Source organism: Lissotriton vulgaris, unplaced genomic scaffold (genome assembly GCF_964263255.1).
Source record: "Lissotriton vulgaris unplaced genomic scaffold, aLisVul1.2 SCAFFOLD_2274, whole genome shotgun sequence".
Taxonomy (NCBI): Eukaryota; Metazoa; Chordata; class Amphibia; order Caudata; family Salamandridae; genus Lissotriton; species Lissotriton vulgaris.
In genome coordinates, this window is record NW_028249176.1 from 1 (window position 1) to 408,835 (window position 408,835).

A 408,835-nucleotide genomic window follows, 5' to 3' on the forward strand; every position below is an offset into this window, starting at 1 on the left:
CATAGGTTTTGGCAGGCTATATGATTTGAGGTATTGCCCCTGGCCGGTACTCAGTGACGAGACCAGAGTACCTGTTCTCGGCAGCGACTGCCTCCATGTGTGCACCACATTGTGTAATTTTGTATTCTGTAATGTTTGGCATGGGTGGGTCGGTGGGAGGGATATCAAAGCTGTATTTGTAGGGGATAAGCACAGCGTGGTTGGCGGGAGGGGTGGGATCACAGTTTTCATTCTTGTGTTATCGGCTGGGGTTACTCTCATATGCTAGGGCACAACAGGTTATAGTACTATATCAGCAACAAACTGCAAGAGGTTGAGATAGAGGAGTGTGGGACAAAGAATCACTGGGTAGGCATGACAAAATTGCGTTGTCTGACAATGAATGTGCGAGGGTTCCACAACCACAGGAAAATTGCAAAAGTTAATTGCGTATCTCCTAAGACACAAAGTAGATGTGGCTATATTACAAGAGACACACTTAGTGCCAGGCAGCGGAATGCTCTTGAATAGGCGCCTGCAGGGAGCATTCATTGCCTTAGGTTTTACTTCACATGCCCACAGGGTGCTTCCATGGGTGTGTAGGGGCTTGGGTATTTGGATGTAGGAGCTGGATGCCGATTTGGCGGTAGATATGTGATAGAGCAATGTGCTAAGGATGATCTCACTGTACTGCTGATGAGGGTATATGGGCCCAATCATGACGACCCTCAATTTTACAGACTGCTATATGCCAGGGTGGCGCAGTGGGGCAATCTACCACAACTCTGGGGCGGACACTTTAATTGTGGGCTCTGCCTGGAACTAGATCACCCCAGACATGGTGTCAGCTGGTGGATTACTAGATGTCTGGAGGACTAGAGATCCGCTACGCCTAGGTTTTATGCACTACTCTTCGGCACACAATCTTCACACACGTATTGATTATTGGCTGCTGTACCAGCGACTATTCCCCTGCAGCAAGAGGTGTTAGCCCCTGCTCTGCACTTATTCACACCATTCCCCAGTGCTACTGGATTTTCAATTACACCCACCTAGGCCACCTGTGTTCCATTGATGCTTTCCTTCGTATTCACTCCAGGATGCTGTATTTTTTGGAAGAGCTAATGCTGGCTATAGGAGAGTTCTTTACTACCAATGTGGGATCAGTAGCTAAGTTTGCGACAGTGTGGGAGGCATTCAAGGTGTACATTAGAGGCATCGCCATGTCCAAACATTCCGGCGTGTTGAGATCAATCCGGAGTAGCCTGGCATATTTATAATGCCTCCATAGCATGTCTGCGGACAAAAAATATCTGAGCCGGCTGAGGGCTAAACTTGACAAATATCAAGAGAAAGCGCAGAGTAAGCTGACCCATCTCGGAAAATACGCAGTGGCTAACTCATATGGTGAGGAAGGGCGCCCGAGTGCAGTCTTGTTGGTGTTGTTGTGATCCCAGCGGGGCGATGATGTAATACTGGAGGTGCTGGATGATTTCAGATCGCTTCTATAGATACTACACTACACTGTATGAATCCCGGCGCGGTTAGGATGTGGATGCCATATCGAACTCCCTTAGTCATATAGAGATAAAATGGCTTGCTAATGAGAACAGGGAATGCCTTATGGCACCTCTGACTCCTGGAGAAATCAGAGCAGCACTTGAAGATATCCTCTTTGACAAGGTGCTGGGCACCGAGGGTCTGACTGTTTAGTTTTATAAGTCATTTCAGGATCAACTCCTACCGCATTTGATCACTCTATATAAGGAAATGGTAACAGATGAGGTCATGCTCCCTACTATGCATGAAAAATAGGAAAAATTATGCGGTGGAATAGATCTGAGAATCTTTTATATTGGAAGGACACTTACAGTAATCCTTCACTTGGAATACATTTCCTGAAAATGTCTTTATATATTCAAAAACACCCGCCAGCATATGGTCCACAGTTGTGTTTATATTTATATCTATAAGTTTTTTTGAGAAGGATTAATATAGAACATATGAAAAATCAACATTCAACATATATATATATATATATATATATATATATACACTAAATTCAATATACGTAAACAAACACAAACATATCTGTACATAAATATATACAATTCCTGTTTACCCTAACTACTATTGTGGATGCAAAACCAAATTTTTGGGAAGACAATAATTATCTTTTGCAATCCGTATTAACGAAGATAGCCCATCTATATAGGCACAACAGAGAGAATATTTGTAAAATCCTCTTCAATCATTAGGCTGTGCTAAACAAATTCTTTCAGCAATTAATTCTAATTTTTTTAGGCCTTCTCCAAAATGTGGTCTCACTATGAATAAGGCTCTTTTGGTGGAACTGTTGTAGCCGAGCAAACCGGCAAATCAATGTTCCTCCTACTGACCCATATTGCTTTGAAATGTCAACAACAAAATGAATGCAAAAATATTGGCTAATAGGCTTAGACCACTCCTTCTTGGTATGGTAGCCCTGGAGCAGGCAGGCTTCTTCTCGGTCAGCAGTTTAGCACATAATTTAAGAATTCTGTTTGGTGCAATGTAGCGGCTAGACCCTGATGTACATGCCACTGCGAACTTACTTGACGCTGAAAAGGCGTTCGATTGAGTCTAATGGGATTCCTTGATGGCAGTGCTCCAACGTATCGGGGCTGGTGAGATTTTTCTTAATTTAGTCCAAGTATTGTATAATAAGCCCTCGGCATGTATCTGAGTAAATGGTCTGTCTCTGCCCCTATCACTATCACATGCAGCACTAGGCAGGGTGGCTCCCTGTTTCCTCTAATGTATGCCCTAATGGTGGAGCCAATGGCGTATGCAGTGAGGGAATGTCATGTTTTTCAGGGCCTAGAATTCCCAAACTACAAGTTACTTATTTCAACTTATGCCGATGACGCTGTTATAGATATGTGATCCGGATCATAATTTTATTTGACCGTTATGTTGCAGGAAGTAGTACAGTTCAGGAAGCTTTCGTGCTGCACATAAACTGGGATAAATCTATTATATTCCTGCTTACCTCCGCCACACGACAGGTGCAATCTCCATACCCACTGCAATGGGTCACAGGTTCTGTGCGCTACCTAGGAGTGCAGGTACACACAGACCCAACAATAGTGATTAGGGTCAATTACGGTAGAGACATATAAACATTGACAGAAGTTATTGACCGGTGGTCCAAGTTGCCATTATCGCTGGGGGGGTTCACCGCTATCATGAAAATGGTGGTGCTGCCCAGTTTTTTGTTCCTTTTCACAAATATACTGTTGTTACACCCACAAGTGTTTTTGTGCAACATCGAACACTTTTGATCCAGTTAGACTGGGCGGGTGAACAACCAAGAGTGCAGTGGGGGGACCCTCACGCTGCGGTTCGACCGAGGTAGCCTGGATACTCTGGAATTAGAAAATGACCATGGGTGACCCAATGGGCATTTGCACATTACTGGATTGATGGCCACTCGATTCGCCCACACTTTTGGCTACAAAAAGATGCTAGTGCACCGCTGACCTTGCTGCAAGTGTAATTTCACAAATCAACTAAACATTACAACGTATTTGACTCCCTAAATACCACGGTGTGTGCAGGGAGAAGTCTCTTGAAGCAGCAAGCAGGCTCACAGTTATATTCCCTTCTAATACCACTCCCATGGAGTATCTTGTTTCTACTTTGATAGGAACAGGGCATAATCTGCGCTCTAGGTGCGCTGAACATACAAGTGATGGGGATTTTTTTAGTTAGAGTGTCATGTTCACTTTGGAATGGAATGGAATGGAGTAGGTTTTTGTAAAGCGCGATAGCTACCCGCAGGCGTCCTAGCGCTAAGTAACCGAGTACAGGTGGGTGGGGCAGGTCGGGGTTATCTGCTGAAGAAAAAGGTCTTTAATTTTCTTCGAAAGGGCCGGTGTCATTGAGAGGCTTAATGAACTCACCTCCTTAACACAATTTCAGTATCACAGAGCATGCTGTGCACTGCAGGACTTTTTTGGCAACGACATTTCAAACCTCCAGAGATGCCTGCCCTAACTGCTCTATGGCAGTCCTTTCGCGTGGTGTCCGAATATGCGTGTTTGCCCAGGCTGCCAGCAGATCAGGGATGCAACGGGCCAGGCAAGAGTGGCAGAGGGAACTTGTTCTCTCTTTGAGTGACCAAGGGCCACATGTATCAAAGGGGTTTACCCATTCCGTGTCTAAGAGAAAATGTGAATCAACAAAAGAGTGTCACTGTAAATATCCAATATTCTAAACAGAAGAAAAAGTTATTCAAAGTGTGATAAAGCATCAGAAAGGACTGTAAATACAGTAGGAAAAATTATAGAGTGCACGTGATCAGAGAGCTAACTAAAAAGAACCCTCAGGCCCCAGCTCAAAGCTGGTAACCAGTTATCTTCATCGGGCCCCCATTAGTAGCAGGAAAAGTGAAAAAGGTGCGTTAAAAAGAGTATGGACTACTCCTCCAAACTATTTTAATAAGAGGGTAGCTCTAACTCTGTTAAAACCAGTGTGTGAAAAATGTATTAATTTTTCTTTGAATAACTTTTTCTTCCGTTTAGAATATTGGATATTTACAGTGACACTCTTTTGTTGATTGATAACTGTATTTATATTTACAAGGGGTACGAGAGTGTTATTTCTGACCCTTTCTCTCTTATTGTTTGAGTTATGAGAAAATGTGTTCATACATGTGGCCCCAGCAATTAAAATACTGCTGCTCAATGAAAAAAAAGTTCTCATTGAATAGTAGACATAGACTAATACATTTTAAATACTTAAACATTGAGTATACTACATTTAGGAGCGCCTTTGTTGGTATGGCTTATGTGATAGTGCGCACTGTCAGCGCTGAGGGCTTGATGATGTGGGATTTGCGCATCTGGCCTGCTATTGTCTGGGAATACAGTCATTCTGGTGCGCAGTCTTTGTTGAAATTGAGATAATTCCTGGAGAGGCATTGACACTTGATCCGCTGTTGGCTCTATTCGAATTGGTCAGTTTGGTGCCGAAGACTGTCCAGCGACTGGTGGCGCCTGGGTCTATTGCTGGAAAACGTGGAATAGCCATGAGGTGGGCCTGTGATCCCATCCCCACACTAGCTGACTATCACAGGGATATGTTATATTGTAATGTACAGTCAGGCACATACCTTGAATTAGCGCCACTATGCAGCCGCCCTAAAGACATTTGGGGATCCTACGAAGCATAACCGTCATCTGCAAGTGTGCCTACTGATGGTGACGTCTCAGAAACAGTTGCATCGAGTGTAATACCACCTTTTCCAGTTATTTTACATTGGGTCACATTCTATTAATTATAAGATAGTTATCGGGTTCATGGGGTAATCGATGTACTGTCTTCGAATTTGAGACAATGTTGCATGTGGAAATGGGTTATAGCCCGCAACGGCAGATTATGGTCATCAACATGTATGTGCCAACATAGGACAATACAGCCTGTGATTATTATACTTCTCATAGCTCCAGTTCATCAGTAAATGCTATTACATGACAAGTGTAGCTCCTGTCTCTGAATTGTGTAGATAACATAAATGCCTATTAAAATGTTACTGAAATGTAGGAGGAAATAAAGCTTAAAAATATATATGTATGAATTTTACTGGTAGTTTTAGAAGTGCTTCAACACTAGTTGCTTCTAGTCCAGGTGTTGTAGGGGTCATATCAACTAGCACAACGCAAACTATAGCAGAAGGAAATATGGGAAAGTGTGTTCCAGGCTCCTCAGGAAATTGTAACCTAAATTTGGCTTCAAAACTTCCCAATGCTCTTACAGTACTGATTACTATTGGTCCCATAGTCCCTATGTATGATCCTAGACTTGCTAGGAACGAACGTCAGAGAGTGCCTGCTTCTACTGAAGCAAAGGATTTTAGAAAGAGGAGCAGATAGCCAAAAAATGCAATTTGTCCAGTTGGTCCCAATGAAAGTGAGCTCACTGTGTTCAGGAAATGCAGATCCTCCTGTAGTGCCCAATGGATTCAGACTTATAAGGTATTTTCCTGGATTGGTAGGTATGGACTCACCTGTGTGGCAAGCTCTTCTGAATTTATGTAATAGTACATCTCAAGAAAGCCCTTCACCAAGAAAGGTTTCTGGGTGCCAACTTTTTTTTGATGTCCAAGATTTAGAGCAATGGTTTAAGGAACATTATAATATTTAATGTAAATGAAAAACAGAGTCAGAAGTAAGTCATCCTACTATAAAATTGGCTGTGATTTGATTGACTTGGTCAAATAAAAACTGAATTGGATGAAATGATAAGTGTGGAGCTCAATCGAATAGATACTTATCAACACAATTAATTGCTATTTATGAGTAAATATGTCACTAAGAGAACAAGACAAGCACATGAAATGTTGAATTAACACAGAGATATGATGTTGATATAGAATGAACAAAGGCTTTGCAGAAAACTCATACACTTGCATTTGTTGATCAGGACATAGAGAATTTGAGATTACCAGGACTGAAGACACAAATTCGAGAAGTAAATCTGAATATTCAGATTTGGAGTACATTGGACAAGTGGGAATAAAGATGGGTGAATGAGAGAACCTCCTCCTTTGGCGGAAACAGGAACGGGTGTCACGGCTTTCCCTTTATGGGAAGTACAGAGTGGAGATTTTGTGCATGTACCCTGGGGTAGAGGTGACCTTGCTGCATTTACTAATGATTTCCCAAGGGTAAGCTAGAACCCCATAGCGAGGTACAAACAGGATGACCGATTTGTGAAAATCTTGAAGGTGTTGTGGATCAATCTGAATATGTTGTTTGAGATTGTAGTCCCTAGTGCTTTGTGATCAGCATGTAAGGTAGCTACAGAATGGCCAGAAGGTGAATTTGAGGGAGACCTGGTGACACATGGTCCGTCACCTTTAGTGATGAAGGAATATGAGCAGGTGATTCCTTGGTTGAAAGCTAGAGTGCCACCATGGAATATTGGATGGGTAAAAAATTTATAGGAAGGTTTGTCGCTCTGAAAACTGTACAATATACTGAGCCATATTTTTTAGGGCCTTTTAGTACTCACAAATGTTTTTTATTAACAAGGTTTTGCCTTGGCTGCGACGGTAAGTCTCCACAAGACATGCTTCACTTTCTTTGTTTTTTTTTTTATTGTTTTTTTACCAGGAAAAGCAAGAGTCATTTTACAAAAAATAAAAGGGAGTAACATAACATAAATAAACTATACAACAGGTGATACAAGCCGGACAGATAATCAAACAAAAGAAGAAGCATTAATTTAGACAGAATCAACGCAGGTACAACAATAAGCACTTAGGACATATGAAAAGAATACATACATTTTTGGATCAACCAATACCACTAGGAATAATGCCAGCTTTCCAGTTAGTAATTGGACGCCAGCGTGTTTCCCCGTGCGCCCTAGATTTGACTCCTCTTGTTTCAAATATAGCAATTTCGTATCTGTAGACCGCTAGGAAACGCGCTAGCCACATCTGAAAGCTTGGCGGGTCTGCCTCTTTCCAGTGAGCGGACAGAATTAGCCTTAATACTGCTGTGCCTATAAAGATTAATCTTTCCTCAGATTTAGTTAAATTTAAGGAATAATCATGACCTAGAAAAAACAAGGTTTCTGATTCTGTATTTTATGACTAAATACCTCTTCCCAAAAGGATAATATAATATTTTTGATCAACATCAAGTCAGGACAATTATAAAACATATGAGTAAGGGTTGCCGGTCCTTGGGTACATCTAGGACATAAATCATTCTCACGTTTACCCCACAAAAACAATTTAGCGCGAGTAAAATAAAGATCAAATACAGTTTTATAAAGTTGCGCTTTAAGATTGCTAGCCATAAGTAACTTCTGGCTCATCTCTAACACTTTATCAATGTCTACATTAGGATTGTTTAGTTTTATAACCCATTTATTTTCAATTTTATCAAGATCATCATGTTTTTTACTCAGGAGAATATTATACAAGGTTCCAATCCTGGTGTTTATTCTAGGTATTGCATCCATAATTTCAATTTTAGAAAGACAGATTAGGGACTCTTTGGCCTTTAATTTAGCAAATATCTGCGCAAATTTTTAAAAATCTCTGTTTGGTAAATTATATTTTACTTTCAAATCAAAAAAGGTGGTATAAAAATCATTTGTTAAGAACTCGCCATTGTTCTGATTCCTTACTTGTCCCATTTCTTTACGACGGAAGCGAGATCCTGGCCTTGAATGGCATTAGAGCGCCAGAGCGGCGTATATCGGTTAATCTTCCCGATATGCATATATTTGGCCACTTTATTCCAAATTCTCCATGCGCTAGCTATAACTTCTCCCTTAAAATCCTTATAATTTCTTGCCTCGGTCTTCCGTAGGAGTAAGCCCTTAGCCTCCTGACCTAAAAGGAGCTCATATATTGAGGGTATTTCTCCAAAGCCTTCTGGGCTCTCTAGACTATAACCACTAATCATGGGAGTAAGCTGTTTTAGAAATGCTGCCCAATGATAGAGAGTTATATTAGGTATAGTAAGGCCGCCTCTATCAAAAGGGAGTGATAATAATGCAAGTGATCTCCGAATCTTCCCATTTTGCCACATACATTTTGATATAAGTGAATTAATCAACACTAGCGGTTTCTGATCAATGGCTAGCGGAATTGCTCGAAATAAATAGAGGCATCTCAGTAGCGTGTTCATTTTTACATACTTGGCTCTTCCTATAATAGAGAGATGGAGGCTATTAACCCTTTCGAAATCGTTCTTGATCTTGACCACTAGTGGATCAAAATTAGCTTTTGGTAATAAATTAGTATTTGCACAAAGAACAACTCCCAAATACGTGGCCTTTTCAGCTCTTCGTTGATCCAGACAGATGGTATTATCAGTACACAGAATAATCGTTTTTCCTTTGTTAAGAGAATAACCCGAGCAGCGCCCGAATTCAGTAGTCACTTTCTCTATTTCACAAATAGCCTCGATCGGGTCAGATGTAGTAACCGCGATGTCATCGGCATAGGCCAATACTTTGGTTTCAAAGTGATAACTAATAACAGGCTTAATAATGTTGCTTTCTAATAATTTCAAAATAAGGGGTTAATATATAGAGCAAAAAGCAGGGGTGAGCACGGACACCCTTGCCTAGTGCCCCTGGCAATGTTGATATGTCCAGATAATGACCCTGCTGCTAGAATTTTTGCTTTGGGGCGGAGATACATTGATTTAATAGATTTGATGAATTTAGGGCCGAAATTATTACGTTTCATAACTTCCCAAAGAAAGTCCCATGAGACGCGGTCAAAGGCTTTCTCAGCGTCAAGTAGGATCATCGACATTTGTCCCCCCATGGCAACCATGGCATCAAATAAGGCGAGTGCCCGACGGGTGTGTTCTGTAGTTCCTTTACCAGGAATAAAGCCATGTTGCCACAGGGAGACAAGATGTTCAACGACCCTACTGAGTCTGAGCGCCAATACCTTTGCATACAATTTGGAGTCCGAATTAATCAGGGATATAGGACGATAAGAGGTTAGCTGTTCGGGGGATTTTCCCTTCTTTGGAAAAACGATTGTTAGCCTCGTCCCAAGAGACTGGTGGAACACCATTACATTGAATCCCAAGGAATAAATCATGTAAGATAGGACATAGTTGGTGGCTAAGAATCTCAAACAGATCAATCGGTAATTTGTCAGGGCCTTCTGCTTTACCAGATGACAATAATGATTAAGCAGCACCCACCTCTGCAAGTGTGATTTCTTTTTCAAGTTCTTCCTTAGTGGCATCATCTAGTAACTTCATAGCCTCAGAATTAGTAAGAAAATTTTCCAGATAATCTATTATATCCTTTTCAGTAGCTGGAGTTTTCTCCGAATTGAGATTCTGGTAATACCTTTGAAATTGATAGTTGATATCTGTCGCGTGGGTAAAAGTCTGCCCATTATCTACTATTGAGGAGATGTTATTCCTAACATTTTTCTGACGTGTACAAAGTGCCAACTGTCTACCCACTTTCTCCCCACTTTCATAAACTTGTTTCCTGTGTACTTGATATGTTTGGGCAGCTTTCTGGCTAAGTTTAGTGTTTAATTCGGATTTCAGCACTGCTACCTGCATCATCAAATGCCTGGCTTCTTGTTTTTGTATAATTTTGGCAGTATGTTCTTCCTTAGCTTTAGCTAAGGCTGCAATTTTCAATTCATATTCTTTTTTTAAGATGTTTCCGGCTTTATTTTGGAAACTAATGGTCTCCTCCCTTAGTGCAGATTTGTAAGTATCCCATACAATATTTCTTGACGCGCTAAAGCGATTCATATTAAAAAATTCATCAGTCCAGGTTTTAATATAATTGATGTATTCATTGTTAGATAGCAGCTTCCTATCAAAGGACCAAGAGCATTTTTGAGCAGGATTGGTATCGTAAGTAGTTAGCAGTACTAGAGGATTATGATCCGAGATTATTTTAGGTGGTTTGTTTATGTATGAATAAGGTGCTAAGTCCCTGGAAGTAAAGATGTAGTCTATCCGGACATGCTTTTGATGGGGGTGGGAAAAATACGTATAGCCAGGGTCATTGGGATTGTTTTGTAGCCATATATCAGTTAAGCCCAAGCTATATACCAGACTTTTAACAGCGCAATATACCCTTGATTTCCGACCCATATATTTCTGTTTTGGCGTTTGAGCCGAGAGTGATGGCAAAAGTGAAATGTTAAAATCGCCACAGAAAATTAACGGGCCTTGCCACATAGCTAATTCTGTTTGCAAGATTTCGAATACTGCGGGGTCATCATGATTTGATCCGTAAACGGAGCATATAGTGATTCCGTTGGCAAGTTTAACGATTGCCCACCTTCCATGGGCGTCAGATAAAAAGCGTATTCCCTGGCCAAAGCAGGATTTTGCAAAAATTGCTACAACCCTGATATTCGAAGATTGGGATGATGTTATCAACAAGTTATACCCCTTGAGGTTTAATAAGGCTCTTTTACTCCAAGGAATATGTGTCTCTTGAATGCACAAAATATCTACAGGATTTAATTTCATTAATTCCCCCAATCTAAGGCGCTTGTCTCTGGATAAAAGCCCCCCACATTCCAGGATTGAACACTAAGTTTACCCATTGTTAATGTAGAAAGATTGCCTGCTAGCCTTGTTCAAATAATATTCCTTGTCCTGCTGTACCTCCTATCCCATTGTTTCAAAAATTAAAATTGCTCTTGCTAATAGACCTGGTTCATTTTTTATTTTTTATTCCCCTTCCCCACACCCCCCCTTCCCGCCACCCCAAGAATCCCTCCCCAGAACCCTCCCCAAAACCCTCCCCCTTTACCTCTCTCCCCTTTACGTAGGCATTCAGACTCCACCAGAGTCTGTGTGATGTAATTGCTGCACTTCTACTGAGCTGCCGCTTCCTGACATGAAAAAAAAACTAATAAGAATAAATAATAAAGTAAGAGAAAAAATTATAAACCATGACCATGACCAAAGTGGCCTCTATATCTTGCCAGACATCTGTGTAGTTCTCAGCTCATACCAGCCAGTTATTACGAAAATATCAACGTATATGTTACATAATACAGATCAATCTTCACTTTCTAATGTTTTGTATGTTTTGTAATTTTTATACAATCCCCCAGAAACATTTTATCATCCCCTAAATTCACTGGATATCAGGCAGGTGTGACCAGCCTTTACCTTTTTACAAATTATTATTAATTAATTCTTGTTAAGCGCATGGCTACCCTTAGGCATCCCAGCACTGAGCAACAACGGACAGTAAGGGGTCTTTACTGCAAGTTCTGGAATAGCCATGTTTTTAGATGTTTCCTGAATGTAAGGTGATGTGGTTTAGATCTGAGCTGGGGCGGGAGAGAATTCCATCAAATGGAGGCATTGTAGGAAAACATTTGTCCACCTGATCGTACCCTCCTCGTTTTTGGTACCCTGGCTTGAAAGAGATTGGCAGATCTTAGATTACGCATAGGTTGGTGGAACGTTAGAAGAGAGTGATTGATTTTTGGGCCTGTGCCCCAGAGCGTCTTATGCGCAATACATAGGGATTTAAACCTTATGTGTTCTGCTATGGGCAACCAGTGTAGTGCTTTTAATGCTGGTTTCGCCGATTACTTTCCGAGAATTTTGTGTAGTAGTCTGGCCGCGGAGTTCTGCACTACTTGTAACTTTCTTATCGTGGTGTTAGGAGTTCCTAGGTATATGAGTTACAATAATCCAGCCGGGGGAGTATCAGTGATTGTACCATGATTCTTCGTGCGGTCTCTGGGAGTAATGGTATTATCTTTCTTAGTTGCCTTAGGATACCAAAGCAGGTGGCTGCAACTTGTACCGCTTGGTGGTTGAGCTTGAGACAGCTGTTGAACCAGATTCCTAAGCTTTTGATCCTATCTTTGGGAGTGGGGGTAGGGCCAAGGCAGTTTGGCCAACTTATATTTGAATGTGCCTCTATTTTTTCCTTAGGATCATTAACTCAGTCTTGTCCCCGTTAAGCCTGAGGTAGGACTGGTCCATCCAGATGGCCACCTGTTACAGGCAGGTTTCCAGGTCTTAGAGCCCCTCTCTGGATGATTGAGAGCTACCACCAGTTGGGTGTCATCAGCGTATGTGACTATCTGAGCTCCATTACGAAGAACTAGCTCGGCCAGTGGTCTAAGGTACACATTAAAAAGGGTGAGGCTTAACGACGAGCCCTGTGGACCCCACATGTAAGTGGGATCTTTCTTGATGTGTGCCTGCCTTCAAACACTTGGAAAGTTCTATATCTCAGGAAGGATTTAAGCTACGAGAGAGCATTTCCTACTACTCCTACCTCTTTAAGTCTGTCCAATAAGATGCTGTGATTTATCGTATCAAAAACGGCCGTTAGGTCCAGCAAAATAATTGCCACTGTCCCTCCTAGATCCAGCACTTTCCTGGATTCCTCCATTACTGTTAGGAGTGCGATTTCCGTCCCATGGTTAGGTCGGAAGCCTGTCTGTGAGATATGTAAGATCTCATGTAATTCCAGGTAGTTGGATAGAGCCGTATTAACGTGTTTTTCCAGTATTTTACTTACTAATGGAAGTAGTGACCCCGGCTGGTAGGCGCTCCAGTTTTCCAGATTCAAGTGCTTTCACCATAGCATGTTTCCATCTCACAGGCACTGTCGCGGTAGTTAGGGACAGATTAAGAATTTCCAGGAGCACTGGAAGGATAGTTTCCTTTACCTTACTCAGCATGTGTGCAGGTGCCGGATCACATGGAGATCCTGATTTGACTTTCGCAAAGAGTTTGTCAAGGGTATTCATATCCATGATTGGGATGTCATCCAGATAATTTGGTGTCTCCGACACATTGATCTGTTTGGGGATTGGTATTTCCTTCTGTTGGGGATTTGGGAAAGCGTTATATATGTTAATAATTTTGTTGTTAAAAAATCCTGCCAGTTCCTTGCATCGCTGTGGGGCTCCTTCTGTGAAACCTTCTGGCTGAGGGCAAGTTGATAGTTTCTTTGCTACTTTAGCTATTTCTCTTGGGGAGCTGGCTGCTGATTTAATTTTTTCCTCAAAATATAGCGCCTGCACTTTTTTGTTTCTCTTTGGTATATTTTTATTGACTCTCTATATTTGTGTTTTTTTCTGGAGAATAGTTCCTCCTCCATGCCCTCTCTAGCCTTTTGCAGTTTTGCTTGATTTCTTGAATGTTCGGGGTATACCATGCAAACCTTTTTTCGGCTGGTTTCTTAGAGCTTCATTTGAGAGGGATTGTGGTATCCAAGGATGCAATAATCCATTCATTGAACTTATCATAAGCCATATTGGGGTCAGTGCTACCACTAGGGTTGGTCGTTGTTGAGATGTCTGCCCAGATCTCGGGAATTATTTTTGCCCATGTTATCTGGTAACACCGGTGTTTACGTTCCACAGCCCCTGATGCATGACATGGACACATTTCAACAGTTCCCCATGTTTGAGGCTTCAAATGAATACTGTTCAGACCAGTCCTTATGGCAGTGCCTGAGGCGGAGGGAAGACTGTACACTTGGCGCAGTCTTGGAGGTAGTTCAGAGTGCACCATATATTGATACTGATGTAGATGGCCACATCCTGATTGACACCTGTGCTGTCCACTCAACTGTAAGAACAGCAGGGGCTCCAAACCTACACTTCTCTGGAAAACCAATCTAAGCAGTATGAGTTGCAAAAAAGAAATTAGCAAGTCCCTTGTCTGAAGAAGTACCTGTAAAGATTGGGACATTTAAGGGTAATCACCAATTCATGGTATGTGATTTGAGTTCTATATGTGTTTTGGGATGCAACCTGTTGTGCAAGCTGAATTGTACTATCTATTGCACACAAAAGAACATTGGGCTTCACACAAATGATGATGACATTGCTTTTAAGCTAGCTAATCAGAATCTGCATGTCTCATTCCTCCCCAAGTTAATCGTGGAAGACTTTCCATTGGATCTCAGAGACACAGTAAGAGACACAGTCTCAGAGTTTTCTGGAGAGGACAATTGACTCATTAAAGGAGTTGAGCCTGTCTGTATCCAAATAAAACCAAATTCTGAATACCTGAGAACACCACAGGACAATCTGATGCCTGAGACAGTTGCTGGAATTACACCTGTGATTGAACAAGGCATTTTGAAAGAGATCCTAGAAGTCCATGTAACTTACCTATTATGGGCTTGCAGTAGCCGAGATGTAAATACAGCACAGTATAGGATCTCTGAGAAATTAGTAACATAGTGGTTCTTTGTTGTCTTGTGGTACCAAATCCATCTGTAGTACTCTTTCAGATACCATGTGAGACTGAATGGTTCACTGTCATTGATCTTTGCTACGCTATCTTTTCGATTCCCCCTCCAGGGGGAGAGACAATTCTCATTCGTTTTCCGGCTGGAGAATCATAATTTAACTCAGTGCCATGTCCCACAAGGGTGTATAGAGAGTCCTTCCAACTTTAACCAGTCTCTGACTATGACCTATAATCTCTGTCCTATTCCAGTACGTTGGTGATCTTTTGGTTGCATCGAATACTCGAGAAGCATGTCAAACTGATACAATTGCCATGTTGTACCATTTGGCTGAGAATGGACATAAAGTGTCCCCCAACAAGTTGCAATACCATATGACAGAAGGTTCCTACTTTGGACATCACATTATGAAAGGTGCAAGGTGATGTCGCAAGAAAGAATCTTGGTGATCATGAAAATTAATCCCCCTCATACGCAGAAGAAAGTCAGGATGTTTCTGAGAATGGTGGGTGTTAGAAATGTTTTTTCTGCTTGGCTTGGGTATGCACCAAAGCCAGGCAAATCCACCACTCTAGTCAGGGTAAACGAGTTACACACCTTAGATAACCACTGCTCACCCCCTTGGTAGCTTGGCAGATCAGTCAGACTTATCCAAGAAGCAATGTGTAAAGTGTTTGCGCAACACACACACACCAGTGACACACTAGGTAAACTACAAAAAGAGACTCCACAAGGTTCTATACAACACATAGACCACAACCACATAAATCACTTTGCCACTAGGTAATTGTTATATCACAAAGATCATACATCACTTTGCCAACTAGGCAATTGTCATGACATCACATGTAGTGCACTGAAGTAATTAACTATAAGGAACACATGCCCTAAAAACATTGTGAAAACATATATAACACCATATTTAGTGCAGCCTCGCTGTACATATGGTGCAGTTTCTAAAAAAAAAGGTACTTGTTATACAGTCTCAGTAAGGCATAAAAATGCTGACCTCAGAATATAAAATACCATAATTCAGATCGTACATAAATCAGCAGGTAACCTGGTGCACAACTAACCTCTTTGTGTACCCGTCAGACACAGCACTTCTGCGCCTCTCTTAGAATTTGCACGGTAATGCCGCAAATAGTCTGAGCAAGATCTGGACCTCTTTCCAGGATCTTCACCCGTCCTGCTCTCTGAGGCAACTTCTCACATGACACCAAAGGTATATAGGGAAGCAGCTGATTTAGGCAGAATGGTCGCAAAGTACGAGGAAATGTGGGACAGCCTCACATGGTCCTTCACCTGTGAACAAGGTTTCCAGGCAGCCTGCCCGTGTCAGTGAGCTGCAGCTGCAAACCAAGCCCTCACTTTGGTTCCCTGGATGATTGAAGGGCGGTAGCTCTCTCCTTCCATCTTGCTGGCACGCCACCTCTGAGGTGGGCCCCGCCTACCGACGCCAGGTTTGCGAGGCATTCCGGGGAAGGATCCCACCTGGGGCTTCCTTCTCCATACCGGCTCCTTTGATGATTGCTCTCTTGCTTCACGGCTTTCCTTCCTGGCAGGCGGGGCTCCATGAAGAGGGGTCACTGACCTACAAAGGTGCTTCTTTTGAGACTCCTGCATTGCTACAAAACCAGCAGGGGGTGCATTCTGTGGTTCCTTCTTGCAAATAGCTTTTCTGGGTGACACCGATTCTGCACAACACGGGCCACTTCAACAGAACCCCTGCTGCACGGCTCATTGGTAAATGGGCAACTATGTGGATATGAAGTGCTTCTCATGTGCTTTCACCATTTGGCACTAGAAATGACTAGGGGGAGCACCCTAAAGCGCTCCACAGTCTCTAGGTTTACAGAAGTAATAAAAAAGCTCATTATATGCTGGATTGCTACAAAAGATGTTTTTCCTGCGCGTCCACTTCAGCATCCAGGGGACGCACCATCCAATCCTTCCTCTGCAGGAGCAACAACTGCAGGCTAACCCACCCCTCACATAGCAGGGGCAGTGCTCCTCACACATCTCTTCAGCCCTCATTTTAGATGCAGCAGTTTTACTCTTCTTGAAGTCTTTTATCTCCCTGAGGCTTTGAAGGAGGGGGCCAGCTCACAAAAGCCCTTGGATATTCTTCACAAGCAGTATTCCACAGCAGAGCAAAAAGAGTCAGTCATTTTCCTCCACCAGACAAAAGCAGCAACTGCAGACCAACCCACCCCTCACTCAGAAAAGGCAGCGCTTCTGTCGTGATTACAAGCAGCGCAAGAACACGCATGCGCCACTAACCTTATTCCAAAGACCAGCGGGGACGATAAGATGATAGTCCTCAAAGCCTCTCTCCGTAAATCCTCAACACTGGGTAATTCACCACTGTTTAAGGGAATCTGGAAGGAGGCCGCGAGGTGAATGGGCGGAAGACGTCTATGGTTCTTCGAATTCCTCAGATACACACTACCACAGTAGACACAGGGGTCGACAGTACTGTAAGAGGATGAGAAGAAAGACAACAATATCTTAGTGATAATTCGGTTGTTGTCCTCCCCGCCGTTCCCTTGATAGTTAAACCTACCGAGATCTATTCTTCTTCTTTCAGTATAGATCCCAGGAAAATCAGAATCACTTAGATTTGCAAAGGAAGTACAAGAAGTTACGTCACTTCTCAATAAGTGCATTCACCTCGACTAAGTACTGTAATGGTAGCTGAATTCCGATTAGACGTTAACTGCACGTCTAATAATTACCACACTACTTCGTGTGGACAACGAGTTAAACAGAAAAGCAAACTTCCTCTTTTCACATACGTCGGGAGGCCACAGGGTAAACAGATTTCTCCACGCACGTAGGGTTTTAAATGGTGAGGCGGCAAAACGGGTTCAAAATCAATACTGAGAAACAAAAAAGGATTTAAGGAGGCAATCCCGCTCTCCCCGTAATACTTGCTGTTTTACAAGAAAACGGCTTGTGCAACTTCACGATGACGGGAATCCTTCAGGCTTGTTCCCTAGAGAGGCGCGTGTGAGTACTCTGACCGCGCTGACTCTGGAACGGCGCTGAACACTCCACGGAGTCTGACCGCGCTGGCTCTTGATCGGCGAGGGATTCTCCAAGGTGTCTGACCGCGCTGGTTCTTGGTCGGCGAGGGCTTCTCCAAGGTGTCTGACCGCGCTGGCTCTTGGTCGGCGGTGAACCCTCCAAGACGTCTGGTCGCGCTGGTTCTCCTTTGGCTATGTGACACACGAAAACGCCAATTCCTCCGTACACACTGACGGCAAGTAGGAAACAGGCATTCACAAGACAGAAAACAGAACAGGCTCTGGAACATCATTGACAAGCACTGGTCCAGTGATTGGGAGGAACCTATATAGTGTCCGCCCACTTCTCTGTTTCTTGGCACCGCTTTGCCTTCTGGGACCTGTAGTTTCTCCATTTGGGAATCATGATGAAAATGCACTTTTTCCTTCTTGTGCCAGTTAGGGTGATCGCTACAGTACCCCCTCTCGAGGACCGCCGTCCCGGCGGACGACCAGGTTTCCCAGGGTATTCATCATGAAACAGTGCCAATAAGTCAGGGCAATGAAGATTGGCAACCGGTTCCCAGGTACGGTCCTCAGGGCCAAAACCTTTCCAATCCACCAGGTATTGGATTCTACCTCGCACCATCCGGGAGTCTAGGATTGCTGCAACCTCGTACTCCTCCTGTCCCTCTACCTCCAGAGGTTGAGGGCGGACCGGCACCCGAACATCAGGCAGACAAGGGCGAAGAAGTGACACATGAAACACAGGATGTATGGACCATGACATGGGAAGAGAAAGCTTCATGGCCACAGGATTTATCACTTCACAGATACCGTAGGGACCTATGAACTTCGGCTTCAATTTACTGATCCCTTTCAAATGCAGGTTCCGTGTAGATAGCCACACTTTATCCCCAACCTTATACTCAGGTTCCAAGGAACGATTAGTGTCTGCATAGCGCTTCTGGGCCTTTTGAGCATTCTCCAAGCAGTGCCTGGCATCAATCAAAACAGCCCGTAGATGAGCGTGATGTTCCTGAACAGTAGGAACCAATGATGTGGCCGGCCACTCAAAGGGAAGCATGTTAGGATGAAAACCATACAAACAAAAGAACGGGGAACATCCCAAGGTGGAGTGTACCGCATTGTTGTAGGCGAACTCCGCCAACCACAAAAGGGTGGTCCAGTCAGTTGTGCTTTGCAAAGTGAAACAACGAAGGTATTGTTCAAGGGTTTGGTTTAGCCTTTCCGTTTTTCCATCCGTTTGCGGATGGTAACTAGAGGAGAGGCGTGCATCGATTTGGAGCAATGTACATAAAGCTTTCCAAAAATGGGAAGTGAATTGCGTTCCACGATCCGTGATCAACACACCCGACAACCTGCTGCAGGAACACCTTGGCCAATACTAATGAAGAGGGTAGACCAGGCAAGGATATAAAATTACCCATTTTCGTGAGGTGGTCAACTACCACCAATATAACGGTTTGGCCTTCACAAGGGGGCATTTCCACAATGAAGTCCATAGACACAGTATGCCAGGGTTTAGGTGGTATCAGCAACGGTTGTAAGAGACCTGAAGGTTTAGCATGACTAGACTTTCCCTGAGCGCAAACAGCACAGTTCTTGACGTATTCTTTCACGTCGGCTCTAAGACTAGGCCACCAAAATGATCGTTCCACTGTGGCAATGGTTTTATGTATACCCATGTGTCCGCCTAGTACTGAGTCGTGAGCCCACTGTAACACTTGTAGTTGTAATCCACTTTGGGGTATGTACAAAGCATGATAATGGTATGCAAGTTGGTCTTTCTCACAGCGATGTGTTGGATCTTCTTGTATCCAGGAAGCAACATCAAGAACAGACAGGGCAAATTTACAATCCTCCAGAAAATCCTTGGAGGTAATCAAGGCTATAATGTCGTCTTGAATGTGTGTCTCCTTAAGGATGGACGGTGGTTCTGAGGGGGCAGCCGTCTCTTCTTCTCCAAGCCGCGAGAGGGCATCTGCCTTCCCGTTCCAGGTCTGAACTTGATCACGAAATCGAAGTCGGAAAAGAAGAGAGTCCACCTCAGCTGGCGAGGGGTCAGTGCTTTAGCTGTCTTTAAAAACAACAAATTACGGTGATCTGTAATTATTTCCACTGTATGCAAGGCCCCCAGAAGATAATGTCTCCACTCTTCACATGCTCTCTTAATGGCAAGAAGTTCTTTGTCCGTAATAGTGTAGTTAACTTCACAGGGAGTGAGCTTCTTCGAGTAATACGCCACGGGATGTAGCTGTCCTGTAGAAGGGTGTCTTTGAGACAACACTCCCCCAAGAGCGTACTGTGAAGCGTCGGTCTCTAGAATGAACGGTAGATGGGGGTCTGGGTGTCGTAGGACAGGTGCTTGTGTGAATTTCTGTTTCAGAAGCCGAAAGGCGCTTTCTGCTTCCTCTCCCCATATGAATGGAGCATTCTTTCGCAAGAGTGCCGTGATAGGTTGTATGGTCTTTGAGAAATCCTGAACAAATCTCCTATAGTAGTTGGCAAAGCCAAGGAAGCTTTGCACGGATTTCACGTTTCTAGGCGTCTTCCACGACAAAATGGCTTCAACCTTTTTCATGTCCATCCTGAATCCTTGTGCGTTAATGACATACCCTAAAAAAGCCACTTCTTGTACATGAAAGAGACATTTCTCCAACTTCGCATACAGGGAATTCTGTTGCAATCTGTCCAATACGGCCTTCACATGGGATATGTGTTCAGGATAAGAAACAGAATACACCAGAATATCGTCAATGTACACTATGCAAAAAGACTCCAAGCACCCCCTTAAAACCTCATCCATAAAGTACTGGAAGGCTGCGGGGGCGTTGCAAAGCCCGAAAGGCATCACCCGATACTCATAGAGGCCAAATTTGGTTCTGAACGCGGTTTTCCACTCATCCCCCTGTTTCACCCGCACTAGATGGTATGCTCCACGGAGATCAAGTTTGGTGAAGTATCGAGCGCCTTTTAACTGGTCCATTAAGACCGGAATCAGGGGGAGAGGGTATCTGTTCTTGATCGTCACTTTATTTATGGCTCTGTAGTCAATACAAGGTCTCAATTCGTCACAGTCCTTCTTCGGAATAAAGAACATGGGTGATGAGGCAGGGGAGGTGGAATGTCTTATAAAGCCAGTAGCCAGGTTGTCCTCGATGTAGGTCTTCAGATACTGTGTCTCTTTCTCCGTTAAGGCATACACTCGACTACAGGGAATGTCTGCTCCAGGAACAAGGTCCACGCGGCAGTCGTATGCCCGGTGAGGAGGCAACTGGGTGGCTTTTTGTTTGTCGAACAGAGCACTATACTCTATGTACTCTTCTGGCAATGTCGTGGCACAACAGAACAGGTCGACTGTACAAGAATTCGCTAAGTATGTAGCAGGTGATGGGTCGGGTGTGTAACTATAGATTGCCTGACACCGACAATGCTCTCTGCAATACTCAGACGTCATACTGACTGTTCTCGAAGACCAGCTCACCACAGGATCGTGTAATGTGAGCCAGGGCATTCCCAGAATCAGACGAAATTGTGGTGCGTCTATGAGATCGAACTGAATATTTTCGCTGTGTTCCTTTCCGAATTCCATCCGTAGAGGAAGGGTATGAGACACGACTGGTCCTGAAGAAAGAACCGTTCCGTCCACTGCCTTGACTGTCTCAGGTTTTTGTTTCTTTTCACATGGTATGCCCATGCGAAGGGCATACTCTCGATCAATATAATTGCCAGTTGCTCCTGAATCCAGCAGAGCATCTACTAGGAAAGACTCCTGCGTCGTAATCCATAAGGAAACGCTGACATTCATATGGGCGACCGCGGGATGAAGTGTATTCGCTACAAACGGGGAGACCATGGGAGAAGGGTGTCTCGAATCAGAGGTCTCTAACTGATCCGAGACCTTTAGTTTTCCGTCGGTTCGTCCATTCTTGAAGTGGCCTGTACTCGGGAAGGAGGATTTTTCCCAGTTACGTAAGATTTAGCTCGACATTCATTTACGAAGTGCCCACTTTTTCCGCAATATAGACACAGTTTGAGTCTTCTTCGCCTGTCCTTCTCTTCTTTGGTGAGTGGACCACGGATTACCCCGATCTGCATAGGTTCGGGACTATCTGACACCTTGGCCTTTTCTTCACCCCCTTGTCGACTTCTGGCCAAGGGGTACGAGAACCTGTAGTCACCTCTTCCTCGATCCCCCTTTCTTTCCAACAATCGATGATCAAGTTGGACCGTCAGATCGATGAGTTCCTCGCAGGTGGACGGTAGTTGCACCACCTGTGCCAATACGTCCTTCAGTTCACTCCTCAGTCCCTGGTAAAACAAGGATATTCTTTTTTGAACTGGCCAATCCGTTTCCACTATAAGGCGATTAAACGTGGTAATATAAGACAAGAGGTCTTGGGACCCTTGTCGTAAAGTCATTAATTCCCTGTCCAAGGACAGCATGTGAGACTTTCTGTCAAACAACTTCCGTAGTTCAAGACAAAAATCAGAGAAATTCTGAAGTACAGGATCATCTCGTTCTAGCAAAGGGATTGTCCAACTGGAGGCATTCCCTCCCATGTACGACATCATGAACGCTGTTTTGGATGCATCATCCTGAAACACCATGGGTTTACATAAAAAATGAAGACGGCATTGGTTCAAGAATGTTTCGAATTTTCTGGGGTCTCCATAGAATCTTTCGGGTGGGGCTAGAGGTATACCTTGGTTCTGAATAATGTGTACGGTAGGAGTAGTCTCAGTAGAGGTGGAAGGAGCAGCAAAGGAACCTCCTGACGGGAAGGAGGCTGGTGGGGGCAAGGTGGCTGGTCTCAACAATGGTTTAGTAACGGGTTCTCTTTGTGCAAGATCGGACATGTCTTTACGCAAATCCGCCACTTCTTTATACAGAGCTTGATTCTCTGCTCGAGAGGTCTGGACTTCCTGCTGCAAGTTTGAGAAACTTTCCAGTAAGGAAGTAAGGACCGCGTTCGTATCCATCGTCCAGGCTGGACAGTATTCTTGGGCTTGTCAATCTGTCGTGATTACAAGCAGCGCAAGAACACGCATGCGCCACTAACCTTATTCCAAAGACCAGCGGGGACGATAAGATGATAGTCCTCAAAGCCTCTCTCCGTAAATCCTCAACACTGGGTAATTCACCACTGTTTAAGGGAATCTGGAAGGAGGCCGCGAGGTGAATGGGCGGAGGACGTCTATGGTTCTTCGAATTCCTCAGATACACACTACCACAGTAGACACAGGGGTCGACAGTACTGTAAGAGGATGAGAAGAAAGACAACAATATCTTAGTGATAATTCGGTTGTTGTCCTCCCCGCCGTTCCCTTGATAGTTAAACCTACCGAGATCTATTCTTCTTCTTTCAGTATAGATCCCAGGAAAATCAGAATCACTTAGATTTGCAAAGGAAGTACAAGAAGTTACGTCACTTCTCAATAAGTGCATTCACCTTGACTAAGTACTGTAATGGTAGCTGAATTCCGATTAGATGTTAACTGCACGTCTAATAATTACCACACTACTTCGTGTGGACAACGAGTTAAACAGAAAAGCAAACTTCCTCTTTTCACATACGTCGGGAGGCCACAGGGTAAACAGAATTCTCCACGCACGTAGGGTTTTAAATGGTGAGGCGGCAAAACGGGTTCAAAATCAATACTGAGAAACAAAAAAGGATTTAAGGAGGCAATCCCGCTCTCCCCGTAATACTTGCTGTTTTAGAAGAAAACGGCTTGTGCAACTTCACGATGACGGGAATCCTTCAGGCTTGTTCCCCAGAGAGGCGCGTGTGAGTACTCTGACCGCGCTGACTCTGGAACGGCGCTGAACACTCCACGGAGTCTGACCGCGCTGGCTCTTGGTCGGCGAGGGCTTCTCCAAGGTGTCTGACCGCGCTGGCTCTTGGTCGGCGGTGAACCCTCCAAGACGTCTGGTCGCGCTGGTTCTCCTTTGGCTATGTGACACACGAAAACGCCAATTCCTCCGTACACACTGACGGCAAGTAGGAAACAGGCATTCACAAGACAGAAAACAGAACAGGCTCTGGAACATCATTGACAAGCACTGGTCCAGTGATTGGGAGGAACCTATATAGTGTCCGCCCACTTCTCTGTTTCTTGGCGCCGCTTTGCCTTCTGGGACCTGTAGTTTCTCCATTTGGGAATCATGATGAAAATGCACTTTTTCCTTCTTGTGCCAGTTAGGGTGATCGCTACAGCTTCTCACACAGTCCTTCTGCTGTTCTTCTTGTTAGGGTCCTCTTGTTCCTTGAAGTAATCTAAAGTTCAAGGGTTTTAGGTCCAATGCTTATACCCCATTTTGTCATTGTTCTCTTTGTGGCAAGGGTCTCTGAACCCAGTCCAAACCAGTCCTGACCTCCCAGGTGCAGCATGACTACAGGGGCCGGAGACAGCAGGTGCAAGCGAACCTCCTCACACTATTCTAAATGTAGACAAGGCCTATTCAGCTCAGCGATAAGTCACCCAGGCAAGGCAGGGAACACCTCAACCCCCTAGTGGCTGTCTAGAGTGAATGCACATCCCCAGCTCTTATCACTTCAAAGCTGGATGCTGAATACACATACAGTCAGAGGCACACAGAATTTTAAAGCAAGAAAATGCACACTTTCTAAAAGGAGCAACACAAAATAAAAATAAAAACCTTTACCAAAAGGTGCTTTAATAAACTCTGAGTTCAGAGAGTCTAAACTCTATTTTTCTATCTTGTCCCAATGGAAAGTTATACTTGTAAGATGTTACAAAGTAATTCCCTTGTTAGCCTATTGAACAGATGGCCTGTCAATAGTTAAAAATGCAATACACTGTATTTCACTATTGACGCATGTCACACACACCAGTACATGTCCTACCTTTTACATACACTTTCACATACACTGCACCCTACCCATGGGGGTACCTTTGGCCTACCGTAGGGGTGCCTTCCATGTAAGGTTTGGGCTTGGCAAGTGTGTGCACTTGCCAGGGCAACATGGCAGTTTACAACTGTACGCTCATACACTGTATTGGTAGGTCTGAGACACATTTACATGGCTACTATCTGGCTGGCACAACCAGTGCTGCAAGCTCAATAGTAGCATTTGATTTACAGGCCCTGGCACACTCAGTGCAGTTTACTAGGGACTTACCAGTAAACCAAATATGCCAATCTTGGATAACCAATAATATCACAATTTATACAGAGATCATATGAACTTTAGCAATGATCAGCAGTGGGAAAGTGCCCAGAACAAAAACAGGGTCAGAAAAATAGGAGGCAAAAGGCAAAATGTTTTGGGATAAACCTGTCAAAAGGGAAGGTCGAACAGTAGGCTACTGTAAATAAATCGTAAATCATACGTTCTTATATAGCGCCTTTTCACTGTAAGGTCTCAAGGCGCTTGCTTTGGGAACCCGTCCTGGCCTTTCCCTGCAAGATTACCCCTACTGGCAATCCCCAAGGTGAAGACCAGGTATCCCATCGCGGTGGGGCTGTAGTGGAGATTAAGCAAGCTATTGCCCAGAGCTGCAGAGTGTGAATCCAAGATTCGAGTAGGCACTGAGGCGAGAATTATCAAGTCCGTGGACAATTTGAGCTCAAGGCCCTGCTGCGTCGGGGATTGAACCCTGGTCCCGGGTCTGACCTCTGCATCAGGGACTGCCTCCTCTAACCGGTGAGCCACATTTCTCCACTGTCATCAGTAGATATCCAGCTTTTCTCTAGTGGTCAAACCTCTGCAAAGGTTGACACACAAGGATGTGTCCGATCCGGTTTCCTGAGATAATGATTGCTTGATCATCTTCCTAGAGCTGAGAAAAAGCCTTTGTTGCTCTCCTGCATTACAAGTTCCAGATCACAACAAAGTGTTCTTACTCTTTTGCAGTGAAAGAGGAGGCTGTGCTCTCTCAGTATTGACTCAGAATCATGGAGTTCCCTTATAATTTAGAGGTTCAAGGATCCTGGAAGCTGTTCTTGGATGGAACTGATCCTGTGATTCCTGGGGTTTCTTTTGTTTACGGAAAGACTGCTTATTTCAAGTTGTCGAACAAATGGTATGGAACATGTTATGTGGGAGTAGTGTGTCTGAGGATTTATCATGTGGAGAATCTTGATCGTCCTGTTTGGGAAGAGAAGTCTGGATCCAAAGGAGGTGCTAGTGCTTGAGAGATTGTGGGAGATATTTTTGGTGTTATAATTCCAAATGTGGGGGTGATACTGAATGACATCAAGATTAGAAAACTTTTCACTGTATTTGATAAATTGTCTGCTAATATGCTGGAGCTTTGTTGCTTGTAAATACTGAGATGGTTGCTATTAGGGCTAATGTTTTTCAAATCGACATTTTGCTCGCAAAAGAAGGCAGAGTCTGTCGGATGTTGAAAGTTAAACAGTGTTGCACTTACATCTCAGACAAAATTAGGGTGTTACAGAAGAACATAAAGAACATTGTAAATGTAAATGTATTGGCATTTATATAGCGCACTACTTACCCGTAGGGTCCCAAGGCGCTTCGACCGCTGCGAAACCCTTCCTGGCTTCCCTGAGAGATGGTCCCTTAATGGGTATCTCCAGGGTGAGACCAGGCATCCCCGGAGGTCTGGTGGGGCCGTTAGTGAAGATGAGGCAAGCTAATGCCCAGAGTTGCCGAGTGTGATCGCTGATCAGAGTGGGCACCGAGGCGAGAGAATTATCGAGTCCGCTGACCCTGGTCCAGAAACCTGCCGCGCCGGGAATCGAACCCTGGTCCCAGGCCGTCCTCTGCTCTCGTGTCTGCCGCCTCTAACCAGTGAGCCACACTACTTCACAACATTACAGACATACATAATCAATTGAATGGATTGGCAACAGAATGGGTTTGGTATTCAGTTGGAAATGGATTTAGTGCTATAGGGAGTGGTTTGCAAATTTGGTAAGTTGTTTAGTTGGTTCTGCTTTGAAACCACTGGTGATTATTGCACTTTGTGTAGTAGTTTTGATTGTGGATGTGAAGGTGTACAGGAGATATAAGGCAAGAAAATTAGATTCTCAAAAAGTAAGACATAGAGTCAAAAAGGAAGCAGAACCAATAATACACTGAAATGAAGCGTTTGTAGGAGTTCAAGCGAACAGCAATTGCCACAACAAGAGTTTTACGTGGTACAATTGATAAAATAAAGAGATTCAATGATGGGTTGATATGCCATCAGAGAGGGGATTGGAGCAGCTTAATTTTGATCCGATCCTGAGAAATTGTAGGAGTGCATCATAATCATGATTAGTCAGCACTTGAATATATTCCGTGTGATTAACGTGACTCAAAGAAAATAGAGTACCGTATATTTGAAGGGCTCCATGTGTAACAGATACAATATTATACATTGTGTTTACGAAACGTGACCAATAGACGAGTTTGAAGAACTTAATCATTAATACTATAACGGAAAATCTAAGTTCATGGCATGATTTACTTTGAGTCTAATGAGATGAAAAATTTGAAAATAATGTTTAACATGCATGTGTTACATGACATTATATTCATGTGAGTGTATTTTGTATTTAATCATTTGTACTAGTCTTTGGAAAGAAACTCCATTTGTTATTCATTTACAACTGTGCAATCATCTGTCACTAAGTGTCTTTTTCATTTCTAAAGGCCTTGTGTATAATTTCAGTGCAAGTGCACTTTGCAGTCTAACATTTGATTCTTTTTTAACCTTCAATGTGGAATGTTTTCGTTCGCATTTTGTTACCACTGCAAGTGAGGACTAAGCCTCATTACGTAGGGTTTTCTTTTCATTAGATAGCAAGTTGTTAGAAGACGAAGTTTGACAAGGAGAAATGCATTAATGAGCAAAGAGACAAGTTCTCCTTGAGGAGGAGAAGAATGAACAAGGACGAATGAAGTTGTAACTTATCGATGTGGGATAGGTGATGAAAGTATCCAATTCGTGCTGGTCTGAGGGAAATGTACTGGAAAAGAGAGACGTGAGATCGTCTAACTTGGATGCAACTAATACTTTATGCTGTAACTTAGTGAGGGAAAGAGAGATTTTAGGACTTCATAGCTTTATGCTAATTGACTCTTGGTTGGAGTGCTTCTACAGCGGTGTGTCATATTACAGTGCCTCACAGATAAGGAACTGAGGGTGGTTCTCAGTTCTTCACCAAGAAAAGGTGGTCCCTTTCTGTGTTGACTTCCAACGGAATGCCATGATTGGTGAACATGTTTTCAAATTTTGGTATCACCTTTTCCGTGACTTGGTAGTCACTAACTGCTGCTTCTGTATACCTACTAAAATTATTGACTACAATGAGATGTTAAGCTCCAGGTAAAGAGACAAAATCAGCACTCAGGTGCACCCACTGTGGGAATGTCTTCAAATATTGGGGTGGTGTTGGTGAGTCTGGTTGTCTTATCGCTTGACATGACAAGCAGTCTGCCACAGTGTGAGCAATTGGATGGTTCGTTGTCTGGGGCCTGAGCCCTGAGCCCTGGTCAAGGAAAAACTATAATCCCTAACAGGGTGAACCACAAAAAGTCACTAAATTAGCCTGTGCTTTCCTGCTCGATAGCTTGGCACAAAAAGCAGTCAGGCTCAACTTCGAAGCAATGTGTAAAGTATATTATGCAGCACACAAACAATAAAAATCCCAAACCAATTTGGGATAATAGAGTAATGTTTAATAAATCAATTGACACCGAAACCATAACAATCCAATCAGTAGAACCGGAGGTATGAATTTTTAAAGAATAAACTGTACAATAGTGCCTAAAAGATAAAAGCACCAACCATGGACATCTGATTGCACTAGACCATGTCAAAGTCGAAAGCTAAGGCCAACCACAATGGAGCGCGGTTCAGATATGGTTTGGGTCCGGTCAGCGCTTACTTTTGGACTTTGATTTTTTTTTCAAGAAAAGATGTCTGAGAAGCTAAAAGTTCAGCAGGGTAGGGCAAGGCTGCAGAAGTGTCCAATGAGGGAGTGTCGTCGTCGAATAGCCATGGAGTGAAGCAACTGTGAAGATTTTTAACTTCAGACTTAGCTGTCGAGATGAAAGTAAATAAATCTCTATCGGGGCGAAGCATCAGCTGTCGCCGAAGACAATACTACTGCGGAGACGAATGTAGTGGGAGAAGCCATAAAGTCAATTTGACTGGCGATGCACATTGGACAGATAGGTAAGCAGGTTGGTCCCAGTCTCCTCCTGACTCTCAAAGTACCTTTTGGCCAAATCTTGTCCTCAGTTTTGGAAAATGGCCATATGGGCACCTTTAGCACCACAACCAAGGACTCCATCAAACTGGGTCCCGGTGTGAGTTCAAGATGGTGTGAGCCTGTTAAGTACCTGTGGCTCTGAACAAGAGACTAGTCCTTGGAGTCACTTCAGTTAGTTCTGGGGGCAGGTGTAGATGCATGGCTGGTGTCAAGATTCCTGCCACAGCTCATTTCTAATTGACTATCACAACATACCGGCATGACTCATATCATTCTTCCCAACACTTACGAATGAACAGACGTCTTGTAGCCTGACTTTTGACCATATTGCAATGCTGTACATAATAAACAGCTGCAGGTGGTGTGTCCCCATTTGTTTGAAAAGGCTTAATATTGTTTCCAAATGTTTTACCATGCATATACAAGGTCAGGTTTCAGGCACCTCAGAAACATCTGGATAATCAACCAGAATAAGCATCAAGCAACTGGCATAGATGACCTGACCTCAGGATGAGCCTTCCGGAAGACAGCTCTCATCAAGTAATTCCCCTGCACTCGTTCCTTGCTATAAGCAATTAGAACACAACCTTTTTGGACATTCTAAAACACCTTCTAGATTGCAACCACATCACAATAATCATCTGCACCTGCTCCTTGCTATAAGCAATTAGAACGCAACCTCTGTGAACATCCTACAGCATCTTCTAGAAGGCAGCCTCATCAAGTTAATTATCTGCACCTGTTCTTTGTTATAGACAATTAGAATGTGACCATCCACACTCCTCCCCATTGCCTAACCTCTTCGCCTGCCGCCTACCAGCCTTCCAGCTTCCAGGACTTTGTTTTGCCAACTCCCTTTATCCTCCAGTTTCGTCCTCATCGCAAGGAACGTCCAGCATAAGGCTCGCACCTGGATGGAAAAAAGAAGAAAAAGAGAGACACATTAACCGAACATTTTGATGCAAACAAAAGTAACCAGTGATTTTGTTCAACATGTACATACTGTGGGCAGGGCTATGCCAGAGAGGACTTGGATGAAGCTAACCCCATCCAAATTTGCTTGTTGTTTTAATGCTGAAATCATACTCACTTTAGTTTTGAAAAAAGCCTTTATGGATAATCTAAAAGAAAAAAAACAAAAACAAGACTAAAGGTTGGTTGAGATTTGAAAAGCTTTGTGAGGTGATACCTTAACAGATAGAGTTAATATTAGACTGAAGCCTTATAATTTGTTTATTTATAGTTACCATATCTGCTGGTACTATTCTCCATCATCAGACTGGTGTGAATGCCTGCTGCAGTGTTGCTGTTGAGTAGACAAGCCACAGCATCTTTGACTCTACATGCTCTCTCCATCCCAACTACCCTCCCCCTGGGATTTGCTACCAGAGCAGTATCTCCTTCTGTAAACCGAGGGCAAGTCTCTGGAGGATTCAGAAAGTAGTGTTGCAAGCTGATTGGAATCATCTGGGGTCCAGGAAGGTGGCTTATGACTGCTGGTCACTGAGGGTTCAAGGGAGGTTCCAGGCAGCAAAGCAGTCCTTCAAGGTACAGCAGCAGTCTGGCAAAGTGCACAGCAGCAGGCAGTCCTCTGAGAGTCCTTCTGCAAGTCCAGTAGTGAACTGAAGAGTGTGTCTGAGAGCTCTATGTTTATTCCTTAGTGTCTTGTCTCCGGAAGGTGAGAGATGTTTTTGAAAAGGTCCTTTGAAGTTCTGGGATTTCTTCTGCTTCCCCTGCCCTGGCTCCCAACTGGCTGCATTGGCAATATAGGGTAGTTAGGCTTTTTGTGAGTAGACATCACACAGTCTCTTCAAGTGCAAGTGGGGCTGTGCTCAGCTCGCCCCTCCCCATCAAGCCAGTTAATGGGCCATTGAGGCTCAGCTAATCCCACTACTGTGTTTCTGGAGGAAATTCACAAAGTCTAACTGTCAGCTACAACCAGTCATGTGACCTAAAGCAGGCTGCAGGTATAAACGACTGAGGGCAAAAAAATCCCACTACTGTGTGTCTGGAGGAAATTCACAAGGTCTAACTGTCAGCTACACCCAGTCATGTGACCTAAAGCAGGCTGCAGGTATAAACGACTGAGGGCAAAAACATCCCAACTTTCTAAAAATGGCATTTTCAAAATGTTGATGATAAATATGACTTTACCATGAAAGTGAGTTTATCATTACATAGGTACCTAACATGAAATATCTACCTCCTCTCAATGAGGAATTACAGCTTATTAAATGTAATAAGGAATCCCTAAAAATATTCTATAAGACATGTAGGCCTCACAGTAGTGAAAAACGAATATGGGACTTTTTCACTACTAGGACATGTATAATTTAAATGTACCTGTCCTACCTTTTAATTACACAGCACCCTTCTCTATGACCTACCTACAGACTACCTTAGGAGTGACTTATATGTAATAAAAGGTAAAAGGAGAGTTTAAGCCTTGGTAAGGGTTTTTAAATGCCGGGTCGACATGGCAGTGGGACATTGCATTAAGGCTGTAATGGCAGGCCTGTGGAATGTTTTAAGGTGCTACTTTATTTGGGTGGCACAATAAGTGCTGCAGGCCCATTGGTAGCATTTAATATATAGCCCCTGGGTATATGATATAACACTCTACAAGGGACTTACAAGAACATTAAATATGCCACACAGGTGAAAACCAATTATGTCATATTTTGTGTTGTTATAGTCACCATAAACCGGAAGGGTATGCTCAGACGTGGGTCCCTGGCTCGCTGCACACCTGGATTCAAGCTAGTCTGGCTGATGCGAGGTGATACCCCAAAATCGGTCCCAGGATGCTTGGTTCCAGTCCAGGGAGGACCTAGCCTGGCAGCTCGGGCTGGACTGTTCCCAGGAGGAACAGGCTCTAGACTGATGTGCATATGACAGGGTCTAAACTGGGGGGGCATGGTGAGAAAATAATGATGGATTTAACCCAGATCTCTTGACGGTTGGTGATTGTTTGATTTGCACTACATTCCATTCATCATCTGTGTGTCTTTTACTTTGTCGTCCTAAGTACGCCGGTTATGCCCAGAGGTGGGTCCAGAGCTCACTGTGTTAAAGGATTCAAGCTAGCCTGGCTGATGAGGGGTGATGCCCCGAAACCGGTCCCAGGATGCTTGTTTCCAATCCAGGAAGGGCCTGGCTTGGCATTTCAGGCTGGATTGTTCGCATGAGGAACAGGGTCAAGACTGATATGCATATGGCTGGATCTAAACTGAGGTTGCATAGTGAGCAAAAGAACAATGGATCTCACCCAGAGGTTACATTTTTTTGTATAAAACTACCACAATAGGTGATGATACCCAAGAAACTCCAAACTTCAGACACGCTGGTCGGAGGGCATGGATGTCCAGCACCTTTCTTGGAAAACAGAACAACGCCTCTATCGGAGAAGCAGTAGCAGAAGAACTCAATTGTGTTCTTGAGAAATTCACACTCTGTTGATGGAGATTCAAATCCCTTTGTATGAATATTTCTAGTAGAGCTCATAGGTGATCATGGTGTAGCTAGACTGAAGTAGCGGGAGTAATGGGAGGCATAGTGAGGCACTGGATCTGGGGCCTAGTTAATTACACAATCGTTTCTTTAACCCTAGCCCATACCAGTGCAGCATAAGGTACCCCCGAAACCCAAAGGATACAAAGCAACACCCTTCACCAGAAAGAAGAACCACACTCCATTTTAAAATACAAGACTATTTGAGCCCAAAAGTCCTTGTGTAATGTGAAAGAGGCCAGCTGTGGCCATAGCTGACTGTCAAATGTATTTCACGCTTGGCAATATTCTCATTAAACATGCTCATTCTCCTAGTACTCGAGAGCTGTACATACCTCAATATACTATATACATGCATGGTACATAGGACTGCTGGGAATCTTGCTTTAATGTTTTCTGGACGGCATGTATGACGATTCTGCATTGGTTACTCTCCCTATACTGAAGTCATCTTTGGAACATTCCAGAAAGAGAGGCACTTTCAAATAACAGGGCGAGTGCTTGCTCCAGGCCCTGAGCCATGCATTTTTAATATTCTCTAATGCACATTGTCCATCTGTTTTCAATTGCCCTCCACTATGCCGAGGTTGAAGGACAGATGTAAAACTGGCCCACAGCAGGCATGTGCACTTATGGTGAACGAACTGCGCAAACACCTGCCTGTGACTTTTAAGGGGGTCCTGTTGTTTCATATGAAGGCCAAACCTGATGCATGGATGGTTTGACAACAATACAGTCCTTGTTATGCTCAGATCTGTTCTTCGGGTGCTCAACTACAAGAGAAAGGTTCATTTTTAGGAGTTATGGATTTCCTGCCTGTGTATCTAGACACACCACGCGGCCCTGCCCACATATAATAAATACTGGGTGCTTCCTGCAGCACTCTCCCCCAGGGAAGCAATTAATCTGTCTGCTGCCAGTATCTCAGTACGTAATTGCCAATTTCCTGTGTTGTGCTCCAACGCCCATGAAGCCTGGTCCACACTAAAGAAACCCACACATTGAAAGAACAAGAAAAAGCATTGGCATAGCCAATAGATCTCGCCTTTGGGACCTTATAAGTGTTTAGTTATCCAGCACAATATCCTTGGTGCAACAACATCAACTGTTGCATGGCTAAACCCTTATAAGGTCCCAAAGGCGAGACCTATTGGCTATGCCAATGCTTGTTATATCTGTAGCAGTGGCGTCACTAGGGGGGTGCGGCGGGTGCGGACCGCACCGGGTGACACCACCCACATGGGGTGACACCAAGGTTACGCTGTGTAACACAGCTCTGCAGCCTCGCCTCTGCTCTGTGGGGACGATGGGTAGATGATGTCACTTTTTGCTACCCCAGGCACAGTACAGCAAACTGAGTTTTTCTCTGAAGAATCTCAAAAACAGATTTATTTTGCTACTACAGATCTACTGATCGGTCACTTCTTCGTTTCTTCTTTTGTTTTCTCATTTCTCATTGTGGTTTTGTTGCATACAATTATGGCTATTTACATTTGTATGTGGTCGTAAAATGTGTGGAATAAAGTGTTTTTTTACGTTTAATGAAGCACTCTTTGTTATTAAAACAGTGTTGTATTTGCTTTAGGATTAACGCTCCTCTTCGGATTTCTTTTGGGCCTCGTGATCATATTCTTCATGTTATATGCATCTTCTTCCGAATCTGCTCTTTTAAGGTGGTGCCTGTAAAGACGTCGTGTACTAAATGAAATGAAAGTTGCAATATACTCTCACTTTTCAGCTAATAATCTCAATACACGTAATACTTTTTTCCCTCCGACGATTATTCTTTGATTTGCGTGCTAGACACCTTCAGATGTGGCTTGTCTGTTTCAGGGTCTTGGGAAATGTAACTGTCAAAGTATTTGTCTTGCCCACTTCATTGACGCTGGATATATCCAGCTTTTAAGTTTACCTCAAACACAGATTGCAAGCCTGCCTCCTCTACAAAACGACGCCGAGCTTTGAAATGAAGTGCAGTAACTATTTATTTTTAGGCAAGTGGCAAAGACAAACATTTTCAACAAAACGTAGTGGTCATGTATATTGAAACTAAACATACAGAGCTGGGGAGGAAGTTGATGCAGTTATGCCATGCATTTGGTAGACTGTTTTACTAGTTACCTTTGCTTTAATTTTCACACTACGAAAAAAGTGTTTTGAGGAGAACTTGAGCCTGGGGAGCTTGCTAGATGCCCCCCTCCATTGTCCCAGTCGCTGTGTGAAAAAGAAAGGCATCTGCTTGAGATAGAAACACCCATTAATTCACTAGGCAGCACTTGAACAAGGCCCAAAAAACTACAAGTAATCTGCAGATAGAGGGTTAAGGTACTGCATCCACCACCTGGATACCCTTAAGGGTGATAAGTTTTGCAAAACTGGAATTAAATGTGAGGGCCAGCATGGGCTTCCGAGAGTTAGTTAGGGGTTGACTGAGGTCTGCTAAGGGTCTCTTTGGGTCGTCTGTTGTCAGTAGAGAGTGAAAAATGATGGTCTGAGACCATGGTGACAGGGTCTGTGAGAAGATGGAGACAGAGTAAATGGATCTGCGTAATGAGCCGTGGTAGAGTGGGCTTGAACACTGTCTGAGGATCAACTAAGGGTGCTGATAGACACTTGGAAATGTAACAACCAGCTGAGAGTTTTTGATGAGAGTTGAAGGTAGGCTGATGGTGCCTCAGGACAAGCAGAGGGCCTCTTAGGGTGTATGAGTGCTTGCATTTAGTTGGCTGAAGTATAGCTTGTGAACTCTTAGTGTTAGCTGAGTGTTTATGGTTCCCAGTTGATGGTTTGTGAGAACTTGCTGGGGTGCTGCTGATACCAGCTAAGGGCTAGAGAGCCATGACACAATTTGTAATGACAAGTCTGATACCTTCTTTACAACCAGAAGAAAGGTTCATTAACATGTCCCTGCTGACCAGAGGAGACCAGTATCCACATGTTTGTCTAGCTTCTTGTTGTGTTCCAACTTCCACCTGTTCGCTCTGTGAGGTTAGCTTGCTTTGCTGCTGCTTTTCCTCTGCCTGTTTTGTGTCTGAGCGCATCATGCACAGCTACTTCTCTATACCTGCTCTGTGTTGTGTTTTGTGGAAAGGGTGCACTTAAGATAGCATTCTGTACCTGTTCTGTTGGTTTGAGGGAAGCTTCCACTTCTTCTGGCTGTGCTGTGTCTTTTCAGTATGTGTGATGTAAGTTTCCACTGCTACTGTTGCCTGGTGTATGCACTGTTGGGCACTCATTACATATAATGTTTAGTGGGTAGGGTGGAGGTGTGTACCACTAAATATTATATTTATTCTGCTTCTTTGAGTTTAGCCCAATCCCATTTAATATTTCAATAGAGTAAGCCATTTGGTGCGCCCAGACACTATTTCTTTACTCAATGGGAAATCACCATAAAACATTTTAGTACATTCTTAGTATCATTGGGATGTTACATTTAATTGAATCAGAGATAGTGAAACTGATTCCGATTATTGAATTATTAACGAGGATTTTGAATTACTGTTGTAAATTAGGGTGCATACTCTTTCCTAAGAAGATCTTGCAAGGATATTTGATGGTATTTTATGTCCAGCATAAAAGGATAGTATGTGACAAGCTGACAACTGGGGGCCATATTTACAAAGGCCTGTGACACTTTTTATGCTGCTGTTGCACCACAGTTTGTGACACTGCTGCAGCGTACAAAATGCGCCACATTTACAAAGTGATGCATCTAAGCAGATGCGTCACTTTGTAAAGGCCTGCACTACATTATACCTGCGTCAGGTATAATGTAATGCAGGGTGTGCATTACCCCGCAATAAAGGGTTGTAAAAGTGGTGCTGTGAAATCTATGAATTTTCACTGCAACACTTCTAGGTCACTACTGCGTCAATATCTTATGCCTGCCTCACAGCAGGCATAAGACTGACACAGGGTCTTTCACATGGGGCTTCCCACATGTGAAAGGACACATTGCTAGAGTTGTGTCTGTTTTCATACACACCCCAGCAATGCATCACTTTTGCACCTACAGATACGACAGTAATACTGACATATTTGTAACTCCTTGCGATGTGGAGCGGTGTACGTTTAATATGGTGCATCCACGGTGTTGCAAGGAGGGCACACTGAAAACTATAGCATCGCTGTTTTCACCCAGCGATGTGACCGTTTTCATAAATGAGGTCCTGAGTATTTATCATCATATAGAACTGCTTGGCACTGACCTACATCCTTTATCGAGCACACACAGCTTGACTGTGAGGTGAAGGAAATTCCTATTGGGAAGCAGCCTGTCAAGCACAACCAAAGTGGACAAATACCAACTAAGCATGAAACACATGTCCATGAATATCCAGCATTGGCTATACCAACACTAGGCGGCAAACGCTTGAGAGAGAATGAGTATCAACACTATTGAGGACTGCATTTAGCATAATGCCTTGGGAGTTCCGGTGCAGGCAATATGCTTCTCTGCCCAACAGTTTCATTTGTTTTAGTTAATGAACCCTGGGGATGTTCCTGTGTGCTGCAATGCGGTAAGTCGTGAGGGGGTGACACCATGAGTTACCCGCACCGGGTGACACCAACCCTAGTGACGCCACTGATCTGTAGCCACCATTGGCCACTTCGTTCTTTCTTGTGGTGAGCCGGGACCTACCTCCTAATAGTTACAACATTCTGGCCATAAAAGTGGTCCTCCAAACTGCAGCAGGAAGCCAGGCGTCAGGATGGGGCCACCAGGGCTAGCTAGCAGTGAAGAAAGGTTGCAGCGAAGTGGAACTGGTGAGTTGTCAGTCCGCAGTACCACAAGCTGCCACTAGATGAAGATAGAAGCACACAGCAAAATTTAGCTGTTTCGCCAGCACTTCTCTTAATTGCCTGGGGACGAGACCTAGGCAGAATCTGGCAAAGGGGATCCGAGCAGCGTGCAGCAGGGCACGGTGGCAACAGGATGTGGAGTCTTGTCCTCGTTGCCATGTTATTGTGGTTCCCTTTTGGTCTGACTGACACGACAGTAAAAAACAAAAACACACGCAGGCTACTACGGTCACTCGTGTGCGTCTCTGCCTTTTGAGATGGCACCACGTTTATTTATGTTGATAGTGACGAGCAGGGCTTTAAGTGGGATGAAAAAACTGGGGGGGTCTCTCAAAGGGGCGTGGCCAATGTAATAAAGGGTGTGGCTTAAAAACATATACGCTAAAAATCTGTGATTAGCATACTTGTATTTTGCTGTTTCTGTCATTGCATCCAGATATATGATACAACAAGTAACATCATACCTACAAGAAGTCAGGGCTATTGGCGTTGTCAATGGTTGTTAATTGCATAAGATAAATAAGCAGCAACTATGGCTTATTGTATATAATATTGAAAACGCTTCCACTTAAAGCCCTGCTGACACCACAACGATGTTTCTGCTCCTGAGTTTCAAAAAGAGAAGAGAAATCCAGAGAGAAAATGACTCTCTTTGAAGGATTTCCCTTCTCCTACAACGCTCATCTGGCATGACATCATGCCGTAACTTCTCCACTAGTGAGAGGTGAGCAGTGTGAGCACGCGCACATCGATGTACCTGCTGTCACTGCAGTCCAGGAAAAAATGGATCGCCTGTGATGGGGCACAAAACAGAGCCCAATAGAGACCCGTTGCTAGGCCCCCTTAAAAAACTGCAGATGCTCAGACCCAGTGAGACCTGGCCCACTTAAAGCCCTGGTGACTGTAGGATTGTATGGGGTAGTCTAGTGGTTGGGGTGGAGCTAGGAGGGAGGAGCAGGAACGGGAGGAGCCAGGGGACAGGAACCGGGCAGTTAGAGTAGGGACAGGGTCAGGAAAGGACATGGAAATAAAGCTCTCTTGAAACACAAAGAAGTGTCGGTCGTTATTGCTACTACGACGCGACAGCTGGCGACGAAGGTGGGATCAGGTGACCCACTAGCAATCCCGGAGAGCAAGAAAAAGAAGCTGACCTGTACAGGACACCAGCCAGACGCGATCGCTGTTCGCGACGTCTGTGCCCCGTGATTGCCGCTGCCTACAGCCTGAGACCAGCGGTGGAGAAGTTGCCCACGACCAGGAGATCGTGTGTGGCCACGTTAGAGCAGTGGAAAGCAAGACGCTGCCCCTCTGGTGTCCGGCGCTCCGTTCGCGCCAAATTCGGGAGTGTGCCCTGAAGCCGAGGATCAAGAAGGAAGGGACTGGGAGCCCACCCCAGCCTCCCTGAAGTGGCCTGCACAAGTGAGGAGTGCAGCGAGAAGTGAACGAAACTCGCGGAGGCGCCAGAACAAGAGCGCCGATGCCGCCGCCATCGGGTCTCACCCCTGATGCGTGAGAAACGGCATGCCGCGGTAAACAAGAAGCGGAAACCTGCATTGGCCTCCCTGAATGGTGGAAAGTGGCCAGAAGGTGAAAGTGGAACTGGCAAATCCTGGTTGATGAAAGGAAGGACCCTCAATGAGTGCAGTGAAGAATGCAGCTAGCGCGATCGCGCGCCAAGAATTCAAATCTCACCCCTGAAGCGTGAGTCCTGGAGAAGACGGAGGACGCGACGTCGGGAGCTCACCCCGGTCGTGCCTGTGCCCTTCGCTGTTGTGGTGGATGCGGTGACAGCCTTTATGCTGCCCAGGAAGAAGTCCCCGCACCCGGTGAGTGTGATGAATGGGGCCGAGTGAATGAAACATTGGAGAGAGAGAGCCAAGTCTCGTGTGAACCGAGACTTCACAGCGGCGGCCATCTTTAAGTCAGGCAGCCACAGACATCCCCTATGGGAAAACCAGAAGCGGCCATTATGGGGTCAGGCACCCTCCAGTCTAATAAAAGACATTGGCAACTGTGAGAACAAACATTGACAAATGCAAGAAAACAAACATTGTCAAATGTAGAAGAAAAGGAAAACAAGCATTGGTAAAGACAAGAAAAGAAATCATACAACAAGCACTGACAAACACAGGGGAACAACCAAAAGAACAAGCACTGGCAAATGGAATGACTACATTGAATGAACATTGGCAAGTGACGGACTATGTTGAACGCACATTGACAGATACAAGTGAGCAAGCATTGGCAAAAGCAATAACAAAGACAAACAAGCACAAGTAACTGCAAGAGCTGCATTAGGACACACAAAGGTGAATGCGAGACCAATAACAGCGACGGACTATGTCAATGAACGCGCATTGACAGATACAAGTAAGCAAGCATTGGCAAAAGCAATAACAAAGACAAACAAGCACAAGTAAATGCAAGAGTTGCATTAGGACACGCAAAGGTGAATGCGAGACCAATAATAAAAACGAGCATCAATTAACGCAAGATACAAATAAAGACAACTGTAAACACGACAAGCACTGGCAAGTGCAAGAGACACCCTGAGAGCAAGCACAAGCAAGTACATGCTTCAAATATAAACAGACATGAGCAAAAGCAAGCCTTGCTGCAAACAAGCATAAGCTGGCACAAACATCGAATAGTACTAAAACAAGCAAATGCTAACCCAGAACGCCACGAGCACGAGCCAATACAGACCTAGACATACCAAGCACGGATAAATACAAGTCCCGAAGTCAGCGAGCACAGGCGAGTGCACATCCTAAATGCACCAAGCAACTACAGACCTGGAACGTAACGAACAGAAGCAAGCACCGAAGCAACCTTCCCGCGTCACGCAAAGACAAATGATCAACAGCAAAGAGAGCCGCAAATCACCTGCAGGTAGCAGGCCACCCCAATAAGAGTGGGAAGGTGCTGAGCCAAGTGTCATGTGTGGACCAGCTGAGTGGTGGCCATTTCCGAAATCAGGAAATCCAAGCCTAACTCAGTGAAGCCTCCGGAAACAGTCGTGCTAAAGGCGGACAGAATACAGTAGTCACCCAGGAGTGGCGAACCTGCCCGAAATCAAAGGAGACTGCTAGACACGAGATCCTGGCCGAAGAAAGTCAGCAGACAAGACGGGAAACAAAGCGAACAATTCTACGACGATAGCAGACAAAACACACCTCCCTCATGGCGGCGGTAAAAGCAACCCACCGGCCCAGTCCTTGCATTGAAGTACCACCCCCAGTGTCACAGACTGACGGTCAGAACTTGGGTCCCGAATGGAACCGGTGGCTGGATTCCCTGGACGATTTTCTTGATGCAATCGATGAACAAAGGGATGGAAACTGTCTGACCCTACTCCTCCAGCTAGTCGGCCATGAGGGCCGTCGCCTAATCAGATCATTTCCCAAAAGGGACACAGAGAGCTATGGAAGACTCCAAGTGAAGCTACGTGCCCATTTCCATGCACTGGTGGAAGTGGATCATGCTCGCATCGCTTTCAATACAGCGCGGCAGGAACCAGGAGAACCACTGCCGAGATTCATTACCCGGTTACTAAGTCTGGTACCCTGCTGCCACTTCAACACATTTACTAATGAAGAAGCAGTTCGGCTCCGAATAATCGAAGGCTGTTCAAGCGCAGACACGAAGCGCAAGATTCTTCAGGAGCAATGGCCGCTAAAGAGAATCATCAGAGGGGCCGAGGCTGGAGTGCGAATAAAAGCAAAAGACTTCTCGAAAGACGTGCACTCAAATGTAAGACACATGGATGTTTGGAAAGAGGCACCCCTCATGCCTAAGGGAGAGGCCCAGGAAACAAACAAAGCTGAAAAGAGGGAGGGTGAATCAGAGTCAAGAAACCAGAGACAGAGCGTCATGGAACACTCCAAGTCACCATCACAAAAGACCAGGATGAATCAGGATCGCGAAAGCGGTACGGATGCAACCTCAGGGAGCTATTCAACCTCAAGGAGTCAGTCAACAGATGATGACACTGATACAACCTCACAAAGTTATTCAACCTCAAGGAGTCAGTCAACCGATGATGAGAACGATTATGAAACAGATGAAGTGTCAAGCGGGACAAATCACACCCATGGACAAGATGGCAGATTGCTCAACAAGAAGGCAAGAAAGATGAACTACGGAAGAAGGGACCTATCCCGTCAATGCCGGAAACCAGCACGTGGACAACCCCGGCCATCCTCCCGCTATGCACCAAAGTCTACAGATGAGTCCGAGGAAGCATCAAGCAGTGAGACAAATCACTCCAATGGCACGGACGTTAACACAAACAACAAGCGAGAAGAAGAAACCAACCACATGAGGAGTGGCCAGCCACTCAGACACCGAAAAGGGAGAGGCATGTGCACTACAGACAGTTGTGTCAACGAGAAAGCGGAGAAGGGACAATTGATGTCCCGTGAAAAGGGCAAAGACCAAATGCTCCGAGACCAAACTAATGAAGTAAACGATCCCCCCACAGCAACGACACAGAAGACACAAAAAGAAACATACCCACGGAAATGCTCCGTAAATAGCTCCGACCCCAGGAGCATGTCATCCCAGAATACCAACTCGATAAACGTATCAGTCACGACGCCCTCAAAAGAACGTTCTCAAAGGAAATCGTCAACCGACTCGTCCGAGTGGAAAGACATGTCTGTCCAATCATTTGGGTCAACAAAATCCTGGTCCCGACCACAGCCATGGCATCAATCACTCGGACGCACAACAGAACCAAAGGACAACACGTCACGTCAGTCATCGCTACATCAAGACATGAACAATATACCGTCACCCCTGATGGGGTCAGAGAGGCTAACTCAAAGAACTGACGGAAGGAGAACAAAGAAATGGGACAATATCTACTTAGTGGTAAAGGACTATCCTGTCACCCTGCGGGGAGGACCGAACGTGGGGACAGAGACGAACTGCCACCGAATGAGAGACAAACAGACATATGACCAAGCGGTCAAGGGTCTCGCCAGCTTCAACCACGAGCGGGAAGGGAAGAAACGAACAGTGGCCGCAAATGAGGCCAAGAATCAAGACAGGACACTCATCTCAAATAGTACATTGACGTCTGGCGTGCCCGACGGTGCACAGATGAACAGTGTTGCTCCCAACCTGACGAGACAAAGAGAAATAACCTTACGGGAGGAAGCTGGGAAGAAGACCGGAACATCATCCACTTCCAAAGAAGATCAACCGTCAACAGAACAAGAGTCACCAAGGCATGCAGACTGCCACTGCCGAGTTGAGCCAGTAGCAGTCACACAACAAGAAAGAGCCACGATAACTGCGGAACCGAATAATAAGCAGCCCACATGCTATGGTTTGCATTCTCAAAAGTGCATTCCCGCGATCGAGGACATCGTGGCTAAGACACCGGAAAGACTGATCAAAGTCAGGACCACCAAGGATTCAACACTACTGATGCTTGAAGAACAAGCCGTTCGTCAACCCGTGTGGTGGATTGAAGACTTACAAACGATGGGGAAACCAATTTCATTTGGTTAAGAAAGGGGGAGATGTAGGATTGTATGGGGTAGTCTAGTGGTTGGGGTGGAGCTAGGAGGGAGGAGCAGGAACGGGAGGAGCCAGGGGACAGGAACCGGGCAGTTAGAGTAGGGACAGGGTCAGGAGAGGACATGGAAATAAAGCTCTCTTGAAACACAAAGAAGTGTCGGTCGTTATTGCTACTACGACGCAACAGTGACGAGACACTTGAGACAAACTAAGGCACAGGTCGAGGGTACAGGCGGGCAGACGTCTACCCACGGTTCCACAGGGTGGATATTGTCTACCCTGCCAAGAAGTTGCGCTCCACAGAAATATGCTGAACTCTCAGACACCTGGACACATTCAGCAGCGCCTGCACCTTGTCTGCTGTCCTTCCAAAAACAAAGGCCACATTTAAGGAGAAACCAGATGTCCTTTTGTTGGCATATCCTGACTGGGAGCTATCTGGATCCTCACAACTAGAAAATAAGCAAATGAGGGTAAACAAAGACTCACAGCTTATTACTTCAAAAATACTGCTTTTGACTTGTTTCACTCCCTGTATAGAAGAGATATGCATGCACTGTAAGAAGGTCAGATGTGTTGGTCTGTCTCAGTATTTACATATATAGCAATTTAAGTATTACTATTTTGTTTTATTTCTTTAATGGTGCTACTTATCATAACTCAGGGTATCAGAGCAGTTTACATCACTCGTACACATTTACAATAAATCATGTGTGTGTGTAAATCAATGTGTAGGATGTGTTACATAAGACAGTGAGAGTTACAAGGTGGAGTCACATGTCCATAGCTTACTATGCTATATTAGATGGATTGCAATTTATGAACAGCAAGTAATGAAAGGATCTCTGTGCTAACAACCAGTAACCTACTTACCCATCTACATAAAATAAAAATCTGTCATCTGTGGGTTACATGTTGCGCCTTGCAGGAAACATACTAACACTCAACTAGACAGACACATATGTCTCCAGCAAATAGTTAACCTCCAGAGTTATCTTAGCATAATTATTATTTCCTGAGATTTACTGGGAACACGAAGATCTCTGCAGTATGTGCCTTAACCCCATAACCATATGATATTTTAAAATGCAGACTTTGCATCCAATTAAGCAGAACATATTAACTGCCATGTTTCTCCTTGATGCCAATTTCTTTATGGGAGAGTTAAGAACATTTTTTATAAGTTGATATCAGATTTTGCATTGGGGTTATGTCACTTTTGTGGCACAACCCTGAGGCAAAGTCTCATTTGTTAAATATTTTAATGTGCTCAAATGTACTCATGATAAACCTGCTAAACATGTGTGAGGTCTTAAGAGATGACTTCACTTCATGAAATCACTTCCTGTAAGGTCAAGTCTTGTGATGCCACTTCATGTGAGGCCATGTGCAATGTCACACACAATGATGTCACATGCAATTATGTCACTTGCATACTGCCTTACTTGGTTAGTCCCCCCATTTCTGATTTTTGGGACTTGTGTCCTGGGATAAACCAATTGTGGTTTCCAGTCGGGGAGGCCACAATAAGCACAATACATTACAGCGGGACAAGAATTTAAGTATCTCATAAGCCAAAACAAGGAGATGATGGACACTCAAGCCAAGTAACAGATCTGGGTTGAATCCATCATCGTACTTTAGCTCACTTTGCCAACCCAGTTCAGACCCAGCCATATGCAAATCAGTCTTGACTCTGTTCCTCACTTTACCACTGGATTCAAGCTGGCCTGGCTGATGAGGGGTGATGCCCCGAAACCGGTCCAAGGATGCTTGTTTCCAGTCCAGGGAGGCTGGCAGTTCCGGCTGGACTGTTCTCATGAGGCACAGAGTCAAGACTGATTTGCATATGTCTGGGCCTAAACTGGGGTGGCATGGTGAGCTAAAGAACGATGATGGATTCAACCCAACTCTGTGACTGGGGGAGAGTGTCTGAAAAGTTTCAGCGCTCCATCCATTATCTCCTTGTTTTTGCATAGCTCATAAGCCTCTTGCTACGTAGCTCCAAGATTTTGTCCTGGAGACAAGATAATTTTTGAGCCAGCTAATATGACTATTTGCACAAGGGAACTTTAAACTCTGTGTTAAGATCAAAGTTATGAATAACAAATATTAGGTACAAATGTTATAAAAGTGTAATCTGACAAAGAGGTACTGTAGGAAGTTGGCTCTGTATATACTATACAAAAGTAAGGTATAGTGTGCACAGAGTCCAGGGGATCCCCAGAGATATAGCAGAGGCTAAATTAGATTATCACTAACAGCTCTCTTTGTGGTAGTGTGGTCTAGCAGTTAGACTTATCCTCCAGGTTCTGCAGAGCTGCTTGACACGCCAGGGTTTCACTGTAGTCAGGTCGGAGTTGGGACTGGCCGGTATGGCTGTGGCCAAAGTAGTCGGTGTCCTCTTCTTCCTGTGTACTCGAAAACATGATACTGACGGCGTCCAGGAGATAAGAGGACAGAGAAACGTTATATGATACCAGACCATAACGGAATACTGAACTCAAAGAAGCTGTGTGTGAAGGACACCACAGGAAACAGACACCCTCTGTGGGTTGGAAGTATCACCACAGAAAGAAAATCCGTGCTGACAAGGCCTAGCCTTGAAAAAGTCGCTGGACTAATTCCCATTTATGCGATGAAACACCTGTCGGCTGTTTGACTTTGTGGAGATCCACTGAATAAAGGAGAAAAGAAAACAGAGAGAATCAGAAATCTTTGGACTAATTGTGCTTATTGTCTATGTACTGCCGACTGTTTCTCATTAATTTCTTGACGTGTGCAGGGGAGTGTGAGTGTATTCTGTTAGCCTAGGCCAAGAAATATGGGGAGGTTTGTGGTTCTCCTCACCTTGCAACACCGCCACTCTAATAGGTGAATTCAAGATAATTGCTATGTGGTTTTCTCCTGAGAGGCGCCAAGAGACCTAGAAAACATACCACTTTTCATTCTGTCCTCTTCTTCCTGGGTCAGTATGGCAACCTTCTTCTTTCTTCCTCAAATCTGAGGAGGCAAGCTTCAGGGTCATGCCTAAATACTACATTTAGGGCTGTTACAGGGGTGTGCAGTTCAGGACCAATGGTTCCCTTCCTTGGGATGAGGACACCGCCTATCATGCCACACTCAAATGGGAGGGGGCAATGAGCCTCTCTCTAATTGTCTGAGTCCCCTCATCTTCAAGATGGAGGGACTGAGATGAGTGCTTCACATTGCCTCCCCCACCTGAGGGGTGAGGTTGACAAAGGTGGGAACACCTCTCCTCATAACTTGGCTTTCACACCGATTCTTCCACCCAGAGTGGGGGTCAGAACCAGTGGGAGCCAGTTGCTGGGAGCAGCAAAAGGCAGGGACAGTTTTCAAAGGCGGCAGGCATTGAAGTTTCCCCTTCACGGACCCAGCCCATCCAGGGCTTTGTTTCTGGACCCAGAGAGCGGAGGCCTTCTACCCAGAGGTCCAGAAACCTGCATGGCAGGCAGCCATTCAGGAACCACACAAGGGCTGGTTGTGTTTTCAGGGGGTATCTCTGAGATGACCTCTAAGTGCATTTTGCATTAAATCCCACACTGGCATCAGTATCGTGTCGACTCTTCACTTTTCTTTGCACCAAAACACAGAGCCTGCAATGGCAGTGTATGGGTGTTAAGGTGCAGGGCCCTTAAGCGTGGTACAACAGATGCTGCAGCCCTTAGAGACCTTCCCTTGTCACTGTGCCGTTGGTACCCATGGTACCTTTTACAAGGGATGTATCTGTGGCCAGAGATGTGCCTATTGTGGGTGCAAAGTTATAGCTTTGGGAAAGGACACAGCCCTGGGAACCTGATTGGCAGGGATCCAGAGCATATCAAATCAAAAGTGCATCAGATGTCAGGCAAAAAATGGGGGGTAGCCATACAAAAAGGGGCACTTTACTACACAACCCCCTTCAAACGAAAGAGGATGAGACTAACCTTTCCCAAGTGAGTCTTCATTGTCTAAGTGGAAGAATCTGGAAAGGCCATCTGCATTGGCATGGTCAGTCCCAGTTCTATGTTACACTGTAAATTCCATTCCCTGTAGGGTGCGGGACCACCTCAAACATTTTGGGTTTTCACATTTCATTTCCATGAGTCATCTGCAAGGTCTATGGTCAGTTTGAACTAGGAAGTGAGTTCCAAACAGGTATGGTCCCAGCTTCTTCAGGGGCCAGACCACAGCAAAGGCCTCCCTCTCAATGGCAATCCAACGCTGTTTCCTGGGGAGCAGCTTTCTGCTTTTGAGAGCAACAGGTTGGTCTTGGCCATCATCATTGGTCTGGAATGGACCGCTCCTATCCCTTGCTCAGAGGCATCAGCCTGCACAATGAACTGCTTGGAGTAATCTGGAGCCTTGAGAATAGGTGCCGAGTACATTGCCTCTTTTACGATGTCAAAAGCCTTTGACACCTAATTGTCCAGTTCACTTTCTTGTTGGAGGTGAGTTCTGTGAGGGGTTTCACAATGGATCCATACCCCTTCACAAACCTCCTTTAGTACCTAGTTTAGCCAAAGAATGCCCTGACATGGGTCTGGGTGGGTGGAGCTTTACAATCCAGAATGGTCTGGATTTTGGGTTGAAGTGGTTGGACTTGGCCTCCACCTACACAACAATTCTCTGCCCTGGTTTGTCTAACAATTTTTGGTTGGTTTCAGCATGTACTCCTGGAATGAAGGCCTAGTACTGAGCCCAACACATCTTGCTTTGGTACACAATGGGGTTTCTCTCATCCTTTCCTCACAAGGGAGAGTGGTCCCCTTACAGGGTGGCCAAACAGAAGTGCAAAGGGGCAAAACCCTACTCCCTTTTGAGGCACCTCTCTGTAGGCAAAAAGCAGGCAGGGTAACAGGACATCCCATCTTCTTTTGAGTTTTTCAGGGAGTCCCATTATCATGCCTTTCAATGTCTTGTTGAAACTTTCAACAAGGCAGTGGTTTGTCGGTAATACGATGTTGTGAACTGATAGACGACTCCACACTCATCGCACATGTGTGTCAAGTATGCAGAAATGAAGTTGGAACCTCGGTTTGATACTACTTCCTTATGAAACCCTACCCTGGTGAAGACAGCAGTGAGGGCCCTGGCTACTGCAGGGGCTATAGTCGACTTAAGGGGGATGGCTTCAGGATACCTGGTAAAATGATTAACTACTACCAGAATGAATTTGTTTCCTGAAGATGTGGAAGGTTCAAGTGGACCCACTATATCCATACCTACCCTCTAAAAGGGAATCCCAACCATTGTTTGTAGAATTAAGAGGGTCTTTGGGTGTCCACCTGTTTTGCCACTGGCTTGACAGATGACACAGGAGCCTACAAACTCCTTCACTTTTTGGGACATCTGTGGCCAATAAAAGTGCTTGACAAGTCTTTCCCAAGTTGTTGTCTGGCCCAGATTTCCAGCTATGGGATATCATGGGCCAATATGAGCAAGAACTCCCTATACAACTGAGGCACTACCATTATCCTATTGGTACCGGGTTTGGGGTCTCTGGCCTCAGTGTAGAGGTGTCCCTAGTCCCAATAGACCCTTTGGGGGCCACTGACATCTCCCTGCTCCTGTGCAGCAGCTTCCTGCTCAGGCTCTCAAGAGTGTGGCAGACCTGCTGCCTAATGCACAGCTGTTCCCTAGAGGGGCCCACTGGACCCAAGAGCTGTACCTCATAAGGCTCAAGTTCTTTGGGCTCAGTTCCTTCTGGGGCTGACAAGTCCACTGTCTGATAAGAGGGAATCTGATCCTTGTGCAGCGTGGAGGCTTTTTCACCAGTCTTCCCACCTTTTCTCTTGGGTAGTTGGACCATCATTTCAGGCTCTAACTCTCCTTTTTCAGCCTGTGCTAGGCAGTGTGCTCTTGTTTTCACACACACTATCTCAGAGATGTTTAGCATTGCTGCATGTGTCTTTACCACCTCTGCCCATATTGAGGTCTCGAGATCATTTCCAAGCAGACAAGGGACTGATAGCTTTGGAGAGACTACAGCCTGTTTTAGGCCAGTAATCCCTCCCCAATCTAATGTTACCATAGACAGGGGATGGACTTCAGTGTCATTATCAGCATTGGTTACTGGGAAAGATTTCCCATCTAGAAATCGCCCTGGGGAAACCAGTGCTGCTCTCACCATAGTGAAACTGGCTCCTGTATCCCTGAGGGCTTCTACAGTTGACCCATTGATTTTGGTGTGCTGCAGGTACTTCTTAAAATGTGTGGGCCAGTCAGCTTTGGTTGCCATATCTACCCCACCCAAGGAGACTAGAGTAGCTGCTGTATGTTCTCTGATTTGCTCAGGGCACACCAATGATCTCATCTGGAGATTTGCCATTCCAAGGGTTAGCTGAAGAAGGACTAATGGCTTGCTTGTTGGGACAGGCAGGATCTCTATTCCGGTGCCCCTTTTTATTACAGTGGAAACTCCAGGCCTTAGCAGGATCAACGTCTTTCCCCTTATACCCACCAGTGGGCAGGGAAGAGTTTTTGGGCCCACCACCCTGGACAGGATTTTGGGGGCCTCAAGAAGACCTGTGCTTTATCTTTGCGCTTCCCATCCTCTTTCCCCTACAGAGGCTTTGTAACCCCTTTCTTTTTGTCAGCCCCAGGGATTGTCTTGGTCACACTTGTCTTGACCCTGTGGTCTGCCTTCTTTTCAAATTCTTAGGGAGAAATTGGACCTAGGTCTACCAGATGCTGATGCAATTTTTCATTGATGCAGTTACTTAGTATGTGTTCCTTCATAAACAAACTTTAAAGTCCCTCATAATCCTTCATGTTACTTCCAGTCAACCAGCCACCTAATGTTTTTACTGAATAGTCTACAAAGTCCACCCAGTACTGACTTTGGGATTTCTGAGCCTCTCCCCCTGAATTTAATTCTGTACTCCTCGGTTGTGAGTCAAAATCCCTCAATCAGGGTACTCTTCATGAGTTCATAAAACTCAGCTTCTTCCCCAGTAAGGGTCAGGAGTCTGTCCCTGCACTTACCAGTAAACAGTTCCCAAAGGAGTGTCCCCCAGTGAGTCTCTCAAAGGCTGGGAACCATTTGGTAATATCATCACCATCCTAAAATTTAGGGACAATCCCTTTAGGGATTTTGGGATCATAAGATTCTTCCTTCTCTTGGTTATTTAAATTGCTGCCACCATTGATGTGTCCTACGGCCATCTCCGCTCTTTCTGCCTCTAAAGCTAGGAGCCTAGTCTCTAACTCTAGTCTTTTGGCCATCCTTGCTAAAAGGTGGTCCTCCTCGGTGAAGTTGTCCTCACTGTCTGGTATAGAGTCAGCCCTACCTCTGTAGGATCTAGACCCTGTACTCCTTGGTTTGGAGGGATAGGGCCCAAAGGCCCCATCCTCCCTAAGTAGTTGAGGTGGTTGGTTTAATGCCTCATCCTCCTCACTACTCTTCCCATCTCCCTGGAGATCTTCTCCTTCAGTAGTGGGATGGTCCTTTTTATGCCTTGCCAGAAACTCTAGGAGTTGTGCTCTGGTGGGATTGGACCCAGTTCTTATCTTTTTTACTTTACAGAGAAACCTTAACTCTTTGACCTCCAGGTTGTAGTATTGGGTGACATCAATCTCCTTAGCCACCAACTCTGGGTTGCTCATTGTATTACTAAAGTGTGGTTCTTTTTAGAAGACCTACAGCAAGTTCTAAGTACTTCCTCCCTAACTTCAGTGAGTTTTAAAGTTTCTAAAAAATACTAGAGTGACTTAGTTCAAGGCCCTAATAAGACTTTTAGAAATATGGAAAATATGCAATTTAAAAAATGATTTGTACTAAAGTCAATTTTTGGATTCTTGTTGTGTGATCAGGTGTTGGCTAAGTTAGTCCAACAAATGCAAAGTCTTAGACCCCACAGCTGATTTACCAATGTAGTAAGCTGGCTCTGTATATACTGTATTAAAATAAGGTATAGTGTGTACAGAGTCCAGGGGATCCCCAGGGGAATAGGAGAAGCTAAATTAGATAATCACTAACGACTCTCTTTGTGGTAGTGTGGGCAAGCAGTTAGGCTTATCAGGAGGATGTGTTAAGCATTTATTATATTCACTCAATTAAGACTGAAGTCACACATTCAGAGACTGAATCCAGACCAATTATTAAGTATAACAAAGGTATACTTAAGTTTTATTTCTAGAACCAAGCAGGACTTGGCACTGGTTGGTAAAATACACTCTCAAATGCAAGACTGTACACAGAAATACGATTGTGGTTGAGAGTGAAATTGTTACAGGTTTCTATTTGCTCTTAAAACAATTTAAATTACATAGAAATTACTGTTAGGTTACTTTTCAGTTCCTTTGAGTAATTGAAATGATATGCCGAGATATCACACTCCAGAGGTTGCTACTTATAGGTAAGTATGACCAGTTTTAGGTTAAAGTACAGTTAATTTTCTTTTCATACAAAAACATTTCAACACAGAACATTTTTAGGAAAAAAACTTGTAACATTGGTTCCTATGGGAAAAAGAAGGTTAGCGGTTTGCAGTTAAGTAGATGACCCTGCAAGAATAGTTTTTAGGGGTAAGAATCAGGGTTCCCCAAGGTTTAGGTAGGCACTCAATTTGCACCACCAGTGGCACTGGGAGGGTCGGGGCAGAGTGCAGGAGCCCAATGTTAGCCAATGGGCCTAATGAGGCCTTCGGCTGGGGAACATCGTTTACGACGCGGTTTTTACACCGCAGTGCCTTTACCCCGCAGCTATTACAACGCAAGTCGTTACTACGACTTGCGCTGGATGGCGCTGTGGGATAAGGAATCTTGCAATTTTATATTCCAACACCTTCCCTACTGTTACGGGGACTGGTGTTGGAATATAAAATTATAAGATTCCTAAATCCACGCCCTCCAACGCAATTCGTTGTAAAGACTTGCGTTGTAAGACTTGCGTGGTAAAGGCATGCGTTGTTACAACATGAGTTGTAACAACGTACATCCCTTCGGCTAGGGACTGCTTTTGAGCAGGCCACTCGGGTGGCAGCAAAGCTCCTGGGGTTAGGATCAGCACTGCAGGGGCCAACAAGCAGCCCAAGAGCTGCACCACAGGCATTATTGGAGAGCGGCCGGATGCAGAGTGCCAAGAAGACATCTGGAGTCCTGTGGTTTGTAAAGGAGATCTTTGCTTCGAAGAAAAGTCTGCAGGCTCGGGAAAGGTGGCTTCCGAAGGCAACCACCAGCAGGAGAGGTAAGTTGGTTTCTTGGGGATGCTTGGACACCGTTGGTTGGGCCACCCAAGGCTGCGGGGCATCGGGTGCAGCAATGTCTTTAGGCGTCAGTCGCGGTCGGGGGACTCCTCAGGTTGAGGCTAGCATCAATCTAGAGCTTGAGATAGGTCAGGGATTGCCGGATTGCCGGATTCCAGGTAAGGATCACCAGGGAGACCTCCTTGGGGTGTTGGGCCACTCGAACGCAGGCCGTGGACGTCAGGTGCAGAGTGGTGCAGAACTGAGGAGGTGTGGATGTGTGGACCCAGGGGAGGCGTTCCTGGGAGATGGTGCGGAGTGATGGTGGATGGGACTGCGGGCATTTGCTTCCAACTGTCCATGGCAAATCCGGAACATAGTGGACTGGGGAGAGCTGAGGCTGCAGCCACCCTGCCTGTCCAGGTGCAGCTTGGTGATACATGCAGTGAGGTCTGGAGAGGAGCATAGGCTGTGGGGCTCACTGCTGCATGGAGAAGAAGAGATCCCCCAGGCCCAACCACTGTAGATCGGAGATGGTCCAGAAGAGGCCTTTTGTAGAGGAGGCCCATCGTGTGTGGGCCGTATCTGGAACACTGCCACGCTGTCCCTCCAATTTCCTTGAAAGGCCCACTGCTGATTGGGCCAGTGGAGGATGAGTTGACCCTCGCGATGGAGTGCTGCTGTTTCGTTCACACTGCTTCGCCCGCAGTGGGGTGGGCAAGGGGCGGCCGAACCTGCTTAAATACGCCTGTGGATGGCTGTGGCTTCTGCGTGGACTGCCACTGTTAGTCAGTCAGTCAGAAATAACTTTATTTCGCCAACCTAATGATGGCATGAAAAGTATTCTACAGATAAAAACAATTTCCAATCTTACCAAAAAAAGATACATTAAAAACAGCATTATTCTTATTACAAAGATTAAAGGAAAAGAATGTGGATGTGGTTTTCTGAGGAAGAGGCAGGCAGGGCACTCCTGAAGAGGTGCGCTAACCTCTGAAGTACTGGACGCCACGTTTATGTGAGCCTAAAGCCCCTCCAGCATACATGACTGAGCCTTCTTTACTGTTGCCCGTTGGCCGCTGCTCTTGATTTTGATGAACAAGCTTGCAAGCTGCCCATGGTGGCTGCTGCGATTGTCCCTAACCTGCAACATAGCAAGAAATTATGAGTGGATGTTAATATCTCTGCTGCTGCCATCCCCTGTTATTCCCTATGAAGTATTTCTGATGGTTTGCTATCCTCTACACCGACGGGGCTGCTCGTGCTACGATGCCTAAGGGACTTGGTCGGTGTAGGTAAGCCGACCCTCTCCTTAATAAATATGCTATTAACTGCTGCATCAAGTGAGAGGTGTCCACTTGGCCCTCCCTCAGCGATGGACGCCACACACCCTGTTCCAACAGGTACTTCATTGCCCCAGAACTTAAATATGTGCGCCAAAACTGTTGCTGTGATCCCGGAGCCGTGGGGCTGCTCGTGCTTCCATATCCCTCACTTTGCTGGGTACTGTAAAGTAGGCTGCAGGTGGTGGCATGGTGTTCCCTTGGACTGGACTGTTGGAGTGCGGTATAATGAGTTGCCCACATACAGTCACGCTGGGCACGTCTTCAAGGCCCCCTGCTGATCATGACTGGCTGTTAAGTGTTGCTGAACCCTCTGATGGAGATGCTCCCCTGCTCTCTATTTGCAACAAACTGGACTCTGTTCTTGCAGCGGTGGAAAGTATTGGTACCACTCTGGAGACCACGCAGGCAAAACTGGAACGCAAAATAGACGCAGTGAAAATTGATCTGACGCTGCTTCATGCGCATCACCGAAAACATGTGGGTAAGGTTCATACCGCTGAGCTGACGATCATGGAGCTTCAGCCAAGGACTCGTGAAAATGACTCTTAAAGGCACCTAATGGCGGAATGAGTGGGGGTCCTGGAACTCCGCATGGAAGCACGAGTGGTGGGTTTACCGGAGGGAGCAAAGGGATCAGATGTTGTTGCTTATGTGGTTCAGAAAAGGGGGTGGTGATGAACAGAGTGTCTGAATTAAGCAGACCACTCTTACCCAATCCAAAGATCAGGGCTTGATCCATCACCGTTTTTTAGCTCACTGCACCACCCCCTTTTCTAAATCGTTTTTGGCCACTATAGGTGTGGCAGGGTATACTCAGACATGAGTCCCTTTCTCACTGCTCCATCAGGATTCAAGCAAGCCGGGCCGAAGAAGGCTGAAATGCCAGAAACCGGTCCCCGGTAGCTTGTCTCCTTTCTGGTGAAGAATTGGCTTGGTAGTTTAGTCTGCCCTGTTCCCATGATGCACTGGGCCAGGGACAGACTGATTTGCATATAGCCAGGGTCTGAGCTGGGATGGGGCAGTGAGATAAATAACGGTGATGGATCAAGCCCTGATCTTTGGACTGGGTAAGAGTGGTCTGTTTAACTCAGACACTCTGTTCATCACCACCCCCTTTTCTAAATCGTTGCTTATGTGGAGCAATGGTTGTGGCAGCTGTTACAGCAGGATATTTTTCCACAGTTTTTCTCGGTGGGGCGCATCCATCTTGTTCCAACATGTCGCCTGTCTCCGGGCTCAAACCCCAGGCCCAGGGCTTTAAGAAGGCCGGGTCTTAACGGTGCTGAGCACCGGCAGTTTTTAGGTCGAGCCTAGCTATTGCGATAGAGACACTATGCGAGAGTATAGTAAGGGCTAAAGAAAAGTGTACCAAAGACCTCTGGAATGCGGATTATGGCTAGTGCATGTGAGGCATTCAAGCGCAAAGCTGGCATCTGGCATCGACTTGAAAGCCAGCGCGCGCTCGGCCTCACTTCCTTCTCCTTCTCTTACAGCAATTAACTTTTGTTCGCTCGGCCATCTGCCATCTGCTTTGCTTTTTTTCCTGCCTTTCGTCATGGCTCAAGGCGCCTCTCACAACTGCCCCTCCCCCACCACAACCACAGAGCGCCCAGATTTTGACCGAATTAAGAGACATTTCACTTCGTGTTACGATTGTGCTCCTTCACTTGGAGATCTCCTTTTACTTTCAAAACTTAAATGTCGTTAGGATAACGCTCTCCCAACATGAACCCCGTCCTCCACAACTTCACATTTTTACAGGCTACTCACACTCTTTCAAATGCACCATTCCCACAATTTGCGCCACTCCTGCCACCAGTAATACGCATCTTCATGCCCCTCCGCTCACGTACCTGCAGCATAAAATAGTTAGAAACAGCTCACGTCCCTCAGGTCCAAAAACATTCACTTGTCTAACCTACAATCGCATCATTCAATCTGCTCCTTCTCAACACCTACAGCCGGCAACAAGTCCTTTAAAACGAAGGCAGATTCGACATTCCGCTCCTACCAGCCCTTTTCAAAAATTAATTAAAAAGAGACACACTATCACAACAGCTTATTTGGCGCGCTTCTTTACAGTGTACTAATGCGTCCTGTAGTGTGTGATATTTTTTTATTAAAAATTGGACTCAAATCACAAACGTGCCTTCATGGTATTTCATGCTGCTGAGGTCGATAAGATGGTAGGGTGACCAGGCCTACAGATTTCATTTTACGTCTGTTTTGCCTGCCTGCTCTCTTATTCTTTCGAACACCAACAGCTCCCACCTCAAGTGCATCCTGCTCAACACCCGCTCCGTCCACAGACACGCCATCGAACTCTGGAACCTTCTAGACGCCACAGCCCCTGACGTTGCCTTCCTCACGGAGACCTGGATGAACGCCTCTTCAGCTCCCGACATCGCCATCGCTATCCCAGAGGGCTACAAGATCGTCCGGAGGGACCGAAACGCCAACCAGATGGGAGGAGGCATCGCCATCATCCACAGGAACACCATCCGTCTCACGACCAGCACCGACAACACCCTGACCAGCGCCGAACACCTGCATTTCCAGATCCACACCAACCCGAACACCACCCTCAGAGGCACCCTGATCTACCGACCCCCGGGACCACGCACGCAATTCAGCGAGGACATCGCCGACTTCGTCAGCCCGCACGCCCTCCCCTCCGCTGACTACATCCTCCTGGGGGACCTCAACTTCCATCTGGAGAACAACAACGACCGCAACACCAGCACCCTGCTCGACAACCTCGCCAACCTGGGACTCAAGCAACTGGTGTCCACCCCCACCCACCTCGCCGGACACACACTCGACGCCGTCTTCTCATCCAGCACAGACATCGACTTCAGCCACGCCACAGAGCTTCAATGGACGGACCACAGCTGCGTCCACTTCTCCTTCAAGAGAACGACGACCCACCAACACCAGCAACAGACCGCCCGCAGAAGCTGGAACAAGATCACAGCAGACCAGCTCGCCACCTCCCTAAGCCAACACCCTCCTGCCAGCTCAGCGAACCCCAGCCAGGCCGCCGACAACCTCACGAAGTGGATCAGCAACTGCGCGGACGAACTCGCCCCGCTGAGGACCCCGCCCAGCAGACCCGGCAGCAAGAAGGCCCCATGGTTCACCGACGAACTCAAAAGCTCCAAGAAGAACTGCCGAGCCCTCGAGAAAGTCTGGAAAAGGGAACCGACACCGGACAACAGAACCTCCTACAAACTTGCCACCCGGAAACACCACCAGCTGATCCGCGCCGCCAAGAAAACTGCATTCAAGGACCGGTTGGACAACAACGCACACAACTGCAAGGAACTCTTCAACATCGTGAAAGAGCTTTCCAACCCCAGCGCAGGAAACAACGACATCACCCCATCGCAAGACCTCTGCAACTCCCTCGCCTCATACTTCCACAACAAGATCACGGACATACACAGCAGTTTCAACAACCAACCAACGCACACCACGACCGACCAGCCACCCCCCCCACCACCACCCTCCACGCCTGGACCCCGATCAGCACCGAAGACACCATCCGCACGATGAACTCCATCCACTCCGGATCACCGACCGACCCCTGCCCTCACCACGTCTTCAACAAGGCCGACGCTGTCATCGCACCCCACCTGCGAGACACCATCAACACCTCCTTCGACACCGCCATCTTCCCTGAAAGCTGGAAACACGCCGAACTCAGCGCTCTACTCAAGAAACCAACAGCGGACCCCACCGACCTCAAGAATTACCGCCCCATCTCGCTTCTCCCGTTTCCAGCCAAAGTCATCGAGAAGACCGTCAACAAGCAGATGGCCGCCTTCCTCGAGACGAACGGATCCCTCGACCCCTCACAGTCCGGCTTCCGAGCCAAACACAGCACCGAGACCGCCCTCATCGCCGCCACCGATGACATCCGAGCCCTGATGGACAATGGAGAAACAGCGGCCCTCATCCTCCTAGACCTCTCCGCGGCATTCGACACGGTCTGCCACCGCACCCTAGTACGGCGCCTCAGCAACATCGGAATCCAGGACAAGGCGCTGGAATGGATCATCTCCTTCCTGGACGGAAGAACACAGAGAGTCCGCCTACCACCGTACAAGTCAGAAGCCTCCAAAGTCATCTGCGGCGTCCCCCAAGGATCATCCCTGAGCCCCACCCTCTTCAACGTCTACATGAGCCCCCTCGCGGTCATCGTACGCAAACACCACCTCAGCATAATCTCCTACGCCGACGACACCCAGCTGATCCTCTCCCTGACCAACGACCCCGCCGCCGCCAGAGCCAACCTGCACGAAGGGATGAAAGAGGTAGCCGAGTGGATGACGACCAGCCGCCTGAAACTGAACTCGGACAAGACGGAGGTCCTCATCCTGGGCTCCTCACCCTCCGCCTGGGACGACTCCTGGTGGCCTCCCGCCCTGGGCACCGCACCCAAACCGACAGACCATGCACGAAACCTGGGCTTCACCCTGGACTCCTCCCTCTCCATGACCAGGCAAGTCAACAGCGTCTCCTCGGCGTGCTTCAACATCCTACGCATGCTACGGAAGATCTTCTGGTGGATCCCCACAGAGACCAGGAAGACCGTCACCCAGGCCCTCGTCACCAGCCGACTGGACTACGGCAACGCCCTCTACGCCGGGACCACCGTCAAGCTCCAGAAGAGACTCCAGCGGATCCAAAACGCCTCAGCCAGACTCATCCTCGACATCCCACGTTCCAGCCACATCTCCGGACATCTGAGAGACCTTCACTGGCTCCCCGTCAACAAAAGAATCACCTTCCGCCTCCTCACCCACGCACACAAAGCCCTACACGACCAAGGCCCGAGCTACCTCAACAGCCGAGTCAACTTCTACGCTCCCAAACGCCACCTCCGATCAGCCAACCACGCCCTCGCCGCCGTCCCCCGCATCCGAAGAGCGACTACAGGAGGAAGGTCCTTCTCCTACCTGGCCGCCAAGACCTGGAACTCCCTCCCGTCCGACCTGCGCCTGACCCAAGACCACCTCTCCTTCAGGAAGAAGCTGAAGACCTGGCTGTTCGAGCAGTAGCGGCACCCCCCCCCCCCCCCAGCGCCTTGAGACCCTACGGGTATGTAGCGCGCTTTATAAGTGTATTTGATTGATTGATTGATTGATTGATATTCTTTCATATGGAGCACAGCCTGTCTGTGTGCTCTATTTCAATACAGCTCAGTGCACCACTGCACTTTCCTCTCTTAACATCTAATTTACACATCACTGCAAACCTTAACCTACCCTTAGATGTCCAACTCTCTATCAGCTCTCTGCCCCTAGCTTCTTCTCAAATCTCACTCTTACTCTCACTCTTACTCAGCATCTCCCTCACTCTCTTTCCCTCACTCTCTTTTCCTCCCTCCCCTGTCTCCCCTCTCCCCTCCCAACCTCCTCTCCCACCCCCTCTCTACCCTCTCTCACCCTCCTCTCTACCCTCTCTCCCTTCTCTCCTCTCTCCCCTCTCTCCCTCTCCCCACTCTCCACTCTCCTCACTCTCCACTCTCCTCACTCTCCCCTCTCAGCTCACTCTCCCCTCCCCTCTCACTCTCCCCTCAGCTCTTCCCTCTCTCCTCACTCTCCCCTCTCCTCACTCCCCTCCCTCTCTACCCTCCCCTCTCTCCCCTCCCCTCCCCTCTTCCCTCTCTCCTTACTCTCCCCTCTCTCCTCACTCTCCCCTCCCCCCTTTCTCCTCACTCTCCCCTCCCCCTCTCTCCTCACTCCCCCTCCCTCTCTCCAATCCCTCTATCCTCCCTCTCCCCTCTTTCCTCGCTCTTCCCTGTCTCCCCTCCATCTCCCCTCTCCTCCATCTCCCCTCTTTTCACCCTACCCTCTCCTCGCTCTCCCCTCTCCTCGCTCTCCAATACCTCTCTCCCCTCCCTCTCTTCCCCTCTCTCCTCACGCCCTTCTCTCTTCACTACCCACTCTCCTTGCTCAACCCTCTCCCCTCCATCTCCCCTCAGTCTCTTCCCTCTGTCTTATGATGTCTGCCCTGCCACCACTTACTTTGGAGCCTCACCCTCACACCTCCTCACCCTCACACACCCTCAAACCCTCTCACCCTCACACACCCTCAAACACTCACCCACCCTCACACACCCTCACTCACCCTCACACCCTCACCCTTACACCCTCACCCTCACAACCCTCTCACCCTCACCAACCCTCACAACCCTCTCACCCTCACTCACCCTCACCCCCTCACCCCTTCACACACCCTCACTCACCTTCACTCCTCACCCACCTCACCTTCACCCCCTCACCCCCTTACACCCTCACTCACCCTCCCAACCTCAAACCCTCACAAACCCTCACCCTCACTCCGTCACCCTCACACACCCTCACCCTCACACACCGTCACCCACCCTAACTTGCCCTCACTCACCCTCACAACCCTCTCACCCTCACCCCATCACACCCCACATACCCTGACACACCACATCACTCAGGAACACCACCTCATCACTCAGGGACACCACCACATCACTCAGGGGCACCACCACATCACTCGGGGACACCACCACATCACTCGGGGACACCACCACATCACTCATGGACATCACCACATCACTCAGGGACAACACCACATCACTCAGGGACACCACCACATCACTCGGGGACACCACCACATCACTCATGGACATCACCACATCACTCAGGGACAACACCACATCACTCAGGGGGACCACTCAGGGGCATCAACATATCACTCAGGGACACCCCCACATCACTCAGGGACACCACCACATCACTCGGGGACACCACCACATCACTCATGGACATCACCACATCACTCGGGGACACCACCACACCCCTCGGGGACACCACCACATCACTCGGGGACACCACCACATCACTCGGGGACACCACCACATCACTCGGGGACACCACCACATCACACGCGGACACCACCACATCACTCGGGGACACCAACACATCACTCGGGGACACCAACACATCACTCAGTGACAACACCACATCACTCAGGGACACCACCACATCACTCAGGAACACCACCATATCACTCGGGGACACCACCACATCACTCAGTGACACCACCACATCACTCAGGGACACCACCACATCACACGAGGACACCACCACATCACTCAGGGACACCAACACATCACTCGGGGACACCAACACATCACTCAGTGACACCACCACATCACTCAGGAACACCACCACATCACTCAGGGACACCACCACATCACTCAGGGACACCAACACATCACTCGGGGACACCAACACATCACTCAGTGACACCACCACATCACTCAGGAACACCACCACATCACTGAGGGGCACCACTCCGGGGAACCACCACATCACTCAGTGGCACCACCACATCACTCAGGGACACCACCACATCACGCAGGGACACCACCACATCACTCGGGGACACCACCACATCACTCGGGACACCACCACATCACTCAGGAACACCCCCACATCACTCAGGAACACCCCCACATCACTCAGGGACACGGCCACATCACTCAGGGACACCACCGCATCACTCAGGGCACCACCACATCACTCAGGAACACCACCACATCACTCGGGGAATACAACACATCACTCAGGGACAACACCACATCACTCAGGGGCACCACTCAGGGGCATCATCATATCACTCAGGGACACCACCACATCACTCAGGGAAACCACCACATCACTCAGGGACACCACCACATCACTCATGGACATCACCACATCACTCAGGGACAACACCACATCACTCAGGGGCACCACTCAGGGGCATCACCATATCACTCAGGGACACCACCACATCACTCAGGGACACCACCACATCACTCAGGGACACCACCACATCACTCAGGGACACCACCACATCACTCATGGGCATCACCACATCACGCGGGGACACCACCACACCCCTCGGGGACACCACCACATCACTCGGGGACACCACCACATCACACAGGGACACCACCACATCACACGCGGACACCACCACATCACTCGGGGACACCAACACATCACTCAGGGACACCAACACATCACTCAGTGACACCACCACATCACTCAGGGACACCACCACATCACTCAGGAACACCACCATATCACTCGGGGACACCACCACATCACTCGGGGACACCACCACATCACTCAGGGACACCAACACATCACTCGGGGACACCAACACATCACTCAGTGACAACACCACATCACTCAGGGACACCACCACATCACACGAGGACACCACCACATCACTCAGGGACACCAACACATCACTCGGGGACACCAACACATCACTCAGTGACACCACCACATCACTCAGGAACACCACCACATCACTGAGGGGCACCACCACATCACTCAGGGACACCACCACATCACTTAGGGACACCACCACATCACTCAGAAACACCACCACATCACTCAGGGACAGCACCACATCACTCGGGGACACCACCACATCACTCGGGGACACCACCACATCACTCAGGGACACCACCACATCACTCTGGGACACCACCACACCACTCGGAGACACCACCACATCACTCAGGAACAACACCACATCACTCAGGGACCCCGCCACATCATTCAGGAACATCACCACATCACTCAGGAACAACACCACATCACTCGGGGACAACACCACATCACTCGGGGACAACACCACATCACTCAGGAACAACACCACATCACTCGGGGACACCACCACATCACTCGGGGACACCACCACATCACTCGGGGACACCACCACATCACTCGGGGGCACCACCACATCACTCAGGGGCACCACCACATCACTCAGGGGCACCACTCAGGGGTACCACCACATCCCTCATGAACAACACCACATCACTCAGGAACACCACCACATCACTCAGGGGCACCACTCAGCGGAACCACCACATCACTCAGTGGCACCACCACATCACTCAGAGACACCACTACATCACTCGGGGACACCACCACATCACTCAGGTACACACCCACATAACTCGGGGACACCACCACATCACTCGGGACACCACCACATCACTCAGGAACACCCCCACATCACTCAGGAACACCACTACATCACTCTGGGACACCACCACATCACTCGGGGACACCACCATATCACTCAGGGACACCACCACATCACTCAGGAACACCACCACATCACTCAGGGGCACCACCAAATCACTCAGGGACACCACCACATCACTCAGGAACACCACCAAATCACTCAGGAACACCACCACACCACTCGGGGACACCACCATATCACTCGGGTACACCATCACATCACTCGGGGACACCACCACATCACTCAGGGACACCACCATATCACTCAGGAACACCACCACATCACTCAGGGACACCACCACATCACTCAGGGACAACACCACATCACTCAGGGGCACCACTCAGGGGCATCACCACATCACTCAGGGACGCCACCACATGTCTCAGGGACACCACCACATCACTCAGGAGGAACACCACCATATCACTTGGGGACACCAGCATATCACTCGGGAACACCACCCCATCACTCAGGGACACCACCACATCACTCAGGGACACCACCACATCACTCAGGGGCACCACCACATCCCTCAGGGACACCACCACATCACTCAGGGACACCACCACATCACCCAGGGACACCACCACATCACCCAGGGACACCACCACATCACTCAGGGGCACCACAAGATCCCTCAGGGACACCACCACATCACTCAGGGACACCACCACATCACCCAGGGACACCACCACATCACTCTGGGACACCACCATATCACTCGGGGACACCACCACAACACTCAGGGACACCACCACATCACTCAGGGCCACCACCACATCACTCAGGGCCACCACCACATCACTCAGGGCCACCACTCAGGGGCACCACCACATCCCTCAGGGACACCACCACATCACTCAGGAACACCACCACATCACTCAGGGGCACCACTCCAGGGAACCACCACATCACTCAGTGGCACCGCCACATCATTCAGGGACACCACCACATCACTCAGGGACACCACCACATCACTCGGGACACCACCACATCACTCAGGACACCACCACATCACTCAGGGACACGGCCACATCACTCGGGGACACCACCACATCACTCAGGGCACCACCACATCACTCAGGAACACCACCACATCACTCGGGGACAACAACACATCACTCAGGGACAACACCACATCACTCAGGGGCACCACTCAGGGGCATCACCATATCACTCAGGGACACCACCACATCACTCAGGGACACCACCACATCACTCGGGGACACCACCACATCACTCGGGGACACCACCACATCACTCATGGACATCACCACATCACTCAGGGTCAACACCACATCACTCAGGGGCACCACTCAGGGGCATCACCATATAACTCAGGGACACCACCACATCACTCAGGGACACCACCACATCACTCTGGTACACCACCACATCACTCATGGACATCACCACATCACTCGGGGACACCACCACACCCCTCGGGGACACCACCACATCACTCGGAGACACCACCATATCACTCGGGGACACCACCACAGCACTCAGGGACACCACCACAACACTCAGGGCCACCACCACATCACTCAGGGCCACCACCACATCACTCAGGGCCACCACTCAGAGGCACCACCGCATCCCTCAGGGACACCACCACATCACTCAGGAACACCACCACATCACTCAGGGGCACCACTCCGGGGAACCACCACATCACTCAGTGGCACCACCACATCACTCAGGGACACCACCACATCACTCAGGGACACCACCACATCACTCGGGACACCACCACATCACTCGGGACACCACCACATAACTCAGGGACACGGCCACATCACTCGGGGACACCACCACATCACTCAGGGCACCACCACATCACTCAGGAACACCACCACATCACTCGGGGACGACAACACATCACTCAGGGACAACACCACATCACTCAGGGGCACCACCCAGGGGCATCACCATATCACTCAGGGACACCACCACATCACTCAGGGACACCACCACATCACTCGGGGACACCACCACATCACTCAGGGACACCACCACATCACACGCGGACATCACCACATCACTCGGGGACACCAACACATCGCTCGGGAACACCAACACATCACTCGGGGACACCAACACATCACTCAGTGACACCACCACATCACTCGGGGACACCACCACATCACACGCGGACACCACCACATCACTCGGGGACACCAACACATCGCTCGGGAACACCAACACATCACTCGGGGACACCAACACATCACTCAGTGACACCACCACATCACTCAGGGACACCACCACATCACTCAGGAACACCTCCACACCACTCGGGGACACCACCATATCACTCGGGGACACCACCACATCACTCGGGGACACCACCACATCACTCAGGAACACCAACACATCACTCGGGGACACCAACACATCACTCAGTGACACCACCACATCACTCAGGGACACCACCACATCACACGAGGACACCACCACATCACTCAGGGACACCAACACATCACTCGGGGACACCAACACATCACTCAGTGACACCACCACATCACTCAGGAACACCACCACATCACTGAGGGGCACCACCACATCACTCAGGGACACCACCACATCACTCAGGGACACCACCACATCACTCAGGGACACCACCACATCACTCGGGGACACCACCACATCACTCTGGACACCACCACATCACTCTGGGACACAACCACATCACTCTGGGACACCACCACATCACTCTGGGACACCACCACAACACTCGGGGACACCACCATGTTAGAAATGGGATCCCTGGCTGGCCAGGGATTGCGCCAAAGTCAGTCAGAGACCACCACTCCTAAGTCAGGGCAAGGGAGTTACACGCCAAGATAACCCCTTCTCACCCTCTAGGTAACGTGGCGCGAGCAGCAAGGCTAAACTTGGAGGCGATATGAGTTAAGTATTTGCGCACGCACCCCAGCAACAACACCCAAGGCCCAACACAAAGGAAACTCAACACACGGTTATATATAAAAATAGCCTTTGTATTACACCAAAACACATTAGATAAAACACACACTTTACAATGTGCCAACAGGCACGGGCAGAATTTACAGCGGATATGTACAAGACAGGGCCACTTGGACCACTGTCAGGAATCAGCACTTTTAGAACTTAGAATACAATACTTGTAGGCCTAGAACTTAGAACATAGAGCCTATCGGACAGTACCTTCCGTCCTGGTTGCGGGATAATGCGAGTGACCTCCTTAGTAAACTTGAGCGGGCGGCCCAGCGAAGCAGCACGACTCAGGGGAGAGTGGTGCGGCTCGAAGCTTGAGCGGGCGGCCGGCAAGGTACAAGCGTTTCTCTTGGGCGACCAATGTGTGCGACTCCGAAGAGGAGGGGAAGGCAGGATGCGGGCGACCCAGCGAAGCGGCGCGGCTCAGGGTAGAGCGGCGCTGCTCGAGGCTTGGACGGGCTGCCGTGCACGAGCTGCCGAGGGGAATGAGCGAGGCACATTTCAGCGAGGCCCCAGGGGCCCAAGGGAGATCAGACAAGTCCCAGCAATTTGTCAGGGAAGGCACAATAGAGTCCACTGGTCGTGGGACTCTGGGGGCAAGCTCAGTATCAAGCCCTTGGAATATCACTTAGAACATAACAGAAAATCACTTCAGCACAAAACAAGTAACTACTGGTAATCAGGTAAGTACCCCCTACGCAATCCTAACCACCTTAGGAACAGGTCACGCAGGGAACCAGGACCTCACTAGCACCACCTGTACTAGCAAGAACAACCAACTAAATATCACCATACATTTAGGGGTATAGACCTGGGGACAAAACACATGATGCATAAACATACATTCAGCGGTGTAAGGAGGGAAAACACATGATGCATCAACAATACATTCAGAGGTGTAAGAATAAGGCACATGACGCATTGAAACATTCAGAGGTGCAGGAGAGGAAAACACATGATGCCTAAAACATTCAGAGGTGTAGCAATCACAAGTGCGCAGTAATCACATTGGCACATAAATCATAAATGCACCAGAATCACATTAGTCACCACCTGTGGCAGTCCCTAGACCAACTGGCCTCTCTAGGGCTAGGACGCCCTGTGTCCCAGTGTCCGGGGGCCTAAAAGTGGCAGTTGCCCACAAAGTGCTGGGCAACTGGTGCAAGCAAGGATGGGCCAACGTTGGAGCCTCGCAGGCTCTGAATAAACAAATGGCCCCTGAGCCTCTCTGGGCTCTCAAAGATACTTGTGGCGCCTGAGCCACTCGTGGGCTCTCAGTAAATCAAAAATGCCCCCTTGAGCCTTTCTCAGGGCTCTCACAATGAATGTGGCACCTTTGAGCCTCTCAGGGCCCATAAAACAGATGCGGCCGGCCTGAGCCTCTCTGGGCTCTCAATTCCAAAGGTGCGGCTTTCTGGGGCGGGGGGGGGCCCTCACGGGGGACCCGCGAACACGTGGGGCGCCTTTGTATGGAGTCCCCCCCTCTGGGGGACTCGAGAGACCGGTCATGCACCTTTAAGCCCTTGTGGCTTCACACTTGCAATGAGTGCGAGATCGCGCTACGAAGGGGGGGGACACCGACAATATGTCCCGGTGCCCCTCCCTTCCCCTCAGCTCCACTCACCGGGTCTCTTGCTTTGCGGCGGCTCTCCCTTGGCGGCGGTAGCGCTTTGCGGGGCTCTCTCATCACATGAGAGCCCCGCCTTCACAATGCGCCCGGCCCGCTACCAGTTCCCCCGGTCCCCCATCTCGGGACCGGGCCGTCAATGGCTCGCGCTGTTCTTGGTTGGCGGCCCCGGGGCTCTCTCCAGCTCACGGGAGCCCCGGGCCGCAGGGGGAACTTTACTTCCTCCCTCTGGAGCTCAAGGAGGCGGGACTTCCGGGCAGGCCGCACAGCGATTGGCCGGCCTGTCAGCTGCTTCCGGGTCGCCGTGGGCAGAGCGGCGGCCCGGGGGGGGGGGGGGGCGGAGACTTCACGCCAGAATCTGGGGCAAATGCCGGGTGGGCACCGGCTGTAATAGATCAAAAAGCGCTCGTGAAAAATAAATCGCTCCCTGCAAATCAAGTGCCCCCAGGCACTTGTGGGCACAGAATACAGCGCTCCTAGCGCTAGGACAATATAAAGCGCTCGGGGCGCTAGGAGGCAATCCAGCGCTCCCAGGCGCTAGAAGAGCAGACAGAAAGGGCTCCACAGCGGTAGCGCAACGAACAAGCGCTCCCAGGCGCTTTAGGGGAGTCCATAGTCCAGCAAGGTCCTTTATGAGTCCAGGGGCTGGGCAGGGCCCAGGGAGGCAAGCCTTCCCCCGGGCCCCAGCAGCAGCATGCCCCTGGTCAGATTCAAGTTGGGAACAAGAACATTTTCATGGGGTCACAGCCCCTGTTTTATACACCTTTCTCTTTTGTCTGTAGGTGCAGGGTGGGGGCAGAACCAGTCGCAGCTGGTCTGTGAGCACTGTTGATGGCTCAACCACCCCTTTCAAACGCCACGTTTATCCATAAGACAAGCACATACTTAAAAAAAAAACAGACTCAACTAGGCTACCCCACTGGTACTCCTTAGTTGTCCACGGCTAGGACCAGGCCCTAGGCCACCCAGATACCACAGGTCCCTACCAATCCACAGAGTGGGGGGTGGTAACCCCTGGCCTACACTAGCCACTCTCCACTCCCTTTCTCAGTGTAGTTCCAAACTACCACTGATCCTTCAACCTAGGGTCCACACCCTCAGGCTGACCAGAGGTCACGGGCAAGAATGCCCCACCCTACCTCTACTTGTGAAGCACCCTCCAGAACACAACTCTCCCACCAGTTCGGGACCTTTACTCACTCAGCAGCAGTGACCACGGTCAGACCAGCACAAGATCGGTGTAGTGAGGCATTGCACTTTGCGGGTTGCCAGAGCGGCATAGGCTGCGCGGCCGAAGGCAGACGCGGCTCAGTGCGGTGCCTACAGGACACCAGGCTGGTCATGACATATAGGTCACAGCTCCCTTAACTGGTCTACCACCTGGGATTCGAATTCACTCCTCCTTCAGCAGCAAGGCAACCACTGCAGGTCAATCCTCCATACAGCTTACCCGGTTCCTTCTCTTCAGGCAGGAGTTCCTTCAGGACACTACATACAGGTGCCCTTACGTCCAGATCCGGACACACCGGCTACTGGCTCCCCAACCGAGGGACGTACCCCTTTGGTCAGATGCCTGGCGCACCAGGACTTCCTTGAGGGTGACACATAACTAATGTGTCGTGTACAAGCTTTAGCATGCCCCTGGTCAGATTCAAGTTGGGAACAAGAACATTTTCATGGGGTCACAGCCCCTCTTTTATACACCTTTCTCTTTTGTCTGTAGGTGCAGGGTCGGGGCAGAACCAGTCGCAGCTGGTCTGTGAGCACTGTTGATGGCTCAACCACCCCTTTCATTCATCAGGCAGGCTAGGGTCATCAGTCGCACCACAGGGGGCGGAGCCAGTATTGTGTGGGGGAAACCCAGCCTCATTCAGGACCCAGGTACAGCCCCTCCCTCACATCAGCATGCTAATCTCTCCATTCACCACCGGGGCAGACCCACACAGACTCCTGGAGCCTGGCATCCCAGCCAGCTCCAGCCAATCACACGCCAGCACCTTCACAGCACATACACAGCCATGTCTAGAAGTAGCACTTCCGCACAAGCCACAGTCATGCCACATACATCGTTGCGAAGCATTCAATCACACGAGTGTGCACATACCAAACTCGACCATGCACACCTCACGCATCAGGAACTACCAGGGCACAGACATTCCCCATGCATTCCTATGGGAGAGCAGGCCAATCTCACACACGCACTCAGGGAGCGCACGCACTTTACACTGCGCCACAGTGTCAAAGTGCGCAAAGACCAGAAGTCACTAGTCAAAACGTTCAGGGGTGAAACTGCCAGAAGGGCCAAGTCCAACACACCACATCACTCGGGGACACCACCACATCACTTAGGGACACCACCACATCACTCAGGAACACCACCACATCACTCAGGGACACCACCACATCATTCAGGAACATCACCACATCGCTCATGAACAACACCACATCACTCAGGGACAACACCACATCACTCAGGAACAACACCACATCAGTCAGGGACAACACGACATCACTCAGGGGCACCACTCAGAGGCATCACCACATCACTCAGGGACACTACCACATCACTCAGGGACACCACCACATCACTCAGGAACACCACCATATCGCTCGGGGACACCAGCACATCACTCGGGGACACCACCACATAACTCAGGGACACCACCACATCACTCAGGGGCACCACCACATCCCTCAGGGACACCACCACATCACTCAGGGACACCACCACATCACTCAGGGACACCACCACCTCACTCAGGGACACCACCACATCACTCTGGGACACCACCATATCACTCGGGGACACCACCACATCACTCAGGGACACCACCACATCACTCTGGGACACCCCCACATCACTCAGGGGCACCACTCAGGAGCACAACCACATCCCTCAGGGACACCACCACATCACTCAGGAACACCACCACATCACTCAGGGGCAGCACTCAGGGGAACCACCACATCACTCAGTGGCACCATCACATCACTCAGGGACACCACCACATCACTCAGGGACACCACCACATCACTCGGGGACACCACCACATCACTCGGGACACGACCACATCACTCAGGAACACCCCCACATCACTCAGGAACACCACCACATCACTCAGGGACACGACCACATCACTCAGGGACACCACCACATCACTCAGGGCACCACCACATCACTCAGGAACACCACCACATCACTCAGGGACACAACCACATCACTCGGGGACACCACCACATCACTCAGGGCACCACCACATCACTCAGGAACACCACCACATCACTCAGGGGCACCACCACATCACTTAGGGACACCACCACATCACTCAGGGACACCACCAACTCACTCAGGGACACCACCACATCACTCAGGGACACCACCACATCACTCAGGAACACCACCACATCACTCAGGAACACCACCACATCACTCAGGGGCACCACCACATCACTTAGGGACACCACCACATCACTCAGTGACACCACCACATCACTCGGGGACACCACCACATCACACGCGGACACCACCACATCACTCGGGGACACCAACACATCGCTCGGGAACACCAACACATCACTCGGGGACACCAACACATCACTCAGTGACACCACCACATCACTCAGGGACACCACCACATCACTCAGGAACACCTCCACACCACTCGGGGACACCACCATATCACTCGGGGACACCACCACATCACTCGGGGACACCACCACATCACTCAGGAACACCAACACATCACTCGGGGACACCAACACATCACTCAGTGACACCACCACATCACTCAGGGACACCACCACATCACACGAGGACACCACCACATCACTCAGGGACACCAACACATCACTCGGGGACACCAACACATCACTCAGTGACACCACCACATCACTCAGGAACACCACCACATCACTGAGGGGCACCACCACATCACTCAGGGACACCACCACATCACTCAGGGACACCACCACATCACTCAGGGACACCACCACATCACTCGGGGACACCACCACATCACTCGGGACACCACCACATCACTCTGGGACACAACCACATCACTCTGGGACACCACCACATCACTCTGGGACACCACCACAACACTCGGGGACACCACCATGTTAGAAATGGGATCCCTGGCTGGCCAGGGATTGCGCCAAAGTCAGACAGAGACCACCACTCCTAAGTCAGGGCAAGGGAGTTACACGCCAAGATAACCCCTTCTCACCCTCTAGGTAACGTGGCGCGAGCAGCAAGGCTAAACTTGGAGGCGATATGAGTTAAGTATTTGCGCACGCACCCCAGCAACAACACCCAAGGCCCAACACAAAGGAAACTCAACACACGGTTATATATAAAAATAGCCTTTGTATTACACCAAAACACATTAGATAAAACACACACTTTACAATGTGCCAACAGGCACGGGCAGAATTTACAGCGGATATGTACAAGACAGGGCCACTTGGACCACTGTCAGGAATCAGCACTTTTAGAACTTAGAATACAATACTTGTAGGCCTAGAACTTAGAACATAGAGCCTATCGGACAGTACCTTCCGTCCTGGTTGCGGGATAATGCGAGTGACCTCCTTAGTAAACTTGAGCGGGCGGCCCAGCGAAGCAGCACGACTCAGGGGAGAGTGGTGCGGCTCGAAGCTTGAGCGGGCGGCCGGCAAGGTACAAGCGTTTCTCTTGGGCGACCAATGTGTGCGACTCCGAAGAGGAGGGGAAGGCAGGATGCGGGCGACCCAGCGAAGCGGCGCGGCTCAGGGTAGAGCGGCGCTGCTCGAGGCTTGGACGGGCTGCCGTGCACGAGCTGCCGAGGGGAATGAGCGAGGCACATTTCAGCGAGGCCCCAGGGGCCCAAGGGAGATCAGACAAGTCCCAGCAATTTGTCAGGGAAGGCACAATAGAGTCCACTGGTCGTGGGACTCTGGGGGCAAGCTCAGTATCAAGCCCTTGGAATATCACTTAGAACATAACAGAAAATCACTTCAGCACAAAACAAGTAACTACTGGTAATCAGGTAAGTACCCCCTACGCAATCCTAACCACCTTAGGAACAGGTCACGCAGGGAACCAGGACCTCACTGCACCACCTGTACTAGCAAGAACAACCAACTAAATATCACCATACATTTAGGGGTATAGACCTGGGGACAAAACACATGATGCATAAACATACATTCAGCGGTGTAAGGAGGGAAAACACATGATGCATCAACAATACATTCAGAGGTGTAAGAATAAGGCACATGACGCATTGAAACATTCAGAGGTGCAGGAGAGGAAAACACATGATGCCTAAAACATTCAGAGGTGTAGCAATCACAAGTGCGCAGTAATCACATTGGCACATAAATCATAAATGCACCAGAATCACATTAGTCACCACCTGTGGCAGTCCCTAGACCAACTGGCCTCTCTAGGGCTAGGACGCCCTGTGTCCCAGTGTCCGGGGGCCTAAAAGTGGCAGTTGCCCACAAAGTGCTGGGCAACTGGTGCAAGCAAGGATGGGCCAACGTTGGAGCCTCGCAGGCTCTGAATAAACAAATGGCCCCTGAGCCTCTCTGGGCTCTCAAAGATACTTGTGGCGCCTGAGCCACTCGTGGGCTCTCAGTAAATCAAAAATGCCCCCTTGAGCCTTTCTCAGGGCTCTCACAACGAATGTGGCACCTTTGAGCCTCTCAGGGCCCGTAAAACAGATGCGGCCGGCCTGAGCCTCTCTGGGCTCTCAATTCCAAAGGTGCGGCTTTCTGGGGCGGGGGGGGGGCCCTCACGGGGGACCCGCGAACACGTGGGGCGCCTTTGTATGGAGTCCCCCCCTCTGGGGGACTCGAGAGACCGGTCATGCACCTTTAAGCCCTTGTGGCTTCACACTTGCAATGAGTGCGAGATCGCGCTACGAAGGGGGGGGACACCGACAATATGTCCCGGTGCCCCTCCCTTCCCCTCAGCTCCACTCACCGGGTCTCTTGCTTTGCGGCGGCTCTCCCTTGGCGGCGGTAGCGCTTTGCGGGGCTCTCTCATCACATGAGAGCCCCGCCTTCACAATGCGCCCGGCCCGCTACCAGTTCCCCCGGTCCCCCATCTCGGGACCGGGCCGTCAATGGCTCGCGCTGTTCTTGGTTGGCGGCCCCGGGGCTCTCTCCAGCTCACGGGAGCCCCGGGCCGCAGGGGGAACTTTACTTCCTCCCTCTGGAGCTCAAGGAGGCGGGACTTCCGGGCAGGCCGCACAGCGATTGGCCGGCCTGTCAGCTGCTTCCGGGTCGCCGTGGGCAGAGCGGCGGCCCGGGGGGGGGGGGGGCGGAGACTTCACGCCAGAATCTGGGGCAAATGCCGGGTGGGCACCGGCTGTAATAGATCAAAAAGCGCTCGTGAAAAATAAATCGCTCCCTGCAAATCAAGTGCCCCCAGGCACTTGTGGGCACAGAATACAGCGCTCCTAGCGCTAGGACAATATAAAGCGCTCGGGGCGCTAGGAGGCAATCCAGCGCTCCCAGGCGCTAGAAGAGCAGACAGAAAGGGCTCCACAGCGGTAGCGCAACGAACAAGCGCTCCCAGGCGCTTTAAGGGAGTCCATAGTCCAGCAAGGTCCTTTATGAGTCCAGGGGCTGGGCAGGGCCCAGGGAGGCAAGCCTTCCCCCGGACCCCAGCAGCAGCATGCCCCTGGTCAGATTCAAGTTGGGAACAAGAACATTTTCATGGGGTCACAGCCCCTGTTTTATACACCTTTCTCTTTTGTCTGTAGGTGCAGGTTGGGGGCAGAACCAGTCGCAGCTGGTCTGTGAGCACTGTTGATGGCTCAACCACCCCTTTCAAACGCCACGTTTATCCATAAGACAAGCACATACTTAAAAAAAAAACAGACTCAACTAGGCTACCCCACTGGTACTCCTTAGTTGTCCACGGCTAGGACCAGGCCCTAGGCCACCCAGATACCACAGGTCCCTACCAATCCACAGAGTGGGGGGTGGTAACCCCTGGCCTACACTAGCCACTCTCCACTCCCTTTCTCAGTGTAGTTCCAAACTACCACTGATCCTTCAACCTAGGGTCCACACCCTCAGGCTGACCAGAGGTCACGGGCAAGAATGCCCCACCCTACCTCTACTTCTGAAGCACCCTCCAGAACACAACTCTCCCACCAGTTCGGGACCTTTACTCACTCAGCAGCAGTGACCACGGTCAGACCAGCACAAGATCGGTGTAGTGAGGCATTGCACTTTGCGGGTTGCCAGAGCGGCATAGGCTGCGCGGCCGAAGGCAGACGCGGCTCAGTGCGGTGCCTACAGGACACCAGGCTGGTCATGACATATAGGTCACAGCTCCCTTAACTGGTCTACCACCTGGGATTCGAATTCACTCCTCCTTCAGCAGCAAGGCAACCACTGCAGGTCAATCCTCCATACAGCTTACCCGGTTCCTTCTCTTCAGGCAGGAGTTCCTTCAGGACACTACATACAGGTGCCCTTACGTCCAGATCCGGACACACCGGCTACTGGCTCCCCAACCGAGAGACGTACCCCTTTGGTCAGATGCCTGGCGCACCAGGACTTCCTTGAGGGTGACACATAACTAATGTGTCGTGTACAAGCTTTAGCATGCCCCTGGTCAGACTCAAGTTGGGAACAAGAACATTTTCATGGGGTCACAGCCCCTCTTTTATACACCTTTCTCTTTTGTCTGTAGGTGCAGGGTCGGGGCAGAACCAGTCGCAGCTGGTCTGTGAGCACTGTTGATGGCTCAACCACCCCTTTCATTCATCAGGCAGGCTAGGGTCATCAGTCGCACCACAGGGGGCGGAGCCAGTATTGTGTGGGGGAAACCCAGCCTCATTCAGGACCCAGGTACAGCCCCTCCCTCACATCAGCATGCTAATCTCTCCATTCACCACCGGGGCAGACCCACACAGACTCCTGGAGCCTGGCATCCCAGCCAGCTCCAGCCAATCACACGCCAGCACCTTCACAGCACATACACAGCCATGTCTAGAAGTAGCACTTCCGCACAAGCCACAGTCATGCCACATACATCGTTGCGAAGCATTCAATCACACGAGTGTGCACATACCAAACTCGACCATGCACACCTCACGCATCAGGAACTACCAGGGCACAGACATTCCCCATGCATTCCTATGGGAGAGCAGGCCAATCTCACACACGCACTCAGGGAGCGCACGCACTTTACACTGCGCCACAGTGTCAAAGTGCGCAAAGACCAGAAGTCACTAGTCAAAACGTTCAGGGGTGAAACTGCCAGAAGGGCCAAGTCCAACACACCACATCACTCGGGGACACCACCACATCACTTAGGGACACCACCACATCACTCAGGAACACCACCACATCACTCAGGGACACCACCACATCATTCAGGAACATCACCACATCACTCATGAACAACACCACATCACTCAGGGACAACACCACATCACTCAGGAACAACACCACATCAGTCAGGGACAACACAACATCACTCAGGGGCACCACTCAGAGGCATCACCACATCACTCAGGGACACTACCACATCACTCAGGGACACCACCACATCACTCAGGAACACCACCATATCGCTCGGGGACACCAGCACATCACTCGGGGACACCACCACATAACTCAGGGACACCACCACATCACTCAGGGGCACCACCACATCCCTCAGGGACACCACCACATCACTCAGGGACACCACCACATCACTCAGGGACACCACCACCTCACTCAGGGACACCACCACATCACTCTGGGATACCACCATATCACTCGGGGACACCACCACATCACTCAGGCACACCACCACATCACTCTGGGACACCACCACATCACTCAGGGGCACCACTCAGGAGCACAACCACATCCCTCAGGGACACCACCACATCACTCAGGAACACCACCACATCACTCAGGGGCAGCACTCAGGGGAACCACCACATCACTCAGTGGCACCACCACATCACTCAGGGACACCACCACATCACTCAGGGACACCACCACATCACTCGGGGACACCACCACATCACTCGGGACACGACCACATCACTCAGGAACACCCCCACATCACTCAGGAACACCACCACATCACTCAGGGACACGACCACATCACTCAGGGACACCACCACATCACTCAGGGACACCACCACATCACTCAGGGCACCACCACATCACTCCGGAACACCACCACATCACTCAGGGACACAACCACATCACTCGGGGACACCACCACATCACTCAATGCACCACCACATCACTCAGGAACACCACCACATCACTCAGGGGCACCACCACATCACTTAGGGACACCACCACATCACTCAGGGACACCACCACATCACTCAGGGACACCACCACATCACTCAGGAACACCACCACATCACTCAGGAACATCACCACATCACTCAGGAACAACAACACATCACTCAGGGACAACACCACATCACTCAGGGGCACCACTCAGGGGCATCACCATATCACTCAGGGACACCACCACATCACTCAGGGACACCACCACATCACTCGGGGACACCACCACATCACTCAGGGACACCACCACATCACTCAGGAACACCACCACATCACTCAGGAACATGACCACATCACTCAGGAACAACAACACATCACTCAGGGACAACACCACATCACTCAGGGGCACCACTCAGGGGAATCACCATATCACCCAGGGACACCACCACATCACTCAGGGACACCACCACATCACTCGGGGACACCACCACATCACTCATGGACACCACCACATCACTCGGGGACACCACCACACCCCTCGGGGACACCACCACATCACTCGGGGACACCACCATATCACTCGGGGACACCACCACATCACTCGGGGACACCACCACATCACTCAGGGACACCACCACATCACACGGGGACACCACCACATCACTCGGGGACACCAACACATCACTCGGGGACACCAACACATCACTCAGTGACACCACCACATCACTCAGGGACACCACCACATCACTCAGGAACACCACCACACCACTCAGGGACACCACCACATCACTCGGGGACACCACCACATCACTCGGGCACACCACCACATCAGTCAGGGACACCACCACATCACTCAGGGACACCACCACATCACTCGGGCACACCACCACATTACTTGGGGACACCACCACATCACTCTAATACACCACCACATCACTCTAATACACCACCCCATCACTCAGCCCAAGCACATCATCACTCAGCACCACAACAGCACTGTCCTTGCTTGCTACCAACAAGCATTGCCATAGCCAATAGGACTCCCATTAGGAAAGTGTATGCTATTGGCTTTGTGAATAACAATGCTATTAATTTATATATTTTCAAAGCCAACACATATTAAAAAAAATTGTCATTTACAATACCAATAGCTCACACTTTCCTAATGCGAGACCTTTGCATTGCAAATGATTGTTTAAAGGAGGCATCGAAATGGGTCTCTATCGGGCTCTGTTTTGTGCCCTGGCACAGGCGGTCCTTTTTTTTCCAGGCTGCAGTGACAGCAAGCATATCGATGTGCGCTGCTCACACGGCTCACTTCTCACTAGTGGATAAGTTACGGCATGACGTCATGCCCCATGAGCGTTGTAGGGGAAGGGAAATCCTTCAAAAATAGTAATTTTCTCTCTGGATTTCCCTTCTCTTTTTGAAACTCAGATACAGCTACATTGTCGTGGTGTCACCAGGGCTTTCAGTGGAAGCGTTTTCAATATTATATACAAGCCATAGTTGCTTCCTATTTATCTTATGCAACTAACTACTATTGAAAAAGCCAAGTCCTGACTTGTTGTAGGTATGATGTTACTTGTATGATATATCTGGATGCAATGACAGAAACCGCAAAATATAAGTCGGGGCCACACTATGCTAAGCACAACTTTTTAACTTAAGTGTTTTTAAGCCATGTCCTTAATTACATTGGCCACGCCTCTTTCAGAGAGCCCGAGTTTTTTCATCCCACTTAAAGCCCTGCCCAGGCCTACTACACTACAGAGAAATGGATGCTATATTGCACGAGACACGAAAGCTGTAGGAGATGACAGTGGACAACGGAGAAAAAAAAACTAATTAGTGCTTCCAGTTCTGCCTACCCCTGCACTAATCTTCCTCACAGTAAGTGACCTCTCTGCCAAGTGGATTCTCCTCACCACCCGCTATTCTGCCCCCGGGGATTTTTCCAGACAACATATAACAATCACTAACAAATGGTTAATACAAAAACATCATATATCAGCATTTCATAAAACTTTTTTAAACATTTCATAACATTTCAAACCAATATTTTTGCAGTCGATCGATCTCAAAGGAAAAAATAATTTTTAGCAGCACATTTAAATTTTCACGTTTTATCAACAATTAATTTATCTACCTATCTTAACTAGTCCTAACCATCCTCTGCTTACCAGAAAATTACTGATAGCGCGCGCTGGTCACCCGACTCTTAATTTACCAAATATACACTCCTGGGCCCATAACGTGTTTATCACTGTATTTCATAAATCAGGTTACCTACACACCACTATCAGCAATCAGAGTTTCCTTTCTATTTATTTCCGTGTACCTGGCTTACCAAATCCTTGTCACAGGTACCTATGATCACGATAGATCAGGAGCTAGCAGGGGTAGGAAGATAATACTAAACAAAAATACCATGTATATTTATAAAAACTGTTATATTTTGTAATAACCACAAACACAAGAAGTTTTCAAAGCTTTATCTAGTCATCAAATTCGTCGTATGCCATGAGAATGAAATTTACACAGATCAGACTGTCAATAACTAGGATCAGAAATATAGTGTAACTATGAATCAATGTAAGGATCATCTAGTACTCGGAAAATATAAAGGAAATAGGAAAAAGGGAACACGCTAATTGTGTCTAACAGACTTTTACAACGTTACTAAAGGGTGGGTAAGAACAAGGGAACATACTAAGAAATGCTGAATTTGAATGTGCTAATTGATTTTGAAGGAAAAACAATACTTTCCAAGATGCACTTATTTTCTATAGGGAGGGTAAGAGTGGAACATACTAGATAAGCAAACAGTTCAGTATTTGAGTAGAGGTAGGGACAAAATATGGAACATGCTAGAATAATACTTTTCGTGAGAGTCAAATGTCAGAGAAAATCACATAGGCAAGTTTGTTTTATTCAGAAAAATAGGAGAGAAAAGATTTTAGATAGACAAACACCCACATATATTATATTTACCTAGGACGGAAAGAAGACTAACCCTGGCCACGGGTCAGTTGGGAAAGGCGGGAAAAGACCCTAAAGGATTTAGGATGCCAGTAGGCGAGCAGGTACAGCTCATGGACAGTCAAGACAGGATAACCCCAGGATTTGGATCAGGACTGGGCTCATCAAAGGGTACGACCAACACCTGCAACTTTGGATGCAACGCCTGTGCTACACCCTCTCTGCAAGGAATCTGCCAATAACTCCGATTGGGTTCTCGAATCTCCCAGCAAAGTGCTTCGCCAGCACTTAAGGTTTCTCCACCCCGACTGAGTTTGTGGAAATTACAGACAGAGTGCTCCGCAGCTCTCTGTATTAATCACCTATAGAGTTCATAGGGTCAGTGACAGGTCAGCTATTCGGACAAGTCGGACAATTTCTCTAGCTAAACCTAGGCTAGTTATACTGTTTTCGGGTCAGTGTACCACCCACCAATGTTGCAAGTGAAAGGATCCCCAACTTCGGATTGGACAAGAGAGGTGGTTAGGTCATGACACCACCTATAATTTGAACTTTCCCATACTAAATATTCAGTTTCGAACCCACCCCTTACATTCCAGTTCCAATGGCATAGAAATTCAGAAAACAATAGCGTATACATAAGTTAATACAATTGTATCAAAATTAGGTACAAGTCAGCTTCGTCTTGCTGGGTAACAGGTCGATTCCCAGGAGCATCTTGGCTTTGGCTGCCAGCTGTCTGGGTTCCACTGCTGTATGACTCTCGTTTCTTTCATCACGTGATTAGTACCGCACGGGCTTCAAAGATGGAGTGGCGCACCGCTCCCAGGCCCACAAAGATCGATACATGAAAAGTAAGCGAAAACAATTTAGAAACACAGAAAAAATGAATACACGGTATACCATGATTGGCTATACTACACCCCTTACTTTATAATATCTATAGCATTAGGAGTTAAGCACAACGAAACGGCTGTGCTGAAGCAGCAGTGCAAGCGAAGAGCATGTTAGAAACAAAGCAGCCATCTTTAGCTGTACTGCGCATGAGCGAAAAGTTCCCTCCAGAACTGCGAGTGCGTCACATCACATGGGTATGACCGACGCATGCGCAGACTAGAATCCCGCATAGCAGCGACCATCTTAGATGCAAGTGTAATTAGGATTAGTAAACACATAGGCAAGCATCACTGGGACACCCGCGTGTAGTGTAAAAGTGCAATATTAATAAAACAAACGTGTTTGTTATGACATTAATGTTTATTCGAGGTTCATGAGTACAAGCAAGTCGCGTAATGTGCGAATCCTTGCTCCATCACACTGGACTTCATGGTGGCCTGCATGGGTTGTGTAGGTTTCTCTACTGGCCCTAAACTGTTATCATGCTGCAGTGTAGGTAACAATAGAGCTACCGGTGACAACGCCCAAGGGCTGGTAAACTTTGGATAGAATGTTGCTGTAAGATTACCACATAATGTAGGTTTTAAGTCAAGAGTCGAGGGTCTTTTTTTAATGCAACACTGGTAGTGCTAGCGGGCAGATGGTCTGGGATGCCTATAAAGTGTTTCTGGGGGAGTATAAGAAAGGCTGTTCATGTAGAGCATCTACAATCTAAAAAGAAGGTGGTGTATCTGATTGACAAAATTTGAGTGCGGGCAAAAGAGCGAAGCCCTTTTGGCATGATAAACAAAGACAGAGCTGGCTAGAAACTGAATCGACATACTGGTGGAATCGGGAGCTGGAAGGGTATTGAAGGCAGAGAAATATCTTAGACCAGAATTGTTAAGTGCCCTGAGTGCAGTTTATCATGAAGCTATAGACCCAGACAATCAGGAAATAAAAGAAATTGCCTGTCAACCAAGGTGATACCCGGCCTATCACAGGAACACAGAGTCTATCTTCAGGCTGAGATAGGTGAAGATAAAATCAGAAACCAGGTGGCTAATATGAAGAATGGGAAAAAGCATGCCTTGACGGATCCCCGCAGAATAGTTTAAATGGTTTATTGAAAGTCTGTCTCAGTCTGGAAACCTCTGTTTAATGCGATTTCTTTACAGACCAAAAAGCGTCCCCCATCTTGGTATGAGGCGACAGTGGTCCTGATATTGAAACCAGGCAAGGATCCCAAAAAAGCTGAGTCATATAGACCAATTTTGCAGCTGAACTGCAATTATAAAATCTTTGCAGGAATCATAGCTAAGAGATAAATCAAAGGTTATCCATACAATTGTCAATATGGATCAAAAAGGCTTTATTCCGGGCTGACAGCTTCATGAGTTAACCCACCTGCTCATAGGGATGATTGACTTAGTGCAATCCCTTCACTCCCCATTGACACTAGCCGTAGGATGCAGCAAAAGCGTTTGACAGAGTAAACTGGGCATACCCATGGGAAGTCATGGAGAAGTTTGGAGCCACCTCTACACTAGTGAAAACCGTACAAACACTGTATAGGGCATCCACAGTCAGAATACTGGTAAATGGAGAGCATATGCGCCCATTTTTTCTCACAAAAGGAACTAGACAAGGGTGCCCGCTTTCACCACTTCTTTTTAATATTTATATAGAGCTCAAGCGAGATCAGTCCATGCTCCCTTTTAAATATCAAGGTGTCTCCATCAAGGTTGTTCGGTATATGGCAGATCTAATCTTGTATACGACCAACCAAGAGCACTCAATTCCCAAACTTGAGCAGCATACCAAAAGATTTAGGAAGCTATCTGGATACATAATTAGCAAGAAAAAGAAAAAGTTTATGGCATGGCCAAGTGGGAGTCCGAGATTCCATCTTAAAGGGCAGATTTGATTTCTAGGGATCCAAGTTACATATAGGTTGGAGGAGTTCCTGGTAATAAATCTTGCTAGTCAGAAGGGAAATAGGCTGCTGAGAAGATGGAAAACTTGGCACTAGGCATTTATGGCAGGGTCAACATTATGAAGATGTTAATTCTGCTAAAAGTGACATGCCTGTTTGATACCATACTGTTGCTGGTTCGGTCAAGCAAATTAGCAGACTGCAAGGCAGGATATCCAGTTGTATATGGGCATCAAAAGACACTAGGATTGCCTGGAAAAGCTAAGAAGACACCCCAAACAGGGGAGGGGGTGGGGCCTTTCGGATTTTGGATTTTCAAAAATACTGCTATGCTTTCCAACTCAAAAACTTTGGCCTTCTAGCAAGGCCCCCAGAGGTCACTCATTTTGGAAATCTGTATACTGCCATGCTAACAGACCTACGTGTAGAGATGTTCCTATATAAGTTTGGAGATTCCGATTTCTTTAAAATAGTCCGGCTGAAGGTTCTTCAGACAGCGCTTAGATTTTGGGTTCTCATCAGGAAAATGATGGGAATACACTACTACTCAGACCTGGCTTCCATATTGGATTTCCCATGAACTCCTGAGTGGCTAAAAGATAGCCTCAGTCATCCATTGCAGCGGGCCAATCTAAACAACTGGGGGGATCTCAAAGATGATGAAGTCTCAATTGCCTGACAAGAGATCTCTGTGCGAACTGGTGGGGAAGTCGCTAAACTTAAATTTCTCCAGTTGTGTTCATGATGGCCAGCGCAGGGTCTGTCAAAGGATGGGAACACTGAGAACACAAAGCCCTTCTAGGGTACAGTAGGAACATTAAAAAAGAAGTATCCCTCTGGAAATGGGATATGTAGTCGGTTTTAGTGTTTTTCTTACCACCCTTGAGGCGTTGGGATGGTTCCCAGCTTCGGTTCTTGTAGGTCCTGGTTTGGCCAAGATAGGGGCTACCCCTTCCAGTAGCCACGGTGCTGCTGACAATGAAAGACTAAGCAGGTAGTGCCCTCTAGAAGGAGTCCCAAGAGGAAAACCCCATAGGGAAAAGCCTCTGATGTTGATGATGAGACTCCAGGAATGAAGGAGAAGAAAAGGAGCCAGAAAGCACTTGAAGACCAGGAGCTCAAAAGGAACCAGGAGAAGACTGGAAGACAAACTGGAGCAGAAGGCGCAAGGGGAAAAGAAGCGCCAACGGAAGGAAGGAATCATCAAAAGAGGAGCCACAGAACCAACAGGAGCGAGGACACGCCAGCGGAGACAAGGAGTGTTGCAATGCAAGGAAGGAAAGGTTCTGATCCCTTATATACAGAAAAAACAGGAAATTATGTACAGGAACAGGAAGTGACTTACAGGAACAGGAAGTGACGAAACAGGAAGGAGAGGTGTTGCCATCTTGGATAGGGAAAAGAGTGAAGTGAATTACAGAAAGATCGCCATGTTAGGAAGGTAAGCAACCCTACCCTACAGCCTTCTGGGAGCAAGATGAAGAGGAGAGCAACAATATGGCCCCCAAGGAAGGGGAATCGCCAGACGCCCACACCATGTGAGTGCAACAATGTCCCAAGGTGCCTTGGTAAGTGGATGGGCCGCCGCGCAAGTATGCGGCGTGCTCAGAAACCAACAGGCATCAGGGTGCTCTCCGCGATGCCGTCAAAATGGCCAAAGAGGGCGCGATGCAGTACTGCCGCGCCCCCAAAGAGGAGGGAGGGGCGCCGTCACAAAGAGGAGGGAGGTGCACCATGGGTTGCACCGCGGCCGGCAAAGAGGAAACAGGCAGCGCCACATATGGTGGCAGCAGATGATGAGAAATGCATGGAGCCTTGCCAGTTTTACAAGAAAGACTTGCCAGAGCTCGGGTGTCAGAACTTATGGCAAGTATCTTTTAACTACCTTTACAAGAATGTATAACCTGCACCGTTAAACTAAAACTATCTCTTCATGATCCACAAGACCTACTGGACTCCTTTAAGGATGGCCAAACTCACACAAACTCACACAAGGAACTCCAAGGTATAATAGATGCAGCACGGTTGAAGCAGATGATAGACACATGTTTGTGGAGTGCCAAGAGCTAGCTGTCTTTTGGAACGAGGTCAGTAGGGCACTGAGAGAAATTCTGGATTCTGAAGTGAAGGTAAGCCACACCTTAATACAGTCTGGGATTAATACAGCACCAAATAAATGGCAAAGCGGATTGTTGTTCCTCTTAATGTTGCTAGCGAGAAGAGAAATGTGCAGGAAGTGGATATTACCTGAGCCTCCATCAAGGCAAGACTGGGTCACCTCAGCCAGCTATGTCATCGAAAGTGACCTAGCGTGTGATAAGGGGGAAGCGGAAATAAATGTGGCACCCCTTTATAGACTGTCTAAACAAAGCCATAACAGTCCAATTATTATCCCATAGCTCTCCTGAGAGAAACATAGGTACCAAAAGAAAGCAGTATTCAGCAAAGACATGCAGCCAGTGCTCTCAGGAAAAGGCGGCGAAGCTCTACCTTATGAAGGGAGCAAAATAACTGTCAGTGGGATTATGACAAATAAAAAAAAAATGCACAATTCGATACTACTGGACAACATGGAACAACCATTTTATTTCTATTCCGGAGGTCCTGAACAACCTTCCATTTCTCAATCGGTTTCTTAATCCCCGATTGGAGAGTTGAAAGGGCTACCAAGCACCTCTCGAAGGATTACTTATTCAATAATGTTCTTCAATCAAGGGCTTCATTCCCTCTTGTGCCACTTTCATCATAATGTATTGCCTTACTCTTGGGAATATCATATTTGGCTTTATTTTCATTTGAACTGACTTTGAGCCCTTTGTCAATCAATCGCTTTACGTGTATAATCTAATACACCTTCCTTGACCGTATGTCTTAAATACAGAGACAGGTCTATTTTTTGCAAACACTGGATACAACTCAACTTGTGAGTCTTCTGTGCTAAGTTTAAAAACTGAATCTTCATCTTGGGTTTTAACTGCTATACCATCCGAAGTGCAATAGATCGCACAGTTCATTTTACAAAGAAGAACTCCACCGAGGAGATTCACTGGGCTAGAATAGCATAATAACTGGTGCTTGTTTCACAATTGACTGTTTTTTCTGGAATATCTGCTGTAACCTGATTAACAATTTGTTTATTACTTATTCCTACAACTTGGACTGCTCTTCCCAAGAAAGCTAGGTTTGCGACTTCCACAGAAGGAATTGTAGAATGGGTAGCTCCGGTATCAATTAAAAATGAAACAGGATAGTCATTGACTTCTCCATCAATGTATGGGCCACTCTGATCTACTTCTAAGACTGCTCCGAGTAAGCAAGCCCCCCCCACTCCCCCCGCCCCACCCCCAGGCACCGACATTGGGGACTGCTCTCTGCCAATTTATCTTTCATGAACAGGGCACTCTGTCTATACTCATCAGTACAGGGCATTTTATTTCTCAGATGTTGCTGCATCACTTGCGTTGTTGGCCTGTGCATTCAAAACGATTTCTGATTTTGTATATTCTGCTCTAAACTTTACAAATTTGACATTCCACCATTTCTCTGCATTTTTTTGGATCGGTTCTCTAATTGGATTCATGCTACATTCCCGTATTCAGAGCCAAATCTTTCTTTCCTCAACAATGACACAATGTAATCTTCTTCAACATCTAAAATTATTATTGTTTTTATCTCTTTATTGGCATTTTGTATATTGTTTTACATACATTGGTGAATTGGATGAAGACGGAGAAGTGGATATTTAAACAAGCACTGGCGTTGCCAATAGGTCTCGCAGTAGGAAAGTTGGAGCTATTGGTTTTGTAAATGACATTTTATATTTATATATCGTTATTGGCATTGTCAATAACAATATATAAATATAAAATGTCATTTACAAAACCAATAGCTCCAACTTTCCAAATGCGAAACCTATTGGCAACGCCAGTGCTTGTTTTCTTTGCTTAACGACTTAAAATAGCCATAAAAATAAAGTATAGCTGAAAAAGAGGAAGAAAAATGCACGTTAAAAGTGTATATGCAAGCAAGCAAAAGAAACATGGGCAGAAGTGTTAGTGAACGAGAACCCTGCACAAATTAACACCAATGTAGCGTTTAAAAAAGGTCTAAAACTGTATTTGCACCTTCTTGTTTTCATAATGCTTGCTGTCACAAATGTGGGTACATGACCACGTCGCCAGGGTATTTTTGTACATATGTATATCATTTAAGCTAGGGAGTAAGCACATTAAGAAAGTTATTTTAAAAAATAGATAACGAAAATAAATGCCAGTCTGCTTGCATAGCAGTGGTGTGCGTCAGTATTTTGGTTTGATTGTAAACATCCCAACGATTTTGAGAAATGCTTCCACATAATGTACTATATTGAAATCAATATTTCCATGCAAGCGCACTAATTTCTTCAACAAGCATGGGCATGCTTCACATTTACTGATACTAAGGGCTGATAAAAAGCAGTTGCACTGGGCATGCCAGACCACTTATGTTTTTTCGCGGGTGGGAGGCAGCACGGAGGGTATTTACCATGTAAATGTTTACCGAGTGCAGCAGATGAGCACGAGCATGCGCAGAAGCCGCATATATCACTTGTGTCCTCACTAGGCCTTACTAGGTTTGTGGAACTTTCTAAAATCTAGCGCCTATCACACAATTCTATGTGAGAAGCAAGGGATCTTGACGTCAGCAGGTATTACAATCTAGCTGACCGAAAAGTAATTCGAAAAACAATTAACCAACATGGCTCCGTTAAAAAATAAAGAAACAGTTTCAAAGCGGAAAAACATATACATTACAAAAGCATGACGTGCAGGCGGACTTTCATAGCATACAAATTAAAACACATTGCTGCTGGAAACTGCCTGCAAACAAACTCCCATCTGTTGAATGAATGCGTAGGGCAAAAACATGTGCATCAGAACACGAGCCGACGTAGGAAACAAAACAAAAAGAGAATTTCAGTCGCTGTTGCGCATTGATTATTTAATACGAAAGTCGAAAAAGATAAATGCACGGATTCGAAACCAGTGGTGCGCGCGCACCACAGAGGAGCGGGGGCAAGGGAGCAAGGCAGCAAAGCGAACGTGCACATATTTATTGCAGGTTTTAAACCTAACATGTTAAATGAAAGCAGAGCGCTGTAAGTGCAGGATGTGAAAGCAACAAGCAAGCAAGTTTACAAATTTCTAAAGGCACTGCAAATAAAAAAAAGGCAATGTCCTGAGCAAATGGTGTACTGAAAGTAGGGCCGGCCACCGGCCAGCCATGAATAATTAGGGGAGGAGAAGCCGCAGAGCGCACGCTGGGCGAAGCCCTTTGATGTGGTGGCGGCCGTTAAAAAATGCAATTAGGAGGGAGGGAGGAAGGCTGATGCGCGTGCTTGATTGGTCACGTGATTCACGTGAACTCAAAGAAAACCGCACCAAAAAGCCGTTGGTTTGACGAGTATTTTGAGCACTTGAATTCTCGCTCGGCTCAATGCGCATGCGCATTGATAGGTCGCGAGACCTAAAAATTGTAAGTATCAAGGACCCCCTGTGAATTGAGTCAATTCCTGGGACAGGGTAAAGCAAACAATGAAAAACAACGCTCCCAGGCAATATATGACAAATACAATGTAGAGAATGAGTTCAAAGAAGAAATGTTAAAAAAAACACAATTTTAATTATCTTTATAAATACATTTATACTTAAAAAACATCAGTTAATAACTTTCATTGATGCATATATAAAATCATTAAGAAAATGAACAATTCGATAGTAAGGGCAATGGTTTCTTCTTTGAACTCATTCTCTGCGTTGCATTTGTCATACATTGCCATTGTTTTTCATTGTGTGGAGAAGTGGATATTGACATTATTGGTAGATAACAAAGGTCAAAAAATAAACATTTAGCATATATGTGAAGCAGGCTGATGCCCAGCAATGCATTTGTCAATTGTCAAATTTATGATGGATCAAGTGTAACATGGGATACATGCCAGAGATATTGTGGTATTTAACAAATACAAATTAAACTATGCAAACATGCCAAGTCTTTTCCCAAACCGCCCACTATATCGCCCCATTTGTTTTTTAATCGCCAATCCCATGTAAAATGCCCTACGCCCAATCGCTCGTAAGATGATTACCCACAAGAGGTCCTGGTACCTCCGTCTCTATTCCAATCCTGTGTCTCCCTGTCTGTGGGGTCCCCAGCCTCCGGGTGAATGATGTCTTGTATGGAGTCCCAGTGTTTTGCAATGGGATATTTTCTTAGACCCTGGGCATCGTCCCTGTTCAGTCCTGTACTTTCCGCTTATGCACACTAGAAGAGACTATTTCCATGCCGTGTGATGGGGGGGGGGGGGGGGGGGGGGTCAGTGTTTCCACCTGGGTGTAATTAATCGCTGGACGTTGCTTTGTATTTCTTGGATCTAGGGAATAAACCCAATATACATGCTTCCCAAGTGTGCAGTTTCATTTGTTCTGTACATGTGGCTAGGCAGGAAGTTACCTCCCACCAAAAATGAAGCAGAGCTTCGCATGACCACAGCATGTGAAGGATACCGGCACCCACCAGGCCGCATTGTGGACAGGCCGCAGAGCTAATTTGAAAGTACCTACTTAAATTATCGGGGGAGAGGTATACCCTGTGAATTATGTAGCATTGAATAAGGCGGAACCTAGTATTCCATGGTGTATGTGTAGCACTTGCCAGAACCCTGTCCCATTCTGTGTCTGTCCAGGGACTCCCTCTATACATCGTACACTTACACCGCAGGGAGGCAAGCGGATCTCTCGAGTGCGCCAACAGTGCCTCAGTCAACCAGTGTATTATATGGCTGACCCGACCCCATCACATATAGCTAAACATTGATATTCATGCTATCATTCTTACCACCTTTCACTCACTGATTCACTCTGTGTATTTTACTCTGTGTAAAATTCAAATGTGAACCCATTTGATTCCTGTTCCCACTTTCAAATTGTCTCTACTGAGCAATCATCAGCTTCTTTTTAAGCTTCTGCTTTGTTTAAAAATGCTTGCCGTTAATATTTGCCAACATCAAGATCTCATCCATGTTTTTGTCCCCCAACACAGTTCACTTTGCTGAATGTTATTATTAATCTCTGCTCATAGACCATTCACGAATGCAAAAACGAAACCACCAGCACCACCCTGCTCAGGATTTTTGACCCTACTGTGCATCAATCTCACATAATATGAATGCACTGACTCTTTCAGCTCCTGTGTAGTTCTCAGAATCTTGCTCCAATTGACATATTTCATTGGAATTCTCTTTTTCAAATTCTCAATAACGGCCTTATACGTATTTGCAATGGTTGTAGCTGGAGCATTGTTTGGACCAGCTCTTGCTGGCTCTTGGGTCGGCCATCCAACAACAACCTTGCATGATAACCACACATCTTCTGAAGCCACAATTTCAAACGACGAGTTTTAATCTGTCCACAACATGGGAAAAATGCTTGTCAGCTTATGAATTTCATCATACCACTTTCATGGATCTTCTCAAAGTTTGTCAAAATGATGAGTAAATGCATACAAATCAGTTCTAGATCACAGACATGTACCAGATTCCTCCCATGAACCTCTCTCAAGGGAAATACTGAACTTGCTGTCACCTCAGAATCACTCACCATATTTCTATGTTTTCCCTTAACCTCTTTAATTTCGTCTTATTTGTTGTGCTTTATTTCCATCTTTCTTTATGCTTCTTCAAATCACTCCAATCCAGTGGTTATTTAATTAAATCCTTAATATGGACCCTTAAAATAATCAAACTCATCTCTTTATTTTCATCATGAGTCAAATACATTTTGTAATTTGACTTAACATTTTTCATTTTACTGGTGTCAATTTCCAATTCATCAGCTAATTCTTCAGCTTTATCATTCACGTGCACATCTGGAAGCTTCTTTTAACAAATATGTAATTTCTTCAACATTGTATGTCAGCCAATTAAGCCTGTTCAGAGCTACATTGTCCTGTAGCATCTCACCAAATTCAATATTTAAAATGAAAACACTAATAGCGTAAGGTGGTAATTTAATTGTCATAGGAGCGACCTGTACCTGCATTTCTGTCTGCACCTCTTACCTTGTACTGAGAACTGCTAGTGGAACTGTTGCTTTCATAGGCACACTCGGCACAACTCCAGTAGGAGTTTGTCTCACAACACCATCTCCACTGGCAGAGATTGAGCTGTCCCTGTGGGTCTGTCTGTATATGGTGGTGGTCTAGAATCCAAAAGCTCATTTATGAATTGTTCATCTTCATCTGTTTTCTTAGCCTGTCCATCTTTTTCTTTTATTATTTGTTGTCTCTTCATCCTCCCCTGACACAATAGCAGTGATGTCTTCACCTATCAGTCACACCCTCCATCCAGCTTTCCTCCCTGTGGTCTATCTCATTCTTGAGCCAGTGTTTAAATGAGCTCTTTACTATCTCCAAAGCTTTCTTTCGCCCCTTCTCAGTGCCCTTTGTATCCCATTTACTCAGTTCCTCAAACTGCATAGGTCTGGGTATCGACTTCATATCATGATGAATTCGGTAACCACCTCAATTCAACAAATCTATACAGTGAATAAACATTATTAAATTGTTCAAATACAGTTCACAAATATTAATAGTACATACGTGCAACAGTAAATAATCAACCAATCGAGCCCACAATCATCATCACGTACCCAAACAATTCAAACAAAAACCAGAAAGTCATCTAGCCTCATCTCATGCAATACACACTAAATTCAGTCTCTCTTGCTGTTCATACTTACACTCCAATATCGCTGAGGAAAGTACAGCCAATACAGCTAATCACTTTGTGGAACAACCCGGCATCGGGAAATCTGGCAAAATTCCAGAACTCTTTTTCTCTTGAAATTTTGGGAGAAAGAATCAATATTTTAAATATATATATTTAGGGGACCCCTCAACGAGGAGGAGCTGTGTTGCTAACCATAACCTTCTAGCAATGTTGTGGGTGCTGAACCCTAATAATCAAGTCAACCCAAGATGTACCTTGATGGAGCTACAACCCTCTTCACTTATCTCCATTGAATTAGCAGAGTATAAAAAATACAATAGATTAATGAGTTCTAGATCAGATATACTTTTAAAGGATTTATTACAGAAAAATCCCATTAGGCATTATAGAAAATAGTCAAAATTTAGGGCCCCATGCATCAACCTAAAAACCGGTCATAGCCAGCCAGATTTTCAGAATCTGCCCCTTTGCAACCGGTATTTTTGCATTTGGGATGCATCAACCCAAATGCAAAAATCGCAAATTGCGATTGCATTCAAAGAATCATGAATTGCGATTCCTTCAATGCAATGCTGGAAGCAATTTAAAATAGAGATTTTGCTATCAGGGGTCGCAAATTACCAAAAAATAAACAGGTGGGTAATTTGCAAAAACTTTGATAAAATGCACCAAAGTGCATTTTTCAAAGTTACATGTTACACACACACATGCCCTTGGGGCATGTGTGTGCACAACATGGGTGCACATTACAATTTCAGGGGTGCACCCTTTTGACACCCTTGCACCCTTGAAATTGCATGCGCAATTTGCGAGTACCTAATGGGTACTCGCAAATTGTGCATGCAATTCCCATTCATTCCTATGGGCCTGTATGCCCATAGGAATGAATGGAAAGCCATTCCTTAATTGCGAGTCACAATTTGCGAGTCGAATTAAGGGATTTGTAGGTATCGCTATTTTTTTTGTGATTCCTACATGCATAGGCTTTTGCAATTCCTTATTAACGAATCCTTATTTTTCGCTAATAAGGAATCGCAAAGGGGGCGTGGCTTGGACGCCGATGGCGATGGTCGCCTGAGAGTTCGGCTCCGGGACTGAGCCCGTTTTGATCCTGCAAATCGGAGTCCGTGGGGCACCCTGACCCCCGCAAACCGATGATCGGACCGATTGGGACCTGGTGGGACACCCGGTGACACTCGAAAACCGGCTGATCCGACGGCAAACGGAAGTTATGGGGTCCGCGGAGAGAGACCCAAGATGGCGCTCGGACCTTCTCGACTCCTTGCCCGGGACCCTAAACCCGGAGGAGCATAGTCGGACACAGCGCATCCTCTACATCCTATCTCCCTGTGACACGATAGTCTGGGTGACGCTTGGAATAGACTTGAGCACGGTGACCGGCCCCGGACGGAATGTTGGCTGAACTATCGTTGTTCTCAGAACACGGACGTCTGACGGCCCTGTGTGTGAAGCCGATCCCACAAGCCGCACCCGGCTGCCCCCCACCGAGTGACTGAACTCCATGGGCAGCACGGCGCCCTGGCGCCACAAAGTCTCCGGCGGCACTGGTGACTCTCATTCCAGATCCTCATCGGCCAAGCGGGCCTACCCGACCTGGCGCCGTTCGTCCCCGCCTCCTCCTCCTTGCCCTCCGACGACACGGTGGTGGCGCGGCCCAAGGTTGCGGAAGAGCTGCGGGCTCTGGAGACGGCGATCGACGACCCTCGGCTCAACGACAGCGTGCCGGGAGAGACATAGTCGACGCCCGCATTCGGTGGTGCCTCTGACGGACTTTCCACCGCGAGACTCAATCGCCATGGGAAAGCCGAGGGGACCCAAGGGGACCACCCCAGCCGCCTCGGATTCGGAGGCGCCGGACAAAGATGATCGAGGGGACCTGGAGAGCTCTGGTGGTCCTCATTTACAACAACAATTTGACCGGGTCCTGGAGGCGATCGCGACCACGCGCTCGGCCCTTCAGCAGGACATTGCCCAGGTTGCGACGAGCCTGGGCCTCCTCAGGGCGGACCACGGCAAGCTCTCAGATAGAGTCAAGGAAGTGGAGAGCTCAGTGCAGACCTTGGAGCCGGCACAGAAAACACTGGCCGCGACGATGAAGGATGCCCTATCCCGGATTGAGGCCCTGGAGAAACGGGCGGAGGATGCGGAGGGACGTAACAGGCGGAACAACATTCGAGTGGTGGGCCTGCCGGAAAAGATCGAAGATGGCGACATGGTGGCCTACTTGGAAACTTGGCTCCGGGACACAGTGACCCCAGAAGGCCTGTCCTCCTTCTACACCCTGGAGCGGGCGCACAGAGTGCCGGCGAGGCCGCCGCAACAGGGTCGCGCCCCGCGACCGGTGGTGGCGCGTTTGCTGCATTTTCGGGACAGAGACCTCATCCTTAATGCCCCCAGACACAATGGTCCTTATAAGGTGGAGAACAGCCAGGTGAACATTTTCCTGGATTACACATATGAGACCCAGCGCAGACGGGCCTCTTTCCTGGCGATCAAGCGCGAACTCCGGAGCGAGGGCATCCAGTATCCGCTCCTTTTTCCCGCTAGGCTCCGCATAATCATCGATGACAAGACCCAGTTCTTTGATTCCCCGGAGGATGTCTGCAACTGGCTCGAACTCTATAGAGCTGGTAAAGATGGTTTCAGCTCGTCATCTCAGCTGGCCGTAGAACCTGGGCAACGACGGCGGTCCAAAAGACTTCGGAGTTGCCGCGGCAAGACAGGCAGGCCTTCGACTGTGGAGACATCGGCGGAGCGGAAGGGAGTGCTGGAGATGTTGTCTACGCTGTCTGGTGCACGAGGTGGCCCCATTATCGAGGAAACTGACCCTGGAGGCGAAGGGGCACCAACGGACACGGAGGAGCCGGAGACCGACAGTGTCCACATGCCGGTGATCACTCCAAACTCAGCTGAGGACATATTGGATGGACAGGGATGACGGGGTGAGCTACTTCCATTTGGGTGGGGGCCTGCAGCGGGGGTGGTAGGGGCAGACGATTGATTATGGACTCCGGTGAAGGGGGGAGGGGGGCCCTGATCGTGACATAGCCTTTTGTTTTGGGCTCAATCCAGTCTCGGCAGCCCGGGAATCGAGGGCCCATTACCGGCGCCCAGCCCGCACCTAGCCCTTAAGGCCTTCCTGCGGTGGCGACCGCATAATTAGTCGGGGATTGTGGGATTGTTGGGGGTATGGTTTGGATGGGAACTAGATGGCACTATTTGGGTCCTGTTCTGGGGAGGGTGGGCAGGGGGTTGTTTAGAACGAAGGTTGTTGTTTTTTTGTTGGGGAAAATGGCCGCCATCAGTGTTGAATTGACTGTTGCTCTTTCTTTGTTGGAACCGTGGTGGAGAGATCCGGAACGAACGATATGGGACAATGGCTGATATTGCTAATGTGAAATGCATCACTTGGAATGTACGGGGGCTTCACACTATGTCTAGACGCCACAAAGTTCACGCTTATTTAGTGCGTAGAGGGGTGCAAGTAGCGCTGCTGCAGGAGACTCATCTCAACAAGGCGGAAGGGGCGGCGCTACAGCGTAGATGGAGAGGGCAGGTCTTCCATACTTCGTACTCAGCGTATGCCAGGGGGGCGCTAATTTGGATCAGGGCTGGGGTCCCCTTTAAGGTTACGAAATCAGTGGTGGATCCCGAGGGTCGCTACGTGGCTCTCTCAGGCACACTGGGGGGGGAGGGACTTGAACGTTTGCTGTATTTATGCGCCTAATGTGGACCAGCTTGCCTTCCTCTCCGGGTTATCGGGTTCGTTGGCCCACTTCTTCTCTGGACCCCTCCTACTCGGGGGGGATTTTAATTCAGTAGTGGACGTTGAGGCCGACCGCTCACACCCCCCCCTCCCTGACTCCCCAGTTCGCCGGGTGGCAAAAGGGAGGAGGGACTGGCAGACGCACTGGGGGCTCACGGATATCTGGAGAGCACAGCACCCTGACACTAGGGACTACTCCTATTTCTCGGGCCTGCATGAGTTGCACGTCCGACTGGACGGGTTTCTGGGATCGGCGGAGTTAGTTTCCGCAGCGATCCGGTCTGAATATTTGACCAGGACTGTTTCAGACCACAACCCTCTCCTGCTGGACCTTCGCTGGTTTCCCGGGGTTCCTGCTATGCCCACCTGGAAAATGCACCCGGAGATCTTGGAGGACATAGTCTTTAAGTCGGACCTGGAGGATAAAATCTCGGAGTATTTCGCGTCCAATGGGGGTACTGCGGGATCGAGGGCGTTGGAATGGGACGCCTTTAAGGTGGTGGTCAGGGGCTACTGCATCTCTAAAAAAAGTGGGCATGCGGCGAGTCATCCTTGATGACTTGGCTGCGGCTGACCGGAAGCTCCGCGAGTTGGAACTTCGCCGCCCAGGGCGTCCTGAACTCCAGGAGCGCGCGGCGGCGGCAAGGGAGGCGGTGGCGGCGGAGGTCAAGCGGTTGCGCTGCTTCGATTACAAGGCCTATACTACTAGGTCGCTCGCGGAGGGGGATAGATCGGGTGCATTGCTGGCGTGGTTAGCTAATCCTACACGCCAGACCTCTCTGACGACGTCCATGCGCACGGCGGAGGGGGCCGAAGTGCACACTCAACCTGAGATTCTGGGCTGTTACCTGCACTACTATGAACAATTGTACCACAGTAGCTCTGCCAGGGACCCCGACCTAATTGAGGACTACCTGCAACCCCTGGAGCTACCTACGCTGGAGCCGGACGTGGCAAAGGCTCTGAGCTCCGACATTGAACTGGGGGAAATCCGCAGCGCCATTAAAGGGATGGCGAGGAATAAGACCCCGGGCCTAGATGGCATCCCGGTCGAATTTTACTCCGCCTACGTTGACCTCCTGGCGCCGAGGCTGCTGATAGTTTACAGAGAGGCGAAGCGGTTGGGACGCCTCCCCGGCTCGATGTGTGAGGCCTTAGTGGTTCCCCTCCTCAAACCCGGTAGAGAATCGACCGACCCGGCGTCCTACCGTCCTTTATCGATGCTGACGGTTGATTATAAGATACTGAGCAGCATATTGGCATCGAGGCTGCTTGGGCACATGCGCTCTCTGGTACATGAGGACCAGGCTGGATTCATTCCCAAGCGACACACAACCATGAATATTCGCAGGCTGTTTCGTTTGCTGGGGGAACCGCACACGGAAGCCCCATGTCCGGTAGTCCTCTCAGTGGATTTGGAAAAGGCCTTTGATAGCCTGGAATGGGACTACCTGCGCAGTGTACTACTGCGGTTCGGTCTGGGAGAGGGCTTTGTCAGGTGGACTACGGTACTGTATGCCTCGGCGTCAGCCAGGGTGAGGGCAGGCCCGCTGATCTCCTCGCAATACCCGGTGGAGAGAGGCACGAGGCGGGGTTGCTCATTATCCCCGCTGCTTTTCGCGCTAGCGGTGGAACCACTGGCGCTACTGCTCCGGTCGGGGGTCCACTTTAGCGGTTTGCGGACGTCATCGGGCCCACATTATATCTCGCTATACGCTGATGATCTGTTGCTCTTCCTTGAGGACCCGGTGGCTGCCTTGAATGGGGCTGCGTCGGCGCTCACGGCTTTTGGGGAAGTCTCGGGCCTTCGGGTGAATTGGGCCACGACCTGCCTGTTCCCGGTTCGCAGGGGAACGCCCAGCCCCGACATCAGTAGGGAGATTAGGTGGGAACCTGACTGCTTTAAGTACCTGGGGGTGTACATATACCACGACCCGACTGACCTCCTGGATGGGAACATAGCTCGCTGCACTCGCGCGTTGCGTGGCAGCATGGACTTCTGGGCTACCCTGCCGCTCTCGGTGGCAGGGCGGATCGCTCTGCTGGAAATGGTGGCACTCCCCCGGCTGCTATACTACTTCCGTGCGCTGCCGATTTGGATCCCGCCGGCCACCTTCCGTCTATTGCGATCTATGGTGGTGGGATTCCTCTGGGGTTCGGGACGCCGGAGAGTGGCCCTCAAGACTCTGATGAGGCCGAAAGCTGAGGGTGGTCTTGCGGTGCCGGATTTCGAGAAGTATTACTTGGCAGCGCAACTACAGACCTTCACCCAGGAGGTCGCCAGGTAGTTCCGAGGCCCAGAGACCGGGAGGGGCACCGGGATGGCTAGGCATGTTATCTACTTCATCGCGTTGCGACAACGTCTGGCCTTGCAGGACCTGACGCTCGAGGAAAAGACCATTCGCTTATGTTGGAACCGTGCCCACGCCCGGGGACAGTTGCACCTGCACCTGAAATACCACTGGGTATGTTGACGGCCCTGCCTCACGGAGGTGATTGGTCGCGCCTTGGGAACTGGGAGGACGCGGGTCTGCAGCTGGTGGGAGACCTTTACGAGGACGGGGCGCTATTGCCCTTTCAAGAGCTCATAGACCGCTTTGACATTCCTCGTGGCGACTTCCTCTTGCACACGGCTCTGATCCGAGCGATTCAGGCGCACTGGAAAAACGGCCTGGAGGAACCGCCTATGTCCCCGGTGTGCCAGTATGTTATGATGTCCGCGGGAACGGTCAAGACGGTCACATGCCTGTATAGCAGACTGATTAATGAGGGGTTGACCCCCCTCACCACCTTAAGAACCCGCTGGGAGGCAGACATAGGGAAGGAGATTCCGGAGACGACCTGGTCACAACTCATGAGGCGGGCCTGGAAGGGCGCACGCCACGCCCGCTTCCAATTAGTCCACTTCTACGTACTCCACAGGGCCTATTTGACCCCGGCGAAGATCCAACAGTACTTTGCCACGGATTCGGCGGAATGCCCCAGGTGCCGGGCGCCTGAGGCGGACCTCCTCCATATGCTGTGGTCTTGCCCGGCGTTGTCCTCCTATTGGCTTGGAGTGGGAGACACCCTGAATAGGGTAACGGGGAGGTCCTTACCAGTTGACGCGGCGGTAGGGCTCCTACACTGGTTCCCGCACACCCCCAAAAATAAGATCTCTAGTAAATTTATCGATCTGGGGCTTCTCCTTGCTAAACGGGAGGTGACCAGGAATTGGAAGGCAAGGGTTGGTCCAACAGAGGTTAGGTGGCACGGCGAACTTTTGAAATGGGCGGCGGGGGAGAGCACGCTGCGATACCAATTAGCTAGGAGGCAGCACAACGAGAAAGCGCAGGAGGCGGCATTAGAATGGAAGACGTTAGTGCAGGCCCTCAGGGATTATTGCGCTTCCATCGATTCCGAAAGTGAAGATGCAGCACAACCCGAGTCCTGATAGCCAACTGTACGTTCAACATCTGTAACATTCTCGGGGAAATCTCCCATGGGTCTTCCTACACGCATTTCCACACACTGATGGCGGGGTTGGGGGGGGTTCTACCTAATTCACTGGGTTGTTGGGGGGGTTTCTTTTGCCTTTTTTGTAGGATGTTTTAGAAAAGCAGATGAAGATTTATGGATCATCCGGACCAGCTCCGACCTCCTATCGGATCCCCACTGGTTTTCGCCGCCCGACCCTTGGGTTGTGGGCTGAATGGCTGTGTACACATATAACTTGCCAAAGGGAGTTGGGATGTGTTCTACTCTCTCTGATTGAGCCTATAATGCTGGTCCAATATGTAATTTTGACTAATTCCTGCAATAAAAATATATTTAAAAAAAAAATAAGGAATCGCAAATGGCATTTTTGATGCATGTGCCAGTTCATTCTTAATACTAACCTGCTTCTTAAGTTAAGGCAAATCTCCCATTGCTCCCTCAGCAATGGTAATCTGGAGATGCAATAATACAATGTGAAACATTTTCTAAGCAAATACGTTTACAGATCACGTCGTTAGCTGGCCACATCGGAAATTCCAGAGTAAGTCTGTTAAAATGATATATACGGAACACAAAGAAGGTTTCATTCAAAATACACTGTTTCTAATGCTACATCGTTTACGTCATACCCACTTGGATCATAAAAGCTGTGAGGATAGAAAGGTTGTAGTGGGTCTCTGATTGGGAGGGAGAATGAGCAGTAGCAGAATAACCACGAAGAGTGGAAAATAACCTCCATTTCTAATAAAATGGTGTCATACCAGAAAAAACATGACATAACTAAATTATCCTTTACAGCACTTCTAAACTAAAATTCTATCTAATTTAAAGTGCAATAGTATCAGTTCATCTATTGCAATCTTAAAATTAGGAATTAAAACAAATAATTTGTCATAAAATATGCACATTTAAAAAGCTGTCACATCACACATTTAAAAATCAATACAGTAAGACTATTGACTTTAACATGAACATAGACAAAATGCAACTAAGAAGTATTGTAATGCACATGTTACAGGACATAGGGCTTGATGTACCATAATTAGGAATATCGATTTCCTAATTTCAATTTTCTCCCAGTCACAATTGGGAGATTGGTTTCCTAATGTATGAAACTATTTTGAGTTTCATTAGCAATTTCTAGTGGGTCGCAAATCGACCTACCTCATGAATATTATTGAGGCATGTCACAATTTGCGACCCATCAGGAATCGCAGCCATCACAGGGGCGGTGGCCTTCTGAGGTTGGCAGACCAGCATGTTTGTGATTGCTTTTTAATAAAACAATTTTTGTTTTTGCAGCCTGTGTTCCTAAAAGGAAAACAAGCTGCATATAAAAAGAAAAAATTAATTTTTGCAGTTTCCTTTCTTAAGAGTATGCAGTGATTCGTGGGACCACTGCCTGCTCTTAAAAAATATTTTTATCTACATTCTCAAAGGGGAATGGGTCAGTTGGGGACCCCATCCCATTTGCGAGTGGGTTAGGTGGTGAAATACGAATGTTTTGCGACTGCATTTCAGTCACAAAACATTCTTACATACTACTGTGATTCGGTATTAGGAAGGGATGTCCTAAACACATCCCTGCCTAATGCCGAATCAGTATGTATTCGCAATTCCAAACTGCGGTTCGGTAACATGCTTCTGAATCACAATGTGGGATTGACACATACCAAAATGCATTCTGAGAATCAGCCCATTTGCAACCGGAAAAATGCTTTATGCATCTAGCCCAAGGTTCGCTCATAAGTAATTATACCAATATTAATGTTTACAGTTAGAGGGTAAAATGGTATGGGAGACTGGATAGCTCAGGCTCCAATAATTTTGGATCTCAACATCCAAGACATTACATGATCCAAATTGTCTGTCTGCATACTACCAAAATAATCCACAAGTTAGTACTTTGAATCCCGATCTTAGAAAAAACAAAGTAAATAAGTCAAATACCTATTTCTATTTTTCTTTATTATATTGACTTACCCATGCCACAATAAAACATCTTGGCAACATGTGTTTCGTTCCTACTTGTAATTTCTCAGAACCTTTTATTCAGTGTACCACAAACTATTACCACTGTGTTCAGTTTTAGATAAATGCAGAGGGAGGAGTATTGAGGGGCAGTGGAGAGAAAGAGAAGTCAAGTCATGGCAGGGAGAGCTTTGCATTGTCAGACAAAAAGGATTTCCAGCTGGTAAAATTGGGTCCAGTGTTTCCACAACCAGGAAAAGCAGGTGGTGGAACCCAGGCCATCTCCTAGTACAAGCTGGCTCTGAGCCAGATAGTGGAGCGAGGCTCCTCCGTCATTGCGGAGGAGCTGCTGCTGGAAACATGCAGAGGTCACCGCTCTCTTGAAGGAACCCTCGGCCAACCTATACTATCTCAGCAACTACAGGGCCATCTCACTACTGCCTTCCCACCCACAGTCCTGGAGAAAGATTTTACGAAGCAACTCTCTGCCCACCTTGAAGAGCGCCACCTCCTGGACTCCACCAAGTCAGGGTTCCACAGCAATCACAGCACGGAAACCACCATCCTGGAAGTAAGAAATGACATCAGTCAATCATGGGCAGAGGAGAAACGACCGCTCTCATTCAAAAAGACCTCTTGGCGTGGTTCACCATCGTCTCTCATGGAACCCTTATCATCAAACTCCAGGACTCAGGTATCCAAGGGCCCTTTCCGAACTTACTCGCCTCAAACTTCTCCAACAGGACACAATGAGTCAGACTCTCCACTTTAAGCTCCAAACACAAAAATCTCGTCTGCAGAGTACCCTAGGGCTCCTCACTCATTCCTACCCTGTTCAACGTGTACATGGCACTTCTCGCCTGCCTCATTTGAACCCATGACATCAACTTAGGCTCAAACACTGATTACACTCAGCTCATCCTCTCCTTTACTAACCCAAGCAGCACCACAAGGAGCTATTTGCTTGTCCAACGTGACAAACTGGATGCAAAATGACTGACTCAAACTCAAAAAGGGCAAAATGGTGATCCTGATCTTCGGAAGTAAGAGCTCCTCCTGGTGGCCGCCAGACCTGGGTCCTACACCTAACCCAACAGACCACGCCAAAAACCTTGACATCATTATTGATGACAAACTCTCGATAAATAGATCAACGCATGGAAGCTGTGGCAGGTTGGATGGCCTCGAACTTCCTCAAGTTAAAGGGGGAAAAGACTGAGATCCTTGTCTTTGGTGGAAACAAGGAGGTTTGGTCAGCCGACTGGTGGCCACAGACACTGGGAACATGCCCCCAGCCTTCTCCCGTCGCCCGTAACCTTGGAGTCATATTTGACATCTCACTTGCCTTCGACAAGCAAGTTAACAGAACGGTCTCAACCTGCTGTGGGGTCCTAAGGGTGCTAAGAAAGCTCACCCACTACCTCTCCCCTGATGCCCGGAAACTTGTTTCTGTTGCGCTTCTATCCTCGCGCCTTGACTACTGCAATGCCTTATATCTTGGCAGAGAAACAAAATAATCCATCGCCTGCAAGTCATCCAGAACGCTGCAGCGAGGTTTGTTGTCAAAGCCCCCAGACGCTCCACAGGAACCTTGATCAGGAAAAATCTTCACTGGCTCCCTGTGTATGCCAGGATAAAATTTAAAATCCTGACCATCACCCACCGAGCTCTTCATGGTGCCGGTGCTGAGGGCATCAGGTCCCTAGTGTCAACCTACGCCCCTGGTAGTGCCTTGCGCTCTGCCAGTCAGAATTTGCTAACCGTCCCTCGAGTTGCTAAAGCGAGATGGGGAGGTAAGGCGTTCTCCTCCCTCGCTCCTAGACTTTGGAACGAGCTCCCCTTGGAACTCAGGAACCAAGAATCTCTTGTCCTCTTCCGAAAAGGCCTTAAAACCTTGCTCTTCACTGAAGCCTACTCTTAGGCTCCTATACTCCCTATATATGTACTTGGCTATTTTCCATCATCTGCGCTTTGACGCCTTCGGGCAAAGTTGGGCTCTACAAATCTCCACTCAAATCAAATCAACGCTATGATTGCAGCCTGCTGCCACATACTTAGAATGCTTCCCAAAATCTTCAAACGGCTCCCAGTGCTCACAAGACTCATGGTCACCAATCAATCAATCAATGAATCAATCATAGCATTTATAAAGCGCACTACTTACCCGTGAGGGTCTCAAGGCGCTGGGGGGATTGGGATGCTGTTTCTGCTCGAAAAGCCAGGTCTTGAGGAGTCTTCTGAAGGTCAGTAGGTCTTGGGTCTGCTGTAGGTGGATGGGGAGGGTGTTCCAGGTCTTGGCGGCGAGGTGGGAGAATGATCTGCCACCGGAGGTCGCTCTTCGGATGCGTGGGACTGTGGCGAGGGCGAGGTCGGCGGAGCGGAGCTGGCGGGTGGGGGTGTAGAAGCTGAGTCATTTGTTGAGGTACGCTGGTCCAGTGTTGTGTAGTGCCTTGTGTGCGTGGGTGAGGAGCTTGAAGGTTGTCCTCTTGTTGACAGGGAGCCAGTGAAGGTCTCTCAGGTGGGGTGTGATGTAGCTACGGCAAGGGATGTCGAGGATCAGGTGTGCAGAGGCGCTCTGGATGCCTTGAAGCCATTTCAGGAGTTTGGCTGAGGCTCCTGTGTAGAGGGTGTTTCCGTAGTCCAACCTGCTGCTGACGAGGGCCTGGGTGACCGTTCTTCTTGTTTCGGTGGGGCTCCACTTGTAGATCTTTCGGAGCATGCGGAAGGTGTTGAAGCAGGAAGAAGAGACGGCGTTGACCTGCTTGGTCATGGAGAGGGTGGAGTCGAGGATGACCCCTAGGTTTCGTGCGTAGTCGGTGAGTGTTGGAGCTGTTCCCAGTGTGGTCGTCCACCAGGAGTCGTCCCAGGCCGAAGGGGTGGGTCCGAGGATGAGGACCTCCGTCTTGTCTGAGTTCAGCTTCAGCCGTCTGTTCCTCATGCATTCGGCGACAGCCTTCATTCCTTCATGGAGGTTGGTTTTGGCGGTGTAAGGGTCCTTGGTGAGGGAGAGGATAAGCTGGGTGTCATCGGGGTAAGAGATGATGTTGAGGTCTTGCAGTCGGGCGACGTGGGCGAACGGTGTCATGTAGATGTTAAACAGCGTTGGGCTGAGGGATGAGTCCTGGGGTACGCCGCAGATGATATCAGTGGCTTCGGAGCGGAAGGGGGGGAGGCGGACGCTCTGTGTTCTGCCGGAGAGGAAGGAGGTGGTCCAGTCCAGGGCCTTCTCTTGGATCCCGGCGTCGTGGAGGCGTGTGCGTAGTGTGCGGTGGCAGACCGCGTCGGAAGCGGCTGCCAGGTCCAGGAGGATGAGGGTTGCGGTTTCTCTGTTGTCTAGCAGGGTCCTGATGTCATCGGTGGCAGCGATGAGGGCGGTTTCGGTGCTGTGGTTGCTGCGGAACCCGGACTGGGACGGGTCCAGGATGCTGTTTTCCTCGAAGTAGCGGGTCAGTTGTTTGTTGACGGGGGTCTCGATTACCTTCGCCGGTAACGGGAGCAGGAAGTTTGGGCCGGACGTTCTTGTGATCTTTGGGGTCCGCCTTGGGTTTCTTGAGTAGGGCGTTGATCTCGACGTGCTTCCAGCTCTCCGGGAAAGTTGCTGTCTCGAAGGAGATGTTGATGGCCCCTATCACAAGCAGACTTGACTACGGCAATGCACTCTATGTCGGGATGTCCAACTGACTCTTGCAGAGACTCCAGAGCATCCAAAACGCTGTCGCCAGAATCATCCTAGATGTCCCCAGAAGTGCACAAATCACTCCCTACCTCAATGAACTGCACTGGCTACACATCCATGAAGGTTGTAAATTTAAGCTCCTCATCCCTGCCTACAAAGCCTTCCACAACAAAGGACCAGCGCACCTCAATGACCGACTCCAATTCTATCAACCTTTCAGGCAGCTACACTCCTCCTCGCTCTCCCTTGCATGAACCCTAGCATCCACAGAAGACCTAAAACTGGTATGATCTCCCTCTCCACATTAGAACTGCCGCTCTACTCCTCAAATTCCCCAAGAAACCGAAGACCGAACTGTACAACTAAGAGCACGCTGGGCCTCAACTCCTGCTCCAGCGCTTAGCTTGAGCCAGTGGTTTTCGATGCTCAGCACCAGTATTTAAACAACAAGGGTGCTTTTCATGAAAACCACAGGAAAATTAAATGATTTTCCCAGAGTCAGAGGATGTTGAGCTCACACTTAAACCTGGTATCCCAGCGCGAAGTCAGCAGCTCTGGCCACTACGCTACATCATCTCCCCACTTTCACTGTTAGTAGTTGCTTCTATATTTGGCAGCGCTAATTGGAGAAATGAGCTGGTGCTAGCTGCCTCCTGACGAGAGCCTGCGCACTTTTTTTTTTTTACAAATTAACCACTGACCTGAATTCCCTCACGGGTGATAAGCTGGGCCATACAAAATCTACATAAAATGACAAGATAACACATACATGCTGATCGCCCCATGAGACGCTGGATTTTTTAAGCAAAAAATGGCTTTGTTTTGTCTGTCTCCCACCTGAAATTTCTTTTGCTTCAATATAAATCAATCGAGGATATACACTACTCGATTTATTATTTTTTTTAATCTCTCACTGTTCTTTAGGTCTTGACTTGCGTTCACTGCGCAGCAGTGTCGCGCAGCCGAGATTTTTTGTTTTCCAGTACTGTGGCTTTAACCCGCCTCTCTCTTCCATTGGCTAGCTCCATAAATGGAGGCTAGCCATTGGAAGAGAGATGTGTCAATCATTCTGGGAGCAGATTCTTGGGCGTTTCTGTGTTTTTAAGCTCCGCCCCTTTTTTCGTCATGCAGAGGTGGGCCCATTGTGGGTGTTTCTTTTTTTTTTTCTTCAGGGCTGTTTTTTTGTCATTGTTGAAGTTTCTCTTGCCGGGATGGACGTAGCGATTGCTTCGCTGCAGGCGCGCACCCATCCTCAACCCCAGAGAGCCTGCGGAGGGCAACGCCGGAAGAAGTCGTCCTCAGGTGAGTTGTGTCGTTTTTTTTCTTGCCTCTGCCCCCCTGTCTGTTTTAATGTCTTTCTTCTGTCTCTATGGTTTGCTGAAGCTCCCTTCTAAGTCCTTTGTTTTTTGTCTCCTTGAACCGCAGCTTGTTTTTTTTCTTAACAATGGAGAATCAACTCCCCTAACCGGCGGCATTTGGTGAATCGTAGCACGCTAATGTTTCCCATGCGCTAACGATGCTCGCTAGTTTGATTTTATCCCAGTTGTGGTCTTCGACCCCGGATGGCTGCACCCCGCATCACCCCTGGAATCAAACAGCTTCCACATTTATTATCCAGTGAGAGCCCACAGCCTCTGGACAGTATTTTGTTTCTCTCTGCTCACAGTTCTCTCAGCGAATTTTCTCCGTGCTTGAAGTTTGGCGATTCTTAAATTTGCCAATTACGTGCCGGTGATGTTCCCTGCACAACCCTTGGTTTTTTTTTTTGTGCAAGACTTTATTGAAATTTCCAACACAGTACATACGTGCGCCTACAACCCAGGGGCCGGATTTTACTTTTGCTCATGAACTTCACACATGCAGGCTTCCGGTTACTTTCCCGCTGCTCGTAATCTACGGATATGCTGACTTACTGGGTTCTGAAACCATTCTGTACACGGATATGATATCATCTTGCTTTTGTATTTTATGTGAACAAAACTCAAATTGTGACTCAATAGTAAAACATACGACATTTCTTCAGCACACCGTTTTCAAATCTATCCTGCTAAACGTCATACTCTCAAGCAATACGTGGGTCCAATCCCCCTCCCGACCGGGCCCTCCCCAGCGCTCATCGTGTACCTTATACGGCAGTCATTTACTATCAATATCGTCCTCCAGTAGTAGTTCGCAAATGTCCCCCCTGTAAGTGTTCCATGGCTGCCATATCCCATTCCACTTGCGCGGGTTAGCTCTCACTTTATATACCGCTCTCTCTGTTACCATAAGTGTATCCATATTCCTGCACCACTGCGTCAAAGTAGGGACCTCCGCCGCCCCCCATTTCTGTGCAATGTCACGTTTGGCTGTCATTAGGCCTATTGTAGTCCACAGCCTACCATAGTACGATAAGTCATTAGGTCCCCACATATTCAACAGGCTCACACGTGGGTCCAATGTTAGTGAGGTTTCTAATGTTTGTGCGATGGTGCGGAGCACCCGCTGCCAGTAACCCACGAGGCCCGTGCATCCCCAAAGTGTATGTATGAACGTGCCCTCTTCACCACACCCCCTAAGACAGTGTGGATGATCTGCTCTCTGTAATTTGTGCAGTGTAGTTCTTGTATAATATATCCTATGTAGGATTTTCAATTGTACCAGGCGGAACCTAGCCGATATGCCCGCCTCACGCGGGGATGCTATAGCTGCATTCCATTCGGATTCGTCCATATCCCCGACGTCCTCCACCCATCTCTCCCTTAGCTTCCCTAGTGGGTCGGGCAGGTTATTCAGCAGATTTCGGTATGTCAAGGAGGTCGCGCCCTCTTGCATAAAGTCTGTAAGTAAACGGTCCTCAAGCGGTGAGGACTCCGGGAGTGTGGTATCTGGCGGGATAGCCGCTTGTAGAGCATGCCTAATTTGTACGTATCTAAACAGTTCTGTGTGGCCCAGGTCATAGTGCTGCTGAAGGTGTGAGAATGGGACCACCCCCTCTCTAGACTACATATCTCCCACTGTTGATATCCCAATGTTATCCCACTGGGTGAATCCCTTAGTACGCCTCAAGTGTCCCAGCGCATTCGTGTCCCAAAGTGGTGTCAGTTTTGTTATGACTGCCCCCCATTGGAGTTTCGTTTGTGCCTTATACCACAGCATTACTGTATGCTTGGTGGGTCCCATTAATTTCGCTGCAGTACCCTTATGGTATAATGGTGCTAGTAAGCTATTTGTGCCCGATTGGGCCCTATCAGCCCTAAATGCCGGGTCGTCCTGCGGGGCGTGTACCCATTGGTTGAGAATCTTAAGCTAAGTCACCCAGTAGTACAATTGCATGTTAGGCAGGGCGATCCCGCCATCGTACCAGCTCCTGTTAAGTTTTGCGTGTGCTATACGGGCTGGCCGATCACCCCGCAATAAACCCAATATCACAGCAGTCACCTTCTGAAAATAACTTGGAGGTATTAGAATCAGAGCGTTCTCAAGTACGTACAGAAAACGCGGCAGCGCCATCATTTTAAACAAGGCTGCCCTGCCCAACAGCGTCAATGGAAGACCCTTCCAGTGCTTTACGTCATTGCGCAGGCGAATGAGGGGAGGTTGTAGATTACAGTTAAAGAATTCTGTAGCGTCTCGGGTGATATATATTCCTAGGTATTTAAATGAGGTGGTAGCCACTTCCAGAGGGCAGGACTCAGGAAGAGTCGGAAGCGGGCCCCTCAACTCATAGATTGTCGATTTCGTCCAGTTAATAGTGTATCCGGACCCCCGCCCATGTGTGTCGCATAGTGTCAGGAGATTTGGGATACTGCTGTCCAGTTCTGTTAAGTAAATCAGCATGTCATCGGCATACAGGGACACCCTGTCCTCCCAGTTATCATTCCAGCTAATTCCCTTTAACAATGGCGTCTTCCGAATGGTGACTGCCAGTGGCTCTAGAACCAACGCAAAGAGGATGGGCGATAGTGGGCACCCCTGCCTGGTCCCCCGTGCCAAGTGTATTTCACTAGATATGTGGCCATTCGCTACCACTCGCTCCACGGGGTCAGTGTATAGCAGCCGTACCCAGGAGACAAAATTGGGTCCGAACCCCATGCTGGTAAGTACCGCGAATAAGTAATTCCACTCCACCATATCGAATGCCATTTTGGCATCCAATGATAGTATTGCTGCCAGTTCCGTCAACAATGGCGTTCTCGCCAGTACCCCATGCACTCTACGACGATTCAGTGCCATACTTCTATGTGGCATGCAGCCAGACTGGTCTGGGTGGATCAATTGTCCTAAGTATGGCAACAGCCTATTCGCCAACAACTTCGCTAGTATTTTAGCTTCGGGATTAAGGAGCGATATAGGCCTGTAAGATTTACATTCGTTAGGCGGCTTGCCCGGCTTCGGAATAGCCACTATGGTCGCCATCCACTGGTCAGGGGGCAATGTTCCTTTCTCCCTATTTTCCACATACATCCGTAAAAGGGGTCCACTGAGGGATTCAGACATCGTTTTTAGCCATTCAATGGGTACCCCGTTCGGACCAAGAGCCTTGCCCGAGCGAATTGCGTTAATAGCCAACTGAATCTCCTCAGTTGTCAAGTCGGAGTCAAGGTCATCCGCTGCATCCGTTGTTAGTGTTTGCAATGGTATGTCACGGAGGGTGTCCAGCGCTTCATCCTCTGTCACCACTACCGTTGGAGTATATACCTCGCTGAAGTGATCAGCCAGTGCGTCCACTATTTCCTCAGGCCGTGTATGCATCACCCCGTGGACGTCAGTAATTTGTAATATACTTCTGCTGCCCCCCTTCTTCCTATCCAGCCAAGCCAGGAGCTTACTAGCCTTGTCCCCTATGTCATAGACCCTATATTTGGTGGCTGCAATGTCTGCCATTGTCTGTCGCCTCAGATGGTCATCCTGGAGGCGTTGACGCAGTTGTAGGGAATGCAGTGTGTCGTTCGATGGGTCCGCCATATGGGCTGCATTTGCTCTTTCGAGCTCCAATTCCAGCTCTAAAACCTCTCTCCCCTGAGTTCGCTTATAGTTTGTTATCATTGCAATGGCTTGTCTCCTGAGTACTGCCTTGTGTGCTTCCCACAGAACCGTAGGGGAATCGACCGAGGTCATATTCTCCTCAAAGTAATGTCGGGTCGCCCTCTTTAAGTCTTTACTAATGGATGGTATTTTAAGATATCCTGGATAGATAGGGTATAGCCTCCTACGAATCTTCTCCTGACTTGACAGTGTCAAAGTGAGCGGTGAATGGTCCGAAATACCCCTCGGTTTTATCTGCCCATCATCTATGGTGAGGAGACCACTTCCTAGTGTGAGGAAGTAATCAATTCTAGACAGGCAGTTGTGCGTTGCGGAGTAGTAGGTGTATTGCTGTTCTTCTGGGTGCATCTGGCGCCAGATATCTACCAAACCCTGTGCCTCCAGGAAGCCACTGAATCTGTTAGGGCCAACCACTTGTGCTCGCGCAGGGAACCTATCACGTGTGTTGTATAGTACTGCATTAAAATCTCCCCCTATAATTAAATCGCCTTCCGGAAGCTCTAAGAGGAACCTGCCGAGGTCTGGCAACGCCACGGCATGAAGTGCCGGTGGGACGTAGACCGAGACCACGTTCAACGGCTTGCCTTCCCATTGTCCATGAACCGCCGCAAAGCGGCCCTGATCGTCTATCTTAGTGGACTGTGGTATGAATTGTGAGGATTTTCGTAACAATATGCCTGTACCATGCGACCCCGAGGTAAACTCAGCATGTGCTATCATTTGGTAGCCCCGTCTATCCATTGCCTGTCGAGCAGTGCCAGTTAGGTGTGTCTCCTGAAGAAGGACTAGGGCCGGGCCCAATCTCTTAATCCCCTGAAGAACCAATCCCCTTTTAATCTTGTCTCCCAATCCCCTGACGTTCCAAGACATGACCTGTAATGGGACCGTCGGGGCAGTCTGATCTATATCGGCCAGGGCGTTAGCTTGTCTCGGGGCCACCATTCTAAAGTTGGAATTAGTGTATTTCTCGCTCTGTGGATGGACCTCTCCCGGGTGTGAACCCATTGACCCCCATGTGAGGCAGTATGTCTGACCTGAGGTGAGGTAGGTGTATGTAATATAGTCACACTTTCCCGTGACATCTCGTATGGCTTGTGATGCTTCGCAGTGATAGTATCGTGCTGTGCCGTGTTGTCTTGAGTCAAACCTGTACCCTTGTTGGTCAAACAGTCCATAACAATAACAACACCCCTTCCCGTAACTTCCCCCCTCCCTGCCCCCCTGCTATACGGACTCAAAACTGCCCGCCCCCCCAACTTAGCAGAGTGCTTGCCCCATCCCCAATACAATGTACTTGCGCGCTGGGGTGAAGGACTCTCCGGAGTCAGCGGCCCCTCATTCTTCTCCCCGGAGGCCCATCGCCCAGTGTCCATTGGCAGTCCTTAGGTAGGCATTACATTATTTCCATTAGCACTGTACCGGGAAGTTATTGTTCCTCGTTATCTTTGTCGCCCACACTTTCTCTCAAAGGTGAGCCTTCCTCCAACACCCCTCCTGATGCTTGGGAGTTCGGGTGACGTCCATTATTGCGACCCTTTTGTGTCCGGTTGGATCGTCGAGGTTGGGTGGTCGTTCTCCATCCCTCCAGCCAGTCCTGCGCGGATTCCGGGGTGTCGAAGAACCATGTTTTGTTATCTGCCACTATCCGGAGCCTGGCCGGAAAAAGCATAGAGTATGGAATCTCCCTCGCTCTAAGTTCTTTCTTCACCTCGAAGAATGTCCTCCTCCTGCGTGCGACCTCCACCGTATAGTCTGGGAAGAAGGCCAGTGTAGAGTTCTGGATTCTGACAGGGGGGAAACTCGAGCTGCCTGTAGGATGGCGTCACTATCCCGGAAGTTAAATAGCCGGGCAACAATGGGCCGCGGGGCCGCGCCCGGTTTCGGTTGGCCACCCGGGACACGGTGGGCCCTCTCCACGGAGAAGAATGTGGACAGTCCTTTCGGCTTTAGTTCATTTTTAATTAGTCCTTCCACATATAAGTCCATACCTCTCGTACCTTCAGACTCTGGTACTCCGATTATACGGATGTTGTTCCGTCTGGAGCGCCCTTCTTGCTCATCGAGCTTCCCCCTTAGTACCTTATTGTCTGTCGATAACCGTTCCACAGCCGACTACAGCTCCGACACATCTTCCACTAATGATTTCGTCACAATCTCCATTGCATTGACCATCTCCGTCATTTTATGGAAGTCGGCTCTGATTAACGTGTTTTCGGTAGAGATCAAGCCCACAGTTGCCTGTACTTGTGCCAAGGCTTGCATCACATCGTCCAGTGTTGCCTTCTTGCCCCCTGATGCATCTACAGATTTGCCAGCCGGCTCCCTTCCGGGTCGTCGGGGAGGAGGTGGGCTTGTCGCACGCATATCTGTCAATTCGGGTCTGCGTGGTGCCACTTTTCGGGCCCTTTCCCGCCATTCCGGCGGTCTCCTCGGCTTTCAGACACTCCTGAGTTTGAAGACCGCGCCCGTCCCTTCTGAGTGCAACGTTGACTTCTGCGGTTCGCGCCGGTGTACTTGGCCGGGGGGCTTCTCCCCCTCCTTGGATTAAATGCGATTCAAGGACTGCGCGTTTGCACCAACCCACTATGACTGGGCGGGTTTATATGGCGTGCCTTACACTTTACTTTTGGTCTTTTCCAGTGCTTGGGCCCAGGGTTATATTGGATACCTGGTTCCAGGGCAGATGTTAGACTGTCTTGGACTGCATGGGTCACGGCACGTTATATGGGTTTCAGGCGTCCTCCTGCTCCCTCTTTCATCGGTGGTGCGCACTTGATGTGTGGGGCCGAACCCACCAGTAATGCACGACCTTTCCGTGCGCAGCGTCTCTTTATAGTGTCCTAGAACCCAGGATATCCTCCACCACGAGTTCACCGCGCCCGTGCGGGTCAATCATCCGCTCCGCGACGTCAACGGCGCCTTGCAGTTATCAGGCGGGGTTAGCGTCTGAGTTGCGCCACTGTCACCACCATTGCTGAATGTCCGTGGCACCGCGAACTAGGTTTGTGCCCCGGCAGTCCAATGGCAGACTTAATGTCCCGTGTGTCCCCTTTGGCGCCAATTACCTCATTGATATGGCCTCATTAGGCAGGGGTTCCGATGTGCATCAAACGTCTGCTCCGGTATTCCGGCGGTCTCCTACGCCGTTCGATTCAAAGTACGAACTTCGGCAGTTGAAGTCACACGCCGAGATTGGGTTGTCCCCACCGGCGTCCGCCACCCGCAGCCGCCGTGTCTTCTGAGTCCAGGTGCAATGCGGGCATTCCAGGGAGCAATCAGCGCCCCACCAGCACACCCCCGCGCCGTCTGAGGCGCGGTCCGTCTGATCGATGCAAGATGGCGGCCCACCTGCTCACTCCTTGTCTCCCTGGCAGCCCGTGATGTGCGGTCCGATCTTTAAAAAGAGGGTTTAATGGTCCGCCGCTTCTCCCCCTCCGTCGACTCTCAGCATTGCCTGTTCCGGCCGGTGTATTCTACGGAGATCGGTGCACTTTCTGCGACCACAGTCACTGGCCGGGCGCTTCGGGTGTGCGTCGCCCGATTCAGCTTCACTTCCTGCTGGGCCGCACTGAAAGGACAGTCCCCGGCCTCTCCCTGCAGTTCAGGTCACGCCGAAGCTCCGCCAGAACTCCGCTCCCCGATGTCGGATTTTCCTGTAGCTTGCCGCCTCTTGTCCCCCCCGGTCCTGGGCTCTGGGTCTCTCCTGCAGAGATCGAGAATGACATCGGATTACTAGTCGGATTGTAGGAGAGGCCGCCTTAACCACGGAGCCTGTCCTTTATGCTGCCGCCATCGCCGGCTGCTAGCCACGCCCCCCCCCCACAACCCTTGTTTTAAGGAACATTTTGTTGCTCATCGTACGTTTCGCTGCTGAGGTTTTCTATTGTGGAAATCTACTCGCAGCAGATTTTTATTTTTGCTATCTTTTTCGGTAAACGCGTTTTTTGCGAGTTTATAAAACTACTTTCACGATGTTGGAGCAGGCAGTTTGACGACTTCTGGGATGCTATTCTTTGACACAGGTGTGGTGGGCAATGATAAACACATTTTCATGTATAATGTAAGTTGTGGGTTCCTTCTGGGGGCTTTTTCCCCTTTGGCACATTTGAGGTTTTAGTGACTAAATGTTAGTGTGGCTCTGAACCCCTGAATCACCCCTCATTCAAGCTGGACCCCTTCTCTGACGCCCATGAAGCTGGGTCCCATGGCGGGCTCCTGGTTTCTGTTCCACGGTGCCGGGACATACTTTGAAAACCCAGCCCAGTGGTGCGTCCGCAGCCTCGCCCCTTCTTTCTCTGCCTGGCACACTCCCGCAGGGACCATTGCTGCAAAACACTGCTACTGACCGCTGCCAGCTCCTAATGAGCGTCATTTAAATTTACATTTATTTAATCTAACAGCCCCCACCAGAGCCCTTAATGACTCACCCATCAAATGGCTTCATTTGAATGTTTCTCTGCTGTATCGGTCAGTTGCCTTATACATCAACGTGTCCGTATATGTTGCAGAGAGCACAGCTATTTAATAGCCCCACCTGCACGGGTGAGTGAGTATGTGTACTCAGAGAGTAGAGAACAGCGATGGTAAGAGTCAAGACTTCTGCTCTGGATGACAGGAAAGGTGTCTGTCTGTCTGTCTGTGTGTGTGTGTGGTTCTGTCTGTATGTGTGTGTGTGGGGGGGGGGGTTCTGTCTGTGTGTGTGGGGTTCTGTCTGTGTCTGTGTGGGGTTCTGTCTGTGTCTGTGTGGGGTTGTCTGTGTCTGTGTGTGGGGTTCTGTGTGTGTGTGGGGTTCTGTGTGTGTGGGGGGTTCTGTGTGTGTTTGTGGTTCTGTCTGTCTGTGTGTGTGTGGCTCTGTGTGTGGCTCTGTGTCTGTGTGGGTGCATGTGGCTCTGTGTGTTGCTCTGTGTATGTGGGTGCAAATGCAATAGGTCCAGCGGTAGAAGTGGGTGGGGACGGAAGGGCACGGCGTGCCCCTACTTCTAAAAATAATTTCAGCCCGTTCCCCTACTTCTTTCATTGAAAAAAGCATCCCGGGACGGAGAGAATAGTCCTACTAAAAACGTAACTTTTTTCGTTCAGCTTCCTGGGGCTGCTCGACATCTCTGTTGAACTCCAGAGGCTGCAGCAGCCCCTCCCTGAGCTCGCACAGACTGCAGGCAGGCCCATTGTCATTCCGATTGAGGCTGATTATCCCCTTTGGAATGACAATGCGCCCGCCCGCTGCCTGCCTTTAGCATATGCCAGTGAGATCTGCATGAGGTGTCTCTGTATCTGGGTGCAGGGCATGGCTCGTTGTGCAACAAATATACGAGATGGGTCCGCAAATGTGTAATCAAAACTTTAAAACAATCCCGCTGGGGCGTGAGAGGTGCGCTGTGGGCAGTGTAATCTGCTGTTTGGAAAACACAACCCTGACGTCCACGACGCTGAGGAGGCGAGGAAAAGCATTACATTCGATCAAGCTATTTTTATAGACAGTATACTTGTAAAAACACTTGTGGCTGTCAAAGGCGTGCCCGAAGGTGCTTGCTTGCTTCTAATGCGTTTTATGGAATATATATTTTGCTTAGTGCTCTAAGCTGTGTTTTTATAAGTGTGTTTTGCTGCTTGGTACCTGATGTATTAAAGGGAAATCCGGCGAATATTACATTAGTCTCAACACCCAGCAGATGTAATTGAACAAGGGAACATCGTGGGATTCCTATTGTTGGGGGTTGTTCGAAATACAGGTCTTGATAAACAGAACTGGGTTTTCCTTTAAACTGCCAGACCCCTTTAGCTGGAGGACAACGTGATCTTAAGCCCTCCTCTGTGATCCTGTGGCCTTTAAGGTGTGAGCCTCTGCTCAGGGGAGAAGCCAGAAAATCAAAATGCCCCGAACTTTGAACTACACTTATAATGGCAAGCAGCACGTGATGAGAGTGTCCTTTGCACTCCCTAAAAGAGCGGCCTTCACTGCTCCATCCAACCAAGGGAGTAGACAGAAAATTAGAATGCCCCCCATTTTGCAGTAAACCTCAGATGCACACCAAGCAAAATAAGTAAATGTGCCCATCCTCCACTCGAAGAAGTGACGGGGACAGGAGAAGTGACGGGACAGGAGAAGGAGAAGTGAAGGGACAGGAGAAGGAGAAATGAAGTGAAGGGACAGAAGAAGGAGAAGTGAAGTGAAGGGACAGGAGAAGGAGAAGTGACGGGGACAGGAGAAGGAGAAGTGGCAGGAGAAGGAGCAGTGAACGGGGCAGAAGTGAAGGGACAGGAGAAGTGAAGGGACAGGAGAAGTGAAAGGACAGTAAAAGTGAAGGGACAGGAGACAGAGAAGTGACGGGACAGGAGAAGTGACAGGGGCAGGAGAAGTGACGGGGCAGGAGAAGTGAAGGGACAGGAGAAGTGAAGGGACAGGAGAAGGAGAAGTGACGGGACAGGAGAAGGAGAAGTGACGGGACAGGAGAAGGAGAAGGGAGGGACAGGAGAAGGAGAAGTGACGGAACAGGAGAAGGAGAAGTGAAGGGACCAGGAGAAGGAGAAGTGACGGGACAGGAGAAGTGACGGGACAGGAGAAGTGACAGGAGAAGGAGAAATGACGGGACAGGAGAAGGAGAAGTGATGGGACAGGAGAAGTGACGGGACAGGAGAAGTGACGGGCAGAAGAAGGAGAAGTGACGGGACAGGAGAAGGAGAAGGGAGGGACAGGAGAAGGAGAAGTGAAGGGACCAGGAGAAGAAGTGAAGGGACCAGGAAAAGGAGAAGTGAAGGGACCAGGAGAAGGAGAAGTGACGGGACAGGAGAAGTGACAGGACAGGAGAAGTGATGGGACAGGAGAAGTGACAGGACAGGAGAAGTGACGGGACAGGAGAAGTGACGGGACAGGAGGAGAAGTGACAGGACAGGAGAAGGAGAAGTGACGGGACAGGAGAAGGAGAAGTGACGGGACAGGAGAAGTGACGGGACAGGAGAAGTGACGGGACAGGAGAAGTGACGGGACAGGAGACGTGACGGGACAGGAGACGTGACGGGACAGGAGAAGGAGAAGTGACGGGCAGAAGAAGTGACGGGGCAGGAGAAGTGACGGGGGCAGGAGAAGTGACGGGGCAGGAGAAGTGACAGGGGCAGGAGCGGTGACGGGGGCAGGAGAAGGGAGGGGGCAGGACTGTTCCCATTGGGCGCAGAATCTAGACTGATTTGTATATGGCTGGGTCCAAACTGGAATGGCATGGTGAGCAAAGAAACAATGGATTTAGGCCCAGATCTCTGTACTGGGGTAAATGTATGATATTGTTCTGCATTCAGTTGTTCTTTTTGCTATATTATGATTGAGCAGCTAGCTGGCGACATGAATATGAAGGAGCCTTTGTGGGTTTCCGTGAGTCTAGATTCTCCTGAAGAGTCCTTTTCTCTTCTGAGCCCTGCTTAACACATGTGTACAGGAGGAGCCCTGTATTCATGACCTCAATGTTTGAAACAAGAAATAATCATGGATTTCTGAACATTGAGTAAAAGCATTAAGGTAACATGTTGTTCCTGCTTATATTTCACACGCTTTACATAAACCTGTATTCCCTATGACTGTTTGCTTTTTCCTGAATTAAACCTCAAACATGTTTATCCATTGTTTTAATTAAATAATGTTATAAGCTGCAACTGGTCAGTGAAATGCTAAACGTACTAAAAATTGGTATGTTTTGCTATTTCTAGCCACGCCCCTGACTCCGCCCACTGATTCAATCTTCGGTTATTCCCGCCCCCTGATTCTCCACCCACAGTTCCCCTACTTTTTTTCCCCACTTCGACCACTGAATAGGTCTCACATTTGCGAGAGATTAAGCTATTGGCATTGTAAATGACAATGCCATTTATTTATCTGTTTCAAAACCAACACAAATAAAAATGTTGTCATTTACAATGCCAATAGCTCTAACTTTTGCAAAGACGAGACCGTTGCATTGTAAATGCTTGTTTTTAGAATGCATTGTTGGCATGTGCGATAACAGGAGGTGGTGCAAATGCGCGACTTCTGCATTTTAGTGAGGTGATACAGAACACCACACTGAAACACAATAGTGTACCCTCTGATGTCATGCGTGAACTTGGCAGTGTGCTGCAAAGCCAATAGCTCTCATAAGCACGACCTATTGGCTTTGCCGATGCTTGTTTTCTAGAGGCTAAGAATACTTTTATAATCACGTAACCTATCAGCCGCCTGTCCCGGGATGTCTATCCTACCACCAGTTTACAGAATCAAGCTTTCTAGTCTGCCAGTTGAACAAGTTAGAGGCGAGGCGGGGCTCCGGGAGGGGAGGGCTGGCAGGCGGCTCCTCCTCCATAGTATATGAAGCTGGGTCTGGTTGAGAATGAGGCGTGGAACGCAAACTGCCTGCCAGACGAGTTACTCTGGCTCAGCTGAAAAATCACGTGATAGCTAGACTCCCGCGGCAGGATGGCAGCTTCAACTGGGTGAGTTTCGTTAAGCACCGCTGTTGATACGAAGATAGGGGCTCCGAGTTTGGCATCAGATGCAACCATGCGTAGAGGGTGAGAGGGGGACACTGGTACAGTAATACATGTCTTAAAAGAAAAATACTTAGGGCACAACAGCATGCACGGAGTAAACAGGGAGCCCTTGCAAGCATCGCAGATAAACGACACAAGTGTGTGTGGTACACACGTGCCACATCACTAGGTACAGCGAGAACGGAAACATGCTGGGTAGGACAACGATACTGCGTATAACTCACACAGCAGCGAGGTCCTATTCCGTTTTATGAGAAATTGGAGGTTGCAGTACTGATATTTTGCATCCTTCCAGATGCAGTGTCCTGGACGAATACTTGAGTTTGTCAAGGACCGTATGGATAAAATTGTTGTTTACATTATTTTTGCTTCCAGCTTTGTAATGTTGTATTCTGAATCGTGCAGATATCTATCTATTTGCGATTGTCGTGTGAAAATTCAACCGTTTTAATTTGTGATCTTCAAGCAAATCACGCTCGCGATCCGCATTCCCAAATAGAAGAGATGTCTGTCTTTGAAAACTTTTTAAACGTTTTTATAAACAGATCGTAAAGTAGGCCAAAGCCTACAAAAAATAGAGCTGTGAAATAGGAGTCAGCATGCATATTGCGCTGGGAGCCGAGTTATTGAGACATACTCAGATGTGGAGTATCCTGTGAGCATTGAGGGACACGAAAAACAGTGTAGAATGTTCAGTGTGCGAGTGTTTAGTTAATTTAGAGAAACCCAATGCAATACATTTAAGAACCCATCCAATCATGTGAATAAATAGTTCATATGTAGTATATAGATACATAGGTTACTGCTCAAAAAGTGATTGGGTTAAACCAGGGGCACAACTATGCCCGAACATCCGTTGGGGAGGAGGGGGACGGGTTCGTAGAGAACACTCTCGGCCAGTGCTGGCCCTAGAGATGGTTGCCTGCAGTGCACCAGTCTTTTTTGGTTCTCCTCCCCCATTTCCTCCTCCATGAATTCCCTCACTACCACTCACCAGCAATGCACTTCATCTCTCTATAGCACCTTTCTGAACAACATTTCCTTTTTTTTTTATAGTGCTACTCATAGTTTACCCCCACTCAGTTCTGTGATCTGCATGGTAAACGTTCTTTGTAGCAGCTAGGCACATTAACCTTCTGCTCTGTGTGGGTGGCAGGAGTGCCCATGTGAGTATGCAGTGAGCGATATGACAGTGTGAGAGTAGGGTAAGAGGAGTGACTGCAGGATGAGTGAGGTGACCATAGGAATTTGGGTGCGTATGTATGTACAGAGTGGGACGAATGACTGCAAGGTTGGTAATGGGCGTGTTTGAGTGAGATTGCAGATTGAGCAGTGAAGGGGACAGATGAGTGAAGTGTCACATGAGAGCAGGGTGAGTGGTGTGCTCATATGACTGCAGGGTGAGGTACAGGGTGAACAGTGCAAGTGCATTGTGAGTGCAGAGTGATCACTGTGAGTGCAGTGTGAGCGTGTGAATATTGTGAGTGCAGGGTGAGCATGAAAGTGAAGGGCGAGAATGAGGAGTGAGTTGTCTGAATGCACGTTACATTCCCAGACACTTGAAGTACCTCCGCATGTTATTGATGGCGGTGCAGGGTTTCAGATGTAAGTTAAACTATTGCTATGATGGCATTAATCAGGGATCAAGAGTGGAGTTAAAAATAATGTGCTGATCCTGCAACAAACTTCCAGTCTTATGATTAGGGTTGCCAGCTCAATATTTTGATGTCCCAGACAGTACAAAAATAAACAGTCACCTACAGCCGTATTTTCAACACTTATCTTGGTATACTTTGAACAACAAATATAACTAGAAAGCACTTTAAAATTGTGTTCTAGGACTTCCCGAGTCATCCATGTCTGATAATTAAAGGGAGCCAAGACAGAAAAGTCACATTACCAATGAATACATACTTTAACAAATGTTTCATAACCCTCTTTAATGTCTGGATGAGGTCTGTGCAGGCTCTTTAAACAACACATTGCTGGCATTTTTCTTTTTGGCAACCCTACTTTATATTTCTTTTTATGAAATGCATTCTCACACTACTGCAAAAAATTTAAAATACAAATGTAAGGAATAGGCAGAGTGGGGGCCCATTGGGTACTTGATACAGCAAAAAAAACTAAGCCTCTGTAACCAGTTTACAAAGGTATGTAAATATGCAAATTGGCCTGTGAAAAACTCTGGCGTGCTGGCGAGAAGACTCTGCCCAGCTGAGCCCATGGTAGCTCGAGCTGCTGCAGCCTGGGCTGAGACACACGACGGGAGTGGGGGGCTGAAGCCCTTTTAGTCCTATGGGCGTTGCCTGCTTGGGTGAAACACATGGAGATGTGCTCTCTAATCCGCTGATATATGCGATCATGTCCTTTACCAGTTGATCCGTCTTGCCTTTCTATTTTTTAATGTCTGGTCTTATTTCACAAGCATTCAACTATCGCCGAAGTTTACTCTAAATGGCTATTTGGAAAATAAAGTATAAAATCAGAAAAGTTAATTAAGTGAAGATTAATAATGTGGCATGAAATATTGCTCTAGTGGTGTGAGCGGTAATTTTGAGATCTAAATAGAATAGGTTTGTATAGTGCTTGCTAAGCTTTTACAGATCAGTGGTAATACTCCTGTTGTGAAGTAAATCTAGAACATATTTCACTGATCCTTCGTCAGTTGAGTAGTAGTTTGCAATTCCAACTGACAACTTCCCTCATATACTCACTCACCTTTGCTTCTCTGGGTGCAGAGGCTCTTTCTTACTCATAATTTATGAGTGCGAGTTATGCTGTTGCTGCTTCCACAACATAGTGTCTATGGCAAGTGCGTGTAGGCCCTTTGGGGATGCCCGAATCGTGTGCCCAGGGAAGGGGTACAGCCTGACATCATTGCACCATAAAAAGTGTTAGCTGTTGGGAGATTGGTGGAGAGCCTGCTGGTGAGTGACATTTTGTGTTTGAGATGCAGATGTTCTGGACCCTGTATTGCAGTTATACATTTTGCCATGGGTCAACATATTTTCTGATAGAGAGGATAGCATCTTGCTTGCTACAGGGATGATAAAAAATCTGAGCACCACCACCATCCAGATAGCTGAGCTGGGATCTCAAAATCCACCAATGAGGAACGCATTACACAATCCATATTGATCCAAGATAGAGTGCCCTTATTCATGAATGAAAGGCATATCGCGAGTCACCTGAATGACCTTGAGACACTACTTTTTCACTCCCTATAGAACCTTGGTGGTTATCTCACCTTTTTGAGCCTTATCAATAATGTCGAGGTGGGCTCAGTCTCTGAGTCATTGATGGGTAGATCTAGTTTTCCCACCCCATTACATCTGTCCCAGGAATACCCAATCCTTCATGTGATTCCCTGTTAGCGGAACCAGGTACACATCATAGCAAGTTACTGTGACTTATGAGACCTCACTCGCCACCAGAGCTTAGAACTCCTAGGCAAACCTGTCACACCCATAAGTGATGGTAAGCCTACTGTAGGTACTCTCCAAGTGTTGCCTACTTGTTGTCTTGCTTGGAGCATGAAGAGTCCATGTTTCTTTTGCTTTCGGGCAATCTCCACTTTGGTATACCAACAGATGACCACCCGGCCGGGTCACCCCCTTGCTCCTGCTCCTGCCTATGCCAGTGCCTGCCTGCCCAGCTCCTTGCCGCCAACGCCCCCCCTGCCATCCGAGCGGCCCAGCCACAGCTGAGCCGCACGCCCGCCAGTTTTCCCGCCGCTGCCCCCCTGCGGCCCCGCCCACCACCGGCCCATTGGCCGCCCAGCTGACCCGCCCTCCCGTCCCCCTTCTTATGACGCCCCCAGAGCGACCGCACAGCGGGAGCACCGAATGAGCGCCGAAGGTGCGCCAAAGGTAAGCCCGTCTACGCCCGTCCGTGCCTGGACCGCGCCCAGCGCCAGGACCCCTGGCCCCCGCAGACCCCAGCCCACCCGCCGGACATACAACGCCGCCACCCTCAACGCACTCAACACCGGCCGAATCCCGGGATGCTACCGAGCCACCCCGACACGCACCCATGGACCCTTCAGCTGTCACTCCTGCAACTTCACCTGCATCCGGACCTGCACTACACCAGCACCCACCAAACCGAACACCAGCAGCAACCACCTGAAGTGCATCCTGCTCAACACCCGCTCCATCCACAGACACGCCATCGAACTCTGGAACCTCCTCGACACCACATCGCCAGACGTTGCCTTCCTCACAGAAACCTGGATGAATGCCTCCTCAGCGCCCGACATCGCCATCGCCATCCCGGAGGGCTACAAGATCACCCGGAGAGACCGCGCCAACCAGACGGGAGGAGGCATCGCCATCATCCACAGGAACTCCATCCGCACCACGACCAACACCGACGACACCCTGACAACCGCCGAACACCTGCACTTCCAGATCCACACCGACCCCAAGACCACCCTCAGAGGCACCCTCATCTACAGACCCCCGGGACCACGCACACAATTCAGCGAAGACATTGCCGACTTCATCAGCCCGCACGCCCTCCCCTCCGCTGACTACATCCTCCTCGGGGACCTCAACTTCCACCTGGAGAACAACAACGACAACAACACCACCACCCTGCTCGACAACCTCGGACTCAAGCAGCTGGTGACCACCCCCACCCACTATGCCGGACACACACTCGACGCCGTCTTCTCATCCAGCAAGGACATCGCCTTCAGCCACGCCACCGGACTCCACTGGACGGACCACAGCTGCGTCCACTTCAGCTTCAGAAGGACCACGATCCACCACCACCAGAAACAGGTTGCACGAAGAAGCTGGAACAAGATCACGGCCGACCAGCTCGCTGCATCCCTGAGCCAGCACCCTCCTGCCAGCTCCGCGAACCCCAGCCAGGCCGCCGACAACCTCACGAAGTGGATCTGCATCTGCGCAGACGACCTCGCCCCACTGAGGACTCCGCCCACTGAGGACTCCGGCAGCAAGAAGGCCCCATGGTTCACCGACGAACTCAAGAGCTCCAAGAAGAACTGCCGAGCCCTCGAGAGAGCCTGGAGAAGAGACCCAACACCGCACAACATGACCACCCTTAAGCTCGCCACCCGAAAGCACCATCAACTGATCCACGCCACCAAGAAAACAGCATTCAAGGAGCGGCTGTACAAAAACGCACACAACAGCAAGGAACTCTTCAACATCGTGAAAGAGCTCTCCAACCCCAACGCCGGAAACAACGACATCACACCATCGCAAGACCTCTGCAACTCTCTCGCCTCCTACTTCCACAACAAGATCGCTGACATACACAACAGCTTCAGCACACAAACAACGCTCCCCATGACCGCACCAACGCCCCCCACCACCACCCTCAGCGCCTGGACCCCGATCAGCACCGAAGACACCGTCCGCACGATGAACTCCATCCACACCGGATCCCCTACCGACCCCTACCCTCACCACGTCTTCAACATGCCAACGCTGTCATCGCACCCCACCTGCGGGACATCATCAACACCTCCTTCGACACCGCCACCTTCCCTGAGAGCTGGAAGCACGCCGAACTCAGCGCTCTACTAAAGAAACCAACAGCGGACCCCATCGAACTTAAAAACTATCGCCCCATCTCGCTCCTCCCGTTTCCAGCCAAAGTCATCGAGAAGACCGTCAACAGGCAACTGGCCGCCTTCCTCGAGACAAATGGATCCCTCGACCCCTCACAGTCGGGCTTCAGGGCCAACCACAGCACCGAGACCGCCCTCATCGCTGCCACCCGAGCCCTGCTCGACAACGGAGAAACAGCGGCCCTCATCCTCCTAGACCTCTCCGCAGAATTCGACCCTGTCTGCCACCGCACCCTAGTGCAGCGCCTCAGCAACGTCGGAATCCAGGAGAAGGCACTAGAATGGATCATCTCCTTCCTCGCTGGAAGGAAACAGAGAGTCCGCCTACCCCTGTTCAGGACAGAGGCCACCGAAGTCATCTGCGGCGTTCCTCAGGGCTCCTCGCTCAGCCCCACCCTCTTCAATGTCTACATGAGCCCCCTTGCGGCCATCGCACGCCAACACAACCTCAACATCATCTCCTACGCCGACGACACACAGCTGATCCTCTCCCTCACCAACGACCCCACCACCGCCAGAACCAACCTTCCCGAAGGGATGCAAGACGTAGCCGAGTGGATGATGACCAGCCGCCTGAAACTGAACTCAGACAAGACGGAAGTTCTCATCCTGGGCTCCTCGCCCTCCGCCTGGGACGACTCCTGGTGGCCCCCCGCCCTGGGCACCGCACCCAAACCGACAGACCAGGCACGCAACCTGGGCTTCATCCTGGACTCCTCCCTCTCCATAACCAGACAAGTCAACGCCGTCTCCTCGTCCTGCTTCAATATCCTACGCATGCTACGTAAGATCTTCCGGTGGATCACCACCGAGACCAGGAAGACGGTCACCCAGGCCCTCGTCACCAGCCGACTGGACTACGGCAACGCCCTCTACGCCGGAACCACCGCCAAGCTCCAGAAGAGACTCCAGCGAATCCAGAACGCCTCAGCCAGACTCCTCCTCGACATCCCCCGACACAGCCACATCTCCGGACATCTGAGAGATCTGCACTGGCTCCCAATCAACAAGAGAATCACCTTCCGTCTCCTCACCCACGCACACAAAGCCCTACACAACCAAGGCCCGAGATACCGCATCAACTTCTACACTCCCACACGCCAGCTCCGATCGACCAGCCACGCCCTCGCCGCCGTCCTCCGCATCCGAAGAGCCACAACAGGAGGAAGGTCCTTCTCCTACCTGGCCGCCAAGACCTGGAACTCCCTCCCGAACCCCCTCCGCCTGACCCATGACCACCTCGCCTTCAGGAAGCTGCTCAAGACCTGGCTGTTCGAGCAGTAGCGGACCCCCCCTCCCCAAGCGCCTTGAGACCCTCCGGGTGAGTAGTGCGCGATATAAATGTCTTTGATTGAGATGAGCCAGCCAATGAACCAGGAGGACCGTAAAGACTAGTTTGAGTCAGCATAGTGCTGGCCCCATAAGCCCCTGTGTCCTTACAGTCTTCCCTGCTTCCAAGAGTATCGCTTTCCTTTGCCAGGAACTTCCAGGAAGATAATATGCTTTGTCAGTGCCCCACATCTGGGTCAACAGGTCTAGAGCATCCAGTAGAGGTGCCTGCCGAGCGTCTCCTTAATCAACATGCACTATCACTTACTGACAGAATTCAGTTAGCTTGCTTCTCATGCCATCAATGATCCCATGTTCTGTCTCACCCTCCCACCCACTTAAGACTGTACATCTTGTCTATTGGGTGCACCACTGTGGCACCCACTGAAGGCCTCGCATCTCACCATTCTATTACAGCAGCATATCATCAATTACTCTCCCAAACGTATTGCTCTGCTGCCTTTTGGCTAGGTTTGCGTTATAGAAATACCATATACATACTTATGTACTTAGTAGGGAAGAGTCCCTCCTACAGTGAATGCATGGTTTATTATCTTACCCCTGATGGATGTCTTTGCTCACTCTCCACTTCATAACATGCCCCCTACAATTTCTTTCTTTATTCCGTCCTTTCCCATGATTCACAACGGTGACGTAAACACATGTACCATCGATTCTGTTGTCAATGGAATTTGAGGGACTGAGTCAGTAGCTGTGAAGTACTGTTTTTGCTCTGGAATGTTAGGGTGATATAAATGGTGGTCCTGGACAATTGGCAATGTGGTTGATGCGTTGGAGGCCGTAGGGATGAAAGAACTGTTTAACCATTGTTTGGTTTGTATGCTACTAAGCAGCACAGCCAGGTAAGCTAACTACAATTTAGAAATTTCAGCGTGGCATAGTATGGATGCAATGCTCCATAACATAAGCGAGGAAAATTCTTCCGTCCACTGGTTGGCCAGCAAAAGGTAGTCCTAACTGGGGAGCAGTGGGCACCTCACACCACCGAAAACCGGTATTCACTATACCCCTGTGCTAATGATTGCTAGAAGTCTGAGAATAGGGCCAAAGCTATGTGATAGCACTTTCTGGGCCAGATGTACAATGTATTTTTGCATGCACAAACAGGTTTGCGCCCCATTTGCACCTGCAAAAATACCTAAGGGCTATGTACAAACCCTAATTTGTGAGTCGCAATTTACTTGCGACTCTCTAATTAGGAATTGCGACTTGATATTAGGAAGGGGCGTCTCAAGGGCGTCCCTTCCTAAGAGCGAGTCTGAGCCCTATGTATGACTGTTTAGCAACCACAATTGCGGTCGAAAAACAGTTGCAATTTACCACCTACTTCAAGTAGGTGGTAAAGCATTTACAAACTAGAAGGGGTCCCCTCCCCCTTTGGGAATGCATGGGAAAATATATATATATATATATATATAATATGGTCGCAGGGAATCAATAAAAATGTGTCTGACACTGTTGTACATTTGCTTTTGCGACTTGCAATTTTTCTTAAATTGCGAGTCTCAAAAGCAAACGGTCGTACATCTGGCCCTCTGTGATTTTCTTCGGTCTGTACCTGTCTTAGGTCTATTTACTACATATTGCCTCACTTCAATGCATATTCTCCTGTGCATTACTCTGCACGCAGTGTCATGACTTTTACTTCGGTGTGCAATATTTTTTTCCTTTTTTATTTTGTGCTTCATGTGGAGTTTTCTTCGTGAGGTTATATGGGATTAATAGCTAACTTAATCATAAGAGAGCAAGGCATAGTCCATATGTATTGGTTTTAATCACTAACCTCTATAAATGTTTACTAGCTTTTCTATGAGACTCTGTTTAAGCTACAGTTTTAGTTGATTTTATGACTTTAGTAATGCTTTACTTGCAAGAAGGGATGACCGGCCCGTGCTTTCCGATAAGATCGAGAACATAATTGCCACCACTAAGTATCAAAGGTTATTGTTCACTAGACATTTGCCCCTTTGATTACTGTACTAATTGCGCCGAAGTTGTTGACATGAATTGTAAGGTTGAACTCCTACCGACGTTCTATATTCATTTCAAGAGATATTGTCATGAATAACTCATGAAACATTACTATTTAGTATGATTTTTTTTAAACTTCTTCGCAGTTGTGCATTTTATGCTTGTTCCTCCAATTTAACTTTCAAAGTCAATTTCCTTTATGATGTGTCATTTAGGGGACATGTTCCCAGCCCCTAGCACGCGATGACTCACCACACCAAGGATTGCGCAATGGCTGCCTCAGCACATTCTCGGAGTCTTGTGATTTTACATGGTGGCGGAAAAGTGAGATAATCGAAGAACAAATGTTTGTTGCAACACGTGGCATGAAAATCCAAGTTAGGATGGGATTTCAAGTCTCTTTAGTATGATAAGTCTTGCTGCATTTGTGTGTGGATTGGGGCAGTCTCCTCTCCTGTATTAATTAGGCCTTGGTAGCAATGAAAAAGTTAGTTGAACTGTTAGATCCAGTAGCCATGGTGCAGTTTTCCATAACTTTGCTCTGGCCGCGCAATGCTGAAATGGAATATCCTTGTAGCCTTCTGTTCATAGCGGGATCCCCCAGTGAGTGTTCAAATAGGAGAATGCCGAAGCTAGGTCACTGGGGCTATTGTGGGGGAGGGGGAGGGGGTGGGGGGGAGTGAGTGCACGTTGCATGCATGCACCCCATAATTCCTCTAGGACCTGGCGAGGGATATGAGCTCCTCCTAATCCCACTACTATTTATCGCTATTAATATTTATTTTGATTTTTGTGACTTGCCCATTTATCGCCTATTATTGAGTTAATTCCTAACCCTCAGTTAATTGCTGTGAGTTTTTGCTCTGTGCAGACATTTTGTTAGACTTGTTATTTTGCTGAGAGGAGGTTGGCTCTGGTGTGGTCAGTTCAGATGGGGAAAGGATTACTTTATTAATGTCCGGTTTTATAATGCTTCTTGTATGCACATGAGGCTGATGCTGTCCGTGGAAGATCCAAAACATTCCAGTTTATACTCGTATTTTTTCTGGGTTTAGCCCAGTATTCTTTCACATTAATTTGGCTTGATAGACTCCTCTGAAGCTCTCCAAAGTTGCCACCTGCCCCTAAAGAGCTGTAGCAATTTTTTGGAAACGTTAAAGTACTAACCTCATGTGTCTGTCAGCACAATTTATATTGAATACACTGGCAACGTGTATTAGTTCAAGCAGCATATTCAGCCCTTGATTGTTTGTTTAGATTTGACTCATCCCTATTTCAAACGCACAGCCCTGAAGAGGTCGTTCTTTACAGAACTATATGCGGACTTTAAATTCATACTGTTTGTGCAGTGGGTCAGACATGTAGAGACCGGTTGATGAGGCTGAAGCATGACAAAGCAATTCATTGTATGGGATATACTCAGGGTCGGATTGGGATCACAATTTGGTCCGGGCACTGACGAAAAAAGTGGCCCACATTCATGAGGCGTGGCCCATATTTAAGGGGCGTGGCCTTTCATGAAACACCATTTGCACAGACAAGGAATGAAAGTGGGAGAATACTGTTCTTGCGCAGGACACAGGGCCAAGATGACAATGGCCTACATGCTGAGCAACTAAAAACAAGCATTTACAATGCAATGGTCTCGGCATTGTTAAAGTTAGAGCTATTGGCATTGCTCATTACTTTTATTTATGTTTTTGTTTTTAAAACATAAATAAATGGCATTGTCATTTACAATGCCAATAGCTTAATCGCTCGCAAATGCGAGACCTATTGCATTTGCACCCACACACAGAGACACACACACAAAACCACACACACACAAACACAAAGCAAAACACACACACATACAAAGCCACCCACACTGAGCAACCTACACAGAGCCACGCTCATAGTCATTCACATAGAGCCACCCACACACACAGTCACCTACACACACACACACACACACACACAGAGCCACCCTCACAAAGACAGAGCCATGCACACATAGACCCGCCTACAAAGCTACCCACACAGAGCCACAAAAACAGAGCCACACACACATAGACCCACCTACAAACAAAGCTACCCACACAGAGCCACAAAAACAGAGCCACACACACATAGACCCACCTACAAACAAAGCTACCCACACAGAGCCACAAAAACAGAGCCACACACACACATAGACCCACCTACAAACAAAGCTACCCACACAGAGCCACAAAAACAGAGCAACAAAAACAGAGCCACAAAAACAGAACCACACACAGACAGAACCACACACAGACAGAACCACACACAGACAGAACCACACACAGACAGAACCACACACAGACAGAACCACACACAGACAGAGCCACACACAGACAGAGCCACACACACACAGAGCCACACACACACAGAGCCACACACACACAGAGCCACACAGAGCCACACAGACAGACAGACAGACACAGCGCCAAACAGACAGAGCCACACACACAGACAGACAGAGCCACATACACATGGCCCCGCTCTGGGGTTAGGCCAGAGGTCTTCAATCTGTGGGGAGTCCTGGGAAGGGGGTCGCAGATTCTGCAGAGTGCAGTTCCTGGCATTGGGCTGATCGAGGGTGCTCACAGCGGAGGCCTAATTCACACCGAGGTGTGAAAAACATCAACCCTCATTGAGAAGTAAAAGGTCTTTTAAAGACCTGTCAAGTACTCGGGTGTGACTGTGTGTGTCCCTGAAGCTGTTTCAGCCGGGCTCACATACACGAGCTGGGGGGGGGGTGCTGGGGGGGGGGGGGGGGCTGGGGGAGCAGGCTGCAGTGTAGCCCTTTGAGTGAAATGGATGATGCGCGCCCGGAGCTGTGGGTCCCGTGACACACGTCCCCCGCCCCCAGCAGGGAGGCACAGAGATGCCCGCCATGAGAGGGAAAGAAGAAGGAAGACACAGAGAGATTCTGATCCCCCCTGCCCCCCATGAGAGAGGCACAGAAAAGGTGGGTGGATGAATGATGGGTGGATGGATGGATGTAAGGCTGAAGGATGGATGGATGTGTGAAAATGTGGATGGATGGATGGATGGATGGATGGATGGATGAAAGGATGGATGGATGAAAGGATGGATGGATGAAAGGGTGGATGGATGAAAGGGTGGATGGATGAAAGGGTGGATGGAAGGAAGGATGAAAGGGTAGATGGAAGGAAGGAAGGATGTATGGATGGATAAAAGGTTGCATGAATGATGGATGTGTAAAAAGATGGGTGGATGAATGATGGGTGAATGGATGGATGAAAGGGTGGGTGGATGTATGAATGATGGATGTATGGATGGAAGGATGAAAGGGTAGATGGATGAAGGATAGGTTGGTGAAGGATAGATGTATGGATGGAAGGATGAAAGGGTGGACGGATGAAGGATGGATGGATGAAAGGGTGGATGGATGTATGGATGGATAAAAGGCTGCATGGATTAATTATGCATGGATGGATGTGTGAAACGGTGGTGGGATGAATGATGGGTGGATGGATGAAAGGGCGGGTGGATGGATGAAAGGGTGGATGGATGTATGGATGGGAGGATGAAAGGGTGGATGGATGAAGGATAGGTTGGTGAAGGATAGATGTATGGATGGAAGGATGAAAGGGTGGACGGATGAAGGATGGATGGATGAAAGGATGGATGGATGGATAAAAGGTTGCATGGATTAATTATGCATGGATGGATGTGTGAAAAGGTGGGGGGGTGTATGGATGAAAGGGTGGATGGAAGATGGATGGATGTATGGATGGGAGGATGAAAGGGTGGATGGATGGATGAAGGATGGATGTATGGATGGGAGGATGAAAGGGTGGATGGATGTATGAATGGATACAAGGTTGCATGGATGAATTATGCATGGATGGATGTGTGAAAAGGTGGGGGGATGAATGATGGATGGATGGATGAAAGGGTGGGTGGATGGATGTATGGATGGATGAAAGGGTGGATGGATGAAGGATGGATGTATGGATGGTAGGATGAAAGGGTGGATGGATGGATGGATGAAGGATGGATGTATGGATGGGAGGATGAAAGGGTGGATGGATGTATGAATGGATAAAAGGTTGCATGGATGAATTATGCATGGATGGATGTGTGAAAAGGTGGGGGGATGAAGGATGGATGGATGAAAGGATGGATGGATGAAAGGGTGGGTGGATGGATGTATGGATGGATGAAAGGGTGGATGGATGAAGGATGGATGTATGGATGGTAGGATGAAAGGGTGGATGAAGGATGGGTGTATGGATCGGAGGAGGAAAGGCTGGATGGATGTATGAATGGATAAAAGGTTGCATGGATGAATGATGGATGGATGTGTGAAAAGGTGGGTGGATGAATGGTGGGTGGATGGATGGAAGGGTGGATGGGTAAAGGTTGGATGTATGGATGGAAGGATCAAAGGGTGGATGGATGGATGTATGGATGGAAGGATGAAAGGGTGGAAAGATGGATGTGTGAAAGTGTGGGTGGATGAATGATGGATGGATGTGATGAGGTCTAACAGGCGCATTTATGGTTCTCAAAAGTTGGTGATGAGGAGTACCAGTTTCTAGAAACGTTTGTCGGAAGGGGGTCCTTACGCCTAAAAAGGTTTTATAAGGGGGTCTCGGCATCAAAAAGTTTGAAGACCTCTGGGTTAGGCTATGAGGGGGGCGGTGTCACTGAGGGCTGGCCCTGCATCCGAGGGCTGGCCCTGCATCCGAGGGCTAGCTCCAAGGGGCGGCGCTCTCTGTGTACACATTACTCAGTTTCCCATGTGATTTAGAAGCTCCGCCTGTACCGCTTTGTGTCTCATTCACTGACAAACTCAGCGCCTGGAAGCAGAGCCGCCTGAAAGACATGCCTGTGAGTGACAAGGGTGATATTTGGGAGGAAATGTAGGGGAGAGCAAATGAGGCATCGACTTGAGGAATTAGGGTTCGGGAGTGTGGCTGTGCCTTCGCAGGGCTGTTTTGGCACCCCATGTTGCATGTGTTTTCCTTCACACTGGCCTCTCAGGTGACCCACACTCTTCAGTGTTCGACCCCCTCCGAGCTGGCACCTGCCCTTTTCACAGTAGACCCCTTCTCCACTCGCACTGATATATGTATATTACCGTTTTTTTGTATACCATAAAATGGACGTGCCAACTTTTTATAAAGTTTGTCCTTCTGAAAAAGCCCCTCCTTCTAAAACAAGTCGATGCCACAGTAGAATTGGTTGTGGGTTTTTTACGGATCCAAAACATTCCTCTTGGCTGAATATGTTCACATATCTGCACACACAGTCCCTAAACACGCCCCTCTGTGCTGCCTCAACGTTCTCACGCGTAGTCCTGAAAAATGGGCTCACACTACCTCACCCGATACCCCAATATGTCGTCTTCCAAACTGCCTTCTTCCCTGCGCAACTGGTAGCATTCCCCCTGTCCCTAATATCGCGCCCCCACAAAATAATAGCGGTGGATTGAAATAGCCCTCCATCTATACGCTGCAGAAAACACCCACATCAGGCGCGGGGTCAAAGTATGATGAATCCGTGTAACAAAAGCGGAGAGTGGGTGAATGGATATCCATCGCACTCGTGAGTGACTGAGACCATTACCAGGGACCACAGTAAGCAAAAGGGAACGCCCAATGCAATCCAAAAAAAGTGCACGTCGCCGTGCAGACCACTGGAACCCCCGTCTTTGCACACTTGGGTAACAAGCGGGACTCCGTCTGTGCCAACTGCCCTACCCCAAAGCAGCACAACCTGCAATTAAACTAAATGGGTAACAAAGACAGTAAATCACACGCGATGACCTAGGTCGCGCTGCAGCTTCCATTTGTGAGTAACTATACGGAATTTCGGGTGCGCCGCTCTCACCTGGCCAGTAAAAGGCAGCTATATCAGCGTGCTCCTTTGCTGTCTCTTCAGGGGGCTCAGAGATTCACTTACAGGATTTCTGGTCAAAAACGCGGATAACAGAGGTTGAAGATATTGCAGCGCTTCCGAATGCTCAGTCTCTTCTCCATTTTCTTTTCAGCGGCTGGGAGGCGGGGGGTGGGACGGTTTCCTGCAAGAATTGTCATCACTGGCTAGATTGGAGACTGGTACACAATCACTCAGTTCCTCACTACCCGTCGTTTTGTCAATCTGGGAATGTACAGAGTAACAATGGATATCCATCGCACTCGTGAGTGACCGAGACCATTACCAGGGACCACAGTAAGCAAAAGGGAACGCCCATGGCAATAAAAATGTGCACGTCGCCTCGCAGACCACTGGAACCCCCTGTCTTTCGCGGAGTCCCGAAAAATGGTCCCCACACTACCTCACACCGATATGTCATCTTCCAAACTGCCCCCTTCCCTGTGCAACAGGTAGCATTCCCCTATCCCTAATATCGCGCCCCCACAAAATAACAGTGGTGGATTGAAATAGCCCTCCATCTATAAGCTGCAAAAAACACCTACATCAGGCGCGGGGTCAAAGTATGATGAATCCGTGTAACAAAAGCGGAGAGTGGGTGAATGGATATCCATCGCACTCGTGAGTGACTGAGACCATTACCAGGGACCACAGTAAGCTAAAGGGAACGCCCAATGCAATCAAAAAAAGTGCATGTCGCCTCGCAGACCACTGGAACCCCCGTCTTTGCAAACTTGAGTAGCAAGCGGGACTCTGTCTGTGCCAACTGCCCTACCCCAAAGCAGCACAACCTGCAATTAAACTAAATGGGTAACAAAGACAGTAAATCACACACGATGACCTAGGTCGTGCTGCAGCTTCCATTTGTGAGTGACTATATGGAATTTCGGGTGCGCTGCTCTCACCTGACCGGTAAAAGGCCGCTACATCAGTGTGCTCCATTGCTGTCTCTTAAGGGGGCTCCGAGATTCACTCGCCAGGATTTCTGGTCAAAAACGCAGAGAACAGAGGTTGAAGATATTGCAGCGCTTCCGAATGCTCCGTCTCTTATCCATTTTGTTTGCAGCGGCCGGGGAAAGCCCGCAATCCATCCCCCGCACAGAAAGGCAGCTCCGATATCTAGAAAACATGAAAGGACCCGGGAGAAGGAGGGGAGGGGGGTGGGGGCGAAGGAATCACTCACCACGCGGAAAAACAGCGTCCGGGGGCACTGAAGGAGATACTGCTGCTGTAGGTGCCATGGCCGTCGAGCTCCGTCTCTGCCTGCTGCTGGTTGAAGATATTGCAGCGCTTCCGAATGCTCCGTCTCTTATCCATTTTGTTTGCAGCGGCCGGGGAAAGCCCTCAATCCATCCCCCGCACAGAAAGGCAGCTCCGATATCTAGAAAACATGAAAGGACCCAGGAAAAGGGAGAAGGAGGGGAGGGGAGGGGAGGGGGGGGGCGAGGGAATCGCTCACCACGCGAAAAAACAGCGTCCGGGGGCACTGAAGGAGATACTGCTGCTGTAGGTGCCATGGCCGTCGAGCTCCGTCTCTGCCTGCTGCTGCGTCTGTCAGGGCAAGTCACTGCGCATCGTCAGCCACCGTCCAGGAAAGTAGGGACCGGCCTGTAATTAGGGACCGGCCTGTAATCGGGTGGCACGAAAAACGGCACAAACATGCGTAAATGGAGGCAGAGGCTCGATGCTCACCTTCACTGTGGTGAAACAAAATGGCGGCCGGGAAGCTCTGAATTTTTCGGAACTGGGGGCGTGGTTTTGTGGTTCTGAGTGACAGACAACGTCACTGTCTAAAGAACGCAAAAAATCACGCCCCCAAATCCGAAAAAGACGGGGCTTCTTTGGAGGGATGGGTCTCTCCTCCAATGGCTGGCCTCCATTTAGGAAGCCAGCCAATGGTGGAGAGACAGGGCAGGGGGGCGGGACCTTCTGCGCTACTAGGACTCATTAAATCTCCGGCCTAAGACTGCGCAAGCGCAGCCTTTTAGGCCTCCGACCTAAAAACATTAGGGCTCCTTTCTGTCACAAAATTATTCGAGCCCTCCGGCGCAGGAGCACCTGAAAAGCAGCAAAGCCCCTGCTATTACTAACCTACTTAGCCCTCCCCAGCCCTTCAGCTTTGGAGCACATGAACAGAGGTAAGGCCCCTGCAATTAGTAAATTAATCAGCCCTCCAGGCCTCAGGGCAATGTCCTGGCAGGGGAGCACAAAACACAGCTGCTGGGTCATCCAAGTAGCCAGGCGGAGGCCGAAGTGAAGATGGTGCCTGAGTTCCAACCATCACCTGGCCCACACAGGGAGACCCATTCTTCCTCGCCCACTATGCCCTGAATGTGAAGGGCTGTGGGCGAGGTGTTAACAGTAACATGGTTTCTGGACTACGTGGGCCCCAGGGGGGCGAGGTGAAAATGGCTCAAAGGCCTGAGCAACACCTGGCCCCCAGGGAGGCCGATTCTTGCCAGCAATCACCCCTCCCCAGCCCAGCCTCAGCGTGATTGCTTGGCAGGGCAGGGGGTGAAGGAGAGGCCACAGCTGATAATCGCTGTACGGCGCACAGCGAGGCTGCTTTCATTTCTCTCTCTGTCTCCGTGCCCTCTATGGGCCGGTTTTATTTTCTCCAGCTTTCCTAGTCCAGTCTCTGTGGACTGGGAAAGGGGAGAAAAAACCGGCCCACAGAGGGCATTGAGACACCGGCCCTTCGGCTGATGCCCGAATGCCCGCCTTGCCAATCCGCCCCTGGATATAGTGCAGTTACACCAGTTTTCAGCAATTGCTCAGACACACCTTTGCTACGGTGACGTGATTTTGATGAATATTGCCAATTCATACGAACCCACTAAAACAGGGATCTCTCATTGTCAAGATTTACTTGAGCACTTCTCAGGGGGTTGCGGATCCATGGGAAGAGTCGGAATCCAAAGTGTGACATCGCTCTTTTGGCAGCCAGCAAGATGTAGATTTACAGGCGCCCCCTGCGCCTAGGGGAGGGGCGCCCTTAGTAGCGCCACAGGGCTGAGCCTCCTCCGAGGCCCCTGGACATAGAAGGGGGTTGACTAGCCGGGGTGGTGGTTGCAAAGCGGGGCCTAATGGCACACTGGGCACAGCGAATGGAATGCTTGTTTATGAACAAGCGAGAGATCGGATTAGGACCCAGGGGAAGGCGGAGGCAAGGCAGGGTCTACTGGCATGCTGCTCTCAGTGGGCGTTTTCAACTGGTATGTTCTCCATTATTGGTGAAGGACACAGACATATGGTAAATTTATCCTGCATATTTTCCGGTACTTACCGTTTATAAACAGGTAAAGGTGTCCAGGTGGGACACATCGGATAACACATTAATATGTGCAGGATGTTCTGGAAATAGAACAGTAAACCGATGAGGGTATCTACATGAGACTCTGGGAAAGGCTTAAAAGCTTTTGCAAGGCAGGGCCTGCTGGCATGCTGCGCTCACCACACGTTTCAAATAACATGATTTCCACTGATGGGAGAGGAAATATCCATGGGGTTAAGTTGTCCCGTATATTTTCTGGTGTATGCCATTCATTCTAGTCAGGAGTTTGGCGTGGTTCTGTAACAATAAAGTACGTCTGTAGGCAAAAGGCAGCTGTTGTGGAGCATAGTCCGCATCTGGGGGGAGGGGGGAGGGGGGGCGAATGCGCCGGGGAGCTTCACAACCTGTGGCGGAGCGCTGACCGTTAACAACAAAGACGGATGCACAACAATGGGGGTGCGGCCATTCCTTGGACCCCAGGAGGGGGTAGATTCCACAGATGCAGTGGGTCGGCGGGGAGGAGGGACTGACCTGCTGGTACTCCTGGATTCTATTGCCCTCATTTATGACGTATGGACTGAGAACAATCTTGGGGAGGCTGCCTGTGGGCGTTATGGGGTGCCCTGGATCTCAAGTAGTGCAACTGTTGGCTGTAGCGCGTTGTGGCCTGCAGGCACAATGTGCGCAGCAGAGTGGTGGCCAGCCAAGTTCAAATGTACAGCCAAGTTCTAGTGTACGGCCGAGTAAAAAAGTTAAGGTGTAAAATTCAAATGTACGGCCAAGTTATTCTAGTGTACGGCCGAGTTAAAGTTCAAATGTAATGTCGTACTTAATTTCCTTACTGCCATTAACATGTTGATGCAGCTAAAGTGCGATGTTGTGAATAATTCTTATATATCCAAGAAGGATACTTTCCTTGGTAATGGTCTGTGGTTAATTCCTTTTGCCTGATGTGAATAAAAAGGCTACGCCGTGGACAACCTTTCTTGATTCTGAGAGTTCTTGTGCGTAGTGGGGCTAAGGTGACAGAATTTGGGGAGGAGGGAATATCACGTTGTGCGCTTACTATGACAGGCGCCTCGGGGAGGGGTGCCCTTACTAGCCCCATGGGGCTGAGCCTCCTCCAGGGCCCCTGGACATAGAAGGGGGTAGGCTGGCCGGGGTTGCGTAACAATGGAACTTGCAAGAAATGAAACCTAGCAGGATGTTTAAGGCTTTGCCACTGGGGTTTTGTTCTCTTTGTCCCCTTGGTGTACAGCCAGGATTAAGGGAGCGTTGTCAACCACTAACACGGCAGAAGAGAAAGGCATTGCGGAGCGCTGACACTTAACAACAAGGACGGATGCACAACAATGGAGGTGCGGCCATTCCATAGACACCAGGAGGGGGAAGATTCCACGTTGCAGTGGGTCGGCGGGTAGGAGGGACTGATCTGATGGTAGTCCTGGATTCTACTGCCCTCACTCACGACGTATGGACTGAGAACAGTCTTGGGGAGGCTGCCTGTGGGCAGGTACCCTGGTGGGCCAGTGCATTATGCGATGCCCTGGATCTCAAGTAGTGCAACTGTTGGCTGTAGCGCGTTGGGGCCTTCCAGCACAATGCGTGCAGCAGAGTGGTGGCCGAGACGGCCAAGTTCAAATGTACGGCCAAGTTCTAGTGTACAGCCGAGTTAAAGTTCAAATGTAATGTCGTACTTAATTTCCTTACTGCTGTTCACATGTTGATGCAGCTAAAGTGTGATGTTGTGAATAAATCTGATATATCCAAGAAGGATACTTTCCTAGGTAATGGTCTGTGGTTAATTCCTTGGCTTGATGTGAATAAAAGGCTACGCCATAGACCACCTACCTTGATTCTGAGAGTTCTTAGGCGTAGTGGGGCTAAGGTGACAGAATTTGGGGAGGAGGGAAAGTCACGTTGTGCGCATACTATAGAGTCATGAATGCAAGTGATGGGGTCCCACCAGGGTTCCAAGATGGTGGAGGTTTCTAATGTAGCAAATAGGAGTCCGTACAAGGCAAGATGGCATCTAGGTTTCCCTTTCTAGCCACGATAGGCAAAGCAGTATTTACGGGCTGCATTTTCAATCAGGGAACTGTGCGTGTTGGTGGGCCTATTCGCTCCTCATTATAGCTTAAACCTGGCTCTCCTTCCATTTCCACCTTTACTGTTTGTTTTGTGGTGATGTGGGTAGCTTGCATAGGCAGGAATCACTGTGCTGTTGCTAATTACCCCTCTCACTTCCTTATGCAGCTCCTTTTGTCTTGTAATATCTGGATTTAGACTGTTGGCAAAGCTGTCGCATAAACGTTAAGTGGTGGTGAAGGGCGGTGCTTCTTTCAATGGGCACTCCAGTGTTTATGCCTTTCCGTTTCCCTCTCCATTGTTTCCCCAGGGCCTGATACTAAGGGCTTGTGTTTATATATTTATGTATTTAATTGTACAACTTTTACTTGGTTTATTCTCATAAAAATATGATAAGAACATTTCTATAACCTGTCATATCTGGACCAAAAACCTTAATAAAGCTGCATCTGACTTGCAACTGACTAGCAACTGTAGGTTCAAAGAAAAGCCATACACATTCCATTCCAATGTGTCACAGCTGCATCTGGCTTGCAACTGACCAGCAACTGTAGGTTCAAAGAAAAGCCATACACATTCCATTCCAATGTGTCACAGCTGCATCTGGCTTGCAACTGACCAGCAACTGTAGGTTCAAAGAAAAGCCATACACATTCTATTCCAAGGTGTCACAGAAAACCACACACAACACCAGAAGTGTTAGTTCTTTATTTCCTTATTTTGCCCACGTTTAGTATACTTAGCAGAGAAGTGCTAACAACACACCACATCCTTTCCATAATAAACACTGACTGTGTCGCACCCAGAACGGACCACCTCAAGGGACCAGGGGCTTGGGATTTTTTGATAAGTTCAAAGGATGTTAGGCTTCAGGGGGCTGGACCTATCTGCTTGGATTCCAGTTATAACCTCTCTCCTGAAAGTCTTTGCATCACAGCTTTCTAGTTGGACTTCGAGTGCAATGGGGACCCAGTGCTGATAATGCTATGAATACTGTTGGGGCTTTCTGATCATAATGATATGATATCTGAACATAAGGTACACTTCATAGCCCTGAGACAGGCACAGCACTTTATCTTACACTTTATAAAACTATACCAAGCCAGTGTGAGCAAACTACATTTCCTTACTGAAATGTGCTGGCTGTATTGTGTCCAAAGTGTGAGAGGTCTGGAATGGACCACAGAAGAGACCTACTTCATAGCACTATTTTACTTACTACTTTGTGTAAAAGATGTAGAAGCATGTGGCTTATTGGTGATCTGATCTTGATGTTGGTATTGCACACGTCATCTTTGTTCCCACTTAACTGCTCTTGTAAAATGTTGTTTCTAAAGGGATTTCAGTAAAAATCACCACTTCAACACCGGTAGTCAGATGGATTCTGGTAGAAATTTTGAGGCAGTTGTGAGACAGAAAGGGTTGATAGGAAAGAGAAAAGCTCTGCTACATTTGAAGATCAGCAATAAGAATGGCATTGACGAATGTGAGCTAGAAGCCAATTATTAGTCCTGAAAAAGTTTCAAACATGGGGTACAGAGTACTTCTGGTGTTTAGAGAAAAAGGAATAACAAGTGTTAAAATGTTGTGATATAAACTAGCCATATGAATTTAAAGAAAATTGTAAGTTTACCTCACTTTAGGTCGAAATGCTGGAAAGTTGTGGAAATAACATGATATTCCCACCATACTACCTACCAGGAGGAAGAAAATGAAAACATGTACTAATAAGATCCAAACTAGAGATATGGAATTGATAACAGTTCTAAATTTGGTTTCGGTTTTTAGGAGGAATCCACAGATTTAAGAAAGATACTAAGGATATCAGTGACTATTGCGAGAGTAGTAGAACAGTACTAACGTGTTTAGGCTGAAAACAAATATTTGGTTCATTGAAATGCTTATGAACTGATACTTTTTGCTCTCCGTTATAATAAGTAGCTTTTGCCAAAAATGTATACCAGGATTTTGACTGGTTTTATGGTTATTAGCTGTGCAGGGCCAAAGAAATGTTTGTAACACAGTTGTTTTAGATATGACAGGTGCTAAGTGTATTGTAATTGTGTATATATGTACCGTTTTAAACACCCGATTAGGTGTTGAAGTCATTTTAGTGGGTAGCAGGCTACTACAGACTGCAAGGTTAGTGGTTAAACCAGTGGTTACTGGTTATTCTTGTTACTGAGATTAGTCTTGTGCTGTCAATGAAACCATTCAATGGATTTACTCTAGTTTCTTTGTGGTACATTAAATGAAGAGGAGTGAGATCTGATCATTAGTTGGGGAACATGACCTCATACAAAAGCTTGGTGGGATGAATGAATAGGCAACTGGAAACTAGGTATCGTTGGCTTGCGGGGATATGGTTCATACGGAGGATGTGATCTGTGTGGTGAGGTGTGGGCATTTTATAGATGTACCTTAATAGAGATAGGCAGACAGGCACAGAGTTTAACAAGGCTCGCAAAAGGACAGCATGCAGAGGATGGAGTGACAGGAGAGGTTCTTTTGATAGACTAGTTTTCAGTCAAGGTTCGTTTTTCATGCATGGTTTTAGGAATGTAGAAGAGGATTTTTAAGACCACATGCAACCTGAGGATGTAAAACTATAGAACGATAAATTATTTTCATGTGGGATAGCATACTGCATGGTAGCATTAAAGAGTAGTGATTATTTTTGTACTGTTGGTCGTTGATTAATGTCATTCTACTTTTGCCACTTCAACTTTTGATTTTTTAAATAAATATTCTGATTTAACGTTGCAGCTGTCGTCAGACAATTATATGAGAAGCACCAGGAGAGGGGCGGTGGTTCCACCCACATTTTGGGAGCCAGGAGTATATGTTTTGAGTGGGCAGAGGTTGGGCGCTCTCTCAAAAAAGTGGTTGCTATCCACACAGCTTTGATCATTTTATTTACTTATCCAGCTGTCTATAACTGGACAATTTGTTATTTTTCTCTGGCACAAGAACAGAAGAGTGAAGGGCAGTCATGAACCTACATGGATTTTGTGGTATGTGTTGACCGTGATGTCACTTAAACTTCTAACCTACACCAATATTATCCTACAGTTCTTTGCTTCCATACAAATGCATATCTATTCCCATGCTGTCTACTTGTAATGCTTCCCCTTGCCATACAACATTCCTTGAAAGCCAGACCTATTGGCATTAACCGTGCTGGTACTTTTAATTTATGCTTAACTTTACACACCACAGAATGGTGCATCTCAACCTGTGATGTTCCATCTGGGGTTTTCTACCCTGTAATTTCAGTTGAGACAACCCTTGTTTTGAACTCTGGTAGTCCCCTTTGGATCCATACCCCATTCGAAAGTCCTTCGTGATTTCTGTCCTATGTCAGCCTTTCGCACATTTCTTGTCTGGCTGAGAGGAAAGATTAATAGTTTGCTAGAAGCTGGCAAGCAGTTTTGTAGGTAGCCTAGACACTAAAACTGCTAGCATTTCGATTATTGCCAAGTGTATATACTGCATTGCCTTATTCTGGTTGCAGCATGGTTAAAAGTAGTACTGGTTGATAAAACCATGTAATATTGATTCAGAAATTAATCCTGATTGGAGTTTTTGCAAACCTAATGTAGAACTACTCAATTCTTTTGCACAGTCCTTTGTTTATTTGCCAGGTTGGGTCATTTGCTGGTTTGCTCAACATTGTTAACCAGAGTGCAAGAATCTGATATAAGTCATAATGCATAATTGGATCATGCTCCAATCAAGCTGTTCATGTCCGCATCCTCCCAGAGGATGGGATGCTGGTTCTAAAATTCCAACTTTTTGCTTGACCAGGAATTACAGGCAGATATATGGATAAGTATGAAGCAACATATCAGAAAATGGTACTGGGGTGCGACATGCACTGATGCCTTATTTGATGGGATGGGATGAAGGTTGTGATCAGAGGTTGCGTTTTATGAGGCTCAGCCAGAATAAATAAAATGATGGTAGAGTCTTAAGAACAACTTCAGGGAGTGTTACCTGACAGCAGTGAGTCGGGATCTTTACGCCGCCACCGCCAGGAGTCACGAGAAAGCCCAGGTCCTCACGCCGCCACCGCCAGGAGTCACAAGACACTAAGCCTCGCGCCGCCGCCCCGGGACTACATTACTCGGCAGACTCAGCGGCGGCGCGCTATTCACACGTCTGCAGAGCGCCAGAAGGCACATTTAACCAGCGGGCAGCTCAGCAGAGCAGGGGAGTCTTACCTGACAGCAGTGAGTCGGGATCTTTACGCCGCCACCGCCAGGAGTCACGAGAAAGCCCAGGTCTTCACGCCGCCACCGCCAGGAGTCACAAGACACTAAGCCTCGCGCCGCCGCCCCGGGACTACATTACCCGGCAGGCTCAGCGGCAGCGCGCTATTCACACGTCTGCAGAGCACCAGAAGGCGCATTTAACCAGCGGGCAGCTCGGCAGAGCGGGGGAGTCTTACCTGACAGCAGTGAGTCGGGATCTTTACGCCGCCACCGCCAGGAGTCACGAGAAAGCCCAGGTCTTCACGCCGCCACCACCAGGAGTCACAAGACACTAAGCCTCGCGCCGCCTCCCCGGGACTACATTACCCGGCAGACTCAGCGGCAGCGTGCTGTTCACACGTCTGCAGAGCGCCAGAAGGTGCATTTAACCAGCGGGCAGCCCCGCGTCGCGGGACGCCGGGCGAATCCCGGGCAAAGTGCGGGCCCTCTGTGGCCCGAGGAGACTCGGCTGAGCCACCCCTCTTGGTTCCACCACGCCCCCTGGACTCTTACCAAGGTGACTCTTTTTTAATATTCGTGCCTGATTATTAGTGTCATTGGATATCTGATACACTTCTTCTAGACATAACTATACGTGCTACCTGTTCTATTTTATGTAAACTGCACTCCCCCTGTCCAGGATAAATCTCTATCATCAGTTAGACGTAGTATCGTCATAATGAATAAAAGCAAGACTACTCCAATGTCGACTAGTCCACCTCTAGGCAGAAGGCCCAAGTTACCACCCCCCTCCCAAGCCTTACCGCGATTGACAGAATGCTCCAAAAAACCATAGGAGTCGTTGTCAACGCGATAGAAAATACGGAGAGGCGCCTCTCACTGTCCCCAAGCATGTGTCTTTCAACGGACTAAGATTGTGTGTGTGTGTCAGATAACTACGTCCTGAGGCGGAAAGCCGGGACTGATTGCGCATTTTCAGAACTTTCACCCTTTTTAAAATCGCCGCATTTTTAATACAAAAGTATCTGTTAAAACTTGTGATTTGCACTGTATTCACCTGATATTCGGCTGTATTCTAGCGCTTCTGTTAAACCCCTCAACACAGACTCGCTGTCTGGAATGGGGGATCTCCTGGCTGCTAACCACGTCAGATCTCGCCTCTTGCAGCTGATTGGACGCTGCTCGGGGGGCCGCCATCTTAGGTGAGGACCAGGATCAGGGTCAGCACTCCTGTGCTTCGCCCCTCCCGCCCTCCCGCCCTCGGCCACTACAAAATGGAGCCCCCATTCCGTAGGCGCAGCGGGCGGGCGCGCCGCCTGCGCGCCGAAGTCGCGCCTAAGTCCAGCCCGTCTGCGCCCGTCTGCGCCCGTCCACGGCCGGACGGGCCCAGGGGCCAGGGACGCTGCCACTGCCATTTCTTACTCTCCCTCTGCTCTTATGAGTTTACAACCCTCTGCTAGTCCCCTATCGTTCGATACCTGGACTCGGATCTCGTCACTTGGAATTGCAGGAAACTTCCCCCCTTTTTTGGGGCCGGCTCTACCTTCTATTTCACCTGCTCTCGCCGAGTCACAGATCCGCGTACTATATCTAAACACTCGCTCTCTGGTCAGAAATCAAACTGACATCTTTCATCTACTCATGACTGAGAGGCCAGATGTTCTCCTATTATCTGAGACCTGGCTCACCGACGATTCCCTGCCTGACATTCTGGCAGCGTTACCCCCAGACTACTATCTGCTGAACACCAACCGCCCGGGGGGCCGCCCCGGGGGAGGGGTGGCAGGGGTAATACGTAAGAATCTAAAGATCATTGCCACCGCTTCCATGACTCTCCCTGAAGTGGATAACCTGGTTCTCAGTCTTGGGACTGAGGTGGGTGCAGTTACCCTTATGGTACTCTACAGCCCCCCTCACCCCATGCCTTCTTTCCCTTCATCTTTCACCAAACAGCTTACCAATCTCGCTACCTCCTCCCCCCGCATTGCTATTGTCGGTGACTTCAATTATTGGTTCCAGCACAAGGATGCTGGTCCCCATGCCACTGAACTGTTCGAAGCTCTCTCGAGCTTGAGCTTCACTCAATTAGTTAGGTCTGCCACTCACAGTGGTGGCCACATTCTTGACCACATCTGGGTCCACGGGGTCAAGTCCTCCTGTCCGCTCACCACACCTTGTGTGTGGTCTGATCATTTTCTGATTGACACCACAATCTCGGTTGTCGGTCAGATCAGGATCCTCCCGCGGGAGGGCGGCACCGCCCGTAAGTGGAGGGCCGCTGACTCCTCTAAATTGCTATCCCACCTGTCACAAACCCGCCCCCTCTTCCCCAATGATATCGGCATCAACGAGCTAGATGGTTACATCTCTGACTGGCTTATGTCAGCTAGCGATATCTTTGCCCCCTTAACTAAGTTCCCCCGATCCCGACATAGCAACTCCCACAAATGGTTCACCCCTCAACTTAAAGCTCTACATTTGGAACTCCGCCAATTAGAGCGCAAGTGGAGGAGAGGCTACTGCTCGTCAAGCAGAGCTATCTATGTGGCCGCCCGCAACAAGTATAAAATTGCCATCTCCGCAGCCAAAAAAGCTTATGCTTCAGAGAATTTTATCCGCCCCTTGTAAGTCGAAAGAGATTTTCAAAGTCCTCGACGAATTCACCTCTGACCCCAGGACACTCCCGGCTCCGGCCCCCACACAGGAATCCTGTAATACGCTCAGCACATTTTTAATACAGAAAATTGTTTTGATTAAGGACACTATCCCGGTCACCCCCCCTGGCGCTGATTCTGTCTCTTCCCCTCACAATGCCCTTTCCTTCCCACAGTTCCCTCTTCTAGATCCCGTATCCCTGGCCACACTGGCCGTCCGCATCAAATCTGGATCTCCAGACGACCGCTGTCCCCCTTCCATACTCCGGGACATCTGCCATTCTTTACCCGACTGCATCCTTCCCTTGCTGAACTTCTCTCTCTCCTCCGGTACGGTGCCCAGCTCCTTCAAGGAAGCCGTTCTGGTGCCTCTATTGAAGAAGCCTGGAGCTGATCCCGCTGTCCCCGCGAACTATCGCCCGATCTCCCTCTTGCCTTCCTTTTCTAAAATCTTGGAAGCTCACGTCACGCCTGTCTCTCACAGTTCATCGAGAGCTCCAACTTTCTCGAGGCCAACCAGGCCGGCTTTAGACCCGGCCACTCTATGGAGGCTGTGATCTTGGCCGTGTTGGATGCCCTGAGAGACGGCGCTGACAAGGGTACCCCCCAGGCCTTGGTACTATTCGATCTGTCGGCCGCCTTCGACACGGTGGACCACAACATCCTCCTCCACCGTGTCGAGCAGGCCGGCATCCAGGGCCTGGCGCTGGCATGGTTCAAATCCTTCCTGACCGGGAGGTCTCAGACCCTCAGCGTAGGCACTTTTAGGGCTCCTAGGGAGCACTCGCCCTGTGGGGTCCCCCAGGGCTCCTCTTTATCCCCTCTTCTCTTTAACCTCTATCTTCAACCCCTTCTTTTCTCTCTGAGGCAGTGGGACATCACCGTCTTTAACTACGCGGACGACCTGCAACTCATCTTTCCTCTTAACTCCCCTTCTGCTATTCCTAATTTCCAGGCAGCCATGTCCCATATCCTCCAGTGGATGTGCCAAAACCAACTTAAATTGAACCCCGGAAAGACGGAGCTCCTTCTCCCTGGCAAGAGCTCTGCCCCTGGGGTCCGCACTTTTGGCCGGTAGAACTTGGCTCCCCTCCTATCCCCGTGGCCACAGTGAAAAGTCTCGGGGTCACTATTGACTCCGGCCTATCCCTTGGGCCCCAGGTGGGGACGGTGGTCTCCTCCTGCATGCACCAGCTGCGCAGGATCAGGAAGGTAGCCTATCTCCTTACTCCTGAAGCCCTGCTGCAAGTCATCATGGCCCTTGTCCTCTCCCGCTTGGACTTTTCGAACTCCATCTATCACGGTCTGCCTAAATCATCTCTCTTCAGACTGCAAATTGTTCAAAACCAAGCGGCGAGACTGGCCTTCGGGATCCCGAAATGGCAATCTGCCAAACCCCTCCTCTTCAAACTGCACTGGCTCCCTGTCATTTCGAGGGCAGCCTTTAAGATCGGCTGCCTCACTTTTAAATCTCTTTCTGGTTCTTGCCCCGCTTTTCTGAAATCCCTCATCAGGCCCTACTGTCCTTCATGTAATCTTAGATCATCTCACCTTCACCTCCTGGCTGTCCCCCCCCCCCCCCCCATCAAACTCTGCAGATCTGGAGGCCGGAGATTCGCATACCTGGCCCCTAAACTCTGGAACTCCTTTCCTCTCTCTGTCAAAACCTCTAACTCTCTTATCCTATTTCGTAAATCCTTAAAAACATGGCTCTTCCCACAACCCAGCTAAGTTCCTCTGTTCCCTCTGCATCCGATCAGCGCCAGGAAACCCATGGTGACAGTGCGCTTTACAAGCACCCCTTAACATAACATAACATAACGGAGAAAGCTCAGGATGTACATACAATATCCAACTCATCCACACATACAGTATATTCTCAAATTTCCATCCTCATGGAATCATTTGCGGGTTTCCCGGATACAGAGAACAGACAGTTAGTCCTTTCTAGTACTACTCCTCCGCCTGACTTTGTTACCCGGGAAAATAGGCTATCTATGACACCTAACATCCAGTTATCCGCTGAAACCTCCACACATACTGATGCCTCTGTGGCAGTAATAGTGACATCCTCTCAAATCCCTAATATAATAACTTCCCCCAATACTTGCATCCGAGGGAAAGGGAATGTAGGCATTTCTACAACCAGGAGGAGGGTGAGGGTGACACAGAAACCTAGGGCTAAACTGAAATATGATAAACATAAACCCAGGCATAGTCAGGGGATCATTGATCATACATCAAAAAAACCCACATCACCACATCAAAGCCAGCTGTTATTCGTAGACAATAGTATAGGCCTCCAAACTGTTAATACTGAGAGTGAGCTGTTCAACAGGGCATGTAACAACAACACCTATCTAGACACTATTATGGGAAAAATTGAGCATCTGATGAAGTCCCTCATGCTCCCCCTGACACAAAGAGTTAAAACGATGACCGAGAAAGTCAATAAGATGGAAGAAGTTCTCTTGCAGAACAATGAAATGCTGTTGAAGTACGCTAAAACCTCCCAAACTCAGGCTACCCATAAAAATTTAAGTAAGCCATTGTGACCTGCTGCTAACAAGAAAATCCTAGTTGCAACATCAGGCCCAAGCAAACCGCTTAAACCCTCACAGCCACCGAAAACAACAGCTAAGGGACACATGGAGCCACCCAATGTCTCACCAGCGACACCGGGTATGAGCTCAGATGTGACAACTACCCCAAGTGCTCAACCAAGCAACACCGGACCAGACATCACAGAAGGGGTGGGGGGTGAGAGCGAGTGGGCAGCAGAGATCCTAAATAACGACATCAGTAACAGCCGACAGTATCACCCTATTGGCTCAGTCCCAGTCAGTAAATTCTCACGTATTGACCTGCCACCGGAATCCTATCCCTACACCGTGATCATGATAGGAGTCCCAACTTTAGGCATAGGGAAATTTGAGGGTCAATTAGAATTAACACCTTGGCTGCTAGGGGGTTTTCCCCTCCTGTGCTGCAGATCCATGATCCCCATTGTTCATGACAAGGTCAACTCGTCATAAGCACAGCTCAACCGTGCCTCATGACGAGCTGACCTTGTCATGAGCATGGAAGGGGTTAAAAAACAAAGTTAGTCACTGGCTAACCAGACATAGACCTATTCCTCAAGCCCTAAATGGCCAAATCCTACAGTTCAGAAGAATAAATTGGGTGGGACACAGGAAAAAGGACTATGAGGGTGACTGCATCGTTATAAACTTCAAAGATCGGCGGGTGGTTAACTACATTAGCAGTTGGAGGGACCGCGATCTAGAAAGCAGAATACAAACTGTAGATCTCAGCTACTTTTATCAGCCACCCTCCACGTCTCTAGGAAACACAAACCGACAATATCTACACAGAACTAGGTATTACACCCCACACGATAAACACCGAATGGCATATGGAAGCATGCACGCCAACCACATCTCTGGATATGGGCACCTGATTACTGTGACACCCAGTACAGGGTACCCACCTTTAATCGATTTGCTGCCTTCTATCAGCAGGAAGGCCTCGAGGGAGTGGATTGACTTTATCATACCTCTTTTACACCAGTAATAGATACTCCCCCACACCCCCGACAAAGTGTAGATAACAGGTGGACGACACAGGAAGTCGAGATACTTTACTTTGACACAGGGGTTACCACTAATCATCATCCGAAGGACACACTCAGGGATACAACTGTCACCAAGGGACACCTGTTGAGAACCAACGGACTGCCGACATATAGCGAGCCAGATAACACCGGGCATCCACAAATCCACGAACATACTCAAATTCACACAAGCAAATGGAATCTCAATATGGAACTAAGATCAGCGGTAGAGGACAGTCCTATTAATTCCAACAACAAAGCCTCAATGGGTGAAGTTCCTGTCCCAGAGGTGTCAATAGTAGCGAGGCATAATGTAATTTCATGGAACATTGCTGGCTTAGCTAGCAAAATCAACAATCCATCTTGGGTGTCTTTTATAAAATCCTATCCAATAATTTGCCTACAGGAAACATGGCTGGTAGGAAACAACGCATTTATAGAAGGATACAAAAGCTTCTTTGTGTCAGCCGAGCCCTCAGGGGGTGGTAGAGCCAAAGGGGGTCTTGTTGTGTATATTGATTTAGCACTATCATCCTCTGTTAAAAGATTTCCCTTTAATAATAACGATATCCAGATACTGACGATCAAAAAGGGGAAAGAGACTCTAGCACTGATTAATTTTTACAACGCTGTTAACCCCAAAGGGGGTTGCAAGATTGTGGATCTAGATCGTTTTCGAAGGGATAACATGGAGAGACTCCCACCTCAGGTTGTCATCGTAGGAGACTTAAATGTACACCCCTGTGGGAACCCAGCAATTACTCCAATAGACCTAATGGGTTGTAATAGACTCCAAGGCTTTCACTTCAATCATACCCCTCGAGGAAATTTGCTGAATGCCTTTATGGATGATTTTGACTTATTTACCGCCATGTCTCAGGTGGATGATCACACTTTTAATGAAATCCCTACCTTTAAAGGCAGCGTGATGGGTTCCTACATCGACCACATACTTTATTCTAGCAACATTAGTCCCTGTATATCTGGCTTTAAAATTTTAGAGAACTCATTGAGCAACCATAATCCTGTTTGCATTTATTTTGGAGGGATGCTCCTCAATGTAAGAGAAGAAAGGCCAGACAGTGGGGTCCTAAAATGTACGGACGGTAATAGACGTCTAAAGTGGGAAAGGGTGAACTCGGCCGAACTCTATGAAAAGATTAGTAGGACATGTAACACTGAGTTATCCATCTGCGTATCTCCCACACCATCAGCACAGGAAATTTTATTAGCCTTTAATGGTATAGTCACTAAAGTCGGGGGAATGTTAACTGTACCCTCTACAGGCCGGATCTGTAATGTATATACAACATAAGAAACACAGGGGGTCTACTAGCTAACTATTAGAGCTATGCTATCACTACGGAGTCACCTAGATCTCAACGTGTGTGCAAAAGAATGAGGACAAAGTAAGAAAACAAGTGGATACAAAGGTGAAAAGGAGATCGATACATTATAGACTATTCATCAATGGCTGACCAGTCCAAAAGAGTGATGTAGGGTTTCCATCAAAAGAGACTTTTTGTGATCAGTCATATCATCTGGCCAAACCCTAGAATGTGAACGGCTAGTCCCCTGATCAGTGGGGCTGAACCACACAGTATTGATATCTTAGGATTTGGTCCACCAGTACTGATGAAACATCCGCAATGACTGATCTATTGATGGTTTTGAAAAAGGTGCAACAAAACAGAAAATGTGACTTAAAATAGGATGGAATGTCCTCCCTTACGCAACTTTATTCTATGGACAAGACATGCCTCCTAGTTAAAAACAGAACAGTGCAAGATGACAGTAACAAATATCTGTCTGTAAAGGGGCCAACATGTTTCTGCCTATTGGGTGTCTAATCCCACGGCATTCATCAGGGCCTCTGTTCTTATACTCGTTGCACTCTTATAAGTGAAAAAAGTTCACCTCCACCATAAGGAAAAATAGGAAAACTGAAAAGAGATGATTCACTACGGTACAACCTGTAATAACCATATGTTGTCACCCTCCGACTCACTCGTACTCTAGTGAATCCTGCGAAGGAAAACACATCAAACAATAACTATATATCTGATTGTATCGGTTCTCAATACACCCTATCCACCCAACATTACAATGTGAAAAAAGTAGTAAATTCAATGCTCACCCCGACTGATGGGTGAAGCTACCTCCCCTCGCCTGGACACTGCTCAGGTATAGGAGGCACCGCACTGGTATAGGGAAGAAAGAAGGAAATGTCGCATAATAAAGCTAAAAACATATAAGCCCATCACTATGTGTCAAACTCCTTCCTGTATTGCCCTATTTCCCAGAGTTTGAAACTGAAGTAGGTCCATAGCAGCTCCAGTGGACCCAGCAACCTGGTCCCCTAACACTCTTAACTCTGACAACTACTGGTCTCAATCCCAGCGAAATTCTAATCACAAGATGTTATTTATTCATTTTGATACCAACTCTGTAGTGTCTTGGCAGTAAGTAGTCTCTCTTACCTGGCCGTCGGTACCTCAAGCTGCCATCTGAGGCTTGGGGGAGGCACCGACGTCAGTGTGGATTGAGTATAAATAGGCTGTGGGGGATAGTTTGTATGGTAACCTTCCTCCTAGCTTGGATAATGCATCTCAACCCAGTAATCAATATGACATGTCCTGTACTATATTGTATGCCCCAAAACATAGAGAACAGTACTTCTTTAGTGTTCAATACCCATTAATAATCAAGCATTAAGTATATTCAACTGCGCACTACTTTGCGTTCGAAACCACGCTCCAAATCACGTGTGATCTCATGTAAAAACTACACAGCTGCATCATCGTGGCCATTTTAGTAGTCTTACCGCGATCACTAGGAAATAACACGTGCTCGCGCGCGAAGGACTACCAAATATTGTCACGGCAGCCATAATTGTAGTCCCGGCATCGGCGGCCTGAAAGATAGACACAATTGCGCTGATAATGGGACAGCAACCAAAGGGAAACTGTCTCCTTATGTGTAAAATAAGTATTAACCCCTCAGCTCTCCCTTGATGGCAATAGATAGGGAAATAGAAACACCAATGGGTATGGCGTGATATCGCGAGATCTCACGAGGTCTCCGTGGTAGGAACTACTAAGTGACATCACTTCAGGGCAACTTGGTAGTCCAGCAATGTTGCGCATTGGCAAACTATATAGGATTAGAAATGCACAGTAGATGACTAATGGGCTACACAAAACTGCACAGCCAATCTGTGTATTTTGACCTTACAGAGATCAATTCATTACTGTATATAGAGAATGATTTTCAAAAACCACTATGTCAATTTAATTCCAAGGTGGTAGTATTTTATGGCCAGTGGTCTTCGTATTCATAGTGCAGTATCTATGTGAATTAATAGTATATCAGAGCTGTATCGCTCGCATATTGCACTAGGACTTCTATATCAGTGTGTAACGAGTCTTTACCACTCGCATTGGCTTGTCATGTGTCAATATAACTATTGGTAACAGTTGCAATGCCGTGGTGAGGAGTTACAGTAGAGTCCACGGAATATCATCGTTTAATCCCCTTTTGTCTGACTCCAGCTTATAAATCCATTGCTGTTCTTTTCTAAATAGGTATTGAGACACATCACTTATATGACTAGGTATATGCGGTTTCTCTAGTACTGTCCATTGAAAATCAGTTTCGTGATGTGCCTGTTCTACAAAATGTCTGGTGAGTCTAGTATGACTTTTTTTACATCGGAATGAACTCTTGTGTTCCAGTATTCTCGTGCGAACTCGCCTCGTGGTCATTCCTACATATTGTGTAGAACACGAACAAGTCAGCATGTAAATCAGGTTAGTGCTGTTGCAATTACTGAAGTTGTTCAGTTGCCAAGGTCTATTCGTGCCTATGTCAATTTCCTTGGTGTGTCTCGTCTGGGGACATACCTAGCATGTACCGCATGGATGATGCCCTACTACCGGAGGGAGATCCCAAAGGGTTTCGCCAAGTCTTTTCGGAGTCTCTCTTGGTCGTGTATGAACCAGGCGATCACGAATACTGGTAGCCCTTTTGAATGCAAACAGAGGTTGTGCTATTTTTTCTTTACCATGATTCAAAAGACGCCAGTGTCTTTTAACTATCTTTTGTATTGCATTGCTTCTGGTATTGAAGGTACTCACAAACGTGAGTCTCTCCAATGGTGGTTTGACATATGGGGCTTCGAGGAGGGCCTCCCTGTTGTTGTTCAAAGCTCTTTTTCTAGATTGCTTGATGAGCCGTTTGGGATAATGTCCATCTCTCAATTGTTGACCCAGGTTATCAGCATGCATCTCAAAGTCCTCTCTACTAGAACAATTCCTACGGACACGTAGGAATTGGCCATAAGGTAAATTTTGGCGCAGGGACTTAGGGTGATAACTCTCATACAGGAGAAGTGAGTTTCGCGCCATTGGTTTCCTATAGAGTTCACTCTGCAGGCCTGTAGGAGTGGCATAGATAGATAAGTCCAGGAAAGCTATTCTATCTCTGTTGGCTTCCATGGTGAATTTCAGGAACTGATTTTGGCTATTCAACCATTGGTTATTAGGTGGTGGAAGCGTTATATTGATGACGTTTTGGTGGTGTGGTGGTGTGGAGGGGATCACTGGACTCTGCCAACCAATTCCATCAATGGTTGAATAGCCAACCACCTATGGGTCCCCCTATGGGCCATCCAATGCCTAATTACCCACCTATGGGCCATCCAATGCCTAATTACCCACCTAACCCCAACTTCTACTACGACCAGTCTTTTTTATGGCAGGGCCGAGGCAGGAGTCGAGGGAGAAAGAGAGGTCAACAGTCAGTCAATTGGGCACCAGACCCCACGAACAACAGAGGGGAACAGGCCTAGTAGACGGTAGCAACTTGGTAGTGAACCTTAGCAGCCGTACACTCACAGCCATTGAGACCTCAGTCCTGAATAAAGGACTTGGATTTGTCCCTACAAATGAAGGAGATCCTTTCAATCTAAGATGTGAACTGGAATCCTTTTACAGGAAGGTCCGTTTACATTTTTTCTTCAAACTCACCAGTGACAACAACGATTTGATGGACTTGACGGACCAGAACACCGGCCTGAGACCAAAATCTACATTTACACCGCTTAATCATCAGGTGCCAGCAAGGGTCCTTGCATTTGAGCAGGCGGTTACTCATGACATCATGAATGCAGACCGCACAAGCCAGAGTGGCCCTGACCAAAATGATAATGCTACCCCGGCTTCTCTATTATTATACTAATTTACCAGTGTATGTGCCGGCGCGCATATTTAGGGAGCTGGACACCCTTACCAGACGCCTAATCTGGAATAAGGGGAGACCCCGGATTGCGCTAAGGACCCTGTATGCACCCACAGACGCTGGAGGTCTAGCGGTTCCCAATCAGGAGCTTTATTACTTAGCGGCACAGCTGCAGTGGGTTGCCTACTGGCTGAGCGGTAAGAACCTGGCGGACACGGCCACGACCGATACTATCCTGTCCCCCGTGCAGGCGCTCACACTCTTCCACCCACTGACATCGGGCCGATCCCCCACGCAAGTTCATGTAGCAGTGGCAAAGCGATGCTTCGCGCGGAGCCTCCGACTCACCAGGCACACGGTGCCCTATGCTCCGAACCTGCCCTTGCTAGGGACACCTCTGGGCACAGGCATATTGTCCGCAGCTGAGTTACGCAGCTGGACTGCGGCGGACCTGGATGACCTGGGCGGCCTGTACAGCGACGGAGAGCTGCTGCCATTCGGGACCTTGGCCGCGGACACAGAGTTACCGGCAGGTCAATTCCTGACACACGCCAGACTCCTTCATGAGCTGGCAAAAACGTGGGGTGATCTTAGCCACGAGCCATCCACTCACCTGCTCATCCAATACCTGCATGTGATGGGGGACGGGTCCCACATTGTGCACTGGCTCGCACAAGCCTTGCACAGCCACACGCAATTTTCTTCCCAGAAACTGAGGGAAAAATGGGCGACCGACCACGGCTCAGACTGGACGGACAAACAATGGACTGCCATCTTGGCAGGCGCAAGGGTCATCCCCCGAAATGCACGTTTTAAGATTATCCAATACTACATCATCCACCGTGCATATCTGTCCCCGGACAAGCTGAACCGCTACTTCGGGCTCACTTCATCGGCATGTCCCAGATGCGGCCTCCAGGACTCAGACCTCCTGCACGCACTTTGGAGCTGCGCCCATCTTGTCCCGTACTGGTCTGCGATCGTGGACATGCTAACAGCGGCGACGGGCGAAACCCTCCCCGCGACGTGGGAAGTATGCCTACTGGGACTCTACAAGAGAACCAAACAGACCAAGCTACGGGCACGCTTCTGGGATTTGGGCCTAATCACGGCCAAGCGTCTCATTACACGACGGTGGAAGAGTCCCACTCCGCCGCGCTCTGCAGATTGGCGCCGCTCTTTTGCAAACTGGGCCTGTGCGGAGAGTGTGTCGCTCCATAGAGAGGAAACCGCGGGTCTACGGAAATACCCGATCGCCCAAGATTGGGACGCTGCCCTGATTGCATATCACCGCGCATGCACCCAAGCCGGCATAGAGTACCAACTCGACACAGACCAGGGGGGACCCACCTGATTGCTGTCCGCACCTGGTGCAGACTCCACCATCCCTCTCCCCCCCCCCCCTCTTCCCCCCCCGCCCCCCCCCCACGTGCTTGCCAGCCTGCCCGGCCCCCCCCCCTCCCGGCGACAGGGGTCTCGCGCGATGAAGTTGCCCCCTGCCGCTCTCGCCCTCCCCCCCCCCCACCGCCCAGTTCCCCCCCCTATTGCCCTGCAGCCACGGCGATGCCGTCTCATCCGTTGTCTCTGTCACCACACGGCCCACGCAGAATACACCACACACAGCTGGATACCTAGATGCACCACCACACACTCGAATACTAGTCTAATGGTTATTATAATGTTCCTCCCCCACCCCTTGTTTTCGGCCACCCAGTTAATTGTTTTGGTTGACACAGAGGCCGTTCATACTATACTCTTGGTAACGCCCGAGTACCCTTCCTTGTCTGCATCTTATGTGAAACTGCTTCGATGTGCTCAGAACGAGGAAGCGGGCACCCAGCGACCCATTTGACACCGGAGGGTATGAAGCTGCCTTAATCCCCTGCTGCGATGACCAGGGAACTTCATTTCCAACAATGACTGTGGGCTTTTCGTTTTGGACACGCTGGTTCTGTGTTGCAGTGCTATGAACCGTAGACACTGCACCATGTGACATTTCCTGACACTGTCATTTATGAACTGATGCACCTCCACCAGCCACTGTTTTGTTTTCACTAATACGTACCTGAAATGTCGACATGTACCATCTGCTGGGTTAATGTTTGTAACAATACTCCATGGTTTTGACAATGTGTGATTAACTACTGGCTTCTTTGTGAAACTAAATAAAGTTTGGGACCGTTGGTCTTAAAAAAAAAAAAAAAAAAATGAATGCAGACCGCACAGAAAAGAAGTCTTTCTCCAACATGACCAGGACGGAGAAGCTGGCACTTCTAACCTTGTCCAAAGACACTAGTATCACCATCAAGCCCGCCGACAAAGGCGGCGCGATTGTCATACAGGACACAGATGTCTATCATAGAGAGTGCCAACGACAACTGAATGATGCCAATGCCTACCGTCGACTCACCGAAGACCCAACCATGAGACTTTCTAATGACATTAAAAGTCTCATTGAAGAAGCATCCTGCGAGGGATGGATTACATCTCAGGAAGCAAGGTTCTTGATCACGGTCCATCCAGTGGTCCCTTACTTTTATTGCCTCCCAAAAATACACAAGGAGAAGAGACCACCTCCTGGTCGCCCCATAATCTCAGGCATTGGGTCTCTTCTCGAACCGTTGTCCACCTTTGTTGATTTTTACCTAAAACCACTGGTCAGAGAGACACCTACGTACCTTCAGGATACCGGGGATGTCCTTCGCCTTCTTGCAGCGACCGAGTTCAATGTCGAGACTGACCTATTGGTAAGTTTCGATGTTGAATCCCTCTATACATGCATCCCTCAACAAGAGACCCTGGACTGCATAAGACATCAACTTGAATCCAGACCACCAGAAACCATCACTCCGATACCTTTTATCATGGAGTGTGCCAGACTGGCAATGATGGAGAATTACTTCCAATATCAAGATGCTCTGTATCTCCAAGTCTCGGGGACGTCAATGGGGAGTGTCTTCGCCCCCAGTCTGGCGAATCTATATATGCATCAGTTTGAGCAAGACCATATCCTGAACAATAGCAACCCTTACTTCTGTAAGGTGCTGCTTTGGCGCCGTTATATAGATGATATCATTGTCATCTGGAGGGGCACCAGTGCAGAGATTATTGATTTTCATACGTGGCTGAATACCAGGAATCAACATCTCCGCTTCACCGTGGAATACAGCAAAGAGCGGTTACCATTCCTGGATCTTTTGATTTTTCCAGAAGGGGGAGTGTTGCAGAGCCGGCTGTACAAGAAACCCATGGCTCGGAATTCCCTATTGTCATACAGAAGCTTCCATCCGCAGTCACTACGTGACAACCTGCCTGTGGGCCAATTTTTGAGGGTCCGACGCAACTGTTCAACGAATCAGCTGTATGAACAACATGCGAGAGAATTGTCATGTAACTTGAAGGAGCGGCACTACCCCAACCAACTGATACGTCGGGCCAATAAGAGGGCCTTCAACAATAACCGAGAGGCATTGATTGAACATCGACATATGAAGGCACCCTCCGAAAGGATCACGATGGTACATACTTTCAGCACCAGATCGAACATGGTAAAGAAAACTGTTCTGAAGCATTGGAAAATCCTGAACACGGCTTCTGGGGTAATACCGAGACCCCTGTTTGCCTTCAAAAGAGGGTCCAGCATCAGGGATACACTGGTCCACACAAGACCTCGTACACACAGGAAAGAAGTCACCACCACCCTTGACACCATTTGGAATACCACCCTGGTTCAAGGGCATTACCCATGTGGTAATTGTACGTCGTGTCCACAGACCTGCAAAACTCTCTCCATTGACATTGGAACTGACAGACCATGGAAGTTGCTGAACCACACCAACTGCAACTCGGAGAGAGTGATCTACAAGATCACATGCCCATGTGGTCTGGCATACATTGGTCACACGACCCGGAAAGTTAAGCTTCGCATCAGCGAACATAAGAGCACGATACGGTGCAACAAACAGTCCACATGTCTAACGAACCATTTTCTGATCAAAAAACATAAAGCTGATGACCTCAGGTGGGTTGTTCTGGAGCAACCTTTTATCCCACCTCACATATCAGATGTCTCCAGGTTTCTTTTCATTAAGGAACAACGCTGGATTTTTAAATTGAAAACTGATACAACGGGGCTGAATGACAACATACCCTGGGTGTCCATTTGAACACCTGGAAGCCAATAAGGACACCCTCTCTGATCAGTGGATGACCTAGCTCACCACCACCTGGTTACACTTCATATGAAACACATTCACTTCAGTGAAGATATACAGTGTAGCACGGGTCATGATTCTGCCAGTTCAATCTCAAGGTATCAATAGTACTAGTCTAGACTCATGTCACCTTACTTTGTAGTCCCTGGCAGCACAAGACTTGGGGTCCATGAGAGTTCAATGCAACAGGCTAGCATCTCCCTCACTCGTGGCCAACCATTGTTCACCAGGACTAAGACCTATCCGAAAGATAGGGAGGGCTAGTTTTTTATGTGTGAGCCTCCGTTACACTGACTAATGGGTTCCTCTCTTCTCTCTCTCTAACACTTGTGTATAATATACGGAAGATAAAACTAGCCTGATGATATGGGCACTGTTTGCACATTATTTAGGCGTAATATCCGTTTTGGCTAGCTATTAACGGCGTTACCACCTTTGTATGGGGTTTCCTAGTGATTAATAGTGGTTATAGCAGCGCCAACTACACCGTCCCCGAGTGCTGTTCACTGATTATTCAAGTAAGCATGCGCGCACCAGGGACATTGCTTCATTCATGCCCCCGTGCGTTGCGCATGCGCCGTGGGCGCTCACTTTTGAGTAGTATTCCTCGCATGCGTGGGCTGGCTACACGTCATCGCGCACACTCAGCACTGGGAGTGTAGCGTGTTAGGATGTGTACAGCCGCCACGCATGCGCAGTACAGAGGCCCTTCAAAACCGCCAGCGGCGATAGGATGCCAGCTGTTGACGGTTGTCCAATTAGATAGGGTATAAGTACACGAGGCTCACCTCTCCTCGTCGCCTCCCCTTCGGCTTAGGTTTCAGCCGAGAGGTACCGACGGAGAGGTGAGTAGAGGGACCGTTTTTTCGATCCTTCACTTTCTAGGGGTAAACAGTGGTTCCCTACAGAGACACCTGAACCTCAGAGTTAGAATTGCCCAGCAGACCTATTTTAACTCAACTTGGGCAACCCCTCTTTGCTAATAAACCAGGGGTTGGGGTACATTCCTAGCTGTGCCTATTTGTCCTCTCAGAAGAGCACAGGCTTTAGGTTTCCCCCTCAAACTCAGGGGGACTGAGTAACCACTCCTAACAATAGTCCACTTTTCCTCGTCCAATTTAATGTTGGGACTGTCATATTACCTGGCAGTTAGACAGTCATCACTAGGACTTTGCTTTTACCTGTCAGTTACACAGTCATCACTGAAGTAAAAGGGGCACTCTCCACAGTTTGACCCAAAGAGCTCGTGATTGATTATTTTCTATGCCTTGAGCTACACCTTCCTATAGATCTCCATGGGTTAGCGACCAGATGGGGCAGTCAGACAACCAGTTTTATTTTGCACAGATTGTACTACCTGACATTGACTACAGATCTCTGAGCCAACTCAGGATTAAATTCTTAATACTCCGTTTATGTTCTGTGCATAGAGCGGGGCCTCAATCTCCGAGCCGTTGCCGGGTGAGGTGAGGCTTGACCCCCACACATGGCTGGGTAAGTCTTTTACAAAGTGTTTGAAAATAATGTTCAGCAATGACTGATGGTTTACTCCTTAATGAAACCTTTACCATATAACATTGTGGCTGTCCTAACAGGGACCAGCCTAGCTGAGTCTACACAATGGTCCTTTTTTATGTAATGAGTTTATCACGTTGTAAGAACATACAGTATTTGTTGTTTTTTTATTTACAGGATTACTTCCTCCAACAACCACTGATCAGGAGGTTATGGTAGGATGGTCTACGTGACCTCTCCAGTAATCTGGACAACTCTTTAATTCTTTTGGTTTGTCCGTCTCACGTTTTCACATTGCACATCAAGTTTGAGTGTATCTTTGCAGTAGCAAGATCTCTTTGTAGCTGGCCCTGAAGAATGCCGGTGTAGTTCACCTTAGGCAGAAACATGTTGGCCAAATCCACAGTACAGCAAAGTATCACAGTGATTTTTTTAACACTGTTCCACACTTCTTTTTAACCTGACGTCCTGGTGAATATCTCCAATAAAATTATTTTTCTTTGCCTTGACCGTCATTTTAGCTTCACTCTTTCTCACTCCCTGTTTTGCACTGCAATTTTTCAGCACCATTCTGTGGCATGGACACTGTACAAACATAACCAGTAGTGTGTACTATCTGGCCGATTCACCTGGGCCTAGATTTACCACCCTGGTCAGACGTCCTACATGACGATGCTCCGCCAAATGGGTGGGCTGATAGGATATCTACTATATACCCGTGTCATGTGACCACTAGGTCTGATTGAGTGCAATCCAAAAGGGATGCTTGAATAAGGACCTATTAGACTCAGCGACCTAGCTTACAGACCCTCCAACTCTTTTTGTTCACAGAAACATGTTGGCCCCTTTACAGACAGATATTTGTTACTGTCATCTTGCACTGTTCTGTTTTTAACTAGGAGGCATGTCTTGTCCGTAGAATAAAGTTGTGTAAGGGAGGACATTCCATCCTATTTTAAGTCACATTTTCTGTTTTGTTGCACCTTTTTCAAAACCATCAATAGATCAGTCATTGCGGATGTTTCATCAGTACTGGTGGATCAAATCCTAAGATATCAATACTGTGTGGTTCAGTCCCACTGATCAGGGGACTAGCCGTTCACATTCTAGGGTTTGGCCAGATGATATGACTGATCACAAAAAGTCTCTTTTAATGGAAACCCTACATCACTCTTTTGGACTGGTCAGCCATTGATGAATAGTCTATAATGTATCGATCTCCTTTTCACCTTTGTATCCACTTGTTTTCTTACTTTGTCCTCATTCTTTTGCACACACGTTGAGATCTAGGTGACTCCGTAGTGATAGCATAGCTCTAATAGTTAGCTAATAGACCCCCTGTGTTTCTTATGTTGTATATCTATTTGGAGCTGGGGATAAGACCAGGTGTGGGTCTTTAAACTCTATATCCCTTGGACCCCCCCCCCCCTTTTGAGAAGTTGGTGTATTTACCGGATCTGTAATGTGCCAAAGTGGTTTGACAACGCTTGCTCTAAGGCAAGCCGTGACCTAAAGTTAGCCCTTAAGGCCAGACCAAGGGACCAGGTAAACATTAGGGCAGCTCGTGTTAACAATACAGCCAAGATACAATATAAATGTACAAAATAACAATAATAACAAACAAGCAAAAGCCGAACATACAGGATGTCCCCCTTACCTATGTAATGATCCAAATTTCGTGCTCCGTTAACGTTATCAAGAATTATATACACCAATAAGGCAACTACTGGTATTCTCGCTAGAAAGGTTACCTTTCCTTTTTGGATCCCAATGTGCATTTCCGTGGATATTTCGGCAAAGAGAATGTTTTAATAACTGTTCTTTTACCCTCAACCCATGTAATTCTATTATAGGCTCTCAAGCTTCACTAGATATTTCAATGAAATTGTTCATTTCTTTTTTGTCTTCCTTAGGTTTATACACTACGGCTTTATGTTTTGACTTTTATGGCCATATTATTGAATATGTGATCATGACTTTGTCTTTTGGATATCGATTAACTCTCTCCCATTTATAGAATATAGAAAGATTTTGTACATTTAAAATGTATCTTGGCTGTATTGTTAACACAAGAAATGAAATTTCAAGTTAAATCTGAGAATTTTAGATCATGACAACCTCTATTGTTGTACTTTTTTGAAATTATCTGTATGTCCGCTTTTTTGTATTGTGATATGAAGTTTAGTTTACTTATTTATGATTTACATTTATGTACTTTCAGCCCTGATGAAGTTCTCGGTAAGAGAACGAAACGCGTTGGTTGGACTGTAAAGAACTTTTTACCCATGCATACGAAATAAAAGAATAAAAGAATTTAAGAATCAAATCTGGTGATCTAATCGACTTCTTTTTCCCGACGCACGCCCAAAACAACTTAATTTTGAAGGATCTGGCACACAGTGGCACCACAGGACGGTTTTTGCCAGGGCTGTTGGCGAGGGACTATCTGATTTTGGAACTGGCTCGAGGAGCAGAACATTATAGTCAACCGTCTTCTCTTCACTTTTGTTGTTTCAAACATTAGGGCAGCTCGGCTCGCCTATAAAAGGGCTCTAGTTAAACGCAAAGCAGAAGTAAAAGCGGCCACTAGGGAAAACTTGTTAGACCCAGAAATACTTGGCAATAGTACTAAATGTTGGGGTATTATAAACAAACCTTTTTATTTCCTCAGGTGATTCCCCCCTAGGCACCAACATTTCTGAAGATGATTGGGTCACTCATTTTAGTCGTATTTTTAATAGCGATATACCACAACCTATATATGACAAAGGTGTCCCAGGGATTAACACCCTGCGTTTCACCATTTGTGAGGTGGAGAAGGGCATCATGGGCTTAACCAGCAGGAAAGCACCTGGGCCCGATGGTGTGCCCCCGGACCTTTTTAAATCAAGGACATCACTTTGGGCTCCCGTTCTCTCTGCTGTATTTAATGCAGCCGCTGACCATGGATGCCCAAAGTCCTCGGGGTTGTCCACAATAGTCCCCGTTTTTAAAAAAGGGGACTGTAACAGCACATCCTGCTATAGGCCAACATCCTTAATCGACTCAGTCGTAAAAGTAGTGGGTGGTGTTATCCTGAATAGGCTAACAACCTGGGCTGACGAAAATAACATCATTTCTCCAATTCAATATGGTTTTAGACCAGGTCACTCTATCATCTCCCAGTGTCTCAACGTATACATGGTGTTAGGAAAATATACGATGGCACGTCAGGGCACAGTCCATATGGCTTTTATGGACCTCTCTTCAGCCTTCGACTGTGTCAACAGGGGCAAATTATGGGAGGCTATGAGAAATATGGGGTTGGAGCAGACCCTGGTCAACTTCTTGGCGGATCTACACCAGGACACCCGAGCTAACGTGCGATACACCCAAGACCTGAAGGTGACCAGGGGATTCGGAGTACACCGGGGTGTAAGACAGGGTTGCATTCTGGCCCGTTTCTTTTTAATCTATATATCAATAATCTGGAAAATACCCTCTTAAAAGCATGCGCTGATTATCCCTTTGTTGGGCGTAAAGGGTTACCTGTTTTACTTTATGCGGACAACACCGTTTTGTTGGCAAGGGCCGCAAATGGGCTCCAATTGCTGCTTAACACCTTTTTTATATTTATGAAATCCCGGGATCTCTCCATTAATAACTCAAAATCTTTTGTCATGAATGTAGGTATAGCACATAACAAGGAGTTTTCATTTCATGTAAACGGGGAGAAGATTCCCACGACTAAAACGTTTTCATATCTGGGGGTCCTGTTTGATAACCAACTGAAATGGGGCCCCGCTGTACAGAAGAAAAAAGGGGAGCTAACACTGGCAAATGCGGCAATTTTTAATTTTGCGAGGAAAATGGGGAAACGGCCAATTGGCGCTCTGTTAAAAGTATATCAGGCCAAGAGTGTGGCAATAGGCTGCTACGGAAGTGAGTTATGGGGGCACACAAATGTTAAGGACTTGGTGGTAGCAGAAAATAATTTTTTGAAACCGCTCCTGGGGGTCCCGAGAGGAACTGCTAATTTCATAGTGCACGAGGAGTTAGGTTCCCCTTACTTAGGTGACACCATTGCACTTCGGCCTTTAACATTCTGGCTGAAATGCTGGCTAAATAAGGACCTTCCGTTAAACCACCAGCTCCTGAGAGAAGCATTGACATGGGATAATATGTTAAAAATCCTTTGGCTAAAATATTTGAAAAAATGTTTCACTGCATTGGGGCGTCCCGAACTCTTCTCAAATCCCGACTCAATTACTGTAACCGACGTAAAGTCTGTGAAGAACACTTTTTCTCTTTCGCAGCGTTTTCAGCGGGAGGAGGTGAATTTAAACTCTGCAGGATTTGGTGCACTTTTTATTTTTTTGCCCTTTTTATGATATTCCCCGGAGGGTTTTCCTTAAGCCTCTTCTTAAAAGACTGAAATTTACCCAGATTAAACCTGCACTCTGTCATCTACAGCTGCTAAATAATGAATGCATTTTATTTGTAATCAACTTTTTAAAATTAGCCCTAAAATTTAGAATCAGCATGGAGGGATAATGCCTGATATTGTTGTATATATTCACCTACAGATCAATTGTGTTTTATTCCTGAGGACAATGTGTTTTTTTTATCAATTTGTTTTTATGATGTATATTAAATTGTGCTTTTATGGTTGTTTTCTGTAAGTAACCGAATAAAGATCTAATGAATGAATGAAAGAACTGGAGGGAATGCACAATCAAACAACGTCAAAGAAAGTCTTGTGGGAAATACTAGCAGTCTGGGCACAAGTGAGACTCTTAGATATGGATATGGTGGAATATGCAATACTTAGGACTAAAGAACGATTGTTATAGTAGTTGTAACAAATCTTGTAAGCGGTAATCCTTATATAACAAATGATAGTGATTGAATTGAAGCATAAACTCAGAATGGTGGTTACAATAGAATGATTCTGGCTTACATCTTGTATTCAGTGATTACTTCCAAGACTTACCAATAGCAAAAGTAGAGTACCCTGCAACATTTCATCTTACCTCAAATGCTCTTGTTTCAAGACTGGCTGATGAGAGAAGTTACCAGTTCAGACCAAGTGGGAGAAAGGACTGCATGATTGGCGGGCCACACTTTAAACCTCACTTGTTCTAACTCTAGGCTCCTACAGTTTGAAATTTCTGAACTACTAACATGGACCAATCATTTTCTAGTCAACTTTTAGATCCCCACCAGAGCCACCATTACAAAACCTAAAACGGTAAATTACTTGAAATCAAGACCATGGAAACAGATCACTTTGAAGAATGTTTTAAATCTACTTTCCAATCCCTCAATTTGGATAACTCGCTTGACATTAACTCTGCATTGGCCATGTTTCAAGGCTCCCTCTCCCAAGCTCTTGATTCAGTTGCCCCCCTATAAATTACCACCTCCAAATCCTTCTGACCCAATGCTTTTTGGTACACAGTCGAAATGACAAATCAAATTGTAAAAGACTGGAACGAAAATGGATTTTGACAGTACAAATTAGCGCTAGGAGTGTATCATAGAAAAAACAAGAACAGGACATAGACTTCACACAATCAGCAGAATTGATCAAGCGGGAAATTCCGCAAAATAATTATTTAAGGTCCTAAATGACTTTACTAAACCATGTGCTTGCACCTCAACCATCTCTGCCTCTCAGACACTGCAACACTTTAGCCACTCACGTCAAAACTAAAGAATCTGTTGCAGTTCCCATACCAATTCTACTTAACCAACTTACGCCTGTCCTACAAACATTATTCGTAATAACTCTTCAGTAGTATTTGAAAGGTTTAAGCCCATTTCTCAAACTCGGCTACTAAACTTGCTCGCAAAAATCAAATCGGGCTCTCCCTCTCTGGCCCCGCATGTTATAGCTACCTTTTCCAGCACCCACCATTACATCTTTATATAACCAATCCCTGACATTAGCATCTGTTCCTCGAGAATGGAAAGCTGCCCATGTTACACCTATTTTAAAAACACTTCATGCTGACCCTGAGGAGCCGGCAAACTATCGCCCTATATCTCTCCTCCCTCTGATAGGCAAAGTTCTTGAATCCTATATTAACAAACAGCTTTCCTCCTATTTGGAGAATCATCATCTGCTGGATACCAATCAATCGGGCTTCTGACCCTCCCATATTACTGAGAACACCCTGCTAGTGATAGTAGACTCACTTAGTCTTTATTTGGCTATGCTGGATCTTCTTGAAACAGCGACATTTGATACTGCTCCACATTCCATCTTGATTCAATGCCTCTATGAGATAGGGTTTCAGGGCACAGCCCTCAATTGGTTCATAGACTGGAAACAACGTGTACATCGCAGGTTTTACTCCGCGATGCAAACACAACGCGGTCGTTACAACAACTGCTTTGTCACAGCGCACTACCGTTACAACACAAGTTGTTAAAAGGGCTTGCGCTAGATGGTGCTCTAGGATAAGGAATAGTATGATTTACTATTCCTACACTTTCCCTAGTGTTGCTAACACTGGAGTTGGAATAGTAAATCATACTATTCCTAAGTCCAGCGCGCCATCTAGCGCAAGTCGTTGTAATAACTTGCCTTGTAAAGGTCGTGCCTTGCTAAACTCGGTCGTTGTAACGACCCGGTTGTGTTTACACTGCGGATTTTACTCCGCGATGCAAAGAGATATATTCTTCATAGACTTTCTTGAAGACAGGATCCAAACGATTTTCATTGGCACCTTTGCCTGGGCAAAAGGGGTTCCTCAGGGCTCCGCCTTGACCCCTATGCTCTTTAACATGTATGTTGCTCACTTTGCCCAACTAGTCAAGTCCTGTGGTTTTGAAATACTTACTTATGCAGACGATACCCAGCTGGTCATATCCTTTGGGCATGACATTGAGAACGTTAAACATTGATTTATTGACTGCATGAGAAAAATTGCCTCTTGGCTATCCTTTAACTGTCTTCATTTAAATGGGGACAAAACAAAGATCCTTCTGTATGGCAAAGCTCAGCTACACTGGACAGATGAATGGTGGCCTGCTGAGCGTGGCCCTGCTCCTTCTCCCAGAAACATAGCCAGAAAACTGGGTATACCGCTAGTTAATAAGTTATCAATGAAAGACCAGGTTACGTCTACCTGTAGCACATGCTTTGGGACAATGCGCCTTCTCAGGAGGATGTTTCAGTGGCTTCCGCTGAGCTCTTGAAAAAACCTTTATCGAAGCATTGATTCTCTGCCACATTGTTTATGGAAATGCCTTTGTTGTAGCATCCAACAAGTCCCTTCTATCCAAAATGCATGTAGTCCAAAACACTACAGCTCGGTAGGTTAATAAACTGCCACCAAGCAAACTGTCAGTTACATTGCTTAGAGCCCTTTACTGGTTCCCTTTAAGGAAAAGAGCACGGTTCAAATTACTCTGCCTGACTCATAAAGCTATTCAACAGTCAGAATTCTGCGTAAACTACGACTTTGACGTAGTTCTACAAGGTTTACTTTCCCACCTACGAATGACACAAGTAAACTTTAGTTCCATGCACAAGCACTGAATCTGAAAGACTGGTTATTGTAGCCCCCACAGAACCCTACCCAATACATTGTTGAAGTATAGTTAGCACCTTCCTCCAGGATTCCGTTTTAGATGAATTTAGCGAGATCTAGCATCTTTGAAGTGTGCTGGCAGTAGGTTAGACCATTTTCTGGCAGAATCTTGTGCGATTATCTGAGGAATAGACCTCTCCTGACAAGTGGTGAAATGTCAGTCCTTTTATACCAAATCCTATCATAGATTGGAATTTCTGACATCATTTTAGGAATGTCTGACGTAGATAAAATACTTAAAGGTGTGCATCTCAGATGTTTCCTTCAGATATACTATTTTGGCTATATGACTGTACCTGTACCTATTTGATCTTGATATGGTGATAAATAGACACTTGTCCCAGACTGATATCACGTCGGGTGTTATATCTGTGTCATTATTTGAGTGACCTGACACTTTCACAGTTCTTAAAAAAATAAGGTCACTTGACAGCTGAGTCAAATGGCAGACATGACAATGATTCCTCATAAATTGAGAGAGGGCGACCTCCATTGTCTAAAGATAGCAACAAGGCCTATTCAAAATGTAGTCCGACAAGTCTTGCCTCCATGGGCTTTACGTCAAGTTTACACAGGAGTCCGACAGGAAGGCCCTGTTGGGCTTGGTCATAGAAATTGCATCTTTTTAAGGTGTCATTTTAAAAATAGTAATATAAAATATGACTTTACCATTAAGTCTGATTTTAATTTACCATTAAAATAAGTTCTTGAATATCTTTTTAGCTGCTCTCAAACCAAAATTACGTTTTTATAATTTAACCTAGTGATTTCCTACAGCAGGGCTAGCCTTGCCACAATGAAAAATGACTTTGGAGGTTTTCACTGTCGGGACACGTCGGACATTAAGGGCCTAATCACGATGTCAGGCCGAGAAGTGTCCGCCCGACACCATCTCGGATTCAGGAACCGACCGATTACATTGCAATCGAAGAATGTTCGGTCGGAGTCTCATTGTTCCTTATTGTGGTGTTGGGTTCTTCAGACCTACATACTCTGCAAAAACTCCACGACACCAGAAACAGAAGTTGGCACGGAAACTGGAAATGCAAAAGACAAGTTTATTAAGACCCATGGGGTGGTGGTACATTCCTACAGCACCCTTCGGCAATGCAAGAAGTAGCACACCGAACATCGGTGCGAGACCTCTTTTATACAGTTTTACAGTAATAAAAAGAGTGGGTGGAACACATTTGCTCAGTTTAGGTACATATAAGGACATTTTTGGAACACAGCCAGCTTATGGGAGGAGTTTTAGCACGACTGGACAGTTTGGGGAACATTCCTAAGCGATGACTGTCCACTAGTACAGAGGGTTCGACTGCGCATGTGCAAGCTTGACCAGTACTAAAAATAGCCTGTTGCCGGTCAAGTTAAACAGTCATTGATGCAGAGGAAGGACAAAAGGGCATGCTGACCACGAGGCAGCACGTTCATGTAAATGGACGGCAGTAATTCAAAATGGCCTCCGGAAAACGTGGTCAAGATAAGGAGAAACTCGTGTAGCTGAGCTAAACGCTAACCCGATCATTGTCAAATTACGACAGACGACCCTTTTAGCGTTTAGCTGAAGCTACCTCATAATGGACGTAATCGTGATATTCATCGTCAGTATTAATCAACATAATATTCGTTATTTCTCGATTAATCATTTGCTCATTCTTAGCAATGGCTCGTTTGGATGGAATACAAGCAGAAATGCACATAGAACATAACATAGGGCCACATTGAATACATAAGCAAAGGACGAAGAGTATCCCAATTATTATACATAAAATTGTTAACAGTTTCCAACCCCAAGTACAGAGCAAATTCCAGAACCTACTCGAGAGTGTCCATGTACCATTGTCAGGATGTATTTCAGTAGCTATTTTATGCAATTTAGAAATAGCATCATATACAGAAGGTGAGTTATCAGGGACGTTCACACAGCAACTACTTCCGATAATGCTGCGTGCACCCCCACGATCAGCTAACACTACATCTAGAACCATACGGTTCTGGAGCGTTACAATTCTGGTAATTTGAAGTTCCTCAGTCAAATTCCCTAGAGCAAAAACTGTCTCATTAGCAACAGCTTCCACAACACGTGTCAATCGTCTTATTTTTCTGCTATTTAGAGCAGCACCAACAAATGAAAAGAGGCCTAAATTAAAATCAACATATTGCTGTAGGGAGGTGTCTGTTTGATCGATCTCATCAATTGCTAATGTTCTCTTCACTCTGCTTAATATAAAATCATGGTATAACACAAAGTCATTATGATACATGGGTGGGGCAATAAACACAGGGGGTAATACAAAGGATATGTAACATGTTCCTAACCATCCAATAGGAAGTCGGTGATAACCTTTATTTCCACAAATGAAATAAGTGTTTCGCGAGGCCACAAAGGCAATACCATTTGGAGTGTCAAAGGTGAGAGTAGTATTACATTCACTTCTCCCTACTGGGATAGTACCTTTATTTCGGACACATAAATCAGCTTTGGTATCAATAACTGTAATCACATGTAAACTGGACATATTTATATTTCTTTGATTAGTGTAAACTCGAGGCGATGATACATTATCTGGTCAATATTCTTCCCATTCGAATTTAGTTCCTTCTGCTTGCGGGTAGCCATCTCTATCATTATAACAAACTTTATTAAGCCGGAAAAGTAATCCACCTTTTGTCGGCCATCTCAAAGTGAACTGAAGAGTGTACCGAGCATCACAAGAACCATTATGAGAAAACGGAAGAGGAATAAGCGGAGTGCCTCCTTTCTTCTGATGTCCAGGCAACATTCCCCATACCCAACAGTTCGAAGTGTTCGTCATATTATGGGTGTGATGTAAAATTTGAATGAAACTGTTATTTAGATAAGTCTGTCTATGTCGTTCTTCATGATAAGGCAAGGTGAAATGAAAATGTTCGGATGGAATTGGGGTAGTAGGCAATAAGTACTCTCTTGCCGGAACCAATCGTTCTACCACCCAAGCTATTGCCGCTATTACCACTATGGTCGTAACAAAAAGTACTGCACCAAGAATTCTCTTATTTCGTATCGTAGTAGGTGCCAAAGTTCAAAGCACAAATGTCTCAAAACAAAGAAACTAAAAAATAAAAATATGAGTGCTGAGCTCCGAGGTAGCCGTTGGTTTCTTCTCCGAGATTCAAGACGGGTGTCGCTACACTGGGCAGAACTAATCCCCCCTCCTTGATATTCCCGGCTTCCGTTTTCACAAACCTCAGAGCGGTAACTCAACCAGTCTCGCACAAAACAACTGCTTTTCTTGGCCGTAGATTGTATCTCTCTCCACCAGAAACAGTGTGGTCCTGGAAGGCTCCCTCCGATTCAGTAGACGTAGCAGCTGGGCTCTTCTCCGCGTCCAAGATGTCTCGATAATCAGACAGCACAGTGGTGTTCACCAGATCCGGAGAGACACGACGACAATGAGTAGAATGCACCCACCGCTTCTTGTTCGTGACTCTCACAGCCGTTCGAGTCGCCAGCAACACCTGCTCAGGGCCACGCCACCTCGGCTCCAAGCTGCTGGTTCTCTCAAATGAGCGGATCATCACATAATCCCCAGGACGAAGATTATGAGCCTCTCCAATGGAATTGTCGGGGAGCGCTTCTCGAACCTGTTGATGAATAGAAAGTAAATTATTTGTTAATCGTGCCAAATAATCGTTCATCATTATACAAGGCACATCATGTAGCAAACGAGGCTTAGGAACAACCCATATGTTCATGGGCCTTCCAAACACCACTTCATAAGGTGTGAGACCAGTTCGGGAATGGGGTACTGATCTAATAGATAGCAATGCTAAAGGCAGATCATCCGGCCATTTCAAGACGTAGATGCCACGATCTTTGCTAGCTTCAACTTCAGAGTAGCATTATACCTTTCTACCAAACCTGCTGACTGCGGATGGAATACAGCATGAAACTTTTGCTGAATCCACAAACCCTTTCAGGACGTACTCCACTACTTTCCCAACAAAATGAGGACCGTTCTCATCCACAAAAATTTACAAACACCATAGCGTGGGAAGTACTCTTTGAGCAAAACCTTTGCTGTTGTCAGCGCTGTATTATCCTTCGTGGGGAAGACCTCAGTCCATTTACTGAAAGCACACACCACCACTAAGACATACTTAAGGTTATTGCAACGCTCAAGCTGGATGTAATCCATTTGCAGTACTTCGAATGGTGCAGTAGGTGGAACAAACCCTCCTTTCGGAGTATAAGTCCCTTTAGCAGGGTTGTACTGTAAGCATATCAGACAGGTCTGCACTACTCTTTTGGCCGTATTGGCAATCTCAGGATGCTCCCAAACTCGTGTAAGCAATTTAGTAATTGCAAGAGCTCCAACATGTGCCAATCCATGTGTCATTTGAACCATTGCTTGCAAGTAAGCGGCAGACAATTTCCATCTCTCCATGTCCTTGCTCCTCCAGCAACCCTCATCATCCAACACTCCCTCCTTTGCCCAGGTTGCGAGTTCTGCTTCGGACGCTGGTTTCTGAATGTCTAAGATCTCCTCTATTTACAACAAGGGGTGGTGAGGGACAGAGTCTCTGAATTAAGCAGAAAGCTCTCACCCAGTCAAGAGATCAGGGCTAGATCCAACACCGTTTTTTAGCTCACTGCACCATCCCAGTTTCAGAACCTGGCTGTATGCAAATTAGTCTGTTCCTGTCCCAGTGCATGATGGGAACAGGGCAAACCAAACTACAAAAGCCAATTCTTACACTGGGAAGGAAACAAGCTCCCGGGGATCGGTTTCTGGCATTACAGCCGTCTTCGGCCCGGTTTGCTTGAATCCTGATGGTGCAATGAGCAAGGGTCTCACATCTGAGAATACCCTTCCACGCTTAGGGTGGACAAAAATATTTACAACAAGGGGTGGTGAGGGACAGAGTCTCTGAATTAAGCAGAAAGCTCTCACCCAGTCAAGAGATCAGGGCTAGATCCAACACCGTTTTTTAGCTCACTGCACCATCCCAGTTTCAGAACCTGGCTGTATGCAAATTAGTCTGTTCCTGTCCCAGTGCATGATGGGAACAGGGCAAACCAAACTACAAAAGCCAATTCTTACTCTGGGAAGGAAACAAGCTCCCGGGGATCGGTTTCTGGCATTACAGCCGTCTTCGGCCCGGTTTGCTTGAATCCTGATGGTGCAATGAGCAAGGGTCTCACATCTGAGAATACCCTTCCACGCTTAGGGTGGACAAAAATATTTACAACAAGGGGTGGTGAGGGACAGAGTCTCTGAATTAAGCAGAAAGCTCTCACCCAGTCAAGAGATCAGGGCTAGATCCAACACCGTTTTTCTAGCATCATGCCATCTCTCAGCCTGCGATTTCACCACATATATTGGCGAAACATTTGGTAACATAGCAGTTTCCCTCGCTATGCGATCTGCAAAGGCGTTTCCTTGACCTACTTTGTCTGTCACTTTCTTATGTGCACTGCATTTGATTATCGCTACTTTCTTTGGATGTAATAGCGCATTCAGGAGGTCACGTACTAATTCTCCATGCATAATGTGCACTCCATGTGAAGTCAAAAATCCTCGCTCCCTCCAGAGCAGGCCGAAGTCGTGCACTACTCCAAAGGCGTACCGGTTATCAGTGTAGATATTCACACATAAACCAGCACTCATTTCATTTCATAAAGCTTTATTCGGATCATTTAAAAAACATGTCCATAAAAGCACAAATAATACAGACATTTCATTCATTTCTTAGAGAGAGCATAGAATAAAATACAAATAACAATTACAGACTAAGTATATACAATACACATATTACAAAAAGCATCCAGAGGGGGGTGGAATAAATATATAAAAATATACAAGTATATTAAAAACACATACTTTTCCTTGCGCTAATCGCTTTTAGCAAAAAGGATGCAGTAAAAAAGCAAATGTCCGGATGGTTCAAGTTAAAAATCAATTTCATAGCCTCCGTTAAATTTCTCACACCAAATCTGATGAATAATGGCTTCAGATAGAATTTCCGTAGCTCAATATACAAATCACATGTTAGCAAAAAGTGCTTAGTGCATTGTGCAGTTCTATTATCACATTTACAGGGACCAATAGGGCGCATTTTAATATTGGGACACGCAACCAGATAATGTACTGTACCCATCCTCATTCTGGTTAGTACAAACTGGTGCGCGGTTCTAGTCACCTGAGATAAATATGGACTAAAACCAGTGAATTCATTCAAGCTTTTGTATAATTCACAAGTAGTTAACTTAGAATCCTCTAAGAAATGCTTTTCGTTACAGTGATTTAAAAAGATTGTTTTTACTTCAGATTTGGGAATTTCCGAAAGACTGTGGGGGTCCGTTGATACATTGATCCCAAATAATTTTTGTGCCCAGTCAATGATATATTTGATCCACGGGATTTTAAGGTGTTGGTCCAGTTGAAGGCAGTCCGTAATGATTGCTCTATTCAATGAAGTACCATCACTGAGCCAAATAGAGCGCCACAGTTGTATGGGTCTTAACATGATCAAATCACTTAACGCTTGAATCCCTGTTTCATAGTGAACCAAGGAATTGGAGGTAGACTTGGGTAAACATAAGAGCCTTTTCAGGAAGAGGTTCTCCTCTACCTGCAGGCTCTTTACATATGACACACCCCAAACTCCCGCCCCGTAAAGGGCAGCAGAAAGACATTTTGCTTGATAAATTTTTAACATGTCTTTAATGCGTCTATTCCCCAGTTTCCTGGCAAACAGGAAGACCCCGTTGGCACTCCTAATCATCTTAGTTCTGACCACCTTATGTTCAGTATCCCAACTCCCATTTTTGGAAAAGGTTATTCCCAAATAACAAAAGTTATCGACCTTTTTCACTTGTTCCCCATCGATAACATAATGGGTTTTACATCTTTTTTTTACTTTTTCAGAACAACATTCCATTACATAAGTCTTAGCCTTATTAATGACCAATTTCCTGTTCTTAATAAAGGATACAAAATGATCCATTAAACGTTGGAGGCCCAGGGGAGTCCTAGACAGTAGCACTGCGTCATCCGCATAGAGTAATACGGGTATGTTAAAGTTATTAACTCTAGGGGCGTCTGCGGCCACTGCCTGCAGGGCAGATTCAACCTCATTGATAAAAAGGGTAAAAAGCAGGGGCGCTAAAACGCACCCCTGTCTGATGCCCCTTCCTATCCCAAACTTAGTAGTACATTCCCCATTGGGTCCATAGCGGACGCTGGTACGAAGTTTTATATACAATCGGGCTAAGAAATAAATAATTCCTTCAGGAGCACCCATTTCCAACAATTTGGCCCATAATAATGTGTGGTCTACCAAATCAAAGGCACTACTGAGGTCAGCAAAACAGAGGTAAAGCGACCCTTTTTTTGCCTGGGTATATTTTCCCACTAATAGCTCTAAATTCAGACACTGTTCTATGGTACCACGGCCTTTCCTAAAGCCAAACTGGCAGTTACTTAATATCTCGTTTGATTCAGCCCACTCTTCAAGTCTTACAAGGAGAACCCTACTCATGATTTTAACTGAAGAATCCAATAAGGATATAGGCCTATAGTTTTTAGCATCCCCCCGATCTCCTTTCTTGAAAATGGGGATAATAATTGACTCTTCCCAGGTGGACGGTATATTACAGCAAATAGCTGCATTGAATATTTTGGTAAGCAGTGGACCCCAAATATCTGGCGCAGTCTTGTAGACATCTATGGGGACGCCATCTGGTCCCTGGGCCTTACCTCCTTTACTGGCTCTTATACTAGCCATAGTCTCACTGATGGTAATATCTAAGGCTAGGATAGGCCATCTATCGCCATGGGAATCTGATAAATTACTAGAGTCAAAGATTTTGGAAAAATGCCGGATCCATGAATCCATGCTCACGTTAGCAGTGAGTTCCGGGACCTTGTCATCTTTTAGGAATGGGCTGTTCACCGTGGACCAGAACAAAGTACAATTATTCGTGTCCGCTGCTTGGGCAAGATTATCCCAGGCTTCTTGCTGTAGTTCAGCTTTCCTACGTTTAAGGGTCGTATTAAATCCCTGTCTAAGTTGGACCACCAAAGCTTTGTCCCTTGGTTTAGCTGCAAGGGCCTCTTTAAGTTCCTTCCGGGCATTTGAACAGGCATGATCAAACCAGCCCCTAGGGCCCCTTACTTTAGACCCAGCCGCTTTAGTAAATTTATTGTTGATGAAGGAATTAATACTATTAAAGTGATCTATACTGTCGGACGAGGTGTCTTCCTTTTCTAAGATTGCCGTGATATCCATCAGACAACTAGAAATAATGGAATCTGATGTTACAACAGCTTTTTCTCCTTTCCACCTCAGTCTATAGCCATTCTGTCTATGAGCTTCAATATTTTTGATAATCCCTTGCTCACAATCATGATTATTATACCAGAAGGTTAATTCAGTACACAAACAGTTATGGTCACTCAACATAATATCTATCACCTTGGGTAACGAACAAAGCGGGGCAATAGTTGATGACATGCAAATAAAATCAATGACGGTATTAGCGGCCCTTCCTTTAAAAGTTGGTATAATTCCACCCATGTCATTTTTAGCATTGTCCATGACTTCTAGATCATAATGGGTCATAAAGTTATTCAAAGTTTCCCCATAGGTGTGATGGGGGAAATGGACTTCCGCCTCCCCCTGTCGGTTATACACACCACAAACCTTTTGGGTAGATAATGGGCACGCAGATACGTTAAAATCCCCCACAAAAATATATTCAAAAACACATTTAAAATTCCTCACGAAATTGTTCAATGCTGTATCTAATTCATTAATTGCTGTGTGTCTAGTGTTATCAAAGACGTTGTTATAGAAATTTATCAGTAAAATGTTTCTGTCGGATTCTTGTGTAAGCCATAAGATTTGCGAATGCGCCCCCACATTAACAAATTTTTTCACAAGAATAGGTAGTTTAACAGAAATTAACACCAACAAACCGCCCTTGGCTCTACCGTGAATTGAGGGCGATGCTGGAAGTTCATAGGACACATATCCCTCAATGCCTTTGAAATTTTTACTCCAGGTTTCCTGGAAACACAGGATATCAAACAAATACACAAAATCATTCCAACCTAGGGCATCCTCCTTGGCCGTGATTCCTGCAATATTCCAGCTAGCAATGTAACAGGTAATCTTTTCTTTTTCTTTGCTAGCATTTGACGGTTGAACACTAGATAAGGACATGTTATTTTCTATATTAAAAAGCTCTATGTTAGGTGTAAGAATAGGGGTATCTCCCCCAGTCAAAGTACAGTTCAAACATACAGTACCCGTTTCTTCATTAAACAAAGCATCTTCTTCACTTCCAGTACTAGACCCTGGCGCCCTAGGAGCCCTTGGAGGTTCAACCTCAAGTCAATCATTCTGGTCTAGGTGACTCAGGGACTGGAACCTATTTTGGGTAGGGACCTGGTAGACCATTCCGTTGTCAAACGAAGAAGTGTTACCAAATGGTACAAATGGGTTGGGGGTATGAATTAAGGGAACATTCCCCCCGAACATAGAGTTCCCCATAAGCAACGGTGGGTTAAAAGGGCCATTGTGTGGACCAAAGAAAAAGTTAGGCATCATTGGTCTGTTCATCATAGATGGATAGGTAGAGTTACTCGGAGCCCTCTCCTTATAATTTAACCGGGGTTGCCCACCAAGGTGGTTATAGAAATAGCCCAGTGGTCTAGCGATTACTTCAGTCTCCGACTGTGTAATTGCTGCTGCTCTAAGCAACACTGTTGCCACATGTTGTGGGTGTTTAAAGTTTATTATCACACAATCCCCGCCGCCAGTTTTTTTGGTGTTACCTATCCAATTGACTCTCCTGATGGAGATGATTTGGTCAGAATAGCCAACTGGGTAGCCACAATGACGGTTAAGCCAAGAAATAGTTTTATTTCTCAGTGAATCAGATGACTCATGATCATTTGGGGATTGAGTGGGAATGGGGACGTTAGTTAAAACCACCACATAAGGAACACAGTCGGGTGGTAGATCAACCGGACGACTACACGTCCTAATGGGCACCCCGTTGGGTCCTCCTATCATTTCAGTTGGAACTAGCACCGTGGGTGCTGATACTTGCGTGTGTACTTGCATGGGAGCTGCTGGTTTAATACCCGGCATAGTGCTTATGCCCCCATTATTTGATTGGTTAGGGGATCTTCCCACTTCCTGAGTAGATACGGGTGGTTTATGTGGGTTTGATTGTTCTTTTGAGGAATGTTTCCTGGTATTAGGGGGGGGGGCACTAGTAGAGGCTTGAGACTGCTCCTTATCCCTACTGGGAGCAGTGACGGGACGGATTGATTTTGTAATGTCCGCTAGCGACTTTTCCAAATTGTCTGCATGCTTACCCACCAAGCCCCTTAACCTAGCTACTTCCTCCTGGAGATCTCCTATCTTATTAAGCAATGGCTCTACCACCATACTAAGTTGACTGAATATAGTATTCGTTAGTGAATCAATTTGGTCAGGCCTCAAGACAGCATATTTATCTAGATTCGGGGTTACGGCATCATCTGTATGTTCCGGTTGGGTCATATCTTTTTTCCTTCTAGAGATATGACTACCTCGCTTGGGAATTGGTTTTCTACAGGCTCGCATAAATTTGGAAGCCCTCCCAGATTGCAGAGGAGTCCCCCCAACATTAACACCTTGGTCATCTTCCTCCATAATTGACTTGTCTAAGGCCTTAGACGCTTCGAAGTTTATACTGGTGACGCTACCATCAAGTTCGACAGGGGAAACATTCACATTAGCAATATTATCAATGTTTGCATGATTATTTACATCGACGGGCAAAGTCAATGGAGGGTCAGCAACAGTACTTTTCCCTAATGACTTCCTCCTGTCACTGTTGATTTTGGACACTACTTTCAGTAGGTAATTATCCGGCAATGTACTTTGGACTGACATTTTCAGGTATTACTTTGACTGTGTCCGATAAATTAAAATATATGGGGGAAACAGTAGCTTATCCACCGATTATCCTTCAATGGTACTCACAGTTCGAGCCAAGGGGGTGGCCCTGCCCGGCCTCTTCTGGCCCCTGACGGCCACAGACGGCCCCGCCCTTGTCCCGGGCTTCTCCCGCGCGCGACTCGCGGGGCGAGAGGGGGTGTCAGCCTTTTGCAGGCGCCTCCGGGCGCTCTCGGCGCGTCACGCTCGCGCTTCCGCCCCTCAGGCTGCTGGGGCTTGTAGTTTGTGTTGTTGCCGGTCTGGCGTTTCGCTTCCCGCCTCCGCCGTTCCCCTCACGGCTAAGCCCGATGGCAAGTCTCCAGGTAAGGCACTGGTGTTCCCCCCTGGGCTCCCGGGGGGTCAGCCTTTTGCAGGCGCCTCCGGGCGCTCTCGGCGCGTCACGCTCGCGCTTCCGCCCCTCAGGCTGCTGGGGCTTGTAGTTTGTGTTGTTGCCGGTCTGGCGTTTCGCTTCCCGCCTCCGCCGTTCCCCTCACGGCTAAGCCCGATGGCAAGTCTCCAGGTAAGGCACTGGTGTTCCAGCACTCAATTCACATGCTTTTGTTAAAGCTATCAATTCAGCTGCTTGGGCCGATTTCTGCGGTATTCGTGCTGCTTCTACCACTGTCTTAAGTGTCGTGATCGCATATGCTGCAGAAGTTGTACCATCTGGCAGCCTTAAACACGATCCATCAACCCACAGTTCCCCATCTACATTTCGAAGTGGCGTATCCTGTAAGTCAATACGACCCTTTGTTTGTTCTTCAGTCAGGAAAACACAATCATGGTGTTCTTCCTCCTGGCCCTCAGCAACTGGATACGGCAATAAAGTGGCAGGGTTCAAAGTGGCACATCTCTTCAGTGTAATATGTGGCGCCAACAGTGTTAGCTCATATCCTGTTAAACGTGCACTCATTAGGTACTGGGTTTTTGTTTGGTTTAACAGAGCGTCTACCGCATGGGGAACTAACACCAACAATTTGTGTGACAAAACTATTCCCTCACTCTGTCGTATAGCCACTGCTGTTGCTGCAACTGCTCAAACACCCAGGTACTCCTCGTGCTACGGGGTCAAGTACTGCTGAAAAGTACGCACAAGGTCTCTTGTTTATCCCCGTGTGTCTGCACTAGGACTGGCAATGCACACCCATCCTTCTCGTGTACATATAATGTAAAAATCTTTGTATAATCTGGTGTACCTAGTACTGGTGCGGAACAAAGGGCTTGTCTCAATTGTTCAAAAGCATTCTGACATTCATCTGTCCATTCAAGGGGGATCGGTGTAGTTTTGGACAACCATGCTAACAAAGGTTTTATAATGTGTGAAAACCCCATTATCCACTGCCTACAAAAAGACGTTAAACCTATAAAAAATCTAAGATTCGGAAAATATCCAACGCTGGCTGATGCACCAGCCTGGAAACACACGGGATCCATCGCCTGTCGGCTCTGTGATTATAAAAAAGAGGATATAATCCACATTATTTGTCATTGTACAAAGCTGAATCAAGAGCGAACTCTTCTTTTAAAGAATCACTTTCTGACTAAAGGATTACGTACCTGTAGGACAGCCATTATAGGCTGCTTGGACTCTACGGATACACAAATCAATTGTAAGATTGTAAAGTTTTTGCTTGCCTTTGAAAAACGCTTGACGACTGAGTAATACCTCTAATACTGTAGTGTGATTTTCTGAAACCGCATTCTTTTGTCCTTTAACGAGTATTTGAATTTTATCTTGATGTAAATTTTGAACAAGTATTCTTAACTAATTTAAAAGATTTTAACATTACGACACAAGTGTAAAGAAAATTTGTTATGGTTTTAATTAACTGAACAATAAAGTTTTACTTACTTACTATAAAAGCACGAACATCTCTCTGAGTGCGAGGGACTGGTGTATCTAATATTGCTTGGATTCGATCAGATGTCAATGCACGTCCCTCCTTAGACAAAAGATGACCGAGGTAGGTCACCTTTGGTCTACAATATTGTAGCTTTTTCCTAGAAACCTTGTGATTATTCTGAGCAAGAAAAGAAACAGAGCAAGACTACTCTCTTCACATTGTTCCTGCGTGTCTGCTGCGAGTAAAATGACATCAACATATTGAATGAGAGCCACTCCAGACTGTAAATCGAAAGAATCAAGCTGTCTTTTTAAAGCCTGGCTATAAATGCTAGGGCTTTCTGTGTAACCTTGAGGAACTCGACAAAATCTATATGATTTATTATTTAATGTGAAGCCAAACAGATATCGGCTATCGGGATGGATGGGAATTGAAAAGAAAGCCTTTTTCAAGTCAATAACAGTGAAGGTAGTGGCCGTGGGCGGGATCAAAGTAAGTAGGGTGGTAATATCAGACACCACTGGGTATTGAGGCACTACTATCTTATTAATTTCTCTCAAATCAATAATGAAACGATAGATTTTAGTGTCTGTATCTTTCTTTAAAATCGGAAGAATAGGGCTGTTACAAACATTATAGGGGACTTCTTCTACCACGCCTGCAATAATCAAGTCATGTACAATATGCATCAGAGCAATTTCACCTTCCCTGGAAATTTTATACTGCGGTACACGAGGCAAAGACACCCCCTCCTTAACAGTGATACGTATAGGAGGGATAATCATCTGTCCCACATCTGTATCTGAAGTAGCCCATAACGTTTTTGGAAGAGAGGCTAATGCCTCAGTCTCTTGCATGAGGCACACTCTCATTACATCTGGGTAATTCTCGTTCAAAATGACCCGCACCCCTTCAGGAGCGCAACGTATGGTTGCTCGAAAATATTTAAGCATATCTATTCCCATGATATTATCTGGAGTGTTTGATGACAACAGAAACGGACATGGGGCAGTAAATTTATCAATGTGAAATGTAATGGGTTGTGACAATGGGCTAAGAGAGGGTTTTCCATCGAACCCTATTGATGTAATTTTTTCGCCAGACAGGGGAGCCCTTGGAACCAAGTGTTTGGACAGAGCACTACGAGTAGCTCCTGTATCGACCAGAAACTGATCAGTAGAACCCAAAACATGCGCTGATACATATGGACCCCTTTGATCTACTGGTACTTCAACCGATTCCAAACCCCATCCTACGCAATCCTATGCATGTACATAATCCTGGGACTCTGTAAACTCACCCTCAGCTATCTGATACTGATTTCGTCGATCAAAAGTATTATGATCAACCTGACCACGACCCCTCGCTTCAAACCTGCCACGATCATTCGCCCCGCCCCTCGATCCTGTATAACTATTCCGCGTCCTTCCACTTCCTCGACCACGCTGATTACGCTGTTCTCAAAGCACCGGACAGTCTGAGGCCCAATGTCCAAACTGTTTACAGTATGCACACTGGTCCTCAGAAATGTCGGTACGAACAGAAGACGCACCATATGAGCCACGCCTACCCCTATCATTCCCTCTCGTCTGGGTCGCATGAACCTGAGCCAACATCACCTTCGTCTTTAACTCCTTCGCTTTCTTATCACTACTTTCCTTAGCCTCCAATTCCTGTTGTTCATAATACTGAGCCATAGTCAATAAAGAAGCAGGGGTCGCTGTGGTCCAAGAACTTTCACTAGCCTTTAGACGTTTCGCAATCTCCGGTAGGAGATTAGCCACATACTTGTCAACGAACAAATGCCTGCCCGTATCCTCTGTTAATAATTGCCCACTGTAGTCATGGAATGCTTCCTCAAAACGCGAAAAGAAGTCAGAAACAGATTCATCCTGCTTCTGTTTGCAAGAAGCTAACATAGTCCAATCAACCTTCTTAGGGGGAACAAGCGTTTTCAATTTATTCAAAATAGCCCCCGGGAGATCTAAAATTAATTGACACGGCTTACACGCAGGCTTCCTATCTAAATCGGCTTGGGCTATTTCTTTCCAATCTGCACCCAAAATCGCTCGATCATCAAATTTACGAATCGCTCTCCACATATCAGGAGGTAATATCAATCCGAAGAAAAGATCAATATCAACTAAGGTCATAACGCACGAAGAAATAGCCCCTTCCACTCCTTCATAGAAAGCTGCCGGGTTTTTACGAGGGTCAGGCAAAGCAGTCTTAAGTGCCATAACATCTGTTCTATTCCATGGTGTGTAAACCCAATTATATATAAAATAACCCTTTGCATTCACAGACGTTTTATCATCATCTGTACCTTGCCCTTTAGGAGGGACATATAAAGGTGCAGCTTCTCGCATAGGCATAATATGAACTGTAGAACTCTTATCTGCTCCAAAGATAGGACACTCTTTGGAATTCTCCGTCGATCCAGACGCAGCCAAGTCTGATGCCTTTTTCGCCGCCCGTAATTGTAACGCCTCATCCCGCAGATGGACCAACCGTTGGAAAAACGAATCTGCATCTGTAAGAACAAAAATACCTTTACGCAAATTCTCACGACCAACTGATACATCTTTTGGTTCCAAGTCAGATGAATATTTTCTAAACCGTTCTACAACTTCGTCTCCAAAATGACTCAAGAAATACAACCGTTCTTTCTCGGACCACTTACGCATCTGATCATCAATTTCCGAAATAGTTATAGTTTTAAGATTAAGTTTTCGAGCAAACCCCCGCAATTCCGCAGCCCGATCAACACTTAGCCTGGTACGGCTATGCCCTTCATCATCTTCATCCGATCCCTCATGCGGAGCCGTAGGTGAAACATACGGAGGCGGGCAACGGTCTAGCAAAGAAAAATAATCGGCTTCATTAGTAAGGACAGGGTAAAGAGGACGTTGAATAGGAAATTGACCATTAATTTGCAAATTACGTTCTCGTGCCTCCCTCTCTTTCTTTTCCTGCAACTCTTTCTCCTCCAGCTGTAAAGCTTTATCACGGGCAGCCTTTCGCTGCTCCTTGTCGGCCGAGGCTTGTTCACGCTTCATTCGCTCACGCACCGCTTTCTCCCACATACGCACACAATCAAACATATCCTGTCTAGACCTGCGCTGAAACAAACATTGCTACACATATTGAACCTTTCGTAAGTCAAACGACCCATGTAGTGGCCATTGCAATTCACGATCTGTCTTGGTATATTTATGCCACAGCGTACTATACATAATAGGGGGAAGGCCAAATTTAATATACATTTTGCGATTAGGTGTCCCCTCTGGGGGAGCCGGCTGAGATTCATTTAATCGATAATTGGTACCTTTTCCAAGACCGCACATTCCTCGAAGTGTGCTTAAAACAGGCATGTCAAAATATCACAAACGCTATATTACATAAAATGGCACTTAACATACTTTACACATGGTGTGCCGTTCAAACAAATACAAAATCAGAGAAATATCTCCACACTGCCTGCCTATGTGAGGTGCACTCCACATATAACTCAAATCATAGAACCAAATGTTAGCTAACTCAAAACAAATCCAAAAAGCCACAGTAAGCGTCCGTAGACTATCTTACCAATCACAAGCTTACCAAATTCTCAAGTATCCAGGTTCCAGCTGCCAAGTTCTTTAATCGAATCAGCCAAACAGGCACTGTACGACAACTCAAACGATCAGGATCTCAGTCGAGGACCGGCGCCACCTGGAAGGTCAGATCAGAAGGAAAGGAAGAAAACACCGTGGGTGCCAAGACTCGGGTCACTCAGTGGCAGCGTACGCGTCCATGGCGAGTTTCCAATCCTTCGTCACGACCTCTCCTTCGGGCATCCGAGTCGCCGATGAGTCCCTTCGTGGTCGGCAATTTGTGGTTTTGGGTTCTTCAGACCTACATACTCTGCAAAAACTCCACGACACCAGAAACAGAAGTTGGCACGGAAACTGGAAATGCAAAAGACAAGTTTATTAAGACCCCATGGGGTGGTGTTACATTCCTACAGCACCCTTCGGCAATGCAAGAAGTATCACACCGAACATCGGTGCGAGACCTCTTTTATACAGTTTTACAGTAATAAAAAGACTGGGTGGAACACATTTGCTCAGTTTAGGTACATATAAGGACATTTTTGGAACACAGCCAGCTTATGGGAGGAGTTTTAGCACCACTGGTCAGTTTGGGGAACATTCCTAAGCGATGACTGTCCACTAGTACAGAGGGTTCGACTGCGCATGTGCAAGCTTGACCAGTACTAAAAATAGCCTGTTGCCGTGCAAGTTAAATGGTCATTGGTACAGAGGAAGGACAAAAGGGCATGCTGACCACGAGGCAGCACGTTCATGTAAATGGACGCCAGTAATTCAAAATGGCCTCCGGAAAACGTGGTCAAGATAAGGAGAAACTCGTGTAGCTGAGCTAAACGCTAACCCGATCATTGTCAAATTACGACACTATGGGAGACCGCGTTCTGATCGACAACGCATGCTCCTATTGTCAAGAATGCCCAACGCTCTCCGGGATCTCAAGAATGCCCAACGCTCTCCGGGATCCGGGTGATGCTCAAGAGGGGTCCACCTCCCGATCTCCCCAAGCTCGGTTTTGTTTAATACCCCGAGCTTAGAAGTGATCAGGTGAGGGAAAAAAGGAGGGGGCCGGGATGATGCTGCACGGTTTTCAGGCAACCTGAAAGAAAAGAACTGGTTATCCCAGGTACAGTCCCTTCGCTACCCAACCAAGACTCTCTAGCGTGTCTCATGTACCTTGCTCTAAAACACCGTAAGGATTGACGGAAGCGGTCACTGAATGGCCTCCCAGGCGTTCTACCCTATAAGACACAAACATCGATTATACACCCATACATAACTCCATTCATTACCCTCCTCCTATTCCGCCCAAGCAAGCACGTACCAGGTTCCCCACTAGGGACAGCAAAGAAAAAGTCAGTCCTCTCAAATGAACAGGAATAGAGAGACAAACGTGCCGGGTAAGAAAGTAGAAGCCTCTGTTACTTCACAGAAGGATAGAACCGCTTCTTAAGCTATCAGCATCAGAGCCCAAAGAAAATGAGTGAGTCCAAAAGTGCAAACAAACAAAACGTTCTCCTAATCACAACGTTCTCAGTCAGAGTGGCACCACCTTAATGTAATGGAGTCAACAAGGCACTGGGCTCCTAGAAACAAATTGGCGTTCTGAAATAATCCTCGGAGAAAACGTTGTGAGAAAACAGCAGCTAGTAGTCCTATTTCTAAATCACTGTAACCAGTACTCCGAGCTAATGGCAGACATCCGTGGGAATTCAAGGTGCAAAGCTAATCACTTCCCCACTGAGCTGAACGGCTAGATTTTTGGGTTGACTGCCATCCTTACCTCCTCCGTAAATGCGCCCACCTGCTGTTGAGTGTCTGTGTCTTCGCAAAAACAATGCGAAGCACCACTGAACACTCCGTCGTCTTCAGAGCCCGCTTCCTTGAAATTCCGCTCTGGTTCCTGTCTTCTCTCCTGCAGCGTCCGTGTCTTCGCGAACGCTTCTGCGAAGCACCACGGCACGCTCTGTGTTCATCAGCCGACGCACACCTCCGAAGGAAATCCGATTTCCCCACACAAACCGCGCCCATGTCTTCGCTAGAAAACAAGCGAAGCACCACAGGGCAACGAGACACACCAGCTGGCAGCCGCTCCGCTGAGGTACCAGTACTCAATCCAATACAACCCGAATTCCGGGTAAGCAGTAGTTATATTGTCTCCGCCCCTACCCACAGACTTCTGGATCTCGTAGTCCGTCATTCTTTCGGTAGGCGCAGTAGCAACCATCTTCAGTTCCTGACACCTATGGGGAAATGGGGTGTGTGTGTAAAACCCTGCTCCCTGTGGCAAGCACCCTACGGTGCCAGCCACACAGTGCAGGGTTTTACAGGGGGCTCCTTAGGTACTTCCTCGGCCACCAATCGAAGGCCGCAAGATAAAGGGGGCCTGCCAGGGGCCCCCAAAGTCACTTTCTGACCGTCTTTTCGTGTCTGGCAGGTGGAATCGGAAACGCTGTTGGAAATACACATTGTAATCAGTAGTCGGAAACGCTGTCCATAGAGCTGCACAATGCGGTTCCAACCGACATGACTTCTCCAAGAGCCATTCGGAACTGATTCGGAAGGACCGCAAGATTTACAATGCGACCTCCAACATCGTAATCAGTCGGGCGGAGTATAAACCAGCCAAGTCGGTCTGAAGGGGATCGACGCGGTCTAGGACGTTCCGACTGTCGGGCGGAGGCTTTCCACCCGACATCGTAATGAAGCCCTAAATAAGCATGTCCGACTATAAACTACCATGCACCCTGCCCGATAAGCACTTGCGTCTAAGTTAGGTATTAAAAATGAAGTATGAACCTGGTAAAAAGTTTATTTGCCAGGTTAAAATGGCAGTTTAAAACTGTACACAGGCTGCATGGGCAGACCTAGAGCCACATTTTACAGTACTACTGAAGTGGGTGGCACAGTGAGTGCTACTGCCCACTTGCTAATTCACAGGCCCTAGGTACATGTAGTGCCATATACTAGGAACGTCGATGTAAATTAAATGTGCCAATTAGGTGTATGCCAATTTACCTATCCAACCGCTTTATCTCTGGTTGGCAGAAGAAAAGGGCACAGACTCCTGGGGCCAGCAAAAATGAGCTTGGCATTGGAAGGCGTTAGACCTGGCACCATTGTCGTGGGTCTCCCTTCCATTTTTACTGTTGCCTCATGTATTTTTGCTGGTGTTAGATGCTTTGGGCACTGTGCCACTGCTATCTAGTGCCACAGTGCAAGTGCTCCCTATTTTAAATTGATTTATTAATAATAATACTGATTCTTGTAAAGCGCGAACAGCTACCTCGCGAGGAGGTGTCCCGGCGCTGAAAAGAAACCGCAGCAGCAGAGAGGGATGCAGGGAGAGGTACTAGGCTTTCTGTCCAAAGAGCCAAGTCTTTAGGAGTTTCCTAAAGATGGCTTCTGACGGGGCAGATTGGATGGCAGGGGGGAGGGAGTTCCAAAGCTTCGCAGTGCCTACTGAGAAGGATCTACCTCCGAGTCTCGCTCTTCTCGCTCGAGGTACAGCCAGTAGGGTCTGCGAGTTTGATCTCAGGTGTCTCTCTTGATGGTAGCGGGGGAGTCGGAGTTTCAGATAATTGGGACAAGTCCCTTTTTGTGCTCTGTAAGCTAGGGTGAGCGCCTTGAATTTTACTCTGCTTGTCACTGGAAGCCAGTGCAGCTCGTGAAGATGCGGAGAGATATGATGTTTAAAAGGCACGTGTTTTATCAATCTCGCAGCCGCATTCTGCACGCTCTGCAGGCGTTGTGTCAGATATTTTGGGAGGCCAAGATAGAGGCCGTTCTAATAATCCAGTCTGGATGTGACTGTCGCATGGACCACCGATTTACGACAGTCAGTTGGTAGAAGAGAGAGAAATTTTCGGAGGTTGCGGAGTTTAAAGTGGCAGCTAGAGGTGACTTGTTGTATGTGAGAGGAGAAGGAAAGCGTCTCGTCCCACCATACACCCAGATTTTTTGCCTTGGTGCCAGGGGTGGGAGCAGGACCCATTTCGGTGGGCCACCAGAGGTCAGGGGAGGGTGGAGTACTTTTCCCAAAGAATAGTACCTCGGTTTTGCTAGCATTCAATTTTAGCTTGTTAGTGTTCATCCATCTGGCTACGTCACTAAGACAGCCTTTTATTTTGCTGAACGCTGCTTCTGACACCTCAATGTATGGGAAGACTAGTTGCGTATCATCCGCATACGAAATCGCCTTGACCCCCCATTTGGCGATTAAGGTAAAAAGTGGGGCCAGATAAACATTGAAAAGTAGCGGGCTGAGGGCGGACCCTTGCGGGACACCACACCACAGCCGTTTGGGTTCAGAGGAAAAAGCGCCCAGAGCTACTTTCTGAGAGCGGTTCGTAAGGTAGGAGTGCAACCAGCTCAGTGCCTTGTCCTCTAAGCCAATATCCTTCAATCTGAGCAGCAATCTACCGTGATCCACAGTATCGAAGGCGGCAGATAGATCCAGGAGCACCAGCATGGCCGATGCTCCTGAATCCAGCGACCACCTGATTGACTCAGCCACCTCAATGAGGGCAGTTTCAGTGTGAAGCCGGCCCTGAAACCAGACTGTGTTTCATGTAGTATGCCACTTTTTTCGATGAAACCATTGAGTTGGCGTTGGATAAGTTTTTCCAGCATTTTTCCTGGGGCTGCTAGTAGGGAGATGGGGCGGAGATTGCTCAGATCATCGGGGGCGCCATTGGGTTTTTTTTTCAATGGGAGAAGAGTGGCATGTTTCCAGCGGTCGGGGAACGTGCCAGTCTCGATGGACATGTTCCAGATGTGAAGGAGTGGCCCTACCGTGGCATCCGACATCATTTTCCACAGTTTGGGGGGGCAGGGGTCATCAGGAGCACCTGATTTGCATTTGTGTAGTTCTTTCAATGCATCCTCGTGGGTGATTGGGAGGAACCGAGTTAAGGGAGGGGTAGGCATCACAATGATATCGTGGTCTGCCATAATTGTTGGCTCGGAGGGGGTGAAGGAGTCATAGACCTTCAGGATTTTTTTGTCGAAAAAATCTGAGATATCCTCACAGAGTTTGCTAGAGGGAATAATTTCTGTTTCGATGGCCTTGGGTTTGAAGAAGGACTGAACTATTTTAAAAATTTCTTTGCTCGGTTGTTCCGCTTGTTGAATAGAGGATACAAAGAACAGTTTTTTTGCTTTTTTTATGGAGTGATGAAGGCTGTGCAGGGCTTTTTTATAGCAGTTTTTTGCAGGTTCGGAGTAGCTAGCCCGCCACTGACGTTCTAGTCTTTTGCATTTGCTTTTTTCAGCTATCAGTTCTGCAGAGAACCAGGGGGCAGACGGGGATTCTCTTCGTGAAGTGGCTATTTTGGGCGGAGCAATAGAGTCTACTGTGCTGCTAATCCAGTGATTCAGTAGTATTGCATCAGAGTTCACATCTGCTGATAGTAAAGGGGGGGCAGCTGCGAGCGCGGGACAGAGGGTCTCGGTGGATAAGTTATCCCAGTTTCTTCGTACATACGTGCGTTTTCCTGTAGTTCGAGAGCAAGTAGGGAAAGAGATTAGGAAGGGGACGAGGAAATGATCTGTCCATAGAAGTGGCAGCGGGGGTTTAGTTGTGGTATCCGGAATGTTAGAGAAAATGAGGTCCAGCATATGGCCTGCCTGGTGCGTGGTACCGGAGGTGATAAGGGCTAGATTTGCTGATTGAAGTGTGTTAATAAGTTGGGAAGCCAAAAGACAGTCAGATCTGTCTGCATGAACGTTGAAGTCACCGACTACTATATAGTGTTGGTGAGAGAGAGTGTTTTGGACTATGAAGTCCATAAGGTCATGGGTATGGGCCGGAGAACAGTCCGGGGGTCTATATATTATCAGGCCAGCTAGGGACGTTTGAGGGTTGATTTGGAGGCAGAAGTGTAGCCCCTCTATGCCGGCGAGGGTGGTAGGAGTGGAAGAGGATAAGGTGTATTTATCTTTAAAGATAATAGCCACTCCGCCACCTCTTCTGTTCTTCTCTCTATTGGAGAGACTTAAAGTGAAACCGAGCGGAACGGCTAGAGCAATGGAGGCAAGGTTTTCTTCGTTGAGCCACGTTTCGGTGAGAAATAGGGCGTCCCACTCTGTGTCAGCTAGCAGCAGATAGATATCATCTGCATGTTTAAGAAGGGATCTGCAGTTCAGAAGCCCAGCTTTAAAGGGGGAGGTGGGAGTGTTGGCTGAGCGATAGTTCAATGTTTTTGGGTAGGAATTAGCAGAGACTGAAACGTCACACAGAGGCTTGTTGCACCGTGAGCAGGAGGGGGGTAGGTCCGGGGCGGAAAGGTCGAGCCTGGGAGCCTGACAATGGTTGCCAGGGTTAAGTGCTAGAAGTTCGCTTCTAGACCAGACTATCCTTCTTGTGTGGGACTGGTCACTGGCAGCGTGGCCGGCGCCGGGCGCGGTCCGGTCGCGGACGGGCGCAGACGGGCTTGCCTTAGGCGCTCCCGCTGCGCTTCCTAGGTAGACACATTTTTATAGAAGGAAGGGGGTGTTGCCAGATGGGGTGGGCGTGAGCCCAATGGATTCCCCTCAGCTGGCGTCAATGAGGGTGTGTTCCCCTCGTCAGCGCTGAGATCCGCTGAGCAGGAGAAAGGCAGGTTGTTTTAAAATTAACCAGTATTAGTCACACGTAAAGTTTAAAACAGTTAAAAGTCAAGACAAAGTTTCTCCCGGCTTCCGCCTCAGCAGCATGCAATTTCTTAAAGACGCGCTAGTGCCTCAGCACAGGGTTTAAATACTTTTGCAAGGGGGCGTGGCCAGATGGGGTGGGCGTGAGCCCAATGGATTCCCCTCAGCTGGCGTCAATGAGGGTGTGTTCCCCTCGTCAGCGCTGAGATCCGCTGAGCAGGAGAAAGGCAGGTTGTTTTAAAATTACACAGTATTAGTCACACGTAAAGTTTAAAACAGTTAAAAGTCAAGACAAAGTTTCTCCCGGCTTCCGCCTCAGGAGCATGCAATTTCTTAAAGACGCGCTAGTGCCTCAGCACAGGGTTTAAATACTTTTGCAAGGGGGCGTGGCCAGATGGGGTGGGCGTGAGCCCAATGGATTCCCCTCAGCTGGCGTCAATGAGGGTGTGTTCCCCTCGTCAGCGCTGAGATCCGCTGAGCAGGAGAAAGGCAGGTTGTTTTAAAATTACACAGTATTAGTCACACGTAAAGTTTAAAACAGTTAAAAGTCAAGACAAAGTTTCTCCCGGCTTCCGCCTCAGGAGCATGCAATTTCTTAAAGACGCGCTAGTGCCTCAGCACAGGGTTTAAATACTTTTGCAAGGGGGCGTGGCCAGATGGGGTGGGCGTGAGCCCAATGGATTCCCCTCAGCTGGCGTCAATGAGGGTGTGTTCCCCTCGTCAGCGCTGAGATCCGCTGAGCAGGAGAAAGGCAGGTTGTTTTAAAATTACACAGTATTAGTCACACGTAAAGTTTAAAACAGTTAAAAGTCAAGACAAAGTTTCTCCCGGCTTCCGCCTCAGGAGCATGCAATTTCTTAAAGACCAATCTTAAAGACTAATCAATGGTTCCATGTTTGGCTATTTGGTTTACTTGTCAGACCCTAGCCTAGTGCACTGAGTGTGCCCAGGACGTGTAAATCGAAATGCTGCTGGTGGTCCTGCAGCACTGGTTGTGCCACCCACAGAAGCAGCCTTGTAAAATGTGTCTACGGTCTGCCATTGCAGAGCCTGCATGGAGTCTGGTACTCTCATGCTGACTGGGCAAGTGCACCCACTTCCCCGTCCCTAAACCTTTCCTTTTTTTTTATATCAGTCACCCCTATGGTAGGCCCAAGGGCAGGGTGTATTGTAAGGATAAGGTAGGGCAAGCCCTGGTGTGTGTGGCTGTCCTAATAGTGAATTACAGCCATTTTTGTTTTTCACTATTGCAAGGCTACCTGTTCTCCATAGGCCAGAATGGGCTGTTAGAGTGATTACATTTTACAATCCTAACTGTCTCCGAGAACATGGTAGAAATTCGAGTTTAGTATCCCTGAACTCAGAATAATAAAATACATCTTTTAGTAAAGTTTATTTTAATATTCTGTGTTTGTAAATACCACCTTTAGAAAGTAGGTATTTGCTTGTCTAAGCATTCAAACCTGCCTCTACTAGGTTTCCGTATTCCTGTGTCTGGTTTTGTGAGTGACAGGGCTGGGAAATTCCAAGAGACAGGCTGAGTCACCCGGTAGTGAATAGAGAGATCTGCATCTAGATGGGATGGAGGAGTTGCACCTGAACCTTGAATAGGGCTTTGCCAGCCTTCCACAATGCTGGCTCCACCCCCTGGGGAGCGGCTGATGTCTCTGCCCTGCACACTGAAAGAAGAGAAGGAGTCCTGTAAACAAAGTGCTCCAGGACTGTACTTGCCTTCCACAATGCTGGCTCCACCTCCGGTGGGGCGTCTGATGTGCCTGCCCTGTACTGTGAAAGGAAAGGAGAAGTCTGGTAAACAGAGTGCTTCAGAACTGGTTTGGACTGGGCAAACGCCACTCTCCCCTCAGAAAACAAAGGATTTTGGGGTATAGATATTGGGACCCTGATCCCATGAAATTAGATCACTGTGAACTACAAGAAGAAACCTTCACTGAGGAGAGAAACCTGAAGAAACTGAGGAGAGAATATTCCCAAGCTGAAGTGCTGCCTGGGGGATTGGCCTGCAGTGCTTGCCTAACTGCCAAAGGAAGGAGAAAGGAATTTTGTGTACTTTACTTTCAACTTGTGAAGGATCTCCAAGGGCTTGGAAAAGAGCTTGCCTCCTGCTGAAGTCTCAGGGACAACAGACTTCACCCCCAGCTCCCCAGAGTCCTTTGGAAGTGCCTGCTGCTGTTTTGGGTCTTCTGAGGAACTGTGTGCCGCTGGAACTGTTGCACTGCACCGCATTTGAGAGAAGCGTGCCGCAACAAAGAGGAAGCGTGTCACCGTCGCTGCTGCTGCCATCGCAACTCCGAAGGAGGGTGTCACCACTGGAGTTGTCGCACTGCACCGCATCAGGAGAAGAATCTCGCAACGAGGTCGGAGTGTGTCGCAGTCGCTCTGCCTGCCGTAACATCTCTGAAGGAGGGTGTCGCCGCTGGAACTGTTGCATTGCACTGCATCGACCAAGAGCACCTTACTTCCCCGAGAAGCGCGCTGCCGTCAGAGCTGCTGCCTTTGCATCTTGGATGTTGCTGCTGTAGTTGTCGCATCGAGCGGAAGCTTCACGCATCGTGGGAGAAGAACGTCGCCGCTGGAGCTGTTGTCGCATCGTAAGGGTGTCGCCACTGCACGCATCGAACCGAGAACTTCTCGCATTCCCGAGAAGCGTGCCGCATCTGGAAGATCTTCCAAGTCTTTATTTCTTTGTATCTGAACTTTGCAGCATTTCCCCTTATCCTGACTAGAGGAGAGGGTTCCTATTTGTCACAAGTACCTGCCTGTGCCAACAAGAGACCCCCAAATCTAACAGAAGGCAAATATCTGCAGGAATACCACACAAAATATAGTTCTCTCCAACACACCGGATGAGCCTATTCAATGATAGGATGAGCAGGATACAGAGGTTTTTTTTCTGCAGATACATAAAACAGACACACTCTCGACGCCGAATTTTCACCCGGAGTGAGTGCTGTTTTAATTTTTTATTTTTTTTACAGAGATTGCCCTCACCCTTGTCCCTGCTTCCCTCCCCAATATGCCCAGGGACAGTTCACCACCTCTAGCTGCAGCGAGCTTTAAATAGGCTCAGCTGCAGCAAAATGTCAATGAGGGTCCAAGAGACCTACTCAAGGGGTCAGTGACTTACAAAATTAAATAATATTAAAATTAATAAATTTGAAGTGAATACATTCTATACTAATAAAGACATAAAATAAAACATCTGGAAACTTTTTCTATATTTGATGAATTAAACAAAATGTTAAAATATTTGTGCATTTGTTTGGTGTATACTTGTTTTTGTATTGTTGTATTGAGGTTCAAGTCATAGAAATTGCTTAGGCCGGGGGTCCCCAGTTTAAAAAGGAGACAGAACCTCTAGGAGGGCCTATATTTCTTTCAACATTGAATATATCCTAAATGATTAGTCAAAAGATGCCAAAGAGAGATCTTTGAAATATTATTCAAACATGGAAAAATTTTATTAGACTATTTTGTCATTTTTGTAAAAAAATTTTAAAGACTCATATATAAAAAATACATTGCATTATCATTTCACAAATCAACATTTTACATACATTTGGTGATAGTCCTATCATTCAAAAATGCCCTCTAGTAGCAATTGATCCTATTGATCAGAGACACAGAGACACACATTCATCACACAATATCAAAATACAATAATGGACATACCTAACATAAACAGCTAAGCAAAATTATACAAGACATTAACTGACATAAGTGGTAGCTCTAAGGTGTATTTGAGAGGGTACGTATAGGAACCTAGATGGAGTGGTTCTGTTGGTTATGATGTACTTGACCAAAACGTATCCAAGACAGGGGTGTTGGGCCGACGTACGTTTCGGTGGAAAGCCACCTTCCTCAGGGCCAGAAACAAAAAGACTAACAGGCAAGTGACACAAAATCTTTAAAATATGAGGGCAACATTCAAAATTCTGAAAAAACAGAGAATGGGAAAAATATAAGTATCATGAACTCTTTTACTTTTTACATTTTTACATCTTAGTTTTTGGCATCATGTAAATACACACATTTGCTTTACATATTTTAGGAGTTTGCTGAAAGCTCATAGCTAGCTAGCACTCTTGCTAAGTATGGTTAGGTAGACCTAAGAACATGGTTAGTCCACATAGTAAGAAGATAGAAGGAGAAGAAGAAATCAGAACCGATGAGCCCACTAGGTCTAGAGCACCTAGAGTGATTGGCAAAATGCCTAAAGCATGCAGTGCTTTTAGGGTCTGTGGTAGTGCGCTGTTAACCTTATTTGAGAAATATATATATACACATAAGTATAGGGGTTACCTATGATTTGAAGAGGCTGCATATATAAATGTTTACGATTCTGGCTGGACTTTTTTGGAGTGTGTGCTGAAAATTAGAGTACCGAGAATTTCTGTAGTTTTGTGGGCCAAAGGGTGTTATATTAATAATGCTGGTTTAATTTGTTGTCAATTACCTCAGAATGAGAGGCCCATGCCTCGAGGTTTCCTTAATTTTTTAGAGCCACCGGGGCGTTTTCTCAGGGCAGTGAGGTAGTTTGCAATAATGAGAATCATTGGAGGTCCCCGGATTCCATTAATGACTCGGTGGGGAGTCACAGAAGTCAAAAGGTTAAGAATCACTGCTCTAGGGTACTTGAGAATCCCCCAGACTCTGTACTATCCTGAAAGCTCTACACAAAGCGAGTCAGTTCCTACTTGTACTCTGAGCTTTTTATCAAAGTCCTCTGGAGTTTAAGCTTTAGGGATCAGTCCTTGATCCCCCCCCCGCTTCTTCTTTATCTTCTCTTTTTCTTGTCTTGTTTTATCTGACATTCAAATGGTATTCAATATTGTTATGTATGCAACTATAAATTTTAGACTTTAGGTCTGTACTAGTTATGTAGTAGCTCGTCATTACCACTCTAAAGTTGTAGTTACAGCGGAGAAGTGAAATATTGCTTGCCCTTCTGGACTATAGCTCCTGTACAGGTCAACCAACATCTGCTGGCGTATCAGTTAATATCAGACTAAGCACAGCTGTGATATTTTGTTGTAGCTTGTAACCGGTTATTACAGTTCAATTCTGGCTTCTGCCTCTAGTCTTAATCGTTGCTCATAACGTTGCTTTCCATGAAGTACTGCATTTCTCTACTCTCGCTACAATTCATGCTTGGTGGGCAGGGAGGCAGTTCACATCTCGGCAAAACATAAAGAACAATTTACGGTGACCCTATGGCTCCCTCCATATCATGGGGTAACAACACTCTTCACAGCACACTTAACCTCCTGATTCGTTATGTCTGCATCCAGGTCCTCACCCTGATCTAGTCTCAGCTTCTCCTCGCACGCACAGAGGTCCCTTTTTCCTTTCTCCTCAATATCAAATGGGGATCAACTTCCTCTACCAACCAGTAGCCGGCCACACGTGAATCTACCCAGCTCTGTACATCTCCTAAGTTCTCCTCTACTAGTTGTACTGCTCACGTGATTGGGTGCTCAGCACACAGTCCCTTTGGTCACAAGTAGTGTCTCGTAAGCTGAGTCTCTGACTCATCTCTACAGGGTTTGCTTTCACACCCATGGGTGACTCGAGTGAAGTTAGATCAGTGGACCAGCGCTGAATGTGAAAAACAGGTTATTGTAGCCCCACAGAACCCCACCCAGTACATACATAAATGAAGGGATGTCCGTACTTTTGGGTTACCAAGAGGGAACGGTTGTGATCAAAACGATCTTTCATTAATGATTTACACACTTAAGATCACTAGTAATGGAATATGTATTTCAACCTATTTATTTCAAAATATTTATTTTAGAATGCCTAGATCTAGTGCACATAATATTGGTAACATCACATAAGATAATAAGAAGCAGCTAAGCTTTTCAATAACCATGTAAACAGGAACGAATAGTATAATCACAATGTATAGCCTATACACCCTCACTGTGCTATCTCTAAGCACTATGCTAGTCTACCAGTGAATAAATAATAAACCTGAGTTTTGGCGGTGGTGCGAATACTGGACAACAGGGTTTGTGTATCTGTTTAGGATAGCTTGTCCACTATTTCAAGCACAAAGCCAAGAGCTACGAAATTGTGTCTTCAAGAGAACACAACCCTGGCACCAGTTTGTGGATCCAGAAAGGAATGCTTCTCACATCCTCAGGAAGTCTTGCTTGAGTCTTCCTCGATTGAGATGGAATCTGGTGCTGTGCTCATCTGAGTCTGCGACTTGAGTGAAGTTTCTCTGATAACTAAGTAGTCAAGTGACAGTCTTTGTATACTGAATCATTAGAGAGACTGGAATTTCTGACATGAATTGAGGAATGGCTGACATAGATTATGTGCATCAAGGAGTGCGTCTCAGCCGTTTCCTAATGGACATATAAGATGAGAGGACATCAATATATGACCTTGGCAAAGGCACCTGCCCCAGACTGATGTCACCCTGGGAGTGTATACTAGACGTGGATGATTTGGGGTGCTTGCGTAGTTGGAGGCATGCTGGATGCCCCCTCTGAAATGCCCCGATTATCATGCGGTAATACTAAACATGTGTAGCATGTATCTGGGACATGGACATTGTATAAGCAGTACCTTCAATGCACTTGATATCTGCCACTTCCTTGGTATTCTCCCTCTATGGTAAGGACACACCTTTAGGTCAGGATATTTAACGCAGGCAGCTGTGGTGATGAGAGGCTGGCCGGGTGATGATAGTGATTAGACCTGTATGGAGAAGGCTCCACCATCAAGGTCTAAATGGACTCCGAAATTGCACGTAGCATCGGTTACAAGGACCCTGAAATTTCTCTCAATCTGGCTACCTCTCATATACTAAAAAAACCTTCCTTCTGAAAGTTGGGGACGTTTGCATCACAGTGGCTCCAGTGACCTGTGTTACAGCACTGCTAAGATAATAGCTCTGGTAAAAACAATTACCCAGCTATTCAGCTTCCACATGAAGGTTGTAGCCAAGTTTTGATTATTGAAATCGACTGTCATTGTAAAGAGCACCTGGACATGACAGACGTCATTATATATATATGGCAGAGTGATTGTATTTTGTTTTTTTCTTTTCTCCTTGTAGACCATACTTTTGGCTGGGGAATGAAACCCATAAGGTTCCAGTTGCGCTCTTTGCACTAAACAGAAACCGGCTTCTAGCAAGACTGAGAGCGAACAAAGATGTCCAGAAGAATTCCATTGTTGTGCTACAAGGAGGGGAAGAGACCCAAAGATACTGCACAGATACTGGGATTATTTTTCGCCAGGTAATATACTCACTGAATTGCAACTCAAAAAACTTGTATTCCAATGTCTTTGGTTTCACTGACACTTTTTTAGCCAGAGGCTATGTTGTTTTTCATCCTACAACATTTTCTGATTTCACTAGCTCAAAAGTCCCATTAAGGAAGTTTATTATTTAAGGTTTGAAGTGTAGTTTTAGAAGAGAGCCGACTGTAGGATCAACCTATTTACATGGTGCTTTTGACAGAATGATTATTTGGATACGATTAAATAGGTAAACCTGCTATTATTGCTCCATTTTATGAAAATGGAAGCAACTTTAAGCTGCACGCTTTCACCTGTTGATGCTTTCTTTTAGGTTTCAAATGTTGGTGAAATAAAGCCAATATCAAGGTATGCCTCTTTATACTCTCCAAACTCTGCATGTAACTTGAGGTTACTTAACACCATCAATGCTGATGGTATTCCCCTCCTGTGCTGGTTCCGAGTTATTCTCATTGTTCATGACGAGCTCAGCTCATCATGAGTGTACGAGAGGTGTACCTCATGACGAGCTGAGCTAGTCATGGGCATCGAAGGGGTTAATCTATCCTCCAAACAGACAATGCAGCACCACCTCCGCCTCAGCGCAGGCCTATCATAGCATCAGTGTAGCATCACCACCTCAGGATCAGCACAGCAACACCACAGCCTCACTCAGCGCCACCTCAGCACCAGCACACCATCTACTCTGCATCACTCAACACCACCACATCAGCAGAGCACCACCTCTGTATCAGTGCACCACCAGCACAGCCCAACCCCAGCACTAGCGCAGCCCCACCAGAGCAGCATCAGCCCCACCTCAGCATCACCTAAGAACCAGTACAGCATCACGTCCGCACCAGGGCAGCATAGCCCCAGTGCAGCATAGCCTCAGCACTAACACAGCACCACCAAAGCAGCACCCAGCACCACCTCAGTATCACTCAGCGCCACCTGAGCACCACCTCCTCACAAGCACACCACCACCTCATTATCACTCGGCATCAGCACAGCACCACCTTAGCATCACCTGAGCACCACCTCAGTATCCACAGAGCACCAACTCCTCATCCGTGCAACACCACCACTGCAGCACCAACTCAGCACTTCCTCAACACAACCACCGCTCTTCCTCAGCATCAGTGCAGTACCACCTCAACATCAGCACAGCACCATCTTAGCACCAGCACAGCACCACCTCAGCATCAATGCACCATCACCGCCCCACCTCCGCACTAGCGCAGCCATACCTTAGCAGCAACTCAGCACCACTTCAGCATCAGCCTGGCACCACCGCATATGTGCAGCATCACCTCACCACAGCACCAACTCAGCATCACCTCAGCACCAGCGCAGTACCACCACTTCAATATGACACAGCAGCCCTTCAGCATTACTTAACACCACGTCAGTATCACTTGGCATCAACTGAGTACCACCTCAGCACAGCAACGCCACTAGTGCAGCACTACCATTAGCACAGCTTCACTCAGCACCATCTTAGTCTGCCCTCAGAATCTGGCATCCGTTGATTCTCCCCTAGTGTCTGTCCACTGTTCGTTTTGTAATTCAGGTATTATTTCCCATCCTCCATCCTCCCATTTATGGCCCCTCCCAATAACAAACAAAACAAGCATTGGGATAACCAATAGTTCTTACTTTTGGGACTTTTTACGTGTTTAGTTATCCAGCACAATATCCTGGGTGCAACAACATCAACTGTTGTGTTGCATGGCTAAACACTTATAAGGTCCCAAAGGCAAGACCTATTGGCTATGCCAATATTTGTTCCCTTTGAAAGCACTGGGTCCTTCTGAGATGCTGCATATTAGAAAGGTCAGCTGTGTCGCAGTTAAGGGCCAGTGATCACATTCACCGCATTCCCAAATTATCCAACAAACAAAAACAAAGCCTGGTCAGGGTTACTGAGAGCCATATAAATGCTTGTACAGGGCAACACTTGCAAAGCAGGGCTGGGCTGCCCTATACAGCAATCAAGCTGTGCTGGCCGGGATGTCCATTTTTGCCTATTTGTTGGCCTGTTTCATCGTCTGTTGGGCTGTATTTTATTGTTTTTTTTGTTTGAATATCTTTTATTAGTTTTTCAGTGCATAATCACAGTACATGCCAATAGAATGATCAAGAAATGCAAAAACCATCCCTGAATTGCACAGAGGGAAACATAAAGCCTTAATAGTGCTCTTTGGGACATTAGTCACACATTACATCTAGTGAGGCAAAAGGAGAAAAGCAAGAAGAAATAAATCAATGTTCTCAAAGCGCATGCCATGCCCAAGGGTGAGTCTCATCCCTACTGAGCAATAGGTCCGTACCGGGAAGGGACAATACGTCAGGCAGTGAAAGGACATAGTGATTCCCAAGGCGTGACCTGAAGAAATACGGAAAGTATACGTGGTAAAAAGGCGTTAGAGAGTGTACAGCCGTGCGGGCCAGGTATGAATGTAACCTTGGGTCCACGGACGTGACCTGGTATGACAGTGCCCCGTATGCGTGTGTTTCCCGCAGCCCACATCTAATAACAGGTATGGGGTGTGCCCTTCAAGGTGGTCCCATAATTGGATGCTGTGAGTCATAAAGCAATGTATTTACGATACAATATTCAAAACATCCTAACAAGTGTGTCAAGTGGAAGAACTGTCATGACACCAAAACGTGGCCAACAAGGGGGAGGGGAAAAAAAATAGAGAACAGAAAAAAAGGGGGGGGACCAGTAAAACTAAAAGAAAGAAAAGAAACAACAGAAAGCAATGAAATAAAGAAGCAAGCAGCGTGTCTGTGTGTGTCCATGGACATGTGTCTTTGAGTCAGGGGAAAGGCCAGTGTGGGGGCTGGGAGACAGGGGTCAAACATGATCATGGGCTATAGGCATCATGCCCTCTATGGCAAATGGGGGGGGGGGGTGCCGGGGTCACTGTCATGTGGGGTGACAGTGGCGTCATGTAATGCAGATGCAGTATGTCGTGTGCAGGTACCGGGCTAGAAACAACCTTGTGTGTGCACTGCTCTCCTCACCACCCGTTGCCCAAGCCGTGGCCGGAGGGAAGAGTGTCTAAGTAACTCCCTGATCGAGACACTCCTGATGGAAGGACCTCAGGGTGTCGTCCCAAAGCTGCGCTATGGGGAACTTCCGCAGCCCCGCTGTCTCTTCCCTGTGGAGGGTGGTGCTTTCCACTCCCGCCCAATTATCAAAAGATGCACGCCAGTGTTTAGCATGTGGGGGTTCGCCAAACTTCCAGCGCATAGTGAGGAGTCTCTTGGCTACAATAAGCCAGAGATCCCAGAATCTAGAATGGACTTTGTTGTGTTTCATTCTCTTATGGAGGCCTAGTAGACATGTCTCCCACGTGTGCTGTAGGTCCTCGCCAACACCCTTTGTCAACAGCAACGTCACAATGGGCCAATATGTCTGTATACAGGGACAGGTCCAGAGCATATGGAGAAGGTCCGCCCCGACCAGCAAGCATCTCGGACATGCGGAGGTGTTGACTGCAAAGTACTGATTAATTTTATCTGGCGACAAGTACGCACGATGCAAGATATAAAACTGGATAAGTTTGAAGCGGGAGTTACGTGGAATGTTGATGGGGCCTCCCAGCACCATTGTCCATTCCTTATCCGTCCATTCCTTTCCCCTAATTGCTGCCCACTTATCTCGCAGTAGTTGGAGGGTGCACTGTGTGAGTGTCAAGAGAGCCTGTGCCAGCCAGTGGATCACATGGGAACCATTTCCCATGGCATATAGGTATTGCACCAGGAGGTGCGTCGGCAGCTCCTCGGAAATGTCGCCCCAAGCCCGCATGAATGTGCGTATAAGAGATGCATGCAATGGGAATTGCCCAGCTGGGAGGCCCGTGTTTGTAGCTAGAGTCCCAAAGGGAACCAGGGCACCGTCTACATACAAATCTGCCATTGTGTCCACCCCAGCTTGTGTCCATCGTTCCAATGCAGTCTCCGTCACCGCCCCGGCATCTCGGGGCGTGCGCAACAGTGGGAGGATCGGGCATAGGGCTTCACAACACGGGTGGGCTTCAGGCTATGCACATACCATTTGCGGGCCACTGCCAGGTGTAACTGCGACGGGCAGGGAGTGTTGGTCAAGGGGTGGAACATTGTATGGGCTTGTGTGTGAGTCAAAATAGTAGTGTCTGTGGCAGTATAGCACAGGTTCTTCCCACTCATCCATCCGGCTACCCACTGCAGCTGCGCCGCTAGGTAATATAGTTCCTGATTGGGAACTGCAAGGCCTCCAGCGTCTGTGGCCGCATAGAGTTTCGTCAGTGCTACTCTGGGTCTACCAGTGTCCCATATGAGCTTTCTAATAGAAGTTTCCAGCTCTCGGAAAATCCGGATCGGTACATACACCGGGATGTTAGAGTAGTAATACAGCAGCCGTGGTAAAAACGATCATTTTTGTCAGTGTCACACGGCTGGGCACGTTGAGGGGGAGGGTCTTCCAAAAGGCCATCTGCGCCTGTAAAGAGGAAATAGCTCTCACTAGGTTACCTTCCAATACGTCAGGCAGGGTTCTGTAGATGTGGATACCGAGGTACCGGAACGTGATAGGATACCAAGTAAGGCGCTCATTGTTAATGCTGACCTCACATTCTTGCATATCTGGACTGAAAGAGTACACTCCAGATTTGGCCCAGTTAACCTTGGGCCGTATTTTATTGTTGATTTATTTCCCTGATATTAAACAAGCGTTGCCTGCATCAAGCATACATCCATGCAGTCTTTAATACCCACTTACTGTGTGCACAAGTTTAAAACAAAACTTGTGCCTCTTTTGAGCTCTCTAGTTTGATTATATGGGCCGCTTTCATTTTGGCACCCGTGGCTGTTTTCTGCCCCAGTCCAACCTGATTGTTGTACTGTATATCTGACAGGTGTATCTGGCAGGTTTTACAATCAGGAGCAATGATTGCAAGCGAAATGTGCTCTTTGGTGACACGCCGCCATCTAGTGGTTGTTTATTAAAAGGATTTCAAAGTTTATTTCCCAAAAAATTTAAGGATCTAGCTAGAGAAAGGCTCCACTCTACAAAGTTTCAAGAAATAAAACGAAAATAAATAAGAGAGTATATACGTTGCCTGTTCCAGCTACATTTTCCTGACACCACACTTGTCACTCAAAGTATGTGACTGCCGTGTTTATTGTTTATAATGCAGATACTGAAAGAAAAACCATATTATTTGGGCGGTGGGGCTCAGGGAGGGTGGAGTGGAGTCGAATCTATAGAGGGTGGAATTTGCTCGATAACTTACTGGTTATCTTAATCATTCCGGATCATAAACTTCCCCGTCACGGTCCTTACGTTCTAGGGTAAGCATAGTTTCAATACCCCAAATTATGTCGGCCACAGTTAGAACTAATCTGCCACAGCCAATAGATGTCGCAGGACCACAATGTCAGCAGAAGACCGCTGACATTTCCCAAATTCATGCATAAGCAATGCGTTCAGTCACGGTTTTCGCTTTGCTTTCTGGAAATTGTGGTCCTGGTTTATAATAGGCTAAAAAAAGGCTACAAATCTCCACCTGCTAAGCAAAGACCTGGACTGGATCGCCTACTCATGCATTGACTTGAAAGCCCTCTTGCACACAATGACACTGAAGAAAGAGCTTCCAGCACACCCCACTAATCTCTGCAAAATATACATATAATAAACAAAACAAGCCGGGCGTCAAAAGTGGTGCACGAGCGAGTGCCCGCTGTGTCCAAAGTGAAAGCGCTGCGGCGAAAGTGAGAGCACCACGTTTTAATGACCGTGACGATGGAGGAAAGACAGATGGTGGCGCAACCGCACGCTGGTGGCAGGCAACAAACAGTCTTTTGGTAGCACTTTCAAAAGCCAGCTACTAAATGTCTCGCGTAGGGTAGCGCATGCGCTGGCTCTAGCGAGACCTAAAAACTATAACAAGCATTAGAACAGGCAGGAATATGACACCAGTGTTGCAAGTGCAAAAAAACTAGAAGCTCTTTTTTTGTTAATTCTCTTCTAGTACCTTTTTATTTTATAACGTTTCAACATGCTGCACAGCAGCCACACTGCTCTACAACATAACATGACATTGGCAAAGCCAATAGCTGTGGCTAATAACCTATAAGGTCCCAAAGGCATGACCTATTGGCTATGCCAATGCTTGTTCTAAGTGTGGTGCATTCCTCTTCACACATAAACAAGAGGAAAATGTATTTATTTATTTCCTTTGAGGAATGTTTTTGTGCAGGAAGATATCCCTTCCTGCACAATCACAATCCTGCTCGTAATGTAGGCACCCTTGCAGCAAAGCCTGCATTGGCGCTAGGCAGCCTCAAGTGCGCCAGCGCTAGGAGGGAGCAGAAGTGCGCCATTTCTTAGTAGATTTGGCCCATTACTGCTCTCTCTGTTTCACGCTGCGCATCAACTTTGTTTGCTGCTCTGTGTTGTGCAAAACGTTACTAAATATGCCACAAGGTGTATGTGTGTGTGTGTATATATACACACAAACGTTTGTGTGTATTGTGTGTGTGTGTGTGTGTGTGTGTGTGTGTGTGTGAGAGAACAAATGTTTTTTTCTGAATGCATGGAGTGTAGTGCTCAGTTAATGATACAGTTTCCTATTTGATGCAAGCATGCCATTGTCGAAAAACGCTAGGAAACTGCAGGGACTTTCAACTCTGCAACCCCTAAAGCTTAATTTAGTTGTGCGCGTTTTGAACTGAGATGCATTAAAACATGAATGGTATTTGTAGTGATGTAGGGTTAGAATTAACTATGGCTATTAAGTACAGATTACAACATAATTTAATGTTTGAAGAGATGGTCTGACACACTAAAGTGGGGACCGCTGAGGCCTGGGGTCAAAGGCAAGTTCAACCCTGGTTTCCTCACTTGACAACAACCGTGTGATCCCAGGCATTTAATTTACTGTCATCACCCAACCTTAACTCCTGCCCTCACTCAGAAATGACGTACCCAGAGGCTAAACAAGTCATATAAAATAATGGATTATGATTGCAGATTCATGAGCCACAATTGTTAAAAGATCAGGCGAGTGTGGTATCTCCCATCATAATGCCCCCCCGGCGGCTCCGCCTGTAATGGAGCTGCTCGCGGTGACATCACTTGGAATCTCACCGCGACCAGCGTTCCAAGGCGAGCGCCGGGAAGGAGAGTGAGAAAAAGGTGAAAGCGGAGGCTGTGGCTGAGGTCGCAGTATATATGTTAACCTCAATAAATCCTTTTGGTTGAACTACGTGACGCCTCTCATCTTCTTTGGCTGTCATCACACTGGCGACAAGGAAAAATCTCTTGCGACCTCAACACGCCTCAAGAGTTTTAAATCAACAGCTGACGGGCAGAAGCACGGAGAACTTCCTTGCAGCAGAAGCGGCCGGCGTCAGAAAAATCACCTTCACACCTAAAGAATATCGGAAGTGGTATGGAGTGCAACTGCTGCTCAGACATTAGCCATATGAGTTGTGAATGAAGCGGAAGTAAGGTGCCCTTGCTAGCGATCTCTGGCGCAGAGTAAGCAGAAGGATGTTTGCGCGCATCTTATTAATTTAATCCCAGGCGCGAGTGTCTCACGAACTGTGCATGCGGTTTAAGAAAATTGGCAGCCGAGCGTGTAGTGAAGTGACAAGAGGGGGAAAGCTGACGAGGAATCTATTGTTCCCCCCAGCGGGTATCCGAGTGTGGAGGAAACTCCTGATTGTGAGGGGCTTTGTGCTAATCAACCTCCATTCAAAGTGACTATGCCAATTACCGATTGCCATGTAAACGGAGAATGACTGAAAAGGCAAAGGTGTTTTGATGCAAAGCGGCGATGCGCGTTTGACTAAGGCTGCTTTCCTGTCACCTCAGAAAGCATTTTCTGTATTAATTGGCCAGGAATTCACTGTCCATGCAATCCGAGCCTAACACACGCACTGCCACAAAGGAGCATGGAGAGTGCCTGGTTTGAATATCGTAGTGAGCAGAGTTTGGCAGAAAGGATGTGTTGAAATTTAACTCTTTCAAGGGCGTGTAAAAAAAAAAAAAAAATGAAGTTTTCTGTCACAACAGAAGTGTTTCAAGACGAACTGTGCTGGCAGTAGGGGAATTGATCGCGCTATAGAGCACTCTAGTAAAGAAGCCATGACATTTTGAAGAGGGGAGGCATCACGCTTTTGGAGTCAGCATTCTCCTGCATTCAGCTTCAAGTATAATACTGTATGCTCCATGAAGTGTGGGCCGTGCAGGTCTAAATTAGAAACTATAACTACCACTGCAGGTTGAAGGTGGACGGCGCAATTCATGTGTAAATTAACCTGTTGTTAGCCCATCCAAATGGGACACTCTCCAACCGTTTCTTATAGAGAGTCATTTGCGAACTATTACTAGTAGTAGAATTGCGCACAAATGTAGTTTATGTATGTTTGCTCCATTTGGTGCAGGAAAATAGTACTCTGCCCTAGATTTACTTTGTGTTTAGTAGAACTTGCACATTCTCACCTGGGTGTAGATCTGCAATATCGCTCTGTGACACTTAACCATGCAAAGTGTGACCCCTCCACCCTTTTTCTTGATCAGCCCAGGTGATCCCACTATCCAATGGAAAAAATGGAAAAAGGTGTTCTTGAATTACGCTACTGTATGCAGGCCCAACCTCGGTTTAGAAAGGAAGGTAGCACTATTAGCTTATTACCTGGGGGCGGAAGGAGAGGAGGTTTTAGATCACCTCCCAGACTTAGGGACACAGGAAGCAAGGGGTCTCAATGAGTTTGAAGTAAGTCTTAAGAAATTAGATTTGCACTACCTCCCCAAGACAAGCACAATTATGGAAAGGTACCACTTTGGGAAGCGAGCACAGAAGGAGGGAGAATCCATAGAGGATTTTGTGTCTGAATTGAAGAAATTAGCAGCCACTTGCAAGTTCGGTGGGGCAAGTGAGGAAAGAATAAGGGATCAATTTGTTTTAGCATGCAGGATGGAGCGTGTGCGAGAGGAGTTATGGCTTAAGGATGACCCGCCGTTGAGGGAGGTTCTTATCATAGCCAAGCAGGTGGAGCACATGTTACAGTTTGTCAAAGAGATAAAGCAAGACACTGGGGAAAAGAGAAGCGAAGAAAAGACTAGTGTCAGTGAAGTGGTGAACGAGTGCGAGGCAGTGTCTGTGGTCAAAGGGCAGAAGGTAGCGAGCAGAGAGCAGAAAGAGAGCAAAATGGGGGGATCGTTCAAGGGCACCTGCTATAGGTGTGGCAAGCAGGGACATCTGGCCAACGACAAAGAGTGCCCCGCCCTCAGATTTACATGTAACAAGTGCGGTAAGAAAGGCCACTTCAAACAATACTGCAAGAGTGGGCAAGGGGTCAGCAGGCTGAGTAGAGACAGGACAAATGTAGTGTGCGACGAGTTTGTGGTGCAGGTCAAAGAGTTGCAGGTACGAAGCCTCAATGACACCACGGGCAAAGAAAGAGTGGTGCAGGTTGATGAAGGTCAGGTCAACAGCCCAAAATACACCATAAAAGTAGGGGGAATAGGCCTGGAAGCATTGTTCGATTCCTGCTCTAGGATAACCATTATCAATGCTAAGGAATTCTCTCGGGTGTCCAAGGGAAAGATAATTTTGAGGAAAATGGATTTGAGGCCTGGGGGGTATGCTGGTCGTCTTATCTCTATGAAAGGCTACTTCCTAGGTAAAATTGAATACAGTAACAGGACAACTGTGTCCAAGGTTTATGTGTCCACTGTAGGGGACAACATCTTGGGGTGGCAAGCACAGAAGGAGTTAGGGGTCTATCTTAATCCCAACAGTAATCCCCAGATCCTGAGACAGGAAATACAAGAACACAAGACTGACATAGTGACAGAGTTCAAAGGTGTGTTCAGAGAAGAACTAGGATGCTTGAAAAACTACTGCCACAAGATAAAATTGAAAGAGAATGCCAAGCCTGTTGTGGCTAAAGTCAGAAAACTCCCCATTGCCATCCAAGAGGAGGTGAAATGCGAACTATAGAAATTGTGCAAGGCTGGAGTCATCGAACCTGTGGAAGCGACGGAATGGTTGGCGCCCATCGTGGCCGCAAAGAAGAAGGATGGGTCGGTCCGGCTCTGCATCAACCTGAGGGCATTGAACAAGGAGGTCGTGGTCGACCGATATCCTCTACCGAACATCACCCAAATGATGAGCATGCTAGAGGGGGCAAAGGTGTTTTCCACTCTCGATCTCGCCTCGGCCTACTTGCAGATTAAACTACACGAGGAGTCACAGGAACTTACAGCTTTTGTGACACCGATGGGAGCGTACAAATTCAAAAGGATGCCTTTCGGGCTAGTCTCGGCAGCCGCTGTATTTCAGAGACTCATGGGCAGTATCTTGAAAGGCATCCCAGGTGTCCTGTGTTACCAGGATGACGTGCTCATATTTGCCAAGGACCATGAGGAGCACGATGAGAGACTGAGGCGGGTGCTAGGAAGGTTCCAGTCACAAGGACTTTCAGTGAAAAGAGACAAGTGCGTGTTTGGCTGTGCTGAGCTGGATTTCTTAGGGCACAAAGTGACAACAGAAGGAATATGCCCCAAGGCCGAATTACAAAACACCATCGTAAACTTGGCACCTCCCACAAGCAAGGATGAAATCAAGTCATTCATGGGGATGTTGGAGTTCTACGGGAAATTCGTAAGAAGCCTGGCAGGGAGGACGTACGCCATCAGACTGCTGTTGAAGAAAGAGGCTGAATTCAACTAGAGTCAGGAGTGCCAGAGGGAGTTTGAAGATGTAAGGAGAGCACTTGCAGAAGCCCCCAGTTTAAAGTCATACATACCCAACCGGGCGACTGTAGTCACCACCGATGCTAGTGCAAAGGGGCTGGGAGCAGTCCTCACCCAAGTAGGCAAAGACGGAGCAGAAACCATAGCATTTGCCTCAAGGTCACTCCAGAAGTCCGAGAACAATTACTCGGTAATAGAAAAAGAAGCCCTAGCAGTATCCTGGGCGTTGGGGAAATTCAGAGACTTCCTGTGGGGAACTCAATTCACTCTTCGCACCGACCACAAGCCGCTAGTGGAAGTGTTCAGCAAAAAAGGTATGCCATCTCCAGCAGGATAAGGCGGTGGGTGGTCAGCCTCCAAGAATACACTTTTGGTGTCGAGTACGTCCCGGGAACTCGAAATTTTGCAGCAGACTGTCTGTCAAGACTCGTCAGCGAAAATGAGGTGAGGGAGAAGCAAAGGAAGGTGGATGATGAAGAGGATGAACTTCAGATGGAGAATGTCTGCACCATCCAGAGAGCGTTGGGTGAAGAAACGTGGAGGAAGGCTTTGGGAGAAGACAAGATCCTGGAGGAGGTGTGCAAAAGAATAAAAGGCAGGTGGAAGAACGAAGATAAACGGGAAGAAAACCTGCGGCCATACTGGGCTGTCAAAGACGAGCTGTCCATGGTTGATGAATGCCTGTTCAGGGGGACGAGGCTTGTACCGCCTGCGTCAGTGAGAGACAACCTGGTTGAGATAGCCCACGAGGGGCATCTGGGTATCACCAAAAGTAAACAAAGACTCAGGGAGAACTATTGGTGGCCAAACATGGATCTTGCCACTGAAAGGAAAATTAGGTTTCTGCATTCCCTGCAGCACCAGTGACAAAGTCTTGAAGCAACTGACGCCCCTAATGGTATGCAGGCCGCCACCGTCAGGACCCTGGGAAGAGCTGGCGTTAGACATCGTGGGCCCATCTGGAGAACTGCGGACGCCTTACATCCTGGTGCTCATGGATTTGTATTCTAGGTGGCCTGAAATAAAGTTGGTAAATGAAGTCACGACCAAGACAGTCATCGGGTTCCTGGAAGAGGTGTTTATCAGGGAAGGGCTACCCAGCAACATTCTCACGGACAATGGGGTGCAACTGTGTTCGAGAGAAATGGAAGTCTTCCTAGTGGAGAGAGGCATCAAACACAAGCGTTGCGCCTTGTATCACCCCGAAACCAACGGCATGGTCGAGCCTTTTAACAAAACCCTCAAAGAGAGCATCCAGCTAGCCAGAGCCAGTGGCATAAGCTGGAAAGAAGAGGTGTGGAGGCGGCTAGAAGCATACAGGTTCACACCGCACCAGACGACGGGAGTCACCCCTTTCGAGCTGCTCCGTGCAAGGATACCCAACACCAAGCTATCCCCAGGGTGGATGGGGTGGCACAAAGGATGGTCAGGCCACTCCAAAGGAGCAGAAAGCTTAGAGAAGCAAGAGGAAGCCATGAAGAAACGGAAAATAAGATATGACCAGCTCAAGGCCACACGGGAGGCCGGATTCAATGTAGGGGATAGCATCAAGATCAGAACCCCTACTGGGAGAGCAAATTGGTCAGGGTACAGTAATCCTACCAAAATTACCAAACTATTCAAGAATGCCGTCAAAACTCAAGAGGGGAAGATCTGGAACCTAGGGAGGGTAGTGAGATTCCACCCACCAGGGCATGACTCTAGTAGTGAAAGGGGGGAAGAGGACGATGTTGGACAGAACGAAGGTCCTAACGCTGAGAAGCGGTCGTCATTCCCCCACCAAGGTGGTAGGTCTAGCAGGAGAGTGACCGGACCCCCCTGATACCTCGATCAATATATTATGATGTAACCCTTGCCATTCAGTCATTCAGGAGTTACTCTTCCTAGCAGGACAGTGACTAGACCCTCCCAATATTTTGATCAGCATGTATTGTGTCTTTTACTGCCACTCTGTTGTTCATGCGTTGTTTCATTGTTTTCCTTCCGCAGGGGAGGGGGATGTGTGGTATCTCCCATCATAATGCCCCCCCCGGCGGCTCCGCTTGTAATGGAGCTGCTCGCGGTGACATCACTTGGAATGTCACCGCGACCAGCGTTCCAAGGCGAGCGCCGGGAAGGAGAGTGAGAAAAAGGTGAAAGCGGAGGCTGTGGCTGAGGTCGCAGTATATATGTTAACCTCCATAAATCCTTTTGGTTGAACTACGTGACGCCTCTCATCTTCTTTGGCTGTCATCACAGCGAGTTATATTGGCTTAGCTATTTGCAGAGAGTATTTCAAAGGAAGAGGGTTATGAACGGTATCCGGGATGAGTACCGTTGTTTACCAGCAGGATCTCCAGGCGCCAAATACTATTTAATTCCAGAATAACCAGGTGATCCCCTTAGCACACTCGATTCTCCAAGGTTAACCAACGCAAACCATGAAGATGCTGGCTACTTTAAATTTACCCTGTCAAAAGTTTGATTGCCTGTGACTCAGTATAGTGATGCTTAGTACACTGTTCAATACATACCTTGTGACCTAGATTTAGCTACTTTTATCATGGATACGACTATTTGTAACTTTGCCAATCACAGGATTCTTTTTCACATGTCAGGCCTGGCCCTTAGGTAAAATAATAATAATATATAGTTTGTAGAGCGCTCAGTAACGCCATCGCGGCAGAGACCAGACCACTTGTAAGGGGGTTTTTAGGTTCTTCTTAGGCCACACCACATGTAGAGCCCCTACAACTTGTTCAACCAACTGAAAACAAGAGTCCCAGCAAATACACGAAACGGCCAAGGGTGCAGGACTTATTTGATTTGGTGATGCCGGTTGCCGGCTTCAGTCACCATTAAGCAATCTCCACGTTTCATTCATCCATTCAGAAATACATTATTTTTCCTTCATGCCAATCTCATCAATGCACAGCTTGGACTCTTGAGAAAGATTATGTTATTTACACAACCGGAAACGAAAGCAGAAGCAATGCATCACTTTACAGGCACAGGGAAGCAAAACTTGCAGAGTGCTTCTTCAGATGTCCAAAAATAGATTTTTAAGCCTCGCTCTCTTATGGTTACTGTTTGCTTTTCTTACATGTGTTGATGTAAAGGGAAACGAATCGTAGAAAGATTGTTAAAAAAAAGATTGATCTGTGTTTCTGATAGGAGAAGAAATGCGTCCTAAATTTAGCTAACATTGCATGGAAAACTCAAATAGAATAGTTTTCATTCAAATTGTTTTATGGGCCGCGTGGTGAGAAATTGTTTCCCCAGAACTACAAAGAAGGGATGAGAGAGCAAAGCGTCAATGAATACTGGACATTTTGAAGAAGAGAGTTATCAAGATGCTGAAGTACTAGTAACCAATTATTTAAAGAAGCATTTGCAATGCAACAGGTCTCGCATCAGTTAGTTATTGGCATTGCAATTACAATTTTACTCACACGATAAATAATAGTACTACTGGTTGAGGTATTTACTACGTGAGGGAATTCTTTTTTAATCCAGGTGCCAACTAGTGAATGTGGCATAACATTTGGAATCGGTATTTAACACCCCACATTCCACATGTTTTGACTTTTTGACGGCCTTTCCCCCCCAGTTAATTTCTGAGGTCAATAGCGAGTGCGTTCCACATCCTGGGATCATAAATGCAGGTTCATCGGATGACTGCATATTCGAAGCGTTGGGACCCATGAACACAAACATGTGCATAACCCCGCATTACAAACAGTACCTCCAGGAAATATCAACTAACGAAAATGCAATAAACGTTTTGTGCCACCAGTTATTCCTTTGATGTGCAGCAAGAGCTCAAAATACACTTGATTGTGGCGTCATACTACAGATATCGCTTCGATGCACTACCATAAACATCTAAATGAATGGCTGCAGTGTTTCACAGTAAAAGACTGACCTTGGTGCAATTTACAAACCCTCGCAGCTAGCATTGAGGGGCAAGTACTGCTCAATTATTTTCCCGACTTATGCAAGCTGGTCCAAGGTAGTGTGGTGACAGTGATTGCGTAAAGCTAGGTTTGCGTGTGCAGTGGTAAGCCCGGTAGTGGGCTAGATTGTGGTAAGAGAAGTCCTGACGAGTTATAAATTCGATGCCATCCCTCCATAACAATCGGGCTTGAAGTGGAAAATCATTACTACTGGGCCCATCAGTTCTAGGGAAGGAGGTAGGATAGAACTGGAGTCACGAGGAGCAGAGCCTTACAGTCAACGTGTACATATAATTTAAAAAAACTACCACACAGCAATTTGCAACAAGTATAAATATGATAGTAAAACTATTTTAGAATGTTAAGGAAATAGCACTGCTGTACGGATCTTTGTCTGCCCAACAAGTTCCAATAGCAGTAACATCACTATGGTTAATGGGTTTGTTGGAGAACTGTGGCAGTTTAATCGACTCATTACAAGCGAGTGAACATGCCTGCTACAAAGCAAGTTTAGCTTGCAGGACACATTTTGCTATTTTATGTAGATATCCTTATAGTTTAAAGCTTTAGTTGCAGACTCGTGTGCTACTTGTGGGTCTCAAGTTGCTATCCTTATAGTTTAGTGAGTTAAGTACTTGCCTCAAGGAGCCTCATGCAAACCATAAGGCATAAGTTTAAAAGTAATTTTCTCAATCTTTACTTATCCTAAGATTCCCCACGCCAAATCCTCTGGTATTAATACATAATTATTAGTAAGTGCCATATAAATGGTTTTTAGTGCAAGAACACGCAGAGACTTCTGACAGTGTGGCAGTGCATGCTTAACTCATATATAACGCTTGCACAAGTCAAATCCAGGCAGAAAATCATAACACATCTACGATGGCACTGAATCAAGGTGTTAGTCGCCGAAACTACCTCTCCGCTGCCTGAATGAGACTGGAACTATAAGAGGGCAAGTAGTCCTTGAAGTGACGCATTTAAGTTCAGCGCGGCTAGAATTGCAAATAGGAAAACTACAACGTAATTTACAAACTGCACATTTTCACTGGGGCCTGCGCGGACCTGGTTCAATAACCACGGCACCCTTCCAGTTTCAATGCTGTCAACATGCAGAAGTATGTCAATACCTCCTACCCCAGATATGCTAGCGCGATCGCTAGAAAACCAGCTCTTTTGACTAAGCCGGCAACTACTCTGGATGAATAATCCGATTGACAGGTATGCACCCAGCTCCTCTGCACAATTCTTAATCCCTTCCATGCTCATGACGAGCTCAGCTCGTCATGAGGCACAGTGGAGCTGTGCTTATGACGAGCTGAGCTCGTCATGAACAATGGTAAATCATGGAATGCAGCACAGGAGGGGAAAAGTCAAAGCAGCCAAGGTGTTAATTACAAGTGAACTACGCATAACCACTCGTTTGCACACCGCCACATTCAGTATCCCTAACACCAGCTAAACACTTTCGGCAGAGCTTCGGCACATTCCATATCTGCCAATGAGCACAGTCCACGAGCAGCAGCTTCATACAACTAGTAACCACCCATGATACAAGAGGTGTCAATGGAGAGATTACATGTCCAAATGGCACAACAAACCACGCTGCAACCATGTGCAGAATGTCAAATATACTGTTGAAACCGCCGACTAAAACCAACAACGACCCCGATACATAGTGGAATAGTAACAAATTATAAGCCGGATACAAAACACGTTATTCCAATTCCTCGCTATTCTAACCTCCTCTTCACTATACACTGAAATAAACCCCACTGGGAAGTTCCGTAGCCAGCGATATAGACCGTTACGAAATGCCCACATGTCAACGGCTTTTCCCCTGTAAACGCAAAACACACTCTCTGAAGCTAAATTGAGGATGATCGATCTGGACGGTGGCGCGCCGGACACTACAGCTCACCTCCACCCTGCATCGATCATGGGAGGGTCTCATGAATACCCAGGAAGGCTTGACTTTCAGCACGCTCACCTCTGTTCATTCGTATCTTGCACTGTGCATTAACTGTAATAAGCGTGTGCACTCACTTCCTGGTCTCGGGGAATGCTTCAGACAGCTCAGGCCTTGTGTGACAGGGATGTAAAGCCTGGCATATGGCACTGTGAAAGGAAGCTCTGTTGAAAAGTGGGAGCGCTGTCATCCTGCTGCTCCTCGTTTGGAAAAAAAAAGCAATGTAGACAGTACTTTTTTACTGACTGGGTTCTGCCTTTACAATGTTTACTTACTCCAGTATTGGAACATTTTAGTAGATTCACACGCTTGAATCATTGCCCGTTATTACAATGGGAGTCCCTGGTACTTAAAATAGTAGTAGTTTTAAATAGTCATAATACACTAATAGGTATAGACTAAAGAGATGCCTAGGCCTCTTAGTTTAATAACCTATCATAGTCCTTCTGAAGCAAAAGACCAGACTTTTGCCTCAACCAATTAGCAGTAGTAACCCTCTAGAACACTCCTGAAGGAAGCTCAGAACCTCAGATTTTCTACTGCACTTTGTGCTTGGGAATCTCCCCTGAGCTTTGCTCAGTTTTTTCTCATCAAGAAAAGTGAATGTTGGACTTTTTGAACTGGAAAGTACAATTTTACATATATTTCTTAATATCGCCTTCCTACTTTTGTGGATCCTCAGTATATTTGGACTATGTCTGACAAGACCAAGAAGGCTCTCTTCAGAGAATGTGCCATTTGCCTGAAGAAAAGACTTTGTGCATGATCCCCACAAGAATTGCATTTACCTCCTATATCCATCTCATAAGGCATCTGAATGCAAGATTTGCCATACTTTTTCTAATAAGATCCTTGGAGACCGAGAAGGATGTCTTCTCATCTGGCTTCAAAAATTAAAAACCAGATCAGACCCTGTGTCAGACTCCGAGAGTGACCAGTCTACATCTACAAAAGCCTCTTCAAAAAGGGAAAACGAGTCATCGCAGTCTGATAAAGAACCTGCTAAAAAGGCTTCTCCTCAGGACACAATATACGTTGGTATCAGTATGTCTCCAGAAACATTAGTAACAGCTGTATTCAGTAAACGATTACAGAGTGGGCTGGGGTCATGCAAATTTCTCTCACACAGCGACCGAGCCTAGTTAATACAATTATGTGATTTCTAATAAACTAGAAGACTCAATAAAAGTGATGGATTCTTTATGGATGTGCTATCTGTGACTGGCTAGCATTTAATGTCTTGGAGATCTGTGCACCGCCTTGCTCGCTCATAATGGATCTTAAAGATGTGGTTGCCATTTATTATCAAAATCATAAACACCTCTATGATGAATGGCTGTGTCCCAACAAGTCTGAACTGTGCTTGGATCACCTCCATTAATGTGCTGTATCCGAAAGGAGTTCTAGCACTGATAGTGCCAGTGAATCATACAGTAACATAATATATAATAGTAAGAATATTACCATGTTTTTATTTTTCCACATTATCGTGTTTCTATTCTCTTTGTTTACATTTCTACAAGCTGTTACCTGATGCCTATATTTTTCATGAAGTGTAATATGTGTACATTTTCAGAATCTTTTAATTTAGCGTTTGTGGAGAAGTCATTTGATGCACAAATAGCATTAGTAGTACTTTTGAAGGGTCTCTTGAATCCTTTAATAAGACAATCATTTGAATCCTAATGGAGTATTTAGAATTATGAAAAGATGATCATTTTAAAACAGATCTGCTCAGTTTAAGATGTTTTACTGTGAAGCGCACACACATTTTTACTGTCTTTTATATGGCCTTTTAACTAAGAAGGCTCACAGCAAAGGTTGCTTTAGTTAAGCAGTTAAGAAGACTGAAATGTAATTTTTTTTTCTACGAGTAAGACCTATAAGAATAATACATATTGAGCATGAAAATTTGACATATTACAAGCGTGATATCCCACTGTTACCTTTACAGAAACCAGTCTTTTGTCTGTTTATTGTCAATTGAAACATTAAAGACTGAGCTAACCTGTTCCTGCTGTGTCGGATTTCTTATTCAGGAGTCTTTCTTTCATTGGACTTTTGGAGTAACAGAAGCAGACTGCTATGGTGCTATTGATGTCGAAACAGGAAAATCGTTACTTTTTGTTCCCAAACTCCCCGAGAGCTATGCAGTCTGGATGGGAAAGTAAGGAGATTTGATTTTTTTAATTGTAGTAGTTCTAAGTTGGCATTTTGTAAATGCCTATAGCTATTATTGTATTCTGTAAGACCATTAATTGAGCTTTTCTTGAATACATAACCAGATCACTTTGAGGGATTTGTTAACCCATGACTTGCTACAGTTTTCAATTCATACTTTTATCAAACTAGATTGAGAAATTTTGGATAGGGGCTGTTAATCTATGGCTTTCCACCCAATGCAAAATGGTGTTGCCATATTTGCTTGTAGACCTTATGTTCATGAAAAGCCCGGAAGTATTTTAGAGTGGCTAGACACAATCTCCTGACCTCCTGGTGAAGAGGAGACTCGCACAAATGTATTCAGTACAAATAATGGAGAGCACTAGTTAATTGGTAACGAGAAAATAGACTGCGAAGATGGTGGTCACTCCCTGGAGCATTTAAGATTTATGGTCAACATTGTCATAAGATATACTGATTCTGCTTATGGTTGATACCCAGAGTAGATTTAATTTTAAATTTCAACCAGTTTTTTATAACCCAAACTCTAGATGCTGCGAATAGTGGCCAACATATGAGTCCTCAAAAGTCAAATTCAGGGAGGAGCTTCGCGCCTAACCAAGATGGCCGCGTGAGCACAGGGCTCCCGAGACCCTCGTAACCTCCCGCATATATCCTGTTGTTTATCCTGTCTCCTATTGATGTCTTTGTGAAGACGAACCACGGGAAAGGCAATAACTGCAATCAGAATCCAGATCGCACCCCGGGAACCGGAGTTATGGCGCTTTGAAAATTGCGGCCTACACCTCAGTGATGCCCGGCTGTGGAGTTAGCATGGTGCCCGAGGTGCAGTTGAACAACATCGGCCTGAGGTGGCGGGGACGACCGGTCCGGTTCATTTTCGGTTTTGCCTACTAGAGAGATCCGGGACTGGGAGCGCCTCCCTCTCGCCGAGGGCAACTGTATGGCTTGGCACTCAAGTGCGTATATTCCATTGAATGACCTGTTCTGGAAAGACGCCTGAGCCGTGTTCGACCGACATCGATTGCTGCCGGGCATAGCCTACCACTCTTCAGCTGCCTTGTTCTCGCTTTGTCCCCCCACCCCCGTTTGGGACCATACCTACTACTTCCCGCAATGGCGGGGAAACCGGAGGAGGACAAACAGAAGTCTAAGACCACTCGGCGGGGTGGCTATACCCAAACCAACATCATGGATCGGTATGCCCAGGCTAAGGGGTCGCCCAGTGGACTGAGTAGGTCGCTGGAGGAAACGAGAGATCCACTAACTTCAGCAGCCGAGCCGACCCTACAAGATGTTATGGCCGCTATCAATGGGATCAGATCGTCCCTTGGGAAACAAATGGAGACTCTCGCCCACAAACTCGATACAGTGGCGATTTGATGTGAACCTGATCCGCACGGACCTAACGAAAACCAATCAAAAAGATAAATCGTTAGACATTAAGACTTCCAGTCTGACAGACGACGTTGTTGAGCTACAGACGGAGGTCCGCAACTTAAGGGTCTCCAATGACCTTTCTACGCGTCATCTGTAGGATTTTGAAGGAAGAGCTAGGCGGAACAATGTCCGTATCATCGGAGTTCCGGAGAAGGCGGAGGATCCGGCAGCTGACCTCTTTGTTGAGAACCTCATCGTTAGCCACCTCGCACCCAAGGGACTGAGTAAAATATTTACTGTGGAACGGGCTCACAGGGTTCCGGGTGGTAAACCTAAGGTGGGTGGCCCACCGCGGCCTATGATAGCACGGATTTTTTACTTCAGTGATAGAGACGCTATCCTGCAGGCCTCGCGGGCGGGTGGTCCCGTAAAGTTTCAGAATTCTACCATCAGCTTTTATCCGGACTTTACCCAATCGGTCCAGAAACAGAGACTTGGTTTTCTTGGGGTTAAAAAGAGACTCAGTGAAATGGGCCTCCAGTACGCCATGCTTTTTCCGGCCAAGTTACGAATTGAACACGCAGAGCGGACCTATTTTTTCGATAGACCGGAAGTGGTGGCCGACTGGCTGCATACTCTACCGACCCATCGTCCACAAGATGAACAGGCTGGTGGTGCGGAGGGCGGATCGATGGAACAGGAATAAGCGCTTTCTTTGTCTGGTTCCTGGGGTCTTTAAGGGGCTTCGAACTGTGGTGCACTAATTATGTCGTATGACTCGGTGTGCCATTTGGGGGGGTTGCGGGACTATTGGCGGGTCTTTTTCCTCCTCTGCTTGACTTTCTGTAGCTTAGTTTCAATGTGGGGGCGACAGGCACACTGCAAGTTGGGGTGGCTTTCTAGTCTTACGCAGGGGTGCAGGGTGGGGGGGTTTGTAACGGGTTGTTGGTGGGGGAGGGGGGATTTGTTAGTATTCAAGTTGATTTTTTTGCAGGGCACAGTATTGCAAGACTTTCTGATTACAGTGCTGGTTTCTTCTCGAGGTTAGATCTTTTTTCTCTTATGGGATGGCGGGTAGTGGGTTGAAGCTTATGAGCTGGAATGTGAATGGGTTGGGGGATAGGATAAAACATGGAGTAGTGCTACAACTATTAAAACATCACTCCCCGGATGTGGTCCTTCTTCAGGAGACTCACTTGATAGGGAATACATGTTATGCCATGAATAGGAAGGGGTATCGCTTGGTTGCCCATGCGGGGTTCTCCTCTGGTTTCCGGGGGTTGGTATCCTTATTAAGAACTCTCTCCCGCTGGAAGTTGATGAAACGGTCCTTGATGATAGGGGGCGCTATGTCGCTCTTACAGGTCGGTGAGAGGGCAGGACCCTCTCCCTTGTCTCCGTCTATGTCCCCCCTGGCCTGCAGTCAACTACCTTTGCGGACTTGGGACGGGTTATCCTTGCTCTCCCCGAGGGGTCATTGCTGCTGGGTGGTGATTTCAAAGCGGTGGTATCTGGTGTTTCTGGTAGACACCCACCTAGAGACCTCAAGGGGGCACAGAACTGGCTTCATGACTTCATTGATACTCTAGGCCTGGTGGATTGCTGGAGACTGTTTCACCCTGTTCAGCGGCAATACATGTTCCATTCAGGCTCTCATGGTAGCCTCTCGAGGATCGATTAAGTTTTGATACCTGCTGCGCAGGCGCCCTCTGTCACTGAGGTTAAACATATGGCTCGGGGAATCTCGGATCACTCTCCTCTATGGCTTCGGATTGAATTGTCTTCGGGGACCGAGGGGCGGGTAGCCCCGATCAACCCTTGGTATCTCCGAAATCCCAAAACTCTTAATGATTTGATAAGGTCACTTGATCAATATTTTCTAGAGAATGAGGGCTCTGTTTCGTCCGCAGTGTCGCTTTGGGTGGCTTTTAAAACAGTCCTTAGGGGCCAAGCCCTGTCGCTGATTGCGGGCGTTAAGAAACGGAGAGATGAGGATGTAGTGAAGGTCGAGATTGAGATAGCAGACCTGGAGCTAGACCTAGAGCAGGAAATTACCCACGCTAAGATGCATGCATTGCGATTAAAGCAGTTGGAATACAGGGCGTTGGTTACGGACACGGCTAGGGCCATGAGTCTAGAGCAACAGGGACGTCTGTATGCTGTGGGAGATAAGCTGGTAAACTGATAGCATGGTTGGATAAGAGGGACAGAGCTAGTCATGTGGTGCCTGAGATTGAGATGGCGAGTGGTGCTCGGGTCACTGACCCTGTGGGGATTGTTGCGTGCTTTGCGGATCATTTTCAGACGGTGTACTCCTCCGTGTCGGACAGGCCGGAGGATGACTCCCACTTATTGTTGCAGGACATTGCTCTGCCGAGTCTTTTAGATGCAGATAGAGAGCAAATGGATAGTGCAATAACTGCTGATGAGGTAGCTCTTGCGATCCGCTCCCTGCGGTCTGGTAAAGCCATGGGTCCTAACTATCTGCCGATAGAGTTATACAAGTTGCGGCCTGACAAGATAGCTCCCTATTTGAGAGATATGTTTCTAGAGTCTCGTGAGTGTGGTTCTCTCCCCCGTGATCAGCCACTCGCGACGATTGTTGTTATACATAAGGAGGGGAAACCAAGGGATAAGTGTGCGTCGTACCGACCGATATCTCTTTTGAATGCCGAGCCTAAGATTCTTGCAAAAGTATTGGCTAATCGATTGATCACTGTTATTAGCGATCTGATCCATCCGGATCAATCCGCTTTTATTCCCCATAGAAACACTGCGCTGAATCTTAGGCGTCTGCACGGAGTTCTCGCGAGGGCAGCGACACTACGTGAGCCGGCCATTTTGGCGTCATTGGATGCCACAATGGCTTTTGATACTGTGGAGTGGCCATATCTGTGGGCTGTGTTGGCTAAATTTGGGTTTGGTCCCGGTTTTATTAGCTGGGTGCGGCTCCTTTACGAGGATCCCCTTGCGCACATTGTGGTGAACGGTCTCGTCTCAGTTCCGTTTGGTCTCGGGCGAGGTACTCGTCAGGGGTGTCCCCTATCACTGCTCCTGTTTGCCCTAGCCCTTGAGCCCCTCGCTGCATGGATCCGCTGGGAGTCCTCGATGAGGGGTTTTCAGTGGTCCTCTGAGTATGAAGATCGCATCTCGCTTTACCCGGATGACATTTTGCTATATCTGACCTCTCCCAGGAAATCGTTGATAGTTTTATGCGATGTCCTGACCTCTTTTGGTAGAAACTCGGGCTGGATAATTAATTGGACAAAATCCTATTTGTACGTTCTTTCTGGTGACGTCCCCCTCCTTCCGCGTAACTGCCCCATCCAGGTGACACAGATGGGATTTAAATATCTCGGTATTTGGGTCTCTATGGACCCTGTAACTCGGTATGAGCGGAATCTTCTCCCACTTCTGACTAGATTGAAGCAGGACGTCGTGGGTTGGCGTAAGCTTCTGTTTTCGCCGCTTGGACGCGCGACCCTCTTTAAGATGATGTCTCTGCCTCGTTTTCTTTATGCCCTCCAAAACACTCGTGATATAGTCCCTGTCAGTTATTGTCGTACAGTTGAAGGTCTTCAAAGGAAACTGATATGGGACGGGAGACATCGCATTGCGCTTGCCAAACTAATGCTTCCGTGGTACGACGGGGGTATTGCTCTCCATGACATCAAACGATATTATTGGACGTCTCAATTGGGGGCCATTAATCATGGTATGTATGGTCCTGAAATGAACCCTACTTTTGCTATGGATAGATGGCTGCTGCCCGGGGGTAACTACTATAGGGCGCTGTACTCGAAATCAGTGGTCAAGTCTTTGTCGGGGCCTACGAAGACGGCAGTTCGTATATGGCAAGATGCAACTAGTTCGATGGGATGGAAGGACTGCTTAACTTTAGTGACCCCACTTTTCAACTCCGATAGACTTGGTAAACTGTGGAAGACTAAGAGGTTTGATAATTGGGACCTCATTGGTATTAGCAAGGTGGGAGACCTCTGGGTTAAGGGACAAGTGAAATTGTTTGAGACTTTAAGGACGGAGTTTGAATTAGGGAACTCGGAGTACTTCCGCTATGTCCAGGTTCGCCATGCCTTGATGTCAGTCTTTCCAGTGGGGGAGGTAGTCCAGGAGTCGTCCCCGCTCGAAGATAGATTGTTGGACGGTCATGTTCCGGACAGTACTATTTCTTTGTCTATAAAAAGTTGATCAATGATAGGTCGGATCTCCTGCTGCCCTTACGTGATCTCTATGTCCGTGACGGCCTCGAATTGGATGACGAGTACTGGCAATCGGCGATCTCCTCTCCCAAGGAGGTCTCGATTCCAGCGAGACTTCGACTGGTCCAGCTTAAGATCCTTCACAGAGTGTAGGTCACGGGCCCCCGTCTGGTTCGGATGGGCTTCTCCGAGGAGGGTCTGTGTAAGTGGGGATGTGGGCAGGTGGGGACATTTCTCCATATTATTTGGGAATGTCATGAAGTCGCAGCTTTTTGGAGCGGGGTGTACGATGTAATGAAAGAGGTGACAGGTATAGCTCTCTTACCAGAGGCCAGGCGCTGCTTGTTAAATGTCTGGCAATCTACAGATTATAACGTAGCCCAGACCCAATGGGCAACCCTGGGGGGCATGATTGCTAAACGGGATATTGCGCAGTTTGGGGGTCCCATAGGCCTCCTACAGTTGAAGTATGGAAGGAAAACATGGACTGGTGTATGTTTAGGGGAAAAACGGAGAATCTAGCCCGGGGCCGCCCCTGGAAATGGCAAAGAGAATGGGGGCCATGGAACAGGTATCGTGGATATATATGTACACCGCCTGCAGTGGATAACATCAATATCCCACTCTCCCCCTGACCCCACATTAAGTTTGCACTATTGTTTGTTTATTGCTTCACCCCCTGTCCTCCTCCCTTCTTCGTATTGATTATTGGTTATTTGAAGTAATTTTTCTCCGTCCTTGTTTGAACAAAGCACGCTGTATATTTTGTTCTTGCCTTGCTTGTATTCAATAAAAATAAATATTAAAAAAAAGTAAAATTCAAAACTATTGTTACAGGTTACTAAATTGATTTTTGTTTAGGTTTGTGTATGACGTGATTTTAATTTTTTAATTTTTATTTCAGGATTCACCCTCGGGATTATTTCAAAAAGAAGTATGAAGTGGATGAAGTGCACTATACAGTTGAGGTGAGACTAGAGATTTCCCTAAGCGTTATGGGGCAAGCATTAAAATATAGGCGATGCAGGTTTAAAAACTAAAGGTTTGGCTCTAGGGAAGCAGAGTTAAATGCAGTTCTTGTCTTTATATGGAGATATTGGTGCTCATTTTTGGTAATGAAAATTATTTCCTCATTCTTCTATGTTTTGCAAGGTGGTGGTGATAATGCCTGTAGGGCTGAGCATCACTCTCCTGTGAATATCATTCTTTCAGCTCTGACTACTTCTATCAAAGCTTATACCTCTGCTTATGTCCTACTGCTTATGTTTCTCATTCTTACATGTCACATCCATCCTTTTGTTATGTGTTACATTAGATTTACTCACAATTTAGTTAATTATACAGTCAAATAAGTAACTCTGCGGGGCGTCTCCTGACATGTGTTATACTTTTTATCATTCTTCAGCTGACAGTTTTTCTTCCATTAGGTGATGCTTACTTGCTGCTTAAAAAATTACTGCTTTGAAATAGCAAACAATGTGTGGGGTGGGTCACTGACTCAGACAACCAAAATAGGACTAGCTTCTTGCTCATCAGGACACTGTTCAAACACCTAACAGGGACGGGTTCACACACTCCCATTTTGAACCAATTTTCCTGGATGAAAGCAGCAAGGCTTTCCGAAATGGCCAGTCTTCCATAGGAGGCGTCCATACTCCCAACACAGTGTGTGCCTGAGAAGAGATCACCAAATAAAAAATCCCAAATTACCTGCGATCCCCAAAACTCAACACAACATATCATTCACACTCTCCCCTTTACAATCCTCAGTGGTGCCATCCAGAAGGTAGCAGCCCAGACTTTTCAAAGTAAGACATTCTGCAAGTGTGGTTGATGAGACTGGGGGCCATGCTGGTGGAAAACGGAAAGAGGAGAAACGCAGCAGGATCCACTGAAGTCACTTAAAAAAAATTGTGAGGCTTTCTAAACAAGCTCATACTTCCAGAAACCAACGCAGTACCGTAGGTGAGATCCCTTATCTTGAAGCTTAGTACTCTAAAAATGTTCTCTAAAGCCAGGCATAGGACAACAGATAGCGGCCCCTGTTTCCTTTTCATAGTCCCAAAAGGTGGCACCCAGGATGTAAAAAACAAACTGTAATTTAAAATAAAATGTTGTGCAAGGCTTCCAGAACTACAATAGCATTACAAAAGGAATTGACCGTTGAAGCCGCCAGTGTACACTACAGGTAGCCCCAACAGCTAGACACCACTCCAAAGGCAGACCCGAGAAATGTATACAATTGGATGCATCACTTGTTATAAGGAAAACCGTGCATGATACAGCTTGATAGTGGTTGCCACCAAGGATGCAAACAGCTCTCAAGTTGAGGCCCAAAGCCTGAAGTGTCATCTCAAAAGAGGCCACCAGAACAGATGCAACCCTGCATAAGACTTCCTTGAAAACTAGTCAAGTCTACAAGAAGCACCCATACAGATCTGGCCTAATGAATCCTGAACAAGACTTTATACCAGAGAACAGTACTCCATAGTTCAGAGATTTCTCAAACTAGACATCAGGAGCCTTTTGTAGCCTCCCAACCTGCACATCAAATGCATAGGCTGGTGCACACCGCATATTTCAGTGTGCCAGATGTATCTCTCAAACTCTATCAAGTTTTTCAGATTTGGTCATATGCCATAGTTAGATTCCAGAAATGAAACTGTCCTCCAAGAGAAGCCTGCCAGACTGGACAAAACTCTATAAATGACAGTGTATATGATGCAGGATATAGTTTCTCCAGTATTGTATCTTTTATAGATTCACATGCTTGAATCTTCCCAGTCGCCAAGGTGAAAGTCCCATGGTAACAGTAAAATAGCAGTACTAAGCTTTAAACTTAATTCCCTTTAAAAATCAATAACATTCAGTAACCAGTTAACCTAATTTGAAAACATCTAAACATCACCCAACCAGAGCATAGACCCAGGGTATCCATCCCTTGCAGGGCCACCATACTTCAGATTTCTTACTGCACGCCATGTGTTAGGGAGTCTCCCTGAGCTCTGCTCAGTCACTGTGTTTCTTCTTTACCCTTTTGAACTTCCTGCTTGCAGTTCATTTTCTACATCCATCTCTGCAGCTCAGGTCCATTTTGGGACCAGCGAGTGTACTTTTGTTGTTTTTTCTTCAGAATGTCTGAGTCTAAAAAAGGGCTGTTCATGCCCTGCAAGAATTGTGGAAAGTCCAGGCTTTACTCTGAGGATCCTCATAAGGAATGCCTGTATTGTCTGTATCCGGACCATAAGCCCAGAGACTGTAAGCACTGTCGTACTTTCTCTTCAAAAACCTTCAAAGACTGTGATGGAAGGCTACTTCTCTGGCTACAAAAGAGAAAGTCTGCTAAGGAATCAGACTCTAAGAGTGAGGAGAAGCAACATACCTCTGTCAAGAAAAGAAAGGAAGAGGGTTTTTCTTTTTCCCAAAGAGATCCTAAAAAATCCAGATCTCGGAGTAAGGAAAGATCTGAGGAGAAGAGGGCTAAAAAAAAAAGAGCAGCCTGGCCCCTCTCATGTACAGCAAAGAGCTGGCTCTGTGCCTCCATCTGCGCCGCATATGCCTTTCAAAGAAACATCTTCAGGAAAAATCCGACCGTCGACGACTTCGTCGACAATACACTCTCCGTCTATGCTCTGATTGGCTGAAGTTTGGTTGTTTTAAAATAAGGTTAACTGGTTACTAAATGTTATTGATTTTCAGAGGGAATTCAGTTTAAAGCTGAGTACTGCTATTTTACTGTTACTGTGGGACTCCCATCATGACGCATGGGAAGATTCAAGCATGTGAATCTATAAACAATATCCATACTGGAGAACCATGGTGTACAGTTAAGTAACTTGTTTTTTATCCTACCATGTTGCACAGAAAACGCTCCAAGGTGGATGGGCGAGAGTCTCTGAGGTCTGGGCGAGAGTCTCTGAGGTCTGCCAGAGAGAGGAGCTGTTTCAGCGTTTGAAGGGAAAAGCTGGTGGCATCATGAGAGGAGAGAACCTTATGTTTGTTTACAGGTGGTGACTGCAGGACTTTTGCACCAATATAGAAGTCAAATTAGAAGTAAGGCTTGGGCTATGGTGCATAAGGAGGGGTATTAGAACCAGGCTTTCTCAGAATAGGAATACAAATTGGGCTATGAATTTGCAGGTAACCAGGTGATTATAAGATTAAGGCAGGATCTCTAGTAACCGCTTCAAAGCATACAGTGCATAGTACTATATGGTCTCCGAAACAGACCGCAGTATTCCACATGGAACCTTAGGAAAATATTCCCTCCAGATATAATAGGATTAAAGCAAACACCGCTCATGCCCTATCTACACCCATACACAATACTGCAGATGACAAGCCACTACATTTGGAACCCTCAGAATGGCAGGGGTCTTGTAGCAGGAGGCAGGAGCACAATTAAATATAAGTAAACTCAATTCTTTGCTTGATTGCCAGAAGTGGGCACAACACTCCTACTATAACTTCCACATCAATGCACAACACTCCACATGTTAGGGCCTCCGTGATTAGGCAGAAGGTAATCAAATGTTTGCAACAGATGCAGCATGTGAGCCATGCCAGGCAAGATGGGGGGGGCAAATATTTCACTTAGCTTCTCTAAACCACGCATCATTAGATCCTGTACACATATTCAGTCCAGTAACACTGCATCACTGTACACCTCTGCCCTCAATTCACATGCATTTTACAGTCTGCCCCACATAATTACTAACTCAAATGGCCTTAAATATTTGAATCCATCCAAGTTCATGTGTCTTAGTATTACTATGCAGTGTAAAGAAATGGAAACCAATTTTTATTTGCCACCAGGGATCTAAGACCTCTTTTTATCAGACAAAAGGCGATCAATTAACGATCCTGCAATGTGGAGGTCAGTAAATGTAAACCTGAAAAAGACTGTGGACATTTACAGTTAGTATGTGTTTTGTTATATAATATAAAAGTTATAGTCCTATTTTATGTTACTTCATATCATCACTTTTAGAAATCATGTGCATGGATCGCATAGTAGAGACTTCATATATGTGCTACAATTGTATGTTATTTACTCTGTTTGAAGAGAGGTTAATGCACTAAATAGCCTGCTCGCCTCAACACTTTCAGTGGGCACAGGCGATGATTTATAGGTAGGGGTGGGTGGAATGTGCGTAGTCGTGCTACGCAAAGCTCCGCGAAATGGTAAAAAATGTCCGCGAGCACGCAAAATTTCCACGAACACTGTAAGCGTGCTTGGAGAGAAATATCTTGCGAACACGCATTTTGAAAGCGTGAACAAGCAAAGAATTCCGCGTTCTCCACGGAACGTGAAATTAACCAAATTCCGCAAGCGGAACGGAATTTACCGCCCTGGCCTATTTATAAGTTATTGTCTGATTAGTAATCCCCTAACCTTTAAGAGTTGTTTTTGATTCACTACTAACCTTAAACTGAATAATCTAATTTAGTGGGTTTGTTCTATTTCACTATTTCTTCACAAGGCATTAGGATTGTTTTTATCAGCAGAGTAATCTGCTATAAGCATGCACACTGCAGTTAAACACCCACTGTTAAACACTTTATTATTATGACTTTTGTGAGTGTACACTTTTTTAATTTTTTTAATTATTTGGTCTTTCAAACCTGCAGTACATTGAAAGAGTTTATCACCTTTACTTGGAAAGTAAACAAGTAGCAGGGTTTGTATCAAAAGTGGCTTAGATCCATATACTTCTACATTTGCTTCGTTCACAGAGCATATTGCAAAATTGGATAGTGGTTAAGTTCCCTTTCAGCCTATAAGTAGTGTCAAGCGATTATTGGAACAATTGTAAGGCTGCTTATTATGCTATACAAAAGGTTTAAAACTAAAGAAAATGTACATTTTCAGGGGTGTTTCCCTGTTGGCATTTCAAATTGCTGTGTCTCTGTGTGGAACAGAGTGAACCAGATCTTTCCTCTTTTCTCAAGGACCAGATGTGCTTCATAGAAGGTGATCTTTGTGAGTTAATTAATTCTCAGCAGGCCCTTTTGTGCTGAACATTCAGTGTCTCAATGTAACTTTCAGTCCTACAGCCCTTACAAATCTCCACCAATTTCTTTCCTCCAGGTTTAGCCCTCACATCCACAGAGGACCCCTGTTAGACCTAGGGTTTTCCTAGCCAACACGTGGGTAGTATGGCACAGAGGGGAAGACTAATTCCAAAGGCTAAATGTGTAAAGCTTGCGTAAAACCTCTCAGGAACTCAGCGCCCATCCATTCCAAAAATGACACTACACCTTGTTAGGAAAATAAGGTTCGTACTTTATAAAAATAGACTCTGTTCTCTTTGGTTTGATAGCTCTCTTATTACATTAGTACATCACCTTTCAAATGAATGCAGTTTTTATCACTTATTACATTTCATTACATTACACGTTTCAGTATCCGTTTACATGACCCTCCTTTTTTCTTAGAGAACTCAATACAGTTGCTTACAGAAAGATTATTGAGTTAGAAGATGCCCAAGAAGGAACCAGAATATACTTCACCCCCGCTGCTTCAGGTTCAGATCACTTTTAACATTCACTGTACACAATACTTCACAAGGGTTGGCACAGCTGTTTCACTAGGAAAGAATAGGCACATTAACTTCACATTTCACTTTGGCCCCAGTGACATCACCCCTGCTGACATACATACAGCTTAGTAGGTTCTGCTTACACTGTTACCTCAGACTGTGGGACGATACCTAGACTTTCCCTTATGATAGAGATTGTGCCTATCTCTCCACAACTCCTTGATTTCTAATCCACAGCCCCCCACGAGTTCCACTCTATCCTCTCACTCTCCTCGTGTTTATAAGGTTTGGTCCTTTACTGGCTTATTCGTATTGTGGCAGTCAAGTTCAGGGGAATACTCTGGCCGGTTTCTAGTTCATACAGGAATCGCCCGTTACCCTTTCAAGCACCGCTCCTCCAAGAACTGATTCCACCCTTCACCCCAGCAATGCCCCAGCTTACTTTTGACACTGCCGGAGTTCGTTGGCCTGTGCGGAACAGTCACGGGAACGGACTCACCTCAGGGGTCAGGGAGCTGGCATGCGATGCTTCTCCACAGCGACCGGGTCAAGGGCGGGACGTCCACCGACGGTATTGGCAGGGCGCGTCACAACTCCTCCTGATCTCCTCACCAGTACGAGCGCTGCACCTCCTTCTGCGTAGGTCCGCCCCTGGTGCAGGTCCGCCTACCTCGATGACGCTCGGCTCCTCTCCAGAAGCTCTTCCTCGGCCCCGCCTTCGCTGGTGTTGGTCCGTCCTCCACCACTACAGAACCGCGGAAGTGCCGGCTCCCAGACACACCAATGCCGCTCCAGGTGATTCCGAGTGGAACGGACGATCTCTTCCTCGACCGCTGCCCCAGGCTACTCTACCTTTTACACGGTGAGTGTGCCTCGCCTGTTGTGAAGTCAGTCACAGCGGTTGTAATTTAAGCTCCTCTTCCTTCTTTACTTTAATGCCGTTTCAAAGGGGGTAATTAAGATGAATGTTGACAAGAGTGACCCAGGGGTGTATGAACCCCCGCTAAGGTCAAAGTACACCAAGGGGACTTCCGGTGCCTTTGAGGTGAAAGTCCAGGTGCGAAGATGATACTCAGACACAGTGGGGTTTGGTCGGATCCAAGGGGGTCGCATCCAAGTAGAACACAGTCGGCCACAGGACAATTGCGCCCCTACTGGTGCAAAGCTCTCCTCTGTAATTCGCCTCTCTCCACACTGGTCACTGCTACTTCTCTGGTCACAGGCTTACACAAAATGGCCACCTGAGTACTGGCCTTTTATAGGCTGACCCCAGACCACTGGAACCTGCCAGATGGTTCCAGAACCTTCTTCATGCAACTCAATGGGTCAGCTTGGTTGTGATGACCGTTATGACAGTTGGTGGACTCCATTTTAGGTTTCTTGGATCTCACTAAATTTTCATGAGGATGACTAGGCCTCAAGGGAAAGGCAAAACGTCCTACTCAAGGAACACCTAGCCCCTCAGTCAATGCTGACAACCAAAATCTGGGTGGACATAAAAAAAAGAATAATAACACTCAGAGGCCAAAGGGGACAAAATAAATCATATTTGTGAGAGGACCCTCAGAAGCAGACAGGTCTAACACGCGTCCCCCCCAGCTGAAAGTGGGGAGAACTACCCAATCCCTTGGGAGTTCTCATCACTAAGGCGGAAAAGCCTAGAGAGACCGTCTGCATTGGCGTGGTTCTCTCCTGGCCGATGTTCCAACCGGAAGTCCATTCCCTGTAGGGACATGGACCACCTCAACAACTTGGGATTCTCCCCCTTCATTTGCATCAGCCAACGAAGGGGCCGGTGGTCGGTCTGAAGCAGGAAGTGCGAGCCAAATAGGTATGGACGCAACATCTTCAGAGCCCAAACCACCGCAAAGGCTTCCCGCTCTATAGTACTCCACCTCTGTTCCCTGGGGAGTAGTCTCCTGGATAGGAAGACCACGGGTTGATCCAAGCCCTCATCATTCAGTTGCGATAACACTGCCCCAATGCCATGTTCTGATGCATCTGTTTGGACAATGAACTCTCTTGAAACATCAGGGGCCCTGAGTATTGGAGCAGTACACAATGCTTGTTTTAAAGTCACGAAGGCTCGCTGGCAAGCCTCCATCCAGACTACCCGTCGGGGTTGTTTCTTAGAAGTAAGTTCAGTGAGGGGTGCCACTATGGTGCCGTACCCCTTCACGAAGCGACGGTAGTATCCAGTGAGGCCCAGGAAGGCTCGGACCTCAGTTTGTGTCTTGGGGGGCTCCCAGGCCATGATAGCCTCGATCTTCGCCTGGAGGGGCTGCACCGTCCCTCTGCCCACCAAGTGGCCTAGGTACACCACCGACCCCTGCCCGATCTGACACTTGCTGGCCTTGATTGTCAAGCCAGCCTGTTACAGGGCCTGGAGAACAGCTTGCAAGTGTTGCAAATGATCCTCCCAGCTACTACTGAAGACAGCAATGTCATCCAGATAAGCAGCAGAAAAAGCTTCCATACCAGAAAGGACCTTGTTCACTAGCCGCTGAAAAGTGGCAGGGGCGTTCTTGAGCCCAAAGGGCATCACACAGAACTGGTATTGACCCTGAGGTGTGGAGAAGGCTGACCTTTCCTTTGCTCCTTCAGTAAGGGAGATCTGCCAGTACCCTGAAGTAAGGTCAAAGGTACTTAAATATTGGGCAGCTCCCAGCCGGTCAATGAGTTCATCCGCCCTGGGGATCGGATGAGCATCAGTCTTTGTTACTGAATTTAGTCCTCAGTAATCCACACAGAATCTTAATTCAGGTGTGGTGCCTGGTGGGGCTGCTTTTGGTACCAAGACCACCGGACTGGACCAAGGGCTATTGGAAGGTTCTATCACTCCCAGCTCCAGCATCTTAGCGACTTCACCCTTGATGCTGGCCTTCACCATGTCTGACAGCCGGTAGATCTTAGACTTCACAGGTGGTCTGTCTCCTGTGTCTTGTGGATACACAGGGGGGTTCTACCCGGGACAAGGGAGAACAGTGAAGAAAATTGCTCCAGGATTTGGCGGCAATTTCTCTGCTGTTCAGGAGTCAGGGATGGTGAGAGAATCACTCCCTCCACCGACCCATCCTTCTCTTGAGACGAGAAAAGATCAGGGAGAGGTTCGCTTTCCTCTTCCTCTGCTCCATCGGTCACCATCATTAAGACAACCTCGGGCCTCTCATGGTGTGGTTTGAGGCGATTGGCATGAAGCACCCGGTGGGGCTGTCTCGGGGTCCTAAGGTCCACCAAGTAAGTGGCCTTACCCTTTTTCTCCAATACCTCAAAGGGGCCTGTCCAACGATCCTGGAGGGCATTTAGCTCTCCAGGCTCCATCACCCACACTTTTTGTCCAGGCTCCAGTTCCACTGGGTGAGCATTGTGGTCATACCACTCCTTCATTACTGCTTGGCTGGCTTCCAAGTTGTCAGAAGCTTGCTTCCACAACTTGGCCATTTGGCTCCGAAAGGCCAGCATGTAGCTCACCACGTCCTGGGGAAGCTTCCTGGGAGTCTTTTCCCATCTGTCCTTCACCAGGCTGAGAGGACCCCGTACAGGGTGCCCATAAAGAAGTTCAAAGGGGCTGAAGCCCACTCCCTTCTGTGGCACTTCCCTGTAGGAAAACAAGAGACAGGGGAGGAGGACGTCCCATTTCCTCCGCAGGCTCTCAGGCAGACTTCTTATCATGCCTTTCAAGGTTTTATTAAACCTTTCCACAAGACCATTGGTCTGTGGGTGATAAGGAGTGGTAAACCGATAGGTAACACCACACTCCTTCCACATAGCCCGCATATAAGCTGATAGGAAGTTGGTCCCCCTGTCGGACACAACCTCCTTGGGGAAACCCACTCGGGTGAAGATCCCCATCAGGGCCCTTGCCACTGCAGGTGCAGTAATGGTCCTCAGAGGAATGGCCTCTGGGTACCGTGTGGCAAGATCCACTAGAACCAGGATGAACCTGTGACCAGCTGAAGTTGGTGGATCCCATGGCCCTACAATGTCGATGCCCACCCTTTCAAAGGGGGTGCTAACGACCGGTAGTGGTTCCTGGGGAGCTTTCAGCTTTACCCCTGTTTTCCCACTGGCTTGGCAAGACACACACGTCCGACAGTAGGTATCAGATTCCACTCTCATCCGAGGCCAGTAAAAGTGGGGGACAAGCCGGGCAAAGGTCTTGTCTTGACCTAGGTGTCCCGCCAAGGGTATCTCATGAGCCAGTTCTAGTAGAAAGGCTCTAAAACATTGAGGGACCACCAAGGCCCTGGAGGAACCATGTCCGGGTGCCTTGGCCTCACTGTAGAGGAGTCCATCCTCCCAGTAAATCTGGTAGTTCCCCACAATGTTCCCTGCTGCCTGGGCTTTGGCCTGTTGCCGCAGCCCCTCAAGAGTAGGACACTCCTTTTGAGCTTTGCAGAATTCCTCCCTGGATGGACCTCCCTCCACATGCCACTCAGCAGGGATGGGTAGGTTTTCCAGGGAAGTAACATCCTCCTCCGCGGACTCCAGATCCACCTCCGCAGGTGGCCCATCTATCTCACGAAGTAGAAATGCTGAGGCAGGTTCCTCCTGCCTACTGTCCTTCTCTTCTCTGGCAGCGGGCTGGGCCATTGTTCCAGGCTCCAGCGTAAGCGAACTCCCCCTCCGGGTAGTCGCGGACCTGGTGCTGACACAGGCCCAGTCAGGTGTACCCAGCATCTCAGAATGAGTCCGGTATTCCACCTCCCTCCAAGCATTGTGCTCCATATCATTTCCTAACAGGCAATCAACAGGCACGGCAGGGCTTACGGCAACTCGAAGTGAACCTGCAACCCCTCCCCACTCAAAGGGTACCTCTGCCACGGGATAGTGGCCCATTCTGCTGTCAGCCATCACAGCGGGATGGAGTACATTTGGGATGACCTGCTCTGGAGACACCAGATGACTCCTCACCATAGTCATACTGGCTCCTGTGTCTCTCAGAGCCTCCCCTCTATGGCCATTGATGGTGACCCACTGCTCATACTTGGTAGTATTTGAGGGCAGTTGTGTCTTTGACACCATCTCCTTATCCCCCAGGGACACTAAAGTGACACCCACCCGCTCCCCTCCCTTATCCAAAGGCATCTCCTCCCCGAGCACTACACTAGTTATTCCCGGGGCTTTTCCTCCAGTGGGAGGGGGTGGTCTTTTTGGGCATTTCACATCTCCTTTATAGTGTCCCACACCACCACACTCGAAGCAATGGACAACCCTTGGCTGCTGGCTTTGGCCAGGATTAGGGTTGCGGGGTGGGTTAACCTTAGGGATGAATCCTCTGCCCCTTCCTTGTTAAGTATTTTGTGGACCTTTTGAGAACTCCCTTTTGTTATCTCCCCCCTCTTTCTTCTGGGGGGGCGCCCTGTCCAGTCTTATGGGAATCCCCTCCAGTCCCCTTCGAGGACACCCGGGTACTAGCCCAGATGTCCGCCTCCTCAGCAAGCTTCCTGGGGCTGGTCAGCTTGCTGTCCACCAGGTGTTGTCGCAGCTCGGGAAAACATTTCTCGAGTAGGTGTTCCTTGAGTATGAGGTTATATAAACCTTCATAATCCCCTACCTCGCTGCCCTTCACCCAACCCTCCAAGGCTTTCTTCGCGTAATCTAAGAAATCCACCCAATTCTGTGTGCTTAATTTATGACTTCCCCTAAATTTTTGTCGGTATTTTTCGGGGGTTAGTCCAAACTTTTTCACCAGCGCCACTTTCATTGTAGGGTAGTGGGTTTGCTCATCCCGCTCCAGGGCCAACAAGGTATCCCTGCCAGCAGGTGGCATGTACTTATACAGCCCACCCCCCCCAGTGGGTTTACAAGATCCCATGAGCCCTTAAGGAGACCTCATAGGCGGCTAACCATTTGGCAATATCCTCACCTGGGGTGTAGCTAGCAATGACATCCTTGGGTAAATAGGGTCTGGGTTCTCTGGTGGTCTCTTTGTTTTCGCTGCCACCATTGTTTGGATTGGGGGACCTTGATGTTAAGGCTTGAAGGTCTAGCTCCTTTATTGTTCGTTCGTGGGACAACCTCCTGTCCTCCCGCTCCATTTCTAATCTAGCTAACTCCAATTTCAGTCTCCTCTCTTCCCTCCTGTCTTCCAGCTCGGCGTCAGTAAAGCTACTCACTGAGACACTGCTGCCCTCCCTTGAAAGTGTCCTGGGACCTGTCAGCAGATTCCCCCCTTCAGTTTGGTACAGCATCCCTGTCCCAAGGACAGTGTCTCTATCACTCTCTTCTGTTTCCCGTCCCTCCTCTGTATGAGCTTCCACCCATGCCCTCAAGCTTGTCTGTAACTCGCTTTTCTTGACACCTTTCTTGAAGAACACCCCCTGTCGTTGACACCACTCTTTAAGTTGGGCCACAGTGTAGGTCTCTATCTCTTCAAGGTTTAATTCCATTTTTCAAATATGGTATCAAATGGGTACTCAGGAGAGAACTAAGAAGCGTAATCTGAGGATAACCTCCACCCACCACCAGGAGTAAATTTGGAAAATCAAAATATACATTTGGGAGACCGCTTGGAGAAAACTCCAGGTGTAGGTTTATGGTACACCCTGAATTACTGCAAGGTATACGCAAGCACAAGTAGTATCCCACCGCTGAAACACCAATATGTTAAACCTAGGGTTTTCCTAGCCAACACGTGGGTAGTATGGCACAGAGGGGAAGACTAATTCCAAAGGCTAAATGTGTAAAGCTTGCGTAAAACCTCTCAGGAACTCAGCGCCCATCCATTCCAAAAATGACACTACACCTTGTTAGGAAAATAAGGTTCGTACTTTATAAAAATAGACTCTGTTCTCTTTGGTTTGATAGCTCTCTTATTACATTAGTACATCACCTTTCAAATGAATGCAGTTTTTATCACTTATTACATTTCATTACATTACACGTTTCAGTATCAGTTTACATGACCCTCCTTTTTTCTTAGAGAACTCAATACAGTTGCTTACAGAAAGATTATTGAGTTATAAGATTCCCAAGAAGGAACCAGAGTATACTTCACCCCCGCTGCTTCAGGTTCAGATCACTTTTAACATTCACTGTACACAATACTTCACAAGGGTTGGCACGGCTGTTTCACTAGGAAAGAATAGGCACATTAACATCACATTTCACTTTGGCCCCAGTGACATCACCCCTGCTGACATACATACAGCTTAGTAGGTTCTGCTTACACGGTTACCTCAGACTGTGGGACGATACCTAGACTTTCCCTTATGATAGAGATTGTGCCTATCTCTCCACAACTCCTTGATTTCTAATCCACAGCCCCCCACGAGTTCCACTCTATCCTCTCACTCTCCTCGTGTTTATAAGGTTTGGTCCTTTACTGGCTTATTCGTATTGTGGCAGTCAAGTTCAGGGGAATACTCTGGCCGGTTTCTAGTTCATACGGGAATCGCCTGTTACCCTTTCAAGCACCGCTCCTCCAAGAACTGATTCCTACCTTCACCCCAGCAATGCCCCAGCTTACTTTTGACACTGCCGGGGTTCGTTGGCCTGTGCGGAACAGTCACGGGAACAGCCTCACCTCAGGGGTCAGGGGGCCGGCATGCGATGCTTCTCCACAGCGACCGGGTCAAGGGCGGGACGTCCACCGACGGTGTTGACAGGGCGCGTCACAACTCCTCCCGATCTCCTCACCAGTACGAGCGCTGCACCTCCTTCTGCGCAGGTCCGCCCCTGGTGCAGGTCCTCCTACCTCGATGACGCTCGGCTCCTCTCCAGAAGCTCTTCCTCGGCCCCGCCTTCGCTGGTGTTGGTCCGTCCTCCACCACAACAGAACCGCGGAAGTGCCGGCTCCCAGACACACCAATGCCGCTCCAGGTGATTCCGAGTGGAACGGACGATCTCTTCCTCGACCGCTGCCCCAGGCTACTCTACCTTTTACACGGTGAGTGTGCCTCGCCTGTTGTGAAGTCAGTCACAGCGTTTGTAATTTAAGCTCCTCTTCCTTCTTTACTTTAATGCCGTTTCAAAGGGGGTAATTAAGATGAATGTTGACAAGAGTGACCCAGGGGTGTATGAACCCCCGCTAAGGTCAAAGTACACCAAGGGGATTTCCGGTGCCTTTGAGGTGAAAGTCCAGGTGCGAAGATGATACTCAGACACAGTGGGGTTTGGTCGGATCCAAGGGGGTCGCATCCAAGTAGAACACAGTCGGCCACAGGACAATTGCGCCCCTACTGGTGCTAAGCTCTTCTCTGTAATTCGCCTCTCTCCACACTGGTCACTGCTACCTCTCTGGTCACAGGCTTACACAAAATGGCCACCTGAGTACTGGCCTTTTATAGGCTGACCCCAGACCACTGGAACCTGCCAGATGGTTCCAGAACCTTCTTCATGCAACTCAATGGGTCAGCTTGGTTGTGATGACCGTTATGACAGTTGGTGGACTCCATTTTAGGTTTCTTGGATCTCACTAAATTTTCATGAGGATGACTAGGCCTCAAGGGAAAGGCAAAACGTCCTACTCAAGGAACACCTAGCCCCTCAGTCAATGCTGACAACCAAAATCTGGGTGGACCTAAAAAAAAAAATAATAACACTCAGAGGCCAAAGGGGACAAAATAAATCATATTTGTGAGAGGACCCTCAGAAGCAGACAGGTCTAACAACCCTCCAGCAGGAAGACCGCTGGTTAAACCTTGTTAAATTTTAACAGATTATTTTTATCCAACATTACCGTGAAACATCTTCACATGCACAACTTCTCAGCACTCCAGTAACCTATGTATATAATCAGTCAAGTTTCCGAAAGGTTGCAGCACAAAAAAGTGCAATCACCAGAATTCAGGATGATATTCCTCTATTCCTATTATATTGGATAAAATAGAATCCTGTTTTCTTTTTCTTGGTCTCCCAACAACCTTTGACATGGATGACCATCAGAGGGGTGTTGGCTGTCCTGAAGGCGAGAGCGAGAAACGCACATTCACACTCACTCTCTTTAAGGGCACAGTTCACATTTGTTTCTTCTCCTTCATCAAAACCCTCAAACAATTGGTTAGAATGGGTAATTACTGATCTGACCTAGACATGGTCTCAAGTGACTTCCCGAAAGTCTCCATTCTTGATGTTGAACTCAAACATAGTGCTACTGGGAGTCACAATGGAGGAATTGGGTGCGTTTATCCACCAATATATTAATGAAACCCTTCTATAAATGGAAATCTCCTCTTTTGCCAACATCCTAAGACTTGGGCTTTAACGAAACATACACAAATGGATGTCTTCAAACGTCTTCAAGTGAAACTCTGGAAAGCCTGACTGTATCCTCTTTTCGAGTGTTCATCACCTAAAGTTCAGTGCAAAATGCCAAGTCAAATGACAAATGGAAGATGTTTCTACCATACTTGCTCAAGAGCTTACATCCCTTGGCTTCTGAGCTGACTCTAACATCTGCATGAAGGTACACATCAAGTGCTGTTACATCAACCAGAACCACCCTTTTCTTTTTTTAATTAGTCAAGCCCCTTCTCATGCAAATTTGCAAGCTATTTTAAAATCCAAATTTGAGTAGCAATAATCTACTCATTGATGCTCCTAACACATCTTCACACCTATGACGACCCTTCTGCAGTTAGTATATCTCTATTCCTCCTGTGAGGGGCCCACCTCAGATGTAAACTATCTATTTGATTAGTATCAGAGAGTTTCAAAATCGTTCTGCTTTGACCTGGTACTTCTCCTTCCTTATAGAAGTTTGGTCCTAAGGCTCTGTAACCTGTTACTTCTCCTGAATATCACCCTGATATGCATGTGGTTCTGTTTTCATTTTAGATTTCCAGTGTCCTGGCATCAAGGAACCCGTCCGTTCTTCTTACTCTGGTAAAGTATCGTTATTCAGTCTCCATGTTGAGAAAGACCTAAATGTTACTCTTATTTAAGTTAGGCAATGTGCCCATGGTGTGGTTTGTTGAAGTTTTTGCAGTGCCAATGGATATTCCAAGTAGTTCTAAAGTTCTGCAATTGCTCAGTCGCAAGAACTTTGCACTTTGTGATATGCTGACTCTAGCAGAGTCCATTTAAGGTGGAGATGGATGGGAAACATTTACTGATCTAATTAATGCAACACTGGGTGGCAGTAGTATCCATTCCCCCTATGTCTCTAGGTATACCAGCCTATAGTGTTTGTTTACTAATGACACATTTGTTGATGATCGTTTTACATCCCTTTTGGATATGTGGTGCAAATAAGTAATTGGTGCACCTATATTATGCAGTTTGTAAACTGACTCGTCTCGAGATGCTGACAGCACTGTGTTAGTTTTTAACTAACTCACACAGTGATATTCATTTCATTAACCTAGATAGTCTAGTGAACTCTCTAGACCCTTCAAACTTCAGGTGACTCCAAGATGTCTGCATTAGAGATGTTAGTCACTTACCGCCCTTCCTGTCTTTATTTTCTTAATCAGATTTTCTATTTCACATTGGGGTAAATCATTCAACCTTTCATCACTATGAAGCCACTGTAATAGTAAAATTAATTTAGATCTAAATTATTGCCTGCAAATAACTGAATGTCGGATTATGTCATCTGTGGTAATGAAATATGTTTCAGGTCTGTCTGGACCATTTTAAAGTATATTAAATTCTTGTCATCAACTAATAACATTGTGTACATGTTTTTATCTTATTTTTAAGTTCTTGTTGTATTTTAACACATATCTTGATTTTATTCATCTATTCAGTTTTAAGCTTAATTTCTATTGTGATTTCAGTACTTTATGTTCACAGCTTTTATGGCATGAATTGTCGAATAAAGCTTATGTTGATGATGAAAATGAATATACCGATGTTGGCTTGTTATCTTTTTTGCTTTCTCACATATTGTAACACCAATGAATCGGTTCCAGATTAGGAAGGGACCTAATTTCAGAAACCAGGCACTGCAACGAGAATGCTAGCTTTGGGAGCTTTTTAATTACAATTTACATTCACTATTCCGAATCTGTCTTTTTATCTTTTAATAGTGCCTTTCTCCCTTACCATAATTACCAGTGTATAAAACGGGGAAGCCTTTATGAGTGTTGATTGACAAACCTTTGTACTAGCTATAGAAGTGTGGTGTGCAGTTTGTAATATTAAATACTGCCGTGTCAATGACTAAAACTTGGTGTCAGTACCTAGCAAAACTGTGAAATAATGTCTTCACTATCCCACTTTTTCCACCAGCGTGGCGTTAATACCGATAGTGGAAATGTCTGCAAAGAAGCTTCATTTGAAGGAATTAGCCAGTAAGTGCATGTACAGCTCATACTTTTACTGTCAAGCTTGTAATCTGACAAAACGCCATCCAAGCTTATAGTCTTTTATTCATGTAGTAATTTGAAAGTTAATTTTTTTAATCTATTACCCTGGTAAAAATCTGTGTTTTCACCCTTTATTCTTTTGGCGTTGTATGTATCAAATCCTCAGGTTGTAAAATCCTCACTGTATACACTTTAACATATATTCTTCACAAGGCACATACTGAGCTCCTGTACTGATTTGTTAGCTATGCGATTGAGTTCAGCTGATCTCTTTTGTTGATGTTAGCATTGCTAAAGGCTAGTTAAGCACAACACCGATGTGTTTTGGAAACTATGCTGCTTCTAGTCTTAAATGATAAATCACAAGATCCTTATGAACCTCATTGGGCTGTAAGGTTCTGATAGCAGTGAGTGAAAAAGCAAAATTGGTTGGTTCTTTTTGATTAGTGAGTCACTATAGGAAAGAATTAGACTATTTCAGTCTGATAGCATCTCATGAAACATAGTTAGACTCATGGAAAATGCCAAAGAATCGTTAAAACCTGAGACCAAAGAGCAGTCGGGCAGCATTCCTACTGCCATCAGGAACATGGGCTTCACATCGGTTCCAGAGATCGATGGTGTGTAGAAAGAAAATAGAATTAGGAACAGAAGACTGAAACGTACATCCATCCCAAGTGGACACCAATGTTTATATGCCTCTTAAGGTCGAGGGATGATTGGTTAAACATCTATTATGCAAGTAGAAGATGCATCATTCACATCATGATTTAGTGTAGTGTGAAAATCAGCTGAAAATCTCTAAAAGATTAAAATGGACATTGACAAATGAAATGGTAGACCACCAAAGACACAGCCAGGACACTACATTATGTTATCTTGAAGTGCAGTGCTGGAGAGACCATTTTATTGATCAGAATGCTTGTAAGTTTTACTTCGCTCTCTTGCTACTTGGGCCCAATAAGATGGAATAGGCAAGTGAATCGCCTATAGACTAGGAGCGAAGGTCATTGAACATGCCTCCGCCTCCCGTAGCTATGTTTTATTGATTTCTGAGCAGCATGCTTCCTCCTAAGGATTGAGCAATTCCACTTTGTCCATGAGAGGGGAATATGCAGGTGAATGATTCCGCTACAATTATTATGAAATGTATTTAGAGAGCATAGAAAGTAAAATTGTGTGCCACTACGAGGTACTGTGTATCTCTCTCCCCGAGCCTCTGTGACCCAGTATGTATCTTCTGATCAATGTTGACTAATTCCCTCTTCCCCAGACCTGCCTGACTTGCCCTTCTGATGGGGGAAAAAATGATGCCAAGCCCATAGAAGTTGGCAATGTCACAGCACTCTCGGCCTATCTTATATGAGCTCTCCGCAACAGTGTAGGTGATACCTGGAGGCTGTCATGATGGGGAACGGTATGGGGATAGGACTCTGCTTGTCCAATTTTCAGTATTCAATTTTTGATACCTGTTGTGTTGAACTGGCTGCTGCCAACCAACCCTGGCCATGTCAATTTGGGTACCAATCAATAAAAACACACAGTAAGGAGCAACATACTGGTAGCGGATACAATATGACTATTTTTGTGTTGTAATTCTTTATTGAGAACAAATTCATGTTGCAAATGTACAGTACGGGACAGAGTACTCATAGCAGTGGAGAAGGAGGGAAAAAAGAGGGAGGGGATACAATCTGACTTTAATAAAACACTAGCACAAACACATCTTGGCATTGATGGTTATGCAGTCGCAGAATGGTTTCATGTATATTTCTAATACAATGCTAGGACAATAATAGCGCACAAAAGAAGGAGATTGAAATTGCTCACAATGCAGTAAATCTAAACCACAACGGTAATTCTATAAATCGGGATACCACAGGAGAATCTGGCCTTTCAACCCCTGGTACTCAACTTAGTAGCACCAGGCAGCCCACTCCAACCTTACCCTATCTCTCCCTCTCTAGGAACGGTGCAGCAGGGCCAGCGGCTGTGGGCGTAATGGCAAATCTGCACACTTCCATCAGTGAGCTTCACCAAGGCATCCACACCTCTCGTTTTTATATACAAAAACACAGCATCATGTTCCCTGCCTGCACCAGTGATTTTCATGTTATTCATTTATTCGCTACCCTTGATACTTTCTCTCGCTGATACCCATCAATCCTCCTCCCGGGCTTGATCCGTGTATGTCTCCCATGATTCACATGCCTCTGTCTGGTACAGAAAACACAGCACCTTGGCAGATAGTTGTCTATTAAAAATGGCAAAAACAAGCGTCACAAGATTGCCTGCTAACTCAGTCAGGTACATGGATTTTCTGAATGCATTTTCACTCATCAACACTGCCTATGTTAAATACCCTCTTCGTGACACAAAGTCTTCTTCACACCACGCCTTTACTGCACATCTGTGAAAGCTCAAGCCACGACCCAGAGTGTTGATGGCGCCATAGATAGATGCCACAGGATTGCCTCGAGTATGTCACTTCACTGTGGCAGGGAGCCCTGAGACTTCTTCATAGAAAGCAGCACAATATGCTGAAGAGCACATGCACACTGAACGTAGCTGCTTTTGATGTACCCATCTATCCTGACTCCCTCTCAGAGCCTTGAAACAATTATTTATTTTCTAGACAGCGGTTATCTTTTGATCTACCCTCCGTCTACCACGCCTTGTTCATTCCCAGTAACCATCATTTACTTTCACATTGTATTGCTCTTAGAATAGTTCGTAGTGGGACATAATCAAAAACCTTTGAGTTAAAATTTTAGTGAATTAGTTAGAGGTTAATAGTCTTTGTTGAAAATATTTGCATATTAGCACAGTCAGTAGCTAACCACATACTAACCACTACAGTCATGAATAGCTTTTCATCAGAGCTGGACTGGAAATCAAAGCTGTGCTCGGAAAAAATGTCAAATCCTCCCAACGCCGCAGAAGGCCACGACTAGAATAGGGCATGTGGGCATTGTTGAGTGATGGCAGCCCATCCCGCTTGAAGAAAGCACCTTACCCTGCAGTACATCAGCAAAGTGCTAGACTGGCGGAATGGTCCGTCCATCCTTATTTATCATTCCTTGCTATGTAGATGAAAGTGAACCCTCGAGCAAGACTCCACTTGTGTTACTTGGTGGGACCAATTTCATTATAGATTGTTAAACTTTCATAGAAGCAAGAAGTCTTTATGTTTTGACATTTTAACTATTTGTAATTTGCACGTTCATCAATTTTTGTCTTTATCCTTAGATTTCAAGTGAACAACACAATTCTTCATCCAGAAATAGTGGAGTGGTAAGTATACATGCTTTTCTTTTACACCATTAAATTTTGCCTTGCTAATTCATTAACATGTGTACGGGCTAAGTGGTTTCACTAATCTCAGTGGGCCCTTAATGGACTCCTTTTCTCCGCATTTTAGAGTTAGTACTAAACATCATTCTCTTATTTGGTTTTAGCTGATGTTTTTCCATGGGTTGACATGCTGATGTTTTGGCTATTTCACTATCAGTGTCTGATTATTTATGCTTTATTCTTGGGCAGTCTCTCATTTAGGGCTTTATTATGAGTTTGGCGGTCCTTCTGTCAGCCCGCCACCGCTGTGCCGACAGGAGTTCCGCCAATTGTGTAGTGTGCCCGCCCTCTGGATTATGAGTGTAATCCATGGTGGGCGGGAGGTCTCACGGCGGTGGTCTGTTAGGCTCATAGAAATGCCTTAACAGCAGACCTCTGCCAAGACAGAGACTGCAAACAAAACAGATGATGGGCAGAATGTGGATCAATGTCACACATTCACCCCAGTCCAAAGATCTGGGCCCAAATCCATCGTTTTTTTGCACTCCACACCACCCTGGGTTAGACAATGGCGATATGCAAATCAGCTCTGACCCTGTGCCCCATGGGAACAGTCCAGTCCGAACTACAAAAGCCATGTCCTTCCCAGAACGGAATCAAGCATCCGAGGACCGGAGTGCAAAAAAACGATGGATTTGGGCCCAGATCTTTGGACTGGGTTGAATGTGTGACATTGATCCACATTCGGTCCATCACCGGTTTTGCTTGCAAATTCGCCATAAGTGCGCTGGGGATGCTCAGACGTGGGTCCCAGGCACTCCACACCACTGGAGTCAAGCTAGCCGGGCTGATGAGCGGTGTTACCTCGAAACCGGTCCGGTCCTCGGATGCTTGATTCCGTTCTGGGAAGGACATGGCTTTTGTAGTTCGGACTGGACTGTTCCCATGGGGCACAGGGTCAGAGCTGATTTGCATATCGTCATTGTCTAACCCAGGGTGGTGTGGAGTGCAAAAAAACGATGGATTTGGGCCCAGATCTTTGGACTGGGTTGAATGTGTGACATTGATCCACATTCGGTCCATCACCTGTTTTGTTTGCAAGACAGAGACTGCAGCACGTTCCTGTGCAGTGAGCCATGCACCATGTCGTGCATGTCATACCCTGCAGGAACGGGGTGCAATTCCAGGGGGTCGCAACATATGACCCCTGCATGCACCCCCAGGCCCAGAAGTGGCAGAGGGCCCTGTTTGGGTGCCCTTACCTCCATGTCCACCACCCTTTTTATTGTGGGCTCACTGCCATGAAAAGGGTGTTGGAAATGAATGTCGGAATATGCTATGCCGCAGCAGCACTGCCAGCATGTTCCTGCCCATTTCCAGACTACTAGAGCAGCGGGATCCTTGATGCTGGCGGTCTCGTGGTGATCCGACCAGCACACTCCTAGTCCTTTGGGCAGATCACCAGTGTGGCGGTGGTCGGACCGTCACCAATAGTACAGCAGTCCTGTGGACCTCTGTACTCGTAATATGACCCTTGGACTCCTAATATGGCCCTTGGACTATACAGTTTTGGACTCCTTGATTTAAGTTTTACTTATAGATTTTTTCTAGTTGAGTCTGTTCACTACACTACTGTATGCAGGCATTTGTTAAATGTAAGTGTGGCACTGAAATAAGTAGTGACAGCAGATGGACCATTACATGCTGCACATTTCCTAAAGTGTCTGGCGTAACAGGACAACTCGTTGAGGATAATGCTCAAACCGGTTTCCAGACCGAAAAAATTATTTAAAAAATGAACGTAATGTTAATAACTTTCCTCAACAAGGTATGTGTGTACTTTATCGTAATATTCAATGGGATCACAATTAGTTCAATATAGCATTGTGTTAAGAGATTCACACATCTATTGGAACTACATATTAATTGACAAAGTATATTTTAAGTGGTATTTATTCTTTTTTCCCCCAAATGTTTGTGTCATTTAATAGAAATGTGACAATATTTTGTGTTATTTTTTTTAACACTTTACTGTAGCATAGGTAGACTATTGCCATTCAGTATCCAGCCCTCCTTTATCAGTCCCTTCAGGTGCTCCTTTGTACAACAAATCAATAACCAATTCCTTATTGCCTCAAAGCAGTGGATTGCCTTGGAATTTACTTGGAATTTCGCCCCATTTACTTGGGGGTCTGGACCACTGGCTGCTGAATTTTAGAATCCATCAGTGGATTCATAAGAATAGTACGTTGGTCTGGATCACTAAAGTGATTGCTTCTCTGTTGAATATTGGTGTCGCCAGCACAGGCTGTTATTGCAAAAGGAATAGATTCACATGCTAAGAACCTTCTACAGAGTCCAATCCAATTGGAAGAGCAGACTTTTCTCTGACTTAAGATCAAGGTGAAGGAGTGAGCATCTTTCCCTCTGACAAGGATGATTTGGTTAATATAGCGGCTTTGCAGAGGCATAACACAGAACTATGCATGCCCTGCAGAACTGGGTGATCCTATAACTCCAGAATCTAGAGGAGGGTGAGCTCCCTCACCCACCTATCATTTTGGACTGAAAGCTTTGGCTGGGTGTGTGAGGTCTCCTTGACACACTTCACTGAGGAGCCATGCTCCAGGTTTTGTTACACCCCTGACTGCTCGAGTACAATACCACAGTGGAGGCACTTCACAGTTTTGGCAATATTCTAGCATAAGAATTTGCCAAGGCTTGGCGAAGCGTCACTTTTAACTTTGCCATATCAATTTCACTTTGGTGCTACCAAACAGAGATGCACCCATAACTAGTTAACAAGGCAGAACTGCCATTGTCATGTGGGCTAAATTCAATTGAGATTTACCAGCCAGAGCAATTTTACAAATGTTTGTCAGCAGCTTTATTTCTTTGGAGGCGTTGCACCACACAGACTGGAAGAGGAGCGGGTGCTTTCAAATTTTTGTTTTTTTAAGGTTTAGATTGTTTATGGAAAGAAAATTCTGCAGTTGTACACAGCCTTAAGCCTAAAACCCAGGGGCCAGCGGCTTGTATTAAAGAGGACTTTACACAGCTGTAAGGCCAACATCCCAAAGGGCAGGCAGCGTCTCTTAGCCGAATCATGCCAAAGTCCATGTAAGCATCACATCATTGTCATACCCACTACATGAAATATAAACAACTTCTTAGTGTACTACGGGCGAGAATTTATCCAGCTTATAACATAACTGAACATTTATAACAAAAGCATGTTAATAACATGTGCAGTGTGCTTCATCACAATTGACTCTGATCTCGATTGCTCACTCTCCCAAGCCCGCAATACCACCAGTTACTGTAGGCGCCCTCCAAGCACACCATGGGTAGAGCTCCTCTGCGGTCATGTCAAGTATCGCTAATTATAGGGCTGAGGCTCTGATATTTACCTCTGGGTCCGCCATAGACTTGTCACCTGACTCCACATTCCTGTTAAGCAGAATGCTGTGTAGAGCCCCCAGCAATACTTAGGCCTACTTCAAACTGAAATGTTCCGATTGTGTACAGCAATAAAGCATGTCTTGTGACCGCTGTGACACGGTGGGGATAGGGCCTCTCATCCAACACATTGCCACCCTGCACTGTGCCATGAGTAAACCCATGTATACTAGCCTACGTATTGTCTTCGGAATCCCAGGAGAGCTATTGCAGGGCCGGGAGTAAGCTCCATATCTACAATGTTCCCCAATTCCAAGAAGAAAGCCTCCCAATATTTTAATACTCCTGAACACTGCCACGTCAGGTGCATAAAATTTGCTTTAGGGGCCTGGCACATATCTCAGGCTGAATCCTCCCTCAAACCGTACCTGTGTAATCTCTCTGGAGTGTAATACACTCTATTTATGAATTTGAAGAGTATGAGTCTGTGTCTGCCATATAATGATATGCACTTCGTATTAGTGCAGCAGTAGGTCCACATTGAGTCATCTATTGTAATTTGTAAATTTTGTTGCCATGCCAACCTAGCTTTAGTGTATTTGTTCGCTCTGTGGCACCTTATATATGTTGGAGACTACCTTGCGGGCGATTTCGTTTTTATAACATACGACCATACCAACACCTCTGGGGGTTCGTTCAGGTCGTTCCCTAACATGTCATGCAGAGCTCTACACAATCTATAAAACTGAAAGCGTTGCAATAAGGTGCTCTCTTCCACCATACACGCAGCTTCGTCCCAAGTCTTAACCACCTCATCCTGGAACAGGTCACCCGTTGTGTTTGTGTAATGTGTGCATTGCCCGTGTAACCCTGCCATCTCTACATGGGGGTAGCCAGCGGGTCCATTCGATCGGCATGACCGGTGAATACAGCAGAGCTCCCGCCTGCAATTGCAACAAGTTATGCCAGGCATGGCGTGTTGAATTAATGGAGTCTAGGATCCCCGTTCTCCGGTCGGCAGGTTCAAATATCGTGGCAGGAAGGGGGACTGGATCCGCAAAGAGCTTCTCCATACGTAAAAATGGTATGTCCGGCGCTACTGCTTTCAAAATTACCTCAAGGTGGATATGCACTGGCCTGTTGACAACCCCAGACGAGTGCAAAAGCCAAGATCCCCACTGCTGGAGCTTGCTGGTTGGGCTAAGTTTAGTTGTTGTCTGTTGAGTGGAGGATTCTATGCAAGAGGTGGAACTCAGAGGCAAGACAGAGCTGTGCACTTGTTCTTGAATGCCCTGTAGAGTGGCAACATGCACAAAGGGGGACCTAGTGTGGAGTTCACCCATATGTGTGGGTAAATATGTAGCACATGGGTGGAGATAGGCTAAAACTGCAGTCATGTTAAGTGCAAATCAGGAACATGTTTTTCGGTCATTCTCAAGTTGTGTGTATCCAGTTTTCGATGTTAGATAGGGGATTGTTTTGTAATATAAACATCCCAGAGATTTGAATGAGGTGTGACTTGCCTTATTAGTACAACCCTCCTTACCCTTAATAGCATGGGACCTCTAAAACACATTTGTTCTTTATATTTACATTTACATTTGGAAACCCACTGAAACAATTTGTGTCATCATAACGTTCTGTGTTTCGCCACTCCAGATAAAGAAAGGTATCTTAGAATTGTATTTTAGGAGTTTTGTAAAGCACTGACTTGTGACCTTGCCCCCACTCCACATCAAAGCCTCTTCCTCTCTTCTTGAATTTCGCAAGAACCTGAAGACCTGTCTTTTTAATTACCCAGCCTGTATATCTCTGTGAGCAAATTAAATTGTTTTTCAAAGGTGATGCAGGCAACCATAAATATAATAGTTTTACATTCATGCACTACCTTAGTTAAAAACAGTACCTCAGGTGTGAGTAACCATACTAAACCTGAGAGGAACAGTTCCAAATGGCTGCCATATGGAGTGTGTTTGGGCAAATCTTTCACTCAGTTAACCAGTGGTATGTTAGCAATGATCGCCCATGAAAAGGCAGCAGCGCTATATGCTTTTGAAAAATAAGTCTGTTGTGTTATTCTCTGAAAATGATATGTTTTGCTACAAATGCACTAATACTTCAGATTTGCATTGGAAACAGATTAAAACCCAAGAGCAACAACGAATGACAAATGTTTCTGTATTTTCATGCCCCACCCGAATATTGAACATTATCCTTCATGTACGGATTCTGGTAGCACACTGGCTAAGCAAAGCTCCAACCATGCTTTTATGAGCGCACGTTGTTGGTACTCGCAGTTTCCCTTTTTCCAAACACAAGAAAAATCCTAGTTGCAGCATCTTTTGTGCCATTGCAAAGGAAGTATAAATGCCATATTAATCGAGTGTAAAAATCCAAATACCATGTGTGTTAACAATTTTTCGGATTAACCAAAAATATAAAATGAACTAGGTGCTCAATATTTGTGTTCATGGGCCCACAGACCTCTTCTCGTCACTGGCAAAGTGATTATGGCAGCGAAGATGTGCACCTTTCTGCGGGCTGGAAGGGGACCCACATCCCAATACGGCACATCTGTGGACTGAACTAAGGTCTGTGAGGAGTCCTTAAAGACTAGTCATTCAGTGGAAGGAGCTGGGGAGATGTTGAGCTCCACCTTATGTGTCCTGTCGCACTAAACCTACATAACAGCGCACTGAGGTAGGAGACGAACAAACAACCTCGCCTGCGACTCTGCAGGGGCGGTCTTTGGGTGGGGGGCAGCGATAGGCCACTGGGAACACAAGGGATTCTGGCTATAGGCCTCCTTGTCGACTAGGTAGGCGGCGAAAACTAACCCTTAGAACCCCCTTGCCCCAAGAGTGCGGGGGGCAAGAAGTGTACCGGCATAGAGAGGCCGCCCGGCGAGAGGCTTGTGCGAAGAGCGGCCATTTGTAAGGGAGGCCGTAGACCACAGCAGCAGACCAAGATGGAAAACTACGCTGCCCCTCGTCGTGGCCAGCGGGAGGGCTCCTCCACAGCTGGAGATGCACAGAGTGACAGAGACCTGAGGGGTGCAGCAGAGCCCTCTCTCAGACCTTATGGCAGCTATCCATAGGACCTGGCTGATGCTAGAACCCCTAGAGTCCAAAATAGACACTGTTGCTACTGAGAGTACTCTACTGGTGGCTGATTGAAAAAGGTTAATGAGCAAATTACGCAACTTTGGCCCAGCTTCAAGAGTAGTCGAAATCCCTCAAAGCCAAGGTTGACCAACTGCAGAAGTAGAGTGCATCCGTTCAAGCGAGATTGGAGAGAGAGAGAGAGAGAGAGAGAGAGAGAGAGAGGTTCCACTCGTGACCAACAACGTCCGTGTAGTGGGTGTCCCTGAACAGGCACTGTTCATATAGGACTTCATACTCAATACGCTGAAGCTTAATAGACTATAACGTTTTCTCAGTGGAGCAGGCTCATAGGCTGCCTGTCCCTCCGCCGAGGCCTGGGGTACCTCAGAGAAGGATCATTGGGTGCATTGTTTATTACAAGGATGCGATTTACCGGACCGCCCGCACTAGAGAGAAACTCCAGTTTTAAAAAATAACGATTCAGATATACCCTGACCTTATTCTTAAGGTTCAGCAACAGAGAAGGAGTTTCAGGGAGATGAAGAAGTTAAGTGAGAGTTCCCAGCTCACGCCGGGGTGCTCCATGAAGGAAAGTCTTTGATTTTTGGAATGTCAGAGAAGGGGTGGGACTAGCTCGAGGGCTGGCAATCGGTGGTGAGGTTACGAGCTGAAAAACACAAGGAGGGAACGAGGACCAGTGAGTTTGGGACTGGATGTGCGAGGACGTGCTCGAAGAGTGGGACCCCGAGGAGTTCTCGATGAGAGGGTAGTAGGTTTGCAGTGTTGAGCCTTTCTGATGTGGATGGAGAAGGGCTGAGGTCTGAGTAGAGAATACTGATGTGTTTGTGGAGTGGAACAGGACTGAGGAGGGCTCTCCCGTCCTCTTCTCTGATGGGGGCACATGATACTTCAGGGCACCCCCTGAGCATATCCTCCAGATGCTTAATAGGACATTCGGCCTGGCTGTGGTGCAGACTTTTGGCTACCCTCTGTATGTTCTCAAGGTTTGCTGTTCACTGCGGTAGGGGGTAGGGTGCTACAGTCACTGTAGATATAACTACCAATGGGGATTATTGTAGTGGAGCTCCGATTGGCAAGCGAATGAGCTTGTGTTAGCATGAGGACTTTGCTTCTTTTTGGGCGACAGGCACCCTGAGAATTGTGGTTGGGGGGTAATTTGAAGCCTTCTAGCAGGGACGCAGGGAAGGGGGGTGGGGACGTAGTTGGGTGGGGAAGCTAGAGTTGCCATGTCATTAGTACGACTATGTTTTGCAATTCTGGACTCCTTACGGGACAATGAGGGGTCTGGAAGCCTGGGTTCTTTGTGGACTTCCTTTTCAGTGCTTCAGCAAGCTGTGCCTCTCTAATGGTGCAGTGTGATACATAAACTTTTATGTCTTGGAACATTAATGGCCTGTGGGGCAAAATTAAGAGAGGGGTTGTTATGCAGCGCCAGGGCCTTCATTGTACAGAAATTGGACTGCTCCAAGAAACTCACATGAAGGGTTCAGAAATTAGAATGTTAAATAGACAGGGATATAGGATGTTGGTCCCGCAGGCTTCACCTCCGATTCAAAAGGAGTTGGGACATTGCTGAAAAAATCTCCCCTGTTCACCCCGCAGCGTACCTGGGTTGATGGCCAGTGGAGGTATATGGCCCAGACTGTTGCATGGAATGTATTGACTCTAAATGTAAGTGAAGTGTATGTTCCTCCTACATTGAAGGCGCAGACCATAAAGGAATTGGGAGAGGTCCTGGTTCAGCTACTGGACGGGGATCTTGTGCTGGGCGGTGACCTCAACCATATCCTTTATACTACAATGGACCGTGACCACCAAGGGGTGGGGCTCCCTCAATGCAGGGATTATCATATATTCTGGATTCAATGGGTCTGAGAGACATTTGACAGGCTCTTAACCCTGGGGAGAAGTGTTTTACCTACAACGTGGGGTATCGCCACACATCCTCAAGAATTGACTACTTCTCCTCCACTTGAGCATCCTTGGCTTGTTTCCGTGATGCCAAGATTATGGCATGTGGCATCTCTGGCAATGCGCCAGTCTGGGTTTGAGTTCCGGGACCTGGTCTCTGATCCTTTCTGTGTGTTCATTTCAAATGTGCATCACCGTAGTCTCCCGGTAGTTCTTTTTTTACTTTCAGGGTAGTTCCTTTTGTTATTACAACAGGGGAAACCCAAAGCTCTTCCATTTTGATCCTTCCGCATAGTTTCTTTACTTTCTTTGACCACGGGGGGCGAACTACTTTGTCAGATGAGATTAATTCCTCTAGAGATTCCCAATGTGTGGACAGTTCCACCATTGCCCAAAGCTTCACCCAGAAAGGAGAAGAAAATTAAAGTAATAGAAAATAAAATTAAAAAAAAATATTAAAAGAGGGTGGTCCAGGATGTTTTCTATGTACATGGCATCCTTAATGGACCATTATGAAGATAGTATCTGCATCTGTGTGCTGCAGACAGAAGGATTAGATGAATGCACATAACCTCCTGAAAATTGAGATGTCGGGGTTGAGAGTTCATGTGAGGCAGAAGGCAAGGGTAGTCAGTGACACATATCTCTGTGCAAGTGCATAGAAGATGTGCAAGCAAAGAGACACAGGCATGTGTCAATAGACTTCTAAGAACATAATTGATCAATGATCTAAATACACAGATCTGGACTGCAAGGGCACGACTGACCTATTGGGAAGAATTAATGACTTTCCAGAAGGCAGCAATAGCATTATTATTCCCTGCTGCGGTTATATAAAACTGCTAAGCACCTGTGTGTCTGCACTACTCAAGCATGCTTTGATAGTCTGCATACCTCTTAATACCCAAGTGGTGAAATATTGCTTACAGTAATCTCCTTTGAATACTTTGTAGGCATAAAGTCCAAGAGGTTCAACACACGAACAAGCATTGGCAAAACCAATGTGTTTTGTGTCTGTCAGCCTTTTGCCTTTGTTAGTGTTTGTCTTGTCGTTTTTTTAAATCTATTTGTTTTTTACATAACAATATTGTTGGAGACCTTCCGAGCCCTCATTGGTCCCCACCCTCCCCAAAAAAATGACTGACCGTGTGAGCTTTTTGAAACCTTTTTGCCATCATTCTAGCCTCTACCATAAATAGAACTACTTTGTGAGCGGACGTGATTCTTGCAAAAGAGCCGAAAGCGCCATTCATTAATAAGTTAACCACCAGCTGAATTGGGCTGACCCACTGCCATGTGCTGTATGCTGTAGAGGGCAGAGGAAAATGTGAATGCCACAGTAACTGACCAATGGATGAAGAGAGCTGGTTGAAAGCACCTATAAGTATATTATGCATATAAATTTAGTAAAGTCAAAAGATCTTGGCTAACCCATGCATAAAAAGTAGTCTGGCCACTTTACACTTCTGCTGGAAAGACATGGGGAGCGTTATATTTTTCTGGACTTGATTTTAAGCATTCGAAGAAATTGATTGGCATGCATTTCTTTTCTTTGGTCTTGGTGCGTAATGTTAGCGAAAGGAGCATATTGTTAACTGTTTTATTTTTCATGACTTATGTTGCAAATATGGATGCTGTGAATTCCAGAGATCTGTTATATGCAGATTCCTGATTGACAATTCTGATCAGAGTTTCGAAAATTTGAAATCAGCTGCCTCGATGTTCTCATTTCCTGCCAAATTAAGAATTTTAACGAGCCAGGCTGACCAAATCATAACTTTAGACACAAAATGGCAAAGGTGGCCTCCTGTATTCTGGTCAGTTATTACAGGTGCAATTCGGAGTCAGAGAGCCCAACCAGCATTGTGTAAACCGGCACGGTGGAGTGTCAGCCACATGTGACATCTTCCCATAATAGATGCTGCCCCAATATTTAAAGTCTGCATCAGTTTGGTTGTCATAAAACACAGTGCGGTACTTAATGAGGGGTCCCTCCATTTCCTATTCAGAAGCACGAGTTTACAGCTGAGGCTTTGGATTTTTAACGTAGCACTGTGAAGTTTGTCCCTGCCTTGTTCTCAGAACCAGGTGCCAAAATGCTTACATGCAGGAACGCCCCTAACTTTATATTTTCCAAACACCACTGACCTTTTATGACTGTCTTCCTACTAAATGCTTCGATCTTATTTTTGTTCCTTTATTAACAGTGAGATTTTTTGCTAGCCAGAAAGCTTCGAAGTTCTAAAGGTCCCTTGCTCAGAGACGTGTTAAGGCATGGGCAAAGTAGACTCTGGCCCTGGGCCCTTGCCTTTTAGTGGGGAGCGGCTGGGGGGATGATAGAGCCAGCTCTGTTCTGCAGAGAGCCTTGCCCTGATGGACTTGAATATTTCTTAAACTGATGGTTTTCAATACAGTTTTCCTTTAATTTACTTTTATTATGGGTGATGTGTCAGAGTCTATTACGGACATTTTTGCAAAGAAATGTTGTGTTTGTTTCATGCAACATCCATAAAAAGGTTCTTTTAGATCTAAAGAGGACCTCACACAAGAAATGGGAGAGTGTAATCTAGATTATTTGTAAAATTAGTGAGTTGCGTCTGTATTACAATATTGAAAAGACACACATCGCTATCCCTGAATATTAGATGTAAACACATTTCGAATGTGGACGAGTGTGCCGGTGCACTGTCGGTGACTGGCCAGAGAGGGTATAAAATAGCAGAAACTGAATCATAAATTCAAAGCTGTTGCGAACAGGGGCCCCCTTAGTAAGCCTGGTCCTGAGCCCCCAAAATCCTTAAGCTGTCCCTGCCCTTGCTGGCCAATTGCAGCCTGTTCCAGGATAACCATGTTGTTGGCGTACTGTGGGTGGTCAGCAAATTTCAATCAAGGGGCACCAATACGCAACCTTGTTTTAGCCCTTTTTCGTAAAGCCCTTTTCTGATGTGAATGATGTGAGCCCGTCTTAACTCTTTCTCAGGTCTCAGAGTACAAAGTGGCGATTGCTCTCGTTAGTAAGTCTGTGATTCACCATCTGTTGGGTTTAAGCCACAGTAGACTGTGCTTCAGTTTTAGAGTCTATAAAAGCTACTGATGGTTAGGGGGCGTGGCCAAGTGCGCGATGTAAGAAGACGTGCCCGGGCTGAGCTCCGAGCGAAGCTCCCCTTCCACGGGCTATTTCTCCTTCATTTCCTGAGCAATCGGGCCCAAACTCGAACCGAGTGCACCCGGGGACCTACTCAGCCATCACTGGAAATTTCCGAAGGATCGGAGTACCGGACCCTCCGACCGTCGACTGCCGCGGCACCTGCCCGCCCAGGGCTGACTTCCGGTCGGCGGCCCCATCCACCCAAGACCGGGGATCCAGCCCAACGAGGTAGGCCGCAACACGTGTGCACTCCCCGGCGCGGTTAGGTGGGGGAAGGAGACCGCGCCGCAACGCCGGCTGCCCACCAGCGCTCCAGCTGTGCAGGGGCCCCAGACTCAAATGCAAGGCATACCACCCTGGCCCACAACAGGCGGTGAAATCGGCCCGCCCTGCCGACCGACTCTGGAGGCATCCTGCCAGGCCCTGTGAGCACCGGAGAGGGGTCACACTCAGATATCTGGGGGCCCATTTGGTCAGCGTTACCCCTGGCTCCCGGCAGGCTACAGCGAGAGCTGGCCCGCTCTGCCCCCTGGGCCCTCACACTCGCTCGCCGCCTCGACACTGGCCCAGCAAGGGGGACGAGACAGTACCACAGCGCCCGGTACCCCCGGTGAACCCACGACGCGGGGACCCCAGAGGCTACAACCAGGCACGCCACACTGACCCGCGGCGCCCTGCACCGCTGACCCGCCTTGCCTGCCGGCGCTGGGGACTTCCCGCCAAAATTAGCGGACGCCGGAGGACAGTCGCGCTCCACTGTTTGGAGACCCACACTGACGACATCGCCCCTGGGCCTGAACGATCAGCGACGGAGGCTGGGTGGCCCCACCACCTGGACACCAGTACCCACCCGCTGTTCAGATATAGCCACTGGTCAACGCCGGACCCATACAACACTGAAGAACCCGGCCCGCACGACACACGGACTGCAGCCACGTTGAGATGGCCCATCTAACAATCGGTCCTATACCAGGGGACCTGCCCAGGCCCACGCGGGTGAGAACCCAGAACAGCCCCGCATTCTCCACTTCAGCCGATCCGGTACTGAACTCCAAGGTGCCCCACACAACGTTCGGTGGCATCTAGGATCCCGCACACCGCCCGTCACGGGCCGAGCTGACGGCCTGACCAGGAGAGGCTAGTGCACACAGGCCCCAACAGTGTTCACCGCGAAAGCCTGCCCAACCGGCTGCCCACCCGTGACGACCACCCACATGTCAGGGGGGACCAGAGCAAAGACTGGCACCGGTGGGACACTGAGCAAAGGAAAGATGGTGAAGAACACAGAGACTGACCAAACCGCCTCCAAACTGGACACTATGCTGGCGGCCATGGAACGCCTGGAGGAATCCATGCAGCTCACCCGTACGTCACTGGAGAGCAGGATCGATAAGGTGGCTGTGGACCTGATGCTCCTTCGAGCGGACCACAAGAAACTGTCCGACCGCACCACGGCCTTGGAGCAAACGATGGCGGAGACCACGCCCAAGCTGACGCAGACAGATAAGCACGTCCGTGACCTACTCAACCGGGTAGAGTTCCTCGAGGATAGAACGGAGGATGCTGAAGGACGGGCCAGAAGAAACAATGTACGCATAGTGGGCCTGCCGGAACGATGGGAACGGAGGGAGACGGCGGAACATATGGAGACCTGGCTCAGAGAGCTCCTACCTGAAGGCACACTGTCCCCACATTTTGTGGTGGAAAGAGCGCACAGGGTACCATCCCGTCCACCCCCGGAGGGCTCCAACCCGAGGCCAATGCTCATGCGGGTGCTGAACTACCGTGACCGGGACGCCATTCTCCGTGAAACGCGGAAACTATCGGACATACAGGTGGACAACGCCAAGGTGATGTTCTTCCCTGATTACACCATTCAAGTCCAGCGCCGGCGTCAATCGTTCCTCAAGGTGAAACAACGGCTCAGGCGCCTGGCTCTCAAGTACTCCTTGCTGTTCCCAGCACGTCTCAGAGTGGTGGCACAGGAAAAAACCCACTTCTTCGATACTCCAGAGGCGGCGGCGGCCTGGCTGGATTCAGGAGTGGATGCGAACCACGTACCTGCGCCGAAGGAGCAGCGCCGAAATCGAGGTACCCGCAGGCGGAGACAACGACACGCCTCGAGGCCCGGGTCGCCGACCACAGACGCAGAAATCGGACCGACTCCAGAGCAAATACAGATTGAACAACAAGAGGCCATCCGGAGAACAGCTGAGATCAGTGGATCACAATCGCCCGTCCTGATCTCCAACGCAAGCCCAAGATCACGCGGGAGCGAAGACGACGATTTTATGTACGGACTGCCAGATGACTCAAACACTGAGGGCTTACCGGATGTCACACCCCAAACATCGGATCAGATAGTATAAACAACCCTCCTCAGCCTAGCCCAGGCCTGGGCATTGCAATTGGCATCCTGGAATAGTTTGGTCACTTCCAAGGCTGACCCGACCGGAAGTCCACAACGGCACTTCTGGGAACCACTGCAGCTATGTCCAGCCCCATCTACGGGATCTGAGCTCCACTCCTGATCCCCCCCACCTACCGGCCCGTCACGGACCCACCGTGACACCGAGAGAAGAGCCGGAGCGGTCCCATTGGCACGTCACCGGGAACGAGCATCTGGTGGGTGGTCGGACCCCTAGAGGTGAGTGCCCCCCTTGAGGGAGTAGCAGATGGGATCCCCCCCCTGGGGTGGACTATCCGAGACCAGCGACATTGGGAACTCTAACCTATCTGCGGACACTGCCACTGACATTTGGTGCCCCTTGACACACTGCCCGTGGTGGGGAGCCGCCACAGCTCTCTTGGTGACTTGAACTAACTTGCTTCACCCACGTGCTGAACTTCGTCATCCCCCCATTGAACTCACGGATTGATTAAGCTCGATAGAGCGTTTGGGCGGCGACTTGTTCTGTTGTTGCCCTTTTGGTATTATGTTTCTGTTAAAGTTCTTCCTTTTGAGACTAGTGTGGACATTGAAGTGTTACAACGTGCATCCCTGGGACTGTGAGAGTGGGCGAGGGGTAACAATAGTCACTGTTCGCGGCCGCTGTGCGTGTGTGGGTGGGGTGGGCTGGGGGTGGGGGGGGGGGGCGGGTGCTTGGGCGCGATGCATACTGCGATGGCTACGGTTAAATTTTGTACCTGGAATGTCAGGGGCATGCACACACCCTCACGTAGATACCAGGTGTACTCATACCTTAGGCGACATCAGGTCCAGATTGCACTACTACAGGAGACGCACCTGGTCGCCGCTGAGGTGGCCGCACTTCGCCGTAGGTGGAGGGGGCAGATATTCGCCACAACCTTTTCAGCGTTCGCACGGGGGACCCTGATCTGGGTCAGACCCGGGGTTCCATTCGCACTAACACACAGCAATATCGACACCGAGGGACGCTACGTCTTCATACAGGGCAGACTAGACGGGCAACAGATTGTCATAGCCTCCATATACGCACCCAATGTAGAGCAGGGGAAATTCTTCACACGCTTGTCGGCAGTAATTGCGCCCTAGCCAGACGTACCCTTGATGGTGGGTGGGGATTACAACTGCGTACTAGATGTTTCCCTTGATCGCTCGTCCCCCCCAACAGCAATCGCCCAAGCGCAAGCAACTTCCAGGGCCCTAATCGATTGGGCGACACAATGGAACTTACACGATGCCTGGCGAGTCAGAAATCCCACCGCCCGGGTGTATTCCTATTACTCGGGAGCCCATTCACTGCATGTTAGGTTGGATCGATACATGCTGTCCCGCGACCTGATTTCATCCGTGACTGACGCAGACTACCTGGGACGGACGCACTCGGACCATAACCCGCACACGCTGGTCTATGGATGGCGGCGCCCACGTCCGCCCGTACCCACATGGCGCTTGCAGCCAGACCTCCTACTCGACCCACCATTCCGGGAGGAGATGTCCAGGAGAATCATACAATATTTCGAAGACAACAACGACTCAACCTCCTCCCCGAGAATCGAGTGGGACGCCTTCAAGGCGGTCACCCGGGGAGGCGGGCCTACGAGGCCAGGTGGAGAGGGATCTGATAAGGGCGGAGGAAGCACTACTAGATAAAGAACGGGAGGCGACGGGAGGCGATGATTCCCAGCTGATCTCGGCCAGGGCAGATCACGCTGCATTGATGGAACGCCTAAAGAACATTAACTTCGCAGCCCACTCCGCGCGCACTCACAACGCGGGGGACAAACCTGGCAGACTGCTGTCGTGGCTGATACGGCAAGACACGCAGTCTGCACCGGTCCTGTCGATCCGCACGGCCCAAGGCGTCGAGGTCTACACTCAGACACAGATCCATGAGGCGTTCACGTCACATTACAAGTCCCTGTATAGCACACGGCTGCGGGCCACTGTGGTGGAGATTGTGGACTATCTAACGGCTCTACAGCTCCCAACAGCTACTGCTGCCCACCAGACGGAGCTGGGCGCTGCGATTACCGGTGAGGAATTACGGGAAGTGATTTTCTCCCTTTCCAATAGCAAAGCACCGGGCCCTGACGGGCTCTCAGCGGAGTTCTATAAAGCCTACTCACTGGTGTTAATACCGGAACTGCTGAGAATGTATAAGGCGGCATTGGAAGATACTGAGCTCCCGGCGTCCCTAAACGAAGCTAACGTGGTCTCTCTGCTGAAACCGGGTAGAGAGGCAACCGAACTTGGCTCATACAGACCATTGGCACTCCTCAACACCGATTACAAAATATTGGCCGCGACGCTAGCTCGGAGACTTGCACCGCTGGTCCCCACGCTGGTGCACGCTGATCAAAATGGCTTTGTGCCCACCCGGAGCACGTCCTACAACCTACGCCGCTTTTTTAAGATCCAACGGTATGCAACCCCCACCTGGCCGTGTTCAGGGTGCATCGTGCTCGATCTGGAAAAAGCGTTTGACTCGGTGGAATGGCCGTATCTCCTCCGAGTCCTCGAGAAATACGAGCTAGGCGAAGCCTATATCCAGATGGTGGGGCTCCTCTATCAGGCACCCGAAGTACGTGTCCGGACTGGGCGGTTGTTCTCTGACAGGACCCGCATTGGGCGGGGTACCAGACAGGGCTGCCCCCTCTCCCCTATGATATTCGCCCTGGCAATGGAGCCATTGGCGGAGCTGCTCCGCACCTCCGGCGCCACATGGGGCATCCCACTAGCGGACGGCATACACTCGGTGTCTCTGTATGCCGACGATTTACTACTGTATATCAGAGACCTCACGCGTATGCCCGAGGCAATCGCGGACATCTTCCGTACATTCGGAGATATGTCAGGGCTCCACGTTAACTGGGCCAAATCGGGAGCCTACGCATTCAGTAGCGAGATGCCGCAATGTGAGGTGCGCATGATGGGGGAGACGCTCCGGTGGCACCCGACAGTATTCAGGTACCTAGGGATCTTAATATATCGAGACCCCGCGGATCTCCTGGAGGGTAACCTAGTGAGAGCTATATCCTCACTCACGGCCCAGGTCACGTTCTGGAACTCCCTCCCGCTGAATGTGCCGGCCAGAGTGGCGCTGACCAAAATGATAATGCTCCCCCACCTCCTTTATTATTATGCTAACCTGCCAGTGTATGTGCCAGCGCACATATTCAGAGGGATGGAAACTCTCACCAGGCGCCTTATTTGGAACAAAGGGAGACCCCGGGTAGCGTTAAAGACTCTATATGCGGCCACGGACGCTGGAGGCTTAGCCGTCCCCAATCAGGAGCTATATTACTTAGCAGCCCAGCTACAATGGGTCGCTTACTGGCTGAGCGGCAAGAACCTGATGGACACGGCCACGGCCGACACCACTCTGTCCCCCGTGCAGGTGCTAACACTCTTCCACCCACTAACGCAGGGGCGACACCCCACACAAGTACATGTGGCGCTCGCGAAGCGGTGCTTTGCGCGGGCCCTCAGACTCACCAAAGGTACAATGCCCTACGCTGCGAACCTACCTCTACTAGGGACTCCCTTAGGCACTGGCATACTGTCCTCGACTGAGCTACGCAGCTGGACGGCGGCAGACCTAGACGACCTGAGCGGCCTATATAGCGACGGAGAGCTGCTGCCCTTCAAGACCCTGGCCACAGACACCGAGCTACCAGTGGGTCAATTCCTGGCACACGCCAGACTCCTCCATGAGCTGACGAAGGCATGGGGTGACATGAGCCAAGAACCGCCCACTCATCTACTCATCCAGTACCTGCACGTGATGGGCAATGGGTCTCATATAGTGCACTGGCTGGCACAGGCACTGCACACCCATGCCCAATTCTCCTCCCAAAGACTGAGGGAGAAATGGACGACCGACCGGGGCTCCGACTGGACGGACAAACAATGGGCCGCGATATTAGCGGGCGCTGGAAATGTTCCCTGCAACGCGCGATTTAAAACCATCCAATATTATATCATTCACCGAGCGGATTTGTCTCCCGACAAACTGAATCGCTATTTTGGACTCACTTCGTCGGCGTGTCCCAGATGCGGCCTCCTAGACTCAGACTTCCTGCACGCACTCTGGAACTGCGCCCACCTCGCCTCGTACTGGTCATCGGTCACTGACACGCTGACGGCGGCCACAGGCGAAACTCTCCCCAGGACGTGGGAAGTATGCCTACTGGGACTCTACAAGAGAACCAAGCAGACCAAGCTGAGGGCACGCTTTTGGGACTTAGGCCTCATTACGGCTAAGCGCCTCATTACAAAACGGTGGAAAAACGCCACCCCACCGCGCCCTGCGGACTGGCGTCGCTCTTTTGGCAACTGGGCCTGTGCGGAGAGTGTGTCACTACACAGAGAGGAGACCACTGGCCTACGGAAATACCCGATCGCCCAAGACTGGGACGCTACCCTGATCGCGTACCATCGGGCGTGCGCCTAGGCCGGTATAGAATGCCAACTCGACGCGGAATAGAAGAGGCCCAGTTACTTGCTGTCCATGTAGGACACGGAATTTGCCCCCCCCCCCTGCTGCCACGCCCCCCCTCCCCCCTCCTTCCCCCCCGCCGCCTGCCCCGACTGCTGAGATCTTGCATAACGAGCGATGTCCCCTGCCACCCCATGCCGCTGCCCTTCCCCCCCCCCCCCCCCCCGCCTCCCCCTCCCCCTCCGCCCAGCGGCCGCGGCGACACCACATCCTCGATCACCCCCGCCCCTGCGCAGCCCATACAGGGTGCACCACACATAGCTAGGGTTCTAGATATACTACCACATGCACATATACTAGTCCAGCAGTTGTTGAAATGTTTCTCCCTCCCCCTCTTCTTTTATTTCCCAGTTATACCTTTTAGTTGACGCAGAGACTGTTGATGTTGTACACGCGCTAATACTCGATCCCCCCTCCCCATTTCCGTATCACACAATGGCAACTGGGTGCTTTCATGTACAGGAAGCGGAAACCCAGCGACCCATATGACGACGGGGGATATGATCCTGCTCCAGCTCAATACTGTACTGAACAGGGAACATACCTTAATACAATGACTGTTGGATTTCTTTAAACACCCTGGTCCTTGCGCAGTGCTATGAGACGCGAGTACTGCGGCACGAGACATTTCCTAGCACCGCTACTTGTGAACTAATGCATTTCCACTGGCTACTATTTATTTTCACTCGTATATAATTGACATGTCATTATGTACTGATAGCCAAGTGCCGTTTGTAGTAGTGGTTCATTGTTATGACATTGTGTAACTGATGCTTAACTCATCTGTGAAACTAAATAAAGTTTGGGACCGTTGGTCTTAAAAAAATAAAATAAAAGCTACTGATGGTTAAATCCTTGGTGTGGGTGGCACGATGTGTTAGGGCTGACCCCATAACAAGGTTATGTTCAGTCTCGAAACCATGTTAGAAGCCTATCTGGTAGTGGGAAAGAAGCTTCTTTTCCCAGACCCAAGATTCTAATTCATTTGAGAGGAGTTTAGGATCAAGTTTTATATCAACCTCAAGTAGAACAGTAAGTTCATAAATAGATGGAGCAGTGGGCAGTCAGAATATGATGGATACACACTTGCAGTTTGGAATAAGGCTCATCTTTAGACAGTGGATGAATAATGGAGTTAGCCAGCCCACCCAAAAGTTAATGTTCGCATTAAATACAATGGCTGGAAGGGCACTGATGCCCAGTGCACCCTTTTTCTGGATCAGACTCCTTGTTTTGCACACCCTAATATTAGTATTGCCTGATAGCATATCATTAATGTCAAGATAATACATTGGTGTGGCATTTATCAGGTATATTCTGAAGGTTTTAAAATGCTGCTTATTGTAAAATAATGCAAATGACTGATGTAGCTAAAGTACCCGCTAAGCTCTGTCAGGTGTATCCTACCTTACCCGTATTGTGTAAAATGTTCAGACTTCCACTACCGACAGAGAATTGAAACTTTCTTTTACAATAGCTAGTACAATTTACATTCTTCTCCTCTTTTCCCTTTCTGAAAAGCCGTGTAATTAAGACCGACTTGGAGTTGGAAGTTTTGCGCTACAGTAACAGGATCTCCAGCGAGGCCCATAAAGAGGTAATGTTTTCTCTTCTGGGACAATGAGGTTCAGAAATGCTTCTGGCAACCGATTAGGGTTGGCATGTAATAAGTTATTACAATTGAACGTGATTCTAAAATGCATTGCATTGCTCCAACAATGCCTCACAATCGCAATCAAATTACACAAGGGGGCAACCTACGTAGTATTTGAGGTAAGGTATAGCTAGTCTCACAAACCAAATTAACATCTTTACATTTCAAGACCTAATTTCCAAGCAAATGGTTACCTTTTTCTGAGAAGTACAATACGAAGTCTGTTGCTCTAGTTACATCTAAAATTTACTAGTAGACCTTGACCCTGATCTGCTCCCACAACCAGGTACACGGATAAGAGTACAGTATAAAGGTCAGAATATTCAAGAGCAGGATAGGATATTTAACTAGTTTTTTCATGAGCTTCTAGTTTGGTTGCTGCTTTTATGTGGTTGGATATTTTCTTGACAGTGATAAATAGTAGATTATTACCACATTGTCCACATATATCTGGATGAGCCCACTCGTTTTATTTCACATAATATCATCAACTGACATGCCGTGTTGTAGTTCTAATGCGCCTCTTGATTTTCTGTAACATTCAAACACTTCTCATTATTAACTCATATACATTTCATGTCCAGCATACTTTTACATACTACTGCTAATACTTAACACCATGGGAGTGTAAAATTTGCTTAATTTGCATTAGAATAACTCTGCAAAGTTACGTGTAATTATGCAAAATTCAAATCCATCATTTGACCACTATTTTAACACAAAATGAGTCGTTGCTTCAATTTTTGGCATGAGGATGCCTTTAACACCTTGACTGCTAAGGCAATTCCTGCTGTGTGCTGAGGAATGCAGGAGCCCATTGTTCATGACGAGCTCAGCTCGTCATAAGCACACGACACCCGTGGGTGATGACGAGCTGAGCTCGTCATCAGCATCAAAAGGGTTAAACATAGCACTGCAGACAACAGCCAATCACGTTTTTTTGTTGATTTGCAACCACAAATGGTGCGTTTAGCAGTACATTTTTACATGAAATGGCTTGATACTACACAACGTGGCATCACTTTTGTGATATTTTTTTAAAAACCATTGTAATGCAAAATTCTAGAAATTATATGCATTGCACCAGCATAATTTAAGTTTCACTCAGGCCTACCTAACACAATTGGCCGACCCTGAGGAGGCAGCTAAATGCTCCTGTGCTCAAGCACCAGAGGGAGTCCTTTCATATTTCTTACTGTAATGACGATCAGCGCACAGGGCGCACTGACGTCATTACACTAAAGTGAAAGTAAAATGAGACAATAGACCTGTTTTACTTTTACTGGTCAGCAAACACAAGGACTGGGACTGGTTGCCTGCCTCCCTACTGTCTGGAAATGCCCCTGACCACCTGAAGAGAGGATTGGTAGGCATCACATTCATGATTCACACCTAAAAATCTGTTTATGGAATGTTCATGGACTCATGGAATACTGGAGCAACTTTGATATTTTAATTCTTCATGAAACTTGGGCCCAAACAACTGCATTGTTGACGCGCGATATCAAACACCAGAAGTCAGTAGCTATGGACGCCCAATGGGCGGTCTAACAATTAACATTTCATCATTTTTGCAGGTCACAATGGAGATCGCACTGAATAAACCATGGTTCAAACATTTAAATTCAGCTCATGATCAGCACACAGGGTGTCATTACACTAAAATGAAAGAAAAGCAAGACGATAGGCTTGTTTTACTTTTACTACATAAGTGCTCAGGGGATATATCCCAGCCTTGTGGGCACTGATTGGGGGAATGGTATATTTGGAAAGGGGAGAATGTCCTTTCCAATAATACCTCTCCCCAGTGGATCCCTGCTTGGGGATCCCCAGAGGAGAGCGATCCCCAATCAGGGATCTGCCAACTAGCACCAGGGATTCTGGGGGAGCGGCATCTTGGGCAAGGACTTGTGCTCCCCATACCCCCATAGCAGATCAGTCTTTCACAATGTGGATTTTTACCCCCAATCTGTCCTCCGGTGGGGCCCCAAAGTCCACTAAATGCCAGGTTGTTTTTTTAAAGAATAATTATAGGGGACGTTGCCCATTATGGTCATGGCCACACCCCTAACCATAAAAATGATGACATCCTTACCCTCATCTGCTCTCCCGGAGTGAGTGGGGAAGGGTAGAAAGCCCACTCTACACCAGGGAATGTGTTATTAATAATATTTTAGATATAGGGGTGTGAGCTGCCCACCTGGGTCCTAGCCATGCCCCGCCCCTACTAAATGGGGCAACAGTCTTTCTACCCCCATGGCAGGCAGATTAGGGTAATTACACATGATCTAACCCCCTTGGAGGGCAGAAAGTCCTCTAGAAGCCAGGGAGTATTTTCTTTTTTAAATATAGGGGTGGGGACTGCCCAGCATGGGCATTGCTTTGCCCCATCACAAGTAAATGGGACAAAAGTAGCATAAAGGCCAACCTCCCAATAGATCCTTTAAACTAAATCACAAACGAGGGAGCAGCTAAAGAGGAATTTCGAGCCTTGAGCATACAGAGGGAACAGCCATTCGCCCACACAACTCAAGCCCAAGTGCTCTTATCTCCCATCTCTTCCCTGACCAAAAAAAAGGAAATGGCTTACTTTTCTTGATCATAATCAAGATCTGGATATGCGGTCAAACATGGAGGCACATTGTGAACTTTCTGGCTCTCATGACACTGACCTATTGATGTTTGGGGCCGGCCACAGTCTCAGCCTCAAACCTTCAAGGTATACTTCAGGAATAGCGCCCTTTGCCCAGAGAACATTCCAATGTTACAAGAATAAGCTGGACCCACTGAGACTAATCCCAGAGCAACAGGACAAAATGCGCAAGGGCTCGAGTGCCCATGCTGCTGCACAGTCTTGTCTCTATGGTGCAAGTTGAGCAGGAGCTGAAGGCGCCAATCGCAGCAGACTCCACCCCCCCTTTTCCTTTCAACATTGAAGATCTTTACAACTCCGAGTAAGATTACATGCCAGCATCCTGATGAAGGACCCCTCCTTGACCACCCACTGCTTCTTGATTTTGACCTGCCACAAACCATGAAATCCCTACATCACCAACACTATGCAACACCGGCATGTGGTCCTACCTGCTAGGGACAATACAATTAATAGCGGCTGCCATGACATACTGTTCGGGCAAACTTGATGCTCAAGTGGACATCTTAGGCTCCCTGGCCGTCCTAATTACCAGATTCGACAGAAAGCTTGAAGCGCTATATAGCTTGGTAAGCGCGCCCAAGCAACAGCCAACCTGCACAAAGGTACCAGGCGCCTTGCCCCTGCTCCCCCATTCTGAACAAACTGTACACTCTACCACAGATAATGGAATGCCTGCTACAGGAATCTAGTGTGCAACACAGCACGCCTAACTAGGTCTCAAGAGGGGATGGTGCACAACTCACAGCCATGTTCCAGCTAAAAGGAGAGGAACCACAAGCCAGGATTAAAGACAGAGACAACCTAGCAAAAAAAGAATTCTGAGCATGTGGTAAATAAGAGTTTGGTCATCAAGAAAGAGGACCCATCAAGCTCAGAATTATGGCATTGCTGCTGGCCTCACTATCGCCTGACATGGCCCTCCCCCAAATCTCCAAAGAATGGTGAAGCTAAGAAGGCGAATTGGGAAATGATTAAGGAAACAATGTAACAAACTTCACAAAGCTGGAGTGTTAACAAATCAGGAGATTTTGTATCCATTCTCATTAAACATCAAGAAGATAAGCCTAAACCCCTCCTTGAATCAATACCTTTAGATGCAATTGTGACCATAAATGAATTTGCAATGGAGGGAGACGTGCCCACCAACTAACCTCCCAGAGCCTCAATGAGGAAGCCCTGCCCAGCATTCCATCTCGTATTGCTCTAGGGTCTACACCAGCTGATAGGCGTGCTCGAGGCAACACTAGACCCCAGAAGGCAGGTACCAGGTAGCACCATCACTAATGGGGCCCCCGGAATCCAAGCAAACTATTTACGCAAGACCTGACTGGGCCCCTGTCAACATCAAGTAGTCCCACCAACTGACAACTCTCAGGCAAGACCAGCTATGACACCTGAAGGAGAGTAACATGACCCAAGTCATCCAAAAGTCGCCATACAGCACCCATCTTCTATTGCAGACCTAAGCACTGGCAGCACTGAAGTGTGCTTGTTTCAAGCCTGAGAGCAGCACGCTGATTTTGATAGCGGAATATCAAACTAGGGGGGCCCATTCAATTCTAAATAGGGGGAACATCATTTTGCTATTACAATCAACTCCAGACTCGAAGGACATCAATTCCTCTGATATCCTGTTAATCAAATGCCTTCAACCTTGTGGGGACCAAGTGTCAGAACCCACTTTGCTGACTATTGCCTGTCTTTTAACTGTGGAAGCCATTTTGGCAAAAGGAACACTACTTAAAGGGCTGGGGGATCAGACTCAAAGAAGTCATGGCGAAAGGATCCGCTGCGACCCGTTCAGGGAAGGGCAGTGGGGCCAGGTGAGGGGGGGTTTTGACGGACGATAAGGAGGGAAAATTAAAATAAATACATTTTCCCTCGTCATCTTCCGTCAAAATCCCCCACCCTCCAGGCCCCACCGCTCTTACCTGCGCGGGATGCGGCTGGAAAGGATATCCAGACGTGCTCAATTGCCAGCTCAAACCCCCCTGCATTCAGTTCTAAAAAATGCTCAAGGGGAACAAGGTCTTGAGGACATCACTCCTGACCTAGTCAGCAAACACAAGGACTGGAACTGGCTGCCAGCCTCCCTGCTGTCTAGAAAACACCCTGACCATATGGTCTGGGACAACTGACCTCCCCTTCCCTGTGCACCACCACATCAACACTTACAGTAATTAGCCATGCGAGGAGTTTCTTTGGAAGCCAGGGGGTCTCACGACCCCCCGGCAGTATTTATTAAAATATGAAAACAAATTAAAATTGTTGAAATAAAACCTTATTTACACAATCATTGATATGCAAAATTCTGACATTCGATTTACAGCAATGTAGACCGGTATGAAAGGGCTAACCTTAACAAATGTCTAATACAGCGTGTTTTCCTGACCGAATCTAACATCCTACGTATGAATTTTGCATCCTAGCATTTTTGGGCCTACGGCAAGGTCGCTAACCGGTGTCAGATCCTTATTATCCAGCTACGCCCTCCGTATGAGTGCGCATGCGCGACAGGGCCCGGTTACCCGGGAGAGTACGTCCCTCTCCTGGTTACCCCGTACGCTCTGTGAACTCCATTAAACCAAAAGGAGGGCCCTTTCACTCTGCGCCGTTTTATGACGTAACAGTGTACGTGCAGGGTGGCTAACAGCCCAAGGAAAGCGTGACTCCCTCCTCTGCACCGCTCCAACCAAACGGATATCCTGCCCCTGAAGTTCTATGAGAGACCATTGGCCCCCTCCCCCTGAGCGACCCCATTCGAGAATGTTGCCGCCCCCTAAGGACCTTAAACTGCTGCTCACCGATCATGACCTTACCGCCTCACCAAGGATTACAATAAATACGACAAACATGCACCTGCGAAAGGGAAAAAGGCCTAAGGAAAAAACAGTCCATACATCGTTCACATCCAATACTACCACCTACTAAAAAGGGGAGAAAAAAATATAAGGAAAAAATCACACCAAACAATATTCACAATGTCTAGCACTATTACGGTAATACGATAAATGCATCAATTGAAACTCTGTTCCAAGGGCTGGTGGGTGGGAAAATTATTCTGCCCCTCGCTGAGGGGTGCGGAGCGGGCGTGGAGAGCGTGGGGGCAAGAGGGCGCCTCCCGCGCTCTCCAGGCTTTTTGTCCCTAATGCAACTGGGGGGGGGCTGACCAGCTCACGCTGGCCCGCCTCCTTGACCCGAAAGCACTTCTACTGCTTCCGGGTCAACGGCGAGCCTAAACCAATCGGTGGTGGGGCGCCCCTGGCCGCGTCATCAGGACGCGGCCAAAAAGGGGAGGGGGCACGCCCCACCATCGAGGGGAGGGGGGAAGCCGGGCTCAGCCATACGTGCGAGGGGGCCGAGCGGCCCCCCTTTCCTTATGGTGTGGGACTACCGACCACCCTCTCCCTGTCCTGTGCACCACCACATCAACACTTACAGTAATTAGCCATGCGAGCAGTTTCTTTGGAAGGCAGGGGGTCTCACGATCCCCCGGCCATATTTATTAGAATATGAAAACAAATTAAAATTGTTGAAATAAAACATTATTTACACAATCATTGATATGCAAAATTGTGACATTAGATTTACAGCAATGTAGACCGGTATGAAAGGGCTAACCTTAACAAATGTCTAATACAGCGTGTTTTCCTGACCAAATCTAACATCCTACGTATGCATTTTGCATCCTAGCATTTTTGGGCCTACCGCAAGGTCGCTAACCGGTGTCAGATCCTTATTATCCAGCTACGCCCTCATGTATGAGTGCGCATGAGCGACAGGGCCCGGTTACCGGGAGAGTACGTCCCTCTCCTGGTTACCCCGTACGCTCCGTGAACTCCATTAAACCAAAAGGAGGGCCCTTTCACTCTGCGCCGTTTTATGACGTCCCAGTGTACGTGCGGGGTGGCTAACAGCCCAAAGAAAGCGTGACTCCCTCCCCCTTCCAACCAAGCGGATATCCTGCCCCTGAAATTCTATACAAGACCATTGGCCCCTCCCCCTGGGCGACTCCATTCAAGAATAGTGCCGCCCCCTAAGGACCTTAAATTGCTGCTCACCGATCATGACCTTACCGCCACAGGCCAGCATAGTTGACTGACTATCTGACCCCTCCCCCGTACAAACTCCTACACTGAAAGGTCATACCTACCTCGCAAAACCCTCTAACCATGCTAAAATAGTCATCATTAGTAACTCATTGCCTGTCTCAGGCAGGTGGACCCCATCCTGTAAGTAGAAATGATCCCCCCAGATGCACCCATATGGAATACTCTGCAATTGAGGTGTTCTGAACAGTTTCTCTATCTTGTTGTTGATCCTCTTTACCGAGTGATTCAACGCCCTAACAGAGCCCCACCCCCCCGGCCCCCCCTCCACTGCAGCCTAGGTATCAACTGAGACCACACTATGGTGCGGCCCGGGAGCAACTTCGCTAGCCAACCTGCTACCGAGATAATGTCTTCTAACAGGACCCTCCTGCCCAGTTTCACTAAATTGTTTCCCCCCAGGTGTAAGATAACAACTGAGGGCAGTGGGGTGTGTTTGTCGAGTAATGCTGAAAAGAAGCCCCTAAGCTGATTAAGGCAGAGCCCCCCTTTACCATGAAAGTTAACCTTGAAACCCCCGTGCTCCGCCCTCCGTCTACATTCGCCTGAAAGGAAAACGGGTTTTGCACGTTTAACATATGAATGACCAACAACCCATACTGCATGTGTCCTCTTTCTGTCTTCCTGCGTTTGCCGTGATGATGATGATGGATGCTGTTGATGACCCGGTACCAGTTTCCACCCTGCGTCACAGGCTCGAGAAACTGAAAGATAAACAGACAACAAGGCATGTGTCAGGGTGATTTAGTTGTACCTTACAACATGTGCAGCCGCACATAACGCTCATAGGCGTTGGAAGACCATCTCCCAATCCTCTTTACACTGTTTTCATACAACCCTCTCACTGTTGCTTCAGTGGCCGCACCTATTCGGAATGAATGTGTCCCAAAATCCTTGGGATTCAAACCCGCCTTGCTGATTGCCATTGCCAACACTCTTTTGAACTGAAACCTGGTCAATGGGGTACCATCTGCATGTATTAACAATGTTCCCATTGATGTGCCCCCCGTTGCCTGATGAATGCCTCTACATGTGACACTGGGCAGCACGGATTGGTCGGTGCCCGGTGTAGTACCAGGCTATCCCCCCGGGCCTTCTGATCAGTTTTTGATTTCCGTATGGTTACCCACATTGTCTCACCCCTTATCTTAGTGTCCTCGAGCTGGAGACCACCTAACGTGTCCAACTTGTTGTTAGCCACCAGTTCACTTACTCCCAATGCCCCATAAAAGGCCAACGAAAACGCAGCTTTAAATAGGAGTACCTCCCCTGGGGAGCTACACGTGTCAGACAAGGCATCCAATACTACTGCCAACCGCTCCAAACCTATTGGTTGTCTGGAATCGGCGGTGCTTGCTTGTAGACGCCGCCACCCCCTCAATGCCATCCGCTCTACAAAACTGTTTGTGTGATCCCTAGCACCTTTTAGCTGCGCAAAGAAAGAGACGGCCGCTTTGTGTCTGCTAGCTGTCTCTGCTGAGCGCCCCTCTCTGTGCAATGTGTCCATGTATGAGGTAAAACTCCCTTCCTGCTCCCACTGAACCTCCCAGTCCTGCCCCAAAAAACAACAATAACACATAAACGCCCCTAGGTAGGCTGTCCTGGTCCTGGGTGCTAGGCTGGCTGCCATGAGGTTCTGTAGTTGGGGGCACCAATTTGCCAAAGTGTTGTTGGGAAGTGTGCCGGTGTAGTCTCTGCAGATGGTAGGTGTTCCCTGAATACCTGCATCTTAAAGCGAGAGAGTGCGTCAGCTGCGTTATTCAAGACCCCTGGAACATGTTTGGCCCTAAACTGTACATTCAACTTCAAGCATCTTAGCACAATCTCCTTCATGAGGCGGAGTATAAACATACAATGCGCTGCCCGTTGATTGATACATTCCACTTCAGTCATGTTGTCTGACCAGAAGATCACAGATTGATTGCACAATCGTTCGGGCCAGACCATTAGTGCAACCCATATTGGATTGAGTTCCAAAAACCCGATGTTTGCTGTCAAGCCGCCTTACTCCGTCCACCGTTGTGCCACCCACTTGTTGCCAAGTATGGCACCAGACCCCACACTGCCAGCCGCGTCAGTCCATAGACCTAACTCAGCAGACGTAGTGGGGGGGGGGGGCGCACCACACCACACCACACCACACCACTCTGCCGTTGAAATCCTCCAGGAATGCCATCCATGTCCTGGCGAACCTCAACTGACAGTCTAGTGTGATGATGTTTGTCCCGCAGGCCCTTCATGGCCTGCGCGATTGAGCAGGAAAAGGGGCGTGCCATAGGTATAACTCTTAGTGCGAAATTCAGCTGTCCCACAGTCTGCTGCAGCTGCTGTAACGTGACTTTCTCTTTAACCAAACATTGCTGTAGGGCTGCTCTGAATTTCGTGATCTTTTCTTTGGGTAACCTGAAACAACACTCAACCGAGTCCAATTCAATGCCTAAGAATTCCAAGCATGTTGCTGGCCCCACCGTTTTTCCTGGTGCCAGCGGAACCCCAAAAGCCCGCATGAGCACGCAAAATTACTGCAATGCCCACGCACACTCCTGTGAGCCCGCTGCCCCCAGCAAAAGAAAGTCATCCAGGTAGTGCATCACATGATGATGCCCTGTTGTCTGCCTCATAACCCATTCCAGGAAAGAACTGAATGTCTCAAAGTAGACACAGGACACGGAGCAGCCCATCGGCATACACATATCCATATAGTATTTGCCTTCAAAGGAAAAACCTAGCAGGTGTTGATCTAAGGGATGTACTGGCAGCAGTCGGAAAGCTGATTCCATGTCTAATTCACCATCAATGCCCCAGGACCAAGAACTCTCAACATCTCCACTACCTGGTCAAAAGACGCATACTTTACGCTGCAAATGCCCTCGTCAATCGCATCATTCAATGATGCGCCCCTAGGTGCTGAGAGGTTGTGTATGAGTCTGAATTTGCTCTATTCTTTCTTTGGGACAACCACGAGGGGTGAGCAAACAAAATTAGGTACAGGGATGTCATTGAAGGACCCGCTATCCTACCCAGGCGCAGCTCCTTCTCAATTTTGGACGCCACCACAACTGGGTTGTGTCTGACAGCTGGTTCCTACATTCTGGCATCCCGGTATACCCCCGCTGGAATCCGAAAGCCATGTGAGAATGGGTATGGTGTAGCGCCATTCTGGCATTTTTAAGATGTCTACCATCCCATTCTTTCTGCGCGTCCGAGCTGCTTGGGTTGCTGTCTGGCTGTTCCGCCACAGCCTCCCCCTTTATCTGTCACTCTGTTGCTTGATCAGATGCTTGGCGCTTTCTGTTGTTCTGTCGCTGACCCACCTCCCCTTTGGGGTATGGCTTTGGTATCTATTCTAAGTTAAGGAATCTGCGGCTAGATATCTCTATCAGACGTACGAGTTACTTACCTTCGGAAACGATGTATCTGGTAGAGACGTTGTCTAGCCGTAGATTTCTTAACGCCCACCCATCCTTCCCGTTCTGCGAGGACCTTGCAGAGCGGTGTTCTCCACTGGCCTCTTAAGTTGCCATTGGGTTATCTCTCAAGGGAGTTCAGTTTGTTGCACCCCTTTGAGTGTTTCCATATACAGTTAACTTCTGCTCAGGGGCTTCTTACCTGTAATATGGTGCCCTTTTGATTCAAGAGGAGATTTGTTTTCCTCTCCAGTTACCGTCCCTTCCTTTCGTCTTCTCTATTGACTCAGGGTCCTGGTCTCCTCTTGGTCTTCCTCTTTGGGGGTCGGTTGTGCTCTGTTCACAACCTCTGTTATTATGGGGAAAGGGCCAGTCTTTTAATACCTTCCTACAGTGGACTGTTGTTCTTTCTGTGCTCCGTTCTTAATAAACAGCACAGTTGTACGTGGCAATATCAGTCTATTTCGGTCTGTTGAGATGTTCTTCCCTTGTTGCACTCGGGGAAGGGTCTTCGCTTAGCTTGCGGGGCTCTTTCTCACAGCTTTTCACTTATATGTAGGCTGTTTCTAATTCTGTCTTTTATGATGGTGTCTTCCACCATCCTCCTTCTTTATTCACAGATTTTTGCATTCCTTGCTCACTGTTCCCATACTTTCACAGTTTTTTGTTGGTGGCTCAGCATTGTGCCGCAGAAAAGTTTCTCCGAGGAAAGCTGACTTCAGCGCGCCGGGAGGGACTTATATGACCTTGCTGACTTCACGTACGTGGACGACGTCAGGGCAGGGTCATGTGGCGCCGTCCCCCGGCGCGCAGGGGTACTGCTGCAAAACAATTCCGGATCCAGTCTGACGCCTGGGGATATTCTAAGTTAAGGAATCTGCGGCTAGACAATGTCTCCACCAGATACATCGTTACCAAAGGTAAGTAACTCGTACTTTAAAATGAATATTCAGAAATCCTAGGCTCTTTATCTCTCCCTTAAGTCACCCACGCTCGTAGACCTGCAAGCTGCATACCCTATTCACTGGGCACCTGACTCAATCCCCTATCTAGGGATACAACTGGCCTCATCCTCGTAACAAAAGGTTTCACTAAATTGCAAAGCTCTACTTATGAAAATACTGTCCTCCCTTAGCCATTGGAAATCGTATACCCTGGGTTGGCTGGGCCATTAGCGGCGATCAAAATGACAATCTTACCCCAAATATTATTTCTTTTTCAGACCTTTCCGTTTGACCCCCTCTCCTTACCATATCTACCTTTCAACGAGAATTAGAGCACTTCATTTGGGCAGAAAAGAAACCCTGCCTATGCCAAGAACTTAGTTATAGGCAGCAGGGGAGGGTGGTCTCGGGCTCCAAATCTCCAAAATTACTATTGAGCAGTGCAGATCATGCCCTTGGTGGAATGGTTCACAATCTAAATCTGAAAAACACTGGCTGTTCATGGATTGGGCCCTGGCAAAAATATCCCTAAGGAAGATTCCCTTCCTCCTCAAACAGAAGTGTCCCAGAAATCTCTATCTTTCGCAGGTCACACCGGCTGCTCTAGGGGCTTGGGATAAAGTGGCGGAGAAAAAGAGGTTAACGACGTTCCCATCTCCTCTGACACCTATACCAGAAAATGTAGAGTTTATCCTTGGGCTGGATACTGGAACTCTACACTGGTGGACTCAAGAGGGCAGTTGGTCCATAGGACACTTCTTCGACGAATCTGGTTCCCTGACATTCGATGACTTTAGTCAGCGTGTAGATCGGCCTGAATCTTAGAGATTTAGATACCACCAAATAAGGCACTGGGTGATGCAGCCAACGAGTCGCCTTCAAACACAATGCCACCTGACATCATTTGAGAAGTTGTTCCTGTCCAAGTCCTCTGACTCCCGCCGTATCACAGAACTATACAATCAATTAAGGCCCCCTCCCCCAAATACTAAATCCCCTGGCCAGAGGTGATGGGAAACCGAACTGCGTAGAGAACTTACATTGCGTGAGTAGGAAAATATCTACTACAATGCTAGGTACACTGCTAGAAATGTAGCTGGTATAGAAACAGCCACAAAAATAACCACTTATATATATACCTCACACCAGTCAGATTACATTGCGGAAACCCTGCACGGGACCCCTTATGTAGGAGGGGGTGTGGGGCTCAGGGTACTCTGACACGTATCCTTTGGGATTTTCCGAAACTTTCAGAATATTGGACGCAGGTCCTAGATGATGTAGACAAGTGTTTTGGCATACAACTTTCCCGCTTCCCGAGTTATGTTGTGCGGTCTACCTAATAATCTTAGGTTTCCACTTTAATCATGGAAGGGCAGACAGATAGGCCTTGCTCTAGGTGCGGCTCTATAGAATATTTTGGCGATGTGGGGTACGGATAGGCTTCCAACTCACATGGGCTGGTAGCATCGCATATGGCACCTCCTGGGCATGGAGTGGATATTTGACTCTGTGGCTAACAAGGGGACTTCATTTTCTGAACTGTGGAAGCCATTAATAGAGATGCTCTCAACTGAATTCAAGGAACTCACATGCCCCAAATATTTATGAATATTACGACTCACAAATCCAACACAGGTGGAACATTAATAGACTGTAATTGTGATCTATATGAGAAAGGGATAGGGTCGGTGGAGGAAGGGGGAAGGATTAGGGAGGGGGTAGATGGGGTTGAATCTTCAAGGAAGTGGGTGGGGAGGGATACAGTTCAGTTATAGTTTTCTTTGTAACTTTCATGGTTTATTTACATGCCTAATATGAAGTCAATAAAATATTATAAACCTAAAGCAGCGTTTGGAAAATAACTCCTGCAGTTGGTATTCAAAAAACTTACTGAAAAATACTGTCAAGGATAGACAACATGGCTGCTCTGAGCAGGTGCTCTCACACCCAGGCAGTGATCAATTCTTACAAACTCGGAATCAGCAGCAATACATTACCTGCATCTGTCCATTGTGGCTAAAGTCCAGGTTTGTAGCTCTCAGACTGGGGGAGTGCAATGTGCATGGTCATACCCCAGTATGGCGGAATTCTACAATAAAAGGAGAAATGTGATGACTATGTAACCAGAGCAAGGAAACCATCATCCACATTTTGTGCATCTGCCCTTCCATGCTATAGTTAAGGAAAGACCTAGTTCAGAGACTTTAACTATCTGGGAGTTCGAAGCTGCCGGCAGGCTGAATTTCCGGCTTGAACTCCGAGAACCCCATGCTAAATGTCAAAAACGTCAGTTTCTTTCCAGCTGCTGCAGCAAAACTAGAAACTGCCAACAACAGTGCCTCTTTGGAAGTTGGACTTTAAAACTGACTTAACGCTCAATCCTGTACACTGTGAGGATGTTACATTTATGCCCTTTTTTAGTTTGATTATAGGTAATGTTCTCGTAACAGGAACATTAAGGAAATTTGTGCCCCTGTATCCTTTTATGTTATCACTCCCACATTGTTTTTGCAGCAGCATCTTAGGTCCTGATGAAAGCCTAGCCTACCTATAGGCTACACGGCTGAAACATGTTGACCAATTAGTTTTCATTTCACCATTGCGGTTTTGAATTTAGACTGCTGGTGCACTGCTTTTTTAATCCTGGCGAAGTACGTCTCACAATAAAGATTTTTGGACGCCCTTGAGCTATTTTTATTCTCCTTTCCTCACAGTTTGGTGACATTTTTGTTTGCACTGCGCCCTCACTCATACTATTAGCTCTTCATTTGTGGATTTAGATCATCCAATACTGTAGTCAAAACATCCCTGAACTCCTCCCTCTCAGAGAGAGGGTTGTAGCCCCCTGAGAAACTAGGTTTTTCCTCTGGGAGGAGAATCCTAAATGATGCAGCATGTCACCTTTGGTGAGTGAGGGATTTCATCCTGTAAAGGGATATGCCCAAAGTTAGCATTTGGCCTATTTACTTGCTTTGTTTCACATCAATATTGTACATTTTTGCTAAAACAGCCAGTAGTGGTTTTCCACACTTTCTTATCCGTTTTATAGATCTCGGGATTTCGTACAGTTGTTTGCTCTGATTTTGGGGATTAAATCCTGTGTGGTCTTAAAACCTTCCCTAGGACCCCCCGGCTCTGAACCGTATATTGTTATAGTTTCATGAGCAGCTGTCACGGCTGTGGGTCCATTGTTTCATTTTTCTTGCCACTTAAAGTATCTCAATTGGATACCTGTGTCCCTTATAGTGCCTTTGTTTCGGGGTTGAGACTTTCTTTGGGTTTTTTACACTTGACTATACACATAACTATGGCTGAGCGGCTCGGTTTAGCTTTCGATGAAACAAGAGCTCAGTCTCTCTTGAGCACACCTAGTATTATTGATACCTTTCAAGGGGTTGTTACTGGTCAAGGTGATCATTGGTCAAAACTCTTAATACTCAAGAAATCACATTCACGAGTGTATATACATGGTGCAATAATGACGGAGTACCTTAGGGGCAATTGTGCACCAACTGGACTGATTGCCACCAATGCCCCTAGGTTATTCTTGGATGATAAAACATTCCTCAATGACTGGTCTTTGATAGCCTGGCGGTGCAACCGTGACTGGCTAATCCTTATTATTAATACTGCCAAGCGGGTCGCCGATACCATACTAATAGAATTACATGCTTTAGAATCTCAAATTAAAGTCACACTGACAGGGGCACTTTTCAAGAAACAAAATGAGGAATGCAATAAACACAACAAAAAATTTAAAGACTCAGTATTCACAACCAAGATCAATAAATTTAAAAACGATCTTGCACGCTTCTACATGGAGAAAGTTTATACCTATACTAGCACTGAATACGTGCCTCCCCAATACAACCAACAAGGTCGTAGATATGGATCTAATTATTCCACTTCGGGGAGCGAGGGTTGGTCTAGTGATTCAGACAATTCCAATCAGGGTGATCTAGTAAATAGAGGGAACATCAGAAGAGGGAAAGCCAATTTGTGAGGACAGCGTGGGGGTGCTCAACTGCTGCCCCCTCTGCAATGGTGGATGCCTGGTCCTTTTAACTATCCCCCTTCCAGCCACTTGGCAAACCTTTTCCTTGCCAGCTGCAACCTCAAATGTACCCAAACCAGTCTTTTTTAGGGTATGGCAGCGGCAGTTCCAGAGGGAAGAGGCGGCACATCCAAACACAGGTCCAATGGACAGGCAATCCATCAATTAGCTCAGCTCGGGGTGCGACGGAGAATCAGGCAGGACCGAGCTCAGGGTGACACTTTCGAGATCAAACTGGAACTAGCTCAGTTCTTTCGTGAGATCCGTTTGAGCTTTTTCTTTCGGAGTAGCACCCCTAATTCAACTGAAGACCTGGACAAGAACACTTGTTTAAGAAATAAATCTACCTTTAACCTACGTACTAGCCAAATTCCTCCTCCGGTTCTCACCTTTTAGAAAGCTGTCACCTCCCAAATTACAAATATTTGTGCCAGTGAGAGTAGACGATATCAGAATCTTAACAGCAGAGAACGACAAGCTTTTACATCCCTTACGAAAGATGAATCTATAACTATCAAACCCGAAGTCTTTTCTGTCTACTAGAAGCACGTTCCTACTCCTTGCACCCATGCATCGTATTCCACTTCCTCTGTACATGCAATCTTTTGGCTTTAGTATGCAAAGGGTGATCATCTCAATGCTGGATAGAAATCTTGCACAGCCTAAGAGCGTGGGAAAATGTGCCCACTTTCTTGATATGTGGCTACTCGCTGCACATGTGACTGCTGGTGCAGAAAACTAGCCCCAGAGAGCATGGGCAGGGGTACCAGCCCCCTCAACGCAACCCCCGTCTTTCTAGTGAAAGTGAGCTTCCTACCTCCCCCATTTTTGGTGGAACTGACATTGAGGTCCCCCGAAAAGCCATGCCTCTTTCTCACACTTCGGCTTGCCCCGTAGCATACCCAGTGACTGGGTTGAGCACGAGGCCAGAGTTATTCGTGCAATTGTACAAATTATTAATCTAAGTCATCTTCTCATTTATTAATGAAAGCTATCAGATACAAAGAACTATTGCGAACATACCGAGATGCATTCATTTTTCTTTAATAACTATGAATCACATGGCATGCAACAAAAACAATGAGATGTTTTATTTCTGACAGGTTATGAAAGCGGCTAAACTGGGGATGAAAGAGTACGAATTGGAAAGGTAAGCTAGCAAACAGTTCTGAAGGTGGAACGTACTGAAACATTGCATTCTGTTAACTGTTTATTAAAAATAAGCGGCTATCCAGTGCAAGAGTGCCATCTGTTTTGCCTACTCTATTTTATTGTTTGGATTTTCGAGTGGGAAAATTGATTTGTTGTGTTCTTTCTTTGTAACCCGAAGTTCCAACTGGTTTCTCTCCAAATGCGGGCTCTGTAATACCAACAGTTTTGGAAGCACGTTTTTTGATTTTGATATTCTTTTAAGTGTATGCCGCAGACTTCTCCAAATATCTCCTCGCATTTACTCTTCTCACTTGATAAGAGTCAAGTGCCTGTTGTCAAGTGCCTTCCATTTGTTTCAATCGGTACAGAATTGCAAATTGTAATAGTTTGCAACGATTTACTGCAGTTTGTTAGGGATCATCGAGAGCAGTTGAACTGAGGTAGTTGGCATACTATAACGCTCAAATGATCACAAAACCAAGATTAGTGATGGTGAATTGTCTCACTTTTGTCATGAAAGTAAAGACCAACTTCATATCTAAGCATTTGCTGGAAAAGGAAGACATTTTAATAACGTGTTCATTTATATTCATTATTATGGGCCCGATGTAGGTAATTCTAATTTACCACTTCTAAAATACCGAATCATACCGATTCGGTATTTAAGAAGTGGTAAATTAGAGGGGGGGAAATGTAGGTAATTCTGAATCGGTAAATACCGAATCTGTAAGATTCGGTATTTACCGATTCTGTAAATACCTAATCGGTATCCCCCATTGATTCCTATGGGTCTTGAAGCCCATAGGAATCAATGTGGAATACCGAATCGGTATTTACCGATTCGGTAATTACCTATTCTTGCAAGGGTGCAGGGGGTGTCACTTTGACACCCTCTAGCACCCCAATTACAGGCTTGTGTGCCATGTGGCACACATACATGCCCTAAGGGCATGTCTGTGTGTCACATGGCACAGGTGTGCATGCACAGATGTGCATGCACACCTGGATTCGGTATTTTACCACCCAATTGGATTGGGTAGTAAAATACCGATTCTGTAAGACCTGTTATGTTATGTTATGTTATGTTATGTTATTAATGGGTCTTATATAGCGCAACGGCTACTCCAAAGGAGTGTCCCGACTCAGAAGAGTCCCACCTACATCTGCAAGTTACCGAATCGCTAAAAATACGAATCAGTATTTTACCAATTCGGTAAATTTACCGAATCGGTAAAATAGGCCCCCTACATCACAAATGACCATTTACCGGTCGGTAACGGCCGAAATCGGCCGTTACCGGTCGGTAAATGGCCACCTACATCTGGCCCTAAATATCTTATCTTCACTCGCCATAAAGTAAGATAACAACTTTTCAAAAAAACTGTTCTGAGTTTCCTCAAAGGACTCATTCCAAGTGGCTCCTACACGGTCACAGTATTTCCCAAAACTATTTTAGCACCAGATTACCAGTTTTCCCAGCTGAACTTGGGAATAGCAGTTCTGATGTGTCAAAGGGCTTCCCCATTCCGCGTCTGTAGGAATATGAGATATTACATTTAGGCCAACGTGCGGTAACCATCATTGTGGTGAGTATAACCGCATGATTTTTCACTTTCAGCATGGCTTTTGCTCCAGAGCTAAAGAAATCGGAGATCAAGTGCAATTTGCACACTACTCCTAATTTAAAATCTGTCTCTATTGCAGTTTCCATCTTATTTCAGTATTACCCCGGTCCTCTAAGGGCTGCATGATTTTAAAAGGTAATTGAAGGGTGCAAATGGGTTTCTCCAATTTCCAGTGCACAACGTAATGCTGTTCACGTCCCTTTCACGTTCGTGACTTATACATTTCTTTTCTTGCAGATGTCCTTTGCAAATGCAGATAGAGCTCATAACATCTTGTGTTCTTATGCACAGTCCACTTTTACTCAGCTCATTTATTACTAAAGCGGTTTCTTAAAGCTTAGTTCAGTAGTAAGTTCATCTAGTGCTACTTCAAAGTCATCGAAAGAAAAAGCCAAATGATGACCATCAAACTTAAAAATATATATATATAATTACATTTATTTAACTGTTTACTCTATCATAACATAATAAAACGGTTAGTGGAGGCCCCACATCTACACCTACAGGGCCACATTCCCCACCTACTTAAGAGCCCCAGTGTAGTAAGTTCTCTTATGGCTCAGATAAATGCTGAGCAGGGTGTGACATGTTTTTTTAAAGAATACTCAAAATCTAATTTTATTCTTACAACAAAACTCCCAAAACCAGGGTTTACGAAAAACAAAATAGCTATGAATCTGAGTTGGAGGGAGTTGTACCCCTGCGTGTTGCCAATCCAAGTTGAAGCTGCATTTTATCTTGTGATGTCAGTTCCAGTTTGAATCTTATAACCAGGAGGCATTAGCAAGTGTAACAAGTGGAGGATGCTTTTAAACATATGTGTTCTCTTTGTGTGGCATTTATCACCCCTTTGCTACTATTTATTTTCTCAGATTATTTTCTTTTTGAAGCATGGATTCGCATTGGATCTCCTACTGGATTTTCGTGCTTGGCTCTTTCTGTCCCAGATGATAGAGGTAGTTTGGGGCCTTGCTTATCTACTTCTGCATAGTATTCCTCTTCAATCAAGAACTATAAGATTGCCAAGGAGGTTTTGTGCCCCTTGTGGCCTTTTCACCTATCTGGGATTTTCTTTAGGTGGCACTTCACACCTTTCACATCTACTTTTAAGTGCTAGGATGTACCATGGCTACTGGGAGGAGTAGCCTTCCTGCTGTCTAGAAGGAACCTTGACGGACCTCTAAGGTGACCAGTCCATGACAGGGGGCAGGGATTCCTCCCAAGGCTGGTGCAGTGTGTGACTGCTTTCACGTGGCAGAGGGATCTCTGGTTTCCCAGGAATCCCTGATGCTTACACCCAAGAAGAACCCTCATAGGGCACACTGACTGCACCGCTTCATTTGTGGTGCACAATCCGTTCTCTTCTCAAGGCCTGCTTGCTCCAGGGCCCTCCCTGTAAAAATGAAGGAACACCATTTTAAGATTGCGCAAATCCAGGTTACAGGCAGGGCCACTCTAGTGACTGTGGCCTCTTCTGTTACCAAAGTACCCTAGGGTGCAAAAAAGTGGGCTCAAAAACTCATTGTGCCACCCGGTACTTGTGTGATACTACACCTGTTGAATAAATCAATCTGTTGGATTTTAAAATGGATTTTGGTGTATTTGTTAAAAAGAATCGTAAATATCTACTCTATAGTAAAATGTTGCAAATAATAGATCCCAGTAATTGGCTTTTAAATTTCTTTATGGGAAACCAAAAATTCTTTGCTGATGTCTATCGATTTTATTTCGTAGGTTCCCAGCTCAGGAATTAGCCTTTTGAAGACGTCATATCGTATGAAGTCAATTCTATGACTTTGCTCATGTACATTTTTCATTCAATTTGCAGCTGACAATTGTTAACATGGCTGTCTTTTTACATGGTCATTTTTGTATGTTTAGGTAATTGGAAGAAGAAGCTAACAGTACCTATATAATATAGGTATAACTAATTCTTGCGATTCTTCGGGAGGTATAAGAGTTGGTGTGACTTGCCTCAATTTTAGTGTCTGGCTAATTTTGTGTCATGGGAAAACACGTATTTAAGAAATAGAACCAGTACTTTTTAGGTAGTTATATTAACAAAACAAAAGCAAAATGTGTATGTTTGTAAAAAAACATTTATAAATACATTATACTGCCTTTTATCATTATTATGTCATGTTTTGCTTTACCTATGTGAGTTGTTCTGTACGTTATATTTACATTATTTTTCAAACATGATGAATAACCATTTGCTGACATAACTTTGTCTGCTTAAATAATTGACAATACTACTTTATTGATGGAGGTTCAGTTTTGCTGCAGTTCTGTGCATTGCACAGTACAAGGTGCTACTCACATTCTCCTTCTGTTTATTTAAGCCTGTTCCTGCATTATTGCTATAAACGTGGAGGGATGCGGCACACGTCATACACTTGCATATGTGGCAGGTAAGAAAAGCCCATTTCAAAACTATATTGTGGAATTATGTTTATATTGTGAACCATTATATGTCTTTGCTGTCTTCCTACAGATAACATTTGCTGTCCATTGCAGGCACCATTGGATTCCATACTTTGCCAGACACTTTCTCTTTTCCTATTGGATGGCTGTGTTTTCTATATGCAATCTTGAGCTTGTGATTTGTTGTATCTTTGTCTCTGCCGTTTTTGTCCCTCTCTTTTCACCATGTTTGAGATCGGTGCTGTTTTGTAGCCTTCCACTGTTAATGTCATGAAAGTACTTAAAAAAATAAATCATTATCACTCCATCTAAGTTTTTGCATTTTCTTAATGCATGCTTACACGCTACACTTGTCCGCCGGCCCCATGGACATCTCAACATTGGCAGTTACCATATATATATTGCTGTTGGTCATACTCCAAGGCCGAGCTAGAACACATTTACTGCTGCTTTGGAACCGTTTTGGATGTGGCAACTTTGGAAGTGTAGTTTGTGATTGTGAATGGGCTTACTCTTTTGTGGGCTTACTCTTTCGTTGATGAATGTTTGTATTGTAAATGTAGTGTTGCTTGTATAGCGCACGTATCACCCCAGACGTGGCATCAAGGCGGTGTAAGCATACCGCTGAAGAACCCTTCCTGGCCTCTCCCTGTGAATTGCCCACTCCTGGGCACCCCCAGGCTGAAAGCCAGGCATCTTAGCGCTGTTGGGGCCGTTGTGGAGATTAAGGAAGCTATTGCCCAGAGTTGCAGCGTGGGACCATTGATTAAAATAGGCACTGCGGCGAGAATTATCCGGTCCGAGGAAATTGAGCCCAAGACCCGCCGAGGCGGGACTTGAACCCTGGTCCCGGGCCAGACCTCTGCATCAGGGTCTGCCGCTCTAACCATTGAGCCACCCTTCTCCACATTTGCAAGTCTGCATAAAACCTTCCAATTTAGATGTTGGTATTCACATTTTCCAGCCACTCTCTCCTATCCCTCCCACATTTTCTACTAAAAAGTAGACTTACTGCGTGGATCTCTGTACTGAAAAGATGGGAGTAGAAGAGGCGGAGGTCTCAGCTCGTTGGTTTGTGAATAGCATTTTATAGTACGTGAGTCATACTTCTGAAGTACGTTTCGTGTACTATGAAATGCAGTTTGTAAATAGGCCACACTGTGTTCTCTATTACAAAAAATGCCTTTTCTCTTGATCCTGAAATCCTGTTTCACAGTTAATTGTGTGTCTGAAATTGGCAGAATTTAGATACAGTACTTCTGCCATGTATTTTCCATTTCATTGTGTGCCTATGTAAAATAAGTGGAGAGAATAACTGATTGTGATGTCCTTCTATTTTATTATTCTTAGTGGAGACAACTCATCCATTTTGCATTACGGGCATGCTGGAGCCCCAAATGACAAGACCGTAGTTGATGGCGATTTGTGGTGAGTTGGTTTTCAGGTTAATCAAATTAAAGCAATGCCCTTTTTCATTAATAGAAAACAAACGTAAAACGCTTTTTGCCAATTATAAAAATTGATTGCTAGTGTCTGTAGAAAAAGGGGACTTTCCATGAATCCTAATTTTGAGGCTCTCACACCTGCCATGATTTTGCATCAGCGGAACTGAAGGTTAGGCCATACTAGGTATTCCATTGGTGTAAGTTTTGATTGTAATATTCTAATGCACAAAAACAAAATGTAATCCCGTTATTGTCCCGCTAAGACTGTAGGTGATGCTCCTTCTAAACAGTGACCAAAAATTTGTGTGTGTTTGGCATCGTAAGCTTTTTGTTTTTAATTCTCAGTCATGAATAGGCAAATAGGGGGCAAAACTAGCCTGCCACCTGTGTGGATGCTTCCCCGTTGAGCTATGAGCACAGCTACATTTATAAGGCCCCCGGGTCACCCTGCAGAAATCTTTAATGCCCGTTCAACACAAATGAAGAAGCAGAATGCAACTCTCCCCTGAAACTGCTGCACAGTGGTACTCAAACTGCAGAGGGGTAACCAATCCCCTTCTGAGAGGTGGACTGAGCAGCTCTGGAGCTCCGTCCGCATTGAGAAGTGAGAGGGATGTGGTGCCTTACTGTGGGACGTCCTTGGTTTACCAAAAACAGAGTGACTTGAATCACTGGGTAGGAAGAAAGCTGTGGTAGATGTGTGTGGATGGTGGGAGGTAGCTGCACAACACACCAAAAGAATCATATATGTATTGGTGACTGAGGGGTATCTCCAAATGCAACAAATGTTGTCCGGAGATCTTGAGCTTAAGCCAAACTTAAAGTCTTCCAGCCATACTGCAGGCTGAGACATTTAATAAAGGCAGCAATAATCTTTTCATTGTCAGAGCTCTCAACCTTACTATCCAGACACTCCCAGAAAATCACCCACAGAGAGAGAGACGGCGAGGCAATTCTGCATTTTATTGTGCAGTCAGTGCTCAACTGTGGACCGAGAAAGCCATGTATTCTAGTGGGTTCTCGGTAGCGGAAAATTGTCATTGTGTGTGGGATCACCATCTATGTTTGACGTTCTTGTGCATTCTGTCACTGTTGGATACCTTATCTAAGAGTGAAACATACCCAGTAGTTAAAAAATTGTATTGGGGGTTTTAATCCTGTATCCCTCTTTCAAAAGCAACTCCTTGCAACCACAGATCTTTTCATACATAAAGTGTTAATAGAGAGTAGTAGCTGATCCTAGTAATTGCAAACAAAATCTGAACTGTGCCGTTTAGTGGAATTGGCTGATGAGGAGAAATTGCAGGAAAGGAGTCCAACACAGCTGTCGCCACAAAAAAATCCAAAATGTTTCATGCTAGAGCATCATTCCGGCCCTGGTGTAGAGATACATAGAATGAGAAGTTTAAATTCGCCTCTTGGTCGCATGGTATCAGAATGGATATTGAATTTTTACCACTGAAAGAGATGCCAATGCAACCTTCGCTCATCGAGCAATTTTCTCACCAAGATTGGTAACTTTTTTGTAGTGTTTACAATAATGTTCTTGATAGTTATATAAAAAAGTAATTTGGGTGAAAAGGGGACATTGCAAAGTATTTTCCCTTCCCTACTCTGTACCCACAAAACGAGAATGAAATAAACCATGGTGAGGCCATTTATTTTCTCATGTTGACATGTCAATGCAATAATTAAAAAAGTTGAGTCTTCCTTTGAATATCCAAAAAGTTAATGCAATGATTTTATATTACACATATTGAAAATGGATTTATATTGGCAAATTTAATTATAAAAATAAATGAAAAACCATAACAGTTGCTACAATATCCCTGCTGTTTTTCTATACCCTTTGAGTGTGAGTTTGTTTTCTTTCTATTCGTCTCTGATCATTGTCCCTTCTTCAAGTGCTTAATTTCATTCTCTCGAAGAGTGTATGTACGGCAAAGATGGGGACAGCCAGAGATAGATCTCTTTGCCACTCATCAGAACGCAAAATGCCAAAGCTTCGCATCCAGGTACACACACCACCTGTCGCAGGGCAATGCATTATGGATAAATTGGTCCAACAAATTTGCATACGCTTGTCCCCCTCTCCCACTAATTCCATTAGTGGTTCGAAAACTGCAACAACAGTCAATGACCATGATACTAGTAGCACCCACGTGGGCACGACAGCCGTGGTTCACCACACTCCTGCAACTCTCACAGGTGCCACATCAAAAGTTAAGAATATTACCCATGCACCTTACACAGAACCATGGAGAAATAATGCACCCAGATCCAAAACAATTGAACCTAGCGATCTGGCTCCTGAGGTCATAGAATTTGGATACTTGAATTTACCTCCAAACTGTATGGAAATCATTAAGCAAGCAAGACGTCCTACCACCAGAGCATGCTATGCAGCAAAATCGGAAAGGTTTGCTGTATACTGTAACAGTAACAGCATTAACCCTCTGGACGCATCCACAAAAAATATTATTTGCTACGTACTACACTTATAGCAATGTAACCTTGCTTACACCTCCATTAGAGTACATCTTGCAGCTATAGCAGCGTACCTGCAAAACAGGCAACATCTATCCCTGTTTAAAGTGCCAGCAATAAAAGCCTTCATGGAAGGCCTCAAAAGAGTCATTCCACCAAGACTACCGCCTTCCCCGGTCTGGAATCTCAACATAGTACTCACCAGACTAATGGGACCACCTTTCGAACTTATGTATAAGTGTGAAATACAATTCCTTACATGGATGGTGGCCTTTCTTATAGCCATCACCTCCCTCAGAAGAGTGAGTGAGTTGCAGGCATTCACAATACAAGAACCATTCCTACAGTTACACCAAAATAAAGTGGCTCTTAGAACAAACCCAATATTCTTGCCTAAAGTAATTTTAGCATTCCACATCAATCAACCAGTGGAACTACCAGTCTTCTTTCCAAAACCACAGATGGTAGCAGAAAGGGCCCTACATACATTAGATGTCAAAAGGGCAATATTGTATTACATAGAAAAAACACAAACTTTCAGAAAAACCAAACAACTATTTGTAGCGTTTTCCCCAACACATAAGGGCATTGCCAGGTGGATTGTAAAATGTATACAAATATGTTACATAAAAGCAAAGAGGACATTAACTGTTCCTCCTAGAGCTCATTCTACGCGTAAAACTAGGGGCATCTATGGCATTCTTAGGAAACATTCCCCTAGATGACCTATGCAAACCAGCAACTTGGGTTACACCACATACCTTCACAAAACACTACTGTGTTGATGTGCAGGCAACACAACAGGCTAGAGTGGGCCAGGCTGTACTAAAAACTTTATTTCTAACTGTTGCAACAGACACTGGTGACCACCGCTAGGGAGGTAACTGCTGTATAGTCTATTCATAAATGTACCATCTGCAGCCCATATGCCTCGAACGGAATATGCTACTTACCAGTATGCATCTGTTCTTGGCATAGAGGGCTGCAGAGTGGTACATGCCCTCCCTGCCTCCCCGGTAACCTGTGTCTGTTCCAACACTATCTTATTTAGATACACTTACATGGGCATCTATTTCTGTATTCTATCATACTACTCCATCTAACCCTACTATGGCAAAACAATCTAAGGATGGAGCCGATGCCCATGCGCACTAACACCCAAAGGAGGAGTCATCGGTCTTGTGACGACAAAAAACTTCTCCAAGGGGAAAAACAAGTGCAATCATCCGAACCCAACACCAGATGGCGATCTATTCATAAATGTACCACTCTGCAGCCCTCTATGCCAAGAACAGATGCATACTGGTAAGTAGCATATTCCTTCACGCATTTCAGTTCCTACTAAAGAGATGCTTTCCTTAATAGTTTTGTTTTAACACGTGCTACAAAGCGTCATGTTGCATCTCTCAGCCTAAAACTCTTATCACCTAGAAGACATCTTGCAGATAACTCCTTGTGGCTCCTCAGTGTATCTTTGCATATGGAATTTAACTGACAGAGTTATCAAGCCCTGCCTGTTCAGCTTCTGTTTGGGTCAGAGGAACGGTATGGCCTTGTGTGACATGGGCTGTTATATTGGATTGGTCTAAGTGAGTGACTACACCAGAGATTGTAATGCAGCTTGTGCACACGGCAGTGGGTAGCCCAGCTAATTGATCTGAAAGAAGCTTGGTCAAACAAAGTTAGCTCATGTGATTCACGTTTGCACTTTATATTTGTGATTAATTTTTGCAGTTTGTGTACTGATGCATTCCTTATTGCCTAGCAGTGTCCTGGGTGGAGACTCTGCCTACAACTGCATGTACAGTTTGGCCAAGAGGCAAGTGGTAGTCATTGACATTACCATGTAGCAGCAGTTCTGCCTTGTTCCTACACCACAGGCACTGACTGCTGTCTCATTCTTTTTTGCACCTCACCATTGTTGCTTGCTTGCACTTATTCTTTTGTTTCTGACCTGCTCATTCCCAGTCTTTCTGACTTTGTACTGTTTATATGTGTTTATATGCAAACCGTGTCCACGTGCAACTTTTTTCAGAAAAATAAGCAAACTTTTTCTATCCGTTCTGTCCCCATTCACATCTTACTTTCCACATAAACTAATTTTCAAAAGGTAAAACCAAAGGTAGCAATCATCTCTTCCTTAATGATCCAAGATCCACCCCACTCCTGACATTTCCTCTGAACAACCCACAGTCTTGCCTCCCCTCACCCACCCTGTGCAACAGATTGGGCTTTTTAAAGATGGCAGAATTAAGCCCACAAGACCTCTCCTTGTATCTTAGCTCCTCTTCTAACTGACATTGTAAAAGTGGTTTCTTCCCTGCAAGACTTCAAATAAAACCCAAGTGTGGCTGCTACCAGAAATTTGCTTGTACCCTTGTGGCAGAGTGAGAAGGGCATGTCCAGACTTTGTTATTGAGTAACCTCTAATCACCTTATGCAGTTTTTCCCCGCCTCATTTCTGTACCAGAAGATGGCGAATCCCATATGAATGGGTCTATTGTTTTGAAATTCCAGCAGAATACTTCACTTGATGCAGCAGGGTAATTCAGAACCTGAATCTCCATAGGACTGGCACAGAAAAATGCAGCAAAACTAGAGTCCAAATAGTTGGCAAATTATTAATTTATTTGCGCTCACATCCTCTTTAAGCATAGAAAAGTCATTAATTGTGTTGAGCCAATTCAAAATGATATCTTCTCAAATTTCACACAAAGTGTAAATACAGTGTAGAGCAGATATAATTAGTATTGACCACTTATTTAGCAATACAACAGTTGCCAGGACAGCACTAGGGGTATCCTTGTTTTCTTCACATATAGTCCAATTTCATAGGAGGGATACAGAGTCATCCTTATCATATACACAGTCCTGTTTCTGTGTTTTCTTAATCTTTTCTCCAGTACACATTGTGTCTGTCTAATATATGCCAACAGTAGTCCAGATCCCACACTTCAATTACATATGTAAAGTGAATTTTGTCATAGAATGAATGATTGAATGAAGTAATTTGTAAAGCGCTATCACTCCAAAGGACCATCTTGGCGCTGCAAGTGGGTAACTTGAGTGTCAAGGAGTGTGGTCTCTGATAGTGCAGTTATCAGAGGAGAGATAAAGCCAGACTATCTGGCGCTGCGAAGATCCAGGTTTTCAGTCTTTTCTTCAACATGTACTCCAACTGTGTGAGTCTCAGTTAGGTGGGTAGCTAGTTCCATGCTTTTGTTCCCAGGACTGTCATAGACTTTCCTCCTCTGGATGTCAGATGGAAATGTGGAGGTACTAACAGATTTTCCATGGAGAATCTCAGGTTGCGATCCTCGTACTTTTTCATACCCCATTATATAGGAAAATATTACATAACTGTGACAGCCTCCCTCATAATCATGAAACCCCCAATTCACTGAGGTGTGGTGTTGGGAGAGTTCATCTCTTGCTAGATTGTTAATGTCCCCAGACATGCGTTTTATTAAAAAATAAATTATATTTATTTTTCAATGCTAAATTAATTTATAAGGCCTGGGTAGGCAATAACCAATTTATTTGGCCTTCCATCTGTGACAAAGCCTACTGTATGCAGATACCACGTTGAGTCAACAGTCTCCCTCGCTCAACTTGAACTGATATAACTAGGGCAGGGTCTCTTGCCCCAGCTGCATAGTATCAGACCTTACTTTAAACGGTGGCTACTGATGGTTGCTTCTCAAGACCATTTTGACAGAAGCTTACAGTTTTCAAAAATCAGATGTCCAAATTCACAATATTTGGGGGATTAAGCAAGTTAGAAACACTTATTTACAGTGACCATGGCCCAACTCATGGACCGAATGGTAGTTCATATAGGAAATACTGATTGTAGTCACATCAGGTGAACAGACCAGATAATCTGGTTCATGAACTATTTGGTACTGATCAGAATTGTTTGCAGGCGACAAAAAAAGTGTTGGTCGCAGCACGCCGCATCCCGTAGAGGGGTGCGAGGACCCCAATGATGAAGCATGACACCAAGGGGCCTGTTGGTGTGTGAGGGGTACCCAAAAACACCTAGTGTGTTCCCACCCACCGTAGGGACACCTCTTTACCACATCCTAATGGATTCCTTTTGTTTATAAAACTAACTATGGGACAACGAATCCATTTCAAGGTAATTCTCTCTCTCCCCTTTTTGTTAACATTTGTATACAGGCAGCGTACAGCTGCGGGAGCTCCCCTATCCCCTATCCCAACCAAGACACATACAATCAACACATCATACACATAGAACACACGCTCAACCACACCAATATGGAAACGGAACACGGACTCAGGTTCGGCTGGGAAGTTGTAGACGAGATCCTGGCAGCCCTCAACCCTTTTGAAGGACTGAGCAGCACAGAACCAGGACCCAGTGTTGTTGACTGGGATGAACTAATCAATCTGAGGAAGACACAAATAAGGGCAGCATTGCATGGCCTTTTAATGACCGAGTACCTGAGGAACAAGATAGCACCACAGGGTCTCGTGGTAAAAAATTAGCCCTTCATCTTCCTAAATGACAACATTTTCAAAAAAGAATGGTCACTGATTTCGTGGCACTGTACACGGGATTGGTTGGTGCTCATATTTAAAACCGCCACAAGAATTACACAAGAATTAAAATTGGACATACAGAAGATTGAGGTACAACTAAAAACCTATATAAAACCTGCAGAACTCAAAAAGAGGCTGGACGAACTAAACCAGCAAATGGCTGATTTTGAAGCCACACTGAAACAAAGCAAATTTAAAAAATTGGGTAAGGAAAAAGTCCGTTTTACTCCCGAGACAGCATATCCTTATACTAAGGATGATTACACCTCAGGGAATGTGAACAGTGACAATGATAGAGATGGCTCCGATAGTGGTTCCTCTGGTTCAAGCACCCGCAGCAACCAACGACAGAGGGGCTACCAGAGTCGACAAGGCCAACAATACCCAAGACAACGAGGATGGCGAGGATACCAACCTCAACCATACTTTCCACATTTCGCAGGACCAACACCTTTCACACCATTCAACTTTGGACAAGGACCAGCGGGACCCATGTACCAGCCATGGGGCTCTTGAGTTCGACACAAACTTTTACAACAACCAGCCTTTTTTAGGGACATGCCAAGGAACAAACAGAGGACGGAACAGAAAAGGCAACACGGGGATGTGGCAAGGCCCCAACCAGGGAGACCTCAGGGTGAACACCAGGAGCATGACAGGAGCCCTACAGAGCAATTCGTCAACCAGCCGCAGGGGGACCTAGTGGTAAACATCACACCATGGGAACTTACATCCACCCAGAGGGCTGTACTAAATAAAGGCCTGAGTTTCGTCCCAACTAACAAGTTGGACTCCTTCAAACTCCACACAGAAATGCAGGAATTTCTGAGAAAGATCAAGTTACAGGTCTTCTTCAATTATAAAGAGAGTATCCCAGAGACAGACACAGGATTGAGACTGAAGTCGACCTTCACACCACCAGATGCCTTACTACCCATAGAGGTTTTGGTCTTTGAGAAGGCAGTAATGACGGATCTCAACAATTTAAATTCGTCTGAACGCGCCGTCTTTCACAACACAAGCAAGGTGGAGCAAGCTGCCATTCGAGAACTGACCAACAACAGTGATATCACCATAAAACCCGCCGACAAAGGCGGAGCTACGGTTGTACAAACAACAACCGCATACAACCAGAAATGTCTAAGATTGTTGTCAGATAGACGAAATTACACAATACTGACTGTTGACCCAACCGAATCCCTGAGAATAACTATTGGAGGGATGGTAGAGGAAGCTTTGGCACACAACTGGCTCTCCAAAAAAGAATCAAAGTTCCTAATACAGAAAAACCCACGAACGCCATACTTCTACTGTATCCCGAAGATACACAAAAACCTGGACAATCCACCCGGGAGACCTATCGTCTCCGGGATTGTTTCGATTCTAGAACCTCTCTCAAAGTTCTCAGATGCTTTTCTGCGCCCCCTCATCCAAGCAACAGATACGTATCTGAAGGACACAAAATCAGTTTTGCAAATATTAAAAGATCTCACTTTTGATCCAGAGAACCAACTCCTGCTCCGCCTAGATGTCGAGAGCTTATATACGAGCCTCCCACACGATGAAACCCTGGCAATAATCGAAGACGTTTTGTACAGCACACACTGGCGATACCAGACTCCAAGGGGAGTAGTAATGGAATGTATGGCTTTAGCTTTGACCAAAAACTTTTTTGAATTTGATGGGACAATTTATTTACAGAGCCATGGCACAAGCATGGGGAGCACATTTGCGCCAAGCTTAGCCGGACTGTATGTACACCACATGGAATCCAACAAAATTCTCAATCCCAATAACCCCTACAGACAACACATACTAACCTGGAAAAGATACATTGACGATATCTTTGTGATCTGGCAGGGGAACCACGAGACGGTCATCCATTTCATGGAGTGGCTCAACACCCAAGACCGCTTCCTCAAATTCACACATTCAGTATCAAATGAAACACTTTTGTTCTTGGAACTCAACATTTACCACCAAAATGGAAAACTAGAAACCACTACACATTTCAAACCAACAGCAAGGAACTGTCTACTCAGATACAACAGTTTCCATCCACGCCATCTCAGGATGAACCTCCCATATGGGCATTTTCTCCGACTTAGGAGAAACTGCTCCCAAGTGGACAACTATAAATCACAGGCCCTGGATCCCAAAGTCAAGCTACAAGCAAGACATTACCCAGACAGAATAATTAATGCCGCCATGAAAAGGGCCAGGAACAATAATAGAGATGCCCTTCTGGAGGACAGAATTGGACTGATCACCAAACAAACAAGACCAATATGCGTCACTACATACAGCCCTCATTCTAATGAGGTGTCAAAAATAGTGAACAGACATTGGCGCATTTTGACGTGCGGATCACTGGAGATTGAGAAACCAATGTTTTCCCATAGACGTGGGAAGAACCTTAAAGACATACTAGTCCACACCCGCCCAAAACCACCACCACAGCAACAACCTTCAATACAAGGAATACAGGGACATTTTCCCTGTGGCAACTGTGCTAGCTGCCATCTAACCAGAAAAAGTAAGCAGCTGACCTTCGCCAATGGCACAAGATGGGACCAACGAAAAATTACAAACTGCAACAGCAAGAATGTGATTTACATGATTGTGTGCCCTTGCCACCTGGATTATATTGGCATGACCACCAGAGGAGTGAAAACACGATCAGTGAGCACAAGAGCAATATCTGCTGCAAAAAGAATACCACCAGGATGGCGGCTCATTTCCTACGGAGGGGGGACATTGTGTTAATGACATCTACTGGACGGTAATTGAGCAATTACCCACGGAACAGGGTCTCTTTGAAAAAGAGCAACGTTGGGTTTTCCGCCTAGGTACCCACATATCTGGATTAAATGATGCCATCCCTTGGGACCAATTAAAACCTTGAACGACCCACAGAGACGTTACACAAATATAGGGTAACATCCTGGATACAAAGCTCCCTTTTTATATAAAAAATTTCCCCTCTTTTTTTCTGAGCTCGAACAAAATTCCCAATACGAACACTTTCCATAAAAATCATGAATGTACCGAGCGCATGAACACCTCGTAGGGTTAATGAGGTAAACAAAAAGATGAGCTAAACTCCTTTTAGTTTTTCAGAATCTCAATATCATTCTCTCATACCCCTCTGAACTGACTGAATATACCATTATCTAACCATAATCCGGCTACCCCGGTTTAATTATGTAACCCGACTTTTTATGGCATTTTTTTTTTAAGATAAACCCTGATTTTCAAGAAACAATTTCGTGATTAGTGCAGACACGAACCCTAGTCGATTTTGAACATAATCATAGCGAGCACGAACCGGCCCGAGCATGCGCGGTGAACAACAGGGCACTGCAGCCCAATGCGCATGCGCTGCCCGGGTAAAACTAACTATCGCGCATGCGCGATCCGCAATAGAAGCAGATAGAAACATCCAATTACCGGTGAACCAAATACGGGCATACGCGGTAAACATCAAGGCACTGCAGCACAAATGCGCAAGCGCTGCTCTGGTTAAACTAACTATTGCGCTATCCGGAACAGCAGCAGATAGAAATATCCAATTACCAGCGAACCAAATACGGGCATACCCGGTTCCAAGCTTGCCAATAATTCAATTAGGGGCGAATCATCAATAGTATATAAAGGGCCCTTTTGAAAACACCACGGCACAATCAACGGAGCCGGCGTAGGGGCAGCGAAGAGGGTTTCTCCTCATAGACTCGTGAGTAATACCACCCCAAAACAAACAAACTTACCATCCCTGCAAATATGTAAGTACCAAGAAGAACAGCAGTATTTGTATTTCTCCCTCACAGGTAGCAAGGAAGCACGAGTAACCCCTACGTTAGTACAGTCTCATGGAGTAGTAAACTCCTAACAAAACAGTATGTTATGCCCACTGTGAGCTTCACAGAATTTTCTTATTCTTCACAATAAGTTTATGACTCAGCAAGTATCACATGGGCTGACTACAACCCGATTTTGCCATAAACATTAGAGTGTGTGTTTTATGTTACATGTGTGTCTGTCTTGTATGTGTCTTTTTTATACGTAAACATTTTTCACCATAGGCACGTTCTTCATGTGTAGAATGACACTAACGTGTCTTGAAAAATTTGAACCGCACCCCTTTGCTTGACTGTATCCACGGGTAAACATGCCTATGTTTTTTTTAAGGAATGGACCACCCGAAAAAAAAAATTTGGCTTTCTCCTTACAGGTCAGCTAAATAGCGGTTGTTCAGTAGGTACATTACTATACCTGCACTTATAAATTTCACTTTTTTAGAATATAACAAATCTAAAAAATAGAAAAACGTGAGTAAGGTGGGGATTTGTGTACCCCAGTCCTGAAGAAGGTGTTTTTACACCGAAACATGTTGACACACACATAGGAGGTGGCGCACATAGGTTACGCCAATACCTCCTCTCTCACCTTTTAATAGTACCAGCCCTTGGGCCAATTAAAGTTTTTTTGCTACCCCACGAGCCAGGCACTTTTTAATCTCCATTCACTATCAAACCCCACCACAGCACTCACTTACAATTCCCTCACCTACACCACACATAGCCAATATAAGTGCTCCCACGTAACCGTCGGTCGCAGCACGCCGCATCCCGTAGAGGGGTGCGAGGACCCCAATGATGAAGCATGACACCAAGGGGCCTGTTGGTGCGTGAGGAGTACCCAAAAACACCTAGTGTGTTCGCACCCACCGTAGGGACACCTCCTTCCCACTTCCTAATGGATTCCTTTTGTTTATAAGACAAAAAAACTGTTTCATAAACCAAAAGCCTCATTACAATGGTTGAGGTCAGTGTACGCGCACTAAAGCCAGTTGCAAACTTTTAAAAACGCAAAAATTGGTTACCAAACTGAAAGCTTGGTCTAAGTTACAACAAAAGTAGCAAATATTGGGAGTGTGTTGGGGTTGGAGATTGCCTCTTTTGCCCAAACTGACCAATGTTAGTAGTTTTTAGTTGTGTCTCAATGAAAAATGCTTGCTAATATATGTTTATCAATGCATATGAATTTGGTCCGTTTTAATGGGCTCAAGCCCCATCTATAAAGGTCAAAGGCTTAATGGTGAATGCACATTAGCAGTATTTAGCTATCAAAAGAGAGCCGTTGAATTATTTTTGGATAAAGTGAGCTATTATAATGAATTGACTTATTTTTGTTATTCTGTTTAATAGCTTGTTTGATATGGGAGGAGAATATCACTGCTATGGGTCAGACATCACCTGCACGTTCCCTGCGAATGGAAAATTCACTCCTGATCAGAAGGCCATCTATGAAGCTGTGCTTCATTCATCACGTGCCGTCATGAAGGCAGTAAAACCAGGTAAATCGCCTTTTAAGGAGGTCTCCTAATAATGAACTGTGATGATCTCACAGTTCAATTAATACTTAATGTATGAGGACCATGTGGATGACCGATCGCAAAAGGAAGTCTTGCAATGTCCCATAGAAATCCGTACCTCTTGGCACCTGGCAGAAGAGAGTTCCATAATTGATTGACAGTAGTGAATACATAGTAATTCATAGCTTTTATGACAAATACTTGTTGGAATAAAGCTTTACAACAACAACAAATACATATTAGCCTCTCAATTTGTTTTTTAATACGTCTATAAATATGCATTTATCTAGCGAGGAGTTGATGGTTTTGCAGATTACAGGAGAGTTTTCTTGTGTGCAAATTTTAATGAGCATTCCTGAAATCAGATATTTAATGCACAATGAAGGATTGGTGAAAAATGAGTCATATTACAGATTGTATATCCGGTGGTTTGAAAAAAGAGCATTTAGTGATGATTCTTTCTAATATGATATAGTGGGGGGAATTTCAGGAATTACTCAAAAGTTCATTGTGGATTGTTAACATTACAATTACATCAGACCAGACGTTGGACATATTGTTGGGCTGGAAACAAGCATCCTAGGAACAGTTTTGGGCTTTCAGCTCTCATCAGCCAGGATAGATCGACTCCAGTGGCATGGGGAGCACGGGACCCACGTCTGGGCATACTGTCCCACTCGGGGTGACAAATGAAAAAAGAACAATTGATGGGTGGCATGCAGAACAATGTCATACATTCACCCCAGGGAGGTCCTGGCCTGGCAGTTCGGGCTGGACTGTTCCCATTGGGCGCATGGTAAAGACTAATTTGCATAAGGCTGGGTCCAAACTGGAATGGCATGGTCAGCAAAAAAATGATGGATTGAGGTCCAGATCTCTGTACTGGGGTGAATGTATGACAGTGTTCTGCATTCTGTCCATCAATTGTTCTTTTTGCATTTGTCACCCCGAGTGGGACGGGTATGCCCTGTCGTGGGTTCAGTGCTCTCCATGCCACTTGAGTCAAGCTATCCTGGCTGATGAGGGCTGAAAGCCCGAAATTGGTCCTAGGATGCTTGTTTCCAGTCCAGGGAGGTCCTGGCCTGGCAGTTCGGGCTGGACTGTTCCCATTGTGCGCAGGGTCAAAACTGATTTGCATAAGGCTGGGTCACCATGCTGGAATGGCATGGTGAGCAAAAAAATGATGGATTGAGGCCCGGATCTCTGTACCGGGGTGAATGTATGACGTTGTTCTGCATTCTGTCCATCAATTGTTCTTTTTGCATTTTTTACTTCTGTACATCAATCGTGTAGTCATGATATTGGATGGCTTGTCTTTCATAAAGATAGGTTGTAAAATCGAACTTTTTTAAGAACCACGTTCATTATCATTTTGTTAAAGTGTACTGAAAGTCGGGGGTCACTAGAGAACCCGGCAGCAAGATATCCACCGTTTGGCGAGCTCTGTCGGGGAGAGTGATCTTGCAGTTATCTCCCCAACCCCCCTCACTGGACACTGAGCACCTTTTCGCCCTCTGTGACCAACCTGAGCTTACCTGCACTAAGCAACCTCCCATTTTCCTTTTGAAGGGGGGAACTTAAGAAGGTGAATCTGGAGGGGGAGGAGCCTAGCTAGCAGCCGCGATGGCCGCCTGATTCCTCGGCTCCGCCGACCTTCTCGCTTTCCTCCCGTCTCCTGCCCTATCCTGCCAGAGATCCTGAATCTGACCGGCGCTACCGGAGTCGGGAGACGAACCCGGTTCTAAGGATGTGCTTACCTTCGCGTTCCGGGCAGTAACGGTGACGGAGCGCCTTCGCCCTCCTCTGATGCCTCGCGGCAGAGCCCGGGTCTTTGTTCTGCTTGTGTGGCCGACCCTGAGAACAACAACAGCGGCCATCTCGGGCTGGGCGGCGCTGACGGCCGAGAACGACTGCTGCCTTTGATTCCTCGCCGCGGCAGCCCATCCTGCTCCGTTGCCCTTCCAGCTGCCTCCAAAGCTGAGAACGCTACATTCTATCCTCGCCCCGGCCCCAGACGGCAATTCTCGCTACATTGTTTCATCCGAAGCGGTGACCGCCATTTTAGAGAGCTCCCACTCGCTATTGGGGAGAGACTGTCCCAGGGTGCTGCTGGAGCCCGTCTGCTGTTTGCATTGCCCTGCCATCGTGAGAGGTGCAGGAAATGATTGGATTGCCCCTGTGCCCCCTGTTTGGCTGTGTTGCAGTGGTCGCCGGCGGGGTACTCGGCTAACAGTAAGAGGTGATGGCGTCCAACTTCAGGACTCGGTATACGCCTGTGAGCAGTGTGTGCAGCGGCGACTCGGGGATCGCCTGGTCCCTTGGGATGACGGCGCTCATTCTCGAGCACCGATTTCTGCTGATATGCCCGACGCACAGGGAATTGCTGCACCCTTATTCCCTGAGGCGCCCCTGCAGATTATCGACGTTTTGGAAGCCCTGGGTGAGTTACGTGCTGCCCAACGCACTATCGCTCGAGACCTGGGGAACCGCCTGGACGCTATTTCATCCAGTGTGACACCGACCGACCAAGCTTGCCTGCGAGTGCTGGGCGCTGCGCCACATCCTATGCCCTACTACTGCGGATTGTCTACTCCGCTGTTCACAGCTGTGTTGCCGGCGCAGGATCCTGCTCCCACCGAGTCGCTACAAGTCCTAGCCTGGAAGACGTCTGATGCTCATGGCCTCATGTGGCGGAGTGGGAACTTTTTCCAAGAGCCGTGTCTGGCAGCCTCATTGGGGTCTACTGGTGGAACTTGTCATCTTCCCCCGGAACTGGTGCTACTGCTTGGGTTGATTTTTCTTGGCGCTCTACTGCTGCGTTGTCTTCCTTCTGGTGCGATCGCACCATGCTGGGCTTTGTGTTGGACAATTCATGGAGGTCAGCGTCCTGCTCCGCTGAGGTCGTCTCGTCTGCTTGCCCCACCAGGGATGGATATCGCACAGTTGGACTCTGTTGGTACAATGGACCGTAAGGGGCTGGGTTGAGGCTGCTTCCTTTTTCTTTGCCTGCTGAAGTTCTTATTGCTGGGACTATAATGCACATGCCGGGTAGTGGGGTGTTGGTTCTGTATTGGTCTTGGGGCTCGGGGACGGGCGATCGTGGTTGCGCACGTTGATTGCTTTAAGTATATTTGCTTGGCCCTCCTCCGATGTTATGGAATTCTTTTTCTCTTCTCTCTTTACTTGTTTCTACATTTTGGGTTCTCTTTTTGGGGCGACAGACACACTGCTAGGGGGGGGGTAGGCCATAGCCTCTGCATGCGTGTTGGGTGGGGGGTCTTCTTTGGTTCGCTTTTTGTTTCTATGGGCCTTTTTTTTCTCTTTTGGTTTATTCTTTTCTTATTGCTTCTTCCTGGGTCAGTGGGGTGGTTTGGTGTTAGGTGAGTGGCGGCTGGCGTTCACCATTCTTCGTGCTTCTTCATCCTGTTGTGTTATCCCTGTGCCGCCATTTTGGCTATGTTTACTGCTCGCTGGATTTCACTGAAAGACGTTGCCCGCTTACTTCCTAGATGGACTTTTTGTACACTGATCCTTTCTAGCTTCTGTATCTCCTTATATATAAAAATCATTTGAAACTTAACCTTAACTTCTCCTGGCACTCGGTGGCACGTGGAATTTCGTGTAACACATGTTGTATGCTTTTATGTACTGACGTGCTATTGAGTTGACGTATATTTTGCTACAAAGCTTACGAAGTCTCGAGGCCGGCCGGTTGGTTGTAGGCCCGTATTTGTTCTCTGACAGTGCATAATAAAGGTTTTAAAAAAAAAAAAAAAAAGTGAATCTGACCCGCTGCCTCTGGCAAGTGCTTCCTGGCTAAGTCGGGACAATCGGCAAAGCTGATTTGTGTCCTTTGACCATCCCCTGCTCCCCGCCTTTCCTTCCGGTGAAGATTGGAGGCCCCGCTACATTTAAGATTGAGCTGTTTCTGATCGATATATCTGCCTGTGGATACCTCACCTTTTTAATTACCCCTTGCGCAGCATTTCACAGAAACTTTTTTCACATTTCTCCCACGAGGACGTCACCATGGAATGACCCCGCACGCGACTGCGCTTGACGTCACCTGAGCCATAAGACGATCTCGTCAGTCTTTCTGGTTAACATTGTTACAGTTGTCTGAAAAATTATAGCAGTGCGATGGCTGCTCAGAAAAAGCCTGGATTTAAACCCTGTAGGGAATGTGGAGGTCATATGTCCTGGAAACCCGTGAAGATTGCCTTTGGTGCCTGTCGTCTGACCACGACATCAAGGGATGCTCTTCGTGTCGTCTTATGAACCAAGGAGAGGGAAGCAAAACTGTTCATGGCTCAGGCGAAGAAGCGGAAGAGGGCTTGGAAGATGACATGGTCGAGGTCGAAGTCGCTGACTCCACACATCTTAGGGTCGTCAAGAAAGCATAAGAAGAAGCGGCATCATGGGTCCAGGCGTCACTCTTCTAAAGACAAGTCGCCGAAGTCGCGGTCACCAGCCCTGCGGCGTCACAGTAAGCATGACATCTCGCCTTCACCGCAGCTGACTCCGAGGGACTCTCCAGCACCCACGGAAGCGACTCCTTTACCTCCGGCCTCTCCATCCCCAGCTCCGGTGCCTCTGTCACCGCAGTCAGAACCAGCCTTTCGACTTCGGGCTGTTCCAGAACAGGCGGTTTTGGATCCGTACTCACCTTTTCGGGCTCCAGGTGCAGATCCTTCGTATTTTTTAAATGTAATATATGGCATGTTTGCCAGGGTGGTCAACCCATCTGGTGCGCCTGGTGGCCCCTTGGGACCGCTTTCCTTTAGTATGGGCATTCCCCATCATTCTGCCTAGGCACACTTTATTCCTTTCATGCCAATGACTCTGTCTTGGCCTCTCCTGATGCCGAGATTCTCTATACCGATCCCATCCCAGGAGGGAAGGATGGACTATTCTCTGGTGCCGTCTGGCTCTGGTCCGGTGCCGTCTCGACTTCGTGCAGTGCCAACAGCCGTCCCTAAAGGGCCTCCATCGACATTGGCTCGGAGGTCACCGGTGCGGCATCTGGCACCGCTGATGCCGATACCAAAGATACGATCAAGAAGGCAGACTCAGAGGCTTCTGGAAGAGGAGGATTTCCAGGAGCAACTGTAAGAAGCAAAGGAAGGGGAGATACTGGATCCCATGCATGATTTTGAAGGGCTTTGGGAAGCAATTGGGCTGGATACATCACCAGAATGGGAACTCTTCTCCCAAAGCTCTTCCTTCTCAGGAGGTTTCTTCCTACCAGTCTGTTATAAGGAAGGCTGCTGACCTTCTGGATTTACAGTTGCCCACCGCAGAGGTCAAATCAAATATTTTGATGGAGGTTCTTTACTCCATTTAATCAGTGATGGAACCTTTGCTTCCATTCAATGAAGCCTTGACGGAACCCATTCTGAAGGTGTGACAAAAGCCTATGTCTACCCCAGCTGTGTCCAGATGAGTGGCAAGGCACAATAAAGTTGTGCCTGGGGTACCAGCTTTTTTGTTGTAACACCCTTCACCTGAGAGCTTGGTGGTTCAGGCTTCATGTTCATCTAGGCAATCTTCAGGTTTCTTTTCGTCCACTCCTGGGCATAGGGACTCAAAGAAACTGGAGCAGTTGGCAAAGAAAGTATTTTCATCAGCCAGTATGGCTTTAAAGTCGACTAATGCAACATGCCTGCTGGACCGTTACATCCATGTGCTGATGGACTCAGCTAAGTAAGCGATTCCTGAACTCCCAGAGGATGTCCAGGGCCACTTTGTAGAGGTGCTGACGGACACTCAAGCGGCTGCCCGTCAGGTTATTCAGTCTGGACTTGACATGGCTGACTCCATTACCATGGTGAGAGGTTCCACGGTGGCTACTAGGAGGCACGCCTGGCTGAGTGGATCAGGGTTCTCTTCTGATGTTCAGGTCATTCTTTTGGATCTTCCTTTAGATGGCTTAAGATTTTTCGGGACCAAAGCAGACTCCAGGCTACAGCGTGTTAAGGACAGTAGAGCTACCGCTAGATCTCTAGGTTTGCAATCTCAACCTAGGGGCTTTGGATACTGGAGATTTTGGGGATTTGGAGAGGTGGCTTCTTTTCGGACCCGACGGCAGCAGCACCAACAACATGTTAAGCCTCCTCTCCTGTTCCCCCAACTGGCTCCGCAGGAAAGCAACTTTAGATCTCCCATCTTAGAGCATGTTGGACCCGTGGGGGGTCGGTTGTCCCATTTTCTACAAAATTTGAAATCTGTTGCATCATATCTTTGGTTTTGAATCTTGTATAAATGGTTAGGCCCTTCCTTTCCTGGAGTTTCCCCCTCATGTCAGGGTTGGTGTTCAAAAGGACCATCTTTTGCTCCTGCAGCAGGAGGTTCTATCTTTGCTACAGAAAGGTGCGATAGATGTCGTTCCAGAGCAGGAAAGGGGTCAGGGATGCTACTCCCAGTATTTTCTGATCCCCAAAAAGGACGGTTGACTGAGACCGATCCTAGACCTTAGGATCTTTAATTTTTACATCAAACAGGAGAAATTCAAGATGTTGGCCCTAGCTCAGGTTCTACTGGCGCTGCAGCAGGAAGACTGGATGGTATTTAACAATTTGCAGGATGCATATTTTCACATTCCGGTCCTGAAGTTGCGTCGAAAGTATCTGTTTTACGGTGGGGTCTCAACACTACCAGTTTGCGGTCCTTCCGTTCTGTCTTACATCTGCACCACGGGTCTTCACAAAGGTGATGGCGGTAGGAGCAGCACTTCTCAGGAGGTCGGGGATTACGTTTTTTCCCTATCTGGACGACTAGCTGATCAAAGCAAAGTTGCCAGAGATGGTGCTGCATCATCTACAAGTAATAACACGTCTGTTGTTCGACTTGAGTTTTTCGATAAATGTACCCAAATCTCACCTGTTGCCCTCTCAGCACAATCTGTTCATAGGGGCGGTACTGGACACTACTGTGAGTCGTGCCTTCCCTCCTCCTCAGAGGATTCTAGACATTCAGTCTATGATTCCAATGTTTCAAGATTGAACGACTGCTCTAGTCCTGAAGGTGCTACGCCTGCTCGGTCTGTTCGCTTCCTGCATACTGTTGGTTAACCATGCACACTGGCACATGAGGGCACTCCAGTGGTACCTCTGCAGACAATGGTTTCAACACAATTTGTCAGATATTCTGAGTTTTGCTCTTTCCTTGGCTCAACAGGGTTGTGCAGTAGCAACAGTTAAGAGCTACTTGTCAGCCTTGTCAGCCATCCTTTTTACCAGACCAACCCTCTTTGTTTAAGTCTCCCATAGTCATGAGGGTCATTAAGGGTCTCACTAATAGGTTTGCTCCCTCTCCGTTTATCATGCCTCAGTGGAATTTAAATTCAGTTTCTGATGGGATCCCCCTTTGACCCTCTACATAGTTGTCCGTTAAGGCTGCTGTCATTCAAGACCATTTTTCTGAATGTGATTACCTCTACCAGAAGGGTTAGTGAGCTGCAGGCTCTTAGTTCTAAGCCTCCTTTCACCTCTACTCATGCAGGTAAGGTGGTTCTAAGGTCCAGAGTTGCTTTCCTGCCCAAGGTGGTCACTCCCTTCCACCTAGGTCAATCGATCACTTTACCCACTTTCTATCCTTACCCTTCTAAGGAGGAGGAGAGACTTCACCGCCTGGACCCTAAGAGTGCGGTCAGCTTCTACCTGGACAGATCCAAGGATTTCAGGTTGGACGACCAACTCTTCATTGGTTACGTGGGAAAAATAAAGGGCAAGGCCGTCCACAAGCAAACACTGTCCATGTGGATCATCTTCTGCATCAAGATCTGCTTCGCCTTTGCCAAGAAGGAGCCTCCTGAACGTATTAAAGATCATTCCACCAGAGCTAAGTCTTCTTCTTCGGCTTTAGCTAGAGGTGTCCCTGTTGTAGATATCTGCAAGGCAGCAACTTGGGCCTACCTCCACACTTTTGAGAAGCATTACTGTTTGGACACAGAGGTGAGGAGGGACGGCCACTTTGCACGCTCTGTGCTTCAGGAATTTTTGGTGTAGGTAGGTGGGCACCCTCCTCCGGGACAGGGACTGCTTGGGGATTCAATTCAAAAGGTGAGGAATCCACAGGCAGATGTATCCATCAGAAAAACAAGTTACTCACCTTTGGTAACGCTTTTTCTCATGGATACAGTATCTGCCTGTGGATTCCTCACTGACACCACCCGCCTCCCCGTTGCCTGTCTACTTACACCAAAAGGATTATTGTTATGAAGTTCCTGTATTTCATTATCATTCATGATGTTGTGATGCTTTTCGCTAGGAAATGTCTATTCTTTAGTATTCCCAGCATTTTCTCTTCTCTATTTGGAGGTTTTTTGTATACTTGAGTAATGTTGTATACATTGTATACTTGTGTAAATGTTGTCGGTTCACCCTTTTGCCTTAAGGGCACAGAAAAAATGTGTGGAACTGACGTCAGCACGCCAACAATATCTTCGTGTGGCTCTGAAGACATCGCGTGGAGTTGCATGCAGAGCCCTTCCATTATGACGTCCTCTTCGACCTGGAAGAGTTGTGAAAAAAGTTTCAGCGGAATGCTGCGTAAGGGATAATCCAAAAGGTAAGGAATCCACAGGCAGATATTGTATCCACCAGAAAAAACATTACTGAAGGTAAGTAACTTGTTATTATCTGCTGCTGCAGAGTGCTTCTTGCACTCCCTTGCAGCTCTCAGCCTGCCAGTTGGGTTGGGACTGCCACTGTCGACTCTGTGTGGCCCCCGGCCTGGTTAGTGGAGATGCTATGCCGCAGTACACCACAGCCTGGGAGGGGAGCGGGGCTTGGAGGCCGCTTTATTCCGACTGTGGGCGCTGTTACTCAGTCCTGTCACGCATGAGGTGTCGTTCCTGCACGTAGCCTCTCTTGGACCAATTGAGGCCTACATAGCTCCACGCGACTGCCAATGTCTTAAGGCCGCCCTGATTATGCCAGACTGGGGTGGTCCCCCCCTGTTGATTTACGCTTTCCCCTCTTCACACTGTGGGCGAGGGGCAGCTGGCCCTTAGATGCCCCTCTCTCCCCTCACGAGGACCTTCATCTCTCCCTGCTGGGAGTGGTGACACCATTGGTCTGACCTTGGTCATTGGAAGCTACTGTTCTGCTTGTGCCCCCCACTGACACACACTGGGATATGGTGAGACCCTGGTTGTTGCCCTGCCTGGAATCCTTGGCCTTGCTGTGGCCCCCTGCACCACAAGCTGATTCTACCTAAATTCTGCCCCCTCAATGAGGTTGCTGCATTCGGGTGAGGGGAGGACTGGCGCCCCTCTACAGGGCTAGCCTTCTGAACACTGGGGGGACTGGGTCTGCTCGTGTCCCCCATTGGTAGCTCCTTGGGGTGAGGCAGTTGACTTTGACCATCCTAGAGCATCAGTTACCACCCTTCGCTGCTCTGCAGAGTGCACCAACATTCAAACAAAGGCAAAAACGAACATATGCAAGCCATACTATCGTTTGAGGCCTAACCCACACTGCTGGGATGGACCTTGAAGAGATGGCGCAGAGTGCGGAGGAGGATGGCAGTACCACAGCCTCATACATCAAGTCCATGTTCCTAGAACTCAACCATAGACTGAACAGCATTGACACCACAATTGACCTCCTTACTACTTGATTCGACCAACTCAACTCAAAGGAAAGGTAAACCAGCACGAGGAATGCATTGGCCAGATGGAGCACCGCCTGTCTGATGTCTAGGATTCACATACATCCTCCTGTAGACAAATCCTCTGTATGGGAATTGTGCTGGAAGTCATAAAAAATAACAATGAGGACCTGAGGCATAAAACCTGCACATTACTGGTGTCCCTCAATTGACAACCATGGACAGGTTAGAGTCCTACGTTGGAACCATGCTCCAGGCCCCTTTGGCAACAATCTCTCCCCAGTTTTCATCATTTAACAGGTGCATCACTCCTTGGGACCGCTTCCTCCTCCTGGGGCCCCAGCGACGCCTATTGTCATTCTGCTCTTAAATTATAGCGATAGGGAAACAGTCCTGCTCCTAGCACAAAAAATCCAGCCCATTCAGTATCAGGGCAACGCCATCTCATTGTTTCCGGACTTCACCCTGACAGTGCAGGCTGCTCTTCGAATTCTTGCCTATCAAGCGCACATTGCAGACAACTGGCACCACCTATTCACTTACTCTATCCTGTAAAGCTTTGCATCAATCACAGCGGGAAATCCTAATATTTTACGTAATTAAAGTTTCACCCAGTTCCCCGGCAGACTGACATGGGGCCTTCACTGGGAACTTGCTTTGAGTCGATACCAGTGACTGCGACTAATTGTTAACTTTTGATCCCATCTGGCGGGGTCCCTGCTCACTGACCTGCTGTTCGCTCTGATGACGATGGTGCGGCTGATGGTGGGGCAGTTCCTGGGGTCACAACACACACTATCCTATCCCGGACTGGACTACCATATCTCATCAACTCTTCCTCTTGTTTCCATCCCTGGCTACCCAGCCGTACCCTGGCTAAGGGTGATCACTGGAATCTGGAATGATTCCTTTTTTTGTACCAGATTATGGTGTTTTTTTGTTATTGAGGGGTTGGGTTGATTTCCGGAACTTAACTCACTGGGTTGTAATGAAGTTAACAGTCTAGTAGTTGGGGGGGCGGAGCGAGTTGGGTTGAGGAGAAGAGGAGGACTCAGGACAGGATGAGAGCAGTTAGAGTAGGGACAGGGCTGATGCTGGATGTGGAGAATAAAGCTCCAGTCATAACCACAAGTAGTGTCTGTGATTATTTGTAGCGCGATGCTAGAACTGGCGACGAGGGTGGGATGACCAAGCCCACTGCTCACAGAACCCCACAAAGACACCCTGTCCCAGGCAACGTCGAGGAGAACGCTTCCAAGTAAAGTTGAGCTGCCGCCTGAGGATAAGAGGCCAGCAGCAGGTGACCTTGACCCTCCAGAGACCGTGAGGGAGCCGAGAGATGCCGCAATCACTCGAAAGGAAACGAGCCGATCGCGCCGAAGCGCGACTCACGCCAGAAGCGTGTGCCTTGGGCGCAGAAGTCTGGAGCCCACCCCGACCCTGCCTCGCACCTGAGAGCGAAAGAGAAGTGCCCCAGCGTAGAGGACGCCGTCCCTGAAGGCCCGCTGGTGAGCGCCGCCGAGCGCCTTGAAGTCCGGGCTTGAGCGCCCGTCGATGTCGGAAGACCTCACGCCTGATGCGTGAGTCTTGGCACGCTGTCGCAGAAGAAACGCGGGAACCTGCAGAATAAGGCGGGAGCCCACCCCAACCTCACCTGGTAGTAGCCGCAGTTGGGGAGAAGCAGGTCCTGACGTGTGCTGCCGTCTGAAGTTGCCCGCCGGTGAGTCCAGAGTGAAAGAGGACCGAGTGAGCCATGAGAGAAAGCCTTGTGTGCATGCAGTGACAGCGGCCATCTTGGAGTCAGGCAATTTTCAAGACAGACCCCTTGATTGTTGTAGAGCGGCCATTTTGAAGTCAGGCATACAGCAACAGAAACAAGCACTGACAAGAGCAAATAAACAAGCATTGGCGAGTAGAAATAAACAAGCATTGACAAGAGCAAATAAACAAGCATTGGCGAGAAGAAACAAACAAGCATTGACAAGAGCAAATAAACAAGCATTGGCGAGTAGAAATAAACGAGCATTGACGGCAAATAAACAAGCATTGGCGAGTAGAAATAAACCAGCATTGACAAGAGCAAGTAAACAAGCACTGGCGAGAAGAAGTAAACAAGCATTGTCAAGAGTAAATAAACAAGCATTGGTGAGAATAAATAAAGAAACAGGCACAAACAAAAAGGGTGAAAAGAAAACAGCGACACAATGGTGACCCCCGACACCTCACCACAGCGGAAGCCCCTTGTCGCGGGAGGCTCACACCTGCGAGCTCCGGAACCTCTGACCGTGACCACGGGAGGATGGGCCCCAAGTGGCAAGAATGGTTAGAAGACTTCGAAGATTATATCGAGGGATCCAAAGTGACGGAAGACAAAGAGAAGTTAATTGCCCTCCGCAACCTAGCAGGCCGGGAAGTAAGCAAAATTATCAAGGACCTTTCGCCCGCCCGCAGAAACTGGAACCTATGACAAAGTGCGTGAGGCACTGAACAAGAAGTTCCTCCATAAAAGAAACGCGGACTATGAGCGCCACGCATTTCATCAAGCGCGTCAAGGAAAAGAGGAAGCAATGAGTGCATTCATCACCCGGTTACGACGGCTGTCGAGACACTGTGAGTTTGAAACCTTCTCGCCTGACGCTACCATCAAATCGCAAATCATAGCCGGCTGTCACTCAGAAACACTCAGGAGGCGGCTACTGAGGAAACCCCACGAATTGGAGGAGATTGAAGAAATGACTCGTATATACGACCAAGCGGAGGAACATGCCGCCACCATTGAAACAGGACACAGCGTCAGTCATGAGCAAGCACACCGCGTTCAAGAACAATCTCGTAGCAGAAGGTAGTATTCGCAGGAGAATCAATGGAGACCTAGACCGTCATCTTGCCAACGACGCCCGGAGTACAGGAGAAGAGAACCAGGGCGAAGGGACCGAAAGCCAGAAAGGACTAAACGGTGTTATCGGTGTGGATATGACTATCCTCATATAGACACCTGTCCAGCCATGGGTCAGCGATGCAGGAAATGTGGGCGATCCAACCACTTCGAAGCAATGTGCGGGGACTTTCACAAGGAAAGGTGAAGTGAAACAACGAGATCGACCCGCTCAGACACAAGAAAACATCACATACGAGCTGTTCAAGGAGAGTCCATGCGGTCCCTAGGCTCATCACATTCCAGCCGAGAATCACGCAGGCCACGATGGGAACGCAGATCCCCATCTCGGGACTCAAGATCATCGTCCTCCAAAGACTCTACTTACACCGTGGAATACTTGAACATGATTGCGGATCCTGATCAACTGAAAGTATCCACACCTAGACATTAGAGTGGGGAATCACGACACCAAATTTGTAATGGACAGCGGAGCCTCGCTGAACTATATTCCAGTTACGGAACACGAGAAAATGATACCGAAACCCCCACTAACTTTTGCACCAGTCCGCGTCTTCACGTGGATGTCCAAGAAACCACTCCCCTGTCTGGGTAAATTCCACACAGCGCTTACCCATGACGACATCACCATACAGGCGGTCATACATGTCATCAAAGGGCCTGAAGCCGACTCCCCACCGCAGAGCGTCTTCGTCTGGTGGAAATCTTATTCAAAGTGAACGACAATCAGAACTGTGTCAGCAAGTTTTCCAAATTATTTCAAGGCCTAGGCAAGCTGAAAGGGTGTCAAATTCGGCTGCACATTAACGAACATATCAAACCCGTTGCGCAGCACCCACGACGTGTTCCATTTCATCTTCAAAGTGCCATCGAGGACGAACTTCAGGAACTCCTATCCGCAGACATCATTGAGCGCATGGATGGCCCGACCCCTTGGGTATCGCCGGTGGTCATCGTACCAAAGAAAGGGACTCCCAACAAGGTGAGACTGTGCGTTGACATGCGCCTACCCAACACCGCAATTGAAAGGGAGCGACACCCTGGACCGCATCTGAGCGATATGATCGCTGCACTGAATGGCGCAAGGGTCTTCTCGAAGCTAGACCTGAACAAAGGTTATCACCAGCTAGAATTAGACACCAAATCTCGCTACATCACCACGTTTGCAACTCACCTAGGACTTTTTAGGTACAAACGGCTAAGCTTTGGTGTCTCGTCCGCCGCAGAAATCTTTCAGGAGGCAATCCGTCAAATCATTCAGCACATCCCCAACACCTTAAATTACAGCGACGACATCCTGGTCTATGGGTCTGATGTTCGTGAGCACGACATCGCTCTTGATCGCGTTTGCCATGCCCTGTTGGATGAGAATTTGACGCTGAACAAGGAGAAATGTGAGTTTCACCAGGCCACTTTGAAATTCTTTGGCCACATTTTCTCAGATGAGGGCATGAAGCCTGACCCGGACAAGATCGCGACCTTGAATAATACCAAGAGCCCGCAGGATGTCAATGACTTGAGGTCCTTCTTAGGGATGGCCAGCTCCTTTGCCCGCTACATCTGTGACTATGCGACCATCAGTCACCCCCTTCGGATTCTTACCAAGCTTGGTCAACCGTTTGACTGGACCCCTGAGTGTGAGCGGGCGTTCAAGGACATCAAGCGCGCTGTAGAGTCGGCCGACAGTCTCTCATACTTCAACCCTCAACGGAAGACTGAGATCACCGTCGACGCCAGCCCCGTTGGATTGGGGGCCATCTTGGCTCAATATGATAATGACTCTGACCAGAGGCGGATCGTTGCCTATGCCAGCCGCAGCCTGTCTGATCCTGAGAAGTACTCGCAGCCAGAGAAGGAAAGTCTTGCTGTGGTCTGGGCATGCGAACACTTTCATGTCTTCATATATGGCAAGCACTTTACCCTGATCACTGATCATCAGGCGTTGGTCACCATCTACGGCAACTCGAAATCCAAGATGCGTCCGAGAATTGAGAGATGGGGTCTCAGACTTCAGGAGTACACTTTCACTATTGTTCATAAACCGGGGAAGGCGGAGAACCCGGCTGACTACATGTCCCGCCACCCTCAGCCATCTTCAGAATCCAAACCATCGATTGTTGAGGAGTATATCCACTTCGTGGCTGGCCAAGCATTGCCACCTGCCATTCCCATGGACGTCATTCGGGAAGTCACCGCCCAAGACACCATCCTGCAAATGGTACTCCACCGGATCCAAACCAACAGATGGAGATATAACCCGCAAGAAGAAGATACAGACTCTACAATCCGGAAAGAGATAAAAGCATTCCGGCACATCTGCGATGAACTGTCAGTCACCACCGATGGAGTCAACCTGAGAGGTCAACGACTTGTCATCCCCAGTCAACCACGGCAGGGAGTTATCAATTTAGCCCATGAAGGCCACAGAGGAGTAGTATCTACGAAGCGAGCTCTACGGGAACGCGTCTGGTTCCCCTTTCAGGACCAAATGGTGGAGTCTACACTGAAGGATTGCCACCTCTGCCAGTTGACCAGCAAAAACAATCCACCGGCACCACTACAAATGACCACCCTACCCAGTGGAGTGTGGCAAGAAATTGCCATGGACTTTTATGTGCCGCTGCAGTCTGGAAAATATGTGGTTGCCATAATCGACGAATATTCACGATTTCCCATCGCACAAATAATATCGTCTACCAGCGCCTCCTGCACTCTCAAGGTGCTAGATGAGGTATTTGCAACATGGGGTGTCCCCAAAGAGGTCAAGACGGACAATGGGCCCCCATTCAATGGACACAAATTCAGTGCCTTTGCAAAACACATGGACTTCAAGCACAGAAAAGTTACACCACTCTGGCCACAAGCAAATGGCACCATTGAAAGATTTATGGCTACAATCAAAAAGACATTTCAGCAAGCCACTGCTGAGAAGAGAGAACTGCAGGCCGCTCTGAATGAAGTTCTCAGAGCTTACAGGACAACTCCCCACTCAACCACCGGACAATGCCCTGCAACCCTCATGCTAGGGCGGCCAATGAGAAATCGCATACCGACATGGGAAGGTGCCTTGCAAGCGGTATCGCCAAGTCACATTCACCAGGAAATGGCTGTGACTGACAAGCATAACCAGGACAGAATGAAATCATATGCCGATGCCAAAAGGAGAGCGAGGTCTCCATCCTTGCATGAAGGGGACCATGTCTTCGTCAAACAGGAGCAGCAGAGAAAGACTGACTCCCGATTCCGTGACGAGCCACTGCTAGTTACCCAACAGAAGGGCACCATGTTGACGGCGGAATCTGAACAACGCCGAATCACCAGGAACATCTCCCACTTCAAGAGGTGTCCGCAAGACATAAAAGGACCCGGGATGAGCCCGACTGGCACTCCTGCACTTGAAGAACCTGACCTTGGTGATACAGAAGGCAGAGGTCAGCAGAATGAGCCCATGCTGAGTGTGTCCACTGGGAATATGTCGTTGCGCCCACGTCGTGATATCCAGCCACCAAAGAGACTCATTGTAGAGATGAACTGAAGCACTGTTTGTTTGTTTTATTAAGAAAAGGGGAGATGTAATGACGTTAACAGTCTAGTAGTTGGGGGGGTGGAGCGAGTTGGGTTGAGGGGAAGAGGAGGAGTCAGGACAGGATGAGGGCAGTTAGAGTAGGGACAGGGCTGATGCTGGATGTGGAGAATAAAGCTCCAGTCATTTTTTTTTTTTTTTTGGAAATCTGTTTATTAGCATAGTGTTTCGAGCAATATGACAGAGTGAACAGTAAACATTGGCTCCAGGAGGAGGCGTGCTCTCGCAAGCATAATATCAGCAATTACAACGTATATTTTGTATTTTGTGGCATACTCAAAAAGGTAACATTCCTTTGAACAACCGGAACAAAACCCCACCCCCCACCCACAGTACCCCCCCCCCCCCCCCGACACTCATTGCACATGCATATGTAAGTCAGATCGTACCTGGTTGCACCCGTGAGTCCATTCCACCTAATAGTACAGATTAATACAGATAGTCATGAGTAGCAGCATAAACAGCACGGGGTAACCCGCGTCATCATCTAGTGCACCACAGTCAGATGCGTCACATAGGTTTACTGTTCGTAGGACACAGTACAGTGCTAAGGCATCGAATCAACAGAGTCCCCATCTCCCTCCGCTTCAAACATCCCCAATATGGCAAACCAATCCAGTGAGATCGGCGTTTTTCTGAGGCCCCTGTGTTCCTCGCGTTGCAGCGCTTCACCTTCCGCCCTGCCCCACCTTGTCACTTCCGCCCTCCATAACTCAGGATCCGGTGGTTTGGGCGACTTCCACCTCATCGTAATCGCCCGCTTCGCCAAGAGTATAGCCAGGTCAGCAAAGCGTGTAGCAACACTTCTAGTGCGCGCTGTGGAACCCAACCCCAGTAGTGCGTATTCCAATGTGAGTGTGCGCGATAGGGCGCCTGCACTGGTGAGTGACCCGGCAACCGTGGACCAGTAGTAGCCCAGCTTGGGGCAGTCCCACAGCATGTGTACCAATGATGCGTCATCCGCAGAGCATCGGGGGCATGTGTCAACCGCAGTAGGAAACATAGCGTGTATGCGGTGTGGTGTTAGGTAAGCCCTATGTAGAAGCATGAGCTGAATGAATTTAAATTTGGGGTTTCTGGCTATCTTTTTGGGGAACTGGAGGACACGCTCCCACTCCTTGTCTCGTAGCGGTCTTCCCACATCACCCTCCCATTTCGCCCTGAGGGGCGACAGTGGGGCTGCCCTCCCTGTCCTGATGCTAGCGGTTAACCATTTAGTCAGGTGGCTCCCCGTCCCCATAAGATAAAGCATCGTTGGTAGTGGGTTTGTGGGAGGTTCCATTCCCTCGTGCGCCCACCTATTGGTCACGTAATGGCGGAGGCCGGCATACATGAGGAACGATCCCCCGGGTACACCGTGTGCAGTCCTGAAGTCTTCGAAGGACAGAATTCGCCCCTCGGCAAAGAGGTCCCCCACAGTCGCCACTCCAGTGTCATGCCAAGGCGTGAGTGTGTGTGCAGTAAGTGGGCCCGCCTCCAGCGGGATACCCAGCAGTGGGATCGTGGGGGCATAAGATGTCGCCGGGGTGGTGTATTTCAGGGCCTTCCGCCAGTATTGGATAGCAAGCCGGAGCAGTGGCGGGGCATTTCTTGGTAGGTCTGAGCGGGGCAGTAACAAGACATGGATCTTCCCCCTAGAGCGGTCCTCCTCTGTTATGTCCACCTCGTGCAGGTTCCGACCCGCTAGCCAGTAGGCTAGCCATTGCAGCTGGCATGCAAAGTTGTAGGCCCGGAAGTCTGGTACTCCCATACCCCCGGCTCCAGTAGGAAGCTGTAGTTTGGCCAGGCCTATGCGTCTCCGCCCTGGGCCCCATATGAGTTCCGTGAGGAGAGTATCCAGTGACTTAAATGTTGAGGCGGGAATCAGAAATGGCAAGTTGGTAAAATAGTAGATGAGGCGGGGAAGCATCACCATCTTAGAGATGGCCACCCTTCCGGCCACCGATAAGGGTAATGACAACCAAAATTGAATTTGGGATTTGAGCGCTCTCATAGCCCGGCCGAGGTTGCCATCAATCATCATGGCCGCATCCCTGTAGATTTGTACCCCGAGATAGCGGAAAGTAGAGTCCGCCATTTGAAATGTGTGTGGCGCGAATGGTAAGGGTGCGGGCTGGCCTGGGGCAGCAAACATGAACCCGTAGGACTTGGACTCGCTTATGGAGAGGCCATATAACAATCTGAAGTCCTCGAATATCTGAGATATAGAAGCAAGGTCTCCCCTGAGATCGCGGAGGTATAGGATAATGTCATCTGCGTATGCGGAGACCACATGGGTGGTCGTGCCCCTCCGGATCCCATAGTGGGGAGCTGTCGTTCTGAGTTTACAGAGCAGTGGTTCAAGGGACAGGATGAACAGGAGTGGGGAGAGCGGGCAGCCCTGTCTGGTACCCCGTGCTATGTCCACAGGACCAGAGATGTATCTGGACGTACGCACTCGGGCCGTGGGGCGGGTATAGAGCAGTTCGACCCAAGCAATATACTCGGGTGGAATCCCAAATTTCGCAAGCGCAGCGAACATGAAATCCCATCTAAGGGAATCAAAGGCCTGTTTCAGGTCCAACGAGATGCAGCCTTCCGAACCCAACTCCGCCGGGTCCCGCAGCATCAACTGAGCAAGCCTTCTAAGGTTCATGGCCGTGCTCCTTCCCGGCACAAACCCGCATTGGTCGGGGTGTATCAGATGAGGAATGTATTGCGCCAAGCGCATCGCCAGTATCTTGCTCAATATCTTGCAGTCGGTGTTGAGGAGGGATAAGGGTCTGTAATTAGCTAGGTGCATGCCATCTTTGCCCGGTTTTAAGAGGGAGGTTATTAAAGCTTGGAGGGAGGATTGGGGCAGTGAGGCAGTGCGCAACGCTTCCAGATAAACAGTGTGGAGACGCGGGGCCAGGAGGTCTATGTATGTAGTGTAGAACTCAGCCGGTAGGCCATCCGTTCCAGGGGTTTTGCTCCTCGGGAGAGCACGTATTGCCTGTCTAATTTCGGCAACTGTAATAGCGCGCTTCAGGTCTGTGGCCTGCCTGGCTGTGAGTTGGGGCAATTCAAGGTCCCTCATGAAGTCCTCTAATGCAGCCTCGGAGAGGCACTGGTGATGACCATATAGTTTGGCATAGTAGTTTCGGAAAGCGGCATTAATGCCCACTTGGGACGAGGCCAGTAGACCGTCCTGGTCCAGTATCTCCAAGATCGGGTGAGTCACCGGAGAGTCTCTTATAATACGGGCCAGTAGTGGGCCCGATCTATCCGCCTGTGTATGTTGTCTGATAGTGTATTCTTTATAATCTAGGAGCCTCAGGTCTTCCAGTAGCTCGGCGTGTTTAATGTGTGCCTCTTGCAGAGGAGTAAAGTGTGTGTTAGTGCCCGCAGCTTCGCTCTCCAGCATTGCCAGTGTACCTTCCACTTCTTTTAGGGCACCTATCACCTCCCTCCTCCTGCCCACTCGGGAGGCCATCGCCTCTCCCCTGATGAAGACCTTGAAAGTGTCCCACTCTATTTGTCTGGAGCTGGCAGTGTTTGTGTTGGTAGCAAAGTAGGTCTCAATAGCGTCCGCCATGGACGACCTGAAGACGGAGTCTTCAAGTAGTTCCGTGGGTAACCTCCAGGTCGGGATCGGGGCCAGCATCTTGCCCCATTGCCAGGTGAGCTCTACGGGGTTATGATCCGAGAGGGTCTTCCCCATATGTTGGGCTCGGACGACTGATCCCAGCAGGGAGCGGGAGCAGAATATACGGTCTATCCTGGTATGTAGCTGGTGAGGGGGGGAGAAGAAGGTGTATTCCCTGTCCAGGGGGTGCGCACTGCGCCACGCATCTGCCAGTTCCCATCCCGCCGCCCATTGTGCCAGCGCATCCGCCTGTCTCCTGCTTTCTGTGGCGTGTAGGGGGGGGTGAGATCTATCTAGTGTAACATCTAAGACTGCATTAAAGTCTCCTCCAATCACCCACTGGTGATCTGCCCACTCCGCAAGGATTCTATTGACATTTACCAGAAAATCCGATTGGCCAGAGTTTGGCGAATACACACAGCCCAATACAATCATGTCCCCATCCAACAGGCCTTTCACAAACACATATCTGCCTTCATTGTCAATTCGCTGTTCAATCGGTTTAAAGGGAACAGAGTTGCGGAGCCAAATAGCAGCCCCCCTAGAGAACGCTGAGTAGGATGTGGCAAAGAGTTGACCCCTCCACTTCTTCTTGAGTTTCAGGCCTTCAGCGCAGTTCAAGTGTGTCTCTTGCAGGCAGGCTATCATGATTCCCCGGCGATTGAGCTGGGCCAGTATCCTGTGCCTCTTGTGGATCGAGCCCATGCCCCGCACATTCCAGGTGCACAAGTCATAAACATTAAGCGGCCCCATGACAAAACCTGCAATGCGGCCATGGTGGGACCGTGGGTGACCATACCAAGTACCTCATGACGTATGAGAAGAGTGTCGTGTAAACAGGTTGCCCCTCAACATTAAGGTCCCCGGGCCAACGGGCCCGCGATCCAAACCGGTGTGCCCAACATGGGCAAAAAGTAAACAGTTTCAAGTGCATACGGTGGGGGAGAGTGGACCTCTCGTGCCTAACGTGTACTGGCCTGCGGTGGTGTGGCAGCCCTCCGTGAAACCAAACCTGCTAGTTACCCCCAGCATGTAGGAAGATACACTATTCATACGTTACCACCCGGACTTCGTTCAGGGTGCAAGTTGCCGGCGTCAGAATTCCTCCGCTGTCTGCGCCGTGATCTTGGGAAATAATTGTAGGCTGTCCGCCGACCCCGACACTTCAGTGTGTGTGCCGGAGACGCTGGCCTGACCTCTGTTAGTGTCTGCATCGTGAGCGGCGAGGGCCTCCTCCGTCAGCTGCACCACTGATGATCTGCCTGTCGAGCGGTCCGCTGTGGGCCGCCCCTTTGAAGAAGATTTTTGTGAAGGGGCTCGTCCTTTATTGAAAGCCTGGTGACTCTGGCCTGACGGACTCCGGTGCCTCGTATTCCCAGAAGCCAATAGTGGGTCTTGCGAGGTCGGCGGCGTCAGCGTAACCTCCATCCACTCCTCCGCCTCCTCCGGTGTGTCAAAGAAGTGGGATTTGTTTCCATAAAGAATCTTGAGGCGAGCGGGGAACAGGAGGGCATATTTCAAGTCTCTTTCCCGCAGTGTGCGCTTCACCCCCATGAAGGTGGACCTAGCTCGCTGAACTGTGGGCGTGAAGTCAGGATATATGGAGATGTTCTTGTCTTCATAGCGGATCGGCGCTTTCTCCCGGGCCACTCTCAGCACAGTATCGCGGTCCCTGTAGTGAAGGAGTCGCGCGATCAAGGGGCGTGGGGGTGCCCCCGGCTGCGGAGGTCGTGACGGCATTCTATGCGCTCGCTCCACACTGTATAGCGTCGTGAGATCTTCCGGGCCCACCACCTTCCTGATCCAGTCCTCCACGAATTGGGTGGGGTTCCTCCCCTCGCTGCGCTCCGGAATGCCTAGGATGCGGACGTTGTTGCGTCGGGCCCTCCCTTCCGCATCATCCACCTTATCCCATAGCTGCTTGAGCCGTTTCTCCATACCCTCCAGCTTCGCCGAGTGTTCTGTTTGCTGAGGGATTAGATCGTTCAGCGCAAGCTTCTGCTCCGACACTTTCTCCGCAAGTTTGTTATGGTCTGCTCGGAGTAGCGAGAGGCCTGTCGCCATGCTGTCAATGCGTGATTCAAGCGCTTCCTGTGTGGCTCGTATTTCATTCAAAATGAGATCCAGCTTGGCGTCCTGCGAACCCTTTCCAGTCGGTGGGATAATGTCCGCTGTAGATGAAGCTAGAGGGTCCTCCGAGCCGGTGGACTGCATGTCCGCCGATGCGCCGTGGTCCTGGGTCCTGCCCTTGTGTTTCCCCATCGACCTGGTATGCAGGGTGGCGTAGTAGTATGCGCACTCTCCGTTTCCGGTCTGCACTGCCTGATGGCACTCCGAGCGGCGAGCAGAGGTGTCCGCCTCCGACAGCACCACGAAGATATGAGTAAAGGGTTACACCCTAGTGCGATGTCAGGCTCACAGCACAGGATCCACGTCAGTGTAACAGCGCTCCGCGGGTGGCCTTCCTCTCAGCCGCGGGTCTGTGGGCGATGTGTAGGGGTGCTGGGCCACTATTGGGGGGTCCGGTGGAGATCAGCAGGAAGGGGAGCTCGTGGTGCAGTCCGGCCAAAGGTGGTGTGTAGCCAGGAGCCCCCGTGGAAGCCTCGAGGAGCCGGGACCTGTGGCAGTGGACAGGTACCCACTCCCTGCTCTGCGGGGGGGGCGCGCTGGTGGTGTGAGGAGGTATCAGGGCCGCCGTGAACCTGCCGCTGTGATGCGCCTAGGACAGCGCAGGGCTCGGGGTGCAGGGTGGAGGTAAAATGGCGGCTATGGTCCTGCAGCAGCGGGGGGCCGTCGCGAGTGGTCCCCGTGCACACCAAGGCAATGGTGCACTGGGCAGAAATGTCCTTCAGGTGCCAACCCCGGGCCCCCACTCCTCACCGGTGTCAGCGGCGTCCAGGCAAGTGCGGGCGTCTCCTCAGGGTCCGGGCAGATTCCGGGGCGGCCCCGGTGGCGCAGTGCCGCGATCCGGGCAGTCCGGGCAGGGACGGTCACCCAGGCTCGTTGGTGTGCAGGCAGTCAGTGTGGCAGCAGCAGGGGCCGTGTCCGCCGCCGGCCCGGGCAGCGCTCTCGAGCTCCGTAGACCCGCCCCCCTCCGGGGCTCGCCAGTAGTCCGTCGGGGCCGCGCCGCTGCCCGGCTCCTAGGCAAATCGAGTCCGCGGCTTACCACGAGGGGACAGGCCTCCGGGATCGCCACAAGTCAGCAGAGTTTCGGCGGCGTCCCAGAGGGGTGATGCGCTGCGAAGGTATGCCGCTTACTCCCTGAAGCCTCGGACGTGGAGACGGGGTGGGTAACGGTGCAGGATGACAGGATAGTCCGCTAGTGTACAGGGCTCAGGACGGAGCTCCTCAGCTACACGTCCGCCATAGTCGGCTCTCGGCCACGCCCCCCATAAAGCTCCAGTCATAACCACAAGTAGTGTCTGTGATTATTTGTAGCGCGATGCTACATGGGTGGCTTGAGGTGGGGGGTGGGAGTACTGGATGGGAATTGTTTTAGCTGTTGCATACACATTATATCTTTTTTCTTAGTCACACTCATGTACTGCTACCGGTTCATTCCCCTTTATGACTGCAATATGTAGCCATGGGAGCCTACAACGTCCTTGATGACAAATGTCTCCCGTTAAATGTCCCACCTGGAGTATTAGGGAGCTCAATGACCGGCTCAAATTGTGACTGGTACTTTCGTTCCTGAACAGCCACCGCATCAACATATGTATGTTAAAGGAACTTCACTTAACAGAATCAGGGAAAGGCAAAATAGGTGGCTTGAGGAGGACCACATCTCCGTCTATTCCAGTTATGCAAGGGGAGTCGCTATCCTTTTCTGCAAAAGGGTAACCGTGATGCACAAGTCAGTGATATGCAACACACAGGGTCGGTGTGTTATTTTAGCAGGGCACTTGCATGGCCACCTACTAATCCTCACATCGGTCTACACCCCGAATATCGACGACCCTGCCTTCTTTGCAGAGGTATGGTGCCTGACAGTCTCCTTGGGGCCTGGTTCAGTCATCTGGGGTGGAGGCTTTAATGTGATCCTAGATGACCGAATATTCAGATCTAGTACTTTACGTCATCTGCACCGAGAGGCCGCTACTCAATTAGACACACTTAAACTTTCCACGCATGGAGGACACACTTAAACTTTCCACGCATGGAGGACACGTGCATCAATTACACTAACAATACATTGTCCAGGATAGACTACTGGTTGATAATGAAAGATGCAGTTACTTGGACAAATGTTGTGGCACACTTACCTCAAACGCTGTCGGACCACACCCATGTATTGCAGGAGATTACCACTACTCACGTAGTCGAGTGGGCTTTCACCTACAAGTCCCCATCCCAATGCCTTTCGGGATTCAGGCTGAGATTTGGATAGCCATTACTGACTAGTTTAATCTCAAGGCATTCACAGTAGACTCACCTTCTACACTATTGGAGGCATTCTAGGTGGTCATCTGCTGGACATGCATAGCTAAGCAGGTCGGGTTACTCCGGCAATGCGTAGGACCCTCGCGCAATTGGAGCCTGATCTCTAGGCATTGGAGATCCGCTTCTTCTCAACCAATGATGCACGCACTCTGGCACTAATGAAAAGCAAACTGCTAGAGTACAAGGAGGCAGCAATTGGGGTGATGCACTGCCTTGGCTGGAAGACGGTGGACAGGTTTTCTTGGGAGGGTGATAGGGCAGGCAGGACACTGGCCAGTCTACGTCACGGACCTTGGGCTACTGGTCACATCATGGAGCTACTATATGATCAGCAGGTAGTCCACACAAGCAGCGACAATATCAAACATGTCATGCCCACATTGCATGTTTGGATAACGCATTTTAAGGGGAAAAGAAACCTACGTGAAGTCGAACCTGGTATTGGACCGGGAGACTATAAATTCTGACGGCGGTATTCTTCCTTCAAACCCTCAATTGGAAATTGATACCCTCAGAGGATATTGTGGAGCAAGTTTGGAAATCAGGAACCTCCTGTCCCCGCATATGTATCACAAGCCCTGATCGAGATATTCAAAGTGCTGTGATATAATTAATGTCATTTTTAACGCCTGAAGAAGGTGGTTGGACCTGTGAGACCACCGAAACGCGTCGCTTCTTGGTCACTTTCAAAGAGAATTTACTTCCATGGGGATAGGATTGTTTGTGATGTACTCCAACAAAGTTTTTAATTGTATATGAGTATTGATTTTTCATATTGTCATGCACTTACATTTGTATTTTTAATTTGGGAAGTCGTATTTCGCTGTGTTTTTAATTGTGTTATGATGAATTTAGAATGTACAAATAAATAAAACAATCTTTACTTTTTAATTAATTGACTGATATATTAAGCTCCTACTGGGTGAGTGTGTATTAATACTTGGGTTATGAAAGTAGTCGAATGCAGAAATTCCCAAAAGAATTTAACTTTTAAGACATTGTGTCAAGTGGCGTCCTGTCCCTTTGGCAGAGTAGGACCCCTCATTTGTTTTCATAATAATATCTTAGCCAAAGTGATTGCCTCCCGCAGGGTTGTGTCCTGGCCCCCACACTGTTCTCCTTGTTGCTTGCTGACCTCTCAGGGTGTTGGCAGCAACTCAGTTCTATTCACCAAAAGATGGGGTTAGCCAAAAGTCGGGTCTACTCTTTGCAGAATTTGGCAAACTTGGCATACTTGGACCTTACCCAAGTCGGCCCGCAGAGGAAGTTGACCAGATTTAATACTTATTGTGAGGGTAATAAATTAAAGTTGAATATGGAAAAAAACAAATAAATCCCTTTTGGGGAAAAAAGTTAAGCCGTATAAGTGACTGCTAGGTAATAGCAGAATTGAGGTTGCATCGTCCTATAAGTACCTTGGTCTGACGTTCATAAGACAGTTGAACTGGGTCCTGCATAAAGAATTGGTGGAGATGAGAGCAGCAGCAATGATGGAGGGCCATGTCCATTTTAAGAATACCTTTGGTGGCCCTTCCTGGTCTCCCCTTTTGACAGCCTATAAGGCATTGGTTCCTACTCAATGTCTTTTAGGGGGGCGAGGTATTGTCAGTAAGTATGAAGGGAACATGAAATAGATATATGAACCCCGGCACTCTAGTACAATTATAATATCAATTCATATAGTTGTTTGGCACAAATCAGTTCAAAGTACCAGCAACACATCAATTCAGTTCTTGCTGTATCAATTTAATATAAAAATATCACCACATTTTGAATCCCAAGTTTCAAATTTAAAACACAATAACAATGTGATTAGGAGTAGACTGCTTGGTCTGACAATCCTCCTTTTAAGCGTTGAACCGGCAGCCGGCACGTGTTTAGTTTCCTAGAAACATTTTCAAGGCGTCAGTCATTGTATTGTACAGACTTCATGTACAAACGTCCAAGTCTCTCATATGAGAATCGTCTCTTCCTATAGAATTGTAGATAAGTAACAATCCATTGTTGTAACATAAGACCGCGTCTCGTATTGTACGTATTTATTCCACTAAATACTTCGTATTTTGTGTCGTCGCAAGATCTTGGGATGTAATATGCCCATTTTGAATTTGGAAATGCCTCACGGCACAATCTTCTCGAGTTCTGTCATGTAGCCCACAGAGGAAGTTGACCAGATTTAATAATTATTGTGAGGGTAATACAGTTAAAGGTGAATCTGAAAAAAACTAAAATAATCCCTTTTGGGTAAAAAAGTTACGCTGTATAAGTGGCTGCTAGGTAATAGCAGGGTTGAGGTTGCATCATCCTAAAAGTACCTTGGTCTGACGTTCATAAGACAGTTGAGCTGGGTCCTGCATTAAGAATTGGTGGAGAAGAGAGCAGCAGCAATGATGGAGGGCCATGTCCATTTTAAGAACACCTTTGGTGGCCCTTCCTGGTCTCCCCTTTTGACAGCCTACAAGGCAGTGGTTCCTACTCAATGTCTTTTAGGGGGCCGAGGTATTGTTACTAAGTATGAAGGGAAGTTGGGAGAGATATTAGAGAATGTGTGTAAAAATTGTCCGCTCTCCGAAAAAGTGCAATGATCCAGGCAATATGGGTAGAAGGGAGCAATCAGGCCTGGAATTTTTAGCCTATAAAGCAACCCTGCGGTTTTTGGATAAACGGTGGGTCTCGGAGGTACAGAAAGTATCAGCCTTATGTGCTGCTGAAATAGGAAACAGTGAATTAAGGTGGGCAGTGAAGATCAGGAAAAGGTTAGTTGCTATTGTGGGAGCCTTAAAAATGGAGTTAAAGATAACAGAAGCCTCCCATCTTTCTAAAGATGAATTAAAAATTGCCTGTGAAAGAGAGTCCACACTGGCTGAATTGGAGTATGTAGGGAATAGACCCTCTGCAAAGTATGTTGTAGAATCTTGGGAAAACAGGCGGGCATTTCCATATTTATCAGCACTTCCTGATGCCCCGCTACACTTAGTTCTATTAAAATTTCGGGTAGCCTTAAATGATCAATAGATCCATGAAAATTTGAAGCTCTTTTAGATGCAGCAAATAACTGCACATGTAGTTTGCGTTTCCAAAATGGCAATGTTCATCTGTTACTGGACTGTCGTAATTTTAATAGGTTTCTCAGTTTGATTTTAAAAATGCTTTTTATAAGATAGGATATAAATCATGGTAATGATGCACTTACTCTTTTGTTGAACATGGAATTTTTAGATGTTGTATGCGCCCTGGCAATTTTTTAAAAAATATGCTTGGGGGCGTGGTCTTGCCAGCAATGCGGGGGGACTCACTTTGGGAGAGCTCCGGCCGATCGCTACTAAATTAAGCTATTTTAGCAGAGCTGGGGGGCCATTGCCGCCATTCTTGGGGGGGCCTGGACGGCTGACAGTGTGGGGCGCAACTTGCTGAGCCGAAATCTGTCTGGAGGCGACTGGAGTCCAATTGCCTTGAGAAATCGGCTGACGAGCGGAGCCACCTGCCATTGTGTGGCCCCAGCAGCGGAGTCCTTTTGCAGCGAGGTGAGGGCGGCCCTCTGTGCCGAGGTGGCCTCCCTGGTTCCCTCTGGTACGGAGACAGACAACACGGCGGCAGAGATATCAGGGGGCACGAGTGAGTGGCTGACCAGACACCGGGGAGAAGATCGGAGGCGGTCTCGGGGCGGCATCCTGCAGGCCGCACCAGGAGCGTCCCCCAGAGTCCGACGAGGCAGGCAGCTTCCATTTGGCCTGACGTGGCCCATCCTGCAGCACCCCGCCGGGCGCCTAAGAGACACAAGCCCTGGTGGGGCTGAGTCCCGGTACCTGACGGCCGTTGAGGGCCTCCCCCGGCAGAGCGGATGAAACGCTTGTAGGTGCCGGCAAGCTGCACAATACAGCGTGGAGGGTCCGCCATCTTGAGGCCTCCGGGCAGGGGAGCCCCAGAGGAGCCGTGCTATCTGTCCCTGTGCTCTGGGAGCCCGGGGACTACATTTGGCGCCAGCCTGGACGGCCGAGCGACAGGGGCGTAGAGCCCAACGGCCACGACACAAGCGGCAGGCTGGGGCCACGCGGACGGTTCCACAGCTGGAGTGCAGGTGCTGTCGCCGCCTACGGGAGGACCGGGCTGGCCTCCCTGACCCTGCCAGAGCTGACCTGTGGAGGAGACAGCACATCGACCACGGTAGGGGACGGCGGAAGAGACCCTGCCGGTAAGTGCGAGTGTCTGGCCTTGGGGGTCCTGTGGTGCTGACGGCTGCCATTTTGTACCTGGTGAGTGCACTGCCTGTACAGACTTCTCTGGGCCATAGAGGGCCCCTGGAGTGGGCACCTTTGCAATCCTGGGTAGCGCTGCGGCCTCCTGTGTGCCCGTACCTGAAAGCCCGGAGCCCCGTTTGTCCCCTGGAGCTGCCGCGGGGCGGGTGGCGAGACTGCAGGCCCCCTGGTGATGTGGCCGCCATCTTGGGGACAGTAACCGGTGAGCGCGTGGCCTTGAAGCTGTGCTGTGGGCCTTGCGCGGCAGATTCCCCTCTGTGGAGCTTTGGCCCCCGCGAGCCTGGGATGATTGCCTTGGGTCCCACCTGCCTCCTTGAAGTTGGAGTGGGGCGAGTGCTGGGCCTGACTCGGATACCATCCTGAGCCAATGGGGGCTGGGTGCATGCTTTTGCGGGGGCACCGTGGTCCCTGAGGGCACGCTGTGGGCCTTGCGGGAGACGCTGGGTACGGGCATTGCTGCAATCTTATGAACAGCCACGACTGCCTGCGTACTTGGGCCTGTTGCATTGGACTTTCATACCCTCTTAAAGCTGGCGCGGGGCGTGCGGACCCACGGGTAGCCTGCTGCGTGGGGATGGTGCCTTCCTTGGGGAACCAGCTGTGAGGACGCCTGCCACGTGGAAACGCAGCGTGCGGTGTAGCGGACTGGAATAGCCACTGCTATTGATTTCTTCACTTGCCCCACCCACTTGACTACTAAACCCGGACCCTGCTGTCTTTGAAAAGGTGGTGCGATATAAGCTTGCTCTGGATATTGATGACCACATCGTCGACGGGTATCACAGGCCATTAGGGGGACCGAACGACTAGTATCCCAGCCGCTGCTTTTTTCCTTGGGCGCCCCTGCATCTGACGTGTAGCAAGTTTACTTGACAACCAGACGCCCCTGCCGACAATCCTACGGACCCTTGCTGCCTTTTGCAACTGGCACTCTGCAGGATGTCTACGGATTAGCAATGACACGCCCCAAAGGGGGCAAAGATGCCTCAGTGGCGACCCCCAGGGACAATCCTGTAGCGGCAATGTGGAGGAAGGTGGGCTTGTCTGCTCCTGCCGAGGTAGCTCCGCAGGCTGGAGGGGACTCGCCACCAGTAACACAAGCGTTTATGGCCTTATTCATGTCCGAACTGAAGACCGAAATAGGCTCCCTGTGCTCTGAAGTGGATTCCTGTGTTCGGAAACTCAAGAAAGAGTTTACGGACCTGGGCGAACGAGTGGACGGGCTAGAAAAGACAGTCGACGCACGTACGGAGGACCAGGAGCAACTCTGGCAATGCCTGGCCACCCTGGAACAACAACATATAGAATTGCAATTGAAGAAGGAAGACCTGGAGATTCAGAGTCGCCGGAACAACCTCCGCATCCGTGGGGTTCCTCTCGGGGCGGAAGGGAAAGACATTATGACTTACATGGTGCAGCTCCTCCATGGGGATGATGACGCTTCACGGCCGGCCCTGGACCGGGCCCATCGGGTCTCCGGGCCCACGGGCAGACCGGGCGTCCTCCCCTACATTTTAACTAGGGTCCACATCTTCACAGAAAAAGAGGCTTTACTCTAGGCGACGCAAGCTAAACAGGATCTCAACTATGATGGGAACAAGATCAGATCTTTCAGGATCTAGCGCCTAATACCTTAAGACCACGCCAAGTTTTTAAGTCTGTGACGGACAAGCTGCGGAGCATGGATATCTCCTATCAGTGGGGGCACACATTTGCCCTCATTTTTCTGTGGGAATCCAAACTTAGTGATGCGGTCCTACAAAGAAGCTGCTCAAGTACTCTGACTTCCCTAGTCACCACCTGCCAGCCCCACTCATCTCCCGCCTCCTACACGGGTGCCTGACAAACAGTCCTGGTCTACTGTGGATCATCGCAGACGCTCCCCACCCCTTGATGAGCAATCGATGATGTCCTGCTTAACCTGCGAAGACTAACACATCAGGTCCTTGGAAGGGGATAAATCAGAGGCAGGTTTGCACTCTCCAACCCCCTGATAGACCGCTCACATACCTGCAGTGGACTACAGGACTTGCCTCTGGGAGCGCGTTCTTTCCCTGCCGGGATTGATGTCTGCTCTAGCGAACTGGCCAGCACCCCAGCTCCCCGCTTGCAGTGTAGATGGTACCGGACACCTCACCTGAACGAACCCAAGAGCGGCAGATGACCTACCCCCATCTGTTCTTGAGAGAGTGACATCTCTGGGATCACCCAAACCTTGTGGTGCAGGCTGACCCGCGACTGGAACAGAACAATGTGGCCCGGTTGGCCAGTGTTGGTTATTTACTTTTCACTCCTATATTTTACTACTTACCTGACTCTTCCCTACTTTTTATTGTCTACTAGGTGTGGCAGACTGGAGACCCCAATGCTGTGGCGCACCCCTCTTGACAGGACAGGCACGCTCTTGCACCCCTTTCCCCCGACCTATCTTTCTATGGTGGCATGATGGACTAATTTGGGATCAGGCACACTTATGGCTCCCCCTGCCCTTTAAAGGTTATATCCCTTAATGTTAACAGACTTAATTCTCCCAACAAGCTGTGGCAGACATGGGGTTGCCTTCTCTAACACAACCCAGACATTATCTTTCTCCAAGAAACCCATCTTTTAAAAATAAACATTCCGGCATGGCACATCCTAAATATCCTATCCAATTTTGGGCCACGTCAACCACCAAAACGGCTGGAGTGGCAATTCTGTGCAGAAATGGCATCAGGCAGGGGGAACCTAAAGTCTTTCGCAGCTCAGATGGACGTTTCATTTGAGCGAGGGTAGGGATTGGGAAACGCCTATTCACGCTGTGTAATGCCTACGCGCCTAACTAGATGCAGGACTCCTACCTCCGGATGCTATTGCAGGAGCACGTGCTGCAGGGCGACCCCTCATTGATCATGGGGGTGATTTTAACCTATTGTCGGACCCTAGGGTAGACCGCAGTGACGCTTCTTCGAATGGGACGGGCCATGTCTTCATCTCTCCGGAGACAGATAGCGGACCTTGGCTTGATGAATTCATGACAGTACCACTCTCCAGCCTGTCCCTGTTAAGGGACATGCTGTTGACTTCTATGTCTGCCATATCACTTTCCGACCATGCCCATGTTGAGCTTCTCCTGCAGGACCCAGCCGCATGCCCCACCCGTCCCTCGCGGTGGCGCCTGCCGCCGAACGTCCTGTGGGACCCAGCCAACATGGAAAGCGTACGGACTGCCATTGACTCTTACTTCGCGAGTAATGATGTACCCAAAACACCCTTCCCTGTGGTGTGGGATGCCTTCAAGGCTACAATCTGCAGCCACATCACATCCCTATCGATTCCCGACTCCTGGAGGATAAACTCTCCAAGGACATTAAAAAATTAGAGAGACCAGACCAGGAACCCCCCTCGCTTGCATGTCGGCGGCAACTCCGCTCCCTGCGTACCAATAAAGCTGAGAGATCCCTGCTAGCCTTAAAACAGCGATACTTCGAAGGGGGAGACAAAGTGGGCAAATTACTGGCGAAACACCTGAGAGCGCGTGCAGTGAAGGCCAATGTAGCTAACATCCAACTGCCGGATGGAGAAAGGGTCACCACGGAACGGGCAAAATGCAAGGCCTTTAGAGCCTATTATGCTGCCCTCTACACTGCAGAAGCTCCATCCCAGGACCTCATCAATGACGTTCTGAACCAGTGTTCCTGGACCCCAATACATCCCCACCAGGCCAAACAACTAGGAGGTCCTTTCATTGCGGAGGAGCTGACGGCAGCGTTAAAAGACCTTCCTCTTGGGAAGAGACCGTGGCCGGATGGCCTACCACTGGCCTTTTACCACATGTTTCTGGTGCAACTCCAGCCCCACCTCTTGCGACTATATAATTCTTTCTCGGACACGGATAGGCCGACGCCCTCCATGGGTATGGCAGAAGTAGCCCTTATCCCAAAACTGGAAAAAGACCCCACGTTATGTGCATCCTATTGCCTCATAACTTTGTTGAACACGGACCTTAAAATCTACACTAAAATACTTGCTAAACTCCTAGATCCCCACATGCTTGGCCTTGTCGAGACAGACCAAGTTGGCGTCATCTGCAACCAACAAGGGGTGGATAATGTGCGTAGAATCGCACGCCTGGTGGAGAAAGCACAGCACTGAAACATACCGACCTGCCTTCTGTCGCTTGACGCGGAGAAAGCATTCGACCGGGTGGACTGGACCTTCCTACAGGCGGTGTTGCAGAAAGTTAGACTGTGCCGGAACATGATTTCTATGATCATGGCCCCCTACCTTTCCCCACAAGCTAGGGTATGGGTCAATGGGCAGCTTACAGATCCCTTTTCCATTCATAGGGGTACACAGCAGGATTGCCCCCTGTCTCCTCTGCTGTTTGCCCTTGTGGTAGAGCCTGTAGCGGAGATGATCAGGCAGACTGCAGACATACATGGCCTCTCCCTGGAGGTCGGCAGAACAAGGTAGCGCTCTTTGCAGACTATCTTATCCTCACATTATCGCATCCACATATATCCCTCCCGGCGCTTCTCCTACAGTCCTTTGAGTCGGCCTCAGGCCTTAAAATTAATCATGGCAAATCCTGGGCTCTGAATCTTACAATCCCTGAGGAGGATATACCAGTCTTGAAAAAGATCGCTCCCTATCAATGGGCCACCGATCACATCCGGTATTTAGGGCTTCAACTGACTCCCTCCCTTGACACGTGGACCCAAGTAAAGTGGCAGGAATGCAGGAGAACTGTTTTGGAGGACTTAAGAGAGTGGAAATCTCTAAATTTGTCCTGGCTGGGCAGACTTAACGCCATTAAAATGTCAATACTCCCTAAAATCCAGTATTTATTCCAATGCCTTCCCACCCCTATCCTGCAGCACCACATACAGGGTCTTCAGCGAGACCTCACCACTTTCATATGGGGCAGGCGTAGACCATGATTCTCCCACAAGATCCTCTTGCTCCCACGAGACAGAGGAGGGTTAGCATGCCCCAACTTCCTGGAATACTATTGGGCCTCTCATCTTCGCTTTGTCTCGGAGTGGACAACCACTGAAAGTGAAAAGATCTGGTTCCATATGGACAGGATGGTAACTGGGCGTGCCATTTGGGATCTTACGTGGCTCCACCGTACTGCACGCTCCCAGAGCGCCTATATTGCTATGCCCACAAAAACAGTCCTAGATGTACGGGACAAGATGGCCATGCGTAAGAGACTCACAACCTTTCCCTCCCCCCATACTCCCATTGCAGGTAACCCACTATTCCCTTTTACCCTTCACCCACAAACATTTGCCAAATGGTTGCAGGGGGGATGCATAGTGATCTGCGATCTGTACGAAGGAGGAACGCTTAAGACATTTGCCCAGTGCAGAGAGGAATTTCATCTTCCACTGGGAGCGGGACTACAATACGCACAGCTGGGTGTCCTCACCGGAGATGCAACAAGCGGCCGTCCGACCATTCACCCCCTTTGAGCGGCTGGTCCGTTCCTTTGACGAATCGAAGGGCCTTGTCTCTTGGACATACCAGATCCTGCAGCATCCCCTGGTACTGGCTACCCATCCATATCAACGCCAATGGCAATTGATGTCCTCTACGGCAATCACACCCGCACAATGGAATTGCCTATGGCGTGACATTCCTAAGGTCTATTGTAGTATCTCGCAGAGGGAAAATGCATACAAAATTATGACACAATGTTATTACATGCCCGCTCGACTGCACAAAATGTTCCCCGCCACATCCCCTTTGTGCTGGAGCTGCTCGACTGTATCTGGAGACTTCATTCACATTTGGTGGGCTTGCTCACTCCTGACCCTGCTCTGGAAGGAAGACATTAGTCATATTAACGAGGTATTGGGCTTCCCCCTGCCTGAATCCATGACCTCGATCCTTTTAGGCCTCAAGCCTGACAACCTAAAGGCACTTACCTGCAGCATTTGGTTTATAGCACTTCACATGCTTGGGGCTGCTAAACAACTTATAGCATTATATTGGAAGAAAGCGGAGACCCCCCAATTGCCACTTAGTTTGTGCGCTTATGGCATGTAATATCCATGGAACTATTTACAGCGCGACTGCAATCACATGATATTCGATTCACCGCTGTCTGGCGACCCTTAGTCAATTACCTTTGTAAAATAGAACATGCACGCTACTTGCCCTCCAAGCTTAGAGCTCTACGACTCTTTAAAGATGCTATACTCTCGCCTGACCCCAACAGACTACTCCCGCAGTTTGATCAACTCTGTGCGTAACCTCCTCTGACAAGTAGTAGGACTTTCAATAACATGCGCGCTGAACCCTTTACCCTGTCCGCCCGCACAGCCTTTTTTGCTGCTATCTATCTTTCTTTCCTACTACCTCTTCTCTTTCCGATACCTTTCTGTCCACTCATCACTGCTCACTTTATATGGGCCTCTTGCCTGCGTTCTCAGTGTTGTTGTTTTTAAAGGGTCCTGCGACTTCCCACAATAGACCAACATTGCTATATATAAGGTGTCACGCGGCCGGCCCAACAAGGGTTGTAGGCGACATGCTGTGTTCAAGCTACTTTGCTACTGCTTCTCCATACTCTTTGAGACCCTCCTACAGTACGCGGCCGGCCCTAATTAGGGTTGTAGGCCTATCTTAGAGCTGGGGTGTTAGGGGAGTGAAGATTTTATACATTAAATGTTGGGGTACTTGGGTACTAGCCTGGTCCACAAGTAGGGAGAGGGGGGAGGAGAGAGGCAGTGAATGTTTAAATTAAAAATTATTCTGTTTTAAAATGTATGTTTTAAAGAAACGTGTCTAAAATTTGATAAAGTTGCACTTGATCTTGACCGCCTCCAACCTCTCTTGCTGCACACCATTCACCCGGATCAATTCGATTTTGTTCCCAACTGATGATCTGTCCACAACCTGAGCACTCTTTTCTCTTCTCCATATCATCAACTCCCAGATAGACGCAGTGTCAGTGTTGCCTGACCCAACTAAGGCGTCCGATTCTTTAGAATGGCCCTAACTTTTTGATTCACTAGCTCTCATAGGTTTCAGCACTAACTTTCTATGCCTGATCAAACTACTAAATACACTCCTTCCTTTACTGTGTTGAGGGGCACCTGGCAGGGATGCACCCTGACTCCCATTCAGTCAGTCAGTCAAATAGGCTTTATTTCGATAAAATCTTTAGAAGCAGTACATACATCAAGATATAAAGGATAAAAGAAAGCCAAAACATATAAGTACAATCATGAATTTATGGAATACATATGGCATCAATAAATTATCTAAGACGATCTAACATAATGACCAAAATTAAACAATTTCGTTAAGCCTTTTTGACCTGATCAACCATGCCCAGCCTAAAAACTTTGCCATGCCACATACAAACAAGGGCCGGGTGTCGGACTTCAAAATTCGCAAAGCCACAATATAATTTCTGGTACCCAGCTCCTTACACAAGGGTTTTAGCCACCTAGATCGCAGAGCTTTATAAGCAGGACATTCAAATAGAAGGTGGGGCACCGACTCAATCCTAAGTGCACAAAAAGAGCAAAAAGATGTGGTTTGGACCGGGATTTTCCAGCGAGCAGTCAATTCGCCCACTGGAAGTACTCCTATTCTAAATTTAAAATACAAGGCCCTATCTCTAGGTTTTAAAATTATGTCGAGATAGGATTCTCGGAGGGCCGCATCCTTTACCATAATACATTTGCTGGTGGATCTGCATTGGTTGGGGTCAGTGTTTCTCCTACCCGCTACCCAGTTCCAATAGACTTTCTTCAGGACAGACTTGGGGGGGGCAGTTCTAGTCTGCCATGCCTCCCCGAGTCCCAACTCCCCAAGCAGGGATTTAAAGTCCCTCAGCCACCTTATTTTTGACCAACCAAACATCGATAGAACCTCCTTCAGCCCTTCCGCATAACTGGCAAGTTCGGGGACTCTCCATAAGCGGGTCCAGAGTAGAAGGGGGCGCAACTTTGCCTGATCTTTAATTAGGCGGCACCCATATCTAAAAGCAGGAAAAGCAGGGGTAGTGTGGGTGTGCTCTGTGGGAGAACCATCAGGTCCTTCAGGAATTTATTCTCTGAACAGGATAACTGATCAACATTCAGGGATCCCCAAAGCTCTGATCCATAGAGAGCCGCACTAACGCCTCTCGCCATATAATTATCCAACACAGGGGCAATGGGTTTAAAGGTGGATGACCTCTGTTCTTTAAGGAGAGCCCCCACCACCCTGTTGTGACTCAATAACATCTTTTGAAGTTGGGAATTCCACCGCATGGTATCGGTAAGACGAATGCCTAAATAGTCAAACTCCTTAACCCTTTTCAAGGGCACCAGATTTAATCCAGGCGCCCGTCCAAGCTTTTTCGGGGGGTTCAAAAACAAATATTGGGTCTTTTCTGTATTAATTTTTAACCCCCTGTTCTCGCAAAAAGATTGGAAACTGTCAAGGAGGCTCTGTTGGCCCACTGGGGATTTTGAGATCAAAAGGGTATCGTCAGCTAATAATAAGGTGGGTATTCTCCTGCCCGCCAGGGATGGTGAATCAGAAGGATTTTTCAGAAGATGCTCCACCACTCTGTTCACAAACAATGAGAACAGAGTGGGGGCAAGGACACACCCCTGGCGGACGCCCCTGTTCACTGGTATTCTAGCAGTCTTTTGTCCCTGCTTACCCCACCTCCCCTGAGCGAAGTTCTCTGAGTGGAGCTTCATCAATAAGGAAAATAAATATGCGGGCATTCCCAGATCAGACAGTACCTTCCACAGGCAGCCACGGGGCACTAGGTCAAAAGCAGTCCGTAAATCAATAAAGGCAAGATACAGACTGCCTTTGCCTAGAACAACCACCTTCCATTATAGGAGCAGTAGTCTAAAAGTCTGCTCAATAGTCCCGGTGCCTGACCTAAATCCTGCTTGAAAATCAGAAAGTATTTTATTATAATCTGCCCACCGGAGCACTCTTCCAAGGACCACCTTTCCTGCCACCTTCTGCGAGGAATCAATTAAGCTAATGGGACGATAATTTGCTGGGTCGTCCCGACCCCCCTTTTTGAAGATCGGAACGACCTCAGCTCCCATCCAGGAGTCTGGGAGAGCGGCACCATAGTAGGTTGCGTTAAGCAACGAAGAAATAAGTTTCCCCCATTCAGTCAAATTGAGGCAGAGCAAGTCCCCCGGTAACCCATCAGGGCCTGCTGCTTTGTTGGGGACAAGGGATTTGATCACATTCTCCACTTCCTTAGCTATAAAGGATAGGTCCTCACTCAACCCAGGGGAGCCCAAAGATGGAAAATCAAACGGCCCCAACCTATCTTCCTGGGTGGAAGTATAAAGGAGGGAGAAGTGATTGAACCATATCACCTCAGATATATTGCATGTTATCAGGGAATCGACCGGCCTATTCCTGGTCCTAACTAAGTCCCAAAAGCCCCTAGAATCCCTCCCAACACTAGCCTCTTTCAGATCGCACCAAAACTGATTGTCCCACTCTTTCTTGGCTTCGCTAATGGCGTGCCTGTACTCCTTCCTGGCAGCACGAATCAGCTCACATCCCTTGCTTTTGACTGCTTCAATTTGGTCCCTTTTCGCCCTCCGACAATTCTTGGAATACCACCCCTGATCGCCCTTGGGTCGCCGACGCTCACTAACGGGAGCGCCCCGGCTATGTATTAGAAATAACTCACCCAGGGCTTGAATAGTGTCACAGAAAAGAGAAGATACCTCAGGATAATCAAAGCTGGTGGTTTCCAGCCTGCTCAAAGCCTTAGTCATGACCGATCCTATTTCCAGAACCTTCCCTTCATCCGGGACAACCTTGTGCCATTTCAGGCGCCTCCCGCAGTTCGAGGGACAAACTTCGCCAGTTGTCCGCAGCACAGACGTTTCCTGAGGGCCTTTGCACACCGACCACATAGGGGTCAGGGACAGAGAGAGATTGGGTTGTGGTCACTGTCCATAGTTGGAAGGACTGCCACATCCCGCAAGTTGGCCCAGAGCTTAAAGTCCAACAAGATGTAGTCTATTCTAGAAGAATGGTCTACCCTGTTGTACGTATGGGCTCCACAAGGGTCCGAAGATGTTGTTCCATTCACCGCCCTCAAACCAAACTCCAATGTTAGGGCATTAAGCTGCATAGCCCGTTGGGACCACCTCTTAATAGGCGCTATTGATAAGGGGGGGAATACCCCTCCTGGCGTCCTCATCTGAGATACCCAGAATGTCATCAGCCGCGAGGGGCTCAAAGGTGCAATTAAAGTCCCCGGCGAGCATGACATACATATCAGAACTGCACTGACTGAGTTCATCTTCGAGCCCCGATAGGGTTGGGGATGGCGAGCCCCCTTAGTGCCTCTAACATACATGTTAAAAATCTCCAGAGTCCGCCCTCTAAGTGGCCCTCTAACTGATAGTCTTAGCAAGTCAGGAGACTTGGATTCTCTATGCCTAATCTGAAAGCCCAAAGAAATACTAACCCAGATGAGCAGGCCGCCAGAAGGGCGACCTGTCCCTGTGGAGGAGGCAATAGCTGGAACAAAGTAAGTAGTATAACCAACTTTATGGCAAGGCTCCAGACACCAGGTCTCTTGGAAAACACATATCCCAAAAGACTCAATAAAGATGTTCCGGTCTGGTGGAGATGCCTGCTATATTCCAACGAACAATCAAGTCGCTATTGGTTATAACGCGCCCTCCATGGGGTCGCAGTGTAGGCATACTATGCCCAGAACGGGGATCCATTAGTAGGCCCTCCGACACCACCAGTGCGCAATGATTAACAGGAAGAGAGCAACCAAGTGTAACCCCGTGCGGAGCACCAGGGGAAGGAGGGGTAGAGAGTTCAGGAGGGTGGAAGGACCCAAGTGCATCCCCAGGCATGATCATATTACAACTCCCAGATGTAACGGCTACAACAGGTAGCGTCTTGGCAGGTTGGTAAACGTCAAGTCAACAGCCCCACCCCGGCCAGTAGGGGCTTAGGCCTGTATTCTTTTCTAGACGATCTACGGGGAGGGAAGTCATGATGGAAATGCCCGTTGTCCCTTCCCCCCCCAAGTTGGAGGGCTGGCAAGCCATGAATTTACTGAATGGGGATTGAAGTAGCTAAGGTCGCGAACGCTAATACCTGAGCTCCCTTCGCTGAAATATTGATTACAAATAAACCTAGCTACCCTGGCGTCTTTAAAGTTGACCAGAATACAATCTCCCCTTAGATCCTTAGGCCTAGTGCCAACCCAGCTAACCCGTCTCACATGGAGAACCCGGCCATCAAATGAACTGGGCAGAGGTCTGTTTTCCCTAAGCCAAAACATAGTTTTGTTTTTAAGTTCATTGTACGATTCGTGTTTACCCAATTTAAGCATGGGGACCCCAGTAAGTACATCTACAAAAGGCTGGCAGTCGGTGGGTAAATTAACATGGGGAATGATAGTTGTTCTCGTCTCTTCCACTATCTGCGATTTAGAAGGTGTAATTGAATTACCAGTCTTAGCCCCATTACCTCCCTTACTGTTGTTAGAACTCTTGCTTTGGGCAGGACGGCTATTGCCGGGACCTGTAGACCCTTTAGCCAAATTTGAGGTGGTATTACAGCTCGTTGGGACTTTAGGTTGAGCAGAAGCACCCACGTTATGTTATGTTATGTTATGTTATTTATTCTTTTGTATAGCGCAACGGTTACTCAAAAAGAGTGTCCCGGCGCTTTAAGTAAGGAGAACAGATTTCAGAATAACACAACACAGCTAAAAGAGGTTAAAAAATAAACAGAAAAAAAACGGAACTACAGGCAGACCTATTGGGAAAACAGCCAGGTTTTGAGACCTCTTCTAAAATCAAGGAGAGTAGACGCCCCCCGCAAACAAACCCTGCACTCACGTGATCCCCATGTGAACCCACTGTGGACGAGGTAGATGCATTCACCTCTGTGGCCCCGGGCGCCTCCCCTGATGTGATAATAGGAGCATTAACATCTATAGGTGTTGCCTGATGAAAAGAATTCCCCGCAAACCCATCCTCCCGAATTTAATTAAGGACTTGAGGGAGAAAAAGTTGTCAAGAGTGGCCTGCTCAAATCTGTCCAGCCGCTCCAAAAACCCCTTTACTCTCTCAAGAACCGGGAGAATCCGGGATTTCATTAATTGCTCAATCTTGGCAATGGAGGGAACCTCAAGTAAGGTACCTGCAGTAGGAGTAGATTGAAGATTAACATTCGTCTGCTCACATGAGTTACAAAACGACTGCCCTCCCGAAAACCCTTGGAGGCCTGACGGAATCTTTCGCGCCCCCATCCCCAGCCCCTTAGATTTCGCATACCCCCTGATGCAGTTTCTTCTCGACTTCTTAGGGGTTTAAGTTGGCTACCCTTGCGAGGACTTGTAGTACGTTTCCTTTTAGAGGGCGCTACTCCAGCTACTTTAACGGCTGCTACCACCGAGTGGGGAAGGGAACCCTCATGGGGAACAGGGATACACAAGGGAACAGAAGACACTGGGGGCTCAGCAGGCAACGATTCAGGCAAGGAGGCTGTGCGCCCGCACGGCTCTATAATAGAGAGCCTATCTATGCTAGCCCTTATGGCATTTACTCTTGGGCGGTCAGAACCAGGAGTGTCAGTATCTAAAGGCACGGCGATATGTACTGGGGAGGAAACTAATGCCAGGTGCCCTAGGGATGAACGTTTGTGGGCAAGAGGTGCGCGAAAAAGACGACGTTCAGTAATGGCAATCTCTTTCTCAAGGACCGAAAATGCACAAGTAATAAACTGGTCCATGGTGCCACTTACCCAGCCCCCCACCCCTCATGCTTTTACCGGAACGTGTTGTCATTGGCATAGGGAATCCCACTAGTAGATGAAACTGGCCAACTACTGGTCATACAAGTAACAGACAAACAATAGTGGTAAGAGTTCCAGAACCCAGTGGAGACCAAACCTTAGGGGGGTGGCCCAGCCCAGCCCCGGACGGCCACAGACTGCCCGCCCTTTGCCCAGCGCACTCCCGCGCGCTCCCACGCCGCGGGGGTCGTGATCAGTTAAGGAGAGCACACGGTGTCCAATGGGCGGGGCTGAGCGGCGAACGCGGACCAGGTGTTACAGGTCACGCAGGGACTCCTGAAGTTTGAGTCCCTGCGGCGTTCAATGCAGCCCGCTCAGTGCCCTTCTCACCCCGCAGCCCAACAGCAGCCCCACCGAAGACAGCACTTCCCTAGAGGCACGAAGCGGCACCCGCGCAGCGGGTGCGGCAAGGCTTGGGCTCAGTCCTCCTCAGTCCACCTCCAGAGTCACAAGCAGCTGGGCTCCTCCTCGAGCGGCACAAAGGTCGACTCCCATTCTATTTGCCATTGCAGTGGAACCTCTGGCGGCCAGATTACAGCAAAAACCACAGTTACAGCAGCACCTCTCCCACCGGAGACTGGTATTTACTCCCCGAAAATTCCTAGTGTCCATGTTTGCAGACAATGTCAACCTATATATCTGTAACCCAGCAACCAACCTTGCTCCTGTGGTTGGGGAAATGATCAGTTTTGAGGCTATGCAGGAATCGCTATTAACTGGTCCAAAATCTGTGATATTCCTGCGTACCTCAACTATGCAAGCTTTAGACATAAAATTAGCCCTGCACTGGATGAGGCACCAATTCAATATTTAGGAGCCTGGATTAGCTGCGATCTGAGTGAACTTTGGAGTGCTATCTATGGCAGGCTTCTGGAGTGGCTGGAGGATTGTGTGCAGTCATGGAGCCGATTGCCGTTGTCTTTGGTGGGAAGGATTGCACTTGCCAAAATGGTGTTACTCCCCATGTTCCTCTTCATATTCATAAACCTCCTGCTCCCTCTCAGTCTCCTTTCACCGCCATCTCCACTCCGACCTACTTACACTGGCATGGGTGGTTAGACACCCCCGGGTCAAGTGAGAAATCCTCACTCTCCCTTTGGAGCAGGGTAGCCTATGTGCACCGGACATGGACCTATATTTCTAATGCGCTCAGGCACCGTTTGCTCACTACTGGCTGAATCCTGCGCTGCGCAGCTCTCAAACATGATAATGGTGCAACCTGTCCTCTCAGTGCTGCTTTATACCTCCCCTCCGATGCGGCCCTAAACTGAGGTAAACTCAGCAGCCTGTACTATCTGGGCATGGGACAAACTGAGGCAGCGGGTGCACTTGGAACACATGTATGCCCCGACTGTGCCTCTTGCTGGACATCCATCCCTTCCTGGGTTGGCTGACCTGGTGGCCCGTGGTCATTTGAAACCGCTGAGACTTTACACGTTCGGGGATCTCAACCTGTTAGACCACTTTCATTCCCCTCAACATGTCCTGGGCAACCTGTCCTACACTCTTTTGGATGTGCTTACTTACCATCAGCTATGCGCTGCCGCTCATGATATGCACAGAACTTCTACAGCTCCACCAACATTTCAAGCCATAGAAATTATACTCACAAACCCCTCTCCTCATAAACTTATCACTCGCTTAACACAATAATTCAGGAGAAGGCCCTGATTTGTGTCCCTGCAGCCTACGCTGCGTGGTCTTCTGAGCTAGATACCCAGCGAGTGGCAGTGGCGATACTGCTGCGTCCAGACCACTGTCCTCTCTTCTAACTATAGGCTTCATTAAATACATTTCAAATATCTGCACAAAGTTTATTGTACACCAGTTCAGATGTGTAGGATGGTTCTGGTAGAGTGTGCGTTGTCTGTGCTGTTGCGCCCCTACCACTACCTTCAGGCACTTAGCTTAGTCCTGCGGTCTCTGTCTCCTGGGAGGTGGTTGTTACCACTATTGAGACGATTACCAAGTTAGTGATCGGATGGACACTGATGATCACTTTACTCGACTGTTTTAAAGATGTTCCACCATCCATCTGCAGACCCGCAGCTAATCTGATATTATTGGCTAAATGTAGGGTTGCTGTGTCCTGGGGTAGGCGTCCGACGCCCCACCAGAACCACTGGCTGTGAGATGCAGCATACTGTCATGAACAGTTGGGGTGTTGCTGGAATTTAATGCCTGTGAATTCTAAACCGAGACCTATGGAGTCCACTGGTGACATTTTTTGCAATGAGAGGTTGCTCACCCTCGCTATAGTGATGCTAGTCTTAATATATGTAAGCCTACACCAAGTTATACCACGTTCCAAACTGATAGTTACTTGTGCATGAAGATTGAATATTTATAGTTCAGTGATATTCTGTAGCCGTTAGGAGCATGTTGCAAAGTAAACTTAATTTTGCAGGCATTTATCACCATTGTTTACTAATAGTTACCTTTTGCTGATATCTTTACAGCTTTATACACCATGCATTTGTATCTTTTGACCTCCTATATAGTAGTTTGATGTTTTTTCCTGAATTTAACATTTTTAAATAGTCCCTGGGTTGTACTTGACTCTTTATTCAACTTTTATGGGAAGCATGTTTTTTCTTTGTTAGCCAGTCATTAAATATGGGCATTCCCTAAGAGAATCAGAGGACGTAGATCCATGGGTGGGGAATGGGACAGACAGGAATAGGGCCCTAGAGTTTCTTGGTTGAGAATCAACAGACTCCTAGACCTAAAATATCTGCCCTCTGCATTGGCATTATCTATTGTGTATTGCTTTTTCAATCAATCAGGATTTGTAGAGCGCGGCTGCTTAACCTGTGAGTGTCTTGAGGCGCTTTTTAGAATGTGGTCTATGAAAGTGCATATTGTAATAGCTTCCTTTGTTCTCCTCTCTAAGGTGTTGCCTGGCCAGATATGCATCGTCTAGCAGACAGAGTTCATCTGGAAGAACTGACCAAAATTGGCATTTTGAAAGGCAACGTGGATGATATGGTGAAAGTTCATCTGGGTGCAATATTTATGCCACATGGTCTGGGACATTTTCTTGGCATTGACGTGCATGATGTTGGAGGCTACCCAGAGGTTAGTATTCCAATACAATGTTCAATTAGGTTGGGAAATCGCTCTTTTGTAGGTCTGACTACACACAGCTTTACCTGTCTGGGAAGACCAGTTGTCACCAAAACCTCACCATAGAATGTAGTCACACAATACACAACAGTATGAAACCTACAGAGAAGGGTTTCGGGTCCCCACTTTTCAGCCATTATTTTGTTTGGCAGAGCCCCCTTTAGTTGGTGGATGCATGGAGTGACCATCTCATTTTGCTATCAACACACGGCATTTCACAGATGTATTAATTCTAAAAGTAATCTTCCAGTAATTACCCTTCTAGATGCAAAAAACTAGGAAAAAATGGTTTGCGCAACATATTCCCCTCTTGCATCCAAGCCACCCTTGACCCTGTCACTTTCAGGTTACATGTCCCTCGAGGTCAGTAGTCCATCGCAGCTGGTGCTTGGGAATGTGTGGCAGACCATCTACTGCCATGGGAGCACACTTCCTTCACCTGTAAGAGTCCAGCCCACTCCCTGTGGGCCGCTGGTAACAGCACGAGAAAGCGCCCCACCCCGAATTCTATGGCCTTCTCCTTGCTGCCGGTCCAAGCACCAGTGCAAGCTCCACCTCCTCTCTGCTTTAGAGGAGTAGAGGCAGTTCTGTGGCAGTGTCAAGTTGTATTGTTGGTGACTCTGTATGATACAACAATGCATATAAAATGTAAATGCTCTCCTTTCTAAAATAGCTGCTGTAGTTGCCAGCCCTTCTTCCCAGGCGTCCTTCTGTCGGGGATTCCTCCTGGCCCACCTCCTCTACCATAACTCTCCAAAAGCCAGCAACCCAGTGGAACTTATGGATGTTCGAGGTCGTCTCAGCTGACTTCTGCTCTTCCAAGCATAGGACAGTTGAACACACCATAGCAAGGCGATGGTACTCGATATGTGCACATGGGGAGCTCTTTATTTTTGTAAGGGGAGATGGGAAGTAATTTCTTTATGATGTATCATCCTACAGGGAAACATTTACAACGTATTTTAGGAGATTATCACACAACCAAGTGGGACCACATTCCGAGCTGGTTCTAAGTGCTGTGTGATCGTGCTTTCATTGAGGCCTTGTAAGGCACTTAATATAATTTGATACCTACCTAGAATCCATCCCACATGTAGGCCTGCAATATAAACTTCTAGGGAGATCGACACAATGCTACTTATTTAAAATTATTTACTGCTATACATTTCTCCAATACATTCATATCTCCTCACTGTGACTGGTACAGCGCTTGGCCCCAATGTAGAAAACCAGGCATTAGAAAAAATATGGCAAATGGATAAACTTGAACTTGATAAAACCAAGACTGAGAAGACAAGCAGCAGAAATATATTAAGACTTTGAATAATGTAATTCAAACATGCCGTATGTTAGATTTCGTACCTTGCAGAAAGTGTTTGTATCATCATCCTAATCAAATGCTTCTTATAAAGTACTTTAACCCACCAGAGGCCTCTGAGGTTACACATCAGAAATGCTCAATTAGAAAATATTAGAAAAGGATGGGTACATGAGTGTGTGCATGTATGCAAGTGTGCATAAAAACAATTGCAGGCAACGTCGGAAATCTTGTCCGTGTGTCAAGAGAGGCAGTGGCCACCGGGGTCAGCCTACCTTGCCTATAACCTGGTGGTGTTGCAAAGGCTGGTGCAATCTGGAATTTGGCCCCCTACCCACATAGTGTAGAGGTCAGGGGAATGCTAACTAAAACAACTTCTCTTGATCGCAATCAGAATCGGTTAACGTTTTGTGAAGGAGTGAGAATCACAAATTAGAATGTGTGCAGAAGTTTAATTCCCTGATCACTTAAATAAACCTAAATAAATTGGTTTAAGAATGTGTGCAAGGGAAATGTAACCTATGTTATTCTGAGTCTGTTTCTGTAACAATGCCTGTTGCAATTTTTTTTGAGACTGCTGAGCTTTACCACAATAACTTCTCCGTCAGAGTGCTGTGTTTGCCATCATAGCTGTAATGCCCTGATCCTAAATCTGCATGATGCAGTGTGCAAAGGTCAGGTTCAGCCAACTGGAGTTGCTGCTTGATAAAGGAAACAGGACGGACTTAAGCAACATTATGCACTTCATAAGTATTTTTTAAGTAAGTATTTTATAAAGCGCGCCCAAGTATCTTGGCGCCAGTGGAAACCTCTGAAACAGCTAGCCAGAAATTCTGGTTTACTTAGACGATGCAGCAAAGAGCCATGTCTTTAGCGATTTTCTAAAGAGAAGATGGCTGGATTGGGATCGTAGAGATAGGTAAAGGAAAGAGAGAAGACCCCACGTGTTCCAGGGAACAGGGCACTATGGACAATGAAAGTCAAGGGAATATCCCTGGAGGTACTACTGAACAACTATACTCACTTTACTGCCTTATAGTTTCATCTCATTCACCCAGCATACTAGATTAAGGTACTCATTCAATGTAGTTTCCACACTAAAATGTAACGTTTACAGTCTTTTATTTTCTTAAAACAGAGGAGTTTTCCTCTTCACATTTTTCATTTAATCTTAAAATTTCAGAAAAAAATCTTGAAAGCATTTACAACAAAACTCATTATACAATACATTAGGTAGCATTAGGACACAATATTCACAGTACTTCAAGTATAAACAATTTCAAAAGTAAAAACATATACAGTAATCTAGTCATCAAATATCATAACACAATACATTTTTTAAAGATAAACCCCATATACTCAGTAGCTCAGATGGTATTACTGTGGTTTAGCCAGATCCAATCGCCTTTTAACAATTACTATGAAACTCCAGTGCCCAAAATTCCTGTGTATCTGGGGTTTCCTAGGCTCCACTTGGATTCTATATATAGTAGTGCGTCGACGCGTTTCGGTGTTTAAAAGCCGTGGATTCGGGAACACCTTCTTCAGGACAGAAACAGTTCATATGGGGTCACCGTTTTCAGTTTCTCGTATCAGTCTGTATATATAGAAAGATAGGGATCAATATAGGCTTTTGGCTATGTTTCACCTTCACATTGTCCATGTTGATGGAAAATACCTTTCAACATTAATTAAAAATAACCATATCTTCATTCACTTTCTACCTTGCATTTCACATTAGATGCACATGGATTTTACCCTGTGGTTGTCTTGGGTTGTTGTCCCAAACTGAGAAGCGGATATATATGCGTCAGCACAACACTTCTGTGGTGGTCTAGAGGGGGTAAAAGATGGCATATGATTTATCAAACTATGTTGTATTCTATTATCATTTGCCTATTGTTTGTGAACAGTATATTACCTTCCAGGTGCTCTGCTTGCGGGACTATTATTTTCTTTTAACTCCGTATTTCCCCCTCGGTCTTGGGAAATGTTTTTCTGTATGCTCCTATTGTCTGATAGGGAGTTCTGTTGCAAAAATACAATAAGGGCGTTGTTATTCTATCTGATAGATCGATATTCGTGTCCAATTATTAAGTAGTTTTCTATTTTTCCCCTTACCTTGTTATATTTTAAATTCCTTTATTGCTGAGGGGTAGTGTGCGCTGTTTTCCTGTTGAATCATTCAGACTGACTTCAGTACTGGATATGTTCTATAAGTGAATCAATATCGGCAATTTAGATACATGCCTGCCCGAGTGTCTCTTTCTATAAATAGCGCTAGGGAGCGTACATGTTATATGATTTGTATGGCCTCTCTGTTGGGTTTAGGTTTAAACAGCCCATTGATGGTCTGTATGCTGAGTGGCTGCTTACCTAATTTGACTCTCGTTTCTTCCCTCCTACCCTGCGCCGCCTCTGGACCGCTGGGGTGTCTTTCTTTGGAATACTAATTATACCCTCTACTGAGATTTGCATAGGGTTAAATAACGTGGCACTCGTTACTGTTGCTTTAAGTCTAACCCTGTTTTTATTGTAAATGCTTTCAGGAATTTTTTCTGAAATTTTAAGATTAAATGTAAAGTGTGAAGGGGAAAACTCCTCTGTTTTAAGAAAATAAAAGACTGTAAACGTTTACATTTTAGTGTGGAAACTACATTGAATGAGTACCTTAATCAAGTATGCTGGGTGAATGAGATGAAACTATAAGGCAGTAAAGTGAGTATAGCTGTTCAGTAGTACCTCCAGGGATATTCCCTTGACTTTCATCTTAGAGATAGGGGCAGCGAGTTCCAAAGTTTGCCAGCCACATAGGAAAATCTCCTGACCCCCCCACAAACCCCACCCTGTAGTATTTTTTATTTTTGGTATGACCACCAGTTTGGCAGTGGCAGATCTAAGATCTCTACGCAGGGAATACCAAGTAAACAGATTTTGAAGATATAAAGGTCCCAAGCAATGCAAGGCTTTATGGGCCAAATAGAGCGCTTTGAATTTCACTCTGTCCATAGCTGGCAGCCAGTGTAAATCGTGAATCTTTTTGGAGACATAACTGAATTTAGACAGCCTCGGAAGTAGCCGCCTGCTGAGTTGCGAAGAGATTATAATTGCGACTGAAGCCTTTTATTTATCCCCAAATACATGGCATTACAGTAATCTATCCTTGACGGGATCAGTGCTACCACCACCAGTTTTTGCAATTCCCTCAGAATAAATGGGAAGATCTTTTTTAGTGTCTTGATTAAATAAAAACGACACCATGGTGTGATTCAGTTTATCTGGCTTGAGAAATATAATTGCTCATCAAAAAGGACTCCTAAGTTTTTTGCCTTCTGAACTGGGGAAGGTAATGGTCCCAGAATAACAAGCCACCAAGTGTTGTTCCAAGGCGGAGGATTCTTTCTAAACAGGATGACCTCAGTTTTTTCTGCGTTCAGCTTCAAACAATTTCTTTGCATCCAGGTTGCAACCTGAGTCAGACAGCTGTTAAAATTACTTGCTGCTGTGCCACCATTGTTCGTGATTAATACAATAATTTGTGTACCATCGGCATAGGAGATGGCAGACAGGCCAAAGGATTGAATCAATTGTACCAAGGCAGAGATGTAAATATTAAAAGGTGTGGGGGACAAAGAAAACCCCTGTGGCTCTCCACAAGGCAGAGAGAAAGCAGTGGATTTAAACCCCCTCAACTCAACGATTTGTTCTCTGCCTGCTAAAAAAAGAACTCAGCAGGGCCAAGGCAGGACCTCTTATACCGAACCCCTCAAGCCGGTTGATTAGGACCCCATGGTTCACCAGGTCAAACGCACCTTAGAGGTCTTGGCTGCCCTTCCTCCTTCATCCACAAGCCTGTGATCTCTTCAGTGGCAACCACTAGAGCTGATTCTGTGCTGCGCTTTGGCCTAAAGCCATATTGGGAAGGGTTCAGTATTTTAGTAGAGTCAAGATATATCTTAAGTTCCTTGCTTAAGGCCTTTTCCAAGATTTTCACAGGGAAAGGTAGACAAGATATTGGGCGGTAGGTCTAATGTTGTTCTTTTAAGAATAGGAAAACCAATGCCTTCTGAACAGGCCAACGTATAATATTCTTACCTTAGGAATGTGTTCAGTAAGATTGTCAGATTAGTTGCAGTCATATCAGGAACAAGATGTTAAACGAAAGGCGGACATGGATTCAAAGGGGAGCCTGATTTAGTGGCCTCGATTAGTCTAATAACTTTATCCACCACCAAGGGCGTAAAGTGGAGGAGTCCTACTTACCCTTAATTCTGATGATACACGCAAGGGCACAATTAAGGGGGTCTGTCCTACACTGGAACCCTGATATTCTGCAAATTCTTTATAAACACAGTTTACTTTATTTTGGAAAAAGTCGACCAGATCATTGCAGAAGGAGTGATTTGGGATAAAGGTGTTGCCTTGATCACAGCTAGAAAGTTTGGTCACTGTTTTAAACAGTTCGATTGAGGAATCTGCTGCCCTAATTTCGTCAGGAAAGTATTGTTTTTTTTACTAGGGTGATGAGATCTTTATACTCCTTGCTTAAAATGGTGAATTTCGTTTTTTCATCTGGGTCGTATTCTTTCCTCCAAGTACGTTTGCCCGCTCTGCACTTTTGTTTAATTTTCCTCAACTCAGGGGTATACCAATGGGCTGAGGGGCATTTCTTGAACTTTTTACATTTATCTTCGAAGTTAGTTATGAGTGAAGAGTCAATCCAACCCGTGAAGTTGGTGGTCACTGAACCAATGTCAGCGTCTAGTCTGTTACTCACCTCCTTGAGGGACACCTACACTACTAGGTTGAGGTCTTTTAGCTGTGATAGTTATATTAAACATGACTGCTTAAAGGTCTGTCTAAATCAAAGGGAGAACCTTGTCGAATTTCATCCCAAAATTATTGGTAAAAATACCGGCCAAGATATGACTGACATTATGAGGAGGTACACTCGGTTTCCTTATTGGCAACCAGTTCTAAATGAAAATTCTAATCCCCCAGTACAGTGAAGTTCTGAAATCCCATGCACAATTCTAAAATAGCCTGTAGCTTTGTCTCAAACACATTCCTGGGGCAGGGAAGGGGGGGGGGGGAGTTAAAAGCCCATCGAAAGCTATTTTATTGTCGAATTTGAAAGAACAGTAAGGCTTCACCATCGTCCAGAGATATCATAGTGAAAGAAGCCTTACCTAAGTTTCTGCAAAGGATTGTGGCCCCTCATCCCCATTTACCCACTCTATCTAATCTGTGAAGCTTATAGCTCTCTGGAATTGCTACATTTAGGTCCGGTTCCGAGGTTTCATCTAACCATGTCTCCATAATGAAAGCTAGGTCGAGGCCCTAGTTCTGCATAGTCTAAAAACTCCAATTTATGCTTAGTCAAGGACCTAGTGTTCAGTAATACACAGGAAATAGTCCTCTCTACAACCTTATTGTTATGCAGGGGATGACGGAGGCTGTGTATTTAATTGCTTACACCACAGGCTATATGCTGCATAAAGGTAAATTTACAAACTGGACATTTGTATGATTTGGCTAACTGATTTTCATCAAACCGGACACAGGGAGTGTGCTTACCTGTATAGCTCAATGCTAACAGTCCTGTCTTTGATTACTTTAGAGGCTTAAAACGGTCAGGGGTTCTGGCCCAAGGCGCAGTCCGGCCATAGACCAGCTGGCCTTTGGCGGTACATCTTGATAATGTTTCCAAATTACGCAGTTTTACCTGGCACTGGCTTGCAAATGGAAGAACACCATATTTGAAAAGCGAGGAACCGTATTGTTGAAAAGTGAATTTGTATTTTTCAGAAAAGTCCTTTTATTCCAGACACATAATTAATATTGCTCACACTGAATGGTGGAAATTCTCCACTATTCTTTTCAACCAAATTGTAGTACATCATATGTGGTTGAGTGCTGGGACTAAATGCATTTGTAATGAAATGTAAATGTACTATAATGTACTCCGGGCACAGTGAGTGATCCAGCTCCAATGCCATACGGGCAGAACCTTGTTGTTGCTGCTCTTACTTTCAGAGAAGAAGTTAAGAGTATGCTTAAAGTGTATCTTGATTACAGCCCAGAGGTACCAACATATATACATCACCACTAACTAGACAATTAGGAGAAGTCATAAAATAATGGAGACCCAGGACATATTATTTTTACAGTACGTCCTAACATTCTCAATCAACCGATTAACCAGTATCAGCAAAAGAGCTTTTCATATCTAAAGATGATTAAAAAAAAGATAGAGACCTGAGGGGCACAGCAACCAATTGGTGTCTGTCGGTGAATCTACCTAACCACCCATATTTATCATCATCGAAGCCTAAGCTGAAGAACTGCAAATAGAGGAGAACATGTAGTATATAATCCTCACTAATCCCCTAGTGTTGCTATACGTGCCCTAGATACTGGCTTCTACTATTTTCCCTGCCTATCCAGAGAGTAGTGATGTTGCAGTCTTACACTAGGAGTCTGCGCTCATCCCTTTTTGTGTGAGGTGAAATAAAAAAAGTCCTTTAATACTGAGAAATGTATCTCATATCTGGTAAAGAAAATAACAGACAGAACCACCTGTTAGATTGTTTTGTCTGTTCTTCATTCAATTTTGAAAATAGTTTTTACTGCTCCACCAAAGAATTTCGACACGTTTCACCTTGTATATTTCACAGATTCATTCAGGACAAATGGGACTATTGTTCCAGTCCCACTCCTCTCCTCTACCTTATATTGTTTTCACCCTCATGGATTTAATAATATCTTCAATGGACTCCTTCTATTTCATTTTGTTTATTATTGCCGGTATGCCAAAAATACTTTTCAGTTGACATGTGCTAAGATGCCTGTGTCTGGGCTCATGAATATGTATGATAAAGGTCAAAGCTATGGGTAACCTGGCTATTGTCATCTGATGACGAGGAGGACCGAGGAGGAGAGTGGCACTTAGAAGACATGGCTGCATTTATGCTACTTGTACCATGGTGAACCATTAGAGCACCAGTTCAGGACTACAGTTAAAGGCCCTGCGCTGCCACACTGAGGAAAAACATAGGCACTCCAATGTCAACACCAGAGTACTATCAAGGAATCTGAAGATGCTGACATGCAGACCATGTCACATTAAAGATGTTGACACGTCTTATCCATGTATTTATGCATGTTACATGGGTTGTGGTAAGACACAAGACCATTGTCCATCATGGTTACAGCTGTGGAATAACCCACAACCTGAGGTTAGCCATCGTGGGAACAAGAGTATGGACACACAGCCACAAAGATCATTGACAAGGCTATGAAAAGGGCCAAGAACAATCATAGGGGTGCACTGCTGGAAGAAAAATTACCAAATAAAGATGAAACTAAAAGACCAATATGTGTCACTACTTACTCCACAATATCCAATGAGGTGTCCAGAATTATAAACAAACACTGGAGGATACTGAATTGTGGTAGTCTCAATCTCGAGAAACCGATGCATGCACATCGCCGAGGTAGGAACCTTAAAGACCTACTGGTTCACACCAGACCCAAACCTAATACCACAGCGAGGCAGACCACAATTGGGATACAGGGACATTTTCCCTGTGGAAATTGCAGCAGTTGTCATCTCACGCAGAAAAGCAAACCCTTGGCATTCAGAAATGGTACGACTTGGGAGCAACGACAATTCACAAATTGCAATACCAGAAATGTTGTGTACATGATCACATGCCTGTGTGGTTTGGAATATGTGGGCATGACCACAAGGCCTGTGAGAACGAGAATGGGTGAACATAAAAGCAACGTTCGTTGCAAGAAGTCCACAACTAAAATGGCGACTCACTACTTGGAGAAACAACACTGTGTGAACGATCTAAAATGGACTGTAATAGAACACATGCCATCAGAAACTGGTCTTTTTCAAAAAGAACAACGATGGGTGTTCCGCCTGGGCACACACACCCAGGGCCTTAACGATGATGTCCCTTGGGGTCAACTGTCCAGATAACCACAATGCCCCTTGCAGTAATTAAGCTGTTCATCCTACAAATATGCCCCCATATTTCATTGGCTTATTGCAAATGCCGCTACCAACATGATCTAATTGCCCCCTTAGTTCTTTGGCTTATTGCAAATGTCGCTACAAACATGAACTTATGGGCGGCTCACACATCGTGACTTTGTACATCATAATGATCTCTCTGAAACATTGCTGCCAAATTAGCGTTGCTATAGCAATCCCAATACGTATGCGTGTTAGAACACACACAGATAACCACAATGCCCCCTGCAGTAATTAAGCTTTTCATCCCAAAAAATGCCTCCATATTTCTTTGACTTATTGCAAATGCCGCTACCAACATGATGTAATTGCCCCCTTAGTTCTTTGACTTATTGCAAATATCGCTACCAACGTGAGCTTGTGGGCGGCTCACACATCGTGACTCTGTGCATCATAACGATCTCTCTGAAACATTGCTGCCAAATTAGCGTGGCTATAGTAATCCCAATACGTATGTGTTTTAGAACACACTTCTCCGCATACGGCCCCAGGCGCAGACGCTTCCCAAACGCGTAACGCGCATGCGCCTTCTGATAGTCAACACGCTGACAGTCTTCTTGCTACACGCATGCGCACATCATAGAACATTCGCGCATACGCGCCTCTAGCCACCATCACCGCACCCAGGCTAAATGTTTACGCTCACCGGACATACCATGTATGGTGTGTATACGAACCGGTAATTGGACGGATTTTCCTTCTATGGGCATCAGGCACATCCGACAATTAACCTATGATTGTAAAACCAATTAGGAAATCGGAGCATAAATATCGCAAGGTGCACATCCCAAGTCACTACCAGCGGAGCAGCGTGTGGGGTAGCACGGAGGTAAACTCGTCCCGAGTCTGTGAGTATTGGGCAAACAAAAGCACCATTTCCCATCCTAAAAGTAAGTACAAAGTACTGAAAACGATCCTTTGTCCTTCTAGATTGCAAAATTAGCAATCAACCCCAGACGTTCTTGAATGCTCATGAAGCAAGACATCTTTTTACAATGAGTATGACCAACTTGTTTCAAAAAAACTTCAAAAAAACTTCTTGTGTGTTATCTGTCTTGTCTGTCATTTTCCTTTTCAGGGCCAATATGCCATGTGGTGTTCCAGGTGACTGCACCTGTATGAGCCACCCTACTAAGGGTAACCATATTCATTTTCTTTTTTCCTTTTTCTGTTTATAGGTCATGCAAATGCATGGTCAAAAACCGCTGTAGGCACATTATAGCCTTTATTTAGTATTAAGACACTGTAAATAGTCCTGCACTTTTGGTTATTTACATAAACTATAGAGATATGCGAGTAAGGTGGGGAAGTTGTGCCCCCGTCCTGAAGAAGGAACATATGCTCCAAAACATGTCGACGCACACCAGAGGTACTGTCCATAATCACGACAGTTAATTACCTCACACTGCACTTCTTTTTAACAGTACCAGCCCGGGGTTGTGAATAAAGTTTTTCCTATACACCCACAAGCCAGGTACTTTTTAAACCTTCACTATATCCCACCACTCACATTTAAGTACCCCTACCACTTCCACCACACACACCACACATAGTCCAACTTTCAGGGCTCCCGCGTAGTCGTAGGTCGCAGCACGCCGCATCCCGTTAGAGGGGTGCGAAGACCCCGATGATGAAGCATGACTCCAAGGGGCCTGTTGGTGTGTGAGGGGTATTTTACAAAACACTGTGTGTCCCCACACATGTGGTAGACACGTTTCCACTTCCACTGTGAGTAGGATTCCTTTAGTTTCAAGGATCAGGCAATTGTTTTCTTCCTCAAAGGATGTTTTCCCTTGACCCTGAAATCTAGAGATTGGCATTGCAAAATGATGTTTGCCATGATCCGTGGGAAGAAAGTGGGGAATATTTAAATGCAGTCCTTTTTAATTTGGTCTAAAGCATAGACATAGCTCCTTTTGTTGACCCTCCTTTCATCAAATAAGTATATCATTTTGGGATATGTTTGTTGTATTTTTGGTATTTTTATTTCACTATTCTAAAATAACCCGCAGCCATGTTGGAATAGTAAAGGGGGAAAAAAGCCAAAACCCATACTGTGCATCTCAGTGGAATCAAATCACCCCAAAAACGACCACTCTGTGTTTGCATGCATTTGTTCAGTAAAATAAAAAAAAAACAAAATAATAAACCCAGCAGCCCAATAGCACTTAACAGCTGACAAGCCTAAAAAAATGATAAAATGCACTGGCAAAGTCAATACATCGGCACTTGCCTGTTTTAGGTGAGATGTATTGTTTTTGTCCAAATTATTTACTTCTCAGTCTGGTACTGTCATGCTCGTCAGCCAGCCAAGTTATGTTTTTTTATTTATCTTACACCACTTTTTCCCAGATAAATTGGTTTTAAGGACCTGGGCAGGGATTTTTACCAAAGGTCGTTATTCCTTTTCAGGTTGGGCAATCATCATTCTCCCAAAATTCTTTGCTTCGCCCCACCCCTTAAAAGAGGATGAGAGACTCCATCAGTCGGACCCAAAGAAGAGCTTGAGCATTTACATCCATCGCACCAAATCCCATTGATTGGGCGATCAGATTTATATGGGGTACTCTGGAGTAAAGAAAGGCAAGGCTGTACAGAAAATTACTTTGACAAGTTGTATAGCTCCTCATTAAGATTTACCATGCATTGGCAAAGAAGCAGCCTCTAGAAGAACTGAAAGGCCATTCCACCAAGGACAAGGCTGCTACCACTGTATTGGCACGCAGAGGGCCTGTTCTTGACATAAGTCAGGTTGGGACATCGGCATTACTTTCACAAGGCACTATTGCCGGAACAGCCAGGTCCGACCGGAAGGGTATTTCTCCCATTCAGTCCTACAGGACTTTTTAATCTGAGCCATTCCACATACCCACTACCTGGAGAGGTACTGTCTTAGCATCTATTCTAGAATTGAGGACTCTGTGGTTAGAAGTATCTATAAGATGTAGAAGTTACTTGCCTATAGTAAGGCTCTTTCTGGTGGACACTCTATCTAACCGCAGATTTCTTACCATTCTCTCTCTTCCCCATTTTTTGGGAATGGTCTCTCTTTTGTGTCTAAAAAGCTCCCAAATTACAGATCTGCACACTGGTTCGTCTGATTCTTGTTGGGCTCTGTACACGAGTGCAGAAACAGAGTAATGAAAGAAACTGACATGCTGAGCTGGTGCTTATATCCTCACATCCGGGGGTAACTAAGTTAACATTGAGTTGGACAGAGCTACTTTCGGGTGCGCAGGAATAAAGCTGGCGATTGAGGATATTCTGAAGGTGAGGAATCTGTGTTTAGATCGAGGAACCACTAGAAAGAGTGTTACTAAAAGTAACTTGTTTTTTTCTGATGGTCAGGATCCCTTTCGTGAATGTTTTCAAAGCGTGTGCGCTTCATTTTTAGTTAATGAACAATGGACTACATCCTTCACCAGAGTGAGTTCTTGGCTGATCCATGGAGGTGGGATGGAATTCCTATTGTTATACTTTTGAAGAAATAATTGTTAATTGAAGTCTTGGAATTCTAAACGCTAATAAAATATATCCAAAAAACAGTCAGTAAATCAATTATTTGAATATTTTGTGCCCCCCTCCCCATCGTAGTCCTGCTGCAGCGCTGGGATGCCCCCGGGTAGCCATGCGCTATATAAAAGCCTTTCCATTCCATTCCATTCCTAAGAGTTTTTTCACTTCTTCTGTTTTGCGTTTTTGGTGTATCCAGAAGAGAGTCCTTGCTCCTTGAATCTTGTGATCTGAATTAAAGGGTCCACAAATTTGATAAGGACTCGAGGTTCTTGAGGTGTATGGCTTTGATGATCAGACAGCAGACGGCCTCTATTCTAATTGTATTCTTTGGTGGACTCTTAAAATGAGTGTTAGGTGAACGAATGTTCTATTTGGTTATACCAGTCTAGCTGTGGAGAGAAATGCAGCTTATAGCAGTGCAATATTGCTTGAGGTGCCCCTGCAAGGAGGGTTTTGCTTGAGTCCAGTCAAGAGATCACTAGTGTGTCAGTTCAGGATTTTAGTAGTTGTTGTGTTGTACAAGGTAGTTTTTTATTTTCCTGAAAGAGTGGAGGAAGAAATTAGTTGATTTTTTTTTAACATTAGCCCAGATGGAAACGCTGTTGTCTAGGATGGAACCTAACAAGTTCACTTCAGGCGATAAGTTTAAAGAGAAACGATTTAGATGAGGTCAAATATATCCGTAAAAGGTCCACGGCTAGAGCGTATGGAGAGGGTGGAAGGCCGGGAAGGGTACTTGCACTCAGAATTTGTGAAGGGCACAGACCTCAGGCAGTACTGCAGATACGGGATGAGGAGGGTTCCCTCTGCGCAGACCCGATGGGCATTTTACGGGGATTTGTAAACACTTACAGCAGGTTATGTAAATCTCATCCAATTACGTCCCCAGCTGACATACTTACGTATCTGGAAGATGTTGTGATTGCATGGCTTTCAGACACACAGAGGGCCTATCTATCGCTCCCGATTACAGTGGAGGAGGTGTCGGAGATAATTAAATCATTACCGAATGGAAAAGCCCCAGGCCCAGATAGGTTTACGTGTGAATTTTACAAAACCTATGCAGTTATTCTGGCACCCCGCCTGGTTGCGATGTATGGGGAAGCGTTCGAGAGCAATATACTCCCACCAACATTGAGAGAGGCGGTAGTGATAGCGCTATTAAAGCCAGCCAAAGATACTGAGTGATGCGACTCTTACAGACCCTTATCTTTAATAAATGTAGATTCTAAGATTTTTGCCAAATTGCTTGCCACGCGAATACAACCCCTTATGACCCAGCTAGTTCTCCCAGACCAGTCTGGATTTATACCATCCAGGGCTACCACGCACAACACTAGGACGTTGTTCGCTTTGTCCCATTATTTAATCCCCAGTACTGAAGCGGTGGCCATCATGCTAGACGCGCCAAGGCGTTTGACTCCATTGAATGGTCCTATCTCATAACAGTCCTTCATAGAATGGGTTTTCCTCCACTATTTATACAATGGGTAAAACTACTATACACGCAACCGTTAGCCAGAATTAGGGTAAATGGGTATGTTTCTGAAGCGATAAATATAGAACGCGGGACTAGACACGGATGTCCTCTGTCCCCATTATTATTTGCCCTTGCCCTTGAGCCGCTTGCCTGTAAGGTTAGACAGAGACATCATCCTTCGGCATTACAGTTTCCGAGTAGGCCCCTACATATTTCATTATACGCAGATGATATGTTGCTATATGTTCGCGACCCAGATAAATACCTAGCACCTCTACTCCGTGAATATATTAAATTCGGAGGACAATCGGGTCTCCAAATTAACTGGGATAAGTCTTCAATTATTCCATTGACGGACACCAGCTGCCGTTATCGCTGGCTGATCGTAGCGATTGTAAAAATGGTACTGTTGCCCAAACACCTTTATCTATTTAACAACATCCCGATTCCCCCCCGAGAGCAGTATTCAATAGGGTAACGTCAGTAGTGCTGAAATTGATATGGGCAGGAAAGCAAGCACGAGTTGAATTACAAACCTTAACCCTACCTTACTCCAAAGGTGGTCTATGTGTACCCGACTTTTTGTAATACTATTTATGTGCTCAAGCACAGTACGCCACCTATTGGTATCATAAGATCCCATATCTAACACAAACAGCTATAGAAGAAAGAGATGCTCTACCTACACCATTGACTGCAATTATCACACATCGCCGCTCTCCCCTGCATAATAAAGATATTAACACCATTGATGCCACGAACGCAGCATGGCAACGGCTAGGTCAACTGGCGAATAAGCTACCTCTGTGTGCACCAGCCCTTTCATTACATTATCACCCTGACATCTCTGTTACTAACGAGACGGTTGGAATGGGGCTCCTACAGCAAGTAGGGATAGATAAAGCGGGAGACATGTACAATAACGGTATATTCAAAACAGCGCAAGATCTCTCGTACATTAGCAATCAGACATTATTATTTCGCTTCACCTACCATAGGCTGCAAGAGGCGGTCAAGAAGCTGTATCCAGACTTTCTCAAGGAGCCGAGGCAGCTAGACACTTTACAACTTATACTCACATCTTCAAACACCGCGCACTTGGTATCCCGTTTATATACAGTGGCGCAAAATGAAATAAATTACAACACTCATAAAGCAAGGGATAGGTGGAGCGCGGTATTGGACGCTCCACTTACAGAGGAGGACTGGAAGACCACATGCACTTTGATACAAATGCTAACGCCAAACGGCAACTTACGACTAGTGCATTTTAGATATTTGCACCAAACGTATTATAAACCCTATGAAACTTTATAAATATGGTCTCAGATCGGAAGCGAGATGTAAACGATGTGGTCACGATCAAGCCGATTTCATTCACTTAGCATGGTATTGTTTGAAAATACGGGCCTATTGGGAAGAGGTGACCTCTATATTGGCGACAATGCTGGGGAGTGCTTTTACTTGCACCATTCAAGTGTGTTTGTTGGGGCTATTAGCCGATGTCCGAGATGTGAAGCGGAGGTTTTGTGTATTGGCACTATTGTTGGCCAAACGTAGAATCTCAATGTGTTGGGATAGCAAAAATACACCAAGTGCCAAGCAATGGCTGTGTGATATGTCTTACTGTCAAGATAAGTTACGTACATATGACGAAGAACTACCGACTACATCAAGGTCGAAAGATTATTGGAAATATCTCACAAACTATTTAATTGCAAATCCACTAGTCCACAATACTGTGTAAATGTACCCTATTCTCTATTTAGTTGTATATTGTGTACCTAGGCTTTCCTGTTTTCAGTTTCTATTTTTGGTATATTCTGGTGGGGTTTTTTCAGTGTTTTCAATATCTTAAAAAACAGTTGTTCTCAGTGGTTACACATTTTCGCGACACTAAAAACAACAGAAAAAGTGTTTTTCCGGTGTTTATGGAACGTTTTGCTTTTATTATTGCTTGCTTTCTGCACTGAAAGAACATGGTATATAGACAGTGTACTTATACTGTATATGAGGTCCAAATAGATTTTTGCAATTTAATCTTATTGTAGTATACCATACAATACTTTTTCATCGAGTCTTTGGGTCATGTGCGCTCGCTCCGTCCTACCCATGTAAACTTCTGTGAAAAGGCCCTCTCAGCATTCATAGCCCCTTGAGCTGAGAACCATCAGCTAAGGGACACAGTTGGGATGACTCTTTCTTTGATGCCACATAAAGCACAAAATGATAAATATTTGTGTTTTAGTTCCTGTGCAAAAGAAAACAGTGCACCAGAATGGACTAAAAAGTCAATAGCATCCCTCATTAACTCTGAAGATTGTAAAGATGCTTTCAGCATACCATCTAACAAGTGGCAAGGATCTCTTACAGGGAATCACTTCAGCTCGGGTATCAATTTTGACAGGTTATCACACAACTTTTTTATATACGTAGCCGAATCCCTGAAAATACAAACAATATCACTCCAATCTTTGTTGAACTTGGAAAGAACCTTTTTTTGCAGAGCATTACAAGTGACACTGCGTTCCATGTTTTTCAAAAGTCTGGTGTCATGTTTTCACCACTATCCCAGATGCTTGGTGATATATATATATACTTGTCACTATACCTTGCATTGAATGTTTAAAGCCTGAGGTGTTGGCAATTCACCTACTATCAATACTGACCCAATAGAAACTATGGTCTGATGTATTAAGGGTTTTTACCAATTCCCTGTAGGTAAATGTGATGACACATAATAGGAAAGATTTTTTATGAAACCAACCATTTTACCTATCGGTAAAAGAATCAAATGCAGCCAAAATATCAAATATGAGTTTGATATTTTCTGATTCTCTATAGTTTATAAAATAATTAAACTAGACCTAAAACATGAAACTAAACCCTGCATCTTTAGACCAAAGGCCACAAAACTGAAAAAAGTAAAAGGAAGAAGAAACAATATTTTAGTGGCATCCCTAAAGAACAAAACTCAAGCAGAGTCAGTCTTTCTTACTGCTAGCTTGTATACCAGTTACATTGTATTGAACCCTTCAGGAAAAAAACATGTCTTTCACTCTCTTTTTCCTTTCTTTGAATGGCATTTAGTTTGTGGTTGTTGAGGTGTTTTTTCAGTGTTTATATGTTTTCACCGGTGAGGGCTATTTTTCTTTCAGTGGGGTTTTATCAGTTATTATAGGTTTAAACCTAAAACCCCACAGCCTATGTGTACCTATGCAAAATCCAATATGTAGCCTTTTCTGTCTCTGTATCACTCGGATGATGAATGCTGTAGTGTAATGGTCCGTATTGTGTTACTGTTTATGTGTTGTATAGTATATGCATTTTCAATAAAAAGACTAATAAAAAAAAAAAAGGGAAACTATTTAGCTTCAGGTCTGCCTGTAACCATGCCTCGAGTTAGCCTTGGTGCTTTGGAGATACTAGGAGGGATGTGAACATGTACTGATGTTAAAATCTCAGAAAACCAGACATCCATTGTCGTATTTTTATGAGATTGAATGATATAGAAATAGATCTTAGAGATGAGGTCTTCAGATACATTTGGACAGTGATGTATCTTTACTGTGGTAGCCGGAATACAGCCTTGTGGTTGAGGCTTACTGCTAGTAGAAAAGCTGTAACAAAGTACTAGTAGATAATTTTCAGTTAAATGTTATTTCACAGAACCAAGGTATTGCATCACTGACTGACTGATCCCAATAAACCTGAAACCTTTTAAATCATCAATGCAAATGTCTTAGAGAAAAATAACCTGTGAAAGAAAGCTTTTGTTATTGGACATCAGAATTTTGAACTTTCATCAAATGCTCAGGGGCCTTGGAATCCAGCCTGGGTCCCGATCAGAGGGAAAGGGGAGGAAAAAAGGGGCACCTCAAACTTTTTCCCTTCTCTTGAATCTCGCAGCTAGAAAGATCTTTGTAACCATATTCAACAGAAGGGAACTACACTCACATAACAACATGTGACAACTAGTCCAGTTTGATTCCAAGAATGGCTGACATCGGACAGATGCTAAAAGCAACTCATGGCATTGGTCTTCAAGATTTGCACCTTCAACTACAGGTGCATGAAATAGGCAAATGCCTCACAAACCTAAAGCACATTACACCTAGTGTGTTCTTTCAAATTGCTTTTGTAGCCTCTTACACTACAACACTTCCCTCCGGATGACTTATCCCTTACACACTCATCAAGAATATCTTTAAATTCCTCCATAGCTAAAAAGCAGTAGGATGAGGTTTCTAGCAGTTGTTTATTTGTAGAACGTGTAAAGTGGGCACCGTTTCGCACATATTCACTTTCACCCATCCACAACCACACACATGTGCACGTACTCACACCTATTTGTTCACAAGTGGAAAGACACACACTTACACCCACCTATTTACAAACACATACATGCAAACACTTACACCTACCCATTCACAGGTGGTGGGAGGTAGCTAGATACACATTGGCCAGTGGGTAGCTGGAGGTTTAGGGCAGCCTCAGGCAGCAGGAATATGAAGATCCCACCCCCTCCTCTCATTGGCTAACCTCAAGCATCAGCCAGTGATAGAGGGCCCTTTTTAGGTTTCGCCTGGCGAACAGCTGCACAAGCAGCGTTTCGCGCTGGCGAAATCTTATGTTAGAACAGTGTGGCCTTAGTTCCGCCTCTCTCTTCCATTGGCTAGCTCCATAAATGGAGGCTAGCCATTGGAAGAGAGATCTGTTTTTCATTTACCGAGGCGATTGGTGGGGATTCCCCAGATTCTTTCCCTCTCCGCAACGTCATGAACACGTGGCCACTGTGGGCGTGTACTTTTTTTTTTTTTTTACACCGCAGTTTGTGTTCATTGTTAACTTTGTCCCTGTCCCACTGCCTGTTTCCTGACCACCTTCCCGCTGTCCGTCCCCCCTCCCGCTATCTTTGTCTTCACCCTGGGCCTCATAAATCTGGACTCCGGTTACAAAATGCTTGTTCTTAAAAGGTGACTGCGCACCACGGGTTAAGAGGGTCAGGAAACGCAGTGACGAGAGGTGGAAACCGGAGCAGCAAGATAAACCGGAACTGTGCTGGCAGCCCCAGCGCTCTGCTGCTAACGGCCACCCCAGCACCACAGCCGGTCGGAGCACCTCGAAACAAAAACACCATTATATAATGCGCTCCCTAGCGTTAATCACGTGACATCGAAGCGCTAAATAAATGCTAAATTGTTGTTATTCCACGGCGGGCCCTCTGCCGAGCCTTCTGCGCGCGCGGCGGCTCGGTGCAGCCGCGTAGGACGGGAGATGGGGAACAGCTCCCCGAATGGCGCTCCCAGGGAGCAGGGACCAGGTACCATGCCTCAGGCTGGACTTCTGAAGGATGCCCTGTTTTCTGGCTCTAATGCCTGGACGGGGTCTGCGCCTGGAACACTTAAAAAAGTCGCTCGATCTGTGAACAAAATTCATCTATCCGGAGCTGTGGAGGGATTTGGGAAATCTCACATTTCACATTCTTCTGGTAAGACAGCCGTGGCGACCTTTTTAGAAGATCTTCGTAATAGGTTTAGTCACTTTAGTGTGAAGCTCGCGCCCCGCGCAGCTTTCGTGCATTTCTGCTGCTCGCCGGGTTGTGGGACGACTGCATCATTCTCAGCTGAGCCTAGGTGCACTAGGGAGCCGTGATTGGTCCGATGAGAGCATGGAATGCTTCAGTGTACCATAGTACACCCAAGATTGCGCATCTTTTTGCTTCTGGGCGCTGCAGCAGTGACAGCGGCCCGATTCTCCGCTCAGATAATTCATTTTAGTTTACCAATGTCCCTTCCCTCTATTGCCCTCCCCTCGGTCCCTCTCCCCCACCCCTCCTCCCCTGACGTCACGGCCCATGCTCGCGCCCAGCCTCCTCACTTCTCTCCCTGCCTCACGCGGTGAAGATGTCTCGGCTCGCGCTCTGCTCCCGCCTCCCCCTCCTCGCTCCTGTGTCAGGGCTTGTAAGAAGATCTCCAAAAGGTTTCTCTCCAATAGGTTACAAAATTGAGGAAAGAACTTCATAAAACAGTCCAGGGAGTTGGACATGCATCCTTTAAATGAAAAACAGGCGCAGTGCCGGTCACCCATACACAAAATCATTTCAGTTTGCATGTGCACATCGCATATTTTATATATTTTGTTCTAGGAGAAACCTTCGTCTAAATCGCAGCACCACTCAACATCCAATAGGCGATGCTGGATCCGTTTCCATGACCCAGTGCAGGAGTGAATTTTGCTGTTTGCAGATCCTATTTAATGTGACTGGGTTGACTCGGGAATAGTTTTGGCACGCTTGCATAGCTGTCTTTCATTCGTATGTGTACGCTAGAATAACTCCTTTGTGTTCTCATTAACACGCCTGTGTTTACATGACGAATTGTGATAACTATTATTAAAATAAAGTCGCAGTAAATACGCGTGGTAAAGTGCACGCAGATATGTCTTTTGATGCCATTATGTACTTCGATGTCATAAAAAAAATGCATTACACTGGAAAGGAGTCCTCATTATAAGGCGTGGGCTGGCACTCATTCACAATAAGTCTTAACACCTTAGCTGCGTGTAAACATTTCTCCCCAGTGCTGCGCTGTCCATAAGAACTAGTGCTGAATGGACGTTCAATGGTCGTGCGCAGCACTGGGGAGGTAGCGCTGCTGACGACCATTGGCCGTCAGCAGCACTTAAGGGGTTAAAATATGAGAAACTATTCAGTCGATCATACAATGCAATGAAAGGACTGACTGCTATCTAGAAATGCACCCACATGTATTCTCCATCAGGTATGTAGTAACACATTTCGAAAAAATAGAAAATATGTGTGAATAATGGATTTTTGTGCACATGGGCCAGTCCGCGAAGTTTAGTTATTTACTTGGGCAGTTCACATTTCTTTTTTAAGGGTGCAGAGTGAAGAGCCCTTTTGGTACGTGTTGGTGACATTTCACAACTTCACTTCATGTAAATATCGGTCAGTCCCTGCCCTAGTGCTTCTCTCAAAAACTCTGAAACGTGGAACGCTTGTGCATAACGGTAATATTTATAAGCAGCCTGAGTGGTTGGGCTCAGGTGGCATTCATTCCCTCAACTTAAAAGACAGATCGACCGGGAGGCGAGAAAGAAGCAGCAAAAAGTGAGCACATGTGCTGCATGCTGCTGGGGAGCAGCGCCTTCCGCTCATTGGCGCAGCTCTTCAGCAGGCGTCTGCGAGTCCCTGGTTTGATTCTGCTCATGGCTGCAGTTTATCTGGAAGATGGGACTGCGGTCTGCTGACTGAGAGCAGAACCCCTCTACGCTGTACCCCCTCAGCTGGCAGCCCCACATCTGTTCAGACATTAGCCTGCATATTGTAGCTTCAGGTGGGGGATTGCACAGTACGACCGAAGGCCTGTTTATTCTCCTCAGTGGGGAAGCAAAAGCAGTGCTGTGTATTAACCCTTTATTGTCTTGCCGCCCACCTCAAGGCACGCTCTGAAAGGTTTCTTCACGCACAGCACGAGCCGGCATGAGGGTCCCAGACGTTCTAATACAGGCAGGCCTATCCTTCTATCCTTGTGGTTATTATGGGCACCGCAAGTAGAACTGTCTGCGCAGATTGAATGTTGGCTGCTATTTGCATGAAAGGCTTATTGAAACAAGCATTTGCAGTGCAGTAGGTCTCGCATTTACGCAAGTTTAAGCTATTGGCATGGTAAATGAAAATGCCTTTTTTTGTTTTTAAAACCTAAATAAAAGGCATTGTCATTTACAATGCCAATAGCTTAAACTCGTTTTCTTTTGGGGGGGGGGGTAGAGGAAGCGAGTGTCAAGCGGCCCCGCCCCAGTCTCAGACGGCCGACAACTGTGCAGACGCAGGGGGGGGGGGGGGGGGGGGATGGACAGCGTGACATGTCCAGCATGAATCTTGAATAGTGAGTATTTGGTGAGGGTGGGGGCAGAATAGTTGGGGCATAAAGGGTGCATGAGGAAGGTAGGCAATCGGGGAGGGGGACGAACATTTTGTAAATGTCCTACAAGTAGTGATTATAGAGCTTACAGGTAGGTAGGTTTGCCCCTAGGAACTGAGCTGACACCGACACCCCCCTCTCCCTTAATTACAAGAAAAGAAGCATCGGCAGGCCCTGTGCACCTGTTGAAGCTGGAAATTTGGTGTTTTTCATCTAACTGGTAGGATCGCGACAGGTAAGTGCATATTGTAAGGTGATTACACATGTCTTTTTAACAGGGCAAATGTTAATCTTTGATTTAATAAGTTTCAGGTGTAGTCTTGGTGACTCGATCGGTGTTCCTACCTAATGTTCCCAAGTGCTGTCTCCGAACAGACACTTACTAGGCCAGCTACCATTCCTAACTTTTTACTTATCACTCAGCTCTTTTTACTATCTTGCAATTAGAACGTCATTGAAGGTAACATTACGCATTTAGCTTGTTGCCATTTGCACATTCTTGTTTTGTGTGTGCCTCTGTTGCCTGCTTGTGACCCCCCCTCATTGTTTGTGCGTGAGCTCCTCACCCCATCCCCCTCGTTGCATGTGCGTGCACTCCTCACCCCCCTCCCTGCTGCATGTGCGTGCGTGGCAAAGCATCCAGCCACTTACACATAGGTAGTGTGCAGTGGATTGCTCTAGTCTAGTCTATACCCAAAGGCCTTGTGCTGAAACATAACTATCCGGATTGATATGACTTATCGGTATTGAGAGCTAACCGGGACCTGGGCGCAGTATGTGATATCAGTCGTGCTTCATCTGAAATCCTAGCTCACACAACTGCGATCCTGACTTACTGGCTTAACCAAAATAATGATGATTATTATTCAGACAGGCATGTTTGAGAGTGGAGTCTATATTTATCCAGATGCAATCTATGTATTTGTCCGGGCTGCTTTTATTGAGACTCTGCTAGAATTATTCTTCTCAGAGTGATTGACAAGTCAGTCTATTTCAAGAATCAGCATATAATGAAGGGTGCCAGTTAAACAAGGCTACGCGTTTTAACTACTGAGTGATTCATATTTAAAAGGCACGCACGGTTTTAGCAGTCATAGGAGTAATTTGTTTCGTATAGTTACATTTGTGCAGTCTAAACCATATGGATGTTATTTTGTACCTCTTGTCCCTTGGACTTCTAAATAGAAGTGTTGGCTTGCACCCGGCTTGCTTTAATGATATTTACTGTATTATTTATAAATGCTCTGTCCTCCTAAATGTATTTATTCATTTTGCATTTTAAAGGTGTATGAGGAATCGATATTGTATTCTGCCAAACCAGTCTTCCTAAGAAGTGGCTTTTATGATCTGAAACCTAAACATCTTTCACACTCTAAGGCGAAAATCTTTTTAATGAATGTAAAATGTAGACCTTTAATGTTCTGATATAAATCTTTCTTTAGAATATGGTGCTGGTCTTAACACTCCTGGAATTCATTAATGCCATATTTCAATAGGGTCCACAATTCATCAGAAATGTTGTTTCCGGCGAGCATTACTTCCGTGGCAAATGTCTGCCCTGAATATGTATGTAAATCAGCAGTGGATGTTCACCATTATCGTCACACCGCCTAATCATTTCCAAAAAGCTTTGTGTAAAGATCAATCCTTCCAGTTTAGTGGGTTAAGACCAGCTATATTTGTAAATGCGCAGCTGTTGCAAAAGTCACAGTGTGTTAACCCCTTCGCTGCGGCGGCTATTCCGCCGCAGCGCTAAGGGGGTGGGGCGGCCGCGCGGCGGCTCCATACTAGTGACGGAACCAGGCTCGCGGGTGAGCTGTGCTTGTGACGGAACGGTTCCGTCACAAACCCGCCCGCCCATTAAAGCGTCGGCGTGGAATTCGCGCCGTGCAGGCGCGGCAAGCGGGCCATGACGGAACCGTTCCGTCACAAGCACAGCTCACCCGTGGCTTGTGACGGAGCGGTTCCGTCACAAGCATGCAACGGGTTAACCTCTCCAGGGCTGCTCCAATTGTACACATTTAGAACACCACCTTCAGAGGACCTGCAGTGGTAAAATGTCTTGGCGTGACATTCCATGCCATGAGCCAAAATTCGTGCGTGAGCTCCTCACCCCCCCCCCCCCCCCCACCACCACCCCCCCCCCATGTTGGTGCGTGAGCTCCTCACCCCACTCCCCCCTCGTTGCTTGTTGTTGTTATCTTTGCTACTCCTGCCTGGTGTTACTCTTTCATAACAATGCATTTTCAGCTCTGTGCGCGGAAAATATTGTGTCCTCTTAGATTTTCTTGAAAGAACTCTCATGGGAAAGAAATAACTACTTGTGATTGCTAAACACAGTGTTAATGTTTACATTTTGGGGTTTGACTAGGAATCCAATTACTTGGCTCGCTCTTTCATTAGTATTTGGCAGGGAAAGGCAGCTGTCAACCATGTGTTGGTCCTACCAGGGCTATTAGTGTTTTTTTAAAGTACTTATTTCTTCGTTTTTTTCTCACATCACCTCAATATTTAAGTACACTTTATCCTATGGTATTCCCCTATTCTCATTCCAGAGCTGTTTGGGCATAAACTACAATACCCCTACCAGGATAAAAATCTGGTGCTGGCCATACCCGGCTGTGCTCTCTCTCCGCTTCATGTGTTACGCGCTGGCTTTGCTCGCTTAGTCGCTGAGACTCCGACTCATGTGTTTGCTTCTTCATCTGCTCTCACAGTTGTACCCTTAATGCATGGCCCCTCTCGTGTCTTCCTTTCGCCGTCTTGAACTAGCGGACGTGGCCGCTCCGGGATTCCGGTTTGAAACTTTCGAGTTCGTATATTCCTCCTGTAAGGTACCTTTTGGTACCTCGTGTATTTTGTTTGCTCACAATTGTCACTTTTGCCTCAAGTAACTTAACGTCTGCTTTTGTAATTTGTTCACTCGTAATCTTCTCATGTATCATTTCTGTTTCTGTTGTGAAGCGCTGGATTTAGCAGTGTCACTGTTGTGTTATAGAACTCATCTGCAAGTAATTGCTGTCTGCTGAGCTCGTCCAGTAGGGTACAATAGGTCTCACATTTGTGAGACATTAAGCTATTGCCAATGTAAATGACAATGCCATTTATTTATCTGTTTTCAAAACCAACACATAAATACAAATTTTGTCATTTACAATGCCAATAGCTCTAACTTTTGCAAAGGCGAAACCGTTGCATTGTAAATGCTTGTCTAACTTGTCACAGCGTGAGGTGGGATCCGTGAAATGTGTTCATCCAATCCACTATGTGACAAGTAGGTAAAGGGTTCAGTGAAGCTTCACTGATTGGCAGTCTGCCCATGGCACTTGAGAGCTGAAACCTAAAGCACCCAGGACTCACTCTCAGTAACGCTCCCTCATCAGGAGGAAGACCCTCACAGGGCCTTGCCCAGCTGATGATGTTACTTCCCTTAAAACTGTGAGATAATCAGTCCGGCAAACCATGGCTGCCTGGCACCTGGTTGTCAGTGCATGTAAAGCATCTAGCTGCCTGACACAATGAGTTTCTTTCAGATTGTCCTTTGCAAAGCGTGACACTCTTATGTACTGGAAAGGGGTCAGGGACACAGCCATGATACCTTCCTTTATAGGCCGCCACTAGTTGCTAAGTTTTTTAACCGAGCCATCATCACAGACTCTTTCTGGGAAATAAATGATCTCATAAGGCCCAACAGGCTTGTATTCTTCTCTGTGTGTCCCCCCCCCCGCCCCCAGGCATACACCATTGGAAGTAAAAGACAATCTGTTTTTTTTTTTACCCATGTGGTTTTTTTTCTTTGTGTTATTGTGTAGCTGTTATCATTAATAGATATCCACTTGTTTTGCTTTTACCAAGCTAAAGGAGGGAAGCAGGAAAACAGAATTCCAATAAATTCGTTCAGTGACTCAGTATTGAGCTTTCCAACTCATGACACTTTTGAATCTCACGAAGTAAACATTTGCCGTCAACTAAGCATAGCCTACAGTGAGTCAGCAGTAGGGTATTTTATTTTCCTTGCATTCTTAGAGGAACAAAGCATTCAATATGTACACAAATTAGATGCTGAACCTTTTGCTGTAATACTTAATACCTGTAATTTTGACTTGTTACATTTTTGTCACTCTTAATGACTGCAAAGTCATACTTCTGAAGGTGCTAATGTCCAGATTAAAAAGTTCTGCACAGTTTCCCAAAGTACTGAATATAAACTGCAGTTCATTATAATTATCTCTTGTCTCAGTTTATGGCATACTTAAACCTCTGTCATAAACTGAGACAAGCGGACCTAGGCACACTAGAATCCTTAGTCTGGCTAGAAATCACCCAGAAAAATCCAGGAGGCGCTTTTGGTCACCTTTTTAAGGACTCCATTCATCAAATGTCGGTGAGTGACTTATGGGCCCTTAACCCCAGCCAGACAGCATTCAAAACCGGTATTAAAAAATGTGTGAGAATGAGTTCACTCATTATGGACAAAGCCCTTATTTCCAAACGCAGTCATGCTTGGGCTCTTGTAAATTCTTACAGACGGTTAGCCCCCGCCACTTACCTGTCTTGCACATACTCACTGTATTTAAAACGCAGCCTTATGGCTATTAGAATGGGTGACTGGCGATTTCTGCAAGATCTGCCCCCCTGGCGACGTACGGTGGAAAACTTAACCTGTAGAGGGTGTAGCAAGACAGTTAAAACTCTGTTGCACATGGTCTGCCTTTGCCCAGCCCTTAATTCCCAACGCAGGTGCAAACTCAAAGCTGAATGGAACAGGCTGGGTGTTCGGACCTGTAGGCAAGCCATCATTGTGGCTCTGAACCCTGAAAATACAGATTTAAACAGGATTAATAATTTTTATTCAGCAAGCATATTGTAACTTTATGCAAAAGAGGTCCTGCTAATGCTTCCCCCTTATTTTATTGTTTAAATCATCTAATATATTTCCACCACATCCCCAATAGAAAAAAAGGGAAGATGAAATGAAAAGAACATTGTTTTTTAACTTGACTGGCCAACACATCGAGTGGTACCTCTAAGAACACTGGTTTGTCTTTCATATGTACGATACCACTGATTGTCAGTGTAACAAAAATGGGGTGAATAGTTTTGTACATTACGTTTTAAATCTTTTTTTCTTCTTTCTTTTAAAATGTTATGGAATTAGGAGGTCCAGGATGTGGAAGATCCCTATTTTTATTATGGTCGTCTAATTGATCGCCTTGTTTCCTTTTCTATTTTAACAGTTTTATATAATGTGAATTTTGTAATTTTCTTTTAAAGATATCGATGTTATATCTAAATAAAGATAGTTTCTCTCTCTTTAATCATCTCTGAATATCTCTAGTTCCATGTGAATAATGGTGTCTAAGTTTAGGACCTTTTGCTCATCCACAGCCTCTTCTCTGCTGGAGTAGTCCTGGAAGAGGTATGGGGGCTTTTGTAAGGTGGGAGGAGGAAGTGTGGAAATCATCTGATGTGTTGGGATGCATGGTGCATTGTAAGCCATTTCATGGGTCCCCTGGTAGCCTTAATAGCCAGAAATTGATCATCTTTCTGTATTTCTGTGTACATCTGATCTCTTATGCCTCTTCTTAGACTGGAAAAACAATGATTGCACAGGGATTCACAGTACCAGTCTCCCTATGTATTCATGAGTTTATAATCCCCGAGATTTGGGTGAACATTTTTTTTTTTCACAACCAATTTTATTGAGCAAATGAGCAATAAAAACGTGGCACCCCCAAGGCCAGAGATCACCACAACTATATCGGTACAATAAATCACTTAGGTAGCAAATGTCCAAGCAGGTCTTAAGAATAGGCTCAGTATGAAAAACCCACCCTACCCCCCAACCCCGACCCCCCCAACACCCAAACTCCCCCCCCCCCCTCACCCCCCCCATCCACACGTGTACACATAGCAATAGAATAAAAGGTGTAGGTGCAGCGCGACTGGAGCGTCGCAGACTCGGGCCAACAATGTCTTTACCATCAAATGTCCTCTTCTCGCTCCGCTGGGGGATCCAGTGACAGACCCCGGTAGTCGGACCATCGCTTCCAAATTTTGTAATGTTTGCGCGGGCAGCCCCTCGCCTCAAAGATCGGCCTTTCCAGGCCCATGAAGTAGTCCAGCCCAGCTTTCCACGCAGACAGGGGGGGGGCCCTCACCGCCTTCCACGCCCGGGCCAGGTCCCGCTTGGCGACAACAAGCCCCAAAAGCAGCAGATGGCGCTTATATATGTTCCCACCGATGCCATCCATGACGTGCAATAATCCCAGCCGATGGGTGCGGGGAAGGTCCCAGCCCAAGACCTCGGACAGACAACTCCACACACCTCTCCAGAAACCAGACAGCCGACCACACAGTATGTATCAGGGACCCAGGCACCGTCCCACAGGGCAAACATTCTGAGGATGCAATCAACCCAGCTCTCCACAATCGTTCACGGGTATAGTAGGCCCGATGCAAGTATTTAAATTGGATGAGTCGGAGCCGTACAGCAATGGCGGTTCCACGTGGGGATTCTAGCGCCTCCCTCCAATCGTCCTCATCGAGAGGGCCAACGTCCACCTCCCATGCCGCCCGAAGAGAGTGTAGGATAGAGGAGCAATGAATGACCAGCGTCTGGTATATCCGGGAAACCTTTCTGTCCCCCAGATCCCCCATAAACACCTTTGTCTCGACCGGGCTGAACTCCGGTAAGGAGTCTAGGTTGGCAATGCTCGGGGTGAGGGCATGGCGCAGCTGCAAGTAGCGGAAAAACTGGGACTGAGGCATTTGGAACTCTGTGCGGAGTTCCTCGAACGATTTAAGGGTAGTGCCGGACATGACCTGGCCCAGTAACGTGATACCGATTGCCTCCCAACCCTCAAAACCGGCCAGGGCCGCCAGCTCCGGGAGCAGACCATTGTGCCAGAGCGGCGTCTCGGCCGTTAGCTTGCCCCACCAGCCCATGCGGCGTAGGGCCTGCCTCCACACAGCGAAGACCACTCTGGTAACCGACGGCAGTACGCGACGCAGGCGAGCTGAATACAGAATGGTGTGGAGTGTATTGTCACCCATAAGCGACCGTTCCAAGGCATACGCCGGGTCTCCCCTATCGCTGTACCACCATTCATTAAGAATAAGCAGTTGGGAAGCCTGGTAGTAGGAGAGGAGGTCAGAGGTGGCCAGGCCACCACAATAAGTAGACAAGAAGCACGTTTTCAACGCCACCCTGGCCGCGCTGCCAGCCCATAGGAATCGACCCTGCACAGAATTGACCTGGCGAAACCACTGTGGGCCGATGGAGTACAGGAAATTCTGAAGTTGATATAGCAGACGCGGAAGCGCCACCATTTTGAAGATGGCCTATCTCCCAAAGATGGTAAGTGGCATTCTGGACCAAGTCTTGACATCGGCCTGGACCCGTTCCCACACTGGCAGGACGCCACGACCCCAAGCCACGAATCGCGACTCCGATAGAAATATGCCAAGGTACTTCAGACCATCCGTCGCCACCCGCAGTCCCGCAGCCCAGGGGTCAGTCACGACTCCGCCGCCCAGCACCCACAGGGTCGATTTATGAAGGTTGAGTCGAAGGCCGGAGATCTCGCCAAAGACGCGCATGACCTCCAGAACCCGGGGACCCGAGCGTTGTAGGTCGGTGAGAAAGAAAAGGACATCGTCCGCATAGAGTGCGATCCTATCCACCAGGTCGTCATTCCAGACAAACCCGCGTAGCTGGGCATCAGCCCGCACTTGGGACGCCAGGGTCTCCATTGCAAGGGCGAACAGGTACGGGGACAAAGGGCAACCCTGCCGAGTGCCCCGACCAATTCGAAAACGCCCGGAAGTGGCCCCGGCCACTTGGACTGAGGCCGTGACGTTGGTGTATAGCAATCGCAAGTACGACAGGAACACCGGGCCAAGGTTAAGGCGGGCCAATAGAGTAAACAGGTATGCCCAGCTCACAGAGTCGAAGGCCCTGTCCATATCCGCCAGTAGGAGCGCCACCTGCTCATCCCGAGCGCCCATGGCGTCAACCGCCGCCTGCGCCCGCCGAATATTATGGCGAGTGGCCCTACGGGGCATGAATCCGGCCTGGTCAGGATGGACCAGGTCTGTAATAAGGGGAAGCAGTCGGTTCGCCAAGGCCTTAGCCTGAATTTTGGCCTCGATATTTAAAAGAGAAATGGGCCGGTACGAGTCATGCCTGTCCGGCGCCCTGCCTGGTTTCAGGAAAACTACGATCTCGGCATGGCGCCAATCGGGCGGTAGTTCCCCTTGGGCCCGTGCTGCCTCCAGCGCGCGCCTGTACTGAGGCCCCAGCTGGAGGTGGAACTTTTTGTAGTATTCGCACGGGTAGCCGCTCGGGCCCGGTGCCTTCCCCGTATTCAGCTGTCCCAGAGCCTCCCCGAGCTCCTCAGCTGTGAGCGGGACGTCTAGCGCAGTTCTAGTTTCATCAGAGACGGCCTGCGGCAGCAGGTCATCGAGATAGGCGGAAATCTCCTCCGTCTCTAGGTGATCCCGGGAGGCGTACTGCGTCTCATAATAATGGGCAAAGCTAGCTGCTAGTATGGCCGGGTCCGTCACTACCGAACCGTCCTCCTCCGTGAGACCCGGCAGCGTGAGAGGCTGGAAGGTCGCCTGACACAACCTGTGAAGCATCGTACAGGACTTGTCGCCCCATTGATAAATCCTGCTACGCGTGGCGAGCCACGCCTGCCTGGCCTCGTCATATAGGACCGAGGCGTAGGATTGCTGTGCCTGCAAGAGCTGTCGTACCGCGTCCTCGCCACCCCATCCCGGCCACGTTGTTCCAACTCCTCCACTCGAGCGGCGGCGGCCGTAATGGCCTCCCGATGCTTCCGCCTTGCAGCTGCACACCAAGCGACATCACACACGCCTCCCACACCACCAGTGCATCCACATCTCCCACAAGGTTATCACGCCAATAATGATCAAGCGCTTCACGCAAGTGATGCACATACTCGGGCTGCTGTAGATGCCACGAAGACACCCGCCAACGAAACGGCTGTCGCTTCGAGGGGAGGTCTATAGTAGCCATAACTGGTGAGTGATCAGACAGCCCTCTGGGGAGGATCGCAGTGTCTCTCACACGGCTCAAACAGGCACCAGGCATAAAAAGATAGTCAAGTCTAGAGAAGGAACCATGCACCGCCGACACATACGTGAATTCACGCGCAGCAGGATGAAAGTGGCGCCACACATCGACCCAGCCCAAGCTATCCGCCGTTGCACGCAATCTAGTGTGCGCGTCTGCAGGGAAGGGATCCACAACAACAGGCGCCCGTCTCTGGCGGTCCGAGCCCACGTCCATAACCTCATTCCAATCGCCCCCAACCACAGTCAACACATCCGGGATGTCATGCCACAACGTAAACAGTCTCTCAGACAGGGCCCACTGCATGGGAGGGGGGGCATAGACGCTACCAAAGACCACCGGCTCTGCACCCATTAGCCCCTTAATGAAAACATAGCGGCCCTGAGGGTCAATCCATTGCTTTTCATGCACATACGCCACCCTGCGATGAACCAATATAGCCACCCCTCGTGAGCCCCTCGCGAAGCCTGCATGGTACACCTGCTGGAAGCCGAATCTCTGGAGGCTAAGGACCTTGGAGCCCAACATATGGGTCTCCTGAAGCAACAGCACATCTACAGCCTCCCTTTTCCCCCAGCGCAACACAGCACCACGTTTGATTTTATCAAGTATCCCCCTCACATTCCACGTTACAATACGAATGGCCTTATTAGGAGACACAATCGTACGATCAGCCATCATCAAAGCAGTCCCCTCCATCAGGCCCTCCGCGCCACCCCGGTGCACCCCACCATCCACTCGATCCAGCAGCAATATACACGTGTGGTCCCACCCCCCCAGCCCCAACACCCACCAGTCCACCCCTGGCCCGAACCCCCCCAAACACCAACAACAGAGCAACTCCCCCCCCCCCCCCTCGCCCCGCTCCCCCCACCCCTATACCTCATAGAACATTGAAGTATCTGTCGCGGCATGGAGAGACCCGGGTCCAAAACAGAGGACCCAGGGCCCGCCATACCAATGGATCCCAACACCCCGATCATCACGCACTCACCACCCCCCCAACAACACCCACAACTCGTGAGGGTCTAAGGCCCATAGAAGCCGCCCCGAGCCCCACAGCAGTCCCACCAGCAGCCTTAGAGTGCCTCAGGCGTATACAGACTGGCATGAAAGAAGTCCCAATACAACAGTCCCACCAGCCGGTCCATCACAAAGTAGGGCGACACATTACCAGACAGAACCAGGGTCCAGGCCCCACCAGATTTCAACTGCCAGCATCGGAATGTTCAGAGTCCCTCGTGCCACTGGTCTGCGTTGCACTAGCGGAGGCTGACCGTTTGCGCGATCTGGACCTCCGATGTCGTCCTTTTCGGTTTGGGCGGTTTGTCCGCTCCGGTGACGATCCCCGGGACCCGCCCGGGTCCAGCCCGGTTGGGCATGCGGCCTGAGTCTCACTGCTTCGTCGGTCCAACGAAATACCTCCTCGGGCGTATCAAAGAAATGCGTCCGGGACTGGTACACCACCCACAGGCGGGCCGGGTACAGAAGAGAGTACTGGAGCTTCAGGCCCCGCAACTTGGCTTTGGCGGCCACAAAAGACTGTCTCTTGCACCATTTTCGTATAATCCGGGAAGATCATAATGTTGTAGTTTTCATAGGTGAGCGAACCCTTGTTCCTTGCCTCTCGCAATATGACATCGCGGTCGTGGTAGTTCAAAAGCCGAGCAATAACAGGCCGAGGACGCTCACCCTCCGGTGGCCGCTGAGTCAAGGCCCTGTGCGCTTGCTCGATCACAAAGCACGCGGACAGTGCCCCTTCGGGGAGCCAGCTCTCCAGCCATCGGGTCAGAAACTGCTCCATGCCATCCTTCTCACACCGCTCCGGAAAGCCAATAAAGCTGAGGTTGTTCCTCCGTGCGCGCCCTTCGGCATCCTCCACTCGGGCCGCAAGAGTCTTTTGGATACACTCCACCTCCGCCATTCTTTTCTTCAGTGTGCCAATGTCCGTTTCGGTCACCGAGGTTCGAGATTCGGTCTCAGTGATCCGCTCCACCGCATTGCGGAGGTCCTGGCGTAGCAGTGTAACGTCCGCTCCCACTGCCCCGATTTTAGCATCAAGCATGTCCCGGGATTGGGTGATGGCAGCAAGGATTGTTGCGTTGTCCGGCCCTGACCCGCCGCCGCCGCCAGATGCCCCGGAGCCACCACTGGGCCCCGTAAATTTATCAATAGGGCCATGCTTAGGCGGGCCTCCGCCACCAGCCCTGGTCATGGCCGCTCTCAGGCTCAGCGGGTCCTCTCCTTGGGCGGGGCGGACACCACCCGCGACGATTCTCAGTAGACCCTCGGGAGCAAATCCGCAGCTATGGGCGCAGGAGGCCCCAGGCCCCGGGTTGGGACGTCGGCGCTGGTGTCCTCAAAGGGAAGAGTGACAGGGGTTGCTTCCAGGCCAGTGCAGTCCCGGTGTCGCGAAACTCGAGGCCCCGGCTTCACAAGGGCGGGGCAGGCCTCCACCACGCCGTGTCGCCTGCAAGTGTCCTCCCAAGGCACAGCACAGGAATACAGGGCACCTCTGCGATCTGTGGGCAACTGAAGCTGCAAGGCCGGGCCGAAATCCGCGCCGCCGATGCCACCTCCAGCAGCGTGCCTGCAACCGCCACCCGGCGTCCTGAAAATCGAGGTCTCCGGTTCACAGCCAGTCACTAGGCCGCACGTCGCCGCCGTCGCCTCAGGGTCCCAGAAGAGATGGAATCGCGGGATCAAGACACCGGAGAAGGCAGGACACTCTCCTGAACCGATGCCACTCACAAGGTACCAACTGCGGGCTCGGGGGCCAGGATAAATGAACAGATTATGGGAGCTCTACAAGGCTGCGACCGCCATCTTCGCCCGCCAAGCCACGCCCCCCTTGGGTAAACATTTTTGCCTAATGTTTTGCTTTTTCATTATATTCAAGGTCTTCTTTAAAAAAAAATGCGAAAATGCTCACAAATGTTTTTTTTGCTTCTTTGAGCAGCGACCTACCAGGGAGATAGATCCATGTCTTGATCCTAAGCAGCGTCATTATTTTTTCTACTTGTTAATTTAAGTTACCTAAAAAAGTATTTCCTAAAAGGCCATCTGACACAAGGAAAATGTTCCCACCATTCTTCCAACAATGAATCCAGTGAATCAATATTTAAAGACAGTACCTAAGCGGTATGTCGTAGATGAGATGTTTTTCTCTGCTTATTTCTCTGCTTATTTGTTCCATTTGCACTAGCTGTGTCATGTGCTTACTTAAAGGGTTGACATGCAAGAGAATTGTGTAAGATGGGTTTTGATCAATTAAGCCATAGTGGATTGACTTTTGAAAGAGCTGACCAACAACTTCACCAGACCTCTTTTATTGAAGTACAGTGTGATGGGAAATGAGCAGTAGTGATTATTTTTAGCACGCTCTGTGAGCAGTCACTTTAGCTTGCATACTGTTGATGGTCACATTTATGCTTTTTGCACTTACTTTACACACTAGCCATCCTTCTCATCAGCTCTTTGCCAAGGGTTTTCCGGATATTCAAACGGTCATGTTCCCTATGCATTTGTTCAATATCCTTTAAGAAAGCTCTGCCACATTTACAGTGTCTCTCTCTCTCAATGTTATGGAATTCGGAGCTTTACCTTCACTTCTTGATGTTTTCAAGTTAACACCGTTCAGGTAGAAAATGTGAATTTCCATTGATTCTGCTGTCTAGATTGTGTGACAAAAACATGATACATGACTGCAGTGGGATGTGGGATCTCCTGGGCATGGTTCTTTTCTCCTGCTCATTCTAATTTATAGGTTTTCTTGTGTTGTACTCCATGTAACACAATGATTGTTATTTGCACCATTTTAAAACAATGATTCCTTTTTAGGGAGTTGAACGGAGTACGGAGCCTGGTCTCAAAAGCTTGCGTACTGGACGGATTCTTCAGAAAGGCATGGTGCTAACAATTGAACCAGGAATTTACTTTATTGATCACTTGCTCGACCAAGCAATGGCAGACCCCGCACAATCATGTTTCATCAACAGCGAAGCACTTCAGCGCTTTCGAGGATTTGGAGGAGTAAGTAATTGATTAATAGTACAAATCAGGATGGGTATGAAGGTATGCTAAAGTACCCCTACGTATTTAAGATGTCTGTGATGTCCCTGGTATAGAAGTGAACTGGCACATTTCTGCACAACATAAGGTAGGATAATTGTGTTTGAAAGCAATTTAAAGGGTTCTGCCAGCAATGCACAGAGCCTGTCCTTGCCCCACTCATGCACTTTTCAAACAATACCTCAGTATCGTTTTTGCTTGTAGAAATGTTTCTCCTGATTAGTAGCTTGTTTTCTTATTTCCGTAGGCTCCCACTTATTCCAAATGTCATCAACTTTAGTAAACATATGTGCTGCAGAAGCCATTTTTGAGAAAGTGAGCCACAACAGTGTTGTATTTTAGCAAGAATATTGAAGAAGCAATTATATTTGTGGATGGATGTTTTTAGGATTAGCTTCCTTCAGGGTTTCTGAATCATGTCATTTGGAGGCACTCCAGTCCTTGCTCCTGGTCTGTTCAGTAAGAGTGTTTTTTTTTTACTTTGAGTGCTCAACTGTCGCTTACCCTGAGATGCATTTTTACAAAGTACCATGTAGCTCAGTCTAAAAGTGCCAGGTGACTTAACACTGAGGCTCATGCCAGGATTGCTCAGTCCAGCCTCCGGGCTCTGGCCATTACGAGGCTCTACTCTGTGTACATTTAGAGTTCTGCCTCCCACAGTGATGCTCACACAGAAGTCCTCATAATTCCATTCCCGCAGCAAATACTGATTAAACTCTGTACCTTGCTCAGACGGTTTAGGGATGTCAAATCATGGTTCAAAGTGCATCCAACAGGGAACAAGCTGGTTCCAAAAGGTACACATTCATGTTGAGCAATATATCTAACACTTTGGCCATTGCCCCAGCATCTGTAGAAGGCTCTACTGTAGCAGAGGTATCTTGTGATTAACTACAACATGCCAAGGAAGAACAATCAGATGACTCGATGGATAAGGTCTTTAATACATTTTGCTAATTTCACAACATGATGTTATGAGCCAGGTTGCCTTCGCAGCTTCTCAGTATAAAGACCTCAGTAGTATGGAATGCTGACTCGGACTTGCCTGTGTGTCAAGCGTGTGCTCTTCAGATCACTGCATTTGTCACTATCGACAATTCATCTCTCTAAATTGACATGTGGGGGATGAGAAACATGCTTCCTCTGTAGTCATGTGCTGGGTTGAATTTCTTCTGGCCCTCTAGACATCAGGAATCATACGCTCAAGGTGCTGTTATCTTTCCAGTGTCCCCTCTTTTCCAGGGTTCCCAATGTGCTTCATTAACCTTTCGAGTCACCTTTTGGTCCACCTGTATGGGGCTGGTTATCATTACCGTGCTGGTGGGGCGTTCAGTACCTCTTCCTTCACAAATGCAGTCTTCAGTTCTATCTTCACTGATAAAGACATCTCCTTTGACAGCGTATGGTCAGCCCTGTTGCTCCGGCATTGCTGAAGCATATGGTTGGTCTATCAAATGTCGAAACCTCCTCGACGTCTCCAAGCATGCCCAGGTAAAAAACCGAGCACTTTGTTCCAATTTCCCCTTAGCATTAGTGTCTTTAAATGTATATATATTTTTTAATTTCTCCTACTGTCCTTCTGTGTATATAGCAGCACAGGGGTTGATTGTCTCCAGAGTCATGCAAGTCCCCATCCTTAACTGAAGGAATTATATGGATGCAAAGCAAATGGCTATGTTTTTGCTGAACACAGTATGTGACTGTGTAGACCGAGCTGCCACGTGGATTGGCCTTTTGAAGTAGCAGAAATAGACCTGAATCCCTCACAAGTAACTCTCAATTCTGACTTGGTACAACATTATGAATCTAAGTTTGAATGAGACTGGGTTTATTTCTGTAGAGCAGGAGAATACAGCAATCGGTGGAAGACCAGGATTGTTACATAAAACATCCTTCATTTGCTCACAAGCCCTCCCAGGAGTTCAGGAACAAATCACAGTTCCCACATGGATGGTTGCAACAGTAGATGAAAATGGTGGTGGTGGTTGTGGTCTGGTAGGTTAATTACTCTGTGGTGGTAGTCCTTGTGGTGGAGCTCTCAGTGGTAGTCTCCTTAGTAATGGTGATCTTTGTTGTGTTGCTATTGATTTGTCACCTCTAGGATGGTGTTTTCTGTGGTGTTGTCTCGGTAGTTGTGGTCTCACTGGTCATCTCCTCGTTGTTGGTAGCCAATACGGTGTTGATTTTGCTAGTTGTCTCAACTGCTTTGATCTGATTCAGCTGTCCTGCAAGAGGGAAATAGAAAGACAATATACACTGTAAAGGGCTGTCTCATATCCCGCTGCAAGGGACACGCCCAGGCTGCACCAGGGCCAGTCTTTGCCTGGAGGAGGCTGGGCCTCCTCATGGCCCCTGAATGAATCTTGTATTTTGCACTTTGTCTACACCGGAGTTCAATAGGTGTGCTCTGACCCCCTGCGCTTAGTAGCGCTTCAGACCCCTTCTCACCCCCTCCCCTTTTGCTCCGGACCTGCTCTCGGCTGAGTGTTGACGCCGAGGGCAGGGCACCGGTTTTGGCGGCCATCTTGGGTCGGGTTGGGCTCGTGACGCGATTTGCAGCGTCATAAAAACGAACAGGGATGACTCCGCGCAGCGGACGCGGTCAGCAGGCTCGCCGGATCTGCGCCGGAGTCGTGCCAGAGTCCTGCCCGTCTGCGCCCGTCCGCGTCATGGCAGCGGACGGCGCGGCGGAAGGCTCTGGCCATAGGCTTACTTACTCTGCAGCGGATCTACTATCCTATAACCCTAATACTGCGACGTGTCGGTATGTCTTTCCTGGCTGCTTTAAAGGTAAATGCTGCTGTCCTGGTTGTGGATGGTATCCTAACATATACCGGGCCTCTGAGGGACCCCTTTCACTCTCTGTAAACAACTTTAAGTTCTTATTGCTAAACACCAGTTCATTGCATAGGCACGCATTGGACATCTTTGAGTTACTGACTTCTGAGAAACCACTTTGTCTTATGCTCACAGAAACCTGGCTCAGTGAGTCTTCTAACCCTGATATCGCGGCTGCCATTCCTCCCGACTATATAGTTTACAGACAGGATAGGGCTTTGGGTAAAGGTGGTGGTGTTGCACTTGCAGTTCTTAGATCTTTTGCCTGTGCAATTATTCCATCCTTGCCTATTTCTGGTTGCGAATCCCTCGCCTTTTCCATTGCACTTTCCCCGCACCAATCTTTTTCAGGGTTCCTAGTCTATAGACCTCCAGGTCTGCGGGGTTCCTTCTTCGATGAGCTTCAATCAGCTATCACCAGTCTATGCCTGAAGGTGGAACACTGCATAATGCTAGGGGATTTTAACATCCATATGGATGTCGAGTTGGACAGTGAAGCTATTAAAATCAAGGACATCACTGTTCCTCTTGGTCTAATTCCTTACATCTCAAGTGCGACCCATGATAAGGGTCACACTCTTGACCAAGTGTTCTCCACCATCCCCCTTATTATGTCCCGTCCCACTCCTGTTCTATGGTCTGACCACTCTTTGATCAGTTTTTTAATTCAGGGTAGAAGCAAAACATCATGTATTAACTCGGACCATCTTAGGCACCCCAGTAGACCCTTTCATAAAATTACCTTCGAGAGTCTTGCTCAAGCGTATCAGGAACATCCCTGTACCCTATCCGGCCATCTGGAGAGGGACCTTGAAACTTTTCAGAAATGGCTGACTGAAAGGCTTGATGATCTTGCCCCTTTTTCTACGCCTCGTTCATCGATCAAGCGTAGTTCGGCCCCTTGGTTTTCTAAGTCTCTTGCTCTGGCTCGGCGTAACTGTAAGTTAGCCGAAAGACTCTGGCGGAAGCAATATGATAAGGTAGCGAAGTCCGCCTACAAACTATCTATCAAGTCCTATCACACAGACATCTTGGAGGCCAAAAAGAACTATTTTGCCAACAGAATTGAGTCTGCGTCAAACTCCTGTAAAGAAATTTTCACCATCGTTAAAGAGTTTGTTTCTCCCAAATCTAGTAAAGTCCAGCATAAGTTTTCCGAACCCTGGGTAAAGGAGCTGGCCATTTTCTTTAATACTAACATTAAACTGATCCAAGAATCCTTTTCACCAGCTGCCCCTATTGTATCCCTGATTGATTCCAATCTGACGTCCTTTCCATCTGATTCCTGCCCCATTCTATTGGAGTTTCCTCCTCTATCGGAATCTACCTCTCTGGATCTTTTACTCAGGATCAAATCAGGCTCTCCGCTTGACCCTTGTCCGGCGAGTTTTCTAGCCAGGAATGCTAAGATTCTAAATTCCTTAATTCACCCTGTTTTGAACCTATCCTTGTCTAGCGGCATTGTTCCGCCAGCCTGGAAGAAGGCAATGGTTGTTCCCCTTCTAAAAAAAACAGGCCTTGATCCAGAGATACATGCTAACTATAGGCCCATATCTCTCCTGCCCAGTCTAGCCAAGATCGTCGAGAAGCACGTTCACTCTGTGCTTTCTTCCTTCCTTGAAGACCAGGGGTTACTCCACTCTACCCAATCTGGCTTCCGCTCCAATTTGAGCACTGAGACCGCTCTATTGGAAGTAAATGAAGCCATTAAGGAAGTTCTCGACGCAGGTGGAAGAGCAATGCTGGTGATGTTGGATTTGTCGGCGGCCTTCGACACCGTCCCTCATGAGGCCCTCTTGAGACGACTTTACGAGATTGGTCTCAGAGGGACGTCGACAAGTGGTCTGGGCCCCTCCGTACTCCGCCGAGGTGCCGCCTATGGATGTCGGAGTCCCACAAGGGTCGGTGCTGAGCCCGACCCTTTTTAACATCTTCATGACTCCACTGACGGTACTGGCGGAGTCCATGGGTGCGCAGATCATATCATACGCTGACGACACACAGCTCCTCTTCACCTGTAAGAAGGACATGGAGTTCGACGGGGAGAGCATCTGTGGCTGCCTTGGGGCTGTCTTCGACTGGTTTCAGCGAAGCAGCCTCAAGTGCAACCCCGATAAATCTGAGGTGCTCTTCTTTGGCTGTCAGGCAGACCCGCCTTGGCAGGAATGGTGGCCGGTGTGCATGTCACCCCCTTCCTCCTCCTCCGTGGTTGCTAAAAACCTTGGGATCAAAATCGACAATACCCTTTCGTTGAAAACACAGATCACAGGTCTCACCAGTACCTGTTTTGGTCTAATAAAAATGCTGCGTAAATTCCTTCCTCTGCTCCCTTTAGTCCACAGGAAGTTGACAGTACAGGCTCTGATTTGTTCCAGGCTTGATTATTCAAACGTCCTCTACCTGGGTTTGCCGGATTACCTCCTGCACAAACTTCAGGTAGTACAAACCTCCACGGCAAGGGCTATCTTTGGCCTACCTCGGCAAGCTAGGTCATCAGAATTGCTTTCCTCCCTTCACTGGCTTCCTGTCAAGAAGCGGATTACATTCAAAGCTCTCACACTGGCCCATAAGGCACTTCATTTGGTAGAGGCCTCGTACATTCAGAAACGGCTCTCTCTCTACAAACCCACCAGATCTCTCCGATCTGAATGTCTTGGCCTGGCAACGTTTCCTTCCATTAGGAAAGTCAGGATAGGTGGACGTTCCTTTAAATATCTCGCCCCCAAACTATGGAACTCCTTTCCCGTTGATCTTCGCCGTACCTCCAATCTGCTTGCCTTTAGAAAGGCCTTGAAAACTTGGCTCTACAGTCAGTAATTTGTTATGTTTCTGTTTTTCATCTCCTTTTTCAGCTATGGGTCAGAAAGCGCCGGGACACTCCTTGGAGTAGCCGTGCGCTATATAAGTCACCCATTAACATTAACATTAACATAACAATGTTTAATTCTGCAAGTCTGATAACGTGCAGCACCCACAGCGTAAGTATGTCCGTTATTTAGCGGCCCATTATTTGAACTGTGGTTTGTCATTTTCATTCCTGAGAACTTTAAATTGGGGTTTGGCCTCTTTTTAATATTGCGCCTGCATGAACCATGCACTCTTGTTTGCAAAACACTATTGTTTACAAAAAGGGCTTGCAGTCCACCCTTTACATACCATTTGTTGGCTTCCGTGTCACTCTGCATTGCTACCTCTTAACTGGCCAGCAGAGGCCAAGCTTTGCTTCCGTTTCTTACTGTGGAACGTGGACTAAGCACAGATTGATTCAAACTTAATTGGTCTCCGGCAGCTGCTTGCACTGTGATTGAGGTAATTTTTTTCCACTTGCTGATTTCCCCTCCCAACCACCATTAGTCTATGTTTGCTGTCCCATTCCCCCAACCCCTCCCCACAGTCTTTGCTTGCCCATAACCCCATCCTTGCTTGCTCGTCCCGGCCTCTCCGTCCCACCTGAAAAGAAAGCACTGTGTTGCCCGAAACCAGTCCCAGGAAGGCCTGGCTTGGCAGTTCGGGTCGGACTGTTCCCATGAGGAGCAGGGCCAAGCCTGATTTGCATTTGGCTGGGTCCAAACTAGCGTGGCATGTGAGCAAGGAAGTATGTCTTAAATTAAGACAGTGGGATCAGTTAAGAATGGCAACAGAGAGGGAGGAGCCAAGATGGCGACCTGAGCGGACGTGCAGCCTTCGGCTCCGCCGGCCCCGGATTCCCGCACCACGATCCTGATTGCCTTGCTTTCCAGTTTTTATCCTGAAAGGTGCGGGCAACGAAGCTGATGCTACCGGTGCTCCGCCGGCCTCTCCACCCGCCCGGGATCCGAAGCAGTGGACGGATGAGCCCCGGCCCGGGGCCCAGCTTGCTCCGCAACGCGTTGCGGACCTCACGTCCCCTTCCGCGGTTGCTCTGCTGCGGGGGTGGTTCGACTGCACGGCTCTTCCCTGTGGGGTTACGGTCTGTGCGTAGCCTGCCGACAGCAACCACTGTGCACGCCCTGGGATAACACGGTGACGGAGGACGGAGGCTCCGGACTAGCTGGTCCTTTGTTCTCGGCCGCCATGCTCCGTTCCCCAAGTCATTCTGGCTGATGATTGTGCGCCCTACCCGGTTCCGATTGCCTCACCGCGCAACTGTAGACCTTCCAGCATTGTTTTCGATTGGACTGAAGAACGCTAGCCTGGGGACGGCTGATAGCTGCCTGATCGCGCCCCGCTGCTTCTTTGGATCTCCCCCCACACTATCTCGCTGGGAAGCGGACAAGATGGCGATACCGGCGGTTTGCTGCTAAAAGGAAATCCACACATCCCCCCTGAAAGCAGCTAGCTCCCCGGCGGAAGAGGGGTCGGTGTATAATTTTCCTACAGGGCTGCCGACATGGGGACTTCACAGCCTGAACCCACCCTTGCAGACGTGATGGCAGCCCTGGGTGAGTTACGTGCAGCGATGAAGAATGGCTATAGCGCGCTGGGGTCACGACTCGATGTATGCACCCAAACTTCCAGCCAGCAGCGAGGGGACTATCTCCTACAAAACTCCGGCCAGGAGTTCTCACAGCCTACTATCGCAACATTGTCTCAGAGAGAAGCAGTGGCTGATACAGTAACTATTGCTGTGGCTGGTGGCGGAGTGTTGCCACTTAATAGTACTGTCACCGATACAGTGTTTCCCCCCTGCTCAGTGCTTGACTGTGTGCGATTCTTCGAGATGACGGGGATTTGGCTACTAGTGTCCTGCCCTCCAGCTTCAGTACCAGCATACTTGTCTTGGATTTTGGCCGCCTTGCCTCGTGACTTTCACGGCTGGACTATGCCAGATATGACTGAGACCGAGGGGGATTCCTTTCCTGGTACCGGACGCCATTCTTTCTTCGTGTATGCACCTCCCCCCTCCTTCGAGCGGCCATTTTCTCCTGTTCTCCCGAGTTCCAGATCTGGCCAGGGCTAGGAGACTTTCTTTGTTTGGTGCCCGGGCGGGTGGGTGGAGGTGGGGTGGCCTCTGATTTGGCCTGTTTTGCCACGGACTGTACTTTGACTCTTCCCAATTGCTTGCTTATTGATGCTCAATTTAATGTTGCTAATGGGGCGGGGAATGCTTGATGGACCGGCGGAGTTCGTATGTGTGTATAATGTATCCTCCTCCCAGATCTTCCCCTATGGGAGTTCAGGGACGGATTTCTGTTCCTGCTCCCTAAGTCATTGGATTATTTGTATACTGCTGGTGATGTCGACTGGGGGCGCTTGTACCTTCCTCCTCTTCGCCTTCCCTGCTGGAGGAGGCCATTTTGTTCCTTTGTCTGGCCGGTGAGGAGTGTACGGCGGTGGACATGTTTGGGGATATTTCGGAGCTCTGGCCAGGGCTGAGGATGCTAACACGCTGGCTTGCTTACTGACTGGTGACGACTTGGCCTGTTATGGTATTTGTTGTGCATTGCACACCGGGGAAGGGATGTTTTCCTTCTTTCACGACCGCAGTTCTAAAATCCTCTTGCTAGTCTTCGTGGTTGGGATCTTGGTCCTGGGCGACACGGGGGTCTGGAGGTGGGCTACTTGCTTATACCTGTTGTGAGGTCTTTTACTTTTGAAGCTCCGTTTGGGATATTAACCATTGCCTTGCTCGCGAGCCTAGAGAGCTTGATAATTGTTGGCTCCTCCCCACCTTCTTCATTTTTGGGGGGTCATAGACTAGTTTGCACACTTGTCTTCCTCCCTATATGTCAAAAGTGACGCTTTTTCTTTTCTGCATTTCTTCCGATCTTGGACTTTACTTTCTCTTCCTTTTCTCTCCCCTTTTCTCTTTTCTTGCTGCATTTCGGGTTTATGGGGCGACAGACACTCTGCTGGGGGGGGGGGGGCAGGCCATAGCCTCTGCATGTGTGTAGGGTGGGGGGGTATGTTTTAGTTTCGTTACTTTCTATGGTGCCTATTTATGATCTCTTTATAATTTTCTCTTTCCTTTGTTCTGGGTCTGTAATGGGGGTTTGTAAGGAGTGGGTGGCGCTGTGGGTGGTATGCAAATGCGGACTGATGCTCCTGTTGTTTAGAACTGTGCCGCCATATTGTTGGGTGTTATCACTACTGCCATGTTTATTGCTGCCTGCATGTACTGTAAGCGGACTGTATGGACTCAGTTCTCCTTGACTTAATTTTTACCGATTTATGTTTAGGAAAAAAAAAAAAATTAAAATTAACCTTCACTGCTCCTTCTCCTTGGCGGCGTGACTCAATTTTGTGTAACTGCTACTACTTGTTGCTATACTACCTGATACCGCTGGGGGGTCTGGATTGTTTGCTCTCGTGCTCAACTGTTTCGTGGCCGGCCTGATGGTTGTAGGCCCGTATTTGTCCTCCTTTTTCATGCACAATAAAGGTTTTCAAAAATTTAAAAAAAAAAAAGAATGGCAACAGAACCATGAAAGGCACACAGCCCTATCAGGTGGGCAGATTGCTCACCAATGCTGCCATACAAAGACTATTAAAACCTCATTGCTTCTTCATTTGTGCTCTACAATGCTGTTCTGGTGTAAAGTATGCTCCAGGCACACGTGATAGGCTGAAATTCCCGGCTTTACCCTCACTTAATCAGGCAGCATTGGTGAGCAATGTAGGAGAGGAAGTTGACTTCTTTGTAGCGCTGTTGTTAACAGGCACCATTTTGTTCTGAGTCTGACTGCTCCAGGTTTCACCAGCAGTCAATGGTCCTGGATTGTAATCAACATTTTTGTTGAGATTGTAGAATGAGATAGGATTTGAAGTCTGAGAAACCATCTAAATATCACTCTTCACTGACGGCCATGGTCTCTTAGTCAGTGGTTCTTGAAAAGCAGCAGTGTCCTTGAAAACCCTGTGTGTTTCTGTAATATACATGCGGAAGCAGACTAGCAGGCAGCTAGCACACCTTATCGAGTAAACCAACAGCCAAAGCAAAGCGGGATTGTTTGCCTAAGTTATTTTTTTGCACCTTGAAGCACAAGCACTTTATTATGTCTTGAATTGCCTGAATGCCTAAACAGGCATCCCAAAAAGAAACAAAAAAGGGATTGGGACTCTGGCTCACAGAATAACACCAATAAACTAAACTGAAAGCATGAATTTTAATCACTAATGCAAAAAGTGAGACAACGCTGATTTATGTATTTTCAAGTTTGAAAGTATTCTTTTTAAATCGTGAGTTTTCATTAACTGTACAATAAAGATTACTTATATTACTGTAATATACCATCCACACCCGATAGAACCGAGTACTTTTGACATCATGACTGAAATACAATTCATTAATAGTCGCTAATATTATTATTAGGAGAAACATGCAAGACCAGAATTGCTGTATGGCCAGATCCATTGCACATGGCCGTCTCGCAGTGACGGCTTATTGGGCGGTACAGGTTGTTCCCCGCATCAAGTAACTGTTTTTTTCCCGCCTTCCAGGTTCGCATCGAGGATGACATCGCTGTGACAGCCAATGGGATGGAGTTACTGACATGCGTGCCACGCACGGTGGAGGAGATAGAGGAATTTATGGCTCATGGCAGCACCAAATCAGCAGATCCCATTGCCAGTGTAAAGTTCTAAACTTGCTAAATTGATTCAGACATTGGTACTGAGCAGCCGTCTGTGTCAGGCGTTTCTTGCAGAGCTACAGTGTTGTGATGAAAACTTCTCCTATGCACAGCCTTTCAGCAACCTCTGAAATGCAAGAGTGCATGAATTGGTGAAATGCAAATGCTGATTTTTACAATGTGAACATTACTGAATATCTGTTTTTATAAGATGATCATACCTCTAAGGTGATTCAGATATAAACTATGCATTCTGTGTAACTGCTTTCTTTCATTAAAAGCATACATTTTGTATTAGTGGTTTTTATTCCAGCAGCCAGCGCGAGGCATGCACGTGAACACGCACATGTGGTCATTGTTTTCATATCTAAATTCTGAAACACTAGGGTACATTTGCTCTCCGTGCCCATGTCTGTGCAAGCATTCCAATACTGTACTTTAAAATAATTATGGCTAAGATTCCAGGAATATATTTGGCGAACAATGGTTCAATTGGGCCAATGGCCTCGTGCAAGTTCCTTTCTAGAGAAAGGAAAAATAATTTAATAATAGGTTCCGTACATTTTCATTCGGGGCTCAGTATGCAGTCTCTAATGGAAACAGGACAAGTATAAAGTAGAACCTCCAATGTTTATTTGTGTTAGTGTAATTCATTAATTTATTGCAGAATATCAAAACATTCTTTTTTTGTTTTTTTTTTATTTTCACGAATAATTGAAAAAGAAAGGTGCTTTAGTGAGTGGAATATAGTAAAACAAATATAACTCTTAAGAAATATAACATTGAACTCCTATTGATGAATTTATATAATACAACCAGGAGTTAATTTAGTTATGAGGTTGACGGCGTTTCGATCTCAGACATTTGAAATCATCTTCAGTACGAGTGTCTGAGGAAGAGGAGGTTGTCAGGCAGGAGTAATTAGATGCCTGCTAATAGTTTCAAGACGTAGTTAAAAAGGTGTTTTTTTTAATGCAATGTGCAGAATGGTAAGGTCTTCACATGGGTATGAAACCAACTATTGATGAGCCAGTTGTATTACTATACAACATATGTTAGAGCGACAATTTAATCACATACACCGTAGCGTGTAAGGGGGGACATGGAAGCGTAATTAATGTATTTCGCTTCACTTGGGGAAGGCAGAGTAGTTAAGCACCCAATCGTGAGAGTGGAGGAAGCAATTAAACTTACCGGAGAAACAATTAGTCAGTCCTGTGCTGATGGCAGGGCTCCGTACTGTGTTATCTTGCGCTTAATTAAACTTTTCTTGTTGCCTAGGGAGCAAAAAGACACAAGTGTTCTGATGAGGTAAGTGCCATATCCTTTAGGGGTTAGTGACCTGTGTCAAAAATCAAGTGGTAGATGGGTCGAGGGATAGTTTGGATGGAGAACCCATTTCATCTTACGGCAGTATGACAGTTTATGGGACCTCTTAATTTGGTGAGAGCCAAGCCAGAGTAGCATAGTCCTTATGTAAGGTTTGTCTGGAAGGGTACATGAGTGGGGAGTCAGCAAGTGCTAAAATGTCTGAAGCGCTCTCGTTAATTAAGCGTATGGATAGAAACTGAACCACAAGGTGACGGCACAAGTAATAATTATGGACAACTAAAAAAAGAGCAGTGTGTCAGCGAATACTAGACATTGTATCACCCTCATAGGCAGAGGTGTGGCATAGAACTTACTTAATGCGGTGATCCGGCATGTATTCCCACCGGTACCCGGCTCCGAGGTGAGAATCAGTGTTGCCAGATTTTGAGACCCGTCTCAAGCCCAAAGACGTTCAAGGATAAGCCCAAATTCAGCCCAAAGCGCACTATTGTCTGCCCAAAAACCAGCCCAAAGTCAAAACTCTCAACTTTAGCAAAAATAGTCTTCAGAAAACATTTTAAGGATGAATCTAACTTCTATTCAATATACAGATAGTGGGAGGAGGTTAACTGGGCACCTATGTTAATAAATACACATTTTCAAGACCAGTCACCACTTTGACTTTTTAGGTCTCGCCTGTCGATGCGCATCGAGCAAGCGAGACTATGGGGGCTTATCCTCTCTTTATCCAACTTGCAAGGAATCGTGGCGATTCCTTGCAGTGCCCGTGACTTTTAAGCTCAATGCGCATGCGCATTGAGCTTAAAAGCGCGTGCACATTCCCCCAGCCGCCTGCCTTGCCTACTCTCCCGCCCCCTCACTTCTTGATTGCACGGCCGCTAGGCCGTGCCTCCCCTACTCTCCTCCTCCTACTCTCCTCCCCTCGCCGTCTGTTCCCGCACTCCTCCCACACCCCCGCTCCGCCCCCTCCCCTGCCTGCCATGTCGCGTTGCATTTCTCCTCCCCCCTCCTCCTCCTACTCTCCTCCCCCCTCCTCCTCCTACTCTCCTCCCCTGCCTGCCGTGTCGCACCTCTCCCCGCTCCGCCCCCTCCCCTGCCCGCCGTGTCGCATTTCTCCTCAACACTCACTACAGCTGTTTCTTTTCCAGGTTCGGGCCCCTCCTGCTATCTGCCCCAACCTCTCCCCTCAAGTGGCTACGGGCCCTGTCAGTGCTTTATTATCAAATGACCACCTCTTCTAGATGCCCCCCCTTGCAGGAGCCTGAAGGCGTACTCATGTACATGCCACTCGTGCCGACACTGCTCCCTTTCCACCGCCGTTTGCATGAGGTTCCGAGGCTTCTCCCCGCGTGTATCCCCCCTCTCCCCCGAAGGCTCAGCCCCCATCCACCATGCCCCCTTCTAGAAGCCCCATGGTGTATTCCATGCAGAGCCCACTCCTTCATGTACACACCACTTCCACGACACCCAGCAACACCTCACCGCACGCTCGTACGTAGCCTCTTTTCAGCGACTATAGAATTTACCTTTAGTAAGATGGCCGCTCCAGCTGCCGGGAAACCGCTGACCCTCCCCTTCTCCCATATGCCCCCGAGCTGCTCTGATTGGCGGCACCGCTCTGGCACTTCCGGTGTGCTCGCTGGTTGCAGTTGGGAAGGTCCAGAAGTTTCCTGGCAGTAGAGATGGCAGACGAGGCTTCCAGGTCAGTGTAAGCCAAGTACTTCCCCGATGGACCTTCTTTCTGTTCCCCCTAGAGACACCATCTCAGGCCCCGTAGCGTCGCTTACTTAATATACGGGTGTCGGTGAAACCTGCATCTCATGCTAGCTAGCAGTCAACTTCACCACTAACTAACCCCAGCACCATGTATGTGCATTAAGTAGCACTCAACTAACAAAAGATGCCGGTGAGTAGTCCCCATTATCTAAATAAAAAAGTTAGCACAAACGAAACAGCATCGCAAGCAGAAGCATTGCCAGGCTCCCGTTGCTATCCTTTCCTAGCAACAAACAGCCCACTGTTGACAGCACCAGCAACGTACCACATTTCCTCGTCAACAAGCCATTAGAATTTGCGTGTTATGCATGCTTTGGGCATATTTGTCGTGCCAACCACCACTGTTGTTGAAAATGATTTGTTGTTTGACTTTTGGTTTTTAATTATGTATATCTATGAGAATATCGATATTTTAACACACAATTAACTGATGTTTTATCAACACACATTGCATTACAAATGCTATAGGTGTCACATTCGCAAAAGTTATAACTATTGGCGTTGTAAATGACAAAGCTATCAATTTAGCTATTTTAAAAACCAACAAATAAATAAAATATTTGTCATTTACAAAACCAAAAGCTCCAACTTTTCTAATGCGAGACCTATTGCATTTCCAATGGGATGTGCTGCATCATTGTAAATACGGCGCATCCCTCTGGTTTCATATGGCGGAACGTGGCATTAGCAATGTTTGCTTAACGGGGGCATGGCCAGCAGCATGGCCGGGTAGGAAGTGCCTCGCCAGAGCTCCCGCCGTGCTGCCACAGAATCCGACTTTAAAATAATACCCCAGGGCACCCGACCCATGAATCGGGAGCAGCAACTTCTCCAGAGCCAGCGGGACTGATCGCCCTGCAGAGAAGTGATCGGGTCATTGAGTTATTTCGACTTTGGCTGGAAGACCGTGAAACACTCCTTCGCAGACAAAATGGCGGCCGCGGCGCCCGAGCCCTGATCAACGGGCGGGGGGCCGCTAGCACACACCGGAGGCCGAGAGGAGCCTACAGACCGCAGAAAGCGCCCGTGCTCGGGGCGAGGTGGTGAGTTCGAGGGCCCGGTGGGAGCTATCGCGGCACAGCGCGACCGGCCGCCCTTTACCAAAACGGCGGCCGCGGAACCCGAGCCCTGATCAACGGGCGAGAGGCCGCTGGCACACACCAGAGGCCGAGAGGAGTCTGCAGCCCGCAGGAAGCGCCCGTACTCGGAGCGAGGCTGTGAATTCGAGGGCACGGTGGGAGCGATCGCGGCACATCGAGATCAGCCGCCCTTTCCCAATATGGCGGGCGGAGTGAAGGCGGACTGGTGAAACGGTCCCGGAGATCCTTCAGCACCGACCCTGAGGCAGGAGAGCAAGAATCAGGAGAATACTGAGGGGTATCCGGGTGGGCGGTGAGTGGTGGGGGGTTCGGCGCCACCGAGACATCGGGGCGCTTCCACCCCCCCCCCCCCCCGCCCCTCTCAAGCCGGTCCGGAGCACCGTGCAAACATAGCGGACGGAGCCACGAGGTAGTGCTGGTGAGGGACCTGGCCAACCCCGCCGCAGCCACAGAATCTTCGGTGGCGGGCCTTACCCCTCCGAGGGCACCCTTTTGTGCTCCGGGGCCTGGTCAGGGGCCTCCGGTCTGGGGGTAGCCATCAGCGCTGCATTCGGGACTTGCCCAGCCCCTTGGGGGATATCGGCCCGGGCTAGGAGGCCTGCGTTGGGGTGCCTCTTCAATCTGGTTTTCCCCGGGGGAGACCGCGTTCGTCCCTGAACAGAAGCGGAGGTGAGCTGCGGAGGCTGTAGGGGCCCAGGACTAAATACCCGTACCACCAGCACACGAAGAAAGGTTCGGCCCGTCGCGAGACACCCAGGGGATAGGAGACTCTCTGGCGGAGGGGGGATAACCCCGAAGGAGCGGCCAGCAATGGGCAAGAGAGATACGCTCCTCAAAACACAGAAACCGGGACCCATGGATAACTTCGCGGCGCCAAGACACCAGATGGAGTCTCTACCTGTGACACCTGGGGCACGGACCGACACGGCCATGCTGATGGAGGCCATCCAGGCTTCCAGGATGGATATCCAGGAGTCCCGAGCGGCATTGGAGGTCAAAATCGGGGAAGTGGGCTCCGAAGTGTCATTGCTCCGGCAAGATTTCCGCAAACTGACCGACAGGGTGACGGCGACCGAAACGAGGATTGGCGAGAATGAGGATTCAATCTCCACCTTGAAAAAAGACATGGCGGAGCTGCAAGCATCCCACCGTCAGCTGATGTGGAAGGTGGACGATGCCGAAAACAGGGCAAGACACAACAACCTGTGCTTTGTGCGTCTCAGAGAAGGAATCGAAGGGACGAGCATGACGTCGTTCCTCCGCACTTTGCTGACAAAGACTTTCCCGGATGCGCAGTTCTTCCCCTGCTTCATTATCGAAAGAGCGCATAGGGCCCTTCTGGCAAAACCGCCTGAAGGGGCGAGACCGAGGCCGGTTATCGCCTGCTTCCTAAACTTCGCTGATAGAGACTTGATCCTGAGAGAGGCCAGGAAACTGGGGAGATCCGACTGGAAAACACGACTATAATAATTTTCCCAGATTATAGCCAAGATGTACAGAATCAACGCCGCTCATTCGATGCAGTGAAGGCGAAACTAAGAACCCTAAATATCTCATACATGCTCCTCTTCCCCGCTAAACTCAAGGTACTATACAAGGACAAGTCGGTATTCTTCACGCACCCGGACGAAGCATGGCAGTGGCTTGAAGAGCGTCCTATCCTTAACAGTAGAGCGACAGCCGGGAGAGAAGAGTTGGACAGATCAGTAAGGCAAAGATCTCAGTGGGAACTGCCAAAGCCACAGAGGCGGAAGTCACGAAGGGTGAAGAAACAGACCCCGGCAACTCCGTATCGGGATCAGGGGACACGCGGCGCAGGAGATCGTCATTGCCAGGGGACAAATCCGTGGCAGGATCGAGATTCAGTTGTCTCCAAAATGATATCCGTTCAGAGGGCGACGAAGAAGAGGACTTGGGGAGCCGTGCATCTGGAGGAGAGGAAGAGGGGGGGAGGCCGGGCTCGGTACACCCGCTGGTAGAGGCGATCCGACATCTGGAACATGATTCCTCGGGCAGACCAGCGCCTCAGTAATGGACACGCAAGACTCCCGATTGTGAACGATGGTGCACCTGGACAATGGGGATGGCAGCACGACATAGGGAAGCACGCAAGTTGACACACCCTTTTTGTTCTTTTCGTTTTTACTGTTTTTGACTGTCTGAAGGGAGAGATGTGTGGGCGGGCGACAGGCCTACTCCTGCGGATAGTCCTGTCCTGTGTCAGGATGCGACTGGATGGGGAGGGAGGTGGGGTGTGGGGTGGGCGGGGGGGGGCTTCCAAGTTGACTCAAGTTGGGGTTCGAGTGGGGAATGTTGGGGAGGGGGGGCAGTTGGGACAGGGCAGCAGCATACTTTGAACACGCTCACCACAAAGGTAGGCCAGAGACTAACCCTATACAGACGCAGCATAGCAGTCTGCAAGACGCAGGGAAACATGCTGAGATTTGACACGACCCTCATACACAGGGGATTGCCCCATACGAATAGTGGAGTATCCGCCCTCAAAGCAATACCTGGGGCTCCAATGACACACACTCTAGACACAGCAAGCTTTGGGGATAGGGGAGTTAGCATCCTGTCTTGGAATGTCAATGGACTAGGAGCTAAGATTAAGAGAGGGCTTGTGAATGCCTACATCAAAAGAGTAGACCCAGACATCACTCTCTTGCAAGAAACCCATCTCAAAGGAACACAGTGTGCTTTCATTGCAAGGGGTCGCTATAGAGTTCTGGCTCATGCAGGGTACACGTCGGACTCCAGAGGGGTGGCGGTTTTCATCAAAAAGACCTCACCATTTCATATAACTCGAACTTGGGTGGATCCACTAGGAACATACGTAGGGGTGCAGGGATCATGGAATAGGAGCATCTACACAATAATCTCAGTGTATGCCCCACCCAAACTACAGGCATGAACACTTAAGGCTATAGCCACTATTCTGCTAGACTCAGCTGCACGATCCAAGTGGTGGGGGGAGACTTTAATGATGTCATGGAGGTACAACGAGACCGGTCAGGGGCTACGGGTAGAGGGGAGAACCAGACCGCGCAAGATGCACAATTTAGGACTTCTGGATATATGGAGGTGGCTCCACCCTACCCAAACAGCTTACTCGTATTACTCAGGGGCACATAAGGTGTTCTCGAGACTAGATTATATCTTCATGTCCAGACAATACTTGAGGGATACTGATACTGCGGAATATAATGCCAGAGGTGTGTCTGACCACTCGCCTTTGTTCGTGAGGGTGGGAGGACGTCGTGGCACGATGGATACCTCCTGGCGCCTTGCGGCCTGGGACCTGCAAAACGCAGCTATAGTCAGTGGTCTTAGAGCTGACATCAAGGTCTACGTGGCAGAGAACGAGGGTACGGTGGACTCCGGGGTCACATTCTGGGAAGCCCTAAAACCGGTCTTAAGAGACAGAATACGAGGCAGGCTGAGGGAGGAAAGGCGTAAGGGCCATGCCAACGTCACTGCTGTGGAACAAACGGTACTAGAATTGGAAAGGGAGTACCAACGCGCAAGGAACTCTGAAACCCTTAGACGGTAGTTAGACGCCCAGAGGCGGTACAGAGAGCTGGTAACTAATGAGGTGAAGACGCAGTCCCTTGCCACCCTCCACCGTCTTTACGACGTGGGTGACAGTCCGGCAAGCTACTGGCGTGGCTTAGTAAAAAGGAGAGAGTGGCGAAATGGGTGGACACTATTAGAAACAGTGAGGAGGTGCTAGTCTGTGCAGACGTGGAGATAACCAATGTTTTCGCCACTCATTATGAAGGTTTCTATGTAGCGCAGGCCTTGGGGACAAGCGACGAGGCATTGAGCTACATGTCTCGGACAGACATTCCGGTGCTGTCTCCAGAAGCTCTTGTGGGCCTAGAGGCGGACATCTCGACAGATGACATAACTGAAGCCATTGCTAAATTGAAACCGGGGAAAACTCCGGGGCCCAATGGCTTTCCCGCAGAATTTTTTTAACTCACGGCGGACCTCCTGTCACGTCACCTCAAGAGTCTCTTCTCTGACACTTATCAGGAAGGGGAGCTACCCCCGATCTCTCCTCGGCCACGATAGTTCTGATTTATAAAGAAGGCAAGCCTCGGGAGGACTGTGCATCCTACCGCCCGATTTCTCTCTTGAACATGGAGATAAAAATCCTAGCGACAATCCTGGCAGGCCGATTGAGATCGGTCATACCGGACCTCATACTCTTGGATCAGTCCGGCTTCCTACCAGATAGGGCGACTAAACTGAATCTGAGAAGGACACACAATTGGTTACAGGAGGTGAGGGAACGAGTTGAACCCCACTGGTTCCTCTCCCTTGACGCCGAAAAAGCCTTTGACGCTGTACATTGGCCTTTTCTCACGGCGGTGCTTCAGAAATTTGGCTTTGGCCCAAAATTCCAGAGGTGGGTCCAGTTCCTCTATACTACCCCGAGAGCGAGGGTGCGGGTGAATGGCAGACTGTCCTGAGAATTCCCGATCCGGAGGGGTACCTGACAGGGGTACCCCCTCTCTCCCTTCCTCTGTACGCTTACCATCGAGATACTGGCAGCCAGGATCAGACAGAACGAGGACATAACAGGCTTTATGAGACCAGGTACTGAGCATGGCCAAGAAAAGATTTCGCTATATGCGGACGATGTCCTCCTCTACATAACGAGACCGGAGACCACAGTCCCGGAGCTATTGCAGGAATTAGCACTATATGGCGGGAGGGCTGGTCACACCATAAATTGGCAAAAGTCCATCCTGTACGACGCAGGGGGACAGGACCGATGGGGATGGCTGCCAGAGCGACTGCTGACCACTACTGAAGGCTTTCAGTTTCTCGGAGTCTACATCACCTCGAATGTGGCCTTATCGTTCCAGAAGAATCTGGAGCGTATCATATTAAATGCGGTAGCTGACATGGACCGTTGGAGACAGCTCCCACTTACACTCCTGGGTTGAGTGGCCATGTACAAAATGATCATCCTACCTAAATTTCTTTATGCGCTGCAAAGCGAGTACTATCCGATACCTATTGCGGTGTTCAATAGAATCCATTCGGACCTGCGCACTTTTCTGTGGCTAGGTAAGCAACCACGGGTGGCCCTAGCCAAACTCCAGAGGCACCAATATAGTGGAGGCATCTCGCTGCCTAACCTGGAGGCATACTACTGGGCGGAAGATCTGACGCCGATCAATGCCTGGCTGCATACCCCTGCGGAACACCCGACGTATGCCTTGGAGAGACATAAAATGTCGCCTAAGAACCTACTAAGCTACCTATATGGTGGCACCGGACGGGCTCGGCTCCTCCCGGCAACGGTCCAGACCCTCACAGCCACGAAAGGTATGGGGTGGGAGAAGAAGCCCACACGGCAGACTGCGCTGTGGCACTGTCACTGGCTGACAGAGCTCAATAAATTACGCAGATTCCAACGATGGGACGATATAGGCATCTCCACTATAGGAGATGTGATTGTTAAGGGGGAACTAAAGACCTTTAGGGCTCTGCAGGGAGACTTCGGCCTCCACGAGTCACAGCTCTTTAAATACCTCCAGTTCCGCAATGCGTGGAGGGTTCAGAATATCCCGTTATGGGATATCCCGGAATACGCACCACTAGAGGGGCGCCTACTTCAAGAACAGATAGTGGGACAGGCGGTCTCCCTCACCTACAAGACCCTAACGAACAACATGCTCGGGGGATCTGGCAAAGCTCAGAGGCCTATGGGAGCCAGAGGTAGGAGAGATGGAAGACCTAGATTGGGAAATGGTCCTGATGCACCCCAGGGAGGTGGCGATCAAATCAAGATTACGCCTCATTCAACTTAATGTGCTCCACAGAACGTACTATGATAGACAACGTCTCCTCCGTATGGGGAGAGTGGCAGACTCCCGCTGCAGCAGGAGGGAGACTTCTTCCACACTATATGGGCGTATGACAGAATACAAATCTATTGGACACACATATTTACAGAACTGGGAGAGGTTCTGGGAGTTCCACTCCAACAGGAGCCTAAGTTGGCGTTGCTGGGTATGACCAATGAGGTTGACCTCCCGCGCACACTCATCACTTTCCTAGTACTTGCACTGGTGGTAGCGAAAAGGGACATTGCAAAACACTGGGGAGCGCAGGAGCCACCGCACATAGAGAAATAAAGGAGAGGGCTAGACCTCTATATGGCAGCTGAAAGAGTGCCGTAAAAGGCAAGGGGATGCCCTAAAAAATTCCGCAGAGTCTGGGCAAAATGGCGACACTACCATGGAGTAGACGGGGGGCTGGGAGGGGAGGGAAGAGAGGTCTAGGCTATTTAACTCTCAGAGGGCAGAGATGGGGGGGCCCGGGGGGATCCAAGTTCTACATAAGGGGTGCCCGGAGGCACTGATTATGCGATGCAACAAGCGGGGATGGATCTTTGGAATCTGAAGGAGATGGAGAGGGGTATAGAAGTATCGTTGCTGCCTTAAATGACCAAATGGTTCAGTTGTTATGAAACATATTTAATGTATATACTTTCATGAAAAAAAAGTTTTGAGGGGGGGGGGGGGAACGTAAAAGTGATGACCATTTCCGCATTGATTGTAAGTACAGTTTGCTCGATTTGTTCTTTGGGCAGCAGTAGTCAGATGACATGGATGTGTATTGCCGCCCGGCCCCCGGGATGTGGGCTGAATGGATGTGTGAGGCGCTGCCTGGTTAATTGTTGCTCGGCTACATGATCCCTCATAAGAGGCACTGTACAGAATAACCTGCTTTCATCACAATAAAAGAAAATAAAAAAAAGCAATGTTTGCTTAACGCAACGCTTCGACATTCCCTCTTAAATATGCTCCTTAGTTTGGTGTTCGTGCAAATCCTGCATTGCCGAACCCTAGTGAGTTGCACAACTCCTGCTGAGACAAGGCCAATGGAGGTACCAGTGGATGAGGCAGACTGACCTCAAGGGCCCTGTGACCTCAATGACGGGGTCACTGTTACTCTAAGGTGTACTGCATCCTAGGCCTGCCCACAAGACTGGAGGAATACTTCCGTATGGATTGTGGTGGACAGACCTTCAAGGTGCTAAGACACCAGGGCTTCTAAGGTCTAGCTATGGCTTTTAAAGTCTAGCATGGGAATGTGCTCCCTCAGGAGAGTGGTCAGGTGGACTGGTTATGAAGGCTGAATCTGGTTCCCCAGTACCAAATCCGGCAGCTCTGGCCATAATACTACATCCTTTCCCACACTGAACACCTAACTGTCCCACTGAGAGAAATTAGCACTGCCTTTAGCCACAACCCAATTGTGCCCCGCTATAAACACCCGGATGCAATTCAATTCAAATTATGCACAGGACTATTATGCTGCCTGAAAATAAAGTAACAACATCCTGGAAAACGAAAACCCTCATAGGGTGTTGTAAATGAATCTAGGACCCTAGTGTAATGTTCCCGATTCATGCCCTTATATAGGTATAAATTATCTGAACCTTATATAGGCATAAGAATCATTACCATATTTAGACTGACCCTATGCAGCCCAAATACGGCATGGCTACTTCCACTAAGTTCCGAGAATCAACAATGATTTCTTAGAAAAACCCGCCTTCAGCAGCTAGGGACTTCCCCTCGCCTGAATACTAATTTATCTAGGAAATCATGGAGTTTTCACAGAATTGGGCCTTTGAGTGACATTATTAAGTCCAATCATACGTCAAACTCGGCACCTTCAAAGTATAAATATGCCTACATTTGCCCAAACACACAGTGGTTTGGAGCAGATCGACTAACTACTTGCCCAACGCCCTGCAGCAGCAAGAGCCGAAGGAAGCCGACCCTCCAGCTGACGCACTGAGAGACGCTGTCTTTTCTCTGGCCGAGAAATCCAACTACAGTGTTTCCAGGCTACCCTTGTGGGTTGCTGGAAAATAGAGTCCTGAGAGAGAGATACAAGACCTCCTTCATTCTAAAACCAAGGTACGGAGCTGATTAGACCCTTAGAGAATTCTTGGATAGATCCTTGGCAGAGAAATACTAAACTTAAGCTACTCCTCACTTACTCCTTCCCTCGTACTAGACTTAGGTTAGGGACACCGGGGTAGGCGTATTTTAGAAGCACCAGTTGAGTACTTTTAGTCATTATTTTATTACTGTATGTATTTTATATGTTTTAGGCAACTTATGGCTTAGAAACCATATCATGCTTTTACAGTACTACTTCATAATACTGTTCGTATTATATGCCTTAAACTTTATAACCAGTATTACGATTGTAGCAGTACATTTCTTAAGCTTGAGAAAGAAGACTGTTCAATAAATACTTTTTATTGAAAACGCCTGTCTCTCTATTTTCTCAGCACCTCTGGTGAAATGAAGCATGCACAATTGAATGAGTAAAATAGCTATCTATTGTTTCAGCGACTCTAGAGATACGTTTCTTATCCTGGGGAAACAAAGTTGTAATTTTTATGCGGTTGTCAGAAACTAATCCCTTCTTGTTTATTCGAGAAAGTTTCTAGTGACCTCTGAGCTAGCTGGCACTCACTATTAAGTCTAATATATATGATAGAGACCTAGTCGACCTCAGGCCTACGTCTAATCTATAGTATATGTTATTCCAATGCGCAGAGCCTATTGGGAATATAGGAACTACACTACATGGCGCCCAACGTTTGGTAAGGCGATATATTTAACGCTAGATACTAGAGTAACTCAGTCGTGCTTTTCACACAGACCCCTTTTTCCCCGTAAAATACTCCAATAGACATCTGGAGTGAGTAAAAGGTTAATATCCGCCAAAACTGAGTATGATGAAAATCCTATGTATTTGTTTTTGGTTTGTTCAACGTTGAAGGATACAGTGTTCCAAAATATTGTGCACCTAATCTTTGTTGCCTTGAACCTATTCTGCAAACTTTTTCAGTCAGTAAAATAATGATGTCTGACGAAGAATTAGCTGCAGCAGCAGCTCAAGCAGTTTCAGATGACAGAAATAGGCTACAAAATGACCCAGATGTTATAAACATCCCGATAAATGTAAGAAAAACTATAACCTACAAACTGATAAATAATGGAGTATCAGCGAGAGGTGTTAAAGTAATCTTTGTTATAGAGGCACATGATTATCGGCAAACAGAGGTATTCTATTCATGGATTCACTTTCCTCCAGCAGATGGAGGAACACACAAGTTCCACTACTACAAAGTAGAGGAACCTCCAGAGGAATATGTTCCTTACGAGGACATTGAAATTCCATTAACTTACCAAGAGCATCAGCTCTGGTTTAAAGGCACCCTAAAACATGAAAATCACATTACGATGCTCTGTCCACTAGGTAGACCAGGAGCTGCATGGCCGGTACTAGCCAGCTATACACCACATCCTGACATAGATAATATGACAGGTCGAGAACTGTTAGCCCAGCTGAAACCGTTAATTAAAATACATAGACAATTGGTTCAATATGTCATGCGGACCTTAACAGTACAACCTACTGTAAGGATTCCACAACACACCCCTCACCAGGGGAATACAAAATCACTCCACAGACTTTACAATCTGTCATTGGTAGATTGCCTGCCAAAAGAGAACAAATTCCATTTTGGGTAGCACAAAAAATTATTCAAATTGAGGCAGTATACCCTGATAGTACACCTAATGAGAAACACAGAATTCTGACAATCTGTTTACCAATGGGGATAGCACCACATGTGGAGGACTGTGACACTTGGGGTACAGTCTTTGCTTCAATCTACACAAAAACACATGGTGTACCGTCCATGGCGCCAATACCAGACTTCTGAGGCAGATTCAAAATGAATATGTTCCAGAACCGGCCTTAAATCTGGGTATGAAATTACTGAAAGATTTCAAACAGGTCTCGGCTATATTATTAACTATCATTAAAGGTGAAGCAGCATCCGTGGCAATCCGCCAAAAGTTAAAAGAAACAGATATAACAGACCAACCATGTGAGCTTGCAAGAATTATTGAAAAATCATATGAAGAACTAGGAAGAGATAGTTTGGGGGGAAACCAGTAAAACCCAAATTAACAGAAAATCCTGAAAAGGTGTTTATATAAAATAATCTCACTATTCCTAAAAAGAAGTGGGAAAATAATAAACAAACACTTTCTAAAGAGAAATGTTTTCAGTCCAGAGGAAGATCTGAAAAAAGGTTTAACCATAGAAATAGGGATACTTTAAGATACTGATACACGTTCCTCTTGTACCGTTCAGACTTCCTCGCAGAAATCCGAGAGGAGAAGACTATCAGAACAGAAAGAGGAACGCGTGAAGTCTAAAGAAGAACAGCACGTTCCAAAAAAATAAGAAAACTCAATTCACCAAAAAGAAGGTAGAGAGCATAAAAATCAAACCTGCTGAGGACCTTGAGGACACAACTCAAGAACGGGGAGTGGGCCCAGACAATGCTAGACAGCGCAGCAGAAGTCACCATAGTTCGCAGGATCCTGATGGATCATCTGAAGACAGTGGACTTGAATGAATGCATTCAAGTTGAAACTGCAGACACCAGGGTTAGTGTACCCCACAAGTTATATGAAGTAACACTCCAGATGGAGGGGGACATACCTAGAAAAATAAGAGCACTCTTTTGGGAGAAGCTCTCTAAGGGCTTTGACATTATTCTAGCTGAACAAGACTGGCCACCTGAATTTGTCAAGGAGTGCCCACATGGCGAAGAGATAATTATGCCAGCCTTCTCAAATCACATTCCAATTTATAAAAAATACACATATGCCAAAAAATGGGTTGTGGCCCAGGCTCCAGCATTATACAAAAATCATGTGGGATGGGATGAGGGCTCTCCTCACCATAAAATCCAGTTAAAAAATCAACCTACAGCTCAGAGGCAGTATCCAGTTAAGCAAGAAGCTAAAAAGCAGGTCAGGGAGATTTTAAATCAACTTTAATACCAAGGGGTGATTGAAACATGCACCTCGTCAATGAACAATCCTTTGTTGCCTGTCTCCAAGCCAGACAATTCATATCGTCTGGTATTGGATTACAGACATTTAAACTCCTGTTGCAAAACATTTGCAGTACAAAATGCACACAGTGCAGCATTGATGAATAACATTGTGTGGAAAAAATATAAAACCACATTAGATATTTCAAATGGGTTTTTCTGTTAAAATATTGCACCTGAAAGCAGGCATTTGACCACTTTCTAAATTATGGGGACACCACGACAATGTTGTCGTCTCCCCCAGGGATTCAAGAATAGTCCAGGGTTATTTTCAACCAGAGTAACAGATTTACTGCAAACGTACGATGATGAGGCATTATCTTATGTCGATGACATCTATCTTACAGACGATGATTTGGACGTGCACTTGAAAAGGGTGATCACCATAATACTTGGGTTCGCTTCTGAAGGGTATAAATTCAATTTTAAGAAATCACGAATTGCCCACCTCAACGTCCTAGTTCTAGGCTACGAGTTATCAAGTGAAGGCAAAAGCCTGGCAGCCAACTTTCTAGAGAAATGTGTGCTGCTCCAACCTCCAAAGATGCTGAAAAACGTAGTCCATTCTAGGTTTCCTGAATTTTGGAAGAACATACGTTCTGAATTACGCAGAAAGGTTAAACCTCTCTACGAATTAATCAAACCTGATTTCAAACCAACTAATTGGACTCAAAACCATACCGAAATTGTGCGTTCAGTGCAAACAGACATGTTAGCAAAAACACAGTTAGAAACACGCAACAATATGCGCAATCTTGTGATCCGAGTCATCCCAGGGAGATGCAGATTCACATACCTGACCTTTAATGAAGGTGAAAAGGTACCAATAGCATACAAATCACACTTGTACACACAAGCTGAAGTAAAATTCATTTCTACAGAAAAAATTCTGACCGCGTTTCAAACTGCAGTAGCAAAAGAGAGAGCTCTCGCACAGGGAAAACGAATAATGATTGTTACACCTGTACCTGCCTTAGAGGCAGTAACGAAAGCCAAAATTCCAAATGCAAAAGCTTTACATCCGAGATGGATACAATGGGTTAACTCTCTTTCTGCCACAGACGTTGAATACGTCTTTGATCCATGCTTGAAAACTCAAGAATTCCTACAATACAAATACGAATGTTCTCTGCCGACCGAGATTCTGCCTCTAGAACATTACGGCTGTATAATCTATACAGACGTATCAGCACAGCCTGCAATTGGGGGTAAATAAGCCTATAGTGCTGCGTGCGCGATTGTTAAAGGTCGCTGGCGCGAAGGTAAATTTAGACCTATGGTCACTAAAACTCAATCACTCGGAGACTGTACAGCTCAGCGAGCTGAACTACAGGCTTTCAAGATGGCGCTTGAAAATACTGATCGCGAATTCCCCACACTAATAGTGTGCGATTCGTATTTCTGCGTTGAATCTTACAACAAAAATTTGCAGAATGGCTTTAAAAACTGGTTCAAAAATTCATAAGGTGGCTCAATTAAGCATAAAACAAGTAGTTCTTTGAAAGAAAGAACTACAAAAGACTCACGTGATTCATACACTGAGTCATCAGCCTGATGGCGTTCACGTTGCAGGGAATTCATTGGCTGATGAAGCCGCACAGGCAGCTGTACAAACTGCCTCCGTAGCTACAATTGCTCGCTCAAAAATAGTAATAGACGGTGAAACGGTATTAGCAGTAAAAGCCTCAATGGAAGGCAATCATGCAGCGTTACCTCCAAACTATCCACTCGGTAATACATACATAATTGATGCAAACTCCTTTTGCTCGAATCCCTGGAGTGGGGGGACAGAGTAATTCCAAACAGGAACCAGAGAGCTGCTTTGGTACACAAAGCACATATGGGAGAGGGTCTGAGACATCACAGGATCTTAGAATCTCTAACAGAATTAGAAGAGATGTACTGGTGGCCAGGAATGAGAGTCCAAGTTTACAAATTTGGAATAAACTGCGATACCTGTTACAGATATCGTAGCTTTGACAACCACCAGATACCCGACTACAGTGTAGCCAGCCCAGTTCAGATACCTTTGTTAGACAGCATTAGACTATCTACATGCAGACGTCATCATGGACAGATGGGGTCCCACAACTACTAGGACAAGATTCATTTGGATGTGGCCCCAGCGCTCGGCTGACGCCAGAACTGTTATAAAGGATTTGCAAGTCTTTATCGGCACATACGCAATCGGCACGCTACATCCTGACCAGGGTCCTGCGTTTAGCTCTCAAGCTTACAAAGAGGCCATGGCTAGCTTGGGCGTTGCATTGCGGTATTCTAGTCCCTTCCATCCTGAGGGTAATGCGGTAGTGGAAAGAAAAAACCATGACCTAAGGCAATCCATAACGGCTAAAGTATTAGGTTTGGGTGATGGGTGGGTCAAACATCTAATAAGTGTCCAACGTAGACTTAACAATCTGCCAAGAAATTCTCTGGGTGGAATCACTCCATATGAATTACAATTTGGTACTAGAATGATAATCGAAGACCTCGATTGTCAAACTTCAGTGGTGGAACAAAAACCCTTTGATGTCAAAGATCGTTTGCCTGTTTTACAGGACTTAAATGAAACAAGAAGTCTGAGTAACACGATAAAGAAACCAACGACCACTGAAGAAAATCCACCTGTCCCAGCAATGCCTGTATGGATTCCAAAGATTGGGAATCTAGTCAGGGAAAAGATCGCGGTAGAGAAGGAATTTGGGCCTTCTTACAGAAAAGCAGTACCTGTTTTGGCAATCCAAGGAACAAGATTAGTAGTACTACCGCCCCTTGCTGATAAAAGGGAGAACAGAGTTGTGTCCATCGACATGGTAAAACCACAACATGTGGCCAATAATAAGTAGTAGGCCCAGTGGACTCCCAAGATGTAGCAGAAGACCAAATCTTGCTACTATCCAAGAGGTTCAAACTGAAAGACTTATCACTTTTGATAAACCTGCAGTAAGAAAAGAAGGACTATGTAACAAAGCCATGGAACTCGTGCCTCTTGAGACCCAAATAACAATTCGTCAAGAAACACCTGTCTACAATGATGTAGCCTCTGACTATACCAATATGACAAAGGAAGAAGCAACTCCAAAGATTAATAACAATCCTGATGCAATTCCAACAATTGACAGAACTGCCTCTGGCTATTTTATCAACTTTGATACCTTCTCTAAGGATACCAGAGAACCTGAAGAAACGCCAGCAAATAAAACTTTCAAAGAAAAAATAACAGAACTCTTTCATCAACTTGAAAAAACATATCTGGTTTCACCATGGATTGAATTTTGGATTGTGCTAGGTGTATTTTTCCTCCTGCTCTGGCTCATTCTGGTTTTAAACTTGGGAAAAATGATAGATGGAAAATACAGTACAATGGACACAGCAAGTCAGAAAATCAATTTGGTCCTAAAACCTCACAAATCATCCCATCGTGAAAAAAGAGACCTGTCATCAGTAAACATCACAGCCGTTCCTATACCTGGTGGTATAGCATGGGATAGAACTGATTATGACATCTATGGCCCGGTGGAGCTGCTGAAGATTCTACACCAGTTCAAGGTTTCTTTGAGTGACTTTGTATCGCCCAGCACATGTTCTGATGATTGGGACTTTGAGACTATTACCAATATGATGTCAGATTTAGAAATGTCTGCAAAATTTACAAGACATGACTATTTAGAAGGGTCATCAGATTATGAACAAATGTATTGTTTTAAACATTATGGTCACCATTATTTGCATAAATCTGCAAGCCCTAGGAATGTTTTTACTTCAAAATTATAAATAAGACAGGAATGAAAACGATGTTGACCAATACTAAACAAATGTATTCTGCAAACTTTTATGCTCAGCTGTCTACATTAGGTTTCGACCTTTGGAAAGACAACATTGAGAAAAACACTGTCTGGGGCACGAAAGACTGGCAGGTGCAAGGTTTAGAAGCCTTGTTCAGAGCCTGCATTATACCAGAACAAATAATGTTTTGAATGACACTGTTCAACAGACTTCTTGTCTTGGCCTGGCTAAGATAAAAGATGTAAATAAACCGTGTATAACTAAACCCACTTCTGAGAGTAATGATACTACAGAAAAGGAGGTAGATGTACCATATATTTTATCACACAACAGAGCTAATCCTGATTGGAGAAAATGGTTAATCTGGCCCACAGACACCAATAACTGTCTTGATAGATCCCTGAACAAAACACAGGGGTTAAAAATGAACAGGCCAGATCCAAGATATTCCCAGAGACAACAACCAGGGATAGTAACAACATACAGTGTAGGAAAACTATGCCTTGAGTGGCTACAGACATTCACACTTCTAGAAATCAAACAACACTTATCTTTACTTAAAGAAGGCAATGATTTGTGAGATTTCTTAATGGGGCCTCGCAAACCACATACATTTTTTTTCATATACGCCGGTATATACGCTGCATACAACGAACCTTGGAAAATAATGCAAATGGAAACTACAGAAAGAATACGAGAAATTGATTGTATTAATTTAGAGAAAGTTCTCTCTGTAGTGGACAATGGGTTAACGACTCTGTCCTCCAGAATATATTCGTTGGACAGCATTGTATCCTCTGCAATTGACATAATGGAACAGAACTTGCTAATGTTACAACATGGCCTTGCTAGGTTCGGTAACGACTCATGCATTGTGTTGTCCCCAACAGCTACCAATCCTGATGACGGCATTCATTGAGGTGTCACCAGTAAATCTAACTGAAGGTGAGATACGAGGAACAACAGGCACACAGGTACCATCTGATATGAACATTGCTAACGCGGCACTTGGCGCTGAAGGCAGTGCTCCTCATCTGTGCACATTTGATCTACTTGATTAAATAGTTCCACTTTCACCTACTGTGGTAGACGATTTCTTTGCCATCCTAGAGGATCTGATGTTTTCTCCTGACACCGAGAATAACTTTTGATTCATGCACACATCGTTCCCTGAACTCTGAAATTCGGCCTTCACGTTTTCAAAACAAAGACTTCTAACTTTGGAAACTCTATTTTTCTCAAACGATTGCATTTTTTTCTCTCCCCCAAAACATTGCATTTTTGGCACAGACTAATCTGCTTAAAGTAGAACTATTCTTGGAGAACAAGAAAGTCTTTTCTGGGGGAGGAGCTACGCGGGCATCCAAGATGGTCGCGTGAGCAGAGGGCTCCCGAGACCCGCGCCGCCCTCTCGCAATTATCCTTCTACTATCCTGAATATTCTTATGGGCTTTTGAAGTTCTACTCTTGCTGATCCTGCTACACCTTCCAGAACTGAGATCGGACTCCGGGAACCATTTCTACACCGTCTTCAACTTTCTGGCCTACCCCCGGACGAGACCGGGGTCTCTGCTGCTTTGGATGGCCGCGACGTAATTCAACAACAACGGTCAAAGGACATCCTCTCCACCGAAGTCGTTGTCACTTTCAGTTTCGGTTTCTCTTCCACCTTCTATTGATTGTTCTGAAAGTACTCCTGGCTTCGGACCGCGGTGGCCTGACTCGCTGTGCATTCCGGCCATATCCCTGGTCTTACAGGCTACGATTTTGGACGTAAACCCTGCTTTGGCGACCCAAAGATATCTGCCATTTACACCAGGTCCAGAGGGGCCCTTCGGGGCGCGGCTTCCAATATGGCGACTAAACCTGAAACTGAGAAGCGCAAGACTAAGGTGCGACCCGTGGGAGCTCCGTCCAAACTAATGTTATGTACCGATATACACAACCGAAGTTTTCCCCCAGTGGTGCTGGCCGTAGTCTTGAGGACCCAAGGACGGACCTTGTGGCGACATCGGAGGTCTCCCTCCAGGATCTAATGTGTGCCATTGCTGGGATCAAGACTGATATGGGGCTACAATATGAGGCCATTGTCTCAAAGATTGACACGGTGGCCGTTGATGTTACCCTCATTAGAGCGGACTTGGCTAAGACCAATGAGAGGGTCAAAGCCTTGGACCTTAAGGCCTCTAGTCTTGTCACTGATATAGCGGACGCACAGTCGGAGATTGGCAATCTGCGATCATCGCATGATCTGATGGCCAGACGTCTGGATGAGTACGAAAATAGGGCCCGACGCAACAACATTCGCTTAGTCGGGGTACCTGAGAACAGTTGTGACACTACCGTTGACCTACTAGTGGAGGATTTAATCGTAACTCATCTCGCTTCCGCCGGACTTAGTAAGTTCTTTGCGGTCGAGCGTGCGTACCATTTCCCGGGTGGACAGACTAAACCGGGGGCTCCCCCGAGGCCTATTATTGCTAGGCTCTTCCACTTTTGGGATAGGGACGCTATCCTCCAGGCCTCTCGTAGGCACGGCCCACTGAAGTATGAGAACAGTTCAATTTCTATATATCCTGATTTCACTCCTCAAGTCCAGCGGCAGCGGATGGGATTCCAGGGAGTGAAACGGCGCTTGCGGGACTTGGGACTCAAATATGCGATGCTGTTTCCAGCTCGACTTCGCATCGAGTATCGAGAGCGTACTTTCTTTTTTGATCGACCGGACAGTGTTGACGACTGGCTGGACTCACTGCCGAAGATGGATGATGGGAGTGGAGGCCCTGGCGGCGCGGACGGAGGTGCATCGGCACAGGAATGACATTTTGGTTCTTGATGTCTGGGTTTTGGTTCACATTCACCGGCTGAGTTTTGCTTTTGCTTACTTATTATTGCTCTAGGCCCGAGGGTG

General features: G+C 47.4%; 1 protein-coding gene across 1 annotated transcript; it reads left to right on the plus strand.

Annotated features, from left to right (window-relative positions):
• Positions 1-117,114: 117,114 nt before the first annotated feature.
• PEPD (peptidase D) lies at positions 117,115-387,256 on the plus strand. The gene is made up of 15 exons (XM_086950268.1): positions 117,115-117,213; positions 196,634-196,817; positions 215,521-215,648; positions 222,170-222,233; positions 237,588-237,635; positions 238,986-239,047; positions 242,312-242,356; positions 262,387-262,462; positions 278,796-278,842; positions 282,812-282,880; positions 284,244-284,321; positions 296,599-296,747; positions 340,866-341,050; positions 376,346-376,537; positions 386,834-387,256. Exons 1-15 carry the CDS (start codon positions 117,197-117,199, stop codon positions 386,975-386,977), a joined length of 1,488 nt encoding a protein of 495 aa, XP_086806394.1. The 5' UTR covers positions 117,115-117,196; the 3' UTR covers positions 386,978-387,256.
• Positions 387,257-408,835: the final 21,579 nt, after the last annotated feature.

What these genes read in the sequence shown, in the direction of transcription:
- PEPD (XM_086950268.1), top strand. An exon ending in CATCCAGAAATAGTGGAGTG is followed by an intron (nt 242,357 to 262,386) that starts GTAAGTATACAT and finishes CTTTCTGAAAAG; the next exon opens with CCGTGTAATTAAGACCGACT. An exon ending in ATGTTGGAGGCTACCCAGAG is followed by an intron (nt 341,051 to 376,345) that starts GTTAGTATTCCA and finishes ATTCCTTTTTAG; the next exon opens with GGAGTTGAACGGAGTACGGA.